Source organism: Melopsittacus undulatus, chromosome Z (assembly GCF_012275295.1).
Source record: "Melopsittacus undulatus isolate bMelUnd1 chromosome Z, bMelUnd1.mat.Z, whole genome shotgun sequence".
NCBI classification, from domain to species: Eukaryota; Metazoa; Chordata; class Aves; order Psittaciformes; family Psittaculidae; genus Melopsittacus; species Melopsittacus undulatus.
The window spans coordinates 12,536,027-13,004,610 of NC_047557.1; the positions used below are offsets into that span (position 1 = coordinate 12,536,027).

At 39.1% G+C, this 468,584-nt stretch overlaps 9 protein-coding genes and 1 long non-coding RNA gene across 21 annotated transcripts; 6 read left to right on the forward strand and 4 right to left on the reverse strand.

Annotated features, from left to right (window-relative positions):
• Positions 1-15,329: 15,329 nt before the first annotated feature.
• Positions 15,330-81,159, forward strand: RAI14 (retinoic acid induced 14). Its single transcript, XM_031051510.2, is given in 18 exon segments — positions 15,330-15,465; positions 45,405-45,535; positions 62,480-62,568; positions 64,218-64,282; positions 66,719-66,776; positions 67,162-67,232; positions 67,853-67,959; positions 70,216-70,394; positions 71,052-71,080; positions 72,065-72,109; positions 72,111-72,152; positions 72,673-72,759; positions 73,401-73,458; positions 73,810-73,928; positions 74,445-75,971; positions 77,105-77,254; positions 78,828-78,893; positions 79,143-81,159. Coding segments are annotated over 18 exon segments (2,907 nt in total). The 5' UTR covers positions 15,330-15,459; the 3' UTR covers positions 79,221-81,159.
• Positions 81,160-87,903: 6,744 nt separating this feature from the next.
• RAD1 (RAD1 checkpoint DNA exonuclease) lies at positions 87,904-95,604 on the reverse strand. Its single transcript, XM_005151998.3, has 5 exons — positions 95,392-95,604; positions 93,053-93,161; positions 90,625-90,883; positions 90,183-90,281; positions 87,904-89,778 (listed from the first exon to the last, which is right to left on the reverse strand). Exons 1-5 carry the CDS (start codon positions 95,584-95,586, stop codon positions 89,598-89,600), a joined length of 843 nt encoding a protein of 280 aa, XP_005152055.1. The 5' UTR covers positions 95,587-95,604; the 3' UTR covers positions 87,904-89,597.
• A 68-nt stretch (positions 95,605-95,672) lies between these two features.
• BRIX1 (biogenesis of ribosomes BRX1) lies at positions 95,673-100,181 on the forward strand. Its single transcript, XM_005151997.3, has 10 exons — positions 95,673-95,828; positions 96,574-96,685; positions 97,016-97,059; positions 97,621-97,691; positions 98,064-98,113; positions 98,211-98,284; positions 98,398-98,448; positions 98,753-98,854; positions 99,388-99,516; positions 99,796-100,181. Exons 1-10 carry the CDS (start codon positions 95,694-95,696, stop codon positions 100,063-100,065), a joined length of 1,038 nt encoding a protein of 345 aa, XP_005152054.2. The 5' UTR covers positions 95,673-95,693; the 3' UTR covers positions 100,066-100,181.
• A 6,993-nt stretch (positions 100,182-107,174) lies between these two features.
• On the forward strand, positions 107,175-119,780 carry DNAJC21 (DnaJ heat shock protein family (Hsp40) member C21). Of its 2 annotated transcripts, none has more exons than XM_005152117.3 (12): positions 107,175-107,344; positions 107,576-107,669; positions 108,933-109,056; positions 110,027-110,149; positions 113,225-113,529; positions 114,763-114,914; positions 115,263-115,350; positions 115,571-115,723; positions 116,424-116,463; positions 118,128-118,318; positions 118,730-118,805; positions 119,473-119,780. In XM_005152117.3, the coding sequence occupies exons 1-12, from the start codon at positions 107,248-107,250 to the stop codon at positions 119,635-119,637; spliced, it is 1,608 nt and encodes a 535-aa protein (XP_005152174.1). In that variant the 5' UTR covers positions 107,175-107,247; the 3' UTR covers positions 119,638-119,780. The 2 variants fall into 2 exon arrangements, with proteins under 2 accessions (XP_005152174.1, XP_030907495.1); XM_031051635.2 differs by having other exon boundaries at positions 118,733-118,805.
• A 2,232-nt stretch (positions 119,781-122,012) lies between these two features.
• On the reverse strand, positions 122,013-136,792 carry AGXT2 (alanine--glyoxylate aminotransferase 2). Of its 4 annotated transcripts, none has more exons than XM_031051536.2 (14): positions 136,736-136,792; positions 135,283-135,368; positions 134,674-134,858; positions 134,243-134,366; positions 133,013-133,107; positions 131,825-131,918; positions 130,674-130,767; positions 129,579-129,679; positions 128,396-128,488; positions 127,333-127,426; positions 126,556-126,644; positions 124,584-124,733; positions 124,125-124,223; positions 122,014-122,693 (listed from the first exon to the last, which is right to left on the reverse strand). In XM_031051536.2, the coding sequence occupies exons 1-14, from the start codon at positions 136,788-136,790 to the stop codon at positions 122,577-122,579; spliced, it is 1,476 nt and encodes a 491-aa protein (XP_030907396.2). In that variant the 5' UTR covers positions 136,791-136,792; the 3' UTR covers positions 122,014-122,576. The 4 variants fall into 4 exon arrangements, with proteins under 4 accessions (XP_033928862.1, XP_030907396.2, XP_030907394.1 ...); XM_031051534.2 differs by having other exon boundaries at positions 122,015-122,693; positions 127,294-127,426; XM_034072970.1 differs by lacking the exon at positions 136,736-136,792 and having other exon boundaries at positions 122,016-122,693; positions 127,294-127,426; positions 135,283-135,398.
• On the forward strand, positions 123,560-136,389 carry LOC117437944 (uncharacterized). Of its 8 annotated transcripts, none has more exons than XR_004550576.1 (6): positions 123,563-123,661; positions 127,868-127,995; positions 128,932-128,980; positions 129,078-132,375; positions 134,200-134,318; positions 134,648-136,389. It is a non-coding gene; the product is annotated as an uncharacterized lncRNA (long non-coding RNA). The 8 variants fall into 8 exon arrangements; XR_004550577.1 differs by having other exon boundaries at positions 135,297-136,389; XR_004550579.1 differs by having other exon boundaries at positions 129,078-129,238; positions 132,291-132,375; positions 134,200-136,389.
• Positions 136,793-145,680: 8,888 nt separating the features above from the next.
• PRLR (prolactin receptor) lies at positions 145,681-296,802 on the reverse strand. The gene is made up of 19 exons (XM_034072969.1): positions 296,352-296,802; positions 296,145-296,207; positions 294,759-294,843; positions 293,663-293,750; positions 275,783-275,871; positions 231,387-231,449; positions 167,111-167,180; positions 161,817-161,930; positions 160,724-160,856; positions 158,532-158,701; positions 157,664-157,830; positions 156,007-156,148; positions 154,257-154,389; positions 152,880-153,049; positions 151,336-151,505; positions 149,995-150,139; positions 149,069-149,168; positions 148,076-148,145; positions 145,681-147,458 (listed from the first exon to the last, which is right to left on the reverse strand). Exons 8-19 carry the CDS (start codon positions 161,884-161,886, stop codon positions 146,430-146,432), a joined length of 2,499 nt encoding a protein of 832 aa, XP_033928860.1. The 5' UTR covers positions 161,887-161,930; positions 167,111-167,180; positions 231,387-231,449; positions 275,783-275,871; positions 293,663-293,750; positions 294,759-294,843; positions 296,145-296,207; positions 296,352-296,802; the 3' UTR covers positions 145,681-146,429.
• A 256-nt stretch (positions 296,803-297,058) lies between these two features.
• SPEF2 (sperm flagellar 2) lies at positions 297,059-362,902 on the forward strand. The gene is given in 33 exon segments (XM_031051584.2): positions 297,059-297,150; positions 297,821-297,923; positions 304,307-304,559; positions 306,207-306,377; positions 307,993-308,133; positions 309,158-309,228; positions 310,094-310,310; positions 317,759-317,947; positions 319,103-319,290; positions 320,331-320,499; positions 323,807-324,023; positions 324,136-324,266; positions 324,493-324,556; positions 327,041-327,114; positions 327,961-328,064; positions 328,892-329,139; positions 330,520-330,628; positions 331,158-331,315; positions 334,349-334,512; positions 336,000-336,127; positions 336,221-336,359; positions 337,912-338,049; positions 340,480-340,640; positions 341,437-341,620; positions 342,911-343,046; positions 345,472-345,594; positions 348,342-348,480; positions 349,767-349,996; positions 359,377-360,569; positions 360,672-360,889; positions 360,973-361,181; positions 361,267-361,390; positions 361,485-362,902. Coding segments are annotated over 33 exon segments (6,264 nt in total). The 5' UTR covers positions 297,059-297,092; the 3' UTR covers positions 361,798-362,902.
• A 49,335-nt stretch (positions 362,903-412,237) lies between these two features.
• IL7R (interleukin 7 receptor) lies at positions 412,238-428,877 on the forward strand. The gene is made up of 8 exons (XM_005152114.3): positions 412,238-412,337; positions 417,941-418,079; positions 420,936-421,090; positions 422,716-422,870; positions 423,889-424,066; positions 424,909-424,999; positions 426,835-426,910; positions 428,374-428,877. The coding sequence occupies exons 1-8, from the start codon at positions 412,238-412,240 to the stop codon at positions 428,875-428,877; spliced, it is 1,398 nt and encodes a 465-aa protein (XP_005152171.2).
• Positions 428,878-438,184: 9,307 nt separating this feature from the next.
• CAPSL (calcyphosine like) lies at positions 438,185-448,858 on the reverse strand. Its single transcript, XM_005151995.2, has 5 exons — positions 448,718-448,858; positions 443,618-443,754; positions 441,608-441,785; positions 440,501-440,710; positions 438,185-438,319 (listed from the first exon to the last, which is right to left on the reverse strand). The coding sequence occupies exons 2-5, from the start codon at positions 443,752-443,754 to the stop codon at positions 438,218-438,220; spliced, it is 627 nt and encodes a 208-aa protein (XP_005152052.1). The 5' UTR covers positions 448,718-448,858; the 3' UTR covers positions 438,185-438,217.
• Positions 448,859-468,584: the final 19,726 nt, after the last annotated feature.

Below are 468,584 nucleotides of genomic sequence, written 5' to 3' on the forward strand. Positions count from 1 at the left end.
TCAGTGAAATTACCGAGGCCAAAGATTACCACCACTTCAACGTCTGTTGTTTTAACTGCAGGTTGGTTTACCACCAATCTAAAGATGTTTTCTGTGGCTTATATTGCTGAAAGCCACTTATTAATATTAAGCTGAAGGAAGATGAGATAGAGAACTGGATACTTAGTTTTGGATTTAAAAGTTAAAAGCATGTGATCAGCATTAGCTGTTGGTAATCGCTGGAGTTAAACACTTCTTTACTGTTAGCTTGCTCTGGCTACAGAATGACAGTGCTTAGTATTTATTATTACGTTTGTTCTGAAAGCAGAGAAATGCCACTATTAGAGATTGCTTCTTGTTAATACCTGTGATTCATTGCAGAAATACTGTTTTGAAGTGACTTGGTGCTCCCTAGTGAATTTCTAGTAGTCATTTCCTATCTTGTAAAACAGGAGTGTATTAATGGTGTTTCCTTTATCCCCCCTTTGGCAAATGAAGACTTGTCATAAAGCCCTGCTGAATCAGGATGCTGACCTCTTTTTTGCATCAATTCCAATAATTATACCCTTTGAGAGGTGATTTCCTCCTTTAAATAGTGCCAAGAAAATGCAGCCCTTGCCACTTCATGGGTTTTTATCTCTACAGCTGAAGAATTATGGGCATTATGGTGCACAAGCTGTAATCTTAATGTTCATATTTAACTATCTCTTGTGGAAAAAGTACAGATGTGACACACACTGAGCTTGGAAGTGCTGTTTTTGTGCGCTTGTGCATGCTTTTTTAATTATGCTGAGGACTTGAGTTTCACATTCAATGTTTAAAATGCACTTACGCAAGAAATGAAGTATCCTGTGGGAAAATAAATTGGCTTCTAATAGAAACACAGTTCACCTCCCTTCTTCCTTCCTCAAAGGGGGGAAAAGTAGCATGTTAGGCGCGCTTGCAAAGCTTGTTAATTAGACTCTATTACAGGTTCCTCATAGATGAGAGTCCAGCTTCAGAGCCGTTTTGTACATACACCTACAAGTTGTCATCTCTCCCATAGCCCTATAGTTAAGCACTTTATCTTCCATGGGAGCTGTAACAAATCTTTCGTTCATGAGAGCCAAAAATGCTGAGGGGGTGGGAAGGGGAAAGACAGCCTATAGCAGACAATTCTTTGGCAATCTGCATGTGAGGAAAGATTTGTTTTCAGTTCCCCATGCACAGGGTTTCTTTATGTTTTATTAACTGATGTCATTAAACTGTTTATAATTTTTCTCACCCCCCCCCCCCCCCCCCCTGTTCTGGCATGGTACATAAGGAAGGCCAGATGAATGTAATGGTTTTTGTCTTGTCTGTACCCTGGCATTTCTGGTCTTTGCAAAGCTTATCATCCTAGAGAATGATTTAGGAGATTATTAGGTTTTTGCTGAGGTTCGGGCTCCTTTCCAGTGCAGGTTATAAGAGCTGTTGTGCAATTTAAACACTTTCTCCGAAGTTTGAGTAGGTGTAGCAGAAATAAAGTGATATGCTTCTCTCACTTGTTTTGATTGTTCAAAACTCATCCTTTTAATTTTTGTTCCCATTTTATAAGTATTCCATTGAACCCAGGAAAAAGCAAAGAAGTTGTCACTTAAGCCAAGGGTTGAAAAAGCTTTTGCAATTTTTTTTCTTTTCCTTTTGCGTGCTGAAGAATTAAGCAAAATGCGCAAGTCCATTCTTCTTGAGATGAAAAGCAAGACCTTTGAATGAAACCCCTCATTCATATACCTGAAAGCAGTCAGGCATCTGATATGACTTCAGAATGACTGCCTAATTAGATTTAGAGTCATTTAATTAGACATAATGGTATTTTAACAGCCTACAGAATTACCCCATCCAGATTACACACTGGAGGTGTGTGCTCTATGGGAAATGTATTTGTGTGTATACAGTGTATGGGATTTTTTGGAAGAAATGTACTTCTGTTTGTCTTAAATGGCTGTGAGATAAATATGGGGTTGAACTAAATGACATGTTTACTTAGCACTAATTACTGTTCCCAAGTGTTACTTAGCATTGTATTTTGTGGAAGCATTCATATATATTCTACCAAGAGTGTACTGCACAGCTGCATTTTAAAATTCATAGTAGAGTGACCATGTAGAACATAGCAATGTGCCTCATAGTAAGAATGTGCCTTTCTTTTATGAGACAACTGAATCTCACTTTCCTTATCAAGCTGTTTCTAGGGAGTGATGTGAAACATCAGTGACCCTGCATAACCTATTTGAATTTATGCTCCAGTCCTTATTTCAGTTATTTATTTATCTGGCTAGACTTGTAACTTTTTTTTCCCCCCTTTTTTTCTAGGGTGGAGGGAGGAAGTTTATACAGCTGAACATCCTCTACTTTAAACTGTTCCTTCAGAAGGAATTTGTATAGCAGCTAAAACTTGCAAATGAGAGTGACTGGCTGTTCCTGTGACCATACTCCAAAAATAGAAATTTTAACATTGTTGTATAGATGCTTTTGGCCAGTCCAGATGTATGGTGCCCTCCCATGAGGTTTTTCTGCTGTTCTCTAGCAAAAAACACATTGCCATGCTACTTTAACCTGCTGCTCACAGTTACTTTTGTCTTGAATAGGAGATACTTGTTATATTGAAGCTTTCAGTAAGAAACTCTGGCTAGGCACTGTGTCGCTCTTCCAGTGTGAGAGTTTGCAGCTTGTCTGTGATGTTAGTTGTATATGTTTGTGCAACTGCTGCTTTTCTTCACTTGAAAAGGAAGAAGGTGGAACATGCCAAATTAAAAGAAGCTATGACTCCCAAGAATACACATAGATTTTCCTACGTGGAAAAGTGTAAAATTCTTCCACTGAAAACCTCTGTTCTTGCTCAGATGGTTCTGTCTGCTATGTTGCATTGAACTGTCCCGTATGTGTCATGCGTGATTTAAGTATAATTCTGAATTTGGTTAATGGTTAGACTTGTACATATAATAGTGATGGTATTTCCGCTACTCAGCGCAACCTACGATTGTAGGGCAGCAAAGTTTTAATTAATGACTTTGCATACTTATTTCTACTTTTCCCACTTCACAATATAGCTGCCCTGATGATAATGTTAAAATAGTGGGCAGAGAAAGCTGCTTCATGTATGAGCATGTCAGTGATCTAATTACGTTGAGAGGTAGCTAGTATAGCATGCAACACTTAAGGTTTTGGTAAAGATTTGCTCTATTCTGTGATCTGACTTAGGCTTGCTTTTAAGTTTGGAGAAACAGAAAGTTTCCCTTAGCTATCTGTTAATCTTTTTTAGAGCTTGAGGGCTAAATCGGCAAAGGGTGATACAGGTATGCAAATTCAATTCAGCCTTGGCTGCCAGTGAACTGAGTGGTATCAAGTTGGAATCTTATTTTTCTTTCTTTTTTGTTTAGATATTGAAGAAGGATAAAAAGCTGCTCAAAGTTTTGGAAAGTTGAATGTGATCAGCATGAAGAGCTTAAAAGCAAAGTTCAGGAAGAGTGACGTAAGTATTTCTGCTCAGCTTGACTGCTGGTTTCCACACTGGAAACAAGTTCTTCACTCCCACCTTGATAAGGTTGTAGATTAATGAATTACAGAGAAGAAACTTTTCCAAGCACAAAGGCAACAGTATGGAGTAGCTGTTTCTATTCAGAGAGCAATTATCGTCTATGCAAACTAATAGTATTTCACTATCTTGCTCTCTATAACTGAATTATGCACATGTATGTATGGGGTCTGCAAATCTTCTGTTAGATTGTGCTGGTGCCCAGATTTAAACTTTGTTCCAGGCACAGGGTTAAGCTTAGTATGGACTTTACTACATAATTATATGTCTGTTTGAGCATAATACCATTCTTATCAGTGTGGTGCTTGGGCACTTAGTGAAATGTCTCCTCAGTCTGTGACAGGGTTTCTTTGTCAGCAAGAACACAGGAACCAGCTGTGCAATTAGGGCAGCTGTGGCTTATCAATTCTAGTGCAACAGGAGAGGTGGATATGAGGCTTGAGGAGTGAGGACGTAAATATGGAGGTCCTCCAGGAGACCCTTCAGAACTGTATTTAGAGAGACATTACATTGCACATCATATATTGCCTTTTGCTATAGTAGTATCAGTGGAGATCCAAACTTCATCTTATGTAGTAAGTATACTTACCTTGGAGTAGCAGAATTGCTGTAGTCCAGTCCTGTTCTTATCTTTCTTTTCCTACCATTACCCATTCCAGCTTTTTGTCGTGCACTCATGTATAATGCTTATTTGATAGTTCAGTGAGCAATCAGTGAAAACAGGTGACTTTGGTTAACTAGATTTCCAGATTTTGTGTGGGGTTTGTAAAGAATTTCCATGATCTGTGAAAAATTCAGTGTTCCCTCCTTCATCCTAAATTTGTGTGCTGCTTTGAGAAGATGTATAGTTTGTTATGGCCAGATTCACACAGGATCCTAGAGTAGCCATGTTTGGTGAAGATGCTTTAGGTTTGAAAATAGGATTTATACAGATGTTTTGACATTCAGGAATAAAATTGCACTTAGTAGTACAGGCTATGCTTTCATGTACAGATGGTCTCATGGCACACTATTAGAGTGAAGTCTTCAGCTGGCTTGTGCTGTACTTCAGTAGCTGTGAAGAGGGTAGAGATGCTGTTGAGGTGTAATCTGCAGATATTCTGGTTACTGTTTAAAAAAGTCTTCTGAGCTACATGTTAGCATTCGGTGCAGCTGCTGTATTTGCTTCCTAACAGCAGCTCTCCTTCAGTTTAGCAAGAGCCCTTTCTAAAAAGATTACCTCTATAAATGAACTAAATATGTCAACCAACCTTCGGGAGCAGTGGGAAATGCGTTTAACTGCTTAAGCAGTGTTTGGCTTTTGTTAGTCATCAGACTGAATCACCCATCAGCACAGTCTCCTGTGCCACTTCACAACAAATAAAAAATAATGTCACAAGTCTCTGGTGTCTCATTTAACTGAACATGCAATTTGGTTTAGAACTGCTAGAATTTTGTGGTCTAACATTGTTGCTCCTGTTGCAACGAGTAGCAGCAATTGCTATTTTGGGTTCACCTACACCAGTAAAACTTTTTATAGGCATCTGCTTGAGTAATGAGAACGGTCTCTTGGCTAATATGTGAACACACTTGGTGTTATGGAAGTTAGGTGTGCCTGTGTGTTAGGATGACTTCATTCATGCTTTTATGGTAGTTGGCTGGGCTGCTACTCTAGAGCAAAGGCTAAGTGACATGTGTGATGCAACTAGATCTTGCTGTAGCTAGTCCATGCACTGTTATAAATTGCACTGGTTCACTTATTCCTTACCTACTTATCCTTGATAACTCTTGCCTCTCCCCAAAACCAAGTGGAGTCTGAAAGTAATTGTTGTTTTGATACTACTGCTGATAACTACTGCTGTCTACCGGCTGGAGACAAAGTCGACCACAAAGGATTTTTCAGATACCTAAAATTTAGATGTGCAGCATTAAGAGCACAGCAGTCTAAATCCATGACAGTCTGGTTTCCTCAGTTTCAAAGCCAAACCTTAAGGGCATAATTCAAAACAGCCATCAGGAACTGTTCCATACTTTGTGCAAGATAAGCAAGGAAAATTATCCTTCAGTTTTCAGAAGCTGCCCTTAGCTATAGTTCATGAGGAGGAGGAAGAGGGGGTGGTTTTAATTGGAATTAGTTGTATTTGTATCTAAATTCATAAGGCTTTTGGGCTGGGGATAAGTGTAAAGTCAGCAGGGATGGAGGGCCTCTTTTTCTCATCCACCTCAATTGTGTTTCTGGAGGAAAGCTTTTGTCTTGTTTTATAGAACTGAAAGTGTCTTGGGGAAAAGAACAGCACTTTTCTCTTTAAGCTCATTGGTAGCATAAAGAAATAGGAAGAAGTGAGGAGTAGGAATAAGTCTTCAAGGTGTGCGTGAGGAAAAGGAATTACACTAACACATCTCCAGCAGTAAGGCTATTAACATAAAAACTGTATGCTGGAATGTGGGAAACTTTGCTGGTATGTTAAAGATCTCTAGGCTGCTCTGGAGTGGATGAATTGAAAGTGTGCACAACTGCTGTTATTTATTAGTATGTCTCTATGTCCCTGCTGTAGGGCTTTGCTTTGGTGCGGTAGCTACACCAGTCTTGCAGCTTGCAAAAGAGATGTCCCTGCTCCCTCTTCTTTCATCTCTGCCCTTCTGGTTTGGTGGGTATCTGACACTGAAGTGAGCCAGTTTAGGAACATAAAGTGGTGGAAACTTAACTGTGTGGGGTGAGTTTTAGCTGGTTAATTCTCTGCTCTGTCTCACTATAGAGTCAGCCTTGAGAGGGATGGTGAGAGGAGCAGCAGCTGTTGTTTGGCTAAGCTGCATTGTCAGATTGCACCCGGAGATTAGTAGCCTAAAGCACAGTGATGGGTATGCCAGCCAAGTAGCTGCAGGAAGATCCAAGTAAATAAAGCTGCTAATTGTGATATTTAGCAGAATTTATATAATCAAAAGCTGAGAGATGGGAGTGTGATTCTTACATGGGAGAGTGACCTCTCACTTCATTTCATGTTTTTGCTGCTGAGCTCACCTACCTGATTCTCTCTTTGTATGTGCAAGCAGCTCCACTGACTTTTTCCTTGACACACTTGATCACTGTAAAATCCTTCCTGGGAGTGACTGTTGCCATGTGAACATGTGTATTTGAGTGGAGGAATGAGATTTATCACTCTTGTCACAAATGAGTATTGTCAAAGCCTGATGTGTAGTTACAGGAGGATGTTTGTGGAATAGAAATCTGTGGACAGGATGCCTAGGAGGGAGCAAATGCTGAGACTGGAAGCTAAGTAGTGGATGTGCAGACTCCAAGAGACTAGGCAGAACAACAGGAATTGCGCTTAGGTCTTGACAGAGCAAATAGTCCTGAGAAGCTGTATTTTCTCCATTCTTTCCTCACCTCTTGGTCCTCATTATCAAACCCCAAACCTACTGTTAGTAACACCTAAAAGCTGACAACCTAAAAGGATGGCTGTTTTAATTGTTGAAAAGACTATGTTACCTGTAACACTTGGAAAAGTTGGTGTGGTATTATCAGGAACTCCCAGTTCAGAGCTTAAATTTGTTTATAGGCTTTGTACTTTATTCACACCACAGAGAATGAATGCCCCTGCCCAGTAAAACAGAAGTTTTTCACTGTTTCTGCTTGGAAATGCAGAGTTTGAAACAATCCAATTAAAAGAAAGCTAGTGCTACTGGTGTCTTTACTAGGCCTCTTATTAATAATTCAAGATGGAATTGTTTTCTAAAGTAACTAGTCAGTTTGTTGCCTGACTTCAAAAGCGTCTACAATCTTAAACAAGCAGATGAGGGCAGAGTGTTTTTTCGATAGTAAGCCTGTCTAAACATGTTTTATCTGCTTCTTAAGTATGTCAAGATGCTCATTAACATTTTTAGGCACCTACACACATTTAAATACCTAGCTCTTTTATACAAAGATGTAGGAAAACAAGGAATCTGTTTAGGTAGACTTGTTTTTAACTATGTTCTTGGTTGCTCTAGAAAAGGCATATTGTGTGAATGCTGTAATGGGTTGGATTGTTTTCATTCTCTGACTTACATCGGTAGGTGAAACCTGAAAATTTTTAGGACCATTTTCTTTGAGTATTGAAGATCAGCTGAAAAACACGCCTTGCAATTGGACAACAGACCAATTTTCTTCTAATTGCTAGCTTGTTGACTGGACAATATGAAGCTTAGAATTGGGATTTGTTTCCAAATCTCTTCAATGCTAAATAATTAAAATAGTGAAGTGTCTTTTGAAATTGAAAATTGACTGTGTAGTTCTTCAGAAAAAATAGCTATTGTCAGAAGCAGAGCCAAGAAGGACTGGGATTTCCCAATGCTAACTGCCAGCTCTTAACTTCTGGTATTTCTGGAAATGCCTATTTGTTATATTGTCATGTGTGAGCTGAAAAGTTTGCAGTGCTTATGAAAATTCCTGCTTTTTAGTCTGTGGTCTAGTCATTGTTCGATAAATCTCAAAGTGATGAACCAGTTAGGTATGTTGTAGTGTAAAATCCCAGTCCTAATCTAGACACTATGCTAATTAAGGCTTGATGCTTCTTTTTAATGCTCAGCGTTCTGAGTAGTAGGCTCCCATTCAACAGTTTTTAAAGTATAAAAAGCTACGTGGGGGTCTGGAATGGAAAGATTGCTGGGATACATTCCATTGAAATTGCTGTGTTCCATGTGCTCTGGCCTAAATGTGTGGGAGAACAAAACTTGGGTGGGGCAACTTCAAAAATAATAAAGCAGGATCTCCTTTAAACAGTCCTTCAATTCTTTTATCCACTGAAAGCTACAATTAACCTAAAAAGGAGTATGGGACTGTTGAAAATTCAACTATTTGCTTTGTGTACATGTGCTACTTTCTTTCAGGATAATTATGGAAGAATCCAAAACAAAACAAAAAAAAAACAGTGCATATGCAGTGTTTAGTCTGCCAAAAAGTTAAATAGCAATGTTGTCTGACCTCTTCACCCAGTTATTTAGAAAATTAACTATTGAAACATACTTTTATTTAGGTGTCCTGCTTTTATTGAGTGCTAAATTAAATCAGCTTGAAACACAGCATGATTGTAGCTTTCCCTCAATTTACTGTGTTCTTCAGTAATAATTTTGGATTCCACTATACCATGTGTAGGTTAAGACTTGATCTCTGGAATGTTCTCAATCCAACTCTTCTTGGGAAAGGAGGATTTATCCTTCTCTTCCTCTTGAAACAACTTTTATGGCCCTCCTTCCCTCCTTCCCTCCTTCCCTCCTTCCCTCCTTCCCTCCTTCCCTCCTTCCCTCCTTCCCTCCTTCCCTCCTTCCCTCCTTCCCTCCTTCCCTCCTTCCCTCCTTCCCTCCTTCCCTCCTTCCCTCCTTCCCTCCTTCCCTCCTTCCCTCCTTCCCTCCTTCCCTCCTTCCCTCCTTCCCTCCTTCCCTCCTTCCCTCCTTCCCTCCTTCCCTCCTTCCCTCCTTCCCTCCTTCCCTCCTTCCCTCCTTCCCGGGTTCTACCTTGCACCTCCTTTTCTGTTCCAGAGCTATTTGGCTTCATGCCTTCAGTTTTGCTTTAGTCAGCTTTCTCTCCCAGCCAAAGCTTAAATGCTTTGTGCAGAAAGAAGAACATGTTCTGAGTCTCTCCAGAAGGAAATGAGTGATCTGGTTACCTGGTATGTGGAAAAGGCCCAGGTACTCAGTCACTTTTTTGTCTCAGTCTTCACCCACAAGAGCTCAAGCCACATTCCCAAGCTGCAGAACGCAGAGCCAGGGACTGGAAGAATGAGGAATCTCCTGCTGCAGGAGAAGATCTGGTTGTAGGAATCTTAGATGGTCTTGAACCTGGTCTTCTCCTACAGCAGGAGGTTCTTCATTCTCTCAGTCCCTGCCTTGTGGCTCTTGTCTGCTTGCCAGTTGTCTCTGAGTGGGAAAGTACATAGTGTCTGAAGCTAGATGACTTTAAGGTATTCTAGAAACAACCTGTAACATCTCCAAATGGTTGGGACAGAAAGAGAAGGAAAGAGATTAAATGACAGCTGTGCTGTGTTGTTTGGAATTGTAGTATATGAACCTGGGTTAGAATTGGCTTACTTTGAATAAACATAGTTATTTCCTAAACCAGGATTATAGCCTGGAGTATAACAGAGAACATCTTGGTTGTGTTCCCAGCCAGTCTTTGTCAGTCTAATAAAATGTCATCATCAGTAATAAATTCATGATCTTTTTAGTGCTAGTCAGATGTCTGTTAAGTGTGCCGTATTCATCAACAGATTGGGTTGATCATGGACAGTTGCAATCCTAATCAACCAGTCTTACATTCTAGATGTATAGTATATGCAGTACTGTTAAACACTGTGTTTGAAGTCAGAAGGTGCTTTGGGAATCACAAAATCGACTAGGTTGGAAAAGACCTTTAAGATCAAGTCCAGCCTCTACTCCAGGACTCCCAACTCCATCACTAAACCATGTCACTACAGACCTCACTCACTTGCTTTGTCAGGACAACCTCAGGGCTGACCTCACTCACCCACTTGCAGTTTCTCTGTCCTGTGGATAGCACATGGTGTTCATCCAGGCTCTGCTTTCCACACCTGTGTTTGTCCCAGAACCACTGCCCTAAGGAAATGTCAGACAGCTGCTGCACTGCTTTCCTTTTGACTGCCACCTCCACCCATGCTTGTGCCCCAAATTAGGTGAGGAATAATATCTCCCATTATTATTAGCCCTACAGTCATATTCTTACCAACACAGAATGACATAGGGCTAATGATTCTTCACTAAGTATAGGTTGGTGAAGTGTCTCCTTTTCCCAGGTGCTGCCTGCCCAGACCCATCAGCTTTGTCATCCCAAGCTTCTTGCTTGCTCACTCTCTAGTGCTGGAGGCAAGGTTGGAGGCTGTGTGAAAGGAAACATTGATTAGTCACTGGTTGGCCACAAACACAGGTCTGCCCTGGCAGCCAGAGTGGTGCCTGGCAAGCTGAACACTTTGCATTTGTGTTCTGATCATGCGAAGATGGCAGGTTTGGCTATCCTCATGTGATCCCTCATTAAAAGGAACATATGTAAAACACTTGCAGAGATGAAGAGGAACCCTCCCATTACAGTTTTTTTTTTTTTTTAAATGGGATTAAACCCTATAGTGTTACAGGCAGCAGTATACAAAATTGTAGTAGATAAGTGCAGGAGAACTACTATGTGAAGCTAGCCAGTTTGTTGACAGTTTGTTACTTAATCAGATACCAAAATGAAGCAGCATAAAGTGGGGGTGGGTAGAAAGAAGAAAGGCAAATTTCCATATACAAACTAGAAGAATTTAGTATTTTTAAATATTTTGGTAACAAGAAAGGAATCTTTATTGTGTAGAAACATGTTTTTTCTGTCCCTTTAAACAGAGCACAGAAGTTCAAAGGCCTGAGTTTGGAACAGTTGGGAAAAAAAGCAATTGTATTTTTTTCATTTATTTGTTTATCTTTAGTAAGATTTAAATGCAAAGTAAAATAAATTACAAATATGATAAATGAGCAGTTTATGTGTCCGTACTGTGGTACACTATGTTCGCTCGTCCCTTTTTAGCACTACTTGTGCCTAATCTGATTTAAAAAAAATTAAAAAATAAAAAAATAAAAGTCTGTCTAGCTGTCAAAGTTGTCAATTAAAACTCATATAAAGGAGAGGATTTAATGAATGGTCCAGTCTTTCTGTTTGAAGACTGTTGTCTTGTGTTTACTAGAAAAAGAACAACTTGCTGTGAGTAGGTGCCGTAGTATTATCTAAATAATGTAACATCCATACATTTTGTTTTATTGCAGATTTGAGCCTTTTCATCCTATGATTTTATTTTGGGAGCCTGTGAATGATGTCTGCTGAGCAGACAGCAAATATTACGGAGTTAATGAAGCTGAAACAGATGTATTATTTGCCTTATTCCAGCAATATTTTCTAGTCTTGTTCTTCAGGGAATGCCCAGCCCTTTTCTGCTCCCTTGTTTGCCACACTTGGATCTCCTTGAGGTTCATGCTGTGCATATTCTGAAGGTCTGTGAAGCTGAAGCACAGAGGAAAATGAAGTATCAGTGGCCATTCTTCCCAGGAAATACAATGTGGTGTTCAGGGAAAGCTGTCAAAGGTCAAGTTACTGAAGCACTGAGTGGGGCAGGCAGATGGAAGGATAGAGGCTGAAGAGGCCTTTCTTTATTTTAGTTGTACAAGAGAGTAGTTCTATTCATTCTGACACAGCTGTGAGGAGGTGCTTTCAGTTGGCTGGTGGCAACATGAGGTTGATGGGTGATGTTCAGGCGTGACCACTTTGTGTTAGCTACAGTGATTAAGGGAGTCTTTAAAAACTGCAGGTCTGTGTAGAGAAAAATACTATGCTGGCATGAGTAGAAGGCTGAAAGCTAACCAAGTGTTTTGCTAGTGAGGAAAAGCTCTAATACGACAGTATCTATCTCACTGTTAGGACACTTTCTATGCTGACACAAGTGTTTACAAACTGCTCAAGTTTTGTTAATAGATGATCTGACTCTAATGAACTTTTGAAATATTAGACTTTTAAATGTATCACTTCATTGGGAACTAATGCAAGGCTAATGCTTATAAATATAGTCATTCATACTTGCCTGTAATTTGCTTGTGTAAATAGTCAAGACCTGACTTGCAAGGCTCTTAGCAATCCGCTATAGTTGACCCTCCTTTGAGCAAGGGAGATGGACTAGACTGTTTTCCAAACCTGACCATTCTGTGTTGCTGTGTAAAGTTTAATAACATATCATGTAGGAAGCTTGCAATCATGTTGAAAGGTACAAAGCACTCTTGATAAATTAGAGATATCTTATTCTAGGCTCTTGCCTGTCTGAAAACCTTGAGGCTTAGCCACAGGGAAAGCTATGGTGTCCTTGCCCATATGCTAGCAGTATAGTTGCCTGGACTTGTGAGGTTATTCCAACATGTGAAGAACTAATTAATGAGCTATTTTTGCTATTTCTAGACCTAAACTATCTACCAGTAGCTACAGCCTTAAGCTTATAAAAATACTCTTAATTTTGTGTTGGCAAAAGTTGGTGTGGTCAAATGTCTTAACTACAGCTGCATGATGTCTTTGTCTCTCAGACTTGCAGCTTGTATTCACAGGTACTGTACCACAGTACTCTTCTTTTGTTGTATTTTTTTCTTTTGCATAGGCTTCTTACTTTACCTTGAAGTATTTTGAGGTTAGATCCTCTATCAGTGTTCTTCTGATGTAATGCCTAACATTAGTGCTACTTCATACTATTTGGATTTTGAGAGGTCACATAGTACAACCAGCAAAACATAATTTGAAACTCAGTTTACTGCTCTACAGCTGTCTGAGGTGTCTCATTCCCCAGATATGCTGCATGTGAGTGTCTCAGATGAAATACACAGTTAACTGTCTAGAACATTTGCATTGACTTGATGATGATGATAGAAGCAGAGGTGTTTTAATAACTTCACAAGTAATGTGGTTACCAATGCATATGCATGTGTCTGACATACCTGTACCAACCACTCTGTTCATGGCTGCATACTTGTTTTCTTTCATCTTTGCTTCTTTGCTGTGTGTGGTGGAAACCTCTTAGGAATCTTGTAAACTTGGGTAACCTGTCTGCTTATCCAGAGACTGAAACAATGCTCTTTGAAGTCAGGAGAAAAACTTAAGTCTGCTTGACTGAGCTTTGAATCAAGAACAAAAACCAAAATGCTGGTTCTATGGAAGCATATGGTGAAGCTCCAGTGAGCATGGATTTCACCTGAATTTAGCATAGAAATACACGTGGCTATTGAATGTGCTCAGATTGGCAGGTTATTTAGCAGTGGCTTTTTTTTTAAGGTCTAGAGTGTGTTGGGGTTTTGTTGTGTTTCTTCCCCCCACCCCTTATTTTAGCTTGGGGGTGTGTGATTGCTTATGACATGACATGATCCTGTTCAATAGGAACAGTGGCAATCTCTCAGTGGCCTTGCCCTTTTGCTGTGCATTTCAGGTGTAGAATTTATAAATGTACAGGGAAGCCTAAGTGAAATGCAAGACTTGAGATGTAAGTGAACTCTGCTACCTTTCAGGAAGTGTGAGCTTGTGGAGTGTTAATCACTGTACTGCTTGTGAGTGGTTTTATTGCACACTGCAGTTGCAGAAAGATTGCTGCGTTTTGAAAATACAGGAAGCTGTATCATGCACAAGAATCATTAAGGAAAGTTATATGGTAGGTCAGCAAGGAGAAGCTAGTGCACTGTCAGATTCGTATCTTCAGTTGCTTTGCCTTTGTTGCTTCTTGTCTATATGCACAAAATGGAGAAAGACTGCAGTATTGCAGCCAGATTTGAAATGAAAATCTGTATGCATCCATTTTAATGGGAGATGACAGGATTTGGTTGAAGACAGTGACTTGTGAATATAGGTATAGAAACTGTAAATGTACACTTGATTTGGAGGCTGATTCTAAAAACGCCTTTGTAAGATCATAAAATCATAGCATGGTTTGGGTTGGAAAGGACCTGCAAAGGTCATCATGTCCAGCCCCCCTGCATTGAGCAGGGCTGTGATAAGGCCTATGCAGAGCCTTCTCTACTCCAGGCTGAACAACTGCAGCTGTCTCAGCCTGTCTTCATAGGAGAGGTGCTCTGATCATCTTCATGACCTCTGAAACTCTCCAACAAGTTCATGTCCTTATGTTGGGGGGCCCAGGGCTGGACACAGGACTGCAGGTGGGGCCTCATGAGAACAGAATAGAGGAGCAGAATCACCTCCCCTGACCTGCTGCTCATGCTGTTGATGCAGCTCAGCATACGATTTGCCTTCAGGATTTCAAGTGCCCATTGCCAATTCATGTCCATCTTTTCATCCACCAACACCCCCAAGTCAGTCTCCATAGGGCTGCTCTCAGTCCCTTCATCTCCCAGACTGTTTTGATACCAGGGATTCCCTTGTCCAATGAGGCTCACATGTGCCCACTTCTTGAGCTTGTGCAGGTCCCTCTGGATGGCATCCCATCCCTCAGGCATGCCAACTACACCACTCAGTGTCACCTGCAAATTTGCTGAGGGTGCGCTGAATCCTACTCTCTGTTTCATTGATGAAGATGTTACAGTACTGGTCCCTGTACACACCCCTGGGGGACACTACTTCCACTGATCTCCATCTGTACATTGAGCTGTTGACCACAAGTCTTTAAGTGTGACCTTCTAGCCAATTCTGTATTCACCAAGTAGTCCACCAAATCCATCTCTCTCCAATTTAGAGACATAATATTGTGGGGAACCATATGTTGCTGATGTTATTTCTATGTGTTTATTGGGGAGGAAGCTGGACACTTTAATTCTTCTAAGGGAACCTGAACAGTGTTTCATGTGCTTAGGCTTTATGTAGTTGCTCAAGAAAGACTGCAAGTTCCACCTACCTTGGAGTGTCTTAACTGCGTTTGCTGGTATGGTAATAGCATACTTACAGGTGGGATTTTGTGGATGCCTTTTTGCCCACCCACTTATGTTCCTGTCTTCTTTTAGTACAGACATCTGTTGCTGTATTTGTCTCACAGCTGTCTCCCCATCATGTCTATCAAGGTATGATAAGTACAACAGTGGGTGTGCATCCTCACAGTTAATTTAGGATAGGAGTTGCAAACAGTGTGTGAGGTGCTGTATGGCAAGAAGCTGCCCTAGGCTTTGTGTTGGGCAGCAGTATTTTTTTTTCCACTTCTTAATGCATATGTTGTTTGCTTGTAAACTTGAATTTGCACAGGGTGTTTGGGTTTTGTTATTTGTAGTGTAGGTTCCTTGTTTGCAAGCCAGGTCTCGCTTCAGCTGGATTGCTCTACTGGTTATTTAGCATGTTGTGCTCTCAAGAGGAAGGTTGTGTTATCCATGTGTTTCTGCAGACCATCAGCTGAGATTAATGTCACAGCAAAAAATTCCTGAAGATTTCCTGTTGTGGTGCACTGCAGTTATCTCCATTTACTCCGATGATGGTAAGATGCATGAGGTCAGATGAAGGCTAGATTTTTTTATGTTTATGAGTAATGTTGCTTTCCTTAGAGGATTATTTGAGGGAGAAAGTAATTTTTTATTATATACTGCTTGCTAAATTCTGATATAGTGAATGGGACATAGCAGTGTGAGCAGTTTGTGGAGAAATGGTTACAGGTAAGCTTCCTCAGGCCTCTCTATTGGTTTCTGTTATATTGACTAGGACTTTCGGATAGCGTATGGTGCGTTTTCTCTCATTTTTAAATGTGATGTTTGCTCAGTCATTACACATTAGGTGGTAAACACCAACCTTTATAATTTTTTTTCTTTGAAGTTAGGCTAGATGGGGGAACATGGGACTATCCTGTGGCCACAGAAGCTTGTTTCCAGGCTCTTCTTTTTCACTAAATCATTGCACGGTTTTGCACAAATGAGCAGTAAGGGCTGAATTTTCAGTCTGTGAAGTACATAGTATCTACTTTTAGTTATGCAGTGTTGTCTAAGGGAAGCCACCAAGTCCAATCTGAGATTTTTCTGATACAAAATGGAAGAACATTAAGTATTCTTCGGGGACCAGGAAGGGGAGTTTAGTAAGTTAACATGTAGCCAACGGTACTTGGCATTTTTTAGTGTTTTCCTTCTGGTAGAATAAGAATGTAGTTGTTCTGCCATGGTGTGTTTTTCCCAATCCCTAAAAGGGAGTTTCCATGCCTGGAATTTAGATTTATAATATTTTAATTTTTTACCCCCCTTTCCTAATGTATCCTGATAAATTTAGATTAAGGTCAGGTCACTGTAATTTATTACCAGAATACTAAATTGACTGTTTCTGCAGTGATGTCTTGAGTTGTGTCTGTCTATAAGCTAACAGAAAGAAGCCTGCCATCTAGAAATTATATATAAATATTCCTTCACGCTCTTCTGCAATAGCAGTTCTTGCACTCTTTCCCTTCTCCTGTCTCCTGTTTAACGCTCACAGGTTTAATGACTGTAGTATTCAAAGTAGAATTTTCATTTTCTTAGATTTACGTTTCTGGTTTTAACATGAATAATTTTTCTGATTTTTTCATTGGTCTGTAATTACCTATACAGTGCTTAGTAGCTTCAGCTTTGTAAATGTAGGATTGTTTTGACTTTCTGTACATACAGCAAACACAATTACAAAATTATATAATTTGACTTAATTAGTTTTAAGTAGCTTGTACATGCACTGAAGGTGACTGTGAACAAACCAGTAGTCTCCTTTAGAGAGAGGGGAATGGATACTGTAAATCTTGCCACTGGAATTGACTTAATCTCCTAGTTAAACAGCATGAGAACTCCCAAGCTAATGATGTAAAGGAAGTGTTAGAAGACTGAAAGAAGGACTCAAACCTTCATCTTTCATACAAGCTTCTTCAATCTTTTGCAGGGGCTTGTTATCCCACTTTCACATCTTTAAAGTAAGGGAGAGGTATGTAAGAATATTTATATGGGGTAATTGTGGTGGATAGAACAATTCTGCAGTGTTCGAATACTGTGGGAACATGGGGGCTGTGTAAATTCTCTTAAGGAGAGACAAGCAGCTTTTACCATGCCCAGATTAACTTCATTCTCAGCTCTACATAGCTGGAGACTCCTCAGACTGTTCTGACCTTGATATGTCTGCTGGCTTTTGCTGTAAACTTCTGTCTCTTGAGTTTCCTGCTGTTTAAAATCTGTGGGTAGTTAGCCGAGGTGCTGCTGTTGCACACTGCTGGAGACCTGACCATCTTTGCTGGGTACTTGAGTTTGTCCCAGGTATGTGCAATAGGACTTGGGTGAGGTTTGTGTGGATGCTTCCATCAGTAAGATTCAGAGGGATTATTTTTTAAATATGGAAGCCACAAATGGCCCTGATGATAGCCTCCTTTTCTGAAAAAGGAGGTAGTCTTTTCTGAAAAGTAGAGACCTATGTTCCTGGTGACAAGTTGCTCAGGACCCTATAGGGCCAGATCTTTTCTTTTTTAAATAGCTCACTTCTTTTCAGTAGGATTTCGCCCAGTTTTCATCAGTGCCTGATCACAGTCTGACCTCTTTCTCCTTTGTTTCCAGTGTGTGTGTGGGATTTTGGATGAATTGTCATTTTTCACACACAGCTGAAATGCATCTTCTTTTCAAATATGTTTGAGTAATCCATAGCGATTAACCAAACAAGTAGGAAAAAATGTGATTTTGTGATATGCCATGATTGTAATGACCCCGTCTTTGAAATAAATCAGTTGTTTGTCAGAAGACTCATGTCTGCATAAGCACAGGGCATTGCTGCAGACAGGAAGTGGCCTAGTCTGTTGACCTTGTCTCCCAGGGAAAATCAAAGCTCTCATTAAATTAAGGAAAAAAACCCCAAACAACCCAACTTGCCTTAGTTAAAGACAAAGGGGATAATATGTGTAACATTTTTTAGTTTATGAATGTGCAATCTGATATTTAAACTGCTTTTAAAAACTCTTCTAATGCAGCTAAAAAGAGTGAGGTCAGATGTATTTTCTTAGGGCTATATTACACTCCGTAAGGGTGAACAGGAAATGGTTTAAAGGAATGCCAAGAAACCCTTATTCCCTAACCAATTCCCTTCTTTCAACCAGCTTTATTTTATACTGCATGCTTCATCTGTTGTGAGCATTTCTGGGTTGAGAATAGGGGAAGGTTTCAGTGTATTAAGTTACATCATCCAAGTTCCTTTGCCTGCAATTTAGAGAAAAAAATGACTGGACTTAAGATACAACTATATACAGATCAGGTGGGGAAACTGAGATTTTGTTACATGCATCTCTGATCTGTTAGAAGTGGTGGGAGTGCTACCTTATTAACATTAGAAATGGTGATAGTTTAATGTCACAGGAATATTCATTGTGATTTCCAATTGTTACCACTGTTTTCAGGAATTTACAATTTAAATACATGCAGTACAATCTCCATTTATTCACTTCATTCCATGGATTCTAATTTTTCTGTTTCTTGGTTTTTCTTCAAAGCAGCCTTTTTTTTGCTTTCCAAGTCTCCTGCTGCAAATGGAACTAAATATAGAAAATCGGGGAAAAAAAAACCCAAACCCCCAAACAATTTAAATACTGCCAAATCTGTGCTCTTACAAACTTACAAAAAAAAAAAAAAAGAAAAAAAAACCAAAAACCCCCCAAACCAGGATTTATTTGAAGTTTTTCTGTAGAGTACACTCACTGAAATGTGTCCCTATCTCCTTGTTTTGCTTGTCACCCTGAATATCCAGTTAAGAAATACAATGGAGCATCTCCTTGTAGGAAAGATTAATTGGAAGTAAATTTTCCAAAGAGCCACACAGGGGATAGCTTGCTTTCTGGAGGCTCACTGACTTGTATGCAGTGTGGTCTTGGACCTCGTGATGTTCATAAGTGAGGCAAGTCCCTGTCTCTATGCGAAAAGTTACCTGCTAGAGCAAGTCACCTCTTTCTGAAGCTCTGAACAGATGTAACACCTGGCATCAAGTCTAAAAGCCCATGAATCTTTTCATACCTTTTCAATGCAGCTGTTGATAGTGATGTGAGGGTTGTACCTATTGGATGGTTAGTAGGGCAAATCTTGCAAGTGTTTGCTATGTTTTCCAGAGTGCTGCCACAATGAACATGTAAAGCTAAGCCAGAAGTGTACTAAATTTCTTCGTAGCATGTGTGATAGTCTTGTCTCTTCATGAGTCATTTCAAACACATACACGTAAGTTCCAAAACTAACCTACTGCTTATCTTTAAATATCCTTAAATAGTCGCATTAGGCATCATTCTGTGCTCTTTTAAACTTAGATATCAACTCAAGATGTCTAAAGTATGACAAAACTAGGTAAGCTGACTAGTAGTGTTGGTACACATTCAGGAGTTTAAAGTTACTGATTTTTGGCTCCTGTCGTATTCAGAAGATACAATTGTCTTCCATAGCTTTTGAGCATAATGGTTTGGCTTTCCAGGGTTCAGCAGCTCTGCTGACTGCCTAGTTTAGGTGGTCTCTTACAAATGTGTTTCAGAAGTCAGAAATGTTTGCACAACAGTAATTATTAAAGAGTGCTAGGAGTTCTGGTTATGAAACCCAACACCTATAACAATAATTAACACTGGATGGTTGGATGGAAGGCATATAGTATGCTAAGAATCTACAATTAGGACTGAGTGCTTGCTACGTGATGTCAAAACCTTGGTTGTTAAATACTGCAGTTCATTAGGCATGTGGGCAGGACATTACAATGAAATTAGAGGGCCTTCTCCAGTTTTTCTGAACTTATAATTGTAGACTTAATCGTTTGTTTTTTTTTTTATGCAGTTAATCCTCATCGAACGTGTGATTTGTTGCAGCTTTGAATTGTAAGGGGAGATTCACAATTATTGAACTTTTGGTGTTGCATCCATCTCTCCCACTGCATTTCTGATCAGTTTTCTGTTTGTTTCTGGGCTGTTTTGGTAGTGGAAGATACTAAGAGAGGAGACGGCCTGCCATTTTTCTTTTTGCTTCAGGACTACTCTGGCAAAGTTGCCTTGAGACCCTAGCTGAATCTTTAACACTGCCTGCCCCCTGCAGAGGTGGGGAGGGCTCTTCAGTCTCTCTTTGTGGGAAAAGGGTTGGGACATTTGAGATTGTCTACCATTGCTGAGCCGTGGAGAAAAGCTCTTGGTTGGAAGCAAAACAAACAAAAACAAAACAAAGGAAAAGAAAATATGTGTATTGACATGAAGCCTGAGTTATATTTGAAATAGAAAAATAAGAGCTTGCACTGACATGAATCATCATCCATGTTCTGTTCCTTGTTTTCTCTTTAGCTGATGGTGGGTGGAGTTCTGAAGTATTTCAAGCTAAACTGACTTCAGAAGACACTAACTTGGGAGAGAGTTGCTGTTAGCCTGGGCTTCCATTGTCCTACTGCAGCTTTGAGGATGTTTTTGGCATTTCTTCATGTGGCTTTTTCACACTGCCCTTGAGACGCTGTGCTTACCAATAGATCTTAGTTGTTGTTACTGCTATAATGAAAAGCATCGTTGCAAAGCTGGGTCTCCCTCCCACTTTCCATATCCCTTTGCCATTCCCAGCAAGCTTATGGTGTATCTGTACTGCAGAAAGCTAGTATGAGGCCAGGATCTTGTAATGCTTAGTGCTGTTATTTTTATTCCCTCTTCTTGCCCTTGCAGTTTAAGAGGTTCTTCTCTTAAAAAGTTTCATTTTAAAATGAAAGTCACATTTCTCTTTCACATCATACCTAAAAGAGATAGAGTGCTTGTTTGTGGAGCAGTGAGTAAACATAATTTGCGCTATGCATGCTTGCTGAACGTTAATAAATTCCAATCACCCAAGCTGATGAAAGACACATTATCTGTTTCTGGCAAGAATTATATTGCATCTAATTAGGCCCAACTTAAAACATAGCATTTCATAAGCAAAGTTAATTACAGTATTCTGAGTCTTTGTTACAATAAAGCCTAATGGTGGGGAAAATCAGCAGTTGATGTTGATTTGTGTTCTCTTAATGCTTAACCATGTCAGTCTTTTAGTACGTAAGCTTGCCAGACCTGCCATGCACCACAGTTGCTGGGAAGAACATAATTTCAGCTGATGGAAATGACAGGAGAGAATCTTATTTCCAGTATTGGAAAGCAGTGTAGTGTTCATGCAGTTCTGCATCTTCAGTGACTCGATAAAGAGAGTTTTTAAGGGGGTTAACCAACTGAGTTTTTATTTGCAAGATGATGGGGTGGAGCTGCTGTGGTTGGTGCTAAAAGTCCAAAACATTCTTTTTGCTATCTTCCTTAACTTCCTATTTCATCCCCAATTTAAATCTCCTTTCCTAATCAAAAGTCTGCCTGATTTGTGTTGTGAATACCACTACATACTGTGTAAAAGTTGTAAGAAAATAGTGACCTGTTTAAGAAACATTATATGAATATTTTGCAATGTTTCTTGACATTGGGAAGAGTCATTCTTAGATTTCTTAGGTTTCACCAGGTCCTTTGAGCAGCCGAACTAGTGAGGCCTCCTTGCATTTTTTTTTTTTTTGTGCTCCTTCTCCACCTTATCTCAGATCTTTCCATTCTGGCCTTCAGTGTCTACCATTTCTGCTCTTTTTCTGATGTATGTGTAGAGGCAGCTCTCCCTCATGTCCCATGTGCCTGCTGGGCATCGGGCAGTGTCTGCTGGGGATGTTCCAAATTGCTAAAGCAAGTAAGTGCAGTTAGCTGTTTGGCATTTGACAAATCAAACAAAACAGCTAAGCTCATGCTGCAGCCTTTGGTGGAAGCACTGTGTTATTCTTGTCAACATAATCACTGTTTTTCATGAAACTTGCGTGAGCTTATTTATCTTGGAGACTGCTTCCTAGCTTTCAGTAATCTTAGAGTAGGTGTACTGGTGTACAGTGATTGCATGAACTTCTTGTTGGGGGTGGGGTGGGAGTTGGGGAAGGAACTGACACCAAATTAAAAGCTATTTCTGAAGAAATAGTTCTGGAACAAGAACAGGACCCTCAGACCTGTATTGCTGAGATTGCTAAAACTAGCCTTACCACAGGCTGTAGGTTTCTCTGGCGCTTGGTCACAAATACCAGTAGTGCTAACAGAAAGCTACCAGCTGGGAACAGTTTTTAAAGCTGACAATTTATATTCATGAATAGGGATGTGGTTTCTGCCTATGTTAAGTAAACGTATTAGAGGATTCAATTCAACTCTGTAAAATAAATGGAACATTAAAAGTAGTGTTGCATTGTACTTGTTTAATAAAGCTACTTTACATGGCTGTCCTGGACACTGTCTTTATTTTGGCAAGCCTCTGGCTACACTTGCAATTTGAGAATAATTGAGGGTAGATTGTTTTTTCTGGTGCTTTGAGCAGTGACACTTTCAACCATGACTGGAGCCCTGAAATGTTAGGATCACTTGAAGTCTGCATGTATCTAACTGCACAGTTTCACATATAATAAAGAGATCTCAATCTTCTGCTACATTGCAGCTTTTTTTTTTCCCTACCTGACATTGTACATGTTTTGTTTATGTCCGCCCAAAGGGTACAGACATATTCTGTCACTGTAATTGTTTTGAAAACTGAAGTGGTATGTCTTGCATCGTATTTCTTGCTATTTTTATACTGTTGATGAAGACAGATGAACAGGTTAGAGGGTATTTTTTCATTATCATAATCATGTGTCATTGTATGGTGTAAATTTTTCTGCTTCACCTCTCAGAGATGGTGATTATTGACTTATGTCTGAAGACGCAAGTATCTCACATTATGCATTGACCTGGGTGGCTCTCAGGAATGCTGTCTGCCTGGTACCTACTCTATCCAGGCTGCTGCCTCTTCCAGCCTATCAGAGCAGTAGAGATTTTAGGGGAAAAAAAATATACTGAGGTGCCTTGTTTCAGGAGACTTTGCCTTAAACCAGGCAGTTACATGCTTACATGCAAAACTGCATGTTCTGTATGGAAGATATGTACAGCATTCTTGCTAGGTTTCCCGAGAGCTTCTTACAAGACACAGTTACCTGAACAAGTGAACAGTCAAGATGTGGTACTCTGTTAGCAAGTCTGTCAGAATGATTTCTGCATCTTAGACAAGTATAAGTGAGGGATGGATAAATCTGCAACATGAGTTTTTTTCTTCTGTGAGAATGAACTCTTTGTAGTCTGGTTTCCCATCCTTTGGCATCCTATCCATCTTCTGAGAAGACCAGCAAGCAAGATGCTCCACTACAGGGTACTGACATTGATATTGTACAGATGTAGTGACTTTCATAATCTTTCCTCTCAAGCACACACATGATTCAGTTTTGCACAATTAAGTGCAAAAAATTGTTTAGTGTAGATGAACCAAAACAGTTGTGGGACTAACTGTAAAAAGATTTTGCACTTTCTTTGTGGGGAGGCATTGGGACTTGTAGCAAAATGCATCAAACCACAGTCTCATGGCTCTGAGGAATAGAATACATAGTTGTGATACCATCTCATTTGAGCTGTACTGTTTCTACTTGTGGTGTTTCAATAGTGCAGTTGTTGTGTGAGCCTGGGATGCTCTCTGGAATGATATAGAGCATGTGACTGCCCATTGAGTCATCTGTACAGTATAAAGGCGGGAGGAGGAAAGTACATTCTAAATCAAATCTTGAAAACTTGCATTCAGTGGTAAAAACAGGACTTTGCAATGCTGCCATTTGTAAAACACAAGCAGTCAGTGACCTCTTAGAATACTTGAATGCCTAATGCAGGATGCTATAAAAACTTTACGGCACACAGGTTTTTTTCTTCATTACTGGAAGTTGGATTTGCAAGGAAAAGCTCTGGTTCCCATTTTCATCTGAAATATGAACTCTGCTTTACATTCCTGACCCATAACAGAGCTATTCCAAAGACATGCTTTTTCTCCACCAAAGCAGCATGTGTTGAATTATAATGGCCCATCCTGCAATGCAGACATTTTAATTTTCAACAGGCATGGATGTCTGCAAGGGGGTGAAAGTTCAGGGTGAGGGGGAAGGCTAACTCAGAAAATGTGAACAGAAATATGCTCCTTTCCCAACCCTCTGATCTCTAAAGCAGTCTCTCTAAAAAAGAAAAAAAATTAAACCAGAAAAAATTTTAAAATGATTTTTATCTTGAGAAGAACTTGATGCCTGTCTGAGGTTTTGGAAGGAGAGTAATGAATTAAAAGCCATCTTATGTTTGTGTACAACTTCACAGTATTTAGATGGTGGGGGAAAAATAAACCTTTGTCTGATGGCTAAAAATAGATCTGTAATTATGTATAATAGACAAAGATAACTGGCTGTCTTGCTTAGCTGCTTACCCGTGACCTTTTGGCCTAGAGTTAAGGGGAGCCTTCTGCAATCAGTGCTTTCCATTGAAAACACTGAAATTCTTCACGCCTTGTAAAGCATGTTGTCTGCAAGTTGTGTGCATGTTGTTGAGCTGTTTAATTTCATCTCCTGCTGTATCTGTTGCTCACTACTCATCTGGCTCCATTCCAAGAAGATGCTGAGTCGTTTGCCAAATGGGGTATGAAGTTCTTGCTGGTGCAGTCTGGTTGCGGCTTTCTGTAGCTTAGGGATTGGGCAGCCTAAGAGGTAGCTGCTGTAGTAATAAAGGTACAAATGCTGTACTTCTGAAAAACACTTGAGTGAAGAGCTTGAGGGGGAAGCTATGTGTGAGTAGCTGAAGAGCTTAGATTGTGGTGGTGGATGGATTGTTGTAGAGTTCTAGAAACCTCTACTTGACTTCCTCGAAGAGGAGCATAATTTTTTTTGCAAAAGCATATCCACCTTGATATATATCTTGCTAGAATAATGCTATGGGTCATTAGAACAGTAGACATGGCATGTATTACTTCTTGTACATCCTTAGGCAGTCTTATGAAGCAGGCAGATGTTATGTATACTAACATAATAGGGGACACATCTCAGTTGAAAGGATCTCAAAGTTCCTGCTTGACAACAGGACTTAGGGGAAGGCTGTGGAGCTCTTATTTTGTGCTTTAATACTTATTTTGTATTTTAATTGGTGTTAGTGTTTGTGTCCATTCAGCAGGAATGCTGAAAAGAGGAATTTGTAAAATCAGTGCAGTAAATGCTAATCAAATGGTGCTTTCCATGTCCCTAAATAGCCTGTAGCTTCTGTTGACCTTGTTACTCTGGCTTATTGATTATCCCTGAAATGTACAGGAATGTGTGTACCTTATTATTGTGTGAAATTTGTGCTCTGTCTCCCTGTAGCAGTTTAAAATCTGTATGTGGAAGTGTGTACTTCATCTTTTTTCTGTTTAATTGAGTAGTTATAAATTTTCCCTTACTCTTGTCTGTGCTGATAGAATGACTGTGAGTGAATGTTTTGAAAAAAAATAATCTTTTTACCTTTTTGAAGACTACCTGTGGCTGATCCAACTGTATGGAATACACTTAAATACAGACAATATAGCAAAGTCTAGTTAGTGTGGAACAGGTTGCCATGATAACGTGTTCCATCCTCCCACATAAGCAGTTAAGGAAACTGGAATGTTTTAACCATGCAAATCAGATATAATTATACTCTTTGAATGGATTCTTTGGCTTTTTTTGCTGTTGGTGCAAGAAACGCCCATTTGTGCTGTCTGCAGAAATGGAACAAAAATATTCATCAGTACTGTGCATCATCATAGAACTGTTGAACTCCTTTTTCATGGCTTTTTGCAGTTCTCATGTGACTGTTTATTTGCAGGGCTCCACAGTGTATTTTCCAGGTACAAATGATTGCAGGCTCGGTTTAGAAAGAGCAATTTCAACATGAGTCTGCAGGTCTACTTTTTAAAAAGTAAGCATGAGTATTTGTTGCAGCACACATCACTAAATACCAGCTCTGTCTCTGTCCCAGAGATTGTATTAAAGCAATGAAATAATTGGTGTATTTTCTACATTTGGTGCAGAGAAAGCCTATTTGGATGAATGTTTTCAGTATGATACATACGTGTTAACTGTATAAACCCTAACAAAAGCAAACAAACAGGAAAAAAAACATTGTGTGGAGCAGGCTCCTGTTGCACCATGGTGTTAATACGCCCAAGTATACTAGGATCTGGACACAATTATTTTCTCCATTATGTTGAAATTCTAGCTATGATGGGAGGGTAGTTTAAGTGCTAACTACTTTGATGGTTTTTTCTTTTGTGTCCTTGTGCTCTGCTCAAGCCCCTAGAAATTGACTGACTGTATCCAATGGAGATGTATTTTACCAAAATATATCTTATGAATTCTGACAGAGCTGTCTGGGAGTGATCTCCAAGGGAACCAGGCTTTTCCTGGCACAATTCTGTAGCTCTGTCTAAAGTAAGTGCTGCTGGTGTCTGCCTTTGTGCAGTAGAAAAAATGAATCGTTTTTTATTAGACACAAGTAATCAGCTCTCTGCTTACAGACCAGTGTTGTATTTAGAGATCATCCACGTGGGACAGGCTTTGCCACCTCTCTGGAAGAGTTCAGTGTTAAGTCACAAGCTCCCAGGGTTGAAGTAAGACCATGTGTTGAAGCATGCTAGACTTCTGAGGTTGAGAATAAATCTTCCTGTACTCCTTTTGCAACTGATTTCTCCTTCAGCCAACTAAAAGACGGTATTGACGTACTCTCATGAGAGATGCACATGCAGCCAGTGGAATATGTAGTGAAACCGAAAGTCTTAAATGTTTGGTTTGGTTTTGTTTTAATCAGGCTAAATAAATACTTCTTAAGCATAATAACTTTTAATGGCTTAAAAACATTAAAAATGATTCACTACAGTGCCTAAGTTTTCTAGGTCTACTTATATGAGTGGATTTTTTTCTTGCCATTTTATTGTGTGTTTGCCATCTCATGCAAACAACATACAGATTATAAACAACACAGTATGTTATTTTGGACTTTACATTGAAATTCTCTCATGTCTGTTTGCAAAATACGTCTTTTAAAGTAGCAGCGGCATGACTGGCTATAGTGCTTGCAGTAACTCAGGGAATGTATAGTGTGTCAGGATGTATGGAGTGTGTTGATAAAGCTCAGTTAGACTGGCTGTCATCCACTTTCCACTTCACTTTTCCTGTTTGACATTAGATGTTTGGAGAACTTTTTGCATAGGCATAGAAATAAAAGAATGACGCATTCTAAAATAAAACAAAGCTAAGGAAGTGGCTGGCTACCCATGAAGCTCAATATTTATCTAAAATTTTGATTTCCAAATAATACAGTATTCCCAAAATGTCTTTAATTTGCCAAAATATTCATTGTCTTCATTAAAAAGCACACAACACAACAAAGAAAACCCCAGAAACACCTACAAAAACAAAACAAAATCCCAAATCAAAACTGGAGTGGTGGAATTCTCCTTTTCCTCATTTGTACCTGATGTTGATTCTTTGCTGTAATTTCCAGTGTGAAAAGCTAGTGCATAGAAGCCTCCCAGCTCATTCTATTATGCCATGGAGGCTGCAGGTAACCTTCCAGTAATTATGATACAAACTTCCAGTAATCATATAGATGTCTTGTGCCATCGGCAGTATTGATGCTAAAGTGAAGTGGCATTAGAGGTGGCAAGCCTATAGAAAAGCCCAGTTTTACAACAGGGAGCACAGTAAAACCAGTTCAGTGGCTGGGCAGCCATTCACCAAGCAGCCTGAGGCAACATGTTATGTCAGGGACTTGAGTACAAAGCCTTGGACAGCTGCAGCACAGGGATTTAATTTGTAGTGGTGTTGCAGAGTGAGTGCCAAAACTTCCCTCACTCCTAAGGAAACACTTTCCAATGCATAATCATTCAGCGTTGTAGTGTTCTTTGGAGATGCTGAAGAGCATTTTGTTGTTTTTTCCTCAAGTGGATAGCAGAGTTATGTGGTGAGGTTATGAAGTACTTGTCTGTTCACACTTGATTGTAATTGCTGTAGTCACTACAGTAATATTTTTGCTAATAGAATAGCAGTGTCTTCACTGTAACCTTTCCTGGAAAAGTGGCAGGAGGCTGATTTAACTTTCTTAGCTTTGTCAGTATTTTCCCATTCAAACAGCATACCAGGCCAAAAATTTTTAAAATTTGGTTTCTTAGGGGTGTTGTGAAATACTGTGTGGAGTTTTCCCAGTAGAAGTCCTTGATTTTTTTATTTTTAGGGCAGTGAATTTTTTTAGAAGGATAAACCAAAACTGATAAGTGATACTTTGACAGGTATTAATTTTTTTTTCTAGCATGCAGGCCAAGTTCTTGAGAGCTTTTCAAATCAGTATTTAAGTACATAAGCAAGATATTTAACTTCCAAAATGGCTGCTTCAACAAATAGTTCAGTATTTCTATAGGAAGATCTGCATGGCATAAAATATACTTAATGTAATAGATGATGGTCCACTACAGTTCTGCTCTTTTACAGTGAAGGATCCAAATTTATAGTAAAGTCCTCAGCCTCTGTCAGAATGACTGTTTTATCCATCCTTAGTTTTTTATGCAAACCCTTACTTAGAGTGTGGCTGTAGCCTGTCCTCAGTTCAGACTTCAACCCTTCACTCAAGTTGTCATTAAAAGCTCTTGCAAGATTATAAGAATTGATGGCTGTGGTATGAGGAGACCATATAATCAAAAGTATTGCCGTTTTCTGTCTCAGTGGTTAGGACAGCATAGCAAAATCTGATGGTTTTAAACCAGGCATCCAGAAAATGTTGGGGTGGTGACATAGCTCTTGCCTGTTGAACTCAGGATTACATCCTTGCTTTTCTTAATTGTCTCTGGATACTTGAGGAGCTAAGAAATTGCTAGGGACCTATAGCATACAGGTTGCTTGAGCACAGGGGTTCATTTATTGGGGGTAAAGCACAAACGAGGAGTAACAATGCTCGTTTTTTTCTTTCTACTTTCCATCTCCCTGCTAAAGAAAAATTGTGTCTTGTGTGGTTACCTGGTTCTTTAGGGCAGTGTTTCTAGCATGACCTATCCTATTGCTGTATGAATACTGGTCTTCTGCTGGTTTTTGTTCTGTTGAACAAGAGGAGGAATAGCAGCTGTGGTGCAAAAATGCAGTGGGGCCAAACAGATTTCTCTTAAGAACAGAACAGTCAGATTGAAGGTCCCTAGTCTTTTGTTTCGGGTAGTATCTGTCAGTGTGTATGCAGGGAAGAGGTAGCACTGAGCAAGTGTGTGTAATGCTTCTCTGTAATACTTTCCTAGCTGCTAACTATTTTCAGCTCAAGCAGTTTTTGAACATGTAAATTAATTTCTTGTGGTTTGAATAAATCTCTCTTCCAAATCTGAAATGAATCTTTCTACCTAATATGTGATCAGGCACCCCTTGAACCCACCTATTGCTTCTGCAGCACCCTTTGAAAGGAATTCCACAAGTCTACTATTGAGTTTATTTTGTTTGGTTTTGACCATGTTCTACTTCAGTGTGATAGTCCTTCACTGTGCTGGAAAAACAACGCTGAACACTTGATCCCTATCCAACTCCCCCATATTATTGATTTTGTCAACTTTGTATCCCCCTTAACTTGCCGCTTGTTTTGAGTCTGAGGCAGTCTAGTCTGTTCCTTCATACAGATGCTGTTTTGAATCATCTTGAAGCCATCTTTGGAGAAGGCTGATGGTCTCAATGACTTCTTTGCCTCAGTCTTCACTGGCAAATGTTGTGACCACAAAACCCAAGTCTTGAAAGGCTGATGCAGGGAATATGAAAATTAAGACTTTAGGCCCATTGTAGTTGAGGATCTGGTTCGAGACCAGATGAACCTGAATTTAAGAACCTGAATGTGCACAAGTCCATGGGACCTGATGAAATCCATCTGCGGGTCCTGAAGGAGCTGGCAAATGAAGCTGCTAAGCCACTGGCCATCGTATTTTAAAAATCATAGCAGTCAGGTGAAGTTACCGACGACTGGAAAAAGGGAAATATAACCCCCATTTTCAAGAAGAGAAAAGTGCAGACCCATCACTCTCACCTCTGTGCGTGTCAAAATCTTGGAGCAGATTCTCCTGGAAGGCATGTTTAGGGCACATGAGAAACAAGGTACTTGGTGACAGCCAGCATGGCTTCACTAAGATCAACTAGTGCTGGACCAGTTCGGTGGCCTTCTCTGATGGGGCCACGAAACTGATGAACAGGGGTAGAGCAGTTGACATCATCTCTCTGGACTAGTGCAGAGTGTTTGACCCTGTCCTGCATGACACCCTTGTCTCTAAATTGGAGTGACATCAATTTGATAGGTGGACCACTCGGTGGATAAAGAACTGGCTGGATGGGTGGCAAAGAAGAACTGGCAAAGGGTTGTGGTCAACGGTTCAATGTCCAGCTGGAGACCAGTAACAAGTGGTGTCCCTCAGCACTTGGTGTTGGGACCAGTCTTGTTCAACATCTTTGTTGCTGATATGGACAGTGGGATTGAGTGTGCCCCTCAGCAGGTTTGCCAATGACATCAAGCTGTGTGGTTCAGTTGATAACGCTGGAGGGAAGGAATGCCATCCAGAGGGACCTTGACATGCTTGTGAGGTGGGCCCATGCCAACCTTATGAAGTTTAACCATGACAAGTGCAAGGTCCTACACCTGGGTTGGAGCAATCCCAGGGACAGCTACAGGTTGGGAAGGGAAGAAATTCAGAGCAGCCCTGCGGAGAAGGACTTTGGGGGTGTTGGACAATGAGAAAATGAACACGAGCCGGCTTCAGTGTGTGCTCGCAGCCCAGAAAGCCAACCATATCCTGGGCTGCATCAAAAGGAGCATAACCAGCAGGTCGAAGGAGGTGATCCTGCCCCTCTACTCTGATCTTGTGAGACCTCACTTGGAGTATTGTGTGCAGTTCATGTGTCCTCAACATAAAAAGGACATGGAAATGTTGGAACAAGCCCAGAGGAAGGCCACGAGGATAAATCAGGGGACTGGAGCACCTCCCATATGAAGACAGGCTGAGAAAGTTGGAGCTGTTCAGCCTGGAGAAGAGAAGGCTGTATGAAGACCTCATAGCAGCCTTCCAGTATCTGAAGGGGGTCTACAGGGATGCTGGGGAGGGACTCTTCATTAGGGACTGTAGGACAAGGGGTAACAGGTTAAAACTTAAACAGCAGAGGTTTAGATTGGATCTAAGGAAGAAATTCTTTACTGTTAGGGTGGTGAGGCACTGGAATGGGCTGCTCAAGGAGGCTGTGAATGCTCCATCTCTGGCAGTATTCAAGGCCAGGCTGGATGAAGCCTTGGGTGACATGGTTTAGTGTGAGGTGTCCCTGCCCATGTCAGGGGGATTGGAACTAGATGATCTTAAGGTCCTTTAGAACCCTAACTATTCTATGATTCTGTCTTTGCACTTCTGAAACTTTTCCAGCTGTAATGCCATTTTGGAGAATGAGAACAATGCCGCACATTGTTGCGGCATTGAATGAACAGCCTAAATGTACAGTTGATGTACACTCCGTAGTTACTCTGTTTTCTTCCTTATATCTTACTTGGTGATTCCTAATACTTCAGTTTCATAGGGATTGGGCTGGGTGTCAGGAAACATGGATACTTTTCTTTGGTCACCCTTGTAGTCACTTGGCTTCTTGGTTTCTGCTGCTTCTCTAGATTTTCATGTTGATGTGGTTAAGTGTGCTTACTGGTATGGAAAAGGATACTCAGTGTATGCTCTTTAAGTGACTGCCAGGACCCTGTCTCTGTTGCAAGCAAGGTATTATTACATAGGGGGGAATTGTGTAATGGTGATGTTAGAAAAGCTGTGGACTATTTAAATTTCAGTCAGACCCCAGTAATTTTCCCTTACTAGCTTTGTCACTATGAGAAATGAAACTATTGCTGCTTCTCATTTTTCCTCACTTTTTATGCTAGAATCAGTGTATTTTTCTGGTAGAAACTGTCTTGAGTTGTGGTTGGATTTATACTACCTATAATAGAAAGTAGATTTTTTTTTTTTCATAGGACTGTTAGACATTACATGCTTAGTTAACGCATCTATGCATGGCTTCTTAAATGGTTCCCTGAATACAATGAGGACAAGAGTGATAACAATGTACTGAATGGTTACCATTAATTCCAAGTGATTTTGTGAAATATTTTAATAACTGAGGTATTGATGACTTCTGGTGTGTATTTTTGGGTAATAAGGAAGAGTATTTTATCTGTTATAGGTGATAGCTCCAGTTTCCTTCTTAGATTTTTTTTCCATTCAACCTTTTCATAATGAAAAAAATATTGCCACTTACTGTATGCATATTCTTAGTTGATGTGTATCCTCCCTAGATATTTTTAAAAGGGAAGCTCTTTGAATTTCCCATAGTCCTTTAAACTTCTTTTCTATCATTTGCATGTTATTTAAGTGTGAAGCAGTAATAAACCACAAGTTACTTTCAAAGTTTATAATGGCAAACTTTTTGAAAGCTGTATTGCTGCAGAAAGGTGTAACAAGCAAGTAGTTCATTATGCCTATTTAGCTGAGCAGTGTTTGTAACAATAACGGTTGATGCATTCATGAAGATTGTAAAACCAATACACATTTATTTTCCAAGAGAAGGTTTAAGAATTTTTAACTTGGAGACTTCTAAAAACCTCTGCTTATTTGTGTGGTACCTTTGTGACATAGCTAGCCAAATGGATTCAGGGAATGCTTGTGCATGTCGCATATGTCTAATGCCTTTCCTTCTCCTGGGACCAAACTGCATTACATCATATTTTATGATTACAAGACAGAATTTTAGTGGAACTTGGCCATATGGTTGAGTCATCTGTTCTCTTCAGTTTTGGAAGGATTACACTAGCATCTTCAAAAGACTGTTAAATTTATTGGGGCTTTTTAACCCCTAAAATTTGAAACCTTCTGCTGTCTCTGGCAATGAAAATTGCCTCATTTTCATATTATTTGGTTAATTATTTAATTAGCTTATTATTTATTAACTGAATCTGTTAAGGATGCTATTACAGGATGAAAAAAATAAAAAGATGCTTGTATGTTATTTTGGGTTTCCTATCTCATGAGATGGAAGGGAACCCCAAAGATGTGACGTGGATTCTTAGAAGAAACAAAAAAACCCAAGAAACACATGTTATCTACATTTTTGTCATGACTCACAAAGCTCTTGGGCATTTTGTTTTCTTCCTTGAAGAATTTAAAACCTGTTACAAATCTCTGTTCTCCTGCTCTCACTCCACACTCTCACATAAATTATTGAAAAGCGTGTTTTGAAAAGAATGAGAATTGACTGTCCATTTGCTTCTGGGAACAGTGAATTGACCAGTTGTTTATTCATAGTTATTACATTAGGTGCACTCCAAGAATACAGTGTAGCCTTAGTATGCAGCCTCAATCTCTGAAATATATATAAACATATGTAATAGGAAACATGACTAGGGATATTTGTCAGGTTGCTCTGCTTGTAAGGATCAAAGGGGTAGGGTGTCTTTAGGGAAGCATAAGATTTCTATTGTTAGTCTTTTCTCTCTCATGTCAGCCACTCCACAGACCCTGACAAAGAGGTTATGGGTGTAACAGGGATGATTTGATGGTGGGAAATGGGTTGATAGCACAGCAGGCCCACTTACTTTACATGGGATTATGTGCTCTGTCTCCAGAGAGACCAGGCACTGTACTGTCCTTCAGGATTTTATGCTTTGTGCTCTTTTCATTGTAGATTTTTAATTCACAGTGGCTTTGTATTTGGGGGGTGAAAATCTCTAGGTTGTTGAGTTGCTCAACTCTCATATTATAGAAAATGTGCATGGATCTTGTGAAGAAATCAGAATATAAACTAAGCAATCCGAGTAGGGTTTCTCGATGTAGCAGCAGCAGTACTCCTTACAGAGGAGGATCAAGACTATGACACACAAAGCATTGGCAGCACTTATCTCTAACGAGGAGAGTAACTTAATGACTGTGGCATGCAAGTATAATCCAGCCTAGAAGTAATTAATAGGAGCCAAGTGAATCTTTAATTAAAAAGAAAAAGAGAGAAGTCTGTGTGTGACTTCTCTCATATTGTGTGAATAATCTTGGCGTGTTTGGTGAGGTGCAGGGCATCCAAATTAGCAAGAGCTCTATAGGAGTAGCACTTAATGCTCTAGTAAATCACACATGGATAAGAATATTCAGATGAAAATAGGAGGTTTATTTATGTGTAGACTGGTCAATTAATACTGGACTGCAGTGGTTCTGCCAGGCAGCAGATAGCTCAATCACTGTTTGAACAGGCAAGAGCTAAGCCCCAGCAGTAGCTTGAGGCAGCCCAAACTGGGTTTCCACCACTGCTTGGAGGATGGTGTGGCAGCTCTGGCTCTAGAAGGTGAGACCATCCATGCCTATTCAACAGAAAATCTGCATAAGAGCTGTGCATGTTATTATGCATTGCTGTAAAGAAATGAGGCTCCTTCTGCAAGTGAGGCCCAAGGGAAGGAATCAGAGTGAGTGTCTGCTTGCTCTTTCTCTCCTTTTACTTAAGGCCCGCCATGTGTGTGCAGTTGAATGTTCCGCATAGAGAGTGATGCATAAAAAACTTGTCTGATTCTTGGTGCATGTGATGTGGAGGATAAACAGTGTGGGAAGATGTGGTGTGTGAAATCTCACATGCTCTTCTCTGGCTGCTAAAGTGGATTCTATTTTCATGCAAAACAATTGCTTGCTTTCCCAATTTTTAAAATCCAAATGGGAATCTATTTTAGGCATAACTTTCCTGCGACTCTTGGATTATCCATTATTGCACCTGTGGAAGTAAAAGCAGCTAAGCTTAGTTTCCTGCTTTAATATTTGATATTGGAGATTGACAAATATTAGATCTAGAGGTCAATCCACAGCACAAATATCTATTAGTGGCCTCATGAAGATCAGACAGTGAAACTTTTTTGCCTTCTTTTGTAGTCATGAAGTACTTTTGGAGATTGAGTTGAGCCCTTGAAGACTCCAAACAAAATAATTTCTTGGAACAGGGATTTCTCTCTATGTACGCACTGTGTTTTGTTTGGCTTTGTCATGGGTTTCAGAATAGAAGCCTATAACCTTGTAACAGTGGATATGTCCTTTACAAGAATGACAAATTCAACTATAAATAGACTGTTTTCCTACTCTGAATAGTTTAGAGATTGATACATGTTTTGTTATGAATTTTGAATTTGTATTGCTTCCTACAATGACATTCTAGTAGATATAAAAAAAAGAATGTGAAGTGATTCTAAAAACAACCATCTAAGATATTTTCTGGTGCTTGTGGAGAATATTAAGATGATGGAGGTTTGTCAAGTAAATACTTCAGTCTTCCTGGTAGAGGAGAAAAAAAAGGAAACCACTTTAATTGTGAACTGTGCTATCATGTAGACATTTGTAATATAAAAATAAAGTGCCATGGTGGCTCGTACCTTATGAATACATCTTACAGTGTAGTAATGCTGATCAGTTAATGTAATTTTGGATAGTACACAATTCTGCTTGGTGTTGAATTCATTTTTCTTGTTTGCAGACTTCATAATTTGCCTTGGTAACTCTGTTCCACTTTGCAGAATAATGGGCAGCAGCTCTAAACTTAGTGAAAGCCAGTTTACTATGCAGAAGTGGCAAGATAAGCAATGTTTGGAAGGGTTTAGCAGTAGACAGGGGGAAAGATGGAGGCAAAGGGCTAAAGTGCCAGTCCTAGCAAGTGAGGTGATGTTGCAGTTGAGTGGGTTCCAGCACAATGATTGTCCATTTGCCTATCTGAAAGCAAGAAGTTGTTCTCTGACAAAATTTACTAGTCAACAGAAACTGGACAGTGTTACCAAAACTTAAGATAGATGTAGTCAGATTAGATACTCATACCAAGAAATAAGTGGTACCGAATTTAAAAACAATGTTGAAAGCAAGCAGGTAGTTCCTGTCACTGTCATTAACCAGAAAGTTCTGATGTATGTATGCCTTGGTTATTGGGCACACTCTGATCTTCGCAGAACATTGTGTCTAACACAGTAGTGAGGAATGCAAGATAGTCAACACAATAGCTGAATAAACAAACTGTTCGCATATTTGGCATTGTCCCTGTATTTTACAGCCTGCTTACCACTGAAACACATTTAGCAGATAAGAAGTGAGACTAGATTGTCCAGCAAATTTCACTTTAAATCTCATAATTTCTCTTTTTCTCAACTGACTATGAAGCAGTTTTGCAGCAGAAATCCTAAAAACTTGAAAGACCATATGTGAGTTGCTATTTGACCTTGATACATACCTAAAATCTGATGTTTCAGTATTTTTTTGGTCTTAAACTTTATTAGAAAACTGTCTTTTCCATGCATCTCATGCTGATTGTAAGTTTCTTGTTTACATATTTTTAGTAAGTGTAAAGAAAACCTGAGGATTCTTGGTGTCATTGGATAACCACTAGAGAAATGTGTGCGGTTTTTTTAAGTCTATGTTTTGACACCCCATGGATTTTTTTGAAGGAAAAAGCTGCCAGATGTCCTGCAGTAAAGAGTAGTCCCATAAGATGTATTTTAGTTTTAGTAACATTTACTGAGTAATTTGAAGATAGGTAGAACAGTCATCTGAGTTGGTTCTAGCTCAGATCTTAAGAACTATGTGGAAAGGTGGAGCAATGAGAGATGGTCACTTTAGAGAAGATTGATATAGATCTTTTACTTTTAAAAAGTCCCTTGTGTTTTTAGCCTGTGTTAAAACAAACATTGCTTCTTTTATACAAATACACACAGTTAATTGTTCACTTTACTTTCTCCTGTCTTACTGAGAATGATGAATTGCATGTGGTGTTGTTACTGTTATACCCTTTGCTATCTCAAAGTAGAGATAAATCTCCAGTTGCTGTATTGGTGATGTGTGAAGTGATAACAAATGGGCAGTAGCTGGACTTACCTTCAGTGCTCGGGGGGTACATTACTAATGATTTAGATCTAGTTTTTCTTATTTTATCCTAATGCCTTGAATGTTGTGAGCTTTTTGCTCATCAATTCCTTTATCTCCATTCGAATGAAACTGGTTACATGAAAACATCAATAACTGCTTAAAGAAATTATAAATCTTAATGTACATAGATATGATGTTAACATGAAATCTCACTGTTCCTCAAATGCAAAGACTTATCATTTTATCTTTTTAAAAGTCTTAAAAGTAGTAGCTGGAAAAAAATACATTGTGGCCTTTACTAGGATGTGAAATGAGCAGCATATATGAGCTATGTGCATCTCAGCCCACACAGAGCTCTACCACATGCCTCTGAGCTCACTAGGTGTGGGCTAACTGTATTCCTTGGTCTGGGTGGACTGTGTCATCCTCTCCCTTGGAGAATTCTGGACTCAGAGTCTCTTACTCTTACAGAAATAAATCTTACAGCTGAGATACAAAGAGACTGCTTATGTATGCTTTATTAACTGTGCAGATTCCGTGTACTGGGCTGTGACTACTGTGCCTTTAAAGTCAGTGAAGTTGTGAAACCGAACACAGGTTTGTAAAAAAACCAAAACAACAACAATGGGGGGGGGGGAAGCAAAACAAAACCAAAAACCAAATGAAAACGAAACAAACAAGAAACTATCAGCAAAACAGCAAACTTAATTGCATTTCTTCCTGTTCTTTTAATTTCTCTCTCAAGTGTTTTTGGAGCACAGCTCACAAGCTGCAAATTCCAGTCATTATTTAAGCAAAAACCGTAGTAACTTTTTCCTACATCTCCTCTCCCCATCCCCTCAAACCTGCAGTCTCCAATGACCGTTTCAGCCAGGTCATCTTTCCCCTTCTCTGCTGGTGAAAGACCCTTTCATTTCACAGCTTGTGGTCCCCTTTTGCCAGGAAAGTTTCCAAGCAGCCTCACTGGCTGACCAAAGCGCCCTGCTGAGTGACTTGCTGTTCAGTTGCATTATTCTGGGGTTCAGCATGAAAAAACGGCTTGCTTGGATAATAATCACTTCTTTATCTACAGAAGCTACCCAATGAATGGATAATTATCAAGGTTTACTGACAATCTACCGTTAGTCTTTTGTTTGCAGTCCTTGTTCATTCACTCCAACTCTTCCTGCCTTCCCCATGGTGCTTTTAACCTCCAGTTCAAATGGAATTCATGGTCTGACAGAAATACAGTTCCCAGTATCAAGCAAACATTGTGTATTTTGTGTCTACAGTCACCCCAGCTGTGCACAGGAGCTCAAGAAGCAGAAGTACAATGCATTAACACTTGTGGTTGTAAGATGCTCACATTATTTGCATTACTCCTTCTGTTTCAACCTTTATAGAAATGTTTTGTCTTCTTATGTAAACAGAATTAATATTATTAGCTGTCTGTCACCTATAACAGGGAACAGAGATGGTCAAGCGAAGCTGGAAAAGACTATTTCTGTTGTAGCAATTAGCAACATGTAGATGATATCACTACAAATTACTTTGAAAATCATTGTCACACTTTGTTTTTGACAACTTAATTAGAGGTCAAGACCTCACTTGTGGTGAAGTTAATGAACATAGCATCTTTTGGCATGGCCTTCAGAATGCTGCCCAGTGGAGTGCAGTACAAGAGAGGTCAGCTTACAGTGTCATTGATGCTATGTTTGTGCCGTGGGCAGACTTTGAAAGGTACAGGAAAGAGCTGGAGCTACACCAGTTGAGAGATACCTGGGGAACAGTAGCTTCTGTCATCTGTTGACCTCTGACTGTCCTGGGAGCTACTGCCATAGGTTTGGATGAGATGTTGCTGATAAGATGTTGCTGATAAGCTCAACATCCTGCTCTCTCTGCAAGGGAGATTTCTATTCCAACCAGAGAGACTTGCTACTGGCAAATACAATGTCCAAGCTGGGGATGGAGATCAGGGAAAGGTGTAGCCTACTTACCCACATACCGCTGACCCCTAGGTTATAACTTTTTCAGACTAGCCATTCTTTTGAGAAAAGCCATCATCTTTTGTTTTCACTCCGAGGGATGTTTTGTCTAGTCCATGCATTACCTACAATGGGATTGTTCTTGTTTTTAAGACTCTCTTGGGAAGTGCAGTACATGCGAACTCTCGTGGTTGACCTTGTGATGCAGTGGTGTTCAGTGGCTTTGCCATGTGATTGTTTGTGACGCCAGGCTTTAAGTATTCCTTTCCTTTTCAGACAGCGAGTGCTGAGTTTGAAATTACCAGGAATTTGCTACTCAGCTTCCCTGCAGTTCTGATTTCAGGGCAGATAACTTAACTCTGTCTCCAGTAGGTTTGCAACAATGCAAGGTCACTTAAATCATCTCCTGTAGGCTGCATGCCAAAGATAACAAAACAAAGTTGTTGTCCAGTTAATGTTTGCTCAGGTCTTTGCACGTGGAAAACACTGTGTACAAGTGCTAAGTAGAGCTACCAGCTCTCCTAATATATTATTTCTTGCATGATGTTTACCGATAATCACAAAGGCAGCTGCAGCTTAATATCCTGATGTGATGGTGTTGGAAAACAAATGGACACCTTTTATATATTTTTTAATTATTGAGCTTCTGTTCTAGAAAGGAAAATTTTCACTTTGTGATAGAGAAAGCAATACGTAAAATAGGTAGTGCAAGTTTTAATTATTAAAAAAAGTAGGCTTTGATATGAAGGTTTCTCTTTGGACTCAAAACCACCTGTCAATTCCTCAACACACTGTGTGTGATCCTGATAATGGAGGACTTGTACTGGAAAGTTTCATCCCCAAGAATAGCGTAACTACTCTATTAGTATCTTGCAATCATAGAATTATCTCTGGGTTTGCAGAGGAAATAACCTGTGCATAGATAGAGGCAGCTTAGAGGAGACAGATGGTTGACAACTGTCGGTGCAACTACTGTTGGTACCTGCTGCTGAAGTGTGTGTCTGTGGTGGATGGAGCTGCAGTGTTGAGAGTTCAGCCTATCTTGACAGTGGTTACTGAAGGTGGTGTGAGCACTCTCCATTGGGCTTGAGTATCGTGCCCTTTTTAATCACCAGTCATAAACTGATGATATAACTCAAGCCCATCAGTTCTCCACTGCCCTCTGCCTTACTCTATTAACCTTCACTCCAGTGCCTTGTGCAGGAGTGGCTTTCCACCTTAAGCATGGCTAACTCTTTCCTGCCAACTTTTTTCTCAGATTCCTAAATGTTTAAATATGGAAAACACTTAACTGTTAGTAGAGAGATGTGTCTGAGTGAGGTCATACAGCATGGTTTCCTATCTGAAAAGTGGAAATTTAAGACTAAAGAGCATACTTGAGAGGGATGTTAGATTTCAGTGAGAAAGTAAACCCATCTCTGCTAAGCCACCTGATGTTTGTATTGTTTCTTAACATCCTTTCAGCTGTCACTGTGTTGTACTTGCGATTCCTTGCTTCTGCATGGCAGGTAATTGTTGCAGTTAGTGTTTATTAGGGATGATGGATTGTCTTATCCCTTGCATAATTATACTACTACTGATAGGGAAAGATTCATTGTTCTTAGGAATGACTGAAAATTCCATGTTTTATCCAAAACCTTGCACTTGAGCTTTAAGAAGCTTTAATTTGCTTCTTCATATGTAATGTTCATTGTTGTTACCTAAATTCAGCAATATGCAAATGATAACTGAAAAACCCAATGCTATAAACCAGCAAATCCACACCCCACCCCCAACCTGAAGATGTACTAAGTGAAGCACTGGTTTTCCTAGTCTCTTGAGCTGAGTTTTTTGCATGTGTTCACAAACCATTGTTATTGTGGAATGTTAATTGTTTGAAGGAATTGTGGATAACTGTTTGGCTTGTGGCCTACAGAAGCAGGGCAGGAGGGTGGGGTGGCTAGGTGGGTGGGGATAAAGAAACCCCACATTACCAGTCTTTTCCAGGGTCAGTTTTTTCCAAATTCATTATGTGCATGTTTACCTTTACACTGAGCTGATGAGTGTTTTTTATTTGCATGTTACCTGTATAGCACCATCTGTCATGCTGGGCTATTCATTTGGTTATCTTGCAAAATTTGCAGTGCTCTTAACACAAAACAAGTAAAAACAAACAAAAAAAACCCCCACTTAGCGTTACTGTGATGAAAAATACTTGCTTAGCTGCTGGAGTCTGTTTTGTTGGTCTGGTGTTATACTAGAGATATTCCTGAAGACCCTACTGCTGTTAACCTTCAGTTTGGTGTGCCCTGTGTGGGTTTGCTCAGCATGTTACATGTCTAGGCATCTCTGACATGAAAGGAAACATTCATTTATACTACCTTAAAGAGTGGTAGTAACAGGACTGAAACTTGCCATAGGCTATTTGGTGGATGGTGCAATGCTAAGTGGATGAAATGTGAAAGTCAGTGGGTGTAGATAAAAGCAAAGGGAGAGTGCTGAGGAGCCTAGAGATAGAGGGAGCAAGGGAGGAGTGCTGAGGAGCCTAGGATGTGGCGCAGGGGTAGTTGAAGAAGGGGTCTTACACAAGTGTTTGTCCAGCCTGTATAAGTGGAGTGGAATAGTTTATGAGGTTGCAGTGGAGGAAGCTTGGTGCAGTGGGTTTATGAAGTTACGGTCTCCAGTTATGCTGGCCACCTCAGTTCTTCCAGTACTCTTGCAGAAGGGAGCATCTCTTGTGCATGTTTTCCAGGAAAAACAAGTGCTGGTGCTGCATGACAAATGTCAGTTCAGGGTGGCTTTTACACTGAACAGTATTAACCATAGCTGGGAATACCCTAACCAGAAGTTCAGAAATTGTATGTGATGCAACCATCAGTGCCCCTATTCAGAGGTCTGCTCTGGGCAGCAGTAGCTGTGCAGTTTTTAATCACATGAGGCACTGCGAGTGCCCTATTGACTTACATGGCTCCTATTTACTTGCGAGGTCCTGGGTACCAGGTCTTTCTGGGTGTCATATGTATTTTCTTTCTCTTTTTTCCCTGAAGAGGATGGGTGGTAAGGCTACAATTCACTATTGGAATGGATGTTTCTGAGAGTCTGTTGCATGCCATTTATTAGCTGTATCTTTAATTTCTGGAATGCACTTTACAATGCTGCTGTTTTGAACACGGTGGGAAGAAAAAAATCAGTTCAGTCCTATCAGGGGAATACTTGAGCAACTATTTAAGCTTGCATAGTTAATTATTCAGTGTGATTTATCCCTAATTTAATTTTGAAAATAAAATTGGATCTGTAAATAGATTTATATAACTTGCATTATAGTTAACTGTGTGTAATTTTGAGAAAGCTTGAATATGAAATTGACATTTCATCTTCAATAGTGAGATGTTCATTAATGCCATGGAATGGAATCTTTATTTTTTTAATGAAGAAATGCATAACTTTTATATGAGCAATACAGCATGATGGCTTTTAAGCATCTTATATAGAACACAGCCATTTTAGTTTATAGATGAGCATAACTGCTGCACAATGATGAAGAGAAACTGCCTATATTCTTTTGTTTTCCAGTAGCAAACCAAAATTCTGGTACAATTTAACAAGTGTTAAAGATGTTATAACATAGAATCATAGAATGGTTAGGGTTGGAAAGGGCCTTTGAAAACATGCAATTGGAAGCAGATTAAGTATGTGCCAGTCTCTAAAATTATGCATTCCTTTAACAACTCTGAGTCACAGTGCTTAGAAGAGACACTAATTAGATATAGAACTGAAAACAGTGGTCAAAAATAACTACCAAATCCTATCCTAGCCTTCAGCCTCTACCACTTTCCTCTAAGCAGGAAAAAGAATTACCAGCTTCATGTGAAAAATAAGGAAATGTATACTAGCAGCCTTTCCTTGACACTGAGATGAATTTGATAGAACCGAGTGTTTTCAGGGTCCCTGCAAGAGACGCTGTCAATAGTTTGTCCACATTCAGTTCTGTTCAATTCTTAAATATGAGGAAATCTGTTTGGCTGTAGAGATAAGTAGGAAGAAATTTTTTAAATAAGGCATCATCAAATCTTTCTTTACTTGTGTTTGTGTGTGAATATTTTTTGTTACCAAAAAGGGCATAGTAGAAGACTACAACTACAGTAAAGATGAATTAAAGTCTCTGTTTGTGAAAGAGGCTAATACCATGTGTCATGAAATCTTTTACTATTTACATGAAGATGGTATCATACTGCAATACAATCACTTTCAGAACACTCCAGATTTCCCCGTCCAATATCTTTATATTTCCTAGGGCAGCTTCCACATACTGAGGAGTAATTAGGGAATCTCTTGGGTCTGGGATGTTAATAACAGTGTAATTATAGAAAAGGATATAGTTATCAGAGCAGTTTCTCATTGATTTTTGTTCTTGGTTCTTTCTTGAATTTGGGAGTTGGCATTACTGTGCTAGCTTTCTTAGACCAGAACACTGCATATTGGATTATGTTAAGATTTCAATTTAATAAACTGCTTCTTGAAGACATGGCCGTTTTTGTACTAAAACACTGAATGTTCTTGTGAAAACTGTTCTGCCAAAGATTTTCAGCAGGCCTTAATCTCAACATTTTCCCATAGCTTATTCTGTTTCATATTTCAGAAGTAAACTGGTTATTTCAGGTCATGAGAAAATCTTTAATTAGGTGTTGTGTTTCTCTTTCAATGTATGGGTTAGTATTGGGTTAGACGGGGAGTAGGGAATAAGTGTGTTTGTGTAGATTAACATTACCTGCCATCTCCTCCTTTCTTTTCCAAGGATAAAATGGAGAAAGAAACAAGAAAGTAAGTGCAGGAGTTAAGTGCTACCAATGCTATGCTACCAATGCTTTACAGTCATCTTGGTGATTTGTGGGTAAGGGTGATTCATCGAATACCCTGTATCTTACATGACTGAATAATAAAACCCACAGAAACAGGACAGACTCCAAAACTGAAAGCGTAATATGCTGTCAGACAAACAGTGTTAGCTTTGAAAGATTTTATTTGCAAGTAAAATACATTTTTTGTAACATCTGTTTTTCATAACAGGCTGCCTTTAAAGCATGAAACTCCCCAAATGAAGAGTATACGTCTTCCATTTTAGGTGGAGCTTGGTGCTTGGCTGGCCATTCATTGTCATGGAGTCTAAATACTGCTAGAGGAAACAATTTTTTTGCTGACGTAATTAATGCTCTGGGGTTTACAGAGGTTTATTCCACTGTTAAAAAGAATAAAGAATACTTGATGTGCTTTTACCCACCAGTCACACCACTGCCATAACAGCTTGTAGTTGCTCTTTGTCTCCTGCATATGACTTCCTTTGACAGAGCTGCCATTCATAATCTTGGTTCCAGGTGGTGGTCTTTCAACTCTTCACTCCTCTTCTGCTCAGAGTGCACTCTCCCTGATGTTTGGTGGCGGTTTTTAAATAACTTATAACTTGGAACGCTTTCCTCCTGTTTTGATTTTCTGAGTGTGCACTGCTTATGGAGTTAGCTCCCATCAGTGTGCACTTTGTATGCTTCTCCTCACAAGTCCAGACAGAGAAACATCAAATCTTTTGTTCAGCTGGGGGCAAAAGTCTGTGTAGAGCATCAGGAGAAAGTGGGATTTTAAGTTCAGTATTTCTCAAGGAGTGTACTAATATGATTTTAGTCATTCTGAAAGCTTTGTGGAAACTGAGGGCTAATGAATGGTTAGTCATACTGAAGATGAGCTGACTGTTGTCAAAGAGAAAGCCGTAGTCTGTTGAAGATACCTTTTCTGCCTGTAGCAGGGTGATAAAACTCAATCTAAATGCAGCTGTTTATTGCACCAGATTGCTGTCTTCCTGAAGACTGCGTCCAGACTATGAGGCATAGGTGCAACTTTGATTCCTTTTCCAGAGCTTGTTTTGCTGTGACCACATGGGATACAGATGGTTAACTGTCCTCTGTTTTCTTAGTGTCTTGCTAGATCCAGCTGTTAGAGGAAACAGGCCATGTCCTAAAGTTCACAGGGGGAATCCTTACTTTAGGAAGAAGTGTTCTTTCCCTGATTCCACTGATGAGAAGGATCAAAAAGAATTAGTGGATTAAGATTGGAAAGACCTAAATGTAGGGTGGTCATCTTTTCTTTCAGCAGCACTAGAAATGTGCCATCTATCTGAGTGGCTGATTTGTTTTTAAGACAAAAGTGGAGAATAGAAGCTCAGTAAAGCTAGTTACAGTCTGCAAAGGGCAGTTACTTAATCTCTTACTCTCTACAAAGTGTGAGCTGGGAAAAGCCTTAAATATTCAAAGTTTTGGCTGACCTTGTGTTGCTAGGGTGGGGTGTGAATCAACTGGGGCACCCCATCCACATGATGGGACCAGTGTAGCTCCAAAATAGAAACCAGGACAAGACAAACAAAGAACTTTTTAAAGTACAGTAAGAACAAACGGATTTTTTTTGTTTCCTGCACTACTCTTCTACAAAGTTTCCATATTAGAGATCATCTTCAGTGGTCACTTAGGCGTGACCCATTAAGTCCTTGGGAACCTGTGCTGCACAGGTTGCAAAGTACTTGTGTGCAGCTTTCTCTGTGCCATTTCTTTGAGTTGGGATTTTGCTTCAGCTTTCTATTGTGATGAAAGTGTGCTGGATCATTCTGGAGAGCCTGGACACAGTGCTGGTACTAATAATATTTCTCCCCTCTTTTTCTTTTGCTCCAGACCAATGAGTGGAATAAGAATGATGATCGGCTGCTGCAGGCAGTGGAGAATGGCGATCCTGAGAAAGTGGCTTCATTGCTGGGTAAAAAGGGAGCCAGTGCCACCAAACAAGACAGTGAGGGCAAAACCGCGTAAGTCCAACTTGAACACGTAATATAAGCACAAGGCAGGGGGAAAAACCAGCTCTGTATGTGCATGCCACCTCCATGAATTAAAAACCAGTGACCATCCTGAAAATGAAGTTTTCTTTTTCATCTGAAGCACAGTATATTCTGGAAAGCTCTTTCTGATAGTCTATAATTCTACATTTAAAATGCAATTTCAGAATCACAAACCTGTTGAGGTAACTTGAACATGAATTGCTGGTTAGATTTGAGCCATTTTAGGACAGGGTGTTTTGGAACTTGGTATTGTTATGACAACCTGCAGACTGCGCACTCCATTGATCTTTGGGGCTATTTTTTCCCATAAACATTGGTTTAATGACATAGATATTAAAATCTTCTTTCTAAGGGGTTATTTTGAACTGAATGGTGACTGAGTTTTAAAATCTTGTCGATACTAATGATTCGTGCAATTCTTCCTTGTTCTGATTATAGCTTGGTAATGAAAGTCTCGTATTAACGAGATTCCTTTTGCAATCTCAATATATTTCATATATTCTTTTTCCTTCTTCTACTTTTTGTTCTCCTGTGAACATTCTGAATTGTAGAAGATGAAAGATTCAATGAAAAAAAAATTACAGGCAAGAGATTGCTATCCTTAAACTTCCATTCTTATGGCATAAAAAGATGATTAAATGAATAAATGAGTAATAGGCATCCCATAACAGAACCAAAGCTTTCATAAAATGCTGGATAGGTGGGAAGAAAGGAAGACATGTCTTAGTCTTGGGAGAGGCAGAACAAGGTAGTTTATACCAAATTATAAGTTCTAAAAAATTACCTCTGGGTTACATTTATTGACTCATGCTCTGCTTCTTGCTTGGTCTTAGTTTCCTACAGCTTCTGTGTTTCTTTTCTGCATCTGAGGAAACTAAATGATGGCCGTGACTCAAAATGACCTGCACTTTCTTACCACAGAAGTCCCAGACCTCTAATTATTTCAAGTGGACTTTTTCCACACTTTAATATGTTTTTAATTTTGAAAAATTTCATACACATGTTTTCCTTTTGAAAATAATCTAAAGCATGACTTCCATTGAATCTTCTGAATTACATCTGTTTAGCATCACATGTTTTTACAGTCAACATAACTTCAGAGTTAGATTCTTAAGCTGCACTACATCTAGTGTAACACCTAGTTTTCACAATTCCCAAATAATTTGAAACTGTGAATTTTTCTAGGGAACCAACAAAGGCTGTAATCATCAGTGAGTAGATACAAGCCTCAGTTCTTAAGAAACAGGATTGTAACTGTAGGGATATGGTGCAGTGATTTTCAGCTTCACAGAAATGTACTGCAAATTCACCCTTTTTCTTTTTAATTGCAGCTACAAAGAAGTCATCATATATTAATGATGCTATTACTAATCATAATAATTGCTTGGAACAAATGTGAATTAATGCTATGAAGATTTCTGCTTCTGCTTGTTTTATATATTCATTTAATTGTCATTTTTTTTGGTTATTTCTCTGTAGCATTTTAAAAGACTTCTTAAGAGAGAACACAGAAAAATACCATTGCTGTGATACAGAAATACAGCATGTCAACTCTCATTCTGTTTCCAGTGCTTTCAGAAACTTAGCAGAACTGCTCAGGTTATTTCTGTCTCTGTTTTGAAAGATAAAGGCTGACAGGTGTAGAAACAATGACAGGGATCTAGAGAGGCAGAGCTGCCAAAGAGCATCATGACCCAGAAATGTTATCCAGTATGGCTTATTAATAATGGGCAGTGTCCTGTTTGCATTTTTCCCACTTCAGAGTCTTTTTTTAGTGTGTGCAAAATGAATTAGAGCCATCATTTCTTTAGAGGTAGGCTTCTTTCTCCTCTGCAGAGTGCAGTGCAATGCTAGGGCTTCATTCCTGCACAGTGATGAATGAGGCTTAGTGATGAATGATGCCAGCGCTTATTTCCTACACAGTTATGGGTACCTAACATAGCTGTATCTCTGCTTCGAGGTATGGACCCTGCTGCAGCACAGCACTGTGGCTTGTTAGCGTCACGTGGAAGCATTGTGCTAGTTTGTCATATACCTCATCTGGAGCATGGAGACTCTCATGCTGGGAAATGGCAATCTGGAGAGGTTTTTCTGGGACAACTGGCAACCATTGTGCTCAGATTTCACTATTTACAGTTTAGACAGTGTTCTGCAGTGCCATGTGGGCAGGGAGCTCTTTGGAGGAGTGGTCTATTGATCCCTGTGAGTATATATTGATGCCTTTGTTTATACAATTAGACTGAAGGTGACTAACCAGAACATCATGATGGATCCAATTATATAACAACATGCATAATGAGATTAGAGACTTTGGAATGTGCTTGAAAGCAAAAAAAAGGAGAAACAATTACATCTTGCAGTACAGGTTTGTTAGGTCTGTCATTGTCTGTTGCCTTAGGATTTCTTTTAAGGTCCTGTTTATTAATTTTGTAACTAATCCTACAAACAAAATTCTTGATACTGCCCAGATATTTATCTGAAGTATAGTAATATATTACATTATTTTAAACAGAAGATGGAGAGGACTGTAATTTTTCATGTTTAAACGGTACTTCTAAGTTTTTGTGTTATAATTAAATACATTAATACAGATCAAATGTATCTCTTCTTAATACAAAATGCTTGAACTGAGAGCAACAGAGACCAGAATCCAGGATTTTGTTTGACTTGTTAAGTACTGTATGCGTCATTCCACTGAGTCCATACAGCATGCTCCAGGTCTGGCTTGGTTTTGAACATAACTACCTAAATTTCCTGTGTCCTCTTTTGCCTTGTCCTATACAGCTTTTTCTTTGTGGCTTGCCCACAAACAGTAAAATAAAGATGCTTAAATTAGTGAGCATCTTAATTAAAATTTACCAGTAAATTTCCTAGAGATTCTTACAGATTTTCATATGACAGTTTAAGTTTCCAGAAGTGCTTCTTAAAAAAAAGTATTTAAAAATACATGTTTTTTAAGATTTTTCTGACTTTCCATACCACTACCCTGCCTGACTCAGTCCTTTCTATAAGCAATGAATCAGTTTTAAGGCCATGAAGCAAATCCACCTTTGGCATAAATTGACAGCCCCATTGTTGCTCCCACTTACACAGCACAGACTATTGCCAAGCACACTTGTAAAAGAACTTATCTGGAAATCTGACTCTGCCATTGTAGTCTTATTCTGCCAGATAGGGTTTTTTTTTGTCCAGCTTCCTTAAACAACAAAACAGTACTTTCCAGTTTGGAATTTGATCATTTAAATCCCACTTAAACGAACAAAAAGGTGTTTTCAAAGAGAGCCTTTTCAGGATGGCATAGTGTTAATTCATGTACTGCACTTTCCATAAGAGCAAATGATCAAATGTGCTGTTATTTAAAGAAGCTGCTGCTATTATTGTGGGGAAGGGGGGAAGGGACAGAATTTTGGAAAGGATTCGCAATGTATAAATGGCAGTACTTCCTTGTCCTAAAGTTATTTTGTCTGTGTGCCAGTTCATCACTGCCATCTTGGCATATTTCTTCAAGGTACTGAACTAGAATTAAGTGCTTATGGCTATTAAATGAAAAAAAAGTAGAGGTCTGTCAGGTTTTTTTAACTACAGTTGAATCAGCTGTTGTTTCACAAAATGAGCCTGACAATGGTACAAAAAAAAGCTTTAGAAATCTCCACAAATTCACTCTTTAAGGACTCTTTCACTGTTGTCAACACAATTAGTAGAAATGTTATATTTTCATTTGAACCAGAATGTTCATGCCTTGGAGGCTGAATTGAAGATTCCAATCCTTCATATATATCATGCGCATAGCATTCATTTTTCTTTTCTCTTTTGGATCTTACTGTACAAGGAGGTGGGGTGAGTGGCATGAAGTGCATTACTGTTCAAAAGGTAAATCAGGTTTTAATTACCTTTGAGAGATCCCTTCTTATATGTAATAATATTTATCTTAAAGGAAGCTATTGGAAGAATACAGATTCACTGCAGTCATTATACTGTTTTAGTTGAAAAAAGAAAACCACAGAAAATGATTTAGACACCTCAATTTCAAAATGGGGAAGTCAGATGAGTCTAAGAAGTGGAAGAATAGTTGTATTATCTTCCCTTTCTTGGCTAGAAATTGCTATAAATGCTCTAGGAAGCAGGGGGCTTGTAACTAGATGGTCTTTAAGGTCCCTTCCAGCCCAAACCGTTCTTGTGTGTGGGTTGAGGGTCCTCTGTGTAACATCATGCTCTAGAAGATACTTCTTTTGTACAGACCCTGTGTCATCTCTTAAAATTGCCTTAACACTAGAAAAGCATATTAGATTTTCTGCTTTTGAAAACTGGAGCAGTGTGGGAGCTGCAAGAAAGATCTAGAGCCTGAGGGTTGTCACCTCTTCAGGAATGGAGTTCACTGGTGTTCCAGTGACCTGATATGACAAAATATTTTATAATTTACTTTTATCAGAATACTTAATTTATGATGGTCCAGATGGTCACAAAAATGTCGAGGTTTCAGAGCATGGACAAAATAAAGAATACCACAGTGATCTCCACCAGTGTTTTATCTCTAACCAACAGATGGCTGAAATCTGGTTCTTATTCCAATTTTTTTGTAAAGTGTATTTCTGTGGAGATTTGGGTGTAACTGCCTTTGTTTCTACAAAACTAAAGTTCTTTTCAGGTTCAAATCCTGATTTTTCCTTATTTTTCCCTGCAGCACTGTTAAGAATATAATTAAATTAAAATGTTGATATTAAGTTCCCTGAAAATCTGATTTCTGCTTTTGACAAACAGTTAGAAACATTAATTAAACATCCAGGTATGGTTGGGCAAAGCTGTGCACTGTAAGAATAATAAACTGGGCTAATTAATTTTTTGTGCTGGTTATTAATGTCTAGTGAGAGGAAATGTTCTTACATCTATAACAGAGCAGCAGTTCATAACTTTGATTTTATAATTTGTTGCTAAATGAAAAATCCATATTTTGTACAAACATTACTGTATTGACAATCACGCAGGCTTTTAAGTGAGACCCAGAGAATGGAATTCATAGAGTCATAGAATAGTTAGGGTTGGAAAGGACCTTCAGATCATCTAGTTCCAATCCCCCTGATATGGGCAGGGACACCCCACATTAAACCATATCACCCAAGGCTCTGTCCAACCTGGCCTTGAACACCGCCAGGGATGGAGCAATCGCAGCTTCCCTGGGGAACCCATTCCAGTACCTCATCACCCTTACAGTAAAGAACTTCTTCCTTATATACAATCTAAACTTCTGCTGCTTAAGTTTTAACCTGTTACCCCTCCTCCTACCGCTACAGTCCCTAATGAATAGTCCCTCCTCAGCATCCCTGTAGCCCCCCTTCAGATACTGGAAGGCTGCTATGAGGTCTCTACGCAGCCTTCTCTTCTCCAGTCTGAGCAGCCCCAACTTTCTCAGCCTATCTTCATATGGGAGGTGCTCCAGTCCCTGATCATCCTCGTGGCCTCCTCTGGTCTTGTTCTAACAGTTCCATGTTCTTTTTATGTTGAGGACACCAGAACTGCACACAATACTCCAGGTGAGGTCTCACAAGATCAGAGTAGAGGGGCAGGATCACCTCCTTCGACCTGCTGGTCACGCTCCTTTTGATGCAGCCCAGGATACGGTTGGTTTCTGGGCTGCAAGCACACACTGAACCCAGCTCATGTTCATTTTCTCATTAACCAACACCCCCAAGTCCTTCTCCTTGGGCTGCTCTGAATCTCTTCTTTGCCCAACCTGTAGCTGTGCCTGGGATTGCTCTGACCCAGGTGTAGGACCTTGCACTTGGCATTGTTAAACTTCATGAGGTTGGCGTCAGCCCACCTCACAAGTGTGTCAAGGTCCCTCTCGATGGCATTCCTTCCCTCTAGCGTATCAACCGAACCACACAGCTTGGTGTCATCAGCAAACTTGCTGAGAGCGCACTCAATCCCACTGTCCATGTCACCAACAAAGATGTTGAACAAGACCGGTCCCAACACCGATCCCTGAGGGACACCACTCATTACTGGTCTCCAGCTGGACATGGAGCCATTGACCACAACTCTTTGTGTGCAGCCATCCAGTCAGGTCTTTATCCACTGTGTGGTCCACCTATCAAATTGATGTCTCTCCAATTTAGAGACAAGGATGTTGTGTGGGACAGTGTTTAAAGCTCTGCACAAGTGAAGGTAGATGACATCAACTGCTCTACCCCTGTCCATCAGTTCTGTAGCCCCATCATAGGAGGCCACCAAATTGGTCAGGCAGGATTTCCCCTTAGTGAACCCATGCTGGCTGTCACCAAGCACCTTGTGTTTTTCATGTACCCTCTCATGCCTTCCAGCAGAATCTGCTCCAAGATTTTGCTAGGCACAGGGCTGAGACTGATGGGTCTGCAGTTCCCTGGGTCATCCACTTTTCTCTTCTTGAAAGTGGGGTTATATTTCCCTTTTCCCAGTCATCAGGAACTTCACCTGACTGCTATGATTTTTCAAATATGATGGACAGGGGCTTAGCAACTTCCTTTGAATTCATGTTAATGGTTTTCTCCTGGCCCTTGACTGAAACAGTGTAGTCCTCTTCTGATGACTTGGAGATGTCATTATCCAGTTTTTAGGTTTTATCTATGCTTTGGATAGGACTTGAAATCAACAGCATTCATGTTCTATCATGCACTTTTAAAGCAATTTTTTAGACGTTTTAGTACTTTCATATCTTGATGTTGTTAAAAAGAGAAATAAATGAACAATCCATCTTCTGAAGTGACATATTAATGCTCTTTAATTTGATTTCAAATATGAAGATCCTGGACTTCACTTTTGAAAAACTGATGCTTTTTACTTGTTTTCATTAGTGATTTCCTATTTTGTAAACCAAACAAATGCCACTTATCTGAAGAACAAATTCCCTAATTCATATAAAGTTCTTTGAGCACTGAAAAACATCTCAATGGGTTTTTTTTTTTGCATCTGACACACACAGGACTTCCTGTGGACGATAGCTAGAGTTCAAAGGGGAAACAATCAGTCTGTAATTTCTTTTAGGAGCCAGCTTGTATCTTTCTTTTCATACAGGCTGATAGGACGGCCATTCTTAATGAACTATTTCATTTCATTATCAGTTAGTATGCCTGCTATCTCAGAAGAAAGCAAGTAATCTTTCAAAGGGCCCCTGTACACGTGTTTGGATAGCCTGTGAGCTGCCTGTGCCACTCCTGCTTCGGGGAGGATCAGCCAAACCTGTAACGCAGCATCAGGCAGTCTCTGGAATTCCCTGTAAACAGCTCCATTTGCAGGACTGCCAAATACCCAGATTTTACCAGACCTGGCCAGGTTTCAGGTTTGTCAGTTACTTGGATCAGAGCATAGCCTAGATGGTTGGAAGCCTTTGTATGCCTGGCTTGAAACAGCTGCAGCTTGGCTGACGTGGAGGCAGAGCTCAGTGCCCCACTTCCGCGTGAGGAACGCTGTGGCTGGCAGGGTTGCACAGGGAAGCGTGCCTCTTGTGTCAGGCCAGAACCAGGCTCTTTAAGGCTGGAGGGGACAGGGCTAAGGCTGCAGTTAGATTTATATCTACATAATGGGCTGCAGTTGTTTTACATGTTTTTCAAAGACTTAGGCAACCAAATGAGCTCTGTGTGTATATTTTAATTACACAAACTGGCTGCTACTGGATTACAAATGTACTCTAATCTAGAAAGGGGAAGGGAACAGACAGCCAAGGCAGAGCAGTGTGCAAATGTTTGATTTCTTTCTTTTTTTGTTAGCTTCAGAATGAGGTATTAGGCAGTAGAATATGCTGGTGGCTGCTTATTTATTGGGTTTATATATCACTGCATTTTCTGCTGCCTGCTTTGCAGGTGCATTCTGTGTTAGGAAAGTACTAACTGGAAAATGTGGGAAAGCTCTGAAGTTGCCTTTTCCGGCATGTGTCTCTCTTGTAGCCCATACTCCTCTTCAGAAATGTGGAACCTTAAAAGCTTTAGTAGTAGAGTTATTCTGAAATGCAAGATAAAACTATATTGCCATAATAATTTAACGAGTTTATAAAAACCAATGTTATGAGGTCATCTTAACCAAGTGGTCTCTGAAGAATGTGTTGCTACTAGCTTCATTACTCTAAGTACATATTATTGCACTTGGTTTGCAATTCCCTTGTGAAGTAAGAGAAGTTCACTTTATACAGTTTAATAAAAAAATAAATCCAACTAGTTCTGTTGCTTCAGATCTGGAGAGTTCTTAAGTATCATAAGTGTAAAAGGCACAGAAATTTCAAACAGCACATAATCCTGAGCTATCCTTTGTCGACATCCCTCATGTTGCATAAGGATATTCATGCTCTGAGATTCTTGGAGCACTATACACAGTTCTTGAGCTTTGCTGGATTTTCATGAAATACAAATATTTTCTTTAGATTAAATTTTACTCAGTTATTCTCAGCCTTTCCAGCCTTTTCTTGGCCTCTTGTTATGCTAACATGGTTTGGGATTTCCTTGCTTTCCTTAGACTTTTCATGTACTAAGGTGGTTACTAGGTTTTGCTGGCCAGCAATACCAAGTTGGAGGATGAAAGTCAATAGAGATGCTAGTCATTGCTCTCATTGATGGGCTTAGTTTTAACTCTGAACTCTATTCTGGCCTTGCAAGAAAACACAGCAGAAGGCTAGCTGATTTTACCTAACTCAGGAAGGAAGTTAGGTTGATCTGGGCACATCCATGGCAATCTCAGGGATTTCACCCTGTCCTAAAAAGATATTTTGCCAGAAAGTGTATATATTGAGAAGCTAACTGCACTCCTGTGGACTTTCAAGGTGGGGTATGTATTTAAGGAAACTATCAGAAGGAATCTTCCCTACCCTTCTCTCTAGAGGCACAGGTGACACTGTTCTTGTTTCCAGGCCCTTTCGTCTTTTTGAGACTTCGCTGTTGTACTTTGTCTGTTTTCCTACCCTACAACACCAAAAATAAAAGTAACATTTCGAAGTTTCAGACTCTCTGTCAGCAACTTTCAGAGTGCTCTGAAGTTCTCGCTTGGCAGAATCTCTGTTGCAGTTTGATGACGTTAGTTCTGAGGGGACTTTAAAAATGGACACTCTGCAGGAAACTTCATAGGATAAATCTGAATTGTGAGCACTTATATTTACCGTTAATGGTACGTGGAAGAAAAGTCTGTATGTTTCAGACTTGAAGTGGGAGTTTGTGTTAGTGTGGTAACAGAGTTTGCCAAAGAAAACTGTGTGTGAAAATGGAACTGCTGGAACACAACCTGAGAATGAAAAATATAAAGCTTCTGGGGATCCCAGAAACCTCTCTGAAGAGTAGCAGGGTGGATATTTTTGCTGAATTTGAAGGCTAAAATCAGGAGTTCATAGCTTGCCAGCTCCTGTGTTGCATGATGCAATTGCTTCTTTTCTATTAAGAAAACAGCTATTCAGCAGGCTTGCTTTTTATTAATGTCCTATACCTTGAGGTGTGTATGATTGAAACAAGACTTTTTATGCTATGAGGCAAAACTGGAAACTTTATATGAAAACCAGTATGTTTTGGGTTTGTTTGTTTCTTTTTTTGTTTCTTTTTTTTGGGGGGGTGTGGTTGTTTTTAGTTCATTTGTTTGTTTTAAAGCTGTTCCAGATATGTGCTAACACAGAAGTGGCACATAGGGTTTTTGCCAGATGGTTTTGTGGGTATCGGGAGAGGGCAGGTGCCCTCTTATGTTTAAATAGAAGACAGGACAATACAGGCTTTGTGCATCACTTCACAGTGGATGGTGCTCAGTGGGAGCTATGGGAAGAATTTCTCACACTCATTATAAATCCATACCTGCCTATGTTACCTTACTAAAATCTTAACCTATCTACACTCCAGAAGATGTTACTAGCAACTCATTGATCAAATGTCTTAAAACTCAGAATACTTCGTTTTCTTATGGTGCCAACTCTGGCTTGAAAGCAAAATGTATCTCCTGCAACTGTTTTTCCTAACACAATTTTTGCAGTCTTGTGGTTGCATCCATGCGTTTGACAGGAACATGACATGGACTGCCCACGCTTAATGAAAACCCACATCTTGTCTTACGAGGAGATTAAACAGGTGCAGTGTTTTTATTTGTTGAAAAATAATAAAACCCCCAAAGAAATAGTAATTATTGATAGTGGTACCTGTAGATGTCTGATTTTTCCTTTAAGGCAATCTGATTTGCCAAACATCTGGATGGTTCCTCCATAATTAAATGGTTGGCTGTTCCTGAGACACGTAGTGTCTCAAATGAGTAACTGCCTCTTGGTAATGCAGTCGAGGAAAGATGAAGGTTCTGCTTTCCCCTTCATGGGGAAACATTCATGCTTTAATCTTGGGTTTTTAGGTTTAAGGAGAGATTCTGTGTTCTGTTACTTGCTTTGTGCTGATGGGCTGCAAGCACCTATGACTGTGTGAAGAAACAGTGGAAAGCAGTTTTAGTTTTCAACTGGTTTTCTTCCCTTTACCAGCTCATCAGCCACACAGATACCTACCTATATGCACTGGTGCAAGGAAGAAGGAGACCCATGCATGTGCTGCTCACAGAAGCATAATCCTGGCTGGTACAGGCAGTTACGTAGCTACTTTGCTGAGAGCCCTGTGTTGATAGAGGAAGGCAGAGAACACCTCCAGTTTCAGGACCCGTGTGGGACTTTCCCAAGCTTTGAATTTGAAGGTGTTAATTTTTCTATGAATTAGATTCAGGATGGGTCAAAAATTTATTGTTTTTAAAAGGCTTACTTTTGTCATTGTTTTTTTCTGATAAAATCTCAAACCATTCACAGAAAAGTAAACTATACTCTTCTCTAATTACTGATGATCATGCTACACATGAGAGGAGACCACACTGGACTTCCTCCTATGTGGCTGAAGGCACTTCCTTCATGCACAGAATACTCTAGTGATACTCGTGGCCCTTTTTCCTCTAGCTCAGATCTCAGGCACTCTAGCACTTCTGCCACGCAGCCTGTGATGCAAAACAATCAAAAGCTAGTTATCATATAATGTTCTGCTGTTGTTACTGAAGTAGGAATTGAGGCTTTGGGGGATAACAGACACTGTAAACTACATTTTGCTTCTAAAAATGAAAAATGTGTAAAAGCTCAAGTCAACACAGAAAATCAGCCAGGTTATCAGTGGGTCTCTTTCTGACTGACATAGCTTTTGAACTGCTTGCCTGTCTGATCTAGTAGCAGTGAAGCTTGAATATCTTCCATTTCTATATATTTTTTAGTCAAGATTATGAAGACTACAGGCAGATCTGTATCTATCAGTCTTGTTTGTTTGTGTAAAGGTATTGGTGCTCAGGAAACTATAAATCATCAAACTATTTGCAGACAAGTCAGAATTTTGAAAAGTCAACAAAGAGTCGACATACATTAGAAAATTAAGAAGAATGATCTGCCTTGGGGAGGGATGTTTTTACTCAAAATAAACCTTCACAATGAGTGTATGTGAGTTCATAGTGTATTTCAAACATTCTTGCACTTGAAATATTTTCAGAGCACTCAAATTAAAATGGCAGAGAACAATAGTATTATATGCTTGCATGTAAGTTTGACTTTGTTCCATGCTTGTCATAATAGAGAACAGCAAATATAATACTCACTTACCCTCCATAATTCAACCACGTATTTTATTTGCTTTGGATTTTTGTAAGTAATGTGTCAGACTACTTTCAGGCCCTAGAGAAAATCTGTGCTACAGAGAATGCTAATTCTGACCTGAAAAAAACCTCTGGAGCATGACCTTGCCAAACAGAGATGGAGCCCCCTGACTGAGTGTAATTTTTCAGCTCTTTCTTTTTTTCCTGGTTTTCTTTTCACAGATGAAAATTTCCTAGTTAGAAGGTTACTGTCTTAAATTAAGACTTTATATTTCTTTTTTTTAATTTTATTTTATCGCATTCCACTCCACTTTTTTCGCATTTTCCCTTGATATATGGACCACCCAGTTGTTTTAAGACAGCTGTCAAAAAATATGCAATAAGAGGATTGTGCTCAGTTTTGCAGGATGTAGCTGTGCAAAAGGTTAAGCAGAGACCCTAGATATGGCAGACCCATGTCTTACTGCTAACACCACCTTAGGCAAAGCTCAGTTGGCTTCATTTTTACAAGTCTGACCTCTAAATGTAAATTAATTCTTTTCTACCTGTGGTGAAATGATTTGTAAAGGAATGTTTTATGTGAGCTGAGTAGTAAAAATTACAGCCCTTTTCTATTTGAGTTAGACTGTCTGGCACTTTAATGAATTCTGGAAACACTCATTCTCGGCCTTTTAGCAAAGACCAACTTTATCTGAACTCTGGTACTCTCTCTGTCAGACACTGATTGAAGAAGGCCATTCCTTTGCTAGCTTGCCTTCATAAGCAAAAAATGGAAGAGATTGTTTGCCCTGAATAAAGGATGGGATTGTTTAGGACTGTTGTAGTCGATTCACCATTTGATATCTGCTATCTGTAAGAAATCTGCTGCTTAAAATGGAGCTCAGGGGTGTCATACACAGCTATCCACTCTGTTCAGTCACCAGTCATTCATAAAAAGCATCTCTGTATCAGTGCATTTGAAAATGTTATTTGATTGAAATTTATGGTCAGGAAATTTGAGGTCCTGACAGGACTTCGAATCTTGTTATTGTTCTCCAGTTGACCCCGGATCTGATGATATTTTGCTGTGTGTTCACATTTACTCTCAAGGCCTGTTTACTCCAACTGGCCCTTGTGTTCCTCCCAGAAGACATGATATTTTACTCTATCTTGTTAAGGACTGAGTAATGGTGAGACCTGTACATTCCCAGTAGGAAAAAGCAGTGTCAGCCAACTGATCTTCATCAGCTGCTGCAGTAGTGGGTCTCAAACGCTACTTGCTTCATTTCTAGATCTGATGAGAAAAACACTGGGAAGGGTGGTTGTCTCTCTCCTGCAGTGAAAGGTCTGGAGACAATAATGAAAGACCAGCCTGTCCCTCAGGAAGAATAGAAATATTATACAGCAATAAAAGAAATCTGTCTCAAATCAGTTCAAGCTGGGGTGTCAAGATGTGCCTCTAAGTGTTAGCACAGGCTTATCTATTGTGAAGGGAAAATGAACCATGTTGTAGTGGGATTTTAGGCTGAATGAGAATCTAACCCTCAGCATGGCCCTTGCTCCAAATCAAGCCTTACATGTTTGTTTTTGTTTGCCTAAGTCACTGCACAACCAGGATGTGGGAGGAAAAGTTGTTTGCTTTCATATCAAAGAAAGTTTATTCGCGAAAGATGCAAGTAAAATGCACCACTGCTTAAGGCTTCCAGATGGCAAGAACGCCGGTGTTTGGAAACCTGCAGCTTTTGCCTCAAATATTTTAGGAAAGTTTATGTGGCATGTACAGAATTACTCTGTACTGAAATAAATGCTTGTAGACTTTGTTTCAAGAGCCTCCTTTGCTACACAGTATCCCTCACTACTACTAAAGTGTTTGAGTTTGGGGTTTTTTGTTTGATTTTTAAAAAGTTTAAACAAACAAAAACCCCAAAACAAAACGCAAACCCAAACACACACAACAGAAAACCCAAAGAGTGGGGCTCTTAAGTTTAAAATTGGTTATGCTCCTCAAGGGAAAGTTTTTGCCCAGCGCTCTGTCATACTCTGACTTAAATGTTACTGTAATAGGTTTGTGCCAGTCTGGAGTCATTCTCCTCTCTCTCCCTCTGGAGCAGGGCTGATTTCCTGGTCATCCAGTTCAGTTTACTAAACCAGCAGCTAGCCAACCATGTCCCCCATTCCTCCCCCAATTGCTTTTAGATTACTAAGAGAAAACATCTCTTAGGGGTGTGCAAGGGGTAGTAGTAGTACAAGCATTTAGGGAGGGGACACAGAAATAATTGGACAAGTAGTTGGGAGGGAGCTGTAGCAGCCCAGTTCTACTTGGCTTAGGTCCCTTTATAAATGGCTAAGAGTTAACCCGTACCACCCTCTCTTTTCAGAATACTCTCCACATAGCTTCTCTATTGTTTGCTCTCACCAGATCTTTACATCTTTACACATGTTCTCTCATCTTTCACGCTGGTTGTACTACTTACAGATGATGTTTCTTTCATCCCATCAATTTGGGAGAAATGATATTTTCAATCATTTCTTTCTCAAAAATATTTTTGGCCACATGAAACAAAGCATCTGCATGTGTGACGAGTTGATGAGAACTGGCATGGGAATTGTTTGCGTCGATGGGACTGATGTGTTATTCATAGGCACATAGCCTGAAAGGGGTTAAGTTTTTCCTCTCTTTGATACTGTCTTTGATGTCTGAATTTACCTAAATGAAGCTTCTTTTGCTCTTGTGTATTCATGTTGCATTTGGCACCATCATACACAGTCTGTCTATAAAACACCAATGTACCAGATTTAGCCAAGTTATTAATATTCAGGTATTTGTTATTCCCACAAATAATGTCAAATGCGAGCCGAGTGCCTGCTTCACAGCCTTCCTAGTATATAAGTGACTTCAGGCATATTGTGTATCTACACAAATGTATCTGAACATGCTTCCATACTTGCTGGTATGTTTTGCTGGCTAAATCAGAGGTGTTGGAATTTGTCAGGCTCCTTTTGTGTCCCTCCCACAGACATTTTCCCAGAGACTGAAAAGCATCTTCTAAATAAGAATATTTACACAAAGTCATTGGTCATCAAGTACATGAAGACAACCAGCAGCAGTGCTTTTTATGCTCTTGGAAGTGTTAACTCTTCAGTTTGTTTATGGCAGTAGTAAGCATGAGGATGAGCACACAGGATATTTTTATATCTAGAGAGAACGGTTCAAAGTTTAAGTGCTGTCTGTCTGCCGTTTGCAACAAGCAGTCAGTGTGGAAGGACTCCATGTAGGAAGTGGGATAGTTGCTGTACTTGATAGAGAATTCTGTTCCAGGAGTACTCCTGTTTTGATTAATTCTACACCCATTGCCAGACCTTGTCTGTAGGTCTTTTTCTCTTCTGAGTTTTCAAGAGGGCAACAAAGAAGGCTATGGCTTAGAGAAACAGAGTGTTGCAGTTCACATACTTTGTGCCTGAAATATCTGTTTCATTCCTGCCTGAAATTCCCAGTTTCCCCCGTTATCAGGCTGAACTTTCAGTGTTAGTTTTAACATTTAGAGGAAGCAGTTGTTCAAAATGTAAACTTTTAAATACAGTAGTTGGTGTGGCTACATGATTTTTGACTTTCCCTTTAGGGTCTAGGGGAAAATGTCCATAACACAGGGCTGCATGGTGTTAAAACTGAATGTCTCCCTTAAAAGACACTAGAAAACATTTTTGGAATGCTCTCTCTTTCAGCTTGGGCCTGTTGAAGGTCCAAAATGTTCACATGCAATTCTATGGTATTTGAAAGTGTGTTTTGTCTTGAATTTGTTTTTATCTTGCTTCCACTGGAAAAAAGCTGGGTGTATCATGCTGATACTAGTAGAACCCACAGGGAAGCAGTATGTCTGCTAGTACTGTGCCTATATCTGGAGACTCAATGGTGTTGGGACAAAATGCATCAGGAGGATATAAACTTACCTGTTTTCAGGAGCTTTTCCTTCATTTTTGCTTCCCAGCAAAATTAAGCCTACAGCATGTGCAGCAAATTAAGACTGCTTCTGTGAATCTTGAGGTGCCAGGGATGTGTCAAACATGAACCTTCAGCTGTAAAAAGGCTTGAATTCGGTATAACTTCTTTGGTTTGCTCTGTAATTATATCTTTGGTAACTCATGCTGTTGAATTCATCCTGCCATGGTGTGGTTGGTAACCTCTACGATTTCCTGCTGTTCAAACAAGCAGGTGCTTGAGGTGAAAAGCAACACCAAAAGTTAAAAAAATACAAATATATCCATCAGCTTTGATTTCTCCAGGTGATATTCACAAGCACTAAGGTTTGGGTTGGTTTGTTTTTCCCCCTTTACATAGAAGTAAGATGAGCTCTGGAAAGGATGTTGCAGAAGCATGACTTGATATAGTTTAATTTAGGAGCTAAATCCCCTTTTAGAGGAACTAAACTCTGTCCCCTGAAATGGGGAAATCGAGACTGAGTAGAATGACTAGAGCAAAGTCAATAATTGTGAATGTTTTCATCATTAATGCCCAAGCCAAGATATTGTGTGGGGCTATGTTACATCACTCGGGACATTGGTTTAGAAATTGTGTGGGACTAGATGCATGTAAGTCCGTAGGTTAATGAGACAACAGCCTGTGTAGAATCAGAATTGTTTAGGTTGGAAAAAGCTTTTAAGATCATGAAGTCCAGCCATAAACCTAACACTGACAAGTCCACCACTAAACCAGTCCCTAAGTGCCATATCTGCATGTCTTTTAAATACCTCCAGGAACGGCGACTTCACCACTTCCCTGGGCAGTCTGTGCAAATGCTTGACAACCATGAAGAAATGTTTCCTAATATCCAATCTGAATGTTTTGTAACATACGAACAGCTTGAGGCACAGCTTGGCACAGCTTGAGCCTGTTTCCTTTTGCCCTGTCACTGTTACTTGGGAGAAGAGATGAGCTCCCAACTCAATACAACCTCTTTTCAGGTAGCTGTAGAGAGTGAGAAGGTCCCCCTTGAGCCTTCTCTTCTCCAGACTGAACAACCCCAGTTCCTTCAGCCCCTCCCCTTAAGACTTGTGCTCTCAACCCTTCATCACTGTCGTCCTTCCTTGGACCACTCCAGTACCTCAATGTCTTTCATATAGTGAAGGACCCAAAACTGAGCACAGTATTTGGGGTGTGTCATAAAAGTATGACTACAAAAACTTTTGGTTTTGTACAGAAACACTTTCAGAACTATCATCTTGGGAGGCAGTGGAGGGAAGCCAAAATATCTAAGGACAGGGAGGGGAGAACTTGCCAGTACTTGATTTGTGAATGAAAGAGAAAGGAGGTCTTAATAAAAGTGACATGTAAATCCTCTCTTCCAGTTTTCACCTGGCAGCCACGAAAGGGCATGCGGAGTGCCTCAGGATCATGGTGACACATGGTGCAGATGTGACAGCCCAAGATGGTGCAGGTATGCCTCTGTGAACCTACACATGTGGTATAATTCACTCAATTTGCCTGTGTAGTTCTTGATGTGCAACTACAGATTTGATAACCCTGCTTTTCCCTACATGACATGTAGGACAGCAGTTGTAACACTTACAGGTTTAGGCATACTTGCTTTTCTGCATATAGAATTCAGATTCTAAAGCCCTTTCAAACTTTTGATCTAATACTATAAATGTCAGGATTTATAGCAGACTCCAGAAGTAAAATAGTTTATAGGTTATTTTTGGGGTTTTTATTTATTTTGAAATAAATTCCTCCGACTTTTTTGTTAATTTCTTGAGGCTTTTTACAGTTTAAATCAAGATATTCCATGTTGCTTTTATGCGCATCCAAGCTATTAACCCCATTAACTGTTACAGGAGTTGCAGTAAGACATTTCCTCAGGATTATGAGAAGAGCTGATACAGGCCAAAAGAGAGCTGAGAGCTATTAAGTGTGCTGTTTCAGCCCACTAAAGTCCTGTGCCTTAATTGCTACTTCACTAAGAGAATGATGGGACCTGAATTTGAAACTGGCATTCTTCTTAATAGATTTCAGTGGAATCCATGCCCAGCATTTTCTCTGGTTAGCTGAGTCACCTGAATGAGCTGACAGCTGTATGAGCTGTCAGCATTCCATCTTTCCAGTAATGACCTGTAAACGTTGGGCTCACCGGTTCTGTCATATGTGGAAATGATTTGCCTCTATAAGGAAATATCAGGGATAGGGAAGAAGCATTCAGATTATACATAATGATAAGAGAATATATGTGTGTGATACAGACTATTATTCAGTATTCATACTTCATCTTGCCTCAGGATTTATTAGTTGTTTGGATAATAAGAGGTTGCCTGCTCTCACCTGAGAGTGTTGACCCAGTATTCATTAGAGAAAGCCTTGGCTGTAGTAGTCACATTATTTACAGCGAGTTTCTGTTGTCACAAGTGGCTCTGTCTGTATTGAGTACTAAATCTTGGCTTCTTCTTTCTTAGTTACACAGATAATTTATTCTTTTGCTGTCTTGGCCTCTTCAATTTTTCAGATGCTCCATAAGATGAACCAAGAGGGTAGACTGCAGTCTTTCATCACAAATCCATAGTCAGTAAATCACTATTGCATAGCTAAACATGTACTCATGTGCGCTAAATACATGAACAGAAGAGGGAATTGAGACGCAAACCCAAGTAGGCCATGTTCTGAGTCTTCTACATGCACTTTATGGATGATACGAATTCATTGTAGTGTGGTTCATTTGCCTTGTTTTGCTGGGTTCCTTTTTTATTGCCAAATGGAAGAAATCACAAAGACACTTGAGAGACCTCTCTCTACCAGGGAGGCTGAGTAATTCAAGAAAATTAAGTTTTAAGAAGCACAATGGCACAATCTTAGATTTACCTCTGCCAGGCTATATTCTGACACAGTGTTTGTGTTACTCTGTTACCTGCCTGAACAACAGTGTGTCATAAATACATTCTGCTTGATATAGCTTTTTATTTCTTTTTCCTCTATCCTTACTTTCATGTGCTGTGATAGGAAAAAGATAATTCAAAATTTTGCCTTTGTCATAGAAGAGTTTATTCCTGTACCTTGGCATGATTGAATGGTTAATTTGGTTTGCTTTTACTAATTTAGGACACAGTGCTTTACATCTTGCAGCGAAGAACAGCCACCCTGATTGCATTAAGAGGTTACTTCAGGTAAAGTATATTATTAACTTAATTTTAATTTTTGAAGTTTTCCTTTTGTTCTTCTAGATTGGCTCTACTAGATATTGGCACATTTCCTCATAATCTGCATCACACTCTCACACTTTTGCCCTTTCTCCTTGCAATCAAGACCTGTGCTGAAGTTTAAAGACCTTTTAGGCATTGAGAATGGATGATAGAAAGCAGTGTGGTATCTTCTCTGAATGTTCCACAAATACAGTGTTCCATGTGCAGCTGATCTGACATAGCAGATTTGGGTTTCAAGCAGGTTGCAACTTTTAACTTCCTGTGTTTTGTCTGTGTGGCTGGATGGCTTTCAAGTAGATGGGTTAAGAGATATAGAGGAAAAGGATTTTTTACTTCTAGGGGGATTGTGATATTGTTCCACTGGAATGCTTTCTGTCTGTTGTTGACCACAGAAATGTCTGTTAACTTTGAAGTCAAAAGGAGAAGAAACAAAACCAATTTAGATGTGAAAATACGGAAATACTCAAACCCTCAGTGGAATGAGGCAAAGGACAATGAGGGGTTTAGAGAGGGAGCAGAAAGAATGGAGAAAGAAAATACAGAAATGAAGATGATTAGAAGACTTTTGTAGTACTGAGGATGAAGAGACAACATGTGTTAGTAAGCAAGAAGAAACATCGTCCATCTTGGCTCCATTTCAGAGGGTCAGATGAGTTTTGATGGAGATGTGATCAGAGGAACGGAACAGCTTTTTGGGAGCTTGGAATTATAGGTAATACTGTGGCAAACCCACCTGAGGGGAGCAGTAAAGAAAGAGAATGGAATGGTTTGTATACAAACCCCTGGTTACCTTGGGGCTCTCCAATTGTCCTGTGACTGACCTCTGTCAGTGTCTCTGACAAAACTATCCAGTTACACTGATTCACCTCCATACTCATTGCAAGCTGTCCCTCCTGTTCTTCCACACCTGGAAAGGGTTATCAGTTCTTTTCCAACATAAACGATTCTATGATCATTAACCACTGAGGCTCCCTTATTCAGGATTTCACTGTGAATACTTAGTACTTCTAACACAAACCCATTTACAGCATAAACAGTGACATCAAGCCGTCACTGGTGGTATCACATGCAGCGGCATCAGCGTGGCAATTAAATGTGTTTAGTACCAAATATCTGCTGGCTATTCACTTACTAGCTACAACCACGGAGTGCTTTTGTTGATATTTTCCTGATTTTAGTGCAATTTGCATATTTCTAAATATGTTTGTAAGTGCAGACCCATTGGTAATACTCTACAATAATTCACGCTCTTCAGATTACTTTGTTTCTGTGGACTGGCTTGTGGTGATATAAACTGTAGCTGTGAGGAGTGCCTAATCTTGTCATGATGGAGGTGTATTAAAACAGGCTAAATAATTATTTTAGACAGACAAAATCTTTACCTTTTTGTTACAGAATGTGGTAATCTATGTGAACCTGTTTTCCCAGAAAATCATAAAACTGTTAGAGGCAGTGCTACATTTGAAAGGCAAAAGATTAATGTTTCCTTGGAAGCCCATTATTTCAGGGTCATATCTTCTCATGTTCAAAGGAGAGCAGTGAAGCCAGATGCAGAAGGTCCTAGAGCACAAGTCTGATGAGAAATGGTTGAATTGCTTAGTCTGGAGAAGAGAAAGCTGGGGGGGGGGGGGGACCTTATCACTCTCTACAGCTACCTGAAAGGAGATTATAGTGAGGTGGGGTCTGTCTGTTCTCCAAGTAACAAGTGATAGGACAAGAGATAACAGCCTCAAGCTGTGCCAAGGGAGGTTTAGACTGGATGTTAGGGAAAATTTCTTCACTGGAACAGGCTGCCCAGGGCAGTGGTGGACTCACTGTCCCTGGAGGTATTTAAAATATGTGAGGATGTGCTATTTAGTTACATGGTTTAGTGGTGGGCTTGGCAGTGTTGAGTAACAGTTGAACTCAATGATCTTCAAGGTCTTTTCAAACCTAACCTATTCTGCAATTCACTGATTCTTTTTCTTCGATGTAAACTAAGACTGAAATCTTCTGTACCAAAACAAGTTTGAGTAAAGTTTTGAAATTAGACTTTTTTTTAAAACTATTTATTTCTTTGAATTCTAGATTGATCACTAGTACCTGGTGGCTTGTAACACCACAAAATGTAACTGGATTGTTGATACTTTAGTTTTACAAATGCAAATGAAGCCTTAATGCCTTCAATAGAAATAAGGCAAGACTAAATGCTTTCAGTATAAGCTGGTACCAAAAAAGGAAAGACCAGATCGGTAGAGAGGAAAGCTGTACCTTTCTTCCATATTCTTTTCCGGAGTAGCCAATAAAACTTTTCTCAGAGATGTTCTGCACTTTGTCCTTAGCATCAAAACTTTTTATTTTCTTGGTGTTTCTCTAATTGCCTCTTTTTTTTTTTTTATTTCCCCTTATTGAACTGTTCAGAGTAAATGTCCAGCAGAGACCACTGACAATTCTGGAAAAACAGCTTTGCATTATGCAGGTAACTTCTTCGTCAAAAACTGGTATTATTTGTTTTGTCATGCTTCATATTCGTAGCTCTTCAGCCTGGTGGAGCATTTTAGATTTTAGTTACCTAAATACAGTGACTCCATCTGACTGTTTACAAATTTCAAGGTTGTTTTTTTAGTAAACACTGCAAATACCGAATTTCAGTTAATTACAGTTATCAAGCTTAACATGCACACTTGCAAGTGCATAGCCACTGCAATACCAAAAATTAGATTGATTTTTATTTTGGTTTTCAAAGGTTGTATCTTCTTATGCTAATTTGGGCCATGAGTATCAGTTGTATTTCTGCATACAATTTGCTGTTCATCCTTTCATTCTTTTTTTCCTTTCATGCTTGTTGTCTTTATTCTTTTTAGCTTCATGTGGTTGTCTCCAGGCAGTTCAACTTCTGTGTGAACAGAAATGTCCAATTAACATCAAAGATTTGGTACGTACCTCTTCTCCCATTGTGTCCTTCGGATACTTAAGAACTTTTAGCACCCGCCACTCCAGTCAATCTCAGGTGCAGCAGTTCAGAGCAATACTATCCGTATATTTCTTCTTGGATTTCTCTTGTGGAGGAAGTTCCTTCTGCAGTTTGCCATAGCAGAGGTGGGGTTGTCTTCCCCATCCCTCTGGGAGTCGGTGGGAAGAACAAGGGAGAGGGAGTGAGTGGCTGCATGGTTCTGAGTTACCGTCTGGGTTTAAACCATGCCAGCCTCTAAAGGTGTTTTCCAACTAAGTTATTCTGTGTATGAAATTAAGTACTTTGTGTTGTACTTAGTTAAAGTGACCATTTTTATTGTGACACTACTTAAAGTTCCAAAATCATGTCATAGCATTAAGCAAACAGTGGAAGCATTTCTATTCTACTCCTAATGCTTTGCATCCCCAGTGGTCAAGAAAGGAATTAAAGTAAACCCATCTACATTTATGATACATCAGAAAAAGGTACTGATAGCATCTTGTGTTGTACAGAAGTGAAGCTCATGACTGACCTTGAAATCTCAGGGTGATATTTGCAAGTGGATGGATTATTGTTCATAGTTTCTTTAAATGCTTTTCTAGGATGGGAACATACCTCTGCTGCTTGCAGTACAAAATGGTCATACAGAAGTCTGCAAACACCTTCTGGATCATGGAGCAGACATCAACACCAGGGATAAAAATGGAAGGTACAGCAGATTCAAATGTTAATTCTTCCCCAAGGCTGACTGTCAAATGAAGCTTTCTTCTTAAATCCTTCCCAAAGTAGTTGTTTAGTGAAAACATATGTAGTGAAATATATGTACACCAAAATAGTGAAACGTATATTCACCAAAATAGTGAAATAATGCATTCTGTACTATAGAGCATATCCTGATTGTTGAGAAAGCTTACAGAATTCTGCCTAAAGGAAAAGGTGAAACTATGTAACTGTAAAACTAATGTGCCTGTAAGATATCCCTCAGGCTACCATAGCAGTAAATCCCATTTGTAACTAATTCCTACAAGAACCTGATTCATAGCACTTACCTACACATCACTTTGTATATGCGCCAGTTTTAAATGCTGCTCTCTTCTCGTCATGACTTAGTTTCTGCAACTTAAATCCTAAAACTGTTACTTGGCACAACATCTGTGGAAGGTTCTTTTTTCCACCGTAATGCTGCCACAGCAGCGAAAGAAAAACACAGCAAAGCTATGTAGTAGAGATACCGTTGTCTTAGAAGGTGCCATTTAGAAATTTGCTGCATTAATAGACTGTGTGTGTGTGTCAGAAAACATTTTAAAAAGCAACATCCTTGTAGTGAAAAATGCTTTTTTTTTGATGGTACTGATGAAGATTTAAAAAATATGGACTATTTTATAACCAGTTGGTTAAACTGTGAAGGTAAAGCAGGATGCTGAGAAGACATGGCACTTAGACCTGATAGGAATCTTGATTATTGTATGTGACACAATGCTCATGATGTTCTTCAGCAGCGCCTGGGAGGATAAGACTGGGCCCTAACTTGTTTTTTATCAGTCCAAACTTTATTAGTGTGCTCTTTGTTTTCAGTTGTCTAAAGAAAACCCCTTTGTCGTCGGTGCTTTGAACCTGAGGTGCTGCCCACTCTGGGACCTCTGCCTTCCCCTCACTGTCTTACTGTTTAATCAACAGACAGCGTTAGGAGTTTCTGTTAATTAGATGAGGGTGTTTCTGTCATAGATAGGACAGACTTGCGTTTTTGTATATTCTCCTTTAAGAAAGTACTGTTTGTAGAAGCAAGAAAATAATATAACATGAAATACGCCATTTTACTTCTCACTTTCTTTCAGATGAGAGGGACTACTCTTGTATCTCATGTTCACAAAAATGGTTAAGTTTTTACTGAAAAAGGGAGAAGCCTTATTGGGAAAGGAAGGGGATAATCTTTGAAAATGGCATCTCAAATTTCATATCTTGTGCAGACTAAGCAAGTTATTTTGGTAATCTAAAATCATCCCTATGACTCTGGGAGTGTTAGCCAAGTTGCCAGTCAGCACTACATTTTAGCACAGTGCTGCAACAGCCGTTGCTTCTCCAGGGCTCACCCACTACAGGGAATACGTTTAATTCATCAGTCAAGTAATTGTCTTAGTATCTAGTAAATATTATCATTGTAGTAACTTTCCAGTTTCATGTCTTCACTGTGGAGTGTGTTTGTCAGTGAACTTGGCCAGCCTGTTAAGGCATGCTTTCATACTGAGAAGGGAGAGTTATGCCCAAGCAGGAAAGTAGTATTAGGTTGTGCCTGAAAGGTGTGTCTTTCTGTGTGTGTGTAATTATTCTGTACATCTTTTATAACCCCTTCAAGTAATTGAGATACAGCTTGTTAGTAAAACACTCCTGTATGCTACTCTTACTGTAGGATCTGGCACTGTCTAGCTATCCTGTGTTGGAGAGGGGATTTACTGGTGCTCCAATGGGCCTTTTTTTAAACCCTGATTAGATCAGGATTTGAGGTTTGTTCTGCTTTTTGGTTGAAATATGTTTGTCTGTTTTGTCTTAAAAGCAACATGTGAAGGGCAGCGGCAATGTAATAAATGCTTTCATGTGCCACCACTTGCAGAGCTGTAATTGGAGTGTGTCAGTGAGATTTGATAGTCTGACTTTATCCTGCAGCCATTTCTATGTGTGAGTCTTCTCTTAGCCTCAGGAACCCATTTTTAGACATGTTTGGAGACCTGTGCAAAGCATGCCAGGTCTTTGCAGAAGGTCCTGCAGGGGAGTGTGGGGAAGAACAGGGACAGGTAGGCCAGTGTTTGTAAGGAGAAACAACAGTTACACGTATGTGTCAGTACACTTTGATAAAATCTTGGGCCTTATTGCACAATAACCGACACTCTTCCTGAAAAAACAATGAGCTGCTGCTTAAAGAGGACACTCTTGACACTTATTCTGTTTCTGTTTTGTCTGTTTTATCCAGAACTGCTTTAATGATGGCTTGTGAAGCTGGTAACCTTAACATGGTGGAAGCCTTGCTTAAGAAAGGCGCAGATGTCAGTTTAGTAGATGTCTTTGGACACAATGCCCTGCATTACTCCAAGCTGTCTGAGAATACGGGGATACAGAATCTCCTGTCATCGAAGTTATCTCAGGATGTGGGTATGTAAGAGATTCAGACCTGCAGTTTGTCACTTCTTGAACTGTCTGCATATATGTTCACCAATGCAAAAATTTACTTCATAAGGTAGCTTGAAAAGTTTCAAAATACATCTTCAAAGATGATCTGAGGCTTCCCAAAACAGGAAAATGTGATCTTTGCCATAGATTGTAATATTTAGCATGGGATAAAGCACTAAGCAGGGCAGAAAAGGTGTTTTGGAGAAAGAAAAGGTAAGCTGATGTAGCAGCATTATAACGTCTTGCATACAATTTGGAATAGAGCCTTTTTTATTACGTGAAAGAGTAACACAGAGCTCATTAGCTGAGTGGTTGGAGAAGGAACTAATGCAAACAGAGGGTTTTATGGTCAAATTGATGGATCTCTGAAGTAGAAAGCTAATGTTCTAGAATGGTGCGAGACTATAGGAGCATAAGAATTGTCACAATCCTTCAAATTTTATCTTAGCATGAAACCCCAAAAAGCAGTAGCGAAACTACATGGTCCAAATGGAATTTGGAAATTAAGTGTATTTCTCAGATTTCAGACAGGAGTTCAGAAACCAAACAAAGTATTTATGATGTTCCAAGTAGAGCTGAGAGATGGGTTGGGAAATGACAAAAAGCTGTTCTTAATGCCACTTCTTTTCTGCTTCACAGATACAAAGTCACCAACAAGAGCAAAACAGGTATTTGTCCTCTTGGTTTCAGAAATGCAAAATATTGCCTTGTAATTTAAGAAAAAACAGTAATTGACTAGAAGTAGTCAGTTACTAGTAATTAGTGTTTCTAGTAGTAAGTGTGATTAGTAAGTCACTGTGCTGCCATTGACAGTTCTGTAGTATGGAAGATTTTTGTTGGTTGTTTAGTGTTTCAGAAACATCACTTTTAGATTTAGCTTTTCTCTGTAATAGCAGCCAGCACCCTCAGTAAGACAAGGAAAGGAGGTCATTGTGTATGTGCATATGCATGACAGCAAGATATACCACTTTTCTCATGTGTGATGTAGGAGTTTCGCTTTTGGGCTCCCAGTATGTTTAAACTGTAGAGAAGATGATCTAGAAAAGTTTCCTCTTTCTAAAACATGCAGTTGAAGGGTTATCCCTGGTTACATCTTACTGGAGAACCACACCTGTGAGAATTCTAGAAGATTTAGGCAATTAAATTAATTTCTTTAATTTTCTATTTAGTATCATATCTTGGAGTACAAGTAGACCTGCTGGTGGCTGGGAAGTGGATATGGGTGCATTGCATTGGTTCATTCTTTCTCTGAGTGGAGACATGGGTTTTTCAGGGAGCTCAGGCAGAAGCTGCTGGAGAGGAAAGATGGTAGCTGTTAAGAGTTGCATGACTGGACTATGTATGAATGGAAGTCTTTAAGATCACTAGTGCTAAGCCTATTATCAGCTGCTGCTTTTTCACTAAATCTTGTTTGTTTTCACTGAAGCATGGATTACAAGGGCGCAGGTTCTTATTGTCAGGCATGTTTAATATCTTTGTTTTAATAGACATATGGTCTTTAGATAGAAAAAAAAATGAGGCATTGCATGAGCTGCAAGAGTTTATATTAATGTGGGATTTTTTTTACTTTTTATTTTACAAACAAAACAACTTGCTGGGACTTTACTAACCAAACTAACAAACCTACCTTTTCTGGCTGGTGAAACCTTCAGCATGATCAAGGCTCTAAATTAAGTTCAGAAAGAAGTGGAACTCCAAAAAAAACGCAAAGCCCCACCTCCTCCTATCAGTCCTATTCAGGTAAAGAAAAGACCAATTTTGAGATGCTTTTAAGGGATGAAAAGGGTTTTGAACATGGTGTGAATGGTGTGGGCTGGATTTGCTCTGTCACTGTTATTTTATGTGTTTGTCTTGCCAAGAGTTCTTTTCCTGAAATTAGGATGACACCATGAAAACCCATGACACATGTTGATTAGGTTAACTAAGTAAAATTGCTTGAAATGCGGCATGGTCTAAGATACAACTGTACGAATTTTACTGTACAATTGTTTCTTCCATCTAAAGTATAAAAAATGCATAAAATATGTAGTATAAAATATGCAGTTTAATAGTTAGGTTTAATATACCTGTATAGCAGCTACACCGTATATGTAATACTGACTCATGAAAGCACTGAAAAATCTGATCTGCTTTTTGAAACTGACTTTGGTTAGTGCAGGGAAAAGTGCTCTTTAATATGGGTGTATGTATTGGGCACGTTACAGAGGTAGTTACATGTACATGTATGTATACATATTTATTTATATAAAATATTTTGCAGCTTAGTGATTTGTCCTCTCCACACTCATCCACATCAACTCCCATGACTGGAAAAGGGCAGGCTTTCTTTGCTGATCAAGTGTGCAAGGTATCAGTTTTCTGTTCTTATGAAGCTTAGGGAAAGAAAGTAATGTATCCATTTTGCTTAATGACCAGTTTTGCTGTACAGTCTCATGTGAATTAATTAGCTGAGTTTTAGGAACAAAAATGGGTCCAAAACTACTTCAATGTCATTTATAAAGCAAGTGAGGGTTACTTTAATGTTTACTGAATGGGTTAGGAATATGGCTATGAAAATAAGTAGTAATGCTGTGAGAGCTCATTAGGTAATATCCACGAAGTGCATGGCATTGTGCACTGCAAAAAGTAGAGATCCTTCTTCCAGAAGATATTAGGGAACTGGTTGGTTGTGATCTCCATCTTATGGTAGTGAAGTGCTTGTTTTCTTTTAATTCATGACAATATACTGTTATTATTTATCACAGTGGCTGCATCTTTCCAAACTATGAGATAGTTACCCATATTTCATTAATATTTAATGAGAATTGGGCAATGGAACTTGAATGGATTTAGCAGATCTTGAAATATTGGCCGCCTGCTACAGTTAAGAGAAATACACTTTGGCAGTCTTTATCCATCAAGTTCTATACTGTTTATACTTCTCTTTGGTGAACTGTCCAACTTTACATCTGCTTTTTGTGAAAGCATTTTCTTTTGGTGTCTCAACAGGAAGAATTCAGCTCCTTGAATCGAGATAATAAAGACAGACTGAGTGACAGCACAACAGGTATACAGTAGCACTTCATTCTTATTTTTATATTTGGTAAGGTGTTTTAGATGGTGTGAAATGTTGCAATCTGGTCATAATTCCCCCATGTCCTTCCACTTAGAAGCAGAAACAAAAGAAGTACTTAGGAGTAATGTTTTGTAATTTCACTGCCAGATGCCCACCAAACCTCCTGCTTCTGTTGGGTGATCTAACACATTTTTGGGGAGAGTTTCTAGGAACAGTTTGCTTGCTCAGTTTGCTACACTCAGTCATCATGGGACCACACTGTTCAATTTGAAAGGTTAGAATAACTAGCTGGTATTCCAGCTTTTTTAAAGTTCTTTAATCTTTTGTTTTTATTCTCCAAAGGTGCTGATAGTTTACTGGATGTGAGTTCTGAAGCTGACCAGCAAGATCTACTTCTGTTGATGCAAGCAAAAATTGCTTCTTTGACATTGCACAATAAGGAGCTGCAGGACAAATTACAGGTGGCTTATTTTTGTGCTGTTCTAGTGCTCTCTTTAATCTGCTAACAGAACAAAGAGCTGCTTACCATTTTTAAAGAGATGTACTGTGAAGATAATTTAACGAGCTTGTTGATGGTAAGATCGTGGAAACACTCTGCCCCGAGGGATTAAGTCAGTGTTTTGATCATCTCACTTTTCCCATAAATTACTGAATAACTTTGTTTATTATGATAACCACATTCTAAAAGATGTTGTTAACAGTTGTGTTAGCAGAGTTTTAATTTGCATAGCTTTGATTATTAGCTTATGGAGATCAGCCCAGACTTTCAGAGGGGCTTGGCACTTGCTGCCTTCTCTAGCTGTAGATGACTAAATGGGAGCAGCTGGGCTTTGAATTTTTCTAAAACTTTCTTCCATGGCGCTTTAATTGTCTGTCTCTGGAGGATGTGGCAACATTTCCTTGCTTACTCTGTTCTAAAAAATATAATCATGTACTTGCTTTCAGTGTGCCATTGTTTGGGTTTCTTTTTTACATAGGAAAGAACACCTAAAGAAGTGGATTCAGCTGTAGAATCTTATCATCCAACCCAAACAGAGTTCAAACAAACAGCAGTTAGACAAAATGAGTTCTCAGTTCAGGAGCTTAAGTCTTCGTTAAATGCCACCCAAACTCAAGAAAAGTTGACAAGCCCCAGTGAGGTAAAAACTAAGTACCTCCAGGAAGACTTAAAGGATGTGCAGAGGAAATTAGAAAATTCTGAAGACAAAAGAAAGCAGATTGAAGCTCAGGTCCCATCTAGAGTCCCAGAAACAGCTCATTTAAATAGCACAAACATTTCAGAAAATGGTTCTGATCTTAACCTGAAGTTCCAAGGAACTCAGAACAGGTATGAGGAAGCTGTGAAAGAGGGTTTGAATGTACAAAGGCAAATGAAGCTGGGTCTTGTTTCCTTTGAAAGTGAAGAAACCAGTTCTGATACAAGTAGGTTAAAGGTTACATATGAAGAAGTTGAAATGCTTAAGCAAGAATTGAAGAGAGCGTTGGAGGAAGGTGAAAGACAAAAAGAGAAAGTGAGAGAGCTACAGAAAAAGTTTGAAGAAAGAGAGCAGAATGTGGGAAACAAATTGTCTGTGGAAGAGTGTGAGGAAATGAAGATGTCTTATTGTTCAGTTATTGATAACATTAATCAGGAGAAAGCATTGTTGATTGAGAGGTACAAAGAAGGGCAAGAGGAAATTAAAAGGCTACAGGACAAGCTGAAAAATCAGACACAGTTGGAATCTAGTGCTGAAGCTGGAGAAATGAAGGATGTGAGGCACAAAATGATAGATGAACTCAATAGACAACTTAGTGAATTATCTCAGTTGTACAAAGAAGCACAAACAGAGCTTGAAGGCTATAGGAAGAGAAAAACTCCTGATGATATAGCTTTGGACTACATTCCTAGAGAAGAACATGAGAAACTGATGCAAGTAACAAGTTCTCTGAAATACAAAGCAGAGAATGAATTATCAGAAATGAAATCCCAGTACACCAAAGCATTAGATGAAGCAGAAGAACTAAAGCAACTGTTAGATGCTCAGAAACAAAACTCTTTGCCCATTACTGAACACCAGCAGGTGATGAATGCACTCGGAAACACTCTGAAGGAAATGGAGGAAGAAATAAATGAGCTCAAAGGGCTGCTTACCAGCAAGGAAAGTGAAGTAAGAAACTTACAGAAGGAATTACTAGAAGAAAAGGCTGCAATTAATGAAGTGATGGTACCCAAGGCTACATATGAAAAGCTGCAGTCGTCACTAGAGCGTGAAGTTAATGTTTTGTCATCCAAACTGAAGGATGTAATCCATGAGAAGGAAAAAGTGTACTTAGATGCCATGCAACTGAGAAATGAAGTTTCCCACCTGAAAGAAGAGAAAGAAGGTATGCATACTCTGCTTGAAGCAAAAGATCGGGAGGTGGCTGATCTACAGCAAAGGTACCATCAAGCTCAAGAAGATCTTCTTCAAATGAAAAGATGTTCTGAAAGCTCATCAAAACTAGAAGAGGATAAAGATAAAAAGGTTAGTGATTCACTGAGCTGCGGGTAGTTACTTGAGTTCAGACTTCAGAACTTGTTGGATCGTGCATGGGTGACCTAATAGACTATGCTCTGTCAAAAGTCATAGAGTGGAGTAACTTTTGAGTGCATTTGCTATCTAAAAATCCAGATGTCAAAGTCAAAGATGTTTTCAATGTTTGACTCTACAGTTGGCTTCTCTCCCCTGTGTAGATATGCGTGGTATTTCAGTTTATCTATCTGAAGTTCTGCTTAGGTTGGGTTCACAATACTGAGGCAGCTGAAGTCAAAGAAGTGGCACAAGAATACAAATAGTGAGACAAGAAGACAAAAGATCAGAAAGGAACAGAAATTCACTATTCTGATTCTACTAAATCATCTCAACCTTAGCATGACTTTACTATTTTATTTCTGCAGCTACCATATCTCTTACTGCACATTTCTTTATAAAAAGCTATCTTATGTTCAGCAGCAGTATTTGAAAATGTGGTAAGTGCAGTCCATGTTTGAAAATATTGCTGGCTTTCAGAGCAAGAGATGCATTTTCATAGAATCACAGAATGGTTTGTGTTAGAAAGGACCTTAAGATCATCTAGTTCCAACTTCACTGCCATCAGCACAGACACCTTGCATTATACCATGTCACCCAAGCCGTGTCCAACCTGACCTTGAAACCTGCCAGGGATGGAGCATTTACCACTTCTTTGGGCAACGCATTAAAGTGCCTCACCATCCTAACAGTAAAGAACTTCCTCCTTATATCTAACCTGAACTTCCCCCGTTCAAGTTTTAACCCATTACCCCTTGTCCTATCACTACAGTCCCTGATGAAGAGTCCCTCATCAGCATCCTTACATACCCTCTTCAGATACTGGAAGGCTGCTATGAGGTCTCCACGCAGCCTTCTCTTCTCCAGGCTGAACAGCCCCAACTTTCTCAGCCTGTCTGGGCTAGGAGGTGGGTTAGAGAAGCACTGTAACCTTTTGCTTACATGATGTTTCTGTCCATCAAGTTTACTTACATCCTGGTTTTCCCCACATCTTAAATGTGAGTCACAAATAACCCCAAGATGAGACCCACAAGAATATACAGTATGCCTTGCAGCTTGTCATGAAAAGCTATTTTTTGTCTCCTTAGATCAATGAAATGTCCAAGGAAATTACCAAATTGAAAGAAGCATTGAACAGCCTTTCTCAGCTTTCCTACTCAACCAGTACCCCCAAAAGACAAAGCCAGCAGCTGGAGGCATTGCAACAACAAGTGAAGCAGTTGCAAAACCAACTGGCGGTAAGTGTAATAATTTTGTAAGCCCACCGTTATTCCCAGTTCTCTGAAGATACATGTGCCATTCTTCACCCTGCCTCATTTAAAATGAGAGCACAAGGAAAGGGATTTTCATCCAGGAATACTGTAATTCCTCTGTTTGTCTGATACATTTAGGAATCTGCAAATCAGAAATTGCTCTTCAGATATAGTCTTAACTGAAAGTGTTTTCCCCAGTACACCCCCTCAGATCAATAGTGAGGCCAAGTTTGTGTACTTGTGGAATGTAGTGACCAGACCTGTTGCTGGGACCCTGATTTGTGAAAAATATGTCTGATGTGCAGTAGATCTGTGCATTTTATCAAAAACTTTCATCAGCTGAAGTCTTTGATTTTTGAACTAGAGTAAGTTTGACTTTCTGGAAGAAAGTAGTCACTGAAGGCATGAAGCTTCGAATCAAGCAAATCTACCTTCTTATAGGGAAGCAGAGTTTATTATCTGAAATTCTGAACTGCTTAAAGATTTGTCTTTAATTGTATTTGGTTTTGCATCAAAGGTCCAGTCTTCTAAGGTGAGTTAAGTCATAATTGCTATTGAGAGCAAAACAAAAGCTTGGGAGAGCTTGCCTCTCCCAGGGAGCACTTAAGTTCACTGCTGAGGTTAAAAAGAAAGTAGTACTCACCAGAGGCCTTTGATAAGATCTCTGAAGTGGCTCTGAAAGGAGAATTCGCAGCCTGACATGCTACATGGCTCACCTGGTGTCAGCTTTCATACCTTCCCCAGCAGACAGAAAGAAAAGGCAATATGCGTATGGGCCAGAAAAATTCCGTTACAGTGAGGAGGCATAAGCAAGCAGACAGTTAAGTAGTGCACCTTGTCAGTGTAAAGGCCTACACTGTTTCTTATCTCAGTCCACCAAGTCCAGAAGACCCCTTAATCTACCACTGCTTAAGGACCAGCAAAGTAGTATAAGATGCAAAGATACGCAACATGTCAGGACAGTGATCAGGATTTAACACCAGACAGAAGCATTCCTCATGTAGGCTAGCTTTCCTAGGAGTTTCACGTTTATTTGGAAAGTTGGCTTCTGGGATCTGGCAATCTCTGGTCATGGAAAAGAAGATGGGTTATCCTTGTTTGATTGTAGAGTAATTAACTGAGGATTTCATGGGTTAAGGCCTCTGTAAGCACTTCCTTTTCCCTGGGAAGGCATTAGCTGACAGATGGGTCGTTGACTGCAGGGAAGAGCTTAGTTGCAGTTGGAGATTGATTTGTCAGAATTTTGTTGGTTCTCCTCAATTGTGGTTGCTGATAAACTCAGGAATATCTGCTCCTTCCACATGTTTGCAGCTCAGTGCTTCTTAACAACTGACGACATCTCACCTGCTTTCCTACTGGGATGGGTAAAATTAGTGTTTCTGTGGGCCACACTTTGATGCAAATTATGTTTTGGGTGGCTAGTGGTACAGTACTTCTGAGCTGGTTTTCATGCATGCATAAGACTATGGTTTGTAGTGCCTCAGAGCTGTCTAAATTTAATTGTGAAGTTCTGAATTCAACAGTTGTGAATGTTCTGTGACTTCCTGCTATTTTATAGGAAACAAAGAAACAACATCAGGAAATTGTCTCAGTTTACAGGATGCATCTTCTCTATGCTGTGCAGGTATGGATGCATATTGTCAGTTACACAGTGTTGGTATTTTAATGAAAGATGTTTCTTCTGCATATCTAGTAAAGGCCTTGCATGTTTTATTAAAGACATCCTACCAAAAGGTGTGACTGTTTTAAGCACAAATTTAACACTGATTCCTTTTGAGAAATTGATCTAATTAATTTACAGACCTCAAAAATAGTTTGTAAATCTTCTTAATGAATAGAGAGATACTTAATTCTTCTTTTTCCCCTTGTCTAGGGTCAAATGGATGAAGATGTCCAGAAAGTGCTGAAACAAATTTTGTCGATGTGTAAAAGTCAATCACAGAAAAAGTAAACAAAAAAAGCCCTAGGAAAACTCCCATTGTTTATTAATCCTGTTATGGGTGTTTATCTAGATTTGCCTTAACATAAGATTTTAAATTGGCAATTTGCTGCTTTTGTGTTATTGTGCTGTTTCTGAGGGGGATTTTTTGTCTGTCTCTACCACTTCCCTTGTGTGTTCATGTGTGCAGTAACTAAGCACATGCCTGCTTTTCATATCCAAAATACAAGTATGTGCTTCAGACTTTTTACTTGGGCCACTCTATGTCATGTTTACCCTGAAAGTACTTTCTAGCTTCCTCCAGTAGAGGAAGATTAGTCTCGAGGAAAGCACTCGTGCTGCCTGAGTAAAGGTGAAATTCTCTATAAGGTCTTCTGTACTGTTTATAAGCTGCATCTTATTATTGGGGATTAACTTGGTTGTTTGATGTTGTAGCACTCGGATTCCTGACTTTTTGCCATATGCAGTCTTTGGCAGACCAGAAATGAGGTATTTATGCTACGCCAGAACATCAAACAGCTATACTTCTTAGTGTAATATTATTTAAGATTAACACACCATAAGGCAGGTGTCCCAACCCATCCAATGCACTACGTACACAGAAATTAATCCGTGCTTCATAGTTTCCTTGAACTGCCTGGTAGTGGAGTGAAACTATTTCAAAAAGGAAAAATCATTAGTATAAGAAAGTTCTGTACAAAAGCAGTACAGAAACACCTGTATAAACAACCCTTTATGATAGGTTTAGCTATCTATGCAAGTGTTGGCCATGAAGCTCAGGAACAAAACCAGAACATACACTTTAGACAAGGGATTTTAATGAACACAGGATGTTTACAGTGAATGTCAATGCCTCATACTTCCTAACCTCACTTTTGTAAAGATCTTCTCTTCAGTATATTTTTATTGGCCCTATAATGATTTTTTTTTGTAACTAAACCGTTTTTTCTACATAATGTTTGCATTAAGCTTATTAACAAATATTTTTAGGTAATCGTGTTGTAGAGTTTCTTCTTATATCCCCAAGTATTCACTAATACTGAAGCATAGTGGGGTGTTTTCAGTTTGTAAAAGATCTGTATGGAATAATAGACCTATGTGTGTGGTCCAGAGCAGTGAAGTGTCAAATGCAGTTCAGCCTCCTGTTTGAAAAGGTGTAGAAATGATAGGTATAGAACAGCAAAAGGTGTCAAAAATTTCCGCATGTTGTTTCTAGAGGCCAGGGGCACCATTAAGGCCTTTATCAGCACTTTTGAATTTCATGTCAAATAAAAATGCCTGATGTGGTATAATATGAAACCATGGAAAAGTGTTCCTAAGCACACACTGCACTTGAGGGTACAACCATTCTAACTCGCTTGCAGCTTCAGTATGGTATTTTTATTATTCCTCTTAGTGGATGTGTCTCTAATAGAGAAATCTTCCAGAGCTATATAATCAGTGAAGTTTATATAGAGTTGTAATATGACAAAGAGTCAGCAGTGCCTCAGGCTGGCTGTACTCATAGTGCACTTATACCAGATAATTCCTAACCCTGGCAAAACTAAAATGGATTTTTAAAAGCAAAAATTAAAATCACACCTTTGCATCAGTTAGACCTTGGTGTTACTTTCCTTGGGTGGTTTAACTCATGCCTGCTAATATTTAACAGTATTTTGTAGTTAAATGGTTTTGAAAATGCTCCAAAGAAATGTGAAAAGAATTTTGCTGCAGCACTTCAGAATGAACAACAAGATTTCATGCATGCTAACGCTGCAAAGTATAAAACTTGATGAACCATTTTGTAGGTTGGCTGATGGATTTAGTCTTCTACTTTGTTTTGGTTTGTATATTTATTACAATTATCTTTGTGGAATATTGAAAATTATATACTACAGCATAGCAAGTTTCTTTATATGTAATTTGCAAAAAGTTTCCTTATGCAGCAAATAAACTATTTCCATTTTTTTCATCTTCTTTTTGTGTGTTCATTTACTTTTTGTATTGAGAAAAATCTCACTACACTGTTATAGCACAAATATGTTCTGTATCTCGTGTTTAGGTAACTGTTGGATGAAACATGGTTTTCTCCTTGAAACTGCGACTTATTAATGGCTTCCTTTTTCTGTCCTTAGAATAGAATCCATCCCAAACCCTGTGCAACCAGTTTTGCACATTCTGCCTTCTGTCTGATTGGTAAGTTCAGAACCATTTCTCATGTGAACATCCTGCTAGAGGTAACACAGGTTTTCCGTTTGCCACTGAGTGCATTCCAGCAAAGAGGAGTAGCATGGTCTTTCAAAGCTGCCTTTCTCTATCAGTTAGCACTTCACACAGAGCTACAGTGAAAGTATGCATATGTGTAATGCATGTGGATAAATGGATATGTTTACTTCTCTTTAAACTTAGCAGTCAGCCCTGTTGCCTTTTGTCATCTCTCCCGAGTTATATTTAAGAAACTGTTTCTTCAGTAACCTCTTTATTAATAATATCATCCTGTCTGAAAGGCAGAACACACAAATGGCAGGAGCTGCACCTTGCTTTGTTACATCCTGGACTCAGGTGGCTCTTCAGCCTCTTGCAAGCTACTCAGCATTGGGTTTCCTCTGAAGAAAGCTGTTGACAAACTGGTATGCAGAATCTGTTCATGGTGAAATCACCTAGCAGGAAAGATCATAGCTGCTTTGATGGCTTTTGTGGCATTATAAGCAATGGGCCTGCTGCCTACTATCTCCTATGTGAATTGCTGTTTGTTTTCCATGCGGATGCCTATGATCCTGCTCTGTTGCATAACAGACTTTGGATTTTTAGGGGAAGACCTGTAACAGTCCTGCATTTTACTTCCAAAGCTGGTCATTGCCACATTCGGGAAGAAGTGCTTCCTAAGCATGATCTTGTTCTTTTCCTCAACAAAGTGTACACATGCTCCCACTGTATCTTGGGGCTATTTCCTGCTCACAGGTTCCTTACGCAGCAAAAGAAAAGTGGTGATTGGTCCCCCTGTACCTGATTTGGGTATGTTTTGTGTCCTGTTCATGGAGAATATCAGTGTCATTCCCCTGAGGCTGACTTTTCAGAGGAACAGGAGATTGAGGGTAAAAGAAACAGTGGCCAGATGGTTTATTTGGGTAACTCACAGGTAGGGGCACAAGGGGAGAAGCCAGTGTTACCTCTTGCTGGCTGAGCATGTGGCTCAGTGGTGGCAGAAGGGCCTGCTGGCTTCCCTTCCAGTGCTCCTCAGGCCAACTAAATGACAATGTGCTACGTGTCAGCACAAGACAGAAAAAGCCACAGGAAGGTCACATTGCTGTGTGCTGCAGTAAAGCAAAACACAATGCCCTAGGAGGAGCAACCAGGAGCAGGATGGAGGAAATGCTGGCTGGAATCTTGTCAGATGCTGCATTGCTATGTGGAGCTGTGATTTAGTTTTAAAGCCCACTTCATGGTGTGTGTTTTCCTGAGCGCTGGCTGGGAGAAGGAGGGAGGTGGGGTGTGATTTCACTGCTATGAATATTTCAGAGCTAAATAAATTACCATTGCTATTGTGTTTAGACTATAAGAGCTGCTTTCTGGGAGCCTTTGGGAATGTGGGGTACCAGCCTGGAGAGTGCAGGAAAGAGGAGGATAAGCAGAGGCTAAAGGACCAAGTGGGCCACAGGAGGAGAGTGACGCAGCAGGGGTGAGTTTTTTGCCCATCGGACCTGCCCCCAAGAGATGCCTTGATGGGCTTGCATTGGTCCGACCAAGACAAGTGGTTGAACATGCTCGTTGCAGTGGGTTGGACTAGATGACCTTGGAAGATCCCTTCATAACCCAACCTATTCTAGGATTCCATGAATGTATCCTGGGGCTTTCTTCATGCTGATGCCTGCCATCATTGAAGCAAAAGACAGATACAAAAGGCTGGAGCAATCTGCCCTTAAACGTGACAGGGACCCATGTGCTGCAGGAAGGAATGGCTGTCTCAGGCAGTGTGGCCAGGCTTTTCAGCATGTGAAAGGTCCTGGAGCTGGAGGAGAAGCAACCTATCCTGGCTCTGGCTGTCTGTGGAGCGGGGGCCCTGCTGCTATGGAAGGTCTTCTGGACCCAGACCACAAAGCAGTGGCACAGTCATGGTGCTGCACATGGGATAAACTCATGGAAAAGCTCCTGGAGGAGGTGGGTGCAGTGCAGCAGACATGGTGTAACCCAGCACATGTCCTGCAGGCACAGGCATAACTCACCAAGTTTCTTCAACTGAACAGGAATGGGGTGGAGGCTCTTAGGACAGACCAGTGGTTTGAGTCCGCTGTTCACTGTGGTTTTGGTCTGCCACAGGGAGCACTAAAAGTGTCATGATACAGTTCAAGAGTTTGAGTACCTGGAAACCTTCATCTAAAGCAGCACTGGTTCTGCAAACATGGGTCACTAAAGGTGCTCATGGGTACAAGCCAACTGTCAGCAAAACATTTCATAGAAGTTTCCAAATGCTTTTCTTCATCCCTGCCTCTTCCTCCTCTTCTGTTTGGGTCCTGCACTGATCCTTTTGAAAATAATGGAGATACTCAGTACAGACTATCACCATACTTTATTCTGGTTTTATGTCCATGTTCTACTCAGGGCAGTAACAAATTGATTCTCCTCATGTTAAGAGTCATTTCCATAAACCCTCTGGATTAGAATGATATACAGTGGTGAACTGCAGCTTAAGTGAAATAAAATCTGTGATTTAATAAGTTCCTACTTATTTGAGGAAGCCTGAGATACAATTTTTGTAGGTACAGAATAGTCCTACCTTTCTGCTGGCCAGAAAGCCATGTGCATTGTGTTCCCCAGGTTACAACAATGCATGACAAAGTATGTGTCAGGAGACAAGATATTCTCCATCTCCTTGGACCCCGTGAAGGGATCCTCAAGTGGTGTGTCACCAACATCAGGCTCCTCAATGGTTGTGTCTGCCCCTTTGTACAAGCAGCTGGGTTTTTGTCCTCTCAGTCCTGCAGATGCCAGACCCCAGTCCCACTAGGGGCTTCAGGAGTTTTGTGACACATCTTTTCTGAGGCATTTTATGGCAACACATCTGTCACTATTTATGAACCTTTGGCTGCCCTGACACAGACTCCTACTTGATGAGTTTAATGCAGGTATTTACACAATCATCTTTTCAGTCTATTATTGTAAAAGCCTGCTTGTGTGCTGATCTGTCCAAATTCATAGCATTTGCCTTCCCTGTACATTTTCCAACAGCTTGAAATGCTCAGACAGTTGGTAATGGGGCCTCCTACCAGCAGCTGGAGTTTGGAAACAAACAGGCACATCTCATTGACATCATCCCTGCAAGGAGCCCATCTCCTGCCTGTGGCCCCCACCATCACAGTGTGTGTTCTTAACCCTGCCTGGAGTGAAGCTGCAGCTGGTACCTTGCACTCTGCAGCTCTCAGGAGGCAAGCATCAGTGCAGCAGAACTCACACATGCTCCTATGGGAAACTCTCTCTTTGGTGTGGTCACTCTTCCTTTTGTGATTAGCCAAAACTCTCCCTGGTAATGGTTCGGGTTGGACCCACCACACTCTTCTTGCATCCCTTGTCCTAAACCAACAGTCCTGCACCCAGCTGCACACAGGGAAGCCCTGCCCTAAAATGCCTGGATGAATTTCCTTCTCTGTAAGCACTTTACAAGCCATCAGGAGGCACCTCCAAGGAAGAGGCTGGGGAGCAAGGAAGGAGCTGGATTTAGCTGCATTTTCCAGACAAATAAGAAAATATCCCTGAGCTAAACACGGCATTCCTTCTGGTCTGGGCCTCCCCTGCAGCTGGGAAACAGTAACAGTATGGGGAGCGAAGACACAATGCACAAAGGTCTGTACTGCCTCATTCCTAGAAATGGCTCCTCTGGGCCCTTGCTGTCCGCAACATTCAGCAGCTGGGTAAGAGCACAGCTGGCCAGATGTTGCAAGGTCAGGTGCAGATGTGCCTGTGCAGATGTTGCACAGCAGGAAGGCTGCAGAAGGACAGCAGGTCCCTGTGCTCATGGGGAGGGCAGCGTACCTCCTGGCATTGCTCCTGCCCTGTCCCCCACAGCATGGGCACAGAGGGCTTGGGAGCGGAGTTGCCCTGGAGCCCTGCACTGCCCAAAGGCAGCTGTACGGTGACCACAACGCTTCTAGAACTACAGTTCTTTCTGCCACGTGAAGAGATCATGTCATGCCCAACAACTGGTGAGGGGCAGGCTGGTGGTCCCTTCCACTGATGGGTCTCTGGCTGTTTGTCTGCATAAAACCATGCAGGATCACCCAGCCTGGCTTGTAGAATGGAAAAGTCTTCAACCAGCTGATTACAGCATTTTAAGAGAGCCAGAGCTCTCTGTGTCGAGGTAAACAACTTACTGTAAAACTGTGAGTAGAAGAGAATCACCAAGAGAAGAATCTGAGATTCATCAGATAGATACACATGTAAAAGCTGCCAGGCATACACCCAGATGCTAGAATAATACCACCCCAATCATTATACTGCTCAGGATGAACCTTGCCATGGTGTCAGCTCAGGCCAGCCAGCAGTTTCTGCAGTTAACAGCCCACCACAGCTTTGTATGAGCCCACTCCTGTTTGCAAGTGGCCCTGCACCTTACAGTGAGTTTTGTGAAGTGTAAACCCAACTGTGCAGTGCCCCAACCCCTCTGTGCCCAAAAGCAGCTCATGCAGTACATGAAGAGCCTTGTGACATGGTCTAGTGTGAGGCATTCCTGCACATGGCAGAGGGGCTGGAACTAGAAAATCTTAGCCTCCTTTCTAACCCAAACCATTCTGTTATATACACAGGTAAGTGCAGCCTGGGAGCCAGCACCAGACCCATCAGCCTGCATTGCTGTGGTCTGTGAGAGCAGCTTTGCACCAAAAGGCTTTCTCCTCCTATTTCTGGGTTGCACTGAGCTGTGTGTGATAATTTAAGAGGGGGTCTGTCTCCTTGGACAGTCCTCTGGTTTCCAAGCAGACAGAGGAACTGTTTGTTGCTGCAGCAAGCTCCCTGCAGTTACTGCCTGATGGGGTGGAGTGGCTTCACACCTCCCTTAGTGCTGCAAATCCACTGCTGCGCTCCATTGCCATTTAGGGGTAAAATCCACACATATGTGGAGATAGCTTTATTATCTAACAGGTAAATACAGGAAATGCATTGAGGCCTCCAGCTTTCTGCTAGTCAACCTCCCAGTCCCACCTGAGCTGGAAGGGTAAGAGGTTGCTAAATTCTCCATGGAGATACTTTCTTACCCCTTCCCTCAGCTTTAGACCAGCGTAGAAAACCCAATACACCCTTCAGGTTCATCTGCAAGATCCCATCACCAACAATGCAAGATTAACCTCTAGATTTTGACCAGTGTCTCACTGGGGTTTTGATCTGCAAAATGAATGACTGGACTCAGGGCATTTCTGAAGCGGTGACCCCAGCTCACCACACTCTGCCATGTGCTGTGCCACTGAAGGGAGTGACATTGCTGGTGGATACTCACTGTCTATTCATTTATACCTAAGCAACTCTTCTTCCCTCTCCCCCCAAAGACAGATTCATACAAGTTTCTGTCTCAAGAGGAAGGCAGCAAGCCTCTATTCTGGAATACCTCCATTTAAAAAACAATTTCATGTTTGTTCAGTTCAAAATTTATGTTCTATCAGCAAAAGTGCTGTTCAGTGTTACTGCTACTATCCACACATACTTGTTTTAGTAAGACTCACCTCCTGAATTCTTAGGGGTTTACAAGCTGCTACAAAATGATGTTCAAAACACTTAAAGGAAACAGCATGTGGCTTATCTCAATTATCCCAACTGCTTTGCTAACCTTAGTGAAGACCTATCTAGTCAGGAATACATTTCCTTATAAATCCATATGCAATTTTTTTCCTGATTCCTTCCCATTATAACTTTGAAAAAGAGGTTTAGAACTCAATTCCTGCTGGGCAATTTTGCACTCAACAGTCTTCACAGATCCAAATGACTGTGGTTGGGCCTCAGCATGTGGAAGCCAAAGAGACATAAGAACTTCTCAACATATTGGGAGGAAAGAGGTTAACATTAGCATTAGCACCACTAACCTTTTCTTGCATAAAGATGGTCAGGACCAAGAGCCAGAGGCATTATTTTGTCTTCCAGTATCTTAGCAGACTGATGGAACCCAAGGCCTGTGGGCAGTCGAACAAAAGAGAAGCCTTCTGGAAGACTGGAGGTCAGTTTTTACTCTGAAAAGCACAAACCAGAATATTGGGAGGACATGTCTCTCGTCAGTTTTGAAGCCTCTGGATGTGGGTTGACCAGAGCCCCAGATGTCAGAGCAGCCAGGCAGCACCTCCTACAGCTGACTGAACCTGGGTGGAAAATGCTGGTTGCAGTTCTCACCTCCAGGAACTGCTGTTAGTTTACACGAGTAATTCTTACATGTACCATTTTATAAGAAAACAAGTGGGCAAAATCTGAATTACGACAAGTCACACAACAGTTACTTTCTGGTATTTTTGTGGTGTTCTAACTACTTAGGATATTATTTCCATGACCACTGTTGGTAGATCACAGGACAGATTTTTAAAGCACTATTTTAAGATGTAATATAGTACATCTGCAGGCAATTACATAAAAATACCAATGCTAAGCCACAGTAATGTCCTTGAACACAATACAAGGAACTCTGATACTCTAAAATAAACCATACTAAGAAAGTGATGTGTTCTGGTTTATTTTTATCTTGCCACTCAGAGATTATGTAAATCATTCTTACCACTCAATAGTCTGGGATAATGTATTTATAACTCCCAATGAGACCATAACACATTTTCTTCACTGAGGAAACCAACACAATAAGCCAAAAGAAAATTCAAAACATAGACAGTAATTAAGAGTAATTTAGAATATTACTACGTATCCTTATCAGTCCTGTAGTTCAAAGATGTGATTGTTTTTCAAATGTAAAATTTATTGCAATAAATGGATGATCTGCATGGAAGACAATAAAAGTGAACTGCTAAGACTGTGGGCTCTCAAAGTACACTCTTGCTGACATAAGCAAAAGACAAAAAATGATCAACAAAAGCATTTGAACTTAAATAAACCCAAAGAACTCGGATTCTATTGGACTGTGGAGCAATCAACTTGGTAACATATGAACATGCTGTTTTCACATGTGCAAAATAGGACCTCATCTTCTGACAAAACCAAAACTTCACTACAGTCTACAGCTTTAGAAACCACCCACAGATCACAGGGCTCTTCGATGCCATCACATGGCAGCAAGGTAGAGGGACTTCAGTCTCCTGCAGTGTGATCTGCAGTCTCTGCATGTGGTTCCAACACCCATCTGGTTCAGTAGACCTCCTGCTTTGAGCAGGTTGTTTGCAACAGAAAGATGTGAAAAGAGAAGCACAACTTTTGACTCAGTGCAACCTACTTCACATCTTTGCAAAGCTCGCCACTGCAGAAAACTCCCCAGAAACTGCACTCCCTTTTCAGTGAGTATGAGGATGGGTCCGTTTTTAGCAGTGATACAAATACAGCAGTCCATGGGACACAAGCAGACATTCCTTTACTGCAGTTTAGGAGTTACTCCTGTTGCTGAAAATGTCTACTGAGAAAGTAAATTAATTTCACAAATAATTTCAAATATGAAACTTTTCCCTCTCTTTATGATTCATAACAGCATTACTAGAGAGTAGCAGCATAGGAACTGGGACATGTACATACAGAAACACTTCAGCAGCAGCATTCTTGTGGTTGTGTAATGAATTACTAGATACAAAACAACAGTACTGCCAGAACAGTCATAAGTAAATCCTGGCTTCTAACTTAGTTTACAAGTTCAACATCAGTACTGCAGGCAAAAGGGTAAATTGGTATCAGATGAAATTATTTGGAATTGAGTTATATTAAGAATTAATTAAGATGAGGAGTCTAGTGTCTTTACCAGCAAAACATGTCAGCATTTGCCAGAAAGAAACCACCTACTGCTGTTAAGAAATCAGTCTGAAAATCTCATCCTCTTTCAATATGGATTTGACTTTATTTTTAAGTCACTAAAAGTTAACTGGCTAAAATACAGAAAGTATTCAGATTTTCCCCTGTGGAATTACTTAGAACAAGCCAGAGACAAGAAAAAAAACAAAACACAAATAAAAATTCTTGCAGAACACTGTAAGAAGCAGCAACGCATTACATGAACACCACTTCAACATCTGTGCTGGTATCAGTGGCTAGAGACAACCAGCTCTCCTATTTGCTTTTTCAGACTCAGTTTTTTGAGTCAAGGCTAAGAAATGTTTGCGAGGTAATAAAAAAGAATAGCTAAAAAACTTACAATATCAAGTTCATTAATCTTTACAGCTCTTACTCAGTTTTATAGAAAAATATACTATTTTATATATCCATGAATATAATACAGACACCAAAACCACACACCTACATCTCTTCGGTAATATTCTCATCAGGGCAACAATAGTATTCTACAAAACAGATTTGTCCATCTTCATTCCTAATCATATACTGCAGTGAAAGAAAACCTTGAGCATCTGTTCTAATGGACACCTTACAAGATAAAGCCAATGCCTTCGTAGATGGTTTAAGCAAAGAGATCTTGTACCTGCAGTGAAAAAAAAAAAGTCATATGAATGAAATAAGCTATTCAGAAAGGAGCTGAAACATTACTCCCAGTTAAAGCCACAGAAAAACTAGAATAACAAAAATTAACTAGAATAATAGAAAAAAAATTGGGAACATGCTAATTTGATCTTTTTCTGGTAATGACATCAGACAGGCACTGCTATTCCATAGTTTTTGATCACAAGCACAAGCTTTTATCAGATGGGAAGTATTTCCCTCCTTGCCACTAGTGAATTAAATACAGTAACACAAAAAAGTTTTTTGTAAACTTTCCAGCAAGAAAAGTTTAAAACTGAGACATGTGCGTTTAGAAAAGCACAAGAAACAAAAAAAGTTTAGAACACATGATATTCCACAGAGGGCACTGATCACAAGCTTCCTAACCTGTTTGTTTGGATCTGGTTACAGTGGAATGCTTCTATCAAATCAGAGTCCTTAGAGTAGTCCAGATGTGCACTGCCAGCATTTCCAAAAGTGGATAACCTGGAAGACAAAAGGCACCATCTCAAAATACCTGACCTCAGCTCTCTACAAACTCATCAGAATCAGTTCTCTTGAATACCTCAATGGCTGTTTCATACAACACTATTGGCTGTTTTGGTTTATTTAATTAAAAATGCTAAACTGTCTGCAACAGTGTCACATTTACCAGGTTGTCAATGTGTTCATTACTATGTTAGTTTGATTACATATTACTCATCACAATTCTTCTTAAAATAAAGCAGTACTCTAAAATAGCACCCTCCCTCTCCACCCTGAAAACTTCCAGTCTTTACCAACAGAGGCCAAGTATGAACGTTTGAGTTGAAAGCACAGTTTCTAGTACCTGAAGTAGGGTTTATCTGGAGACATGGTAATCTGCATAACTTCACTGGTCATATCCAGTTCAGCAAATGCTTTTCGTAACCCTTCCGACTGCAGGATAATTTTATTAACAACTTTCGTGCTGCAGAAATCGAAGTCTAACAAGTCTTCAGGTTCTTGTGTGTTTATTTTGCACACTGTCACTACACCTCCTTCTTCCAAGAACAGCATCAAGGGATAACCGTAACCACGATAACACATCTTAAGGGCTGTTGATGTTCCTGAAACAGAGAATGAAATTTACATTCTTCAAGAGAGCTAGCTAGCACATCTGATCACTTTAGAAAGTTCACATTTTACTGCTATACAGGGCACAGATCCATTTGATTTAGCATGTTTGGTCCAGCTTCCAATAGACCAATGTAGCATGCTTAATGCAACCTCCTAAGGACCACACAAAGTGCAAAATGAATTTATGTGTCTGTAGATGCCAGTTGAAATCCTATTTGTGTCATGTGCCAAACAGGTCACACTAGCTGTGACAATGAAGCTGGATATGCTACAAATACATAACTGGCACTGGAAAATCCTCTATGGTCCTGAGGCTTTCTCTGGCTCCTATCATCTTTCTTTACTACTTTTGTTACTTGTGCAAACCAAACTGAAGTTAACAAAGTTTAGCCTGCATTATATTTTGTTAGGTAACCATAATCTGAACATTTGGTTTCCCAAAATCAGGGTGCTGTTTAGTATAGTTGACTTAGGTCTTTAGGTCAGAATCACAACAGAAACAGCAGAGGAATGCTGAGTTCAACACACAGCTGCAATGTTAGAACTACCCAAAAAACCTGTCATGGTATCACTCTACCACACGCGAGTACACAGTGCTTCCTTACAGTCATGCTAGTATGTAGTTATTTTGTTTGTGAAAATAATTTTTGAATAACCACCAAGAAAAAGAAAATAGTAATTTACAGGAAATAAAATTCACCAAGACCTGGGCTTTTTTTTTGTTCTGTTTAAACAGATCAGTTCACGTAATTCAACATTTGTACACATAATCGTGAAGGCAGCTTCCCATGCACCTCTGTCACTTAAAAGACTACAAAAAGGATCAATACTGGAATCTTTCTGATTTTTGTGATTCACACACTTGATAAACTGAAGTGTGTATACAGCACCTGAAGCACTACCCAATCCAGCTGCAGATTTGTGAGACTGCAGGCAAGTATAATTCCTCAGTACCTCATTTAGCTGGAAATAATATTCACAAAATAGATGCAGGTGCAGCCTGAAGGGAAGGAATGGAAGGTGCAACATAACAGCTATTCCACTGGGAGCAACAGCACAGTGCTACCTGGAACCCATGCAGACTTCAAGCCCAGAACATGTCCTAATCCCTTGTTAATATGCTTGTTAGTATTTCTGAATGTTCCAGGGTTGCACAAACCACAGAAATACTGGAGAAGAGATAAAATTTATTATAAAGCTGATACCAATTTTTTTGTTACTAAGACAAACTCCAAGCTATGTGTATACTGTCTTCCAGTGTGCTGATTTCTGCTGCAGCTCACAGCATTTAGTCAGCCTGAGTCCCCTGTAAGGCTAATGCGGATCCCCGGTGGCCTTAAGATGCACTGACAGCTTTCCTGCTTTTTCACCTCAAAGTGACAGCTCTGGTAAGAGGCTGCCCCCTTGCCCAAGCAGTAGTTTTAGCCTGAGGCTGAGCCTGCCCTGCTGGCCACTTAAAAGCAGGTGACAGAGTGAAGCACAGTCCTTTACTAAAGGACTGTGCTCTTTACATCCTTACTAATTACCCTGGATGGGCTGCAGACCAACTATTCTGCCAGCTGTGCCCACATTCTTCCCTTCAGGGCACAAGGACACATGTTTGCATTTATGTTATGTGGATGGTCTGGGCCCCAGACTGAAAACAGATCAACAGGAAAGGCAGCTGCAGCATGGGTCAGTCCTAAGGCACAGTATTGGCCTTAGACTAACAACTCCAGCCTAAACATCACCCAACTTGCCAGAGATGCCTGAACAAATTACTTGACATGTTTCTTTATGAAGAGAAACTATTTGGACCTTCAGTCCCAACCGGAGCTAGGATACAAACTGGGGCTGTGCACTGGATGTCATGCCACAAAATGGTTCTCTCCCAAAATCAGCAGTTCTTTTGTGCCTTACACAGATCCGGGAAACATTATCTTCACAGGAAGAATCCCCTGTTTCTCAGCTGCTCCAACAGTATCACAGAGACATATTACAGTGCACGCTTGTTTTAGCTTAGGGATCCTACTTAGCTGCAATAGCTGCCATACTCAGAAGGACTGAAGCTGAGGTCAGACTTTTTGCCAAGGCTGGAAGTCTCTGTAGGCCTACGTACAGGTTTCACTACATGAGTACATGTGATGCACATACACTGTCAAGGTAAATATGCACCATACCTGGCAAAGAACTGGTATCAAAAATAGTCAGGCAGTCAAGAAGAACAGACAAATTGATCCGGAATGTCACTGTTTGCTCCTGGACAGCAAATTCCTGAAAAATTTCTGCCTGTAAGAGATGAAAAGAGGGAATTTTCTGCAATTTTACTATTTACACTTATTTCCTTAAACTCAGTGCTTTCACTTTCAGAGATCAGTGCAATACAATGCAATTCTTACAAGGTAACACAATCATCAATTAAAAACAATAGGTCTTCAACTTCAAAATTAGTAAAACAAAATCAGCACACCGCTGAAACAAAGTAGCTTGGCATAAGCATGAAAACCTAAACACTTCCCTTTCATAGTTCAAAACCAAACTACAAATGTTAAAGCCTAAAGCTGCCTGCTTCTGGAGCTGAAATTTTCAGGCAAATATATCACATGTAACACTTGCATGACTTCTCTTCACTCCCAGCATGAACATTCAAATAATAAAAATAAGGAAGAATGGAACAAAATAGCGAGTTCACAACATTGAAACATGTGCTGGAATGTGCCTTGGACTAGCCTGATAGGGGTAAACTACCTCATTTGCTACTGGGCATTAGCTGCTTTGTAGTAAGAGAAAGAATACAGTATCTTGGAAGCAAAGCAGGGTGACCTGGGCTACTTTTGAACAAGCTGTTACATGTTTTTACTGGCAGCCAAGAGAGCAAACCCAATCCTGGAGTGCATCAGACACAACATCACCAGCTGGTCAGCAGCGGTGATTCTCCCTCTGTATTCAGAGTTGGTGCCGTATCACCTGGAGCACTGTGGCCACTGCTAGGACCCACCATTAGAAAGGATGTGAAGGTCTTGAATGTGTCCAGAGGAGCAACAGAGCTGGTGACAGGACTGGAAGGAAATGTCCTGTGAGGAGTGGCTGAGGGCTCTGGGCTTGTCTAGTTTGGAGAGAAGTGGGCTGAGGGGTGACCTCCTTGATCTCCTACAGCTTCCTTAGGAGGGGAAGAGAAAGGCCATGAGCTCTGCTCCCTGGTACCCAGTGACAGGACACATGGGTATGGTTCAAAGCTGCACTAGGAGAGATTCAGACTGGATTATCAGGAAGCATTTTCTTACCAACAGGGAGGTCAAACAGTGGAAGAGGTTTCCTGGAGAAGTGGTTGGTGCCCCAAGGCTGTCAGTGTTTAAGAGACATTTAGACAATGTCATAAACCCTTAACAACAGGCTTTCATTTTTGGGCAGCCCATAAGTGACCAGTGCTAGTGACCAAACCAGTGTTTGGTCAGGCCAGAAGTGATCAGCAGTCAGGTAATTGTTGCAGGTCCCTTCCAACAGAAACTATTCTATGCTTAACACCTCAACACTCCCAGAGGAGCCTCCAGTCACTGTTCCTCTGCTCCTGCCCATTACTTAGCTTTCAGTAGCCCATGCTGGCCGGTTCATGAACCAGCTTGAAGCACTCAAATAGCAGAAAGCTAACCAAAGAAATGCAGCACTAGTGTAAAGAAGGACTGAGCAGCAAAGAGCAGCAGAAAGCAAGGGGAGATGCAGGAACAAGGAGACTCAAGCTTCTCCCTTTCTACACACAGCTCAGACTGTAGTTTCAGAGACAGCAAAGACATCGATGCTGAAAGACAGAAGAATGGTAAAGTAAGGTTTGAGTTACTACAACGAAATATACCTCATCCTATCCATTTACATCCCCAGTATGACACACGCTTTAAAAAACAGGACCCAGCACAATGCCTGTCCTTAAAGCATTTACAAGTCAGATATGCCTTAAATAAAAACAAATGCAATCACTTGGAAAGTAAACCATTGTTAAAAGAATTACAAATAAAAGTGCACCTTAAAAAAATAAAATTAAAAGTAAAGCCAGCAGTCATGGCTACAGAAAAGGCAGCAGAAGAGCAAGCAAAGCTGCTTTTGATCTTATACTAGATGCCCTATCAAATACCAGTTAAGTCACTTAGATTGCTATTTAAAGTTGCTATGGATAAGGATAGGTGAGATCCTCCATCTACAGTAATCTCCCGAGCACCTTTCCCGGACTAAGCACAGGCAGAACCACAGAGTAGAAGGAACAGACTGTTATGGAGCCCTGCGGCTGAAAGCTCTCAGCTCAGCCCAGCCGACGTGCTGCAGATGGGTGTCTGAATTCGTGGTCTCTTTCAAAGAGGACAGAACTCACTTCCCTTCCATAGCCCGGATACCTCAGGAGTGACCACAGGGCTTCCCTTACGGCTCCCGCTGCCGTGCCGCCCTGTCAGCGGGGTCCTCCGCTCCTCCTCTACTATGAGACAGGGATGAAGGTTCCCTATGGTTTCAGGCGGCGTCTGCAGCATCCTACCTGGATGAAGGCGTTGGCCTGGATGCACTTGGCATCTTCCACCGTCACCCTCAGCCCATTGTTCGTGGCGAAGCAGGTCGCATGGTCCTGGAAGTGGACGGCCCTGAGGAGGCTGGAGAGGTGCCGGGCATTGTCCAGGCTGGCGGACAACACATACGTCTCCGCACTGCCGGCCGGCTGCGCCGTCAGCGGCATACCGATCCCCTCCCCCCCACCGCATCGGAAGCGGAAAGACTGCTGAACCGCGGGCGGAAGTTAAGCGCGGGCGGAAGTGAAGCACGGCACTGCGTGGTGTGCCCAAAATGGCGGCGGCCAAGAGGAAGCGTGTGGGCCCTGCGGAGCGGACGGCGAAGCGGGCGAAGGCGGCGCCGAGCGCGGCCGAGCCGGGGGACTCGGCGGCTCCGGAGGAGTACAGCATCCCACCGCCGGTGTCACAGGTGCTCGGGGAGCCGGGGACCCACTGCTCGGCCGGGTTGGAGGGTCTGATGCGTGGCTTCCTTATGGTGTTAAAGTACGAGAAGAGCGTTGTTCTGGTGGATGGTTTTTCCCTGCCTGTGGCAGGGGGTTGGGACTAGATTATCTTTAAGGTCTCTTCCAACACGGACCGTTCTGCGATGCTATGATGCACTTGAAAGTGAATTTTAAATACTCAGAGGTATTTTGAACACTTGGATAGTCCTGTTTTATCCAAAAAGTAGATGGGAATTTTGCCTTCTCATCTGGGAACCGTCCTGAGGGGAGCTTAGTAATTTTTTCGCTGTTTGTCTAAAATAAACCCAAAAAGTAGCGCACTGAAGTCTGAGATCTCATCACATGCTTAAGTGTAGAACACCTGAATTGTGCTCTGAGGCTGCAGCTCAGCTTCTGTGGTAGGGAAGGGGGGGGTGACTTTTGAGAATAAGCAGTGCATGTGGAGTACTTACATGTTTTGTATGAATCAAAAGCTTTCTATGCGAACATACTAGCAGAATAGATGACAGATCTTAATGTAAAAACATAGGCTCCTGTGTTCTGTTCTGCTGCAAGAGTGATTCTGTCCGGATTGAGCAGGTAATGTTAATAGCAAATGTTCTTGCTGTGTTTTTCTGTAATTAGAGTTCAAACCTTTAGTGTTGCTGTGTTGTAGTACTTTTAAGGCTGGAAACCTGCTTAGCTTTTGTGTCTTTTATTTTTTTTTCCTAGGGTAAATGGAAGAACAAGGAACGAGTGCTTATTTTTTCTTCTCGTGGCATTAATTTCAGAACAAGGCACCTAATGCAAGACCTGAGGACATTGATGCCTCATTCTAAAGCAGGTGAAGCATCCTTCCTAATTTACTTTTTCAGATTAGTTTTAAACCAAGAACTCTTAACAACCTGTGCTTTTTAAAAAATGTGGTGCATAACTGGTTTGATGAACTTATACTTGAAACAACAAACCCCTTTTGCGCCAACAAACACAGCAGTTGTCATTATATCTTAATATTTCCTGAAAAATGGCTCCTATGGTGAAACAACTTGATAGTTACTCTTAATCTTTAATTTATAGCAGTATTTTTTTTTGCAAAAGGAAGAAATAACTGCTGAAAGAATTGCTTGTGTTAAGTTGTTTTTCTTGCCTTCTAAATGTTGTTTTTGTCTTCCAGATACTAAAATGGACCGTAAAGACCAGTTATTTGTAATTAATGAGGTAATCCAGGATTTAACCAATGCTTTTTTTTTCCCTGGAAATCCAATGTACAAGAAAAAAGGGCAACCAATTTCATAAATTAAAATTACAGATACTCAGAAAGTGTTCATGTTAAAACAGGAAGTTAGTTTTGATTAATGAAACCTCAATTAAACATATATATTTGACATGAAGTAGTAAAGCAGAATGTGCTTTTCAATGTACGTGAAAGATATATTACAGTTTATACCTGGGGACAGCAGGGAACAAATATCCAGCCAGGCCAAACCACGTAGGATGTCCATAGTTCTGAAACTAGAACTAAATTTCACAGCCCCTGCTCTAATGTTTATATCCTGGAGACCTTACAGGTTGTTTGTAGCTTTAATAAAGGTATTACTCCTGGGAATAAATATATGAGATTTTTCAACTAGACAAGTGCTTCAGTTTAAAAATGGGGATCAGTATTAAGATGAGACCTTAGCTTTTAAACTTAATATTTTGGAGGGGGGGAAGATGTGGAAAGTTTTTTAAAAACATCTTCAGAAGTTTGTAAACAGCTAATTTGGTTATCTTGTATAGGTGTGTGAAATGAAAAACTGCAATAAATGCATCTTTTTTGAAGCCAAAAAGAAGCAGGATCTCTATATGTGGTAAGGAAATGCTATGTTTCTTGCATTTCCCTATATAGCTGGGGATGCTTCCTTGTAGCTGAAGTTTTTTACTGCAATAGTGAAGATGTATGAAGTAGTGTTAGTTGAATATGTACTAATCTTGCACTTCGGTAGGTAGTGCAAGTTTACAATGCATGACCAGCTTTTGTAGACTATAGAAGCAGTTTAGAAAGATGTTCACAAAGCAAGTATTTGTAAGTATGTTAAAGCAACTCAGTAATGCTGGAAAAGCAACTGAAACTACTTCATTATAGCAATGAGTGGTTGGAGTGCACTGTAGAAACCCAGTGTACCTTTTGGCTGCTGTTAACGTTTTTCTTTTCTGTCTTCCCCACCACCTGCCCTCTGCAGGCTTTCAAATACACCGCAGGGACCCTCAGCTAAATTCTTAGTGCAAAATGGTAAGTTGTCTAACATTATTGCATTTGGACTTTTACTTTCTTTTTATACAGTTTTATGTAAGTATTAAACTGATCTTTTTTAAAAAAATCACTGTAGTTCACACATTGGCTGAATTGAAGATGACAGGAAACTGCCTCAGGGGCTCACGGCCCCTTTTGTCTTTTGATCCAGTAAGTATAGGTTTTATTTCATTGAGTGTTTCAATGAGTATTTCATTTTGTTTTTTTTTTTTCATAGCTATTGCATTTAGCTTTGTATGTAAAATTACTTTTTTTCTTTCTAGATATTTGACAAAGAGCCACACTATGCCCTGCTAAAAGAATTGTTTATTCAGGTCAGTCTGTAGTTCTGCTGTCCAGTGTGCCTTCCTCATTGGAAATGTTTTTTGGCAAAATATTTTAAAATATCAAGTGGGTTTTTTTTTTTGAAGTAGTAGTTTTACACTTACAAACTTGCAGAAAATCTGCAAAGCATTAGGGTCATGTGCTTAAATTAATGGGGACACTTTTTCATGAGTTTAGAGTTTTGAAATGTAACCTGGGAATGGGATCTTGGAAAACTGAAATTAATTAAACATGATCCATTTATGTTGGGTGTCTTTAAATACAGATAATAAGAAATACTGCCTTTCATTACAGATATTTAGTACACCGCAGTATCACCCCAAAAGTCAGCCTTTTGTAGATCATGTTTTCACCTTCACTGTCACGGATGAGAGGATCTGGTTTCGGAATTACCAGGTAAGTGGTCTCTTTTAGCTCCTCAGGAGGAGCTCAGTGGAGTAGTTTCATATCAAATCCACCAATTACAGTGAAATGAGAAGTATCCTTATTGTAAGGATATGCCAGCAAATAGTGCTTGCAGCAGGTAATCTTAGTGTCTTAAAATAACTTCTGTAGTTCTAGAGAGAACTGGTTTAAGTGCTGTGTACTTCAGCTTCTGTTCTGCTAGCTGTGATTCTGTGATACTTGTCTCAGTCATGGCAAGTACTAGTTGAAGCCTAAGCTTTGCTTGCCTTTTAACCTCACTTGCTGTTTTGATCCAAAGTGTGCTGGAGTTTAGTGTTTAAAGGGAAGCTTCACAAGCACCTACTACTCTAATGGCTTGCTTGAAGCTGAAGAACTGCTTTATATATAGAATTGTGTCTAGCTTATCAGCTTCAGTGGCATTGTATCTTGGATTTAAATTCAGTTATGTATCACCATATGCAAGGTGCTTACATGGTCATATACTTCGATTAGATCTATAAATGAAGAAAGTATTCTTATTTCAGATAATAGAAGAAGATGCATCTCTAGTAGAAATTGGGCCTCGTTTTGTCCTGAATCTCATAAAAATCTTCCAAGGTAGTTTTGGAGGACCAACTCTGTATGAAAATCCCCATTACCAGTCCCCAAATATGGTAAGCAGCTTTATTTTCGTCTTCCCTTTCATTTAGAAATTAATTTGAAAGCCAATATGTAGTCTGTGCAGGAGAATCTTACATATCTCTCCTTGGAATCTGTTGTAGAACAAAAGTGCCCTACTGATCTTAATTTGTTAACAGAGTCAATGAAAAGATGGCATTACATTGAGGATTTTGACAATTAAGCAGAGAAATTACCACCTGTTTCTTTAATACCTGATTTCTTCCATTTTGCTTATTTGAAACCTGATGAAATTCAAATTCTTATTTTCATAGCATCGACGCCTGGTAAGATTGTCAGTGGCAGCTAAGTTTAGAGAGAAACAGCATGTGAAGGAAGTACAAAAGATTAAGAAACAAGACAGTAAGGTGCTTATTAAAGAAGATCCCACTGAAGTGGTCTTTGAAACTCCAGCTGAAGAAAAGCCAGTGGAAATACAGCTTGTGAAACCAGAGTCAAAGCCAATTGTTAAAGATAAAAAGAAGCTACGCAAAATTCAGAGGAAGAAGCAGAAAAAGCTTTTCAGAACTGAGGCATCGGTTTAAATGTTGAAACCAGTTATATTTACATAATATTGTAAATACTTGTTGTTTACTTGTTTTTACAGGCAAAACTAACAATTTCAGTTTTAAGTAAACAGAGTATCATTTTATTAGGGTAAGTTTGACTCATTTCTTGTCTTCATTTCTTTGAGGGGTTTGTGCATTTTGAAAAACAAGCCAGGGAACAGGGAAAGAGAATGAGACACTCCAAATATTTCTGCGTTTGAGAATTGGCCTCTTATACTTGAAGACCTATGGGAAACAGCTCACTGCAACATGTACAAACTAAAAATAACTGGGTAGTCACTGGTGCTCATAATGAATGAATTCAAGAGCCAGCTTTCCTAGTCTGACAGTAGTAGAAAACTCAGAAATTTGAACTATTGGAATTTTGTCTTGGGGAGTGGTGGTAATATTTTTAATTTTCATAATTCCCAGGGAGTGCAGGTGTTTGTGACCTTGCCATTACTTATTCATAGTAAAAAATCTGCTGCTTTTGCCTGTGATAGCTCCTGTACCTAATCAGATTCTGAGAACTTGAAATGTAGCTAAAGGGGAGAAGCAGGCTAACAGGATTCTAGCTCTTGATACCAAATTTATTACAAGAGGTACATGCTACCCGTGATTTGATATCAAAATTATACACCTTCAGTAGCCTGAAATAGAATTGCCCATGATTCTGTTACAACAGTGCTTTAAAAGCACAGAATTCCATACTTTTACACTCTCAGACACACAGCAAACTTTTACAAAAATGCTGTCCTCTTGGTTCAGTTGTATGCTGTTTAGGTTCTGTGAGTCCATACAGATGTTTTCCATATAAAATCAGCAAGTAAGCTTCCACTATTGTTCGAAAGTGATTACAACCAAAAGCTTTGATTTTTCTTACGGGTAATGTCTGTACTCTAAATGCGGCACACTCATGAGCAGCAGAAAATACGGAGTTTGGTTCACCGTAGTTCTTTGCCTGCTGACAGTTTACTTGCTTCAGAGCTGCAAGGTGAAGTCAGCTTTAATTTGGGGCTGTATTCCCTTAAATCTTTCAGGAAATTACTGTCTGGAAGTCTTCCCCTTTGCCAGATGCAGTTAAATGAGTTACTATTCTCTTAAGCTGGGGAAAGGAGTGTAAAACTACTCTTGCAGAAAGTCAAGGGCATCAGCCTCCAACCAGACAAAATAATTGGGTGAGAATTTCTCTATAATGGTCTTCAGATGGCTGATTCCAAGAAACTTCTTGTCTGATGTTAACAAAGGTTACTTCGCTATTTCCTGTGGCTATTTCTTCATTATCTGTCTTTATCCTGCTTTCCAGTTTCAGATCTCATGTTCTGGTTTTTCCAGTGCTGTTGCTGTCTCCCTGTCTGCGCCCCCAGCTTCTGCGTTCCAGAGTCTTGTTTGTGCTCTTTTTCTATTTGATTCCTCTGCTGGATTCAGCCTCTGCTGGTTTGGTGCTGAACAGACACAGCTGGCACAAGAGAAAGCTGACTTGTTAAGTGCTAAATTAAATGTTATCCCACCTGGCAGGACAAGGGAAATTAAGTGTCACCTCTGTAACAAGGTGGTCTGTGTGCCATCTGATGGGAAAGAATGGTGAATACAAGTGTCTGCTCAGTTCACATAGTCTAATACAAGAGTCACAGAGTATCAAGCTGGAAGGAACTCATGATGATCAAGTCCAACTCACTGGTCATAGAATCATAGAATAGTTAGGATTGGAAAGGACCTCAAGATCATCTAGTTCCAACCCCCCTGCCATGGGCAGGGACAACTCACACTAAACCATGCCACTCAAGGCTTCATCCAACCTGGTCTTGAACACTGACAGGGATGGAGCATTCACAACATCCCTGGGCAACCCATTCCAGTACCTCACCACCCTCACAGTAAAGAATTTCTTCCTTATATCCAGTCTAAACCTCTGCTGTTCCTTGCAGAACTACCTAACACTAAACCACATGCAAAGATTGTCATCCCGACTCTCCTTGAACTCTACAGGCTTGGCGCTGTGACTACATACTTGAGGAGCCTGTTCCAGGAACTGATCTCCCTCTCAACCAAGAACCTTTTCCTAATGTCCAAGCTGAACTTCCCTGACAGTATAATGATTTTAGCCTAAATGGCAGCCAGGCACCACAGAGCTGCTTGCTCACTTCCCTGACTGGGATAAAGACAGATTAGTAGGTAAAGCAAAAGGGGCAGATGCAAACAAAGCAAAACAAGGATTTAATTCACCACTTCCCATAGTCAGGCAGGTGTTCAGACATCCCCAGAACAGCCAGACTCCGTCATGTGTAACCATTACCTGGGAAGACAAACCATAGAATCATAGAATAGTCAGGGTTGGAAAGGACCTTAAGATCATCTAGTTCCAACCCCCCTGCCATGGGCAGGGACACCTCACACTAAACCATGGCACCCAAGGCTTCATCCAACCTGGTCTTGAACACTGACAGGGATGGAGCATTCACTACCTCCCTGGGCAACCCACTCCAGTGCATCACCACCCTCACAGTAAAGAATTTCTTCCTTATATCCAATCTAAACCTCTGCTGTTTAAGTTTCAACCCATTACCCCTTGTCCTATCACTACAGTCCCTAATGAATAGTCCCTCACCAGCATCCGTGTAGGCCCCCTTCAGATACTGGAAGGCTGCTCTGAGGTCTCCACTCTGCCTTCTCTTCTCCAGGCTGAACAGCCACAGCTTTCTCAGCCTGTCTTCATACAGGAGGGGCTCCAGTCCCCTGATCATCCTTGTGGCCCTCCTCTGGACTTGTCCTAACAGTTCCATGTCCTTTTTATGTTGAGGACACCAGAACTGCACACAATACTCCAAGTGAGGTCTCACAAGAGCAGAGTAGAGGGGCAGGATCACCTCCTTGGACCTGCTGCTCACACTTCTTTTGATGCAGCATAGAATACACATTACTGCCCATTTCCCTCTCAGGGGAAGATTGGACCATGCTTAACATTCCAGCCCCAGCAGAAAAGACCATCAATTCAGAGGTCATCCCCAAAGCAGCGCTCCTGTACACATTGCACATTGACATTTGGGCACCACTCCCCTTGTGGACAAGCAAGGTCCTTGAGCAAGCAGATTCCTTTCTGATAGAGCCACTGCCTTTACACAACCTGCATTCAGTTATTACTGAAGCTTTTGGGTCCCTTTCTTTCATATCCTGATGTGAAAGAAGGGAGGAAGAAAATGAGCATAAATTTATCTGAATTCATACCTGACAAGACCATACTGTCTAATGTATAGAAAATGTACCCCAAAGGCTTCTTTGTTCTTTACAATTCTTTTGAAAGGGAAGAACCAGCAGAGTTGAGCAGGAAGAAAACCAATTTATTTCAGCATAGAAGGTCTGCAATTGATTCCATGTTCACTAGGAGTAATGCAGTTATTGCTCTATATGGTAAGACTCGATTGATTGTTAGCCCCCACCCTGAGTGCTGGGAGTCTGGGTTCCCAACATTGCCAGGGAGGACCTCCCAAGCCATTAGGATTGAAATAATTGGAAGAAAAAAGCTTCATTAATAATTGCTTGTAAAGATGTGATCTTTGAGAAACACCCAAGTTCCTCAGTTCTTCATATTACCACTGCTTTGTGAATGGAGGCTAGCCTTTGCTCTCCACACTAGAATGATGTACCATAAATCCCACTTCCTTCTTTCCCCAGCTTATATGCTGAGCATGACACCATACAGCATGGAATATCCCTTGGGTCAGCTGGACTCAGCTCCTTCTGCACCCCCAGCCTCCTTGCTGGTGTAAGGAGCAGAAAAGACCTGGACTCTGTGTAGGTGCTGTTCAGCAGTAACAGAGCCACCTCAGTATTTCCAGCAGAAATCCAAAACATAGCCCTATAGAAGCTACTATGAAGAAATTAACTCTTATCCCAGCCAAAACCAGCCCATGTAGCTTCTTAATTCCATTTCCTTGTGTTGTGTCACTGGCCATAAGAGAGAAGAGGTCAGATTCTCCCGCTCCGCTGCCCCCCATGAGGAAGATGTAGGCTGTGATGATGACATCCTCAGTCTTCTCTAAGCTGAGCAAGTCAAATGACCTCAGCTACTTCTCCTGTCACGGTCTTCTTGAGGCCTTTCACCACCTTTGTCACCTTCTTCTGAACATACTCCTAATAGTTTGATGTCCTTGCAGCCCAAAGCTGCACCCACTACTGGAAGTGGGGCTGCACCAGTGCAATGTGGAGCAGGACAGTCACCTCCCTGGCCAGCTAGCTGTGCTATGCTCAATTGACCTCAGGGCACAGTTGAACCTTTTGGCTGCCAGGACACACTGCTGACTCGTATTCAACTTGCTATTAACCTGAACATTCAGATCTCATTGTCTAATCCAAAACTCAGTTCATGAGTGCCAACTGACACACATGTAATCTGGAGAATCACAGAACACCAGGTTGGAAAGGACCTTAAGGATCATCTGGTCCAACCTTTCTAGACACGCATGACCTAGGCAAGATGTCCCAGTGCCTTGTCCAGCTGAATCTTAGTGTTAATTTGGAGAAAACTCCAGGAGCAAACTCGCCAACATAGTTTAAGTTGACAAGCAGGTATTCTTTATTGCGGCCCCGGGAGACATGGGGGATAGCTCCTCCCATCATGTGTCCCCATATTGCTACACAACGTCCTTATATACTCACTGGGGATACATACATATTCATGAGGCTATGTATGGATGACATAATTTTCCAGAAAGTTTCCCGTATGCATACTGTCGCGGTTTAAAACCAAATCCGCACAGCTCATTCACTCACTTCCCCCCTTGCTCCCCCAACTCCCGGAGAGTTAGGAAGGAGAATCCAAAGAATGTAGCCCCCACTGGTTGAGATAAGCACAGTTTAATAGCTAAGGTATAACACAAATCACTACTGCTACTACTACTACAAATAATAATGATAAAGCCAATAACAAGTGAAGAGAATACAACACCTCACCAGCCACCGACCCATAACTCACCCCACCTTGCCTGACCGAGCACCGACCGATACCTCCTCCATCCCCCCAGAGCTCCAGCCCTTCCGGGTCTCTCCCAGTTACCTCCTGGGTATGACGTGCTATGGTATGGAATACCTCTTTGGCTAGCCTGGGTCAGGTGTCCTGTCTCTCCTTCCTCCCGGCCTCCCCTCCTCCCTGGCAGAGCATGAGCTCAGAAAAGGCCTTGGACAAACCAAACACTTGATAAGTAACTCAAAACATACTTGCTATCAGCAACCGTTCTCAGCCCGAAAGTCAAAACACAGCACTGCACCAGCTACCAAGAAGGAGAGAAATGACTGCTACTGCTCAAACCAGGACACATACAAAAATGTGGTGGTGGTCTCTGAGGGTCTTTTACTTCTTCCAACAATCTTCATCACTTCTGGCATGCACAGTGGACGTTTACACCAGCTTAATTGGTTTGTTAACACCACAGACAACAATTATCCTGTCCTTCTACTTATCAATTAGTTTAACTGCAGCCTGTCCTGGACACCTGCCATTCCCAGATACTCTTTATTCTTATGTCCTGTTCTTCTAGCCTGTTTTTCTTAGACTCATTTTGTACTAAAGTCATAAGGGCCTAAAACTATGTTAACTACAATGATTTATCTTATACAAGAATTTTCAGTATGCTCTCAAGATGTACTCTTTCTTTCTGTGAATCACGCACTTCAGTAATTTTCCATTGCTACTGTTACAAAGCCATCAAACTTAATATTACTTAAAACTGATTCTAAAGGTTTATATATATAATTTGTGATTTTGTGCCCTCCCTTTTTGCAGTGCCCAATGCTGCCCCTCCTTTTCTCAGTGTCCACTGCTTCCCCTGGGGAGATTATTCCAGTGGCTGATTGTTCTCATCCTGAAAACTTTTCCTCTTGTGTCTAATTGGAATCTCCCTGGAAGTAATTTATAGCCATTACTCTTACCTTTTCCATGTGACTCCTTGTAAAAAGAGCCTTTATCTTCTTTGAGGTCCCCTTTTAAATACTGAAACATGGTCATAAGCACTCCCCTCAGCCTTATTTTCCCAATGCTTGGACAAGACCATCTCTCTCAGCCTTTCCTTACACCACAGGCTACCCAGTCCTTCACTCACCTTTGTGGCCCTTCTCTGGAAAAAAAAACAAAACACATGGCTTAGGCCAAACCTGAAAACTCTGAAGATCACAGGTGTCAAAAAGTGCCAGCAAACACTGACAACCCAAGACACAGATCTGCCTTGGCTGTGCCTCTAAACTGCTGAGCATTGATTGATGGAACTGAACATGAGCAGCTTGTGCCCAGGCAGCCAAGAAGCCAACAGCATCCTGGCCTGTACCAGCAATAGTGTGGCAGCAGGGCCAGGGCAGTGAGCATCCCCCTGCATTGGGCACTGGTGAGGATGCACCTTGAATCCTGTGTTCAGTTCTGGGCCTCTCACTACAAGAGAGACATTGAGGGGCTGGAGGGGGCCCAGAGAAAGGCAACAGAGCTGGTGAAGGGTCTGGAGCACAAATGTGATGGGGAATGGCTGAGGGACCTGGAGGGTTTAGTCTGGAGAAGGCTCAGGGAGGACCTTATCGCCTTCTACAACTGCCTGAAAGGAGGTTGTAGTGAGGTGGGGTCAGTCTCTCCTCCAAGTAATAAGTGGTAAAACAAGAGTAAATGGCCTCAAGCTGCACCATGGGAAGTTTAGATTGGATATTAGGAAACATTTCTTCACAGAGAGGGTGATCAGGCATTGGAACAGGCTGCCCTGGGCAGCGGTAGAATCACCATCAGTGGTTAGATTGTTCCCGTGCAGATGAGCCCCCCTCAGTGCCATGGTTTAGTGGTGGATTCGGGCAGTCCTGGGGTAATGGTTGGACTTAATGATCTTAAAGGTCTTTTCCAACCTGGCTGATTCTGTGATTCACTGAGATGCTAGCACAGGACACCTGGGGCTGTGTCAGCGGGTGACGGTCAAGCCGCAGCCCGGCATAACGGCCTGCCCCCGCCGCCAGCCGAGGGACCCACCGCGGGTCCGGTACACTCAGAGCCCTGCCGACACCGGCCCCGCCTCTTCTCCTACCGGCCCCTCCCAACCCGCTCGCTCCTCCCGGTGAGGGGAGGGTGCTGTGATACCAGTGCCGCTGGCCCCGCCTCTATCCGCTGTCCCGTCCGCGCCGGCCGGCACTTCCCCCCCGCGCGGAGCCGCCGCCATGAAGTGTCACTACGAGGTGCTGGGAGTGAAGCGCGACGCCGCCGAGGAGGATCTGAAGCGGGCGTACCGCCGGCTGGCGCTGCGCTGGCACCCGGGTACGGCCGCGATGCTCTCCCGCAGGCCCCAGGGGAAGGCCCGGCCTGCCCCGGCCTCGCTTGCCGCCGGCTGCTGGGGGAGAGGCCCCTTCTCCTCGCGGGTGGCTGCGGTCGTTTGTGCCCGTCGTGTGGCGGGGCCTGCGGGAGCCGGGCCGGGCGGCGTGTGGGTATTCGCTGTCGGTAAGCTGCTGCCGGGCCTTGAGTTCACAGTGTCGCTGTATTTTTTTATAGATAAAAACCTCGAGAACGCGGAGGAAGCGGCAGAGCAGTTCAAGTTAATCCAGGCAGCGTACGACGTCCTCAGCGACCCCCAGGAAAGAGCCTGGTGAGCAGTGCTTCGGCTTGGAGGAGCCGCTTTCATTCTGTCTGGGACAGGACTTTGGTTCTCGCTGGGCCGTGTGGCATGCCAGCACGTGCCTCTGGGGCAGGAGCAGGGCTTTGAGTCAGGCTTGGGTTGAGAGCCGTACAGCCCATCGGGGAGGCACAGCCCCCCCCACCAGTGCACACCTCGATGGGAAGGTACAGCCGCCCCCATGCACACCTCGATGGGGAGGCACAGCGCCGCCCATGCACACCTCGATGGGGAGGCACAGCGCCCCCCATGCACACCTCGATGGGGAGGCACAGCGCCCCCCATGGACACCTCGGTGTGGAGGCACAGCTCCCCCCCCCCCATGCATACCTCGTTGGGGAGGCACAGCCACCCTATACACACCTCGTTGGGGAGGTGCACCCACCTCCATACACACCTCGTTGGAGAGGCAGAGAGCACAGCCTCATGCCCACGCTGGGCTTAGTGTTCTGCATGGTAGTTTTGGGCTGAGCGCTGTGGAGGGTTGTGGGGGATACAGACCCTGTTGGCCTGTTTCTCTTCCCCAGAGCAGGAGGCAGCCTGCTTGTTGGCATAGGTCTCCCTCTGATCACAGTCCTGCCAGACTTGTGGTGGAAAGAACCAGCACAGTACTAAGTACGTACAGGTGTTTAGGGTGCTGTTGATTGCTGTAGATGGTAAACCTTAATGGCACCATAGTGTCGTGTTTCTGTAACAGTCCTGACTTGAAACTCACACACATCTTAAGAAATCACTGCTTTACATGTTCTGTGTATCTTGTTTTTCAAATGGGCTAAAGCATCGACCAGATTGTGTACCAAAAATGCCTGTACTAAGTTTGTCCTCCCTGAAAGGACTGTTTTTCATTTTTTATATGGAATTTTTATGTGCTAATGTATGATTCAGAGTTTTGGTTGTTTTTTTGTGTAAGTATGGGATGAGTTAAATAATGTCCTTCCCATTTCTGAAAGTTGATTGAAGCATCTTGCACATATGTGTTTGCTAGCTCCCCGTTAAGAAATTGCTGCTATTGAAGATGCAGATAAAGTGATAGTAAGTAAGCTAAAAGTCGGGAGAGAATTTTAACTGAGCCTATCTTTTTTTTGCTCTGAAGACTTTGGGTATGACACACAAATTAAAAACACTGGACTAAGCTGTAAATTGGGGTGATACATGTCTTGCTCGAGTTTGCCAGCACTACGGAATGTTCTGTGTCTTTACATCCTTGAATCTTTCATCCTGTGAATTTTTTGCCAGGTATGATAATCACAGGGAGGCTTTGTTGAGAGGAGGAGTTGATGGAGACTATCAAGACGATAGTTTAGATCTGCTGCGCTACTTCACTGTTAGCTGTTACTCTGGCTATGGAGATGATGAGAAGGTAATGAATTAATAAATCTTTAATGAATCAATTTGAATTTAATGAAAAGTGTTGGCATTTGCTTCACATTGAAGAGCTGTGTGTGGAATTGTTGAGCCCAGGTAGTAATAATGTTTACAATCTTTGCAAGACAGACTTATGCTGGATGCTTAGGGAAGCTTTAATTCTTGCTTATTGTCCCAACAGTTACTTAGTCATGATTTCCAGCTATACCATACAACTACAGAGTGTATGTATATTATTTATGTCATATAGGGAAGCATTGTAATGCTTTGTAGTACCATCTGTTTATTCAGTAATGCCTTCAACAAGCTAGAATACTGCAAACTGGGACACACACACATCAAAAAAGCCCAAAAACACCAAAAAACCCAAATAAAAAAAAAGGACAAAAAAACACCAAAGAAAGCAATAAGACAACAGTCCTTGGGGAAGGTGTGCTACCTATAATTGAATTGCTTGTTAGATTTTGAGATACTCATCGTAACTTCAGCTTCAGGTGATTAGAAAGACCTCTGCCAGAGAAAATCCTTATCTGTCTTTGTGTTACTATGTTAGAAGTGAGTTAGTAACATCTTAATTTAAAAAGAGGTAGGATACTTAATAGTGAATTTTATATTTGGAACTTCCTCAGAGCTTGATCCTGGTTAATCAGCAACTGATCAACATCTCCAGAATGCTGAAACATTTTTTTTCTGGCGGGGAAGAGGGAGGTATTAGATTTTAATACAGGTTCTAGATGTATGAGAGACTACAAAATGGAAATAAAAAGAATGTGAGAGAATGGGGACTTTGTTAATAGAAAGGTCATGTTATCTGGAACAAGTTCTTAGAAGGTCTTTACCCTGATTTTGAGAAGTGGTTGCAGAATAGTAGTATTGCTTTAAAATACACTAATGTGGCCGAGCATTTGTACACCTATTACTGAGCCATGCAAAATGAGTTGTGGGGTTTTTATTTTTCATTTCAGGGATTCTTTACAGTCTATCGAGAAGTTTTTGAAAAGATTGCAAAAGAAGAGGTGGAATATATGACCCGTGAAGATATTGAAGAGTTCCCTATGTTTGGCAATTCCCAAAGTGACTATGATACGGTAAGAGCAAGTGTAAATCTGAACTGAAAGTAGCACAGTTAAGTCATGACTTGTCGTACACTGAAATCAGAGGAAAGGATGCTGCTGGTCTCTGAGGTGAATACAAAACCATGTATCTGCTGTCTTTTCTACTACTGTAGATCAGTACTATAAAGGAAGTGCTTGTGTTCTGATTCATAATAATTAGATGAGCTAAAATAAGTATTTCCTGTTGGACTGTATTATTAACCAGGATTTTTGGGTAAGTTGTTAAGACAAACACTTCACAGGGCTATCAGCTATGCCAGTGAAACTTATGTGTAGTGCAAGGCCTATAAAACAAAAGAGCAAATGTTTTCTTTGCTTCCTGATGATAATAGTTGCCAGTGTTTCAGAGCAAGTTATGTTACAGAAAGGGATATTGAGACAATATTTTTTGTTTTAATAATACATAGTGTCCTGCCTCATTTAGGAAAACTGCATAGCACTTATTGCATAACACTGCCTTTAGCAAATGGCAGATGTGATGGCTGACCTGCAGTGTGAGCTCCCACAATCATGGTCTTTGTCATCTACAGTTATTCTGTAGTAAGATTTATTTTCCAAAATATTGCATGCTTTCCTCCGGGAAGCAAGAAAAGAAAATGTGTGTGGGACACTTGTCATCTGGTTTGCCAACTGTTTGTTGCATTCTGCTAGACTTCTTTTTTTTTTTTTTTTTTAAGTTTACTGGTATTCCTGTGTTGAAAATAAATAGTAAAATAGTAGCACTTTCCCCAGTGAATAACTGCACTTATCAGTGTACTCAGTTATTGTTTTTGGCTGCTACTTAACTCTTGTCACTTTTAGTTGCATGACTAATACGTATGAAATTTAAATTGATGCATACCTTAAATAAGTCACTTAAGTGGTATAAAACGTGGCTGTAGTTAGAAACAAAGTTACAAATCAAACTAAGAAGTGTCAGAATGGGTGTTTGAATGTCAAATAAAATTACAGGATGAGTTAGTAAATGGTAGTCTTTCCCAGAGAGAATATTTGTGTCTTTGAAACTGCAAAAATCTGTCTTTTAATTGAGTTCTCTTGAAACTGCTTGCTTTGAGGCCATTGTATAGATATGATTACAGACCCAAATAAGCTTTTATGCTTTGACACCTGTGTTGGTAACGTTATCCTGGAATCAGCTGTTGTGTGTGCTTTGAGGGTTTTTTGGGGTTTGCTGTTTTACCAAGAAGTTAGAAAAAAAAAGATTCATAGTGTATTTTATGTGAAATAGCACAGTTAAATGTGAAGGTCATTATCCCTGTTAAAGTGTATTCAGATAAAGACTTTACACTGTCAGAGGATTTGAGCATTGCAGTGCTCACTTCACTACTCAATGGGAGTATCATGGGAAAAGGAAAAAGAGTTTTAGAAGGGAGCCACAGAAACTCTATGGAGGCTTCAGAACCTGTGATGTGAATGCTCTCTGGCTCAGTCTACTGAGATAATTCACAAGAAACTTGAGAGGCAGCTTGATGAATGCCAGGTGGCCAGGGAAACTATTCTTAAGTCTGTGATATCTCAAGAATTCATGGGAAGAGACTTCTAATTGTAGTTGAAGAGACATCTAACTGTAGTTCAATTAGATGTAGGAACAAAAGTGATCAGTAGTAGCAGGCAAAACAAAATCCACTGAATAGTTCAGCAAGAGCTGCTGTACAGCTTCTGGAGAAATGTGCTTGTTTTTCAGGTAGCTGCTGAGGAGGAAGAAAGTCTTAGCTCAACAGCTGGTGGAGGGGAGAATGGTCCCTGTCATCAGTTGATGGCTGTGCGTCCTTTTGCACAGAAGATACCGCCTTCTGAAACAGAAATCTGAGATGGGGAGTCTAAGTCTCTCTTAGGTTATTGGATTAAATATAAATAGTTATTGGTTAATAACTGCCATGAACGTTTCCATGTAGGTAGACCATTAGAAATTAAATGACATATTGATAGTCCATTCTAATACCAATGGCAGGAGGAGAATAGGAGATACTAGAAGAAGAGATATTAAACTATTAGGCTAAATACTTCTGTGAGATATTCCAAATATAAACAGTAGTGCATATAGAAGTAAGTAGTAAAAAGGCAGCTTAATAGGTTAAGTAATATAAGAAGAGAATTTAGGCATATCTTTTTTCCTGAATATACAAAATGTAGAAGGTTAATAATTGTTTGCAGAGGAACAGAGAAGAAACGATAATTATTATGCCATTTAATTAATCTGTAATTTAACTTATGAATAGTAAAAGGAAGGAAAATAAGGGAAGAAAATAATTTCTTTTAATGTGAGATTCTCTTAATCACATTTCTTTTAATGTGAGAAGTGGAGGGAGTCACTTTAATCTGTGGTCATATAATTTGCTAACAAAACAAGAGTATGCGCATCTTCGCATAGCCCCTTGTTAAACTGTGCAAGTCATGGCTCCATGCTATTGTGTGCACCAACAGCTTGCATGGATTAATAAAAGAAATACTAAAGTCAGGAAAGAAAAAATCATCAGGGGCTATCAATTTCTGTCTTGCTCTGGAAGCAGAGAGAATATACAGGGAAGAGGTAGCATTATGTACATGTATTTGTTTTATTGTGCTGATCATTGGCTGCTGTTGGAAATGTATGGCTGACCTTTGGTAATTTATATTAAATTACATATAATGTAATACAAATTATTCTTAGGGTTCTTATGCATTACGTGCATATGCCTGCTTGTGGACAGCATATCTGATTATGGTTGTGCTTTTCAGTTTGAGAGGAAAAGCACAGCTAAATAACTGTCAGCTAAATAATTAATGTCAGCATGATCCAATCCTGCAAGGGAATATTCTTTAGAAGTTGTAATTTGGAATAGTTTAGACAAGGCTGTTGATATGGCATGGTTTGAAATTTTAAGGATGCTAATAGAGTTTTCTCTGAACCTTCATGTGATATATGTATACTCTGAGCGAAAACTGTAGCCTGTATAGAAGACACAAGCTGCTACAAAAGTCCTGAATTGTTTGATACATTTTTTGTCCTACCTTCTCTTCTCCTCTCCCCCGTCCACCCAAATGACTTTTCTTGTTTGTTTCTTACAGGTAGTCCACCCTTTCTATGCATATTGGCAGAGTTTCTGTACTCAGAAGAACTTTGCTTGGAAAGAAGAGTATGACACACGACAAGCCTCAAACCGCTGGGAGAAACGAGCTATGGAGAAAGAGAACAAGAAAAAGAGAGATAAAGCCAGGAAAGAGAGGAACGAACTGATCCGTCAGCTAGTAGCCTTTATTCGTAAAAGGGATAAAAGAGTACAAGCTCATAGAAAACTTGTGGAAGAACAAAATGCAGAAAAAACTAGAAAATCAGAGGAATTTCGGAGGCAGCAGAAGCTCAAACAAGCCAAGTATGTAAATTTGAAACAAATCCTTTCCTTTAAACTTGGAGAAACTATCCATGATTATACCATATAGAGTTAGATTCTAATACTAGCTCCATTTGCTCTTTTGAACATCCTTGAAAATGTTGTATGTTAGTTTTGATCTCGGGTCTGAGCTTTTTAAAACTTGAGTGTCTCTGCATTGTACTGACATACAGAAATCTAACATAACCAGGGAATGAAAAACAGGTAACTGCCTGTAGTAGCACAGAATCTATGTTACTTACCTTGGAAAGTAAGGCTTAATAGTTACCATTATTCCTTTAAAGAAAAAAGGATGTATGGTTTGGAATGAGGGAGAATGAACAGGACTGTGACTTCCTGGACTTAGTCAGCTTCATCTACTTTAATGAAGAAAGTACCTGCTAAAAAAAAAGTGGGAAAATATCGCTTAGTTTTAATTTTTCTTTTAACCCCTTTCATTGAACTAAATGCATTTTTTAAAATGCTTTTATTTTTTCCAAAGTTACGTAACAGGAAGAAGGGATCTCTCAAATGTAAGCACAGTTTATTCTTCCAACTAGAAGAGCTTTTTGTGTGCAAATGGAAGAAGCATAAATTCTTAATGAGTGCACTTTAAAAATAATTGCATATTGATTAAAAATATATTTTTGTATATATATATATATATTTCTCCCTGCTATTCCCAAGGAAGAATGAAGCAGAGTGATACACTTACTGACAAATAGCTTGATAATTTGGAGTCCAGGAGCCAGCTGGAGCAAAGTTCAGCTGTACTGAGGTGTACTGATTGACAGCTTGGGCCACATGTATATTTGGAAAACTGTGCTGACACTTTCCTGCAGAGCAGAGCCAAGGAGTAATGCGCTTGTGGCTTTTGTGGGCCTGAACTACTTGTACCTTGCATCAGGTAAAAGCAGATGTACTGCTCTGAGGATTGAGCTGACTTCCATGCTGTTAGCCTGATACTGCCATACTGCATAACATTTCCTGCCTGAAATTCAAGCAAGACCGACCTACATCAGTGCCTTTTTACTTGTTGCGTAGATGTGCCCATTGACATCAAAAATTAACTGCTCAGATTTCCAGGCCCTACAGACAATTGTTTGCTCCACCATAATATGTTGAGGACTTTCCTCCTAAGATGCCAGAGAACAAGTTATATTTTAAATAATACTGTTTCTGTAATTACCACCTCATGAACACAATGTAAAAGTTAATATATTATTCTACTTAAAGGCTGGCTGAGCAATATAAAGAGCAAAGCTGGATAACTATGTCAGATCTGGAGAAGGAGTTGCAAGAGATGGAAGCACAATATGAAAAGGAATTTGGAGATGGATCAAATGATGAGGAGGAATTAGAAGAACAGGAGACAAAAGGCATCGAAGGTATGGGGTATCAGTGGCTGATCTATATTGAGTTATTGCAGCCTAAGTGTTGGCTTACTGCACTTACAGCCTCAGATTCACAGTTCTGACTAGGGCAACTCCCTGCCTTCAGCTGAGGTGTGCCAGGCTAGTGTCTGATGCTCTGGTGCCTTCCATGAGAAGGCATCAAGCTACAGCTGATAATTTATGCTAATGTATGATTTGGTAAGATGGTCTTGAACTGTCTGCATGTCAGTAATACAGAAAAAGTGGATGGTCAGTGTGGTGAATTTTCTGGAGCTTTAAGAGCAGCTTACTCAAAAATCGCTCATCTGACTTTGTCTCTCTGATCCTCACTGATCTCCTCAGATAAACTGAATGACGAAATTGAGGAAGCTGAATTTGTTGATGATCTGTACTGCCCTGCTTGTGACAAGTTGTTAAAAACTGAGAAAGCGTAAGTGCTTTTGGTTGGGGATTTGGGGGTGGGAGTGTTGGGTTTTAACAGTGCATTAATTTCACATAAGGGTCAGTGTTGTCTTTCCAGTAGAGACATTGTCAGGGAAGATTTTTCCATACTTAGTAGTGAAGGATAATGGGCCTGTTATTAATTTATATGTAAATATAACAGTGTTTGCTCAGAGCCATCTGCAGTAACAAACTGCTACTTCTCACAGCATGAAGAATCATGAAAAGTCAAAGAAGCATCGAGAGATGGTGGCACTGTTACGACAACAACTGGAAGAAGAAGGGAAATTTACTGTGTCTTTGGATGATGCTTGTGAAATACATACCAAAGAGGAAGAAACAGAAGACATGCCGAAGCAGAAGTACTTTAAATTGGTTTTAATTGTATAATGACTAACGATTTAGTAAGGCTTGGAGGCTCTCAGAGGGAGCTTCTTATGATTTATAGGTGTGCTGGAACTCACAGTATTGTGCAATTTAAAACATTTCGTAGCATCAGAGTTCCAGTAAAATGTCTGCATTAGTATGACTGGTTTGAAATATTGTAGAAAAATAGTCTAGTATTTTCTCTGCTTAAAGTTAGATGTGAAGGGAAAGTACCAATTGTTATTTTTCACAGAGGGGAACTGGCACAGGACCAGTGTTTAGTGATTTGGGACTCTTTTTGGTACGTTATGTCAGTTGAATGGTGGCGTAGAAACTGAGTGTGCCTAAAATTGGAATTGATGAAGTATGTTGCCCAACTTCATTTTTTGAATGGCCGAAGAATAATGCCAACTACCTAACTAGTACCTTCAAGTTAGAATAGATTAGTTAGGGTTGGAAAGGACCTTAAGATCATCAAATTCAGGCTGAGCAGAATAAATGTTTTACAAAATGCCATGAGCAGTTTAGGAGACCTGCTGTTTTAATTTCAGGCATGAATAACTTTCTGTTTGTGGCTACTGTCTACCTTATACCATGTTCAGAGGATAAGCAAAAGTGTAACTTGGTACCTTCTTAGAAACTGTACTTATTTGGAGCTTATTTTTGAAAAGAGCTAATTATAAATTATTTTTACAGGCTTTCAAAGAAGCAGAGGAAGAAACAGAAAACATTGGTGGTATGTAGTCATATGATATCCAGTAAAATTTACAGCCCAGTTATCTCCTAATTTAACTTTTGTCATGAAAAACAAGGAAATACTTGAAATTCTACATAAGTTGAAAAGCTGGTATAATGTATGTTTTGTTGATCTCTGATTAGGGAGGAATAACATATAGTTGGCATCCTACTGACACTCTAGTTTTTGGAATGAACACATCCATTCCACCTTCACTTGAGTTGTAAACATCAGTTAACACCAATCTGTTGTACTCCAGGATCTGAGTCTGCATGATATGGCAGATCTGTGCTGAAAGCAGCAGAGTGAAATTGGAGAACTGCAAGCTGTTTGAGGCTTGAGTGGCAGGAGTACCATAGTGAGCAAACTCTTGTCTTCCTTCCTCATGCTTGAGCCTTACCTCTTCTTACCTTACTCTTACTCCTTTTCTCTGCTTACTGCTTCTTACTCCTAGCCTTGCCCCCATGAGCTACTAGATCCTGCCTCTTCCATCCTTTCCTGAGATGATCTTTTGTCTTCCCCAACCTAACCCCTCTAACGTCCTATTATGTGTTCACCTTCTGTGTCCTCTCCCACACCATCATTATCCCTCATCCTTTAGAAACGTCCTGAGATTCTCAAGCAACTGCATTTTTCTTGTTCTCTTGGTCAGTATTGCACAGTCCAAATCAGTTTTGGCTTGACCTTCTTGTTTCTATCCAGGCTATTAGGCTGCTGCTCAACTCTTGCCTCCTCAGTTTGAAGTCCATGTCCTTTTGTCGCTGTAGAGGTTGCATAGAGGCACTGTGTTTTCCATCAGTTTGGTAATGAGATCTTGTGCAGTTCAAAGCTCAGACAGTAGGTGCCACTCTTACATAGCATGAGCTGGAATCTTGTGCTGAGAGTCTTCTGGAAAGATAACTTCCAGCATCTGCCAAGCTTTATGGAATGCTGGGAATTGCTATGTGTTTTGTTTTCTTTTCCTGAGGGTAGTTTAGCAATTTTTAATTTTTTTTATTAATTTTTTTTTTTAATCTGCAGGTAGCTGGGACTCTTCAAATGATGCTAGAGATGGTGGCTACATTAATGTAGTGCTTGGTCAAATTTGTTATCCTGCTTTTGGGAGCTGAGCTATTTTGTTTTAGACGTGCTCAGGGGTCAATCTTGTGCCAGACAACATGTATTGAGTCTACTCTGTCTTCTGGTATGTGGGAAAGGCTGCCACTGTTTCTGATGTTAAGGAGGGAAATGGAGTGTGTTTATCTAGCCTCAGTCAGGTCAGTTATTTTGCCTTAAGTCCTAACACAGGTTTCTGGCACAGAAAACTTTAGTCTAAATAACATTTTGCAAGGTTATAAGCAAAGACACTAACTTGTAATGTGAAGCGGCAGCCCAAACAGAATGACCCCTGTGTATAATTAAAAGCTACCTTCATTCTCCTCTTCTCTAGTTTTAGGGGCTGTTTTATTGGTGTTTCTTCCCGGCATCATAGGTGGTTTCATCTTTCAAAACATGAGAACTAAGGTTTTACCACTTACAGTCTCACTGAAAACACACAGTAAAATTAAGAGGGTCCATGGCTTTCTGTTCTCCCCACCCATGTTTGAGGTAAATAAGTATAATACTATATATATAATCACTAATGAGCTTAAAGTAGTTAATTTGCACGTCTTCTGTTTGGACAGACTTATGAGGACTCTCTTGATAAAAGTTCTGATGAAGAAACAGTTGAACAAAAGGAGGTGCACAATGTGGACAAGGACAGTGGCTCAGCAGAGGAGTTGGTAAATGATGGCCAAAGATGCGCTGTGTCAGAGGACGCAAGTGCTACAGAAGATGTCAGCCAAGTGGATGAAGCAAGAAGTGAAGCTAAAAGGTGTGCTGACTTGCAGTGTTGCAGTCAATGTATCACTGTCTAGTTTGATACTGTCAAACCAGTCCAGATTTACCCATCAATGTGAACGGGGGCTGCTCCACTAAATCAGAGCTGAATAAGTATGGTACTTAACAAGGAGTGCTAGGACCTGCTTTGAAAATGACATTTGACTGCAGATCCATGCCACATCACTTACAAGTAGCCAATGAATCACCTAACTGAACCTTGAGAATGATAACTGATTGTATAAATTAGTTTTATTTATTTTTTTGCTGGAAGCACTTGCTTTGTGTTGTGTGAAGGAAGAACAGGGGGAAGCAGCGGAGATGCTGATGATTGAAAACCATCAGAAGCTCTTAAATATTGATCTTTGTTTGAACCACTGATCTTGCTTTCTCTTTGTCTTGTCAGCAGTACTAAGCCCAAAGGGAAGAAAGCCAAGGAAGCAAAAAAGTCTGCTAAGGCATCTTCAGAGCACCCAACAACAGTATGTCAAACTATTTATGCTATTTAAAACTCGGTGGTCATATTATTACAAACAGGGTTGGTTTAGGTTGGTTGATTACTTCCAGCCCACAAATTTCTACTCCTAGTAGTTTTCTCCTCCTTGTAGAAGACAAGCTGCTTTTGTCCTTTCAGAGAAGAGTGGACTGTATTTCAGTTCTAAGAGAAGCTAAAGCTCTGTATCCAAGACAGTTCAAACCAAACAAACTAAATACCTGAAAACAGAACTGTTGTCATCAGGGAGGTGGTGTGATAGTACTATCTGTATCTTTCACAATATTGATGTTTCCCAGAAAGAGAAAAATCTTGTAATAACTACAGCTAAGACATACTAAATTCTCTATATCAGAGCCCAAGTATTGTGTCTATAGTCAGGTAACACAAAATGTATTCTCTATCTTAAATGATTCACAGGGTTTCTGTTTCTTGTGCTGGGTTCTATGTAGTACTCTTTGAAATTTCAAGAATTTACACTTGAGATCTAAAAAAAACCCCAAACATATTTAATTGTTAATCAGTGGAATGTCTGATAGAAACAACTTATTTGCATCTCATTGTCCAAGAGAAGCTGCATACAGCAAGTAGGTGTATTATGTTTATTACATCCTCCATCCAAATGTGAAGTTTTTACTTCTTTTTCCTCATTGCAGAATGAAGTTCCTATCCACTGTGTCACCTGCAACTGTGCATTTCCATCCCGAAATAAATTGTTTGAACACCTGAAAGCCACAGGACATGCAAAAGCCACACAAGCAGCAGCTGTAAATGGAGCTGTAAACACCAGAAACAAAAAAGAGAAACGTAAAACCAGATAGAACTTTGCTAAAGTGGCAGTCTACAGAATCATACATGAATGCTGTCCCGGAGCAGAGAGGTGAACATTGATTGTGTCTGGAGTTGAACGGAGAAGGCAAGTCCTAATTTTGGGGAAAAAAAAAAAAGGAAGATGAGACATAAAGAATAATATCTTGTGAAGAAACCTGTGCTTGTGTTTGGGTTCATCAGCCTTTCTTTAATGACTGCATCTGACTTGCCATCTCAGCAGCTTTTACAGTGGGGTTGGGGAAGCAGTAATTCAAATTGACTTTGTGTTCCTGTAGAGACATGCCCAGATAAAGTGCCCACACAGAGGGCTTATTATTTAACACTTGTGTTGCTGCTTTTCTTTAAAGAGGGCTTAGCTCAGGGTGAGCACAGCCAGCAGAAGGGCCTGTGCTGCTTTGGTCATCTTTCAAAGAGGAAATGTAGTGCAAGGTCCTACACCTGGGTCGGAGCAGTCCCAGGCACAGCTACAGGTTGGGCAGAGAAGAGATTCAGAGCAGCCCTGTGGAGAAGGACTTGGGGGTGTTGGTCGATGAGAAAATGAACATGAGCCAGCTTCAGTGTGCACTCACAGCCCAGAAACCAACTGTATCCTGGGCTGCATCAAGAGTGACCAGCAGGTCGAAGGAGGTGATCCTGCCCTTCTACTCTGCTCTTGTGAGACCTCACCTGGAGTATTATGTGCAGTTCTGGTGTCCTCAACATAAAAAGGACATGGAACTGTTGGAACAAGTCCAGAGAAGGCGCACGAGGATGATCAGGGGACTGCAGCACCTCCCGTATGAAGACAGGCTGAGAAAGTTGGGGCTATTCAGCCTGGAGAAGAGAAGGCTGCATGGAGACCTCATAGCATCCTTCCAGTATCTGAAGGGGGCCTACAGGGATGCTGGGGAGGTATTATTCATTAGGGACTGTAGTGACAGGACAAGGGGTAACAGGTTCAAACTTAAACAAGGGAAGTTTAGATTGGATATAAGGAAGAAATTCTTTACTGTTAGGGTGGTGAGGTACTGGAATGGGTTGCCCAGGGAGGTTGTGAATGCTCCATCCATGGCAGTGTTCAAGGCCAAGGTTGGACAGAGCCTTGGGTGACATGGTTTAGCGTCAGGTGTCCCTGCCCCTGGCAGTGAGTTTGGAGCTAGATGATCTTAAGGTCCTTTCCAACCCTGACTATTCTATGACTCTATGAAATGTCACCCCAACATGAGAAAACAGGCTTTTTTTCTGCCCTCCCCAAGGACAGGAGTACTTTCAAAGTACTTAATTACAATAAACATCAGATAAAAGGGAAAGAGTAAGATGTCTAAGCTGGTTAATCAGCTTTGACAATTCCTGTTGGTTTTGTACCTGCACGCCAGGTGTTGGAGGGGAAAAGAATTGCTAGTGGAAGAACCTTGCTGAGAACGTGAAGGCAAAAATGAATGACATGAATAAATGAATTTGTTCTGTTGTTTTTCTAATGAAAAACATGGGAGTTGTTATTGCATCTCTGTTTAAATGCATGTCTACCTGATGGGATAGCAAGCACCTCATTTTGCCATGGTGGTGGATTTTACAAGGCTGTTGTTTATTAGAGATGGAGAGAGTGGTACTCCATGTAGTGTGTTGTGTAGGAAGCTCCTATGGTGAAGTTTTACAGAAGCACTGATCTTGCGTTAACTAAGTTCTCCTAAAGTTTAAACCTGTCACGCAGAGTGGCAAAACCCTCTCCTTCCCCCATATGTTGACATGATGCCTTTATTGGATCAAGGTCTTTTAAAATTGGAATGAAAGTGAAATGGTAGATGTTCCTGCTGACTCTTCACAATGCCTTTTGTTGTTTTTCTTTTTTTGTTTCGAAACCAAAGCAAGGAATGAACTGATGACTTAAAAAAAGAGAAAGGTGATTAAATAAGAAAGAAATGTGGCATCTTATTTCAGCAGTCAGAATTTGTATCTTTGCTAAATGACTAATGGAGTGGCCGTGCAATCCTGTAAAGCAGCAGGAGAAAAAAAAGGGCGTATTTTAGAGAGGATGATAACTGGGTTAGAGGCATGTGATAAAAATAATTACTGTAATTAGAAACTACACCTTTGTGCAAACGTGTTTTTTTTTTATGCTCTAATTACAGTGTATCGTTGTAATAAGGGTAAATAGTTTTAACTGTGAAATCTCCAGTTGTGTTCTGAACAGGGTATTTCTCAGCCAGAGATTGTCTATGCTTATGGAAGTGAAATCTCACAGACTAAACCCTGTAGTATTACTTTTTGACTTTTATTTAAATAAAACTAAATACTTTATTATTTGTGTGTTTTACAAGTGCTTGTATGTAGTGGGTGTAAATGGTGAGGTTTTGGTTGCAGGGGCAGTGGCAGCAGCAGTCAGGTTCCAGCCAGCTCTGCAGCACTGTGCACTTATGCTCAGCCATTCAGGAGCGTGTGGTGCTTCTGTGAAAACATCCATTAGAACTATCTGTGAATACCATGGCACAAAGGAATGTGGCCAGGGCAGCAGCAAGCACCCCACTGTGGTCCCCAAGGGATACATACATGCTGTACTCAAAGCAGCATTCTTCCTCCAAACAGCTTTATTATTTTTTTGTCGCTCTATGAAAATTACTGATTTTTAGGTGATATTCATAGATGAAAGATTAATGTATGTCTGCCTCTTCATCTGATACCAAATTAATCCTAATAGGTTTTTTTTCTGACATTATGCTAATGTCAGAATCGATGTGCAGCTAATGCACACCACCAATGTAGATTGAGCCGTATGATTACAAAACAGATGAGAGTGTATTCTTTATTACACATTGTATCTGTCAGACTGCTCTTAGAATACTGAACAAGTATTAATCTTCAGAATATGATTTTCTTATGCAGTGTAGATTAGTGATGAGTCCAGGAGGCAATTATCAGGGGATCTGTGTTCATCTCATTGTAAGGAAACAAATCAAGTCTGTTTTGCAGCTGCCCTTTCCATGTGTCTCTGTAAAGCAGTGTCAAATACTTCCACAGCAAAGTCGACATCCTTTTTAGTAATGCACATTGGAGGTTTAAATCTAAATGTCTGAGAGAGGGAAAGAAGAAAAAAAAAATCCTTAATACTGCATGGAAATAATACGGATTCTACCAGCCCATCACTTTCTGCCCCTCAGTCTAACCCTAAGTGTGAAAAATTATACGAGACCCACAGAGCAGGGACTGAAGCTTCTGATCAATGCACTCAGAACTGGAACAGTTTTGGACTTGACTGCATCCAACACTTCTGACAAAGCAACTGCCTCCAACAAAGGCTTGACTAGAGTTGGTCTTGTTTGCAGCTCTGTTATGCCAAACAGAGCTAGTATAAAACCTTAGATGGGTCTGTACTAAGAAAGAACAGAGACGCGGATGTGTGCTCCTTTCTGGCAGCTTTGCCACAGGGAAAAGTAGTATCTGTGGAGAGTGTCAGCCTCTTGCATTATGTCAAGTGATTTGGTGTTGTATTCTGTCTTTTTTTAAGGTCTCTAAGCAAATATAGCATGAAAGAATTGCCAGAAACAAACTTTCAGTAAGGGTACTATAGCCTGAATGCTCATTGACCAGGAAAGGATATATGCACAGTTCAACTTGTCAAGAAGGCAGGTTCTTAAATCCAAATGTTTGATCTATATTATAGTGTTTCCAAGAGTATTTAACTTACGTAAGAATGTTAAAACTTTCAGTTTAAATTCTTCTGTCATCATATCATGGAACTTTATGCAACAAGAGTGGAATAATGGTCTTTCCCACCCACAGCCTCAGCTGAAGCTAACACTCACAGATAAAGAGCACTTACGTGACACAGAATCAGATTTTACTGCACTCTAAGCTATTATTACCCATGTTCTGGTCTGTGACTTGTGGAATAACCGAGGAGGTGACAGCTGCAGTGCCCCATTTATTTTAGCCATCCTTCATGTATCTCATACAGAAGCTGCTTCCTCTATGCCAGAGCACTTCACTGACATGACCAGGCCTAAGTCAGTTCTCTGCTATTAACTCGTGTGATGCAAGGTGAGTATAGCATGGTGCGTCTTCAATTGGGATGGGCTGATTTCCATTCAGATGCAATTCCCACTTTTGTGCTGCTCTGCTGAGCTTGATAATAACAACTTAATTTTTTTTCTAGTTTGCCTAAATAAATTCTTTTAAATATAGAAATTAAAGGTCAGGTGATAACCCCAAAAGTAACAAAGACTTAGCATACCTGAATACTATTGACTTCCTCTAATTTAAATGGACTACAGGACATTGCTTTTCTAGGGGAAGTTGTTCTTCTAAAGGAAAACTCCAAACTCGGAGCTAGTTCAACATATTTGAATCAAGTAAGTCCTGCCTAATTTATGAAATAAGCAAGATTAAACAGCTAGTTCCTAAGAGTATACATTTTCTGTTTTATTTACTGAAGTTAATTTAGCCTGAGGGAAATGGAATGTAGACAGAAAATAAGCTTTACTTAAAACCAGAGGCTCAGTACCTGGCTGTAGAGTCCTCCTCTGCCTATCAGGACCCCCATGTCTTTACAGTCCTCCAAGATCTGACCGACTTCTTCAGCTGGAAGAGGGTGGCGATGGTCCTAAGGGAAGCAAACATTAAACTTTACTTCGATATTCTAAATTAGTTCTATGAAAATTAGGTATATTCCAGTCTTTCCAATAAACCTCACCTCATCTCTGTCTGTAAAAGTCAGCCAACGTAATTTATCTGCTTTCTAAGATGAGTTTATGCAATGAAGGCACACAAGTCACTGTTTACTCAAAACTTGTGAAGTACTTGAAATGCTGGAATGTTCTGTCTCATTTTTAGCCAGAGCAATGTTTTCTCCCTTCATTAGCTGTTTTTGAATAGATAATCTTTCTGTTCTTTCAAGTGGAATAAAATGTGAAAAATCTCTCAATAGCACTGTAAATTGAAAGGAATAAATGAAGTCACTAACCTTATCTGTCACCATTTCTACTCCAATCATAAGTCCCTTGCCACGGACATCACCAACAATCTTGAATTTATCCCGTAGTTTAGCCAGCTCCAGCAGCATGTATGTTCCCACATCCTCACTGTTTTTCTGTAGGCCATCTTCTTCAATAGCCTGGTTAAAATGACATACTGTGACAGTGTTGCAGGAAAAACTTCTAATAAAGTCTGTTAATCCCCATTTAGCTTGATGACACATTGTTTAGTTCAATTCTTTGCAGAGTATGTTCCTTCACTACTACAGTCCTTACATTTCTCTTTTCTTACAACCATCTGATGTCACTGGAGTTCAATTTAACATTTTTCGTTATTATATTTTGTTGTTGCTGTATTGTTTTTTTGCATTTTACTTATTACTCCATAAACATCATCATAGAATCATACAATGGTTTGGGATGAAGGGACCTTAAAGCTCATCCAGTTCCAACCCCCTGCCACAGGCAGGGACACATTGACCAGGCCAGGCTGCTCCAAGCCCTGTCCAGTCTGGCCTTTAACAGTGCCAGGGATGGGACAGCCACAGCTTCTCTGGGCAACCTGTGCCTCTCCATCTTTCTTGTTCATCCCTGCTGGGTACTGGAAGGCTGCTGTAAGGTCTCCTCTAAACATAATCCAGTAATTCCTGCTCACATGGAGTTAGAATTGAAAAATACCTGCCCAGCAGATTATTTTCAAAATCTTACCAGAAATATTTTCATTCTCAGTATCATGAGAAGAAAATAATTTGACAAGGCATACCTGTATTTAATGTGCAGCAATTTAGGGAACAACCTGAGTGTTGTAATTTAGATTCACCAACACCCTGCTTTTCAATCACCATCTTTTGTTTTTTCTCTCTCCCCTCTGACATGCAGCCAGCTACCAGCCCTGACACACACAAACTGTTTTATGAACTTAACATTTGCATTAAGGAAATTCACAGTAAAACCAAACCCAACCCAAAATGCAATTACAGAAGTTGAAGTGGGTGTTTTCCTTTTTTCTTCCTTTTCCTTTTTTTTTTTTAATTTTCTCTCAACTCCATTTTATTCTTCCTGACACTGACAACCTCCTCAGACCTATTTCAGATCCAGGCTCCAAGTTACTTTATAGCCAAAAAAGCCCCCAAACATTGCTTTATCTGTTTTACCTCCAAAACATGGTGTACTTTTAAACTGTTTTTTCAAAATCTTGTTATTTTTATGATTAACCATCTTATCAAATAGCTAAAGAGAACCCTAAAATATTCAGGAAAGTAATGTGAATAGAAATAGTATCTGCTGCAATGAAGTGACATTCGAGGATAAATAGTCTGTACATGATAAAAAGAAACTGAAAAGCAATGTACTGCCCACTTCCTGATTTTCTGCTGGATGATAACTGAAATATGTTGTAGCTTTGTTCTATTGTCTTTTTAATGAGGGATTTTTTTTTTTTTTCCTTCTGAAGGAATTCTGACTTCAAATATTTTTAATTATCTGGTCATTACGGCTTTTTAGGCATAAGGTAAAGGCTGTGGAGTTGAAAACAATTTTGTTTAGCATGTGTGCCAGAGAATACATTTGGTTTAGCTGATAATTTGTGTAATCCTATGAAAGAGTTGGATAAGGATTTGAGAAGGCACTTTCCTACCTCTTTATTAACAAAGTAAAGAACATAAAGGAGCCAAATAATGGCAATTCTGAAAACATAGTAAGAGGGTTTCTATTCTTAGAGGGATGAAATTTTGCAGTGGAATTAATCACAAATTTTTCCTACACGTAGGGCGTATTAGCCATGTATGCATAATATATACATATGTTTATGCACTTTATACAGTAATTTAAAAAGATGCCCACATATAACTTTATAGTAAGAATAAATGTAAACATATTTCATGTTTTGTTATAAGTAGCAATATGTAGTATATATCAAACATAGATAGTGAAATACATAAATTTATACAATGTTCTGCCTACATCAAGAACTGCAGCTCCAACTGTGCAGGCCAAAGGGTTTCCCCCAAATGTATTAATATGAAGGTTTTGAGCCAAGGAACTTGCAATCTCTGAAAGAAAAAGAACAATATTGATTACTCTTACAGTTGCCTTATGTTTGGTAACTGTACTTATGTGCTTTAACTGTTACATTTGCTGTGCTTCAAGCCTGATTCTACTGGAGACAACACAATACAAAGATTTCATGTTTTTCTTGCAAGTAGTCTGTACTATTCCCAAAACCTATAGTGTCTAGCAGATGGTAAAAACAGACTTTTTTTTTAAAAAAAGTCACGCTTCTAACATGCTGTCAATTTCCCCCTTAAACTGACATCTACAAATCTCCTTTACTAGATTCAGCCAGCCATTTGTATGAACGAAGCAGCTGGCCTTATCAACTCACAGAATATTGATTACTAATACTGTGAATTCAACGAGGATTTCGAGTATTTACCAGCTATACCAGCTGCATAACTCACAAGGTCATCCCTGCCACAGTTATACAACTCACCCCGTTTAGACAAAGCTTTCCGCTCGTATAGCACAGCACTTGGTAAAAAAATGCGAGCAATGAGAGTCCAATTCATCTGTCAATTGACTGAGACAAAGATTACTCACAGAGCTCAGCTGTTTGACACACATGTCTCCAGCAGGTAAATACTGTAGACTGTATTTTGTAATTGCTCTATTTTAAATCTTAGCTGAACAGAACTCTTGCACCTTTTGTTGTAACAACAGCTGCCATTGGAAAGCCATTACCAATTCCTTTTGCCAAAGTGACAATGTCAGGGACTACACCATGTGTCTGAAATCCCCAGAAATGGCTGCCTGTCCGTCCAAATCCTGTCTGTACCTTTCAAAAGAAAAATACATAGAAATCCCCATCACTTTCTCACATTTTATAATAGGTTATGTTTTTCTTGTCTTTTCTTGGCACTGATTTATATTAAACTGCGATTATATCAACTTGCATTAGGATCCTTATTAAAATGGCTTTGTGCAAAACACTATTTACTGTTATTGTAATTGGGTTTTTCTTTTGCATATGGAAGAGATAACACATTACCATGTCTTAGGCGTGGTGAGATGCATAAATAAGCAGCTCCCATTTCAAAATTAAGAGGAAATGCAGTTGCTTATCACATTTCAAAAGCAAATCCATGATTGCTGATTTCTACTACTGTAATGCTTGAGGTACATACCACTGTCACTTTGAAGCATTTGCTACTATTTCAAAATAATTTCAGCTAAGCAAATTCCATTTTTTAATTCCAATTTCCAATTCCAATTCCAGATTCAAAAATATATTTGCAGTGGTACAGCAATCAATTCCCTCTAGAGTTTATGTATGCCAACAACACTCATAAGAGGAAGTGGCAAGCCTCACACCACATATTTGTGGGAATTTACTGCTCCCAAAAGGTAAGGATTGAAGTCTGTGTCTAAAGTTGGAACACCACATAGCAGAATAAAGGTAGTAAAATCTGGAAGACTCCTATGCCTGGAAAGACCATAGAATCATAGAATAGTTAGGGTTGGAAAGGACCTTAAGATCATCCAGTTCCAACCTCCATGCCATGGGCAGGGACACCTCACACTAAACCATGCTACACAAGGCTCTGTCCAACCTGGCCTTGAACACTGCCAGGGATGGAGCATTCACAAAGATGCACTGTGCAAAGATGCACTGTGTTAAATTTAAGCTATGAAATGCATAGCATTTCATTCAGATTATTTCCAGGCTTCCAGTTGTATTCTTTTAAGACGAATTTCAGAGGCTCCCCAAGTCTAGAGTTGTTATGTAAAAAAAAAAGTAACTCACTTCATCCGAAATACAGACACCCTGTCTTTCCCTTACTAGCTGATAAGCTTCCTTTAAGAAACCTCTTGGGTACTGAACAGCTCCATTAACACCCTGCCAAGACAAAAAAAAGAAAATGTCTTCAGGAACAGACAAATAAACTGAAGTTTAACTGTATGACTATCCTACAATAGGGAAAAATACGAGCATCCCTCAGGTAATAGCAAGACTCGTTTCAAGCTTCTGGCTTCAGCAGTGAAACTGCTTCAGAAAGCTCCTGCCCAGGTCACTCATTCTCATTCCACAGGGCAGTTTGCTGTTCTGTCAGTTGTGCTGGTATAAATGTTTGTGAGGCCATACTGTAAACTGGATCACTCTAAGAAATAGCTGATTAAAGATAAGCTGCCAAAACAAGTGTCTTAAAAAACTACATTCTGAGAAACCCAAAGTCTGCTTTTGATGACAAAGCCAACTACAGAATTCACATCCCTTCTTTGGTTAATTTGTTTAAAACATTGTTTCCTCGATTACTGTTCACCTTGCCTGTTTTTATTCAGATCAGAAATCCCACTCTACACATGGACTGCAATGGCTGCTTAGACTTAGGTATGTAAATGCTTAGAAGGCAGGAAACCAGAGACAGCTCCAATTTTCTCTGTGGTCACAATTCTCACTGTTTTTTTCTTGCTTTTCCTGTTCCCAGGACATATTCTCTATTCTTCCTACTGGAGAACCACAATATACAGCAGTTCTGAAACTAGGGTAAAGCACCAAAAGAATGAACCCCATGGCCACCACTTGCTGGAGAGTTGTTAAAAATACAGTGGACAACATGGTTGGGAAGAGGTGAAAGTAGGAATTGAGGTAAGGTTACAAAACCAGTAAAAAGCAGTATGAAATTTGGAAGAAGGTATTAGACACTAAACAACAACATGTATCACTGCCTAAATGCAGAAAAAATGTGTATGTTTAATCATGATTCTCTGTTTAACTTCATGAGCAAATTTCTAGCTCCACTGAATCAGGAACAAAAGCTGAGATTTTAAGAGAGTGCAGCCATTCTTTCAAACATTTAAGGTGCTTAAGACATTAAAAATAATAAAAATCAGCAGAAGTCCATGGTTAGAATGTAGCTAAAGTCTGTAAGCTTTGAATGTTTCACACTATTTTTGCTATCACAGGTGAGAAACAGCAAACTACCTACTTGAATTGGTTCAGTGATAAATCCAGCTATTGTCTTTGATACTGAGGTATTCAGAGTATCTTTGAACTGTTCAATGTACTGGTCCTTTGCATGACATATACCTGTTCACAGGGGAATAGTTTAAATGGAATTTACTTTAAATGACACAAAATTAGCTTCAAAACATGAAAATATGCACCTAATCAACAAGTATTATCTGACTGCATGTTAAATATCACCTGTCAAAAACACAATAGAAGGCTAAACATTAAAGGAGAGAGTCCCTTATTTTCTCTTAAATGATTCATACTCTAAGGAATGACAAAACAGCAAGGCAAAGCCAACAGATGATGTTACACATTGTATAGGTCAGTAAGCTGTAGGTTAGAGACAGTGTTTGTGAATCACCTACATAAGCAGAAGGAATAAACAGACACTTTCTTAGGGGTTAATAAACATTAATGTAAGACATGAGGAATCATTAGGTTAATGTAAGTATAAGGATTCTGGAAAATAGAGCTGCACATCAGTCTATACTGAAATAAAGAACAGTATAGCTAACACACCTATCCACTGGGGATGGCAAAGCTAGAAAAAAAATTATTACGTATGCACGTGAATTAAAATACTACAGAGTTGAAACTGCGCAAATAATTCACTGTAACTGTTGTTAACAGGAGCAGTAAAGGAGCTTTCACTTTGTGCTGTGTGCAGAATGGTTTGTTGCATGGCTTTTTGCGTATCATGGGCTACAGGTTATCCTTGTTATTCATTCATTTACTCCAAAACAAAAGCTGGAGAGCTGTCAAAACTTCAGAAACAGCTGTTACGGTCAGTGCTGGAAACACCAATCAACACTTCTGTTCCTTCAGATGTGCCAAACTGAGTTCCACAGCTTCCAGAGTTGATCATAACAAATGCTGGAAACAAAGGCTGGGATTTTAAGAACAGATCTTTCTCAGTGGAAAGCAGATGCTTTATGCCTTCTGCAATATTTTCTTTGGTCACTCTTGCAAATCCTACCCGGAGGTCTATCTTCCTCCAGGTATAACCTATTTCCACAGCCCTCTAGTATTCTCTAATCTAAAAGCCAAATACTTCTTGTCATTGACCAACCTTCAGAACAGGTGCATTTTCGAACAGTTTGCACTGGAGAATCTCTACAATGGCTGCCTCCCCATGGACCACGAAAAACGTCTGGTAACATTGTCTGCCAAGCATAAGAGATAGCTACAGGTTTGATGAGACCTTTCTAAAAGATGTTTTGATCATACTTAGGGATGACTAGTGAAAAAAAAACCAAAAACCAACCCCAAAAAAGTCTGTTAGAGTCAAAGGGGATACCTGGTTCAAGCAACTTGTCTGAAAAACACTTGTAGAGTAACCCTGAACTTCTCCCTCAAGAAATGGTAGAACAGAGACAGTTTTGGAACCAATAAGTTCCAGCAATAGTCAGTCAGTTGATAATTTCCTTTGTTTTGTTCTTTGTTAGTCAGAAGTTTTGGTTATCTCAGATTAATAGCAATGTTTTTAGAGTTTCTAGTAGTACTTTAATAATCCAAAGTATGTTAAAAATCTGCAAAATACAGGGAGGCAGGCAGATCTAGTAAAGTAATTACTGGCTGGAAATTTTGAGCTCCAGCCTTCAAATTGTGTCTTGTGACAAAATACCACATGACTTCAGACAACTCATTTATTGAGCCAGGTTAGTAGGCTGTTACAAAGGAGCCTTTCTATAGCCAGTGCTGTGGCTGAGCTATCACCAGAACAAATCAGAGTAGCCAGTGCCAGCTTCCTATCTGTTCAAGGGCAGGGAGATAACACATTGCCATCTACCCCCAGTTGATATGTCTCCTGTCTTGCTGAAACAAGAGACATCACAGGGGTATTTTTTTTTCATTCCAGGGGAGGATCTGCTTCAGACTAGCTGAAAGCAGCTTTGCACAGATTTGCCAAAACAAACTTGTGAAAAGGGCTTCAGAACATTAATTTGCACCTTACCATGCAAGCATTAAACATGACTAAAGAACTCTAAATCATCAACACTCATGTTATGGCTGTCCCATCTCCAAATTAGCATAAGTAACCTTATGGAGAAGGAAAGGGGACTGTGGCTTCTTCTACTTACATAGCAGGACAGCTACATTGTAGCTAGTGACCATAAAGGACTTCAAGAATAGAAAATGTACTAATGGTTAAAATATTCAACAATAAACTGTTAGTTACCCAGATTATTTTCTGAAAATAAAAAATAATAAAAATCTCACTGTTAAACAACCAAAGCCATTGGCAACACCATGCTTATAAAGACCAACAGATGTCAATCCCAGCGTGTAAGGGCTCCCTCCATGGTATGCTCCTCTGTGAAAACAAAGAAAGTAGATGAACATCACTCATTTCCAAGAAGCAACTGTAGCAATGTTATTAGTTCTAAGAAGGTAGGTTTCTGAGCTATAAATTATTAGGGAAAATGAGCATTGTTACACTTGAAACACAAATATTCCTACTGCAATTTTCCTCTGGTTCTGGAAGACTCATGACTACTATCTGCACTGGTTTCCTGAAATTTCAAAAGTTAAAATTGTAAGGTAATGTTTTCAAGGAGAAGAGAACAATGACTGGAACCAAAAGCAATTCCAACAGTGTCTCATGAAGTTCTGCTGTAGCATCTGAGCCCTACACAGCAAACATACCTGTTCTTTGAATCTATGGAACTGCTGCTCTCTCCAACAGATGCTGCAATCATTAAGCCACATGGTGATTCGCTACCAGTTTTATTGGCAAATCAGAAGTTCATTAATGATAATATATAAGCAAGGTGGGTACTCAATGTTCTGCTGAATAGTAGAAAAATACAGTCCTTCTTTGCAAGACCTTGAGGCTGCCTAGGATGCATAGTAAAGAGAACTGCTTACACTCACTCCTGCACCACCTCTGCTGTGAAGCCAGAAGAGCTTTGTGTACCTGTGCAATGAACTATGATTCAGGGATTTGGCAGAAAAATAAGGCAGCAAAATAAGCAGAAAAAAAAATTATCCTTTTACCAGGTTTGCTTTAAGTCACAGCAGTTCCCTGCTGCGGTTCACTGCAGCATTATTCCAGAGGTACCTTTGTACCCCCACAAAGGGGACAAAGGGGGATACTGCGGGGGTGGAATGAAGGAAGAAAGCAGCAATTGCTGAAGCATGCTGTGGCTCTGAACAAAGGTCCTCCAAAGCACATTCTTAGAGACTAGACCCTTTTCTAAGTAACAAAGCCAAAAATTGAAGGTTTTGTTTTGTATGCAAGCTAGTTCTAATTTACTGTACCAAATCTTCAACTCCTGTTTTATTCCTTTTTGTCAAATAAAATAATTTTATAGCATTCTACTCAGCACATTTGGGGTTAAAGAGTTCCCTATTATTCCTTGGTTTAGGCAGTATAGATACTTAATCACATACAGAAATGATCATTACCTGAAAGAGATGATGTCGAAGTTACGAGTATATAGCCTTGCCATGAACATAGCCAAATCATTGGCTTCTGACCCGCTATTGGTTAGATAAACCACCTATAGGAGAATGCTTAGTATCAGTAAGTGCACAACCACCACATTGCTCAGCATCAGGCCATGTCATTTAGTAACATCATGAGCTATAACCTATCACTACCACAAGATTACTTCATGCAATAAGCAGTGTTGCCCATACACTACAGGTGAGAACTAAGGTTAAGCTTCAAGCTGATTTACACAGAAAGAGTAAAAAAAGAAATCTTTAAGAGTTGGAGTCTTCAGATTTTCCTAAAATGGAACAGTGATTCAAACAAAAAAGAAAGTGTCTGGGTTAAACTGAACATGCCTGACTGAACAGAAAAAACCTTCACAGAGGTAAAAAGTGCTGCAACAGTGTACCTGCATATTAGTTACTAGGAGTGACATACACAGACATAACCATGGAATAGAAAAGATAAGCAGTTGGCTTACTGAGAGCAAATGAGGATTAAGGGTAAATCCTGTTTATGAGTTCTGAGATTTGAAAACAGCTCAAACTCTATTTTCACCACTTTTAAAGTAAATTTTCAGAACTGGTTGCTATTTTCCACTGCTTAAACTATTCATATGCCTTACACTTTTGTTTTGCATTGTTTTGTTTTTGTTACTCTCTTTCCATTTCTAAGATTGCACTAACTTCATACTCTTCTACTAGCCCAAGTTCATTTTATCACCAGTTTATTTTACCTGAAAAAAGCCAGTATTTTTCTTACTCTTTCTGGGCATATGAAACATTACATTTATGTGGGTTGCTTATTTAAATGTCAATAAAGCTCACTACAGAGAGTACTGTCAAATACTTTTCACTTTTATGAGATAAAACAAATTAAGCCTGACTACATGAAAGGCTACATGAAAGGCAAGTTAACACCTTAGTTCCTTCAGTAACTTTTAAGCTTGGCAATGCCATTTCACATTAAGAACTTGACAGAGAGAACGAACAGAACAGGAGCTTGGGATATTATGCTTGTCTACATTAGGTCTAAAGAAAAGGCTTTGAGGGTCATCATGCTCTCTGACAGTTTGTAGTCTCCATACAGATTTTCTCTCCACAGATACTGTGGCTCTCACTTATTTAATACATATTTTTATATTAAATGTTTCTTACAGACATCCCCTTCACCAGCCCCTGGTCCTGTAAGGAGGAAAGTACCTTAAGTGGATCTGGAAAAAGAGAAGTTAGCTTTTCAGCATACTCCTGGATTGATGGGTGCATGTAGATACTAGAGGTATGCCAGAGGCGAGCTAGCTGTTTCTGGGTAGCCATAGTTACTTTCCTGTACATAGCATAAAAAGAGACAAAGGGATTCAATTCCACACACGTGCACTCATACCAGCACACACCCATCTGTTATTAATCCTGAAAACTCAGACACTGTGCCATTTGCCAGATCGATGAGCAAGTAAACAGAATCGATTAATCTTTCAAAATGCAGAGGAAACTGACCTTAATATAAATCATACAGGACAATACAGTGAACTATATTCTGCTTTTAGGCTCACAATGCCACAGATTAACAAAGATCAAAACAAAAGTATCTTTTCCTGTATTTTATAGCATCAATCAAATAGTAACATACTCACGGGTGACAATGACCAACACCAACAGTGACAATTCCAGCAAAGAGATCAAGGTATCTTCGTCCTTCATAATCAAATAACCACTGCATGTGTCCTTGATGCAGCAACAATGGCTTCTTGTAAAATGTTCGCAATGAAGGAGAAATATTTTGTTCACGAATCTTCTGCATGCGTTCATATGAATGGGACTGAGTGGAATAAAAAAAGTCAGTATCCAATTATGCTTTCTAAAGATCGAGACTAATGGAGCTGTAGTGAATCACATAGATTACACAGCTGTCTATAGCAGCTGTTCACAGAACTAAGACTTTAACAAATTCTGTCACGTATAAGGTTCTACAAACCCCTGAAACTCAGCTTTTGAAGTAAGACTTCTGTTCTGCACTTCTCTCTTCCTTAGCTTTTCAAATCAACAGTGTAGCCAACCTGTTACAGAACTGCCACACAGGTACATCTATAGGTTACATCCTGATTCGAACAGAATTAGTTTTTGTCCAAACTACCAAATTTTTTAATCGTATTTCATGAACTGACTATTTATAGCAGATAAGCCTATCAGTCCAATCTAGTAATGCAGTCTTACTTAAATACAGTGGAGTATGCATGACTTACTTTGTATTTTTCAGGTACAAAATTGCAAGGAGGCATTTTTGCTTTTGTGGAGACAGAGCTTTTCCATTTCTGCTGCCTAAAGACAACTACAAAATAGTAACAGAATTACCAAACACTTATAAAAGTGCACATCTGAAAAAGTTTCTCAATAAGCTTATTCACACACAAGCTACAATCAAAGCAGGTTTTGGTGTGTGTTTTGGTGAGATTTTTTTTTTGAGATATTTTCTTGTGGGAAAAAGAAAGCAAAATATATGTAGATTTTGAACCCACAAATGCACCTTCCTCTTATCCACTAAAATCCAGTTCTCATTTTCACATGAACTTTTATTTTGATAGGGGGTTTCTAATACAAATTCTTATCTGTGAGCAGCAAGAGCAGGAATCCTCTCCAAGTGTGTGCCAGGAGCCCAGGGTGACCACAGCCCTAGTGGTACTCTTGGGGACCAGAGTACAGTCCCAACAGACCTGAACAAACCACGGTCCACTGAGAGTGACCACCTAAGCGGAGGAGAGGAATCGCATCCAGAGTCCACCCAGAAAGTCCAGTCAGGAGCAGCAGCAGATGGGGCCAGAAACAGGGCTGGAGACAACATAGGTCCAAGGTCCATCCAAGAGACAAGGCCAGAGGCTACCTGGTGGCAGGGACTGAAGGGTCAGAGCTGAGCTGAAACAGGGCTCCTGGGCAGTGGGCACAGGCTCTGCGTCATGGCTGTTACAGCTCTCCCTGACATCTTCTGTCCTTTTTCCAAATCCCTGAAAACTTCACACTGTTCCACCTTGCATTTAACTGGAAGTCCAATTAATCAGGTATCAGAAAAAGTTAACATAGAATCACATAATGGACTGGGTTGGAAGGGAGCTTAGGGATCATCTGGTAAAATATATACTCTGCATTCCTAACATCTGTAGAGAACTACACATTTAGTTTTAAATGTCTAAGGTTTTAAACAATTTCTAAAACACGTTAAAAAGTACATGAACGAAGAATAAAGTTTCCTGAAGTAAATTACATATGCTGTTACTTCCCTTACAACCACCTAAAGCACCAATGAATTACCCATCTACATGAGTCTCAAAAGTATTAAAGAAAGGCTATAAGTTACAGCAGTTCTGCCTTTGGATCTCTTTCAAAGGGAACGGCAGCTAAACCAAAAGCGCTTCTTTCCCCAACCCCCTACAAACACAGAGCTTTAACCAAATCCCGCATGACAGTGGGGTCCCGAGGACACCCGCTGTCCGCCGCCGTCCCGTCCAACCAGCCAGCCTGGGCCTGCGGGACTTTGGGTCCTTCGAGAGGATGGATTCTTGCTCTTGCTGCTGCCAGGTGGGAGCACGGGCTCCGTGCACAGCTGACCCCTGCCGAGCGAGCCCCTCACGATGGGTCGAGGAGCTTCAGCCGCTCGCAGCCCCTTCCCTCCTCGCCCCGTCCCTCACAGCGCCGGTCGCTTACCGCAGCCGAGCCCGCGGCTGCTCCCCCTCAGCGGCAGCGCGCAGCCCACCGCCATGGCTGCGGGTAACAGGACAGTGTCGGGCGGAGCTCGCGCGGCCCTGCCCCTCACCTCGCTCCCGCCGGGGCCTCTCCGCCCGTGCCACCAGGCCCGTCCGTTCGTGCGGCGTCACGGGCGAGAGGTGTTGAATCCCTGGGTGCCGGGAGCCATTGTCTCGCTTCATTGCAATCCGGGTCTGTCCTGTTCCACGTCGTCATTTTCTGGCAAAATTTGAATGTGTGGTACCCGAAAGAGCGGTTAGAATAACAGGATCGACTAGGATGAGAAAGACTTTAAGATCAAGTCCAACTGTTACCTCAGGGCTGCCAAGTCCACCACTAAACTTGAGTCTCTAAGGGCCTCATCTACATGGTTTGTGTACACTTAAAATTATGGTGATTCTACTATTGCCCTGGGAAGCCTGTTCCAATGGCTGACCACTCTTTTGGTCACCTGTGTCCCCTGGTGCAGCTTGAGGCTGTTGCCTCTTGTCCTATAATTTGTTACCTGGGAGAAGAGACTGACCCCTACCTCACTACAACCTTCTGTCAGACAGTTATAGAGTGATAAGGTCCCCCCTGAGCCTTCTCCAAACTAAACCTCTTAGTTGCCTCAGCCATTCCCCATCACATTTGTGCTCCAGACCCTTCACCAGCTCCACTGCCTTTCTCTGGACCTGCTCCAACCCCTCAATGTCTCTCTTGTAGTGAGGGGCCCAGAACTGAACACAGGATTCAAGGTGCATCCTCCCCAGTGCCCAGTGCAGGGGGATGCTCACTGCTCTGGCCCTGCTGCCACACTATTGCTGGTACAGGCCAGGATGCTGTTGGCTTCTTGGCTGCCTGGGCACAAGCTGCTCATGTTCAGCTCCCTCAATCAGCACTCCCAGGTCCTTTTCCATAAGCACCTTTCCAGCCACTCTTCTGCAAGCCTGGAGCATTGCATGGGGCTGTTGTGGCTCAAGTGCAGCACCTAGCACTTTGCTTGTTGAACCTCGTCCCACTGGCCACAGCCCATGGATCCAGCCTGTCCAGATCCCTCTGCAGAGCCTCCTACCTGAGAGATCAGCACTCTCTCCCAACTTGGTGTCATCTGCAAATTTACTGAAAGTGCACTTGACACTCTCATCCAGATCAATAAGGTGTTAAACATATGGCCCTCATACTGAGCCCTGAGGATCACCACTAGTGACCAGTGGCCAACTAAATGTGACACCATTCACTGCCACTCTTTGGGCTCTGCCATTCAGCCAGTTTTGAACCCAGTGAAGAATACACCTATCCAGGCCATGAGCAGCCAGTTTCTCCAGGAAAATGCTGTGGGGGTACAGTATGTTATGAGGGAATGTTATCTTAATGAACAGTGATGGCTGTGGGAGCATAGGCCAGCCCCATGCAGTAGCAGCAGCAGCATTTGAGGGGGATCCTAAGGCTAAGTATGGCAGACTGTGCCTGGTCACGGCAACAAAGTGCTTGAGGCAGAGAAGCAATAAGAGTCGCATCAGGTGAAAAACTTGGAGAAGGTGTGACCTTTAAACACAGATGGGTGGATGAGGAGAGATATTGCGAGAGGGATAACTGATGACCTGTGTTTTCCCTGTTTTTTTGTTTGGTTTTTGGTTCCTCAGCAAAGGGTATTAGCACAACCTCCTACCAGAATGGGAAGAGTGCAAAGCTTGCTGTTGCCTTCCACCTTAACATTCCAGTTCCTCAGAATACTAAAAGAAATGAGATTTGTGATGGCATTCTCTAGAATGGTAATCGGGATGCATTGTATTTAGACACAATTGCAGGTGAAAGATATTTCACAATGATTTTGGTGATCATAGGCAGAGTGCTGATGTCACCAACCCGGAGGGGCAGCTTCAGTTTTGCAAGAAAATTGCCAATTCTTGCCACAGTGGGAGAGTTGTGCTTTATAGTAACCAAGGGTGTGCTTACATACCTTAACCCTAACCCCTTACTCCCACATGCTCAACCTTTTGCAATCAAACTTTACTCTTGCTGCCTTCAATTTCAGTTATAAAGATAATTTTCATCAACACAAAGAGCCATGAAGAAGCATGAGTAAAAAAGTTGCTACCTGGTGCATAAGCTGTCCAGTTTTCTGGTTCAGCTGCTTGGTGCATTCAAAAGTGGGTTAAATGCTTTGATCACAGAACCATCCCCACACAGAACAGTGGGAGCCCATCCTACTGACTGTACTGGGTGTCTGGCATTCCCTTTGTCTTTTTATATTTTATGTACTGGAATGTCATGAATAAAGCTAGAATTTGTGAATTTTATTCAAGAACTTTTATTAAATCGAAATGCGAACACCATTGCAAAGAGATTCTACGATGTCAAAGATTGAAAAGTCCATCAGAAAGCTACAGACCTCAGAACAATATTGATGTTACAAGTGAACTTGCTAACAGGTTTTATTTAAGCCAGCATTTTCAATATTAAGAACTTAAAAAAAGGTGTTTTAAAGCATTTTCCTGTAGATACACTTAGAAACAATGAAGAATTCCTGAGCAACTATGTTTATACCAGTATTCTGCAAACAATGTACACACTGCATATGAAATCTACCTTCTATAATTTTTAAATTTTAGAAATTTACAAAACATTGGATATGGATTATAGAATCATTGTGCTTCAAGTCATTCTGTTGCTACAGTGATGACACCTATGATACCTTGCTCCAGGCTGCATACAAATTTGGAAATTATAATGTAAAAAATGCCTAGCTTGTATCACAAGGCTAGCAATGAAATGGTTTGTGCAAATGGAAACAAGTTTGCTTCAAATATTGGATCATCTCTTTTTCTGATAGCAGATGCATATTATTCAGAGCATGGAATTTAATTTATAAACATGTTTCTTTGAGAGACCTGCTGGCACAGTTGAAGGCAAGGAAGTTCTACAGACTCTGACCTGCACTTAACTGCATGGCAGAAATTTGAACAAATACAATTAGTGGCTGCTGACACATTTTTTTCTTGACAGTACTTTTTCAGACCACCACCCTCAGTATTGCTGTATTTTACACAATGACTAAAAAAATCTGTGAAGCACAGTATAAAGATTTTAGAAGCCCAGGCACTGCTGAGTATCTCTGAGCCATACAATGCATATATGGAATTTAAGGTTGTGTTATTCTAGATGTTTTTGTAGTCAGAATAAAAAAATCAGATTAAATAAAAAAACAAGATGAAAAATAAACAACACTAAAGCAGCCCAGGAATGCTTTCTGAGTATAGCTGAGCAGTAGTTTCCTCTTCCTTTTGGAATGAAGGACACAGGGATGAGAATTAAGAATAATCTACAGCATTATGGATATTAAAAAATGCAATATGATATCATTATACTTCTGCATGTATTCTGCATGTAGAAAAATCTGCCTGTTCCTAGATATGTATTTTTCTGTTCTTCTGAAGGGGTATTTTCTACAAGTTGCTCCTACAAAGATTTCCAGGACCCTGTTAAAAAAGTGCTGTATGTCTAAAATTGACCACTGCAGTCTTTGTAGGAATCAAAGGTAAATCTTTCCATTTTCACTGATATCAAGATGAGGTGAAGGTATTCAGCAGCTCACAAAAGCAGACCGAAAAGCAGCATTGTCAAAAAAAAAAAAACCTAAATTAAATAATGATAAGATCTAAGATAAGCAGCATCACAAAGTAGAACAGGACATTAAACCTTCCAAAAATACAAGAACTTTTAACATACCAGCACTGCAAGAGGCCACAGAGCTAATTCATTTTTTTTTTCTCAATAACTTTTGACACATATAGTACTGTGTCTTAAAAACTTTGCTTAAATGGAAGAGATATATTTTAAGCCTAACTTGGCAATTTTCCATATTTATCACCAAGACAGGGACTTTCTGATTAAGGAAAATATTTGACAGACACATTGTCACAGGTGCAAACTATGCAATGCCCAGAAGTGCCAAGAGACAATTTAGTAGTACGCAAAAAAGCCTTTTCCTCTTGGAGCTTCTAGGTCATTACATTATCTTTAATAAATAAAAAGTAGAAGAATGCTTAAGAATGATAGACATATGTGAGAGACAATGTAAATGGATAAATACTCCTATCCATAGTTCTGATGAAAAATTGAAAGTTGTTTTTAAGAACAGTGTGGTACACTTTATTTCTCTGGATTTCTTCCTTAGGAATGTAGAAAAAGCAGATCAGGTAAGGGGTCTAACTCTTCAAGTATTCTGTTTGCCTGGGACCAGTGTCAGCTATATGGAAGAAAATCCTGTATCTGATAGAAAGTGAATGACCACTTCTCATGTATAGGACTTTTTCTGCTACTGTACAGTAGCTGATATGTAGTAGCCAATTTCAGTGTTTTATCAACTTTTTAGTATTTGATAAGCCTACACAATTTTTGTGGATTGTCTCAGGTAGCTGTGCATATTCCCTCTTTTGATATATAAGTATTTTCTTCTTTTTCCTCACAGTCTCATTTATTCTCTCTGTTCTACAGGTTCTTGTATTTTGTTACCTACTCTCTGTTTGATTCTTTTGCTTACATTTATCCTTCTCCCTCCCTCTCTTCTCAGCTGTACTCAAAATGCATGTCCACTTCCTCTGATTTCTCTAATTAACTATCTATGTACTATTCTATAGTGACTACACTAATCTTCCATTCTGCTATGTAGAGCAGCAGTTGCATCCCTCTTCCCATTTAGTGGTGGACTTGATAGTGCTACATTTACAGTTGGACTATGACCTTAAAGGTCTTTTCCAACCTGAATTATTCTACAACACTGTGAGCTTTAAGCTCTTTCTATCCCCATATATAATGTATTTCTATATTCCATTTATCTTTAATCTCCTGCTTAACATATATAGAAAATATTAAAAAATGCCCTTATTTGTTTCAAAATGGTTTTTAAGGCAGTACCATATGATTGTTCCAATCCGTGTAATTCAGTCCCATCTTTCCACACCCATGGGAAATGAAGTCTGAATTTAGTGAGGGTATGAGATAGTTGAGAGCATTGCTAATCTCCATTTTCACTCATGTAGGGTCAGAGTTTTGAAGATTTTCTCAGGAATTCAGCAGAAAGCAGGTCTTTCTAAATAGCAAGTACTGATAAATGCTTAGTTGCATTGCTCAGATCCAGAATGAGAGCATCTCTGACAACTCAGCTTATTCAGTCCCAGTGAGCTGGGCACACAGGCAGTGTGCCCCAGGAAAGGGACTAATGGTTGGTTGCCAAGCTGGTCAGTATGCCTTTCCCTGCAAGATGGAAATGACTCTTATTTTTTTCATATTAAAACAATTTCATTTTGCTGCACATCTCCAATATCCCATCCTAGTACTACCAGTGCAACACAAGTGATGATTCCATGACAAGCTGTGAGTAAACAAAAATAATTTGAAAATTACAAATGAGATTTTTGATTCACAATTTGACACACAAAGTACAATGTTTTTGTCTGCCTTTTCAAAGGGAGCAAAAAAAAATAAAGTGAGGTAGCAATTCTTTGAGAATATGATGCCTGATCTCTTGACACTTTTTCATTACATTTGTCTTTATGGCTTTATAGAAGATGTCTAATATCTATCAACTGGTTTAGATGACTTTGGTTTCCTTGCACAACACCTTGATATTGTTTACAGTTAATTTACAGGCTTCATGATGTGAACCCCATATATGCAATGCTTCAGAGATCACAAAAAAAAAATAAATCTGCGTATTAATTTTCAATACCTGCTGTTACTGCACTTTAAATACTTAAATGACATTTAAAGCAACTGTATATTTTCTAGCCATTTAAACATAGACACATAAATAGATATACTACAGAATTCACTGCTTTAACATAAATCAGTTATCATTACATATTTGGTTTACACTTTGTTTCCAAACACATATATGGTCTTACTAGAATTATATAAGGTCAGTTTACTACACTTTTGTAGTTACATTGTATCACCATAACCACTCTTCAAGCTGCATTTTATGTGACAGTTTTGTGAGCACATGTCCCACTTCGGTAAGTTGTATTTCTTTAGAAGTCATGAATACTACAGTGAAATACTAGAATTGCACATCAAATACACCTGCTAGAGAAAAAAGTCTAATAGAAAAGTTAAGAACTCGTATTTGTCAATAGTGAAGAAAAACTGTTAATAAAATTAGTCCAAGTCCAAAGGAAAGGTTACTAATTAAAAAAAATATGTATTTGATTTATGGATTTTATAAGATTAATTAGTTTGAAGAGCCTTTATGCCTTCTTTAAGGGCTTTTATACTGAGAAGTAATTAGCATTTGAAGTGATGCATGTATAAATTTGGCATTGAAAACACCATTCAAACTTTTCACAGAATTAATCCAAATGAGAAATTTGACTAATGGTGCAAGAGCTAGAGGGCTAACCCCTGTTTCTGGGGTAAATTTGGTTGTATGCTTCATTCCTCTCTTTGTTAAAAGAGGTATCAAGAGCATGTTATCCCCCACTGGTGCATCATAATTTTACAACAGTTGACTCTGTACAACTGCTGCAAAATCTCATGTAATCTATTTCCTAGTATTAAGCTTAAAAAGCTGCAAGCAAAAATCTTGTTGCAAATAGAAGGAAGTATTTGAACATCCAGAGGCCCATGCACTCAGCTGAAGGTTATTCTGATTTTACAGAACACTAATTTATTCTCTTCTTAATGTACTTTCAGATGTTAAAGGCCACTTTCAGAAGGTGTTGCTCCCACCTTGAGATTAACAAGGTGTTTTGGAAAATAAAAACAAATCCAATGGTAAAAGAATCAACCTGTACATTTGTTCAGCTTAAACAATTAAATATATTCATGAAAATTGTGTTCAAATTGTATTTGGCTAGCAAATCCCTTAAAAAGTTTAGCTACTCAGAGCAATGAGCACCTTTCTCACTCTGGCTGAATTTCCCTTTTCACAGAAAGCCATGACAATTTGGCGTATTGAGACATTAATCAGCAAAGGTGTGAGAGAATCTGCACCTCACCATGTAATCTGGGCTACAGCTATTTTGCAGCTTCTGTGCCAATTTATGGCAAAGCAAAATAACTCTTCTGTTCAGTCTTTCTTATGTGTGGATTACCAGAGGTACACATATAGATCACGACAGTTAGGCAGGACAAATCATACACTTAAAACCTGCTAAAAGTTGTGTCTCTGTGCCTCAGGTCCAAAGTAACTGATAAGACAGCAACAGCCTGCTGCTGACACTCTATACCATGCTTTCTTTGGTTTAAAACAGTTATCTGTGTTTTCCTATAAGAAATCCACTACATAAGGGAGATCTTTTGTCTATGCTTTGAGAAGATTCTGTTGCCTCTATGCATCACAGAAGGCCTGTAGCAGCATGCCTTTATGTGTAGCATCAGGTGTAGAAAATAGCTTGGGTCAGATACAGCTAGCTGTGTAAAGAAAGGAAACGTGTCTGATCTGGATCAGTTCTGTCCAATTCAGTTAGAAAAGTGAAGAGTCAGTGGAGCACTGTCAGAAAGAGTATGTTACCAGCGTACATACAAGTGCAGACTAATTTCTGCCCTGCAGAATATAAAACATTCCAGTTTTTACTGATAAACTGATAGGTTATTTTTTTCAGTACTTTTAGCATTTCTAGAAAATTTGTGAGATATACTACAAACAGTATATCTATAGTAAAATTGTCCTGTTAGCTATAGTTAAACAAAATTTTATGTTGATATGCTCTCTGGAATAGCCACTTCATGTGTTCAAGTGTTAAATAAGTGCCTGAATTAAGAATTTAGCGTACCTCCCAACACATTGAGGAGAGCACCTAGTCTGGTCAACCTCTGGAAGTGGGCAGTATGTTATCTGTACGGTGAACACAGGCTCTAAATTTGATGTCTGAAGTAAAAATTTCAGTGTACACTGACACTGTGTGTTTACAGACACACAGATAATTAGTTAAATTCTAAAGGCCTGGCAGTGGAAGGGCTAGATAGCTCAACCGATCTGTGCTGGAGCAGTTCCTTGGCATGAAGGTAAAAGGTGAGAATCTGATTTGCCAAATTAGATGTGGCCTTCAAAATCTGAAAGTCTCTTTGGCCTGGCTCTGCAGCATGTTAGCTGATACTGCAGGAAGGCTGGCTCAATGCATAAAATCATGAAAAGCTGAAGAAATGTAAAGCTGTTCAGGAAGGATAAGAACAGAAAAGAGCTCATCTATAGTAAATACACTTTCTTGCCCATGTACAGTACAATTTCCCTTACCTCACGTTTCCAGTTTCCCCTGAAGCTAGTGATACTGGCTAAATACTTGGCCCAGTTTTAATTAGTCATCACTTGGTCATACTTTCCTGGAGTAAATTAAACTTTTGTTTTCAGGAAAGAAGGACCACAGTAAGTTCAGAACCATTCCAGTATCATTTTGATTCTGCCTCAGTTACACAGATATGAGGAATCCTCACTGTTCTCATTGCTGCTCCGGGGACATATGTCCAGCCTTTCTTTCCTTATTCTTACTACAGCAGAGTTCTGACTCAGACTTTATGCCTCATATCTTTGACTTTGTAGGCTAGATTCCAAATTACTTTTTGTAAGTTCATAATGAAAAATCTGACTTCAAACTTTCCTTCCAAGTAAAGAAAGAAATGCAATGCCTAAGGATCACCATTGAACTCCTGATTGGCACTGGAGTACAAATTCAGTGGGAAAGAAGCTTTGATCTCAAATATAGATTCTATTTTAATTTTATAATTACAGATAAAAAATATTTGAAAGAAATAATTTGCAATTCAAATAGTAATACATTTGCAATATATTAGAAATATAGTTAAAAATGACTTAATATTCTTAATTAGTAGAAAGTTTAATTTTATGCTTTATATAGAAATTATAACTTTAGTTGTTACCGCTGTCTCAGGAGAAGGAAACAGAAAAGTTCCTAAGCAGTTAAATAGCATTGGGAAATTAAAAAATATTTTATTTGGGCTTTTTTTATTTAACGGTAATATAAAAATAGCCTTTAAAAATACATTGTTAAACATATGGGCTTTTACTAGAGTAGAATTGTGTATTATATACAGTAAGGCATATAATATTGTCCTGCTATTTTTTCATATTTGGTTTGATTGGACTAGGATATAAATGGGATGCAAATTTTCTGTCACATTGAACCAAAGTAAAAAAATATATTTAGAAGAATTTGTTATTTTACTGTAATTTGTTGAAAACATTCTCTTTTATGTATGATTTGTCATATATAAGAGCTCCTTTCTACTTCAGTATTGAGAAAAATGTAAAGAAAACTTTATCTAGTGACAGCATGCATTCAGAAGAAAATACAATTTAACTGATTGAGGAACTGCTTGGATCACTATGGTGTACTGACTGATCTGTAATGATTTTCATCTTTCATGAATCTGCAGCATTCCCTCAGATTTAATCAATTAATAGAAGATCTGGAGACCTGAATAATTAATTTACAATGTGTTTTTTCATAGCAGATAATATCAATTTCCTCATTTCTGTGTGTCAGAAACATGTATGAATGATCCAAGGTTCACTTCCATGGTTATTACCTCAACCCACGGTTTAGTTTCTTTTCTGTGTAATACACATAGGAGGCTACTTTTTTAAGGAACTCTTTGCTGTGTGTCTTTGCTTTACTGTACATACATACTGTGTATGTACTGTACAAACTACTAGTTATTTAAAGGGAGGCATAAAGGAAGATGGATCCATGTAGTCTGATCCATTGTCCTCTCTATTCATCTCACTTGGGGCTGTGGCAATGTAGCTGGTATCTGTTTCAGCTTCACTTTGCTGGACATTCTGAGGTGTTTCCACTGCAGGTTCTTGAGGCACAGACGTTTGCTGGTTGCATGCATCTGGCATTAATACTAGAATATTATGGTCCACAACTGTTGAGACCTTGGTATATTCTTTGCTGGTTCCTGGAACAGCATATTTTTCATTTTGTCCACTATTTTCTTTACATTTCAGTAATACTGCTGGGTCCATATCTTGTTTGACTTTGTGAACTTCTACATAGTCCATTAGTCTAGGATTCAAAAAAGGTGGCTGGTCATTGGGTCTGTTTTGTTTGACCTGTACTGTGGTTTGGTCAGTTTTGGAATGGAAATTCTCCATCTCTCCTCGATTTTCCAAGTTGTCACGGAGAGTTTCAGTGATAGGATATTGTGGCTGATGATTTTCTTCGTTTCCCACCAAAACTGGTGCAATGTTCATATTTGTGGCACTCAATGTTATTGTATGTGCATCTACTGTACTGTGGTAGGCAAACATAGGAGGCTGATTATTAGTTAACTGAGCTGGAGGCCATGTGGATGATCTTGGATTCTCATTGTTAACAGGGATTATTCTCTGTTCTGAGGCTAGACACAGAATTTCACAGCTTCCTTTTCCTCTGTTTTCTTGAACATTTCTTACGCCTTGTGTTTGAAGTGTTGATGGAAGGGCACGGGCACGGGACCCTTTGCATTTCTCAGAAAGCAAAGAAGGGCTATCACAGCTCCCTCGTCCTGAGTCACTGTCTGTTTCCTTGGGTGTCGTTTTTGTGTTTTTACTGGCATGACCATGGTCACGGCTTGGCATGAGTTGCTGTTCCTCACTGTCCTCTACCTCCAGATATTCTACCAGTAGTTCTTCACAGTCTGATGTTGGAGGGAAACCATGGCAACCAAGAGCACTCAATAATTCTTCAGATTTTCCTCTCTAAGGGCATAACAAGATACATTTTTTTCACTGTTAACCCTAGGATTTATCTGACTAGACCAACTGTGAACAGTCTACATATTTAATATGCAAAGACTTCAATAGTTATATCACTAGACCTATACTGGAGTTTGTATTGCTGCAGAAAATAGTGGAAGAACAGATTTCTTGAGTTCCCTCAGTGGGGAGACACAGTTCCAGAATTCGTGTTTCTAAAATGGAAGGACTTGGGAGCTTCTGGGAGGTACAGGTCTCATGGGTTTAACAAGAAGGAAATGGAGGAGAATGACAGAGCAGGTATGTCCTGTCTCCTCAGCACCACAAGAGACTGTGGAAAGTAACTTCCATAAGAACTGCTAGGAAGATCACACAGGCATTAGCTCTTGTGGTGTCCAAAGGAAAGTCACAAACTGTTCTTCAATACCCTCCTACTACTAGTGCCGGGCAAGACTCTCTCACCCATACTCTCTCCACAACCAGTCAGAAAATGTTGTTTATTTTTAACATTGACCAAATCAACTGAAGCTGTTTTATACTTTGTTATGGCAATTGTGCTTGCAAACACATACTTTAGGAAAGTAATGGTGAATTCTTTTGCTGCTATTAGTGATACTCACCTGTAAGAGATGTTTATCTATGCCTGTTATCTTTGGTCCTGGAACTGGAGGTAGGATAAAAGCTACCATTCTAAAAAAAAACAAACACACAAGGTGTAAGTATAGGCTCTGTCTTTGTTCTCCTATTCGTTCTTTTTATGTTTGACATTTTAAACACTTCTCCCATATCTGATGTCTCCCTGTTGGACCTCCATTTCCTGTCTACCTCTCAAGCCAGGTAATGTAGAGATGCAGTTACAGTTCACAACTTACACTTAGATGTATTTATAAGAAAAAGTACAAAAGTTATTCAACTGCAAAAATAACACTGCTAATGTCTTTTTTTGCTGTTCTTTGTCCCTTAATCTCCACTTCTCTAATGTCACTGAAGCTTCAAAACTGGCCAAGAAACAGCTATCTGGGGCATAGCTCAGGAGGACTAGTGGGCCTGGGTGTACATACTTGTCAACTCACTACTGCTATATAGGATTTATGATGAATGACTTCTGCTGGGTTTTCCATCAATGCTTTTATCTCTTTTACTCAGCCAGTAGTTTTGCAAGACTTGTAAAAAAAGTGATAATTTATGACATCTTTCTCTGATTTCAGAGCTGATTGAACTTTGTGTTCTAAGAAATTATTTGGGAACTGCCAAACAGGTGAGCAGAAAGATTATATAACCTTTGTTTTCTTTAGAAAATCAGGTCAAAACCAAAAGGTGTGTCTTCTACAGAGACAGGGATACTCCAGATTGTTTTTGCTGAATACTGACATGGCTATCCAAGATGGTCAGATCTAACAGGGACATGTATTTATCAACTGAGAATTTAGCCAGCTTTCCCGTAAGAACAGAAATACCTTGTTATCAGCTGCAAATTTAATGTCAAATACCTGTAACCTATTGGTTATAAGAGAACACAAAACCTATAGAAAATTGAATCAGAAGTTAGACTGAATTTTTGAAAAGGTTGCTGAGATTTTCAACTCCATGCAATTGTGAAATTGGTGACTTACCTGTACCCTTTTAAAATCATTATCCAGCTCATGATTAAACATATAAGAGATGACAAGACACCAACGACGATCCACACAACCATATCTTTTACTCTGTATTCTAAGAAACAAACAGAATTATTTAAAGATGCACATCTGCTGTATGCATAGTCAGCATGCAAAAAAAGTCTCATATTACTTTTATTTTAAAAATTGGTCCAAACTGCCAAATGTAGTATTGAATCTAGAGACCTTTACTAGCACAGGTGGATCTCAACAATCATTCTAGTGTCTGATAATGACTGTGCTTTTTATTAATAGCACTGTGCAGGAAATAAACTCTCTTGGAAAAATGATACAAAAACACACGAAGAGGGAAATTTTGTCACAGCCAGTTATAGCAACTGGGTTCAAATCCAATTACTCCAATACTGTAGTCATTTAATTATCAAATACATACCACACAATTAATTAAAAGGTGGGTTAAATTATCTAGGACTAGATATTTTTAAGGATTTCTATGGTAATATAGCACTTTTTACATTTAGGTATTTATTCCAATTTCATTCCAGACAAAAAGTAATTAAAAGCTGTTACTGTCTGAAGGCAGTCACTCTTTGTTGTCTGTGTACCAGTTTTAATGCAGTTACTGGTATTCTTTTGATTAAAAACTACCATCATGAGAACAAATGAAGCAATAAATAGGAAAGACATTGTTTAAATAGGTAAAGGAATTGACTTAACTTCTTAACTCCAAAAGGTAACAAAGGGAAAAGCTGACAGGGTAAGGTGCAGGGACACTGAGAATTCAGTTACTTAGCAATGGTCTTACCTGTCCTAGGCAAACTATGGGATGTCAATCTGCACAGGTGCCACAAACAGCTAACAGAGGTATTACGTGAACTTCCATGTAACAGCAATTACTGAAGGGATGCCTGGCCACTCACCAGTTGGGATTTGAATATACTTTTCTGGGCTCCATTCACTCCATGATCCATGGTGATCGGGTTTGCAATGAATCTGTATAATGTATGTCTTCCCAGTATTTAAACTAAACATTTTATACTGTGTTTGCTGTCCAACAAAAACAGTCTGGAAATTAAATAAAAATCATAAAATGCATATAAAATTGAGACATTTTTCTGTGAAAATCAGAGCTGGGTTTAAATCTTCATAATGAAGTTGGGAATATAGAACAAATCAGCATAGCTTCCTAGTAACTGTCATGGAGGCATAGACTAATGGTACATTTATTTTATTTCTGTAGTTCAGCTTTCTAACAATTCAGTGGGAATGAGATCTGCCTCTGGTATACTGTGCAAATTAAAGTACTACAAAAACACATCATGAGAATAGGGCAAATAGGGAGGAACTGTGGTAAAGGTGGGAACTATAGTGGTAAGTGGCAGGGAACAGAGATTGGGAAGAAAATAGAAAAGAAGGAATGTGGAGTTGGTGGTACTGCACAGGATGTTAAAAAGTGGTTCTTCAATGGCAAGGGGGTGGGAAGTTCAGTGGCAGGAAGGAGGAGATACAGAGATGTCTGGAAAGTACTGCAGCAGATAAGAAGGGGATGCAGCCAAATATAAATAGCTGTAGTATTTAGTTTGCTGCCCAGCTGCATGAGTTGCACATCCTGGCAGTATACAATTATTATGTGGCCATGACAACAATCATTTGTACAAATTTATATAGAATCATAAAATAGTTAGGGTTGGAAAGAACCTTACAGTCATCTAGTTCCAACCCCCTGCCATGGGCAGGGACACCTCACACTAAACCATGTCACCCAAAGTTTCATCCAACCTGGCCTTGAACACCGTCAAGGATGGAGCATTCACAACCTCCCCGGACAGCCCATTCCAGTGCCTCATCACCCTGACAGTAAAGAATTTCTTCCTTATATCCAATCTAAACTTCCCCTGTTCAAGTTTTATATGATTTTACATAATGTCAGTGAGCTTTCTGTTACCCAAGAAGTACACAATGTAGGTAAGAACAAGTTATCAAAAAGAATCCTGGCTAAATGAGAACAAACAAACTGTAATGCCAATACACTTAATATATAATGGCCACAATTAAAAATAAATATTTTGTCATCTGCTGTCACAGAACAGCATCTGAGATACCAATTATCTCATTAGGTAATTGCAGATTACACACAAGCACTTTTGAAAAATGATGAATTATTCACTGTGACTGCTTCATTACATTCAGGTGTGTGACCTGGCTGACAAAATCTAATTGACCAGAAGACACCATCTTGTGAAAACTTGCTACATCCTCACCTCCCATTCCTCTCCTTCTTGCAGCTTTAGTCGCAACTCATATTCAAGGGTAAGCCATCCAGATCTGACATCAGCCAGTGGGGGTGGAGACCATGTCAAGATTAGATATGGTTTTCTATTTACTGACTTTTTTAATTCCAAAGTTATATTCACAGGAGGATCTGGTTGTACTGTTAATATAAAAGAACTGTCAGTAAGAGTCTAAATTATTTTTTCCTTGCATAGTAGGAATATAAAATGGTGTGAGTGGTGAGTTGCCACTTCTGTTATACCTAGTCATTTAGAAATGGTGCTGGAATACAGGGATCAAGAGTTTCCTGATAAAGTAAGCATGGTTTTATAAATATAACTTAAAAACCAAAGAAGATTTCATATGTTGAGTTCATGTTGAGATTTGCCATAATCATTTATCACCTGAAATAATTTTTTCTTACATTACATTTATTGTTGCTTTTCCACACGACTGTTTCAAAGTTAACCTCTTCAGTGGTGTGTTATGAAAGCTGTGTTTTCCCATAATTGTATCAAAGTTGGCATATATATTTAGGAATGCTGAAAACACAGATGTAGCTGATGAAACCTGTACCACACCCCATCTTTTACATTCAGAAAACACAACAACATGATGCCTATATGCATATGTAAGGATATTTAAATATAAAACCAGTAATATTAAACCCCTGTCTATATTTCAAAAATAATCCAAAATGGAATGCAGGTTTTTTCTACAGTCAGGCTTGCAAATTCCTCAGTTCAGAGGTTAAGCTTGTGCATATTGTGCATGTATTTTATCACATACACAAAGCTTCATCAAGTAATCATGGCGTAGAGGTAAAATATAAAGCCTTTGCTCTAGCTGCCAGACTCCTGGAAGCCAGATCCTTTATAACAAAATATTTATTAATGATAATGTTCCATTCCTTTAGAAAAATACCTAAATCCTTGTCCACAGTCACTATGTGGAAAAAGTCTGAGAAAAGAGATTATCAGTACACTGCTATAAAAAACACTAATTCAGCTTCTCTTGGGTCTGGAAACTACTTTTAGGCAAATCATATGTAACTGTTATTAGTTAAAAGCTCAATTTGGTTTCAGTCACTGGCAAAGTGGAAGAAGATTTTAGCTGGATGATGTTTCTTAAGGCTTGACTGAAAGATAGAAAAACAATAAATTGTTATCTGGATGCGTTTTTAAAGCTTTTAGAATTTTTAGGTTTACTTTGAAAATAAAACAGAAAAGGGATTAATATTAATTCATTATTACACCATACTTCGTGGGGTGTGGGTGATTGTTAAGTTTAGGTATTTCTTTTGTGGCTTTGGTGTTGTTTATAGTTTGGGTGGAATATTGGTAGTCTTTGTATATTCTGTTTTCACTGGTGGCTGATCCTTTTTCTCAGTAAGCAAGACAAGATCTTATTTGTTCTCACAAGTTTTTAAGTTGGATATAACACTATACATGAGAAAAGATGGAATTAAAATTCTTGAATTAAAACACATATTCATGAATTATTTGGTTCCACAGGAATGCTTTTTATCTGTTACCTATGTAAGTCACATCCACATAATGAGGATCAGAGACGTTACTTCCCATTTCATTTGTTGCTTTCACAGTAATATTGTATATGGTCCAGAAAGAGGTGTGCTTTCTATCAAAATAGCATGAATTGGGGCCTGCGGTTCTGTAGTCTGGACATTCATAAACTTGTTCTTCTCTGAAATGAAAGAATCACAGTGATTAGACTGTGTGATTACAGAGACTGTAACACCTGATTGATTACTAGTAGTTCAGCATTATTTAGGGCTGGGTCAGGTTTTTCATGCCTGGCAATATAAAAAAATTGGAAAACTGTTTTCAAACTAAAGAGTCTTTGGACAATTCCAGAGACTGTAGTAAGCATTTTGCCCCCAAAATAAAGACTACAAAACTTGAAGGATTTAGGCTGTTACAGATGCAGCAGTGGGCTAATAGAGTGCAGCTCTTACTTTTCTGAATGCCATTACCCTTTGCATAGACCTTAAAATTTTCAGACAGCCAGCAGAAGTGATTGTGAAGTCTTTTAACCCATCTATTAAAAAAAAATAGTATTTCCAATGTACATTTCACACTTATGTGAGTTTTGCATTTTAATATGCTGTCAGAATCTATTTTGGTCTTTCATCACCTGTTCCTCAAAAACATCTACTTTGTACCTGTCCTCCAAATTCATTGCCAAGTTTCCCAAAGGGAGCAGGGATAGGAGAGAAAGTGGAGTGTGTAGTACTTGTTTTCAGGCTCCTCTAAGAGGCACAGTAACAAAAGAGAAAGTTGTGGATGTGGACCTCACAGGTTGCCCTTGCTGGCTGAACCAGTAGCTGTTTTGCACTAAGACCTGGCTTTCAGCTAACATGTACAGAGTTTAGCATCTAGTTGGGGTAGTGTAAGGGTGAGCAGTGCTGGGTGAACTAAAAATAGTTCACAGGACCCAAACAAAATATTGACTACTCCTTTAAAGTGTTTAGCACTTGATCTAAGTTCCAGGACCATGATTACAGCAGAAAAAAACAAGAGGCATTCATGACCTATGAATACTTGTGCAAAATAGACATTATCAGAAGATGAAAATCCTAGTATCTGATCATTTTGGAAAGTTTTACTTCGGGGGCTGTGTGGCTAACAGGAGTGCGCATGCTATGATGCTGTTGCTGGTACCATGGCACCTTTCAAGGCAGTCTGTCTTTTGAGGCAGAAGAATTCACTGAAATCCGAAAAACCTAGCATTATAGAGAGACCTTATTTCAACCTTTGTGCTATTCCAGAATATATCACTTGGACAAAACCATGTCCTATGGAAAATGACATCTCCTAAAAGCAAAACTGATCTGGATTAGTTTTCCAGGACCTTCCAATAAAATACTGAATAGTTGCACATAGCTTATTACCCTTCCTTGCTGTAAAGCAAAGTGTGGGTAATAGGATATCCTCCATTTGAAGCAGGTTTCCACCAACAAGTAAATGTTTCCTTTTCTGGAGAACGGCATTTTATTATTGTAGGTTTTTCAGGAGGTGACTGTCCTGTTAAAACATAAAGAAATGAACTGTTTAGTAAGATTAATGCATTGTGTCAGCTCTGAACTTACAAAGCAATGTCAAGCAGAGCACAGCAAAATACTTTTTTTTTTCTACAGGGAAAGAAAACTTTTGCTTCATATCAGCGTAGGAAAGGAAGAACGGTTCAGTGGTTAGGGCAGCAGCCTGCTACTTTGACCTGGATTCAGAATCCTTTCTCACTGTAGCTGTGCTGAGAAGTCATATTTTGGTTCCCTGGATTTACCTCTTCCCCGCCCTATCTGATAAGAGCTGCTCAGTTACTGTTACATCATGTTCTATAAATGGTTTAAAATACATTCTACTATTCAATCTGTTTTCAACAGAAACCATTTTTTCTTTAAAAATTGTGTTTTAAGATGCTTCTGATTGTTTAAAAAATATGCTGTCATTTGTTTTGGGTTTTACAGGAAAAAAAGAAAAAAAAGTGTTTGCCCATTTGTTTATGTCCTTTCCAGTAATTTCCTTTTGAAGTACCTATGTGGAGCTGACTTCAAAGATAGATACAAAAAAGCAGCTCTGATATTTCCTTGTAAAGTGACATTATGCTCAGTACTCAGCCTGACTGCTGCCAAGCAATTTATAATTATTTGGATTCCTGATAATGTTTTTATATAATCAAGCAAAGCACTTTGAGTAGGGCAGAGGAAAATGTTTAGATTTTGAATAGGATGCCAGTCAAAACGTGGGATTGAAACTTTTGCAGTTTTGTATTTGTGGCAAAATATGGTCCTATTACATCAATAATACATATCTTCCACTATGTAGAGTGGGGACATTGATTTTCCAAATTTCTAATTCTCTAAGCTCTAAATTCCCAGATCTGAAAATGGGACATTTAAGAAGTATTTTTTTATTAACAGTACTTCAGCAATCTCCATGTCAAATAATGAATAATACAACCAGTGGCAGAAGATTTGGCTAAAGTGTCTCACAAGACAGGATGTCATGCATATTTAATGTGTCCACTCAAACCCACAAAACACAGATAGTTATTTCCATGTGATAGTAGCTGCAAATGTTACACTCTATTAGTCACAGCAGTGCTTTCATTTCCGTTACTAATGAACAAATGAAGGGTTGTGGAGTCTCCTACGCTGGAGATATTCAAGGCCCACCTGGACAAGTTCCTGTGTGATGTACTCTAGGTTACCCTGCTCTTGCAGGGGGGTTGGACTAGATGATCTTTTGAGGTCCCTTCCAACCCTTGGGATTCTGTGATTCTGTGATTCCTACACAAGTACCATTACCTGGTATCTACAGTGGCAGATTAAATCAACATGATTTTTGTAATAAAGGGAGAGGAACAAATAGATTATTTAGGCACACTTGTATCAGAAATTACTTTCTAGTAAATCCTAGCTTGTTTGTCATAGCCAGTTTGAGCAGAGGATCCTGAGTGGATCAACAAGACTAAAATATGGTTATGCATGAATTATGTGTAAGATGCACTAAGATGTTCCCTCAGCACTGTGAAGTATCTGTGAGGAACCAGGTTTTCAGGGCTGCCATTTATGCACCTTTCACAGCACTGAACAAGCTAGAATTTAAAAACAATTAACAGAACAGCAATCATCTGCTCACCTCTGGAGATCTGAATGTGTCTTTCAGAGCTCCACTCACTCCATTTTCCAAGGTCTAACATGCAACGGACCTGAACAACATACTTCACCCCAGGTTGTACCCTAATCACTTTGTACTGTGTCTGCACTCCCACAGATATTGTCTGGAAAAGAAAATGGACAGGAAAAACAATAAATAATTCATCCATTTTAATAAATAAGCCATAAAGGAGCTTATGTCACTGACTTCAGAAAGGCAAAGGTTTCAGTTGGGTATTCAGATGCAGATTTCAAAGAAGCAAAGGTAGTGATTTAACAGAAAATCTCACTTCAGTGACACTGAGATTCTGACACTCAAGAACATATTTACGTATAGACTTCCTGTAAGTTAGTACTCCCTCAGATCCACAGTGCAAGAAACACTATAGGTAGTCCAACTCACAGACAAGCCCTCTGTGTAGTACTTCTCAGTGGCCAGTTATTATTAAGTGCCTTCCTCAGGCCCTTTGACTGTCTTCAGAAGTCTTTCAAAACAGAGCTTTCTCTATCATTAAGGCATCAACTGTTTAGGTAGCACTGAGTCCACTTGACTATGATCTTAAGAATGGTATTTCATCCTGGCATCTGACCTGTGGAGTACTATGGCCCACTCTCAGCAAGACAGTAACAACTGGGAACATCAGTGGAAACAGTTTGTGTGAGTAAGACACCACAAACTTTCTGCTCCCATCCTGATCATGTTTGAGAGGAAGATGATGATGACCCTCAGAACAATTAAGTAGTACTTAGTGAATAACTGAGAAACTTCAGAAAAAAAAAGGGTCAGCCTGAAAAGCAGTATTAAAGAAGCATGAAAGTTTTAAGGGAGAGGAAATTGAAGTCTTTATCAGTGGTTGAAGTTCAGCTTGATGCGATTGGAAGATGCTCAGTTAGCATCTGCCAGGGCCAGCCAGAGCAGCTCCCTCTCTGATGCTGTGAGTATAGCTGCACTCCAGACAGCACAGGCTGCAGCAGGAAGGAACCCACAACTGCGGGCTCTTTGTCACTGATGTGTGTCTTGGTAGAACGGATGCAGGTTCATGTTAAGTTAAAGCATCTATGTCCCCTCCAGAAGCAGTTGTACCTAAAGGGGGTTTGTACTCACAGGAGGTGGGGTGTGCTTGTAACCAGCCCTGGGAGAGGGGAATTTCTGCATTTAGGATACTTCTAGGACTAGTTTAGAAATGTGTTTATAAATTTGTAGGTGTCTATTAATGCTTTCAAGTGCCTGGTATTGTGATTAGTCTGTTCTATTGCTAATACTGACCTTGACTGCAGAGTGAAATGATTGCTTGTTAATTACATCTTAATGAATCAATAAACTGCTTTGATCCTGATTTGGTTTAAACTATATGAACTGAACAGTCTCTTACTTTGATGCTTGGGAACAGACATATTGCTGAAAATTACAAATAAATATTGTATTGGTGGACTACAGAGGCTTTTATAACATACAACAGTAGGAAAATTGTACAAATCCTTTGTCTACAAACTACTACAGTTTTTTTTTTCTTGAGTCAGATTTGGTTACAGTAGTTTTTCTATCTTTACAGAAACTATTTTTTTTATAATACCAGTGAAATTCAGACAAGACAACTCACCAAAAGAACATTTACACAATAAATATATTTTCCCATTACCTCCCATTCTTCCATTCCTTCAGTTTTTAGCCGTAGCTCATAGTGATACACATGTGAATTAGATCTGACATCAGCTATTGGAGGTGGAGACCATTTTGCCCAAAGGTTGGTAATGCTGGCAGATGTTTTTGTTTCTAGAGTGAGGTTCACAGGAGCATCTGGCTGAACTGTATAAATGAAAAGTTTGCCATTAATGATTTAATTTTCTCTCAGGAAAAAAGGCACCTCCTTTACAGCTTTGTATTTAATCACATTAATTCCAGATCATTCAGCACTTCTTAAGATAACAGTACAATATCTTTTTTTTCCTTTCTCTCTAATAATGTTTAAGTGGCTACTGATTTACCACAGTATAAGCAAGTCTCAGACCCTGACTTTGCCAGACTAAGGAAATACAAATTGTCATTTTATCAGGCCATTCCCGCAGTATTAAAATACCAGATTTTTCTTAGCTAAAAAGACTTGACTATATTTATAATTACAATATGTAGATTATGTGTATGCAGATAGCAGAACAGAGCAGGAATATGAAATACTACAAAAAGATGGCAAAATGCTTAAGCAGGTATTTTTACCCTCCCAAGACTGCAGCTAGCAGCCAGAAAGATATTTACATCTGGAATAAACACTGGAGAAATTTTTCTAGCCATAATTAAAATGACAATAAAATATGTAGTTACTTAATTCATAAGTAGAATGCAGTTTTCACATAAATTAAAAATGCATATTTCTAATTATCTGTATATAAGCTGTTCTCCACAGCAAGTTTCACATGATGAGGAAAAAATCTCTCATCACTACTTGCTCTTGGATTAAAAGCCACATATATCTCCAGTTAGTTTGTTTTTAATTTCATTCTTCTCTTTACCTATGGAAGCCACATCCACGTACTGGGGGTCTGAGCTGTTACTTCCAATCTCATTTATTGCTGTTACAGTGATATTATATGTTGTCCAGGCATTAGTGTGGTTTCTGTCAAAGTAGCAGGAATTGGGACCTGATGTTTCATAGTCTGGACATTCATAGATTTTTTCTTCACTGAAATAAAATTATTTAAAAAGTTAGAAGTTTAGGAAATTAAGCAAACCAGATAATATTCTTGTAATGGCCTATGTTCAGCACAGAAATTTGAAATGTTTAAACTTGAATATGATTCCACCTCTGGGAAACATTTTGGCGAGTGTCAAATGCTATTACCATAATATTTCATTACTATTTTTACTGCAGTTGTTCAGGATGAGGAATATGTCAACAAAAGAACGGAGAAAGAAATTTCCAGAGACAGTACAAAGCAATTTTAAAAATGTGTAAAAGAAAGTTAAAAGGCAAATTAAACACATTCATTTTGACTAAAGAAGAAAAGCTGCTAAATACCTTCTTCACGTATTTCCCCTGGAAAGTAACTTTAATGGGATCTATGGCAGACAAGTTTTTTATTAGTTTGGTTTTCTGCAAGATGTTAATTTATCTGCTTTTTAACATGATCATCATCACAACTGTCTCAATAAAAAATATCTAATTAATTCATGACTGCTTACATATTACTTTTATATGGGTCTTTGGCTTTTTTAGGAGAGGGATTGTTTCGTGCTCAGTTAAAGCTGAAATGGGTGATGTACTCAGAGCCTATCCCAGGTGGGAAGAACTGCTTGAAACCACAGCACCAGCTGAGATGGTTCAAGAATGCACATTGTTATGCCCAATGGACCACTAATAACAAGGTCTCTTAGTTTCTAAGCAGTTTTGTCCCTGTTCACAAAGAGAAGATGGCAATAAGGGGACTGCACCTGAGAAGCAATGAGCTAAGAAAGGCAACTGTGGCCCACACACGGTATGTTTGGCAGTGCCTGGTGTTCAGTGGATTTAATAAAATGGATAAGCATTCCTATCTGTCTCTAAGCAGGACTGTTCTGTGCTGTGATAAGCATGACTTAAAATATTCATTAAAATTTCTGTTTTGATCAAGATTGAGTATGGTAATTTCATTAAAAGCTTCCTCTTTCCTGTCAATACCAAATGATTCGGAATTTACCAAATTCCAAATGATTTGGAATTTATTTAGTTGAAGCAGGGAAGTCTGAGGCTTTACCTTATCTATTCTGAACCTCATGGGATTTATCCAAAGATACTGAATCTCTGAGCCTCCCTGCTTACTGGGCCCTATTCAGAGACCTCTTGTTTTCAGGAAGAAAGGGCAATTATAAAGGAAGCACAGGTTAAGCAGAGCTGCTAAACATATACACATTTTATTCTTAAGCAGATGAATGAGTCACAGATTTAACCAGAACATTAACTTCTGGGATGCAATAGTCACATCTAATTTTACTCCCTTTTCAGGAACCACGAGATTGGCTACAAATCCAGAAGGGGAAGCAAAGATGCTCTATATCTCCAGATGGGGGTTTGCTGTGCACAGCATTGGACAAGCTCTTTGGCAGGACCCTGAGGGCACCACCAGCTCTCACACACTGCCTGGGTCCCAGGTCCCCATGTTAGCCTGCTGCAGCAGGGCTTGTCTCCAGCTCACCGCAGCCTTGTCCTTCTCAACTTTCCCCTCAAGCCAGCCCCAACCCATGGGCTGACATCTTGGAGCACCCTGGCCTCAGCCTGCCCTAGCACCAGGGAGGTGTGTGATGCTGAAGGCTGGGCTGCCCCCAAGCCTGCCCTGTTCCCAGGGATGGAGGTCTTGCCTTGCTGCCCCAGGGGAGCCCCCACGGCCCCGTGGTGCCTTGATGGTCCTCTCCTCAGAGAAGCATGCCATTCCACTAAAAGCTGTGTGCCTCCTGATTAAGATGGATAAACTACACCTTTCCCAGCACGTCTTTAGACCAGTGGGATTTTAGGCCAGATAAGTTTCAGTAGGGACAGGCTGAAGGTTTGGGATCGGTAGTGGTCATGTTTTCTTCTTACAAGGGAAAGCCATTCATCTCATGTAGCCCTTGTTGGCTATCTGAGATTCAACAGGGTTTCATAAAAACACCTTTATAAATTAATGCTATCATTCCCTTGTTCTGTCATAATCATCACTTGATCATTTACAGAAGACATATGCATTGTTACCTGTCCTTGCTGTAGAACAGGGTGTAATTGGTAGGAAGTCCTCCATCTGAGCCAGGCTTCCACCAACAAGAAAAGGTTTCCTTTTCTAGAGAATGACATCTTATTATCTTAGGTTTTCCAGGGTATGAATGACCTAGGGAAGTGCAGAAATCCAGCTAGTTAGAGTTGGACAATGTTTTTGGTTGCTATGATTGAATGACACATTCAGCAAGGAATGCTTTTCTGAGGACAATAAAATGATTTGAAACTACAGACTGAATTTGTCAAGTAAATCTGCCTGGGAAAAGCCTCAAAACTTACTAAAATAGCTACTAAAGTTATTTTACTTCTTTTTTCCAATGAAAATTTGAGTTTAACCTAAACTTAGAAGGTATACAGTTACATTCAAATTAAATTTAAAAGCTTGGAAGTAAATGTATGACCTTTTTTTTTTTTTTTTCTTCCTAAAATATGGAAGATTTTTTATCTTCAGGTCATATTAAAACTAAATTTCAACTTCAACTTTGCAACAGAACTAAAGTTTCATTAATTGCACATATTTGGGGTAAATTATAGGCAAGACAAGTAATATAAAGAAGGAATCAAAGGGCTGGATGTAGTATTTTGTGTATTGGTAAACTGAATGTATTCATTAATTATCTGAATATTCCCTGATAATCCCAAACCATTTATTTCATGTTAAGACTACCTGTCATTAACTTCTACCGAGAACATAGGCCATAAATTTACATACATACTCACATGTAAAGCATGTGGTTTTTCAACCTAAGCTTACCTTTACTTCACGAAAGTTCCATACCATTACTTCTAATACTGTTACTATTATATGATGCAAATTCCCAAGCATGGAGTGAGTGTAGGGATGGAGTGAGTGCCTTTCACCATTGCCACCACTTAATCATGAAATTAATAGCAGAAAAAGAAGAGAGGACTCAAGTAATTTCCAAAATCTCTGTACCAAACTTTAGAAGAAAGTAATTTAGATACGTACAGGCTCCAGTGGTGGTCAGGACAGATCAGGTAAAGCCTCAGACTTTTCTGAAGAAAGAGTTTTAAAGGAGAAAACAAGTGTTTCAGGAAGTGTTGTGCTTACCCATCAGACCCACTGCAGACAGAGCAAGTAGCAGAATGATTTGAACTGATGATGTCAGTTTCTGCTTCATGATGCCTGCCTCTCCTCAGGAGGAAAGACCCGATCAAAGGCTCCCTGCAAAATATGTCATCATGCAGTAGTCAATAACAATGTTTAACCTGTAATATGTATCACTTCTCTTGATCAAAGTCCTTCTTGAATTGCAGCTAATTGATTCTTGTTTTACTGAAAAAGGTGCAGCAACACCTATGGTTCCACTTCAGAAGCAGAAAAACTGAATCACAGAGCGGTGAGTAATTCTTCCTGAATGGTTAACAGTGCTAGGATTACAATTCTATAGCATTAACAAATCTTGCATATTTATTTGGCATCTTGAGATGCTGTGTACTTTTCTTAAAGCTCTTCATTTAGGCTCATTAGTTTATCTGAGAAATCAGTCTTTTAGTAACAAAAAATACCCAGTTGATATAATACCATTTTACCCCTGTTGATACAAAGAAAAACTCATTAAATTTGAATCTCTGGAAGTCCCAAAACCAGAAAGCAAATAGAAAATATCCAGAATTTTTGTAGCATTTTATGATTTTGAGACAGCCTAGTGTCTTCTGAATATTTGGGACTGGCAATGCTGAATTCAGGACCACATGAGCTGAAGAATGTTATTCTATTTCTCTGTGTTCCAGTCGTTGTTCTTATTGCATTTGGTTTTGTAGTTAAGTGGAAGCGCTAATATCAGAGAAAAGAAACCAGGGAAAAAGTGGTGTAACAGCACATTTAACTTATCGGGTGAAAATGCAAGAGGGAATGTAGTTATCCCTCTTTATTCAAGCTGTAAAAACCAGAGGCAGTGTGGCAGAACTTGGCTGAAATACAGCGAGGTGCAAGTGAGAAGCCACCAGCTGCGAAGACGCAGTCCCTGTGGTGGGCTGACACCAATAGATGTCCTCAGAACTCAGGTTACAGCTCAGTGTGGCCCGGAGTCGCTGTTGCTGCTAAATCTGATTGTTTAGCCTGTAGAAAGGACAGAGTGACTTCAAGCAAACCTGCTGCTTGTCCTGTCAGTACTCGTCCTGCTTGGAGATGGTGACTAGAGTGGGCTGTTGGATTCTCAGTAGCCAACTTCACTCTTAAAGAGCAACTTACTATCTGAATAGGAAACTCCTTACCTTGGCTTTCTATTCCTACCAAGCATATCTGACAGGTATTTGTATACTTGAAACCCATTCAGTGTAGCACAGTGTGGGAACAAGCTCTCATTGCTGAGGAAAAATTCTTTGTGGTTTATCAGATGACTCAATTTTCATTATGCAATTAATTTTCTGTATCAAGAAACTATAATCTGTCAGCATATAAATGTTTTTTTACGCACAAAGGCAAACGGAAGTATCAGTTAATTTAACTGAGTCTAAAGCATGTTTATTGTGGACAGTCTGGAGAACAACAGTTGGCTATATTTCCATATACCACTTCTGAATATGAAAGCATGTTTAACACATGCTTCCTAGCTACAGCCTGGAAAATTGCATCTGGGTTAGTTTTAAGCTCACTTGCAGCAATCTGTGCATATACAGTCAGCAGAGAGCAAGTAATTTTAATATGAATTCCAGTTTTGTGTAATCACATTCAGATTTTACAAATAAACAAATGGCAGGCACAAACAGTTGTGTTTAACTTCAGAAATGAGCTGAAAATTTGGTGTAATGGGGAGTGCAGACTACTGAGAGCATGCAAGAGAAAGGCACATTTTTTATCAAGGGAAGGTGAAATAATGAATTATAAACAGTAACTATTTCATGTACTTATGAGACCACTTACAATATTTTATTATCTCTAACAGTAGCTGCAGCATTTGCAAAATGCAGCACTTTCAAATTGAGACTCATACTGTGCTTCCCTTTAGAGAACTGGTACCATGATTTAGGTTTTTTTACTTTAACAGATGTGTCTCTTCTGCATAAAGAACTGACAGACAAGAAATGGATTACAGTGGGTAAAAGGATGAAATTTGTTAATACAATGAAAGAGAAAGCATCATTAAGAAAGGGTACTCTTTAATGGAACTGGGATCATTTTGGAAGCTGAAAAACTGAAGAACCAAATTAGTAGAAATGGAATGAAGTTAATGCATGTAAACCCAAGTGTTTTTTCCTTGGGAACATTCGCATTTCAAAAATGAGATGATCATGAACTACTTCTGCAATGTGGTTGTGAAAAAGAACAGGACACATACAGAGGAGGATTATGGTTCTGTTACTGCCACAGACTAAACTCTATGAACAGTTCTTGTCACCTCTATTTGGTGAAAAAAAACCCAGGTTAACCATTTAGAAAAGATTTAGAACACAGCTAGGAAGATGAGCAGAGGACACAGGGGGTATCTCATGATGGCAATATAGAGTTGGCTTTCTGCTCCACGCAAGGATGGTTGCCTGCTATAAACGCAGCTGGAGATTAGCATCAAAAAAGGGAAAATAATAATGTGTGAACTCTAGCAAATGTTGGAGTAGGAATAGATGGCCATAATTAGCTCACAAAATTAGAGAAAAATGTTACCATCACAGCAGTGAGTTTCTGGAATAGACTTCCAAACATGATAATCCCATTTAGTTTTCCCAGCTAGTCTGATCTATAATGAAATCTATATGACATGGTTGGTTGTGACAGCTGAGAACTGGACCTTGTAATCTAATACATGCTTCCCAGGCCTGTGTTTCAAGTTTAGTATTTTGAACTATTAACAGTTAGAAAACTGCAGAAGCATGAGATGGCTGGACATCCTATTTTACATTCAGGATTTAATGCTTTCAAATTATTTTCTATGAAAAAAAATTAGAACCTCTGTTTATTTGAAGATTAAGCTTATAAGAATCCTAGAAAAGCTTCAATCTGATCCTTGTTTTGCTTTCTGAAGGAATGTGAGCAGCAGCAGAGCAGTGGCCAGAAGGCTCCAGGCATATTAACCATATTCCATTTTTTCCATTGCCTATGTTTCCATGGTTGCCTTGTATTTGGTATTTGTGGTTGAAATGTTGTTTAGTAGAAAAAATAATATCCACTTTGTTGTAACTACATCAAAAGTGCATCTCCCCTGTTTATGACTTGATGTTTTCATAAAGGGGTAATTAGGATTAATGAAGATGCTGTGAGGGAATGCCTCATTTTTAGGACTCAATGTATTCTTTTATATGAGGCACAGTGGACAATGATTTGCCAGAATGCCATGCAAAACCAGAAGTTGAGTAACTGATAATTAAAAGATCACAAGCCTCCTTTTTGAGAGTTTTTATTTAAATCCAACAGTTATTACATTCTGACATAGTTGAATTTCTCCTTTTTAAGACAGCTGTTAAATAGTATTTAACAGCTGCATATTGCACCCCAGAAAACAGTGTGCCTTAATGGAAATTGAAATGATTACTGAGGTTTCAGTGTGTACAAAAGTGCACTCTAAATATGCCTGTAAAATAACCCTACTCTACAGCTAGTAATATTACGAAATTGTAGGTTTGAAAACAGTGCCCACAATGCTGCTGAATGAACCTGAAAGTCAAATACCAATACTGAAATCAGCTGCAGAGGACTAGGGTTGAAGGAAAAAATATCCTTGTCCTAATTGAGTTCTACTTCATACATTCTTTTCTCTTTCTTGGCTATGCTGATGGATAAATATCCTGAGATTGACAGAGAAGCCTTTATTCATTTCTGCACAGATGTAATAATTTTCTATCTCAAATGTTTTCAGGCTTGCAAGAAGGGGAATAACCCTATAGAACCCACTGGCTATGACATTATGTCCATCACAAGCTTTGCTTGTGCTGCTAGAGAAATCTATAGCCAAAAGTACTTCACCGAACAAGATTCAGAACCCTACTAGTTATGATGATAAACAGTGTTCATCTTTCAGGTCTGGGGGAAGGCAGTTTAAGGAGTCTCAAAACACTGCAGTTCATTACTATCTGAATGGCTGAACTACAGCCCATATCAAGTACTCAAATGCCAGTACTGATCTATGTCCATAGCCAAGACTTGGGCATCGTTATCACTATAGATGTGTTTCTGACTGACAGTGATGGTTTGCATCATACTGCAAATTAAAAGCTGTGGATGGGCAGTGCATCCAAAGATCAACTTTCACTCCCTGAATGAGCCCCAATTGGAGGTCTCCAAATTCTGAATCCCTCAGGCACCCACTACAGTCTTCAAGAAGATACATAGGCTCCTCAAAAGATAGGGAGTTCAGACATGTCTCTGATCTGAATTCCTTTTGACTGATTCCAGGTGGCTTTTAGCACATTGCTTTTGTGAGTGCTTTGTGATGATGCTTAGTTCCTGCTGTTGGCTGTGTAAAGAAAACTAGTCATCCAGTCAATTTCTCTCCTGGGACTTAACTTCCTATTTCTTTTGTTGTGTAAACTGGAAGCACCTACAAGTTCTTTTAAATGAAAAAGCTTTTCACCTGAAAAGTCTATATAAGGGTTTTGAATGTATATTTCCTAAATTTCTCTCTCAAACAGAACTCCTCCTAATGATCCTTTGTAGTCTTTCCTTTGATTAACAGTTATATGTGATGATGAATGGAATAACTTCTCTCGCCCATGGAGATGTGCTCCACAGTCTGAAAGACTTAAGTAATTTCTGAAAAAGAAAAATCATGAAACTGCAGATTCTTGAAAATAGTTTAGACACTTATTTCTCCATCAAAGTATTTATGTAATCACTTAGCTCCCAGTGATCTACAGAACTGAGCCTGAAACTCTTTTTATAACTCTTAACACCTGAAAGAAAGCCAAGAAAAAAAGAAAGCACCATTCTCCCCCTCTGCAGATGGGGAACTAAGACACAGAACACTCAAGTACTTTGCTCAGACTAATACCAGAAATGTAACAAAAGCTAAAAAATTATCATTTCCTACTATTTTTTTTTCTTTTCTGAATAGCATCTCTACTGCCTTGTTTTCCTAGTAAGACATGGGTTAGCTAACAACAGTGTTACCCTACCAGTCTCACAGCTCCTGAATATTCTGTTTTCTTCCCTGGTGGTCTGTATGTTTAGCCATAATTTTAGGCTTCTTATTTTTTACAGCATTCATTTATGGATAAGAAAATCATAAGCTGTAAAGAATAAAATTTTAGTGTTTGAATTTACATTACAATTTACAATACAGCTCAAAAATTGCACTTGAAATATGATGGAAGATCATTTCTACCAACTACCAAGCCCAACTCTGTTATCTTGCTATAGTAATTTAAAATATTATTTATGTATAGCATGGTAATGAAATACCAGTTTCCTACCTGAAGGATTCATGTGTGCGAGGAAGATTTTTGTTCCTCTCTTTTCATGAATGTCAGATCACTTGATAACCTGCAAAGAAAAAGTATTCCAGGATTAGTATATTTTTGGAAGTATCACTACTTTATTCCTAAAACGTGAAGAACAAAAAAACCAAAAGCCCTTTTTGCGTTAGCTGATTCAGATACTGACACTGTAAGTCAGTACATGTAAACATTGAGAGCAACAGTGAACTCACACTTTTTCCTTTATCTGTTCGAATAAAAGCACAAAATTTTTCAGCAGTTTAAGATGGAGTTTAGCTGTAACCAGTAGATTGTGCTAGGCTATGTGATTAAAAGCTATGTGATTAAAGGCTAGTGATTAAAGGCTAGTGACCATCTACATAAAGGCTGGGACAGTATCAGATAAAACTTGATGGGATTTGGGGAGGAAACCTGGTGGCTTAATGAGTGAGAATGGGGCACAGGGAATAGGCTATGCCCAAGACTACTCAAGTGCAGTCAGATCATTGTCCTTTGTGTGGAACATATCAGGAGGAGCCAACTGAACAAATCCTGTTTCCTGCCTCACTGACTCAAGGGGGTATAGCACTTGTTAAGGATGTAGGAGAGAAAGAATTTGGGGAGGAAAGGAAGGGATCAAAGTGGACTGGGGAGAAGCAAGCATGGGAAAATAAGGCAAAAGGGGAATAAAGGGGTCATTTAATGGTCAACTGGTGGTTTCTCTGACTGATGTGTGCCTGACCACTGTAGTCTGCCCTTTATTCTCATTAGAGTCCTCTTTCTAACTGTCTCTTGTCTGGGTGTGCTCCGTTCTGAGTGGGTACATTTGGATGCTAGTGAACTTTGAGATGGATTAGCCAGTGAGGAGTGGGACTGCAAACCTCATATGCAGCTTCCCCTCAACTGAGGAGACTAGAGGTCTGAGGCCAGCTACTGGGTTGACTGAGCATCTGAATGAACATGAGCCGGCTTCAATGTGTGCTTGCAGCCCAGAAAGCCAACCATATTTTGGGCTGCATCAAAAGGAGCGTGACCAGCAGGTCAAAGGAGGTGATCCTGCCCCTCTACTCTGATCTTGTGAGACCTCACTTGGAGTATTGTGTGCAGTTTTCATGTCCTCAACATAAAAAGGACATGGAGCTGTTGGAACAAGTCCAGAGAATGCCATGAGGATGATCAGGGGACTGGAGCACCTCCCATATGAAGACAGGCTGAGAAAGTTGGGGCTGTTCAGCCTGGAAAAGAGAAGGCTGCGTGGAGACCTCATAGCAGCCTTCCAATATCTGAAGGGGGCCTACCGGGATGCTGGTGAGGGACTATTCATTAGGGACTGTAGTGACAGGACAAGGGGTAACAGGTTCAAACTTAAACAAGGGAAGTTTAGATTGGATATAAGGAAGAAATTCTTTACTGTGAGGGTGGTGAGGTACTGGAATGGGTTGCCCAGAGAGGTTGTGAATGCTCCATCTCTGGCAGTGTTCAAGGCCAGGTTGGACAAAGCCTTGGGTGACATGGTTTAGTGTGAGGTGTCCCTGCCCATGGCAGGGGTGTTGGAACTGGATGATCTTAAGGTCCTTTCCAACCCTAACTATTCTATGATTCTATGATTCTATCTACAACCAGTTACTAGAGCCATCCATTTGATTTTTTTGCAAATGCAGACATATATGTGAAAATGTATATGTTAAATCTTTGTTGATGTGTGTGTCCCCGTGTGTGTTTATTGTCCATGTGCCCACCCATCAGGACCGGCTTGCTCAGCTTTGCTACTGGCAGAATCTGAAGGTACCTCACATCTATGGGGCTATTTGATTCAGCTGCCTCTAACAGACTGAAATTAAATGTTTTACCCCCGAAAGCCACTATCGTTAGCTATCTATTCTTTGACATCCCATCCAAATACATTAGGCTGTGAAGAAATAATTTAGATGAGCTTCAATGGGCAACTTACCTGCAAGAGCAAGAAAAACCATTTATATGTAAAATTACTAACTTCCTCATACTATTTCATACAAAGTCTTCTCTCTTTAAACAATTTAAAACAAACTAGAATATTTTTACAACTGACATTAAAAATGATCTGTATCACCTGGAGAGTAGGTGAGAAGCTGTGTTACTCAGTTACCAAGGTATACATTTGTTTGGTTCCATTTATGTAAAGCCTAATGGGAACAATAAAAATACCATGAAATTGTTTGGCAGCTAAACATTATGCCACTACAGAGAATCAGATTTAACTGAAGGTGATAAACAATTTCTTTTTTATGTGTGTAGATGTGAAATGGCATAGACAGCATACATATGAATATAGCAGAAATAATGTTTGCAATGAACGTGTTCAACCATCACATCAGGTGAGATGTACTTTAAAAGACAGGGCTGAGTAAGTGCTCCCTGTTTTACAAAGGGCAGAAATCTGGTTGCCAGTGTGCATGCTGGGAACACAGTTGGATTCAGAACTGTATAAATAGAAGAATTCTCCCAAATACAAGCTGTCTTAGATCTGGATCACTTCACAGAGACATGTAAAAAGTCACACAACGTGCTGTATTTAAAAGGAAGCTTGTTTCTAAGGGAAAACGGATGGTTATGATAACTAAATAAAAATAAACTTTTCTCTACTTTTTCTGATTTCAACTACTTGGTATTACATCAAAACATACAATTCTATCCTACCAGTAAATTTTAGTCTGCTTTAATTACTGCTTTCATGAAGAAGTGATATAATGAACTGGTGATGCATCCTTACATAATATGGCTGACATAAAAGCTGTTTTTCACCAAAGCTGCAATAGTGCTGTAAGTACCAGCTTGTTCATGTATCAGTGATCGGAAAGGATCACTGTTAGACAGAACTGATAAATTGACGTTATCTCCTGCATTAACTAGGGTAATGATTCCCATCCAAGTATTTCTACATCAAATAATCATTACTCAAATAATACTCATTATGATAGCCGTGAGAATAAAGGTAAAATCCCACTGCCTTAGGCACCGTACACAGAAGAGTTTCAGCTCTTAAGAATTTTCAATTGAAATTAGTCAATTAATTTTCAATTGAAATTAGCCAATTAATAATTGGAAGAAAGGAATATAACAAGCAGATCAAAACTTGAATACATCTGGTTTTAAACTAAAGATTATTTTAAAAATATGCAGACTGCTTGTGAAGAATCAGTTTTAAAAAACTCATTTCAGAATGTCATTACAGAATGGCACAAATGCTTTTCTGTCAAAGTCAATGTACGCAGATTTTCAGAACTCCAAAATCATAGAATCATAGAATAGTTTGGGTTGGAAAGGACCTTAAGATCATCCAGTTCTAACCCCCTGCCATGGGCAGGGACACCTCACACTAAACCATATCACCCAAGACTCTGTCCAGCCTGGCCTTGAACACTGCCAGAGATGGAGCATTCACAACCTCTCTGGGCAACCCATTCCAGTACCTCACCACCCTTACAGTAAAGAATTTCTTCCTTATATCCAATCTAAACTTCCCTTGTCTAAGTTTCAACCCGTTACCCCTTGTCCTGTCACTACAGTCCCTAATGAATAGTCCCTCACCAGCATCCCTGTAGGCCCCCTTCAGATACTGGAAGGCTGTTATGAGGTCTCCACACAGCCTTCTCTTCTCCAGGCTGAACAGCTCCAACTTTCTCAGCCTGTCTTCATACAGGAGGTGCTCCAGTCCCCTGATCATCCTCGTGGCCTCCTCTGGACTTGTTCCAACAGTTCCATGTCCTTTTTATGTTGAGGACACCAGAACTGCACACAATACTCCAAGTGAGGTCTCACGAGAGCAGAATAGAGGGGCAGGATCACCTCCTTTGACCTGCTGGTCATGCTTCTTTTGATGCAGCCCAGGATACGGTTGGCTTTCTGTGCTGTGAGCACACACTGAAGCCGGCTCATGTTCATTTTCTCCTCGACCAACACCCCCAAGTCCTTCTCCTTGGGCTGCTCTGAATCTCTTCTCTGTCCAACCTGCAGCTGTGCCTGGGATTGCTCCGACCCAGGTGTAGGACCTTGCACTTAGCATGGTTAAACTTCATAAGGCTGACATCAGCCCACCTCCCAAGTGTGTCAAGGTCCCTCTGGATGGTATTCCTTCCCTCCAGCATATCAATGGAAAAAATGATGAAATATCACTAAATATCAACATAAAGCATTTTGTTTTAAAATTTTCCAGTAGGACATTTTCTGAAATTTAAGCAAATAACTGCAGTTTTGTGATAACTTTTTTTTTTCCCCACTGAAAAAGTTTCATTCCCATGTTGCAATGAAAAACTTCTGATAATCTTTCTTTAATTATACATAGAATTTAAATGAAAAATGCAATGGCATGAAATGTTATTTAGTCGTTCTGGGGCAAAGATGCTGATGGAGAGGTGAGGAATTATTTCTTATTAAGGAGAGACTAAAATGATTAAAACTTTACAGGAACACAGGAACAGAGAAAAGTGTGAAAGGTTTACAGAGTGACTCTGAGGAAAAGAGACAATAAGGAAGGATGCAGAAGGGGAAAGAAATAATCTGTTAGCACTAGGTAGTAAAGGGTTGGATAAAGTTGTAATTTTGAATGTATTCCAATTTCCCCTTTGTGTTTCAAAGCTCCACCCCCAAACAGCCTTTTCTTGGCAAACACAGGCAGTGGGGTTGGGTGGAGGAGAAGCATGTTCTGTATCACAGGGCCTCCAAGCATCAGTACGGTAGTGCTGAAGATAACCGTGACCTTAGCCTTAGCACAGTTTCTTTATTCCCTCTCACTGAGATAGTCCATTTTGGCTGAGTCTATGTCTGGAGTCTCTCCTCAAAGTTTTACGATTCTAGTAAGATTGTAACCTGGCTGCAGGGGGATAAACGTTCAATCACAGATATGCTCAGTAATTAACATTATCAGTGGGAGCAAAGAAAACTATTGGACAAATATTGTTTCCCATTTCAGTGTTCTCTTTTTCAGGAGGTCCTCAGTATGAGGCTGTGAAAGTAGCTGTTTCTTTGTCTTTTTCTGACTACATATTGTATATTTTACACTTGAATTGCTTAAGTGACTGTAGAGTTACTCTGTGAAAGAACACAATTACCAAAAATTACTATTCCAATCAAACCAATAGAAACAATCAATGTCCTATTATATGTGAAGATTTCTCAAACATATTCCCCAAACTTCAAACTTGTTGAAAAAAAAAAAGCTTTGTGGTTGCTTGGTAAAGGCTACTGTTAATGCCACATACAGATCAAGCGGCACACTTTTTGGCTAAAGGAATGAAACAGCATTTTCTTTGTAATCTAAAACTGAAGGGAAGAACCTTTTCTTACAATTATTTAAGAGAAATTGCTCCTAATAATAAAACAATTGCTCTTAACAATAAAACAATATTTAACCTTCAGCCTTCACTTTCCTAAGCTTAAAATAATTAATCTTTTCACACTTCTAACCTAAAGGATTACATACTCCCTTTAATACAGAAACATGTGGATGTGCAGAGAAGTATACTGGTGGCTTTTTATAGATCTCTGGTAACTCATTCCTGTGTTTGACACATTTTAGGCAGATTACTTTCTTCAGGTGTTTATCTCAGTGTCACTAATTTCCTATGTCAGTAAAAACCACAAACCTTGCTTACAGAGAGTGTCTCATTACAGAAAGTCAAAAAATCAAATTATTCTGAATTTCCTACATGCCAAACCAGTAACAGTATCACCACTGCTGTATCACAACCCTGTTAAGTTCCACATAGATTCTCATCTTCCAGAAAAAATGTCTTTATTATTGCAGTTTTGCAGTGAAAGAAGGCTGAAGGTCCTAAAACCTCCAGCATGCATTCTGAAGGAATTATGTTTTGATCACAATTACAGATTTCCTTCCTAACTTCTTCATGATGCATATATGAACTGAATGAAGTTTAGCATTAACCTAATCTACCCCCCATCTTCAACCCAGGCTGCTGTTTCTTGGAGATTCTCAGTCATGCTGGATTGTGGTTTGGATTTTTCATTTGTTTTACAGTATAAGGAAGTGAACCTGAGGTTGCAGACCGTGAGACTTTCATGTACTTGTTTACAGAATAAAGACACTGCAATCTCTGGAGGTTAAAGGTAAGTTTATTAATGTATTATTTCATTAACCCGTTCATTTATTAACTCAACTTGCTCTGCTCCTCAGAAACTACAAGGACCGTACTCTGTCTCTTACTGATGAATGCATTTCTAACAGGTAGTATTTGCATCTCTGTCAGAGTAAATAAAATGTGTCAAGAAACTACTTGAAGAAATTAATTTTGCAAAGAGAGAGAAATCTTCATTGTACAGCAATGCCCTGTGGAGAACGGCTTGGGGGTGTTGGTCAACGAGAAACTGAACATGAACAGCTGGCTTCAGTGTGCGCTTGTAGCCCAAAAACCAACCGTATCCTGGGCTGCATCAAAAGGAGTGTGAACTTACTTGGAGTATTGTGTGCAGTTCTGGTGTCCTCAACATAAAAAGGATATGGAACTGTTGGAACAAGTTCAGAGGAGGCCACGAGGATGATCAGGGACTGGAGCCCCTCCTGTATGAAGACAGGCTGAGAAAGTTGGGGCTGTTCAGCCTGGAAAAGAGAAGGCTGTATGGAGGTCTCATAGCAGCCTTCCAGTATCTGAAGAGGGCCTACAGGGATGCTGGTGAGGGACTATTCATTAGGGACTGTAGTGACAGGACAAGGGGTAACAGGTTCACACTTAAACAAGGGAAGTTTAGATTGGATATAAGGAAGAAATTCTTTACTGTGAGGGTGGTGAGGTACTGGAATGGGTTGCCCAGGGAGGTTGTGAAAGCTCCATCCCTGGCAGTGTTCAAGGCCAGGCTGGGCAGAGCCTTGGGTGACATGGTTTAGTGTGAGGTGTCCCTTCCCATGGCAGGGGGTTGGAACTTGATGATCTTAAGGTCCTTTCCAACCTATGATTCTATAAGCACAAGCAAATGGCCCAATGAATAAAGATTAACTAAACAGACAATATTAGGTTTTGGATTATGGATAGTATTTATTTTTAACAAACTGAGGACATACGAATACCTCTCCACTACTTCTGCCACGAAATATGTCTGATTCGATTTTACATGAATATTTTCAGTTTGCCCTACTACTCCATGAAGTTTATTTAGCCACTTCTTGATTAAATAATAAATCATAGATTCGTAGAATAATTATGAAAGAGAATTTGGAGAAAGAAAGATTTCAAGGAACAAAAGATATATTCTGTACTAGAACAAAATATATTTTATTGCTTTTCTACAGTTATTTGGTGAAAAAAGATTCAGAATGAAATCAAGACCTTTTGGTTATACTATTTATTAATGCATCCAGCTACATCTGCTTTTTCAGTGAATGTTTTTGATTTGCTTTTATTGTGTTGCTTCAGTGGTTGTGCAATTTTTCCTACTTTGCACTTAGTCTCAGATTGTATCTATGGTGTGTACGAGAATTATCAAGTTTTACAAGCCTTATTGTAATGGGTAATGACATCACCTTGGAACAGTAGAATCAAGACTGAAGCCCTCTGCCTTTGAAATATTATCAAACCTCCAGCCAGTTTAGGAGCCGAAGGGGAAGGGATGATGACTGGGGATTGAAGTTGTCAATTTTGAACTGCTTGCAAGCAAAGCCACCTCATTTTTACCTAAAAGAAAACTCTGACCAAAATTCAAACGTTTTAATAATGATGACTTTTTATGCCCAAGTACCTGAAATGTCGGATCAGCATGTTTCAATAGGACAAAGGCCATCTCACAAAAATGGCAAAAAAAAAGGGGGGGTAATAAATCTGATCTATCAATGGCATTTCTTTTAGAAGTATTTTAAATTTTCAGGGAATCAAAGAAAAGGCATAAGCATCAGGAACCCTCATGCTTGCCCTCTGTATAGAGAACTTCATAGTAAATTAAACTAGTAAATTTTACTAACAGCTGAAATAATTCTAAATCTCATAATTTACATAACTAAAAATCAGTTATAAGCCTCTATAATTAACATCAACCCATTTTGTTTTATATTTCAATACAATGAACTTTAATTAGTATTTTTTGTAGGCACCCAGTTACCGATTATATTTCAAATGGTAAAAACATTATTTTTGCATTTACTCCAAAATATTTCATCCACAAACCCTGAAATAAAAACCTTATGCTGACATTTATGAAATGGCAGGAGGAAAAAATGCTGTAACTGGGTTTTACTTTAGGTGGTAATAACCCAGGCTTTTAAATCCTTGCTTACATAAAACCTGACCTTTTCATTTGATATAAGTCATTTTTATTGAAACTTGGATCCACACTTCAGTCATTATTGTTACCTGCATCTTTTCAAGTTGTCTTTTCAGTAATGCCTTTTATGGTCATACGCCTTCATCTTCCTGGCTATATGCCCTAGGTAGCAGCACATTTTATATAGTTTAAATGAAAAAATCATTGAAGAGTAACACAAGCATATTTTAAATTTCTCTTTTAATCCTTCACTTGCTTTACTGACAGTCTATTGAATATATAATCTGACACTCCTTAATAGATACTGGCACCAGACTTTCAAATCCAGTTCAGATTGTTTAACTGGGCATGGTAGGAACCCTGAGTCAGATCCCTGCCTCCCTTAATGTCTTCTAATTCGTGCACCTGTCAGAGTGCATGAGATGGTTACGCCTCTAACAGGGCTGCCCATATTACAGTCCTGGGTGGCTATCACCAGCATAGAACAAAGCATCTGTGAAGAAGCTCAAGCACACAGAATCTATTAGGGCTCTAAGAACCATCCACAAAAGTGGGTAAAAGGCATCTTTCCTTCCTCCTCCCTGCATCTTTGTCCCAGGTGCAGCTCAGAGTTTAGGGCACTTGGCTTATAAAGGTTCTATCTGAATGAAGAACAGGTTTTGAGGATTGCCTTGTGGTAGCTTTTCAAGACATCGCAAATAGCAATAGGATCTTAAGAGGGCAAATCAGTTGCAGGCAATACAGATGGGTAATTGAGGCATTATGAAGTCTTTAGATGGAAATGTACGTTTTAGAAATTAGTAGACCAAGTGAATTAGAGTAGTCTATTGGGTTATAAGAACCATTTTTCTGCCTTCCCCCCCCCCCCCCCTTAGATTTCTTCAAGCTTAATTTTCACTTTCAGAGCCCTAGCTACATTTAAACATTTGCTTACTTTTGTCTTACTTTTCATTTACATTGTTACTTTCTATGAAATATGCTGACCAGTACAAAAACTAACTAGCTGTTCAATAACCCAGATCAATTCTTCTTCATACTTAGATGGTGCTGAATAACATGCGCTAAGGATAAGCTAAGGCCATCTCTGCAACATTGCTAAACTGGTTTAGATGACTTCTGCCAATGAAGTATCATGCCAACACAAACTTCACTTCTTCATTCTGAACTATAAGTGTGCACTACTCAGCACAGGCATCCATATCACACAGATTAGGAGTCACAGGTGTACAGGTCTAAATAGACAACCACTACATACAGATATATTACTGCCCTTTGTCAGAAGTTGGAGATGCGGTTATATGGACAAGAGATAGGCAATGACCCAGTTTTTGGAAGGATGAATAAACACAGTAACATTTAGCCACTTCTCACAGGCTGTTTTGTCTTTGATACAAAAAACAAAGAGGGTAGGTTTTTAATAATAATTTCTGGTACATTTCTCCTCCAGTGGTACAAAAGAGCAGTGCTTCTGCAGGTTGTTGATGGGCATTCCATTTCAAAATCTACTCCACTCCTTCAGTTTCCAGCTCTGATTTAATTGCTTAGCTATTAACTGCTTGAACAAAATTAATGCTTTCAAAGATGAAACTGGTACTTGAAAATACTAGTGTATGCACGGAAGCATATGAAAAGAGACAATCATGGGCTCTTTTTTATAATTCAAACCCTCTGATCTGAGCAAGAGTGCTTAGTTTTTATACCTGCCTATTCCTAGAAGAGTTTCACAATTACATGTCTACAACAGAATATACAAATAGAACATCTCCAAATCAGAAGTGCACAATTATAACCATGTTGCTACACAAAGTATGACCATATATTCTTAGCTTATTTATGTATTAACTTAAGATTACTCCTTTGTAGAAGGAATGTGATTCCTTCTACAGGATCACGTTCTGATCTGTGACACTAGATGTATGCGAATATTGTCTTTGGGCATAATTTTAAAGCTCTATTGTATTTCAATGATCTATTAACGGGACAACTGCGAATAGCAGATGAAAGAAGAAAGCAGACCTAACATCCTCTATGTGGCAAAGGCAAGAATCTTCTGCTGAGGAGAAGGCTATAAAGACCATCAGTGTTATAGGAATCATTTGTTATCCTATTTTTCCATGTGATGGATTTTGATATCATTAATACTACATTTTCTTCACATATTCCATGTCTGATAATTTCATCTGTTAAAGCTCATTCACTCTTAGAGGATTTCACAGGCCAGACAGGTCTATTTTTTTTGTGTTATTACCAAGCAGAATTTCTTGAAATTATATGTTTGTACTTCACAAGGCTCAGCAATCAAGTACATGGCCTTAGTCCTTTATTGTGCTGTCTGCATGAACCTCTTCAAGAGTCCTACTGATTCAAACTTACTTTTTGAGATTTCTGTGTTCTGTTTGATGAGCGTAATGGGAATTACACACTGCTTTATTTCCTTAACCCTCAGTTTCATAGCATCTGAGAATTCTTTTTTGATATAGTAGCTGCAATATAAAATATAGAATATGAAGTGAGGTTTTAAAACAGTAGCACACAAACTGGATGTGAATTATTGAAAAAAAATATGAAGTTATTCCTGATTTGACATCATCTACCTCAAGTTCTTCAGGAAGCAAGCATTTTCCTGCAGGAAGCTGAAGGCTTAGTAGCAGCTTCTCAAAGTCAGTTTTGCTACAGAATTATGTTCACTAGTATACATTCTGATATGAAATTAATTTAATTTCACTGAATTAATGCCTTTTTACCACTCAGTGGATTAAATACTTACATATATTCAATCAATTTCTAGAAACTAAAAAGGACAAGGAATTCATGCTTTTGCTATCATACTAGTGAAAATACTCTAGATTATAGGCTAAAAGCATCAACTGGATATGTAATCAATCAGCTGGAAGAGCTGCTAGCATCAATAATATCTTTATCTTAAAAAGCACTTCAGAAATACAGAAGCAACTGTTAAAATCAGAGGCACTTCTGCAGGCTGTCTGCAAGTGAAATTGGTAGGAATCGCCATTAGTTCAAAGGCTTTAAAACTAGGCTTTCAGTTTAAAGACTTGTTGCTACTGTTTGTAAGACATGATGTTATTTTTACATTCCTCAGTGAAAGCACAGGTTCTGGAGCACAAATCTTTGGATAAGAGGAGGGAAAAATAAATCAAGGGCATAGAATCATAGATGATATTAAGCCTTCCAGGTACCAGAGGTGGGGAAGAGAGAAGTGAGTATCAGAAAGCAGGTGTACTGCTGAAGAAGGAAAAGAATTAGAACTCAGCTCCAGAGTTCTGCACCCATCCCTGCCAATAGCTTAGTCTCTGACATGTTGGACATTTCTTGCCCACCTGCAAAATGGACAGATGTTAAATCTCACCAAGATGAGTATCTTTTTAATTACACTTCTAATTTGATTGAAATTAATGTTTCTGAGATACTTCAAGGACTTTAGCTTGCAGGGATTATTCATGGGCACAATTATTGCTAGTAGCAGTTTTGCTGTAAATAATTAAAAGCCAAGTGGAAGGAATTCTAGTAAACACTTAAAAGAATTACTGAAAGACCTCTGGAGACCCCCTAGTCCCACCCCACTGCTCAAAGCAAGGTCAACTAGAGCAGGCTGCCCAGGGTCATGTCCGGTCAGGTTTTGAGTATCTCCAAGGATAGCAATTCCATAACCCCTCTGGGCAACCCTTTCCACTGTTTGAATGCCCTCACAGAAACAAGTCTTTTATTATATTTAAGTGGATTTTCTTATACTTCAGTTTGTGCTCATTGCTTCTTGTCCTTTCTCTGGATGCCTCTGAGAAAAGCCCTGCTCTATCTTCTTCGCTTCCCCCATCAGGTATTTACACCCATTGATGACGCTCCCCTGAGCCTTCTCTTTTCCTGGCTGAATAGTCTGAGCTCTTTCAGCTTCTTCTCATACAAGAGATGCTCCAGTCTTTTATTTATCTAAGTGGTCCTTTGCTGAACCTCAGTACGTCAGTGTCTTTTCTTCTACTAGGAAGCCCTGAACTGGACTCAGCACTCCATGTGCTTTAAACTTCAGACTGGCAAGACCTTCAGGATAACACTCAAAAACCAAAGCTAAAATATGTAACTAATTCCATTCATTGAGAAAGGGGGAGATTATGAGGCCAGTTCTTAGACCTTTGCATTAGAGCCCCACTATGCTCACTTTCCATTAATGAATATGCACAAGAACTGGCACTGCGGTTCAGGAAATCCTGTTTCTACTCTTGAATCTCTTTTTATTTACTTTTACATGATATTTTTCCATTAGTCAAAATCTGATTCCTTTTTTAGAGGAACTGTGTTCATAACAAAAGCAGCAGCCAATGACTGAATTCCTTTACAAACCACTTTATTTTTTACTTTACAGCCAAGCCATTAAAAAAGTCATATAAATTCTCAACCTGGGAACAAACTGTTGTTCTTCAGAAAGTTCATATGTCTGCATTTGGCTAACTGCATGGAAAATAAAAGCTTTGTCATTTATTGATATTTTTTCTCTCCCTCTGTCAGCATCCAGGTTGGTAACCCCTACCAAGCATTATATGCCTGGCATTTCTATTTCAGTGACATTTTCAGTGATTGCACTGAAATTACATCCCAGAGCATTTTAACGATTATCACTTTACAAAAAGCCCAGAGTGACAGCATACTTCTCATTATTGAGGAACATGAGTCTTTGTTCTTTCTGACATCTACAAAACATGCAGGTCTGTGTTTTTCCTGCAACTTTACTTACACAGTTATATTTGACATTAAACTCCCAAAAAGCCTCCTACTTACATGACGAAAAATGTTGTAAGTCATGAATCTGGCTGGAGTACCTGACCACGGTGGGTTGACTCTGGCTAGATGCCAGATGTCCACCAGAGCTGCTCTATCACTCCCCTCCTCAACAGAGCATATGCTAGAAGTATGATTTGTATGATAAGCGACCGGTGAGTTGAGATAAGAGCGAGGACAGATCACTCACCAGTTACTGTCATGAGCAAAACCAGCCCAGCTTGCAGAAAGTTAATTTAATTTTTTACCAATCAGATTAGAGTGAGGTAATGAAAACTAAATTTTAAAGCACGTTCCCCCCACCCCTTCCAACTTCCCAGGCTTAACTTCACTCCCAAATTCTATACCACCTTCCACCAAGCAGTGCAAGGGAACAGGGAATGCGGGTTGTGGTCAGTTCATCACACATTGTCTTTGTTGCTCTTCACAGGGGAGGACTTCTCACACTCTTCCCCTGCTCTGGTGTGTGGATCTCCAAGGGCTTCAGGTGGATCTCTGATCCACCATGGACCTCCATCAGCTGCAGGGCACAGGCTGCCTCACCCTGGTCTGCACCACAGGCTGTAGGGGAATCTCTGCTCCAACTCCTGGAGCACCTCCTGCACTCTTCCTGCACTGACCCTGGTGTCTGCAGGGATGTTTCTATCACATATTCCCACTCCTTTCTTCAGCTGCTGTTGTGCCAGTTTCTCCCCCTACCCTGCTTCTTAAATACATTCTCTCAAAGGCGCTACCACCCACTGGGCTTCCTTGGCCAGTGGGGGGTCCATCCTGGAGCCAGCTGCTCTTGGCTCTACTAGATATGGGGGAAGCTTCTAGCATCTTCTCACAGAAGCCACCCATGCAGCCCCCCTGCTACTAAAACCTTGCCACACAAACCAATACGATGACTAAGGACACTGCGAACTGTGCCAGCTATAACTATGGCAGCACAGAGGAAGAGAATACTGATCCCAGATTTCTTAATGATTTATGTATCATCCTTCTCCTCCTGCCAGCAGATGAGGTTTGAATCACAGACAGCTGGTATGAAACAAAATTATTTTCAACTAGTTCCATTCTACACAGTGGTATTCACCTATGATTATGGTGCTAGGCTGTGATGTGTGGCTTAAAGACTTTGCTTATCCCTTATACCCTCAGTTGCATCAAACATTTCTTGGCCACTGCTAATACATTGTGCCCTTGAATATAGTAAGTCTGTAATTTTGTTGGAACAAAAGCTCTTTCAGGCACAGTTTTGCAATACTGAGTCAACACCAGTTAAGTTCTACAACGTAGCAATAGCACATGATTAAAGCTGAGACCAGCCTGGGTAAAAACCAGGTTTTTCCATGAGCAGTGAACTAATAAACCCCAATTTACTAAGAACTTGTTTCACCTTGTCACTGTGATACAATCCTGATATCCTCAATTATACCCCGTGGGCTAAGAGACCTAAAGGCTATGGCTTGGCTGGAGAGAAACTTGCACAGATGGATCAGCTTCTACATGTGTTGACTTGAATGGCCAGCATGCTTTTACTGACAGTCTAATAGACTTTTGCCAAGTGGAACTCAATGTTAACTAACCTCTGCACAATTTTCCTTTCACATGAGGACCCACTAATTAGGGTCATTTGACTCCAGAAAAATTGTATGTTTCTATTGGGTTTCCTTGGGAATTTCACCCTCTGTTAAATATGATTTATTCTGGGCGGCAGGATAATACAATACTGGAAGGAATGGGGCCTGCAGATTCCTTAATAAACCAAGAGTAGTTTCACATTTCAAAATATTTGTGATTTTAGAATGGTTTTCTATTTTCCTGGTAAGTCTGTAACAGTGTTTTGTTTCACCTTGAGCATGTGGTTCTCCATTATGGATTTTCACCTGGGCCAATAGGGGGGCTTCTTAAAACATGGGCTTCTTAAAAACCCCTGTATTACAAATTATTGCCTCACTTACTTAGATAAAAGTAGACTTGTGTGGTCATTTGCCTAGAAACCAGGAGGCATAAGTTAAATCATCATCTCATCATAGGGAAATTCAATCCCAAATCTCTTCTTATGGCATAGAGTAGTCTGGGCTAGAGTTGTTCTCTGCCCCTTTTGTTTCCACTCTGGCTATGAATTAAAGAATTACAGGGACAGGAACAAGATAACCAGAACAGAATGTGACTAATGTTCAGGATACTTGGATGCGAAAGAATGAGGTTTGCTTGCTCTTTGCACAAATTTTCTGTTCATTGTACAGTGGCTTCTCATTGTAAAATGCATGAAGAGATCTGGTGGGCAAAAACCACTGTATTTTAGAACAGCAACATGAAGAAACATTCAAGACAGCCTGGGTAGAAATTCAGATATGAAATGTGATTTGCTGCCTAACTTGCAGTCTTCTATAGTAGTTGAGGGAAAACATGAGAAACAAAGGATGTGGGTGACTGAACAGGAACAATCTCGAGCCATGTCCAGCTTGCACTGCTGGTGACAAATTCATGGAGAAATGTCATAGAGACAGGTCACTATTTTTGTTTGGACCAAAGGAAAAGAAAAGGTCTGGATTCATGGGTAATCACGACAGAGAAGATAGATGGAGTTGGCTATTAAGGTGAGATGCAGAATGTAAGATGTGGAGGGAGAATGAAAGAAGATCAAGAGTAAACCCCTGCAGAGAAAGAAGAAAGACATGCGGCAGTAGTCAGGAGAACTATGGAAAACAGAGATAAAAAGAAAACTTCTGTTTCCTGTTGTGTGTGTGTCTGTACACATGTGCATGCAGAAGGGAGAGGAGACTGGGAAAGAAGACAGCTGTAGGGGAAAAGGGACAAAGCAACTTTTTCAATTTTTCTGAAGAAATCAATTATTTGGCAATTTAATCGATATTTCTTAAGCTGTGTATTAAATACAGCGAGTTTGCATAGGAGAGCTTGTGGAGTCACCATCCTTGGAGACTGTAATCAGCCAATCATTCGTGTTTTTGAATTAGACATGCAGAAGCATGTATTTGTTTAACTTTCCATACAAGAGAAATGTTCTAAAAATGGTTTTGATGAACAAATCAATGTCATTTTCATGAAAACAAGTAAGAAAGCCAGAAAAGCTAGCTGACCTTAACTCTAGACATACAACAGCTGCTTAAGTTAGGAAAGTGGAAAACCAAATATAACATGTTTGCTCAGAACTCCATGAAACGCTATGAACACTTGGAGCTACTTAGTATGTAGTAAACAAACCCACAAGATTTATGGTTATGAAGCACTGTATCAATGTATACTCCTGTATGTGTTTAATTACACTGAACTAGATGTTGCAGTTTTTACTGCTAAGACAAAAAAGACCACTGGAGTACATGGCTACTGAAGTTTTACTTCTAAGTGGGGACACTGCTAGCGAAGAATTAGAAAAGCAGAGGTAACTGTGGGACATGCACACAGGAATGCTGCACACAAAGACAATGTGTGTGTATGTAATTGGATTGTAAGAAATGCTCTGAAAATGGAAAACAGAAGTGTAGAAAGACCCAGCAGGGTCACTCAAATGTCATGGGTCCTATTAAGGTTAAGTAGAACAGCACAGAACCACAGAATCAAGGAATAATTCAGCTTGGGAGGTTGGTGGATCTCTAATTCACTCTCTGCTGAAAGCACTCACCTGTGAGACAAGACTGGGTTGCTCTAGAATTATCCATTCAGAGCCTGAAAATCTCCAAGGATGATACTGAACAAACTCTCTGGGGCAACACATTCCACTGCTTGATTCTCCTTAGGGTTAGCTACCCTCTATTTAGTTAGAACCTCTCTTGCTTCAATACATGTCTGTTGTCTTTTTTAATCTCACCACACACCACAGCAAGAGCCTGTTCTCATCTTCTCAGTAACTTCCCTGCAGGTAGTGGAAGACTGCCATCAGGAAAATGCAGGCCCATACTTTCCTTCCTGTTTATAGCTCTGCTGTCCCATTGTCACTCTCTGGTTGTAATCCAAAACTTACTTTCTTGGAGCACTTATCTGAATTTTAGGCTGACCTTTTGATGCAGTAACTACATATTCATTCTGTGATGTCTGTGGCCCTTTCTCTCTCTCTAGAAGCCAATTAAAACAGTGTAAAAAACTGCTAAGTACCAATAATCAAGGAAAAATTAAAATGTACTTGACCTACATAAAAAAGTATGTCAGCAGCAACTTAATATGAACTTGTATTTTTCTATGAAAGGAAACAAAATTCAAATAGATCATGAAAGCCAACTCTGGCGAGTACTGCTGTTTTGTCACAGCAGTCTCAGATTGAAACAATGATTTTGATTAATTTTTTTTAATGAGTTGCACAGAAGAAATCTCATCAGCTCCCACAGAACTGAATAGATCTAAACCTCACCAGAATATTAAAAATAGGTATGTGTAAGACAATTACCAAGTTGTGTTTTGACACTTGACTATCAGGCTTGTTACACTGTGCATATTTATCACCCCTCTCTGTGCATCTTGTCTGTGTGGACACAGTTAGAAACATACTTTGCTGTAAATAAACTAGGTGGTCTCAGTATGGAGGTAGGGTAAATAGTGCCAGGAGATGAACAGAGAGTGTGAACCAGCCTGTATGCTCTCATACTTTCAGGAGAAATGGATAATAACCAGTCTGGAGATTAGGAAACAATTTATCAGCCTTCCCCAGACAGTTTGAGGTGAGCAGTTCAAAACTTACACAAGTGTGCACAAAAAAACGCCAACTCACTGCTAAAACAAAACGTATTCAAACTTTGTGTGCAAAAGAAATGGCTCAAGAACGTTTCATACTTCTGAGGAAAGTACTTCTTGAAACTGGCAAGATTAGAAAGAGCTTAGCTTGATGCAGCTGCCTATTGTTTCAGTTGAAAAGGATTAGTATTGGTGGGAATTCATTTTTTGTTGTCATTTTCATAAAAGCTGCATGTTCCCAGGTCTAGTCCATTCCCTTTAATGCCACTGACTCCTTCTCTGCAGATAGAGATGTTCTGCAGGTGCCCATTTAAACCTACAGCTGCAGAATAAGAGACAATTTACTGGTTAGCATTAGCATTTCTCTAAACTGGCCTGCATGGGAAGAATGGAGCCTGTGAGAGAAAGATTGTTTGCCTGTTAAATAAGATAATTAGACAACAGATGTTTAGGTTTAAAACTGTTGAAGTAAATGCAGTTATATCAGTAATTATTTATCAGTTCATTATTCTCAGTCCCTAAGTTCCCAAGGCTCAAGATGGCCCTGGGAGCACATACGCTATTCTCTTTACTACGGCAAGACAATGAAGCTAATTACTCAAGGAGGGATATATTAAAGTTTTGTGTGTAGAGAAAAGACAGTTTCTTGCCTTTACTCAACAACAGAAAGTATAATAAGGTTTTAAGACTCTCATATGCTTTACCACATTTTTTTTTACCTGTGCTTATGTGGTATAAGCCTTGCAAGTTTTGCTGATGTTGATGGATTCTTTTGCTTGTAAGATGGCTGAAATGCCCTTTTTCACATGCAACATGCATATAGGATACAAGTAGCTTGTGCATACTTGAGGAAAAGGTTGAAAAGTTGCACTCTGACTCAGAATGTATTCTAGCTTACAGGAAATGTAACATCTTTATTTAAATATGCCCATGCTGTTTATGTAGAATTAGTGTGGAAATGGGCTTAGCAAGTATTATTAGCAGGTCTTCACTAGTATGTTCAGTTATTAAATTGATTTTAATATAAAAATAATCTCCTGGCTTTTTCTTTTTATTAACAACTGAGAAGAAAACCCAAATGCAAATTCATAGTGTTTTCTTGTTGTCTTAATAAAGAAACCATTAAGATCTCAGATTGAATTTGAATAAAACAGGAAACTTTCCTGAAACTAAAACTGGAGAGATCAGATCTCACTTGAACAAAAACCTCACCAGAATCTGATTTAGTCTTTTCTGATTTCTAAGGCACTTTATTCAATGAACTGGAAAGAATCCTGGGCACTGTGGACTCTCACAGAGCACTCCCTGTTTAACAATTCTGTGTATTAAATATTCTGTACAAAGTGGATACCTTGGTGCTGGTGGAGTCCTCTCTTCACCTGACTCGCACCTAAAAATACCTTCTGTCCTACATATCTGTTGCTTCCATTCTCTGGCATCATTTGACTACATGTTCTGAAAAGACACTAGAAGAACTAGTAGCATTAGCTGGTATCATTTTTCAGGTGCTTCCCCTTACTGAGGCAAAGAAGGAATTATTTATATAAACAAGCTGAAACACAGTACATCCTTTATAGTAAACAGCTGTTTTCAGCTCCACTGAGGTAATTCCAGTACAAAAAAAAGTAGTCAGAACAACTTAAAATTCCCTCTAGCAAATTTTATTACAGCTTCATACTTCCACACTTTATAAACGGCATAGAAATTACTGTTATTTCCATTTTCTATGAGGGCACAGTGAGTGAAATACGTTGAATACAGCCAAAAATAAAACCAGAAGGTTATTTTACCATCAAAGCTTGCATGGCAAATACCGTATGTTACTTCATGCATTAAAAAAAAAAAAAAAAGGAATAAAGAAAGATGAAGTAAACCCATAATCTTTCCTTCAAAAAAAATATTTTGCTTTGCTACCTTTTTTCAGTCTATTTTGCAGCTGATGTGTAATTAGATGACTTTTAAGCATTAAAAGGATCTACTGAATACTATTTTTCCACTATAAAATATTCTTAAACAAGCTACTGATAAAGTAATTTGTATATCATTGCATTTTTCCATGCTTTTTTTTTTTTTAATTTTAGATTAAGATGCATTTCTATGGCAAGTGTAGTCAAGCTAAGAAGAATCCAGAAAATCACAAATTAGGAAGTTATTTGGAAGAACTTCTACAAGAAATAAATGTCAATAAAGTATTCTTGGAAGCCAAGAATGGGGAGACTGATTCCTCCATAAAACCTCCCGTGAAAGACATAAACCTGAATAACACAAAACTCAGATTGCAGAGTCAAGCCTCCACTGCCTGTTCCAGCCAGATCAAGTATCAACGTGTCCTTCAAATGTTTTTTTTACACTGAGGAAAGAAAGAAGAAAAACAAAGTTTATGTTGACCTGAACACGTTTGATAGATAGGCACAGAACAATAACCTTGACACAGGATAGCACAAAAGAAGGGCAGAATGGAGCCACAGGCTAGGGAGGGGTTATATGAGTAACTGCAGTGAGGCTGTACAGTCCTCAAGGGTGAAGACAAGCTGCTTAGATTCTTCTTAAGGAAACACGGCCTGACTCCAGAAAAAGAAGGCAAAGCAGGAAAAGAAGATTAATTTAAGCAGATTCTAAGCCCGAGCTGCTTTTCAGTAGCTGGATTTATCTATAATGAAGAGGAGTATTTATATTTTTTACAATTACTGACTGTCTAAATTATAAAATTACAGATGTAATTTTTGCAGCTAGAGATCAGGTGTTGCTGAATTTGAACCTTTACCAGTTTTATGCTTTGCTGTAACCACATGCGCTTGATAAAAGTAAGCACTACTTATATAAAATGCATACAGTTCTGTTAATGATTTACACATCAGGAAAAGAAGCCCTCGGATTTATGTACACCATCACTGTAAGGCACGTACAATAAATTCTGCAGCTGTGAGGTAACAAAGACAGTATTTTACTGCTGTGACTCTACAGAAGCACCCAAACCTTTGTCAGTCACAAAATGTCAGGCTGTCTGCTCCTTTAGAGTAAAGCAAGCACCTCTGTTCCATCAAAGGATAATGCGAATCAACAGGGTAAGAACAAGAAGAAACTACCAGGTTATCTTGGTTATCCTAATGCCCAATTGGCTAAAAAAGACCACGCAGACAAACACAAAGCTGAAAGCAAACCGGCAGATTGAATTAAGGAAAACTATGAGGAAAACTAGCAAGAAAATAAGTTAGGAAAGATTTCCATAAAGTAGATGTAAACAAAAGCATACTTGAAACTCAGATCTGGTACTGATCATAGCATAAAAAATGCCATGAAAAAGTGAATCTCGTCAGTAGAGAATTCTATGGTGTAAGTGCAGACCTTCATTCCTTCCCCCAGCAGGAAAGATGACTGCTTCCTGAAGCACGGGGCTAAAAATATTCTGTCAAAGAAGTGAAATGTATTATTAAAGGTAATAGAATGTATTTTGTTTAAATTCCATCAGATTTCCCATGGGTTTTACGCCACAGTCTGTGACTCAGTCCCAAACACATTCATTCAGCTAAATTTATTTTTTTCTCAAAAGATCACTGGAGGCTATTTTAATGCAGAGGAAGGTTTTAGTGTTCTTTCAGCTCTGAATTTGTTAAAGAGTTGAACATGAAAATGCATAAAATACCTATGGATGAACAAGCTTGCAATAGTGTACTTGAGGGTTATTATCTTGACATACCATCTTTCAACTGTTTTTGTTTTCTGTGCAGAGAGCTGGCATATGGGAAGGAAAAGCAAAAACCCTCGGGAAGGTGCTAAGAGAAAAAAGGTTAATTAAAGAGACAAAATACTCCAGTCATTGGATGACTTATCTTCCTAAAATCCTTGGTAAATGTCTGTGAATATCCTCTTAACCTTGGTTTTATTTAAACAAGATCCAAAATAGGAGATGAACCAGGACTTACTAATACTGAATACGTACCTGTGCTTCAATTAAATTAACAACCACTTTAAGAAGAATACCAATGAAACAAGGAGCTTCTGTTGGCTGACAAAGCAAATGTTACGCACTCTTGAAGAGGAAGAGATACTAATTAGGTTTGAGCCTAAATAATAAATTTCAGTTTCCACTTGTCCAAATGTTTTGTGGACTTCAGATCCCAAGTGTTGATTTTGTTTCACTGTGTTACAGGTTGTGCAGCAAGTACAAGAGCTGCAGCAAAGGCAACAGAGACTCAGCAGATGAATAGAGGCACCAGTCAAGCTGCTCCTGCAGCTTTTGCTGTTAATGCTGATCAAAAAGAAGAGATCTCCAGTGGGGGTTAGCGAGGCAGCTGGGACTGCCATAGGAAGACCTCATGGGGTCTGGCACATGAAGGAGGAGAATGGTGCTCTATTATTTTTACACTTTTGCAAATAGAACTCAAAGTTTGATCTGGAAACTTTAAGGATATGATAAATTATTTTCAGTCAGGAGCACACATAAATAAAGAATGAATTTTGTAACTGGGAAAAAAAGGAGCCATATTGTTGGTATGAATTTGTCATGTTTTCAGCATGCTGAATAAAGCCAGTCTTTCTAGTACAACAATGGCACACATGCAGAAGCCTAAGCTTAAGTATCTATGCAAATTTCAAAATCAAAATGCAAGCACCTGCCAGATTTTGAAGATAAAGGATTTGTAGGCTTTGATTTTACCTAAGTGCCACCCTAGGCACCTAAAGACATCTGGAACTGTCACAAATGGTTCAGCAGACTCTTCCTGCCTCAAGGTAACATACCGCACTAGAGGCATACAGTGTTTTGCACTGTAGCTTCTACCTGCTTCTTTCTGATACCTTCCACAAGCTTGCAACCATCTCCAACTCTCTGGATCTTATATTTAATTCTAATAGCATATTAATTATGAAAGCTAGAGAAGATTATTATTACCTTGACTAAAGCCAGTTAACTGGTCCCTGGTAACTCTCTAAAATGACAAATAATAATTTAGATAATTAACCTTTTCTAATCTGCTTGATTATACTGATACCTATTAATGAGATTACCAGGAAAAATATGGATCCTGTCTAGTATACTTATAATTAAGATTGGTATGATGCAGGATCAGGAAATCTGATCTTTGATAAAGATGAAGATATGAAGGAGCAAAGTTTTAATTATGATATTGCTTGGCTGAAATGCATACATCTTGAAAATGTCTAACAACCTTTCTTCCAAGAAAGCAACTGCTGTTTATTTATTAATAGTACATTTGAACAATGGATATTTATTCCCTAGTTCTGTGTTAAGAATACAAATCCTCCTTTTTGCCCACTCTCTTTCTAAGTAAGCTAAATATTACAACTGCTCCTGATGAAAGAAGTGTTGGTTTTGAGGTATTCTTACATCCCAATAGTGGCTACACTAATTGAAGCTCAAACATGCTCTTACATCAGAATAGTGGCTACACTAAGTGAAGCTCAAACATGCTTGTGACAGTGCAAGAAGCCTGAGCTGAATGTAAGACTACTTACATAACTTGCAAAACTGTCCACAGGAACTGTTGCTGTCAAAATCAGTGTTACTGAGAATAAAAAATGGCAACTGAAGATGAAATAGGAAAAAAACCCAAACCGAATACTGGGAACATATACAGTGAATATGTTATATTCAATTTCTTTAGATCCAAGATGAAACTCCCTATCATTTACAGAATTATTTCTTCCACAACATTGCCAGGATCCACTTTTAATGACAAAATTTGGCACTAAAATATTACTTGAATCACGAAAATGAACTCCAGCTTGCATCAGAAGACAAATTCCAAAAGATAAGACTTTGGTATCTTCAGTTTTCCCTTTTATAGTGCAAAGCATTGATTTGATTTATTTCTCATTTTTAGTTCAAAATTTTCAGTGTCTGTAAATGCTAGGTCATTATTTTTTTTCCACTGGGAGAAGTGGGATACAGAAATGACACCAGTAGCTGGTAAGCATAGGCAATTAAGTCAACTAGACTCTATAGTTAAGGTGTAAAGAATGTGCAATACTGAACTTATTTTTGTTTTAATCAGGCCCTTAAGAATACTATGTTGGGGGAAAATAAAAACCACATACATCTTTCTTTTGTAAATCACTGCGCTTTCTCTGATTAGACAAAAGCTCATCTAAGCCATTCTCTCTAACAACGACCAGTAACAAAAATATGGCAAGCAGTTGTCTAAGTTAATTATTGAGTTATTTTACCTGGTGTAACAATCCTATGCATACATGATATCTTCTTTTGCTCTGCACTGTTCACATTCAGACCAGTATATACAGAGAATTCTCACTGAATTTAATATTAACTGAAGGTACACATGGTACACCTGACTTCCAGCCAGGAGCTTCTGCTTCAGTGGGAAAAATGCAACAAAAATTCAAATAAATAGGTTTTCTATTAAATGCAATGCACATAAAACTTGCATGATTAAAGAGAAACAAAAAATCATGGTGTTTGCTACAAGGCCGAAAATATCCCTTTGATCTCACTGACACTTGCGCTAACTTTAATTGGAATAATTCTAGCAAGTAAGTATGATCTTCAAACAAGAATAAAAATGCAATGCAAGAAATGAGAACAATTCCTCAGAAGTTATGAAACAAGTCATCTGAAGGCTGCACCCATATCAACACATTCAGGGTCATCCTTGAAAGTAAAATTGTATGTGTTTAGAGTGGAATTTCAAGCAGCTTTTTAATCTAACCAAGTTATTTTCTATTTGATGGTCAAACCATCAACCTCTTTCTTATTCTGATGAACTGTCATTCACAAAAGTTAATTATGGATGGATTATTTATGTAAAAGTTTATAAAATGAACAACAGCTTCAATTCTTTGCTATCAAGAATGGCAACACTTTGACTATGTGCCATAGTTATCTTCCATTTACTTGACCAGCAAACTGAAAAATTAAGAGTTTGGTCTTCCAGACATTGATTTAATGTGAGACTTCTATTTCTCTAACTGTGCTTACAGATACTTTAAATAATGGCACCTTGATGCTTGTCATGCTGTGGTGCAGGATAAAAGTATGTCTCGGATTCAAGTCCATTTTTCTTCAAAGGTGTAGCCATCCTCTACTGTAGCCCCATGCACCTGTAGACACACTTTTGCCATTGCTAGTGATGGTCTTCAGACTGTACTGGCTTTGCCAGTTCACAGCACTGAGGCTTGTCAGGCCAACTTTGAACTTTTCTTGGCCTGCTTGCAACTCTTTTGGAACGTAGTAATATTTATCCTAATTTATTTTACTTTTAGTTTTCTCTTGTGTATGGTATAACTGTATTTTTTTATTTAGAGTAAATATGTAGAGTAAACGTAGTTATTCTGATATGATGAAATATTTAATAATGGCATAATGATACAGTGGAGAGGAATACAAGCCTAGTGTGACAGCGGAAGTGTTGAGAACAGGGACACAGGATGCACTGCAGAGGTGTTCAGGCATGGGTTGATAAGAAAATTGAAACAAGCTGACACTAGAAATCCAGGGGCTACAACCAACTCACCAGTGGCGAGTTAAGGAATGCCTACACTGAGCTGAGCAAAATGAAGGTAATGAAGAACAATATCCAAAATATTGTAAGTAGAGTAAACTTGGATGCAATGTATTCAATGAATAAAAAGCAAACGTATAAAAAAGGCTCAGAGCCTGTCCTAAAGAATGGGACAAAGAAACCATGAACACCAATATCATATTCCTCCTAGTGAAAAAAGAGCAAGTAACCCCAGCATCATCATTTCACTCCTCTCACTGAAAGATGTGGAGCACTTATGATCTGTTGTGATGCTCACCCTACCTTTGTGCTTGGGGCAGACTAGCATTGTTTACCTTAGCAGGCAGAGGCAGTGAGAAGATGAGCAGAGAAAAAGAGACAGAATCTAGGCATTATATGCACAACAATTTTCATTGTATTATTATTTTGGAGACTTCTGAAATTGTATTCTTCCCTTTTCTGTAACAATTAGATCTGGACTAGCATGGTTTTTTGATTAGACTCTTCTATAATAATAAAAATAAATGCACAAATTTACGTATTAAAAATATATGCAAAGTTGTGAAAAACGTGTATTTTGCTCACACCAGAATTTATAACTCATTACCCCTTATCTAGATCTCATTTAAACATTAAAATTTTACTTTCAATTTCCTGACCAGAGCTCCTTAATATTTCATATTATTTCTCATAGGAAGGGTGTTTTGATAGCTGTTTTTCAGATATAATCTCTCTACTTGATTTTGCTGAAATCTGTCTTCATACTACACAGAGGAATAAAAATAACACTTCAAATCCAGTAGCATCATATGAATGAGTATCGCAGCTGTAGGGCAGAGATACATGGGTCATCACAAGGAACTTCCAGTTCTCAGTTTTTACCTGCCTTTGAAGCATGCTTGCTTTTTTTCTCATTGCATGCATATAAAAATGGTGTATGTACTTGCATGGACAAAAGAGGATGTGAGGGAAATTTGAAAGGTTTATATACAGAGCTTAGTACACAGATTCAGTTCTAAAACAAATCAATGTAATGCTTTCTCATGCACATTTTAGTGGAATTGCTTCTATAGTCAATTATCTGTTTTAGCATTTGTTTCTAATAGTCTTCATAATGTGTAAACCATGCTCTAGAAACAAGACAGTTGCTGGCCTGGACTACTGACTAATACGTAATTTAGTGTGATGTTGCTACAGCAACCAAAAAGATGGAATAGCGTGTCATATATCATTTACACATTACTTGGAACGTTTAGCTTTCTAAAAGCCATTAATGCAGCAGAGGTGCTGTGATGCGGAGACAAGGGTCCTTCCTTAAAGCATTCTAAAATAGTTTCCATTTTTCTGAAGGTCCAGGGCAGTAAATGAAAGTAAAAAGCAGTGCAAATAAGAGTTAAGTATTTAAAAATAGAGGAGCCTTCCTTTTTTAACACAAGATATCAACATTTCTCAGGGTCCAGCTGTCAGACAAACACACTTCTAGATCACAGACAACCTAGAGTTTTTACTTCAGACTTCTAAGTGTGTATGTTTGTGGCCCACACTACGGCATGCAGAAATCTTGTAGACTCCATGTTGCACACAGCAAAACAGCTACTGCCTGAATTGCAGCTTGAGAGGTTTCCAAGATGGGGGCTATGCCTTTGCTCCAATGGACCTCTTCAGTAAATACGTTTGCCTTCATTAAAAGTAGTCTTCATCCTCCAATACAAGCTAATTACCTCTCTTACTCCCTGCAGACACAAAAACTAATGTGAAAACAAAACCAGTATGTGTTTGCATGGTGGTAGTAGTGGTGATGGACAAATCTAGCAGACAAGCTGGGAAAATTAAAACTGGTAAGTTTAATGATTTCGTAAAGCTATTTATGCATTGAGTTTGCAAGTGATCTGTAGAACACACAGTTTTATAATGCCACTGTGAAAAAAGAGTGCCCATGATTGGGTTAAAATTTTAGATTCGTCAACAGGGTGCACATTTTGGATAAGAAAGTGAACAAAACATCTGGGAACAAGTCTGGAGACGTTTTCCAGACCACAGCAGAAAGATTAATGACCTAAGTCTGTCAGGCTAAAATGGAAGCTTACAGAGGGTCCGGATAAGGTTTTGATTTAAGAAAAAAAAAAGAAGAAGAAGAAAGAAGAGCAGTAAAACAATCTATAGAGTGCATCAGCCTGCTGCTTATTGTCAGAAGGGATCTAATTCTTTGCTTATGTATAAACACAAGAGAGTTTCATAATTATGTAAAAGGGAACATTTTGTACTGCCAGCAATAGGAGAAATCCTGCAAGCAATGGAGGATGCCCAGTCTTTTTCTACATCTGAAGTACCAGAGGGTGTCTGGCATTGAGAAGAGAGACAAGTTTCTGCACACCAAGATACTCCCTGAGAGAACCAGACAGTGAAACCTCTTGAGTGCCCAGTGCTTTCCACAGCATCCTCCTGCACAATGGAGAATATGCTGCAGTACATCATTTCAGACCTAGAGACCAAGCCAACTTGAAACCAAGTGGAGTACAGAACCTTCTTTATTTTATTTAAGATGTTTGTGCAGGTAGGATCAGGTTTTTGAAAACACTATGTACCATGTGGACATCACTGCCTATATGACACAGGTGGACTGGACGCAGCTGTAAGGCAAAAATAAAGAAACTATTACTATAATAAATCTGGGGACAGATACAACTGGAAGAGGAGTGGGGAAGAAGACTTAGAGGTCCTTACTTTGAGGAGAACTACAGAGCTTGTAAGAGTGTATGATTTCATCACCATAATCATAGAATCATAGAATCCCAGGTTGGAAGGGACCTCAAGGATCATCTGTTTCAGCCTTTCTTGGCCAAGCATGATCTGGACAAGATGTCTCAGCACCTTGTCCAGCCAAATCCAAAAAGTGTCCAGTGTTGGGGAGTTCATCACTTCCTGGGGAGGTTATTCCAATGGCTGATTGTTCTCATTGTGAAAATATTTCATCTTGTATCCAAATGGAATCTCTCCAGGAGTAACTTGTACCCATTACCCCTTGTCTTTTCCATGTGACTCCCTTCTTTGTAGCCACCCTTTAAATACCGGAACAAACAATGTGATGGAGAAGAATAAAAAAGGCCTTCAAGATACACTGTGGCTATCTTCTAAAAGGTTAGTGGCTACACTTCTATTCACACAGCTGTTGGTATTCCATTACCATAGTACATCATTGTTCCAACAAAATCTTCCTAGCCATTGACTTATCTAGTTTTACAATTCAGAAACAATGAGATACAATTACTAGCTAAATCCATCTAGCAGGGACACCCCTTCCTCCTCCTTGCAAGAATATTGATGCTATTGAGCTTACTGAACTCCACTGAACCTGTAGGTGTATACACAAAGAAATACCCTTCCCTGTGGAAGGATCCGTCCAATGAAATTTAGCAAGCCACAAACAGGAGCAGAGCTGCAGTGAATCTGTTTCATTATCACCTAATACAGACGACAAAGATCCCAAGACAGCACAATAGATCATGGACCTGAAAGGAGTCCAGACGAAGCCACAAAGGATGGGGCACAGGTCTTCAGGACAGAAGCTCAATGCCATGCCTAGTCATCCTCTTCAAGTGGTATTTCCATTGCAGTGCTTGCTGAATGTGCTTTGAGTCTCTAAGGAAAAACATGTGTGCCAGCATGTAGACACATGCAAGGCTGTCAGCGATTGTCTGGCCAGATGGAGGAGGCTGATTAGATCAACAAGGACTGGCAGCCTTGCCACATGCTTCTTCCAAAGAACTGTTTCAGATGGAGGCTAGGGACCCTGACATATCATGCCATTTTTTCTTATAAGGCATTCCAGGCTGCAGGCATAATCTCTGCACTCAAACACTTTTATCACACTGCCTAGCAAAGGGAGTCCTGGCTTTGGGTGAACATCATGAACTGAATTAAAGGCAGGCCTGCAGTGTCTTATAGAAGATACAGCAGCATCAATTGCATATGCTAGAAATAGCAGAGGAAGAAGACACAGGGTAGCAGAACTGCCCTAGAAAGGACTGCAAAAGGGAAAATAGGGATATTGTTCTTTGGTGTCTACTGAGTATCAGCTTTTATGGAAGCTGTTCATTTGCCTTTGACAGGAAAGCACCATGCTAGCAGGAAAAGTCTGGGCAGCAATTCAAAACACTTATAGAAAAGAAGATGGGAAAAACCCTCCTGGCGCAAGTTATTGGAGGCAAAATCTCATTCAAGTACAGCCAAATGTGACTGTGTGCCCCATTAGACTGTGCCTTGGGCAGAGCATTTTCTGAGCTCATACAAATAAAGGCTACCTAAGCATCTAAGCATGAGTGTCAAATCCAAGCAAGTCCTCTTGGTTATCATAAAAAGTCTGGGGAAAAAAACAGGAGCAAAACCTTTATTTTTATTACCATCATGGGTTGACCTTGGTCAGCTACCAAATGCCCACTCAACCATTCTTATCCCCCTCTTCAACAAGGTAGAAGGCAGAAATAAGATGAAAAACCTTATGACATAAGGGCAGGAGTGTCACCTACCAATTACCATCTTGGGCAAAACAGATCCAACCAGGGGAATGTATTGCCAGCTCTGGATGGTGACAAGATGCAACGAGGAAAATAAAACAACACCTTTCCTGACATTCTTTCTTCCAAGGCTAAACTCCACTTCTTCATTCCTGACTCCTCTACTGTCTGCCACCAAAATGGTCCAGGGGAGACTGGGGAGTGGGAGATTATGGCCAGTACACACTAGTTCATCTTTGCTGCTCCTTCCTCCCTTGCTTTTCTCCCATGCTACTCCCCTGCTCCAGCACAGGCCCTTGGGCTGCAGTCCTTCAAGAACTGCTCCAGTGCAGGTCCACAGGCTAATGACCTTTAGGAAAAAATGGACTCCTGTGTGGGTTCTCCAAGGACCAGAGTTCTTGTCAGAAGAACCTGCTCTTGTATGGGCTCCTTCACAGGCTGCAGTTCCTTCAGGAAATACCAGCCTTGCCAGCATGGGGTTCTCCAACTGCTGCAGTGCCAGTATCTGCCCCATTGTGGTCTCTTCTATAAGGTACAAGGGAATACCTGCTCTAACGCCTGCAGCACCCCCTCTCTTCTTTTCTGACCCTGGTGTTCACACTTGTTTTTCACACCTTTTTCCCTTACTCTTCACATTGCCACGAAATGTTTTAACCTTTCTTAAATAATGATTTCACAGAGTTACTGATGGGCTCAGTTGTGTCCTATGTGGACTGTTGAGTATTGTGGTCCAGCTGGAATGATCTGTGTCCAGCACGGGCATCCCCTATCTTCTTCTCATAGAGGCCACTCCTGCAACCCCCTGATGCCAACACCTTGTCACCTACACCCAACACGTCCACTAATATTTCTGATGTGAGGGCAGAAAAGTCTGTCTGCCTGGCTCAAACTTTTTGCTGTCTATAGCTATAAAAATATGGGGATAAGGAGGAAGATGAAAGAGGAGTTTGCAGGAGGTGAAGAGAGTAGATTTAGTCTCAAGACAAAGTAAAAGAAAAGGCAAGAATAGTCATAGTGGTGTGAAACTTAAGCAAGACCTTTTCCTCAATAAACTGCTGACTTTTTAACCAAAGTCAGTCACAGGCTTGGCAACAGCTTAGATATGGGCCCAGAGACACAAACACCAAGGGCCATCGCTCTTTACTGTCTTTTCTTGGGTTGCAAAATATTTTTCTGCCTTACAATAATTGTATCCAGGCTTGTATTAAGTTGTCTTTATGGACAACACCAGTCGGCCTTAAACTACCTGAGAGTGTACCCAGTAGATACCTGATAAGAAGTCATGATCTGAATAGGAGAACATACCATATGACAGCAGACCTAAGTCTAAGCATGAAGTCTCTAGGTGAGAACATTCATGTCTTGACTGTAAACCTCTTCATGGAAACAAGTTAACATCACAGCATGCAGAAAGACTCTGAAGTCCTGAAATATGTGTTTCACAAAGTGTATGATAAAGCTGAACATGAATTGGTTTAGGGAAGCTTGTTAGATAACAGAGCACGATGCAATATTCTGCCGGGTTCTCCAGAGAACATCTGTAGTTACACATTTCTTACAAAACCTCTGGCCCATCTGTTCATGTTGCCTCCATGGAAAGCAGCAGTGATGTCAGGACAACAACAGCCAAAGCAATGAACAAAGATGGCCTTGAGCATCTTTTACCAGGAACAGTTACAGCAACAGAGCCTGACAATGGTAAAATTTCCCAAATCTTTAATGAGCATGTTGTGGCCAAAAGATGCCAACCCACTTCTGGATCAGGAAGGACTCTTAGGAAAGCTCTGAAAATGCAGAATAGCTAATTCTGAATTCATTAAATTAGGCCTAGCAGGTCTTCCACATCTTGAAATTACTATCCCATTACTAATAGTCCAACACCTGAGGAATGATGTGGTCTTATCTGCAGATGCTAGTGTGACCTCAGTGTTGCCATCATTCTACAGATCTGTTGTTTTATCCATGGAATGGACATGGTGCAATTTTTGCATTGCTGAGCAATACTGTCAGAGACACAGAAATATGAAACTGCCTGATTTTGCATTCAGCAAGGCTACACCTCCTCCTTTTTCAGTTTTAGACAGCAAGCTGACACAACAAAACCAAATGTGGACATCTAAGGCAGTAAGTAAGGCACCCTATACAACAGGCTTACATGCTAAGATTATGAAGTAGAAAGGGAGGCAAGTGCTAGGTGGATCTTGCTATCAGTAACGCAAGATTTCTGTGACAGCTTTTGCTTCACCTACTGAACTGTCTTTATCTCAACCCATGCGTTTCCTCACTTTTACCCTTCTGATTCTCTGCCCCAACCCACTGGGGGGGAGTGAGTAAGCGGCTGTGTGGTGCTTAGCTGCTGATCAATCCACGACATGGGTAAAGGTCCCCATCCTGTTCGGGCAGAGCTGATCTCTGAGCAGCTTAGATCTCAAACGATGAAGCAGTTGTCCCAGTAACCATTAATTCCCAGCATCACCACTGGGAGGTCAGGGAGCAGAGAGAGGCATATGCAAGCCCTGGCCTGGGAAGTTTGGAAACAATACAGAATCATAGAATAGTTAGGATTGGAAAGGAGATGCGAGGAACAGGTTTTAGGTCTGATGGAATGGGGATCTTAGGAAAACTGTTGCCTAATTTACTTTCTGTACTACACAGGCGCAACACCTTGCAAAGATGTGCAGCAGTGATTATGAAAAAGATTTTGATAGATAAGGATTTAATCCACAAATTCAACTCCTGAGCTACTGGGATGGCCAAGAGCAGGTGTAATTATTGATACAGTAAATATGTATCAAAACTAAGTAAATGTATCAAAACAGGTAAATAGCAGGCTTGGTTAACAAAACCAAAACTGTGTTAACAAAACAAAACCAGTGTTATCAGATTAACAAATTCAGTGTTATCAGATTAACAAAACCAGTATGCTCAAGTACAAGAATAGACTGCTCAGTACAAGAATAGACTGCTCCTTCTATGGCTTCACCTTTTCCTCTTAGGCACTGAGACAACACCTGCATCCTCTAAAAGCAATGGTTTTGGTGAGCTGTGACTAGACAGCTTCTTTATAAGAATGCATTTTCTCTTGTATTGTCTTATCCTAAGAAGTCCATTTACACACTTGCTCTCTCTAAGCCCCACCATTCCCTTGAGAGCCAGGGAAGGCCTCAACTGCTTTCAGATACCTCCCCAAGACATGAGACTGTTCCAACGAGGACACTTCACACAAGTACACTCTCCCCATTTCTTAATTAAAAAAAAAAGAGGTGTTTTTTTCTATTTAGTGCTCTTTTTTCTTGACTATACAACAATGTTGCTCTGCCAGAATCCTGGAAGTGCATTACTATAAAGTAAGCATGATACCCAAATGCTTGCTTGGAGGGTGTTAATTTCAGAAGACACTTAACTGTCTTCAGGATCACTCCTCTCACAGTTCCTGTACAGCTTGATGAATGCACATCACAATAAATTCTTAAAATCCAATCTGTAATAATTGCACTTCGCAGGCTAAGCATATGAAATATTCATAAAGTCATAGCACTCTTCACAGATCATTGTTTTGCAGTCCTGTATGTATCATTCTCTTTTCCTAACGCGATAAAACTGGAAACTGGGACACATTGTGCTTACACACAGAGGGAGAACAGCTGCAGACATGGCAAGGGTTGCTGCTGATAAGCCCATGTCAAATCTGATTGTAAATTTAGAGGATGACAGCAGTCAGTAGGTATTTGCAACTCCTTTAGGTAGGGTCTTTTCTTGTTGCTATTACTGTAATACCAAATAAGCCTGATCTCAATCCTGTGAAGACAGGCTGGGAGAGTTGAGTTTGTTAAAACTGGAGAAGAGAAAGCTCTGGGGACAACTTACAGCAGCCTTTCAGTGCCTAAAGAGGCCTAAAAGAAATCTGGAGAGGGACTTTTTTACATAGGCATGCAGGGACAGAACAAAGGATAATGGTTTTAAGCTAAAGGAGGGGAGACTGAGACTAGATATAAGCAAGAAATTTTTACAAAGAGGGTGGTGAAGCACTGGCACAGGTTGCCCAGAGAGGTGGTAGATGCCCATCCCTGGAAACATTCAAGATCAGATTGGACAGGGCTCTGAGCAACCTGATCTGGTTGAAGACGGCTTTGCTCCTTGCAAGGGGTTGGATTAGGTGACCTTTAAAAGTACCTTCCAACCCAAACCAGTCTATGATTCTATGCTGTTCCAAATCCCCAGAGAGATTAGCTTTATCTGAAAGCATTTATAAAGTTAATGAAAGATATTCCACACTTCGAAGTTTTCTATCCTAACTGACAAAACTTTGAGGTGAGGTTATTCCATTACTGTAGAGTGGAGTGAGTTAAGGTAGACAATGAAGGGCAACGATCGAAAACCTTTGATTGTTAGTTACATGAGGAGGAATAGAAACAGAGAGAAGACTGCAGAAAAACACAGGTTAGCATACCTCTAATTAGAGGCAAACATCTTCACCACACTCAGAAGTTGTAAATTTCAGTTTTGCATAAACAGGATTCTTAAAAACCTCAGAATATCAAGTTACCTTTGCCCATACATTCACATCTCATGTACAGGGATAGTGAGTTTGAAGAGAAAAATACGTTTTCATCTTTAGAAGCATAACAGAAAAGGTCAGGGCTGCTGATGGACAGCCATGTGATTATTTATTTAGTGACAGTGTCAGAGTTCTAAAAATTTGTTCTCATCTAATGCAGACCAAACAAAGCTTTAATATGTTAAAGCAGAATAAATATACAAAAACCTTCAGTAAAATTCAGACAGCAGAGAGTTCTGGTCACCAAAAGACATTGCAAAAGACCGAGTATTGTATTTCAATTTATTAAAGAGAATAATTCCACTGTGCTATGATGACAAGTGCAGTATTCTGGTAATGCCAGAACATTTTAATGTAAAGCTGGTTTTAGACAAGATTCTTCTTTAAATGTAGTAGTGAATTATTCGTAACTCATTAGCCATGTCATTGTCTTGTATATGGCAATTGAGTGAAGGATAGAACTGGAATTTATTAAAGAGATGTATTTTCTTGTTTTCTTTACATATGATTTTTTAAAGGCTTTATGAGTCTGAATTTGAACTGCAAAATTTTATAGAACTTTTCCATTTATTGTGTGAAAAAGGTGATACCATAAATGATGCTATAGTCCCTGTGCATTAAGTAAATTCAACTGCAAGAAAATGTCTATCCTCCAAACAGACCATCGTCTTGTTTCTGGAGAGAGCAAATGCTGTTTAGAGTTACTGTACTATTTGATTCTCTATCTACAATATGGGGAACATAAAAACCAGATACTGTAGATGCTAGAAGATAAAGTATTTTACATATTCCCTCCCCACCACAACCAAAGCATTTATTACTTCACTGCAGTCTTAGCTCTGAGCTAATGCATGTTTTTATAAAGCTGCCAGAGCTATAAGCATATCCCTTCCACCTTCCCTCTGGCTGGGGATTTGTATTTGTCTTCTGGGCTTCAGTACTGTTGCACCAGCTTTGTGTCTAGCTTTGAAGACAGCTCTTCTAGAAAGCTCTGCTGAGAAGCCTCAGTGGATGTCTCCCCAATTTCACTTTGCAGTGGCTTTTAAGCTGAGGGTCTCATACTTGGCCCCATCCTGAGCTATACAGCAGCTGTTCTGCAGCTATGCCTGTGCTGGGCCAGGCACCCCACTGATCTGGACACTGACCCTGAGCACTGAACTCAAGTTTCTGGGCTGATTCCCAGCCTGCCTCATGTCTATGGACTTGTCTGGCCATCTGGGCTCATGGCTGAACCTTGCTATCATCAGGCTTATTTTGCCACTGTGGGGCTGAGCCCTTGAACAGATGATGAACACATGTATCTCTGATACCATCATAAACTTCTGTCTCTACCTAGTTTCTTGCTGGGCAGTATATCATGTATTTGAAACTGCAGTTGGGACATTCTGACAATTTGGCTGAAATGGGGAGGTCTCACTTCCCTCACTTTCCTTGCTCCTGGACACATGGTCCCACCTCTCCAGTTGCCACTTGAGCTCCAAACTAGAAATGACCTTGACAAAAAAATTTTGTCAGGTTAGTAAGCTAAATCAGCTTCATAACAGGTCCAGTGAGCACCAAAGATGGTGCAAAGAAGGCTGATGCTCACTGGTAGACAGGAATAAAGGAGCCGAGGGAGAAATGGGTGAATAGGACCTCCTTTTACAGAATGTCTTAATTATTACTGCCCCCTCTTCTTCTCCTTTATCTTACCTTCTATTGCTAGGCAGACATCATATGGTATGGAACATCCCTTTGGTCAGCTTGGTTCATCTGTCCTGACTATGTATCTCCCAACCTCTTGCCTACCCCCAGCCTACTGGCCTTTGGAGGGGCTATGTCAGAGAGACAGCCCTGATAGTGTGGGAGCACTGCTCAGCAGTAGCCAGAGAGCTGGTCTGTTACTGACACCTTTTTAGCTACAAATATAAAGCATGGCACTCTGAGAGCTGCTATGGGGAATGTTAACTCCATCCCAGACAGACCCAACACACTCACCCAACCCAACCCTTCCTGAACTTGCCAAAACATTTACAGCTGCCCTGTACAGAACCCAGGGAAGCTGCCTGACCCACCAAACTGCAGGATCTTGCTTGATTAATGATTCGTGATTAATACTTATGCAGTTTTCTTCCTTGTATAAAATTATTACACAAGGGCTCCAAGAGGTCTGTGGGAAATGCATAAACACCAGAAGTGTTTATGTAATTACTACTCCCACTCCAGTGCACACTGCAGATTTCCATAGTATTGGACAGAGTCAGGAGTGTTACTGGGTGCCTGATAAAAAACCGGGGTAAGAATCTAAGAGAACAATGTGAAAAGCTTATCACCATTGCACAGAGCTGGACTACATAAACACATATAGCAGTTCCCTTGCATAGTCCTCTATTTAGTTTGGCGGTTTCACATGCAGTGTGTAACTTCCCTCTGCAACACTCACAAAACCTTCAGCAGGTAGACAGAAGGTATAGAAAGAAAAGTGCAAGTTGAGGGCAATTGCCCCAATTACCAATGTGGTAACCAGTACTAACCTAAACAAAAGGTCAATAAAATAGGGCTTTATAAACTCAGCAGCAATTACCACTAATACAGGCAACAGTGACTCTGAAGAGGCACCTGAAATGTGGGATTATACCCCTTTGCCTTTTCCGTTTCCTCCCATTTTTTCCCAAGGAACAACCTTCACTTGCACAGGTCGAGAAAGACAGTTGGGAAAGTCGTGGAAACACCGGCCAGACCTGTCCTGCAGGTGCTGCCCAACCATCTTCAGGGTTAACTTCCTTCCCACCACAGGCAGCACCTTTGCCTTCACAAAGGCACAATTAAGCCTTTCATACTTTTCACTGATATGTCAAAAACTCAGGAGTGAGAAAACCTAATACCCCTGCATACATGAACCACCCCTAACCATTGCCTAGACCTGCAATGACAGTATGTGCTGCAGGCTACCAAAGTAATAGCTGAATTAGGCAGTTCCAAAGAGCTGACACTAGTGTCATGGTTCAGTCTTCAAAAACCATTTCTGAGTTAAGGCAGACCTGTAATATGTCAGCAATCTGTCATCCAGTCTGCTACAGATCCACCCTTACACAGGCAACAACTGGGTGTAGAGCCTGGAAGAAACCACCTGATTCAACAAGCCACCTGCTGTTATGAATAACCATATTGCATAAGCCTGTTAATGAACTAATACATTTTGAAAGTAACTACTTCTTTGGCTCTGACTGTTCGTAGTGGGAGGTGATCCAACTTATAATTGCTTTAACGGAAAAGAATAACCTTCCAATTTCCCATTAATATTTATTCTCTGTTTTCTATCTACTTATTCCTGTGGCTCAGATAGTTCAAAGAGTTTTGCATTTTCTTTTCCTCTCTGTCCTTACTGTTATAGCCTGCCTTTGGCATTCCCTCCTTCCCTGTGACCAAGAGATACAATATCCCCTCTCAGCAGGGGCTTTGATGTTCCTGCCTGTGGCAGAAATGGGACTTGGTGATCTTCAAAGGTCCCAGCCCACACAAACTCTTCTATGATTTGATTCCTTCTCAGATTTTTGTGCTAGGGTAAACAAGACTAGTTTTGAAGAACCTTCTTTTAAGAAAGTCTACTGAAAGAGTAAGAATAGAGCCTTTCTTTGCTTGTGCTCCTATTTTCATTCATGTTTCTTGAATATGAATGAGTAGGGCTTCACAATTATTTTTGTGTGTTCTCTAGAACTTTGCATAACATCATTAACACTCCTCTGATTCTGCTGCAGATAATTCAGCTAAGCAGGCCAAATGTCCTAGGATTGTACTTGCCAAAGCAATTTGCTTGTGTTTCCAACTAATGAGCTGCTGGCTGAAACAGTAATTCTTATTATTAGTCCACTCTCAGTTGCATTCCATTTCATTGGATTTGCATTTTGAACTGGTGCATTTCATCCTGTTTACATTGCTAACTCAAGGTCACCTAGTTCTTCCCATAAGCACTTTGATACTAAGAGTGAGCTTCGCATAATGTGGAAATTTCATAATCATATTCCTAGTTGTTGTATCCAAGTGATTGAAACGTATTAAAGACTGAGATCCTCAGCTGCCCTGGGGAATTTCAAAGCTGACCCTCTTCTACACAAGTGCTTTCCTTTCACTGCTAGTGTTATTATCTACTGAGGTACCTATTATCCACTGAGGCTGCAAATTTTCTTCTAAACCCTACTTTTCAATCCCGGTTTCCTATGTGTCAACAAAAGATATGCATTATTGAAGTTCAATGAGATTTACTGCACTTCTAAATACATTGGTATCAGTGCAAAATACTTCAGTGTTTGATTCTACTCTGCATTTATTTAATAATTTGTCAGTTAAAAGAATTGTTAAAAAGCTCTTCATACTTTCTAAGTTACTCTGAACAGTACATAGCTGCCTGCATCTTTTTATTAACCTCTTGTTTAATTCAGATTCTATACACACAACATTCTTGAGTCATCTGAGAACGAATACATGTTCTGCTATGCGATGAAGATTCCCCATTCTCCAGTATTAACAGATGACTTGGGAACTCAACAAATCATTTGGAAAAAGAAATCTTGTGTGAAAACTTGAAAAACCAAAAATAACAAGTGATTTATAACTATGCAAATCAATGCTGGAGAAAAGTTAAACATCTACTAAAATCTGTATGTGTTTATGAAAATGAAGGACAATGTTGAAACCCAACTCTGTGTGTTGCTGTGTGTTAGCAATTTTGGGCACTGTTCTCAGATCTGTAGGCAGTATGTTTCATATTAGCAGCCTGGTTTTCTGTAACTGTGTCTAAATCACCCTTGGTTTTGTGGTTCTCAGATATTTAAAATGATATTCTGGTATTGTCCTACAAAGACTGGCTTTAGCCCAGACATTTGTCAATTCATCATTTCAGCTGCTTCAAAATGTTCTGCGATTTTAAAAGCAAATGCTTGGTTTTATCTTTATTTAAATTGAAAAGTCTTATTTCTCACATAGACAGTTTTAAGTTATGAACTTGAATTTGTTACTTTAATGCAAGGAATAGAAGTCTCACAACACATTCACATAAAAATGAAAATGCCAAACAAACAGTTTTTTTGAGAACAAACTATTGTTAAAAAACAAACAAACCACCTTTTTTCCCCCCCTCTGATGATACTGATTTCTGAATAAATACGAAGTTTTCAGATAACCTTTCAGGGTTTGCTTGTCCAACTTCATTCCATAAGCCTGAGGAAAATGCTTTAAAAGAAATTACCTACATACAAAGATGTAACCCTATGTCTAGCTGAAAGAAAAAAAACCCAAGTAGCGAAGTAACAGATTACTTCTAATACACAGGGTGTTTCATTATATTAAATAAAACACACTTGCAAATATTATTTTTAAGTGGACTTAATCCTAAATCTGCTTCTTAACAAAGACTGAAGAGTGTTTGAAAGTGTTTCCTCTGAAGTCCTTCCTTTCCACTGTCTCTTTTCATTAAACACAAAACCTAGAGGACATTACTAACATGTAATACTAATATGTTAGTAATATCCACTAACACATAGATTGTTTATTCCAATACTTAAAATTGTGGTGCAGATAACTTATTTAATTCTAAACACTGGGAGTTACTTTTCTTGGAGTAATGTTGCATTTAAGACTCAAATTCAAAGATTATATAGATTTTTGTTAATAACATGATACAGAAGTATTCTATAACCCTAGACTAGTGGGAATTTTACATCAGCAGTAGTTTGCCCACGGCTTAAGTTTCCAATGGACACTTGCAGCAGGGCTTTATCCTTGCAGTCCACCTGCCAGCTTCTTGGTACTTAAATAATTCCCAAGTTATTTTTAGACAGTTCAAGGACAAAAGGAAAAATCAACACATATAGTACCATTTGTACATCTAAGGCTAACACATCTGATCCATTTAACTAAATAATTCTATGTAGATATATATATGTCATCAAGAAAAAGGGCAGAAGTAACAGTGTGACCTTACCAGGCTCTGTTCTCAAGCAGCCTCCACTGAATTCAGAAACCTTTTTTGACTCCCAAGGTCCTGGCTGAAGTGCAGTACTGTGGCTTTCTTCCTGCCAATTGACACAAGTAGAACCTTGTGTCAATATTCAGTTTATGCCTTGGTTCTCCCTATGGACGCCTATCATAAAGTCCTTGTTTAGGCATTATTCCTGATACGTTATCTGAGGAAGTGACTCTTGCTCAGAACTGAAAGGTTTTTGTTAACTTTTAATTTTTGGTTTTCTGGTTTTATCTTCTGTTGATCTGTTCCTATGATTTTAACCCCCAGATGAGAAGGCTTTTAATAATTTTTCTCTTTATAGAATTACTTTAAAAGCAAGTCACCTATTATTTCTGAATAACCAGACTGAGTCCTTGATTTGCTTCTCATTAAGATACCAACTTCAGCTCCCCCATAAATCCTGCAGATTTCTGTACCCTTCTATGTCATCAGCATTCATAAAAGGTAGGAGCTTAATGAATACATAAGAATGCATTTTGTAATGGTACAGAGACGTTGTAAACAAAATTATCTTGTGGAGGCAAGCTTGTTGAGCTCTCGCTTTATCCTACAGCATCAAATATTATCCGAGTTGCTTATCCTCTCTCGAGCCTCAGCAATTCTCAGAATTAGTGACTATCACCACTCTGTAAAAATTACCTTCATTACCTACTACCTGCTATCTATTTTTCTATACCTAACTATGCTTAACACATTGTACGAATGCCTCTAAGCTATTGTGTGACCCAAAATGCTGTATCTTACTAATTAGGTGTTGTTCTTATTTACTTCTATGACAACTGTTGGCCACTTTGCTCAGGAATGATTTCAGTATGTCTTTCACCATCAAGAATTAATCAAACAGGAGCAAATCCAGTATTGCTTTCTCCAGAGGTCTTCTAGAAACACCTCTAAAGAAACACTAGTACCTTTGGGGATTTAGTGTGTGTGTTCTAATCCATTTTTGAAGCACCTACTGTTTTAAACAGAACTCTGAAGAGAAAATGAAGATTTTTTTCAAAGAAAATATGCTTTCCTGAACATTACATCATTATTGAAACTTAGACCTGTAAGAACCCTTCCAAAGAAATCTGCTCTGGGATTTAAAGTGGTCCCTCTAGCTCAAGAAGGGCTTTAGAATTCTTTTCTATTTTGGATTTGCTGTGGTTAACAAAATCAAATTCAGAACCTACTGATGTAATCTAAATTTCAGCTATTCTGTGTTATGTCATGTGATCTACTCTCATCCAGCAAAGCCTGATTCTGCCAAAAACAAATATGGCTTGTCTGTGTCTTACACTGAACTCAACAGAACATTAGAAAAAACAAACTAAAAGACTGAAGGGCATGGACAAGATGAAACTGGGTTGGTACTGGGCCCTTTTAAAAAGATTGTGAAAAGTTCTTTGCCTGTTAAAAAAATCTGAAGTATCTATTAAGAAGTAAAGCAATCTTTTTCTTGTGAAAATATGTGGTGGAAAATTGTAGTATAAAGTAAAAATCTTCAGGATAGAATGATTTTCATTTTGTTTTTCTAAAGAATTATCATAATGAGATCAATCCTCAGAGCTGGCACTCAAGAGTTGCCATGACATATTCTTTTAAAGAACAATGCAGCTGTTTAAATATACATTCTTCAGATCAAAAGTTATTCTTGTTGACTTCTGATCAGTTTCAACAGTCACGCTGTTTTTAAGTTTTAGAGATCAACTGTAGATTACATTACTTAATAGTTTTCTAGCAGAAAGCATACCTATGAATCAGTATTATTTTGGTATGTCTACAAGGGATCTCTGTGTACAGCTTTAACTGGACATGCACTTTCTGTGCACCTGCAGTCTTAATTCTTTGGTGTCATGCTGTGGCTTATTGTATCATGTGCCTTGCCTGTGGAATTCTTCAATCACCTAAGCAAAGAAACAGTCTTGACTGTAAAATTAACAGTCTTGCTTATGTATTTTCAACTTCAGTGGTCTATTTTAGGCAATACAGAAGACAGCTTTAGTGCCATTCATAGAATTTGATTTCAGTTTATGTTTCACATGGTAAGACACCAGCTTTATAAAATGCTCTGCATAAATATAAGCAGATATAAAATGTCTGCAAAAGATTCTCTAAAGAAAAATATGACCAACTTTTTGAGGCAAACCTCTTCAGCATAGCTGGGGACCAAGGCAGTAGGAAACAAAAGGCAGAGAAGAGCACGAACATTATCTGCCCCATGTGGAACACTGCACAAATGCTGCACTTGGCAGGCCAGCGGCTGCAGTAACATATGTTGCTGCTCTGCATTGTGTTTGTGTCCCAAGTACTGTGAAATACTCATGCAGCGTTTGGGCTAGGAGAGTAGCCAAGAGCTGAGTCTTAAGCTGCTCTGTATCTTAGCAAGATTGTGCTGCCTGATTAACAACCCATTTTCTGGACAAGGACACCTGGACCTGACTTTCAGGGTGGATAGAAAATTAACCTCCCACCAAGATAAATGTGGGAGGCTCCCCATATGGAAAGCAGCAGAACCAAGGAGACTGTGGGCAGTTTTTAACCTATCAATCCATCAGTGCTATACCAAACCTGACTAAACTGTTTTTAGCATAGGACTGATTTACCAGAATGTTTCTTGCTTCAGCTTAACCCTCACTAGTACCTACACTAGAAAGCTGTGAGCCAGACTAGTAAAGAAAAGCAAATACATTTAACTACCTCTATTAAAATTATGTAATGAAACTAAAAAAAAATAGCAAATGGTAGCAAACTCATTAATTCATTGTTTTAACCTCTTTAATTTTTTCCATGAGGCAGTTTATATGGGAATTAATGAGCTGCCATTCAGCAGACATTGGACACTGACTGCTCAACATTCAAGAGGCTTACTGAACAATATAGGTCCTTATTTCATTCTGGCAGTACAACAGGATTAAGATTATTAGTTGGAAAGAGACCAGATATTTTGAGCAAGGGAGAGGCCATCCTTCTAGTTATACCAGTCTGAAGTTATTCTCATAAAACTCACTATAATAATATATTTTTCCTTATATGGATTAGAACAGAGGAAAGTATATAAAGCATGGTATGCTATATGAATCAAAATAGGGCATAGGATTTTAAGTTGCAGAGTCAGTCCAACTGTGAAATAGAAAATGGGGTCTCCTACCTTCATAAGAAATTTCTCTATGTAATGACAGATTCTTGGAACAATCTTAATGTACATTACAGATGTCAACCTATGCAAGAAAAAAAGGTCCACATTTTATAGTAGGCAATAATTTTCTTTTAGTCTTTTTTGGTGATGCTGAGCAGTTAAATTATTTTATATAGTACAGCTCTATAATTTGAATGAGTTTCAGTAGTCCTGCCCAATAAACTCCAGGTATTCTAGCCTTCTCTATAGCATCATTTCCAGCAGTCACCTGAACCTGCAGTGAATCAGTTCAAGGAATGAAAACCTATGACTTTTATTTTGTAGAGCTATTTTTTTTTGTTATCTTAGCTTCTTGAACAGATCAGATTAGTATCAGTTAAAGACCAAGGGAGGCAGTGAAGATGGTTTACACTTCATTTGGTTTAAACTTAAATTTCAGGGGGCCTATAAGGATGCCAGGGCAGCACTCTTCATTAGGAACTATAGCGACATGACAAGGGGTAATGGGTTAAAACTTAACAGAGGAAGTTTAGATTGGATATAAGGAGGAAGTTCTTTACTGTGATGGTGGTGAGGTACTGGAATGGGTTGCCCAAGGAAGCTGAGAATGCTCCATCCCTGGTGGTGTTCAAGGCCAGGTTAGACAGAGACTTGGGTGACATGGTTTAGTGTGAGGTGTCCCTGCCCATGGCAGGGGGGTTGGAACTGGATGATCTTAAGATCCTTTTCAACCCTAACTATTCTATGATTCTATGATTCACACAATCACACTGAAACCCAATTCATTTGAAGTACCCTTTCTTCAGCCAAACACTAAGAACAATCCCTGTGGAGTTTTGATGCAAGTATTAGGAGATAACTAAGAGTTAACATCAAAGTGGCAAGGTAAAAGCCAATGAAAAACTAGTTTGCTACTGACTTCTATTAAAGGATTATTAGAATGTCTAGCTGTTCTTCATAGCCATTAAGGCTGGCCCTGCATAGCCACTGACCTGTTGAAAGTAGTGATTAGCCTGTTAACAGCAGTTAGCTGAAAAGCAAAACACAAGAGTGAAAATATAGTAAAAGCCTTTTTCAGGTACTCATCAGTATTGCTTATTACCTGCAACAAGTTTCCCTCATGCCTGTTTGAATGAAGATAACTCATATTACAAATCAATGTATGACATACCCAAGCTTTCATGGAGTTACTAGGCAAAGGTCATAAAAAGAGTGCAGTGCATAACTGGGGAAGAGCTTTCAAGCCCAGGAGACCTGCAGTTCAGCTACCTATCTCCAGAATCTCAGAAAGCAGCCATAATCAGACTTTGCTTATGCTACAGGATAGCATAATCAAAGTCTTAGAAGTGAAAAATTTGGGAACGTGATGTTGGTCCTTAAGATGTGGCTACTAGTCTTCACCTGGCCAGAAAAAGAAAGCTTTAAGGTCTGGTGGAAAAAATTATAACGGGGATATGGAGGGAACAAAGTCCTATGGATCCAGTGAAAATTATCTCCTGTTTAAAGAATCTAGTCCATACACTCTAGACCGTTAACTACCTGGCTCTGGATGCATAGTACATATAAAGTTGTGATTTCTCACATAAAAAAACTTGAAATTTTAAGTATGTGTCAAGCACCATCGATTATCAGGGGTCAGAATGAAGGATCTAACATCTAATAGGGTCACAGTCCTCAGCTCAGACACCATTTGTACAAGGAGTGTAGGTTATGCTCTTCCCAGTGTTAGGGGTGTAATTCTACAACATGCTGATGTACACCAATACAGCTGTCTCAGGAAGCTTTTCTAACTAAACCTACTATGTTCTTCCCATACTGCAATTTTCTACTTTAGTCAGTTGATAGAACTGCTCATGGGTCTGTGAGGCAATCATGGAAAGGGTTTGTAATAAAACATAAGCTACAATTTTGCTTGAAGCCTGAGTCATCTCAGTGATTCAGCTTATACCACCACTAAACAAACAGCTGTTATCACTATGACAGAGTGATAGTGAATTGGAGGACGGGGTAGGCTGTAACTTCTTTCAGCTTTGCTATTAAAAGCAATGCATGATGGAAACCCTCTTCAGTTGACACCTATTCAAGGTTAATATTCTTTCTTAATCAGACCAAAATATCAGACCAAACCCCAACAAAGAAAGAGGTGGGTGCCTTAAAGTCACTTTCTAAAATTCATTATGCTATCACACTGTATCTTAAATCTCCAGTACTGGGCAATCATGTTGCATCAATTCAGCTCCATCTCTTATGCAAGATGTGTATACCCACAAGAAACTAGGTTTCAGCTGAAAGGGGACAGACAATCCTTTCATTTAAGACTGGTGCCTGCTCTCCAGAGTAATTCTTTCCAACATAATTCCTAGTTCCTGGCATTAAATGGCAACTAAGTTCAGGGTGCTGCTGCTCAAGAACAGGAAAAGGGAGGAGAAAAGCTGCTTTCCTCCTTCTGGAGCATTCCTGAGTTCTGGTCTCAACTTGCTACTTATTTTTACTGGAGCCAGCAAACAGCAATCAGGTGTTCACCTTTCCTTTGCTTTCAGGATCTGCTAAGCACTGACAGTAAATGGTCTGTTTTGTTGCACACTGGCCTGCCATTTTTTATACTTCAAAGGACCACATTTTAAGATTTTGGTGCTGGAGCATTCAGTGTTGGATTTTGGGATACTGTAGAATGGATCTCAAACCTGAGTTCTGACACTGATGAACAGATGTTAATAGATGCAGTGCTGTAGCTTGAAACAGAGATTTCATTGCTCTTTAATAGATTAAGCTTTGAAGAAGAAGGAAAACAAAGATCAATACAAGTTTTCCCATTAAAAAACCAAATTTCCTCAAGTATTCAAACAGCATAACAATATATAATAAAAAACATAGGCTCAAGACCTTGAGGTTCCTTGATTCAGATCAAGAACTTGACAAGCAAGTCTTCCATGCTACAGTGAATGCCTCAACTACAGAGCTCCTGGCTTTGGTGAAATAGTGCTCTCCATCCTTTATTCCATCTTGTTCTGATGACGCCTTACTTTATCTATATGAAGACTTGAATGTGAGGAGCCTTGGAATGCCTTGTTCCTGTTTCTTTGGGCACAACCCAAGTGCATTTCTTCCTCGAAAAATAATCTTCAATAATGCTGTATTGCCCTGACACAATCCTTTTGTACTATCCCTTCCTTGCACAACAGTAAGAACTATATAAAAAACTACTTACTATGCATTATCAATCTTTTCCCAGAATAAACGTTTCCAGAAACCTCTCCTGGGATGCCTCTTAGCTTTCCAAGACTTAGACTGTCCTATTTCTAACACACATAAATATCTACCAGTCATGTCCATTTCTATGTCCCAGTTCTTCTGGACTGCTTTCTTTTGTAGCAAGTCCTAAATCTCACTTAAATGCCATTAAAAAAGCCCAACATCTTTTCCTAGTTTCTTCTGTGTTCCTCCCAAAGGTTCACAACAGTGTCTTGTCCTACTTTCTTAAAACTCTTAACTCTTAACTCTTAAAAATCTTAGAGATTTTAATACATCTCTAGGCCCTATCACTGCCTTACCTCATTTCTGTCAGCTTTACATAGGAGTCTACCCCTTCTTGAAATTTACATAGCCCATCACAGTTCATTTTCTACAACACAGCAGTAAAACAGCCTTCCATCTCTAAACTAGTTAAATTTTCCTTCTTACACCACTCCCTGCATGCCACAAGATGTATCTGCAGAAATTAAGTCAGACACAGCTTTTCATCTTTCATTCTTTACATCTCATTACAGGACCTCTCATGACCTCCATCAAGAATATGCAGGATTAGATTAGGATTGGATTGGACCTTAAAAAGTCCAAGGACACTCAGGTAATCTCCCAGTCCTCACCAATACAATTGCTACTGAGTTCTAGGTAAGTATCAACTTCTGTATCCCAACTCAGCCTGCTTGAACTGTTCCTTTTGTGTAGTTACTAAATATTAATTGAACCAGAGAGCAAAGTGCAAAACATAATTCAACAGCAAAAACATTCATCTGCAGTGCCGGACAGGCAGGATCCCTACTACAGTTAATACTGTATTATTTATGAGGAGTGGAACTACTCACAAAAGAAATTAAACTACTCCATTTTTCATAAATATTAAATATTAACACCAGTTAACTACTTGGTGACATGAGGTGAAACGATTCAGACTTTCAAACGGGAAAATAAAAGGTAATACTTCAATTCTAGTGGGTAAGAGAAATAAAATGGGGCAGAGATTGCTATAGTTAAAGGCCCTACTCAAGTTGAAAGAAAGCAAGGACCTGGAGCTGATTCTCAAAAACTCCATGAGAATGAATGGTCTAGCCTCTCAACTACTTTAACTCAAATTATAATGAGAAACATCTCCCTTCCAAATAATATTTAAAAAACCAAACCAAAACAAAACCTTTTTTATTATTCCCATAGGACTTTATGTCTCAACAAATAAAACTTCCCATAAAACACCAACAGTTCTTCATATATGTCATTAATTTATATCTTCCATTGTGCATCAGGAGATTGGAAAGGGAGACTGAAATTATACTGAGAAGATCTAGATGACACTGGGAAAAAGATAAAGAAACATTCATTTCATTCTGTAGATAAAAGAGTTTAAAGGAATTATAGAATCATTCAAAGAACTTACCATTAATTTTTTAATGAAAAACAACTGTATCTGAGTTGAAAATTTGTTTGCAGTAACAGATATAAAGATACACTATTCAGAGGCTGCAGTATCCCTTCATGCTCTATGGAGTCAGGTGTTGCTCTGGTTCAAGGAATGTGTCTTTGTAAAGACCTCAGTCTCATAAAATTCACCCTGCTTTAAACCATGAAGGTTCACCCTTCATTTACAGTGTTGTGAAATCGGGTTTCTTGTGTCTGGAACATAAATCAAGAGTCTGTCTTCCTGTCAGTATCAGTGCCATCCAGATTATCAAGCTAGTTCTGGGTCAACTGGCTTAAGCATTTGCATTAGTATCACTGCATTAATGTAACCCCCCACAGGGGCTAATATATTCTGCTTTTTAGCGTTGTGTAATGTAGACAATTCCCCTTCCAGTTTTAGTTAATGAAATACTCTTTTCCACATTTTCTTCCAAAAACTGTTGTGTAACATCACTGTGTGCTGTAAATAGCTTCACGCTTCCATCTGCTGCCTGAAGTGTCTTCTCTAAATTGCTTTGGTTTGTAAAGCGTTTGCTTTGTAGCATTTATTAGCCTTACCACAGCGTATCATCTCTTCCAGACTGCAGCTGCCAATAAAAACCAGGCAATGGTACGTAAATGCTATACTGTTAATAAAAAAACATTCTTAATAGTTAAAAAGAGTACATTAAAAAATCATTTTCATGAAGACATTACACTACAGCTTGGACATCATTCATTTAGGGAGTATTCCCCTTTATCAAGGGGTTGAACAACATGGCCAGATTAATATCTTTCTATGGTTTTATGGCAATGATGAATAAACAGTAAGAAATCCAGGAGCCTCCTGAGTTCAAGGGTAGGCAGTATTATTAACAATCCAATCTGTGTGCTCTGGGAGAAAACAAACTTTAAAGGCTCTGCAAATATGATATGGATGACAATCATTCTTCATTTAAATTGGTTTTGTGACTATATTGATAAGAACATATTAAAATGATAAATCAAGAGTTTATCATGGCTGATTTCTATTACAGATCATATCAAAACATGATTTTTACCTACACCAGTCACTGCCATGGTTTCCAGGAACATTCCAATCAGCCAAGAGAATCTGGATGTCGCCAAGCAATTCTGAAACATGGTTGTACTGGGTTTGCATTGCAAGGTGTTAGTGGCAGGAGGTCCTACAGGGATGGCTTCTGTGAGAAGATGCCAGAAGCTTCCCCCATGTCCAACAGAGAAAGCACCAGCCAGCTCTAAGAGAGACCTGCTGCTGGTCAAGACTGGGCCCATCAGCGACAGTGGTTATGCCTTTGGGAGAATGCGTTTAAGAAATTGGGGAAAAGAAACCTGCACAACAGCAACTGCAGCCAAAGAGAGGAGTGGTAATATGTGATAGAAACAGCTCTTCAGTCACCAAGGTCAGAGCAGAAGGAGGGCAGGAGGTGCTTCAGGCACCAGAGCAGATTCTCCTGCAGCCCACAGTGCAGACCACGGTAAGGCAGGCTGTGCCCCTGCAGCCCATGGAGGCCCCCACACTGGAGCAGAAAGATGCCCAAAGAGGGCTGTGACCCTGTGGGCAGCTCGTGCTGGAGCAGGCTCCTGGCAGTTTCTGTAGCCCCATGGAGAGAGGAGCTCAAGCTCAAGCAGGTTTGCTGCAGGACTTTCAGCCCTGCAGGGGACTCACACTGGAGCAGCCTGCTCCTGAAGGGCTACACCCTGTGGGAAAGACACACACTGGAGCAGCCTGTTCCTGAAGGATGTACTCCAAGAGGGACCAAAGCTGGAGCAGTCTGTTCCTAAAGGAGGAACCCCATGAGGGGCCAACACTGGAGCAGTCTGTTCCTGAAGGTGAGGGACCCATGATGGAACATCCTGTTACTGAAGGATGCACCCCATGGACGGACCCACACTGGAGCAGTTAATGAAGAACTGCAGCTTGTGGGAAGAACTCACATTGGAGAAGTCCATGGAATACCATGGAATACAGTCTCCTGTGGGAGGGACCCCGCACTGGAGCAGGGGAAGAGTGTGAGGAGTCCTCCCCTGAGAAGGAAAGAGCAGCAGAGACAATGTGTGATGAGATGGCCAAAATCCCCACTCACCAGCCCCCTGTGCAGACTGGGAGGAGGAGGAAGAGAAATTGAGTGAAGTTGAGCCTGGGAAGACATAAGGGATAGGGAGAAATTGGTTTTAGATTTGTTCTTATTTATCATCCTCTTTTGGTGTTAATAGGCAATGTACTAAATTAATTTCCCCAAGCTGAGTTGGTTTTGTCTGTGATGGCAATTGCTGAGTGATCTCTCCCCATCCTTATCTCGACCCATGACCCTTTCATTGTATTTTCTCTCTTCTGTCCATCTTAGGAGGGGAGGGACAGAGCAGCTTGGTGGGCACGGAGCAGACAGGGTCAACCCACCACATCACTTATAGTGCAGTGACTCACAGTTGTGTTCCAACACAACATGCTGATTACATACCACTATTACTATATAGGTTCTATAATGACTACAGTTTCTAGCTTCGGATTACTTTGCTATGCCCTGTAGAAATACAAAAGATAAGGTTCCTGTTTCAAAGAATGTGAAACCTAACAATTCTGTGCATAAGAGTTTCTCAATAAATCATAGACTAGAAGAGGTCTCAGGAGGCCATCTAGATGATCTAAGTGCCCTAAGGAGGCATTAACAACGCCAATTTCATTCTTGAGATTTGCTTAATCTGCTCTTAAAAATTTCTGATTAGGGGAATTTCACAGTCTCCTTAGGCAATGTAGGCTACTGCTTTATCTTTGTTATTAAAATATTCTTAATATCTGATCTGTATCTTCTGTGCTGCAACTTAATCAAAACACTTATTTTGCAGTCTAAAAGCAACAAAACAACAGACAGCTTGTCTCTCTGCAAAGCTGAGAAACACTGGCTTGAACACTTCAGATCATCCTTGTCTGACTTAGAATTATCAATCTTGGTTCATTTTCTCATATGCCAGATTCTCCAGACCTCTAAATGTTCTTGTTACTCTTCTGCAGATCTGCCTATCTTTCATGAAGTGTCATGACTCAGAATGACAAAGTACTTTATTTGAGGCCTTGAATATACTGAAAAGAATAAAAGAATCACTTTGCACACCTCAGAACAGACTGCTATTTATGAACCCTGGCTTGCTATTTACTTTTTGCACAGCAGGATGACATTACTGCATCCTGTTCCTCTTGTGTACCATTATACCATTATATACACAATACCTTTTTGAATCTTCATCACCTCTTTTCTGTATTTTGCAGTTGAGTATCTGTGTTTAAGAGCAGCAACTTGAGCTTGTTTTCACTGAGTAACTTTTTTTTTTATCACAGAATCACCGAATAGTTTGGGTTGGAATGGACTTTAAAGATGTTCTAGTTCTAACCCCTGCCATGGGCAGGGACAGCTTCCACTAAACCAGGTGGCTCCAAGTCCCGTCCAACCTGGCCTTGAACACTGCCAGGGATGGAGCAGCCACAGTTTCTCTGGGCAACCTGTGCCGGTGTCTCACCACCCTCACAGGGAATAATTTTTTCCTGATATCCAAAAGGTTCTTTAGTACCTTTTAGCAGGAATACAGTAACCTAACAACTGCTTTCTCTTCTCCATGAAACTGGAAGTTCCTCTCCTTTCACTGTTGTTTAGTAAATACATATGGTATAATGTTATCCACATCACTAATGAAACGCTTATCAGTTGCCACACCACGCAGTTAGTCTTGTGCAGCCGGTTTCAATTTGTTCTTTTGCTCTGACTGCAACCCACTGATAACCACTGTGCATCCAGGACAGCACTTTCATCTGGACTACATCTAGCTAATCTGTGAACATTTAATGAAACTGTACTGAAATACCACAGTGAGGATGAATGAGACCACTGCTGCTCTTCTGTCCTTGAAACATGTTTACCTTCTTCAGAAAGAAACTGGATTGCTTTGAGAAGATTGTTTCTTTTCGTGGGAACATACACTGCTGTTACATATTTCCATACTCTCTCCAAGAAGTATTCACTTCCAGCAGTTTATAATCAAGAGATCAACACACAGAGGATGTCTCAGTTTTAACTGCCTAAGATGAATGATTAAGAAATATTTGCACAATTGATCATAAAGGCTACTCTACACTCTCCTGCCCCTAAATCGCATTTGTTGAATTTAAATTATCTTTGTCATAAATGTATTCTTTCTTGTGACTAGGCAGATCTAACAGTTAAAAGTCTTCACATAACAGAAGTGCACAGCTACCAAATGTGAACAAACTACAGAAACTGACTTGGCATCCTGTTGTCTGGAAAAAAGGCTTTGTTTCCCTTTCCCCTTGTCCTCTCTCAGATTCTGGAAGCGCCAGGACAGGGCTGGCAGGGGAGGCCATGCCTTGGTCAATCCACAAGAATAGCAAGAGCACAATATCCTGCCCCTGCTCAGCATGGAGCTGCATTTGGTCACAGCTGCCATTTTGTGAATGGTATCAACTCTGTGATCTCAGTGCATCTCATGACATGTGGCAGCTGAACCCCTGCATTCCTGGTCACCTGGAAGCTCTGCAGGGGCCGTCATATATTCTCGATACATATGACATATAGTCATGTAAATATCTCTATAAACTTATAGATAAAGGAGTGTATAAATACATGTAAATGCATACATGCATTTCTTTTTAGATATATATGAATTTATATCTGAAAAAGTTTCTATACAAAACATTGTTTATTAAGAGGTATTGAAATAGGAAAGGTTTAAATAAGAATAGAAAAAAATTAAATAATAAGAAAATACAATTATGGGACCAGCAAGTAACTGGATTGCTGAAAACCCAACCAGATCATCATGCAGTATTACCTGAGCAGCCTTTGGACTCTGTGCTGTGCTACAGGATATGGGCAACTTTGCCTATTAAAATAGAAAACTAGAACAAAACCTCAACTTTACAGGAATGTGTGTAGGGGCACTAAGGAAAGTTCCCAATGGGCTTTCCCCAAAAGACCACAACTATTAGGTAACTGATAGTTGGGTTGCAATTTCTGGAACCAAATTGTGCAGCATGAAAAGGGAAGGGGACTGCAGTTACCAAAAGGCCTCTCTAACACAAATGGCTCTCCTGAACCTGCTGCAGCAGTCTCCTGTTAGGACAGAAGATGAACCCATGAGGGCAACTTCCAGGTCACCGTACACCGTACACAGTAGCCTGTGCCATACAAACTCAGAATGAAGATGTCTCCTAACATAACATCTAGCTGGCTGAAAGTAAATGCCAATGAATAATTCATCAAACTCTCTCTTTTCTGCAAAAAAAATTACAGCAGAGATCCAGTACGATTGTTCAGACCTACAGAGTGTTTTCCATTGAACTCCATGGGGGGGGGGGAAATTATGTTATAGCTGGAAGTAATGGCATCTCAACGAACAAGCTCTTCTTGATCCTTATCTGCACTGTGACCACTTCAAATGAATCCACTTTGTGTTTGGCACATTATTCTGAGCAGCCATAAACAAAGATCACATTTACTAAAATCCATCCTGTTTTTTAGTGGTAGAATGGGCCATCTTCTGGGTTTGTTTCTTTTTTATTGTTCAGTAGGGTTTGTTACTCTTTTTCTTGTTGTGGCAGCCTGGCACTACCCATCCTTTTCCTTTTAAGGGTTTGAGGAAGGCTGTCCCTTTAGGGCTGTGATGTGACTCTCAACAACCCCGAGACCTCCTGCTTTGCCAATGTTTACAACTTGGTCACAACAGCGTCGGAGACACATCTGAACACATCTGTGGACATGGTTGCAGCCATCCTTTTAATGTGTGTGTTAATAATTTCCAAACCCCTTCAGGAAAATTATACAGCTTTTGAAAAGAGGCTGTAGAATATAACCTCTGCTCCACATGGGGTCCTTCATAATTCATGTACAAAAAGGGGTCCTTTAATTTTTTCACTACTTTCACTACTTATTAATTACCACATTATGGCATGCTTTCTTAGAATATCAGAACCTTCCAGGGCAGGAGATGCAACTTCACAACCTCTTCTCCATTGTGAAATAAGATGTGCTTATTTTAATTTGCATTTATTTCAGTGTTGCCTGTATCAATATGAGACTGGCATATAATGCAGCATTCAACAGCATATAATGCAGCTTGTACTGTGTCACAGTTATCTCATTGCTCTTACCATTTGCTGCAAACAGCAGGATAATGGAAACAATAAATCTCCAACCAGCTGGTACTCAACACAACTTTATGTAGAGGAAGATGTAGATAACCTTCTAAGCACGTCAGATGAAAAGGGAAACTGTCACTGGCAACCCAAAGAGAAGCTTCCAAAAAACATTGCTAGCTTCCTAGCTGTACAGAAAGTACACGAGTTTTCATCTTTGTTTTTCTAATTACAGGATTGAAGACCAGACCTATGGCTGGTCAGCAGTTAAAGCTCTGTTGTTGGAACTAGTACGTGTTTATATATTCCAGCAATACGCATATGGATGGATGATAGAATAGCCACAAAGAATAATCCCACATTTCACCCAGCAGCACTATTAATATTATTCCAGCTGTTGGTATTGTATTTTGCAAACCACACCTCCCGCTGGCTGACAGCTCCCAGGGGCTTTCAATAGCTGTTTAGTAAAGTTCAAATTGGTGTTTTGTGGGCAAATTTTTGTTCAGGCATTGTTGTGGAGCCTGACGTAAAAACTACAGGTCACCATCATTCTTTTTTCCCATTATGGCTCCAACTGCTAAAGACTTGAGAGGCTTTTATCCAGCTGTTAAACTTAGAGGGCCAGCAAGTCCACTTTACAAATGGATATTTCTTTCCTGCTTGCTTTTTTACTGCTATGAACTTTTCAAGTTTGTAGATTTGCCTCAACAGTGTTCACTTTTTTAAAGCTCACCAGAATAAACTGTGCCCTTGATAGCTTGGTGACTGCAGTCTGTTAAGCACTACATGGGTATTTGACCCATTCTCACAGTTTAAAATAGTATCTGTGAACATCTGCTCGTAACAATTGTCAAATCTTTCTTTTGTTCTAAACATTCTCACATGGTCTTCCTTTCTGAATGGAGGCATGCTTACTCTAATTTTGCACCACTTCCCACACATGGTTTTCCAAATCCTTGCAAAACCTTCACATCCACATGTCCAGCTCAGACAGCACTGTGTAAGCTGCAGTTGTATCTCTTTATTATAAACTGTAGTAACACATCGATGTAGCAAATAGTAACTGCATGCTGTGAAAGAACCCTGCACCTTGGTTTCTAGCACACTGTTAAAGCAATCTTGTGACAGAGCCCTCTGCTTCATTATTAGTATCAAAGTAGTGAAAATTGCTCTACTTTAACAGCTTGTCTGAAAGCTGGTTTAAAAACATTGATTCCCTGTTTGGTCTCTAAATACCAAGGTAGCAAAAATGGTTTCAAAAGCTCCAGCTATTCCAAAACCAATTCTGACTTTCTGACACACAGTTCAGGCACATTTGGATAATGGTGCCCATCACCATTAAAGAAGCTTAACACTGCTACTGTGTTTAGAACATGCCATAAACACCTGTTACTCCTAAAGTGCCTTCTCACTGCCTGATGTATATCTTGGTTTACAAGCCACAAGGCCACTTGATTTCTGTTCGGATCAACAGGACTCCTGGCTATTTCAGAAAGGGATTCACTTTGCCAAAGCTTCCCACTTCCCCAAAAGCACCATAAATATCTTTTAGCAGATGCTGCAGGCTAGTAAAATGCTGCTACTACATGCACATAGGAAAACAAACATCAGACAATCAATTTAAGTAATGTTCAATGAAACTTTATTGATTATTTGAATTGCGGTGACCTGTCCCTCATTGTCACTGTTTCTTTTCTTTCAAAACTGTTGTTCCTTTTCTAAGTGTTCTTTTCCTTTTTTTTTGTATCCTGTGGTCCTAAGCAGGAACAAAACCAGCTCACAGCATAATTCTGTCTCCTATGTAATCAGCCAGGATTATGTTTTCAAAAAGCTGCTATGAAATCTACATTGACGTAAGGATAAGTCAACTCATGCAGTAAAATCCCTGTTACGGTATTACAAATAGCTGTTAGCACACTGAGGTGCAGGCAAAAGTTGCCTATCACTCCCACAATGAACTTTCATTTCCAAAATCCCAGACAAACTGTCTTCTTTCTTTTGCTCATGTCCCTACAAACATATACTTGTGAAGTTGTCTTTGTTTTGGCTATCCACTTTAGTGTGCATTGCTACCTTTAGTTTCTAACCCAGGATGAAGATGAAGGGCTGCCCCAATGTACAGTGATCTACGTGGTCTGAAGGTAGCTAAAAGGTGCCTCTTGATCTGATTCATAGGTCTGGTGTGTTCTTCGGATGAGCTGGGTCTGGGTGATGGCTTCTTGGTCAACCTCAAGCCTTAGCCCTTTGCCAAAGGCATATTCAAATTTTTCCATGGTTTGCACTTGTTCTGACACACTCCTGCACCTTTCAATTGTACTTAGAATTACAGAATCATAGAATAGTTTGGGTTGGAAAGGACCTTAAGATCATCTAGTTCCAATCCCCCTGACATGGGCAGGGACACCTCACACTAAACCATACCATCCAAGGCTTCATCCAACCTGGCCTTGAACACTGCCAGGGATGGAGCATTCACTACCTCCCTGGGCAACCCATTCCAGTGCCTCACAGCCCTCACAGTAAAGAATTTCTTCCTTATATCTAATCTAAACTTCCCCTGTTTAAGTTTCAACCTGTTACCCCTTGTCCTATCACTACAGTCCCTAGCGAAGAGTCCCTCTCCAGCATCCCTATAGGCCCGCTTCAGATACTGGAAGGCTGCTATGAGGTCTCCACGCAGCCTTCTCTTCTCCAGGCTGAACAGCCTCAACTTTCTCAGCCTATCTTCATACATGAGGTGCTCCAGTCCCCTCATCATCCTCGTGGCCTCCTCTGGACTTGTTTCAACAGTTCCATGTCCTTTTTATGTTGAGGACACCAGAACTGCACACAATACTCCAGGTGAGGTCTCACGAGAGTAGAGTAGAGGGGCAGGATCACCTCCTTTGACCTGCTGGTCACACTCCTTTTGATGCAGCCCAGAATATGGTTGGCAAACTTCCTTTTTATTTAATTTTATCTAATTTTTAATTACTTCCCTTTTATTTATTTTTTTCTATTTACATCAAATTTTGACTTAATTTCATTATCTCTTATTAAGCGTTTTTATAAACACAGTTCATGTAGTCATATTTTTATGAAGCAGTGTAACTATATATAAAGTTTATGCATTTTTCCAGCTCTCACATGTATCTTTATAAATGCATACACATTTATGCATGTATATACAAGGGGCTTTGTCATACTTCTGGTGCACAGAAAAAGGCAGTGTTTCAGCTGTCAGTAATTACAGGGTGTTTTGAGATCACATACAGTATGGCCATGACCATGACAAAAGGATGAATCTTATGGATAAAGGAGGACATCCTGGGCCTGAGGGGGCAGGCCTAAGCGGGTCATATGGCTGGAAAAGAGGGAAGAGTTTCTGGGGACAATGGCCTTTGGACTTTTGAGGGGTAGGTGTTCAGCAGAAGCTGAGGGAATGGGGCCCGCACCATCCTGTGTCAAAGTTCTTTAACTGTTACTAATGATGTTTCCCTTGGTTGTAGCCATTCTTCACCCTCTCCTCATCTTTCTGAATCACAACAGAAATTCATGTTGCTACCACTCAAACAAGGAATGAAGAAAGATATTTGATACTTTTCCTCAATCTATAAATAATAGAAAGCAGTATATAATAATCATCAGAGAGAGAATTTACATGTGAATAGTATTTTAACATATATTAGTAATTATTGCAGGCAGATTGGGTTAATTTGGCATTAGTTAGGCTAAGCAGATACATGATGGTATAAGATACATGAGGTTGGGCTTTTCCTGTAGAGAAGTATATCTTGAATGTGAAATAGCCAAACTAGTTTTTATCTTCCTTATATTCAGACAAAACAGTATGAGCATAATCGATTACATTAAATACACAAAGCTTTTTATCTTTTTACATAAAACAAAGGTGCCATACAAGAAGCCTGCCTTCAGATTCCCAGACTTTTGTCATTAAACCTGGTAGTTTAGTAGTTTAGTTAAACCTGGTAGTTATTGCATTTTAATAGGCAATTTCTCTATTTATGTTATTTAAACTAATCTTTACTCTGAACTTGAAGCACGTATCTTTCATTTTTTGTATTTTTAGATTTTTTTCTTATTTTTGTTCTGTATTTACACAATCATGATCTACTTTCCTATCACTATAGCAGATGACTTTGCCCTATCATAACCGAAGCAAATTGATCTTTATTTTCTTTTTGCATTAGGATCAAGTAAAATTAATCTTTTAAAGGAAAAGCCTACTCCCTTTGGATTTGCTTCCTTGAACTCTGATGACTTCCCAGTTAATGTTTAGGGGTGAAGAGCATCAGCAGCAGCAATCAAATTTTTGGATCAAGCTGTGAGCAGATGTAGATTTGGCTATGAGTCATCTTTGCTTTTCCAAAGGCTGTTTCTTCTTTCCTCCAAGGAAGAAGTGTCACACCATATGTAAGCATTCAAAACATGCTATTTATCAAACAGATTATTCTGTCCCAAGCTATAAAACTTCAATTTTTATATCATGATTGCTTCTGATTGTTCTTGTTCCAGTTAGAGGCCTAAAAGTTTTCAGAAATTACCAGTGCCAAATTTATTGACTTCTTTTAATGAACCAGTACATGCTTCCTCACAGGGGATGTTGTGTATCACATGTTCACTGGCAGAGGAAGTGTGACAGTTTGAAAGTACTATTAATGTGGCATGACTTCACCCTGAGGGGACAATGAATGTGTTTGAAGATTTGTCATGCTAAAAATCTCTGGTTACCTCAGGTTGTCAGGGGGTTGAAAATCAGATGAGAAAGTTCCTCAAGACAAGGAGAACAAATATCAGACATAATGAATCTTCAGAGATCATTAACTGTAAAGCCAGAGAGATCCTAACGATCATATAACCTATGTAGACAGGTGACACGACTCATTTAAGTACAATCCTGAACAGCACAGATCTTTCAGAAAACCGTATTTTTAACATTTATTTTAAATGTTTATTCTTTCACATTTTTAATTTAGCAACCTAGAGTGGGGCAGAAAAAAACCCACAAAAATAAAGTAGAGTGTCCTTGGTTCTTTAAAAGACAAAAAAAAACCACCTCAAAATTACATTATCTAGTGGTCTCTTAGAAATGTTAAAATAATCCCCTACCTCCTTTTTGGTGCATTATGTCAGCTCACCCTAAAAGGAGTCTAACTGGACTCATCTGCTTGGCTGGTCATATGCTACTGCAAGGCTTGGAGGGTATATGAGGTAGAGGAAAAGTCATCATTCAGAGCCACAGGTGTACGTGGCATTACATGCTGCAGGTAAGGAATAATGATTCCCGTGTTATGGGGTAGTCTGGGTTCAAGCTTCCCCACTGAAGGTGTTGCAGAGTGCATCCAGTGGCATGAGGCCACCTCATGGGCACCTCATGCATTCTCCACAGTTACTGTATTTGGACACGTGAGTCCACGTACTCAAAAAGCTTCTAAGTACTATTCTGAAATGTTCACATGTCACAAATACTTCTGGAATACTCTGTCCTTGCAATGCCCATGATATAAACAAAAAAACGGGACTATAGAAATGAATACGCACTTTGAGATTTACATTTGTTTGTATCTTTACAATGATTATTTTTAAAACATTCTTTTCTTATCTGCCAGTTTCATAGTTTTTAGTGAATTACGGAAAAATATGAATAATAAAGCAGTTTGCAAAAATGAATCTGCAGAGGATTTTCAAATGTTAAACTATGCAGATCTCACCTTGAACTCTTCCACTGCAGCAAGCTGTGCTTATGAGTGCTAGAATTTGAGACACGATTGTTTTGTTTCTCAGCTTATCTCTCTTCTCTCCCTTTTCTAATCACAGTTAATGGATATCCTAAGAAATGCTCTTACAATAAGTAGTTTTGAGCTGAATGTTTGAATTTGATGGAAAAAAGTGTATCTATTTTTAAGCAAAGTAAACTTATTATACGCTTCCCCAGATTATTCTCCAGATACATCCTTCAGATGAGTCATTGTAGTTACAACTAAACTCCTTAGTCATACAATCAGAAATTGATACAAATTTCCTCATGGTTCAATGCTTCCTAATTTCTTCTAAGAATTCATATCTGAACTCTTTTGAATCTTCAACTGAAATATCCTATATGGCTTATTTTGAAATAAAGATTGATCAAAATCTTTGTAAAATCACCAGATATCTTGTAACTCAAAAGACAAAACTTTATGACTGAGATAGAAAATGACAAAAGAGTACAGCACATATAGATAACATCACAAGAAGTCAGAATTCTACCAATTATAGGCTTCTGGGAATACGAAGTTACTTCCTATATGCTATGAATTGAATTATTCCTTAAGAAAACTTCTGTTGATCAGTTGCCGTGCCATTTGACTGCACTCCAACAGATTTAGGAGTTCAGTCAATATTTAGGAATTGTAACAGTTTACAATTCCTAAAGTAAGTAGGGTGCTATATCCCAAGTAAGATGAGGCGATTAAAGCATTTTGGCATTTATCAATATTCACATTTGAAAAGCATGAGAAAGATTTCTGATGGTGGATGCAACAGCTGCAAGTCTCATAAAAACCGTGTACTTGCATGATGCAAAGGCAATCACAGAATCATAAAATAGTTAGGGTTGGAAAGGACCTTAAGATCATCTAGTTCCAACCCCCCTGCCATGGGCAGGGACATCTCGCACTAAACCCTGTCACCAAGGCTATGTCCAAAAGCTCTGGAGAATGTGGGCCCACAAGATTCTCAGAATAAAAGTTTGTACTACTTTGGACCATACCAAACTTGGTGGTAAACTTCAGAAAAGGAAAAGCAGAGATTTAATTTACACAAAAGGAAATTTCTGGTTAAAACTTTAACTCATACATACAAGCTAAAGTGAGCTGATACTTTTATACAATATGTATCAATTTAAATATAGTGTTTCAGAAGAAAAAGAAAACCCAAACACTACCCTCAAACACTGAAATGAGTCATCACAGATTTCTATGAAGTAATTTACATTTTTGATATGACAGTTTTATAATTTACTTTTTTTTTTAATTTCTAAAAAAAAAAAGACTTAAAATGAAACGGTTTTCCTTCAGATTAGATAGCATTAGCTGAATACTTTGCCCAGCCTGCAGGTTTGTCTTCTCAGTTTGCCAAAACACAAATAAGAGCACATTATACTTTCAATTTCTTTAGCAACAGTTTTCAGTATTGCTAATGAACTGAAAAAATCATATATATATAAAAGTCCAGTGACACTGTCTGCAAAGACATTCCTACCAGCAGAATTACCTGTGGCTCTGCTGGAAATATCTACAAAAAAGTCTACTCGATATGAAAGCTTTTTAGCAGGTAAGTTTTTTACAAGGATTAAAGGTCATACTAAATAGAACCACCAACAACTGGTATGGACCAGACCTGTGAGACACTTTTCTCTCAGTGAGGTCGTGATCTCTTCAGTAAGCCCAGGCAATAAAAAAAGACAGAAAGGAGGAAGGGCAAGAAAGCAGGAAACTTCTCTCATTATTTAGCTCACACATGCACACAAAGTATCTGTACCCTTGGTTTCATACTGTTCAAATAAATAGCTCCACAGTCCTAATTTGAGGTGAAGGAAGGACTGTGGAACAGTACTGCTACAGCTGACCAATCAGTAACAGATATTAAAATAATGAGACAGTTCTTTAAGGGGTTAAAATCTGCCTCAAATAAAGTAAGTTCAACCTTGCTGCCCATGCAACAGGAATCAGTACAGATTCATGTGACAGACTTCTAAATCAGAGCCAGGCTAAGGGGAAATGGATAGCCATCAGAGATACATGAGAATGGAGACCAAATTAGAGAATGAAGGTATCCCCCCAGAAGCATAGGGAACCAGTTATGAAAAGGTCAATAAGGAAGTCTTTGTGAGTTAATTTATTAGAGGACTAGTCTAATTAATTAGTACAAACACGGACTTACGGTACAGGCTGAGCTGCCCTTTGATTCTACCTTGTGAAATCCAGCAACCTCTCTGAAAGGCTGTACTGAAGGAATAAATGGGAACCAGAAATGGTGCTGAAGCAGAAGCCACAGAAAACTAAGGTTTTCATGGTGGAGTAGGTAGATCTTTGGAAGAAGGGCACTGCCTAGCAAGAGTTTGGAACAAAACCCTAACGGAATCCTGCTTGGAGGAAAAAAGTGTATTGATCCTTACATACCTATACACAGGTATACAGACTTAAAGTTTGTAAATTGAAGATTCTGGAAGTACCAGATTATTAGCTTCAAACAAGACAAAAACAAGACAGTAGGAATAAAGCATTTCTACTATTTTATGAGTCTGTAATTAATCCGTGTTTAATTCTCGTGAAGAATACAAGCCTGGGAGACCAGAATCATAGAATCACAGACGTTTAGACTGATAGTCTGGTGCAGCTGAAGGAAGTGGCTGAACTCCCTTTGCTTCACTACAGTAAGAAATGTGTAGAAGTCAAACTTCCACAATCTCTAAATGAAGGCCAGAGCTTTCAAAAGCCACCTCTGTGCCTGGGTACACTGATTCTGATAGCAGAACACTTGCTATGATGTTAATTCAGCTGGAGCCACAAAAATTCAACACATTTAAAATGATCTTAAGCTGGGCAACAAAAAATAGGATAAAAATACAATAAAAATAGCTTAAATACATATAAAACCCTTCTCAAAAACAAAGATGAAAATTCTGAGACCTGAACTATCCCTCTGAGTTCATACCACTGCAAAACATCTCCCTGTCAAAGCATTACATCTTTCACAAGAAAATTTAGTGTGACAGATTTCTAGTTCAGTTTTAACACCACAAAAAATGTTGGGATGATCTATCAGGGTTGACTCCTTATTGCCTTTATACTAACTGCATTTCTCTGGATATTGTTTTTCTCAAAGATCTGCAAGCTCCTTGCCAAATTAGAGTCTATGGTAATCTTTCCATTAAATTTAACTAGGCTGTACTTCATCACAGAAAACTGATGTGCCATAGACTTTCTATAGATATTCATTGTCATGAAAAGTGCGTAGGGTAAATGGCCGCATGCATTACAGACATTCAAGCATTACTTGCTGCTTAAACATGTTCACAGCCTGGACAATCCATCTGCCTGCCTTGGGGAAGTGCCTAGTTCAGTTCCATACTAGCAAGTCAGATCTCTGAAGAAGAAAAGGATGATAGCTGCAGCATAGCTTTTCTACAGCACAAAGCTTATGCTGGTAATACGGACACAGAATCCATACACTGTCTTGTAGGCTGCTGCGCTCTCTAGAGGGAACTCAGCAAAAGAAACTGTATTCATTCCCAGAGTATTAATGATTCCCCAAGTGACTGCTGGAATAGTGAAAATATTATAGATGATGATGGTACAGTGTTTCAATAGAACATGGAAAACTGGCTAAAAAGACACTCTCAGGATCAAACCACACCATTTGCTTTACTCCCTGTCAGCTCAGTTACCAGCTTTCTGCCCACTTCAGAGATCTCTGTTTCCCTTCAGTCTTCAACTGCCAGTCTATGACAATATCAAAGAATTCTGAAGCTAGTAACACACGCAGAAAAGGGTCTGGTAACTACTGAATGTACATACAAATGTAGGAGAGGACAACACATGAAGAATAAAGTAATAGATAGGGAACTGTAGATAGTGGAAGGTATGACAGCAGTTATGGGAGCTCCAGGAGGTTTATTTCCTGACCCAGCTTATTTTCATTAACGAATGACACAAATAAGGTATACTTAGTAAACATAAACAGTATAAAGCAGTAGTATCATGAGATTATTACTACCATGTGCATTTAAAAGGCTTTACAATAATAAACATGATCCTGAATGTCATTTTAAGAAAACTTATAGGAATGTAATCTCTGTGTCAGGCTTATTTCAGTATTATAACAGAGACCACTGAGAAATAAAAATGCTGTTTTTTTTTTTTCCAGAATGTGAGCCATACAATATTTAGCATACTATATTGAAATTATTTTACTTCTTTCTAAAGTTTTTAATTTCTGCTAATGAAACTACAGTCTACACTGTCCTTATGCAATGACACAGAACACTTCGTAGGTAAACACACAGTAGGAACAGGTTTAACTGCAGTACTTACTTTTGCCTGGTAACGAAAAGTATGTTGACCCATGTCAGTTCATGAATGCTTCCTGAACAAGGACTTGAAAATCCAGCATTTGAAAGAGTTTCACATATGTAAAAAGAAAAAAAAAAAGAAAAAAAGAAATTCAGAAAGAAAAAGGGAGAAAAAAGATCCCAGAGCAGAAAGATAAACAAAGAAAAAGCCTGTAAGGTTTACAGCTCTGACTGCAAAATATTCAGCCTGGCAGCTCTAGGAGTGATACAACTGTATACTTGTGCATGATCTCCCCAGTAGAGGAGGAGTCAGTTTTGCAACACTTTCATGTTCCTTGCTCCAGGCAAAACTGATTCTCTTCAGTGCAAGCAATGTTTGGAGTGTGACAGCTTTAAAGGTGAGAGGTGCACTGTGGAGTGTAGGAATGCATCAGCAGAAAAATAGTATTTTTTTAGCATCAGCTACATACTCTACAGGTTGTTGTGGTTCCTTTTAAATGCTTACTGCATAGGATTTTCTTTTTTTTCCTTTAAGGGAAAAAATAATACTCCTTCAACATAAACTGCATCCACAATACTCTGTGCACCAGTAGCCTATCTTTTATATTCTAGGACACCAGAAAAAAAGAAATTATTTTCATAACAGAATGAAAGGTGTTGGTTTTACATCAAAAAAGCTCACTTTACAGAAAAAAAAGGGGTGGTGTGTTTTTTTTTTAGGTTTTGTTTTAAATTTATTTTTATTTTTTGTTAGCTTTATCCTGTGATTTGAAAAGAGTATCAGATTATGCAATCAGGCTTTCAATTTTTCTGACATACTCAATTATTCACTAGTCATCTGCTTCAACTGAAAACATTTTAACATATTCTTATTAATCCTTTCACTGAATCACATTTTTGTCTTCTCTGTATTCATGCCAGTGAACTGAATAGAAAACAAAATGCATGCATGTGTAGTGAAAATTCTCTTAAGCAAGATGATTGAGCAACAACATTCTTTTTCATAACAAAGCAAGTTTATGTGGTGTGGATGTTAAATTGTTATTAAAGTCTCTCCTGTCAAGGTCAAAATTGCTCACATTTTGTGACAAAAAGGGCGTTTTGCAGACTACTCCAAACAGTCTTGGCAAGACAGGCAAACATTTTCAAGTCAGGAACACATCTTGTGATCTATACACACAGACATTATAAATCTTCAGGTGTTTCTTCAGTGTGCACCACACTAAATGCCAGCTGCTGCTGTGAGAACAGATTCTGTCTGCACCACCACCTGTGTTTTTTCCTTCTGTGCATCATGTGTGCTGTGATATCTGCCTGACTCCATGTTAAGACAGTTTAGGGACCTAAATGGGTGGAAGACAATTCCTTTTTTTTTCACTCCTACTGTAAATTTCTGAACAGGCTCACTCTGAGGTCAAATAAATGCTGGCAATAAGGGAATGGAACGCATAACTGGCAGTAAAGGCGGAGTTGACTGTATCATAAACTATGCCCTGAAACTGATCACATGCTTATGGTGTTAGCCAGCTCTGAGCAAATTCCACCAGTGACTCGCTGTGTTGACAGGGATGAAACTGCTCCTGGTAAATAGAGAACGTGTGCTTAAAAAGATGCTATCACCTCAGAAATGACAACAGGAACAGAAGGTAGAACCTAACAGGTATTTCACCAGCCCAAAAAGATGTAACAGGCTGTGGCTGGTTGTTTTATTTCTGCATCTGCTTGCCTCTGCTGAACACGGGAGATCAACATGGGGGGGGGAGGAAGAGAGAAATAAGATCCTGCTTAGCGAAGAGATTTTCAAAATGAAGGTGAATCAGGAAGTACTGCGCACACCATCACTATCTTAATTTCTGTAAGAGGAGCATGTAATGTTAAGGTCTGCATGGACATTTTTTGCTCTAGCCAAAATAGTCTTTATTTGCCTGGAATCTGTTTAATGGTGAAAGAATAAAAGCTAAATCACTAATGATTTAATGGCGAAAAAGATGTGGCATGAAAGTTAAAAACTATTACTGAGATCTGCAACAAGAGTAACTTCAGACACTTATACCTCTGCTATCCAGTTTATAGCTAGCTGAAATAATGCAACCTTGGTAACTGTGGCAGCAGGCAGTGCAGCATGAGGTAGTTCTTCCATGTTTCCCCAGGATTTTGAGTTAGCTTTTAATGAGCAGTGTGCCTGTGGCTACACTACTAGCAATAGTCAAGCCAGTTAGACAAGTCTGTACAGGCACACTCATCCTCTGGTGGAATACTGCCAAGAAAAGAGAACTGTGATCCTAAGAACAGCGGTTTAAGGAGAGTATTTTAAGCTAGGAGTAAGATCTCACATACACAGAATACAGATAAATCTATGTTAAAGAAAGATTCTTTCAGATTAGGACAGGAGAAAAGAAAGGTCACCACAGTGAGGTAAAGGATCTAAAGCCCATCTATTAAAAAGTGACTTGACAGAACTTGGCGAATTTAGTGTGGCAAAGTAAAGGTTGAGGCAGAATACGGAACAGGCACTTACATGTTCCTGTAAATGTAATGTACATTTATAAATACAAGTACAGCGAGCACTGGAAAAGTCCAGTAGGTGTTTAGGCTGAAGAACACTGCTGGAACAAAAACAGGTAGAAAGAGAACACAAAATCAGGTGGTAAACTAAAAGGATACTAACCATTGGAGTATGAAAAATGGGAGCAGATTTTCAGGAGGGTAAAAAAAAAAAGCATAGCTACTTCCAGAATAGAGGTTAGCCAGTCTCTGAAAGGGATTATCAACTTGACTTAGCCTGTGTCATGTAACTGGGGTATCCACTTTAGAAACAAGGTTTAGGTCAGGATTTTAGGCTGCCTCTGTAGTCTGCAGAGATCTGTGGCTGGTCTAGCAGTATAAATAGTTAACTTCCAGAGACTGATTTATCAGAAAAGTTCATAGGCTTGGAATCCGTTAAAATAATCTATTAAAATTCCAATCAGCAGTCCCTAACATCAACAGACCATTTACAGAAAGGAAGACTTTGTAAATTAAGAGTGCAAGGGCCTAACTTTAGTTTCAGTATAATGACATTTGTATCAGTGTAACTTCACCAACCTCAGTGATGCTATTGTGCATCACAACTTCAACAGACTTCTGGCATTTACGTATGTCACTGCCCTTAAAATCAGCAAAATACCGTCACAACAGGAAGCACACAAGATTGGGAGAAATGCAGGAAAGAAGATCCAAGTTGAAGGAACCGCTCAAAAGTGGCAATAAAGTTTCAGGAAAGAGCTTTACATGTGAAGAAAAATGCTAAAAGGAGCACGTCAAGCAGTGAGACTGAAAGGGCACATGAGAAGAGACTACAGTCTGTCTTTCCCTTTCACACAGCGCTTATCTACCATAAAACTCCAGCCTTCCTCGGAGAGTAAGTTTGTACAGGGGTTGTGGCTGTTTGTCCCTGTCCTGCCCTGCCCTCTGCAAAAGGGAAAAAAAAATCCCAGAGGAAAGCAAACAGAGCAAGCCTCTGGTTTTGAATTTAGAGGGAAGACTATAAGAAATAGAACAGGAATAAGAATTCATAGAACGACAGACAGAATGACATTATCTTCAGCTGCTGCCTACTTTACCATGACCTCCTCTGAAGAAACAGCAGCCAAAAGCCTCTGATGTGAGTCTCTTTAGAGGCAGACAAAATGTCCTTACAGGACATCTGTCACACAAGACAAGACATGAGAGCTGCCATGGCCATTCAACTCACTCTCACATTACCCATGTGTTTCGGAAGTCCCCCTTCTCGTCACACAGCACATTCATCCCAGAAATACAGCAAGGATCCCTAGGACCAGGATGTCCTCAGCCCATTTTGACAGACCTATCCAATAGGCCTATGATGGGGTGGCAGCTGAAACCATGCCTCCTTGTTTACCCACAGGTACACCAAGGCAAGTAAGACCAGGACATCTGCATCCACTCCATGTCATCAAGCCGTTCCTTATTTGTGGACTTTAGTCATGAACAAAAAGCACTGATGCTGGTTTATTTTCAAGATCTGTTCTCACAGCATACCGCATTTCCAGCCACTACATGTGTGAATCTTTTCCACATCCTCTCTGCACCCCTCAACAAAATCACTTCAATAGCCAGGACCTTGTGCCATTGTAACCATTCCCTAGACCTCCATGGCAGTCTTCATTTAGGGTACCGTATTCTTGCACTCCTGTTCTTCGGGATATGTGAGACTGCCATTAGTCACAGAAATCCCTGGTCTTTTTTGCCTTCAGACTTGCTGACAATCTTTGTATTGATGTAAAGTAGATGGTCACACAGTGGGATCTCAGTGTGACATGTGTGTGCATGGAGTGCACTGGCAAGCGGGCATGGCTTCAGGAGCCAGGCAGTCAGAGGGAGATCACGCTGGTGTGACTGATGGTGGCAAGGTGGCCGCTGGCATGAGCAAAGCAAGGGAGGGCTGCTGGGTCCCAAGGCACCTCACACTTTCCCGGGGTAAGGCAGCCATGTGACTGTGGCAGGTAGGACTTCTGCCAGAAGCAGGGTCACGTCTTATCTAGTGTGAAAGTTGTCCTTTAAGTAGTGACAAAGTATTTCCTGTACCATCCTTGCTGGTTGCCCATGAAACTCCTTATGTGTGTTGTGTAATTAAAAAAACTGGACTCTACTAAGTGTGGTACAATGTGAAGACCTAACTAGCTCTAACACTGCTGAAGAAAACTGAAAAACTGAGGAACAAATGAGTTAACCAGGTTTTTTCAACTTATGGCTGTTTCCGTATGTTTTTCTTTTTGTTTTTAAATGATAAGCACATCTTTTGTATTTATATAAGAATATGCCTGGAATCAACGAGAGCTGTTTTTAAGGAATCATCCTTATCTCATCATGTCCAATATGTATGCAAAATAGTTTGACATGGTTTTTAATACAGACTGAATATTAACTTCTTTAATGTTACATTAATTAACTTAATTCAGCCTTTCATCACTTGCCCTGTAAATCCCTGTAAATTCAGATTCTGCTGTACAAGGCTGGCACATTCAGCTGAGTTTATCTGTTGATACAGATAGAGTAACTCTTTAATTCATTGGGACCATTGTAGAATGTGACAGCTTCCTACATCATGAAGCCCTGCTTGACTGCTTGACTACCTCCCAAAGAAATTTAAGAGATGTTCCTATCTCTTTTAATTGTGCAGTGGTAACAAACCCATGGTTTTCATGGATGCCTTCAATGAGTATCTCATTCTGTTACAGCTGGCACATAGTTTAATTGTAGACTCACAGAATCAGCTAGGTTGGAAAAGACCATTAAGATCATCAGCTCCAACCTGTACCCAAGACTGCCAAGTCCATCACTAAACCATGGCACTGAGGGCCTCATTTACATGGTTTTTGAACACTTCCAGGGATGGCGATTCCACCACTTCCCTGGGCAGCCTATTCCAATGCCTGAGCACCCTCTCTATGAAGAAATGTTTCCTAATATCCAATCTAAACTTCTCCACGTTCACAGCTTGAGGCAGTTTCCTCTTGCCCTGTTGCTTGTTACTGGGGAGAAGAGACCGACCACACCTCACTACAGCCTCCTTTCAGGCAGTTGAAGAGAGTGATAAGGTTTTCCCTGAGCCTTCTCTTCTCCAGACAACCTCATCCAGATCCCTCAGCCGTTCCCTATCACACTTGTGCTCCAGACCCTTCACCAGCTCTGTTGCCTTTCTCTGGACCCGCTCCAGCCCCTCAATGTCTCTCTTGTAGTGAGGAGCCCAGAACTGAACACAGGATTCAAGGTGCATCCTCACCAGTGCCCATCACTATCCTGGCCCTGCTGCCACACTATTGCTGATACAGGCCAGGATGCTGTTGGCTTCTGGGCACAAGCTGCTCATGTTCAGCCAGTCATCAATCAGCTTTCCAAATAATAACCCCAATTATGGTTATTATTAAAACAGAATTGGAGCATGGTAGAATGAATAGGGATCACATGCACTATCTGTATTTAATTTCATTATTTATTACATTTATGTGTCAAAACCTCTCTCCCTCCAGTTTAATAATGCAAAGAAATGGAAAAACAATAAACTTTATCTATTGTCAGCAAATGTTTTCATCTCATGGGAACGTTCATGAAATAAAGGTGATATTCATCCTGACTGATTTTTTTTTGCATAAGTTATAAACAAAAGAATTTTTGTATCTCAGCGATTTGGTTGATGTGAGATGCACATGTACAAATAGTGGGTTAGCAATATAAGATCTAACCGATAAGCAGTGATGCCATAAACAAAAGTACTATTTACACAGTAATATGATCTCTCTGTACTGTTAGTAAGTGACAGACCAGTCAAACCTTTCAAAGTGTTACTGTTTTAATCTCTTTCATCTATAACTAAAGTTACACTAACATACAATGAGCCATTTCTTGCTGGATATTTTTACTGTTACAAAAAGCCTACTTACATTTCTAAACTGGAATGCATTTCCACAAAACTCTACATCTAATTAGCACAATATGTCTAACAGAATCTCATGTTGTTTGAAAAGACAAGTAGAAAAAGAGGTGGTAATAAAAACAGCCTTTCAAAGGCCTTGTTTCCTAGATATTTACAATCTCTCTTAAATTGATTCAGTCTCTTCAAATATTCTAAATGGTCCCATCCATTACTGTAGGGCAGATGCAGCCTTTTAGAAGACACTAAACACACATACTGCTTTATTTCTAACATACATGATCGTTTTACAAGTACCAGCTGTAAAAGTGTAGTTTATATATTGCCCTCATTGTATTCTTACTTTTTAGCCTCTTCAAATGCAAAAATGTTAGAACTCTGTCTCAAGTTGTTTGATCCCTGAATCAAGCATTAATTGTTGAAGTAGGTGAGGAGATGTATGTGAAATCAATAAAGTGTTTAATATGTAGGAGGTGGAACTATGTAATGATTATGAGATTCCTTCTGACTGTAATCTCTTCAGTTATGAACTTGGCCTAATGTCTCCATGCCATTCTACTGGTGACCACCAGTGAAAGCCATTATGGCCAAGAGCAGGATGTCCTGAGTGATGTTCAAATTCAGCCCTGACTGCAAAGAATGGCTATATGAACATCTTGTCTGAAATGTGTGCCTCAATGTATTCCTGTTCCTTGCTCTGGAACAATCTCATGTCTTTGCTTGTAACCTTGGGCCTGACATCTATGCTATCCAACAAAGCTGAAAAATCTTTTCCTTTTTATCTTAGGAGTTTTCCAAGTTGTATCATCTCTATGCTATAATGACATAATACATCACATTATGAGATGTATTTGTAATTCAAGAAAATTCTCCCTTAAGAAAAATTGCCAATAAGTGTATTAAATAGAAAAAAATGCTCACTTTCAAAAAAAAACCCCAAACCTGCTGCTGTTCAAAATCATGCTATATGATCATTAAGAATAATACTGTTCTGTATTTGGTTTGATTGGCAAGGTTCTGGTAGCCAGGAGGCTACAGGGGGGCGTCTGTGAGAAGCTGCCAAATGATTCCCCCATGTCTAACAGAGTCAGTGTCAGATGGCTCCAAGATGGACCCATCACTGGCCAAGGCTGAGCCCATCAGTGACTGTGATGGCACCTCTGGGATAATGCATTTAAGAAGAGGAAAAAGATGCTGGACAAAAGCAACTCCAGCTGGAGAGAGGAGTATATGTGAAGGAACAGCTCTGCAGACACCATGCTCAGTGAAGAAGGAGAGGGAGCAGGTGCTTCAGCTGTTTTTGTCCAGAAGGTGTTTTAAGATCTAGTTTTTATTTCTCATTACCCTACTTTTATTTGTTTGGTAATAAATTAAACTCATTTTCTCTGAGTCTGTTTTGCCCATGATGGTAACTATTGAGTGATCTCTCCCTGTCCTTATTTCAACTCATGAGCCTTTCATCATATTCTCTCTCCCCTCTCCAGCTGAGGAGAGTGATAAAGTGGCTTTGTGGGCACCTGGCATCCAGCCAGGGTCATCTCCACCATGCTGTCTTATTTAACATCTGGGTAATCATTGTGTAGAAAAATGTCTTTTATTTATTGAGTATTCTTTATCTTAACAAGAAAGGTGCTATAGTTTGCCTTAGCTTGAATGATTAATGTAGTAGTTTACAAAATAGAAAGGTATGTCTGCTTGAGATTATTCTCTTTTTGTAACAATTATTGGCTATTGTTGGAGAAGAGAGAGTGAACCAGGCAGACCTTTCATCTGACTCAGTATGACTGTTCTTCTAACAGTACTTAGCAGAGTTTAAATAAAAAAAATTACAACAGTATGAGGCACAATGCATCTTTTCCTCTGACAGGGGAATATTCTCAAGCCCCTTCCCATGCATTGAACCTGAAGAAAGAGGTCTCAGTCATCATTATTGGATTGTTCAGACACCACTGAAAAAAATAGCTGGATCCCAAACAGGAAATTTGGAAACTGTTCCCTCCTATCAAGGCTGTCCAATTTCCCACTTAATTATTTTGAACCAAAATAATTCAGTTGTTATTTGGGATTATCTGAGGGGTCACCTTTTGACCAGAATTGTACTTCCTAGTTAGAATAAATCACAGAAGGACCATCAGCATACTAAAAGCATCCTAGCAGATCAGTTTAATGCTGACATAATTACTGACAGTAGATCTTTACTTTACTAGCCATTTCTCTGTGGTGTTTTGGTGTTATTTTTTATTTTTTTCCCCTTCTTAGTGGACTCTGAGTGATAGCCACAACTGTAAGAAAAAACAATTTGTCCATAATGCTAACTGTCTCTCTCCTTAGAAATAATAACATTTTTTCCTAGGATTCAATCAAATTTTCTATGTGATAGTTTGTTAACAAGAAAAAAAAATAGTTACAATGCCTAATTTATGTTTTTAACTGATGCTGTTCTATTGTAGTAGCCCAAAACTGGAAGAATGTTTTCTTAGTAGCACATCCCTAAATTGATTTTAAGCTTTTTTTTCCGCTTCTATTTAATATGAAGAACTAAATTCAGCAAAGAGACAAAGCCACACAGTAGAAAACTAGCAATGAAAATGGCTGTGATAATTTCTTACAAACCACAGACTGAAAAGAAGAAATTAAGACATGATGCTTTACAATGATATGACCTGAAGAGACAGATTCTGGAGACTTGAAAAACAGTAACTTCACATAATTTGCTGAAGTCATTTGTGGGACACAACACACTAACCAGAAAAGTTCCATGGGAAGCAAAGTAAAAAATAAAACACATGGCAAATAACAATATAATGTACACTCAAAGCACTCTGACAAGTAGAACTTGGATATGAATTATATTTATTTTCTTGATATGTGAATTTTAGTACCACAGTAAGACTGCCTGTCTGCAAGGAGAGCAGCTGGTTTTTATATTTTATTGTTTTCTTTAATCTAAAATAAGAACTTTTATTGAATGTATATGCCTTGCTCTTTGTGTATAACAATAAATGTTTTTTTCAATAGAACTATGTATCTGAAAACCTCCCAAAATACTTAAAAAAATCTGAGCAAAATCATTAAGTAAGAAAGCTACTCTCAGTTGGAAGCAAATATAAAAATTAATGCTAATTTTGCCTGCTCATGCTGTTTCTCATCGAATTATTCCTAGCAGAATTTCCTAGCAGAATAAGGAACTACCATTACAAAATTACAGAAAATGTGCAGAGAAAATAAAGTGTGAAGGCAGCAAAACCAATTTCTTCAAATCCAATTATTGCTATATTCTCCTAAGGCTGAACATGCTCCACTCAATTTAAGAGCCCTTTTGAGGTACTGCTTCTCTAAGAAATAAAATCTAAAATCAACCTTCTGAGCTTAGGAGAGGAAAGATAGAGGATAAGTCGCTAATTTCTCATGGGCCACTTCCTCATGGAAGGAGGTGTCTTTGGGAATTGCAAAGATGAGATTTCAACAGCCGCTTTAGCTAAACCAATTCACTTTAGTGGCTTTTTCCTTATGTTCAAGCCAAATCTCCCTTTTCACAACTTCTGACCACTGCCTTCTCCCACTACACAATTTTTATGGTAGTCTGGCCTTTTACGTAGTTGAATAATACAACTATATCCTCCATTAACCTTTTCTTCTACCAGCTAAACAAAACCTCTTTCCTCAGCCTCTCCCTGTGCATCATATGCTCGAATCCAATAATCATCCTAACGTTCCTCTGCTCCAGATTGTTGACTTTTCTCTTTATGGGGAACACAGCAGTACAGATGCAGCTACCCTCCCCTGAAATAGCACAACACAGTTGCCTGTTTCACAGTAAGAGTGCACTGTTGGCTCATATTCAGTCTGGCATCCATTATAAATCACAGGTCTTTTCCAACAGAGCTGCTACCCTGCCAGCTGTTTCCCAGTCTGTATTGATGCATGCAGTTTAGATGCAGAACTACATGAGCCTTCTTTTGGCCCATTCCCTGGGTTTATTAAGTGTATCCTTTTGGTTGAAACTCTGCCACTTGATCTCTCAGTCTGACCTCATTCCCTAATTTACTGCCTTTTGTAAATTTACTAATGGTGATGTGTCATCATACAAATCACTGATGGAAGTATTTACATTAGACCACCATTAGATTGCCAAAAGGTAAAACTAGATCTGGAAATAGGGGTAAGAACACTACACTGTCATCCAAAGCCACTCAAACTGTAGATATTAGATGTTCCTAATGGAAGAAAGTATCACCTTTACAGAAAAAACACTCCTAAAGATGTTTGGGTCTGCACGCCTATATGCTGAGGGAACTTCTGGTGCAGAAGGTAAGCATGTACATATTAGGATGATGCAGAGAGATGGCCGCACTCCCTGCTGGAATTTAGTTTTAGAAGCTAGTGTTTTGGTTTAGGCAAGAATCCAGCTGACAGTATTCCACTGAGTGACTATGAGAGCTAGAAAAATAACTCCTAGGTGCTCAGGGATAATTAGTGGCAGCATGTAAGACCAATTTGGATGATCTGAAGAGTGTTTAGGTGCTCAGCACCTGACAGAATATGCACACAAACTATCTGCTTCAGAAGGTGCTTGCAGGGAATTGAACTACTGGTTTCTTAGCAAAACCTTTTGTTATTATTACTTTGCTGATATACACAGATAATTAAATGGAGACAAAGAAAACTGCGGTTTTGTGATAGGTTTGCTCCTTTATTCCAAACCACAGCTTTATGTTCTTAGTTTTACAGTAGTTTTGAAACATGTTTCAGTCTTCTGAAAGACAGCAACACATTCTGTTCTCTGCACCCTTTACAATAGATGTGTAGTATTCGATATATTCACACCACTTCATTAGCAGAGAGATCACAGAATCACAGAATCCCAGCGGTTGGAAGGGACCTCGAAAGATCACCCAGTCCAACACCCCTGCAAGACCAGGGTAACCTAGAGTACATCACATGGGAACTTGTCCAGGCAGGCCTTGAATATCTCTAACGTAGGAGACTCCACAACCTCCCTGGGCAACCTGTTCCAGTGCTCTGTCACTCTTACAGTAAAGAAGTTCTTCCTGATGTTAACATGGAACCTCCTATGCTCCAGTTTACACCCATTGCCCCTTGTCCTACCACTGGATATCACTGAAAAAAGCCTAGCTCCATCATCCTGACACCCACCCTTTATATATTTGTAAACACTGATGAGGTCACCCCTCAGTCTCCTCTTCTCCAAGCTAAAGAGACCCAGCTCCCTCAGCCTCTCCTCATAAGGGAGATGTTCCACTCCCTTCATCATCTTTGTGGCTCTGTGCTGGACTCGTTCAAGCAATTCCCTGTCCTTCTTGAACTGAGGGGCCCAGAACTGGATGCAGTATTCCAGATGCGGCCTCACCAAGGCAGAGCAGAGGGGGAGGAGAACCTCTCTTGACCTACTAAAACACCCTTTCTAATGCACCCTAGGATGCCATTTGCCTTCTTGGCCACAAGGGCACATTGCTGGCTCATGGTCATCCTCCTACCCACCAGGACCCCCAGGTCCCTTTCCCCTTCACTTCTTTCCAGCAGGTCAACCCCCAGCCTGTACTGGTACATGAGGTTGTTTAAATCAAGCTATTTGTGTATGAAATTGCCTGCTTTCTCCTCTTACCTATACATACAAGTAACAGGAAATGCTTTCAAAATGGAAGATCTAAGGTATGGGCAACACCACCCTGTGGGAAGAAATTAGGAGCTATCGAGCTTCTGGAGAATACTCAGTTTCTTTTTTGCTTTCAAAAGCAAAAAAAAAACCAACCTGTAGAATGAGTTTGCATAATTAAGTACAGAGCATAGCTGATATTCTGAGGTCCCTTAAACCATTCTTCAGTTCTGAAGTATAATCAAGTGTACCAAAGTAATTTAGAAGAAGTATTTCTCTCAGCTGTTCTCAAAGACACCTAGTAATAGAGGTTCTACATTTCCAAGCAATGTTAGAGACAGTTTTTCCCACTGTTCTTGAAAAAACCCTTTTAGAATTATTTTAAGGTGGCTGATGCAAGTAATTAGTTGCAATTTTTTACCCTAAATTATTGAACCAGATACTTAGATAATCTACGTATCTGTGTACCTGATTCATAGGAATAGGAAAGTCTTTACAAGCCTATGTCAATTTGTATGTCTGCCTTTACAACCGTAATATGCAAATGGAGAGCAATCTGCAGAAAATCTGCATTTTTAACTATACAGAACTGCTTTAATTCTTCGTTTGTGGATTAAACACATGAATTCATTCTCTGCATTCATCTATTTAAGATGTCTCACAGATATAATGCTTTGGAAAATATCCTCACTATTAGTTTATTTTTCTGCTAATAGACTGAAGCATCTCTCAAGCAAAGCACTAGAAGGAACTTTGTTGTAGATATTTTATGACTGTACAAATCATAGATTTTTTTCACTGGTCCTTCTCCTCTCCTGTATGTGCTCTTCAAAACATTTTTTTAATCTTTCTAATAGAACTGTAGAATGCTCATGAGAGTTTTTGATAGAAGAAGCATTTTCTCCCATAAATTATGTGTTTTTTCATTTCCCATACAGATTATCTGAAGTGGCTCTTAAATATAGTGGTTTTCAATCATTTGTAATCATTTAGATGGTTCCATGGAGAACTTCATTCTACATGAATGTATAGTTTAATAATGTTTAATGTTTATTACAAAAAATATATTTATCTGTGAAACACATCAGATCACAGTAAGCAGAAAATACTTCAAAAACCCAAGAAAAATTTTCTCCCTCAGGATGTTAGTCCCTCATTTTTACTTCTTTGACATGTACTACCTGAGAATTATTTTATAGTTCTCATGCATTCCATGCAGTTTTCAGGAAAAAAGGGCAACTTTAAAAATAGGATCTGTGTTAATACCAATAATTTGGTGAAATAACATTGTCTTTTTAGACAACAAAGCAGACAAAATAAAGAATAACTGAATATCATTCTGCACCTTGATGTGCTGGATTTGACCTCTAGAGGCATATGCTCTTAATTTTCTATTTAGCCTTTGTAACCAAACACAGCATCTGACACAGCATCACCAGCTGGTCAACAGACGTGATCCTCCCGATGTATTCAGCATTGGTGCAGCCTCACCTGGAGCACTGTGAGCAGTGCTGGGACCCACCATTAAAAAGGATGTGAAGGTCTTGAATGTGTCCAAAGGAGGCAACAGAGCTGGTGACAGGACTGGAAGGAAACATCCTGTGAGGAGTGGCTGAGGGCTCTGGGCTTGTCTAGTTTGGAGAGAGGGAGGCTGAGGGGTGACCTTGATCTGCATCTGGAGAGGGAAGTGGTAAGCTCTGCTCCGTGGTACCCAGTAACAGGACACATGGGAATGGTTCAAAGCTGCATCAGGGGAGGTTCAGACTGGAGATCAGGAAGAATTTCATTACCAAGAGGGTGATCAAACACTAGAACAAGCTTCATAGAGAGGTGGTTGATACCTCAAGCCTGTCAGTGTTTAAGAGGCATTTGGACAATGCTCTTAACAACAGGCTTTAACTTTTGGTCAGCCCTGAACGAGTCAGACAGTTGGACTAGATGGTCATTATAGGTCCATTTCAACAGAAAATATTCTGTTCCGTTCCACTCCACTCCATTCTATTCCACTCCACCCCATTCCATCCTACCCTATCTTATCACATACCATCTCATTCCATTCCACTCTATCCTACCCTATCCTATCCCATCCCATCCCATCTTAAAAAATGCTATCAGCTAGTTCTCCACAGTTGCTACAGCTGAAATTTCAGTCACATTGTTACTGTGCGGTTCAAAGGTATGCAAGACCACTGGGATAAAAAATTAACTTGTATCTTAGAATACAAATGACAGATGCTTGATAACTAGTATATGGAAGTGTGTGGAAGTTTTTAAATGGTTTCAGAGGAAAAGGGTATGACCCTGATCCCTCAAATCCATGTACATTTTCATGTTAACAGTGCTTATTTTAATGCCTTGCATTACGATCTACAGCTGCTTGTTTCCTCCCCTCTGCTGCCTGTTCAATTACATAATCTTATGTATTTTGGAGGAACTATTGTGAACTGAATCTAGGACTTGCATATTTTATCAGATCTTTGAGAAAATAAGAGCTTGTAAGTTGCTTGATTCAATTCACAGTTTCACTCCACAGTCAATTGTGTCAAAACAAAAGAGAGGTAAGGTTCCATGACCTGAAATAAGCAGGGAAAAAACAGGAATAATCTATGAAGAATGACTAAGAAATGTGTAATTTCATGCAGGGAAGAGTGAATGAAAACATTATATACCTTCAAATACTGAAAACCAGAAAGGTCTTATGCTGGTGCTGCTGTTTAATTTGGAACTTCACCCTAAGACAGTGCAAAATAGGGTCAGAAAAAAACCTAAAATAACATCTGCCGTATCCCCAATACCAAAGTGCTTTCTCATTCCTGAAAGACATTTTTATAATGTATTCTTATAATGTATTCTTAATAATTCAGCAATAGATTTCCATAATCTGCCAAAAAATCTACAAATCTTAAAAAACCCCTAAATTTCTGCCTTCATATTTTTTGCCTAAATTCTTACATGGGAGACTTCCTAGTCTCTCATCTGCAGAACATATTCTGTGATTTCGAACTGTTACTGTTTTCTCTGTGGTGCACAGAGCAAACACAGATTAACCTGTTCCTTTTTGCAGCAGCTTTGAAGTCTTTGTAAATTGTTATATCCTTCTACTCTCATCCTTTGAGCTTAACTTCTTAAGATCAGAGATTCCAAGTTCTTCCCTTGTCATAAATTTATCTGGATTTTTGACAAAGCTTGACACTTTTTCCTAGATTCTCTGAAATTATTCTACCCCTTCTTGAAGCGAAACACTCCAAAAATGAGTAAATTACTTTGATTTAGTAATTGCTGTTGCTGAAGAGTAGAAGGAAAAATACACATCCTACAAACTGTACTCTTCTTTATATCCAACATAATACTTGCCCTTCTCACAAATTATAGGTTTTCCTAGTAAATCTGAGAGTAGCCATATGTCTAACTCAGATAGAATGTCTGCAAAGAACAATGGAAACATATGGCAGAACAGGAAGTCTTTTGCAAACAAAGCATGGTTCCAGTGTGCAAATAAATTTCATGTTCAGACACTTGAGGTGATACACACCAAACAGATTCAACAGGCTTAACACCTCCTCAGCTTGTGATCTGCTATAGTTTATATTTGCTTTTTTTTTCAGACAGTAATTAGTTGTTACCCATCCTATTGTTGTGTGCCTATTTCTTTCCTACCTAAATTTGTAAGTTTCCATTCTTTTTTGTGTTGCTGTCTCTTGGGTTTTTTTTCATAACATGACTTCAGTTTTTAGAGGATATTTTGGATCATCTACCATTACAGTTTCACCACATCGATTTTATTTTGTTTCATTACTTTTACATTGATGTTTAAGGAAGTTAATAAAAATTTTGAATCGTACTGGATACAAGAGGGGAGACATATAAAACTCCACCTGATACAGACTTTTGATGCTGAATCATTGATAAATGACTCTGTTTTGATTTTCCAACTGTTTTCACCCTAACATAAATTCCATGTTTCACAGCTAGCTTATGAGAATGGCATGTGATGAAGCATTGAAAGCTTTATTAAAATCAAGATATCTAATTTACTGCTTCTCCATCTATAAGGCCTGCTACCCCCTCAGAGAAAGAAATCAAACTTACTTGACATCATTTTGTTCATGACAAAGCTGTTAAATTACTAATCTCCTTGTTCCCCTTGTGATGTTTATAGATTAGTAGTTTGATTATATTGTTCTATTTCTCTCCTTCAGAATTAAACACACACCATTATCTCTCCCTTTTGCTATTAACAGCATTCAGTAGCTCATTGAGACCAACTTCTTTAATGAAAGCTAATTAAAATATCTGACCTTTCTACTTGTTAGAAAACTAAAGTTTTCCTGGTCTTTCTCTTCTCTTACTGTGCCAGAGAGATTTTTAGCATTTTCCAAAATGTCCCTCTTTAGTCACATCTCATTTTATACCTTGTGTTTGGGAAAGCCTGTAACCTTGATTGGTAAGAAAACCAAGACCTTATGCTGTAATAATTTGAGCACATTCATTCCTGTTCAAAGCCTTTAAACAGGATCTAAACCCAGGAAGATAAATGTGCTATACTAGAATTGTCTCCTTTCCCTCAAAGGATAGGCAATGTATTTAAGAATCTCTCTAAAGAAAACACATTCTACAGTAAAATGTGAAAAGTGTTCACTGGCAATATTTAGTGTAGCATACGAAATAAGGTCAAGGCACAGCTCAAGCACTGGTCTATACCACTTATCAGTTAGCATGCTCCTGGTCCAGTCCAGTTTTACCACTAGTTATGGTAGAGGATTCTACTAATGGCTCATTGGAAGCTTTGTTTTCTTAATCTGTCTAGGTTAATTGTATTTACCAGGTCCTTACAATGATAATTGTCTACATTTCTACCCCCTTTAAAAATTACCCATAAATTTCAGTTCATCCATCTGACACTGTATTACAGACTCCAGATTAAGTGTCTAAGCAAACATCATTGAACCTCTCCCATATTCATATAGTCAGTACAGAAAGTACTACCAGTTTGTTACGAACTGATATAGCTGAGAATCACAGAATCCTAGAACGGTTTGGGTTGGAAGGGACCTTAAAGTTCATCCAGTTCCAGCTCCCCTGCCACGGGCAGAGATATCTTCCACTAGACCAGGTTGCTCCAAGCCCAGTCCAGCCTGTCCTTGAACACTGCCAGGGATGGGGCATCCACAACTTCTCAGGGCATTCTGCCAAATCAGTAGGATAATTAATACGTATTGCTATAAAACAGTGTAGCTTTGTGAAGGACAAAGATGGGTAAAAAGTAGGTGGTGGTTGCTTAAACACTGGAAATAATGCAATCTGCCATATACATTTGGAGGAAATCATCTAAAGTATAAATTGAAGATGCATGCTTAGGAAACAAGAATTTTATACATGAACAACAGTGAAACAGAAGCACGTTAGTTTGGAACACACCAACAAATATAAATACACTTTCTCAAGAAACATAAAGTAAGTCAGCCTCAGCATGCAAGAACTAATGAATTCTGTTCATTCAAAATTCAGCTTGCTGTTTTCAGCAGCTTGTGACAGAATGTTGTCATGCCCTGCAGCTCACTGTAACAGGAACCTGTGAGACAGAGGCTGCAGTCCCAGATGAAAGAAAAATAAATTCAAACTAAAATGCAGTGGTGTAGGTGCTAAAGAGAAATTTTGTAAAGGCAAAACAACAAAGAAGGCAAGTATCTCAGACAACTCAGTCTCCATTGTGGTAAAACCAGCAGGTCTAACTAAGTAATGCAGCAAAATCCAAATGGTTTAAAAACATTTTTAGTATAAAAAAACTTAAAAGTGCATTATGTATGTATAATGAAGTATTCAGTTGGAAGGGAATTTCCCTAAATAAAAAAATTATTTAAAGCAAGAAATGTCAAGAAGAGAAAAAACATGAAAAGGAAAGGATTCTGATCTGTATCTCTCAGTTAACCTCTCAATTATCTATATGCTCCTTGTTTGCAGCATTAACTCTTCAGCACAGAGATCTCTATCTCTTCACATCTAAAAAATTCATAAACTACATCAGTAATGTTTTTAAAATTATTGTTGATGCTGTAATGGAATCCTGCAGCTCTTGAACTGGAAAAATTACTATTTTTAAAGTTGTAGTTATTTTCCATTACAGATCTGCCAAAATGATTTGCCTTGAATTATGTTACAGGATATTGCCTGTAAGCTGCTAGGTGTCTATCCTTGATTAAATTCTGACTGGTCTTAGTTATAACATTGCTTAATACTCACTTTGTTAACATACAAATCCTCTAAAATAAGTACTGCCAAAACCCAGAGGTCTTATTTTGTATCTCAGCCAAGATTCAGCAGATTGTGATACAGGGCTCAAATACCGAAATGATGAAAACAAAACATTCCACAGTGTATTTGTTAATATATTAAACACATCATAGATAGGTAAAATCATTCACACCTGAATCTAAAAGCCTTGAAATCTAAAAGAACATACACAAAAAAAAATAGGTGCTGTATGTGTTCTCTAAACATGCCAGTAAAATTTGTTAGTCTAATTCATGTTGAAGGTAGCAAACAGAATAGGTGAATTTCTTTTCTAACTCAGAACCTGAAGTTATTGTACAGTTCAACAGAGATGCAACAACATTCAAAAAATCCACATTAGTGTGATATAAAACCACATCATATTTCACTCAAGTGCTAATAAGGTCACATTGATTTTTACAGTCTGAAACTATGACGTGTTCCCTGCAATGGCTAAATCCATCCTTGTGTATCATGTTTATCTAGGAACATTCCTGGGTATCAGAGCCCAGCTGCCTATACAGTTAAATTTTTTGAATGGTTCCTGATAGATCTGGTCCAAGGCATCTAAATAATCTCCCAGAGAACAGAAGATCTGGATACTAATCTGTAGCTTGCACAAGGGACTAGTCCCAGTAGGTGGTCTGTATGCAAATGCAGTGTTTTGGAGGGCTAGACAATTAAAAATATGGACATAGAATATTTCATGTCAATTGGCCTCCAAGAGAGTAGATGCAGACTTAATGGCTGCCTGGCAGAAAGGAACACTGGAACTTTTTAATATGCATAGGAAGGCTACTGGAATTCTGCTTAAGTATATATTAGAAAGAAGAAAAAAGCATTTTACTTTTGTAACTATATGTTACGACTACTAAGCTAAAAGTGGCATTTTATATAACATCAAATCTGTAAATGCTAATAAAGTATGATAATCTATAGGACATGATACTTCACTGCGTATTAGTTTAGATATTCTAGCAGCATGACCTTCCTGAGTGTCCAAATGACTATTTCGTAAAACAGAACTAAACAATGTAGACGGCATCAAATAAAAGTATGTGAATTTTAAGTATCAGTGTTTCTTTCCCCTGTATTCTTTAATTCTAAAACTGCAGAGATGGGGGTGGAGAGGAAAGAACTGTTCCTCTACCCTAACATACATTACTGCTATTTGCCATATTTACTGCATGCTAAGGGAATGGGATTAAGGGAATACCCTCAGAGGATGAAGTTGTAATATGATTGAACTAATAATCTGATAATAGAATGAGAAGTACACTGCTCAAGACACACACAATGAATCCAGTATACATGTAGGCATGCACATGCATGTATATCATTATTGGAAAACCTGCATTACAGTACTTTTGATATCATCTATTGAAAGCCTAATCTATTACTACTATATTCTTAATTTCTTTGGATCTAAAAAATTACCACACTATTGATAAAGGAGAACAAGATGCTGAATAATCCCATCTAATTTTAGTCATGTAACAGACACATACATTATAAGCATATACTTTTCAACAGTGTGGTGGGCAAAGTGTTAGAAGGAGCTGAGCCATCAGCTTCTTTGAAAACCTTCCAAGCAGCAAAACAATTTTCTAGGAAAGACTCAGTATTATGTATGGGAAATCTGATGAATTTATTTCAGAAGGAAACCACACTTTCCTGAATAGACTACTTATTATGTGTCCTGTTAGGGTTTTAAATTAAGTAACAACAGGACAGGCTGTGGCAAATACTAAATGATATATATACAAAAGCGTTGGTCAGATGCAGTGTTAAACTGGTATCTGGACTTTGTCTACATCATTGTATTTATGAGAGCTGAATCATGGTATATTGTAAAAGCAAAAAGATTCGGGATTGGATTTTATTTTGTGTCTTTATGATTTATCGAGGAATTCAGAAGTTCTTCTTTTCTTCCAATTTAATGTTAAAGGTAAAATTGTAGGCAGTTTCAAATGACAATTTGAAATTATGGTAGCACATGAGACAAGACAATGCAAGACAGGGAACTGAAAGAAAAATTGTTTCCCTTTTGACATTAGGAGAGCTGGCAATCTTTAAAGAATCCCAACCCAACATATTAGACGACATATTCCAGATGATGTATCATTTAACATGTATTAAGTAAATAAGATAAACAGGGAGCTTTGGCTTCAATAAGATTACTTAAAATGTTAAAGTAATTCTCAGTGGAGTCAAAACTTTTAATAAAGCCATTTTTATTGGGATAAAAAAACACTCTGTCAATTCAAACTTTTACAGAACATAAATAGTCTGAGACTGATGTACAGTTTTATGAAAGTAACTTCTTATTTCATCTGGAAAACATGGAAATAGAAAAATGTTTTAAAAATTGCTAATGCAGTCTAATCCAGATTGTGTATTAGAAATCTTAATCATTTTGGCTTGCTGAAATAGAAAAGCATGTAGAAAGATTATAAATCCAAAATCTTGAGATATGTTCAGCCAAAATGCCAAAGAAATAAAAGGGGAAGTTTTGATTTTGGCTATTCATTGTACTTTCTTGATTTGTATAGAAAATTTTTATACTGTTATTTGGGTGTTAAATTGTTCAAAAACATCTAATATCTTAATATAGCCAAAATAAGAATAATCATGCATATTAAATGTACAGCATTATTGAAAGAAAAACAAAACCAAGAAGCTAGCTGTGACTATGGGAACTGGAGGAAGTTAGGTGACATTTGTACCTTAGTGAACAATTGTCACTAAGATATAATTAAACATGGATAACATAGTCTCAAGCAAAAGCTGATTTTGCCACCTGGCCTCTTGTAGGTCAAGCAGCTGGCAGATAGCTAAAGTAACTTAGACTGAAGACAAAATGTAATGAGACAATAAGCATCTGCTGCAGTGATTTATGACTTCTTAAGCAAGGCTGGAGGTGATGCAGAAAACAGCATAGTAGTTCAAAAAAATAAAACAACTGCTGAATTGAGTGAAAATAGGACAAGCAAGGAATTGGGAAAACTACAGAAAGTGTCCAGAACTGCCAACCTGTGAACATCCAGAATGAAGAACAGCTGAATCTACTTCTGAATTTCATTATTTCCAAGTGCTCCAGATTCCCAAGACATTTAGAGAACAGATATGATCTCCTTAATAGGGATTACCAGCAGGTCGAAGGAGGTGATGCTGCCCCTCTACTCTGCTCTTGGGAGACCTCACTTGGAGTATTGTGTGTTCTGGTGTCCTCAACATAAAAAGGACATGGAACTGTTAGAACAATTCCAGAGGAGGGCCACGAGGATGATCAGGGGACTGAGCACCTCCTATATGAAGACAGGCTGAGAAAGTTGGGGCTGTTTAGCCTGGAGAAGGCTGCATGGAGACCTCATAGCAGCCTTCCAGCATCTGAAGGGGGCCTGCAGGGATGCTGGAGAGGGACTATTCATTAGGGACTGTAGTGACAGGACAAGGGGTAACGGGTTGAAACTTAAACAGCAGAGGTTTAGATTGGATGTAAGGAAGAAATTCTTCACTGTGAGGGTGGTGAGGTACTGGAACGGGTTGCCCAGGGAGGTTGTGAATGCTCCATCCCTGGCAGTGTTCAAGACCAGGTTGGATGAAGCCTTGGGTGATATGGTTTAGTGTGAGGTGTGCCTGCCCATGGCAAGGGGGTTGGAATTAGATGATCTTAAGGTCCTTTCCAACCCTAACTATTCTATGATCCTATGATTATACATCACTGGCATGTTTTGCACAGTTGTATATGCAGCTAGTAAACCTTGTCCATTTATGTTATGGACAGTCTTTTGGTCACTGTTTGCTCAACTACTCAACCCCACAATGCCAATTTGAACAATGGATTTGACATTCATGGGTGAGTTCAAAGGATGAATGAAACAAAGCTTTTTGGATTGAAAGACTGAGACCCTTCCAGCTGTCACTGATCTCAAACCCTCTACTTAATGGGGCACATTACACCATTCTGCAGGGCTAGTATCTTACCTCCCTCAAAAATAACTCATTTTGGCTAGAAACAAATGACCTAGAAACACCAATTTACATCAATTTTTACTTTAGAATTCTCCACACATAACAGTTTCCATTCACATAGGATTCCTAGGATTAAATGAAATGCTCTTTTGAAAAATAAAACTGAGTTTTAATCTTAATACTTAAGAAAATTTAAACTACTATAACCCAACCTTTCTCAGACATAATTATCCATTAGCAGTTATAGACAGTAACTCTAGATCACTTACATGCAATGACTTTCTCATCAATGAATACAAGAACTTGGATTTTAATTCCAATCAGTCATGAAATTATTCAATTCAAAGTATGTTCTGAACTCTAATTTTGCTCCTATCTACTTATGTTTCTGTACAATTAACTTACTTCTACTGAGCATAACTTTGCCTATAAGAACACATATACCCTCTATGTACCAGCCAGACTCTGCACGGAAGACTTCAAACTTGCTTCTTCTCCTCTCTTGCTGCCACTTACACTCCCTTAAGACTTTATTTGAGCCCACTGGGCAATCTCATGCCTTGCAAGCAGTATAAGTGGGTCCAAACCACAGGAATTACCACCTAGCATAGCTGTTATGCACAAGAGACATTATTCTAATGGGTATGCTCTTCTGACACTTTGATTTTTGTGTCATGCAAGGGAGAACGATGCAGACAGGTCAGTGTTTTCTGTAAAGCCTGTTCTACAGAGAATGTGCTTTTTTCAGGAGAAACCTTATGGTGGAAGTCCCTGTACCACTGCATATCAATTTCAATTAAGATTTTGTCATATTCTTCTGTTTCAGCATTTCCATGCAGACAGGTAAGGCACAGGCTGGCCAGGTTTTCTAAAACCTCTGTCAAAACAGGAACTTTTGTTGAGTCCTCTTCAACTTTTGAGCAGGCAGGTTCAAAAAACTGGTACAGACAATAAGAGTATAACAGTACATACCTTTAATCAGTTGGGTCATGACTCTCAAATATGAGACCATTAGAACTAGAAGAAAGGTCTTTTATAGAAGGAACAGGCCCTGGGATAGATAAATCTCAGGGACAGAAAGGACCGAGAGGATGTGAAACTCAATTATCTATTTCTACCAGTCCTCATTTTAGCTGTTGGGTATGCAATCACCCTCCAATTGTGGAAAGTCTCTTCTCTGCACTCATAAGTACAGTCTGCGTAACAAAGACATGAGAGCAGAAAGGTTTCTCAGCAGGAATATGTCCTGTCACAGCTGATTCCAACCAGTGTGTGGGAAAGAACTGTCTTTATCAGCCATGGTTGTGATCAGAAATACTTATTTCTTTGTTGCCACTTACAGAGTTTAACATGGAAAGATAAAAATCCTCCAAAAAAGCAATGGAAACAGTTTTACAGTCATATTCTTTCAGAAACCAAATGCACTATAAATCAGCAGGAAAAATATTTCCATCAAGTTTTAGTTGTTTCTTACTGCTTTTGTAACTCTAGTCATCAGCTTGAAGTCTGAAAAACTCCTACTTATCCATAAAACACATAAAAGAGCTGATATGACTGAGGAAAGATTTTTTATCTTTGCTTTTTCTTGCAGGGATCAAGTAATGTGGAAAGAAATACCCGAGAATTAATTAAAATAATCTGCTCAACGTGAGCATGACTAAGCCATGACTAAGCATAAACGTATTTCAGTGTTTTGTCTTTGCAATTTTGTAATATTTCAGTTAGAATTCTTAGAAATACTTTAGGAAGAGATTAAGAATTCCTTGTGACTGCAGCTTACAGCATAATTTACAAAGAGGTGAAAAAAAACCCAAATGCATGAGATAATTCTTTTTTATAGTTAATTTCTCACTACGTCCACAAAACTGAAAACTGCTGAATTTAATTCACACCACTTATAAAGCTCAATATTAATACAGATAATATTATTTCAGGTATACCTTATCAATGTCCTTTAATTGTAAGACCTAATTAGAAGATAAAATCATTTAAAATACCTAAAACCAGAAGATGTAGTTATTTATAATGTATATAGAATTTTATAAATGATACTTGAAATAAGAATTGAGATGACAGAAGACACAGGTATGCATCCAGCAGCACATAGAACTGGAAATTATGGCAAAATCATCTTTCATTATTCTATTTAGTGAAGTGCAGCTGTATTAAATCTGGAGATGACAGTTCACTTTATGAGTGGAATAAACCAGCAGTTTGACAAGTCTTGCTTCCTCACTTTTTCCTGTTTCTCTTGGTTTTGGTTCAGTTCCTTCCTTCCCACTTTCAGTAATGAAGTTTCCCCACCCTGTCTTACTATCCAGGATACACCAATCCATATAATCTCAAGATTAAAGATTCAACGAGTTAAACAGCTTCTGGTTTCCCAAGATAGTTTTCTGGCATTTTAGTGAGCTGCCTATGCTCATGTGCAAAGTAAGCAATACACCGTTTTTGCCAGAACTGGGGAAAGCGAAACAAGATAGGGATTTCCCTTCTTTTTCCCTGGAAAGTTATTAATGTGCCTACATCTATTTTGTGTGACCACATCTTATTAGCATTTTTTAAAGAGGAAACATATTGTCCATTTATCAATGCATAGTCTGTATCAAAGTTTCAAGATCTGTTACTATCTGCAGGGGAAGGGAAATGAAGGCAAAAGTTTCCTGTTCAATAAATGGAAAAAAAAAAAAAGTGAATCTGAAGATTTAGAGAAATCTGTAGTTGAAAGAAGCAATCCTGAAAGTTAACTCTGTCAAGTAAAACACTCCAGAAAGGTCACTGTAACTTTACCATCTTGGAACAAGGAAGTAATGTTTCCTTTTTTATGAGTTTAACTGAACTATATAAGAGTCGATTATGTGCTCCCTAAGAGATAATACTTTCACAAATGACAAGTCAGGATTCACCTCACTTACCCAGATGCCTATAACTGAGCTTGTAGCTGAGCTATACAGGGTCCCTATATGACCAATGAAGGGAAATGGGCTCTTACAGAATGTGACTCATCTCACCTATGTTAGATAAAGAGTAAGACAAATTTCTCTGAGAAGTGCCTACTTCACTGCCTATGGACAAGGAGTCTAAGCAGGCTTTTTTAAGTATCCACCCTAGAAGAACTGCAACTAAGCCTTGTCATTACAGACAGCTACAAATACCCTCTAGGTGCATATCTATAGAGAACCAAGACTTTACTCATATCTAAATATGATACCCAGCCTTTTTTCATGAGAGCCCACTCTTCCCCAAATCAGCATAAAAATAATGAATCTTGTTCATCTTGATGAATTTAAGACTTGGACCTAACATCTGAATGAGATGTGTCTGAATGAGGCACTTTCTTATAATAACATAGTAATGAAGATTATGGATAATTGAAATATATACTGCAGTAGGAAATAAATATAAACTGTAAGTCCAACATGCTTTTTACAATTTATGTGTGAATGTATCTACAGAACAGCTACCCTAAATGACCAATTGGAAAGCAACCTTATGTTTGCTGCTAATTTTTATTAACAATTTTTGGCAACTTCCACATTCTGTTCCATTTTGCTTCTCAAACCAAGTTCATAACTCGGTATGTGCATACACCTGGAGATAAAGCAGCAGCCCTGTTCTTCATGATTTGAAGGCTGGGAAAAGATAAGACAGAGTAAAATTTGGTTTAGAAGGAGCAGCTCACTGGACACAGAGAGCAGAACTAATCTGAAAGTTTATGATTACTAATATTTACTGATTGTAACCAAATAAAAGATTCCAACAATCAGACAGACAATATACCTGTGCTTATGCACATGCCTTTATAATCTGTGAAAACATTTTTTTCTTCTAATCATAGTATTTAAGATTTTTACAGAGAGAAAAAAATAATTTCATAATATTAAGTAAATTGTGTACTGCAAAATGGCATACATGGCACCTTTTATAAATTAAGCATTAGTTAAGCTACTAATGCATTTATTATTTCTAATACCATCTCATTCATATATGGAAAGAAATGCTAAGATCTTGCAATTTAACTTCCCCTGTCAATCAGGCCAAGGTCAGGGATATAAATACCTATGAAACAGATAAGGCGACTATGTGGGAGAGAAACGTGCAATTTTAAATCTAAGGAGTGCTTTTGTTTTTGAGAAATTCTTATAGTTATTTTGCTTTACACAAGAACACCAATTTTCACTTTCTATTATGGAGAAGTGTGAAAAAGAAAAATCGCAATTTTATTACAAAGCATAGGGTACAATTTCATGTGAAAAAATGTAAGAATTGACTGTGCTGGCAGACTCTCTTAGTTTTGTTTCCTGAAGTGCTCTAAAACAGAAATGACAGCTTTTTCATAATGGTAATCACATAAAGATTTTTTTTCTTAATATGTGCAATTATGTAAATTCTGGTTTTGATACAACAAAGGGCCATTGCATTGTGGTTGGATACCTATATAGCAAAAAGTCATGTAGTTTCATTTTTCTGTATATGTCAACATACACTGTTTTGTATTGATGTTTTCTTTTGTTCTGAAATAGACCACAAAACACATCAGAAATCCTCTGAATGTCCTTACCTTTCCACCTGGTAAAGAAAACAAATCAAATATATTTCCAGAAGGCTGTAATCAAGCCAAACAATGCAATATAAAAGAAAATGTTCTGCATGAATGTGATGGAAAATGGGAATTTCATGCATCCAGCACCAGGCTAAAATCTAAGCTGTCTTTCTCACATATTCTGAGTTTAAAACAACAAAAGAATGACTATGTGGTTCATCATCACTTCAGCTCTAAAGTACTGCTGAGCATGCTATGTAAGACTGGCCATGAAAATCACTCTATCATTTAATGCAAATAATCTCACACTCTCAGAGGAAATGGCCACTACAATATCCAGAAAATCAGAATACATTTAAGGTAGGAAATTAAGATACATTCAGGGGAAAAAAATCCTGCATTTCCTTCTAACTTTTTGTGTGGACTTTTTTATTATTTAGCTTTGGAAATCCTGTTCTTTCATAGTCTTCTCAATTTCTTGAAAGTATAAAACCATGATAGGATGCCATAAAAAAATGTAGAATCATGTCTGATCTATTGCAATTATGTTTCTTCGTGCACCTTCAAAAATTGTAATTTGTCCCTACTATACATGATGAAGATTGAAGCTTTCTCCTACAATACATATGTCAAGACATAAACATTTCATATTCATATCTATGTGGCTCTCCATTCACACTTTAGAATTCTGATCTAACTCTCAGATAAAATAAAATAGAATACAATCAGATAAACAAGTTTACTTCATAAATACAAAAAACAGGCTCAGTAATTATTTATTTATTAGGGGTTGGGATTCCTCACCTTAGTAGGAAAGCACAAGATTTTTAAGACTGTAACACTGACAGCTGGACTGGGATGATTACAGTGTGTGTGACATACTGTGGGAGGCCAGGAAATCTCAAGGCAAGCAGCAAACAATAATGCACACCAGGTAAACTCAGGGTTGCTTTGCTGAGGCAAAAGTTCGTAATACTATACAGGATTATTTCAATTAATTCAGCAAGAAAACCCACAAGAGGAGAGATAACTCCAGAGTTAGTCCTCCACAAAAAAAAAAAAAAAGTTTCAGACAAAAAAGGGAGCTTTCCTTACAGGAGATATACTTGAAAATCTGTTTCAAATGTACATTACAACAGATTTGGAACGTAATATCAAAATTAACTGTTGCAAATTGCCAAGACTAAATGAAAAGTGTTCACTAGTTTTGACAGAACACCCCTTCGAAGTAACTAAAATGTTATTGTAGATGTGCAAGCTGTCCAAAGTAAGTTGCTAGCATATATGCCTGGGATTCCCTCCTGCCCTGAATATAATCTAAGTACTTGTTCTGCTTCCCACTCATTTGTAGCGTGACAACACGTTGTCACACCACAAATTAATTCAGTTCACTGTGGGAAAAGCTGTATAGAACTGTCACAGCAAAAAAAGTGAATATCAAATGCCAACAAAACAGACACTTTTACTAATATCCCCTCAGTTCAGAGCCAAGGAGGTCCTGCAGGACAGTGTCAAATGCTTTGCACAAGTTTAGGTAGACAATGTCAACTGCTTTGCCACTATCCATCAGTTCTGTAGCCTCATCATAGAAGGCCACCAAATTGGTCAGACAGGATTTCCCCTTTGCGTATTTTTCAGGTGCCTTAGCATATGTTCCAGGAGAATCTGCTCATAGATTTTGCCAGGCATAGAGGTGAGACAGGTCTGTAACTCCCTGGGTCTTCCATTTTCCCATTCTTGAAAATGGGGGTTATATTTATCTTTTTCCCGTTATCGGGAGCTTCACCTGACTAGAACAAGTCCAGAGGAGGCCACGAGGATGATCAGGGACTGGAGCACCTCCCGTATGAAGACAGGTTGAGAAAGTTGGGGCTGTTCAGCCTGGAGAAGAGAAGGCTGCGTGGAGACCTCATAGCAGCCTTCCAATATCTGAAGGGGGCCTACAGGGATGCTGGGGAAGGACTATTCACTAGGGACTGTAGTGATAGGACAAGGGGTAACTGGTTGAAACTTAAACAGCAGAGGTTTAGACTGCATATAAGGAAGAAATTCTTTACTGTAAGGGTGGTGAGGTACTGGAATGGGTTGCCCAGGGAAGTGGTGAATGCTCCATCCCTGGCAGTGTTCAAGGCCAGGCTGGATGAAGCCTTGGGTGATGTGGTTTAGTGTGAGGTGTCCCTGCCCATGGCAGGGGGGTTGGAACTAGATGATCTTGGGGTCCTTTCCAATCCTAACTATTCTATGATTCTATGACTGCCATGATCTTTCAAATACGATGGACAGTGGCTTAGCAACTTCATTTGCCAGCTCCTTCAGGACCCATGAACTTGTGCACGTTCAGGTTTTTAAGATGATCTGGAACTTGATCCTCTCCTACAGTGGGCCTAGGGTCTTCATTCTCACAGTCCCTGCATCTGTATTCCAAAACTTGAGCAGCATGGTCAGAGCACTTGCTAGTGAAGACTGAGGCAAAGTCCTTGAAAACCTCAGCCTTCTCCAAATTAAGGGTTGCCAGCTCTCCCATTTCCTTCCCAAGAGGGCCCTCATTACCCCTAGACTTTCTTTTGGTGGCAACATACCTACATAAGCCATTCCTATTACCCTTGATGTCCCTGGCGAGGCCCAATTCTATCTGGGCCTCAGCTTTCCTGACCTATCCCTAGCTTCCTGGACAACATCCTGTATTCTTCCCAGGCTGCCTGTCCTCGCTTCCACATTCTATAAGATTCTTTTTTCCTTCATACCTGAGGAAGCAGTATGATCTTCCAAACAATACTTTGTAAGTTCTTATTTTAACCCCAGCAGTTTAGCTGCACTGACTCAAAAAGACTTATGCTGATTTAAACCAGTTGAAAATCCAGACCAATAAATTTAGACTACCTTCTGATAATACTCCCAGTTAGAAAAAAACACTGAAAGTCAATAACACTGAAGGACAAAACTTAAATGCGACTGCAAATTCTACACTCAATGATCCTATTAAGCTTATTGCCTTAATAGCAGAGTTCTTAATCACATCCCCTCAAGACCCATGGAATTATTAAAAAAACAGGACCACAAACCAGAAGTCTTTCCAATTCCATTTCTTCTGATTAATAAAATTCACTCTGATTTTAAATAATGGTCAGTACAAATTGGTTATATATTATGACTCCATAAGAACTTTAATTATAACTAAAGAATCCAACTATAAAAATGTAAGCATGTAAGTATGGCTCATGCTTAAAGAAAAAAAAAAAAGTCACCAAAACCTAAGTAAGAGATTTCACAGGAAAATGAAAATAGTTCATGTTGTTGTATCCTTTCCAACTGAACTACTCTAGCGTAGTCTAGCCTAGTCTATAGAAACCCTACAGATCTTAAAACACAATCTTATTAATAGTTCTGCTACAGATTCGCAAAGATTTGCAGTCAGCATGAGATTAATATCCTATGCAATTCCTTTCATTAAGGTACTACACTTGAGAAATTTACTCCAGACATGCCAATAGGAAGAAGATTTAGAGATCAATCAGAAGGAATTTTTTGCTGGAATAAAATAATCAGACACATTAACACTCCAGTATAGGCAAGCAGTGTTAAATAAAATGATAAAAAAATTAAATTGTAACAACATCATAAAATGGATTAGAATAATTAATTAAAAAAAAAAACAAACAAACTGCAATACCTGTTTCTGAAGCTGCCAAAATGCCAGTGAAGTGATGGACTATTTAAACAGAACCTTGTAAATGCGATGCAGCACAGTGAGGTAAATACATCAAATTATATTAAAGGTTTATATGGAGCTCACACGGAAGCAAAACAGGTATTATGTATCTAATACCTGCCACTTCTGTGGACCTGATACCATCCTAACCAGGGAAAGTTACCATCTCAGCAAAAACTGAAGTCTGATATTTGAAAGGATTTTATGCTTTTCAGGAAAAGCATAGGTTTAAGTTGCAGAAGAAAGGCAAGTATTACTTTGTGTCTAGTACAATGTAAAATACATAATAATTAGTTTTCTTCTGCTGGATTCTAATGAAATTTGCATATAACTGTATGTTTATATCATTTACAAGCTTGGTTAACTGAAAATTCCTGGAAAATGGTCAAGGGGAACATCTGACTTGCAGTTAATGATGGTGCCCTGCTAAACAGTATGGGACCTATAAAAAAAGACCAAATACCACAGGCTAAGGAATTCAATATTTCTTAAGAAAAGAGCTTCAATCTAGGAAATCTGTGATCCCAAACAATTAAGAACATAACAGATATCTGATTAAAGGGACCACAGAATGAAAGAATATCTGTGTTTGCCTAACTATGATTCTGGTTGTCCTGGTATTACATTGCTCCGTTACTCTTTGGACAGACAGGGACTTTGTAACCTAGACTCTCAAAAGTATCAAAAAAATATACATGCGTGTGTGTCAGAGAATAATATATTAGATCATATTATCTCAAGCAAACAGGAATATACAAATGACTAAGTGAGCTAACAGCAAGAACCTACAGGCCCACCTTCATAAGTTCCAGTGTACAAGATATTAAAGATGCCTGTGTTTTTATCTGTACTCTGCTCTACAACCATGACAACACAGAATCATAGAATCATAGAATGGTTAGGGTTGGAAAGAACCTTAAGATCATCCAGTTCCAACCCCCTGCAATGGGCAGGGACACCTCACACTAAACCATGTCACCCAAGGCTCTGTCCAATCCGGCCTTGAGCACTGCCAGGGATGGAGCATTCACCACTTTTTTGGGCAGTCTGTTCCAGTGCCTCACCACCCTCACAGTAAAGAACTTCTTCCTTATATTTAACCTGCACTTCCCCTGTTTCAGTTTAAACCCATTATCCCTTGTCCTGTTGCTACCGTCCCTGATGAAGAGTCCCTCATCAACATCCCTGTAGGCTCCTTTCAGGTACCGGAGGGCTGCTATGAGGTCTCCATGCAGCTTCACTTCTCCAGGCTGAACAGCCCCAACTTTCTCAGCCTGTCTTCATATGGGAGGTGCTCCAGCCCTCCTATTGTCCTTGTGGCCTCCTCTGGACTTGTTCCAACAGTTCCATGTCCTTTTTATGTTGAGAACACCAGAACAGCACAGACTCAATTTCCACCTTGAAAATTACATTAGCTACTACAATTTCCTTGGTAACTACAAACTCAGCGGACACTGAAAGAAAAAAACCCTGACCTACTTGTACATATACTGAAGACAGAATCAAATTCACCTACTAAGAAAGAAACCTAACAAAACGCTCCTTAATATCTGAGGTTGTTAAAAAGCTTAAGCAAAAACAAGGCATAAGAATTAGAACAGAAGAGAGTATGCACTCTCTTCTGTTGGAACTCAGGGTTCATATGGACTACAGAAATCAAAGACATATCTATACTAGTAATACTTATTTCAGTTCTAACAATCACATGTTCAAAAAAGAAAACAGGAAGAATAAAAGAATAACAGAAGGAAGTTCAGACAGGAATTGTAATTATAATGTTAAAAATATAAGGAGAGGTATGGAAAAACGTCCCATACAAAAGGGGAAAAAAATCTGGGCTTTGTAATTTAGAAAAGAAAAGAATATGTGGGCTTATAAGGCAACAAATGATACAATGAAAATATACTGGGCTGGTATGAATCAGAAACAAAAAAAATGGCAAAAAATTGACAAAAACAAATGCTTAAACACTCCTTTTCCTCAACTTTGTGGTTCTTGTCTTGTTTACTATTAGGGGCTGAGCTCGCATGGAGCATTTCAGATACCACATTGGTCTTTTCTCACTGTTACCTAATAAGCTGTGTATCAGGAAACATAATCTCAATCAATAAATATTCCAAAAGCTTCTTCCTTCCCCTTACAATATATTTAAGTTTCTCACCACACTCATAACTGATGCAATCCTATCCTCTCCCCAAAACTGTACCCTCAATTTCACCCATTTTCTCCATTCTTGTTCAGCCAGTATCTGTGAAGTACTATTCAGAAGACAATGTCAGCTACTTGTGTCATTGTCAGTCTACGTGTCCTTTTCCTTCTATCAGCCTTCCTTGCTGTTCTCCTCTATCCAGCAGCATTAGTAAGTAACTTTTACCTTTTCTTCATTTTCTCCATCCAACAAAACAGAGCAGAGTCTCTGCATGTAAAGGAAGCCTCACAAGCAGTGACTGGGAGAACCTAACATGAAATGCTCTTTACTAAGCTGATTATTCTATAAATACAACAGATTGTTTCCTTTTTCTCTGAAAAATGGGTTATCAACTCCAAAGGAAGGCTGAGTATCAGGAAAATGAACAACAGCTTTGATCCAATACAGCCAATTCTGTTTTTTTGTGTCTGAAAGGACTTAAATACCCCTGAAGGAAACACAACAGTTTTGTGTTAGCAACCATATACCTCAGTATAAATCCTAAGCAACAAGCAGTGAAATAATCATCTTCTTGCATGTGTGCATGTTAATACCCTTAAAAACCAGAACTGGTAATCCAAATCCGGATCCTCTCTATTACTCCCAGCCAACCTGAAAGTCTGTTAACAGGGCAAACATTATTGCTTCCAAAAGAATGTTTTATCTTTCAATGGAAGAATCACCAGTATCTACTTAGGTTTTATCAAGACTGCAGACTGGAAATGGAGACACCACAGAGTATTAGCAAATCAGTTGCATGTTTTTCCTCATTTGTTCTAGTAATTTTCTGGATTTTGTTCTACCACTTCTAAAACACTGAAACACCAAATTAAATTGAAACACTGGTGCTTTAATAAAAGTAGTAATGGAAAACAGATATGTTTTGCATTATTCAATAAACAGTCTGGAAAAGTGCAAAACACTTATCAAGAGATCAAAAAACCCAACAGGCATTGAGGACCATCTTTCTTAAGATAGTAAGTTGTGTATTGCTGGCAAGTATTACAGAGTTTCTGCAAGTTAGGCCAAACTACCTTCGCTCTGAAATGAGAACACCTTCTCTGTTTACAGACAGAAGACAGCTGCAAGAGCCACTCTTCACTTTTCTCCAGTGCAAGGCTACAGCTTCATAGTTTGGTACCTCTGCAGCAATTTCCTTGCTCTCTGAGCTAAGATGCAAACAGGCACAGGAGAAGGTACTCAGGTACAACTCACTTCTTGAAAACCACGTGCTGTCTCCTGGAAGACACGGTGAGCCATAAGGGAGCATTGTTAAGCACAGTCCAGCTTGTATGCTGCTTGTTAGATCACAGTAAGCTTCAGTAAAACAATTTTAAATATGATTATCTACTTCTGCTGTCAAACAACAACTTGAATTTAGGAAGAATATCAATTCAAACATAGTAGCAATAGTTTTGGTTTGGTTCTCCATCTAAGTTTAAACTAGGTTTAAACTGAACACTTATGCAAAAGCACACTCAACGTACTGATTTTTTTTTAAATATCCATAGATCTTAAAGCCTACTGCTGGCTGTATTTCTATTTGCTTGATTATTTTTGTATACAAAAGACACACAATATAAATACCATAGTAGCTAACAACAACAAAATGCAGTCAAGTATGCATAATTTTCAATATAAAGAATGTTGATTAGTTTCAGTAAAACGGGGCAAAAGCTTGATGTACATCTGGCTAGCTGTTTCTGTTAGCACTATCTATTGGTACCTATTACTGCAGTGACACAAAGGTACGTACTACAAATGTCTTTAGTTGTCATGTTCACAAATCACTACTGTGGCTGACAGTCTTTGACTTAATGGGTGAATTTGACTGACGGGTGAAAGCATATATGTATACGTTTGTTGGTTTGCTTTTTTAAAAAGAGAATCCATATGTATGCTGAATAATATACGCACTAACATAGAAAAAATTTGGACTTCATAACATCAAAATATGTGTTCAAGTTTGAATGTTTCACTTGTCCAGTCTTGTTCAGAAAGTTATTTATGGATACTAGGTCACTGTCATGGGAAACTTAATGCACCGTAATCTAAGGGAATATAATTCACATGCAAAAGATTTGAGAACATAGGACTAAATTAATTTGATTTGCATGTTATACTTTTACACAATAATATGTTCCCAGTGACTACTCCTAAATTTATGTCTGAATTTGACTAAACAAATTAGACCTTCCTGGTACAAGGCATTTAGAATAGATGGACCAATGTTTTACCTGCATTTTAAAATTGAATGAAAAAATTGTATTTGCCAGCATTTCAGATGGAAGAAAAGAGATCTACTATACCATTTTAAACACCTGGACATGTGTGTTTGGGCCACGCACAAATGGACTGCTGCAAAATCAACAGCATCAGAAATAGAATCTCAGACTAGTTATGCACACACACCTAACTCACTTCAGGAGCAGAGAAAGGCTGATTTGCCTATTTGTCCACAAATGGTGCACCACAAGAGACTGCTGCTGCTCTGCCTACAGGATTGCAGATTATGCCAGAAAGTGGCAGAGTAGTAGATAAGCAGAAGCTAAGCAGGGTCAGGACCAGTTAGTACTTGGATGGGAGACTGCCTGGAATCATGGGTGCTGCAGGCTTTTGCACACAACATCCTTGTCTGTAAACTGGAGAGACATCAACTTGATGGGTGGACCACTCAGTGAATAAAGAACTGGCTGGATGGCCGCATGCAAACAGTTGTGGTCAATGGCTCAATGCCCATTTGGAAAGCAGCAATGAGTGGTGTCCCTCAGGGATCGGTGTTGGGACAAGTCTTGTTCAACATCACTGTCACTGACATAGACAGTGGGATTGAGTGCACCCTCAGGAAGTTTGCTGATGACATCAAGCTGTGGTTTGGTTGATACACTGGAGGGAAGGAATGCCATCCAGAGGGACCTTGACACGCTTGTGAGGAGGGCTGATGCCAATCTCATGAAGTTTAACCATGCCAAGTGCAAGGTCCTGCACCCGGGTTGGAGCAATCCCAGGCACAGCTACAGGTTGGGCAGAGAAGAGATTCAGAGCAGCCCTGCAGAGAAGGACTTGGGGGTGTTGAACATGAACCAGCTTCAGTGTGTGCTCAGCCTAGAAAGCCAACTGTATCCTGGGCTGCATCAAAAGGAGCATGACCAGCAGGTTGAAGGAAGTGATCCTGCCCCTCTACTCTGCTCTTGTGAGACCTTAATTGGAGTATTGTGTGCAGTTCTGGTGTTCTCAACGTAAAAAGGTCATGGAACTGTTGGAGCAAGGCCAGAACAGAACCATGAGAATGATCAGGGGACTGGAGGACCTCCCATATGAAGACAAGCTGAGAAAGTTGTGGCTGTTCAGCCTGGACAAGAGAAGCTACATGGAGACCTCAGAGCAGCCCTCCAGTACCTGAAGGGGGCCTACAAGGATGCTGGGGAGGAACTCCTCATTAGTGACTGTAGCAGCAGGACAAGGGATAATGGGTTTAAACTGAAACAAGAGAAGTTCAGATTAGATATAAGGAAGAATTTCTTTACTGTGAGGGTGGTGAGGCACTGGAACAGATTGCCTGAAAAAGTGGTGAATGCTCCATCCCTGGCAGTGCTCAAGGTCGGGTTGGACAGAGCCTTGGGTGACATGGTTTAGTGTGAGGTGTCCTTGCCGATAGCAGCGGGATTGGAACTAGATGGTCTTAAGGTCCTTTCCAACCCTAACTATTCTATGATTCTATGATTCTGTAACTTGCAGTAATTTACTGGCTGACTGCTACAGCAGTTAGTTGTTCTAAAAAAAAAAAGAAAAAACAACTTGGATTCTACTTCTTACTCCTTGGTCAAGGTCATTCATATTAACGAGCTCTAGATTAAATCTTAAATCTAATTCACATCAAACTCATTTCAGAATCCAGGTTATTTAACAAAAGCATGAATTTTAGTATTTGAAAAGCAAAGAAAAACTGCCATAAAGCTACAGATAGAAGATAAACCAAGAGAGAACAAAGGCAGATTTATTTTTACAAAAGTAGAAAAAAAAGGCAGGAAGAGGAGAAAAGGTCAAGATGTAAAATATGAATTAGGAAAGGTATCATGCTTCATTTATTGCCCTGATGTTCTGATATAAAATCTTAACAGGAAAGTGGCCACTCAGAAATACAGCAATGAAAGTTTTAAGTTTCCTGTAACAGCCTTAAACATGCTGCAAAACATCTGAACCCTCTTTAATAAGAAACATCTTATACAAAGATTTTTTCTGTAACTTAGATGAAATGGTAAAAACAGTAATTTTAGTAGATAAAATCAGGGATTTTAAGTAATCAGATAAAAAGAAGAAAGAAGTGAGAGCATGGAAAAAAAAAAAGAATGGAGTATCAGAAAAGAACAATCAAAACCTGACAAAAATCTTTGTCTTTGCCAGGTTACCCTCAGTAGGAAAAATAAAACCACTAAGAAAGAAAATAGATCACAAGATAATGTCAGAAGCAATATCACTATGATAATCAGATGCGTCTCATTTCATAGTTTGCTCCAGTTCCCCGGTTCTCTGTAGGAGACACAGGACAGTATCACTATTGAAAACAGTTAATCTGACATTACCTGCAAATAAAGTAACACATTTATTTTTTTTAATGGCCTTTTAACACTTCAGGTGATACTGATACAAGAAAAATACGCTGTTAATACCTGGATTTTAACAATTAAAACATGGGTCAAATTAAGAAAGATATTTAATTGCCTTTGATGTTATGTGACATTACATGAGAAAAAGCATAAAAACCTCCAGAGATTCTGCCAAAACATGTAAAATTTACTTGTTCATTTATTCATTCTTACTTATTATGAAGCTTCAACTGAAGTGTAGCATTCTACTTTGCTTTAGAAAAAGAAAAATATTTTAAAGTTTGAACAAAAAATAATTAACTTGTAACTTTCAACGTGCTTCCCCACTCAGCAAAAATCAGTTTGGCGTTTTCCTATCACTCTTAATTTAGCTCAGTTCCATTTGGCTATTGATTCTTCTAGCCAAAAAACTAGGATGAAATAACGTGTATGTTGGAGTGTGAGTTTACTTCAATGACACATGCATTCATTCTTTTTACTAGAGAAGAACCCTGTGCTTGAAACTGTTGACAACTATTCTGAATCTTGGTGTTCTATAAACTTTCTTATCAGTGGGAAATTTGTAGTGGCATATTTGTGTTTGAATTTCAGCCTGAATATAAAGCCACAACAAAGATCAAAAAGACTGCTGGAGTTCATCATATTTCAATTGCCTTTTCCTCATTTCATAGCTTACAGAAAAACATGTCACATTACTTTCTTTGCTAGTATCTATTTTATATAAACATTTACTTACACAAATGGAGTCTTTTGATCCATCTAACTGGGAAATGCACTCACTTGTTAGAATAATCCAAATCTGACATTTAAATTGGGTATATTTCATCTGTGTTTTTGCTTTTCCCCTACTCTTAAGGGACACCTGCACAGTGAAGAACACACAGATCTTGTTCATCCCTGATAAGCTCACAGAGGCTTAGCTATAATATAGTCTTGCTTAATCCTCATTGGTTTTGCCTACTGAGCACAAGGCTGTTGCCTTGACAACACAGCTGCTGTTGCCACAGCATCCAGAGCCACATGTGATGTCCAGGTTTACGGCATGGCCCAGCTGAAAATCTATTATTCAGTGCTATTTTCTACAAGTCAAGGCTAAAAATAAAATCAGTGAAAATCTTCCACATGTTCTATGTCTTCTCTTACAACCTTTCGTATTACTTATTACAAAGACATTCCCTTTATGAGATGGACACTTTTGACACTCAGGAGCCATGAGAATTCTCGGCCCACAGAGTTTAAGGGAATTCTTTATTCAATGCATGTCATTTACATGTGATATGCAAGTAAGAATTAATTATCAGGTGGTGATACAAGATGACAGACAGAATTAGAAAACGTATAAAAATGCAGGAATCTGGAAAGTAATGACATCACAAATGGAGACAATTCTACTTTTTTTAAACTTTTTGATCCCATCCCTCCCCCTGCAAAAAAAAGTAACTGACATATATTGTACCCAATGAACGGGTTTTGAACTTGAGAATCATGCTAGACTATGCAAAGCCTACCATATTTCTTATGCCTCATCTCACATCTTAGTCATGTCAGGCAACTGTATCCTCTTGACAGAAGTAAGGCACAGAATTTCAACATTACTGACAGTTAGGCATTGAAATAACTGCTGAAGGCTATGTGGAATAATGCATGAATTCTGGATGACTTTCAAGGTTGCACATTCTACTTTAAAAAACAGTAAGTGTATGAAAATTCTACAGCCACATACTATACAGAAAAGTTGATTTGATGATAAGAGCATTGTAACTCATTACGGAAGTTCAGAATAAATCAATATATAGTAATCTGTCACACTGGCAATTTTAAAGATGCATGTATTCTGGAGCTTCACAGATATAGAGCAGACTAGCCCAGAGCTACACATACAAAGTTCCAGTGCCCAGCTAAGTTTCTATGAAATGCAAGAATACCTCCTGTCTGTCTTCCCCTGAGTTCCTGGCTTATGTTCTCTTTGTATGAGGACACACACAGGTTGGTCCTTAGAAGTTACAGGTGTACTCATCACTTAACTCATGACTCTCCAGCAGTCAGACTAGTTCTAGAACACAACAAATCCATGTTTCTAAATTCTTCTCTTCCAAACAGGCTGACTGCAAGCAAACTGCCAAGTGGGAATGACCAACAGCCTGTACAAACTTCCTAACTCTGGAAATTTTTAGCAATGTCCTAGGCAAAACTCTACTCAGTTGTACAAAAAATAAACCAGCATGGACAACTGAATCTAGCATGGGGGAAAGTTTCCTGGCACTCCGTAACCTACTAACATTCACATAACCAAGGAAGTGAGACCTCATGTGGCATAAAACCTTCTGACCCTAGAGCCTGGGAGGTTGTTATCCTGCATTTACTGTCAATAAAGCAACATTGTTGTGAACAGCAGCACCAAACAAAATCTACTGAATATAGAACTAAAATAAAATGTAGCCTCTTTCAAGCATTATAAATAATAATAGTGGCCTGTGGTGTTTATAAACTCGAGAACAAAATGAGTGTGATGGAATTTAAAATGGAGAAACAAACCAAAAATTTGAAGCCAAAACCACGATTTGCACAAACAGAAGCCAAAAATCCTCTATTGTTTCAGAGGCCATATGTCCAAATTAGTGCTGTAAGTTGACTGATCATTTGACTCATCTCTAGTAAAACAAGCTGAGAATTTCGAATTAGCCTAGAGAACAAAGATTTCACAGGATATTTTTGTATTTTTTTCTGAGAAGGAGGAGCATTATTACAACTGCAAATAAGCAGATCTACTGAGCCTCTGATATTTGTCCTAGAAATATTTCAGAATGAGTATGAAGTAATGGTCAGCAAAAATTTGCGGAGATTGTACAAGCTGACCTATAAAGCAACTTGTACTACCTGGAAGTATACGGCTGCAAATAATAAATGAAATATAGCAAATTAGGAACGCAGAAAGGTAGACAGGTAACGGTTAATGCCTGATAAGTCACAGTCATAAAGCACTAACTGATAAGCACAAGATATTGCAAGCTGTAATTTATAATCTATCAGTTTCAGTTGAATTAGTAAGTTTCGGATCTTTTCTGGGTATATGACTTGTTCCAAATTGTTAAATTTAGATATTTGGATTAAAATTCTAGTTTCGTATTAATCAACAGCAAAAGTTTAATGAAAATCTAGAAACGGATATAGACAGGTGAGGAATAGAATTAATACAGAATCATACAATCATAGAATAGTTAGGGTTGGAAAGGACCTTAGGATCATCTAGTTCCAAACCCTCTTCCACGGGCAGGGGCACCTTACACTAAACCATGCCACCCAAGACTCCATCCAGCCTAGCCTTGAACACTGCCAGGGATTCACAACTTGGAGCATTCTCAACTTCCTTGGGCAACCCATTCCAGTGCCTCACCACCCTCACAGTAAAGAACTTCCTCCTTGTATCTAACCTGAACTTCCCCTGTTTCAGTTTTAACCCATTACCCCTTGCCCTGTCACTACAGTCCCTAATGAAGAGTCCCTCCTGAGCATCCTTAAAGGCCTCTTTCAGATACTGGAATGCTGCTATGAGGTCTCCACGCAACCTTCTTGTCTCCAGGCTGAACAGCCCCAACTTTCCCAGCCTATCTTCATACTGGAGGTGCTCCAGTCTCCTGATCATCCTCGTGGCCCTGTTCTGGACTTGCTCCAACAGCTCCATGTCATTTTTATGTTGAATGATCAGTACTACAGGCTGTAATCTCAGCAAAACCTTAATGAAATCATTATGAACTTTGTGCAGCTAGCAGAGCAAAATGATGGTAAGAAACAATGGTATGTAAGGGGATTACTGCATGAATTCCTATCTAGTGGGAAAGACAACAACAGAAAAAGCCAAAAAAATTATAATCTGAAAATTTATCAAGTGGGCAATTATTGCTGGCATAGAAAGGGAGGGAGGGAGTATCGGGGGGCAAGACTGAAATATTTGAAAAGAAGTTTTAAGGTGGATATGGAAATGAAATGGTGACAAGCTACACACAGCACCAATATTTTATATAAATACACACAGAATAAGGCTATGTATTTCAAATTTCAGAAGAAGGATTTTACAATAATTAAGAAAAAATGACAAAAAATAAAATAAATAAAATCTAAACAATGTCTTCTGTAGTCTGTAAATGTATTAGTTCTATAGCTGAATAAGGAAGGTGACGTTTTAAAAAGATTGTTCAGTAAGTATAGGTAAAATAAAATCGTAGTCAATCTAGCCAGATTCCTTACATCAAAGTTATGCAGTACTATAATGCACATGAGAGATTCTTTACAGAAAGTATTTTATTGGTTTAAATTTTTTCAGACTATTCTGACAGTGGCAAATTTTTTATCTGACTACATATCAACTAATCTAATACAAAACCAGTAAGCTGTTAAAAATCTTTTCGCGTGTGTACTGCCTTACTTAACAGAAACGCACTATGTGCCCAGAACAAGTTAGTGTTCTAACCTAACTTGCAAATTCAATGCTAACAACTGCAGAATAAGAATGGGCTGAAGATGGCATCCTGGCTCCATTACCATGTGGCAAATGCATTGCCAGGAACAAAGCAAGAAACAAGAGTGAGGTAAACCTGGAGAAACAGGGAGTTTTGTTTTGTCCCCTGCTGAACTGGAACTTTATCGTAGATGTTCACAGAAAGGTGACTTGGTGATTTTAATTCAGATGGAGCAAGAATAAAGTAAGCCAAGAAGCAGATAAAAGCTTGACCTCATGGTTAACAGATTTCAGATGTTAAAGCCTGAATAAGGCATTGCAATGGATCTTGTGGTAAAAACACTTGCAAGAAGATTTAATCAATTGACACAAGAGTTTGTTTCTTAGCAACACAGGTCACCAAGAATACATCACTTGACTCATATAATTGATCTTCTGTTGAATACAGTTAAATTTAGGTTTTCAAATTTTCCTTCTCAAATATCTGAAGTATACAAGCTTACATGACAAAAAAGATCAGCTTAGCGCAACTATGAACACAGCCTCTCTGACAATGACTTTCCATTTTCAGGAACAGTGGAACTGAAAATGTAAAGAAAATTATTGTAGGTTTGAGAGTTTCTGGGAGGAATTTGTTGTTAGTTTTTTTCTTAAACACCCAACAAACTGTAGCAAGTGTTCTCCATCTCTCTGGGCTGTATTTGTCAAATTAGACCTACAAATATAAAACTATGAATTCTATTGCTTTTAGAAGAAAAAGTATGATCTGTCTTATTTTCCTACAGACTTACAGGCTACATATTAAATAACCAATATAGATAATTGGGACCTCTGAAAGAAGGCATTAAGAGAGACAATATCAATTTTCTAAGACATCAAGATAGTACAGTGATAAGCTAGATACAGTAGGCCTAGTAGAATTAGCACAATAAACCAAGTGCATTTGGTGAATACTACCTGTGCTTTAGTTTCCTCATGTTTCATAAATTAGAAAAAGTCTAAACCTCAAAATCTGAAAACTTGTAAAAACTTATTTTGAATAAAATACTGCCTATACTAAACTATTAATAATTCATTATCTGCTCATTTCAATGCTGGAAAAGCTATTGCTCACACAGATAACTGAACCACACAAAATTTGCATACTGCAGATGTAAGAGTGAAGAGAGACTAGGTGGCTTTCAAAAAATTACATTTAAAGTATTACTGAAAAGACTGCTCACCCTGTAAAGACTATGAGCACCTCGCACTATTAATACTCTGTGAAGTTAGTGTTATAAAATACTTTACACATTTAAAAAATAATGTAAATACACAACATAAATGGCAATTAGCCATCCAGACCTTAATGATACAGAAACAGAAGTCTCCCTAGGAGTGTCATTTTCATGAGAAATACAACTACATACAGAAAGACAGCTAAGGTTATTAGACAAAAATGTACCTATAGGGAAGCCAGAGTTGATTATTAGAGATTCTGAAACAGGTAACTGCAAACACAGCTTTATTTGCATCATGTATTTTACATCCATAGCAGATTAAAAAAAAAAACCTAAATCTATAGTCAGGAAAGGAACTTAATTTTCATAATGACCTTAAAAAGCACCAGCTGATAAACACAGAAAATAGTAACTATAAATGCTTAAAAAAGAATAAATACTAATATGACCAATCTAATTTCAAATTCTTTAAAAGAACGATTAGTGAATAAACAACAAGATTACAGTCTCACTCCTGTTGTAGGCTAGCACATACTGGGCAAGATAAAAGCAAAAGCAAAGTTAAGTGAATGTAAGGCTTTCTGCAACAGAAGAAGGAATAAGAAAGAGAAAAAGATAATTAACTGAAAAAACTTCAAACAATCAGGGTTAATTCATGTTTAACATTAACAACAAGATTCTTACCTGGTAGTTCATGTTTATATCCTTAAAAGAACTCCAAATCCCTAAGTTCATACAATTATATTCATGTAAGAGTGGAAATAGAAATGAGATATAAATATATTTATAATAATGTTAATGTATGGAAACCAATGCTAAAAATGAAGATACAAATAAAATAATATGTTGGTAACAATTACTATTTTATTACAATGAGGATTGTAAGTGAATGTCTTTCCTAGCACATATAGTAGTAGTATGCATCTTGCCAGCGAACTGATGTCATCATTAGAACGATGAACACCCCCTTCAAAAATGAGCTACCCAGGATTCCAAATCCATTGCCTCTTCTTGTCTTCGAACAATGTATTTATGTCCTCTCTACTGCAGTCCGGGCTACCATCCTAGCTCACCAAGAAATTCTTCTGAAAACTCTATTTTTATTTCCTGAAGTTATTATGAATGTACATTAAACAGACCAGCTGAAAGATGATGACACTCTAGTGAAAGTATTACAAATCTAATTCATAATTTTAGCCAGAAAAGCTAAGAAGGAAGTTTTCTTTTGTAATTTATTTGAAAACAGCTTTTCTGTACTAAATTAACTTATATTTTAAAGTAAAATTTTCCTCATGGTAGGAAATTCAACCAAAACAAAGCATTCCTAAAAATATAGAAAACAGTGAATTTTCTTTATCTACAACAGAAAAAAACAGAGATAAAATGGTTAGGTGACTTACATCATGTCACACAATCAGGAGTTTGGGCAATGGAAGGTCTTGCTTCACCCTTCTTGTTTCAAAAACTGGATTCTTTCAGCTGCCAGTATCTGAAAGAAGAATTAAGCATTGGTTAAAAAGGGAGCTGTAGTACTGACAGATTTTCCATTTCCTGAAAGCCGGTGTAGCTGTCAGCATTACAAAATGCATTTTTTAATGAGATGGTGATAGATTTTTCTTTTTGTCATAATTAATGATGCCTTGTCAGGTGTGTTCAAGTGATTACCAAAAGTCTAACAGCAAAATGAAGCAACCCAAATAGCCAGCATTTCCACATACCTGTCATACAAGTTTTCAGTCACCACAGCTCCAATTTCAATTCTTGTATCATAATTAACCTTCATTAGGACAACATTACAACATGCAAGTAATTCCACTAATCTTAATTGTCTCACAGTAGTAATTCATATTTAACTACCTGCTTGTCTCTATATTCCTTCCTTACACTTTTTCTACACAACAATGTTTTTTTTTTTTATTGCATTGTTATAAAGACATTACATACTTCAAAGAATGAAGTTTCCAGATGTGGCCAGCACATTGTACAAGGAAACACAGACATAGTAGTATCTTTTCACCTCATCTCCCTCCCACTAAAGTAGGTGTTCTAAAAAGCACTACCAGAATCTCAAACTCCTCAGTGATGGGATATGCCATGTTAAATTTGTAGAATTTCAGCATCCTTTTAGATGCAAATGGAGAAATAAAATCTACACAATGTCTTATATCATCTGCAAAGTAACACTTTGTAACAGGCAAAATGATTGTCTCTGGTTGATGGAATTAATAATTTTAGAAAACATTACTAACTTAGAACAATTCAACTAATGTAAACCAAAATATTCTTCACAATGAACACACTTCAACACAATGCAGCAAATCTATTACAATTTCCTACTAAGAAATTAGAGATTCAACAGTGTTAAACACATTGTATCTTTTTGCATTTTCAGAATTAAACAACACAATAAAATTCCATGCCAGAAAATTCATCCTTACAGCGATTTCAGTGCTGTTAACTTAAAAAAAATAGAATGTCTTAAGATTATTAGATAAGCAGTACTCAAAGTTTAGAAAGCCCAGGGAAGTAGTTATATGCGTCAACCAACTTTTTTTGCTAGGCAGTATATTATTACCTGAATATACTCAAAGAATTACTAGTTCTAACAAATTTGAGGAAGTCTGACAAAAATGATCAATACTGAGAGAAAGAAAGAGTTAAAGAACAGGATATGGATTTTTTTATTTTTTCAGTTCTAGACATGTTAAGCAAAAATAGCTAATAGCTTGATAATTATTTGATAATCACTGGATCTGAGTTTGCGGGTCAGAAGTTTTCACATTAGTTGCAGTGAGAAGTAAGATGTATCACCAAGAATGAAAAATATTTTAAAATAATTGTTTTATATGATATTTTGCTGATTGTCCAGAATTCTTACACCCTTGTTAACCAGCATATTAAGTACACCACATCTTATACAGTCCAGCTTTTCAACATGCAGTAACAGCTGACGAAACAGTGGTCATTCACTTGCAGCTACTAAGCAACAACGAAAAAAAATTTCTGCTTTCCTGTTTATTATTGCTTTCTAGGTTCATAGTTTCAATGTCACTTCATTTTCAGTTTTTCAGAAATGTCGAAGTTTTTATTAACAGATTACAGTCATAGTTCAATAATCTTACATGATTTAAAAGACTTCCTAATGAAAAATATAAGCCTATATAAATGATTAAAAAAAACCCAAAACAAACCACAAATAGGTTTTTTTCTGTCTTCCTGACTGTACAGCAACTGGACGTTTTGTAATCCTGATGTGCTTACTATCTGTAATATTCTAATAGCAACAGGATCAAAAAGACTGGAGCAAATGTAATATATTTGTTTCCCATTACAGTCTTCACAATGTTATTAGAGAAGATGAACCCTCCCTAAGCAGAGGGTTAAAAATATTTACAACTGGTCAGTAACCATTTCATCTAAATAGCTGGTCAGGCCTAAAGGCAAGAAACACACTGATACAGTACAGAATGTAATAGCAAATTCCAGTACTCTCAACGTGAAGAAAAAAAAAAATTAAGGATATTTAAGAAAATTTTATGACTCCCATAAGTTAATCACAATAGGCATCCCATGGTCTTGAGGTCCTTTCCAATCCTAACTATTCTATGATTCTATGATTCTGCCCATTTCTTTGCCTAGGATGTTTTCTTTCAACCTCCATGACCAATATAAATCTCCCTCTTGCCCCCTTTCTTCTTTTCTTCCACCTCTGTTATTGTTGTATACATCCTTTCATCCTGTCCAGCAAACCCTAGCTTCTTCAATCTTACACTTTTATCACAGCTGCCACTCTCTCAAGCAAAGTTACTCTCTACCATCCCCTGGCTTCCTCATTGCTTAGTGTCCCCTTCATGACTCCAAGTCATACCCTCCTCGTTCACTATTTTCTTGACTATAAAACCATCTTCACAGTTGCATGGAACCTTCCCTCCCTCTTCCCCCAGCACCTCTCCCCAACAGAAATGCTGTGTTTTCAATGGAAACTGGCTTGACTTTTACTTTTTTAATATAGAGTGACAGGATACCTCTTGCCTTGTACATTAACTTGGTATGTGCAATACATATATCGTACTGTTCCAGTACAGGTCCTTTTCCTATTTTTAAGGTTTCATTTAACAGTAAGAAGTAAATTTTGCACTTCCAGAAGTACGCAAAGAGGTGGCTTTCCTGTCATTTTGCTGGAATTAGCACTGCATATCTTGGAGGAGGGGTTGAAAACATAAACAGAGAAGGATACATTAATGGAAAAATCCAAAGAAGGAAGAAAGAAACAAACTGCTCCTCATATCTCCTTGTGATGTTATAAAATAGTGTATTTGCCATTCTTGGTTGCTGCAAAAAGTATTTAATAATTTGTCATATCAATGGGCTAGAACATGTCTTGGGGCTTCTAGTCCTCAGGGAAAGAAAATTTTGACTGCTACAAGATCGATCAGATTAGTTAAGTCTTGTTTTCTGATGGTGAACAGCCAAATTTCTATCCCGGTCATATGCTCAGAAGTATAATGGTGATTGATCTGCTGTGTAATTCACACACAAACTCACTATTTGGTTTATCTACTGTGACATAATTACAAATGCAAACCATACTATCTGCTAAGACAAAGATGCACAGTTTTTCTCATTCCTGTCTCAAAGACAGCACAAGTTTAGCCAACCCAGAATTTAACAGACAGTCAAAGATTTTGTGATTACATGTGCAAAACTTTTGGTTGCTCTGGCTGCTGCAGAAAACCCCTGCTGAACTTCAAGACTCAGTTGTTCGTGCACCTAAAGTAGCTTCCCTGCTTTGAATTATACACCAGCATCATTAGTCCTCTGGTGAAATGACAGAGGGATTTGAAGCGTATCTACCCAACTACACTCCATAGCAATTGCATTTCCAAACAACCATGTTCTCTAATTTGGTAGGGGAACAACTTACCTGTGTTCATGGCTGAACAACAACAAAAGTTTAATTAATTCTGCTGCCTGGCAGCTTAGTCCATAATAACTTTTCCAGAAAATGAAAAGGAAGTAAATATAAGTTGCTATGAAAATCTTGTTATCTCATTCAAGCTTCCTTTTTAGCTCCCTATATGTGGAACCTATATTTGTAGTCAATTTCATGAGCTCTCAAAATCTGATGTTGAGTATTCTCAACAAATACTCTTGCATAATATTATACAGGTAGTATTTATCAGCAACTGCTTAGAGAAGTTTCAATTGTACTCAACTTCATTTAACTAATTTGCTATAACATTTTTAAGAATGCTACATGCAAATTATACATGCTGTTTTGTTTGTGATGTTACAATTAGTATCTACCATCTTGAGCCAAGACAGGCAAGCTAACTGGGTTACTGCAAACAATAATGTAATGAGTAATGTCATTAATGTGTCTAGATGAAAAGCTGCACAAGATCAATAACAAGTTCTGGAAAAATTAGTCCAGGTGCAAGATAAGGTGTAAAATACAGCCAAGAGAAGCTAAATTGAGAAATATTTTGTAGAGATGAACAGAAACTTAATCCTTTCAAATGGCAGACTAACAGAGGTAATGAAAAAAGTGCAGCTCTTTGTTTCATAAGTAAAACTATAATTAAATGCAATTAAAGGTTTAAACCAGCATGAATCAGATTGAATATTAACTGCCAAAGTTTTGGTCAAATTAATATCTGAAGAGCAATTGGCATTATCTACAGATCACTACTGATATGACTACCATGTCAATAATATATACTAAAATTGATGGCAAGGATTAGTTTAGACTCATGCCATGTTCCTTTTTTGGTTCTGCTGTTACATTAAGTAGACAGAAAGAAATTGAATTTTGTAAGAAAGCTATGGTTATGCTATGTAAACCATATGTGTTACATAGAATGTACATCATGTATTATTCAGATTTTAATTTTTTATAAAATAACTCTTTCTTGGTACATTCAGTTCATCATCTAAACAATATTCCGTAATGCTTTGTAAGTCTCCAGAGGCAGCTGCTCAAGACATAGTGTACCCCTGTTTTGATCCATCTCTTCAAAACACAGATCAAATAGTGCAGGGACTGAGACTGTCATCATGATGTTTTCCTTGACTCCACAATCGCAAAGATAACTTCTTCAGCTCACCTTAACCGATTCTGGGAACAAATTCTGACTCACTGCATACAGTGAGCAGTTTGAAGTGCAGCAGCAAAACTCCTCTCACCCATCTATACTTTATTCAGAGATCCAGACTTGGCTATTGATGCTCTGTATCAGTTATGAAAAAGCCAGTTTTGCTTAGTGTGTAAGAAATACTAATTCTACTTTTCAGGTTCACAGGGGGGTAACCACACAGTCTTAGAGGTATATTATTCCTTATGAACTTAAAAATGGCTCGTTTTCTAACAGCTGCATTTGCAGTGAGGTTTCCTTTGATTTCAAAATCATGTGCTGTCTTCATAAAAAAAAATAAAATTGACAGCATCAAGAATTACAAAGTTCACATTATCTCTTACAGCAGGTTACTGTTCTTCATACACAGTTAAATTACAGGTTACCAAATAATTTATTACACCAGCTTAGTGAACATAATTTCTTTTCTAATGTCAATACAGTATTATTAAAAAAAAAGTTGGAAAATAAACAGACTTTTATGTCAGTTCAGAATGAGTTTTTTCTCTCCAATATTACTGCTCTTCCCTGTTTTGACAACTGCTGTTAGAGATACTCATTTTGTCCCAGGACCAAGAAAACCAATTGCAAAATGCACCACGTAAACCACATTTTATTTTTTTTAAATGTATTTTTTGAAATAAGTCTTTCTTATGCACTAAAAAAAAAGCAACTAACACAGTAATGACGAGTTGTTTTCACACAACTCTAGGGTACAGATATATGTATCTGATTTATATATGCTTACATACATATATACATATACACGTAGATGTGTATTCACTAATTTTTATTCTGAAATACACAAAAAAATCATATACTTGATCTATCAATGTTAAAAAAAAGAGGAAAATACACCATTGCCTTTATAATCATTTCACCTGCTTCCAAAATTTAAAGTGTGCAAAAAAGTCCATATTCTGAAAGAAAATGGTTAGCTTTGCATGACTGGAAAGCAGGCAAAAACCAAACAGAAAAATCCCTATACAAAGAATACACAAAACCATGTCCACTCATAACAACATTTAATTTAGCGCTTCATCTAAAAACATTCCAAGGAAATACAAAAACTTACAGTATATACAATAACAAATTTAAAAGCAAAAGTACATGTATTATGTTAGAACTTATAATGAAAAATACTCTTTCAGATTGACTGCTCTGGCATCAATGAGAAATAGGTAACACACAAGACAGGACAGAACAGGAGAGCTCTAGGCTGCTAAGTTTCTCTTAAAGTTTAATTTCTTTTAAGTAAACACAGCCTAACATAGAATTACGGACTACTGCTTTAAAAGACTCTAATATCAGATCCACTTCCATTGCTGTCAGCCACTTTAATGTAAAATATCCAGAAGATAAACCTGAATTAAGAAAAACTTGGCACTCACTGTACCTAGCAAAAAGGACAAAGAATTTTGATGAAACCCTGACAAACACATTACAGTTAACACTAAATAAAAGATTGCTGGGCAAGACCAGCAAAGCAGCACAGTTTACATAGCAACAAATATGGTCTACATCTGCTAGTTTAAGCTGTGGTGATTTCCAGAGATTGTTCCTCAGTTAAATGATAGGCCACAGCACGTTTTTACAGGGACACTAAAATAGGTGGACAGCTCAGTAACTTGTGGATAGCACACTGAGAATTAGTCCCAAGTTATATTAACTGATGAGCTGCTACAAATAAAACATGTTTAAAGTCAAATGCTAAACTAAGAAAGAAAGAAAAAAAAAAACCCCAAACTGGAAAATACATTTTAATCTTCACCTCATGCATGTTCTCAGGCACCATTATCTCCCTGTGTTTAAATTCTATCATAAATGGATTTCTGAGTCATGATGAGGCAATACACAGTAATTACTGGTAATAAGTATAAATTACAATGTACAATCTCCTACTCCATTTAAACATACTGTCTGCCTATACAAGCCATCAAAGCACCAGACCTGCCAGAAGTGAGATCCAGTATATTGATTATAACATCAAGTCAAGCTGGTTCCTAATGATCTAGCAGCTAGCACTTTGTTCTGAGGATTAGAGATTTGTGTTCCAGAATTTGATTTTATCTTATTTACAATATAAGCACAAAATTCATGCTTTACCTTATATGGAATTGTAAGCAAAAAGTACTAAATTGTGTAAGAACAGAAATAAAACTGTTCATATATATATAAAAAAGTATCTAAGTTTACAACTTGATTGAAAGTGTATCTTCAAATGAAAAAATTAGTGGCACAGTACTCTAGCCAAACATTAAAGGAGAAGATAATCCTAAATCCTTAAAGTAAATTGCATTGTATCTCAACAACAAATTACTATATACCTGTTCTGGCCAGAAGCTAGAACAGTATAAACAGATGTCTTTTTGGGGCCCAAAAAACCAGCCAAGCTAAGCCTTTGAAGTGCGTGTAAGTGGGATACATAAAAAGTAAACTTTAGTCATCTTTCCACCAAAAATTACTCATCACTAAATCCTTTCTTAGCTTTTTAAATTACCAACATTTTAAGGATTGAGCAAGGAAATACATCAACGTTTTCCATCTAAGCAAATAGCCCCACTTTCTTTAATCCTCTTTTCTCTCTCAGAGCACTTTATTTTCTTACTGCTCATGAATGGACTATAAATTAAAATTCCTGTGCTTCATCTATTTTATTATTCTGATTTTTCATTTATTTTACAGCTTCACACTAAAGATTCTAGTAAAAATAGTGACCTTAAAAAACAAGCAAAAATTTTTAAAAAAATTAACCAGAACCTCTTCCTTTATTTTTTTGCACATTCCAGTTTACAAGTCATTGCTTCCATTCTCTAGTAAAGTGGCAACATTTTTCTATGAAAATATGTCCAATACAGAAAATCTGCTTTAATGAGGATTGCTTCAATAATAGTTGTGTAATCTCCATCCAGAACCTAATTTTAATGATTAATGGTTTAATCTTACTGCTTTAACATACTTGCTAACTTGAAGGTGTTGAAACATTTCCCAGCTTTCAATGTGGTAGCAATACAGCATGCATGTGTTTCACACCACATAATGGAAGTGTTTGTCATACTCCAGAACACTGGGGTAAATCCAGATTCAGTAAGCCATTTGCTAGCAAATTTCTGTTTATCTTAGGTAAATTATGTGTCAGCAAAGAATGGGCCCAGTGGTTATTTACTATGATATACATGCCTTTTTGGGCCTTGAATTTTATCCTGCTCAAAAATGACAATACTTCACAAAATAACATATGACATTTTAGGGCCTTAAACTTCACTTCTTTGATCATACAGTTAAGATTTACACACATTTTTTATATGTAAATATATATATTTTTTTAGTTGCTGCAAATTGTTAAAGCTGCTGACACAACTTGCTAGACTTCATAATACTAGGGCAAAACCATTTCCCTTAAATGCATACATTCTCTTTCTTTTGTGATGATATACTGTATCTTGAGTTTAGGAGTTTTACTTACAGAGCCAAGGTCTGATGTAAAACTCATTATTATACGAAGACTTCCTGGAAAAATAGTGAGTTTTACAGACCGTATAAAATGTAGAAGAATTTTAGGCCTTCTAGTATTTTTGAAAAATGAAATAAATATGAAAAGAAATGGAATCTGAACTGAGTCAAGCAGAAAAAAAATCCTCACTTCAGTGAGGCAATATAAGAATACATAAGAGAGATAACAATAAAAAATGTAAAGGACAATGAGCAGGTCTTCCACAGGAGAAAACAAAAGCTGACAGAATTAAAATACTCACAAACTTACTCATAAACAGTGGTCAAGAAAAATTATAGCAGTAAAAGTTGAACAAAGAGGAGAAAATAAGGAACACACCAGAAAGTAGAGGCCAGCGAAATACTAAGACTCAGCTAGGGTGTGAAATGGAACTTAACACAGAAGTACAGTGGTTTTTTAAAATATTTTTATCGTTAGGAGTTTTGCCCTTTCACAAATCAGGGTTTGAACTCCTACTACATTTTTGTCCCAAACACTCTTCCAAAGAATTGCAATTAGAGCATTAAGAATGTAAACAGAATGTGAACAGGATGTGCATGGCATACATACTGTGAGTTATCAAGAAAATTAGGATAAATAAGGTTTCCAACAGGACTATTACACCATAGTATCAAGTTCTTGATACATACAAGGACAATGCACCCAAAAGAAGAAATTATATAACTTAAAATTTTGCCCTGTCTCAACTTCCCTTCTGATGCTTCAATATTGAACCTGACCTTAGAAACTGGGGCAGGTCTTTCAAGTACATAGAATCATAGAATAGTTAGGGTTGGAAAGGACCAACCTTACAGCCTTCTATGAGGAAGCAATTAGGTGGAGGGATGATGGTAGAGTGGCAGATGTGGTTTTTCTTGATTTGAGTAAGGTATTTGATATTGTCTCCCACAGCACCCTTATAGATAAGCTAAGGATGTGTGGGCTTGATGATCAGGTAGTGAGGTGGATCAAGAACTTGTTAAAAGGAAGAAGGCAGAGAGTTGTGGTCAATGGGGCAGAATCTAGCTGGAGGTCTGTGACTAGTGGAGTCCCTCAGGGGTCAGTGCTGGGACCAGTGCTGTTTAATATCTTCATCAACGACCTGGAGAAGGAACTGAGTGTACCCTCAGCAAGTTCACTGATGACACTAAACTGGGAGGAGTGGCTGACACACCAGAAGGCTGTGTTGCCATTCAGCGAGACCTGGACAGGTTGGAGAGTTGGGCGGGGAGAAACTTGATGAAATTCAACAAGAGCAAGTGTAGAGTCTTGCATCTGGGGAAGAACAACCCCATGTACCAGTACAGGCTGGCGGCTGACCTGCTGGAAAGGAGTGAAGGGGAAAGGGACCTGGGGGTCCTGGTGGACAGGAGGATGACCATGAGCCAGCAATGTGCCCTTGTGGCCAAGAAGGCAAATGGCATCCTAGGGTGCATTAGAAAGGGTGTGGTTAGTAGGGCAACAGAGGTTCTCCTCCCCCTCTACTCTGCCTTGGTGAGGCCGCATCTGGAATATTGTGTCCAGTTCTGGGCCCCTCAGTTCAAGAAGGACAGGGAATTGCTTGAAAGAGTCCAGCACAGAGCCACAAAGATGATGAAGGGAGTGGAACATCTCCCTTATGAGGAGAGGCTGAGGGAGCTGGGTCTCTTTAGCTTAGAGAAGAGGAGACTGAGGGGTGACCTCATCAGTGTTTACAAATATGTAAAGGGTGGGTGTCAGGATGATGGAGCTAGGCTTTTTTCAGTGATATCCAGTGATAGGACAAGGGACAATGGGTGTAAACTGGAGCATAGGAGGTTCCATGTTAACATCAGGAAGAACTTCTTTACTGTGAGAGTGACAGAGCACTGGAACAGGTTGCCCAAGGGGGTTGTGTAGTCTCCTACACTGGAGATACTCAAGGCCTGCCTGGACAAGTTCTGTGTGATGTACTCTAGGTTACCCTGCTCTTGCAGTGGGGTTGGACTAGAAGATCTTTCGAGGTCCCTTCCAACCCTTGGGATTCTGTGATTCTGTGACCTTAAGATCATCTAGTTCCAACCCCCCTGCCATGAAACTAATGCAGCAACAGTACGCAACATGATGCCAGAAGACAGGTTAGAATAACACTGTGATAAAAATGTAATTGTGACTTTCTCATCAGGGTAGCAGGGAACAGCAATGCCTTATGATAGGATTAATAGGTTACAAAGCTCAACAAAAATGAATGTGAAAATTATTGGAAAATTACACCTCTGTAGCAGCTGCTGTTCTATATGGAGATGCATCACATGCAGGATGGAAATCTCTACTTCTAATCTTATAAAAAGATTGGGAATAGTAGCTCAAAAATACAGAAGAGATGGGGACAAAAGAAACATTATCTAAATATCAAGAACTGTCATAAGGAAAGCAGTGTTACTTCCTGATTTTCACAGAAAAACTGAGCCAGAGATATCTATAAAAAACTGCTATATTAATTCTCTTCTCTCTGAACGAACAAGATGATGGATGATTGTCAAAAGACAATAGAATATTTCAGTTAGAAGTGACCTACTGAATGTTTAAATAAGTTGTACTTACATAATTATTCAAATTTGAAAAGTATGTCATGAAGGAAGAAAAATATTAAATCAGTGAATTACATTAAGAATTCAGAAAAAAAAGGTACTTAATTTTAATTCAAATGAGTAACTATGGGAAAGAAACTACATTGGGACAGTAGGAAATCAATCACTGTATTTACTTTCATTAGTATTTTGAAACAGTGAACTATGTGTTTGTGAAAGAGCTTTAAAAATCATTGGATGTTTTAAAACACATGATTGCACACACACACAATTTAGAAATATTTTTTCTTCTGAATCTTACAGGATTCTGTAAAGCTGGGTGTCATTGAGGCAGATGGGATAGTCTGACTTCCCAAAATGCCTTTTAATTTTCTCCCCAAGTTCCTTTGGGATGCTTGTGACCACCAATATCCATTCCCACCAGGGTTAAGCTAAAAAAGCAAACTGTATTCCTTACCTTTAGACACAAAAACCAAATCTTGAAACAACTGAATCAAAATAAATATGAATTTAACTGCTGCATTGTCTTATTTTGTATGAATGAATGTCATGGTCTCTAAGAAAATTATTATTATGTGGCAGTTACATTTATTTGCTTCTTGCTTATCTTTGCTATTCCTGTGCTTTCCCTATCTGGTTCCTGTCTCACCATGGAAGAGAAATTGTTAAAATATTCCCTAAAAAGCTCCCAAGGCAGCTAATCACAGGAAGCAATTGCATAATTCCAGGAACAGAATTATATGAATCTTAGGTTCCACATATGTTATGAAGTAAATGATGAGAAAATGAACACGAGCTGGCTTCAGTGTGCGCTTGCAGCCTGGAAAGCCAATTGTATCCTGGGCTGCATCAAAAGGAGCGTGACCAGCATGGCAAAGGAGGTGATCCTGCCCCTCTACTCTGCTCTCAGGAGACCTCACTTGGAGTATTGTGTGCAGTTCTGGTGTCCTCAACATAAAAAGGACATGGAACTGTTGGAACAAGTCCAGAGGAGGCCACGAGGATGATCAGGGGACTGGAGCACCTCCAGTATGAAGACAGGCTGAGAAAGTTGGGACTGTTCAGCCTGGAGAAGAGAAGGCTGCGTGGAGACCTCAGAGCAGCCTTCCAGTATCTGAAAGAGGCCTATAAGGATGCTCAGGCGGGACTCTTCATTAGGGACTGTAGTGATAGGACAATGGGTAATCGGTTAAAACTGAAACAGGGGAAGTTCAGGTTAGATATAAGGAGGAAGTTCTTTATTGTGAGGGTGGTGAGGCACTGGAATGGGTTGCCCAAGGAAGTTGTCAGTGCTCCATCCCTGGCAGGGTTCAAGGCCAGGCTGGACGAAGCCTTGGGTGGCCTGGTTTAGGGCAAGGTGTCCCTACCCATGGTGGGGGGGTTGGAACTAGATGATCTTAAGGTCCTTTCCAACCCTAACTATTCTACGATTCTATGATTCTAAATTATTACTTTTTATATGTACAGGCCATACAAATAAATGAGATTAATATGACACTGTATATAAGTCTGTCATAACATTCACTTCTGTTTTAAAATTAAAACTATTTTTCTGTGCTTCACCTGGCCCATTTAATATTATGCATTAATCTGTTAAAAATACCAAACAACAATCAAATCAAACTTTATTCAATTTAAAATAACGTAATGAACAGTATCTTGCACTTGCCTTTTACAGGCTTGGGCTTTTTCTTATTCCATATAGAATGAAAAATTAAGCCATCATAAAAATCAAAAAGTGTACACCTAAATCTTGGAAAGGCACCTTTCATTAAATGGAGAGTAACAACTACTCTGTTTCTGTAAGATTTTTCTGATGCATGCAGAATATATGGATTATGTGTTGGCAGCAGCTATGAGCTTTAGTGAAAGAACTTTCTGCTACTGTCTATTGTCAAACTGGCCAAACAATAGAATAAGTCAACTTCATTAATGTATTTTACTAGCTACCATGCAGCGGAATTCTTGTCACAGAAAAAGCAATGATTTTTAAACTGGAAATGAAAAAAATTATTAAAATGTTACGAGCAGCAAGAACTACATTCAAAGCTATACTAAATCTTCAAATCCTCTTTGTAACAGAATTTCAAAAAAGAAGAAATTCTACTAGCAACTCACTTCTACTTGTATAAAAAAAACATTTTACATCAGTAGCCACTGTTACGACTGTAGTCGAAAGAGCTATTTTGAATACAGCCTGAGCTGTATTTTGTATTGTAGGAGAAATAACAGTATGGTGAGAGGTAAAACAAGAGAAAGGGCAGAATAAGCTTTACTGTCAGATCACCAGTGAGAAGAAAAAAAGAGCAGTAATGTGCCAGATCACCTCTTTACTGACACTTGAAGACATTCTACCTGAGTATATATCTTGACTAACATTACCTGAAAGTCAGTGAGGTTTTCAGAAGGGACAGGAAGAAATAGGTGCATTCTTGATATTGTTAATGATTCAGTCTGACAAATGCTGCTACTGTGCTGCTGAAAAGGAACTTGTCATTGGTACCATTTCTTTGGAAGCATTAATTCTGCATAAAAAGCTAAACATACTGATGGCGAATCCTAAGGAGAGCAAGAAGCTTTTGAAACCCGAGCGCAGAAAAAGATGTGCCAGACTTCAAATATAAATTGTGTAAGATAAATTAGAACTTACAGGTTCAGAGTAAGCTACAATATACATAGGAACACAGGCATATTATGCAAATTTGAGGTTACATGATCAGTGGTTTCCCAAGAAACAGAATGTGCATAGGAAACTTGGTAGGAATGAAGGATTAGGGCAGCAGATGAAGATCAGAAGACAGGCACATCATCAACCTTAGGAATATGAAGAGGGAAATAAATGGACATATATGTGTAAGACTAACTCTGATTGCAGGACAGACTAAGAATCCATGGCTTGAAAAGAGTTTGAAATTGGAATAAGTGGTAGGATAGCTGGAGAAAATCAGAGGCAGAGTACCAAACTAATTTAGAGTCTTACTACTGGCTTGACCACAGAGTGGTCTATGTTGTTGAATGACTTGAAGTGATTCAACAGTAACAGCAAGGCAGTCATTGCTCTACAACACAAATTCATAACAGTTATAATTTGTCAGTTCTCTAAAAATGTTTATTTGTGCCACAACTTAGAGCATGAACAGCTGAATGGCTCTTTGCATCTTTCATTAGTGTCTGTATTCAGTCATTCTATATTAAACTTTTCCAGAGAATTTCATTAATTTTAAGGCCAATTCTTTATTCCATCGTTTAAATATTCTAGTCAGATCAGATGCAGTAAAAAAGAAAGTTTCTGAATAAGACAAAGATATTGTTAAACAAAATTGTAATTCAGTAGCCATTAAACACAAACACAACACTATCCCTATCATCATCATCATCAACTCTTACATCCAATTAAAAAAACATCTATTGAATTATCCTGAGAACAAATTCATACTGGCATAAGATGAGAGAAATGTGCAACTTGAAAGCTAAATCATTATTATAAAAAAGAAAGTCTACACATATCTTCTCATAAAACTAAATTATATATACAAGCATTATCATGCCATTATTATTAATTTATTGTTAAAAGCAGCAATTGGGCATGTTAGACCATGGTCTCTCCTTTAACTATATCAACATCTTTTTTTTTTTTAACTAATTATAGCATCAGCTTTACCCTAATTAGCTAACAACTGTCAATTAAAGAAGAACTGTGAAAGCCTGGTATTCTACCAAGAACATTTCCAATGTACAGTTGGCCAGTGTTCTCTTTCAACATAATGAGAAAGAACAAGTATCCAAAGTTTTTAAGTGCTGGCATTAATTGCAAGAATGCTAGCCAAATTCCAGATTACTCAGTTACATTATGCTTACTTGCACCCTCTCCACACTAGTCTTCATTTTATATCTTAAAAATATAACTGAACAAAACTGTTAGTGCACAATAGCTGTTCTAGTTCTCAAAAAAGAAAAAAAAGGCAGCTGCATCTCAGTAGCAGTGAAAAAACAAAAGGATTCTAATTACATTACATATGTACTTTGCAAATTCTAGACAAGAGCTACAGTGAAAGAACATAAGACAAATGATGCACAGCTAAGAACGTTTATTGAAAAATAAAGATATAATACTAATTCCAAATACTATTCAAAATGTATCAGGCCATTGCATATAAAATAATGCATTCATAAAATGATAAACTCATGTTTTGTAACTGTCTGGAAAAGTCTGGTCTTGGTTTGTATCTCACAGAAACACTATGCCAGAGACTGAATTCAACTCTGCATGACAAAAATGAACCATCTGAATTTTACTTATTACTTAGCTGCCCTTTAAAAAAAAGAGTAAAAGAATAAACGTGGAAACAGCTTTCATGTATCCATACGAAGCATATGACCATTCTGTGCAGAAAAGGATGACTACAAGAAAAATGTTGACATAATTTAAATTCTAACTATGTTATGACACATATGTGTGTGGATGTGGGTAATTATTGTGAATGACTGGAAACATCCTTTGCCAGTATGTTTTACATACAATTTCCTAAGGCAGAGAAATAGTGAATCAAAATTTCAAGGCTCTGTTCAAGAAACTGAACTAAGGCAATTTGTGTTACCTTGATCCCCTTGTTCCATCCCTAATGGAACCCTCTTAAAGGGGTGAGCTAGCTAACTGTACCAGTCACATTTCTTGTCTCAATTCCACCCTGTAATCTTCAACTTTTTTTTACCCCTTGCCTAGTCTTTCAAAGCTGCTCCTAACTACTACATGCAGACTGATCACTACGGGATCACTCTGTATGCCAGAATACTCACCTTTCTGATGGAAGAAAATGTATCACACAGGTATTAAAGAGAGATTGATAATGAAACCAAACAAAAATTATTAAGAAAAATAAGTCATTCAAAAATGGGTAATCAATTCAGTAGCATCACAGTGACTCTTCAAAATAAAAATGCCCTTAATTTTCTATTCCTTTGTTTTAAAAACTTGCTTAAAGCTGTATCTAACTCCCCATAATTTACCATGTCCTTAAGACATGTATTTACTCATTATGCAGAGAGGTTCTTATAAGCTTTCTACTTCCTTTAATTTCCTTATGTGGATTTTCATTCTGTTAGCCAGTTAGGTGCTTTATTTCCATCACTTGCACTGAGCTTTTACTGTTTTGAAGCTTTCTGGATAAAGTGTTCCTTTGCTCTGGAAATGGATAACCTTAAAGCCATAGAATCTCTTCAAGAACTGTCAATGAAAGAGAGTAATTATATACACTTGAAAAAAAAAAGGGGGGCAGGGGAGGGCTGCTTCAGTAAGTCTTTAAAATTCTTACGAATTAAACCAAACAGCATCAGTATTTCAGACATTATTCAATATTGTACGCCACAACTCACTGTGGCATATAGTGATTCCCAACAAATTATACTGGAGACACTGAACTCTCATTTGAAGCTGAAAAATTCTTCAGAACTTGGCTTAAATGTGGAATTGCTATAACTGAACTAAATGGAACCATATTGTCTTAGATACAGCAAGTGAGTTACAGTTCTGTGCAATAGGTTAAATTATGTTCTTCCTTCCTAAGTTGCCAGTATGGAAAATAATGAGAACATCAGCTGTAACACTATGCTTGTTCCTCATGCTGAAGCATTTTGCTGTTTCTTCTTCACATCATCAGAACTTCTTTGCAGTTCTCTTGCCTTAATCTTATCCAGTAATTTAGTGAGGCTTATTCAAGTTAAACCTACCTACTAATAATCCACTTGGCAAACAACACACCCACTTAAGAGTATTTCCCTGCACACAGCATACCTGTAGTTTTCCAGACTGCATCACACATTCTCAGTGTTTTAATGCAAGAGGTACTTGTTTAAAATACAAACAGGCTACTGAAGCAGTAATTGCCATTCTTGGATATGTATTGTATGTACCCACATTAGCATTGCTATTGTTTGTACTACAACTACTTAAATGTAGGATGTTTTTTACAGCACATTCGTATCTTGAAATTCATGCAGATAATAAAAAGAGCAGAATATACCATAGGAACCACAGTTTCCCTCCAGAGACATAACCCCCTAGCCCCAAAACAGAGAAGGAGTGAGAATATTAAGATGAGCAGTAAAAGTACATACAAAATACATCTATTATACACTTACTGGAAGCAAGATATCACTTAAAACATCAGTTCAATCAGCAAGTCTGTTGCCTAATGTTCTTGCTTAAAAATGAATTGTAGAATGGTTAGGGTTGGAAAGGACCTTAAGGTCATCAAGTTCCAGCCTCTCTGCCATGGGCAGAGAAGGCTCACATTAGACCATGCCACCCAAGGCTCTGTCCAACCCGGCCTTGAACACTGCCACGGATGAAGTATCAGAACTATCGGAGTGCTAAGGGAGTGAGCAGAAAATACAGCCTCAAAGTACACAAAACAATGGAATTCTTCATGTAATGAAGGGTAATGTAGTTTATTTATACAATGGCAGGTTAAGCTAAGGAACTCCTTACCACAGACCACTGTCAATATTAAAACATTTACACAAATTCAAAAGCATATGCACATGTTTATGGAGTAGAATGTTAATTGTTCTAGATATGTGGATGCAGGAAGTCCTTCAGCACAATCAGTGGTGGCTGGGAGAATGTTCTGCAGGGTGTCTCAGTATCACAGAAACACAACAGTACATTAATAGACCTTAATATATGCTTCCCCAGAATTTGTTACTGATCATTGTCAGAGACAGAAGACTAGGCTGGACACACACGTGCTCTAAATCAATGAATCTAAAGAGTGATCAGGTATTGGAACAGGCTCCCCATGGAAGTCGTGGAATCAACAGCTCTGGAAGCGTTCAAAACCCGTGTAGATGAGGCCCTCAGTGACATGGATTAGTGGTGGACTTGGCAGTCCTGGGTAGAGGTTGGAGCTGATAATCTTGATGGTCTTTTCCAACCTTGTTGATTTTAAAATTCTATAATACAGCCCTTGTCTTGTGACAACACACAAAACCAAGCAGGAGTCAGTGCAGGGCTCCGGAATCATGGTGTTCTAAATGTCAGTGTGGGGAATGGAATCGAGAGTTGTAGCTAACAAAGAGCTGAGAAAATGAGTGGTGAGCACAAACCTCAAGATCATGGTTTTCTGTATAGGGCTTGATCCTCTTCTGTCCTCAACAGAGACATGACGATCCAGAGGTGACAGGAAGAGAGTACCTGTGCAGGGTGAATATAGTTGAAATTAAATTTCAAAGAAGATGTGATCTTTTCATCATGTCAGAGGGAATAAATAACATTAAGTACAAGGAATAATCACAATATGGAAGGAAAAGTGGAGAAGAAGCCCTGTAAGAAGTGGAGGCTATTTACTGCCTTTGTATCTCCCTAGGAAAAAGACAAGCCAAGCAAAGAACAAAGAACATAACATTACCCAAAAATGGTACTTAAGCATGTTTGTAAGTGATCTTGGTCATGCAGTAACAAATTCTGGCACAAAGAGGAAACCACACATTCTTTCATTACTCTGTATCAGTTTAGGGCTACTACTGTCTGCATATCTTCTATCTAAATGCCATGTAAGAATTCACTCAAATTCATTTGACTTTTCTTAATCTCGGTTGTATTAAGATGAAATAATTCCTCGGTTTAGTATCTTAAAAAATTTAGAAGTACTTTGATTGTCCTTTTGTAATAAAACCTAGAATTCCTTTCTAGTTTTTTATGCATACCACTATCATGTCCACATTATTCAAAACTAATAGCCACAAAAGCTGTAGGTTTGATTATACCACAAGCCCTTTTTTCATTTTTATATATGCAGTTTCTTTCATGAGGGCAAAAAGAATGAAATGTAGCAGATAATCCCTGGTACTTCTGTGCTCAACAGATTGCTGTTTGATGTCTTTTATTTGACCATTATAAATACAACCTATAGACAATTCTATCCTCTTCCAAAGGAAGTCCACAGGAACATACATAAAGTTTGAAATAAACACAGAGTTTTAGGTGAAAAATTCAGATTCATTCCAAAGGCCACTCTTAAGTGTCCAACAGCTACATGATCAGAAGCACACTGTCCTATGGAAAAACAATTTGGAATTTCCAGAACATTCTCAATGGCAGTCCTAGCAGAAAAATAATAGATTAACAGAGCACAGAATAAATAACCTTATTATTTAAAAATACCAGTGTTTTCAACAAGGGTTGAACTAGGGAAACAGTTACCTCACTAGTTGTCTGCAAGTATTTTCCTTTAAGCAATCTCTGAACTGAGCTTTCACAGTGCAGAACACAGATGTCCTTCCAAGTTCTTAAACCCAGGGAAAGAATGAGTTAAAAATTGATTACTACGTAATTCCACCACTACTCAGAATTCTGTAAGAAAGCTACATTAATTTGCAAAGAGCTAAGTGAAACCTAGTTGGAATAGCAGATCACTACTGAATTTGAGAGAAATTCCACATCTTTCTCACAGTTGTAGCTTAAGCAAGATTTTATTCCATCTTAGAAGATGGAAGAACCAATGTTACTTATAAACAAAATCACATATTTAGAATTCCACTGAATATGACAATGAACTTGAAGGAATACATTCCATAAAAAAATTCTAAAGATACAGGAAGTACCAGCTTTTCAAAGTCAGAAGTGATATGGTAAGAAGTTCTAAACGCAATATAAACCAGTTCTTGTTTGCATTTTTTAAATCAACATACATTCATGTTAATGACTACTTACACCAACATGTAAGTATATATAAATACATATATATATTGATTTCTGGAGCTGAGGAAAGAATTTCACAATGAAGGTACAACAGATCTGTTCTTTGCCCTCTGACACACCAAAAACACACTCTGATAATAGATACCCCCACTACAAATATTATATTGAAAAAACAAAATCACGGGGTTTTTTTCTTCCCCTAAAGAGTGCATGTTTTTATAACATAAAACTTTAAATATTTAAAAGGATTTTTTGAACACCTGCCCTGAAAGCACTTTCACCCTCTTAAGTTTCCTGTAACTCAATTTATTCATATGCTACTAATTTTACAATGACCTCTCAAGATATAAATGACTAGCCAGTTATACATTAACTCTTGCAAAACCCAGTAACTTATCTGCATGTGAAGCACACACTCTGTAAAAGCACAGAGATTTAATCTGAAGACTTCTAGAGGAACAGAATCTGTGATATTCCGAGTTGTTACATCAACTGCTGATCATTGTCACTTTTGGAAATTACTGCCAGCTTGCTTTCTGCCTGTCAGTAACCACTAGATGCTCTTGCTCCCATCTTTTATAGATTAAATGATCCTTTAGGATTCTGTTGCACTGAAAGGCACTTGAAAACTCAATTCCATCAACTGCAGATCTTTCTCCAGAGAAACTGGCCAATTTAGATTGCCATGGTATGCACTGTATTTTCCAGATGTAATTTCCTCCCTTACAGTCTACATTTTTCTAACACACTCCTCAAATCGGACGCACCCAAACTATACACAATTACTTCAGCACGATCCTAAAGCAAAGATAACATCACAGACAACAGCAAAGAACAGTGCCAGCGAGGCTCATTTCAAACCCAGCTCAGATCCCCAAACTGTCTTACCGTGGAGCCACAGGAGCAGCTGTATTGGCGCACAGATGCTTCAGACTTCTTACACAAACATTGCTGTTGAAAAACACCCTTGTAAACGCGTAGCACGCATTCAACCTGTCACAGCTTTCTTCAGCAGTCCTTGCTCTCCCTCCCCCTTTCATACGGTGCAAACAGAGTAATCTGTGCCATTATCTGAACTGATTTGGAGAAAATTACCCTGAATTAGTTTTTTTCTCGTTTTCCTTCTTGCCAGGCTGCCTTTCAGCCCGGGACTCCTCCGCTGAGCACCATCTGCGCTAGCACCAAAGCGGTTTCAGCGGGGAGCAGCGCAAGGTCGGGGTGGAATGGGCAAGTTTTAGACACATTAAACAAGCAGTGAACCGCAGCCAGGAGAAGGCGCTGGGGCAGGCGAGAAGAGCGGCTGAGGCGGACTCCGCGCCGCGCTGACAGACCTCACAGCAAGCGGCGCGGGACAGCGAAGAGATCGCCGAGGGGCAAGGGCCGCTGATCGGCTGTGTCCAGCGGGACCCTGCCCCCAGCGTCCTTCGCAGTTCAGGGGCAGCCCAAAGGCAGCCCCGCGCTCGCCCGCTCGGCTCCAGGCAGACCCTCCTCAGGGACGACGCGGCTGCGGCTCCTGCTGCCCTGCTCTACCTGCCGAGCCACCAACTGCCCGCCAGCTGCTGCAACACCAGCGTGCTCACCCCACTCCTCACACCGAGCCCACCCTCCTCCTCCTCCTCGTCACCGTCTGCCCGCCCAATCCACACCCGCCGCCCCGCCCCACCTGCAGCGCAAGCGCACAGCGCAGCGCGCTCCTCCGGGGGGTTAGCGGAGCCAGCGGGCGGGTACCTTTGCCCTAACCCCTCCTCACCCCTCCACCGCGCACGCGGAGCGTCCGGTCGTCGTGGCAACGGGACGCGGTACCGGTTGCATGTGAGGCTGCAGCCGCCGCGGGACATGTCCGGGATCTTGTGCGAGTGGCTGAATGAAGAGGTGCAGCTCTCCCGCAGCCTGGGTGAGTGAGGGCCCCGCTGCGGTGCGGGCGTGCAGGGGCTAGGGGGTGTAGCAGGCTTGCCCGTCAGCGCGGGGGGCTGCCTGCCGCAGGGTCAGGGGCGAGGGGGTTCCGAGGGCCGCCTGCATGAGCCCTCCCGCTTCCCGTGTCTAGATACCCCCGCAGGTACACTATTAACCTTCATGCGTAAGACGGTGACTTTCGAGATGAAGTTAAGTTTCCTCAAGGCGCAAATGCTCTCAGGGAGTATGAGGAGCTCATGCTTCATTTGCTAATAAGGACTCCGGAGGATAAGAGTATTTTCATATGTTTGCAAAGCAGTTTGCAGAGCTTAGCTTTACATGGCAGGTGTTGTGCTGGCTTTGGAGAAGCATTTCTTCTGCAAGGAGGGAGCAACTTCCCATGGAAGAGAGATACTTTAGGTCTAGCTTTGTTTTCATTTGCATTTTTTAATTTTGATTGCGTAAAGCTTATGTTGCAAAGTAAGTACACTGAAAGCAGATTTACTGGTGGCTTAAAAACTAGCTACTGCTTGATCAACCTCCTAAAATTCCTGTGAATTATTTAATAAAGTTTGGACAACTTTTTAAATGAAAATAATAATCTATTGTATTATAATTATTCTATGAAAAATTTTGTTTGTTTTTGCTAACAACAAAAACCCCAAACTTAGTTCCAGGATCATTTTCGGAAGAGTTTTCTAATGGCTACCTCCTAGGAGAACTCCTATACAAATATGGTCTTCAGGATGACTTCAATCAATTTTCACAGAGCAGGTTAGTACATATGCCTAACATGTCTGTACAGAAATTAAGCAAAATATTTAGTTTTCAGATAGGATTGGCTAATGCACAGTGGGAAATATATCTAGAACTTACCAAGATTTGATACATTTATGAGTGAGTCAAAAGCTACTTGTATCTGATGCATGGATTAGCTTCGTATTTCCAGAGAGAGGGTAATTCTTAAAGAAAATTACGCATTTTGACTGAAACTATGATAATAGCAGGTTGGACCAAAAAGTTCTACAGGCCCTCACAGCCACAGGCTATGCAGACAACTTACTTAGAGCAGCTGTGTAGAGATGGACTTGAGGGTGTTGATTGATGAGAAAATGATCATGAGCCAGCAGTGTGCACTCACAGCCCAGAAAGCCAACTGTATCCTGGGCTGTATCAAAAGAAGCATGACCAGCAGGTCAAAGGAGGTGATCCTGCCCCTCTACTCTGCTCTCATGAGACCTCACTTAGAGCACTGGGTGTAGTTCTGGTGTCCTCAGCATAAAAAGGACATGGAACTGTTGGAACAATTCCAGAGGAGGGCCACGAGGATGATCAGGGGACTGGAGCACCTCCCGTATGAAGACAGGCTGAGAAAGTTGGGGCTGTTCAGCCTGGAGAAGAAAAGGCTGCGTGGAGACCTCATAGCAGCCTTCCAGTATCCGAAGGGGCCCTCCAGGGATGCTGGGGAGGAACTATTCATGAGGGACTGTAGTGATAGGACAAGGGGTAACGGGTTGAAACTTAAACAGGAGAAGTTCAGGTTAGATATAAGGAAGAAATTCTTTACTGTGATGGTGGTGAGACACTGGAATGGGTTGCCCAAGGAAGTTGTGAGTGCTTCATCCCTGGCGGTGTTCACGGCCAGGCTGGACAGACCCTTGGGTGACATGGTTTAGTGTGAGGTGTTTCTGCTCATGGCAGGGGAGCTGGAACTAGATGATCTTAATCCTATCCATTTTCTGGTGCTATGAATCAAGGATGTCTCTACCACTGGATATACTAACACTGTCCCCAGGAGCTGCGTAGAGCTAGGAGTCCAGAGGTGTGGTGTGATGGTGACCATTACGTCTTCACTAAAATGAAAACGGTGGAGATGTATTGTGAGGCTGAGAGAGTGTATGCACGCTCAGTAAATGTGATGATGTACAACAGGACATGATTCCCAGTACCAACTGGAGCAAATGCTGAGAGTGTCAGAGGCCTCAACTCAGATTGCTGTCCAGACAAAGGATGCAGTTCTCCATGTTTCAGACTGTAGGAAATACCCAGAATCTTTACCAAGCTTTGGGCAGGGTGTGGTGGCAGTTTTTTCTTCAGAGGTGTGTGCTCGTAGAGGATATGTGTCACAAAGTCAAGCTGCTACAGAAGGAAGTCAGTAGGCTGTTCATCATCACAGATGATGAAAAGGATATTGACTGGATGTTCCCTGAGACACTACAGATACCAGAACCTGAGCACACAGCTGTGCTGAGAGAGGGGCAGGCAAAATCTGTGCTTGTTGGGTTGGGAAAAGGAGATTACTGGCAGCTTGTGACTTCTGGCAAGAGTAGGCATGTTTTGGCTCAGCTGATCTGCAGCTGCAGAACAGGATCATTGCCTTGGTGTCAGATGAGAGGCTGATAGCTCTGTGCAATAATCTGAGCTGGCTCAGTCTGAACCACCCCAGGGCAGCAGGAGGAGAAGGTGAGGGATAGCAGTTGGAGACTTTCTCTTGCAGAAGGTGGAGGTACCCGTCTGCTGACCTCATATGCTAGCCAGGGAAGTTTGCTGCTTGCTGAGGGGTGGGTCAAGGGCTGCAGAAGCTTGTCTAGCTCTTATACTGTTACCCCTGCTGCTCTCCTGTATGGACAGCAAGGGTACTGCCAGATAGACCTGGACCATATCAAGAGTGACTCTAGAGGCAAAAGTCAAAGGTGTAGGGGGCCCAGGTGTTTTTTCCCTTAATTCTTCTGGTGAGGTGGAAAAGCTTGATAAGGATAGATTCTACGGGTTGTGCAGCTGCTGTCAACATCAGGGATTTGGTTTTTGTAGTCATGGGATTCTCTCTGAAGATGGAGGAATGCTAGGAAGAGATGGATCCATCTGACCAGGTTGGGCATATCTTTGCCAACAGGCTAATGCTGATGAGCCATAAACTAGGAATGGGGGCTGCAAAGAGATGGTTACTCTCAAACAGGTAAAGAAGTGGTGGTCTAGACTGGCAAGCAAGAGGAGGAGGGTGATGTAAATAAGAGGGAAAAAACAGTGCCCCAGTCTGCCCACCCCAAATATATGCATGCAATTAAGGAAGTGCTGAGAAGATGGCATTATGGGGAAAGCATTCACACTTTTTCTGGTATGTGCTTGAAAAGAAACACTGCCAAGCGCAAGCAATGCAGAAGGTCTCTGGAGTGCAATGATGATAACTTCCTGAGAAACGTGATTGAGCTGCTGAAGAGGGGAAATGTTCTACTAAACCTAGTATGTATTATCTGCAGTGACCATGACATGGTGAAGTTCATGATCTGGAGAGGAATGGGCAAGCTAAAGGGAGGCTAGAGAAAACAGATGCTTCCGTTCTGCACAGGAGAGAATCACAAATGACCATAACTCACCGTTGTTTCTTCTTGATGTTTGTCTTAAGGCAGGTTTTATTGTGAGGGACTGGTCTCTCTGCCTTTGACAAGACTGTTAACACTGGTTCCTCTTCTATCGCATTATGTGCTTTGTCCACCGTACCCAGGGCATTTACTTATTCAGTAAGGGTCTCTCAGAGGATAAGAATAAGTTTCTTTAACCTCTCCATGCTGTAACTTTCTTAACCCTTTCCTTACCCCTTGTGGTGCTGCCTTCCTGCTGGTGGAAAACAGATCCAGGCCCAGCCTCTGTGGCCATGATGAGCTGGCTTACAAGCATCATAGATGGCAGCGTACAGCTCCATTGGTCAATATCCCTCTCAGACTCTCAAATATTCAGTCTGCATGGAAAAGGCTGAATTACTTAATGCCTTTTCTGCCTCGGTCTGCTTTACTTGTAAAACTCTGACTCAGAAATCACAAGCCCTTAAGACTAGCAGGAATGTCTGCAGCAAGAAAGATTTACCCTTGGTAGAGGAGGATCGGCTTTAAGGAACATTTACATAAACTGGAAATACACAAGTTCATGGGACCTGATGGCATATGCCCACACATACTGAGGGACCTGGCTGATGTCATTGCTAGACCACTCTTAATTATCTGTTCAAGGTCATGGTAACTGGGGGCAACTCCTAGGATGAGAAGAGTGTAGCTGCCACCCTCTCTTCAAGGAGAGCAAGAAGGGGTCACTGGGAATATTGAAGACAATCAGCACCAATTTAGTCCCTAGGAACTGATGGAGCAAATAAGCATGGAAACATTTCCAAGTACAGTAAAGACAGATGACTGGGAGCTGTCAACATGGCTTTAGGAAGGGGAAAGCACACCTGACAACCTGACAGTGTTCTACAGTGAGGTGGCAGGCTCAGTGGTTGATTAGAAGATGGTTATATTTACTTTTGACACTGTCTTCCTTCACATCCTCATAGACAAACTGATGAGATATGGACAATGTAACTGGACAGTGAGATGGACACAAAACTGCCTGAACTGCCAGACTCAAGGGGTTGTGAGCAGCAATGTGAAGTGCAGCTGATAGTCAGCAATCACTGGTGTAGCCCAAGTGTGGATTGTGAGACCAGTATCATTTATCATCTTCATTACCAACCTGCACAACTGAGACACAGTGGACCCTCAGCAATCTGGAGGGTGCAGTCAATACACAAGATTGCTGTTCTGCCCTTCAGAGGGACCTTGGCAGGCTGGAGGAAAGGGCTGACAGAAAAGACACAGATGTCTTTGAGCAAGTCCAGGGAAGGGCCTTGGCAGTTATTAAGTTCTGCGAGTATCTGGCATATGAGAGGGAGGAGGACTGTGTGTGTTGTTTTTTACCTCAGTACTTCACAACTTTGTAAAGATAATTTGACGTTTTCATCTTTCTTAATTGTTTTCTGATATTGAACTTTTGACAACTATTTAGAATTGAGACAGTATTTTCTCAATTACAAAATATTTCTTCTGCACCTTAATTACTGTGGTGTGATACTCATTGTATAGGCTTGGAATCCTGCAAGAACCTTTAGCTGTCTGATCTTAATATCTATAAGGTAATACTTTGAAAATTTAGACTGTGCTCTGAAGGAACAGTATGTTTTTCATGGATCATTTGATAAGCTGGTGTCACTTTAATATATCTTAGCATAGTCTAAGGCAAAATCATACCTGTTGGGATGGTGGTGGGATAAATGTAATCTAGAAGGCACTAACAGAGAAGAATGTGGGTCATTGTGACTGACTACTCAAGGTCTTACAGGTTGGGCAGAGAAGAGATTCAGAGCAGTCACGTGGAGAAGGACTTGGGAGTGCTGCTCAATGAGAAAATGAACTTGAGCAGCAGGTTTCAGTGTGTGCTCGCAGCACGGAAAGCCAACAGTATCCTAGGCTGCATCAAAAGGAGCGTGACCAGCATGGCAAAGGAGGTGATCCTGCCCCTCTACTCTGCTCTTGTGAGACCTCACTTGGAGTACTGTGTGCAGTTCTGGTGTCCTCAACATCAGAAGGACATGGAACTGTTGGAACAACTCCAGAGGAGGCCACGAGTCTGATGAGGGGACTGGAGCACCCCCAATATGAAGAAAGGCTGAGAAAGTTGGGGCTGTTCAGCCTGGAGAAGAGAAGGCTGCATGGAGACCTCATAGCAGCCTTCCGGTATCTGAAGGGGGCCTATAGGGATGCTGAAGAGGGACTCTTCATTAGAGACTGTAGTGACAGGACAAGGGGTAACAGGTTAAAACTTAAACAGGGGAAGTTTAGATTGGATATAAGTTAGAAATTCTTTACTGTTAGGGTGGTGAGGTACTGGAATGGGTTGCCCAGGGAAGCTGAGAATGCTCCATCCCTGGCAGTGTTCAAGGGCAGGTTGGATGAAGCCTTGGATGATATGGTTTAGTGTGAGGTGTCCCTGCCCATGGCAGGGGGTTGGAACTGAACGATCTTAAGGTCCTTTCCACCCCTAACTATTCTATGATTCTATGTCCAAGACATAAAAGCGAGGGAATAATAATTGAGAAAATGATACTACTTTTATAAAGGAATACTACTGTAAAACTTTTTCCAATTTGGTTGTTCATAGTGGAAAAAAAAGAAAAGATTGTGGGTTTCCCTGAAAATTGTCTTGAAATAAGCTTTTTGTATTAGAAAGCAAGGTTAAGAAATTCCATCTGATCTGATTACAGAACAAAACAGAAGTGGTATCATCACAGCTTCTCAATGTATGTGAGGTGATTTATGACAACAGGGCTTTTGCTCAAACGGCAGAAAAAGTTTCAATAGTTGTGAGCTGTAGTTATATATAATTGTGTAAGAAATAAGGTACGAGCTATTATGGTGAGAATTATGAGCTCCTGAACTGTTTCCTCTAGGATGAGTTCTGTGTTACCTGGACATCTTAAGTTAAAAGTGGACATTTATGTACAATTATGCACATGTACAATATATAATTATGTACAATAAGTACAATTATGCTGTAGCTCAGTAGACCTCAAAAGCTTGTTGGTTCATGTGAAAAAAACTGTTGTGAACTCAAGTGCCAGAGCAGTGTAGAATGCATGATGTTCTGACTCAGGTTGAAATTAATGGATTTTTTAAATTAAATTTGGTGTGTTAATTGTAATACCGTGATATTTATTGATATTGGGTTTTGTCCTGTGTAGCTGTTGATTTTGAGTGCTTCCACAGGAGAATCTGCATATCAAGTGAAACATTAACCTGCAATCCACTATTTCAGTTTTGAATGTGAAATACTTATTGAGGCCATAGTCTTTTGTTTTCCACACTAGTCCAACCCATCTTTGCTTTCTTTTTATTGGAGAAGTATGACAAAGTGTTGTGTGGGTTAAGGGACTATCTGTCCTTTTTTTTTTTATTTTTTCTAACTTTTGCCTGCTTGGAGCTCAAGTGAATTGATACAATTTATAGAGAAATTTCATTCTAATTCTGTACTCTTTTCGGATGGTATAAAATTAACTGCAATCTGGGGTAAGCTTTTGCTGTCAGATCCACTTTGTGTGTGAATGTATCAACTTTTATGTAACCCAATGTGTTCTCTATTTTTTCCAAATGTTATGCTTGCTAGACCAATGCAGTTTCATGTACTGCAGTATAAAACCCAAGACAAAGAGTGTATCATATTATTTTAAGGAAGTCCCCCATGTTTTCCCCTACTATCTCGATAAAATGTCATGACCATGCTTATTGAAGCAAGGTAGAATTGAAAATAAGTTTATGCTCTTTTTTTTTTCTTTGTTGTTCTTAATCATATAGGGTTGCAATTGCAAAACTTAACAATTTTTCTCGCCTGGAGCCCACGCTTCATCTCCTTGGTGTGCAGTTTAATGAGAATGTGGCCCAAAACATCATGACAGGACAGCATGGGGCTGCAACAAAGCTGTTATATGAATTGTATATTGCCTTGGAAAAAAAGAGAAAGACAAAGCTCACCAGAGTAGCCATGGAAGCAATGATACCTGCAGCAACTGTAAAGCTTAAGTCTATTGAAAGTGTTTTGTATCGAGAGGTAACTAGCTGTGCCTATTTTGTATAAATATATAGGAAAAAACATAGCAGGTTTACATGTACGTTCCAAGCATGATGTATGCTTCCCTCCCCACTTTTTAAATCTCCTGTTCAAAATCTCATATTTATATGGAAAAGAAGCAGTCCTTAGTCATATTTTTTACACAGAGACCATGGATTACACAGTTTATCTGTGACTCATGAAGATATTGATTATCTGTGGTTTGTGTTCCTTTGTTTTGGCTCATTCTGTGTTACGTATAGCAACAAAGGCTTGTAGTTGCTCACCAGCTGCCTTTTTACTCATTTCATAAGTACAGATTGCAGACTCTACTGTGGTCTGGGTATCAACTTAAACTAATTTCCCCTCCAGGAAGCCTATTTGTAATTGTGTTGAGCTTTGTACCACAGTGGTTTGGTTCCTTCTCTTGCATATCTTTCCATATATTTATACTACACTCCAGTCTGCAATAACCATATGCTGAGTAATACAAAGAGGAAAAAACAAAGGAGAAAGACAGTATCTGAGAGGAAGTCAGTATTGATGTAATAGATTCTGTTAAGGACATTCTTGTCTTCAGCAGTAATGTTCAGCATATGCAGACCATAATTTGCTATCAGGATGAACAATCTTTGAGAAGCTATATGTTGTAAATCAAATTCTGCTGGGTGAAATGTCACTTTTTTTTTTTCTGACACACTTCCTGAAAAACGGTCTAGAAGCAGAAAGTTGTCCAACAAGCACAAGGATAGTACAAAACAGTCAAAACATCCCTTCACATATAGAGGATCAGCTTAAAGAACATAAAGGAACTGAGAATGGCTCCTGTCAATTAGAATCATATTTGAATTGTAAAATAGCTGAGGTTGGAAGGGGCCTCTTGGGTCACTTAATCCACCCCCCTTGCTCTAAGAAAAATCAACTAGAACAGTTTGCTTAGCACTTTGTTCTGTCCAGTTTTGAATATCTCAAAATGTGGAGACTTCATAGCCTGTCTGGGAAATTTATTTATTACCCTTCCACTATTTTTTTTTCCCATATATTTAAGTTGAATTTTCCATCCATCTGTTTGACTAGAATAGAACAGTTCCAGTTGGAAAGGACCTACTCTGACTGGTCTTATCACTAAAATGACTGACTAAAATTTAAAGATGTTATTAAGGGCAAGGTCCAAATGCGTCTTAAACACTGACAGGCTTGGGGCATTGTCCACATCTCTAGGAAGCCTGTTGCAGTGTTTGGTCACCCTCTTGGTAGAAAAATGCTTCCTGATGTCCACTCTAAACCTGTTCTGATGCTGCTTTGAACAGTTCCAATGTGTTCTGTCAGTGGGTACCAGAGAGGAGACACCAGCACCTCCCTCTCTGCTTTGCCTCCTTGGCAAGGTGTAGAAAGCGAGGAGGTAGCCCCTTAGACTCCTTTACTCCAAACTAGACAAAGTTTGGTATTGCTTAAGTTCAGATCTGCATATTATTTTCAATGGAGCTAGTCTTGTTTTTTACGGAAAAATAGTCAACCATGTTTAGATGTTCTGTGTACATTAGCACAGGAAAACAGATTGAAATTACTATATCAAAATTACCATATTTAATTATTTAAATCTGTTTCGTACTGCTTCTGACTTAATTGCTTGATGTTGAATTTTAGCGTTTGAAAACTTTAACACCACGTCAGTTTGATTTACAACTACAACAGATTGCAGAGCGGTTTGAAAAAAAATCTAAGGCAGCAGAAGATAAAATAGCTCGTAAACATATTGCAGAGCTGCAGAAAATTCAGAAGCTCCAAGAGGAACGAAGAGCCCAAGAAATTGAAAAGGTGACTTCTTATATAGTTCTGAAGAAGTATTTTCTTACGGTCATGTACATAATGGGTTCGAGTGAGTGTGAATGCTTGGTAATTCTGTGCCACATATTCATATTTATACAAAAACAAAGGGAAGGAATAAGCATAGCAGTCATTAATGTGTAGATATAAAGGCAATACATTGTTATAAGGCCTTTAAAGCATTAATATTTTAAAATCACTTAATGTTATATTAAGGACACTTGCATATCATCATGCTTGAAAAATATTTATGGATTTTAAGACAAGGTGCAAATTTTACTACTGTATGTGTTTAAGGTGTCCTTGTAAAAGACTTTTGTGACATTCTTCTCTAATGAAGATGAAGCATTGATCAAAAGCAGGAAAAAGACACAGGGAAGGGAACCTGTAGTGGGTATGGCCTCAAAACATGCAGCTCTGTGTAGCTGTTCTGATAAAGTGAAAAACAGGAACTAACATCTTAAGATACAGGAACACAGCCTGTGTACAGCTTGGAGCTTAGATAGAGAAATTGGCCAGCTATCCAAGGGGTGCTGGATTGCAGTGAAAGTGAAGTTGACTAATATGAGATGCATTTTATATGGCATAAAGAGAGAGAGTCTATGGTTATTTATCTGTTTTATTGCCACTGCATGAACAAGAATAAAAAAAAAAATCCATTTATTTATCTGGGAAAGAAAATACAACCAATATCCAAAATATTAAAAATAAAAATCTAGAAGAAAATACCATATTTGATACAGTATATACTTAATTTTAAATATTTTTATATTACATATTTATTTTGTAACTGTCTTTGATACATTGCATATTTATTTTTCAACTATCCTAGATTCTTTGTAAAAAACCCTTTTATCCACTTTCACTGCATGTAACTGTAGCGCACTTCTAAGTAGTGTAATTTAGATGTTTCTTACTTCTTGATCACGTGACACTCATTGTTCAGCAGTAATATTACATAATGTTATTCTCAGTTTCTGTACCAAGAAACTGGTATTCTGAGTTTCTGTACTGAATTCTTACTTGAAACAGGTGCCATAGTAGTGCTAGAGTTTAGTATAAGCCCTTAAATGCCTATTAAGCACTATGCACAAACTGGTTGCATTTTTTTTTGTTACAGATGGGCTTCTATTCCATCACAGTATTTCCTTATGTATATAAGATGTACCATTTTCATAATGGCAGTTAAAAAAAGTCTTCATTTTCAAATATTGAGAACATATACTAGCATATTGCTAAATTGTCAAATTATTCATAATGATACTTCAAAATGCATTTTACAGCACCTACTCCTTGATATAAAAATGGTGGTTTATGACTACAGTGGCTGAGAATACTGTAAGACAACATTTAACTGTGGACAAAAGATAAAGAATTATTTGTTTTATGGCATTTTAATGATCCACTTAAAAAAAATAAAAAAAAGGAGTAAATTCAGATATTGCTGAAGCCTGGAGCCTGATAAGCTCTACTATTTTCTTCCTGGAAGACTTTTTTCCTAAGGCTTAATTGCATTTACTTCATAGATATATAGGTAATGTATTAGGGCCATAGGGTATATTTTGTTTCAACTCAGTTATCTGAACATAAGATATTGAATATTCAGCATCATATAGGAAGAAAGAGACAAAATGAAATAATGGCCAGAATTCAAGAAGCCATTTTACAGACTCCAAAGCCACCACCAAGCCAGACCATAAAAGCTATTGAAGCTGACAAATTCTTAAGGAAGAAAAGAGAAGCAGAGGTAACTATCATCTATATTCTTTTAATGTTAATTATATGACCTTGCAAACCAGATAATTTCTAGGAGCATTTAGATTTAAGAATATTGTACTTGCACTCTTAAAAAGCAGATGATACAGTGTTAAAATGGTGTAGTAGATTCAACCAGTGGAAATTTGGCAAAATATTAGAATAATTCTGCATTTGTTACTTAGGAAAAATTAGCTTTTATGTAAGTGAAAGGTCTTATTGAATAAATACCATAGGTAGATACTAATTTAATTTCTGACAGCTTTTAGTTTACTGAGTAGAATATGTGAAATAAAAGTACTAATGTTACCTTCTCATTTGTGCATAATGGTTTGCACGTAATGTATGAACTCTTTTGTAACACACATTATAACACTGCTCTGTCAGAAATGTTAGCAACAGCTGAAATAGACAGTAGTTTTAGACCAAATCAAGAGATGATGGCAGTGCAGCAATTAAAAGAAAATAATTCTGTGTTATCTAGTGCTGGAAATTACTTAGATTGTAATCTTATAGTTCACGGGTTTGATTGTCATCAGGAATGCAAATATTACCAATTTTTACAGCTGCACAATGGTGACAGATGCATTTAAATGTAAAGTGTATAAAAGCAACATAGTTGTTTGAGTGACTATCAGGGATAAATTCAGGCTACTAAATCTAAAGCAGATCATAGCCAGAATACTGTGTTTCAAGACCCTGCATGGTGGGAATTACATAAATTGCTGAAGTCCCATGTAAAATCAGAATTATCTTGGAAAAGAAACAGCTGCAAAATCTTAGTATTTTCTGGGTAATGGACATGGCTGGGAGAAGGGCAGGCAGGAAGGCAATGAAAGGTAGGAAAGGGAAATAGTCTTGTTTTTTTCTTCATCTAGCTGATGCTAAAAGTATTTTCAGTGTAAATATTTGCATTGGACTAACATGACAAAAAAAATTTGTAAATCCTTAGTCTACTGAACCTTTGTGTTTTGTGAAGAGAAAAAAAAACATTAATTTTTCTGTTGTTTCTTCAGGACACGTACAAGGAGATTAGTAAGTTTGAGAAATCTATTGCCTATGCACTACACAGCCAAATCATTGACAGGTAAATAATTGAATATTAGATTGTTAAGATTAGACAGGATCCTACTCTCTAGTAGGTGCCTACTATCTATGTAGGCATCTATTTGAGGAAAATGTGATATCTTGTTTAGTTTTAACTGTGATTTTCCACTAGCACTCTAAATATTCCAGTTCCAGCACCATCACAGTATTTTTACCTTAGTTTTAGTTGTAGTAGGGATGGTTCAAACTTCCTTCTCTCTTTTTTTTACCATATGTATAGCAACAAAGGACACAAAGTGCTTCTCTGCTCTGTTCATTCCAGTCATTGAATCTATAAGGTCAGTTAGATTTGCAAAGCGACAAGAATGGTTGTGGATGTACATACACAGTAACACATACCAGAGAAAACAGAAGTAACCTTTCTCCTTAGACTTATCTGTATCTTGAATTATTTGTGAATAATTTAGCCATTCTGTCACCTTTAGTGACACGCATAACATACTCAGAAGAGGTGGCACTTGTGCATACTGCTGTGGATACCTCTGTATGTAAACAAAATGTGACTAATAACTGCAAAACTGCACACAAAGCATATGAACATATTAAAGATTATCCCATATTTCTCTGATATTCTGTGAGCCATCATAATTTCCTGTAGAATGTGACTTCATATTAGCAAATTAACTAATTGACAGTTGACTCAAGTCAATTTTGGCTGGAGCCCTCCTCTGAACTTAGTGGTCATTGTGGGGCACAAGAGCAGCAAAAAGTAACCACAATGCCCACAAAGAGTGCTGTTGTGCATTTGTCAGACTTCCACATAATTATACAGGGATCTGAATGAAAACACCTCTAAGAACCATAATTCCTGTGAAGTCAATAATCTTTTTAATCTTTTCGATCAGTGATATAGAAAAAGCATTGGAAACACAGAACTTGCAAGGAACAACTCCAGAAACTACAGAACAGACAGCAACTGAGCTATTAAGTGTTTATTCAGATGATGACTATATAAGGAAAATTAAAAAACGTTTAGAGGAAGATACATTTTATAGAGAACAACGAGAAAAGAGACGGCGAAAAATGTTAATGGACCAGTTAATAGCACATGAAGCTGAAGAGGTGAGAAAATGTATGCTGAAGTATATAACTCATGAAAAATTACTAATTTAAAGATTTGCTTACAAGTATAGAAGAATGGTATTTTTGGAGGTGAATAGATTTGGAGGCGATAAAGGGAGGTGTGTATGCTTAGCTCTGGAAATAACTTCTATGCCACTGTTTTTCCTTTCTCACCATCTTCATGTCATACTTCATCCTTATAAATCATAAAGAATCAAATAAAGACAGTAGAGCTAAGATTATTAAAAATCAATTGAGGACCTACCTCTTATTCCTTCCATCACCAAGTTGAACTTCAAATTATCAAAGTGTACAGTGGTTCTGAAGAAGATACTTCTTAAAAAGCAACAAAAATAGCATTCCTTGGTTGAAACCTGTATTTACAAATATGTAAAGTTTGATCTGGACTAGATGAATTTTGAAATGTTAGTTCTATGGAATATTGAAGAAGCAAAATACTTATGCTTCAGATCAGATCTTTGTTTTTTGATGTTGTCCTGGGTTCAGCAGTAGCAGTTGTTTTTTCTCCTTCTTAATAGCTGGTGCAGTGCTGTGTTTTTGACTTTTGGCCTGGGAACAGCTCTGATAACACTGATGTTTTTAGTTGCTGCTCAGTAATGTTTACTCTGACCAAGGACTTGCTGAGTCTCATGCTCTGCCAGGGAGGGGGAAAGCCGTGAGGAAGCAGAGACAAGACACCTGACCCAAACTAACCAAAGGGGTATTCCATACCACAGCACATCATGCCCAGTATATAAACTGGGGGCACTTACCCGGAAAGGCAAGATTGCTGGTCGGTTGGGCTGGGTATCGGTTGGCAGGTAGTGAGCAGTTGTATTCTCTTCCCTTGTTATTTCCCTTATCATTATTGTTATTGGTTGTAGCAGTAGTGATATGTGTTATACCTTAGTTACTGGACTGTTCTTATCTCAACCCATGGGAATTACATTCTTTCTATTCTCCTCCCCATCCCTCTGGGAGTGGGGTGGGGGGAGGAAAAGGGGGGAGTGAGAAAGCATCTGTATGGTTCTGAGTTACGGCTGGGCTTAAACCACAACAGGTGGGTTATGGAATAGAAGATACATCTCTGGAGGATGCCTGTGTTGTGTCTAAAATGGATGTTGCAGGTTATTTCATTTAAATACTGTCCCATAAAGCACAAGGCTTTTCAGATTCCTCCTCAGACACTCATTCCAAAAGCAGCTTTTAGACAACTGGCTTAACAGACCTTCTTTCTCATAATGATCATATCAAAACAGAACCTTGTAACTTACTGGGTTCTGTGATTTGTAGTTATTTTTTGTATTAGTATTGCACTGTGGGTCCTTAGCTTAGGTCATATATGTTGAAACTAGTATATATCTCCAATGTTGTTTCATAGTAATAGCATTTCAGATGTGTGGCATATCTGAAAAGTATGAAATTACATATATATATATAAACATTGGCATCAAATGTCTGGAGATGTTTTGGTGATGTTAAGAAAAATACAAATTTATTGGGGTAGGCATGTTCTCAATATTCATCCTGGACCTATATAGAATCATAGAATAGCTAGGATTGGAAAGGACCTTGAGATCATCTAGTTCCAATCCCCCTGCTATGGACAGGGACACCTCACACTAAACCATATCACCCAAGACTTCATCCAACCTGGTCTTGAACACTGCCAGGGATGGAGCATTCACCACCTCCCTGGGCAACCCATTCCACTACCTCACCACCCTAACAGTAAAGAATTTCTTCCTTATATCCAGTCTAAACCTCTGCTGTTTAAGTTTCAACCCGTTACCCCTTGTCCTGTCACTACAGTCCCTAATGAATAGTCCTTCCCCAGCATCCCTATAGGCCCCCTTCAGATACTGGAAGGCTGCTATGAGGTCTCCATGCAGCCTTCTCTTCTCCAGGCTGAACAGCCCCAACTTGCTCAGCCTGTCTTCATGTAGGAGGTGCTCCAGTCCCCTGATCATCCTCGTGGCCTCCTCTGGACTTGTTCCAACAGTTCCATGTCCTTTTTATGTTGAGGACACCAGAACTGCACACAGTACTCCAAGTGAGGTCTCACGAGAGCAGAGTAGAGGGGCAGGATCACCTCCTTCAACCTGCTGGTCACGCTTCTTTTGATGCAGCCCAGGATACGGTTGGCTTTCTGTGCTGCGAGCACACACTGAAACCTGCTGCTAATTTTCTCATCAACCAACACCCCTGAGTCCTTCTCCTTGGGCTGCTCTGAATCTCTCCTCTGCCCAACCTGTAGCTGTGCCTGGGATTGCTTCGACCCAGGTGTAGGACCACTTGGCATGGTTGAACTTCATGGGGTTGGCATCAGCCCACCTCACAATTGTGTCAAGGTCCATCTGGATGGCATTCCTTCCCTCCAGCGTATCAACTGCACCGCACAGCTTGATGTCATCGCCACACTTGCTGAGAGTGCACTCAATCCCACTGTCCACATCGCCAGCAAAGATGTTGAACAAGACCGGTCCCAACAGCAATCCCTGAGGGATCCTTACTGGTCTCCAGCTGGACATCGAGCCATTGACCACAACTCTGCATGCGGCCATCCAGCCAGTTCTTTATCCACCAAGTGGTTGTCTATCAATTTGATATCTCTCTAATTTAGAGACAAGTTGTGTTTGACAGTGTCAAATGCTTTGCACAAGTCCATGTAATTGATGTCAACTGCTCTACCCCTATCAGTTCCATAGCCTCATCATAGAGGGCCACCAAATTAATACTCTATGAAAAACATCTGTAGTAGCTTGAACCAAGAGTTCATCTGTCCAACATCTATATCATGTTCTTGTGGACATGCATATAGGCCATGAAGAAGTTTTGCAATCTAGTTATATAAAATCACTGTGGTCCCAAAACTTGCTCTTTGACTGCTATCAGCTGCTGCAGTCCCAGCAGAACAACAGCAGCCTGGACTAGTGGTTCTGGTAGTCATGGCTATCAGCTGATGGCCCTGTGTCCAGCAGCATTTACAGGGGCATTTGATAGGTAGAGCAGCTTTAAGCTAGCAAAGCCAGTCATTGCTGTTGAGGTTGGACAGCTGGTTCCCCTGTGGTTGTAGTACAAGCCCTGTCAATTTGAAAGGAGGAATTGTTGCAATGTGCTGCCAATAAGACTGTCTCCAGTGAGGCTATAAAGCAAGTACAAAATAATTTTTTCTTCCTAACTTCCCAGTAAGAAAAGTCAGCATTGATATAGGCACAATAGAAGTCACAGATTGCAGAAATTAGATGGAAAGACAAGTGAGCAGTTGACTGGACCAGTAGTAGACCAGATTATTTAGTGGTAATTTGGTTCTAAATTAGCAGAGGAAGAGGTGTCTATTTGGAACTCTGAGATTTCAGACATTAAGATGTTGCTTGACTTAGGAAAAAAGTGAAGCAAAATAATATTTTCTTTAATAAATAAATAAATATACAAAATAGTGAAAATTACTTTCTCCCTACATTATATATCAAACCAGAAAGCATTTTCAGACTGAAATGTAGCTTTCTTCAAGATATTAGGGTCAGATTGTGATCTGTACTGCATAAAACATGAACACATGCACAAGATGATTTACAGTCAAAGTTTGTCCCTTCAGAGTACTTTAATGTGTTTCATGTCTGTACATGTATACCTCTACTAAAAGAATCTTTTTCAAGTTCTTGAGGTTTGGCACACTACAAGTTGGAGCCTGTGAGAAAAAATACTTTACAATCACATGACACTCCTCTGTGTGGAGCACAGGGGGTGCCAGTCAGGTTTTCATAGACAGGAGTTGAAAGGGTTTGACAGTAACATGGCTTCGTCCCTGTTGAGTCTTCGAAACCTGCCATTTCAACAAAATATTTTTTCTAAGTACTTGTTTTATTTGATGCTCTCAAATTGTACCTTTCTGAATTTAAAAGTTGTCATAAGAAGTTATTTTCAACAATAAATTGAGAAGATGAAAAATGGGAGGGGAAAGGAATTGTTAATAGATTATTGGTTGTCAACCAAATAGATTTATGTATGCTAAAGTATAAGTTTTGGTCATAAACTTTATGACTACATTATAGGACAAAATCATTTCATTTGAAAGTAAATTAAACAATGAAACAGAAAAACAGAAAAAACTAATGTAGTAATTATATATGAGCAACAAGAAACGTAAATGTATAAATGTTTGGCCACTGGATGACACTGTTGTCTTGAGTAGGTAAACTAAAAAAAAGTGTGTATCATGTTTCTCAGTAGTAATTTTTTCAAGTGATTATGAATATGTCCCATTTACGGTATTTATGATTTCTTCAGGCACTTCACAATCCTCTGTAAAAAAGCTGATATTTACGTATTACATCAAAATGTTAGGTCAAAAAATTGTACTACAAATTTATTTCGTGTCCTAGTATCTCCAGGAGTTTCAAAACTTTTAAGCCTTAGGTTCTAGTACTTTGTCCATTACTGTATGTAGGAAAGATAGCTACCAATGCTTCAATAAGCACTCTTCTTGAAACTGTGAGTTTGGTATTCTGAATCCTAATTCATCCACAGTATAGCTCTGAGTTAATTACCTTTTCATATGTTCTTGTTCATCAGAAATTTCTGGTTACCTCTTTTTAGGCCTACTCAGAATGTCAAAATGTTTGATTGTGTAGAATACTGATGTTCTCCACTGTTAACAAAGGAAAGGTCTCTTGGCTGCTCTGAAGTGTTCTAAAGGAACTGGATGACCATGAGCCAGCAATGTGTCCTTGTGGCCAAGAAGGCCAATGGCATCCTAGGGTGCATTAGAAAGGATGTGGTTAGTAGGGCAAGAGAGGTTCTCCTTCCCCTCTACTCTGCCTTGGTGAGGCCGCATCTGGAATACTGCGTCCAGTTCTGGGCCCCCCAGTTCAAGAAGGACAGGGAATTGCTTGAAAGAGTCCAGCACAGAGCCACAAAGATGATGAAGGGAGTGGAACAACTCCCTTATGAGGAGAGGCTGAGGGAGCTGGGTCTCTTTAGCTTGGAGGAGACTGAGGGGTGACCTCATCAGTGTTTACAAATATGTAAGGGGTGGGTGTCAGGATGATGGAGCTCGGCTTTTTTCAGTGATATCCAGTGGTAGGACAAGGGGCAATGGGTATAAACTGGAGCATAGGAGGTTCCATGTGAACATCAGGAAGAACTTCTTTACTGTAAGAGTGACAGAGCACTGGAACAGGTTGCCCAGGGGGGTTGTGGAGTCTCCTACAATTGGAGATATTCAAGGCCTGCCTGGACAAGTTCCTGTGTGATGTACTCTAGGTTACCCTGCTCTTGCAGAGGGGTTGGACTAGATGATCTTTCGAGGTCCCTTCCAACCCTTGGGATTCTGTGATTCTGTGATAAAGAGCACATTCTACTAGAGGAGGTGCTTTGGTTTCTTACTAAGCCAGCTATTGGCACCATGTAGTTAATTGTTTGGGTATTTCCAATGACCACTGTGTTAGGGTGAGTACATCAATCCCTTGTGAATTAAGATTTGAAGATCTGTTTTCCTCTGGTGGAGCACTTATTGCATTACCAGTCCATGGCTGAGGTTAAGCAGTTGCAGCTAAAGAAAACAATTAAGTTGATTTATTTGTAATGGAGAAACAAAGTCTTTACATTCTCTTACGTTCTTTGAAATCTTCATGAAATTCTAAGCCCAAAGAAACAGTAGATAAAAATGAGGCAGGAAAGGGCATCATATCTACTTTTACTGCCTTGACTTCATGAATATAAGTGACAAATTGGACAGATTAACTCTTCAGTAGGCAGTGCTACTGGAAAATTTTATCACGTGAGCTATATCAAATGACACATAGGATGAATATGAAAATACAAAGTACATACAAAGTTCTTACTATTACATTGTTTTCTGTTTCAGTTGAATGCATGATGATAATTGTATGCATAAAAAAATAGTGTACAAGCACTACAAATAGAGTACAAAGCAAAAAACTTCCAAAATGGTTATCACAAAGTGGGATCTAATTCACAAAATTCACTGCATGCAGTTGAAGCACTATGGGACTGCATCTTTGCCATTAAAAATATCATGCAGTGCCCTGAGATTTAGTGGTTTGGAAAGGGGGAGTGCAAAGCTTAGGCTTTTCAAGCCACCAGTGTTTAATTTGAGTGTAGTTTATTTCCAGCAATTCTAAAGCAAAAGGAACTTAAAAATATGGAGTTTTGTTTGAAAAATATTGGCTTCTTGCTAACATCAACATTAAAGATCTAAATCAGAAAGTTGTAGTTCTTGTTATTGTAGTTCTTATTATTAAAATAGCCGTGTTGCACAGCTTTGTGTTAGAAATCTATTGCAGATGTCCTGGTTGCATGAGTAGCACAGATCTAGACCTCTTTGTAGAGCTCTTTCATAAGTAGTATAATGATATGTAATTTAGTTTGATTTTTCATTTACAGGTGAATGTATGTAATGTGTTTTGCCTTCTCTGTTACAGACAGCTAATGGAAAATAAACCAGATTTAAAAAAAACAGAAATGATACTTTACTTTGGTTTGGCTTTCATAGTATTACTAACTGGCTTTACCTGTTCTTCTGTTCTTAAGAAAATTAGTTTGAAATCTTCAGATCAGTTTCCAGTTTAGGTCCTTAAATTTGAATACATATTATAGCATTTTTGCTACATCTGAAATAAGTGTCCTGTGAATACAAAAAATCCTCTCAAATACTACTGCAGGAGTGATATTTGGCAATGCAGCTTGAAAGACAAGCTTAGAACTCAGGAGTTCTGGACTGTGAAATTAATGAGGCAAAACATCAGGTTAGGTGAAGCATTAGTTTAGATACCAAGAACAGTTTAAAGAAGTGTAGTAGTGAGAAGATACTATTATGTTTTGACAAGTACTGTGAGAAGACACAGTCCACAGCCTTCAAAGTGTCTGTGCATACTGACTATGCTTCAAGCAATGGTTCAGAATGATTTTCTTATAGTACCAAAGAGAGGATTCTATTCACGTCCCAGTGAGAACTCTGAAACTGTTACCAGGAAGTCTTGTGTTTTCCTCTGCTCTGAAAGCTTCCTCATATCCCACTTTTCTGCATGGAGGAAAATGAAAGACATAATTACCCAAATCCCAAGAAATCAGGGAAAATTTCGTAGAAGAATAGACTGATCAGGGATCCAGCAGAGTACAACAGGGACTGGCAAAGAGCAAGAATAAGTTAATTGATCTGAGGAAAGGGTGTATCTTTAGGTACTGAAGCAAATATGAATAAATGTATTTTTACTATCTCAGTTAAGACATAGAATTTGCTTCTGTAGTTCTACAGTTCTCACATAGTTTACAAATATATCACTTAGATATGTTGGTTTGGATTTATGTGTAAAATGAGAAGATAACTGCTGTTATATCACTCCATATTCTCTATGAACAACTGATGAGTTGTCTAGGAAATAGTTTATAAGCTGTGCTTAATACTCTTATTTTTTATATTTTAGAAGGCTTACCGGGAGGAACAACTAATTTACAGACTATTGAGACAAACTCAGCAGGAGCGGAGGATTGCTGTTCAACTCATGCATGTTCGACATGAAAAAGAGGTGTTAAGGCAGAACAGAATTTTTAGGGAAAAACAGTATAAGGAAAGACGACTGAAAGAATTCCAGGAAGCTCTTGACAGAGAAGAGGTAAAAGATTATTTGCTTCCTGAATTGCTGCAGGGCTGTTACAGAGCTTTCCTTTTATAAAATGGAATTTGTATTGTCAGCGGTTAGAATTTAGGACTTTTTTAGGGACAAGAATATATTCTTTTATATAGGTTCAGAGTGACAGCTAAGTTAATTAATGGATAAAGCTTGGCAACTTAAAGTCTAATTTTGATCTTGTCTTCCAAGCTAATTTTAACTTTGTAGGAAAACATCTGTTTGTGCTGAGTTATAAAAGTACAGTCTTGCAGAGGCAAAATGACAAGGCAGTGACATAAGACCTCATTCAAAGAATCATGTTTTTCATTTCCTTTAGATGTAATCTATTAACATCCTTTTTTGACAAATGCTGGAGGACTTTCACTCATGAGTGCTGATCTCTACCTTGGAAACTCAACTTCGCCTTGATTAATAAATTAAAAGGATTCATAAACTGTGGCAAACTGCAAAGTGCTACACTCATAGTAGGTGATAATGTGATGGTAGAAATCACCAGGTTTGATCCTGCAAAAAACAATTAGCAGCTCCAAATTCTCCAACACAGCTGGGGTCCTAAATTATCAGCAGCTGCAACTGTTGATTACATCTTTCTTAAGTATGCTTTTGGCATAAAGGAACAATGTCACAGGAACTATTGATAATTTTCTACCAATACCAGAAATCTTTCTCAAAGATTGATCAGCATCAATAATATCAAATTATTTGCAGATCAAAATCTTCTCAGCTGAATTACTTGTTGTGTGTTCTCAATGAGTAGTCCATTGTGGGTGTCATTGGAACTAAGCCTTTACCAGTGCCTCTGCATAGTTGTTTCTTAGGAAGAATAGACAGCATCATTTCATTTTTCCCTGCCCTGTGAGCACTAATTGTGTTGTTAATCTGTTCATTGTGAAAGAAGTAATGTATTTCTCCTTTATTTTATTTAGAAAGGTAAGAACCTGCAATTTATAGATTGGATAAAAATTTATAGATTTTTCTGTGTGTTAATCTGCTTACTCACTATCCACCTCTGGTGAGAATCTAGCTTTTTTTGTTTCTTGATTTAAATGGAAAGTTGATTTTTGTTTCCAGGACTGTGCAGTTCTGCAGTTTCATTTACTTTGTAGTTTCAAATCTATTCTTTAAAAAAAATTCTAGGCTCTTGCAAAACAAGAGAAAATTGATTATGAAGAACAAATTATCAAAGAAAGAGAGCATCATGAGAAAATTGCTGCTGAAAGAGCTCAGGCACGTTATAAAAAGCATTATTCTATATGTTGGGAAGTGGTCAACCAAATCATTGATTTGTCAACACAAGCAGGAGAATATCGTCTTCTGACAAACAAGTGAGTGAAACAAAAATAACAGCATAGCTGTTAGGCTGCAGAGTTCTACGTGCTATGATTCCCTCTTCTGATATACCCTAATAGCACAGATTCTGAAAAGGTCCTAAAAAGGCAGCAGTGTCCAAGTGCTTGTGCTGTAGGAGTGTTTCAAAAACCAGAGAGTGGGGCCTTGTTGCTCTTGTTCTTTCATCAGTATTCAGTGATTAGACTGTGGGGTAAGGCTTATAGTATTAGAAGGTATCCCAAAATCTTCATTGCCTTTTAATGGAATTGTATGTAAAAATAATAAAGCTGTAACTATGTGAAATATATATGATAATGTTTTATGGAAATTATATCAATTTAGGCCCAGTGAGTACATGATAAAATAGTCATCCTAAACACAGGTTAGTGATGATTTGATTCTTTCCTTGCCTGACACATAGTTCCAGCATAAGCTAGTGTCACATTTGCTTGTACTGAGTGGTGTACAATATGTAGAGGTACTTGAAATAGATTGATGGAATCCTAACAAGTAATAGAAACTTTAATTTTGACTATTTGTTAAATCTAAGTTTACGTTTAGCTTTCTACCATATGTAGTTTGTCTTGTTTGATATTAATATTTTCCCTTTCTAAAAGAAAAATTTAGCTTACTTTTGTAATGCTGAATTAATTTTAGCTTCCAGAAAAAAAAAATCTATTGTTTTTTTGGTGAGAGGAAGCTTTATCCTACAAAAGTGAAAAATATTTTGGAGTAGGGAAAAATAGCTATAGCAAAACTGTTGTTACACAACTCTGGTAGCCAAATACTGTGTGATGACACATTTGTGAAATATTGAAGTCTACAGGTGCCTATGGCTGTCATGTAAGTAACCAACAACTTATGTAAAGCTGTAATAATTATAGAAATAATTAAAAATTATATCTACTTTAGCATATGCATGTTTTGTCATTGTGATTCTTGTAAATTTAGGTTCACTATTCTCAAATATCTAACCCCTTTAAATTTTGGTTTGGAATTCATTATTTTTCTTTCTTTAAATTTATTTCTTCTGCAGCAGAATTCCATTAAAGCTGATGCTTGATTGGAAGGAGCTTTTTTTTAAAGGAAAACTGATATATGAACAAGCCTCAATTCAACCTTTGCCGAGTGAACCACACCCAGAACAACCTTTAGATCTGAATAAATTGAATCTTTTAGATGAAAAAGATTATAGTGAATACAAGGTACATCAAACTGATAAAATATAATGGAAGATAATACACTTTGATTTTTCATAATCATAAACATTCTGTTGTGATGTTTCATTTTGTTCTTTTACAAGTTTCAAATATCAGATTTTGACATGCATTTTCTTTTCATTGCCTGAGGTTCTATATAAAATATATGTCTATATTTTATGTTAATAGCAGTGGAGAACTGCTACAATTTTAAAACACTGTTATAATTTCATTATTGTATATAACATAGACTGTTTTTCCCCTCTTGAACTCGTAGGACCAATATATAAACTTGATAGCCTTAATTTCAGCAATTTTGAGTGAAGGCCTTCTAAGATTTATTAGCTGGAGATAAGCATTTGTTTTAAAATGGTAACATTAGTGAAAATTATTAAAAATCACTGGCATTTTTCTTAACCTTCCATTAGAATGCAAGTAACTATTTTTCGGGGAGCCTTCAAATTTCAGCTTTACAATACTTCAATATAATTTCACAAGTTACAGATGAAGTATTAATGTTTTCCTGTTTAAATGTATTGTACAATTTTTTTTCTGAGTAGCATTAATGGTACTTTGGGGGGAAAAAGAAAATCCTGCTACATATTCAGTTTTTTCGAGTAATTTGTTTAACTAGAATATGGCCTAATCATGGCAAATAGCCCATGTCTGACTTTTTGGGAACTTATAACTACAGTATGTATGTGTTTTTATCCACATCCTGAAACAATTGGTACATTTTCTTTTGAAGTGAGTATAATTGCTTGTTACGAGTTTCTGTGATGAATGTCTGACAGCTCAATTTACTTTGGTTTCAATCTTAATATAAATTTTCCTGATTGTCTGCTATTATAGCTTATTATCTGCTATTCTGGTGTCTATTTATAAGGTCTTTGATCAGACTTTATCAACTCATAATAGATTTTGTGATCACTTTCTTTAGGTGAAAAATGCATACATATAAGACCAACAGGGAGGACATATGGGACAGATAGGCAGGAAACTGGGGAGTTTTTCCATCATACCGTTTTTTATATTACACCATAATAATCTTCTTTAGATGTAAAGCACTGGAGATCACAAACATTTAATGAAACATTTAAAGTCTCTTTTTCAATACCAGTTTCTTCCAAGTTATCTTTAGTCTTATGCCTTTCTGAATCAGTATTCCTGAAGAGCTGGTATCATATGACTTGTAAAATTTTTAGTGCCAACTCGTATTTGTGTCTTCTAAAAAGTTAAGTAGATTACTAATACCTACCTTCAATTGATTCTAGATACAAGTATGTTGGCAGGGCATTCTGGCAGTTTATGCTGATTTCCTTAAACCTTGAGAAAAAAAAGTTCAGCAAAGGCAATTCTGCATCTCTCAAGAATAAAAAGTTTACATTAGGAATACTGACTAAAAGTGTCAGATACATTTAATAAAATACAAGAACAAGATACAGTGCTATCAGTCCACTGCACATTCCACATTAGATTGAAAATATTTGGAAACTACTACATCATCAGTGTTGGCTAATCACTTCATAAATTAATGGAATCAGCCAAAATAAACATAACGCTAGGCACTACTCAAAATATCAAATAATTTCCTGTTTCAATCAAGAGTGTTGAGAAGGAGTTACTTAACTTTCACCTGGATATCTGAAAATGTGTTTATGACAGGTAAGCTACTTTAGCTCAAGAAAGGTACAGTCTAGCAATCTTCTGCTTAAAAGGGCGAGAAATCTGAAAGGTGAGTATGTTGAATGGGGAGCCCATTTAATTTGAAATTAATTTTCCTCCTAGAGTTTATAACAACAGATCCATCTTTACTTATTTTTTAAGGAAGAATGGTTCAGATAGGACAAGGATTTGGTTTTTTTTAAGCATGTTTTTTCAATTACATATAAAGAAGGATGTTTTCTGAGATTGATTAGACAGGGGATATTGTGCAACTCAAGATTTTTTTTTTCAATTTGGTTTTACTGATTAGAAGTAGGAGATATTTTCATTTAGAGTGATAATAAGTTACATTGTGTTACTCTGTCTAATGCATGTATATTCAAAGTCGACACTGATCAAGTTCTGTTAGTAGAATATGTGCTGTAAAAATGTATCATTCATGCAAGTAAGTTCAGGAAAAGGTTGCATATTCTGCCTGGAACATGGATTCAAAACATTATATTTCAGCAGAACTTTGAAACTCGTTGCTTCTGTTAATGGTGATTAAATATTTAATTTTAGAATTATGTAGTTGTTGAGGTTGAAAGGGGTGTGGAGGTCATTTAGTATCACCTCAAAGCAGGGCCAACTCCTGAGTCAGATCAAGTTTCTCAGAACCTTGTCTGGTCAGCTTGCAAGTATTTCCAAGGGTAAAAATTCCACAGACTTTCTGTGTTCAGCCATTTTTATTGTGAAATTCTTTTTTTCTCCATTACTTTTCCTACTTGGAGTTTCTCTTGCTGAAATATTTGACTGTGTAACAATCCTTTATTGTGCACCCTAAATGAGGTGGCAAGCCAGAATAGCTTTTCATACCAAAAGTTGGACATCATAACTTTCCTAGAGCTATAAGATCCAGTAGTGGTAGAGTGTATATTAGAGTGACTAATGGCAAAAAGTACAATTCTGTGATCATTTCCTTTGATTACATCCTTCCAATCTCATCTTTCTTCCAAAGAGTTTGTCAGTAAGAGTATTTTTACCAGCAACACCTCGTTAAGCTGTATGCTGGTAACTCATAGTATCAATAAATTTATATTCATCTCAGAGTAGTTGAACAGGAAGTTTCTAATCAATATTTCCTTCCCTCAAAATTGTTTGAATTATATGGTGGCTTATTTGTATTGGATTGTTGACTGTTAGTTTTTGGTTGGTTGGTTGGTTGGGGTTTGGGCTTCTTTGGTTGGTTGGTCGGTTTTTTTTTGGGGGGGGGTGTTTTTTTGTTGTTGTTATTTGCTTGTCTATTTTCTCTTTATTTTATGTGTTAGGCAAATCTATATATTTGTAATCTTTGTCCATACAAATTTTCAAAGATGTGTAATACTGGACAACAATGCTACCCATTTTTAGAGTGCTGAGTATTAAGATACCTTCTACTCCAAAAATCTGCCATTGATTCATTCTCTATGCTAATGAATATCAATAAATGCCTAATGATTATGACATAATTAAAGCTTTTAGCAAGGGTCTGTTCTAAAAAATATTTTATTACCTGGTACTATTCAGATTTGGTTATTTTATGCATGCAGTTTGTGTATAAATACATGTATCTAGAAAGATGACAGATAAGGAATATTAACAAATTATTTGGTAATTGTCATTTACACAGAATATGACAGGGGAATGGTGTCCAGATGAAGAGAACAGTGAAAACAAACCTCCTCTTAATAATAACGTGTTGGGTCATGTGCTTCATAGACTAATGGAGATTTTCTATCCTCCAAAACCCGTATCTCCACCTGCATTTCCTCCATTTCCTATCAAGGGATGTATTTTGGGAAAACCTTTTAGTGGAAAAACTACCTGTGTAAAGTTTATTGAAAAAGGTAGAGTGGGTTTGTTCTGTTTATTTGTTCTTTTGCTTGTTATTTCTGTAATTCTTTATTATCTAAATTTTAGTCTTTATTTGCCTTAAAATCCCGCTTTTTTGTGTATTAGTTTGCAATATTCAGGTACTATCTGTTGATATTTTGGTTCAAGAGGCCATCGAAGCGTTTCTTAAAAATGAAATGAAAAGTGAGGAAAAAATGATTCCACAAGAGGCAGAGAGTTCTGGGGAAGAAAATGAGGTAAGCAGTTTTGTTAATTTTGGTTTTGGCTCCTACAGGGTGATGAGCATGAAGTATGTAAGGAAGAAAGCATGTTTAAATTTTTTTTTGCTAGATTTCAAACTTAACTCTAAGTTTTGACTTACAAGACTTCAAGAGTCAGCTTGAATTGACAGGCTTGTTTTTCCTGTAATATGTAGTCTCCTTTCTAATCCGTTTTCTTTCATAACTGATCAACGTTGAGAAGAACTTGCCACCACTGGATGTATTAAAGAATCCTGAAACAGAAATATCTATCAATAGAACTGAAGGTGGGTATATATTTTACTTATATATGTATGGATACATGTAATCTTACTAGATTTAAATGACAATTCCCTTTCTCTTCTACATTTGAGGTAATACCAATGAATTCTGAGTTTTTACAGTAGTTTCTGTTATGAATTTCCTATTTCCACACATTCCTGGTGTCTGGGAGCAGCAAATGCAGGCTGCTTCATGAAAGAAAGTGAACTAGGTGACAAGGACAATAGCAAAGCAGGAAATGCCAACATTCAGAAACAGAGATTGAGGATATCCACTGATGTCAGAGTCACTGTGAGGTTCAGAGACCTTGATCAGCATGAGCCTCAGTCTGATGCTGTTCACCTTTGCTGCAAGGGCACGTTGATGGCTCATGGTCAACTTGGTCTCCTCCAGGACTTCCATGCCCTTCTCTCCAAAACCAATTTCAAGACAGTTGACCACCAGCTGGTACTGAAGGCAGGGGGGGTTCCTCAGCAGAGGCAGGACTTTGCATTTCTCTTTGATGAACTTCATGAGATTTCTGTCAGTCTTTTTCTCCAGCCCATCAAGATCCCTCTGAAGGGCAGCACAGCAATCTTGTGTATTGACTGCACCCTCCAGATTGCTGAGGGTCCACTGTGTCTCAGTTGTGCAGGTTGGCAATGAAGATGATAAACGATACTGGTCTCATAATCCACACTTGGGCTACACCAGTGATTGCTGACTATCAGCTGCACTTCACGCTGCTGCTCACAACCCCTTGAGTCTGGCAGTTCAGGCAGTTTTGTGTCCATCTCACTGTCCAGTTAACATTGTCCATATTTCATCAGTTTGTCTATGAGGATGTAAAGGAAGACAGTGTCAAAAGTAAATATAACCATCTTCTAATCAACCACTGAGCCTGCCACCTCACTGTAGAACACTGTCAGGTTGTCAGGTGTGCTTTCCCCTTCCTAAAGCCATGTTGACAGCTCCCAGTCATCTGTTTGTCTTTACTGTACTTGGAAATGTTTCCATGCTTATTTGCTCCATCAGTTCCTAGGGACTAAATTGGTGCTGATTGTCTTCAACATTCCCAGTGACCCCTTCTTGCTCTCCTTGAAGAGAGGGTGGGAGCTACATTCTTCTTGTCCTAGGAGTCATCCCCCAGATAATTAAGAGTGGCCTAGCAATGACATCAGCTAGGTCCCTCAGCATGTGTGGGTATATGCCATCAGGTCCCATGAACTTGTGTATTTACAGTTTATGTAAATGTTCCTTAAGCTGATCCTTCTCTAGCAAAGGTAAATCTTCCTTGCTGCAGACTTCTCTGTTAGTCCCAGGGGCTTGGGATAACTCAGTCTTTTGCATGTCTCAACAGGCGCACATTTTCCATAGATTTCCTTTTGCTGTGTAGGGACCCATAAAATCCCATCTTGTTGCCCTCCTTACTGGGCATAAGAAAAGGTTTTCCCTCATGAGAACTATCCAGCATTGTAATCAGTTGGCTGGAGAGGTACTATAGTCTCTGTTCTTGGAGGTGTTCAAGATCCCACTGGCTAAACTATTGAGCAGCCTGGTCTGACCTCATAACTGATGCCACATTCTGCAGAAGGTTGAACTCGAACTAGGTGACTTCCAGAAGTTGTTTCAAACTAGAATTAATCAATGATCCTGTGATTCTAGCAATTATATATACCGTCTGTATTGATTTTTTTTTTCAAAGAACAATAGTGAGGCATATACTTCATAGAATCATAGAATAGTTAGGATTGGAAAGGACCTCAAAATCATCTAGTTCCCACCCCCATGCCATGGGCAGGGGCACCCCACACTAAACCATATCACCCAAGGCTTCATCCAACCTGGTCTTGAACACTGCCAGGGATGGAGCATTCACAACCTCCCTGGGCAACACATTCTAGTGCCTCACCACCCTCACAGTAAAGAATTTCTTCCTTATATGCAGTCTAAACCTCTGCTGTTTAAGTTTCAACCCATTACCCCTTGTCCTGTCACTACAGTCCCTAATGAAGAGTCCCTCACCAGCATCCCTGTAGGCCCCCTTCAGATACCGGAAGGCTGCTATGAGGTCTCCACGCAGCCTTCTCTTCTCCAGGCTGAACAGCCCCATCTTTCTCAGCCTGTCTTCATACGGGAGGTGCTCCACTCCCCTGATCATCCTCGTGGCCTCCTCTGGACTTGTTCTAACAGTACCATGTCCTTTTTATGTTGAGGACACCAGAACTGTACACAGTACTCCAAGTGAGGTCTCACGAGAGCAGAGTAGAGGGGCAGGATGACCTCCTTCGACCTGCTGGTCATGCTCCTTTTGATGCAGCCCACGATACGGTTGGCTTTCTGGGCTGTGAGTGCACACTGCTGGCTCATGTTCGTTTTCTCATTGACTAACACCCCCAAGTCCTTCTCCGCAGGACTACCATGAATTTCCTTTTTGCCCAACCTGTCTATTTATCGTAATAAGTATTACAGTAATAGAAGTGTTAAACTTTACAATGTACATATTTCAGGCAATTTTCCTGTCAGAAAGGATCCATCTTGGCAAGAAATTAAACCAGATAACAGTCAAGATGACCTATCAAAGGTTTGTAATCTAATTTTAGCTTCTACTTTCTAAAGATGCATTAATTAAAAGTGGCTAAATTACTGAAATGGTGACATCCTTTTATCATTCTGAATTAATTTGTTGACCTCACTGCAATTATTTTCTATTTGAAATATGAAAAGAGTTTATTATGAAAAATTATTCCTTTGTATCTTGTTTAGAGTTGTACGTATTGTTAAATTTCTATATCTTCTTGTTAAATCTTATATTTATGTAAGGTATGGTATTATGCCATTTCTGAGTTAGTAAAAATGTGTTTCTGATCTTGCTGCTGCCAAGCCAGTAGATCATTCATCCCATGACAAGTTTTCTTTTCTTTGCGTTAAAAAATACTGAATTCTACAATGATACCTTTGACTTTATTGCTTATTGGAAAACACTTCAGAAACTGAGATATAAAGAAATCCCTGTGGAATTAATGCTGCTGTATGAAACCATCAGTGGAATTACGGTATATGAAAATCAGAATAAGCTAGGAACCAGGACACCTAACTTCTTGTTTCTTGGCCTTTATATTCTTTGTTTTTCATCCTTTATATTCTTTGTTTTTCCATCCTTTATATTCTTTGTTTCTCAACCTTGTTTCTGCCTGGCATTTTTGTGAGTGTAATGATGGAAATCATTTGGAGATTTCCCTTAGACTAAGTCTTTTTTACATCATTTGAAAGTACTTATCCTTAAGAGATAATAATAAATACTAAATATAAACTAGTAATGCAGTTAATTTAAATAGTATGTGATATATAAAGTAGAATTATCCTCTTTTTAATAGTGACTGTTGTGAACATTCTGAGCAGATTAATCTTATGCTGCACTCTTCCACAGCTATCTGTATGTGCCCAGCTTGGTGCTGCATCACAGAAATTGTTGAAGAAAGGAGAAAGTATTCCTGATGAATTACTAATTGACATCCTATTGGAGGCCATTAAGTATGAAACTGTATAGCTTATCTTCCTCAGTTATTTAGAATGTAGTTATCCAGCTTGTATTATAGATTCAGATATTTCTCTTTTTTAAAGTATTTTTTGAATGCTGGAGTCTTCTGTTTTGAAAGTGGAGCTAATTAGTGATTAGTGTTCATTTTATGCTAGTAGTAGAATGCTAGCAGTAGAGTCTGGCCCTAAATTTTGCAGACACTATTGCATACTACTGAAGGTAAGTGAAAATATACATCACTATCACATCGTCATTAAACATAACTAATGTGAATATAAATGTCTTTATTTTGTTTATTATCTGGAAGCTATTCAGCATGTGCTAGTATTTTTTCCGTTAGGTTTTGTGAAATGAATAATCCAAACATTCATACTTTAGTGAATATGTTCCTTATCTTTGTCTACTCTTGTTTGGCAGAAAATTATCTCAGCTGCCTAGATATGCAGTTAGCACTTAATTTCCCACATGAATATCATTTTAGTTATATTACTCCCATTAGTATATTTTAAATTATGAAATAGATTTTTTCTGTTTGCTACTTCAGTACAAATGTACTGTGTAGTACAAAACACCTCTGATCATAGTCTGTATAGAAAGTGGTTTTGAAAGCTTTTTTCATTTTTAGTTAGGCTTAATGTTATTTTTCAGATTTAAAATCCATTGCTCTACAGTTCAGTATTTAATTATGCGTGCCATATTCTCTATTCAACAGGATATTTAATATACTGAATTCAGAATGAGACTGTTTGGGCAAGCTCTTCCTTAGGTGTTATTATGCTATGAATTCACTGTATAAATCTGAAACTTCATTTATTTTTAGACAAATACCACCAGAGAAGGGGTGGATTGTGGATGGTTTTCCAATGACAACTAATCAGGCAAAGCTATTTGCAAAAGCCTACACTGGCATTGATCCAGAAGCAGAAGATGCAAACTCTGTAAAGCTCTCACTTGTTATAGATCCCAGAGCCCCTAACAAGCCTCCTGCTACCTCACCTGCATTTGATATTTGTGTGTTACTGGATATTTCAGACACTGTGGTACTGGAACGTATGGCTAACTTGAAGTGTAAGTTTCCAACTACTTTTACCAAGGTAAAATGACAAGCAGGTTTTGGTAGTTGTAAAAGGAAAGTAAAGATGATTAGAGTACTAAAATATCTGAATTGTTAAGTACTTTGCAACATAACAGCAAACTGCATATTTTAATTAAAATACTCAGTTATAACAGTATCTGTCTTTTTCTCTAAAAATTATGAAATCAGAAATTGTTAGCTTTCTTGACATCTTTCTTCTCCATTTGCAAGTATTCTTTTTCCAGGACATGTATTTGGAAAGGGATGAAGAAAATGGTAAACAAACAGATGTGCCAGCATGCATTTGCTATTGATTACTGCCTTTGCATTTTCTTCAGTTAGTCAGTGAACAACCAGAAGCTGACAATTTTGACCACAAAGGCAAAAACATCAAAAACGTTTTGAGTGATGTTTCACTTTGAGACCACACATTTTTAATTGTGCTTACTCACCTTGGCAAAACATAGGTTATTTTCATGAATTGCCCAAATTATGAGGAGATTCCTCACCACTGCTTTCATACCAGGGCTTACATGGCACATAGCTTGCATTAAAGCACCATTACCTTTAGCTTTTATCAGTAGGTAGGGGTGAGGATGAGGTAAAATCATTGTTAGTTTCCACTAACTATGCAGTGAAGATAAGTGTATGGACATCTGAAATTCTTGTTAGACCTTGTGTTGCCAAAACACTTTGAAAATGTGATAATAAATGACATAATCTCAGAAATCCAAACAGAATTGATTTCATAAAATATAATGTGGTGATAGAAAGAGTCAAAAGAACAATAAAAAAAAACAACCCAGAAATCTATGAAAAAGGGCTTATTTCTAATCAATTAAAGGCTTTTTTTATATTTTGAAGGACTTAAAGAGAGCATACTTCATCTTCCAATGCAGTGAAATAGCTACCCATTGATATGAACAGGAGTAGTTACTTCAAGGAAGATTCAGATTAGACTAGAAAAATATCTTCTAAATGTTATAATAGATAAGCCTGAAATAGTCTACGTGCAGGAATGCTCCCCCTCTACAACTGGAGATTTCTATGACTGAAAGAATATATCTGGAAATGTTAGATGATCTTAAGGTCATTTCCAACCCTAACTGTTCTGAGTCTATGAATGGCTATGCCTTTAAACAGAGGAAGAGGCAAGGCGCTGTCTTCAGGTCCTTTCACACTTAGTTTTATATTTCTATCATTTTCTCCGACTTTTCCTTTCTTTTAGGGAGTTTAGTACCTAGTTTTTGCAAGAAGTCTAGGATCATGGAACACTGAAATTTTTATTTTAATAATTACTTTACTTGGTGCAAATGAGTACCTGCATAATTGCTTTTTTCAATATATGCTCATATGTGCTGTGTTCTACACAGCAGATAAATCAAAGCCATCTCAGACTGAACAGGAGAACAAAAATCAAAATCCAGATGCTGTAATCCAGGAGGAGAAGATTGACTTCAGCAGAGTCCAGGCGCTACACAAGTATGTTATATAAAGTACAAAGAAGTTGCTTCAGCCAAATGTTTAGGCATGTAGTTAATCTGAATCTCATATGTGATCCATGATACTACTGGCATGCATAATGTTAAGATTTTGCTTAGGAATTTCTCTAATATGAGGCCTAAAGAGTACATTCTTTTTTAGCACAATATAAATAATCCTAGAAGACAAGAATTCAGGTGTTTTGTTTTTTCAGAGTATTTCAAAGGAGAGGGTTTTTTTTCAAATATAAATTGCATGAACCATATGTATACTCATAAGTATATATATGTATCTATGCATACATATGTCTGACATCTCTCTTGCATCATGCAACTGTTCTTTTTTATTTTTTCCTATGTTGAAAACGAGTGGGCTGATGTGGATGGAGTGTTATTTTGCAAAAATATTGCCTGGATTTGGTTTAGTGTTAAAATAGATGGTCTGCTTTTTCTTTTGTTTCTTGTTTTAGTAAAATATTTTATTTCCATTAGTTAGATTTTAATTTTATACATTAATACAATTTTTGTAGAATTTCAGGCTTTCTAGATACCTGGCCAAAATTAGAGAAATGGTTTTCAGTCCATCACAATATTCTAGTGAAAGTCAATGCAGAGGCAGAAGAAAGGCTTGTGTGTGAAACGGTGAAGGAAATTATAATAGAAGAAATTTTCAATAAACAGAATAGAAGTAAGTTTTCCTTTTCTTGCTTTTTACAAGACTTTGTTCTTTATAATTAAAACTAATATTGATTTGTAATTATATGGAAACATATATTTTACTGGCTTTGAAAGAACGTGGGGATGTATGAGTCAGTGATAAGTGACAGGCCAGAAATCTGAGCATCTCTGTTGTGATTTTACTTTTTTAGATGATATGGACCTATTTTGCATAATTGTAAAGGTAGTTTAAGAAAAAAAAAATAAAAGTGTCAATTTTACTTATTTAAATTTAATGAAGTAAAGGATTACTGAATTCAGTCCTTTCATTCTGGTGTAAATATTACAGCTAGCACCTTCAACATAAGGGAGAGCATAATTGTGTAAGAAAGATAATAATGACTACCTTGTCATTATAGAAGCATAGAATCATAGCATAGTTAGGGGTGGAAAGGACCTTAATATCAGCTAGTTCCAATCCCCCTGCCATGGGCAGGGACACCTCACACTAAACCCTATCACCCAAGGATCTGTCCAACTTGGCCTTGAACTCCGCCAGGGATGGAGCATTCACAACTTCCCTGGGCAACCCATTCCAGTGCCTCACCGCCCTTACAGTAAAGAACTTCTTCCTTATATCCAGTCTAATCTTCCCCCATTTGAGTTTTAACCCATTACCCCTTGTTCTATCACTACAGTCCCTAATGAATAGTCCCTCCCCAGCATGCTTATAGGCCCCCTCCAGATACTGGAAGGCTGCTATGAGGTCTCCATGCAGCCTTCTCCAGGCTGAACAGCCCCACCTTTCTCAGCCTGTCTTCATACGGGAGCTGTTCCAGTCAGTTGATCATCCTCGTGGCCTCCTCTGGACTTGTTCCAACAGTTCCATGTCTTTTTTATGTTGAGGACACCAGAACTGCACACAACACTCCAGGTGAGGTCTCACGAGAGCAGAGTAGAGGGGCAGGATCACTTCCTTTGACCTGCTGGTCATGGTCCTTTTGATGCAGCTCAGGATATGGTTGGCTTTCTGGGCTGCAAGCACACACTGAAGCCGGTTCACATTCATTTTCTCATCAACCAACACCCCCAGGTCCTTCTCCTTGGGCTGCTCTGAATCTCTTCTCTGCCATACCTGTAGCTGTGCCTGGGATTGCTCCGACCCAGGTGTAGGACCTTGCACTTGGCATGGTTAAACTCCATAAGGTTGGCATCAGCCCGCCTCACAAGCATGTCAGGGTCCCTCTGGATGACATTCCTTCCCTCCAGCGCATCAATCGAACCACACAGCTTGGTGTCATTGCAAACTTGCTGAGGGCACACTCAATCCCATTGTCCACATCACCAACAAAGGTGTTGAACAAGACTGTTCCCAATACCGTTCTCTGAGGAACACCACTCGTTACTGGTCTCCAGCTGGACATTGAGCCATTGACCACAACTCTTTTTATCAACATATATTCATCTATCATCAGCAGCTTAAAAACATGGATAACTCGTAGTGGTTTTGACATGTGTTTTGGTGCATCTTTATTCCAATTTTCCTTTTAATAATTCAAAAAGAAAGTACCACCCAAAGAAAGGAAAAATGATGACATACCTAAGAAAAAAGATACATCAAATAAGCTAGAATTAGTAGACTTCTGAATAACACGTTTTTTTCTCCATAATTATTACAGAAAAGTCTTGATGTGGCTTCTACCCCTGAACCCCCCCCCCAAAGAAAAAAACAACAACAATCAAACAACCAAACAAAACCTGTAATAGCTTGAAAAGCACTCCTAACAGTTCTAGCAATAAAAATTTAGACCACTACTCCTACACTAGGTGTTCCAGTTCATTGGCTCCTGCTTGAGTCAATGGCAGAATTCCTATTGATGCAAATGGAGTTAAAAATTTCTGGTTAGAAACCAGCTATCTTGTAGAATTACGTTAAAGACTATTTACTCCATGTGGAGCAATAATCCCTGTGGTCAGTTATTAATGCCTGATTTTATATTTCTGTTAATATATTCTAAGTTATCTTTCACTATTAGCTTTGTATAGGCGGAACAGGAAGTATGAGAATATATGTTAATTTGTAGCATTCCAGGAAGCACATGGTAAGGCTAAATCCAGAGACTGCAAAATATTTAGCAGAAGCTGAAACAGTTGAAATATTTCATGTGGTCAACAGTTTTGTTCATTTTATAAATTTAAATCAGGAAAATGATAGCACTTTTTCTGTTGAAGCAAGACTGCTTTTCAGAGACAGATTTGTCACACTTAAAGTAAAATAAAACAGATCTACTCTTTAAATATTAAGCTTCCTTCAAACAAAAAGACAAGGCTGTTCCGACAGTGGTTTAATGCAAGCCTATTTATTTTCTCTGTGTATTTTCAAGCAGCAGCAAAACTGGCCAGAATTCATGCTCATGATTCTGAGCAAATAATTAATGTTAACTTAAAAATCTAGTTGTTGTAGGATCCCTCTGTGGTCACTTGTTTCTTTCTCTGATGTGATCTTTTCTGTCTCTTTTTTCCTTCATCCATCATCTTTCATACTTCTCAGCTTCTCATCAGAATAGGGTGTATTTTCCATATTACGACAGATTTAGCTCAATTTATCTGTTATTTGTTCAGTGTTTGTTTTTGTTGATTCACTGTTTCCCAAGTCTAGCACAGAAGCTATGTTTACAACCATTCTTTAATTAAGCAGGTAGTCCTTGAAATTGTAACAGTTCCAATGAATCTCAGAATTGTATCAGCACCACTGTCTTTGGTTTACCTGATAAAGAATTTGTTATATATATGCATATATAATAATTCATTATCTTCCTGTTTTCCTCACAGTGCTGGTTTTAGAAAAGTATCAGTCCTGCAAATTATAAGCTTAAATGGAAAGTGATTTTATAACTTTGGCATCACTGATTTGATTTTTATCTTTCTTCATGAACAACACCAAAGTAATGAAATATTTAATCTGTTCCATTATTTTGAACTTGTCACTACCAGAGATGTCTAATTCTGTTTGCTGATACTTCAAATACGTTTGAAGGTACTAATTGTATGTTCATACAACAAGGATGTGCTGAAGAAATATCACCAGAAAAGAAGATTTCACCAGTTGACGTAAGTAACGCGGATACACATACACAGGAAGACATGCTTCCTCGTATTCTTGTGGAACTACCACCAGTTCAACCAGGATCAGATGAATGGATTTATGTAGATGAACCACTTCCCAAGGTACATTAATTAATGATTGAATATCTTAGACATCAAACTATATATTTTTCTCAGTATTTTATGCATATTCTACTTGAATCTTTTGTCTGTGCTCTTTTCTTCAATATTTTTCAATGAAAGGCACACTAGTACTGTATTATAAATATTTAAAAATACAAATAACTGTTGCTACTAAAATATGTGAAATAAAGAAACATACTTCAAAATGTTGATTTTTTTTTTTTACATTCTTCACAATGATGAACAATAGCACACGGATGCCATATTAATGATACTTGTTAATACTATGAAATACTAACATAGGGTTATTAGGTCAGTTTCCTGTCTCTGATAGGGGCCAGTTGTGAATCTCTTAGAAAGAATGTAAGAATGGGGAAAGTGTGCACTGATCTTTCTCCTAGGATACTTTTTTTCTAACATGTTTTCCCCCAGGACATCTTCCTAGTTTCCAGTGATCTGAAATTTAGGAAATTCAGGAAAACTGAGATAATTTTAAATCTGCATCTTTGTGCTTAGTAGCTCTCAGAAGAGTATGCTTCCATGATTACGTCTAATTGCTTTTTTTTGAAGCAATTTACATTTTGGTTTCCATGATACAGCTTATATAATTATGTTCATTCTGGAAAAAAAAATTTTGTCTCTCCACTTTAAACTTGCTGTTTGCCTGGGTCATTTGATGATTCTATTTTCTTGGATGGTGACATACAATGAATAATAATTCTATATCACCCTGTGAAAGGTATACAAGATTCGACAGACACCTATTACATCTTTGTTTAATTCAGTGTTTCTTTACTTCTTCAATACAGTCATAATCTCTTTAATTCACCTCATGTGGGCAGTTCATATGTTTAGTCATGATTCTTGCCCTTCTGTCTGTTCTACTGTAAGTTTTTTGAGATGGGGAGCTGGGACTGCATGAAGTATTTGAGGTGCAGATTTCAAGGCTGCTTAATGTTGCTTTGTGTTTTGTCCTATAACTCATTTCTCAATATTTACCCGTTTTGCCTTCATGAATGCAACAACCTCATCTATGTTGCATTTCCTCTAGCCATGGGCTTTATTTTGTATTTCATGACAGTCAGTCAGTCAAATGTCATTTTTGCAGCACTATAGACTGTTGGCTTAGGTTTTTACCAGCTTTAGTAGCTGTGTACCATCAAATTTTGATACTCAAGTGCTCACGTAGGATCTTCACTTAGTTTTTTTGAGCATTTCCAAACCAACAGATATTGGAATAGTCTGCTGGAATTTCCCATTTATTTTGAGTACTGCCACTTTTTTCCAAATGAATCCACAGATAAAACTATATGTTGGTACAGGGTCTATAATCAGTTGTGAATAGATGCAAATCATAAGAAATACACAGCAAAGAAAAACTGTAATATGATTTAACGAGAAAATCTTCTTATATTTGCTAATGCTAAAATTAGATTGGTTACCAAGAAATATATTGATTAACTTTTATGTTTTTTAAAAATTCACAGGAGATACCTGATTTTTTAGTACCTTACTGGGAAATGGTAGAAAATACATATATGAATACCATCAAAAGTATACTTAGATGTCTAAGGGATGAACAACATTCAGCGATTTATTACTTAGCAGATGTTAGGTAAGTAGAAATAGTAGCTAATTACAGTAATATTAGTATTTTCCTTGAGCATGCATCTTTTAACTCCAAAATCATTTTTACCATAATTTACAGAAAAAAATTCCAAGATCATTTGAAGCATCCTGATATTAAGCAGGAGTTTGTATCTCTGTGGCAATCAGATTTTAATTCAATTGCTGATGACCTGAGAGAAGATGAGGAAGCAAAAGCAGAACTACACCAAAGAGTTACTGTAAGTAAATGGCAAAAGTTAAAATATTACCTCATTTTATATAGAATCATAGATTAGTTGGGGTTGGAAAGAACCTTAAGATCATCTAGTTCCAACCGCCCTGCCATGGGCAGGGACACCTCACACTAAACCATGCCACCAAAGGCTCTGCCCAACCTGGCCTTGAACACCGGCAGGGATGGAGCATTCAGAACTTTCCTGGGCAACCCATTCCAGTGCCTCACCACCCTAACAGTAAAGAACTTCTTCCTTATATCCAGTCTAATCTTTCCCCATTTGAGTTTTCACCCATTACCCCTTGTTCTATCACTACAGTCCCTAATGAAGAGTTCCTCCCCAGCATCCTTATAGGCACCCTGGAAGGCTGCTATGAGTTCTCCACGCAGCCTTCTCCGTGCTGAACAGCCCCAACTTTCTTAGCCTGTCTTCATATGGGAGGTGCTCAGTCCCCTGATCATCCTCATGGCCCTCCTCTGTACTTGTTCCAGCAGCTCTGTGTCCTTCTTATATTGTCTGAGTCAGAAGCTGCCAGCTGTGAATCCTGAAAAACAAATTTCCCTGATATCAGCTGGGAAATACAAAAATCCACCCCATTTTGTGGTGGGTGAAAAATTCCTCAAAGGCCTACAGCCTAAAGGGCGTCCAAGACTTTGAGATCATGGTCCAGCCTCAGAATCACTGTTGATAAAATACATTTGAGCCGCCCATCTCTGTTACATTGTCTTTCAGTAATTTCTCCAATTTCTGTCTTACTCCATTGCTATCACCCAACATAGTCAGTTGCTATGGGTTAGGCCCCACTACTTGTCTTGTTCCAGATGGAAAAGGACACATGCATCCATTTATTTCTTTTTTTTTTGCACCACCTTATTACAAGGAAGCCGATCCATTTAACACTCTTCTCGTCCTGCTGCCTCTTATTACACAGAAGTCTGTCACACCATTTCCATGCAGAGATGGCAATGGGGAACAAAATGGTTGTGTGCATGTTGTATGCTTAATAGATCTTCAGTGCTGTCAGTAAGCTACATAGTGCTGCTATTAGATCTAATTTACTACTTGAAGAGCCCTTAGTTATGAAGAATGTTGAAGAAAAAATTGCATGAAGTTATCCAAATTAATTGAAGAATACTGAAACTCTGACATACTCAGAATTTTTCTAATATTTTTTCCCCTTTCAGTGTTCTTCTTATAAGTGTATTAGTTAGAAAACAATTCAAGTGGGAAATTGTTGGTGCAGTTGAGAGCTTAGCTATTCATATTTTTGTCTGGCTTAGATAGATCTCTGCCTGAGGAAAGCAAAACAGCCTACACATTCATCTCATACCTTTGTAGTATTCTCCCTGGCACATTTGTAAAGCTACTTTCTGTCAGCTTTCTGTAAGCACATGACTTGTTGATCAGTCTTTCACATTTATAACAATAAAGAAAAAGCCCCAAATGGGAAGATGCCTTATGCACAGGGAAAAAAATAAATTTTTAATAATAAATACGAAAATGGTATTCAAGTTTTATTTCATAGTTATTTCTCATATTTGATTTTGTGTTTTAGGACCTAAGAGATCTTCTTTGGGATATCTGTGATAACCGAAGGGAAGAAGCAGAGCAGGAACGTACTGATGTCATGAATGATGGCTGGTTACCAGATCATAGGGGGATTGCAGTGAACCATTTTTTATCACTTATGCAGGTATGGATCTACTAATGAGTCTGCAGTGGGTGAGGACAATGACTCAGGTTTGGAGGGCTTAAGTAAGCCACAGAGCAATTTCATATGGTTGGATCCAAATAAGTGAGAAATGGAGAATTAGATAAGCAAATGTTCATGCCTCCTCTGAATTTATCTAGAAAGCTAAAAGATGAAACATAGACATTCATACATTTAACTGTTTGGCAAGCAGAGAAGGTTAAGAAAAACACTACTGTTTTAGTCCAAGCCTTCAAGCTTTTAGTTTGTAGTGTATAGTGTTATTTTTGCAGTTTTATCAGTCCAGCTAATCATCTAAGTTTTGTAACATGTACGTCAGAGCTGTTTATCCTTCTGTGGTTGTATTGACATCTACTCTTAATTTACACATTCCGTCATTCAGTGTAGACCCACTTGCTGTTAAGGTTGCCCTGTGTTTTCCGTATCACAAAATTATTGTAACTTTACCAATGTGGCTTGAAATTTTACTTACAGACTGAAAAAAAATAAAAATTGCAAGGAATGGTTTTGACTACGTGATGTCATTTGTTGCTCTTAAGAAAACCTGTTCCAATATGTCCCACCTTTCACATATCTAACATAAAGTTTTCAAGAGACCATCATCAATTAGTTGGTTCTCCCCCACCCACATGAAGTCCTTCCTCTCATTCAGCCTGATGTGGATTACTTCAGGTCCTGAAGTAAAGTAAGAATTCCCTGTGGCTGCTGTTCTAGGTGCATAAATTCAGGTTAAAGCTGAACTGAACTGGAACAGACCAGTCTAGACTAGGCAGACTTTTCTGTAAACTCAGTGACCATTGCGTGAAAGTTTTGGCAATTTTAAAGAAGACAATGAAAACAATACTTAAACACATGCCATATGAAGCTACTTTAGCTGAAAAATCAGACCTAAGCATCTTAGGGTGGGCCTCCTGCCTTTTAATTCTCAGTGTTATTTTTAATAAACAAGGGAACCACTCTCTTATCTCATGAGTGTTGTGGTAATTTAAGTAATATTTCTGAAGTACTCAGTTGCTAGCGTAAGGAAATTATTAACTATTTCATAAGAGTCTAAATAATGCCCTAAATAAAGACTGAAGGCCACCAACTTAAGTCAAAATATATAACTGCAGACTAAACCATATTCTTTCTGTAATTACAATATTTATAGGACCAAGTATTTAAAAATGTGTCTTGAATTATGCATAGGGGAGCTAAAAGTAATATTGTTGAGCTTAAATCTTTTATTTTTCTACCTTTATATTCTTATACACTTTTTCAATCCTCATTCTCTTGTAGCAGAATTTCATGGGCATATATGATGTGGTCCAGAGTAAATTCACTATGACTCTGATTTGATCTGGCTGTGTGGATATGCAGACTAACCATTTAAAATTACAAATATATGTATTAAACATATAGAAATTTAATAAAGAAAAATGCAAATGCAAACATTTTTAATTTCTTTGCTTAGTATATACTACCTAAAATAAAGGAGCTATTAATGCTAAAATGACAGAACTAAAAGTCTAATAACCAAATCTTTACGTTATGGCTTTGCTTGAACAACAGCCCAAAATAGGCTGCTTTGGTGCTGAGCTCTCCATCTGTGGGTTTTTCTGTGGGAAGTTACATATATTCCCCAGGTGTCTTTTGTTAGTGTGTGAACACACAGATTTTTATAAATGCCGTTTATCAGATTTCTTTCCACCTTTCTGTGTACACACAATTATACTAGAAGATATTTTCTCCTTAATTTATGGATAAGTGCTGGTTTACACCACAAAGGTTTTATCCTTCGTTTTGTGAATGTGGTTTTGTGCATTTTCCCATGAATATTTAGCACTGGTTTGTCAGTTAGAAGCTAACGCCATACTGTATCAATAAATCAAAACCTGACAGGTGTGAAATGTTTTTTGAATCCTCTTCCAAGATGATTCATTTAAAGATCTTCAAGACACTTAGGTGTGTAAAGTCTGCTGATTTCTTTAGTCCAGAAAAACTCTACTGCTTTTAAAATTTTCTCCATCCTTTAACCCTTTGTATGTTATGCTATTAAGAATTTTATTTCTTTTGAACAAAAAGATCTATATAATTTATTGATGTTAGCGTACTTACTACTATAGAAATATATACAGAAAAATATGTTTTAATTATACTGAATGCACCAAACATTATTTTTGTAAATATTTTTTTCCTGTTCCAGCCAGCAACTAAGAGTTTTATTAATCCTTAAAACTACCAGTGTGAAGACATTATAGATGCAAATAGAAGTATTTTGAATGCACTATAAATTTTCAGATAGGGTTGTGTTTGTTGCTCTCCCTCACACTCTTAAGATTTAGAATCGCTTCTGCTATTGTGTATTTAAAATTGTAACAGAAATCTGCTGTGTTTTGAATTGCAGTATTTCTATCCTTTTTTTTTTTTGAGGTTGAAGTGGATCGTTTTCAAGATACAAAGAGACTTCTTCATGATTATTATAGAGCAATGGAAGGGAAAATCCCAACAGAGTACAGTCAAGATTTTACTAGGATACCATTGCTAGATATTATGGATTTAGAGCAAAAGGAAGATCAAAATGACTCAACAAGGTAGAAATACATTATTAAATTATACAAATATCAACAAATATATTGCACTGATAGTTTTGTGGGTTTATGGGGAAATATATGCGTGTGTATTATAAAGGACAGGAAATAAGAATTTTTAAGTAGGGATTATTGTAAATTCATGAACCTTGAATCATCCTGCATGTTTAGTTTATGGATTTTTAAAAGCTGCCTTAGAAAGAGATCTGGTGTAGAAAATTTTTCTACTTCCTCTGTGTTGCTGATAATTTTCAGCATAATCTTCCCATAAGTAAGTTAAGTATTATTACAGAACTTTAAAAGGTTTTAAAATAGCTAGTTAAATGGGTTATGTAATAAAAAATATAAATCAAAGGAGTCTTCAAAGATGCACGCTATATTAGAAGTTAAAGCCATACCCTCAAATAATTTCACAATACAAAAAATGCTGTCAATAATGACGCCTGCTTTTTTTTGTCGATAATGAAACCTGCTTTTTAAAAATACTTGCAGTTCATTTAGAAACTGATTAATGAGGCTGTACTTCTAGCCCATGTGGAATATATCACAGATCAGACAATCTTTTGGCATAGTTTTATCCATCTATTACTGTTCCTTAATTTCTGTAGTTAAACTAGACAGTTTTCTTGTCATCCACATATTTAACTACTTTTGGTCATAAGGAAATTCATCCCTTTTCTGTTGGTATGGCAAATTTTGAAAATAGCATTCTCATTCTCTTAGCATATTCTCCAATGTTATAAATTAACACTTTTTTAATAAAGGGGATGTGAGTAATGGCTTATATTTAATTTTTAAGGATTCCCCTAGTTTCTTGGAAAGTGCCTGTACCAGAAGTACATATTACTAAGTCAAAAACCAAGGGATCTCTGCATAAGAGTGCTAAGGATGATAACTCTGAAAATGACGTGACTACTGTTGGAAAAGATGAATGTCTTATTACTGATACATGGCAAACAGCAGCAACAACAGTATCGAATATGGTAGGAATGTTTTTACATTTTACATGTATTTACTGAAGTATTTCTACATCAGACCCTGAAAGCCTCCCATTCAGTAGGCAGCCTAAACACACAGCCTTACTCGCTGTATATCTCAATTTCAAGCCTCTTGCTCCACCACTGATATTTCCATTAAATATGTTTGTGTTTCTGCGAGGAAAATGTTGTAATTGAGTATTATCAGCACCTCTATTTATAACTGGCCCAACCATTCCATTACTGAAATATTTTGAATGTTGACTTTATATGTCTGCTTCTTCCATGATAAATTCTCCTGTTATCCCTCAATAGAAGCATGAGAAGAGGGACAAGTTTTATTCTGTGATGCAGTGTTTGCTCAAACCTTTCACAACTTCAAAGGCCATGGTTACATTGGTTTTTATATATAGCTAAAAGTAAATTAAGTTGGCTTTTCAAATAGTTGGTTCCTAGGTTCACTTTTTCTTTCCTCTCTCTTTGATCATTTTAAAGTAAGCAAATATCTGCACCCTTACAGGGTAACTGTAGTCTTGCTTTGAATACTGTTGAATCTTACATTTCTCACTTTTTCCTAAAGTACAGGTAATGAGTTACAAGAATTAAAACCATTTTCTCTGTCTTGCATTTTTGCTGTAGAATTTTATATTTGGTTCGTCAAAAATTAATCAATTTAATTAGGTAGTATGTTCAGTTCTCGACCCCTCACTGCAAGACAGAAACTGAGATGCTGGAGCGGGTCCATAGAAGGGCAATGAAGCTGGTGAAGGGTTTGGAGCACAAGCCTGGTGGGGAATGACTGGGGGAACTGGGACTGTTTAGTCTGGAGAAAAGAAGACTTAAGAGGTCTTTATCACCTCAAAGGAGGATGGAGTGAGGAGGTGTCTTGTCTCTTCTTCCATGTAACAAGAGATAGGACAAGAGGTAATGGCCTCAAGTTGCACCATGGGAGGTTTAAATTGGATATTAGGAAAAATTTCTTCACTGAGATGGTAGTCAGGAATTGGAACAGGCTTCCAAGGGAAATAGTGGGATCACTGTCCCTGGAAGTGCTCAGAAACTGTGTACAGGAGCCCCTTAGTGACATGGTTTAGTGGTGGCCTTTACAGTCCTGGAGTAGAGATTGGAGTTGATGATCTTAAAGGTCTTCTTCAACCTAGCTGATTCTATGATTCTGTGATTCTATGATATCTCCTTTGTTTTATTTAAGTACTTTCAGAAAGTATCGGCTATTTAAATCAGTACTTGCACAGTGTTAATACTATGTACTTTACTATGTGTGACTATGGTGTCAAGGTAACAGCTGAAATACAGTTTAGAGAAACCGAAGAAGAAGAAGATCAGAAGCTAAATCTGAAATCTTCAAAGCCATCAAGCAAAGCTTCCAAAGATTCTAAAAAGCAATCTCCAAAAAAACCTCCTAAGAAGAAAGGTATTTGAAATGCAGAACTTGTTTTAGCAGTGCTTGAAATTGCTGAAATGTAAATATATGACTAATACAGAAAAAAAGACAGCTAAGGTGTTTCTTTTGGATTTAATTTGTCTTTTGAAATGTTCAATGAATGTGACATATCAATGTGAAAATCTGATAGTGATAAAGCACTATGGAGGCTTTTGAAAGACAATTGCATTTATTTAATCATATTAATGATTATTATGTTGATTTCTATGTGTGTGGAGGCTTTTGAAAGACAATTGCATTTATTTAATCATATTAATGATTATTATGTGATTACTATGTGCAAATTATGATTATTATGTGCAAATAAGTATTCTAAATAGAACCTAGAAAGTAAAGATTAATTTTTTTCTATGTGCTGTTTTGGAATTGAATAGTTAGAAATAGTTCATCAAATTATATAAAATTCCATTAAATTCTGTCTACTTTCCAGCCATAAGTCAGATATTAAAAGTACAGGAATAGAATGCATAAATTATCCAGTACCTCAGGGTATTCTGAAATTAATTTGTCAGCCATATAGTTGCATGGATCTGTCAATGTCCATCATTATTATATGTAACTGTAACATACTGTAAATAATGCAAAATCTAATGGCATATATAGTCCTAAACCCCAGGCTCCCATAGGGGTAAATCTTGCTCATAGGCCTGGTGAGAATCTGTCCAAACAGGTGAGAATACAAAACTAATCTGCAAAAGAGAAATAGACCTTAAAAACCTATCTCTTTAACCTACCAATCCAGGCCATCTGCTGGAAGGAATTCTGGCATGTGATGCTGTTTATATATTTTTTCGTAAGTAATTCCTTAAGCATGTACTGCTTTAAGTAACTTCCTCTTTCCACAATATGTCATAGCTCCAGCAGGAAGCAAGGCTAGTAGCCTATGCCTAAGCCTTGGACTTTTTGTAGACATTCTACACAGCAAAAGAGGGGCTTAAACCCTGTGGATGTGAGCGAAGCCTGAAATTCAGGGACTTAATTTCCAAGTCAGAAAGCTGCAACTGAGAGTTATTATGCATAAAGCAGTTTTTTGGCTTCTTTTTTCTTTGAAAGGCATTTGATTCAGTGCTCTCTGGTTGATTCTCTTCATAATAGGGTGAACAGGTATAGCCACGTGGATGCCTAATGTGTGGCCCACAGGAATCCTAATGTGTGCTTCGCATCTCAATCCATCCAAGAGAGTGTCAGATTTTCAAATATCTAGAAAAACTTTGTAATAAAAAACCAGCAGCTATCACCTAGTGTATGCTAAGTGGTTAGGTTGTGGTTTGTGGGTTGCTTCTTGGAACTATATTTTTTGTTCAGACCTAGATGCCTTACAGTTCTTTCACAAACCTATAAAGTGAAAGAACTGCAACTAGAACTCAGCTGTGCATTCTTCATGGTAGAAGATGAAGTATCAACTGATGTATTTGTAATTAAAGTATTGATTTTGGTTTCATGACAAACACAGTATTACAATGGTCCTCCTGTAACAGAAGAGTTGCTTAGGATACAGATAGGCTAGTAACTGCATGATATGAATTATCACACGTGATTTTATCACTTTGAGATTTGACCATTTGCTTTATGTTGACCTTCTGTATCACGTAGATTTTGGGTTTTTTTTCCTTTTTTTATGTAACATTTCCATCTATTCCTCTTTTAGGACAAAGCAGGTCCACATATCTGAATATTTTTGATTAACAGTCAAAGTATTGTGACTGCAGAATTTCATGCAATCTTTGAAAAGTTGATAAAATACCTTTACAATGTCTATTCATAGATGTGTAGTTAAGCTGCAAAAGCAGCTAACGGAATGATTTAGAAAAACATGAAATAACATACCTCTTTTTTTTCCCCTGATATGATATTTTTAAAATAGCTTTATTATTTTCACTGATTTGATGGCAGCCAATGACATTTACAATCATAGTATTTTTACTACGGTTTGCTAAACATGAATTTGCTCCAGAAGGAACAGCTCTCAATCAGAAGAGATTTATTTATATGCTGGTTGTGATAAATCAGTAGATTTTAGGATCAAAGAGGACCTTCTGACTATCTAGGATCGCAACAGAGGCACACCTGCTCATTCATGATTTTCTATTTAAAAATACATTTTAGGATGTAGTTTAACCAATTTTAATATGATTGTATGTGCTGAAGTAATTTTATGTAGTATTAATCTGAGCATATCTTGCAAATATCAATTACAATTGAAGAAATCTAAAAGTGTTATTTTGACATAAGAGACCTGAGTAATCGTTTTTGTATTCTCATGAATGGTCACATCAAGTAAGTTGGAAAGTGCCATTTTTCATTTAAAACAATATGCTGACTTGTAAGTGTCTGTGTTTGGATACACAAACTTATTACCAAAGTCCATAGACTGTGGAGGTCTGTTTTCCTGCAGGGCTATCTTCTACTGCATCTGTGGATGAAGACAGTACAGTTTCTATAAACCCAGAAGAGTTAAAGCAACAAGAACTGGCACTTAAAATAAAGCAAGAATATTTAAGTGCCTTGAAACAGGAGGGTATGTTACTGTTTGGTTACTTAGATCGGAGAGTGATTGTTATTCCTAATTCAGGTAATGTCATAGTCAAAGCTAGCTAGAAACTCTAGGCAAAATGGATAGATAAGTGATAAAAAAGGGAGAGAAAGGAGTGCCTGAAGAAATCATGATTTTATTTTTTTTTTTAGATGGTAGTCATCAATGATTATGTATTAAATATATTTAAAATAAGAATGTTGTTGTCTTTTGCTTGATTTGATTTAATTTAATTTAATTTTCCATGATTAAGCAAGTATTCCTCCTGAGAGAGTAAGTTTCACATTAGTGGTTAGCCATTCTTCAGTATTCGACTGAGTTGAATTTGGTATTTGAAATGTTTTGATCTGGGAAAGAATTTGATGGTAATTATATATTTGTTAATGCTCTTCTCACTGATTCCCTCTTCCTCAAGTGGCATGAGATTCAAGAAACAAGACTCCGCTTTTGTTTATTCTTCCAAACTCCTTTTCAAACAGTCCCTTCAAAAAACTTCATACTATTCAGTCCTTCTATCTCTTTGTCCATCTTATTGAATAACTTCCAATCTAGTCAATTTCAGCAAAAAGTAGATATCTGAAGCAGAAAAGTCCCAGACTGAAAATGGGTTGATTTTTCTTTTTTTTTTTGACATGTGTTTAGACTAGAACAAAGAGACCTCTTTCTCACTAAAGAGAAGATAAAACGTAACTGTTAGAGATTCTGTTTGTCAAGAGTTGGCAAGCCCCTCATCATGCATTTACCCTCATGACAGGCTAACTTTTGCATAGTACCTACTATGAAAATTAGAAGGCAAACTTCACTTAATAAACAAAACACATATTCATAAGGCTTCTTTAGGTCTACACCACACCAAATGCTTGTACACCTACCACTTTCAACATGGTTTAATCCAAAAGCATTTTAGGAATAAATAATCTTAAGATTTTAGGATACTGAGGAGAGGAATGATAGTAACTTTGAGGATCTTAATAGTATGAAGATAAATCCTAGTGTGTCATTGACACATTTTATTTTCTTGAGTTTGCTTCATTTTCATCTTGTATTTAACAAAAAAGCCAAGATAAGAACTGAAGGAATATGTTGTGATAAATCATAACTGCGCGGACACATAGCTGGAACATTTGAGGATCATAGTTTCATTTACAACTATGGTAACTGGATTCTTGAGCTTTTGGTTATCCAGATACACAGAGACTAGCAAGTCACTAGCTGTGGACAGTTGCTAAGTATTTAATGTTGATTTCATATTCCTTTTACTTTGTTACTGTTAAAAGAGAAGCTTTATGAGTGTGCAATACCTGCTTCTGAAGATGTAGGAAGACAAAAATTGTTGTACACTTACATTTGTACCATACTGATAACAGCTACTAAAAGAAAATACAGAGAAGTCACAAATAAGGCAGCCTCGTATTAAAGGAAAGTGACTAGACAGGCACAGAGCATCTTCTGGTTGCTAAGAAGCTTTACTTTTTGCCATCAAATAACCCTATTTGAGATCCAAATCCATTCTATATTTAAAATTTTGAACTACTGCTATTTCTTGCTTAAAACTGAAAGTGTATACAATTGCATTCTACTGTGAACTGAAAAATACTACTAAAAGCACATGCCTTATATTTTTCAGAGTTCATCCTTCTACACTGGTTGCAAAAAGAGTTTCAGCCCCAAACCTAAGTATTTTGAAAACTTAGCAGCATATAGAATAAGGATCATAATATAAATATTTTACAGTCAAGAACTTTGAACTTACTGTACCTATTACCATATAACAATTCTGTAAAAGATTCTGAAGTATAGGAAGTTAAATACAAAGAAGCCTCATGTTGAATCTGAATTTTCTTTCAGGATTGAAAATGATCTCTAGCTACTCATATTCTTTTCTTACTTTTATTTTGTAAGGCTTTGAATGTCTTCCAGTTCCTGTTCCATGTTCACTCAATACATTACCTTAGCTGCCTTTCCATCCAGTTGGCATCCTTTTCACTTTGGACGTTGCTGACTTGTTTACATTTCTTATCCTTTTATCTCCTTCTTTTTAAGTATTAGCCTTTTAGAAACAGCTTTTTTTTTTTTTGCTTCTTTTTTTGCTTTTTTTTCTCAGTTCTTCCTATTCTGAAAACTAAAATTAATGAAATTCTTAATGGTTTTGAAAGTTACATGTAAATACTCTATGCATAACTTCGGTAGAGGTGGAGTATTTTCTTAGTGCTTACTAATGAAACTCGTTTCTAACTTGAATTTTAGGTATAGGATAGTTATATGTGAGAAGCTTGGAACAAAACCAGTAAGGTTCATTTTAAAGGGCTAGAATTTGGAAACAAGAAAGCAAACTTTTATTGTGACTACCATACCTAATGATTTAGATGTGTTTTCTTTAAAACTTATCCATAACAGTTTACTCACACATGCATCATTAATCTTCTAGGTCTGTTGCTGTTTAGGGTTAATTTAGTTCGATGTTACTGCCTACTTAAACATCCTCTGTACCTCTGTATTAGTTTCATTAAGGTATTTGTTATTTTGTGAATTCTGATACTTATAGAAGACAGACTTTTGTAAAATACATGGTGCAGTATGTATGACTGAAAAATAATTCAAGAATATGATTAATTAAATAAGTAGCTTGCTGCCCAAAGACAGGTCAACATGTTAAACTGTAGGTGCTTCATACTGAGAATTTTTGTCAAATTTTATAAATAGTAATTATTATGACATTCCTGTTTGAACAGAAGCAGCCGTAAAATTTCGACTAGAACTTATAAAAGAAAAAGCTTTAGCATTTGTGGAAGAGCTAACAATGAAAGCTGAAGAGGCTTATAAAGATATGGAAGAGTGGCTTGGATCCAGGTTTTTGGCAGAAATGTCCAGGTAATGTATAGCTAATTTTAAACAGGAACCTCTTTTTCAAACAAGACTATGCTAGTAAAGATAGTTGTTTATATAAACCTGGAAAAAAATGTATAAAATAATAATTTAATGTAATGAACTGAAAATTAATTTTATCTTAAATACCTGAATGGTAATAATTAATTTCTTGAATGATAAGAAGGTTCTGCTGGCAACAGTAGAGATAATTATCAGTTTTGCTGGTTTTGTAGTCTACAGATCTAACAGATTTATGAGCATCAGCAATCAACCACTTATTGCATTTAGCAGAAGCCACTGTCTCATTCTAGTGACATTTCTTCACCACTTCAGATTGTGGCGTTATTTTCTTTCCTGTGCTTTACATATTCTTGAAAATTCCACTTACTGTTATTATCACCGTGTATAATATTTCTCAAAATTATTTCAAGGTCCACTAAAAAAAAGTAAATAAAATGTGCTTGTGACTACCATATTTAGGCCACCTGGCATAGAACAACCTATCCATATAATTAAAAGATTTTATTCTCCAAAAGAAAGAGGTCATTTTGCCTTTTGGAAAATCTTTCTTGCCTGTAATAACTTTTGAAGCATACCTGGGACAGTGCTAGTTGATCCATGTCAGGGCCAGCCAAAGACAAGAGACATGAAATGTAGGATGTGAAGGCTCTAACAGTCAGTAGCTCAACAAGGGTGCACCTCTGCCTTCCAGGCAGTTTTATTTGCTCTCTTGACAGCAACCACTACAAAAGACACAATATTTACAGAACAGCATGTCCTTTGTCCTGACACCCCAGGCCAAACCTGTGTCTAGTTAAACATTATAGAAAGCTGACATCTTTCCTTATATAAATTGTACTCATTACATTTGAAACAGGAGTTCATATGCTTCTCCACAGAGCTACTTTAGGAAGTGCTTTGTACATCTAGGATTTAGGAGCAGAGCAGAAGATAAGGCATTGAAATTAGACAAAGGGTGATTATAGATACAACATATGTGCTCAGGCCCTCCAAAATTTATGAAGAAAGTCTCATCTTTTCCTATTTTTCTATCAGGTTTCTTCTATGGTTTATTTTTCCCTTATATAAATTTCTAACCACAGTCAAAAGATTTGTTGTTGCCAGGGGAGAACTATACTTCATAATGATTTTGCTGCGTACAGAATTCACACAGAGAATTTGTAATTCTTACTTCAGGAAAGTTTTCAAAGTGTAAACTCAGTAAAATTCGAACCTATGTTACTGTCTATTAAAAGTACTCACTGTTTTCTACATTTACACTTTCACAGTGTTGAAAAGCTGGTTGAGGTTGCGCGACATCACATTGAGAGTTCTAGCAAAATTCAGTATGAAATTATTTTAGAAGAAACAGATTTCTTCATCAGCAATGATGTAAAAGTGTTTCCTGACCCTGTTCCTTCACCACACGTTCCACATATGGAGACCTCTGGAAGTACTACTCTGACTATGTCACAACTTACTGCACTTCATAAGCAGTTTCTACAAGTGGCACCTAAAGGTAAGAAAAAAATTTCCTTTTCATTTCTGAACAACTGTTAGTTTTCTACTTAAAATTTAAAATAATTCCTGGGAGCTACTAAACATTACTTACCAATATTGTTAAAGATTCTGCTATGTATAAAAGTAAAGTTATAGCGCAGAATATTGAAAATGTGAAATACTAGACTACTTAAAAGCTTTTAATGTCTTTGCTATGGGGTTTATATCCTCAAGACCGAATACCTTATTTTGCTCAAACTGGTGCCTCTGTAATATGTTTTTAGGAGTGGTATGTACTGTTCTTACTTTGCTTAGACATGACAGTCTTTACCTTAATAATTCATAGATCAGTGAACACTGAAACGATATTATTTTAAAAGAAATTAATATTTTTATGGAACTATTAAATAGAGTCTAGTATAACTATAACAATTGCATTCTTTAAGTCAATGTGTACCAGTTGTTTTGGGTGACTTGCAAGATACATATTTTTTTCTCTTTGCATGTGTATCTGTTTGTGTGCCTACCCTCAAATTCTGGGAACCTTGGTCTTAGGATGCTTGAAAATATTTTCTTGCAAAACTTATATCTACTGTATAAATGCTACAAAATAATTTAGATAAGGCAGTTTTAAACTGAGATGGAAAGTTGTTAAACATATTTGCAGAGGGTTTAATTTCTACCAATGTTTCATATTTTAATTATAATTTTAGTATGATTGTCATCAAGATTGTGAAATACAATGTGTAAATATGTACTTTTGGATCCAACTCATCCAGTTTAATGAGGCCACAGAGGCACAATGAAGTTGAATTTAATTCTTTATTCAAAAATTATTTTCATGTATAATTATGCAGCAATTCCAATTACATTTTAAGCATGATTTTCCTTTAGAGATGCATGTCATGTTATCTATAGATAATATTTCATATATAATGACATGTGAAACTAAAATCTATACATTTGTAATCATTAGAGGTGAAGCACAGATATGTTTGACTGTCATTCTGCTTAAAAGGTTTTCTTTTGCTTTTAAGTAATTTGTTCATCAAGATACTGAAAACTAAAAAAATATTGTCTAATACAGACGCTAGTGTTCTTGACATATTAAAGGCAGAACAACTCTTTTCCTTGTACTTTTGTAATAATTGGCAAGAAATCAAATGAAATCTTTACTTTTATACAATATTGTCGTTTTGATAATACCATATTCTCTAAAATGGCACAAGATGACTTGCACAACTGTCCAGAAAGGTAAATATCTTGACTTAATAGTCACCAGGCAGTAGAAGAAAGCTGTTGCATGTTCTCTGGGTCAATGGTAAGAAATTACTTTTTAAAATGGGTCCCAAAAAGCATGCTGAGTTAGGATGGGAAGCACAGGCTGCACAAGTCACCTTTAAAATGCTTTCTTCCTTTCTCTCACACACTTTAAGACCACGTAAATTATGTACCAGATTTCCTAAGGCAATTACTCCCTTTATTTATACAGCCTCTGCAGCAAGAGTGGTTTTCTCTCCTAAAACATCAGAAAAAAACATTCACATCCTTCTGTCTCCCCTTGTTGAGGAGAATGCTCAACGGAAATTGCGGACATCCTTAGTAGTTAGCCTCTTACTGAATAACAGAAGGAAAACCACTAAAGTATGGCCATACTGACAATGAAACTGGACAGGAGCTCTAGAGGAGACACAAACTTATCCCTATCTTGGTTAACCTCTAAAGGGATCTAGATATGCTGCCAAACATCTTAGTCTTCTAATTCTTACTCCTGAGAGTATGCTCACTCCTCTGAGCATTCATGTCAGAAATCCACACAAATGAGCCTGTGAGCCATAGAGTATAGGGCAAATCTGAACAGAATGAATCTACCAATCTTCTGTGCTATGAAAATAGCAAAATTCCTAAGGTTGTTCTGAAAATGGAATATTAAGCTTATTTTCTATGACATTATGGAGATTCCATAAAGAAGAATTTTATCTAGCAGTCCAAGAAATAAAAGAGTAACAAAGGAGAAAATATGTTGGAAGAAATAAACATATGAACAGTTTTCTCACAGGATATTTGGTAAATGTCAAAAGGATGTGTTTTCATGATGTGCTTAAAAAATTGCCAAAATTAAAGTAAAAAGTGGTAGTGTTAATGTACTTACAAATTGTTTGGTATTTACCAAAGATATCTTACAGAAATTGTGAACAGTTTTGTGTTTCCTAGGAATTTAAAGTGTTAAAGAACTGCTGGTTCACCACGGACAACTTTATTCTATCCTGCACACTTGGTTCTTCATGGAAGCACATCACATTACTCACCATTCTAAGCACCAATGGACAAAAAAATACAGCCTGTGCTGGACCTTCCTACGTACTGACACAGTCTTTCATTTGATAAGGAAATATTTTAATTATTCTTTTTTTATTCCAAGTGCCATTTCCTAAACTCAGTATTTGGGAGTATTTTCATTCACAAATGCAGTATTTGTTAATTTCACTAACTCCTTTGATAAGTTTGTTAACAGTGCTTTAAAATATTGGCTCAGGAGTGTGCTGCTTTTTTATTGAAAGAACTGTCTCAGGTCTAAAAAGAAGCTGCTAACACTTTTTTTTCCTTCTTTTCTCTTCTACAGTGTCTTTGGATATGTTCTGTTCTTATCAACAAGATTAAACTAACCATCCATTAGATTTCATCCTCTTTGATTCCCTTTAACATTATTCTTCCTATCATTACATATATTATCAGTATAATTAGCACTTATTTGGAATGGCCTATTTTTCTTCTAAAGTTGCTCCAGAGAATGCAGTTTTGGTAATGTTTTGTATTAGCAAACAGATCAAGATTCTATCCGAGACCTTTCTTCTCCATCTTGTGACTCAATTACACAAGAGAATTTTAAATTTTATTCATTTTTTTACAGTCATCATCTTCATGAACTATTCCAGTTTGAATTATAGAACTGATTGTCCAATAGAAATAAACTCCAGTTAGGTTTAAAAACTTCAACATCAAATATACAAAAAATATTTCAAGTTAAACATAGAGGACAGCCTATGCCCAAACTATGTTGCTATTTTCATATCTTAGGCTTGTTAACTAAGTTTTTCTGGGTTGCTAGATTTGGAATATGCTTGATAGGCTATTAAAGAGTTCACCTAATTCAGCTGAAATATTACCTTTTAGTAAAGTATTTTGTTGAGTGGAATATTCAGAATTACATTCTGACCTTGAGCGATGTCTATGGATTATGCTTTCTCTTCACAGGCATTTTTGTAGAAAGAATTCAAGACCTTATAGTAGCAGTCCTCATGTTCTGACTTTGATGTGAATAGAGTGAAGTCCATATGTGAGCGTAGAAATACGTTCATCATCTCTAACTTCACTTTTCTAAGACTATATTCCCTTCTAATGTGCTTTTTCCAAACTTGAAAGTAACCAAGGTTAATTTTGTAGACAGAAGAAGTGTCTTTTGCTAGACAAACAATATAGATAGAAAATGCCTCAGCTTGGGGGATATAAAGCCCTTAATCAGAGATGCAGAATAGATACAATATCTCTTCCCACAGATAATAGAAAATTTGGTAATTCCACTGATTTAGTTTTAGTTACACCTCCTATTTTATCTCTTACTAAATCATGTATGTTATTTAATTTCAGAAATCTCTATTTGCCTATAGTATTTAAAAATCTATGTATCCAATTGCCTTTATGAAACATATTTCACATGTTTGTATATGTTTTTGTGCATTTTACTGTATATATATCCAAGAATTAAGATTTCAGTGGAGGAACTCCTCATTGCATCTGTGCAGAAGCAACCATACCTTTTTCTGTGTAATTCTAAATTTAAAATCCACAATCTTGCTAATTAGTAAATATTGGTGATATAACAGAATCAGTAATAATTGGTAAATAAATAAAGTGAAATAAAGTGAAATAAAGTGAAAGTCACCTGTAAACGATGATGAGTGTCTCAGTATCTTGGAGGGAATGAATCATATTTTTGAGACTCCTGTCTTTTTTATCTAAGGACAGAAGTATCTCATATTAATAGCTCTTAAGCTACTAAATTAGATTAATATAATTCAGCCTCATGGATTCTTTCACTCATTCATCCCTTACAGTGTTGCTGTAAGGTGCATAACTTGCATAGATCATCATCCGGTAAGGTGAATAACTTGCATAGATCATCATCCAATCTTCAAGTCAGGAATTGCTGTGGATTTATTTTTCCCAGTGAAAATTGAGGGGAATAGGAATGTTTAAATGTCTTTGTAAAGAAAAGGAGATAAAACGGCAAAATAACTATCTCTAGTACAGGTTTACAATTGCCTCATATTTTGTCATAGAATCATAGAACCATAGAATAGTTAGGGTTGGAAAGGACCTTAAGATCACCCAGTTCCAACCGCCCTGCCATGGGCAGGGACACCTCACACTAAACCATGCCACCCAAGGCTCTGTCCAACCTGGCCTTGAGCTCCGCCAGGGATGGAGCACTCCCAACTTCCCTGGGCAGCCCATTCCAGTACCTCACCACCTTCACAGTAAAGAACTTATTCCTTATATCCAATCTAAACCTCCTCTGTTTAAGTTTTAACACATTACCCCTTGTCCTATTACTACAGTCCCTCATGAAGAGTCCCTCCCCAGCATCCCTGTAGGCCCCCTTCAGATACTGGAAGGCTGCTATGAGGTCTCCACGCAGCCTTGTCTTCTCCAGGCTGAACAACCCCAACTTTCTCAGCCTGTCTTCATACGGGAGGTGCTCCAGCCCCTGATCATCCTCGTGGCCCTCCTCTGGAATTGTTCCAACAGTTCCATGTCCTTTTTTATGTTGAGGACACCAGAACTGCACACAATACTCCCAGTGAGATCTCACGAGAGCAGAGTAGAGGGGCAGGATCACCTCCTTCGACCTTCTGGTCACTCTCCTTTTAGAATCATAGAATCATAAACTAATTAGGGGTGGAAAGGACCTGAAGATCAGCAAGTTCCAATTCCCCTGCCAGGGGCAGGAACACCTCACACTAAACCATATCATCCAAGGTTCTGTCCAACCTGGCCTTGAACACTGCCAGGGATGGAGCATTCACAACTTCCCTGGGCAACCCATTCCAGTGCCTCACCACATTTGATGCAACGGTTGGCTTTCTGGGCTGCGAGCACACACTGAAGATGGCTCATGTTAAGTTTCTGATTGATCAACATCCGAAAGTCCTTCTCTGCAGGGCTGTTCTGAATCTCTTCTCTGCCTGTCTGTCATCTGTGTAAATTTATAATCTGAATCTTTATTCCAGTTCCTTGATTTAGGGAATTTTTTTTTCATACAGTGCCTGCTGACTGGTTTATCATTAAGAAATAGCGTCTTTTGTATATCTGTGCCTTATAACTGAAGTATGTTGATTGCTTTTTTATCCTTGTGTCCCTTTAGATGTCACAGTCCTTGTTCACAGGGTATACGTCTAGTGTATGCTTATGCTGCTGTCATTCTTAAATGCAGTTTTTTGAATGTTAAGTTTTCTGTTTTCAGTTTCAGTAGTGTTCCCGATCTTAATTACTTCATTAAGGTGCTTTGGGCTTTTTTTGGTATTTATTTATTATGTTTCTGCACTGCTTATGGAAACATAAGTGCTCGTCGATGTCACCTTGTGTATCACTGAATGATACCTTAAAAAAAAAAAAGAAAAAGAAAACCAATTCTACTTTGTATAGCTTTTTCTACATTAGTTTTCCTTTTGATTTCACTGATGACAAACTTTTATGTGAAAAAGAGATCTCTTCAGAAGTAGTGCAGGCTGGCTTCCTTTTGTATTCTGTGTTCTTTCACTCATGCCATTGCAACAAATCACACCTTTTCCTCCTTCTAGTCCATCCCTTGTTTCTTTCCATGTTAGTCTCATTTAAAAAAAGAAACAAAAACAAACAAAAAAAGCAACCCTCCACCCCCCAACAAAACAAAACATAACAAAAACACCAAACCAAACCAAAAAAACCTCATGTCATCTTACGTCTGTGTTTTGCCTGAACAGCTAGGGTGCACTGGATGCTGTGTGTGGTCTGGAACTGAGATTAGGCTGATTTATGCATGTTGGCCATAGAGTGGATAAAAGCTGGTTATCTCCCTGTTTTTTCCTCAGCATGAGTGTTATAAGGAACTTTCTCCTGTATCTTGGAACAGATCTGAAAGCAATTTGTAAGACCTTTGTAACTCTAGGCTACTGACAAACTTGGTTCAAATTTGCCATTCTAAAATTATCAGTGAGGGAGAACTAGCAGACAGAAAAATTGATGTAGAGATACACAGGCAACACAACTGCATAACCTTAATTACTTATGCAAGCATGGCAAGAGAATACTTGAGAGAGGATTTGTAATGAGTATAATCATAGTTTAGATGGGTTAAAGAGATGATCTGATGATTCATGGCTCTTAGCTATGTATTTACTGTTTTCACACACTAAAAGATATGATGTCTTTCTAAAGGTGCATACAACTGATCACTTATTTTATACATTTTTACACACAATGTCCCAAACGTCTTTTTCTAAGGTTTAAATCTTTGTGTTTTGAAATGAAAAAATTCAAAACTTGAAAAAGGTGGTATCATTGGAGGTCCATTTTACACAGAATCACATGCCTGACAGTGGCTTACAGAATCTGCTCCAGTCCCCATTTTTCTAATCAACAGCAAATTTCTACTGGTGTTCATACACCTCAAGAAGCAGTGATCACTACAGAGGTGTTACACTGATTTTTTTTTTTTCCCTTTCACCCTCTGACTTCTGCAGTTGCAGATCCATTAATTTTATCCCTCCACTCACCTTTTTTCACCTTCTCTTGCAGTTTTCTGGGTGCCTGATATTACAGAAGATTTTAATCTTTACAATATATTAAGAATGTGTTCGACACTGTCCCACACAACATCCTTGTCTCTAAATTGGGGACGCATCAGTTTGATAGGTGGGCCACTCTGTGGATAAAGAACTGGCTGGATGGCTGCATGCAAAGAATTGTGGTCAATGGCTCAATGTCCGGTTAGAGACCAGTAATGAGTGGTGTCCCTCAGAGATTGGTGTTGGGACCGGTCTTGTTCAATATCTTTGTTGGTGACATAGACAGTGGGATTGAGTGTGCCCTCAGCAAGTTTGCCGATGACACCAAGCTGTGTGGTTCAGTTGATACACTGGAGGGAAAGAATGCCATCCAAAGGGACCTTGACACACTTGTAAGGTGGACTGATGCCAACCGTATGAAGTTTAACCATGGCAAGTGCAAGGTCCTACACCTGGGTTGGAGCAATCCCAGGCACAGCTACAGGTTGGGCAGAGAAGAGATTCAGAGCAGCCCAAGGAGAAGGACTTGATGAGAAAATGAACGTGAACTGGCTTTAGTGTGCGCTTAGAGCCCAGAAAGCCAACCGTATTCTGGGCTACATCAAAAGAAGTGTGACTAGCAGGTCGAAGGAGGTGATCCTGCCCCTCTACTCTGCTCTTGTGAGACCTCACTTGGAGTATTGTGTGCAGTTCTGGTGTCCTCAACATAAAAAGGACATGGAACTGTAGGAGCAAGTCCAGAGGAGGCCCATGAAGATGATGAGGGGACTTGAGCACCTCCCGTATGAAGAAAGGCTGAGAAAGTTGGGGCTGTTCAGCCTGGAGAAGAGAAGGCTGCATGGAGACCTCATAGCAGCCTTCCAGTATCTGAAGGGGGCCTATAAGGATGCTGGGGATGGACTCTTCTTTAGGGACTGTAGTGACAGGACAAGGGGTAATGTGTTAAAACTTAAACAGGGGAGGTTTAGATTGGATATAAGGAAGAAATTCTTTACTGTTAGGGTGGTGAGGTACTGGAATGGGTTGCCCAGGGAGGTTGTGAATGCTCCATCCCTGGTAGTGTTCAAGGCCAGGTTGGACGAAGCCTTGAGTGGAATGGTTTAGTGTGAGGTGTCACTGTCCATAGCAGGGGGATTGGAACTAGCTGATCTTAAGGTCCTTTCCAACCCTAACTATGCTACGATTCTATGATTCTAAGAATGCTGCTTCTCTCTTTTTGGTCCTGGTTATGGTACTTGGGCATTTGTCAGGAAAAGCCTCTGTAGTCTAGTTGTTTCTGCTCTCCATGTGAATCACAGCTGCTACCTCAAATTTAAAGTTGTTTAGAAGAATCTCTCATAGTGGAGATGTGTTTAAACTGCACATTCCTAACTTTTTTTAATAATGGCCTTTCAGGATGTTCAGAATAGAATGGGGCAGGCAAACTGCCATTTGTATGACAAAGGGAACAAATAGTTCTCGCATTGTCTAATGCATATATGAAAATTTACCCCTTTTGTAAAATTGAGTGTGGTATAAATACTCTCTTTCTTAAGACCTTTTAATGCATCAGAAATTACATTTGTTTCGGTGATTAGGTGAACGTAACTATTAATTTTGTCCTTTCATGTATGCATTGCAAGAAGGAGGGGTGTGAGTCAGATTGTTTTTAGGTCATTTGCTCAGTGCTTTTCTTCTGCTGTTTCCCTATTAATAGATTTCTTGTTGTATTGCCTTAGTCCTGCATGGAATTTATCTTAATTATTTGACTGCTTTCTTTGCAAAGTATATTTTATGGCAACAGTAAACAAAAAGAACCATCAAATTACTTTCAAAAGTAGAAAATTCACTAGCTCTAGGGATAGAATTTTCAAAAAAGTCAGCTTATGGCATTTACTCCTACAAAATACAAGAATGACCATCTTGAGAACAATTTGTGAAATTAATGTTGAGAAAAATCTCAATACTTGGAGAATGTTTAAAATTTTAAGAACAAAATGTGGAACTTCTCAAAACATTAATAAAGTCATTCTGTGGATATATATGCAAAATAATTCTGTGGATATATATATATACATATATATTTTAAGAAAAGCCAGTCAGCTACATATGCCATAGAACATCTTAACACATTTTGTGACACGTATAGGATTATGTATTTATGGACTTGCTCCAAGTTAACTTTTCTGTTAATATCAGGTGTTGTGGGCATTGTAACAGGTTTGTGACTTCTGTAATATGTTCTGCAGGCATCCTGCCTGAAAGACCATTCTGAATTCTACCCTGTCACTCTGTTCTCCTCTGTTTCTAAAATGGTATTGATGCTGCTGCACTTTACTGATTGCATATTCTGACAAACTTCTGGTAGTAGAAAGGAAATTGGAACCAAAACTGACCACTTATAAGGGTCCTAGTAGCCTCCAAGTGATTTAAGAGTAGATCTCAGACTTCCCTGATCGCTTGCTGTTTATTTCAAGTCACAGTCTAGTCCCAGATTAACAGAATAAATGTGGATGAAAAAAGAAAACAAACAAAAAAAGATTGGTAATTTATTAAGTAATTTTATATTTAGTTGTTTCTTTTTAAATTATAGCCATCAAAGCACTGAAGCAATTCAAAAGAAAGAGTAATTCTTCTAGCAAGAGAGAAGCTGATGACAGAGGGAAAGAGAAGAAAGATTTGGAACATCAGAGAACAAAGAGGAATCGCCAGTTTCCAAAAATATGGCTAACAAAATACTCCTGGTTAAAATACGATGGTGAAAGGGGAATAATGTTTTGTGCACCATGTCGTAAGCATAATGTAGATTTGGAAGAAAACATTCATAATTTTTGTTCTGGCACTGATGATTTTAAGCTTGAATTTATAAATACACACCAGAGTAGTGAAGCTCATGCCTGGGCTACCTGCATGGAAGCTGCCAGTACTGCTTCACCACATATAGCTTCTGCTGAGCAGATGTTGAAGAGCATGAACTCCATAACATTAGGCAGAGTAGAAAATATTTTTAGAACATGCCATGCTATTGCTAAATCTGGTCGTCCCTTTACAGACCTTGACTGGATGTGCAAACTAGATGATATGAAAGGAGTGGATATTGGTTCTGTATTTAGAAATGACAAGTCAGCAAGAATGTTTATACATTTTATTGCTGAAGTGGAAAGAAGAGCTTTGAAAGAGAAATTGGAGAAATGTAAATTTTTTTCTGTTATTAGTGATGGAATCACAGACAGTATACTCAAAATGGCTGCAGTTGTCTATGTGCGCTTTGCACATGAGGGAAAAGTCCATTGCCAGATTGTTGGGGTACAACCTGTTCAGAAAACTGATGCTTCAACCATAAAAAATGCAATTGAGCAAACATTGCAAATCAATCTTCAGCTCAGCCTGGCAAGCCAAGACTGGTCAAGAAAATTAGTTGGGTTTGGAAGTGATGGGACAGGTGTCATGGTAGGAGAAAACAGTGGGGTAGCTAAACTTCTGAGGGAAATTCAGCCTTGTATACTGTCTCTGCGTTGTTTTGCTCACCACCTAAATCTGGCTTACAAAGAAGTACTGAAAAATGTGCAGCTGTACAACATCTTAATCAGCCTCTTGAGAAATATGTATTATTTTTATCATAACTCACCACTAAATAAGAATAATCTGAAAGCCACATATGAAGCCATGAAGTTACGCCCAGCTGTTCCTTCTCGTATTGGAGGCTCCCAGTGGCTTCCTCGTCTACAAAGAGCTCTACAGATTCTCCTGAAAGGTTATCCTGCAATTGTTCTACATCTGAATAAGGTAAATTATTTAATATTTGGATGTAACTTAAGGAAAAATTAATTGCTATAGCTAATTTTGGTCCACATACCTGATATTTTCTTTTTCTGTATTGATTTCCAGATTGAAAGAGATTCAACAGCCTCAAACCAGTAGAAAGTCAAAGGTCTTTTGCACCTCCTTCTGAAAATGGAGATAGTCAAGTTTTCTCACTTCTTGTTGGATGTCATCAATGTCCTCAACATTCTGTTATGTGTTATGCTGGATCACAGCTCCTCCATTGCAGATATATTTGCAACCGTACAGTTAACATTGGAAACACTCCACATGTACGAAACAAGGTCTGGCATTTCTAACTGAACCATGATCTGTTAGAATATAATAAAAGAGTATTACATATTGGTTTGCATTCTGTATCTTTCAGAGCTGGTCCAAAGGAATGCCTGATGGAGACTATTCAGCCCTTTCATGGTTATCAGCTTATTGGAAATGGAAATATTTCAGCAGTACGAACCAAAGTACTACGTGGTCTGGTGAAGAGGCTACGTGACTGTTTTTGTGACGCAAGTCAAGATGTTCTGAGAGCAACTACTATTGGAAGTTTTAAACTGTGGCCTAGCAAAATGAAACAAGGTGTAGAACCGTGAGAGTGGCTATTTGAAGTGCCTTCTAAACTTCTTAAAAGCATAAAAACATTTTTGTTTTGCCTCTGTTACAGAATTTGGTGAAAAGGAAGTGTCTGTCTTGATTAAACATTATGAAGTCATACTAGAAGCTGCCAGTGTGGAAACAGGTGAAGTAGAAACTGAATGGAGCATGCTGAAATCAGAACTGTATAACAGGTAAGAAAAAAACTAAATTTGTGTCTGTTTACTCAAAAGGATTATCGAAATATATTTAATGATAGTTAATTATATTTCTCACCATGCTTTTTAGATTTCAGAACATCCAGAACTTGACATGGGATTCCGTGAACTCAGATTATTCAAAGAAATATCCCAACATCCTGATGCTGGTAGATTTGATCCTAACTCTGCCGGCAAGCTCAGCTGAAACAGAGAGAGGCTTTAGTCAAATGAAACTCAGCATGATGCATTTACACTCTAAACTAAGGTCTGAAAATGTGACGGATCTTATGATAATTCAGATGAACTCTCCAGATATCAAAAAGTTTGATCCCCAGAAAGCTATTCATTTGTGGAATGCTACTTGGCAAAGAAATAGAAGACAACAGGAAGGTGACAAATGATGACAAATCGAAGACCTGATTACTCCTCTTGAGTTTGATTTGCAGACTCTCTTGTTTATTTCACAGTCTTCTTGTGACATATATGGACACTTTAACTGAATACTTTGCATGGCTAATGAGTGTAAAATTAGTATTTTTGTTCATAATGTATTATTATGTGAAAATATGGCTTTTCTTTATGTTCACTGCGGAATCACCAGCAGGTGTTTGCATTTATCCTTCTATAAACTGAATACAATGGAAAAATAATGGAGTACCTTGTTACCTTGGCAACATTTGGACAGTGGGATGATGGTCCAACTTCTGTCTAACTGATCCTAACTTCTATCTGATTGTTTATTGCGTTTAGCTGAGTCATAATGCATTATAACCACTGGGTTAACTGTCATCTCAGACTTCAGTAGTTCAACAAGGGCCATTGACTCTGAAACCCCAGATATTCTCTTCATAAATGTGTGAAAAATCGGTGCCTTATTTCTGTTAAATGACTGCCTGACCTCTGTAGCCTATGAAGTTTGGGTCATACCTTCTCTCCGTATCTGTATGTGTTGCTACTTTTTACTTGCTTGTGGATATAGTTTTAACATGACCTTTCACAGATTTTTGTCAGACTTGTTCTGCAGAAGGAAGTCCTTTTCTGCAGATCCATTTTGCATTGGTGATTATTTATTGCACATATTGGTCTTCCTTTAGCAAATACTCTTACAGGCAAAATATGACTAATATACTTCACAACTTCAGCCACTTTTTTTCCCTGTAAAAATGTTTGTAAGGGTTACAATAAGAATGCTCTATCTTAGTTTTTAATCTAGGAGCTGAGAATGAGAATTGTTCAGAGGAGTATCTGATTTCATAATTTTACATGTTCTAAATGCAACTTCCTACTTTATAATTTCCAATCAATGTAAAGCACACCAGCAGAATGTATTTCCACCATCAAGGAAAAAACATTGACTATATCAAAAGATAGCTAAAGTGAAATCATTCTTAGTTCTTCCAGCAGTGGTGAGGATGAAATAGGAATAATCTGAGAGAAATTTGAAGGTGAATGACCTCACATTATTACTTTCAATATAAAACATGTCTAGTAATTGCAGAAGACATGCTATGCATATATATGTAGTCTTTTTCTGTGTGTCTTGCATGTATATTTGTGCTATTTCTAGGTCTGAACATTATGTCAGAGGTAGTTTTGAATTAATCCCTTCTTAAAGGATGTTAGTCCATTCAAGTAGAATTAATCTGTAGGGATAGGAAAAAGAGATCAATAGTGTGAGTTATATGCTTGTTTATAGATAACAAAAGGTGTTTAATTCCGTTTCACCTAATAAGTGACAGAATATGTGTTGTACGGGATACTCTATTAGGTATGTGGCATTGCCACTTCTAAGGTTTTTCTCTTTAATCACATAATACCAAGTTTTTCCTCTCAAAGTTTTCAAACTGGAAGATTTTAACTATAATGAGATTAGAAGAAGTTTGAAATATGTCTCCAGAATGTCCCAACAGCAGAAGACAAAAGATAAAGTAACAAACAAAAGTATGTTTAGAATCTATAACACTGAAGTTGCTTCCATGATGCATGGGGGCAGCATCACATTTTTAGTATTAGGATTGAACATAATCATAGAACCATAGAACCATAGAATAGTTAGGGGTGGAAAGGACCTTAAGATCATCTAGTTCCAATCCCCCTGCCATGGGCAGGGACACCTCACACTAAACCATGCCACCCAAGTCTCTGTCCAACCTGGCCTTGAACACCACCAGGGATGGAGCATTCACAACCTCCCTGGGCAACCCATTCCAGTGCCTCACCACCCTCACAGTAAAGAATTTCTTCCTTAGATCCAATCTAAATTTCCCCTGTTTAAGTTTTAACCCATTACCCCTTGTCCTACCACTATAGTCTTAATGAAGAGTCCCTCCCTAGCATCCTTATAGGCCCCCTTCAGATACTGGAAGACTGCTATGAGTTCTTCACACAGCCTTCTCTTCTCCAGGCTGAACAGCCCCAGCTTTGGAAAATACCTTTAAGGTCATAAAATCCAACAATTAATGGATGCATTGCCCTCGGAAAAATACTAGCAAAATCTTAGTATCATAACAAGTGGTTGGAAATGGATATCAAGAAGTCATTCATGTCTAAAATTGGGATAAAATTTAGTCAGAAAATCTGTATTTGCCCTCATCGTTTTTTCATAAGCTTTTAAAATAGTGCACTGTAGAATGTGTGGCTTGTTTTCCTTAGTGCTCTGGTGTCCTTCTGATTACATGGCTCTTTATCACTCTCTGAAATATTTTGCTGCAAAGAAATTTTGTTTCCTACCATTCTTCCTAAATGCAGCTATGGAGAGGGAATTATCCTTATCCTCTCTGTAACTAACTTTTAGTGCTGAATTTTCTCATAACATTCCTTTCATAGATGAAATTAGCAGAATTTCTTCAACCTTGCTCTTAGGACATAGAATCGTAGAATCGTAACATACTTAGGGTTGGAAAGGACCTTAAGATCATCTAGTTCCAATCCCCCTGCCATGGGCAGGGACACCTCACACTAAACCATATCACCCAAGGCTTCGTCCAACCTGGCCTTGAATACTACCAGGGATGGAGCATTCACAACCTCCCTGGGCAACCCATTCCAGTACCTCACCACCCTAACAGTAAAGAATTTCTTCCTTATATCCAATCTAAACCTCCCCTGTTTAAGTTTTAACACATTACCCCTTGTTCTGTCACTACAGTCCCTAAGGAAGAGTCCATCCCCAGCATCCTCACAGGCCCCCTTCAGATACTGGAAGGCTGCTATGAGGTCTCCATACAGCCTTCTTCAGGCTGAACAGCCCCAACTTTCTCAGCCTGTCTTCATATGGGAGGTGCTCCAGTCCCCTGATCATCCTCATGGCCTCCTCTGGACTTGTTCCAACAGTTCCATGTCCTAGGAACATGTCCATGTTTTCTAGGCCTGTGATGACTCTTGTTGCTTTCTTCTGGGCACTCTTTAGTTTCCATACTAGATATGGAAATTCCAAAATTGTTTGCCAGCAGAAGCCTTAACAGATTAAAAGAATGCACAAGCTATTTCCAGTGTATGTCCGTCTACTTTCTGGCAATTTTGTAATCTGCCATAAACCCAAGAGCCTTTTCTACAGAAATTTTACATTGACAAAAAGATCCCCATTCACGTTTATGCAGTTCATTATTTCAGCCCAGTGTGGCAGTTTACTTTTATTCTTACTGTATAGTGTCCTTTTTATCCTAGAGTGTATCTCCAATTTTTATGTAAAGTTCACTATGAATTCTAATCCTGTTTCCATGTGAAGTCTTTTCCCGCTTGTTTTCATCTGTAATGTAAAAAGTGTATTAATTTGTGCAGTCTGTTTCCTCAGAGTACTTTGGTGTGTTTCCAGTGAAATTTACTGGGTGATCTTGAACACCTCTCTCATATTTCAAAATCTTGAATTCTGATTATTTTTTAAAATATTTGCTATCCGTTCTAATTAAAAGTGTTTGTACACATTTAATAGGTTCATTTTCTATTTAGTCTCCTACATCCTTCAACAAAAACCCACTGGGTGGTCTGGTTTCTTTTTTTTAGAAACCAGTCTTCAGGTGGGCAAAGCTGATTCTGGGAATTGTTTTCCCATTCTTTCCCAGAGGACATTATTTCCTTTTACCATTTGCAGAGTACTGTTTGCAAACACCACTATTTTTTTCTTAGCACCGTCTGTGTAGCTGCCCTATCATAGCACCTCTCCATGATAATAAAGCAATTACAACCCTGAAATTAGATTGATGAATCACCTTTTGTCTTGTGATACAATCAGATATTCAAAACCAGTTACATGCTCTATAATATAAAACCAAACGCATTAAACTGAGACAAAGTAACTAAAAATACATTGAGCAAAGTTATTTGATATCTTTATTACGTGCTTATGATGAATTTCATGTCTCTCTGAGACTTCCTCATTCCTCCTAAGTACTTCATGAGGAGGAATTAGGTCACACCCAGTTTGAAGTTTTTGAACTATTATAACTTTTTGAGAACACTGAAATTGACCCACATGGGGTATTTCAAGTGGAGGTAGTAAAGGAAATTTCCCTACAGCCTATCAGCAATTCTATAATTGATAGAAAGTAGTTTAGTTCTGAGAGAGATGTTTCTTCACACTTACCTCAAAGGAAGAAAACTGGGCAGACGCTGCAGATCGCCTGACAGTACTGCCATAGGCTTACAGCAACTAATACCAAATTGACCTGAATACTATGTTCTAGCATGTTCTACAATCCAGAGTTCCATAAATTGTGATTAGTGTTTTAGTCTCTGATCCTTTGATTCCATTTCACACATTATCTCTTGATTAATAATTCAAGTTTTTTAAAAAGTGTCATGAGGATATTGATGTTATTTTAGGTTTGGTTTTTTTTGCAGTAAAACAAAATTAAATTTAATTTAGGAAGACAGAAACTCATAGGAAATACAGGAACAGCATTTTCTGTTGTCATATAGGGAAATAATAGTAGGAATTGAACAGCTTAAACCATAAGGTAATGTGAGAGAAAAAAAGTTAGATTTCAAGAGTACTAGGGATCAGATGTGGGAAGGGAAATCTTTAGTAAAGCATGAAATATTAATTACTGTAGCTGGGCTTTTCATGGTAAAGCACTTGAAAATTTGAGATGGCAAATAAGATTCAACAATTTTCCTGTTATTTTAATACAAAGTTTTCATTGTCTTCTTAGTGTCCCACAGCCTATTCTCTCCATGAACCACTAAAAAGTTTCATGGTTTATTGAATGTTCTATGAAGTCTCCCAGTAATGATACTGCTGTGAGGCAGGCTGTCTTGTGCTGTCTGGAAATTATCTGATTCTTGTGGCTTGAGGTTCTCATCAAAATACAAGTCTCTGGTTACTTTAAAATTATTAAATCAGCAGTGCAAGGTGCTTCAGTAAATACCACATGATATATCACATGGCGTATATTCTGAAAGCAGGCAGCACAAAATCCTTCAGGAGGTGATATCAGTGCACTGTTACCAGCCTCCCAGTATAATTGCCAGTTTTTACTTTCATGCTGAAATTTATGGTGGGACATAAGCCTTCAAGCCCAGGTGTTTCTCCCTTGCTCTCCCAACAAACTTTAAGCTTCCCAAATCTATTAATTTCCTTTTCTTTCTAAACTTACACATGTACTGGATTTCTGTGCTGCATTAAGACGTGCTGAGGGCATTACTTCTGGTTTTCCAAGTTGAAGGCAAACATGTCTACAGAGACTATTAATTCAAATTGGCAACTTGAAAAGTGAGTTTGGATACTGACATTATGAAATTAATGTCGTACCACTGGAATTTTTCTTGATAAACTTAACTTATTCCACTTCTCTATTCCAAGGAAAAGGTGTTGACCATAGAATATGTACAGCTGTGCCTTTTCAAAAGGGCAAGTTTGGCTGTAAAAAGGAAAAAGAAAAAATAAGTCCTTCCAGTATTTCACTTACTGTGTTTGCTGTAAAGGTAATCTGAAAATTTTCTTTTTTGATCTATTGCAATGATTATAACCTGACTAAATCAGCTTTGTCTCTCCAAATCTGAATAATCTGAAACTAATTTTACTTTTTCTTTTTTTTTTGTTGTCATTAATGCAGAGATTTCCCAGTAAATCCTCACTATGTCAGCAATGTCTATTTCTGAAAGAAAAGAGTGTGTTAAATGTTGGTACACAGTTTTGTGTTATAATGTTGTGCATGGAATTTGAAGATTCTATTTGAGTAGAAGCAAATCTGTGTCTATTAAAAAAACAAATAGTTTTTGTTGCACCTTTTTTATCACATAATTTCTGTAAAATAAGATTGACCTACTTATAATTCCCACAAGACAATTCTAAGAAGCCTTTTAAGCGATTCAGTTTTGTTTCAAAGTCTAACAGACAACAGTTTGTGTTTTCCATCCTGTTCTCTAACAGGATGCTTACTTTCAAGAGTAGAGATAGATTTATGATTCATTAAAATGGCACAGTGAAAGAAAAGGTTAGTAGAATGTGTATTTGATTTGTATTCATGAACTGCTCATTAACTGTCAGTGTAGACTGCATCAGTATGGGTTAGTAACCACAATGCAGATGAGGAAAGTATCAAAAGGATTGCATTGTATTGGAATATTTCATATTAGAAAGGCCACATATGTTTACTTTAAATGAGAATTTTGTTTAGCTTGAATGATGCTACCACTATCAATAGTACATAATAACAAAATAAAATATTTCCCATATGGCCATTGAAGTAAAAAATATATTTCATCTAACAAAAAAATAGGTCATTTAAATTATAAATATTATTATTTATATTGACTTTCTTTTATTAGGTTTTATACAAAAGAAAGAATTTATTGACATATTTATTGACATGATTAATTTAAATCTTGGAGCCAATTACCTTCCTGATGCATGGATGAACTTGACACTTCCACATGTAAGTTTACTACTATTTTCATTTCAACTGAAGTGTTGGTTTGTGTAGAAGATGCAGCATTGTCTTTACTATCATAAAGTCAAGGGTATAACTATTATATGGTGTTACCACTTTTCCCTAAAATTCTTCTGTTTCACTAGAGAAAGATTCTGGAAGCCACTGGGACAGAAATAAAATGCTTTTGTCAGCACTATATTTGTTTTCAATTTTCAATTTCTAGCAGTTCCTTAGAATATATAGAAAAAATTATTTCTAGGAGTTAAAAGGAGACTGTTTATGTTCTTCATTCCAAGACAGGAGAATAAAATCTGTAGCTCCATTACCTTAAACTTATTTATTCAAGATTTTTTTTCAGATTTAGGAACATGGAAATTTATAGTTTAATCTTGCCAAGTTTTCCACTAGTGAATATTCTTATTAATTTTACTTCCAGGTATTGTTGGTAAGCCTGTAAGCCTGTGGAAAGGTTTACTTGTTTTAGCATAATTTTTATCATTATTTCTGTCAGTAAGCCATGATTCACATTAAGATTTTATTGCATTTTGCATGAGGGGAAACAGCTTTGTTCAAATATTTTGCATACAGATGAACAGCATGAGTAAACCATTTGAAAGTTTCTGAGCAGTGTATTCCCACTGAGTTTAGTAAAAACTAAGCATAGCTATCATCATCAGTATATAAAAATCTAATCTTAGCACAGGAAATTAATTATGGGGAAAAATATGAGTCAAACATTGTGTATTAATAGGTCACATGCACATATATCCCATGTTCTTTATTCTTTGAGAACTTTTAGTGCTTATAAGTACTATTTTAGATTAAAAAACATACTTTCCTTCCTTAAAAGCACCATTTTAAAATGAGACTCATAGATTTATGGTGAAAGCCAGAACTTACTTAAAAAAGGAAGTGCATGACATGTAAGATACACATTTATTCTGCACAAGCTGTTCTGTGTTGAACTCCCTATTTCATAATTGTGTGACATAATAGAATTTCCATTAAGTTTTGGAATTATAATAAGCAGTACTGGACCTGCCAATCTTGGGGCAGTTGACATCTACAGTATTACCAAATTTTTTCAGTCTGTGTTGCCTCAGGCCCTAATTCTTTAAAAAATATTGCTTCCTTCTTGAGCTCCAGTCTGGAGCAAACCAGGCACTTCCCTTGACAAGGAAATCTGGCTGCAGAGCAAAAGATAGTGTAGAAGTACACAGTAGGGTCTCAACCCACCAGTAGTGCAGAAATAACCTGTGCCAATTGTTTTCCCTCTACCAGGTACAGCCTTTGCAATGCCGTTTCAGGAGACTTCACATGTATTCTATGTGTCTTCTGTACCCCATTTTGCTACCCACATTTTTCAGTGTTAAAAAGACACATGCAGTGTCTTCCACTACTTTTTTGTAACTGAGAATAATGCTGGAGCAGGGGAAAGCCATTTGGTGTTCACCTGTAAGAGTAAGCAGCATAGAGCCAAAGCATAGGCCCAAGCATTTGCTACATTTTGTATAAGTGCTGCTAAATTGTCAGTTCCATTTTTAGTACTCTCCCAGGTGGAGCATAGTTCAGGAGTTAGCATGTACTAAGGGCTGTTATTTCATAGGCAGGTTAGATATAGACCCCTCTTTAGAGAGCTGGAGTACTTATTTAGAGGGATATCAACTGCACATACCAATTGGCCTCAGTGATGGACAGTGGTCTGTGAATTGTTTTGTTTAGTGATACACGTCCTTTATTCATCTTTGAAATCTCACTGCAGATGTCTTGTCCATCCTCACCAGGTAAAAGACCTAAGTATACATAGCATATTGAAAGAGTATGTTTATGCATGCATATTTGACAGTGGCAATATTTTTTGGTTTTATAGTTACAAAATCTGGCATCTGCATTCTCAGTGAACTCAGAACTTACTGACTGGCGGAGATTCTTGCTAGCAGCAGCACAGCCTTGGCCTGTACCATCTATGACACAACTTCTCGAAACACTACACAGCTTCAAGTCTCTTGATGTAGCTGGATCAGGCTTTGTTACACAGGAATACTATATGCAGGTTGTAATTCTTTTCTTTTTTGAATAATATTCTTTCATTAAACTCTGAATTGAATGATGCATTATTTGGTTTATTCACATTCAGAAATTCAATCTGAATTTTAAATGTTTTGGGATTTGAGGGTGCTTTCTAGTGTCTTCAGGAAATTGAAGGCCTAATACCCATGTTATCCATAGTTCCACAAATCAGGCTAATTAAGCTTACTTTTTACTTCCATTTCCTGCTTCTCCAAAAGTAAATTTCAAGTAAAAATCCTTCCTGTTCAAAAGAAACTATTCTGTGAGCACTTTGACTACTATTAACTTACAGCATTGCATAGTTCACCAATGTTTTTTAGGAAACAAGTTTCATGAAAGAGTACTAAGAACACATTTTTATTCCTCTAGCAAAATTCTGCTCATTAAATTTTTACTTTTACTTTAGATTCTTAATCATGTTTTGGATGACTGCTGGTTCATTCATTTAATGCATACTAGCTATATGTATCATATATTTGTAGATATAGATTTATATAGGTAGATATATATGTCAGTTTCAGAACTACTGTCAATAACTTAAAACTTCCAGGAGTGCCTGCCAAGCCCTACATACCCAAAAGTTGCAAAGAAATAAGTTCTGTAAAGCCAGAAGCCCCATAAAATATGCAAGTCTATCTGCATCTATTAGACCGATGCAGATTATTTATTGATGCATGTTATTTATGGATGTGGTGATTTTTACTGAAGTGTTAGAGCTTAATAATAAGCTAACATTTACAAGACACACAGACTGTGAATGCAAATTTCTAACACAGGATTGTAGTTCAAATATAATATTAACTGAGCAATTAATTTACTTCCAGATTGGAGCTTGTTCACATTTAGCTAATGATAGTAAATATGCAATGGTGTATGCTAATTTGTTTATAGGCTTATCCTCTGTTAATTTTCCAGACTTTCAGTAAAGTGATGACTCTGAACTTACAGTCTATACAGTGGCTTAAAGACTAAAAAGGACTAAAAAGTTCATAAACACACAGGTAGCTCCACAGCTATCTTTATGAGAACTATATCGGTAGGCACATAACTTGCGTGCACAAGAGAATGTTATGGAAATCTCCAGGGACTATCCAAAGCAGCTCAGTTTAACAGTCTGCATTGCTCAAAAGATTTGCTCTGAAACCAATTCATATTGAAAATAAAAATTGTAATGTCTGTCACCCTTATTTAATTTTTAAAAATATGACCAAAAATATTCTTCACTTAAAACCTCATGAAAACCTTGTATATCTACTGTATATGAGTAGGTATACAAGGTCCTAGCGTTGATGTTGCTGACAGTACTGTGACTTGGGAATTTTTCATATAGAATTATGAGAAGAACAAGAAGAGAATTTTTCAGACATAAGTAAAATTTAGTCCTCTATTTTAAAATTAATTGATGACAAACATCTGGGTTTTTTTTTTATTGCAATATTTTATTGCAATTGATACCCTTTTGGACTACTTTATGGCAAATTGTATGAGATCAATGCCTGTTTCATTTTTTCTTATTAATTTCTTTCTTGAAAAAATGGTGATTTACTTCCTGTGGAGCATAGTGCACCAGAGAATTAATGAATCATTGCAATGCATAAAATTAAGGAAAAAACAATAGCAGAGAGTTACCAAAATTATTGTTTATCAAGTGTTATCATTGATATAATTATATTATCTACAGCAAAACATCTGATCTATTTCTGGTAAAGATTTCAAAGACAACATAAAGTCTTTTGTCTTGTTACTCATTTGTTCAGTTTTCCCAGCCAAGTCACATAAGGAAATAGCAGAAAACTAGCTTTATTGATTTATTTTCCTTTCTGAAAATCTCTTGGAACTTTCTGTTTTGTTGTATTTCCTTGTCTTGCTTTGTAAAGAAAACACGTAGTAATGGAATATTTTATATAATCAAGAATCTAGTAATTCACCTGAAATGCAAAAAAGGATGTTGCTAATGTAATTTATAGCTTTATTACAATATTTTAAGTTAATATCTACACAGAAAGACTATTGCATGTTATTAACAACTGTGATTCATGAAGATTTCCAATTATTTGAAATATTTCATATTAGTCTATTAATAGGGAACATAGATTTTTTTCGTATGTTAAAATCTTTCAATAAAAATGGTAACAAACTTTATTCTCTGTTTAATACTGAGACTTACGTGTGTTCAAGATGTCATGAAACTAATGACAAGCATGTTCATTGAGAATAACAAGAAGAACCTTTCTCTGGCAATTAGAGATGCCCCTGCTGGCCCCTCTGTTTGCATCTGTATTAGTAAACTACACAGTGCTAGGGAACACCCCCAGATAATGCTACTTAGCTCTCCATACTTTGATGTTGTTTACATGTTAAACCTGGCTTGGTTTAACATGCATGAGTTTCAAGCAAGTGAGATTTCTGTAGGCAGTCTGTTCATGGCCATCCTGTTTTAGAAGGTAAGACCTAGCTGGTATTTCATGTGTGTTTGGTCTAGTATTGGAGAACTGGTTCTGGGCACAGCTATAGGTATAGCTCTGTAGGCGTTGCAGGACACTTTGTCTTCTTGTTGAGGGCAAGCAAGTGTGGGAAGGGCCATGATTCTGGCCTTGATTATACTGAGGTGTGTGGACAGTTTCTTCCAGAAGTACAGCTAGGACAAAAGCTATGATGTAGCAAAGAATACCCTAAAAGGATGAAACTAGAATACACATAGAACTTGGCATCATATTCTGTTTCTTGGGCAGTATAGGTTTACAACTACCTAGTTCATTTGCACTTTCTTCAAGGGCATAGAGTCACTCCTATCTTACTTCATTTTCACTAATTCCCAAAGTATCTGTTACAAAGTACAAACAGCTACTCAATTATTCTGGTGTCAATGTATGTTAATAACAAATTCAGCCTCATTAAGCTCAGGAATTAAGCTCTTAGTTACCTGTCTGTTGAACAGTTATAGAGCATGAAGACCAATGTATTTCATTGTGTAAAAATAAATTACTTTTTTTCTTTTTTTTTTTTTTTAATCAGGTTGGCTTATGGTTTAATGGGAATGAAGATGTAAGCATAACAGAAGGTTGCACAGAACCTTTGCCTTTTGATAGGCTAAGAGATCTCCTAAAGGTAACTCTAAAAAACAGGTATTTTGAAGAGACCACTCGCTGTTCTAATCTATGAGGTATCATTAAGTGCTTCTTGGGTCTTTTTTTTCCATAACTGCTGCAGTTCTTCAGAGGAATTTTAAGGATAGGTGGTGCCTCAGAATATGATTTCCATGTATAAAAACATCAATGTTTGAAATAATATAGAAAAGAATTGAAGAATTGTCCTTCAGTATTCTGAATCATAGTCTACTCAGAAAGACTTAATTTATTCCTGTTCTTCTTTGAACCACATTAATTTTGCTACATAGTGACTAGCTTTGTAAATAATTGGAAGCAAATGATCTTTGCATCTAAGCTTGTGGAAGTCTCCAAGGAGAAGGAGGTAATAGTGTGATCTGAATACAAGAAAATTATTTGGATCTATTTGTCATGATTTTCTCTTTGTTCTAGGAAAGCCCTCAATCTAGAAAAGAAAATATGATGATTTCTGTTTCCTTGAATAACATGTTTTATTTATCTTGATTTACACAGCCTTAACACATTTTTAAAGATAGTTTCACTTATCAGCAGTCATTATTTCATCTCTACAGTCATTGATTTCTGTTTAAGTTCCACTTGTAGAAACTAATTAATATATTTTTGTCCTTTTGTAGTTTTTCTTCAGTTTATTTGCTGATACCAAAAAAGATCCTGCTTTGCTCAGCTATACTGAGATGCTACTTTATTTTGCCTCCCACTCTGATCCAGTTGAAGGTGTTTACAGAGCACTTAGCATTGCTACTGGAACATATATTCATAGAAAAGAAGATTCTCTGCCATATGTGGTAAAATATTACAGTAGAATATTTAATAGTAGTAGTGGTTCTTGCAAATTAAAAATTATCTAAATTTCTGTATGTTTCTGAGTAGCTCCAGTCCTTACAAGGAGTACCACTGATTTCACAGGAACTCTGCAAATAGTTCACTGATTTTAGTAATAATACTCATAAGTATTCCTCCAAAAGTCTGAAAGTTTGCTTGCCAGATAGCAGTTTAAGGTTAAGATATTTTCTGGGAACTACTCCTTGTATAGATGAACAGAGGACCCTAATCTTACACCACTAAGTCCAGCTATCAATCCTCAGGAATTAGTCTGTAATATGATTTACAGTATCACTATCTAAAGATATAAAGCCTAATATAATTTATTTTCTGCTATGTTTCTTTGGGGTATTTAGAAGCATATATACCTTTGTGCTGTTTTGAAGTGGTTTGGCTTACCCATAAATCAGAAGGATCAATAATTATTTTATATTAAATAATTAAAAAAATACTTCTAGAGCTATGATGAATGTATTGCCACCACAAATGAAGCTTCTGAACATTTCTGAAGTATCTTGTTATTTTTAAAATCCCAAAACTGCCATTAGTGTACTGTATGTGTCAGTTACTTATTATTGAATTATAAGTCATTTTTTGAGACATAAAATTTTTATCAGTACACAGCTTTGAAAGAACTTGCTCTTCTCAATAATAAAATGTTTCACTTTGCTGTCACAACCACAGTGACTCTATCATTTGCTTAATGCTTAAAATATAGTTGTGCTCTCCGGAAACTGTAGAAAGGGCATAATTTTACCACACAAATTCTATCCGTATTAATAATTACTTTTTATCACTTCAAATGACAAAATATATTCTTGTACTCCCCTGTGTCTCCTTTTATTTGGCACAATGGAGTTTTTGTCCATGAGAGACTGAATAGGGCAATTTTTTTTTACATTTCGTAGAAGGAGAGTACAGAATGCTTCCAATTAGATACAGTGGATCTGAACAGTTTCCCATATTTCAGTGGAAAGTTCTAACTCTCATGTCATTGGATATAAAGCAACACAACTGTTCCCCTCCTCACTGTTTTCTGCTTGGTTTGATCTGTTTAGTTGGGACTATTGTAAGCCTCTAATTACCTGCAGTGGCTTATCATGTATGTGTCTCCAATTTGTTAAGGCTGTAAGTCACTGTTGAAGGCGAAAAACTCCTTTCAATCTAGAATTCACAATATATTTGATATGCAAGAATTATACCTCATCCAACCTGAGGATTTCTTCATGCTTCATTTTCCACTCAATGAATCTGCTCTGTGAATCCATATGTCTGATGTATGTCTCACAATGTATTATACAGACTGTTTTTTTGCCTGTTTACTTGGGAGTCTCTTAGAAACCTAGAAATATTTGAAAATTAGATGCTAAGTAAGCATCTTGCATGTGTGGATTCTCTTTGACATTCTAGTAATCTTTTATAGGTTGGTGCTCAGAACCACAGGGCTGATAGAATTTTAAAGTTTCTTTCTTCTTATGGCTTGTCATCCATATCTGAACACTTCAACTATCACGTTGAATACAGAAAAAAAGAGAACTAAAAAAATCCTGTTCCAGTGAAGTGAATGAGTTTTCACCGCTGGCTTCAGTAGGGCCTACATTTGCAGGGTATTTGACAACCACAAGGTGGCAAAATGTAAATTATGAGCTGGTATTGTGTTACTTTTGAGTCCAGCTCCATCAAACAGAAAGATATAGATCCCTGGAGACACAGATTGTTTTTCAGCACCAAATTAAGAAACTAAACCTTTGTCTAACTGTGGCTGTTCATATGTGATGTAAATAATGCCAGTTCCCACTAGAGGTACTGGAAATCTAGTAAATATTATTAGTGGTATATTCATCAGTGGAATACAAAGGGCTATGCAGCTCACCTCAAAGAAGTTTGGCAATACTTTTTATATAGCCAGTGTATTACATGGCAGCACCTGATTTAAGTTTGAGATGTTAATAGGGGAAAAACAGACAAACATATTCTAGAGATTTCTCTTACTTTGACTAACTTCATAGCAAAACCCCCTTCACTTAAAATGCTTGGCTTTTAACTTTCGAGGATTTGTTGCTTGTGTCAACCTTACAGCTAAATGTAAATGGTACAGTGAGGGACAGAAAAGCTTAAGTGTCGGTATTTGGGTGATCTCCACTGCTGAGTGTTAAAAGAGTTTTATTGATAACACTCTGTCAATGACTCTTCTCCTTCTGTGCTGTAAAGGTCTTATATTAAGGCCTAAGACAAATAGCACAAATGTGACTGAATCTCAGCAGTCTCTCCCTCCTAATGGGAAAATACATGCAATTTCCTGTTACTATTAGTGGTTAGTCTACACAGTGGCCTAATCTGGTTGAAGCATTGCTCACCTATGTGAGGTCCTTTCTCATCTTTGTGCTCACAATCTCTACAGCTGTTTTGTTTGTTGTTTTTTTGGGGGGTTGTTGGTTTTTGGTTTGGTTGGGTTTTGGGGGTTTGGGGGTTTCAGTGTTTGGGGTTTTTTTGTTTGTTTGTTTTTTTATACTTGGCATCTCTAAACAGACACCTCATTCAGTTCATAGTGAACTTCCAATTTTTCTACATGAAGCCCTTCTCATCATCTGTGAGCAGCTGGTGATGAGCCTATGCTGTTAGCCTAGATGAAGTTCTTGCAGTGATTCCTTAGTCTGAACTAGAAAATTCATGCTACTTTTTTTCATGTGAGCATCCAGAATTATCAAGTTTACTCCTTGTGCAAACACAAAGTTCTTAGTAGACATTGTAATTTGTAACTAGTAAGTATTTTTATGTTTTGTTGCTCAGAATAATATGAATTTCTCAGTGGAATGTTGGCCATGTTCCTGGAAAAAGCTGTTTATTAAATTTCTACTAATGCCAACATTATGGATATTTCTGGACTTTCAGGATCTATTCCTTCATCCTACAATTCAGTAGATAATATTTTGTGACTTTACAATTTTTGTTTGAACTGAACTGAATCTTGAATGGAAGTTTGGAAGTATAATCCACTGATCCTTAATGAATGTTTGACTGAAACAGATGACCCACTGGCAGACAATTTAACTAATTAATACCAAGTATTATACCTACACTTTCTTAGGCTTTTCCTTATATCAGCATAGACCAAGATGAGGAAACTTTAATAGAAGAAGAAAAAGTCCTGAATTACATGGGTGAAGGAATAATTTCAGTGGAAACTCTACTCAAAGTGTTTCGTACTGGAGGATGTAAAGATGATGATAATAATAGATTTTGTAATCCAGAGAAGGAAGGCAGCTATGATAAGGTAAGTAGGTTGATTCAAAGAAGGTTTTGTATGTTGTATTTTATGATAAATAAATACCTGCTGCAATCTTTGCTTTTCCCCAATTGTTTTTGAAACAATAAATTGAACACTTTCTTGTTTGTTTGTTTTTGGTTTTGTTTTCTTAAAGCATTTCGTCAGAATGTACAAAGAGTTAGGCAGTAAAGATCTGACACCCATTCCGGTTGCACTCCTTTTGAAGCATTCTTTCATTCAAGATTTGATCAACAGCTATCAAGAATATAAGCTTCCTGTAAGTATTGCTTTCTGGGACCAAGAACTTTTTGAGCATCCATACTGAAATTTGCATCATCCCAGAAATGTAAATTAAATTAATTTAGATGCTGCCAAATATACAGCATAACAGGTAGAGATTAAATGTTTCCTTTTCAATGAAAATAGCATCAATAAAAGACTGCATGGCTTTCTGACCTATTTTTTTTTTAATGCCTGTTTTGCTGGCCTGTAGCTGCCTACAAGTTTTCTACTGCCTTATCAGATGTGGCATTGCCTTTCCCCTGCCCATAGAAAGGAGCCTGATTATCTTCCCAAGACGATCTTAGTGCAAGACGCTATGAAATATGTGATAGAACACATTCCATCCCAGGCCAGCTAGGCTACTGAAAAGGGCATGCAGAGGAAGTACAGGTCAAAATGTTCTTCCCTGTCATACTCTAGATCTTCCCTGTTACCTGTACCTATGTTTAAATGTGTGTTACAACAGTTGCACATAACACAAGTTTGGGCCAGAATATACCTATTAAATGTGTCTAATTATGTCAAAAATATGTGATATATAGGGTATAAGAAAATAATGTGAGACAAAATGAAAGGATGCTTGCATTTGCATGCTCAAATTCAAACATGAGCAGTCTTCACAAGTTTGAGATCATCAGCACCATGGGCATATAATATCACACAAACTTTGAATAAGATACATAATGCTCCAGGACTAGCTTTGTATTTCATAATTATATTCATACACTTGTAAGAAGTGAAGTGCTCAGCACTTACCATATCTCTCATAATCGTTGTTAGTAAAAGACATGATATAAGAATATAAATATAATTTAAAAGAATATAAAAGAATATGTTTACTCTGTCAACAAGGGTTAAAAATTTATTTTTATTTTTTATTATGCCTCTGTTAATGTCTTGGCTGATTTGGGAAGATAGGCACCATGGAATCTTAGGTCGTTCCTCCCTTCCTTTCCTGATTCTTTCTTGCTTTTTGTTTAATCGAATACTACATTTCCTCATTTGAATATTTTTTCCAACTTCACTGAATTTCTCATAGACAAGTTTCTTAAACCAGCTCTCTGTTCTTGTACGTGATCAATCTCAAGAACCATTCTTTACATAAGTGCTTCATTTGCTTGCAACATTTAACATAGTGCAAGCTCCCCATGAAGACCAAATGTGTGGTCTAAAGTAGCAGTTGACTAGAGTGTAAACTGAGTAATGCCATATTTAAAGGCAGGAGGGCTGCTTTTTAAAACCTTTTTTTCACTAAGCAATAGTTGAATATCAAGAGCAAAGTATCTATTCTTCATCAAAATTTCTAATCTTCCTGTACTACTTTCAGGAGGAACTATGTTATATAGCTTAAAGAGTAGACTGTCATGCGCATGTAAAATCTGCTAGGTGCCACCAATCACCTGTACCTTAGGGTAGGGTATGTTCAGGGCAGTACAATTATAAAAATTGTCAGTCTATGAGAAAAAGTGTAGGTGAGAAAATACTGTATATGAATCTTGGCAGTAGCAGAGGGTTTCAAAACACATGCTGTAGGCCAAAGAAATTTCCACAGCTTGTCTACCAAAGATATATTGGAATCATTGCATTTAAATAACAGATTTTTGTACTCACTTGGCAAATCCATTGGATGTCTCTATCTACTGACTTGGCAGTTAGATGATGGAGAACTTAAATTTTCATTTGTAATACGTAGAATTTCCCCTTGCAAGGGCTTATACTGACTGTATCTCAAATACAGCGTTTTATGGTTTCTACACTTAAAAGGGAAAGATTATATTCCTTGACTGGACTGGTAAATACAGACTGCTGTCTTATGCATAAAGTCAATACTTCACAGTCTTACTCTCAAATTGTGGCTAACTAGGGAAGATCCAGAAGTTCTTACTCAACTTTACAACAAATTATTACATTCAACAGCAAACAGGCACAGTGACCCAGTGGCCATGAACTCCAAGGACAGTTTTCCTCTGACTATTCTATATTTGGTGAACAGGTGTTGTTTGGGTTTTTTTCCCAAAACATTTCCAAAGTAAGTAAACAATATTTTTAGCATCAATTATTTTTTCAGAAATTCTCCCAAGACTATAAAAATCTCTATAAAAATGAAATTCAACCACAGTGCTGTTATTTTGAGATCTTTTACAAGATAAATATAGCAAGTTAGGGTGTGGTTTCCAAGGTTAAAATCTTTCTACTACTGCAGTCATAAACAGTGGAAAATAAAATGTTTTGCTGAAAACTATAAATGGAATATCTAGCTTACATTTTTTTTAATTTTAGTTAGGGCACCTGATTATTTTGGCCTCTTGATTGCCTTTTCTATTTTAACCAGTACTATCTCTGATATAAATATTTGCTCCAGGTAAGATACATTGTCTTTTAAAGGGAGTTTGTTTTCTCCATTCGTGTACCAGTCGTCTGGCAACATCACTCATGATGACTTTTCTGTTAGCCTCAGCCAACAGATAAACTTGGAAATTCTGTTACTTTTCATCTGGGATTTTTTGTTTTCATTTGGTTTGGCTTTTGCTTTTTTTCTGTCTTGTTTAGTAGTCTTTCTGGTCTTGACTAGAACTTTAAAGTGGTTCGCAATTACTAACAATTTTTTTTCACTTGTCAGATGAAATTCATTCCTTTAGAATAGTTAAGACCACACCTGCATGTACATGCGTGTTTATGAATGCACTCAATTACATTCTGAATCAAATAAATAAGAAAATGTATTTAGCAGGTCAACAGATTCAGATGGGAGAAGCAAGCCATTCTGCTTTTATCCACTGCAGAGGTCTGTGTATTAAGATTTGCCTATTAAGGGGTCTTTTTCAGGGCTGCTATTTTTTTGTTACAAATTTTGCCTTCTATCTTGTATCTGCCACAGATAGATACAATAATACAGGAGCAACAACACATTTTAGTAACTCTGAATATTGATGGTGATAAACTTAAATTTAAATTTTGGGATATATATATGTAGAAATATATTCTATTTCTTAAATTGATAGTCTCATTAATCTGTTATTTTGAGGCAGCATGATATTATTACTAAGGATAACAAAGTTTGGTAATTAGCATTTAGTTGGTTGATATAAAAAATATTATGCATTTCATAATGCTACTTTTTAATCCTGATTATTCCTTTTTACACAACTCTAGTTTTGAAGATAGGAATATAATAGAATCATAGGATAGTTAGGATTGGAAAGGACCTTAAAATCATATTGTATTTCTATGTGTCTTTGTTTTGAATATATGTAACAGGCCCTTTAAATATATTTTAATTAGGCTCTTGGATCAAGTTTGTTCCTTCTATTGTCTTATTATTATTGCTGTTATTATTGGTCTTGTTAATCATTTCAGTAATATTACTCAGATATTCATACAAATAAATAGGAGTTCCACTGACACAGGTTTTCTATAGTAAACATGTCTTTATTAAAGAAAACCATGTTTGACAGTATGTTGAACAGTCATTACAAAATCTGTTTATATATACAGCAGCTATTTAGTTTTACACAACTCAACAAACATTCAGAACTACATGTATCATTTAACAAAGTAATAATGCTTTCTCTCTGGGGAGAGTTCATACATGTTATGTTGAGTAAGGCTTGTGAGGTACACCATGTAGTTCACAGTCAACAGTAAATGCATACTTTGGCAGAAAAAAAGCACTGCTGAATCACTGTCTACCCATAGGCAGTAGTTGTAATACTTACGAAACTTGAGAAGCCTTTTTCATGTGGTGTTTTAAATGTCCCAGAGTGCAAGAGAAGGATAATTCAGCTCAGTGTTTAAATACCTAGTTTTTAAAAAAGAGACATGTTATATTTCTCTTTATCACATATTCCAATAAAAATATAATCTTAGGAGATGCAAATATAAATGAAAAATACTGTTTATTACATTTAAAAATTATTAAAATATCTATTCACGTAACAGAAACATGAAGTTTGCTTCATTAAACGCAGACATAGTAAATCTGTTGGAGTACTATTCCTCCAGTGTTTTGAAGCTATTTAGTTTTGCTTTCTTCTGCAAAACTGTTAAATAAACAAAACTTGTCCAGATAAAATGTTCTTAAATGCTGTTCTGTCACTCTCTTTTCTGTATTTACTATAATTTTAAATCATGCTATTCTTACTTTTAGACTGATATTTAAGATATACTTCTGTGGTATTGCTGGAGTTTAAAACTTCCACTTTCCACACTGATGAACACAGTGACAGTACTGGATTTGTCTCTATATATCGTTTCATCCACAACAAGTAGTAGATTGCTTGAGCTAATTTTTTACAGGAGCATAGGTTTGTACGTTATGTTTATTAGAAGTCTCATAATACAGTTAACATTCTATCATGCCAGAAGTACTACAGTTTAAACTGAGATCCTCATCTGCTTTGTGTGGTAATGATACATACTGATAATGAACTTGCTAAAGGCTCCATTTGCTAGCATTTACTTTTGTTGAACCGGAATTGAAACTCCTTTTTCTGACTCAACGTGCTGAAAATGGCCTCCTTAAACTGAAGTGTTTCTTGAAGTAAAAGATAAGTGTCAGTACTACCTTCTAAAACAAATGACTACTAAAATCATCTTTTAACATGGTTCCTCTGTATTTATTGAAATGCTCCTGATATTTTACAAGGCATGTGAAGCATCATTACATACAGGCAGTTTCTGCATCTTACTGTTGTTACTGTATTTTACAAATATGCACAAAATACATACTGGAGTATTTAAACTAATTTATTTTATAACAATTCTGACTCAATTATTTATCGACAGTACCAGAAAGTTATAGAAAGTTTAATTACCATTTATCTTCATATTAAACATGTAGCACGTTATTTTTAATCAAAAATTCCTTGTTAACCCTACTTACACAATGGATAGTATTGCTGAAGTAGGAAATATAGAAGATTGTACTAATAAAAAATTATTAGAATTTAACAAATGATATGTTATAAAGAGTGCAGAACTACACAAAAAAATAACTAAATGTAGGTATTATTCCAAATTCTAATTACTTACTTTCTTTTATATCCCTTTCCTTGAAGTGTTGTTGAAGTTCACCCTGAAATATGACATATAAATAAAAGAAACTTACTGAAGAATTTGACTCTGTTCAGAATAATATTTCACTGGTTTAAACAATAGTCTTAATACTCCTGTTTATTGACAAGTTTAACTGATTTTTGAGATTTCTACATACTTCAAGAACTGCATTTTAACACACTCTAGTTTTCTAAAGTTGCGGAAGACAATGATGTTATGTAGGTAACTAATATCAGTGGTATTACTTAGCTAATTATTAGCTAAATCAGGCACTCTTTTAGAATTTGCCATGAAGGATGTTCTTTCTGTAATTGTTGCTGTATGTTTATGTTTTCATTAGTGTGCTGAACATACCTAGTGCATAAGATAAGTGACAGCATTGTTTTCAGTGCCCTTCTGAAAGACATCTTATGTAACCTAAGGGTAGTATAAATTATAGCAATATATCTCCACTGAAGTTAGTTTTTCATCATCATTTAGTCACTAGTTAGAAGGCTCACCCCATGGAAAGACAGGCATTTTTTAAAGTTTTTAAGGCAGAAGAGGCTGCAATATGAAATGACCTTTTAATGTTTCATTTTCCTTTCCATAGGATATTAAAAATTTTTTCCAAAGATCTGAAGAAGCACAGTCATCTGATGGAAAAAACCATCATCAATGTATGGAAAAATGATCTTCATGAACACCAAGAAAGTTTATAAGAAATGCTTCTCGCATCTTCAGTCCTCCCTTCTATGGGAAAGGATTATTTGTTTATTGTTGTGAGAGTAAAATCCCACTGAAATTACACATTTTCTGTTACTTTAAATTAAAAACCAACCAATCAACAAGAAAATACCAATAGGAAAAGTTAGGGCTAGTACGTATTAAATAATCTGGAGATACTTCTAAATAAAATTAAACCAGTTTCTGAATTTAAAGAAAGCTGACTGTGTTCATTAATAATTGGTATAAAACCAGAGTATATCCAGTTCTATTAAGTGAGCTAAGATATCTGGTCACCTTTTGTTATGTGTATGCTTTATTGATTCATAGTTTTTTTCATTAATTAAATGAGTTTTTAAAAACTTGTTGCAATTCATAGCTAATAAAATAAGTAAATGAAAAAACTGTTTTCTCAAAGTTCAGGATAAACTACCAAAAAGACATTATACATGAAAGTGGACTGCCTGTTGACAGTGGAGATGAAAAATCTTTGCTAGCCAACCATTCTATATCTAACCCTTCATTGCAGCTCACCTCTGCTCTTACCCACTAAAGCCCTGCAGGCTTTTTTTCTGGTGCAGCACCAAATGCATTTTAAGGGCATGGGTAGCAAAGGGTGCTACTGTCCAGTAACCTCCCCACCCACTGTGCTGCACTGAGTAGGCTCCAAACAAAGCAGTAGGTAGGTGCTACACCATTCGTAGTTCGTAGTTCCACTAGTAATTCTGCACATAATATTGTAAGTAAGTCACTAGAATTTACGGGGAGGTTCCACACAACTGTTTTCATGAATCAATTAAAAGTCCTTTTTAACCAGCATAGTGTATTCAAGAGCACCATACAGTCCAGACACACATTTCAGGCTTCTGTGGTTTGTTCAGGCAATAGGTGTTTGTCTAAAAATCTCTATGGCACAAGAATACATCTAGCAGTTGCCTTCTGTGGCAAGTGAAGCAGAGTCTTGGTGAAACACTCTCCTTATTTATTACTGACGTGGCTGTTTCTTTTTCTATATCCAGTCTGACTCTTACTGGCTTTCCTGGAAGTTGTTCTGAATAATTTTCATAGAAATTTTCTTGTTAATAGGATGCTGGTGTTTTCTTGCAGTTTTATTCAACTTTTCTCTTGTGGTTCATGATTGACTATTAGATGATAGGAAATATTTTTTTAATAAAATTTCTTAAAATAAATTTTAGCATACTCTTTGTAATTAATGAATATGGAATTCAACACTGCTATGTCTCATACCTTCAGTTTTCAGTGGTGCTCAATTGTTCTAATCTACAGCTTCAAGTTTTCCCAAGACTGGACATAGCAAGTAGGTAGCTGGTTATCTGAACACTGTATACCTTCTAATTTGCAATCTGTCAGCTGTCCAAGATGTAAACAAACCTTGTGCATTCTACATTGTTTTACTGGCTTAGAAACATAATTAATAAGTAAATACTTCCAAGATGTCTACTCATAGCTGAACATTGTCGTTCTGGAGTACTTTTTTCTATGCTTTGCAGTACCTTTTAAAGCTTCCTTTGCCTGATTTGGTTCAGTAAGGTACTCTAACATACGTTGCTCTCTAAGAATACAAATAGTCCAATTGAAGTCAGTTAACTTATAGGAGGGAACTACAAACCTTTCCCATATGATAAGTGCTATCTGCACAGAATACTTTTACACTTTTAATGTATCTTTACTACCCTGTAGCAAAGCACGCATGACATAGAATAGTACTTCTATAACATTTACTGATGTTCCTAATGAATTTTCTAAATTGCCTGCTGATGTATAAAGCAGTTATGTATCAAAAAAACAATAGCAGCATACAAAAAAGAGGAACTGGCGCAGTTATAGACAGTAACTAGCAGACCTCCCTGTAAAAACATTCTGGTTTCTATTATGATAAAATAACCAACGTTTATCAGTTTTTGAACTTGCTGATGACAATAATGGCAGTTTTGTTTCTTTGTTGATTTAAGACAGTAAAATTTTGAAAGGAAAGTTGGTAGTCTAGTGGTAGCAGATCAAAGCATCTATATGTGATATATGAAGCTCAGAATAGAAGCCAGTAAGCTTATCACTTCAGGCAAATAATGTTGTGTCTCATCACTCTACATACGAGGTGCTAACCACACCAGCATATTGTAGCTAAGTACTATCTTAAAAACAGATGTAACTTTGTTGTGCCCCCGCAAACCATGCTAAAACCTCAACATCCTTGTTTTACTTATGACAACAGACTTCATGATGCATACGAGTTTATCTGCTTTATTACAGGAATAATTTCTTCCATAGCCTGTACAACTTGGTCACAATTTCATCTCTAATATTCTTGAAACATTACATGTATATATTGATACAAGACTTTGACTTTTTTCTTCTGAAGTGAAATACTAGGTGGATAAAAAAAATTACAATGCAGTTCTCTGCCTTTTGTATGTTACAAAATCTTTACATTTTTACTTTTTTCCATATTTAGTTTCTTTAACAGAACCCAGCCTTAATTACTGAGTGTTAAATTCTGACTTCGCATGCTGGAGTTCCTCATGTGAAAATTAAAAGGTATTGCCTAAAATCTGTAAATCTGAATGAAGTAAAAGGGAGCTTTGGCTACGGGAAACCATAAATGGCTATTTAGGTAATGTTTTTCAAGTATTACTCTTTTGACATATACTCTTTATATATTTTACTTATAGCCTAGAATGGAATATAAAATCACAGCACCAGAGAATCACAGATAAACTGAGACTGGAAAAGACCACCAGGTGTCATCTAGTCTAACCTTCTAGCACAAGCAGTGTCCCCTAGAACATATTGCTCAGGACTGTGTCCAGGCAGGCCTGGTTTATGCCAGATGAAGGAGACTCCACAACTTCTCTGGGCAACGTATTCCAATGATCATTCACCCTGTTCAGGTGGAACTTTCTCTGTTCCAGCTTATATCCATTGCCTCTTATCCTATCGCTTGGCACCACTGAGAAGAGTCTGTCCCCATCCTCTTGACACCCTCCCTTGAGATGCTTCCGCACTTTGGTCAGATCCCCCTGAGCCTTCTCTTCTTGAGGCTGAACAGTCCCAGCACCCTCAGCCCCTCGTCATGTAAGAGATGATCCATTCAATAATGGGCCCACATTATTCCCTAGTCTTGCTCTTATTAATGCATTTGAAGAAGCCTTTCTTGTTCTTGACATCCTTAGACATCTACAGTTCTAACAGGGCCTTGGGTCTCTTTGTCACATTTCTGCATATGCTGACAACATCCCTATATTTATGCTAAGCAGCCTTTTTCCTTCTTCCTTCTCTGCACATCTCCTGCTTGTCTGAATTTTGACAGGAGTTCTTTATTCATCCATGAAGTTCTTCTACCCTCTTTACTTGATTTATTGCCCATGGGGTTGCACCAGTTTTGAGCTTGGAAGAAATGATTTCTGAATATTAACCAGCTCTCTTGGAACTTTCTTTCCTTATAATTTATCATTACCAATGTAATGTTTATCATTACTGATAAAGTTTGAAATTAAATGCGAATTGAATAATTCAATAAATGCATTGAATTAAATGCACAATGTCAGATGATAAAAAAATGGATTGCATGGTGAAGTGTCAAATAGCACATATTTATCTATGGTAAGGATAAAAGCATCATTTAAAAAGCAAAAAGTGTATGCCTTAACAATAGCAAATTATTTTTGTTGACAGTTGCCACTTCAGTATAATTGTCACAGTAGTTACTCTATAGACTTGGAGTTCCGAGCCTAATGCAGGCTACAGACATAAAAAAGGTCCTTTGACTCATGAAGGTGGAATGCTGAGTAGATTTGCATTCAGATTTGGCAGTAGAACTACAGTCATGCCACGTTCAGTTTTCATATCTACACTTACTTTATCAAAGGAAAACTTCATGGATGTTCAGGTATAACTTTACAAGAATCCATGTAAGGTGCCCTCATTCCGGTAAAGACAAGATTCAGCGGCTGGAACCTTAGGCTTCAAAGTAACATACAGATTTTTAACAGGAAAGTGGATTAACTGTTGAAGCAACTTGCTAGATGTTGTGGCAATTTCTTCATCACAGAGTTTATAATCAAGATGGATAATACTTTAAACCCCAGTTTTTGGTGGAAACTGAAACAAGAAATAACTGCACTTTTGATATTAAAAATACATAATAAAAAACAAAACCTGAAAAATTAGTTTGGCTTTCAGTCAACTGAATGCAACATATTTGATCCTGTTTTCACAGCATAGTGTCTTTTATCTTTATATTTCTTCTTAACTCCACTTATTTCAGGTATCCTTAAACATGCTGTATAGAAAATGCCTTGGATAGTTTGTGTTTGAAAACATTTTAAAATGCGTTAGAAATTGCATTAGAAAAATGCAATGGAGTTTGTATTAACAATATTTTTACCATAATTAAAATTCCATCCCTGAAAAACTGTTCTTTAAAAAAACCATCAAACCAAAAAGTACTGCTGAATTAGAATGTAACCTCATTTTCATTGGTTCACATAAAACCTCTCTGTATAAACTGAACTCAGCATTTCATTCTGTAAAGCATTCAGGCTCTGTACTAGTCTGTTTCAGGAATGTGAACCTAAGTACAGGAATGTATCCCTCTAGACACATTTCTCAGGAAGCAGTCTGGTGCAGAAAGATTTAAAAACTTCCAACTAACCAAAACACTGTTAAAGAGTTTTTTTGGGTTTTTTTTCACTTTAAACTGTGGCTGTGTGATGTCACATTGTCACCATAATAACAAGCAATGTTCCTCAATCTGCTCTGTGGTCCATACCTCAAAATTTCCACTGAGCATGAGGTTCAGCCATAATTTCTTTTTGTATTCTTCATAAATGAAGGAAGCCTTTTTGTGAAAAGCCTCTTAGCTACGATGAATTTTTTTAACGTGTGAAGACTGCTAAAGAGAAGTACTCCGAGCCATCAAACAAAGCACAGAATGATAGGTACAAGATGAAAATCAAGCATACTGCACAAACTTATTTGCAGTACTATAGCTATGAATCAAAACAACAGCAATCAGAAAATTTCAGAAGATGCAATATTGTTCACTTCGTCAGTACAGATTACTTGCTTTGGTACTGCTTTTGTTACGTCTAACAGATTCTGTAAGAAATACGGTCCTTTGTAAGTGGAAAAGCAATTTTCTTTCATTTCTGATTCTGCAAAATTTCCAGGACAGTGGGAATTTATCACTGTTATTAATTATTAATTTATTAATTATTACTTTATTAATGTTACTATTATTATTAAGCATGATGTGTAATTAAGATTTTGCAGTTTGGCATCATAGGGCATCCCTGAAAATTCCAGAACAGGTACAAAAGGCTGCCCCTTTGAAAGAGATAAACTCCTGCACTGGTAAACAGTGGGGGTTTTTCAGCTCAGGAGCAGCTCTGTTGAAAAGGACCTGGGGATTTTAGTGGACAGCAAGATGAACACAAATCAAAAGCAGCAAAGACCAACAGCATCTTGGCATATATTAGCAAGAACATATCTAGTAGATTGAGAAAAGTCATTAACCTCCATCAGTCAGCAGTCATTACGTCTAGAATGTGTGTCTAGCTTGGGGCCTCCCAATGCCACAAAGACAAATGGCAGTGGGTTCAGTGCAGAGCCACCAAGAGGGTTGGAGGACTGGGCACTTGCACTGAGAGGAGACACTGAAGGACCTGGTCTTGTTCATCCTGGAGAAGAGCAGGCTTTGGAGAATCTAGCTAGTTTTACAATACCGACGACACAGTTACAAAGATGTAGTCAGATTCTTTACTGTGGTGCATGGCAGAAGGAAAAATAACAACAGGCATGATTTTAAACAGATGTAAGAGAAACATTTTTCCCCATGAGAAGACTCCCGCAGGGGAATGGGATACCTAATGGGTCTGTGCAGTCTGGAGGTTTTTTTTTGATTGTTTAAAGCCCTGAGCAAATTGTATTGATCTCATGCATACAGTTCTTGAGCAAGAGGCTGAAATAGATGACATCTGCAGCTCTCATTATTCTGTGATCTTAAATATATTATTTTCAGTTGTACCATGCAAAATCATTGACTTCATTGATGCAACACAAGCATAAGTAAATGGCTTCTAATAGCTAGTTCTCCTGAAGATGAAAATGGATGCTATGCAGTGTCTTTGATTATCTTAGCACCATGAGGAGAGGAATGAAAAAGTGAACTTTTCAGTCACAATCATTACTGATGTCAAAATGTATGACTTTGGCTATTTCCAGGTAGCACTGTTGTTAAACAAAAATGATATCTTCCACCATCACTTTTAAATGTGTGCTAGATTTCACCCTTGACTTTACCATAAATGCATTACACACTTTACCATTCATTTATATACAGAAATTGATTCAATAGAGTTTCAACAAAGAAAACAGAAATAAAGCATCACTATCTTAATTTAGTTTGGAAGCATTCATATTATAAAGGTAAATGCAAAGGGAATTTTCTGACCTTTGAATATTCTATTCTTCCTTTAAAGATTCTCTGAAACACTTTGAATTTCACTTCCTTTGTCTTCTGTAGTCATTTCACATTCAAGATTTCTCACTGTCATGGCTTCAATAACAACATCCTTAGACATCCTTACACTTTAGAATATCAGAGCTTTACATTAGTATCTCAAGACTTGACAGGTTTCTAGCTCTTGGCCTTGCTACATTAAGGTGGCAAAAGTGGCTGTCTCTAAGAAAAAAACTTATACTTCTCTTGCATATGAATATCATACCTGTTAATTAACAAGCAGCAGCAGTACTACCAGTAACAAAGAATGAGCCCACACCAACTTCATAGTTCAATTTATGTGAAGACCTCATTTTCCTCTCTTTTTCTCATAATGGTTTGTCTTTGCTTTGCTTCTAATGTGTGTATATGTACGCATACACACATGTATCTATACAAAAACAAAGCTGAAACTTCTCTTGCATAATTATAGGTAGGAGTACATTTTCATCTGAAGACGTTTCATTACATCCTGATTACCCTTCAATTGCTGCTTTTCTAGCAAATGACATTTGCACTCGGTTTGATTTTCTTTTTTCCTTACAGCCTTGTAACTGTTGAACTCATAATCCAGTCTTTTGCAGAACTTCACAGATATTATAGTTATCATAAGGTAGGTTTAGGAGCAGGTCTTGATCAGAGTTGGTCTTATGGAAATGTTGCTACTTCTGGTCAAATAAGATTTAATTATGTCAGTGTAGGATGTTTGTTGAGTATTTTTGTTAGTAGAAGTAAGAGTACATACAAAAATCAAATCATTGTTGCCAGTATTTAAAAACCTGAATGTGCTGAAATCACCTGGAATTCAAAGTCCTATGTACTCAGGGCTAGATTAAACACACAGCAAAACTCTGTAGTACTGTGTCAGCTGAAGTTCAGATAGTACATGTTGCAATTGATTTAGCATCGTGTTTTCCCTTTTGGCCTCATAATGATTAATAGTGACACAAAGAAACCAGTGGTTTTTCAAACTGGGCATGTCATTGACATTGTTTGTCAGAGGAAGCCTAAAAGGGAAGAACGATGGTCTTGTGGTTAGAGCTCGGCAATAAGGATATCTTTCTTTGTCAAATGAAATGTAATATAGAGGTGTTGAAGCTGGCTGCAAGTAAGTTAATTAGCAACTTCAGGCCCTGGAGTCTGGCTAAAACAAACAGAGGCTGGTATTTGTAGTGCCATGGCTAAACCTAGAGCAACTTCATACTACATTCTTCAGCATGCATATATCCTTATGGGATGAAAAGACTTCTTTCTGGAAAATGCCTCTCACATTTTCTGCTCTTCTGTTTGCAAAAGGAGCAGCAAATAGAAGATTTCAGCTTTGTTTCGTGTCAGTGGGATCTCAATGAATCCATAGAAGCTGTTTTTCCTTATTTTTTTGGGATTAATATTGTCTTCAGGTTTTCTTCGTAACACTTTAAGTAACAATTAATCTTTACTTTAAACACAATATGTCTTCAGTACCTCAGTCTATTTGGCTTTTTTTCTCCACTACCACTTTCAGATCTGTTGAATTAGATGAGCCCTCTTAATCTTAGTATATGGCTTATTTTCGACTCTCACATGAATTACATAGGCTACTTGATAAGCTTTAAAATAAAGCAAAGTTTTATTTTTTCACCAAGCAAACTATTAAACTTTCTTTAATCTGATGCTAAAGAAAAAGAGAAACATATCTCTGTTACTTCATTCTTCTCATGCTCAATTGTAAACCCAAATGGTTAAAATACAAGACTCCTTAAAAGATCCAAAGCTGAGCAAAGGGCTAGGGTGCCTTCTCAGAAACAGATGAATTAGAAGTAAGAAACAGGTTTCCTCTGCTCTACCACTACCCACATCTGAACATACAAACAACAAAAACAATGGTACGGTAAGGAACAAAATGAGGACAAACTCAAAAAAAATAAGAGAAAAAAGAGCTGGTACTCAGATAAAATCAAAGATTGTTTCCTACCATCAGTTTGTTTTGGAGCATTTATATTCATATGGTGAACTTTTGTCTCTACTGAAATCAGTGGATTATTTGTTACAGATTTCAAAGCAAACCAAGTTTTCATCTGGAGATTGCAAGAAACTCCATAATAAAATTCCCAACAAAAAGCCTAGTAATTTTTCCTGATGGTTTTTAAAAAAGTGTTCATTTATGATTGCAAGAGATTGGGAGAGAGAGTCAGAACATCTGACACTGATTTATTCTAACAATTACTCTCACTTACACAAATATGCACCTCGTCTTCAGACTGAATTATAACTTCATGCTCCAGTGCCTGGACTTTGTTATGCTTTGTGTTCTAAGATGAAAAGCCTTTTCTTTTTGGAAGCTTGATACAACAATTTAATCTTTTATTTATAGAGAAAAAAATAAAGTTCTGATGTTTCTCCCTATATGTCTGTAGAGGACTTTCCTCTGTATTACTGAGTTCATGTTCTGGAATCAAGCATCCCAGATACTTGGACAGACTTTATAGTTTACCTTCTGTGAAGCCTATCTAGAAATCAGGTATTATTTAAATATTCACAGTTCTCCCACCTTCTATCTCTTCAATAAATTGCTAACAAAGCTTTCTGATGTGTTTAAAAGTAGAAAAGGACAAATATAAACAAACACATTACAAGGTATAAAACTTAAAACCCTCTTAGAAAAATAGTAAGCCTGCATTACTGCAGGATATGGATGCGGTTCTATTTCAAATGTGCTGTTGACACCAGCTATGCTCTTCTTGGACTTGAGTAAGGTTTAGTGGATGTACTATTTTGGGTATTAAGGTTGTATTGTATGGTCCTTTATTGATTAATATCTCTCTATTAATGCAGTACTGCTAGAGTAACATTATTTCGTATCTTGCAGCTGCAGCTTAATGTTGTTAATTCCCTATAAATATCTTCGTTTCTGACACATACAAGTCTTTCAGCTTATAAATACAACTGCATTATGAGATCAATATTCTTAGCACTTCAATGCAGAAAACATGGCATTCTTTACACAAAGGAAAACTATTTAGTGTGCAAAAGCAGTTTAATTAATTGCCAGTGGGTATTACAGCTGATCTTCGTCACATCAATGAACTTGGAGGCTTAATTATAAAACACTAAGCTCGTCTCTGTGTTAGTTTTACATATGCATAAAAGTACTCTAAGCCTTCTCAAAAGAGGGTAGGAAAACAGGCTAAGCTATTAAATGGACTTAGGACTTGGAAATCAGGTTTTCAGGCCCCTATTATTCATTCGTCCTTTTTAATCTGCAGACGAGTGTTGATCATAGAATCATAGAACCAGCTAGTGTGGAAAAGACCTTTAAGATCACCAAGGCCATACATTACCCCAGGACTTCTAGGTCCACCCCTAAACCATGCCACTAAGGGTCTCATCTACATGGTTTTAAACACTTCCATGGACAGTGATTCCACCGCTGCCCAGGGCAGCCTGTTCCAATGCCTGATCACCCTCTCTGTGAAGAAATGTTTCCTAATATCCAATCTAAACCTCCCATGGTGCAGGTTGAGGCCATTGCTCTTGTTCCGTCGCTTGTTACTTAGGAGAAGAAACTGACCCCCACCTCACTACAACCTCCTGTCAGGCAGTTGTAGAGAGCAGTAAGGTCCCCCCTGAGCCTCCTTTTCTCCAGACTAAACTCCCCCAATTCCCTCAGCCATTCCCCATCACATCTGTGCTCCAGACACTTCACCAGCTCTGTTGCCTTTCTCTGGGCCCCCTCCAGCCCCTCAATACCTCTCTTGTAGTGAGTGGCCCAGCACTGGACACAGGATTCAAGATGCAGCCTCACCAGTGCCCAGTGCAGGGGGATGCTCACTGCTCTGGCCCTGCTGCCACACTATTGCTGGTACAGGCCAGGATGCTGTTGGCCACCTTGGCTGCCTGGGCACAAGCTGCTCATGTTCAGCTCCCTCAGTCAGCACTCCCAGGTCCTTTTCCATGAGCACCTTTCCAGCCACTCTTCTGCAAGCCTGGAGCATTGCATGGAATTGTTGTGGCCCAGGTGCATGACCTGGCACTTTGCCTTGTTGAACTTCATCTCACTTACCACAGCCCATGGATCCAGCCTGTCCAGATCTCTCTGCAGAACCTTCCTACCCTCATCTGTAGACTTAATGAAGGTACACTTGATCTCTTCATCCAGATCATCACTAAAGATATTAAACACCACTGGTCCTAACAGCAAGCCCTGACAGACACCACTAGTGATTGGTTGCCAACTAAATGTGACGCCATTCACCACCACCCTTTGGGCTCAACCATCCAGCCAGTTTTCAACACAGTGAAGAATCCTACTATCCAGGCCACAAGCAGCCATTTTCTTCAGGAGAATGCTGTGGGAGACAGTGTCAAATGCTTCACTTAAATCCAAATACACAATGTCCACAGCCTTTCCCTCACCAACCATGCAGGTCACCTTATTGTAGAAGGAGATCAGGTTGGCCAAGGTTTTCTTTTTTTTTTTACCTGAGTTCCAGCACTATCTCCCTGTTCAGCCAGGCTGGTCTCTTCCCCAGTGGTTTGATTTTCAGCACATAGGGACTGCATGCTCCTGCTCCTGCTTCTTGAAGACTTAATTCTTAAAGCATGTCCAGCCTTTCTGGACCCCTTTGTCGTTCAGTAGCATTTCTCAAGGAATTCTGTCAACCAGCATCCTAAACAGTCCAAATTCAGCCCTTTGGAAGTCTAAGGTGGAGGTTTTGCTGACCTTCTTTCTGACTTCTCCAAGGACTGAAAATTCAATTATTTTGTGATCACTTTGCCCAAGGTGGCCTCCAATTACCACAATAGCCACTAGTCCTTCTCTGGGACAGCAAATATAGCCAGACATGTTCCCTAGTTGGTTCACTCACCAGCTGGGTCAGGAAGTTTTCTTCTACACCCTTCAAGAGCCTCCTGGATTGTTTCTTCTCTGCTGTTCCACTTCCAGCAGACATCTGGTAGGTTGAAGTCACCCACAAGAGCAAGGGCAAACTTGAAAAGGGTGAAACTTGTCCCAGTTGTTTGAAGAACACTTCATCTGTATCTTTGTCCTGGTTGGGTGGTCTATAACAGATTCCTACTAGGATGTCTGCTTGGTTGGCCTTCCCCTGATCTTCACTCACAAACATTCAGCCTTCCCACTCACAGTGTTGGGTTCAAGGCAGTCGATGCACTCCCTGACATACAGTGCAACCTCACCACCTTTTTCCTTGCCTATCACTTCTGAAGAGCCTGTAGCCATTCATTGCAGCACCCCAATCAGGCAGATCATTCCACCACGTTTCTGTGATTGTGATCATGTCATGATTTCACTGCTGCACAATGGCTTCCAGCTCGTCCTGTTTGTTGCACATGCTGCTGGCACTGGCATAGATGCATTTAAGTTGCCCTGTGGATCTGGACTCCAGCAGTGCACACTACCCTGTGGATCATTTCTAGCGAGCCTGGTGTTATCCTCTTCTCCCTTTAAACCTAGGTTAAAGCCCTTTCTATAAGACCTGTTAGCTCCTGGGCAAGAATGCTTTTCTCTCTTTGGGACAGTCATACCCCATCTGCTGCCAGCAGACCTGGTGCCATGTAGACTGACCCATGGTCAAAATCCCCATATTCTGACACTGACACACCAGTCAGGGAGCCAAGAATTTAGTAAGATTCTTCTGATGTAACCACTGTCATTGATTGTGACCGGCAGGAGGGATGAGAACACTACTTGGGCTCCCGAACCCTGAACCAGTAACCCCAAGGCCCTGAAGTCTTTCTTGGTACCAGAACTGAACAAAGTCACTCACATGCTGTATATTTAGAAATGTAAACTGCAAAGTCTTATGTTATATCCAGTTGAATCAGATAGGTTTGACAGAAGTTGCACAGTATTTTGAAGAATATTGTACCAGAGATTTTAAGATAGCATTGTTATGATGGTGTACTAATGGAGCTGGCTCTCAAAAATGCTTTTAGCTCAGACGAGTGTAGCATACACAGTACAGAGGTCAGGCAGATTTCAGGGAAGGCTTTCAAAGTTTTGTCAATTTCTATTACAGACATAAAAGCTTTTGCACACTAAATAATTTACCTTTATGTAAAGAATGCCAGTGAAATGCTAAGGATACTGATCTCACAGTGTAGTATTTATGTTTAAACACTTGTATGTGTCAGTATCAAAAGTATTTATAGGGAATTAGTGAATGCTCCATCCCTGGCAGTGCTCAAGACCAGGTTGGATGAAGCCTTGGGTGATATGGTTTAGTGTGAGGTGTCCCTGCCCATGGCAGGGAGGTTGGAACTAGACGATCTTGAGGTCCTTTCCAATCCTAACTATTCTATGATTCTATGAATTAGTGAAGTTAAGCTGTAGCTATGAGGTACCAAATCTTATTCTGTTAGTATTTCATTATTACAGAGATGGTAATCAATAAAGGAACATACATTATAATATGAATACCTAGCAAGCATAGCTCACACATGAAGGGAAGGGAAGGGAAGAAAATGGAAGGGAAGGGAAGGAAACAGAAGGGAAGAGAAGAAAAGCTGAGCCTATTGCCAAGCATCAGGTTTTTCCATTTTCACCTGAGAACTGAAACTTCTTCAAAAGGCAGAGATTTCTCTTATGTGATAAAGTAACTGTAGAGTGCTGATACACAAGAAACATGCAGACCACAATCATTCATTCCCAACACGTATGAGCAGCAACAGGTTGCCTGCATGCTAGTGGCTCATTAGATAAAACTGTTCTAGCACATAAACCACAGGCAAAAGTGTCACGTCACGCCCACACCTAAATGAACCACTAGTACACCTTTAGGGTAAATAAAAAAATTTACACTGATCAATTTTATTTCCTTTTTTTTCAGAACATTTGTTTATTTTTACACAAAACCCCCAGTCTATTAGGTAACGGGTTTATATGAGGACATGGAACAAAACGAGGTAACATGAATTTCTGTATCTCTTCAAAGGTGGGAAACTCGATGGAAGAGATGAACTTTAATTAATGTAATCAGCTGGGGCTTGTCATCTGAAATAACTGTTGCAGACTATCTTTTCAGCTGTAGTAAATTCTCACAGCTCCTTTGAGGACACTAGGTTTTTGCAGCTTTACAGGGATGCAAGGCTTTGAGAGCAAATGGCATGACAAACGTGATTAGCAGAGTTATCAAACCCATCCCTATACACAGCTACTGAAAATATTATTTTCAAATAATTAAAAAAAACCTACCTCAGCCCCTTTCATCTTTGCCAGGCATTCTCAGACTCATCCAAAGATACGGTAATGTAACTGTAACTCATAAACTTAGTTTAGATTTTGGATTAAGAATTTTCAGTTTGTGTATTAGTCCCACAGTTTTTGGAATTTGCATAAATAATGCAAATAACTATTACATTCTTGTTTACCTGCGGTGGTCAAACGGGAGGGAAATGAGCAACAGGTATCATGGTTCATATCTTAATAATGGTTGTCCTTTCACATTCAAGTAGCAACTAAACTAAAAAGCAATTTTTGAATGGTATATAAAAAATTGTTACTCCTACAAGTTTTTGTTAGTACATGAAGAAAGGGATGAACCTAAATGGACCAGCTGCTGGGAGCTATCTTTGCCTCACTGTTGTCTGACAGAATCCTACTTGTGCAGGAAGCCCCCCACTCACTGCCTCTGAGCACAGGAAGCAACATTTATGGGCCTCGATCACTAGTAACAAATCAGTTACCAAATCTGCTTATCTTTCCAAAATTTCTGTTCTGAGGCTTTCTAGCTCAATTAAATAACCAGTTCAAACCAGTTAAAACAGTTTAACTCTTCATGGGGACTCTTAATAGTCCCCATGATGTCATATTCTCTGTTGCCAGCCACTGTTGAAACCTTCTGTTTCATGAGCTTTCTTACCTTGAAATAGAAAATCTTAGGTGCTCAGTGCATATGAATTGTTTGCAATTTTTATATTAGTAAGAATATTTTAGTAGAAATCCTGACTATAATTAACTTTTCAAGCTGTAAGTATTGGCTCTGCTATGTAAACAGGAAAATGTAGTATTCTGATGACTTCCTATCTGAACATCATTTTCTCATGTGTACGTGCAAATGAGTCAATTGTCAGGAAACTTCAAGATTCTTCATGTGTTTGTAAAAGTACTGCTTCTGTGACAGTACAAACCACTGTTAAACAGCGGAGGTGCCAGGGAGAGATTAAACATACCTATACAGGACACAAAGCTGCATATTTATGGCAGAGAGAGAACATGCCTGTGTCATGCTCTGATTCACAGTGCATTTCCTATCCTACATCCCTTGTTGTTGTGCTCAGCTTCTTAGTTAAATCCAGAGTTCACATCAAGATTTTACATGAGTGAGCCACGTCAGAGAAAATAAAGTGAAGCTGACATAAAAATGCAAATCAGAATTTCTTAAGATTAAGAAGTTATTTTGGTACAGCCTTTCTGTGGTTTCAGAAAGGAGCAAAAAAATGAGAGATTTTGTTATTGTTATTGTTATTTTCAAAGTACATCATGGTTCATGATGTAACATTGTGGTTGGTTAAAATCTTGACACTTCCAAACTCAGTTTGACAGCTATCATGGTTTCACGGGAAATTAGTATTCATTAATTCAGCTACTAATTACTGCTATCAAGGTTGCCTTTATGAAGTCTCCAGTAGGGGTAGAACTACAAAGTGCTCCAAACCATACAGTTCTGTTAAAATGTTGGTGATCTTTCCAATTTGCTTTGTCACCAGCAATGGTTACTGTTCAGTTCTTCTTCCAAATTTCTGATTCTTTTCAGGTATTTGAATTTGACAGGTAAGTGAGCAAAAAAGGCTGTTAAAAGATAAGGATGCTGTCAGGATTTGTAGCTGACATTGCAGAGTGAGTTTCCCCCTTGTGTCATGAAGCTAATATTTACTTATTTTAAAAATTAAGGTTTTGTGGGTTTGTTATTAATAGCTCCAAATCAGTGTGCTGTAAATAGCTTGATTCCACTTTGCTTTTACAAAGCATGTTTGTGATTGTGTCTACATCCTCTTTGCTGGGGGGCTGAAGGCAGCTGCAACAGACACAGGGAACCTGTGCAGCCAAAGCCAACCTGCCCTGAAAAGGGGAGATGATTGCAACTTCTGCATGCCTTCAAAACTGCACTTAGCAATGTTAGCAATTGAAATGTATGTCTGTTTCTGTCTGTTGCCAATTCTCTTCTGACTTCTTCATAGAAGGAAATCAGTACTCATAGTGAGTCAAGTCCTGCATGAGTCAACATAAAATCACTCCCAAATCTGAGCATTTCTCCAAAATGTTATATGTACATTATATACACAATTTCCCTTGAATGCTGAGTGGCAATCCACAGCAATCAGTAAAACTGCCCCATGAAGCCTCATAGTTAGGCAAAAGGGCTGTAAAACAGAGGAAAATTTTCTGGAGCAAAAGCCTTGTGAATGTTATCCTGAAGGAAAAACTATGAACAGAGGTTATAGCATCCAGCAGCTAAAATTTCTCCTGGCTTTCCTTTGAAAGTGGCTGAGTCTGTGGAGGAAAGTTTAGTGAAATCTACTGGATTTGAGACTTGAAAGGCGATGAAACATTCATGAAATGGAATCATTGAAGGAAGGAAATGCAAATGCTAAAGATCATCTCAATTTGCCCAAGCGGAAGTCTAGCCATGTAGAACATGGGAATGAGGGATGGTGCATATTTGAAGGCTGATATTGTACTTCAGTGTGTCATTTATAGCATAGTAATGAACTTACTAGGACAGATTGCAAGCTGTGAGGGACTCAGACATACATGCTAGTTGTGTGGAAGAGCCAATTATCTCAGTGTCCCTTATGTCCCGCTTCAGTCCCTGGCCTATTCTGCTCCTCAGAAGGGCAGGAACCTGCTCTCCTTCTATGGCCTGTTGTGGATGGCTTCCCTCACTGGGCTTGGCTCCTCTAGACAGCTGCGCTGTGGCAAGTGGAGAGCAGATGGTCCAGACCATCAACTCTCCCGTGGTTTGAACTGCTGTCTTCTTGAGGAAAGAAACAAGCATTTAATGAGTTTCCTTTCTGTTTTGTCACAGGAAGAAATAGTGGACACTGAGAAAATCATTGAGAAGACCATGGTCAGAGCCATTCTTTTGTTTTCTTCTGTACTTGCACTTAGCATTTTATTGACAACTTTCCTAGCTGAATCTCAGGTTGCTACAAATGTGCCTTTCAGCAGCTGCTGTCTGTTGTGGTTTGTTTTTTTCTCTTTGGCTGCTCAATATTCAAATTCTTATTTCCTTCCCTGGCTTTTTCTTTTTGCTTCTTTTCTTTTTTCTTTTGAAAGCAGAGGTGATTTGGTGCAGGTTTACAGAGCCTTCTAGTTGGGAACACAAACACCTTGATGCAATAGCTCTTGTGGCAGTTACACTTCAGCTGCACAGGGGTTAGGCTTGAAGCATTTGTCTTGAAAAGCAAAAGCAGGGGAGGTATGCCTGTTTCCATGTTTTGTTACAAGCTTCATCTCAGGCCAAGGTCACTGAAAGGTTGGGCAGCTCCAAAACTTGTAAACAATCCATGTTACTGTTTTTCACCAGCATTGCTTCACTTTCATATATGGCTTTGTTGCAGGTTCTTGTGACAGTGATCAATTTCTGACTTGGCTTTGACTTTTCCCTAGATTTCTAAGGCAACACTCCTTGCATATATACTACCACAGAGTGAAAGCTAAGATAAGATTTGTGTCTTGAATTCAAAACTCTGTCTAGACAGCAGTACATGATGTTCATCCATACATATGGTAGACAGAGCAAGCATATACCCAGCTCTTCCGCACACATATTAGTGGGGAGAAATCAGCATTGTGTAATGGTAGAATCTGCCAAGGCTGCTCAAGACTGAGCTGCTGCTGGAGCTGGGAAGGAAGAAGAGCTACCTGGCCCCTCTGAGGGTCTGCAGGTAGCCATCTCCTCCTGCAGCACATGCACCTCTGCTGACTGCATGGAGCTTTTGCCAGTGGAATCTATATTGTTCAGTGATATCGGTAGCAAATAAAAGGCTCCTTCTTGGTCTATTCTGCATGCATGTAACACTCCTTAAGTGCAGTCAACCCTAAGTTACAAGAAGGCATCTCTTCAGGGCAGTGTGTCCTGCACCATGCCTATGTGCCTATCCAAAAACCAGTCAGGCTTTTTGTCTTCCTTCTTTGGGACACTGGCTCCTGTTCATGTGATGCTGACATTGCACAAATCCTGGGAAACTTCTCCACAAGCACCATGCTGGACATTCAGAAGAGCACCAGATGGGTGAGCGCTCCCACTGCAGGTCACTTTGTTGCATTTGTGCTGCCCCTGCAGGTGCCAAGAGCTGTCTTTTCACTTCTCCCCATGCACTGTTATTGCCACCCCTCTGTTCAGTGGTGTTCTCCTACTCCCTCCATGTATGATACATCTCTCTTAAAACATAGTGTTGAAATAGAAAAGAATTATGATGCTTTCACTGTTCATCAGAATCACTCTGGGTATGTATTCCCTAATGAAACTTCCCTTGTTCAGCCCATGCTGGGAAGCCCAGCCATACAGACCAAGCAGTTAGGAGCTGGGCTGCAGCTTGTAAGGAAAGCGTGTGAGCGAGACAAGTAACAGCCCCATGAAATTAAGCAATTAGAACCCCAGGAAGACCTGACAAGAACAGGTACACTCAACAGCAGCCTCTCATCCCCATAAGCCAGCTTTTGTATAGCATCTGGTTGCTGTTTGCACTCTTTCATCTATTTTATTCTATAAAAGTCTGAGCTCAGGGAAGTAATGGCTCCCAAATGAAGTTAGGTAAGTCTGTGGCCGTGTAATACAGCAGGTGATAAAAGTAAATGCAACAGTTACAGATGCAACAACTGCTGTGATCCAGAATTTATAAGCAAAAGAATGCGGAGAACTGCAATTATAATATCCCAGCACACAGCGATGTGAGACCCTTAAAAGAGTGCTGTGTCTGGTTCTAAGCATTTCTGGAAAAAGCTGAAGGAAAATTTCCTATCAGGAAGATCCATCTAATTGAATAAGAAGTAAAGCCCTAGATTTAGCTTACTTGCTCAATAACATAATAAAACTATAATTTATTTCATGGTTGACTACAATTATCTATATATTAAAAGATTTCTGATAACTCATTTTTGTAAATAAAAGCAGGCAAAATCTGCTCACTGTAAGTGGGATTCAGACAAATTTACACATACAAACTGACAGCTAATTTCAGGGGTGCAATATTTCATCCTCCGCTGTCTTAAGACCAAATATAATAACTCAGGCATCACAAATAAAACTGATACAGAGATGAGGCAGTGATAATTTTCAGACAGTGTGTGCTGCAGGGCAGATCACATCATGACAGTCTGTTCTGTCTTATAAATCCTCATGTTCCAATCACAGTGCACAGTGCAGGATGGTCTAGAGGTACCTCATCAGGATCTAGGAGTGAACCATAGTGATGATACACCATAGGAGCAGGCTGACACAAAGTCAGCCTAAGCTCACCTCCCATTACATATTGCTATGATGAAATTCCCCGAAGTCTTTGGCTGTTCTGCTGATATGACTCAGTGTATAAGAAAGGGGAACTGGAAAGGCTTGTTAGTCCTGCTGCTGCACATTAGACACTACAGTGACACAGAAATCCCTCAAAAGGAATTGCTGTGTGGAAAGTAATACTAATAGTAATGGTAACAGCAACAACAACAATAATGATGATGATAATAATATTAATAATATAATAACAATAATAATAACATAAGTTAATAACAATAGTAATATTAACAATTATAATAATGATGTGGCAAACAGTCTTCTGCTCTTCCTTATATACCTGCTGGGCCCCACACCCAAAGCTTTCCACTGAGCAGTCGCCATGGCCTAGATTTCAATCCTATGACACCTTTTTTTTATGTTATTGGCACACACCAACTTAATCCTCTAGCAAAAGAAAGGCCAATCCTGTTGAATGTGTGGGTTTAACCTGCTTTGATCAACACAGATAACGAGCCATTTAAAAATTAAAGAAAAAACATGAAGTAGGTAAGAATCTTTCCCTTGGGGTGAAGGAGGTGACCAGCAGGTCTGTGTCACCTTGGTAGCTCACTCTTTTATTTCTGTGGCTGAAGGATGTTGTCTGTGCTCTATGCTGGCAGAAGCAGAGCGAAGCACTGCATGTTTGCCTTGCAGTGATGGTTGTGGCACCTTGATCTGGGGGACCCAGAGGGGAAGTGCAGCTCTGCCCCAGTGCAGCTACACGTGACCAAAGAGAAACATGGAGCATTAGGACCAGAGAGGGATGGCAGGAAAGGGTGCAAGCCAGTAAAGGGGACTTTGCATCAGGAACGTGGACGGTGAGACCTGGACAGGCTGGAGAGTTGGGCAGGGAGAAACTTGATGAAATTCAACAAGGGCAAGTGTAGAGTCTTGCATCTGGGGAAGAACAACCCCATGTACCAGTACAGGTTGGGGGTTGACCTGCTGGAAAGGAGTGAAGGGGAAAGGGACCTGGGGGTCCTGGTGGATAGGAGGATGACCATGAGCCAGCAATGTGCCCTTGTGGCCAAGAAGGCAAATGGCAACCTAGGGTGCATGAGAAAGGGTGTGGTTAGTAGGGCAAGAGAGGTTCTCCTCCCCCTCTGCTCTGCCTTGGTGAGGCCGCATCTGGAATATTGCATCCAGTTCTGGGCCCCTCTGTTCAAGAAGGACAGGGAATTGCTTGAAAGAGTCCAGCACAGAGCCACAAAGATGATGAAGGGAGTGGAACATCTCCCTTATGAGGAGAGGCTGAGGGAGCTGGGTCTCTTTAGCTTGGAGGAGACTGAGGGGTGACCTCATCAGTGTTTACAAATATGTAAAGGGTGGGTGTCAGGATGATGGAGCTAGGTTTTTTTCAGTGATATCCAGTGGTAGGACAAGGGGCAATGGGTGTAAACTGGAGCATAGGAGGTTTCACGTTAACATCAAGAGGAACTTCTTTACTGTAAGAGTGACAGAGCACTGGAACAGGTTGCCCAGGGGGGTTGTGGAGTCTCCTACGTTGGAGATATTCAAGGCCTGCCTGGACAAGTTCCTGTGTGATGTACTCTAGGTTACCCTGCTCTTGCAGGGGGGTTGGACTAGATGATCTTTTGAGGTCCCTTCCAACCCTTGGGTTTCTGTGATTCTGTGATTGTGTGAAAGGAGACAGCAGCAGACATTAAGAGTTGTTTTTTTTTTTCTGAAGTACGTGGAGGGAAGAATGGAGACTATTGTTGCCAGAATCATAGAATCACAGAGTCAATCAGGTTGGAAAAGTCACAAAATCCCAGAATCCCAAGGGTTGGAAGGGACCTCGAAAGATCATCTAGCCCAACCCCCCTGCAAGACCAGGGTAACCTAGAGTACATCACACAGGAACTTGTCCAGGCAGGCCTTGAATATCTCCAACGTAGGAGACTCCACAACCCCCCTGGGCAACCTGTTCCAGTGCTCTGTCAGTCTCACAGTAAAGAAGTTCTTCCTGATGTTAACGTGGAACCTCCTATGCTCCAGTTTACACCCATTGCCCCTTGAAGATCATCAAGTCCAACCAATAACGCAGGACTGCCAAGGCCACCACTAAACCATGTCACTGAGGGCCTCATCTGCACAGTTTTTGAACACTTCCAGGGATGGTGATTCCACCAGTTTCCTGGGCAGCCTGTTCTTGGGAAAAGAGACCAATCCCCACCTCACTACAACCTCCTTTCAGGCAGTTGTAGAGAGCAGTAAGGTCCCCCCTGAGCCTCCTTTTCTCCAGACTAAACTCCCCCAATTCCCTCAGCCATTCCTCATCACATTTGTGCTCCAGACCCTTCACCAGCTCTGTTGCCTTTCTCTGGACCCACTCCAACCCCTCAATGTCTCTCTTGTTGTGAGGGGCCCAGAACTGAACACAGGATTCAAGGTGCATCCTCACCAGTGACCAGTGCAGGGGGATGCTCACTGACCTGGCCCTGCTGCCACACTATTGCTGGTACAGGCCAGGATGCTGTTGGCTTCTTGGCTGCCTGGGCACAAGCTGCTCATGTTCAGCTCCCTCAATCAGCACCCCCAGGTCTTTTTCCACAAACACCTTTCCAGCCACTCTTCTGCAAGCCTGGAACATTGCATGGGGTTGTTGTGGCTGCAGGAGCTGGCACTTTGCCTCGTTGAACCTCGTCCCACTGACCACAGCCCATGGGTCCAGACTGTCCAGATCCCTCTGCAGAACCTTCCTATCCTCCAGCAGATCAATGCTCCCATTCAATTTGATGTCATCTGAAAATTTACTGAGGGTGCACTTGGTACCCTCATCCTGATCATCAGTGAAGATATAAATAACAGTAACCCAGTACCAAGCCCTGGGGAACACCAGTAGTAGCTGGGCTGAGAGCAAGCCTGAAGAATGGGTCCTTGTTATACTGGACAGTATTGGAAATCTGACGGAGTTTCTCCATTTCCAAATGTGAAAAATGTGAAACCAGCTCTAGATGTTTTTTTAATGCTCACTGTAATGACAAGATGAAAACAAACTTGCATGCCAGCTCTGCCAGCTGGGATCCCATCACAGCTTGCACATGTTCTTCTGCAATTAGTGTCCTATCTGCATATTTCTTTTTTCTCCTGGTTAATTAGGCATAATGAATGGGAAGGAAATGTGTATTTTTCCCTGCTATAGAGCTTTCCCCACCCCTATATTCATACTTTAAGTGGAGGATAATCTTTCAGGTTAATCACACATATTTTCCTTTAGTTTACTGGCATGAAGTGTTTCAATATAAAGATGACTCCCATTTAATTTCTATGATACAGATGTAATTAATTCTGTATGGATAAACGTCTCAGTACACAAAATCTGTGCAAAACAAAATATTTTGTTACCTTTGATAATGTCTGTTTACAATATGTTTTTTCAGTTGCAGTTTCATTTTCTTATGTTTTTTAACTCAGTTTCTCTACTTCTAAATAGGTTTCATACCAGGAAAGATATTTTAAAAGATTTTTAAATACTTATTAGTCTTTTTTGTGACCTTTTGTTATCTAGTGTTTACCTAGTCCTCATTTGCTTAAGCATGTTTTTTAAAAACGTTTAATGAGTTCAGCATTACTTATAAAGCTACATTCAGTCACACTCATTTTAGCCAACAAATTCTGTTATCCCTGTGGCTAACAGTCGGCATGTCTCTAGATGACTTTTCAGTGCCGTTTGTTAATGCACTGGCAGACCACTATGTACTGAGATGTGCAAGGAGAAGCAAAGGAAACCTATGCAGATATTCAGGGCTTCCTCCAGCAGCCTGATCCAGCGCAGTTGCCAATCTGGTCCACTTCCCATCCCCCTGAACAACACATACCTTGGTTTAGAACCCCATCATCATCCTAAAATCCCATCTCTTGAAGACCTGCTTCTCCCTGGAGGCTCTATCCTAGCACGGATGTGTTGGTGTTGAAGGGCTGCAGCACAGAACCCACAGAATAGGCACAAGCGGACAAACACTGGCAGGGTCAGTTCCTTGGCAGGGCATTCAGCACAGCAGCCAAGGTCTTTCCTATCCCAACTTACCTCAGTTCCCTTGGTGCCACAGACACCCTGGCTTTGCCACACGACCTGCTCTCAACACTGGCTTTTTTCCCTGGAGTTTCAGCTTCCACTTTTGCTCACTTTCGTAACTCCAGCAGCTATTACCGAAAGAATTGGCAGTACTTGCATAACGTGCTGTATGTACAGGTAGATGCCCGAAGCGTGTATGGATCCTGTACCTGCTCAAGTGGGACGGAAGAGGAGAAGTAAGGGAGTGCTGCCGCCCTCATGCCAGAACCTTTCCTCCCATCCTTCCTCGCTCAGTCCTACTTACCAGACAGTGGAGGAGCCCCACAGCCACAGGACAAGCAATGATTACAATCAGTATGTCAGGTTCCTCTCACTCCTTCTCACCCTCAAATACCTCAAGATAGTTTCTGTCCATCTGTTCCATTTTACCATGGCATGTTGTCATGTTGTCACTGTTCACTCATTCCCTTTGTCCTGTTTGCTGAGGTCTACGCTTGCTTTTCATCTGAGACTTACAGAAGAGTCCAGGTCTCTGTCATGGACTAGTCATACCCTGGAATGGAGCCTCCTGTGCTCCCTTTGCTTTTTTTTTGTCCTGGATTTGTGTCTGCATGTGGGAACACGAAATATCAAATATCCAAGAACAACCACAGCTTTCATGGGCAGATTCTTAGAGAATGTATTGAGCTGAAACCAAATCAGATTTTATTAATTCACATTTTTAAACTACAGGAAATTCTAAAACCAAACTCATTAAAAAGAAAGAAAATCCAAACATACCTAATTTAAAAGGTGCAGACTGTAGTATTTTGCAGAATTACAATACATTCACAAAATTAATTGTCACCAATATGGCAGCGGTTTGGCTCATCATTGTGTTTGAAAAAATGTTGTTGAGCAAATGCAGTAGGCTCATGGTAGGTGCTCTCCTGCTAGATCTCATAAGAGAGTAATATGTCTTGCAGTAGTTAATGTTTCTCTAAGACCTAAAGAATAAAAATAACATGAAAACAATATAATCTTCCATTTCTTGAACTATGCTTTAACTCTGGTGATTGTAGAGAATAGCTGAAAATATTATCCTGAGCACCCTAAAGGCTTAGAAACTAGCAAGCAAATAATAAATCCCCCCACATTTTATATATGATTCCTAATATGACCCTTCTTGTTACTGTTGTTGCTGTATTCATTACTTAGGAAAAAACAAAACAAAACAAAAACAATGCATTTTTAGCCTGTCCTGTAGCTTTGGGTTCTGATCTCATAATATTTGAATGCCTGACCAAGGTCCCTCCTGCTTTACCCTTCACCCAGCAATGCTTTTCTAACTTTCCTGTATTTTTCCCTCAGTATAATAGGTCTCCTCATTACTATGCTGCTGGTGTAAAAAACCCCAGAAGATGCATTCTGGTACAGAACCAAGTTTTCAAGGAAGGTCAGCGTGACAAATGTCAGGAAGCATCAAAAAAGACCATTCTGAACCCTTTTTTTTTGCGTAGAAGTTGTCCTTCCCACAGCTGAAGCTAGCCAGAAGATTTCTGCTTCCCAACATATCTGGTAAAAAAAGATAAAAATCTAAGAATTAAGTCTATTTGAGTATATATGTAACGAATGTTCCGATGAGTTCTGGTTCATTAGTTGCATTTACCAAACTCTTTGGTAACAACAAAGTAATACTAACTGTGACGATAATCATATAGTTTAGTCCTATGCACAGATCTGCTACTTACAAATATGGGTATTAATAGCTCAATTTCAACTGTTTATTGAGTTTCAGAAATTCTCTTTCAGAACTGCACAAATTCCACAGTTTGCCTTTCTGGCAATAATCTAAAGAAATATCCTATGGGAGGTTTATTTAAAAGGATGTTCAGGGTATTTTTTTCTTGAAGCTTTCATTTAATGAGATTCAGATGTATGCTAAAATTATGCACAAATTAATTATATTGAAAGAGGATGGACCTTAATAGGCATTAAAAGCCATCTGCAATAAGCATCCATGGCCCATAAGAAGGGATGGGAAATTGTGCTATCCTCTTTTCCAGCTCCCCACATGTTTGAGGAGTAGGGTAGGGTGGGTCAGGTTAGGTCAGGCAAAAGGACTGCCACCCTCCTTCTGTGATAATTTACTTATATCCCAAGAAACCGAGGAAATCCCATGCCACAGAAGCTCCTGCCAGATCTCAACATGAGAAAAGCTCCTTCACTGTCCCAAGCTGGGCCACAGTTTTACCCACAGTTTCTGACAAGGACATACCAACAGACCTCCTAAAACACAAGAAGTGTGCTTGGTTAGTCACCTTTAATAGCTGCAATAAAAGTGGTAACGCAAGAAGGCACTGGATTGTGTGGAGCAGGAAGTGCTGAGGAGCTGATACACCTCATGGGCAGCACATACTTGTGAACCATAGGGCACAGAAAAAATTTCTTTCCTCAGTCATAGTAGTTGTAATCATGATGTTGTTGATGGCCAAAAAGGGTGACTCAGAAGCTAAGTGCTGGGACCCAAAGAGAGCTGGCAGACCAAGAAAGCACAGGTATGTTTTTGTTGGACCATAAAAGCTCTTATCTGTTTTAAGTGTTTTTTCTTCTCTTTTTCTGAAGAACTCTGAGTTAGGAGGCAGAAGCAGTATAAATTTATTGCAAATGAAAAGTAATCCAGTTTTGTTTCAGCTTCTCCTGCGTACTCAGCTGCCCTAAGATTTAGACTCACAAATTTGCTTTCCTATCTCCAGGGCATTAGAGAAAGGCGATAAGGTGAGACAGATGGACTCAAATATCTTTTAGAAATCAAGCAGCTTCAGAAGGAGAGATGCAGAAGTAAAACAAAATGTAGTTTTGGTTCAGATTTTTTCTCTATTCTAGTTTTTTTTTCTTTTCATTGTGGTCCCTTGTTTCCCCACCCAGACAAAATGCAGCTATGATAACATGGAAATCCCCTGAGCAGCATAGCTCTGATAATAAGATTGTTCAGGTTCAACCAAAATATTATGTCTGAAAAGTCTTTTACTTTTAGTTTGCTACAGCTGAAACAGGAAAAAAGAAAAAAAAAGAAAAGATCAAAGTGATAGCCCACTCAATTATAAACAAGACAAATTTAAAGTCAGAAGGTATCATTTCCAGATAGCAATCAGTTTGCACAGGAGAACCCTCCTTTATTGATATTTATGACCTGAATGTTTCTAGAATGACACACTGTTGAATATTATTAAGCCAGGTGCTGAAATCCTTTTGCTAAAGCAAGCTGTGGGGAGGCCTTAGACATATGATGCCACCAGAACCCAATCTCATTGATTCAAGTTTGCCTTCAATGAACTTGGGTTAATCATAGGAAAATGGAGGCGGGAGACATGAGGACTCCTAAAGTCCCACAAGGTGTCTCAGTCCTCTGAAAGAGGGTATTTACAGAAGGGATATAATGTGAATGGGTCAGTGACCCAAATAATTCTGTAAGTCAAGTCCCCCTCTTTAGTGAGGGTCAATCAGGCTATGATGCTTCCACCCTCAGAGGTTCTTTGGCGCCATGTCCATCTTCTGCTCTGCTTTGCATGGGTGGTCACTGTGGCCTTGCAGTTCCCTCTCTAGTTTGCAGGTGAGAGGGATGGTAGCAGACATCTAGACCCCACCTCACATTGGTCTCTTTCTAAACTCAGTGGAGAGACATGAATATATTCAAGGGTTTAGATTGCATCTTTTGAGTGTCTTTGTTAGAATGAAATGATTCATACTCTCAGCTCGCTAGATGAGAGCAAATAATGAAAAGCTCTGACATTTACTGTAAATGCCTACATATTTACCAGTGAATCCAGGCCTATTTTTTCTATGTCTATCTAGGTGTAGTGCACCTTCAGTGAACACTTTGGTGGTGAACCTCAGGTTCCTATCACAAGGAGGGACTCAACACACTTATGAGAGGTACCCACCTTCAGTTGCCCATGCTGAGTTCTTGCAGAAAGAGGATCATTTCTTCCCATTAAAACAGGGTAGGGGAGCCTGCTGCTCCCTCCTTAGAGCAGCAAGTGACACTGGAGGACAGTTTCTGATGTCCTGGCAAGAAAGACAGTTTTCTAGACACTACATCTGAGCTTTCATCATTTTAGCACTGGAGCAGTTTAAATTACTTCCTTGCAAATGAAAAACTGCTGTGGCTTCCATAGTGAGTCTTATAGTGTCATATTTTTTTCTGTTTTCTTGGGCACTTTTATCAACTTTGCCCTCAGTTTCCTTTACGCCTCTGACAAAAAGCTTTTTTGGTGCAGCCAGGGTTGTGCCAGAGCTTGCTCTTCCCTTTCAGGTCTTCAGCTCACTTGTACCTAGCCACATCAGTCAGCTGTGCACATAGCCCTGCATCACGCTCTAGCGTGCGTTGGTGTATACAGCCACAGAGAGTGTGTGAAGGAAATATTTAATGCCTCTTTTTATCCTCCACATTCTGCCTCTGTTTCGTCCAATGCCTAAAAAAAATGTGAGATGTAACTGCTTTGTTCTGAGGAGCTAGGTTTTGCAGAATTAATCTTTTAAATCAGCTTTTCTAGGTCAGCATTGCCTTATGTGGGACTTCACAGAATCACAGCATGGTTTGGGTTGGAAGAGACCTTTGAAGATCATCTAGTTCCAACCTCCCTGTGTGGGCAGGGACACCTTCCACTAGAGCTGGTTGCTCAAATCCCCATCCAAACTGGGCTTGAATACTTCCAGCAATGGGGCAGCCACAGCTTCACTGGGCAACCTGTGCCAGTGCCTCACTACCCCCATCATAAAAAACTTCCTCTCCATATCCAATCTAAATCTACCCTCTTTCAGTTTGAAACCATTGCCCCTTATTCTGTTGTTACAGGCCCTGGTAAAACACCTCTCTCCATCATTCTTATAAATGGCCTTTATATGTTGGAAGACCACAAAAGCATCTCCCCAGAGCCTTCTCTTCTCTGGGCTGAACAACCCCAACTATCTCATCCTTTCCTCATAGGAGAGGTGCTTTATCTCTCCGATCATTTTTGTGGCTCTCCTCTGGATCCGCACCAACAGGTCCATATCTTTCCCGGATTGAAAACTCCAGAACTGTATGCAGGACTGCAGGAGGGGTCTAATGAAAGCCGAGTAGATCAGCAGAATCACCTCCCTTGACCTGCTGGCCACAGTCCTTTGGATGTGAACTCTTAAATAATAAAAACAACAATCACTCTTAATGTTTTGTATCTGGAAAACTTTTCTCCCTTGGACCCGTTTGCCTCCACTGAAGGAAAGTGGACAAGAGGACTAAACCATTCTCTCAGGAAAATCAGCAGGAAAAATCCCACTAGCCAAGGTAGGATCAGTGTCCATGAAACATGCTCCCCACTCACCAGACTTAGATATTGCCCAGTAAGTCAATGAGACTGACACAGAAGGTCCTTAGTTTTGAAGGGGAAAGCATGTTTCAAATTAAAAGCTCTTCAAATATCTTCATACTGTTCCTGTGGCTTCCTGCTCCGCCACTAGTCATCCTTGTCGGCATGTTTACATTTCCCCTTGACTGAGGTCTCTTTATCAGGCAATGGGCTTGCTCTGCATCTAGTATAAAGTAACCAAGCCCAGGTTTTGCACACACACATACTGCACACATGCAGCATGCTCAGGATGACACAGACAAGTACAGTATTGAGCATTTTTGTCCTGCTTCTTCACACCACTTTTGGGGAAAGTGGTTGTACTTCAGCAGATGGTGATGGTGAGTCATTTCATCTTCATCTTTCCACTTGTGTATGATCCTGGAAAACCTGAGTTAATAGATCAAAAGTGCATCTGCTTGACTAAATGTGCTAGTGTTTCAGCATTCAGACTTTTGCTTTTAGTGCTAGTATCTTTGGCAGATGTGGAGCTGGAGGATATCTATTTAATTTAATTCCTGAGTTTGGTGTCCTTGTAACATCTATATTCATATGAAATTAAGATGTAGCTGTATGCAGAGGGTATGCAAGGTCAGACCTGTTAATCCTTTCTTATTGTATCTAGTGTTCATGTGAGGAATTATGCCTGTAAACAGATACCTGCTTCATTCTTCTGGAGTCCATGCTCACTCTCATCTCTCATCAGAGAAGGGCGAGGTTCTGGATTCACCTCTCAATGGCAGTTTAGTTTCCTCCAAAGAAAATGTTTTAATGTATCCCAAACTTGGCCCAAACTTCCGCTTCAAAAGCTAAACTTTTCCCCTTTTTCTTTAGCAGCTGCATCAGGTATAAGTGGCGGATAGCCCCAGTCTCCCTTGTAATATGGCTGAAGCAGCAACTCGAGCAGTGGGTTCTCACAGCCCATCACTAAGAGCATTCATACCTTACTCAATTATAAATTAATTCAACACTTTAAATTTAGGGTTATAGCAGATTTCATTATCTCAGAGAAGCAAAAATCATTTAACTGCATCAAAACAGAAAAAGAAGCAATAAACCCACTTTTTCAGTCTGCTGTTCCTTTTCTCAAAAGGGACATAAAAATTTGGATTTGCATATGAAGTCCCAGATCTGTTAAACTCTTAATAGCCTCAAACAAAACAAACAATAGTGACAGCGCTTATTGCACTGCATCTGAAGGACATTGACAGTCTCTCAGGTACCGATAGTTTTAGGAGCAAAAGAGATTTCGGGATTTTGTTTTTTAGGAAGATAGTGGCTGTGGTCCTATGCTACCTCACAGACAGGGAATCTCATTTTCCCATGTATGCCATGTATTATAACACATGTGTATGTACACATACGTACAAACATGCATATATTTTCTTAGATAGGATTCGCATATGTTTTTAGTTAGAAGAAAATTGAGTGGTTCAGAACTGCATCCAACAACCTTTTTTCCTGTTTGCTTTTTATTTATATAGTCTGCAGCTGTTTAGAGCCAGCTCTGTCAAGCAGCTATGGTGGTGAATGGTCAATGCTAGTGATTTATTGTTGGTGTCACTGAAATCTTCTGGACTTCTCAAAACCTGATATGATCAAACCTTTCCTTGTTTTGTCACTAGCTTCCAGTAAGCCATAATTGGCTTAGAATTAAAGACAAACAGATTCAGAAAATCCCCACTAAACAATTAGAAGCTTTTATGACTTCCTTATGAGCCTCATGGGTTTAGACAGCAAATTAAACAATCCAGTTTAGAATCACCCTTTATGGATGTTTGGCTTTCACTCTTTGCCTCTCTGACACACTGTCTCCTGGCAAAGTGCCGCCTGCCAATGCAGGCATGAGCTCACCCCTCTTATGGACAGATGAGAGGAAAGCTCATGGCAGCACTTGCCTTCATCTCCTCCTTTCTGAGCACCGGCTCCCAGCCCAACGGATGAGGTGGAGATCCCCAAAGCCTTAAGAGAGTTACAAGCAGAGCTAAGCAGGTGCAGCCATGGAGGTGGAGGTGCAGAAGCTAATGGGCAGAGGGCGAAGGAGTCATCCTACTGTGGGGTCTCATGGGCAGGACAGCTGGCTTCAGTGGTCTTCCTACAGAGATTTGTACGGCTTGTCCAACACCCATCAAAACTGTTGTGATTGAAATGAGTTCTTCTTGCACCAGATCAGCACTAAATAGTTTGCATTTCTTTACTCATGTAGACAGTCACTTCAATGACTTTGGAAATTCCATCATTAATCCTGGTGCTTAGCAGTGCTTAGCAGTGCCTTTGATTTCACACATTGTCATTATTCCCAGTGGCCTCAGAGCTTAAAGATGAAGCATGTCTGTAGCCTGTGCTAACATTCTGCTCTTGCTAAAGGCTCACGATATTCTTGCTGAGATTTGAACCAGCCTGACATGTGTTATCCAGACCGAAGAGACAACCATTTCTGCAAAGCACCTTCAATGGCTGTAGCTATGAGAGGAGTTTTCTCTTCTTAGAATCACCCCTCTCAAGCCCTGTCCTGATTTCAGCCCAGCCAGATTCAGGGCTCTGCCCGGTCTGGGCTTCTCAAGATAAATATTATAATCCTGTAGATTTTAACTGTGAAAAATGTCCTTAGTAGTGTGAGTCATACTGCAGTCATCAAAACAATTTACATAGCAAACACATTCATGCATGGTGAAGTTTAGGGAAGAAGTGCAACTAAGACTATATGTGTATTTTCATCGGACAAAAAATTGTGGTCTGCCCACAGAGGAACTGTACCAGAAAAAGCATTTCAAATTGCTTAACACTATTCACAAGCGTTAATTATCACATATTTTATGGTTAGGATGTTATTTCCATGAATAAGGAATGATGTAATCACAATGTGAAAGTTCAGCGTCAAAGAGGTAAAGTAAGCTTTCCTTTCAGGGCAGCACCAAGGGCGCACTATGCTGGTTAAACCAGCTGTAAGTGGCTTTTTGAACTGCAAGGCAAAACTTTTTTCTTTTTCATTTTACAGTCATCCTTGCAGAGAAGCTCTTTACTGTAAGGATGATGAGGCACTGAAACAAGTTACCCAAAGAAGTGCTAAATGCCCCATCCCTGGCAGTTTTCAAGGCTAGGCTGGACAGAGCCTTGGGAAACACAGTTTAGTGTGAGGCATCCCTATCCATGGCAAGGGGTTGGAAATAAATGATTTTAAGGTGCTTTCCAACCCAAACCATTCTATGATTCTATGATTTCTGACATTTTTCAATGAAGCAGTAGTGGACAGCTGAAAGAGTTTCTTTTTATATTCCATTTATTAATATGATGATCATCAGTGTGTGTGTGTTTGCGCAGTATCTGGTATATGTACTTTGCATTTACAAGCAGCACCAAGCAATTTTTCCCTCTTATGTAAAGGAAGATCAGTCACCTAACTCATAAGTTTAACATTGCCTTGAGGTAGCTATGAGTATAAATAAGCCAGTCTCCTGGTAGTTGCAAGAAGAGTCTTAGAGGGGCAGAAAATGTATCATACCTGTGCATGTGAGATTTGGATGTATTCATGTATATAAAATATGTGGGGTTTTCCATTTTTATGCATATTCATGTAAGCTTACTTGTTATTCCTTGCGTTTTGAATATATGTATACATATATGCACACACTTTCACCCACAAATATGTAACTTTATGTAATATACATTTCTGTTCTTTTATTTCTACCCAGATGGCTCAGGGCTGTGTTGGTCAAGACTCTCACCTGTGTGAAACTGCTGCAGGACTTGTTCTAGAGTTTCACTGACTTCTATGCCTCTCTTTTGAATGCAACATTCAAATAGGGAGGCTTTGTACAGTACCTGCTTTGTCCATATCTGTGCTGCACATATTATCCCCTCAAAACTGCGGCACTGTTGGAAGATGCTGCATTCTGTTGCTCTTCAGTGAGAGATGGGGTCCCCTGGGGACAGATCCACCAGAACTGTGGTGAGAAGGCAAGACTAGTAATTGCTTCTCTGCACCAGTTGTTCATGCTGGCAAATGGCCACTAAATCTTAACTTGGGGGAGAGCTCTGCCTGCGGGTGCTGGATCAGTGCAGTATCAGATGCACCCCTCCTTCCTGCTGCCCACCACAGCTGCTGGTGGCAGCAGCACCTGTCCTAGCCCCTGCCTCCCCTGCTTTTGTGTTTTTCTCTGCATTCCTGACTGACTTATGAATTTCTCCTCTTACTCAAAGCCCTACTCCAAATGCACCTGAGCTCCAAGGTCAAGAGGAACCAGTGCTGATAGCGACCATGTGGAGTGATGCTCTTGACTTACATTTTAAAGCAATAAAAATTAATCTCCTGCTTTCTCCCTGCTGTGAAACCATGATGAGCTCAGCTATGGTGGGTGAGATTCATGAAATGAGGCTGAACTGGCAGTTTCTGCCAGAGAGGACTCCTCTCAAAAGCATCAGTCTTAGGTTCACTGACCTCATACCTGCCAAGTGTAGGACTTGGGACATTTGCTCTTAGTCAAACGATGATTATGTTATTAGTCACCAAAGCAAATTGCAGGAAGCCACATATTCTGGCAGAAAGTCTGAGCTTTCCCTCCTGAGCCCAAATTTGTGACATTTCAGAAAACTTTGCAATAGAATCAAAATGGGGCTTACTTAGAATCATAGAAGGGTTTGAGTTGGAAGGGACCTTCAAACATCATCTAGTCCAACCTCCCTTCAGTGAGCGGGGACATCTTCAACTTGCATCATGACACCAAAATACTCTTGCCTTCCTAAAACCACCAAGGTCATTTTCCTGTCTTCTCAGTAACCCAGTGAAAGGCCAGCCCACCGCAGCATGGGCAGGAGGATGCTCCTTGGGCACTTTTAGCCACCTTTGATGCGGCTGGTCCTGATGGTGATGCAGCAATGGCAACTGCTGAGAGTGCATCCTCCTCTGTGGGTCTGCTGCTTTGAAGCTACAAGGTGTCTGATGTGCTTTGAGGCTTTCTTAAGCTGAAATTTCTATACAAATAACTCCAGTTGAAACTAGTCCTTGCTTTTCTTATTCTCATTGCTCATATGACCAATTCTCATATCCACAAAAATAAACCAAACCCTATAAACACCTCATTAAGATACTTCTCCCAAACTCCATTAAAAAAAAAAGAGAGATTGCTATTTATTTTTGTTATTCTGTCTATTTAAATAACCTTGGGATAGATGAAAAAAAATGTGCTAGGGAGCACATAAAAGAGAGGAGAGACAGGCAGAAAAAGAAAATACTATCTTTTTGGAAGCAAGAGGCACTTTCTTGAAGAAATAAAGATTTACTATACAAAGTAAAACACTAATCACTGCAGTTTGTATAAAAGCTCTGCCTATGGAGTCTGAATACGAGATATTTCTCTAACTTCTGTGTTTCACTTGCTCTTTCTTTTTCTTTATTGTTTATTTGTTAGCCTTGAGCACCAGCCCCAGACACTTCTAGCAGTTAGTGTGCAGAATATATCCCTCAGTGCATGTTTCCGTTCCATTTATTTTCCAGTGTTTCCATCCTTGACTTGAATATACTGCTTTTCAGTGGACATTGTGAACATGTCTTGCACCCCTTAGCATGTCCAAGGATAGTAGCAGTTTGTGGTTCCTAACAGCAAAACATCTTTGAGAACATTCTGAGATGATTTTCAGATATGAGATTTACATTCAGATGTGACAGTGTGGAGTTTTTGTAGTTTGCAGACAGATGATGCAGAATGCACTTTTGTGTGTGTTAAGTAAACAGGCTTCACTGGCAGGCAGGGAAAGCAACCTTGAAATGGCCAAGTAGCTTTTAATTTAATTTCTAAAAAGCTTTCTTTGCTTTTTTATAAAACAGGTAGGTTGATCCTCTTACTTTCAGGGAATCAGATAAAGAAGCAAACCCCTATACAGTGGTGCTCCAAATCAAATACACTCATGGATTTACTTCTATAATAGCCTGCTAATCTCTCTTTAGGGACTTTCGGAGATGATGAACCAGACAATTTAGACATTGAATGCTTCAGCCAGCTGGAATTTAAGGATTCCTATAGCAGCCTGACCTGCAATTTTACCGAGCTGCCTCCTCACAACACTAACTATACCCTGGCCCTGTGGTAAGTGCTGTTAGTTCATGCTTAGGTGAATGTCTAGGAAATGATATACTATAGAATCATGGAATCATAGAACAGTTAGGGTTGGAAAGAACCTTAAGATCATCCAGTTCCAGCCCCCCTGCAGTGAGCAGGGACACCAGGGACATCTCACACTAAACCACAAACCTCACCCAACGCTCTGTCCAATCTGGCCTTGAAAACCATCAGGGATGAAGCATTCACAACTTCCCTGGGCAACCCATTCCAGTGCCTCACCATCCTAACAGTAAAGAATTTCTTCCTTATATACAACCTAAACTTACTCTGTTTAAGTTTTAACCCATTACCCCTTGTCCTGTCACTACAGTCCCTCATGAATTATTCATCCCCAGCATCCCCACAGGCCCCCTTCAGATACTGGAAGGCTGCTATAAGGTTTCCATGCAGCCTTCTCTTCTCCAGGCTAAATAGTCCCAACTTTCTCAGCCTATCTTCATATGGGAAATGCTCCAGTCCTCCGATCATCCTCGTGGCCCTTCTCTGGACTTGTTCCAACAGTTCCATGTCCTTTTTATGCTGAGGACACCAGAACTGCACACAATACTCCAAGTGGGGTCTCACGAGAGCAGAGTAGAGGGGCAGGATCACCTCCTTTGACCTGCTGGTCATGCTACTTTTGATGCAGCCCAGGATACGATTGGCTTTCTGGGCTGTAAGTGCACACTGAAGCCGGCTCATGTTCATTTTCTCATTGAGCAACACCCCCAAGTCCTTCTCTGCAGGGCTGCTCTGAATTTCTTCTCTGCCCAACCTGTAGCTGTGACTGGGATTGCTCTGACCCAGGTGTAGGACCTTGCACTTGTCATGGTTAAGCTTCATGGGGTTGGCATCAGCCCACCTCACAAGTGTGTCAAGGTCCCTCTGGATGGCATTCCTTCCCTCCAGCATATCATCTAAACCACATCTTGGTGTCATCGGCAAACCTGCTGAGGGTGCAGTCAATCCCACTTCCATGTCACCAACAAAGGTGTTGAACAAGACCGGTTCCAACACCAATCCAAGGGACACCACTTGTTACTGGTCTCCAGCTAGACATTGAGCTGCTGACCACAACTCTTTGTTCTTTATCCACAGAGTGGTCCACCTATCAAATTGATGTCTCTCCAATTTAGAGACAAGATTGTTGTGTGGGACAGTGTCAAACGTTTTGCACAGGTCCAGTAGATAATGTCAACTGCTCTATCCCTGTCCATCAGTTCTGTAGCCTCATCATAGAAGGCCACCAAATTGTTCAGGCAGGATTTCCCCTTAGTGAAGCCATGCTGGCTGTCACCAAGCACCTTGTTGTTTTTCATGTGCCTTAGCATGCCTTCCAGGAGAATCTGCTCCCAGATTTTGCCAGGCACAGAGGTGAGACTGACTGGTCTGTAATTCCCTGGGTCATCCATTTTCCCCTTCTCGAAAATGGAGGTTATATTTCCCTTTTCCCAGTCATCAGGAACTTCACCTGGCTGCCATGATTGGTCAAATACGATGGCCAGTGGCTTTGCAACTTCATTCACCAGCTCCTTCAGGACCTGCAGATGGATTTCATCATGCACCACTGTGTCATGTTGCCATATTCTGGGGAAAAGGAGCAGCAAAGCTACACAACATTTTGTTTAAGACTGTTTTATGAAGTTTTAATACCATGTTCAGCAAGGAAGAGGAGCTTAGTGAAACAGAACATAGTTCCCTAAAAAGGAAAGAAAACAACTGGAAGGGTCTGTAAAGGGCACTATAACATCTCCAATAGTCCTGATCTTGCTTTTGTTGCTCTGGAACACCTCTAATTATGGATGTAGCCTAGCATGAACTGAGAATACTTCTTCTTTAAACTAAATGATATCTAAAAAGCCCTAAGCCTTGCTTTACCAAGTGGAAATTAAAAATGTCTTTTGAAGAAGCAGATCCTTTTCACAGAAAATTCTTTGGCAAGAAGGCTGATTCTCCACTGCAGGGAAAATGCCTTTATCTAGTGTAAGCAAAAATTAAACAATTGTCTTCACAAACACAGACATGCAAAACCCACACTAGAATGATTAAACAGAAACCCAGCAGTTACCAAACACATCATTTGTCTCCACTTCTCATTAAGGTCTTGAAACTCTTTTCCACCTTTATGTTTAAACTGATGCACGTAGCTGAAGAAGGTCAGGTTTTGTTTTTTTAGTATACTTCTGCTTTGCCCTTTGCCTGTTTTCCTGATACTGAAAGATCCATAGCAACCAGCATCAGATGTGGATTTCTTTTATCTTGCTAGTCTAATTGCTACTAATTTTTTCCTACCTAGTTTCTTAGAATTTGTCTATTTTCATAAGATTCATTCTTACTGAAATTTTGTGACAGTCCTTAGACATGGGTATTACGCAGATGGAGGAACACACGGATGCAATTCTAACTCTGAAACTATAATATATGAGTCCTTAACAGTTTGACTGACTGCTGACCCTGTATTTGCTACCACTTGAGTCAATAAGAAATTTCTCATTATCTTCAGTGAGCATCTAAAGCTATTGCCCTGTATTCAACAAAAGTAGCAGTAAGAAAATGTTTACAGTTACAAAGTTTTTTAACACATACATCTCCAATTTCCTAACTGCATTTTCCTAGAGAGCTTGAGGACTCTTTCTGTGACTCATGTAATTTGATTATTTTGCTCAAAGACCACTAGGAAAAACACTATCAATCGTTTAAACCCCTTCTTTGCATGGCATTCTTTCTTAGTTCACATGGAATCTCACTTCAGTTACTGTGAAATGAGTAAAGAGGTTTCCTCCCTTACTATGTTATAGAAAGACTGAGAAGAAATTAATGTTGTGTCACTTTGGTCAACAGTACCAAAGAAGACAGCAATTATGTGTGCCTCAACATGGAGAAACAAGAAGATGTGTATTTCTTACAGTTCACTGATATACTCTCAAATAAGTACATTTGCATGGACTCTGAAATGAAGAGAAGGGTCTGCAGGAGTCTGGTGGTAACTGACATTGGTAAGACAATTAACATTTTGGACATTTTTAAGATATAGATGTTACTGGGGAAAAAATTAGCCCAGCTCAAAGCCTAAACATCAATCTGGATAACACAGAGTTGGTATAAAGTAGTGTCCTAGCAAGTTACAGAACTTCGACTGGGGTGTGGCAGAGTGTGGTGCTCCCCTTGCTTCAAAGACAAACATTAACTTCCATTCAAAATATGCAGCTGAATTTTGGCTTAGTGTAACACTCTGCCCAGATCAGGACACAGGCTGAGTAATGCACATGGGTGAAGCAGCTGCTCATGCGTGTGAATGAACTGTCAAGCAGGGAAATTTTGTTCATGCCTCCGTGGGGAACATGCAGTTTCAGGACTGACTGCCCTATGTATAGCATGAGCTCAGCAGCACAGGGACAGTAAAACTACAAGATTTCACTATTTCATACCTTGCTTCTAGGCGGAGCCTGTTGTCTGAACAAGGTGCTCAGGCATCCTGCAGCACAGAAGGGACACTGAGAGACCATGAATGGGCTCCTCAAAGCCATGACAGGGACATGCTTGGGCCAAGAAACAGGGAACTCTGGGGAAGTGGGTCTCCTTAGGACTTACCCCTCTTGGGATTTGGTCTCATCTGGAGGCTGCAGAAAAGCCCATGTAGGGTAGCTCTGGTCTGCTCTAGTGCCACATTGCTTTACCTTTGTCAGTAGGCACTGTGACATCCCTCTTCTATGAAACATTCTGCCCCCATCCGGTAGTTTTGTAATAATTACCTCTCCGTTTATGTGCTGTCTCTGGCAGTGTTTCCTCTGGAAACTGTGGTTCTGCATTAAAGGATTATACATATGGGGGTGCAGAAGGAGTGGACTTAATGTCTGGTTATATGTGTTTTCCTGAGAGGAGAGAGGTGTGGGTTCTCTCTTCCTGTGACAGCTGATGTACTTTACATGGCACATTCATGAAGCCTCAGTGACACAGACACAGATCCCTGCAGACCTCACGCACATCCAGATCAGATACCTCTTGGGGAGTCCTGAGGACTGCATTTTGGACTGTTAAGTCCAAAACATACCATCTGTATGCCACTTGTATGTACACAGATGGTCATTTGACACAACCTCCAGCAGACAGATCAGGGGCAGGTTCATAGTAAGGGCCACAGGCCCCTCTTCTACATTGAACACTGTCATACTTTACCTCACTGCCCTGACAGCTATAGGCAGTTGTACCCATATCGTTTGCTCGCTAGTGCCTTCTTTTCAGAGCAGTGATTAGCTCTGCCATGCAGTCTCCGTCTCAGACACTGACTAGGCAGACTGAATTGCAGGTCTTCAGGCAGTGCCACAGGGGTGGGCATGCTCAGGAATTGCATTCCAAGACTAAATGTCAGATCCCTAGGAAGCACTATCCCTGCTGGTCACACTACTGATCCATGAGGTCAAAAGCAAGCCCCTTTCCGGACTAAGGTGTAAGGATGCACTGGGGCTCAGTGTGAGGCTCACACAGCTCAGGCCAGCGCTTGCTAAAGATAGGTCACCATGCAGACACTGTAACTTGAAGGGACTTTTCCCCCCCTACTTTTTAAAACCTCTTTATTTTGTAATAATGTTTTATTCTGTTACATCCTTGTTACCATTTGCAGTTAAGCCTGAAGTACCATTCAATGTAAACATCACATACCAAAAGGAGGCAAATGAGTATCTTATTCATTATAGTTCACCACACTCACGGAAGAAATACTTAAGTGACAAATTAATACACCAAATTGCCTATCGTCAGGAAAAAGGTACTTGGCAGGTAAGTAATGATGTATTGTTGAGCTTACACTAATTTCTGAAATTGCACATTATCAGAAATACCAGTGTCATGTAAAAAAATCTGCATTTCTATGGTTCTCCAGATGGAAACTTGGAGAGGTGCAATATTTGGCATCTGTAATATCCTTCAGTCAAAACAGTTCCAGACTGGCAGCGCCCATGACTGTCAGACACTTTTCTGGTCTAATGAAGTTCCATTCATTCAGGCTTTGCAGTGGGAAGACATAATGTAACAAGCCACCTTCAGGTCTGGATGGCTTGCTCTTTGCTATTGTGGTTTTACTGTCATTTTCTATGCCCCTCACTCAGTAAACCATATGACTCCTTTCCTTACTTAGAAAGAGTTTCTTTGTGTCCCTTTTCACTGAGCCTCTCCCAGCTTCATGTGCAGCCCTGCAGCTCTCCTGCACTCACACCACATTTAGGGCAGCAGCTCCCTGGGATCTGGGTCTGGTTTGGGCTGCCTGGCTGCTGGGACCTCTGTGTCCCCTGTCACAAGAGCAGCTGAGCAAACGCAAGTCCAGATGTTTGAAAGCTTGGACTAAACCTGGGTTTTATGGAGGGAACACAGGAGAACTGTAGATAGAAAAAGAGAAGGATTCAGGCAACCAAATAAATTGAAATGAAGAGCTCCACTTCTTTCAGCTTCTGTCCTATATCTGCTCTTGTAGAAGTTGCCTTTTCATCCCGCACAAATGTATCTTCCCCCCCTCCCTCTTCTGAGCCACTGCAGTGCTGGCAGTAGCATAGTGCAGTTAATACTTCCAGCTGTTTTCCGAAGAGATTTTACCCACTGCTTATTTCTTCTCTTGATACTGTCTGGACTGCCTCTCTGTTAAGCTACACTGATGCCTCCATGACCAGCTGTATAATAACCAGAGACAGAGCAAGTAGCACAGTACTGCAGGGATGCACCTGATCTTCCACATTTCGCTGAAAATCAAAGATGCTTTGCCTGTGTCTTCCAGAAAAATAATTATATTTTTTTGTGTGTTTAGACAATAGAGTCACCATACCTTCAGGTAAAATTACTGGGGAAAAACCTTGAAAATGATGCATCGTATGAGGTGAAAGTACGTTCGCAGCCCAACAGAGACTACTTTAAGGGAACATGGAGTGAATGGAGCACTTTGAAGAGCTTCAGAACCACAAGGGAGCAACCCTCAACAGGGAGTTGTAAGGGCAGAAACCGCTTTGGTCCATGTAAAAGAAAGGGGAGCAAGGGGCTCTTGGCTCCCTGGCCAGCCCCAGCAGCAGCAGTGTCTAGAGCACGGGGAGTGATGAGCCCCTGGCAGAGCTCAGCCCTCACAGGCACTGGGCAACCCGGAGGAGATGACCCAGAGAGCAGCTGTATCAATCTGCCTGGGGCTCACTCCCCATGTGTAATTAAATCTCACTCATAAGATGAAATGCTGACACAAGGGCATGAGGGAGGTGCAAAGGGGGGTGAAGTCTGACTCATTCCTGCTTGCTGCCTCTTGGCATGCAGGAAGAAGTACCAGCTTGCACTGAGAATTTTAGTTAAGGCACAAAGAGTGGCGAAACACAACCCATTTCAAGGCCCTGGACTTGTGTGTGAACATGGCACTTTCATCACAAACACGATAAGCGATAAAATCTCATAACTGCACTTGTAAACATGAATAATTCTCTTGGTCCTTGGGTCCCTTCAGTCCCTGGGGGTATCTTGCCAATATGTGTGTTAGAAGACACTTTGGTGCTGCTGTAAGGATGTGGCACATGGTGGCTTCGACACAATGGAGGTGATAGCACTTTGAGCTGCTTTAATCCAACCTGGGAACGCAGCCTGGAGCTCAGCCAAGGGCTGATACTCTGGCAGCCTACTCTTTCCTCCTTCAGAAATGCAGGAGAAATGCACCACTACACAGTCCAATGAGACGCAGGTGCAATGCTTGGCATTAATTCCTGATTTATTGTCTGAAGAGACATTACAAGTTACTGTTGCTTAACGGTGAGGCATTTGTATTCATTGGCTGACGTTCTTTGATTTTCTTTAGACAGCAGTGTGGTCGTGGTTATAGTTTCCATCCTGGGATTCATGCTGTCCATTGTCATGATTGTCCTGCTCGTAACTTTTTGGGAAAACAGGTAATCTAAGTCCCCTTATATGAGAAAAAAAATACTGGAAGCCAATCCTGTTCTGACAGTCTTATTACTTTCCCTGTTTTCTTGCTATACTAAGGAGTATGCTCTTTCCGTCTCTCAGCTTCTATATTAAGACAAAGGCAGGCAAAGAGTAGAAGTGGACAGTACAAGAGAGGTTGTTGGCAGGCAGAAGATGACCTGCCACTTTTAGCATACTTCAGTTTTGGGCTTGAAACACTGGGACCTTTGGGGAGCTGAAGTCACCACAGCTCCAGAGAAGAAAGCAACCTGCTTGAAAAGATTTTAGCAAAGTCCCAGGAGATGTGGAAACAGTCTATCAGGGAGATTGTCTCTTTCCCTTTCGTAGCCTGAGTCAGCAGAGTTCTTGCTCTGCAGTACTTTCAGAAGCAGCATCACAGAGCTCTCTGCAACAAGGGCTTGATGGTGTCAGCTGCCTCTCCAGATATATGGTGAAACATCCCCCACCAAAGCAGCCATAGCAGAAGTGGGACTGGAGGTACAGTCATTACACAGGCAGTCCTTTGTTTTGGGTTTTCTTCATATATCAGCTACACAGCAGTAAATAACTGTAGATGTGTTTTAAAATACATGGCTGCATATGCTTATATAGAATAGATAATGACAAACTAAAGACAATGAACGCATACACGAACAACCTGGTGAAACCAGAATCTGAAGTGAAAGAAATCCTGAGTTCATAGGAAATGACCCCCTTGCAAGACAGAAAGCCCAGGCCTGTCGGGTGGCATTCGGAACAGCTTGTCTGTGGCATCCAGCTCCATTGGCATTCAGAGAGATGGCTGCATGTGAGCTGCTTTTTGAGGACAGCACTTGGCCTGTACTAACTCCTGAATTACACATGAGGATTTCCTGGAAATGTGCTAGTTGGCCTTGATCAAACCATGCCAAGAACTATTTTAATAATTAAACATTTTAGACACTGAACTTATCTGTCAGGGAACACTCCCTTGGTCCCGTTTTATTTGGAAGCAGAGATGTGGCTTGAGATTTATATATATCTTATATCTTGCTCTTTAGTGTTGCTGAGATATTGCAGTTCTTTTTCTATTAGAAGACCTGTTAAAGTGCTAAAAAAACAGGTGAAACTTTCTGGACACAGAGATTCCCCTTTTCAAAAGAAGGGTTTATGCATGTGCATATATACCCACATATACAGCACACAAAAAAAAAAAACCCACACAAAAAATATATTCATTTACACCTATAGATACATCATTGCAACACTGAATGTCAGTCAGGCAATATTCTCTAGATGCTTCATAGCAGAGGGTTTCCGGCAGCACAAGATGAGAACTTTGATAATTGAGGCAGTAAAAATGAGACCTGTGTGACAAGACTACAATACAGATACCAGAAACACAGATAGCTAGCCAAGGACTGGTACAATATGCAGATCTTTGAAGTAGGTAAACATGTAGAAGTAAATATCGGCAAATTCGCACTTTAACCACAGCATCTTTTTTCACTTTCAGAAATTGATTTCACTATGAAAAACCCTGTTAGCACAGCTAGATGCAAACAAGCTCTTTGCCAGCACAGTATGCTGCTTTTCCAGTACTTGGTAAAGTGTTTTCCTTTAGCTGTGACAATTGGTTCACTCAAAAGAACAATGACTATTCAGTAACCTTTATGACTCTCCTTCTGTTTTTCTTTTATTCTGAAACTTCTCTGTTGTTTTTCTGGGTAATTACACTTAGCCCTAAGGCTTTGTGAGAATTAATATAAATGATGCAATATGAACATATCCCTCTTTTGCTGCTGTTGAACACCTTTTTTGTTCACTGTTGATGTTTTAGGATCAAGCCTGCTGTGTGGCCAAACCTTCCTGATCACAAAAAAACCTTGGAGCAGCTATGCAAGAAGCCAAAAAATGTATGTACTTCTATTGTTGTTTTCACTGGAATATAGACTACTGTGAACAAAACTATCACTCACAAGAGATAGTATGTGCAGTTGCTGCAGGATCTGAGACATCATTCTGAAATTACTTCTACATTTCACTGAAGAGAGCCCTCATTTGCATAGGCAGATGCTAGGCAGGTGTAGGGAAATAACACACAATTCAACTAGTGCCTGAGCTTTGACTTGTGTGAAGTCAAAGAGGGCTGGAGGACTTCATATATGAAGAAATGATGGAGTTTGTTTATAGAAAAAAGGAAGCTTAGCTCAAGGTAAGGACTAATAATTACAACCTTCCAATACCTGAAGTCTAGGTAGGGAGATGGTAGAGATCCTCTTGCCATAACAATGCATGGTAACAGGACCAGAAGCAACAGGTATATGTTGCTTCAGGGCAAACTTCATCTGGATATGAGGAAGAAATCTTTCTCCACAAAAACAATTAAACTTTGTGTAGGTTGCCCACAGAAAAGGTAGGTTCTCCTTTGCTGGAAGGGTTCAAGAGTAGGGTGATAAGGTTCTGGATGACCCAGTCCAAGTCCTGCTTCTGGCAAAAGGTTGGACCAGTTAGACTTCAGAGGTCCTTTCCAACCAAGACACTCCTGTGATTCTATGAAACTGATTGTGGGACTGGACGAGGACCCTTTGCAAATGTCCCTGATGATCCCCATGTACCCTTACACAGCCAGCAGAGTTGCTCATACACATGTATGATAGTACATGAACTGCCCTGCCAGACAAAAGCCACATGGTCAAATACTACTAACCATAATGTGAGGCAGTAACCTTAAAAGTATGTGCCTAGTGCGTTTTTTTTTTTTTTTCACTAAGAAACTCATCAGCCCTGTTCTCTCCAGTTGGTACATTATTAGCATGTTCTGCTCAGGAGCCAGTTTTAGGATCCACATGTAGTTCTACTAGTGGTTTATATTATTTTTTAAATGTAATAATATTTAACAGGACATCTAAGATGACTCTCCCACCCCCCCCATGCTCCCCTGTGCAGGATTCCTAATGTGTTTCAGGAAGCTGTGGCAAACTTTTACTTCCTTCACTGCTAAATTAGGAAGGTAAAACTGAAAGGAACTGACTGGGTTGGCACTCATTCCTGTGAGATGGCAGGTGTGCAAATAGATGTGCAGCTCAGAAAAGCCTCTGAAACACCAGTTCCCACCACAGTGTGTACAGCATAAAACACTCTTCAGTGGTGCTGCTTGTAGGAGGACAATGGCTACATACAGATTAATATGGAAAAGGATTTTAAGTCACCCAATATTTTATCCTTTGCTAACCTATTCTTTAACCTGCCCCAGGTTACCTTCAGAGTTGAAGAAATAATAAATACCCTACTAAAATAAAATGAAATATCAAAGTACCTTTTCTTGTTAGGCTAATACCCACTGTTAACTGTCCATGCTGTTCTCTTTGCCATGCAGAATTTTGATATAAGCTTTAACCCAGAGAGCTTTGGTTACGTTCATATCCATAAAGTGGATGGCATTCGAGCAAAAGCTGAACTGGAAAATTTTCTGCAGCCACCAACTGCTCCAGAGGCAAACTTTCCAGAAAAATTTAGGAACAGATCAGACTTGAAGATGATCCCTGCAATGACAGACAAAAGCAACTTCAACCTGTCCATGACTTATGGAGAAATCTGGCCAGCTGAAGCCCTGCACAGACTCCTGGGTACCAGCCATTTTGCAGCCACTGAAGGAGATGGTGACTCCAGCACATATGAGGTGTGCCACAGCAACAGGGTGCCCCTGTGCCATGATGATTTCAACCTTTCCTCTGCTCCTCCACCACATCCTTCTAGCCAGCCTGGACCAGAGCCCCTGCATGGTGACACCATGTCCCAGATGCTGCCTAACATTGAAATGAGGCCACCAAACAATGAGGAAGCCTATGTCACGATGTCTAGCTTCTACAAAGTTCAGTGAACCTTGCAGGAACGACAGCATATCTTTTTCCTCTAACACAAGCGGAACACTGAAGCTTTCTGATTTGTTTTCCTGCATCCTGTGGATTCCAACCTCTGCAACGCACTGCTTGCAGTGCTTCACGATACCTGCAAGGAAGTTGGTTCTCCCACGTTTCAGTGATAAGTGGCCCTACTTGAGCTCTCAGTATGCCATTAACAATCTCCACTGAGCAGAAATTAAATTTCAATTCAATCTGACTTTAATCTTCAGATCTGATTAATCCAGAGCAATGATACTGCAGTCCTAGCTGAGGATCACAGCAGGTCTTGTAAAAGATAATGAACTCCTGTTAACCTCTTGGTTGCAGAGTTAAGGTTTTATTAATATCTAAGCAAGAATATGGCAACAAATTCAAGCTAAATAGAATCCAATCTCTTTCAAACAGTGGTAGGTCAAGGACAACTCCTCTGCAGTCAGTGGAAGTCCATGTGTTTGTGAAACACCAGTAAATGAAAATTGCTATCAAGCATTAGTTGCCTGGGGTTTCAGGAGCTTGGTTATTGCAAAGGCAGTTTGCTGAACCCCAAGGAGAAAGGACACATGGATTCACCCTAGAAGATGTTTTCTCAGAGTGATTTTGTTGGGTTTTTGTTTGTTTGTTTGTTTTTTCCTTGAGCAAAGGAGATTAAAAGAAAGTAAAACCCCACAGCCACTACTTTTTTACTGTTAAAGATCTGCCCTGGAGCCAGTTTGAGGATCCACAGGTACTTCTGCTAGTGCTTTATATTAAAAATCTTCAGCATTTCATATACTAGCAGTTTTTAGCTAATAAACCAAAACAAAATCAATGAAAAGCAAAGTCCCATCTCTTCCTGTAAACTAAATCTGGGCAGTAAAATAAATGATGTCTTTCTCTGCAGCTCTTGTGCAAGCACTAGTGCAGCATGTAGGTACTTGCCAGGACAGAAGGGCTCAGTGGACCATGTTTGTTTACTAATGGTTTTTCCAGTGGCTGTGGCTGCATGAGGATACTTTGAATTTGGCCAGGTAACGTCATACGACAGTGACCTAGGAAGATGGATGGATGGATCCTGCCGGAGATCAGAAGATTTACAGTTTTTAAAATTACCTTGTAAATTGCCTGGAGATAGCATTTTATTATCCTTTTAATTTTTATTTTAATTTTATTTTGCATTATGATGAAAGGCATCCTGTCTCTTCCTACTCACCTTTCCCTGAACTCTGTGCCCAGCTCTGATGGGTTCCTCTCGTACTGCCAAGCAGAGGTGACTGAGCCACTTGACAGTCCCTCTGAGATGCTGTGCATTGCAGAGCACATGCTTGGAAATAAGGCTGCTACAGCCACAGGGCTGCATGACAGCCGAGTAGTGTGGCCATGGGAAATCCAAGCTTCTCTGCTGCACTCTGGGGTTGGTGCCTCATTGTGCAGTCTCAGTTCCTCCAGCTGCTTGAAATTATCTTTTACTGAAATGTATGCACATTTCCAGAGTCTAAGGATAAAAGAGTCCTCTGTCATCATCAGAGCTGCTCAAATTTGTTCTGACTGGTAATAATCACAGAGATTATTACAGCAAAGCTGTATTTCATGTAGCCTGTTGGAGAAAAACATCACTCCCAAAACTGCACTCCACCTTTTCCATTTCGACCCAACACCAGCGAAACCTTCAAACAGGGACAACCTTATGGTCCCTGTGTGCAAAGGGGATGAGCATTTGGCTTAAGGAATTCCAGTGACATTTTACAGAGTGGATTTTACTGCTGTTTCTCACTGAATGGAACCTTGATTGTTGCAGTAGAAAAGATGAAAAGCTCTGAACATTCATTTGCTTCATAATACTTGTATATCTTTTTTTTTTTAAAAAAGCTGCTGGTAATGCTCATACTGTGCTGTCTTGCACAGTGCAATTGTAGATGCAGACAGAAATTGTGCTGCAGAGATTTCTTCTTCCAGTAACATGATGACAAACAAAAAGGGGATAGAAGAAGAAGCAAAAGCACATCGGAAAAATCCTCTATAGTATGTGCTATGCTTGTTGCAATATTATAGCCATCAGCATAAATGTGATGGTGTGTACAGATATAACCACTTGTAGCTTCATTTTGGGAAAAAAGAAAGAAAATATACTCCAAAGCAAGAAGCACCACAAGCACTTCAGGTCCATGATCAGCTTTTGGATCCATAGTGCATACATGAAGATACAGCCAAAGCTATGTCCTGACAACACTTCACTGAGTCAGGACCAAGTAGCTTCCTTATACTACAAGACAGTTTCCCCATAGCTGTTCACAAATTTCCACGACTCAACATCCACAATGGGATGTCCACTCAGATTTCACATGCTCCATGCACCTTCTTTAATTCAATGTAACCCGCGTGCTCCAGACTTTCTGCCTGTCATGCTGTACTCAGCTGCTCACACAAAAAGAGGGTGGTGACCCTGGCTTATATGTATCTGCTTTATGACACCAAGCCTGGAGCTGCCATCTCCTCTCTGCATGTACCCATCAGGCTTCGTCACCTCTTCTGTGCTTATGGTACAGCACAACTGCTCCCCTGTCTGCACTTCTCCCCCTTGTCTATACGCAGCTCATTTGCACTATGCAAACATCTCCTAGCAGCACACAGACGCTAATCCGTGAAATAAAATAAGTCTTTTGTCAGTTATAACAGTGAGTCACCGTCTAATTTTAATGATGCTGAAAAATGTTGATTACCTCTCAAGGCGATAATTGTCCCCTGCTGAATTTATTAGTTTGTTTACCTCCTTTTGTGCACGTTCGTTAGATGAGCTGATAAAGAACACCGAAATGCTTTGTGTGTCAGTGGGGAGGTAGATCAGCTAACCCTGGGGAGGCAGGGGAACTTCATGACAGGGCAAAGGGACAAAAGTGTTTATTGATTCAAAGTCCTGTATTTACACTCTGATACCACAGTGCTGCAGCCCTGGGGAAGAACAGCAGCAGGTTTTTAGTCAATATGATTTTTGCTCGAGCTAGTTATCTATTTGGTTATGATTTTCTGAAGCTATCCTTTAAATCAGCTAAAACATAACATAAAGGAAGTTTATCATCTCTGTGAGGCATTAGTTTAGGGTCAAGCAGTTCCTTATTATTGAGATAATGAAGCCTCCTAAATTAGCACTCCCGTGTGTAACAGGACATTGGCAAAACAAATCTAATGTACAGACACACAACAAAACAACAAATGATGCCAGGAAATGCAATTGCTAATTTGTACCCACCCTGCCGTCCCCTTTCCCACCCAGCATCCCCATAGATCAGTAATGCCGGCTGCTCCTTGTCTTGCTAGCGCCACCTGCTGAATGAAGCTACATGTCAGAGAAGTCCAACACTGAGACACCCGCTGTGGTCATCATTAAACTCTGGGAACGGCGATCAGAAGAGAACGTGAGAAAAAATCTCAAACCCGCAATTAACTTAGCAGTGCTTCATTTCTTTATGGTCTCTGGTCCCAAAAAAGCTGGGCCTAATGGAAGAAAAAGTCAGTTCCCAGGATTTCTTCATCATCAAAATGAAGTAGGCATCACTGTCCACAGAAGCAATAACTGCATAGCAATTCAAAAATTCATCTTTTGTAACCTAAGAATGAGAAAAACAGTGTTTACGATGTGTGATGGCTCTATGTGCCAAAGCAATATGTTTCTGTAACACAGCCTCGCATTTTGCAAATAACTCTTTTTCATCTTCCAGAGAAGTCTGATTCTTTGGTCAGACTGCCCTAATCTGACATTAGGAAGCATCCCTGCAGGAAGCTCTCATACAGCATTAGGTCCAATAACACTGGGGTTAATGGACTAAACTTCCTGCATCGAGAGACGGAGCTGTTTTTATGTCCTGGAAAAATGAATGTGAGAAAAGTTATTGGTAAATATTAACTGAATTACTTAGATGTCAGGATGACATCAGGCTAGTCCAGCATCAGCACCATCACCCAATAAATGCGAGAAGCTCCAGAAGTAATCAAGCAAAAAAAAAAAGAGGCAGAAATGTATTGATGGAAATGTCTAAAGGAATAAATCTGTGCCACAAAGCCAGAGCTTCCTAAAAGCAACATGCTATTGCTTCCCAGAAAATGTATGTGAGCTAAAAAAATAAAAACAAGAAAAAAAAACACAACAAAAAATCCAAAACAAAACAAAAAATCTTGAAAGATAAAGTATCAGTTGAAAGTAAAAAACAAATATATGTCACAACTTTTGGCAAAAATATCATGTCTTCAATGAAAAGAGCAGATTTAACTCAAGAAAATAAACACTGCTCACATTTTACCACAAGCTCTGCTTTTCCACTGAAAACCAGGCTTGATTTTACTTTCACAAAACATTGCATTCCTTTCTTTATAAATTATTCTACTTGCCAAGACTGTCAACAAGCTCTGGATCCCATCCCTATTCTCCAGCTGCAACTCCCATTGGGATCAATGACAACATTTTAAGCATGGAGGAAGCCTCAGGCCAGGTTTCCAGGGACGGGCTTGCTATACCTGGGGTCCACTGCTAATCAGTGAGCTGAAGCGTTTGCATCCTGCAGTGCTCCCACCTTCAGCAGCCTCTGTTGTCGTCAGAGCTGAAGAGGTGCTAGAACCAAAACACTCGCTTTGTAATCACAGGCACTTCAAACTCAGCGCTATGGGGGGCTGTTTCAATTACTGAGACTGCTCTCAGCTACCTGAGGATTTGGTATTAAATTAAGTACAGCCCACTCGGAATCGTGCTTTCTGCTCACTCACCCCTTCCTCCTGAGCTGGCTGAGAGGAAGGATTTCTGGAGAAACAGGAGGGGGTTTAATCATAACGAAAGTCGTAGTGGGCAGCTGCCGACAGCAGCAGGTTGCTCTTAGCATTAACTGTTTTACCAGGGAAAACTGAGTCTGCCACTGCTGCTGCTGCTCCCAATGTGGAAAGCAGGAGATGGGAGGCAAAAATAGCCAAAATCTCAGCTGGTGACAGTGGAGCCATGAGCCCAGCTCTGGAATGGCAAAGTTCTGCTCTGCCTATGCAGCTTCAGAGGCTTGAGGCAGTACTGTGTAAAAGCTGCCATGTAAAGGCAAGTTGGCTTTCATACAGCACTATGTGCAGGTGGTTTTATCTGCAAAAACCTCAGCTACTTCCATCTGCCTCTACCAAGACAGCTTTTTGCCAGGAGACCAATGAATCAGGTCACTGAAGATGCCTTGTGGTCTAATTTCAAGTATATATGCCGTGAGGAGCTTGCATTAAAACTCTCTTGCCTGAACCAGAAATTTATGTTGCAGGACAAAGCATGAGCCAAACAACAATCCTGGACCACATCAAGCCAAAAAATCTCCCTTCCAGGACAAAAACATGAAGCCACAAAAAGCACACAGAGTAAACCCAAAATCCAGTAAAAGATGCTGTGGGAGTGTTGCCTTTCCCTGGGGAACACACCAGAGGGAAAGTCTGTTCCCTATCTCCCCATCACATGCCTTCTGCTTTTTCCAGTATGGAGGGAGTCACAGAGATGCTCTGATGCCTCAGGTGGATGTAGGGAGTGGCGGCAGAGTTTGAGGGGAGATATAAGACAGCCTTTTCCCTCTATGAGGGACCACAGGGCTCCACCGGCAGTTTTAGAACAAGCTCCGGTGCTGCCCAGTGGGGTGGGTAGCTCTCAGCCCTAACAAGGTGCTGTGCCATGGGGCAGGATGGTGCTCAAGGTGCAAAGTCTTTACCTCTGCTACTGGCCCACAGCCTTGCAGACTCAGATGCTCCTATGTTTGTGCCATCCTGTTTAGCATCTGTTGCACAATCAGAAAGACGAAATAGTGCTTCGAGAATGAAGCACCAGCCAAGATCTGAAAATCTTGATGCTAGCACCAGATACGATGGCGTGCATTGCCACCTACCTACCCATATCTGCTGTGTGTGCTCTGCAACCACAGACTGGCAGGACAGTTTGTATCACCATTTATCTCCAGCATCTGCTGGGTCTGTAAGCAGCACACAGCAGCCTGCAGCTGAACATGGGCACTTGAGCTTCATTTTTTGCTCTCCCGGATTGCAGTGCAGCAGCCCCAGCACAGACAAAGGTGGTGAAGTGCAAAAGGGCAGCCTGGGGCATCTGCTGTTAGCCCCAGTATTCCTCCCTGTCTGATTCAAATCCCTTTAAGTTGCTGTTAATCTCTGAAGGTGTTTCCACTGCATCTCATGCGAGTGTGTTGTTATGGCTGCACATCTAGTAGAGATTTTCTGGCTAGCAGCCAGTGCTATGCATGAGTTTGTTATGTGAATTTGCACATGTATTAATCAAATGACATTTCTTACAGTGCAGGTTCCAATTTGTGTTCTATGGCATCTGATTGTAAGCAATCACATATTATTCTTTCCCAGATTGTTTATTTTTCCTGAAAGCCCTCTACCTTTCCTGCAGTTACCAGTTTTCACTCAGATTGTTCCCGCTGCAGTGACAGGGAACTGCCACTGACTTCAAATGAATCTGAAAACAGCCTTTGGAAACCTGCTCTGTGCAAATTCTGAAATCACTAAGTTGTGAAAAATGTCCTTCTGATGCTGAGCCACGTGTCCAGCATGCAATGAGGTCCACATACAGGCATACCCAAAGAACCAGGAGCCTCTCTGAGGGCACTGGGTACATCATCTGTGGCTCTCATGTAGGGTGGGCATTGAGCCCTCCCACCTGGATGGGGAGGTTTGAGCTCTCCCTGCTTGCATCCTGCATGTTCCCACACAAAAACCTCTTAGCCCAAGCTCAGTGCAGAAGTTTCATCCTTGAGCACAGAGCTCCCCTCAGTCACAGGCTCCCAGAGGCTGATGTCAAACTTCCACTAGTCTTAAGAAACCACAGTTGCTGCCAGTACCACTCCTCCCTTCTGAAATGTAAATTGCATTGGGGATTAAGTAAAACCAGAAAGTATTAGCACTTAAAAGAAAAACTGTTTGCAGTTACACAGGTTGAACTTTCCACTGTGCTTGATTAGCAGCACAACAGATCACGGTGGGGTCTGAAGACACGAGGCAGCATGTCGGAAGGGCCAGTGTTTTCATTTTGTGATTCCCACAGTCTATTCACATTATTTTGTTTTTATTTGAAATACCAAAGGCAGATAGCCTGACACCCTGCTGTGAAGGCAATTAATACATGAGAAATGAATGGATTCTACTCAGGCTGCCACAACATATACAGCCTCTATGTAACAGAGGCTGGTTTTTTTCATAGAAAGGATGTTGGCAATTCAGCATCAGTAGCATCACAGTAAGTAAAGGCTCTTCTTATGATCGATGACAATCATGAAGAGACTCCAACAGCTTCCATTGTCAGCCAGTATGCAGGCTTCTGGAGGCTTGCAGATCAAAGAAAATAATTGAGTTTGCACAACCATTACTAGGGAATTTCAAGCAGCGATTGCTCATACTGAGATCATGGCTAGACAATAAAAGCAGAGTTTGCACAGGAACAAAGCAGTACTCACTCAGGACTTCAGTGTTTGAATTGTTAGCAACTCAAGCTAAGAACTGAGGCTTCACAAGTCCAGCTCTTTCGAAAATCCAGCCTGTAAACCTATGCTCCTTTCAGCTGGTTGCCAGCTTGAAATGGAGAAAACGCTGCCATACACAAGCCATTTACTCCTAGCTACAGCAGCAGCATTTCAGTCTGGGAGAGCAGCATGATGCAAGAGAAGCATAAAGAAGATGAAAAAGGAAAAAGAATGAGAGCAAGAATAATTAGATAGTACCCCCCTCCCCCCCCTCCCCCAGTCCTTTTTCCTTTCTGTTTTTTGGGTTTTGTTGTTTTTGTTTTGTTTTGTTTTGTTTTTCCTCTGTGCACCATTTCTCTGCTCTCAGTATGATGAAAGGACAGCAGATCTCAGAACTGAGACAACCCCATTTGTGTGACCAGGGGGAGCAGATTTCCATCCTTTTTTTCTGCATCAGAAACAGAAGATGACAAGACAAGAAAGTTACAGACATTTTTTTTCCCCAGAAAGTTCCCTGATGTCATGGCTTGGTCATAAACCAGTATAAATACAAAAAGTAGTGAGCAGCTTTTGGTGTAGGTGTGTATAGACAACAGCTCTCAGACCATCAAATGTTCCAAGAACAGTGAGAATTAAATACTGTAACACATGAATGCCCTTTAAAGAGAAGTCTTAGCGAGATGATCTCACAGCACAAAAAGAAAGAAATCAAAGTGGGGAGAAAAGCTGTAAGCAAGCCTACAGAGGTTTGAGACAGGCATATACAGGAAAGATGCCTGTATGCAGATCTGTAAACCAGGGAGAAATCAGGGCTCTAAAGAGTGTTTTGCATTAATTTTTGCCCATGTCCTCTCTTCTTCATTTGTTTCTCCCTTCAGCCTCCTGGAACTGGGAACTCATATTTTCACCTATGAAGACAGGCTGAGAAATTTGGAGCTGTTCAGCCTGGAGAAGAGAAGGCTGCGTGGAGACCTCATAGCAGCCTTCCAGTATCTGAAGGGGGCCTATAGGGATATTGGAGAGGGACTCTCCATCAGGGACTGTAATGACAGGACAAGGGGTAGCAGGTTCAAACTTAAATAGTGAAAGTTCAGATTAGATGTAAGGAGGAAGTTCTTTACTGTGAGGGTGGTGAGGCACTGGAACAGGTTGCCCAAAGAAGTAGCAAATGCTCCATCCTTGTCAGTGTTCAAAGCCAGGTTGAACAGAGCCTTGGGTGACATGGTCTAGTCTGAGGCATCCCTGCCCATGGCAAGGACTGGAATTTGATGATCTTAAGAACCTTTTCAACCCTAACTATTCTATGATTGTATGTTCCCAGCAGTGAGCTGAGCAGTTGCTCCAACACACAAGTGAGACCCAAGAAGCCAAGAGATGCTGCAGTGGTACAGGTGAGAGGGCTGGGACCCTCCTGGGACAGGTCTCCTCACATTTGTAACAGTCTGCCCCAGACCACCTCCCTTCCAGAATATTTTGATTTCTATCTATCTCTTATATCCTCTGTCAAACAGAGCTGTATCTTAACACTGGGGGAGGGTATATTCAGGAGCCACAGGGACCTACTGCAGATGTTTGAGAAGAAAGGAGCAGATAGTCTCAGAAAAGAAAAGCCATGTCAGAAATGCAGGGAAAAAAAGGGGCAGATGTGCAGAGTGGCTGGATGACTGATCTGCTCTTTGATTATGCTCCAAGCCCCTAAGGCCGAGCCTATCAAAGCATCTGGGAATTATTTCTGCAGATTGTCTGTAATTGGCACAGTTACTGGAAGCTGCTATTACAGAAAATGAGCCTGTGGTTGTGCATAAATTTAATAATGGGAACCTACAAAAGGTGGAAGTAAAGTCTTGTTCCTTTAATCATACGATCATAGTTTCCAAGCGTTCTTCATCATGACGATAAAGTAGACATCTGTGTCTATTGAAGCGCTCACTCCTGCATAGTAGTTCATGAATTCTTCTGTTGTGACCTGAGGCAGAAGGGTTTAAAACAAGAAAATGAGCTTTATTTTTTTTTTAATATTGTAAGCCAAACCCACACATTGAGAAGAACTCTAAATGAAACTTAACATCTGCTATTTCATGTTAATAGTGAAAAGGAATCCAAGAGAAAGAATGAACCCACTGAAAATTTGCTAAAGTTCATCTGTTTGCTAGAAATAAGAGCTCTTGTCCTCCAAGAGCCCTTGGATGGAAATGGAATATGTGGAGTTGAACTAACATTAATAGGAACTGAAGTTAAAATTGGAGCTAGTCAAGAAGACAAATGTTCTAATGCATTTTTTTTTTCAATGATGTTATACTTTGGTTGTTTGCATTAGTATTAATAAAAGTGAATGGGATTTTGATGCAACCCAGACACAGCTAGGAGCTTTATAAACATTCACTAGAGAGAAAATGCTGTTGCTCTAAACAGGTCTTACTCAAAGAAGCAAACATTCTTACAAATACCCACATATTTTTTACATCTTTCATCATCATTTTGAGGTTGAATCAGTTTTAAAAAACTATAAAAAGAATCAGATTAGCAGAAATAAACAGTGCATGTCTTTTGTGATGGCCTAACTCTTGAACCGTCATTTGAATAATCATCACATAGAAAAATATTTGCTTCTACTGCACTGGGCATTTGAGAGCTAAGTGAAATGCCACAATGGGGAGAAATGAACACTGTAGATTGTCCTGCCATCAGGAACTGATTACAAGTTTCACCGTCCCTGCCTATTTCAGAGGCGCTAATCAAGATCACAGTGAAGAGGACTTTTATAGCAGAGGCTTAGCCTTGAGGCATTTCTGCTAAAAACATTTTAGGCTTTCAGCTCATACCAGCGTCGTTAGTGACGTCTGATTCAGACACAGAAAAGTCACAGTCGATTCTCAGAAGAAACTGCAAGTTTATAGGCAAACATCAGTATCGCTGAACAAAAAGTGAGTGCTCAGAGTAATTTTGCTATAAGCTCAAACACTGAGGAGTGTATGAGGCACAAGGCACTTAACTTGTGAAGGATCATTTTTGAGACCCATTAAATGTGTTCACTTATAGCACAAAAAGCAGGAAGATTGTGCTTCAGGTTTGCTAGATGTCACCGCTGCTGCAGAGAAGGAAGGGAACAACTTACACAACTGATATCTCTGAGGAGGAGATAACAGAAAAAGGGATGAAATTCAGCTCTACCAAGTGCAAAGTCATGGCCAAGAGAAGTAAAAATCATCACCTCCCTACAAATAGATGTTGGAAATTGAAGCAAGTGGAGGATTTGACTGTAGTAGCCAGCTCCTAGACAGGTGGGAGTCACTAAGTGTAGTGGAGCCATGAAAACCAAGGTGCAACCTCAAAAGTGCAAAGTGATAAATACATTACACAACATGCTGATGAAACCTTACCTAATTTGTTATTATGAATGTCGTTGGACCTAGAATATCACCATATGAACAGCAATGATCCACAATTTCTCTGAGCTGGTTAGACATGTGTAAGTTCAGACCAAAGAATTTCGGAAACACACAGCAAGGGGAAACAAAGTGTCCTTGACTCAGTGATAGTTACAAAGCAGATGCGTAAGAAAGCCATCACAGAAGGTGCCCAGGTTTTACATCTGCCCTGGAGAGGCGAGGTTGAGGGCAGGATGGGCTATGAGCCCAGCACTTGGCTGCTGGCAGCCTCCCCAACCCCACACTCCCTCCAATTCTCCGTGGATAAATCTGTTTCTATTATGGACTGATTTGCAAATAAACTGTCTCAGCAATTACACACTGGCGAAGTGTTTACTGTAAAATATTTCACATATTAGAGAACTTGCTTTTGAACTGGATCCTGGTACTTATTCTGCTAAGAAGTGAAAAATCCTCTAATGTATGTGGATCTTAAAATGAGAAGTCTGAAGATAAAGTACCCTATGAAAGTATAGCACTAAGGCTATAAACCTGTAAATGAAATCTCATGTCTATTCTCATACCTCCTGCAGAGTCCCTTTGCCTCTGAATGCTTAATCATTAGTCCTACACAGAGGTTAGGAACCCATTTTACAGTCCTCCATAAATGTGACACAAATGCCTGTTTAGTACTGCAATCATTCTCACATTCAATGACTTACGTCAAATGCTGAGTCAGATGGTGATTTCATGGCTCGACATTTGGTGTTTTCACTTACCTTCCCATCTTTGTCATAGGGGGAATCAAAATTATCCAGAAAGGCCCTAAAAACTTGGTCTTCTGTCCAGTCTCCATTTTGGTATTTGGGATGATGCTTTGCATTATACACCCCCCGTAAGTCTTCAATTGTTACGACACCATCTCCAGTCTTATCTAACTTCCTAAATGCCTGCATGATGATCTCTTTTCTTGCATTTGACATGGGAGGCTGTGAAGAAATATTAACAGAATCGTTTAATTTCTGTGAGCTACCTGCCGCATTTGAAATTCAGGTAACTGCTACTGTTAATAGTAAACCTATCTCAGGGCACTTGGACAACAAACTGCAGACAGTTTACACTGTCCATGAGCTAGGAAGGGCCATATATATCACCAGAAAAGCAATGTGATCGAGTCTATCAATGTGATAGCAAACGGACAATAAGAGAGAAAATGTTAACTAGAACACTTTTCTACCCATTTTGAATATTTCTAAGAAGAAATTGCTTATTAATCTAAGCACTGATTATTTTCATTCTAAATTGTTCAGACTTCAGCAAAGAGGCTCCAACTAAAATCATTCGCTCTGTGGTTGATTAGGGAAAACCACTACTGGGTTAGTTAATTTTATGAAGAAGTGCATCATAAAATGACAGAAAAAGAAGTGAGACTAATGAGCTGAACCACATAGGTGCCTGGACTGTAATACAGGAATTTAGGTATCTAAATCACAGCAGCAATCAATTAAAAAATTAACCATTTATTTGCAACTCTTTCATTCTACTGTGCTCTGCTCTGTTCTGTTCTGTTTTCTTCTGCTCTTTTCTGTTCTGTTCTGCTCTGTTCTGATCTGTTCTACTCTTCTATTTATAGGGAGCCTTTTGCAGAGATGTTGTTTTCTGAACTCTGACATCCACACAGGTGTTCTTTAAGGTGATTTTCTCCTTTAGCATTTTTAGATGGAAATAGAATATTTTAACTTCTCAAGAGTTACTGACTTTTTAAATAGAGCTATAGACGTTGCTAGTTACTAAGGTGAACAAATTGCTGTGCTTTGTGTTTGGCTAATGACAAATCAACGCTTTTCTACATTTAATGCAGTAGAAACATAAATTCACAGACTTACTCTCAGTGTAACAAGAAATTCATCAAAATCAATTGTTCCACTGCCATCTTTATCAAATATCCGGAAAATTTCTTGTGCTTCTTCCTTGTCTATCATCACAGCATAATCATTTAATCCTTTCACAAACTCTTTGAAATCAAGGGTCCTGCTGTTGTCATCATCCATAATTCTAAACACTCTGTGGAAAATGTGCAAATTGAGGATAATGCTTAGGAAAACTTGGAGAATGCTGTAGTAGTTTAGCACAGTGACAGTTCACAGAGAAACCTTCCTGAGATAACATTTTCCCCATAGTCTGCTGATGAAAAGAGAAATCAACCAACAAATAAAAACCCAAAACAAAACAACAAAAACCACAACAACTACCAAAAAAAAAAGTCCAAAACAAAAAAAACCCCACCAGAGAAAAAAAAGTAGGGGAGAGAGAGCCAAAAAACCAACACAATGACAGCAGAGATGACCTGCTTAGATTGAGTGTCTGAATATTACACAGCTGAAGTTAGAATGAGGTGAAGGCTGCCATGACTGAAGGAGTCTTCCTATTATAAGAATATATATGTATTTCTATCATATATATAATATATATTAAGTATGCTAACTTTTGTATATATGCTATATATACTAACTATATATATATAAAACTATATATATATACAAATATATATATATACTAACATATATATATTATAGGCATGTAGATGAAGTTTCAGCTTGTCACCAAAGTTTCGTCTGTGGTTTATTGAGCCCAGGAGCGGTTTCAAGGAGATGCAGCTCCCCTTTTCTAGGGGTGGGGTGACCCATACTCTCAGGGTGACTGCAGAAGGAATCTAGATGCCTCCCAAAAGAGAGACAGCTGATAGACCATTACACACAAGGGAGTCACATCCCAAAAGAAAGGAAGCACAAAATGCCCAGTATTGAGATAATATCATAGAATCATAGAATAGTTATGGTTGGAAAGGACCTTAAGATCATCAAGTTTCAACCCCCTGCCATGGGAAGGGACACCTCACACTAAACCTAGCCTTGACCATCGCCAGGGACAGAGCATTCACAGCTTCCCTGGGCAACCCATTCCAGTGCCTCACTACCCCTTCTTCCTTATATCCAAACTAAACCTCCCCTGTTTAAGTTTTAACCTGTTACCTTTTGTCCTGTCACTGCAGTCCCTAATGAAGAGCTCTCTCCATCATCCTTATAGGCTCCTTCAGACACTGGAATGATGCTATGAGGTCTCCATGCAGCCTTTTCCAGGCTGAACAGCCCCAACTTTCACAGAATCATATGACTATAGAATAGTTAGGGTTGGAAAGGACCTTAAGATCATCTAGTTCCAACCCCCCTGTCACAGACAGGGACACCTCACACTAAACCACACCTGGCCTTGAACACCACCAGGGATGGAGCATTCACTACCTACCTGGGCAACCCATTCCAGTGCCTCATCTCCCTTACAGTAAAGAACTTCTTCCTTATATCCAATCTAACAGCCCCAACTTTCTCAGCCTGTCTTCGTATGGGAGGTGCTCCATTCCCCTGATCATCCTCCTGGCCCTCCTCTGGACTTGTTCCAACAGTTCCATGTCTTTTTTATGTTGAGGACACCAGAACTGCACACAATACTCCAAGTGAGGTCTCACAAGAGCAGAGTAGTGGGGCAGGATCACCTCTTTTGACTTGCTGGTCACACTCCTCTTGGTGCAGGTAATTATACAAAAATGCCAAACAAAGAAGGAGGTGTTTCATGTTCCCTCTCTCTCCCTGGAAGAAGTTGTTCTGAGTCTTAAAGAAGCACCTTCCTCTGAGGGATTCGTGATCCTCTCTCAGTCCTTCAACAGGTAAGCCAGTCAGTCCTGTCTCTCAAAACACAGGAGCCCCAAGCTCAGGGTCTGTGAGGTGTGCCATTTGCAAAGGAGTGAGGAAACGCAAGTTTTGGTCACTGCTTAGCCTGCGAGCCTCTTATTGCTAAAACTATTATGCTAAATAATGGATTTGAGTTCTTAGACTTACCTGCCAAGTCCTTTGATGCCTGCAGATCCCCTTGCTAAACACTGCAGTCGAAGTCTTTCTACAGGGTCAGTGGTTTTGGACAGGTTCCTTTTGGCCTGGATTGCCATCTCTCGGTCATGCCTCGCAGTGCCTGGCATCTGGAAGACAAAAGCACTCACATGGCTTGGATTCACATGCACAAGACAGAGTGCTGAAACCTGCCTTACTATATGGAGCACCCCCAATCCCTCACTTGCAAGGTGCTGGCAACTCTTTCATGAGGACTCATTTCAACCATCTATTGTCCTTTTCCTTATACCTTTCTATCAGAAGAGGTAATAGCCAAACTGGGCACCAGATCTGAAAGGAGAGCTCAGCCAGATACCCTGTGATTAACCCAGATGGAAACATGAAAGTGTGAGTGAGAATTTGCTGCCTACAGTGTATGAACACACTGAAAACTAGTGTAAGCCCTCGGGAGGGCAGTGCTGCATATGCATCCCAGCATCCCTGCCAAGCCTCCTCAGCCTGGCCAGATTTGCAGTTGACATTTGTCCACAGATAGATGGAAAATTTTTTGCTGTGAAGAGCAAAAATTGTCCTGAGTGAAGACCTTTGCCTTTTGTTTGCCTTTGTTCCATTGTAGCTCCAGCTCTCTAGAGCAGTGCTTTCTCTCATTACACATCTGAGCTAAAGCAATCACCCCAAGATCTGACCTCACCTACAGATGACACCTTGTACTATTTTAACAAAACTGTAGGACAAACCTCAGGATTTCAGGATCCTGCAGCAGTCACATAAACCTTCCAGCTTCCCTCAGAGGAAGACAGTGGAATACAAAGTGGGAAAACAGCCCACAGACTTGGAGTAAGCACCACCAAGAGCAGCAGGCCCAGTGTGGGGAGTGAAGGCAATAAGGTTTGCATGAAAAACAGTTTGGGAATGAGCTCTGAGGCCTTGGTACTTGAAAAGCCATGGGGTGAGGAGCTGGGGCCTTGAAGGACAGGGAAGGTAGAGAAACAAGTCTTGGGAGGATGGACCAGGATGCAGTTGTGGTGGGAGTCTCAGTTGATGATGTGGGGGTTATGAGAGTGTCTGCAGCATTGTGATTGGACTATTGACATGGAGAGTTTTACAGTGGCCAATGAGATTGAATGTGACTGCTTGTGCAGGTTGGGAAAATACTGAAGAGGGGGATAAAAAGGGGTTGGTTGTAATAAAGTTGGATTTGAGTCCCAGTTTGGATTTCAGTCTCCTCATCAACTTGAGTCCATGTCATGAAACACCACAGCCCAGCCTGGCAGAGAGTCACCCACAGGAATTATTTGTAGTTTCTGCTAAGAGCACCAGGGTCTGCCCATGCTCCTCATGAAATCTTAGAGGCACATTGAAGCTTGGCTGCTGACCACATGCTCAGGGCCAGGACTGCCATTCCATAGCTTGGCTGTGGATCATGAGGACCTTCAAAACATTTTTCAGCCCTTAGAGCATCATAGGACCAGGGCACAGAAGGGTCACAGAAAGGCTGGTCAGAGTTACAGAAGAGGTCTTGACTTGGAGAGCACTTGGTGCTCTGCTTAGGATGTTCTGGGATGGGGAGATGAGGAAGATGGGTGGCCCTGTGATGTGGGGAGTGAAGATGATAAGATTTGCACGAAAAACAGTTTGGGAATGAGCGCTGAGGCCTTGGTGCTTGACAAGGGCTGGGGCTGTGAGTTGGGGCTTTGAAGAACAGGGAAGGTCCAAAAACAAGTCTTGGAGGGATGGGCTAGGATGTAGCTGTGGTGGGAGTCTCAGTTGAAGGCCAGAGGATGCAGCAGTTGAGAGGGTCTGCAGCATTGTGATTGGACTATTTACCTGGAGAGTTTTACAGGAGCCGATGAGATTGAACGTTGTATGTATGTGCAGGTTGGGAAAGTACCAAACCGGGGAATAAAAAGGGCTTGGTTGTAATAAAGTTGGATTTGAGCCTCCTCATCAACTTGAGTCCATGTCGTGAAATGCCACACTGTGAGGCATAGTCAGTACATGTTGCACTTCCAATCTTCTTGTCATTGCATGTGTAGAAGTATAAATTGAAACAGTCAGAGAAAACTGAGAAACATGGAATGAGACTGTTTCATCCTAACTAATCCACTCCTTCCTACAGAGCACTGGCTACTGCAGCTAGTAATGCCACATGGGCTGAGCTCTGCAACCCCTTCACACAACAGCAGCTGGGCTCTTAAAAACAGGAGAATAAAATGTGTTTGCTGCCCCAGAATGGTTTCAGTACAAGCTTACTGCAGAAATCCAGCTTGGTAAAAAAAAATAAACCATTTCAGTTTTGCTCCAGACAGAATGAGCAAAGTTCTTCTGGGAACTCATTAACGAGTGACCATAAAGACCTTAGAGCTATGTGAGATCAGCAGTCAAAAATGCTTTCTGCAAACAGTGATGTGTCCTTAAAGGGAGATGTTTAGCTGGCAAGAATATAGAATCCAGTAAGGTTACATAAACACAGTGCAAACTATATTTACATTATGTAATTATATACTGTAACTTTCAGGAGTATATATAATGCATACGCATCTATAGACAAAATGCATAATGTATGCATACCATTGTGTGGTATGCCCTTATACTATGTTATGTGTTTGTATAGAACTATAAATACTGAGACAAATGATGACATAATTCGTCTCCACTCCATGCTGCAAAAATCTACCCAAACACACACCATGAAAGAAGTGTAGTAACTCTTTGCCTCAAGTTTAGTGAAGTCATTTCCACTATACTGCAGGGTTCTTCAAAGAGTCATTGCGGCAAGATTCATGAATTGAGGCTAGGGAGGGATCATCTGATACGATATCTACTATCCAGGGAGACTTCCTAGCAGCTTTTCAATACCTAAAGTGGGGCTACAAGAAAGCTGGAGAGGGACTTTTTACAAGGGCATGTAGTGATAAGGCATAACGCTTTTAAACAGAAACAGGGTAGATTTATATTAGATATAAGGAAGAAATTCCTTACTGTGAGGAAGACGTTGTCCAGAGAAGCTCAGCAGTGTTCAAGGCCAAGTTGAACGGAGCTCTGAACAACCTGGTCTCGTAGAAGGTGTCCCTGCCTGTGGCAGGGGGTTGGAACTGGATAATCTTTAAGGTCCCTTCCAACCCAAACCATTCTGGGGTTCCATGATTATGATCGCCTGTACCTCAGGAGCCACTGAAACTGGCCAGTCCCCAGTTGTCTTTGCTGTAAGCAACAAGTCTGTTTCTACACCTACAAGCATTTCTAGCTGAGAGCTCACCACCTCTAGGCTAAGCTGTTCCAGTGTTGAATGATTTTCTTTTCAAAATACATTCTTTGTTTCTAGTCTAAGTTATCCCCATCATTAGATGGTGCTTTACTTTTTTATACTGCATTACACAGCTGCCTACTAAAGTTTGTGCAGAAACAGAGACCTGAAGGTCATTTTTAGCTAGGTAATTAGACAGAGCTTAGGACTCTTGCTACAAAATGAGTTTCCAGATGTTAGATGATTTTGCTGTTGCTCCTGACCTTTTCCATTTTTTTCTACGTGTTCCTGATGATGTGGGACAGAGCACTCTAGTAATCTCACTAACACCATGGGGTGTGATAGTCCCCTTTTTCCCCATGAATCATGGTTGAAATCACTAACAAATATGATATATAGTAAGTATTTATCCCACTCTGCAAAGCTTCATTCTCTATAATGTACAATAACAAAACCACCAACACCATGTTGTTATATAAAACTCAGCAACTGGAGTCTGTTCAGAAAGTGACTTCACTTACACGTTACACTAAAGCAAATAAAATACGACCTGGCTTCCTGTGTCACACAGTAGCATGCATCTGAGAAGCCTTTCTATAAATTGAATAAACACAGAAAGCCACTTATCGTCCTTACTGCATGTGATCCTGGTCCATAGTAACATGGCTACCACTTCCCTATTTCTGTTGTCTGCTGGTTTAAACTAGAGCTAAACAGCCTAGGCTGTTTAAAGATATAATGCATAGTAAGAAAAAAGATTCTGTATCAGAGCCAGAAGGAATCAGAGCAATTCACAAGCTCATTTCTCTCCTCTCCTCTCATTTTGCTTTCAGCCCTTTTTGGATAATGTGAAGTAATTACAGATACAGGCAGGATTCGTTGAACACAATAGTTCTCTGTATAGCTTACAAATGTGTTATGCATTACTAACCATAAATATACCAGGGAAAGGTCATAACCATGATTTTGCATGTTTTTAATTCATATATCTCTTCCAAGAGGAACGTGTGCCATTGTAAAATAAAAAGGGGCTGGTTAATTTAATTCTGAATGCTAGAGAATTTTGTTTTGTAGAACAGCCTGAGCTATAAGAAATTACAATACCCACGTTCTTAGCATTGTTTGTTTCTATGGGCAATGTTGTGTTGTGAAGGCTTCACAGAAATGACTGCATTTCTTCTTAACAAGTAAAAAACCTGAAATTCTGAGTTGTTTTTTTTTCCAGAAGATCCTCAGATTGATCAGCAATCAAATCCCTTTATACACCTCTAAGCCTGAGGTTTAAATCTGGCACAAGTCATATATAATATAAACTCAGCACCATTTGTTTATATGTTTTCCTTGAGCTGCAGCCAAAGACCTCCAGTGAAAATCCTGATAAACACCCCAGTGTGGCAGGCAGAAACCCACAGAGCCTCTGCTAGAAAGCCCTGTCCTGGACAAACACACCACCCCAGAGCAGAATATCCCGGTATGCAGGAATAGATTAAGTGTCCTAGATCAATTGCACGCATTTGGTTTATTCCTAACAACTTCATCAAATTCTTAAAAGCATGAAAACCATGGGAGCATTTGGTTTAAAAATATGGCTTTCCAGCCCCCAGAGACCTTTCTGCCTCTCCACCATCCCCAGCATCATACTGCTCCCATATTCTGGAAGGTGAAGCATAACTGCTTTTGCTATTTTGCATATACATTTATAGCATACATCTATACACATTTTGCAAAATACATGTATAGAGAGGTATGTGTATATAAAAACCCCCTAATCCTTCCTGAACCTCAGGCTCATCTGACCAGAGAAACTCACTGTGAGCTAGCAAGCAAGAGAGAAAATCCTTTACCTGAAGTGCTATCCTGCACCCGGGGTTTCCACCCAGGACCTGGGAGGTGTTTCAGGGGCTGGGGCTGCACCGTCCCCCACCAGCCTCCCACACTCTCGCAGGGCTCAGGCAGCAAGTGAAAGGGATGCAGGGCCACGGGCTCAGTGCAGAGCTTCCTCGTTCATCTCGTTTTACTTGTTTACACACCCTGCTGCCTTGCTCCCCCCCCCCCCCCCCCCCCCCCCCCTTTTTTTGGGACGCCTGGAGTTTACCAGCCGGTCTCCAAGGTGACACCGGTGGCAGTGACTTGCCCAGCCTGCAATTACGCGGCTCCCCTGGGTGATTGCCGCTGGGCTGACAGAGTCCTTCCATTTAACCTTTTCTAAATCCATGTTTTCCTTCTCCTCGCTGCCCTCAAGGGTCTGGGAGCCAAGAGTGGGAGGCATCTCCTGATACCCCGCACCGAGATGCCCAAGAATGCCTGCAGGAGGATACAGCATCGCAGTGCCAGTGTCAGGCATGGCTGTGCTACGATAAAAAAATTTGTTGGGTCAATCTATTACTCAAAACAAAATAAGATAAAATAAGTAAACGCCTGTCAAATGTGTTTCACGAAAAACAAATTGCAGGCATATTTTTTTTCTTGCTGATTAATTGCCATTTGGAATTGGCAACGAATGCCAATTTGCCATTAATTGCCATTCTGCTGGCAGTGAGAAGCTCTAGGGAGATGCTGAGATTGTGTTCATTTGCAGCAAGAAGAAAACTGAAAAGGTTAAACGCCCATATGATGAGGAAAAATTGCTCTCTGCCTAGACACAGCTATTAGCAACTCTGCAGAAGGTCACAAACATTGTCAGTGACATAGTGTAGCACCCGGAGAAGGAATCAGTGTATTGATAGACTCCTTCGGGATGAAAAACAGCCTGTATTATGCTCCTTGTCCCTCTCTGGTAGAAGCAAGCACAACACACAGGATCAGTGCTGATGGTAATGGCAGCTTGTACACACTGGTGCCAGAGCATATGGGGAATAAGAGAACTCAGTTCTGGCCATGAATAAAATAGCAAGAATGAGTAAGTGCATCGTTTCCTGACAAGAGCAGAAAGTTGGTTTAGGCAATTACTTGAGTAATAACACTGGCATCTTTAAAGGCTGCTTATCTCTCATCGACATGTACTTCCTGGTACTAAATCATAGCTTGTGCGAGACTTTGTATATGCTTTATATCTCTCATCTGGCAACTGACTGTACATTAATGCACAACCAGGAAACAATCTTTATTTAATCATTCAGCGATTTAAAAATATTGACTTTGTGACAGTGCAGCATCTCCCCATCTGGTATCATTGTTCCATGAATTGATCTCCAGAATACAGAAGAGATAAGGGGCTCTGAGTATGCCCGGGGCTGCTGGTGCAGGAGGAGCAGCCCCTGCTGCCTGTAGGCACACACTGCAGAGGCAAAACGGAGATGAACACTGCAGAAATAATTCTCATTCAACAACAACTCGGTCCTTGAAATTCAGCATCCCCCCTGAGAAAAGCAATTCTTCAGGTGCCAAATTTGCATTGACTTTCAGAGAGCTGTGTGTAGATTGGAACAGCAAAGATGGGCTCTTGAAAGCAGAAGAGTATGTCAATTTAGTATCTGGATACTTGGCTGCTCTCTGTTGCCTCACCTGCCCTCTGCCAGTGAGCCTGGGCACACACAGTCTACCTTCACACGGTCTGAAAACTGGACTGTGTTATGTCTGAGCTGGTTAATGAGTTACTAATCTGAAGAATTATTAACAGGCTTTCAGGTGTCTTAGATTGCATCAGACTGTGATTAAGTTTACTTGATTGTACCTGCTCTATTTCTGTGCCCAAAGCTGTTAGCAGAGCTTAGTGAATTCAGAACATATAATAAAAAAGATTTAATCAGAACTCTGGAATTTTCCTCATCATTTTCTAGCTAGCTGTGAATACCTATCTGTTTAATTTCTGGTTTTGTTCAGCTGACAGCCCTGAAATGTCTGTTCAGTTTGTGGTTCAGCACTGAACTGAACCTAATCAGAAAACGACTGATGACCTCTAACACTATACACTTATGACAGAGACTGAGATCTTGACAATTAAGATCTCAGATTTCTTGTTGGAGTTAGGCAGGAGGGAAGGTATAAAGAATGCCTGGTATGTATTATAAGAAGTGTCTCAAAGAAAAGACAGAAGATACTGGATATTTTGCCAAAGTTAGTTCACATGCACTAGCATCATTTCTGTATGTGCTAACACTGACCTTCACTGACAAGTTCTTCAGCAGAGAGAAGCACAGGTATGAAAACATCCGCTTATACTTGGCAGGGGAATCAGCATGGTGTTTGGTTCTCAAAACAACCAAATCAGCAGGTAAAAAAAAATAACAAAATTAAAAAAGCAAACATGAATATCAAAACACTATACAATGTAGACTAATTTTAGAGGATAAACCTTTGGGCTTTGTCCTGCCATTGAAATTAAAGTTTAACATACACCAAAAAATGAAACCCCCATGGTAAGGAAATTTGTCAATAGAAAAGTGTTCTGATTTTAAACCAAGCTACGATCCAATTAAATTGAACTCTCAGCCCAAATAAGATGCTTTTACATCCAAAATACCATCTCCTTGTGTGGTTTCTTGTTATCTAGCTGAAATTAATTGTGCTCAGGATTGTTCCCTAAAGGTGGCTTATGCAGACCATGCCTTTGCCACGGAACTCCTGCCAAAGAGTCACATCCAAGCTACATGCTGGGGATAGCTTCGAGCCCTGCTCCTCATGGGTCTGACCCCACAGCAGTGACCCTCAGCTCATCCCTCCACATGAGGAGCCTTTCAAGCCTGGGGAGCGCACGGTGCTGGCTGCAATGGAGAGATTGCTCTGCCCGGCTGCACATCAACATTCCTTACCTTTACCTTGTCTTAGCTTTTCTCCTCATTCTGGGAAAGCATAAACAGATTAATTTTTAACACTACGTCTCTTGTTATAGGCATATATGGTTTGACAAGTTTTTTAAGGGGATTTTAGATCAAAAGTGTTCCAGAAAAATGAGTAGTTATTTTGATTTTTTTTTCTTCTTGAGAATCTACCACAAATCTCTTTCCAGTTGAAGAATGGAAAATTAAGACACTGTATGCTTCAGCTTTTTAAGAAGGTTAGCAAACAATGTTTACTAAAATTCACTTATTTTTATCCTGTGCCTTGAAATAATGAAACTTTAAGTTTTTTAAAACTTCAGGCAAAGTGAAAAGACCTGTATGCATGAGAAACTTCTATGCAAGAGTAACCACTCTTTCCTCCAGATATGAAAACAAGTGGACCCAGCATTTAATAAGATCAAATACCTTCTGGTGCTGAAAAGCTGTGCTTGATCATTGAGAACTGGAGGAATAAGGAGGAACAGGAAAGCAATTTGCAGTTTGCTGTGACAAAACCCAGAACAATCTGTCCTCAGTGAAGAGAACAAAGAGAAAGGAGCCAAAACCAGAGAAGAGAAGGTTCTAGTTAGCTGCTCCTCAAAGAGAGTAGCCTCCCTAAAGGCAGTCATTAAGTGCTGGAGCAGGCTGGGGAAAGAAGAGCGGCTGTGAAGTCTCTGCTCTTGGCACCTGCACATGGCAGGGGAGCATTGTCTGTATCACTTTTTACATCTCTTCCACTCCTCTGAAATGAAGATTTTTATAGGTATATGGGATCGTGCCGTTAGGCAGGAAGGGGTAAAGGTGATAGGGAAGCGATGTCAGTAGTTGTACAGCAGGGGGCAGAGACTCTCTCTTCCAGGACATAAGAGAAGCATTCGCGGCAGCAATAGATGGAGGCTGCAGGGAGGAGCTGTACTCGTTACCAGTGAGGAGAATGCTTTGCTTGCCAGGCCGTGGAGCTGTCTGAGTGCAGCTATTGCTTAACACTCTGTGGTACCATTCTAAAATAGCCACAAACAACAGGTATCTTTTGTTGCTGTTCTCATGAGCTTCCTCTCCAAATCACCAGGGGCTGTCTGGTCCAGAAACTTGCTGGTGGCATGTGCATCAGAAGCTTTCCCCTACCATGGCATACTCAGCATGGCAGCATGCTTCGGTACAGGCCTGCCTACCCCAAAGCTGCCTGCTCATCTGCTCTACTCTTCAATGTACTGGTGATAGATACACCATCAGCCTAGAGAGCTTAGTGATGTCCCACATTCCCTTCCCTCCATGGCCTGCTCACTTCAGAAACCCTTTGTTGCTCAGAAGATTAGCTATTGTCAGGCTCTTCTGCACGTGTTGAGCCCTGAGATGATGCCACCTTGGCATATGAGCTGCTGTTTTCTCAGCGAAGATCTCAATTCTCTGGCTGTGAGGAGCAGACTCATACAGGGATGAGTCAGCAGACTGAAGACCCAGAGCCAGATCTCAAAACAGATTAATGCCAAGTACTGGCATTTACCCTTTCCTAATACTGTAGTGCCCAAAACCTTGTGTCTCTCACCACCAGAACATGAATATTCAACTGTTCTGTTGTACATATTCAATATGTCAATATTCAATATTCAAATGTACTGCTGTTCAAAGAGGGCCCCTGTCAATTCTAACCTGGTCCCAGAAACAGTGAGAGCCCAAACATATGTACTTAAGTCCATTTTAGCCCCCAGGGGCACCCCAGGTGTCTGCATAGAGCTACACAGGACTTACGTGTGCTCCCCTTGGAGAGGAGCTGAAGGGATGGCAGAATGCCTAAAGGTTCCAGACAGAACTACCCCATAGCTGTCCCTCCCATAGAATTATCCCATTGTAAGAACATTCAAAGTAAAAAAACCCTGTTAGGGTAATCTCAAAGGCCTGCTGGTCCAGTCTTTTAATACCCACAGTGGCCAGGAGCCCTCACTGGGGTTGCTGGTGGAGTTCTTCCTGCTCTGCCCTCCAGCAAGCAGCCATTTCCTAGCTTCCTGAGCTGGAAGTTGCACACATAGAGTTATTCTCCATGAGTTTTCCTAGCCCATCTTTGAACCCATTAAAGTGTCTCATGTCTCACAATAACAAGCACTGAGATGTCATATTCTGCAGGTCACATCTGGTGCTGCAAGCAGCTGTTCAGATTCTGGGGCATCCTGTCTGCTGGCTGATGACTGCAGGGCAAGAGGTGATGTGGTTGGCAAAGTCCAGCAAGACTGTCTCTGCCAACGGGCTTACCAACATTGTGAGCAGGGCTTTAGCCAGATTTGCTGGGACTCATGACCAAAGCCTGAAGAGAAAGAGAGGCATGGGGTAGCCCTCGCACTTTGCATCTGACAAAGAAGTCAAGTGCCTGCAGAGCACAGATGCAGATGCACAAGAAGAACAGAAGGAATTAAGAGTCTAAACACATTCCTCCTTGTCCTGGGTTCAGCAGTAGCAGTCATTTTTCTCCTCCTTGGTAGCTGGTGCAGTGCTGTTTTTGACTTTCAGACTGCGAACAACACTGATAACACCAACTTTTTTAGTTGTTGCTCAGTAAGGACTTTCTCAGTCTAATGTTCTGACAGTGAGGAGGCGCAGGGGAAGTCAGCAGGAAGCAGAGAGAGGACACTTGACCCAAACTCACCAAAGGGGTATTCCATACCACAGCATGTCATGCTCAGTATATAAACTGGGGGCAGTTACCTGAAAGGGCTAGCCCAACCTAGCTCAGGTTGGGCTGGGTATTGGTCGGCGAGTGGTGAGCGGTTGTATTCTCTCCCCTTGTTACTTCCCTTGTCATTGTTATTATTGTGGTAGCAGTAGTGGTTTGTGTTATACCTTAATTACTGGACTGTTCTTATCTCAGCCTATGGGAGTTGCATCCTTTCAGTTCTCCTCCCCATCCCTCCGGGAGTGGGGGAAGAAATAAGTGATAGAGTGAGCGAGTGGCTGCATGGTTCTGAGTTGCTGGCTGGGCTTAAACCACAACTCTCCTTTACTAGTTTCTTCCTGTATGCCTGGTGTAGAAGTCAGACTTCCAGGATCATAATTCCAGGCTAGGTCATCAGCCACAGCTTTCTGAGGATGCTGTGAGGATGCTTTTAGCCTTGGTGCAATTAAAAATGTGTAGCAGCTAGTCTACCTTCATAAGTCCTTAAATTTTAAGTCCCTGGGAATGTGCCTCTCTTAAACTAAGTGCACATATTCAATCACTAAACAGTGGAAATGTATAGGTACCTTTGGCACGCACAAGGAAAGCCCAAGGGAGTTTGATGTCCATTTCTCCTTAAGCTGTCAAGGGAGTGAGGCTCTCACAGGCATTTGTAACACTCAGAAGAAAGATATGGGGGATCTGCCATCACAGCCTAGAGTTCTGATCTGAGCCCACAGCTCTAACAGAGCATGCATATGGATAAAGATGAACACAGGTTCCTTCTCCATTATCTCCTGGCTTCCTAGAGCTCAGCTTTTGGATTGTTTTTTTCCAGTATCATCCTCCAGCATCCAGTCTGGACATGCTTTTCAATACTGGAGGAAGCAGAGCACTGAGAGAGGAGACTCCAGCTAGAGCTTGTGAACTTATATGGCTTTGCAAATGCTAAATGGGAGAAACTGCCAAGCCCGACTTTCTCTGGAGTTTGACAGCAAAACAGGTGTTTTTCAGATATCAGTGAGACCTAAATAACAGGCTCACATGATGCAAGCCCTTAGAGCTTGGAGTTAATTTGATATCAGCAAAAATCACATCCTTATGACTCTTTCAACTTGAAGGTGATGGGTGGAAGGAAGTCACTGGCAGGTGAGGAGAAAAATATCACAGACTTTTCCTTTCAAAGGTAGTTGTGTGTTTCCTTTTTAGAATCACAGAATAGTTAGGATTGGAAAGGACCTTAAGATCATCTAACTCCAACCCCTGCCATGGGCAGGAACACCTCACACTAAACCATGTCACCCAAGGCTTCATCCAACAAGGCCTTGAACACCACCAAGGATGGAGCATTCACAACTTCCCTGGACAACCCATTCCAGTACCTTATCACCCTCACAGTAAAGAATTTCTTCCTTATATCCAATCTAAACTTCCCCTGTTTAAGTTTGAACCCATAACCCCTTGTCCTATCACTAGAGTCCCTAATGAAGAGTCCCTCCCCAGCATCCTATAGGCCCCCTTCAGATACTGAGAGGCTGCCCTGAGCCCCAACTTTCTCAGCATGTCTTCACACAAGAGGTGCTCCAGTCCCTGATCATCCTCGTGGCCTCCTCTGGACTTGTTCTAACAGTTCCATGTCCTTTTTATGTTGAGGACACCAGAACAGCACACAATTCTCCAGGTGAGGTCTCATGAGAGCAGAGTAGAGGGGCAGGATCACCTCCTTTGACCTGCTGGTCATGCTCCTTTTGATGCAGCCCATGATGCAGTTGGCTTTCTGGGCTGTGAGCGCACACTGAAGCTGGCTCATGTTCATTTTCTCATCGACCAACACCCCCAAGTCCTTCTCCACAGGGCTGCTCTGAACCTCTTCTCTGCCCAACCTGTAGCTGTGCCTGGGACTGCTCTGACCCAGGTGATTTATTTTACTGTAAATTAAGACAAAACATGTTTAAAATTTCTGATGGAAAAACTTTCTGCAAACAGTTTCAGGTAAATCATAATATCTGACAAGCCCAGAGTGCTTCTGTTCTTCATGGATCTTACTACCAATTGCCAGCCAGCCATCTCTAAAACAATGAAGCACAAAGATGTTTCTCTTTCCCCTCTGTCTTTTGATATGCAAAATTAAAACCAAACACCTACTCCAGTTTTAAAATTCTGGGGATTTTTTCATGCTTCTTCACATGGAATGAAAAAGAGATAATTCCCTTCGGTAGCTGAAATCATGTTCTCAGTCTTACAGGTTTCCTTTCTCCCACACAGCAGGTTTGGAAATGGAATTCAGAATGTCTTTCTGTACTGGTCTATGTCTTTCTGTTACAAAGACATTAAAGACTTGAGCCAAATAGATAGTACTTGAAAACCCTTTTTTTCAAAAGAATTCACATGAAGGAGTGCCTGTAAAAAGTTCCATCTGCTTTACTACCCCTGTGTATTACAAGCCACCAAAATGAAAAATATCACAGTGCTGAGAGGAGTATCTTATAAGCAAGATTTTCTCATGCCTTTGACACAAATGATTCAAATCTTTTGACTTCAGTGGCATTATAGCAGTGGGAAAGGTCCTGAAATATGTGTGCACCAAAAACTTAATTCAGTGCAGGATGATACAGGAGAATAAAACAAAAAAAACCAAGAGCTGTTGCTTTGCTGCTCCTCTCAAAGCTTCTGATCTCTAAAACTTCCAAAATCTGCATGATCTGTTCCACCAGGGAACGCTCAGTTACAGATGTATGATCCTGCTCTGGATACACACTATAAAATGGGATAGCATGCCTTACTTCCTGAAAGACAGGCAAGAAATGCTGGGAAGTGCAGCAGTGTAGCCACGTAACATGGTGTTGCCCCTGCTGTCAGCAGGCAACCAGCTCTGCAGTGAGTTTGCAGAGCTTCAGGAAGAAGGCTTGCTGGGGTTGTTTTGTCTGAACCATTCTTATCTGACTGTAGCTTGGTTTTATTCCTTCCTTTGACAGCAATTCTCCTACCTGACCAGCTGCCTATAGTAATTTGGTTTAATTTTATCTTTGCATAATGCAGTTTTATACAGATGGCAGTAATAGGCAGTAATTTTATGCATAATGAGATGTTTATGACAATACACGGTTGAGAAAGACCAGACTGGTACAATTGCAGAAGCCTTGAGAATTGGAGGCACAACATACAGTATAGAGCAGTACAGGCATGAAATTATAAAAGCTGGCTTGGCATTGGAAAACCCACAGCTCCTCATCAGTGTTCAGTTAGAGAAACGCAGACCAGGAGCTGGACAAACCTGGGTTAAGGGTAGCAAAGCAGACAAAGAAGTAGCTTTTAGCATACATGAAATACCCCACATGCAGTAAATTCAGCTGTTACATGGAGCTGCAGAGCAGTAAAAAAAAAAAGGTGTGAATGTAAGTAGGTACTAGAACATCAGGGTGATAATATCCCCAACAAAGGACACCAGAAGATGAAGATTTATAATGTTAAATCATCCAGCAGGCTGAAGATGCTGACTTTTAAGATCCAAAGGAACAACAGAAGGGAGAGCATAATCCCAAGAAAATGGATAAAAACTAGAAGTGTATTATAATTTTAATTCCATTATTCATACTATTACTGACACTTTTCCCCTTATTGAAGCATTTTAATTACATTACTATTCTTTCTTTTTTTTCCTGCAAAATTAGGTTTGGATTAGCTAGACTCTACATACTTAAATAAAAATTCTTGGCTTTACTTGTATGTAAGGTGTTTCCTTTTTGCCCATAAACAAAACCTTGACCATAACAGAAGGGAGGAAAGATAACCATGAGGGCCTCTTCGAACTCAGCTCCTAGCAAGGGGCCCAAAGTCACGCTATAAGATCCCTCCTGCTCTTTCTGAGGTATGCCACACGTGTTGCCGGTTGCAAACTGTATTAACAGGAAGTTTGACTGTTATGCTGTGTGTGGTTATTTTCACATCACAGATTTGAGATCTGTCCCAGGAGTCAGGGAGCTTTGCCATTTCCAAGTATTTCCCCTTTAATGGGATGGTGTTTTTTTCGTTAGCTGGGGAGTCAGGCAGGTGATGTCTCCATACCGGCTGTAGGGTAGTGGTGTCTGTGTGCATCACACACTTGACCCTTGATCCCTGTTGAGCATATAATGAAGACTGAATGTAAATAGCAGTGATAGCATGCTTTGCTTATGCCCAGCAGATTTGGCATTAGCTATTCAGATCTTGAAGCAAAGATCCTCCTGTTCAGCTTGTGAGGAAATATGCCCCATGTTCTTTCCTTCACAGCAGCAAGTTTTGTTCTCCTTCTGCCTGATCTCTCTTTTAACAACTTCTGGGAAACAAACAGACCTCTGTTAACTCTCCCTACACTCACGCAAGCTTTTCTTCCGTGACCCAGGTGCTCTTGTCTAGCTGCAGGTTAGGTGGGAGTGCTGCCTGAAGGAGCAAACCTTAGCTCCCAGGCTTGTGCACTGCAGTAGCCATTTATGAGGCTTGTGTGGGAAGGGATCAAGAAGCACTGCATGGTGGCACAGTTCTTCAGCCATGTGCTAGGGAGGACAGGCAGGGAAATGCAGAGAAATAGGTACAGCAAATGCTGCAGAAATTGTAGCAAGATCCCCAAAACTTTTCCAACTCCACTGGCCAAGTTATAGTGTATTACAAACCCTGCTTTGTTCTGAGACCTTCTCCATTAGTCAACTTGTAGTTTCACTTGCTAGCAAAGTTACTGCCAATTTTAGAAGTGTGGCATCTAATGTGCTGTTAGGCCTGAGGCAATAGAGATGAAGTGCTCTGTATCCATGATTCCCCCTGAAGTTTTTCACCTGGGCCATGACCATTTACACCAGCTAATGTTCTCACTCTTGTGTCTCACTCTGTATCTCTGTTATAGGCATTGACATTGACAGGGACCATGCACAGACATACCACTAGCAGCAACCAGGAAGCTGTAATTTTCACAGCATCAAGTCTAGGATACTGGCACAAGTCAGCATTCAAGTGTTTGTGAACCACTTCTTCCTGAAAGCTTCCTTTTTAAAGCCAAGTTGGTCTTACTGTTTCAAATGGATTTATGCTACTGAAAAATGTAGTTCAGTCACACAAACAAGCAACTGGACTGCAACTACTGCTGTTTTTCTGATACACTGTTCCTGTTTTTGAGGCCAGATAGTGCTAACAAGAATTCATTTGCATTATCTACACAGAAATTGCATAATCTGGCATGTTTATTTTCTATAGGAGGAAGTCACTATCTTCTGATGGATGAACCCTCACATGTTTTTGAACGAACCATGATCTTTAATACAAACCATATGACTTGGATGTCACTGAAGATGTCTGGTTTGATGATGCCAAGCAAAAAAAAACCCTAAACAAACCAAAGCAAAACTAAATAAAAAAACAGCTCACACAGTGTCAATGAAACTTAACACATTTATTAAAATTGAATATTACAATAATGTGAATCCTAATTGTACTACTACTGTAAATATTATGTAAGCTCTAGCAAAGGTGTGTTTAGTTCAATGCCAGTTCCCTCTGCCAAGGACAGGGGCTGCAGTGCTATACCACAATCCCTGATGTGTTACTCACTGTAGCTTCTTTGTCCACGAAGAGGCTCTGCCGAGTGGCACCCCCAGCATGCAAGGCCAGCTCTTCCTCTGACATCACCTGATGTTGTCCCCTGCCTGCTCTGCCTGACCTGGACAGCCCTGTCCTACCATCACCAGCATGGCATATTGCATCAAGGAGGAAGGTGGGAGCAGAGTCCTGAGACTGCTTTGGCCACTTTCAGCAATGTTTTCCCCCAAAGGTCAGGCAAACACTCCTCACTGCACTATCACCCCAGTGCATGGTTGTCTATATGGTACCAGACCTCCTCTAGCCAAATAAAAACAGAGAGCCCTGTACATCCGGAAAATCTGTGGCTCCAAGCTTATGCTATAGAGTTTGTCATTACATGGCACAAATCGGTGCCTGATTCTTAGTTAGGGACAAAGCAGGTAAATGCGGAGGATGAGGACACAGAGACCCCTGGCCAGGGCATCCTTCTGAGACATTTGGTGGCTGACATCTACCTGTTCTGTGACTGTGAGTGTCACAACTGGTATCCGCACTGGAATGAATTGTGAACTCTTTACCTCTTTTTGTCCGAGAGCTGTGAAAAAGCAACTTATTCCTCATTTTTTAAGAGAAGGTTGAGTGAAAGGCAGTATGTTAAAGATGTCACTGGAGAGATCATGTGGGTTAAATGGGAGTAGTGCAACAACTACCAAGGTATGAACACCTATGACCACCCTGGTGGCCAGGACTGCACTGATGAATGTAAGAAAGGTTTTGCCAGCAACACTGACTGGTTTACGAAGAGCGGGTACACAGTCTTGGTTAATTTCTGTGCACAGCTCCTTAAGCAGCTTGGATTATTTGCAAAGGACATCAGCATTCCTCACAGTCCCAGTCAGTGGCTTCTTAAATACTAGGCTTTAAATAATGAATTAATGCTGCAAAAGCCATTCAGTGGAAGTTTCCTCTCCTTCCCCATGCACATACAATTCTTCCTTTACCATGTTCTTGCTAGGCGAAGCTAATGCTACAAGATAAAGCAGGCTGTAGATAAACACGTTTATAGAATTGAGGCCTGCACTTTAAAGTCCAGAGATTTCCCTGGTGGATCCTGTGCTTTGAATAAAATGCAAAGTATTTCTAGGCATGACAGTGTAGTTGTCTATTTATCACCAACACTGCAGTGTAAGGCTGTTATCCAACCTGAGGCATGTGGAAAAAAAAGAAAGCAAAAAAGACAACACATCTCTTATTTAGGTGCTGTAACATTTTTTCTCCAGGTTTTAGATTTTTGGTTAGGACACCCTTGGTCCTCAGTGTCAGAAATCCTTTTTGGGTGGTGTGGGTAAGGTAACAGTCCTTAACATTTAACTCAGAAATCAGGGAATGCACCGAAGGAACTCATTGGTGGTACAAGGTTTCCTCTGCAAAGTCTATTTACAAAACATTTACATTTGCTAACTCTCTAGCCCAGGGACTTTCCCAGCAGAGAAATTTCCTGGAAAGAGACAATGTGTTGCAGCACAGCTTCCTGATATCTGGTTCTTCTGGTGTCACAGCTCACATCCAATATACCTCAAGAGTGTAAGCACCCAAGGACACAACTGCTTGACTCCAACACTGGTACTGCTAGAACCAAAGAATCGTTTCACCACAGACCGTCATGTTTTGTTGTTCTCTGCAAGTGCTAAAAGACTTCCTAGTGCAAAACCAAAAGCTCAGCTGGGTCAGTTACTCTCAACCTTGTTGCTGAACTTGCTCTTCTGGAGGAATTCTGGTTTGAGCTGTCTACCCCAGAGTAAATGGAACTGTCACCTTGCCCTGTGGTTGATGAGCTGAGATTACCACAATGCGAACATTACAACTTTGATCTTGCAGGAGGATAAACAAGCTATGGACTCCAATAGCTAGAATAAATAGCTAACCTAAAGACTGGTTTCATATTTGTTCTTTATTCAAATATAGTAGTGCATTCAGGCAATCTCTGCAACAGTTCCCAGAGAAGTAACTACGTAAGACATGGTCTGGTAACTCCTTGTGACAGCAGTTTTAATTTCAGTAAGAATAGAATCAGCTTTTAATTCCTAAGGGCTGAGAGTAATTATTGTTCCTAGTAAATGGTGACTGAAATTTTATTACTTAGGTGCAGCATTTCAAGAGATGTCTGCTTAATAAGAAACAAATCCGTCTGAGTTCTGAAAGTGTTTATAAGTTTTTATTTATTTATAGCCCTAAATTTGTTCCAAATCCCTCAGAACTAACAAGAGGGGGACACACATTGAAGCTCATTCTGTTGCCCACTTTAGCAGGGGGCTCCTGCCTCTGTGGGTACTTGGGACAGACTCTTCCTACCCACCTGCACCCCAGTCCTGTTCTTTTGCACCAGCTCGGTTATCACTTTACAACCTATCAGCGTTCAAGCCTGCAGCTACAGTCTCTGCAATGTTTATCAGAGAGCTGACAAGTTTCTGGTGATTTATAAAGGTGTTTTGAGCTTTAGTCTAGAAAATCTGACTGCAGCTGTGTCTTCCCCACACACCACTGACCCATCTCTGAGAGACCATAACACAAGATAAGTAACTTACAAGGGGGCTCTGAATTGTACCACACTTACCCATGCTCTCAATCTCTCCCCCAACTCACTCCCTCCTTTTTCCTCTTCAGGGTACTCTTTATTTCAAGCCATGTGTTGTGCTTGGGTTAGATACATGAAATGAGAAGCAAAAGCTACAGGCTGTTTGCACAGTACTGAGCCAAACACGGGCTTTTATTGCTGCTCTGCAGTCAAAGTTAGGCATTCTTAGACTTCAGGGGCCAGGCATCAGGGTGTTGCTATCAGATTTCCTACAGAAAATCTGAGGTGAGGCTGTGATTAGCAATAGGTGCAAACTTAGCCCAGAAGCAGGCAGAGCCCATACCTTCCTTGTCACCACCACTTGAACACTCTCCCACGCTTCACCTCTCAACCCACTTCCTCTGTCCCATCCCATCTCTCTGCCCTGGGTTCACTTTGCTCATTCCTTTCCACACGCTGTGTAACACACGCAAGCCACCACTTAAGGAGGTGATACGCTGTGTCACGCTGGCCTCTACAAGTGCCAGCGTCTTCTGATAGACTTGCTAGTGATTTGTGAAACCTGGGCCTCAAAGGTGTTGCAGGCTCACTGAAACGTATCAGAGCAGTATACTGCTTTTGTGTCTTCTTCTCGATTCCCAGAGATTTAAAACCAGCAGCATCTTCCAAAAAGCATGTTTTTACAGGAGTACTAGTACTTATGGCAGGAGACAGTCTCTGGGGAACAAGAGGAATACAGAACAAACAAGAAAATTCCCACAAGCATCCGGCCTTTGTAAAGCTTACTTAGAATAGATGACCTTTCCTAAGCTTTGGAAATGATTTTGTTTGACAGTGGATTGTTTAGCTCTAAGTGTCCACTTGGATTTCAAAGGCTTAGCAGATTTCCACAGAGCATATATAGGCACTGCCACAGCTGCACCTTTGCTTTGATGTTGACTGAGTGACTCAAAGCACACACCTTTAACCAGATAAGCTGTTTCTGCGGAAGGAACCTGAAACCTTCTCTTTGTGCATAACCCACATTCCTAAACTACTCCAATACCTGAGCTTATTTATAAACTTAATCTCAGCTCAGATCATATTCCCCAAGGAAAGAAGAAAAAATAGTGTCTTCTGTCCAAGTTGGGCCCTGACTTTGGCTTTGGCTTCCTGAAAGAGCTCTCAAAAAAACAAACAAAAAAAATCCTGAAGGCAATGGTGTGCAATGACTTAACACACAACAAGATGATGCAAAAGACTGGATGCTTATGAAGAGAAAGCATTAAGATCCTTATCATGGTATACAGAGACTAGGATGAACAAGCAATATACTGGCAGGCACACCATGCCACTGTGCAGGAAGAGGTGAAGTGAGCAAGGTTAATTCACAACTCTGGTAATTCACAGTCTGTCAAATGCTATTTCAGAAGACTTAAAATTTACTGAGCAGGCAAAGTAGATTCATTAGCAACATGACAATAAAACAACAGAATTTATACTGCTCTCGGAGCAAATAAAAATCTGACAACGAGTAATGGAAAGTCAGTATTTAATAAAGGACAACTACTGTCCTCTGAACTATATAGGCATACAGTAGCTACTTACCACAGTAAGTCTGGAGGAGTGTGGCTGGTTAGCCACAATGAGAGTGATTCACCTCAATACCAGTTAACTACACTGAGAGTGATTCACTTCAATATCCAAATCATCTCCAGAGTAAAAACAAAAATGTGCACAGATGATCATTCACAGAATCACAGAACTGTAGAATTATTTGGTTTGGAAGGGACCATCAAAGGTTATACAGTTCCAACCCCCCTGCCATGGGCAGGTACATCTTCCAATAGACCTGGCTCATCAGAGCCAAAACCAGAACCTGGTTTTGAACACTTCCAGGGATGAGGCTTCTACCACCTCTCTGGGGAACTTGCTCCAGTGTTTCAGCTCCTTCACTGTAAAAACTGCTTTCCTTATATCTAGTCTAAATCTATCCTCTTTTAGTTTAAAACCACTTCCCTATTCTGTTGCTGCAGGCCTTAGTAAAATGTCTCTCTAATCTTTATTGCAGCCCCTGTTTAGGTACTGGAAGGTTGCTAGGTCTCCCCAGAGCCTTCTTTTCTCCAAGATAAACAAGCCCAGCTCTCTCAGCCTGTCCTTGTAGGAAAGGTGCTCCAGCCCTCTGATCGTCTTCATGTTCCAAGTCTCCAATATCCTCACTCCCAACAGGTCCATGTCCTTTGTATGCTGGGGACTCCAGTACTGCAGGTGGGATCTCATCAGAGCAGAGCAGAGGGGGAGAATCTCCACCCTCGACCTGCTGGTCATGGTACTTTTGATGCAGCACAGGCTACAGTTGTCTTTCTGGGCTGCAAGCACACACTGCCAGGTCATGTTGAGCTTCTCATCAAACACCTCCAAGTCCTTCTCTTCAGGACTCACTGTTCCTTCCTACACATTCTGCTACTCCTATCTCTTCCCCCATCAACAGAGAAAATGCCATCCACTGGATTATGATCAATGGCTCAGTGTGGTCCACTGAACATTCTGCTACTGATCTTTAGCATCTGCATGCATCATTCATTTAGTAACTATGCTGAACTCATGTATATTAGAAATGCCTAAGATGCAGAAAAAACACCCAGTATTCCAGCAGAACAGAGAGATATGACAGTCCCAGACTTTATCAGCTGTGCCAAAATATTCCTACTGCAGTGGTGGCACAGACTAGTATTGAGTATGCAAAATGTTACCCTGCAACTCACTTAAAAGAGCAGTTGTAAATCAACCACAGGCGAGGATAAGTAATGAAATACAGGAATCACCTAGTAGTAGTTATAAATTTTTATTATTATGAGGTGCTAAAACAATGAATTGTTTTTTGATTTACGATACCGGAAGATACTTCTTTACCACTCAAGAAAAAAAAATCCACTTTATGAAAAGGTAAAAGAACAACCCCTAACAACGTACCTTGTCACTGTAGCTGAAATGAGAAGTATTTCAATTAAAAAAAAAAATCTCTCTTCTTCCTTAAGTTTTTTTTGGGTTTTTTTGTTGGTTTTGTTTCGTTTTTTTTTTTTTTAAGGTAGGTTAGACAAAACTGCTAAATATGCAAGCAGTGAAAGAGGTGAGTTAACTAAACCTTCGCTGTGCCTACCTCCTCACAGCTGTAATGGGAAATCTCGTCTCTATCCTCACCAATGGCCAAGAACATCTAGAAGGAATTATGACTTGATTTGACTGCTTAATGAAAAGAGGGAGAGGTGTAGGAGCCCTTAATTCCATCCCTCCTTATGCTTCACAAAAATACCAAGTGCCCAATCAGCCCCAGGAGCATACAAAGTCCTCACATGCTTCCTCCAGGCACTGCAGGAAGCTTACATCTGCAGCTAGCCTTTGCTGCACTTCTGTGTATCCCTGCATTTGCAGAAGCTCTTTGAGCTTCTGCAGCCGGGACAAGCTATCAATAAAGATACCAGCCTGAAAAGTAGGTCCAATTCTCTTCCCCAGACTCCAATAATGACATGTCCAGGTATGCAAGGTTCCTCTTGATTTCCCTTTTTAACCTGCTGTAAAGAAGATGCAAAAAGACAACTAAACCAAGGCTGGATTATCTTCTAAAGTAACCTTAACTGCTACCTGGAAAAAAGAAATGGGTCAAATTTATCTTTAAAAGATAGCTATTAAAAACACTTCAGAGAAGTATGAATATCTAAAGTACAACAGGGAAAATGTATTGCAGAAATTATTTATTTCATGCCAAATCTTTGACTAGATATTTTAACACACATTGCAAAAATGTATCCAGTACAAGCATAATTTAGAAGACTACAGAGAAAAAAATTTATAATTTGAATTTCAAAACAAGGTGTTATGCATACATACGTGTATCATAAGGCAAGTGAAGATAGTCTATCCATAAGCTGCACTCCGACCGCCTATATTAACACACACTGGAGAATGAGTATCTTCTATCACTAAACCTGTATTTACAAAGGAACTCCCTTATCTTCCAGACACCCCTACAGAAATATAAGCTATTTCTATAAAAATACTTAAGTTTCTACAGTGGTAACTAAGCTGTCACTCTGAAACTTATAATTCACAGGAATATGTCACATATAACATTATCCTTAAGAAATAACCGAAGTTCCATATTATTATTGCCTGCCAATTACAACTAAAACACACATACACAAAAGCAAGCTGAGGAAGACATTCCAGTGCATTTTAATGGAACAAAGAATAAACCTGATTGGGTTTGCCATATGACTAAAATGGAAGATGCCAAATATAATCAATATAGTCAATGACAGCATTTAATGTATTAGAAAGGGATCTAGTTCAAGGTGCTTTTTTGCTAGCAATGCTGAGTTTCTGTAAATGTAATCAAATGGTGTAGGAGTGTCTCAGCTTCAGATTAGACTACTTAGTTTGAGGCACAGCTAGTATTACAGAACTGCCATAAAGCAGTACATATTCCTGCAGAGCCTATTAGGGAAGAGGAATGTAAAAGTTTCAGAAAGTTTACAAGATTCATAAATAAATTACTCTGAAAGAAAATTTAATAATTTACTGAATTTTAAAGAAAAATTGCTGGAGACAATATATACCCTAAGTAGTATTTTTGTTAATAATTAAGATGTATATATTTGTCTGTAATTATAGGCCTGATTTCTTTAAGAAGCCCCATAATAAGTTTTCCTTCATAAAGTGATCTCTATTTGTATTGTAAATGCCCACCAGATTGCAAGTAATTACAACAATAATAAAACTTTGAAGAAAATATTGTATTTTTCCTGTAACATTTAAAGTATTTGAAGATTAATTTAATAAAATATAAACCATGATAATTACAGAAAATCAGAGTAATCACTTTTTAAATACTTCAGATATAAAAATTATTGACATGGTTATGTTTTAAAATAGCAAGAATAAATACTGAAAAGATAGCAGCTTTCTGCTACTTCCATTAATACTGTTAATGACTATTTTACAAGTGCTTGATTGCAAAATAAAGGCAGATTATATACCATGCTTTTTCCAGTAGTGTAAGTTACAGCAGTATAAAGTTTGTTGTTTCTTAACATGCTATCATACCTAAATAATAAAATATATTACAGTTTGCCCAAAGCATCACTATTAGCACAGACTAGAATTTGCATATCCTTCACTTTCCCTCACAAAAAGACTCACTCACTTCACAGCTAAGGGATGCACCTTTCTTAAGAAGAGTGCACAGGACTCATTTCCCAGTACAGATATTTGTATCTTTAAATGCCTGAAAGAACTAAAAATTCAGTAGGAGCAGTAAATTTGACTAGAGATTTTTGCTATCTATACTTTTTACAAAATCAACACTGAATCAGTATTAAAGTACTGACTGTTTTCATTCCCACTTTTCAAAGTTCATTACAACAAGCATGGATACTTTCCACTGGTTTAAATCTTTGACATTAAAACATTCAAACACTTGCACTTAACTTCGGTGGGCTTTTTGGTGTTTTGTGTTGCTTTTGGTGCTCACAAATGAATTATGATGAAATGTAAGTACACCCTAACTGCTCAATAAATCGAACAGAGAAATAATAAATAGAGAACGTGACATTCCTTAGCTGCAAATAAATACAATTATATACTGACATAATATATGTGCCAACATGTTTAGTTCCCTAAAATACAGTTTGCAAGGCAGTTACATTTTAAATCATGTAATCTGGAACATCAAATACAATGCAAGAACACTATTAGCCTACAGTATATTCACTGCTTAAACATACCAAAGCTAGTTTTAAATTATTTTCGTTGTGGTGCTGTTAGGATTAGAGCTATAGTAGCAAAGAATTTGTCAAGAGTTGCCACAATCTGGCTGAGAATCATCACAGAATCATAGAAGGGTTTGGGTTAGAAGTGACTTTTAAAGATTATCTAGTTCCAACCATGGGCAGGGACAATTTCAACAAGATCAGGTTGCTCAGAGCCCCATCAAGTTGCACATAGCCCCCAGGTTCTGCATTATTTGCACTACCAGTAACCAAACTAGTTTAAAAGTAGCCCAAGCACACAGCAAATGCTGTGCAGGCATATCCCTTATTTCTACAGTGTTCTTTCAAGTTGTACTCTCTATTTCTTTGTTCGAAGTCTTCCTAATTTACTCACAGGAACTCATACTAATTTTCTAAACACACTTAAGATTAATTTGC

Coding starts and splice junctions, on each gene's coding strand:
- RAD1 (XM_005151998.3), bottom strand. CDS start 95,586: ATGCCGCTGACGGCGCAGCCGGCCGGCAGTGCGGAGACGTATGTGTTG. Junction 90,282..90,624: donor CCAGATAAACCCTACTTCAG/GTACTAGAAACT, acceptor TTTGTCTTCCAG/GTTATCCACTTTTGGAAATG. Junction 89,779..90,182: donor AACCAGATCCAAACAAACAG/GTTAGGAAGCTT, acceptor TTTTCACTGCAG/GTACAAGATCTCTTTGCTTA.
- BRIX1 (XM_005151997.3), top strand. CDS start 95,694: ATGGCGGCGGCCAAGAGGAAGCGTGTGGGCCCTGCGGAGCGGACGGCG. Junction 97,060..97,620: donor AGTTATTTGTAATTAATGAG/GTAATCCAGGAT, acceptor TATCTTGTATAG/GTGTGTGAAATGAAAAACTG. Junction 98,855..99,387: donor TCTGGTTTCGGAATTACCAG/GTAAGTGGTCTC, acceptor TTCTTATTTCAG/ATAATAGAAGAAGATGCATC.
- DNAJC21 (XM_005152117.3), top strand. CDS start 107,248: ATGAAGTGTCACTACGAGGTGCTGGGAGTGAAGCGCGACGCCGCCGAG. Junction 109,057..110,026: donor GCTATGGAGATGATGAGAAG/GTAATGAATTAA, acceptor TTTTCATTTCAG/GGATTCTTTACAGTCTATCG. Junction 114,915..115,262: donor GGAGACAAAAGGCATCGAAG/GTATGGGGTATC, acceptor TGATCTCCTCAG/ATAAACTGAATGACGAAATT.
- AGXT2 (XM_031051534.2), bottom strand. CDS start 136,790: ATGGCGGTGGGCTGCGCGCTGCCGCTGAGGGGGAGCAGCCGCGGGCTC. Junction 134,367..134,673: donor GGTGTTGGTCATTGTCACCC/GTGAGTATGTTA, acceptor TGCTATGTACAG/GAAAGTAACTATGGCTACCC. Junction 126,645..127,293: donor AGCTGTTGTTACAACAAAAG/GTGCAAGAGTTC, acceptor TTTTTCTTTCAG/AGATTGCAAGTTCCTTGGCT.
- PRLR (XM_034072969.1), bottom strand. CDS start 161,886: ATGAAGCAGAAACTGACATCATCAGTTCAAATCATTCTGCTACTTGCT. Junction 151,506..152,879: donor TGTGGATGTGACTTACATAG/GTAACAGATAAA, acceptor TTATATTAACAG/TACAACCAGATCCTCCTGTG. Junction 147,459..148,075: donor TAGATAAACATCTCTTACAG/GTGAGTATCACT, acceptor TTATGCCCTTAG/AGAGGAAAATCTGAAGAATT.
- IL7R (XM_005152114.3), top strand. CDS start 412,238: ATGCTCAGGATGACACAGACAAGTACAGTATTGAGCATTTTTGTCCTG. Junction 418,080..420,935: donor AACTATACCCTGGCCCTGTG/GTAAGTGCTGTT, acceptor TTTGGTCAACAG/TACCAAAGAAGACAGCAATT. Junction 421,091..422,715: donor TCTGGTGGTAACTGACATTG/GTAAGACAATTA, acceptor TACCATTTGCAG/TTAAGCCTGAAGTACCATTC.
- CAPSL (XM_005151995.2), bottom strand. CDS start 443,754: ATGCCAGGCACTGCGAGGCATGACCGAGAGATGGCAATCCAGGCCAAA. Junction 440,711..441,607: donor AATTTCTTGTTACACTGAGA/GTAAGTCTGTGA, acceptor ATTTCTTCACAG/CCTCCCATGTCAAATGCAAG. Junction 438,320..440,500: donor CCTATGACAAAGATGGGAAG/GTAAGTGAAAAC, acceptor CTTCTGCCTCAG/GTCACAACAGAAGAATTCAT.